The 411,801-nt window shown below is 40.1% G+C and overlaps 21 protein-coding genes, 1 long non-coding RNA gene and 1 other non-coding gene across 56 annotated transcripts; 12 read left to right on the top strand and 11 right to left on the bottom strand.

Annotated features, from left to right (window-relative positions):
• Positions 1 to 17,083: 17,083 nt before the first annotated feature.
• rab38a (RAB38a, member RAS oncogene family) lies at positions 17,084 to 26,231 on the bottom strand. Its single transcript, XM_044203542.1, has 3 exons — positions 25,848 to 26,231; positions 21,782 to 22,062; positions 17,084 to 18,022 (listed from the first exon to the last, which is right to left on the bottom strand). Exons 1-3 carry the CDS (start codon positions 26,047 to 26,049, stop codon positions 17,867 to 17,869), a joined length of 639 nt encoding a protein of 212 aa, XP_044059477.1. The 5' UTR covers positions 26,050 to 26,231; the 3' UTR covers positions 17,084 to 17,866.
• Positions 26,232 to 26,436: 205 nt separating this feature from the next.
• On the top strand, positions 26,437 to 31,131 carry LOC122879446 (piggyBac transposable element-derived protein 4-like). Its single transcript, XM_044203541.1, has 2 exons — positions 26,437 to 28,981; positions 29,172 to 31,131. Exons 1-2 carry the CDS (start codon positions 27,731 to 27,733, stop codon positions 29,580 to 29,582), a joined length of 1,662 nt encoding a protein of 553 aa, XP_044059476.1. The 5' UTR covers positions 26,437 to 27,730; the 3' UTR covers positions 29,583 to 31,131.
• A 750-nt stretch (positions 31,132 to 31,881) lies between these two features.
• ctsc (cathepsin C) lies at positions 31,882 to 40,810 on the bottom strand. Its single transcript, XM_044203540.1, has 8 exons — positions 40,153 to 40,810; positions 39,416 to 39,561; positions 38,518 to 38,672; positions 36,377 to 36,532; positions 36,054 to 36,172; positions 34,428 to 34,559; positions 33,724 to 33,956; positions 31,882 to 33,514 (listed from the first exon to the last, which is right to left on the bottom strand). The coding sequence occupies exons 1-8, from the start codon at positions 40,316 to 40,318 to the stop codon at positions 33,248 to 33,250; spliced, it is 1,374 nt and encodes a 457-aa protein (XP_044059475.1). The 5' UTR covers positions 40,319 to 40,810; the 3' UTR covers positions 31,882 to 33,247.
• Positions 40,811 to 47,013: 6,203 nt separating this feature from the next.
• On the bottom strand, positions 47,014 to 123,739 carry grm5b (glutamate receptor, metabotropic 5b). Of its 3 annotated transcripts, none has more exons than XM_044203533.1 (18): positions 121,299 to 123,739; positions 113,208 to 113,601; positions 112,133 to 112,582; positions 111,802 to 111,916; positions 103,697 to 103,771; positions 102,869 to 103,043; positions 68,290 to 68,525; positions 67,335 to 67,456; positions 66,334 to 66,458; positions 66,031 to 66,199; positions 65,519 to 65,645; positions 62,237 to 62,354; positions 61,811 to 61,997; positions 61,038 to 61,196; positions 60,587 to 60,712; positions 59,705 to 59,971; positions 58,632 to 58,798; positions 47,014 to 56,595 (listed from the first exon to the last, which is right to left on the bottom strand). In XM_044203533.1, exons 2-18 carry the CDS (start codon positions 113,361 to 113,363, stop codon positions 55,524 to 55,526), a joined length of 3,846 nt encoding a protein of 1,281 aa, XP_044059468.1. In that variant the 5' UTR covers positions 113,364 to 113,601; positions 121,299 to 123,739; the 3' UTR covers positions 47,014 to 55,523. The 3 variants fall into 3 exon arrangements, with proteins under 3 accessions (XP_044059468.1, XP_044059466.1, XP_044059469.1); XM_044203531.1 differs by lacking the exon at positions 121,299 to 123,739 and adding an exon at positions 118,639 to 119,902; XM_044203534.1 differs by lacking the exon at positions 121,299 to 123,739 and adding an exon at positions 118,639 to 119,900 and having other exon boundaries at positions 59,705 to 59,887.
• Positions 96,376 to 128,473, top strand: LOC122879445. The gene is made up of 3 exons (XR_006378708.1): positions 96,376 to 98,283; positions 125,479 to 125,603; positions 128,247 to 128,473. It is a non-coding gene; the product is annotated as an uncharacterized LOC122879445 (long non-coding RNA).
• A 1,755-nt stretch (positions 128,474 to 130,228) lies between these two features.
• On the top strand, positions 130,229 to 135,687 carry tyr (tyrosinase). Its single transcript, XM_044203539.1, has 5 exons — positions 130,229 to 131,499; positions 132,027 to 132,243; positions 133,038 to 133,185; positions 133,602 to 133,783; positions 133,864 to 135,687. Exons 1-5 carry the CDS (start codon positions 130,672 to 130,674, stop codon positions 134,109 to 134,111), a joined length of 1,623 nt encoding a protein of 540 aa, XP_044059474.1. The 5' UTR covers positions 130,229 to 130,671; the 3' UTR covers positions 134,112 to 135,687.
• A 521-nt stretch (positions 135,688 to 136,208) lies between these two features.
• On the bottom strand, positions 136,209 to 164,825 carry LOC122879442 (NADPH oxidase 4). 3 transcript variants are annotated; one of them, XM_044203536.1, is made up of 18 exons: positions 164,632 to 164,825; positions 160,229 to 160,324; positions 154,391 to 154,501; positions 154,097 to 154,181; positions 151,790 to 151,887; positions 150,880 to 150,907; positions 150,469 to 150,541; positions 148,450 to 148,530; positions 147,368 to 147,527; positions 145,649 to 145,813; positions 145,306 to 145,368; positions 144,568 to 144,628; positions 143,576 to 143,657; positions 142,159 to 142,278; positions 141,945 to 142,053; positions 141,138 to 141,206; positions 138,303 to 138,403; positions 136,209 to 138,185 (listed from the first exon to the last, which is right to left on the bottom strand). In XM_044203536.1, the coding sequence occupies exons 2-18, from the start codon at positions 160,322 to 160,324 to the stop codon at positions 138,065 to 138,067; spliced, it is 1,623 nt and encodes a 540-aa protein (XP_044059471.1). In that variant the 5' UTR covers positions 164,632 to 164,825; the 3' UTR covers positions 136,209 to 138,064. The 3 variants fall into 3 exon arrangements, with proteins under 3 accessions (XP_044059471.1, XP_044059470.1, XP_044059472.1); XM_044203535.1 differs by lacking the exon at positions 164,632 to 164,825 and adding an exon at positions 160,826 to 161,306; XM_044203537.1 differs by lacking the exons at positions 154,097 to 154,181; positions 154,391 to 154,501; positions 160,229 to 160,324; positions 164,632 to 164,825 and adding an exon at positions 152,440 to 152,569.
• Positions 140,197 to 140,268, bottom strand: trnad-guc. The gene has a single exon. It is a non-coding gene; the product is annotated as a tRNA-Asp (tRNA).
• A 103-nt stretch (positions 164,826 to 164,928) lies between the features above and the next one.
• naalad2 (N-acetylated alpha-linked acidic dipeptidase 2) lies at positions 164,929 to 179,566 on the top strand. 3 transcript variants are annotated; one of them, XM_044203528.1, is made up of 21 exons: positions 164,941 to 165,160; positions 165,738 to 165,849; positions 167,078 to 167,264; positions 169,131 to 169,232; positions 169,418 to 169,543; positions 169,948 to 170,028; positions 170,261 to 170,366; positions 171,306 to 171,399; positions 172,001 to 172,096; positions 172,325 to 172,387; positions 172,934 to 173,019; positions 173,447 to 173,566; positions 173,838 to 173,920; positions 174,011 to 174,074; positions 174,181 to 174,248; positions 174,410 to 174,501; positions 174,935 to 175,025; positions 175,638 to 175,902; positions 176,044 to 176,125; positions 176,890 to 176,982; positions 178,337 to 179,566. In XM_044203528.1, the coding sequence occupies exons 1-21, from the start codon at positions 165,079 to 165,081 to the stop codon at positions 178,524 to 178,526; spliced, it is 2,283 nt and encodes a 760-aa protein (XP_044059463.1). In that variant the 5' UTR covers positions 164,941 to 165,078; the 3' UTR covers positions 178,527 to 179,566. The 3 variants fall into 3 exon arrangements, with proteins under 3 accessions (XP_044059464.1, XP_044059463.1, XP_044059465.1); XM_044203529.1 differs by lacking the exon at positions 172,325 to 172,387 and having other exon boundaries at positions 164,929 to 165,160; XM_044203530.1 differs by lacking the exon at positions 165,738 to 165,849 and having other exon boundaries at positions 165,020 to 165,160.
• Positions 179,567 to 181,964: 2,398 nt separating this feature from the next.
• On the top strand, positions 181,965 to 185,279 carry LOC122879438. 3 transcript variants are annotated; one of them, XM_044203527.1, is made up of 7 exons: positions 181,965 to 182,059; positions 182,683 to 182,721; positions 183,045 to 183,341; positions 183,720 to 183,858; positions 184,016 to 184,122; positions 184,505 to 184,864; positions 184,943 to 185,279. In XM_044203527.1, exons 1-7 carry the CDS (start codon positions 181,978 to 181,980, stop codon positions 184,969 to 184,971), a joined length of 1,053 nt encoding a protein of 350 aa, XP_044059462.1. In that variant the 5' UTR covers positions 181,965 to 181,977; the 3' UTR covers positions 184,972 to 185,279. The 3 variants fall into 3 exon arrangements, with proteins under 3 accessions (XP_044059462.1, XP_044059461.1, XP_044059460.1); XM_044203526.1 differs by having other exon boundaries at positions 183,762 to 183,858; positions 184,505 to 185,279; XM_044203525.1 differs by having other exon boundaries at positions 184,505 to 185,279.
• Positions 185,280 to 185,656: 377 nt separating this feature from the next.
• On the bottom strand, positions 185,657 to 196,371 carry nlrc3l (NLR family, CARD domain containing 3-like). Its single transcript, XM_044203524.1, has 12 exons — positions 195,989 to 196,371; positions 194,494 to 194,694; positions 193,552 to 193,644; positions 192,676 to 192,853; positions 192,149 to 192,296; positions 191,753 to 191,845; positions 190,682 to 191,034; positions 189,860 to 190,069; positions 189,509 to 189,684; positions 188,990 to 189,263; positions 188,196 to 188,411; positions 185,657 to 187,015 (listed from the first exon to the last, which is right to left on the bottom strand). Exons 1-12 carry the CDS (start codon positions 196,012 to 196,014, stop codon positions 186,620 to 186,622), a joined length of 2,364 nt encoding a protein of 787 aa, XP_044059459.1. The 5' UTR covers positions 196,015 to 196,371; the 3' UTR covers positions 185,657 to 186,619.
• A 1,722-nt stretch (positions 196,372 to 198,093) lies between these two features.
• Positions 198,094 to 214,591, bottom strand: numa1 (nuclear mitotic apparatus protein 1). The gene is given in 26 exon segments (XM_044203514.1): positions 198,094 to 198,325; positions 198,600 to 198,646; positions 200,184 to 200,501; positions 200,661 to 200,762; positions 201,162 to 201,455; positions 201,987 to 202,123; positions 203,427 to 203,625; positions 203,893 to 203,998; positions 204,579 to 204,716; positions 205,525 to 205,715; positions 205,868 to 206,077; positions 206,342 to 208,821; positions 208,824 to 210,213; positions 210,370 to 210,483; positions 210,807 to 210,947; positions 211,226 to 211,343; positions 211,775 to 211,886; positions 212,133 to 212,272; positions 212,539 to 212,698; positions 212,858 to 212,951; positions 213,103 to 213,177; positions 213,261 to 213,349; positions 213,619 to 213,692; positions 213,869 to 213,954; positions 214,064 to 214,136; positions 214,455 to 214,591. Coding segments are annotated over 25 exon segments (6,858 nt in total). The 5' UTR covers positions 214,103 to 214,136; positions 214,455 to 214,591; the 3' UTR covers positions 198,094 to 198,321.
• A 69-nt stretch (positions 214,592 to 214,660) lies between these two features.
• lrrc51 (leucine rich repeat containing 51) lies at positions 214,661 to 218,155 on the top strand. Of its 7 annotated transcripts, none has more exons than XM_044203516.1 (5): positions 214,661 to 214,719; positions 216,281 to 216,359; positions 216,878 to 217,083; positions 217,201 to 217,349; positions 217,924 to 218,155. In XM_044203516.1, exons 2-5 carry the CDS (start codon positions 216,308 to 216,310, stop codon positions 218,048 to 218,050), a joined length of 534 nt encoding a protein of 177 aa, XP_044059451.1. In that variant the 5' UTR covers positions 214,661 to 214,719; positions 216,281 to 216,307; the 3' UTR covers positions 218,051 to 218,155. The 7 variants fall into 7 exon arrangements, with proteins under 7 accessions (XP_044059451.1, XP_044059453.1, XP_044059455.1 ...); XM_044203518.1 differs by lacking the exon at positions 214,661 to 214,719 and adding an exon at positions 215,336 to 215,531; XM_044203520.1 differs by lacking the exon at positions 214,661 to 214,719 and adding an exon at positions 215,660 to 215,682.
• Positions 218,156 to 218,374: 219 nt separating this feature from the next.
• lamtor1 (late endosomal/lysosomal adaptor, MAPK and MTOR activator 1) lies at positions 218,375 to 223,588 on the bottom strand. The gene is made up of 5 exons (XM_044203522.1): positions 223,333 to 223,588; positions 221,868 to 222,013; positions 221,677 to 221,754; positions 220,810 to 220,933; positions 218,375 to 220,471 (listed from the first exon to the last, which is right to left on the bottom strand). Exons 1-5 carry the CDS (start codon positions 223,372 to 223,374, stop codon positions 220,379 to 220,381), a joined length of 483 nt encoding a protein of 160 aa, XP_044059457.1. The 5' UTR covers positions 223,375 to 223,588; the 3' UTR covers positions 218,375 to 220,378.
• Positions 223,589 to 225,365: 1,777 nt separating this feature from the next.
• Positions 225,366 to 228,754, top strand: sfrp2l (secreted frizzled-related protein 2 like). Its single transcript, XM_044203032.1, has 3 exons — positions 225,366 to 226,240; positions 227,275 to 227,355; positions 227,574 to 228,754. Exons 1-3 carry the CDS (start codon positions 225,715 to 225,717, stop codon positions 227,990 to 227,992), a joined length of 1,026 nt encoding a protein of 341 aa, XP_044058967.1. The 5' UTR covers positions 225,366 to 225,714; the 3' UTR covers positions 227,993 to 228,754.
• A 535-nt stretch (positions 228,755 to 229,289) lies between these two features.
• Positions 229,290 to 232,623, top strand: tomt (transmembrane O-methyltransferase). 4 transcript variants are annotated; one of them, XM_044203035.1, is made up of 5 exons: positions 229,290 to 229,614; positions 230,663 to 230,932; positions 231,009 to 231,205; positions 231,396 to 231,518; positions 231,825 to 232,623. In XM_044203035.1, exons 2-5 carry the CDS (start codon positions 230,671 to 230,673, stop codon positions 232,020 to 232,022), a joined length of 780 nt encoding a protein of 259 aa, XP_044058970.1. In that variant the 5' UTR covers positions 229,290 to 229,614; positions 230,663 to 230,670; the 3' UTR covers positions 232,023 to 232,623. The 4 variants fall into 4 exon arrangements, with proteins under 4 accessions (XP_044058970.1, XP_044058969.1, XP_044058971.1 ...); XM_044203034.1 differs by lacking the exon at positions 229,290 to 229,614 and adding an exon at positions 230,319 to 230,404; XM_044203036.1 differs by lacking the exon at positions 229,290 to 229,614 and adding an exon at positions 230,324 to 230,464.
• A 180-nt stretch (positions 232,624 to 232,803) lies between these two features.
• Positions 232,804 to 235,314, bottom strand: anapc15 (anaphase promoting complex subunit 15). 4 transcript variants are annotated; one of them, XM_044203039.1, is made up of 5 exons: positions 235,162 to 235,314; positions 234,570 to 234,691; positions 234,428 to 234,487; positions 234,156 to 234,296; positions 232,804 to 233,824 (listed from the first exon to the last, which is right to left on the bottom strand). In XM_044203039.1, the coding sequence occupies exons 2-5, from the start codon at positions 234,687 to 234,689 to the stop codon at positions 233,777 to 233,779; spliced, it is 369 nt and encodes a 122-aa protein (XP_044058974.1). In that variant the 5' UTR covers positions 234,690 to 234,691; positions 235,162 to 235,314; the 3' UTR covers positions 232,804 to 233,776. The 4 variants fall into 4 exon arrangements, with proteins under 4 accessions (XP_044058974.1, XP_044058973.1, XP_044058975.1 ...); XM_044203038.1 differs by having other exon boundaries at positions 235,129 to 235,282; XM_044203040.1 differs by having other exon boundaries at positions 234,570 to 234,735; positions 235,129 to 235,254.
• Positions 235,315 to 240,120: 4,806 nt separating this feature from the next.
• Positions 240,121 to 248,545, top strand: folr (folate receptor). The gene is made up of 5 exons (XM_044202385.1): positions 240,121 to 240,411; positions 241,800 to 241,932; positions 242,113 to 242,301; positions 247,285 to 247,420; positions 247,749 to 248,545. The coding sequence occupies exons 2-5, from the start codon at positions 241,804 to 241,806 to the stop codon at positions 248,021 to 248,023; spliced, it is 729 nt and encodes a 242-aa protein (XP_044058320.1). The 5' UTR covers positions 240,121 to 240,411; positions 241,800 to 241,803; the 3' UTR covers positions 248,024 to 248,545.
• Positions 248,546 to 252,212: 3,667 nt separating this feature from the next.
• inppl1a (inositol polyphosphate phosphatase-like 1a) lies at positions 252,213 to 280,081 on the top strand. The gene is made up of 27 exons (XM_044202383.1): positions 252,213 to 252,732; positions 261,596 to 261,659; positions 262,326 to 262,473; positions 262,556 to 262,637; positions 264,605 to 264,751; positions 265,164 to 265,254; positions 266,658 to 266,747; positions 267,814 to 267,912; positions 269,346 to 269,496; positions 270,182 to 270,288; positions 270,557 to 270,659; positions 270,839 to 271,035; positions 271,309 to 271,426; positions 271,905 to 272,001; positions 272,176 to 272,314; positions 272,415 to 272,514; positions 273,514 to 273,602; positions 273,725 to 273,806; positions 274,005 to 274,094; positions 274,657 to 274,770; positions 275,100 to 275,276; positions 275,393 to 275,548; positions 275,792 to 275,876; positions 276,251 to 276,337; positions 276,535 to 277,291; positions 277,816 to 277,949; positions 278,026 to 280,081. Exons 1-27 carry the CDS (start codon positions 252,557 to 252,559, stop codon positions 278,120 to 278,122), a joined length of 3,777 nt encoding a protein of 1,258 aa, XP_044058318.1. The 5' UTR covers positions 252,213 to 252,556; the 3' UTR covers positions 278,123 to 280,081.
• A 1,320-nt stretch (positions 280,082 to 281,401) lies between these two features.
• Positions 281,402 to 285,596, bottom strand: phox2a (paired like homeobox 2A). The gene is made up of 3 exons (XM_044202384.1): positions 284,822 to 285,596; positions 282,946 to 283,133; positions 281,402 to 282,810 (listed from the first exon to the last, which is right to left on the bottom strand). Exons 1-3 carry the CDS (start codon positions 285,042 to 285,044, stop codon positions 282,316 to 282,318), a joined length of 906 nt encoding a protein of 301 aa, XP_044058319.1. The 5' UTR covers positions 285,045 to 285,596; the 3' UTR covers positions 281,402 to 282,315.
• A 9,853-nt stretch (positions 285,597 to 295,449) lies between these two features.
• clpb (caseinolytic mitochondrial matrix peptidase chaperone subunit B) lies at positions 295,450 to 331,299 on the bottom strand. Of its 4 annotated transcripts, none has more exons than XM_044202913.1 (16): positions 330,809 to 331,299; positions 329,205 to 329,256; positions 325,466 to 325,552; positions 317,523 to 317,626; positions 315,888 to 316,016; positions 310,745 to 310,842; positions 308,911 to 309,025; positions 303,734 to 303,811; positions 301,358 to 301,413; positions 301,069 to 301,113; positions 300,313 to 300,474; positions 300,017 to 300,173; positions 299,485 to 299,558; positions 299,210 to 299,329; positions 297,812 to 297,916; positions 295,450 to 296,855 (listed from the first exon to the last, which is right to left on the bottom strand). In XM_044202913.1, the coding sequence occupies exons 1-16, from the start codon at positions 331,296 to 331,298 to the stop codon at positions 296,658 to 296,660; spliced, it is 2,070 nt and encodes a 689-aa protein (XP_044058848.1). In that variant the 5' UTR covers position 331,299; the 3' UTR covers positions 295,450 to 296,657. The 4 variants fall into 4 exon arrangements, with proteins under 4 accessions (XP_044058848.1, XP_044058849.1, XP_044058850.1 ...); XM_044202914.1 differs by having other exon boundaries at positions 330,842 to 331,299; XM_044202915.1 differs by lacking the exon at positions 325,466 to 325,552.
• Positions 331,300 to 331,478: 179 nt separating this feature from the next.
• On the top strand, positions 331,479 to 350,554 carry stard10 (StAR-related lipid transfer (START) domain containing 10). 4 transcript variants are annotated; one of them, XM_044202917.1, is made up of 8 exons: positions 331,479 to 331,550; positions 334,901 to 334,971; positions 336,462 to 336,622; positions 344,718 to 344,865; positions 345,031 to 345,134; positions 348,005 to 348,122; positions 348,812 to 348,864; positions 349,469 to 350,554. In XM_044202917.1, exons 1-8 carry the CDS (start codon positions 331,489 to 331,491, stop codon positions 349,673 to 349,675), a joined length of 924 nt encoding a protein of 307 aa, XP_044058852.1. In that variant the 5' UTR covers positions 331,479 to 331,488; the 3' UTR covers positions 349,676 to 350,554. The 4 variants fall into 4 exon arrangements, with proteins under 4 accessions (XP_044058852.1, XP_044058856.1, XP_044058854.1 ...); XM_044202921.1 differs by lacking the exon at positions 331,479 to 331,550 and adding an exon at positions 334,544 to 334,645 and having other exon boundaries at positions 336,476 to 336,622; XM_044202919.1 differs by lacking the exon at positions 331,479 to 331,550 and adding an exon at positions 334,683 to 334,717.
• A 3,956-nt stretch (positions 350,555 to 354,510) lies between these two features.
• On the top strand, positions 354,511 to 408,796 carry LOC122879146 (arf-GAP with Rho-GAP domain, ANK repeat and PH domain-containing protein 1-like). 8 transcript variants are annotated; one of them, XM_044202905.1, is made up of 35 exons: positions 354,512 to 354,670; positions 357,087 to 357,164; positions 366,101 to 367,252; positions 372,321 to 372,490; positions 374,425 to 374,513; positions 374,598 to 374,680; positions 376,102 to 376,254; positions 376,675 to 376,744; positions 377,326 to 377,446; positions 377,618 to 377,802; positions 378,499 to 378,605; positions 379,544 to 379,743; positions 380,088 to 380,173; positions 380,778 to 380,960; positions 389,543 to 389,717; positions 390,171 to 390,305; positions 390,553 to 390,688; positions 390,934 to 391,036; positions 391,826 to 392,018; positions 392,266 to 392,311; positions 392,559 to 392,722; positions 394,412 to 394,624; positions 395,956 to 396,061; positions 396,151 to 396,298; positions 397,289 to 397,372; positions 397,611 to 397,688; positions 397,880 to 397,997; positions 398,908 to 399,021; positions 399,127 to 399,272; positions 399,372 to 399,454; positions 400,449 to 400,508; positions 402,717 to 402,780; positions 403,108 to 403,266; positions 404,979 to 405,016; positions 405,791 to 408,796. In XM_044202905.1, exons 3-34 carry the CDS (start codon positions 366,156 to 366,158, stop codon positions 404,997 to 404,999), a joined length of 4,890 nt encoding a protein of 1,629 aa, XP_044058840.1. In that variant the 5' UTR covers positions 354,512 to 354,670; positions 357,087 to 357,164; positions 366,101 to 366,155; the 3' UTR covers positions 405,000 to 405,016; positions 405,791 to 408,796. The 8 variants fall into 8 exon arrangements, with proteins under 8 accessions (XP_044058845.1, XP_044058844.1, XP_044058840.1 ...); XM_044202906.1 differs by lacking the exon at positions 357,087 to 357,164 and adding an exon at positions 355,256 to 355,324; XM_044202910.1 differs by lacking the exon at positions 357,087 to 357,164 and having other exon boundaries at positions 354,511 to 354,670; positions 403,108 to 403,152.
• The last annotated feature ends 3,005 nt before the right edge of the window (positions 408,797 to 411,801 follow it).

Raw genomic sequence — 411,801 nt, 5'->3', positions numbered from 1 at the left:
GTGATTATGTTCAACTTTGTGGTATTACGGCCGTAGCAGACAGCTTTTCTGCAAATATCACAGCTGGTAGCATTCTCATTAGCAGGCTAGATAAAACACAAAAAATATACTACATTTACAGACAGAAACCAGCTGGGCCACTGCGGCCAGGTGATGCTAATCTCTTCTTTTACCGTCAGTGGCGATAATGCTGTGGTATGGACGCAGTTCAGCAGTAAATGCTGGAAGACTGGATTTGTTTTGAGCAAAACACAAAGGAAAGAGACTTCCATGTTTGCAGTTAGTTGCAGACCTACAGTTATAAAAGATGAGGAGTTCAGGTGGTTTGTGCACAAACTGGACCCTAATTATGTTGCCTGCAAAAGGCCTGTGTCTGTGTCTGGGCACTTGGATAAAGTAAACAAAACATTCAATATTTTAATTGGACAATCAATAATGTTCTCCTCTTCAGGCTCCAACGGGGGCCACTAAATACTTCACCACTTTAAGTATGGATGCATACCTGCTGTTTACCATAAATTAAACAGTTTTGTTTTGGGAGTGGGAACATTGCCAAAGAGCCATGCTGCCAAACAAGAGCCAGAGTGTCTCTCATGGAGGAGTGGGGCATCAGGGAAAGAGCCGCATGCATAGTCACAGATGCTGCTGCAAATATGAACCTCAGGCATGCAATTTGCCTTGCACATGCATTGAATTCATTAAAAATGGTTCTGACCAGTCTTAGAAGCAGCAAGGGTATTTTACATTGGTATTTATTGTATTGCACAACCATTAGGGCTGCAACTAACAATTGTTTTTATTATCGATTCATCTGCAAATGATTTTCTTCATGAATCAAGTGATCGTTTGACCTATAAAATGTCAGATATTTCATAAATGTCTATGAAATGTTGGTCTATAAAACATTTAAAAAATATCCATCGCAATTTATGAGAGCAGAAGTTGACATACTTAAATGTCTTGTTTTGTTCAACCAAAAGTCCAAAACCCAAAAAGATTCAGTTTATTATCACAGGAGACCAGAAACCCAACAAATATTCACATATTAGAAGCTGGGGAAAGTGAATCCTAGGCATCTTTGCTTAAAACTAAAATGATGAATTAATTATCAGAATTGTTGCAGATTCATTTTCTGTCAATCAACTAATCGGTCAATAAAGAGACTGTTTCAGTGCAAATAATCATTTGTGTTTGTTAGTATAGTTTGTTGTTTGTTGTTGTTTGGTTTAACAGATATACCTTCATCCCTAAGTAGAGGTGTATACCTGCATTAAGTGCAGTGGATAACCACCACCTTCATTTATCTTAGATGTGGACACCTGTTGGAATAGTTCCATCCACAAACTGCGGCTTCTGTTCAAGCCAGGAAAGCCACTGGCTCCATCCTGGTGTGACAGCAAACTATATCCCCCAGCGACTGCAGAAGAATATAACAATACAGGTGAGTGCTTCAGTGTGCTGCCATCCTTCAATGATGCCACCATGGAGCTGTCAGAGGAGGAGAGGGTTTCTGGCTCCAAGGCAATACCATTATTAAAAATGATTGAAAACTCTGTCCTAGGAAGAAATTCCTACTGTGACCACTCATTGCAGTCCACCTAGGATAAAAGTATAACGTCAGCGACAACAATGCTGGACCCAAGATTTAAGACCATGAGATTTTTCAGCTAACACAGAGCTGCTGAGGCAACAAAATGGCTGACATCATAGTCTACTAACATAGTAAAAAAAAACATTGCCATCATGAGCGAAAACATAACTTCCCGCAACCTCCTCAGGTGATCTTATACAATATACGGTATATAAAGCTGATATATAATTATACGAACATTATCATGGAAAACAAACAGATCAGTTAAGTCCACAGTATTCACTCACAGTCTGTCAACATTTCTTGGGTAAAAAAAACAACAAAAAACTGCGGTGCCATCTGGGCGGATTTGTGGAGTGTATAAATCCTCACCTGTACCAGCTGGCAAGAATCTTTGTTGTTGTACTTGCATCCCTTTAAAGTTTTGTTCTATTTTGTATGTTGGGTGCCACAGTCATTGTGCTGATGTCTTTCTCTTGTCTCCCTTCCATACTTCCAGGGACACATAAGTACTTAAGACTCACTTGTGTTGGCTGCCCATTAAGCTATCCTTCTCTGCCTTTAAAATGTATTTACTTGTGCGTTATTTGAGCAATTAAATGCAACTGGCTTGAGGTTAAATACTGCAGAATACCCCTTCCAGTTAGTTGAAATGTTGAAGGCACTCAGACAAATGGCATCTTCAAGACTACACAAGTTCAACTTCCTTTTACCAGGGTGGTAGCTACTATAGAGGACAGTGATGTAACGAGATTGCTGGAGAAGGGAAGTAATATGCAGAGTCGCATGGGGAGTCCTTGTACCAAACAGCTTTGAAACAGCATTTAGAAAATTATGAAGGGGAGATAAAATATTTTAAAACTTAAATTAAGATCAAAACTGTGGAGAAAGAAAATGTTCTTAGGGAGGGTGGAGTTGCACTGGGGTATTTCACTCAGTTTTACTAGCAATCCCATGATCTGGATAACTGACAAACCTTCAGAGGGTGCCTTTGGCAACTGATGTAACTGGAGCTTCAGTATGGCAGACAAGTTATTTTCATAAGAAATGTTCAATATCTTGCGGAAACGAAACTGTGAGTCATTTATTGCATCTGCCAGTCTGCCATCCCCTCTACAGTCAGTCAGGTAGTGTTGCCCTAGTCTAGTGATGATGTGACAATACCTAAATAAAATGCCCTTGAAGGTGACCACTCTCTGGTTTAGAGACTATATAGTCAAATAAAAGCTGGCTCTGCTACATCTGTGGTTACTTATTAGTTATTGCTTTAGGGGAAGTACAGAATAATCAGTCAAAGCATATATTAACATTAAACCAATGAACCTAAGGTGTGAATATTGAATTGCATGATATAACAGCTGGCTGTGGCCATCTATATGCTCTGATTTAATGATGTAGTCTGTGACTAAGGAAATGTTTTTCTTTTCATTTTTTGTTCATTAGGCTATTGGATATATTTACACTAAATCTGCTAACCTAGGTCTATAAAATTAGTTATTAAAAGTTATCACCTTTCAGTTATACAGCACCACAGTGTTCGCTTCAAGAAATGCATAGATGAATAACTCCTATAGGATCAGACATTAAAATGCTCATTACTTCTAAGAGCCTTGGTCCTGGTGGGCAGTCTCCCTGCTGTCTGAACCGACTCACCACCAGAGGGTGATCAGCGGGCAGTGCTGCGCATGTTTTCCAATGATCCATGCCCATGTCCAAAACATATGGCTTCAGGTCTTGTTAATCACTGGTATGTATCCATGCAGGGATTTGCAATGATTGAAACCACGCGGGCGAGAAAGATTATTGTAAGAGAAGAGGCTAAAGTAGACGCACACACACACATGCAGTTGAAGGGGTACCCTCGAGGAATACACCTCTCTCTCACACATTCATGAGCAACCGTACACACTGAGGTGGGTGATCAGTCTTATTTTACAGCGACGTCTAGGGAGCAGTCTGCAAAAATCAATGGTAAATTTAAATGTCAGACAAAGGTTTAATGTCAGAATACCTAAAATGTCAGGAAAATCTGCAGTCACTCTCGCTTCCTGGGTCGGTCCACAGAGATATACACACACACACACTGGCATACCTATTTACAGGCACACCATGCCAGTGCTTCTCTCTACATACATACTTTTCACTTCTTGTCTCTCTTTTACATTTCTCGTCTCCTACTTTATAGTGAGGACAGTCGATCAGTCGTCTATCCCTCCCACACTTCAGTCCACGACAAGGTATCTCATTAAGGGCTGCAACTAACAATTATTCTCATTATCAATTATTCTGACGATTAATTCCTCGATTAATTGCCTGCTCCATATAATGTGAGAAAAAAAAAGAGAAAAATGCTCATCATAATTCCCTTAAGGCCAAAGTGAACACTTCAAAAGATATTCAGATTACAATGATATAAAACAGAGAAAAGCAGTAAATCCTCACATTTCAGAAGCTGAAACTATAGACTGATTTAAATGATTAATCGATTATCGAAATAGTTTGATTTTGTTTCAGTTTTAATCTCAATAACGTTTGGCCACATTTTCATTACATTTGCAGGTGTAATTCATAGAACCCAGAGTATGATTTCTAATGTTTTTGGTGAGGTTCTGACCTTTCTTGTAGCATCATCATCATGCCAGGATAATTTCCACTGAGGGGAATATGATATGAATATGTGAAATTTAATGAGCACACTTGGAAGATCAAAATTATAATTTGAGAGTTTTGCTCTAGTTTCACCCTCAACTCCAATTGTCAAGTTTGAACACATGATAATTTATAATCTAATAGGCAGATTGTAATGAAATTTGCTGAGTACATTCATGATCCTAAGCCTTTTAATTGCAAAGGCAGCAAGGCCACCCTCAGGACAAACTTCATTTATTGACATAATACTGGCAGTGCTTCTATTGTTGGGTGTAATGCAGCCTCCAGAGGTTTCTAGCTCAGCACCTTGTTCTCTTTCTTTGTCTTCCTCTTTCCCCATACTCTTTCCTCCACAATTTTGAATCAGCCTCAGTTTCCTCTTTTTTTTTCACATTTTCCCATCTCTTCCAGCCACTCATCTCCCCTTTACCATCACCTCCCATTTCCCACAACCTCTTGTTCCACATTTGTAATCCCTAGATGTACTCATCCTCTCCTTCCACCTTAGCCTCATTCCCAGTCATCTTCTCCTCCTCTCGTCTTCCTATTGAGCGCCGCTTAAGGACATAATCTGTCCTCCAGCGCTCACCGCTGATTGGGTCTACAGGGAAATGGCAGCAGGAGCGGGAGACAGGTGGAGCGACAAGGCAAAGGGGCAGCTGTGACAGAGATGGACTGTGTGTGTGTGTGTGTGTGTGTGTGTGTGTGTGTGTGTGTGTGTGTGTGTGTGTGTGTGAGTGAGAGAGTTAGAGAACGAGAGAGAGCAAAGTGGGAGCATGAGAAGAGATGGAACAGCATCTGAACGTAGGAAAGTTTCATTTAAGTGAAACTTTTCTCTTCTTGTTATGCTGCATGTTTCTGTTAAACAAGCACACACACACACACACACACACACACACACAGTCAAACACACATGCTCTCTCTCTTTTCAATAACCGTGCAGGGGTTTCATGCATTATGTATGAATGTGGATGAGGGGAAGGAATAGACAGGCTAGGTGTGTGCGTGTGTGTGTCTGCGATTATGTGCTGGGCAGCGCAGTGTGACCGATTGGTTTTAGACTCCCAGTCTAAATCCCCTTTTAGACAGGTACATGGCTTAGATACCTGAGATATCTAAGAGATGTGTGTGCTCAAGCACATCTGTGGTTCACTCTTCATCTGTGTCTGTGTGTGTTAGTCCTGTATGTTTGTGGTGCAATTTATTCAAACAACCTTTACAGCAGGAGAGCTCATTTAAGTCCAGCAAGGCTCTCACACTATCTCGAGAAGAAGAGTAAAAAGCTATTCTAAGCATATTAAACAAACTTGTATACCACCAGAGTTCCACAAATTTTAAAACTGTTGTCCAAGTTTAATTCTTCTGCTTAAGAAGGCACTTTGCAGCCTATATGCACACAACAGACTACTAATTATAAATATACAACCACGTTCCACAGTAGAGTCTCACTAAAATTAGCCAGAAAAGAGGACAACCCATGCAATGATACAAAAATGGCCAACAATAAATAAAAAAGGCCTATGGACAGCACGGCGGATGTTCATTGCTACATACATCAAATTACCTATACAAGCATCAGCAGAATAGAGCATCAACAAAGCAGACCACCCATAGACGTATAAGCAATATAAACACCACAGTAATGGTGTTCATGTAATACACAGAGATTAGTAGTTGATGTTCTCTGACTTGTGCCATCAGGGAGGTTGTTGCTGCAGGCTACTCACCGGTTTGAACGGCGCCTCGAGCTGAGCGCATCGCACCTGTCATTGCGCTCCTGAGATGATTCTTATTTTTAATTTGGAGCATGTTAAATGAGCACTCAGCAGTCACAGTGCTGTGACAGTGTTTGCTGCAAACAGCGGGAAGGCCGTGCACACCTGACTGTAGAGACACCACCATGAGCACAGCCAGACCCACCCAGCATGCACCTGTTGGCTACGCAACATTGTCCGTATGTTTGATTTGGGTCACTTAGCGTGCTCGCCGGGTGGTGCATTAAATCGGTGATTAGCCTTTTTAAGGTAGATGCAACCTTTTCCAAGGTATCATGCTGTTATTTTTGACCACAACCCATAATGACGTCATCCTTCATTATATTACAATGTTGTTTATTTTTCGTACCGCATAGTAACTGCCAATGGAGACCCCGCACGGGTTGCCATAGGCTTCCCCAGCAAAACCTCAAACTATTAACTTTAAGTCTTCCTGCATCTGCCACTATTTAGGAACCCTAGTTTAGAAGATGAAAGGATTTGGCTTCAAAACTCACAGAATTAACTAAAAACAAAAACAAGACAATTGAAGACAGACGGACCAAAGACAGGATATCAATCAACAACGTGACTGTAAAAGACATAGATGTACTGTAATTTGTGCTTCACTCACTGGTGTTAAGATCATAGCTATTTTGTTGCTAGGTGGGTAGGTGAATTTATTCCACAAAATGTTGAGTCCAAAGAGAAGCCTTCAGCCTTTAATTGTAAGGGACCCTGAAACTTGACATTGATGCTTTAGATCAATGAAAAAGGCTCTGCTGTCAAGCTCTGTTGTAACTGTGCTGAGAAAATTGATTTGATGTCATCTACATTTAGGTAGTTTATCACAGGAATGACAGCAAAAAACAATAATAAAAGTGGGCCTAGTAATCCAAAGTAAATCACTGATAACTGTTTTTAGAAGTGACTGTCATAACATGGATTTTTCCTTTAGGATTGATGGTCTTAATGGCTTTGGGAGAGATGCTGGCCTACATCAACTGAGCATGATTATAATATTGATATGTATTGTGTGCTGGTATTCCCACATCTGTGGTTGAGGCCGTAATGACAGCTATGCTACTTGCAGATCTAGAGGAATCATTATATTTTAATATAAACCTGAACTTTGTACTTTTGTCGGCTGTGGGCATATTCAGCTTTGCTATTTCCTGACAGCAAATCTATCTCTCCTCTGTGTGCATCTGTGTGTGTGTGTGTGTAAATGGGAGTTTGTTTGCAAAGGACAGTTGCATAAGGAGACAGTGTGCCTATGAAGATGTGCAGCAGGGGCGTCTGCCAGCCCCTGGCACTCCATCAAAGACAACAAGATGGGGACAGAAAGACAAAAAGACATGAAAGCGAGACGGGGGGATGGAGACGAGAGAAGGCTTGTGTTGCAAGGCATATGGCCTGTGTGAGGAGACAGCTGTTTCTGTGTGGAGGGGAGAGGTGAGCGCACACATGGCCTGTTGCGTCTGCTATTGCAATCCCTCTCATGGGAGGAACAAACAGATGTGTGGAGAGGCTGCACTGGCATGCTGGGACTCTCAGAGCTCATCCAACCTTTCTCTAATGATATTCTCTCTTCTCCTTTCAGCCTATCACCATCATCATCTCTTCTTCATCTGCCCATCACTCCTCACTTTCACGATTCCTCCAGAGTTGCTCATACTCTGGCACCCCATCTCCCATTTTCACTGCTTTCTTTTCAGTTACTCATTTTCTTACTTCTCCTACCATTATTCATGCATGTATAGTATGTAATCTAGATGTTTGTAGTGTGTTGTTATATGTTTGTATTTGTTTCTGTTATTAACTGATAGACAAATGTATGTGACAGTGTCCTAAGGTACCTAAACAAATGAGTGTGAGATAAACAATGACACTGAAAATATAAAGTCATTTCAATACACACAACAGATATAATACAAAGTTATTCACATGACTGCTTGATTATCAGGTAAGGCACTTTAAGACAAACTTTTTTTAAAGCACTGTGGAAAATTTCACGTGAGCATATGGCACAATTCAAATTACTTCGATTGGGTTTACTTCGATAGTGCAGTGTTTAACTGCCTAACTGCTATGACATTTTGGGAAATACGCTCATTTGTTTTCTTGCCAAGAGTTAGACGAGAAGAGCAACAACACTCTCATGTTTGTGCGTTAAGTATGGAGCTGGAGGGTCGATTAGCCTAGCTTAGCATAAAGAATGGAAGCAGGGGGAAGCAGCTAGCCTGGCTCTGTCCAAAGTTTAAAAGTATGCCCACCAGCACCTCTAAAGCTCATAAATTAACATGTTGTGTCTCATTTAATTTGTACACAAACAGAAATGTAAAAGCGATAATAATATAGTTATCTCCCATTAAAGCCACTAATAATAATTAGTGGCTTTAGTGGGAGTTATACAATTTTTAGTACTATTCCATTATGTGATAAACAACAGCCCTTCTGTGCATCATCTCCGGTTACAGTGTGGGTTGCTAGATGTGGTTGGTGAGCCTATGATTTAGTATAGGTCTCTGTGCAAGCATTACGGTACCCACACCCCCAAAACAATATAGTGTTGTTTGTGTTTGTTCAACTATTCCTCTGTGTTTCATCTTTGCGGTGTCTCCCCTGTATGAGTCGCTTGTCACCCTGTCTATAATATTATAATTCTTCCCCTACTGATGAGGAAAATATTGAGTGGGGTAAATGAAAACAATCAACTTCTGAGGTGCCTCGTACACAGGTTTTCATCCACCAGCTACTCCGATGATCCTACTTGCCCAACACTGCTTCCAAAGAGTATATAAACTGCATATGATATCCGCAGGTCTTTTTGGTGTATATATCACATTATAAGGAATGCAGCATTTTTTTTCTTTCATCATCTTTACCTACAGTACTTTCTGTTAAACATAAGTCTTCATCACAGTAGACTTCATTATACTACATTATTTTATTTTCACAGATTCTACATTTACCTCGTGCCTTTGTATCTTCTGTCTTTTCTCTCCTTCCTTTCTGTAAATGTGGACAGATGAGTATGATGTCATGTCTCAGGTGGTCTCATGCGTTTGTCCTGTTTTGTCCATTATTCCCTCTCCCAGGGAGAGGGGTTGTTGCTAATACAGCTGTAAATCACATTGCATGTTGTTTGTGTGTGTGTGTGTGTGTGTGTGTGTGTGAGAGAGAGAGAGAGAGACAGACTTTATTAAGGAGCAGAAAGTAAAGCAAAGGAGGGATGGTAAAGGTGAGACAAACATTGTCTTGCTTTCAGAAGATTTCAGGATGTAATTGGTTTCTGTATTATGACACAATTTACAGGTTAGACATTCAGAGAGAAGAATTAAATTAAACTGAGTATCTCATTGTCGAGAAAATGGAAATCGCTGGAATTTTGGCTGTGGTGCCAAATTTACTTCTTTTAAAGGGTAATGGTGATGTGTCCACCAAAAAACTAAAATTGCTCCCAACGTATGTTTGTGGAGAAAAACAGCAAGTCACTTAGGACAGAAGTGTCTGGTAAAAGAAGATTTTAAGAGACTTTGTCATTCATCCAGTCTATTTAGTGCACCTGTTATAAGGCTAATACAGTGGTTCTCAAACTTTTTCTGTCACAGCCCCCTTCAGAAGCTGAAAAAAGTTCATGCAACAATAAACAGGTATAATTAAAGATATACAGGATACAAACCCCCTTGTGTGCGATGTATTGCTCTACAACAACTTCTGTTTATCATCAGCACCCTGGAAGGGAAGTACTGCTGTGCACAGAGCATTATTAGCATTATATTATTATCATATTATAGTTGCACTGTTATGAGAGGGCATGTATGGACATGTTGAGTTGTCCCATTCAGTTAATCATAGAGTAAAATTGAGCAATTTAGTCTTGGCTTTGGCTTTAGTCCAATAACTTTTACTGGGGTGTGATCTGGATTAGAGTGTCAGATGACTGGATGTAAATGTAAACATGGCGCCAGACTGTTATTACATATTGGACCTTTGAAAGAGATTAGATGTTTTGGCTGATGCAGGTCACATTCCTTGACCTTGCATGCAATGTGTAGCCCTAATCTGCTCTCAGTGCTGCTGGTGTTACTATAACCAGGGTCAGTGGGTCAGGGTTCACACTGGTTTTAGTCTTGGGCAGAAAAACACATCACATGCATCCACAATCAAACAACCACAGATGCCAAAAATGTTTGACTTTTAATACACATTTGCTGTCACTAGTATTTGTTTTCATTTATTACCGTCTGGTACACAAATCAGAGAGATTGAGGATTTACCACAGAATTTTGTTGCTTTGTTGCTTTTTACAAGGTTGTCATTGACTTTATCTTTGATAATCATTTATTTAGCTTTGAAACAACCTCTATCGCCAGTGGGATACTAGAAATGCCTGAGGGTCACAAGCCTGACAGAGTTAAGCGGCCTCTGTGTTTTGATACTAAAGTAGTAAAGCTGTGAATTAATGGGCCGTGTGTACCATGTAAGGCAGACAGGGAGGGAGGGAGGTATGATGAATTACAGCTCCCTATGTAGGGATATCCCACCAGTGAGTCTATACAGGTCATTAGAGCAAAAATCCAAACACACATACACACACATAAATATACACCCTGGCAGCCTCACTGCAATTTATTGCCTCTATTTATATCTGTTACAGCTGTGGTGGAGGAGGGGAGGAGTGAGAGAGAGTAGGAGGAGGAGGACTGGGGATTGGAGAATGCAGGGAAATGGGGCAAGAGGTAGAGAGAGGGATGTAGAGAATAGCAGGGCAGAGCGAGAGAGGTGGAAAAGAGAGAGGCGGGGGGAGGGTGAAAGAGGAGTGAGCAGGTGTTTTTGTTACAAAGAAAACAGAATATGAGAACAGGAGAAATAGACTAAGAAGACAAGAGAAGAGAGAGGTCTGTATACGATTCTGGGACAGCTGAGATCTTGCGGAACTAGACGACATCCTCTGTTACCATGACAACTGGCTCCACGTGAGCGATCGCTCAGTCCCATGCTCGCTTGCCCACACAGAGAGGAGGCACGCTCATAGACGCAACTCTTGAACATGCCCTCAAACTCCCACGCACACTGCCTGGCAACTTACCTCTCATCCGCCCACCTCCATCCTCCCACTCTCCAGCCATCCATTCAACCATCCATCCATGCAGTGCACCTCCCAACACATCAACATCCATGCTTCCTTGTACTCTGTCTGCCACCCTTATGTCCAGAGAATAATTTGGATGATGTTTGTGTAGCTAGAATATGTGAAATGAGAGCTGGGAGTGTGTTTGTTGGTATGCAGTGTTTTTGCAGTGCTACACATGCACTGCTAGATAGCGCTGTAAGGCATCACAGAGAGGACCGCAGCTGTCAAACTGAATCCACAGACACTCACAGTGACTCCAGAGTACGAATTCATGCACATTTTTTTCATGTGTGTAAAACAAAAACACACACAGCAGAATGTACCTGGCTTTTAATAATTGCAAGGACAACACACTCAGCACAAGGTCACATTAACATGGATATTCTGTACACATGCTGTTCTGTACACATCCACTAGAGGAGAGACAGTTGGCACAGAGGGGAAGGGCATTGCTGACCGATATTACACGTAGCCTTTTCTGTGCCAAGGCAAAGAGAGCCAGCAAACATTCTGTCGCCACACATAACCACACGGATGCAGTGGCCTTGGCCAAAAGACTCATCCCAGGGACAAACACGATGCAGCAGCAATCGACTTCCTGAGCAGAGAGACACTTGTGATAAAGTTGAAACCATTAAATCTATACTGACATTTCCTTCCTCCTTTTGCCACAATAGAATGAGGGTTAACTGGACAGATTGGGTGTAATTGTATGATAATGTGACACAAATATAACCCTATTGTTTCTACAGAGGACACCATGGCATCATGTACCCAGAACATAAAATCAGTATATGACAAGGAGCAATTAACAGCACAATAAGGTGTAACACGTGATGTACTGAAAATAAAACCAATTTTATCATTCTGCTCCAAAGTGTGTCACAATCGCTGTCCAAGGTGCTGATCCCGGGATTGGCCGGGATGCAGAGCTGTCTAGTTTACTCCTTGCCATTGATATACTGACAGCAGTCTGGGCAGTAAATACTGTAGAAGCAAACTGATGCATAATATGTGTAGCAGGTTGAAAACATCTCTCAGAGAAGATAGGAAGAAACAATATACTTATTTTTGCACATCAACATTGCCTCTTAAATGGCTGTATTTGGGCTGTATTTACTTTTAGTATAAATCATGTAGGCTCTGATCCCCCTTCTATTATTCTGCGTTTCTGAAATGAATGCAAAATAGTATAGTATACCCCGCAGCACAAGATACATCATACACGTCATCACTCCACAAGATGCACTTCTGGATGAGAAACAAATGGCTCTGAATGCCAATGACATTCATTTATTCTATTTTCTCACATACTTCTTGTTTTCTGCATGATGGAAGACAGAGAAACACCCTGAAAAGGTCAACAAGCTACAAGGGTAACACAGACTTAAGCCTCATTTCAACTGCATGGTACGGCTCGGTTTGACTCAACTTGACTCACTTTTGGTACCAGGTACTTTTCTTGATTTCGCTTTCCACTGCAGATAGTATCCCCTCAATGTATAGGCGGAATTCTTAGCTGATCGCCATAGCGATACCATGTGAAACTGCCGTGACATCATCTTCAACACGACACAAACACAGAAACAATGGAGGATATCGAAGAGATGGTGTTCTTGATTCTCTTACTGTTTGTCACGGTAAGGAGACAAACTTTGTCAATGCGCAGACGACAAGGATGTTCTGTGTCACGCAAGTGATGGTTCTATACCATTCAGTGGTCTGCAATGTTTTAACTCCACCTTTTAGTATCGGCTAAGGTACGGACAGGTACTATCCACAACTTTTGCCAATGAAAAAATAAGAAAGAACGGTTCCTACACACATACCTGTGGGCAGTCTAGAGTCCCCATGCTACCTTACTTTGATGTCCATGGAGTTTTGGAGGAAACTGGAGTACTAAGTGGGAACAGGAAGACAAACTCAGCACAGAACGTGTTGTGAGTTTTTCTTGCTGTGAATTGACAGTGCTAATCATTGTGTCACCTCATACACAGACAGCCTGTTCGAATAGAAAGCAGTACCAGAGACCAAAATTGCGACTTAGGGTCTGATGCCAAGTTTTCAAACCGGGCAGGGATCCAGTTGCAGACTAAGCTGTGTGTGATGAGTCAGTAAAACTAGTATTTGTTTTTTGTGTACATTCCAGCATAGCTGTGTATCTGTGTGGTCCTGAACGCATGAGACTACCTGCTCTGTGTTTGTATATGTGGATCAGTAGCAGCCAGTTTACTAAAAGGTACTTGTAGAAAATTTTGTATTTTTTGTAGAAAAATACAAAATTAAAGCTAAATCCTGGTGTGACTGTAACAGAAAGTTAAACTTCATCACGTGTATAAGGAGGACCTGGCTACACTTTTGTGAAATGACTGACAATGAAAATAGAAATTACTTTCTATTCTTTGGTGCTTAGTACGGTTACAGCGTTGGAGCGCTGTCTGGCTTCGACAGAGACTGAGAGATCTGTGCCCTCTTTAGCTCTCCCAGCACAGGTTTTTTGTGATTTAGACAAAAAGCCTCTGGTGGGCAGTTCTCTGCTGTCTGAACAACCTGTCTACACAGTCAGGGGCTGTTCAGGGTACATTAATGTGTTTTCTGGCCCAGCTGGCAGTACATTACATCTTTGACAGCCTTTGCTTCTGGATTTTACCAGCAGCAGAGTCCATCAGAGGCCAGAAAACATACAAATTAGAAATGATTTGGTCGGGATTATGTGTATAGTCCTCTAACTGGCCCTTTCTTTTTGTCACGGTGAGTTCAAGGGGAGCAGAGCAGCAATCTTTCAAACACTTGCAACACTTGCAATCTGCAATTTGTCTTAGGATGCTGAGGCAGATCAATGATTGGGTTAACCAGCAAGTAAGCCTGTTACATAGCTACAGATATAGAACTGGAATAACTAGGTAGGTAACCAGTAATTCATCCTGCTTCCTTACTCAGATTACTCAGAAGCAGCCATGCCCCCCGCTTGATACATTTCATAGTTTCAGTCAAATTTTTTGCATTACCACTTTTGATGAATCAAATATTGGGCTTCATTGCTACACAAATTACCATTTTCAAAGGGAATATCTACTAGTTTGCACTATTATATGAATGACCTTATGAAAAACAAACAAAACACTCTTTTTATGTAACAAGCTTTGAATTGCCATCAAATCTAAAAGTGCAAAACCTGGTATTGGTGGCAAAAATGTCCAAACAATAGCACGTCCTACACAACTGTGTCAAATGGTATCTGCTGCAAGTGTGAACAAATTCTCAAGTGTAATCAATAGTACATTTGTTTGCATGTGTATGTGTGTGTATGTGACCTGGGTCTGGTTTTGAAGCAGATTCTCTCTCCGGCTGAGCTGGTTGTGAATGATGAGTCATCCAGAGTAGGCCTTTGATATTGCACATAGCACTCCATTTAAAGCTCACTGAGACTTGTGCTGCTGCTGCCAGGTCTCTCACACAAACACACACACGCATGCAGATGCACACACAGACAAACACTCACACTTATCGATCAAATTTGAAGGTGCAGCCGCTATTTTCATTCATCCCCTGGTCTCCACTGGCTCCTGCTATCGATTCCATTTTACTGTGTGTTTAATTCACAGCCAGAGTATGCCTGCCACAGCCTCCACTTCCAACACCTCTCTCAATGTTTATCGACCATATAGTAGCACTACAACTGAGCTCAGTGCCTGTATTTTCACTGTGGCTGTTTTTATTGCCGCGCTCATAACTTTTTATTATTTATAATTGTATGTATCATCTTCAAAAGGTCATTTTTCATCTGAGAACAAGTGGCTGAATTTACAATGGATGCCCATAGACTTTTTGGACCTCCAGAGGATTATCTGAATGCGTTTCTTCTTGCAAAGTTTGTCAGAAGAAATCCCTGCTGAAGGCTATGGCAAACATTTTATACTTTAGCCTGAATGCACACTAATGGGGACCTCAATTGTTGTCCCCACGATGACACGTCCTCATGGGCCCATAGAGACTGCTTTTTGATGGTTAAGACTTGGTTTTAGGGTTCAGGTTACAAATAGGTTAAGGTTAGGCATTTAGTTGTGATGGTTAAAGTTTGGGTAAGGGGCTAGGGAAAGCATTATGTCAATGACTGTCCCCCACGAGGATAGTGAAACAAACTTGTGTGTGTGTGAGAGAGAGAGAAAGTAGGAGAGAGAAAGACTTCAAGTCATCCTGAAATCACGTGCAGCTTATTTCCTCCCTATCCTGAATGACTGAGAAGTCTTGTGATTACAGTCCCTTGTTATGACCCCCCCCCCTTCTGTCTCCCTCTCCTTGTTTTCTTCTTTCCCTGTTACATGGGAAAGGAATCAAGGAGAACTACAAGGACAGGGCCTGTGAGCAAAGAGAAACCAAACTATCATTCTCTCGGCAGCTTGTTGCCTTAGAGACCAGCGGAGAGTGAGAGATAAATCTGTGAAATCTTCTGATCATCTGTGTATGTGCGTGTGTGTGTGCGAGGAGGGTGCCTGTGTGGGTGTACAGAGAAGGGGGTCGGCTTCTGACGCACAGCAGAGGAAAATTCCCACAAAACTGTACATAACCTCTCTCCCTGCTCCCTCTGCCCCGTGTTTTCGCTCACAAATTGTTACATCAGTGCTGAAAATCAGATCCAATTATTACAAATTAGAGAGTGACACAGTCTTTCACCAGCGCCTGCCCTCACCTCTTAGCCAATTAGACAGAGACTCTGCTGAGCAATAGATTGTGTCTTTGTCTCTCCTGGATGAAAAGAAACCACAGTGTTAAACGTGGCACAAAATGTTATCCTTAGAGGGTGATAATTAGACAGCGTGTCTCTCTGAGGCAGGAGAGACGAGAGGACCGAAAAAGGTTGGGTAACAGCACAGCAAGGTTTTGGCACAGCATAAGTAGTAATATTTTGTTATCGAGCAACACCTTAAATTTGTGACTGAATTTAAAAAGAATATACAGGTAAATTTTATTTATGTGGCCCTAATCTTTTTTTTTTTTTGTGTGTGTGTGTTTGCTTTCATTTGGTCACTGAAACTAACAAACTGACTGTTTATGTTGACTATATATTCACAAATGTAACCATGGAAAATAGTGAGGCAGTGTAGTCAACCTCAGGTTTATCTGTTATTTGCTCTAACAGGAAGCTACTTTTGGTCTCAAATAAATCAAATGTCTACAACAACATCCTACAGTAGTATGAAGGTAAAGGAGTGGGGGAAAAATAATGCTCTTTTAAGAGGAATGAATGAGTGTTTGCCCACAAGCCTGAAATGTTTTTAAAAAAGAGCCATTGCATATAAATTCTGTGGGTCGACGCCAAAAGATGTTTGAATGGCATAAATTTGGATTTGCTTTGACAAAATCTGTGAATGATGCTGTCTGATTTTAGCAACCACCTTCTAAAAGAAATCCACTATTTATTCATCATGTAGATCCAGTAACGATGGTGTAGCTTTGAGCACACATAAGGTAGTATGTTAACTGTAACACTGAATGATTTGGAGAATGGTGTATAAAGGATATCTGATCTGATTGGTTATGAAGTCGCTGATTGCAAAATTTTTCTCTTTTTTTTTTGAAAATTCGCTTCACAACAAGGCTGAAAAAATCATAGGGAGGTGTCAATCAAGCATGATCTGGTCACAATCCAAAAACACAACTAACTGGCCAGAGATATTAAAAACCCTGAAACAGATTTTCATTGCACCAGAATCCCCTTTAAAAAGATTTGAGCCATCTAAATGTCTGTTGTTCGACTTGTGTATATGACTGTAACAAAATATCTGGATATACTGTACATGAAAGGGGACAGAGACATGGTGGAGAGTGAAACCTGCTTTCTTGGAACAAGTGAAATAATAGTGAAATGAATCTAATCAGCCAGAGCAACTGAAAACACCTGAGTGTGCACAGCCTTTTAAAAAACATAAAATCACATCCAGGCATAGGTCAGTAAAGCTATGGTTTATTCATATGAACATGTTGAAAACTGGATGCATCTTTGGTTCTCTAATCTGTCTCATTAAACTGCATATAATATGTACATGTTTGTATATATATGTATATGCATTTATCTCATAATTACAAATATTACAAATATTGAACAGTGGAATATAAATTTAATATAAAACCATTGAATTACGAGATATAAATGTGCTCTTTTTGCCTGTTATCAACCCAGAATGACATGTGAAAAACTAAAAATGCTGTCAGGGAGGGGCGTGGAGGAAGAAATAAGACAAACTCAGACACAGGGGGAAAAAAGAAAAAAGACACAAAGAAAAGAAGGGACCAGGAAAGGAAGAGAAGGAGAAGGAGGGAGAAAGAGAGACAACTAACATGGTTTGTAAATAGAGATTACCTCCATGGACCTTTAGTACAGATACACTGTGATTTGCTACAATTTTTCTGTGCATGTGTTCATTAACTGCGCTCCATGGTAACTGAAGTCAAGGCTTGAAATCGCCCAGAGGGTGACCTTGCCATTGACAAGCGCACACAGCTGCATCCATCTCTCTTTCTGTCTCTGATTCAGTCCATCCATTTCTTGAGCCAGATGCCTCTCTGTCATACATACCCCCCCTCCCCACCTCCACCCGAGCTACCAGACAGGAAAAGAGTTGGCACCCATACATGCTTCTTAAAAAACAGCCAAAGTAGGTCTCCTGCTCACAGACAAACTCGACTTTGCACATAACAAGATACAAAAGGACGTCCAACTGTCAGGAGCTGTTACTGGGATCTGAAGCAAGAGGAGCATGTCCCGCCTTTGTCCTTCTCTAACTGGGGGGTGATGGTGTCGGGGACTTCTGATTGGAGCATGTCATTCTCACTGGCGATGATGTGTTTCACCAAGCAGTTAGCTGCTTCATCGATATTGATGTTCTCCTGAAAAAAGAGAGGTAAAAGTGAAGGAACAAACAGAAAGAGAGAAAAGGCGGGGAGGAAAAGAAAGAAAGAGGGATAAATCGATCAATGCAAACTTTTTTTAGGAAATGATTAAAATAAAGTGCAGCAATAAAAACCTGTGAGAGCAGGTGAGTGAACCAAATGGAGCGTTACTAAAGTGAGTAGATGGATGAAGCACCAGCCAACAGCCATGATGTGAACACAAACTGAAAAGGGAGTTTTACGTAATACAACCTCATCCGTCCTTTACACACAAACACACGATACTGGAAAAAATAAGTGATCAATAATAATAATATAATGTGTGACATCTCTGAATTGATTATTTGAATAATAGCACTGGAGTGTATACAGAACCAAAAATAGTTTGATATTTCTGAAGTATGGCTACACGTACAATATTAAAAATGGTGAGTGCCTTACATGCTTTTGCAGACTCCTCATGGTCAAGTTGATTACACTCTTAAAAAAAAGGTTACAGTTGAATAAAAATACTAATATGTTCAATATAAGCAGACACTCACATACAATAGAGATATAATATATTCAAACCCAAATGAAATTGAATGATTCATCTCTCAAAATTTTAAAAAATAATTCCGTAGGTACTGAATAATCGGAAAAAGTGCGTTTCCTGTGACAGCTGAGTAGCTTTGATTTGATGTTAACAGGAGAGGATTAAAGCTGTCAACAAAATATAGTTAATGTAATGTTTTAGATAAACAGTACTAACAACAGAGTGCTGCTTATTCTATTCTATGCCGCTCACATTGTAAATTTGAATTAAGTACAACTTTACATAGTAGTTTTGCACCACTGCACTTGATTTTGCTGTGAATATAATGTTTCCGTGTTTGTTGTTTTTTATTTTAACAAAGGTTATTTTAATTGGATACAGACAGGAAGCAGGGTGCAGAGGAGGGGATGACATGCAACAAAGGTCTGGAACCAGTTGCAATCATATGGTATGTGTCGTACAAACAACTTGGCCACCAAGATGCCTATTTATGAAATGATTACAGCCAACATTATAGAGCTGAGAGATAATCCTGGGAAACTTGTCTGATTTACAAACCTATTCTACCCATCAAAATAAAACACAAATGCAAAATGTCCATTCTCAACAGGCACCCAGACATTAGACAGCACCCATACAGAGGATTTTGAGTGATTTAAACCAGAGAAATGGTGTTAAAGTGAGGTTCACATGAGGAGAGAACCAGCAGCGAGTATTGATGAGAGAGACAAACATGCACACACTTAATATGTGAAGTGTGATGCAGTAGCAGTGGAAACACTGAATATTTATTAGATCTAACAGTGTGCTTAGTAGGACGTGACATGGTGCCGTCTGCAGCGCCCTGAACTTCACACACACACACACACACACACACACACACACACACACACACACACACACAAACCCCTCTGTGTACCATGTCGTGATCTATCATACTTACTGATGTGGAACAAAAGATTCTTCCAAATCAAAATAAAACACCAAACAACAAACACCTTCTCTACACTCTGCCAACTACAATTTTTTCCCTGTGCATTCTTGTGCATGCAGAGCGTGTCCCGCGTCGTTTAAGAAAAACGTTTGAAATAATTCTTCTGGCAGGTTATTAGGCAGTGGGCTCAGAGTATGTCTGCTACCACCCTGATATATAACAGACTGTAGACACTCATTCAGCTCAAAAGGAAATGGTGTACTTTCTTGCATAAGTGACACTCACTTAATGGTCTATTGCTATTTATATTTACAGTTACAAATACGATGACGCTAGCTGCAAAATGGCTGCACGCTTACTGCTGAACAACACTTTGGCAGGTTTTTAAGAAAACAAACACAAAGCAAAGAGCTGTATGGGCTTCGGACTCAGCTCCCACTGTGTGACCAGCTACGATTTTTCAAACCTGTCACATGACTGGTTATGTTGCTTTTAAGCAAAGCCTCTCAATTCCTTTACTGGTTTACTGCCTTGATTTCAACAGCTTAAATCCTCAGTTTATCTTTTATTGTTCTTTTATTGTTCTTTCACTGCAGCAATTGTTGTTGGTCGCCACTTTCCAGTTGCCTCCATCACCTGTCTGTTGGTCTGTTTCTTTGTTTGTTATTTATAAGGATACCTCAACATTTCAATGAAGTTTGGTGCAAAGTAGGCTATGAGCTAAGGAACAAGTCACTAGTATTAGAGTATTAGTGTAGATCCAGGACATTTTTCAAGGACTTTTTACTTATTTGAATGAATAAACCTTGCACATGTAACAACATGACTGTCTGTCCTTGATGAGGGCACTCCTGAGTACTTATACTGCCAGTTTGTTGCAGTTGTGCACCCTGCAGCTATAGTGCAACAGAGCAAAACAAAACAAGAGTGAGTAAAATCATTTTTTAATATACAGCACCGTAATTGAGAGTGTTTCAGTTTTGGTCTCAAGGGTTTATGTGTATGTGTGTGTGTGTGTGTGTGTGTGTGTGTGTGTGTGCGTGTGTACGTCTTAGTCTATTTTCTTCCCTTACCATCCAGCTGTGAGATTCCTGCTCCACATTAGCTGCTATAATCGGGGCTTGTGCTGGTGTCTCAGTGTGTTAGTGTGTAGGTGGGTGAATCCTCAGCTCATCTCACAGTCAGTTTTCACTCACCACATTCTTTCCCTCCTGTCTGCATCAGTGGGTCTTGAATTATACTGTACTTTAGTTTGTTAAAGTTTTTAAAAGGTTTTATGAAGTTTCATATTTGTGTTTAATAGTTTGGCAGTCTTTTTGTCTGTGTTTATCTGTGTACTTTGTGTCTAATTCAGACTGTAAAGGCTACATGGGGTTTATACAGACTGAACTGCACTTAAACTGGCAGCATGCATACATAAATAAATAGTAACATATACTTTTGAAAATCTGAAATAATTTAGGATATGAATTTTTAGATTAAAAAAACCCTTTACATCAAAATATGAAGATCTGATCTGTTGTTTTTTTACTGTCCAAAAAAACAAAAACACTAATTTCCTGTTACATTAGTCAATGTATTGGTCCAATTGTTATGGTTGTATCTGCATCACATACCAATTGAAAGCTCATTCATGTAATCATAGAAGTGCTGGTATTTTTTTAACCATTGGATAACCCCAGGATAGCTGTTTCCCCCTGTTTCCAGTCTTAAGCTAACCTAAGCTAACTGTCTCCTGGCTCCAGCTTCATATTTAACAGACAGACATGAGAGTGGCATCAATCTTCTCATCTAAGTCTGAGCAAGGAAGCGAATAAGCGTATTTCCCAAAATGTCAAACTATTCCTTTAATATCTGTGTCAGTCAGTAGAAAGCAGTGGACTGATATCTTCCCTCAACATTCCTGGACACCCTGTCTGGATGATAGAGCACCTGATGCAAGTGCAGCTGACCTGAAACACCATAGTAGGAATGTTTGCTGCGAAAAAGCAGCAAAGCTCATTGACTGAGGCTTTGTTCATATGCAAATACTGAGTAGACTGAAAGTCTGTTAAACTCAGCACTTTAAAGGACTTCTTCAAATCCTTAATGTGCCTCTGTGGTGGCCTCTCCACAGCGTGATCAGGTGCTGGGTCTGTTACAGTCGAGCTGGTAGGGAGTCAGCTGCTTCTCAAGGACATTTGTACAGGAAGGACACACCTGCAGACACAGGGGCTTGAACCTCAGAGCTACTCTTTGTATTCCCGCTAGCTATGTCACTGCTTTGTGTTGTGTGTGTGTTTCTCACCTTAGCAGACGTCTCGAACCATCCCACAAAGCCGTTCTCCTGGCAGAACTGCTCCATCTTTATTCCATTATTGGTCAGAACGTCCTGACCCTGGTCACATTTATTAGCCAAAAGCACAGTGGCTACATGTTTCCCATTGGCAAGTGTCAGTTTGGAATCCAAGTCCTCCTTCCATTTGGTGACGGCCTCAAAGGAGGCGGGCCTCGTGACGTCAAACACAATGAAGGCGCCCATGGCCTCGCGGTAGTACACACGGGTCATGTTGCCAAACCTCTCCTGACCTAGAAGACACACACAGACAAGGACACAGATGTACACACGCAAAGAAAATGATGGTACCAGTGTAAAGGTGTGTAATCGTGTACTTTTTATTGATGCACATAGAGAAATTCATCCTTTCATTTTGTACCCCTAAACAGGGATATCAGCGACATGTTGGCAGAGAAACAGCTGTAAGTGGTTCAGTGTCACTTCAGCAGCAAGCAGACACAGAGGCTTGAATTCGAGTCATCCGATTTACTCATTTTATCACACTCCTGTCTTATACCACGCAAGCATTCCTAACATACCTCACCCACTCTCTCAAATACAAACACACATGTAATTACATACACGTTTTTCCTGCTGCAGAAAGAGAGAGATAAGATGTAGATACGGATAGAGGCAGGATGGGAGGAGGAGAGAGGTGTCTTTGGTGTGTGTGTATCTGTGTGTGTGAGTGCGTCTGCCTGTGAACTTGCCTGTAAAACTTCCTGAGGATAAAATTAATTCGATAAGCTCTGTTGGAATGTTGTATCCACACTGATTTTCCCATCCATAACTTCTGCTAGAGCACCGTCAGTACCAGCCTCACAATCGGCTTGTGGGCAAGACATTTTCCACCAACCCAAAACCTAAACTGGTCCTTCCAAAAGCATCGTGGTGAAGAGTTGAGGAGTTAATAGTAATTTACATGCTACTGTGTTGCTGCTGTCCTTCACGGGTGGATCACTGCAGGGTCAGCTGTCTGGGAGGACATACAGACAGGCAGAACTTGTATTATATTTAGAAGTATTATGGTATAGTATTACCGTATACCGAGTGATGTTTCCAGCTTTCTGTGTAAGCCAACTCAATCATATTGGTGTTTTCTGGGTAAAAAAAATTATTTAAAAACGTAAGTATTTCTCGATAACATTAAATACTCAGTTCTTCTCTTAGGTATTATTAATTACGAGTTTAACAGGTAAAAACTCTTCAAGCTTCATCAGGACTGTGTGTTGATCCGATTTGACTGACAGTGGTCTGGCTACATAAGCAAACACAACCCCACAACTGTAATCACATTTTTATTCAAATGTTGTTAAATTGGAGTCTTTCCAAACTCATACTAGTATAAAAAAAATAAAAAAGGGAACACAGACAAAAACAGAAATGAGAAATGCTCTCATGTAAAATAACCTAAACTGTTTAACTTTGGCAGAAAATTGTGTGTTAATGTGCTCATAGTAAGAAGCTGATTGAGAAAGTAGGTATTCAGGGCCTTCAGGGGTTGAAGTTATTATTTGTCTTGGGAAATGCACAGAAACAGCAAGTGATTTATCACGTCTGTGGCATGAGAAAACTCCAGTCCATCATCAAATCCCCTCAAACAAACCCACAGCAGGGCTGGGTAACGTCAAATGCAAAACCAAAAACATACTGTTTTTTTTTTGTTGTTGATGTGACTTATAAATGCCAGATGCAAACATAATTATTTTTAGAAGAACATTTAATCTACATATATGCTTTGTAACCAATCTGTTTATTTGACATCATCTTCAAATGCCCTTTCTATGATCCAAACTAAATGAAGAACCCATTTGATCCTAAACTATGCAGAACTAACATTAACAATTTAGCCTTTCCCACCTCAAGGCTTCCATAACTTAAGGGCGAGTGAAGGGAGCACATACTGTACAGACCTACAGCTGTTTTCTCTGAGGGAGACACATCTTTAGTTCACAATAAAAGCTTTCTGTATACAAGAGCTCGGGCCTCAAATCTCCCTCACATGAGTTTGAGACACATGACTGCTTACGCTTACTGGAGAGGCATACAGGAGGGGAGAGAGCAGCAGGTCAGAGGATTTTTCTAAACCTCAGCCGACACTCATGTGAGATGAGACTGCTGTAGTCTTTAGTTATGTTATCTTACCCAACAGCATCCCACTCAAAAGCCTCTATTATTTCTGATTTCTAAGTTCGCCAGAGGCAACCAAAGCATTAAATACTGAGAAAAATAAATTAAAATTTCTCATTTTCTTTATCGAATGTTCTTATCGAACGGATTGTTCCACTCTATAGATCTGAGTGAGTGAGTCCTATCTGAACCACAATAAAAGCATACAAAATACAAATAAAAAATGAAATAAATTACAAAGAATACAGAGTATCATACAGGTGAGGACTGGTACACAGTTCAGCAGATTGCAGAGAAGAGCTGAGTAGCCACTAGGGGCAAGATCGAATTACTGTTATATATTGAATAAATGTATGAATGAATGTGTGATTGAATGACTTGGTGGTTTACGTAATGAGACATCCTATAAGATGTCTCAAGGCTAGTTTTAGGGCAGGAAAACTACAGTAGGTATTGGTGATGACAGAAACGAAGACAACAGCTATAAATCCTGAAGAAAAATGATCAAACCATAACCATGATATAATAAACATTCATGAATTTTGTGATAAGAACCCGTGCTCTTATTTGGCTCTGAACTGAAGAGAAAAATACCAAACATGCTAATGACCAGAAATGATAATGGCTGACTGTTGCCATGGTTGCTTTCTGGTATGTCATTCAGTGTCATGATGCTCTTGCATAGTCACGTGACACTCAAAAGTAAGGCTTATGTTATGTCTAAATGGTAACATGAATTTAAACTTACATGCCACCACTATACTGCCCACCTTGAACTACATTTTGTTTATGAAAGGTGAAAGGTCACAAGTATGGGTTTGATTTAATATCAACAAAACATATATAACAATATTCATAACCCACATGTGATTTCAGCACCTTGGAGAAAACTTTTCTCTGTTGCATAACTTCTGTGGATTTGTGAGTGTGTTCCTTGTGTATGTGAATAAAGATGCGCTGCCAAGTGATTTGAAGTGGGTGATGCCAACAGGTCAGCTGGTACACATGAGGAACATTAACACTGCGTAACTCTTCTACGAAAACGGTTAAATAACAACTGTGACGAAATGGTCGCATGTCTTTTTATAACTAACCTCAAACTATCTGTATATCTAGAATACTTCAAAAGTCAGTAATACAAATGTCTCGTTCTCACTGACTTGAAATAACTTGTTGCCTTTCCTGAAGGAAAAAGTCTACAGTTTCCTTTTGAGCAGCCGCCCTCTGATAAATATTTCATTTTTTTTATTATTTGGAAAGCTTTGTTTTTAACCTAAAATGGCATGCATTAAGGATGGGAAAGCTTATTTTCATAATAGTCACCATATTGTGTGATTGTGAAGCAGATTCATTCAATCATGTGATGTTTGAAAAGGAAAAAACATAATTATATGATAATATAAACATAATTTCCTAGATGACTACAGCTTCCCACTAACATTAATGAATTCCTAAATGTAGCCTGAAGCTAATTTTACTTGAAAGAACATTTTTAATAGACTAAGTACATTTAGTTAATTGTCTATCAGAGTATTTTCCATTTTCAGCTTCATCTTAAAAAAAAAAAAAAAACATTTTCTTTTTCAAATTTCTAAAACATTTTAACCAATAAACTAATATCCATCTATTTGTGACCAGTGTGTCCTATCATATGGGCTACTTCTTTAAAAATCCCTACACATTTCTAATATATTTATTCTGTTAATGACACTAAATCGACTGTTCTCACTGCTGTGGCTCACTTGAAAAAAGTGTATAGTTTGGGTCAAAGGAAAGTAAGGGACAGAAAGCCCCTTGTGAGGGTATTTTCAAATTTCTTATCAAATTTGCCATAGTGTCTCATACTTGTGTGCCCTCCTGTTTATCTGCTTTTCCATGTGAGCCGTGCGTAAAAGTTGGACCGTACCTGCAATGTCCCACAGCTGCAGGCGAACCGTCTCCTGGTCCCAGTTGAGGACTTTGAGCGCGAAGTCCACCCCGATGGTGGCTCGGTAGTTGGGGCTGAAGTTGTGATGGACATACCGCTTGATGATGCTGGTCTTGCCGACCCCGAGGTCCCCTATCACAAGAATCTTATAGAGATGCTCCTTTTGGTGGTTGTTCTGCATGGCGACCGAGGAGGGCGAGAGCTGAGCATGAATCCACCGTAGAGGAGAGGACCGGGGGAGGGGGGATGAAAGGGTTGAGAAGCACAGGACAGCGCAGAGAGAACTAAAGAGAGTTGGGAATGAGAGTAGGGGAGGTAAGGTACGCCCTGACCCACCGAGGGGACGGTGGAGCAGAGACGTCTGGACCTTGTGACTCACGCAAGGGAGCTGCCTGGGAGTTTTTAAAACCTCCAAGCCGCCGGAGAGCAGAAATAATGTTTTGATATTAAGTCAGTCAGTAGTGGTGGAAGAAGTATTTAGATGACTTACTTAAGTAAAAGTAGCAATACAGCGTTAAAAAATACTCCATTACAAGTAAAAGTTTGTCAGCAAAATGTAACCTACTTAACCCTTATGCATCCATAGACCATTTTTCTACATTGTAATTTTTTTTTTTTTTTGACAATTTTGGCTGTGTTAATGCATATGGCATGAAATTTGGCAAAGGTGTGAGTTTTTTTTTTAAAATTTTTAAATTTCAACCTCAGATCCTATAACATAGTCAATAATACACGGTAAAGGAAAACTGTTACCCTGGGTGTATTAGGTGCGATAACGGTATGATTAAAACCCATTAAAACTGCGATTTTTGATCCCACGGAGGTTACAACATAAAACCATGCATTCTGTGATATCAGGCTTTCATTACGGAGTCCTGGCTCCAAATTTATAGTTTTTACTATTTTCCACCATATTGAGCCATTTTCCCTATATATGACCTATGGGGAAAATACATGGTATTTTCTGCGTGTCCTGTGGGGGCGCTATTGTTGTATAATGGCACCAAAAAAGGAAATGTTTGAAATTGAAATGATGTTTGCTTATTGATATGGATGTCAGAGAGTGGTGTGTGTAAAAAAAAAAAGTGTGTGTGTGTGTGTGTGTGTATGTCTGTGCGTGTGTGTATCCAGCTATGTCATTATCGAGAGATAGAAATGACAAATCGCAGAAGTTAGAATTTTGCTCTTTGAAGATGTTTGTGTGTGTGTGTGTGTGTGTGTGTGCGTGTGTGTATGTGTGTGTGCGTGCATGTGTGTATGCATGTGTGGGCGTGTGTGTGCACATACACGCATGTGCACGCGCGTGCATGTGCGCGTGCATGTGTGTGCATCCAGCTATGACAGTATCCAGAGATAGAAATGACAAATTACAGAAGTTAGAATTTGGCTCTTTGAAGATGTTTGTGTGTGTGTGTGTGTGTGTGTGTGTGTGTGTGTGTGTGTGTGTGTGAGAGATTTGTACTACAGGTGTACTTGTGTACATTGCATGACCTTATGAGCCAAGAGTAAATGGTTCTCATGGCATTTGTTTCCATTCGCTCTGTTTCATGTGTCTTTGCTGTACAGAGATAAAACATGAGCTTGACTTTGATATAGAAGTGCAAAGCCCTTCTATAATTTCTTCTTATCATATGCTTGCAACACACACCTACAAAGTGGCACATACACACCCACTCATGCACTCCTTCAAAAAAAAAAAAAAATGGGGCACCTTGCAACGCTTCAAAGATGCAGCTGTGGGTAAAATCAAAACAAATGCTGACTTTGTTTTTGAGACCATCAGTGAGTTTATGCAGCTGCTGTCGCAGCCAAGTCTATAAGTATATCAAGCTTGAGGGGACAGTCATTTCATTTCTGGCAAGATGGAGAGAAGATCGCTCACAGTGCAACAAGTTTTGGATGCAGTCATGCAATCAGATAGCGAGGAGGAGCATGAGGAAACCGAGGAGGAAACCGACACAGATGACGTGGAGTACCAGGTGGAGTCTGATTCTGCTACCTCTGATGAATCCTCTGAGAATTGGGAAGACACAGACGAGACAGAGGTGGGATGGAAATCAAAGAGTGGCCAAATCTGGTCTCCCACTCACACCGAGACGCTGCGCTACCATCCAGCAGCCACCGGTGTGCTCGCAGGGCCCACGCGGTACGCCACTGCCAGGATCAGCACAATAAAGTCGAGCTTCGATTTGTTTATGACAGAGGAAATCCTCCAGATTGTTCTGGACATGACCAACCTGCAGGGGAGACGTTCTGTCGCAGACTGGAGAGAGGTGGATGCAACTGAACTGCAGGCGTACATTGGGCTGTTGCTTCTGGCTGGTGTATACCGGTCAAGGAATGAAGCTACGGTCAGCCTGTGGGATGACCGCAAAGGACGGGCCATCTTCCGGGCCACCATGTCACATCGTAGGTTCAGCCTCATCAACTCCAACCTGCGATTTGATGACAGGCTGACCCGACCTGCTCGTCACAGGGACGACAAGTTGGCTGCCTTCCGGACCATCTGGGAAAAGTGGATCGATCGGCTCCCCCTGCTCTTCAACCCGGGCCTGGATGTCTGTGTGGATGAGCAGCTCGTCCCATTCAGAGGCCGATGTGGGTTCCGGCAGTACTTACCAAAAAAACCAGCCAAGTATGGGATCAAAATTTGGGTCACCTGTGATGTTGGGACGTCATATGCGTGGAAAATGGATATCTACACAGGGAAACCGGCTGGGGCTGCTGCGGAGGTAAACCAGGGAAAGAGGGTTGTCCTGGAGATGACAGAGGGGCTCCAGGGTAACACCGTCACCTGTGATAACTTTTTCACCTCCTACTCACTGGCAGAAGAGCTGCTGAAGAGGAAAGTGGCCCTTGTTGGCACAATCCGAAAAAACAAACCAGAGCTTCCCCCGATACTGCTGCAGGTGAGGCAGAGAGCACTCTTCTCCTCCATTTTCGCTTTCACGAGGACCCACACAGCGGTGTCATACATCCCTAGACGGGGGAAGAATGTGCTGCTCCTCAGCACAAAACACCGTGAGCCAGCTGTGACTGATGATGAAAAAAAGAAGCCCAAAATCATAGCAGACTACAACCGGTGCAAGGGAGGTGTCGACAACCTGGATAAGGTATGTGCCATTATGCATCAGTTACTACTTATTTTTTCTTAATTTATGTGCTTGTCTGAGATATATGAAGTACTTTTATTATTCAGCGTTTCTTAGATTTATATAGGTAAAATAATTAATGATATATTTGTGCATGATGAGGAAGAATATTTGTATACATTTTTAAACTTTTTTTTCTTTCCTTTTGCAGGTTGTCAGCACCTACAGCTGCAGGAGGAGGACCTGTCGGTGGCCACTGGCGCTGTTTCATAACGTCCTCGACGTGTCTGCTTACAATGCCTTTGTGCTGTGGACAACAGTGGACCCCTCCTGGAACCAGGCCAAGACATTCAAGAGGAGGCTCTTCATTGAGGAGCTGGGGGAAATGCTTGTGACCCCACACATGGCACGGAGAGAGCGCCTCCCCCGTACACCAGCCGCTTCCAACATGGTGAAGGAGCTACAGCAACTAGATCTAAACCCCGACACCAGGGCCAAAAGGAGGAGGGTGTGTAAGTTTTGCACAGACAGAAAGACAAAAACTGTCATCGCCTGCTGCAAGTGTGGCAATTCTGTCTGCAAGGTGCACGCCTTATCCATTTGCAGCTCATGCTCTAGCTGAACTGAACTCTGTCTCTCACACTCATGCACACACACGCACATGCACATATATACTGTTCTGAAGGTTCTTGAATTTTGTTGAATAAATCTTGTTCTTGTTGTGAACTTGAATTTTTGTTTTATTTCTAGAACAAAAAAAGGTAATGGGCATAACAAATAATGCATAAAAATCCAGTTTGCATTTAGTATATGGAAAATATTTCATTTTTTGTGTTTTTTTCATATAAAACAACAGTGATTTTCTGTAAAGAAACTGGCAATTAAAGGGTTAAAATCCTGAAAATGACTGAATATTTAACTGTTATGATCAGGACTGATGTGGGTTAAAAAACTAAATCAGTTAAAGTGAAAAAAAAATTAAAATATAATAATTTTATGGCAATAATTTGACAAGTACATATTTTGTTCCCTAATGCACTGAGTGTGAGTTTTTTTTTAAATCTAACACTGCACAAAAAATAATAATGCATAAAAATCTATTTTGTTGTTAATCATTGACATATCCCAGGCTGTGATAATCCCCCCTAAAAAAATCCAGTTTGCATTTAGTACATGGAAAATATTTCATTTTTTGTGTTTTTATCATAAAAATTTACAGTAGCATCATGTAAACACATTGGCAATTAAAGGGTTAAAATTCTAAAAATTAATGAATATTTAATTGTTATGATCAGGACTGATGTGGGTTAAAAAAATTAAATCGGTGAAAGTGAAAAAAAAAATGTATGTATAATATTTTTATGGCAATAATTTGTACAGTACATTTTTTGTTTCCTAATACACTGAGTGTGAGTTTTTTTTTAAATCTGACACTGCACAAAAAATAATAATGCATAAAAATCTATTTTGTTGTTAATCATTGACATATCCCAGGCTGTGATAATCCCCCCTAAAAAAATCCAGTTTGCATTTAGTACATGGAAAATATTTCATTTTTTGTGTTTTTATCATAAAAATTTACAGTAGCATCATGTAAACACATTGGCAATTAAAGGGTTAAAATCCTAAAAATTAATGAATATTTAATTGTTTTGATCAGGACTGATGTGGGTTAAAAAAATTAAATCGGTGAAAGTGAAAAAAAAAATTAATGTATAATATTTTTATGGCAATAATTTGTACAGTACATTTTTTGTTTCCTAATACACTGAGTGTGAGTTTTTTTTAAATCTGACACTGCACAAAAAATAATAATGCATAAAAATCTATTTTGTTGTTAATCATTGACATATCCCAGGCTGTGATAATCCCCCCTAAAAAAATCCAGTTTGCATTTAGTACATGGAAAATATTTAATTTTTTGTGTTTTTATCATAAAAATTTACAGTAGCATCATGTAAACACATTGGCAATTAAAGGGTTAAAATCCTAAAAATTAATGAATATTTAATTGTTTTGATCAGGACTGATGTGGGTTAAAAAAATTAAATCGATGAAAGTGAAAAAAAAAAATTAATGTATAATATTTTTATGGCAATAATTTGTACAGTACATTTGGTGTTGCTAATACATCCAGGGTAACTTTGAAAAATTGCTGTTTAAGGGTTAAAGTATCAAAAGTAAAAGTACTCATTATGCAGCAGAATGGCTCCTGTCATTATTTGCTATGTATTAAACTATTGGATTTTGTTACTGATGCCTTAACACAACATTTTAACGTTGCAGCTGATTGAGGTGGAGCTATCTGAACCATTTTATACACTGTTGGGTATTAGTTTAATCTATATAAAAAAGGCACAATTTATTATATTTATTATAATGATGTTTTGTGTTTACAATCTGAACCTGTGAATTAACTACAGCTGACAGATAAATGTAGTGGAGTAAAAAGTACAATATTTACCTCTGAAATATAGTGGAGTGGAAGTATACAGTAGCATTAGATGGAAATGCTCAAGTACCTCTTAACTGTACTTAATTACAGTACTTGAGTAAATGTACTTAGTTGCTTTGCTATAAGTCAGAGCTGCACTTCATCGCTTTGATCAAATTAAATGTGAAAATCAAACTAAGATTTACTCACAGATGGAGCTCAGGCCAGTAAATTAAACTGTTTTTCTGGACATCATTCCTTCAACCCCTAATATAGTAAGTTATATTGTTTCACCCTCTTGTGGTTTGTTGTAATAGTCGTGCATTTGTGTTTATATTGTTGTGAGAATCTCTGGTAGAGAGAAAACTGCTGATCAGCCCCAAACAAAGAAGATAACAACAACAAAAAAAACCAAAACAAAAAAAACCCCCAAAGATGCCAGAAAGACTGATTTTATGTTCCATCTTCTTACATACAAAACATACAGTAAATTTGAAAATGCTTTTATTCTGTCAAATTACAAAAGACAACAAAACAAAATACTGTGCAAATCTCAATACAATGGAAACACTTGCTTACAATGAATGGGAGGCAGAATAAAAAGGCACTAGAATTAGTTAGATCCCTTTATTAATTAAGAAATCCCTTTAAAACGCTCCACAGGGAAACATGGCAGGTTTCAATTTGATGCAAGGACAGAAGATATTACAGTTCTCCACTGTGCTTCCCTGAGGCAAAGAATCAAGGTCCTGCACCACCTGACGAGCAAACACAAACATGACTCCTCAGTTGTTAGTTCCCTTTAAAATGTTACACAGAAATTTACTACCCATGATGATTTGTCACAGTATGTATCGATCCATTTTGATTCCAAGTTTGTATCGGCAGTTACAGCTTGAACATGGTAGGTTGACATGGTAAATTCAGCTCGAGAGACTTTGGTACTACGTCAAGAAAAAAAAAAAAAAAAAAAAAAAACACACATCTAAAGAGCAGAATAACTGTTTCCCTACAATTCAAATTCAATTTTAGGTGCTGTAAACCGTGTCAATTCTTGTAGAAATTGACCATAAAACAGAAGTTTTTGTGTCTCTAGTTAAAATCTTACATCAGTAAAAAGCATATTTCCTTACTACATCTACAGTGGTTGGATAAGCCAGGGCTTCCCTGGACAATCTTAATGTTGTGCAATTTCCATGCATTGCAGTGCTTGTCACAGCTAACTCCACTTGTCAGATTAGGGAGGGAAAAAAAAAGACAGACAAATGCTATTTTAGATTTGAGATTTAAATTTCCAAGCACACATTGAAAACAGCTAAGCTACAGGGAATAGGGGTGTCACGATTCTCCAAATACACGATTCGGTTTAAACTTTTTTTCCCCAGCACTGACGGCTATGCCATTGTTAGACTATCAAGTCTTGATTGATCATTGGTTTTATGCCCTGACAACTGTCACTTACATTGTCAAATTCTTCTTTAAAAAAATAAGTGTGATATAACCGGCATTTTCTTTTTGGACTGTACCACACTACGGCCATATGGTCAAATTTAAATAATTTATTTAAAATGTAATAACAATAACATATTTCACCAGTTAATTGGTAACAAACTGTTAAAACACAAAAACAAAATGAAGAGTCACTAGATGTTCCTTTGGACACGTGCAAGTATGCGGGGGGTGGAGAGTAAAAAAAAATAAAAATACTGGGAGAATCGCCGATCCTGCTTTTGATTTCCAAGGTCAAAATCGAAAGCTCATTTCGATCGATTTTCGATTTAGAAGCGAAATCGTGACACCCCTAATGGGGAATAAATCTAAAGTTGCAGACACCCTTCCTGAGTTTACAGCTTCTACAGTTTGGGGATAGGGTTGGCTGCGACTGCGATGCTCTCAATGGCACACTCATCACTCCCCCGGCGGATTCGGAAGTAGCCATCCTCGCCCCAGCCGGTGCCCCAGCTGTTCTTGACAATCCAGTACTTCTGTCCGGTCATGTGGCAGCGGCCATAACCCACCAACAGCACAGCATGGTTGGTCAGCTCGAAGGGATTGAGAGCGTCTGCGAGGCCTGTGTGGTGGTAGATGCCCTCCTTATAGTTCATGAAGTCAGGGTAGACCTGTGGAAGGATAAGGACATATTTACTTTTCACTTTGTGCCAAATTCAAGCTATACCTATGAAGCAGGAATGTATAAAGAGTTATTAAGTAGAAAGTACTAAATACATTTCAAAAAGAAAAAAAAGGTTACATTTACAAACAAAGTTTAAAATGAATGAGTAAATTAATGGAGGAATAGCAGTTAGGAAACAGTGAGCAGCTGTTGTACCTCAAAGGCCACTCCCATGGGTCCATTCTTGACCAGTTCCAACATCATGGCCATCTCACTGCAGCCGCCATAAAATCCACCGATGTAGTTGTATTCTGCGGTGTAAACGCGGCCGCAGTTTTGAGGAACGCCACACGGAGAGTTCTTCGCAACATATGGAAAGCACGACTCGTCCACAACGCCGAAATCCTGTACATACTTCCCAATCAGGTATGGGAACCCACCATCACAACCTTAAAGAGGAGAAATGAATGTTAAATAGGTATACAATTCAGAATTATCATTAAGAAATATTTTTGGGAGGTTGTCTTGACTTTCTTACTGGGTGAAATCTCTTATGTGGTCCAAGACGGAACAACTAAGAGGCTTTTTCCAGGCCTCTTCAAAATAATTAGTGAAAATGCACTAATCAGGGCAGTTATGAAACTGCTTGATTGGCACAAAAAAAAAAAAAAAAAACACTTAAGTGCTACTTCTGATTAGGGAGGAAGGCTGCCCAGAGGTTTCTACAAACCGTAGAACAGTAGTGCTACACTTTTCCATGATTATCGTGTCTCACAATATGAATATTCTAAGTACATCATGTAAATTTTCTAACTGCTGCCCAATTCATATCTGCCATATACTGCATACACTATTTTAATGTAAAATAAATTGATATGGACAGGGAACAAGATGGACTTTTAGATTGAGTGTTAATTTACCTTGAGAATATTCAGAACAGGAGACCACTTGTTGCGGGCTGAAGATGGGCGTCTGGCTGTTGTTGGTGAGGATTCGAACACGAGCTTCCAGCATTCCCATGGTGGCAAAGGAGTAGCAGCTTCCACATGATGCTGAAACACAACATCAGAGTTACATCACACTGCTGTGCAAACACAACAGCAATGAAATAAATCCTAACTTTGTGAAGCTTGTGATGTTGAGCTTGAGGACTGTCCGAGTCAACTCTAGTCATTTCTGAGGCTGTAATTAGTGGTGGTGTTGTACTAGATGGCATTATATTAAGAGGTATTTCTAATATTCTGTCCTAATGAATGTAAATAAAGTGGACAAAACATTGGAAACAATATAATGCGATGCAGCGACATCACTAATAATGGCCTTAAAAAAAGGTGCACCTGCGCAACCTGATACAACACCCCTAAAATAAAATCCTCACAAATCAGTACTGAGGTTTCTGCAATGTTCCTGCCCCAGTCTACTTATCCACATTAGCAATGCATAATAATGGAGCAAGGGACAGATACACTGATTAAAGCCACTGGTTGCCATCCATAGTGGGAGACACCAGGTTTTTAATAAAATACTCTGCAGAAAAACAAATTAGGTCAGAGAACAGAGGCTGCGGGATCTGCAGGGTGGTTTAATTGTAGTAATGATTCAAGTCAGGGTGACACTGAGAACAGTTCTTATTTGGGACTTTAAGTCTCTTAAGACTAATAAGGTATAACAATCATTCATTTAAATTAAAGATCTATGCTGCTGGGAAACTTTTGCTGTCTTGATATTTTATAAAATATGATGTAATCAGTTTCTGAGAGGATTCTGGAGAAAACAATGTGATGACAAAAGTTTGTCATGTTTGACCCACAGGACACAAACAGTTAGAACTCTCTCACAGGACTCATTACGAAGCTTTAATTTTCTACCAGTAACACCTGCATCTTCCCTTCAAAGACAACGCTGGGTTGCATGTGATGTTAACAAACATGCCATGTTCCTACATAATCATCCAGCCAGACCAATTTATCCTCATTCCTACCAATTTTTGTGAACTGAAATGGAACCTTCAAAATCCACCTGACTCATACCATTGGAGAAAAATAAGCGCCACAGCACTACACAGTGGCTTAGAGGGCTTCTGTTGAAACACTCCAGCCCTCTTCAGATCCTTAAACCCAGCCCTACAGAGGCCCTCTCAGACACTCAAAATACTCAGCACACATAATCTCTCCACTCACACACTAGGCTGTGCAGAAACACAGGAGGAGAGCAAAGAGCATACCCAGGCCTGCCAACAGCGAAGCAAAGTAGCTGGCCAGCTGCTGTTCACTGTTTGCCCTTACTGACAGCTGCTCAAGTGTAAAGGCACAGCTTTGTCTGCCTCTGATGCAAGTCTTCCGATTTCTACTGTTTGCATCTTTGTATTTAAATTTCTAATATCATGTGTGCACAGGTAAAATACAGTTCTCTCTTTGTCCCTTTAAAGTAGATTTTTGAGATGTTAACTAACTAACTGCACATCAGCAGTCAACAGTTAAAAAAAACAAACAAAAAAAAAAACAACAGAGTTTCAAGGTTTCTGCAGGACAACAATTGAACGTCACCTTGGTTTCGCACAGGGCTGACGAAGTTAACTCCATCAACGTTTCTCCAGTCCCAGTGCTCAGGTAGAGCGGCCGCCATCTTGGCTACATCGGCTTTCACAGGCATAGGGCGAACACGCCTAAAGTAAAAATACAGAATCACATTTGAGTCACAAGAACATTTTTCGTCAGACATTTTGCATTGACAGAGTTTTACAGAAAATGTAATAGTAGTAATAGTCATTTTGAGTGCATTAGTTATTAATTTAGGAGCACAAATTGCTCATTTATGTGCATTCATATTTATCCGTGGTATAGTATGGGAAACGCAAGTAAATACTCACAAGGGGATACGGGAGGCGGGGCCCCCTGCTCTGTAGTGCAGCTCCTGCAGAGTGTACATCTCATGCTCTGGGTAGGGCACAGCCTTCCAGGATCTCTGAACCGAGTTGATGGAATCAATGAAGTCCAGATTATGTTTGTACGGCTTCTGGAGCAGCCTGGAGGGTGAATAATGTCACATGTGAGGTTGTTTTTAGAGAAGGGGCTCGTCCGCCCCACAAACATAAGAAAACAGACATTGCAAGCAATTGTTGTTGAGCTGAATCTCAGTATGTTACCAAGGTTTGTCAGCTTTGACAAAATACACACACAAAAATACCCACACCTGACAGTTCAATTAAATTAAACAGTAGCGCTGCAATAAAAGCTACCTTTGTTAGGGCGCCCCAATAGCTGAATGTTTAGGTGTATACGACAACATTGCAATGACCTTTGTTGGATGTTGTTCCCTTCTTTCTCCCCTCATTTCCTGTCTGACTCCACACTATCAACTGTCCAATAAAAGGCAAAATGGTCACAAAAAGGTTATTGATGGACCTTTGTATTAAATGTTGTGGCCATATTTTTCTGTGCGGCTGTTGCGTTGGACGGCACTGCCGAAGAGATTTTCCTGTTTTTCCATACTGATGTCAGAAACAGTTTTGGAAAGCAGTTTCAGGCTAAATGGTTCCCTCGAACGCTGAAGTCTATTCCAGTAAGAAACTGCACCTAACAGAAACTTCCTGAGGAGGGTAGTACAACTCCCGACACAACACAAGTCATTTTCATCCACACTAAGACAAGGCAGGCCTACAGAGGCCACACCATCCACTACAGAATCATGTGCAGAAAAGATCCTACTGCAGTTAGTAAAAGTCCAGCTAAGAGATGACCAGCGACTCCAGCCTTGACGGGAGTGCTGCCGTTTCAAATCCACTTATTTTAACAAAAGTGTAAATCATTAACATGGGTGCCAAGTTTCACATTTCATACTGGAAGATTAATACTACTAAGTATAAAACTTTTCAGTTGCAATTGTGAGCTTCCTGTATGTGAGAAAAATACAGCATGATACAGTTTGAAGTGTGAAGGTGTGGAGACGTTTATCCTATTTCCAAGTTAGTGACTTTCACAGTTTAAATACACACTGACCAAGAGAAATACAATTCCTGCCATGCATCCCCCTGCTGCATGTTGTTTGGAAAAGGTCAAAAAAAAAACTCTAAATGTTTGTAAGGACTATCTGAAGTCCTTCTACTACAAACAAGGAGAGTTCACTCGCAAAGCTTTGCCTTCACAGACAGACCTCAAATTTTCCACCAATCATCTTTATCAGTCGAGGGCCAGACACACTGTAAACATTAAGACTGCTTACTCCAAAAGAAAAACAGAGCTGGGATAATGTGGATTCTCTTCATTATGCAAACTATGCAACTTGCTGACTCGATGTTTAAGAGCAAGCTGGGGCAAAGATGAACACAAATAGAGAAATTTTCACTGTGAAAATACAAACCTTTCATACTTGTATGATGATTGTGTTAGAGAAATATCATACTAAATCCTAATCAAACTAAAAATGTTTTATTATTGTATTGGTTAAGTTTTAGGTGGTTAACTCAGACAACAGTGGATACTGATGATTAAATTACGTAATCAATACATAAAACCACTCTGGTCCAGAAAGAAACAATATTTTGTTCAGATATATTTTATGGTTTAAATTACAAAATAAAACTTGAAGCTACTAAAAACCTGCAACTTGACCCCTAACGTAACCTGGTTTACATCCAACTGTAACCAGAGAGTCCAGGAAGCAGCTTTATGTTGCCAGAAACTGAGTCAAGACGTTGACTAAACGTTCATTTTACAATAAAGTATTTTTGTATCGCCTGTTCAGCAAATTCCAGGGTTACTGAGGGTGAGTGAGGCTAACTCAGTTCACATCACAGGAGGAACAAGGGAGGAAAAGAAAGAGTAGATTCAAGCAGAGATGTCAATACTGCACAGTACACTGAAAGAAAGGATCATCTACCCTGCCTGTGCTGAGATTCTGTGTACAAACAGATTTTCCAATGTGCCAGAGTCCACTGAAGTCTTGCTCGTTAGCTTGTGTTTCTCTACTTTGCACTTTGGGGGATGCACCAAGCTATCATAATTTACATACCAGCTGCTGAAGACTGGTTTGTAATCTCTTCGGGATGGTACTGGTTTCACTCTCTTCCCTACAAAACAGGCCCAGTTGTGTCCCAGGACATCGTGGACCCACCCTGGCAGGGTCTGGTCACAGTAGCTGGTCACCTTAGGGCCATCCTCAGAGTACTGAAAGTGTAGTAAGACAAACAGTTGACAAACAGACAAGACAAACCGGGCTTGTCGTCCAATATACAACTCTGTAATGTGATTCAAATACAAATACTCAGGTTTAAAAAAGCTATTGAATAAACAGATTATTTCATATAAAAAGGTAAGCTATTATCAGCACATTGTTCATTCTTCTCATACTGCTACATTAATCTAAATCAAGTCCAGACAATGGGGAAGTGGATAAATCATAATGTTGGTTTGAAGACAGACAGGCTGTGACACTTCCCTCAACTCAGTGTCATGTGAGTGACGAAAAATAACACATGACTTACAGATTAACCTTGAATATAGCTGCTTTTAAAGAGTGCGTAGTTACATCAAATTTCAGGCTGGCCCAGGCGTACTGAAGATATGCATATTTTCTAGATACCAGTCATATCAGATGAAGGGAGAGGAAACTGAGTGATTGTGAAACTAAACCTTCAATATCAGGGAGTGTTTCCACGTTATTTCCAATAAACACCAAAGTTCTCACTGCTTAGAGACGAGTTGAACTTTGACTACATCAAGTTTGTGATCGGGGGATAATACAAGCTGAGTTAAAAGAATGGGATATTAACTAGCTCTCGGCAAGCATTTTCAGTGGGCCGCAGTGAAAACTTGACCAGCCAAGAAATGGCAGGTCTTTGCAGGATTACCAAGGCAAAATACTGAAATTATCGCTCACATAAATTAATTGAGTCTATGCATCTTTTTACCTTGAAGAAGGCGAACCATTTGTATCCGTTAATGACCACTTCAAAGCCCTGGTTGTAGATGAGGGTGAAGAAGCCGGTGTTCCCCAGCTCGTCTGTGGCTACAGACAGTTTCTCCAGGGTCACCGTCACCGTGCTCTCACCTGTGGCTGAGGAGGAACACCACAACATACGATGAACAAGTGTAGGGAATGATTCGACTGCAGTCAACTTTTAGATTAATTATCAGTCCTCAACAACAAAGATTAACCTAAAAAATTGAGAATGACAATTTTACAATCTGATATAATGTTAATATAACGTTCTTGGCATTATGTGCGAGTATTGAGAGCTATTCAAGTCCCTTGTATGCTTAAATATACTTCACTATTAAAGTTGATTCAGATTCATACATGATATGATTACTTTCATTATATATATTTATTTCATTTCTACGGGTCGTGTGCGATATTATACATATGTGTTAGCAGGTCATAATTTAAAACACACACACACACACACACACACACACACACACACAACAGGACAGGACACAAGAAAAGTGTATATACAAACCACATGTTCTCAAACTAACGTTACACAAAGAGGAAGTGACCTGCTATAGTTTGTCTGGCCTGAAAATATGAAATCTACAGACTCATGATTTGTCACATGACTTCCAAATGGCGAAACTACTACTGTCATCACATCTGATCGGTCCCATGGTGGGAGCAGTTTGTGCTGTGGTGGGGGGCTTTTACCTTCAGCGGAGCAGTTGATGGTCTTGTCGTGTCCTCCTTTGGACACCTGGAACACCCATGTCCCCAGTAGGTCCTCATAGGTGCAGTTGGCCGGTGTGTCACCCCACGACCCTTCAACCCAAAGCAGGAACACACACACTAGCACACCGCTCAGCCTCATCTTCATACACAGCTAGCTTACCTGCCTACACAAACAAAAACCTTACGAACTACGCAGCTTCGTCTTCTGAGAAAAGCCTAAAAGTTGACTAAGTCTATTTTATCGGCCCACTTTGACTTTTCTGTTTCCCCCCTGTCCGCTGCTCGTTATTTATGCAAACTGAAACTTTTTACAAAGAGCCACATTTCAACTTTCACGGTCAAGATACGTCAATGAGGCCCAACAGTACACCGCACATACGCAAGATTAGCTAGCAGGAGAGCCGGCTAGCTAACGTTCTCGGCAGATGAAGCAGATCTACGCAAACATTTTTTAGATATTATTACTAATACATGAGTATTTACAGCTCATGTGTATTAATTTAATGAAATATATACGAGCTCTCAGCCCGCTCTAAGCAGCTTATCGTGACTTTTACACTCTTCCACTTCTTCTCTGTTTACCGAGATTTCAGCAAACAAGGAACCACACAACAGCTGAAATCTTGCCCTCGACTCTCCTTTGTCTGTGCTTCGCTTTCTGGTTTCGGTTTCCTTGTCATATGACAGTTTGGGGCATGCGCAGTAGACTTGAGTAAAGAACTGTGTGCACCGTGGGACGCATGGAGAAATCATTAAAAAAGCGTAGGTGTTGCTTGTGTAACCTATTACCTTATCTGTGACTAAAACAAGGTGTTCATTGACATTTTTACTGCAGGAAATAATGTTAGCTTTAATGATATTTCTAGTTGAATATCAGGAAAAAATAGAAATTAAATGTATTTGTAAAAATATTACAGTGACACCTTTTTGAACATTATATTATCTATTTATTATTTATATTGTGAGAATATTTAGCCTGTTTATTTATTTATTGTTACACTGTTATGCATTCTTTCATATCTATGCTTAAGGGTACGTCAGGTGTTTTAGGGCTGTAGCTCAGCTACCTGTAGCTACTTTTGTAGTTTTGGTGATATACTGTAGCCTACTGTAGGCGTTTTTCACAGCACACAGTTTGTCATTGGAGAAAAAGCAAAAGTGTCCATGCACACTGCTTTCTGTTAACAATGTAGTGCCTCACATTTTACAGATGCAAAAATTAAGCATGTAGCGTTAGTCCAGGCTAGTAACATCCAATCATATTCATGCAGGTGTACAGCACCGAAGTTATAACATTACATTACACATTACACAGCTCCCTCCACCACCCCAAACTCCTCCTTATGTGGTATTTTCTATTGTTGATTTAACTAAGATTTAATGTGTTTATTAGCATTCTCGATCCTTTTCCGCCAAATCTAATAACTGTTTGCTATAAATAGTCAATATCTCTGACTGAAATTACAGTTGTGTGACACTACACCTGTCAGTGATGAGGCAAAATTATGTCACTTTAACAAATATCACTTCACTGCTAGAGTAAACTACAAAGTGTCTATTATATGGGGAGTAACAGTGAATGAGTGAACCAGGTCATGATTTCACACACAGCAAAAATGTCTGCCACGAAAAAGGCAGATTGGTTACATTTTATAGTTTCATTCATAAATTCATTCATTTCCACATTTTAACCAAGTTATCTTAATTATTCATATCAGCTCATAATCACCCATTGCATTTTATGACTGCACATGCACTCAGCTATGGTAGGGTTTAACTGCAAAATAATTTTCAAAAGACAGTTTGGTTAAAAAGATCTGTATTAGTAATTTGGTCATGTACCAAAGCTGAAACATCAACAGGGTCTGTGATGCCTTGTGTGATGAGCCAGAAAGACCAAATGGCATCACATCAGGAGCTGGTAGGGAGTGGAGCAGCAGCAAATTGCCCTACATAAAGAGGTGATCTGAGGTTGATCCTGGAGGTGCCTTTGAGTGTTTGAACATACTGAGCCCCAAAAGTGACCTTTTTCCATTAGTTAATGTAAGGAGGACAATAAGGTCTTATTGATCTATTTTTCTTCCTTTGAGTTTGCTGTTTAGTTCGTGTTTATATTGTTATGGTATTCTAATAATCCCTGTGGGGGAATTCTCTTTTCACTTGTCTCCTAAAGGAGGTCAGAGAGTCAACTTGCCTGTTTGCATGTGGGTGTTTCATGTTCTTATATCCCGGTGGGGACTTTCACCTGAATGCACACTAACTCATGGGGAGAGACTGCTTTTTGAGGGTTACGACTTTTAGGGTCCAGGTTACAATTAGGTTAGGGTTAGGGTTAAGGTTAGGCATTTAGTTGCGATGGTTAACATTAGGGTAAGGGAAAAGGGAAAGCATTATATCAATGACTGGGATAGTGAAACAAACTTGTGTGTGTGTGTGTGTGTGGCTGCGTTTATGTCATTGCATCCTGATAGGTCTGTAGTTAAAGGGGTTAAAGAGCTTATTTTAGCCAGCGGGCACTTAAGGGAAGTGCTGGAGGCTTTGATCACTATAGTAACCATGACATAGACTGACTCATCACCTTGACAGACCATAATAAGCACTCATCTGAAGAAGTGACTGAAGAGGTATTAGTCATGCAGTCTCATTAGTGCCATTACAATGTGTTTGTGTGGAAGTGTGTGCATTAGTGTGGGCACATGTGCATGTTATTGCCTTTATGTGAAGGTGTGCTTATACAGAAGCATGTATGTGTGTGTCCGTGTGTGTGTGTGCCTATGCAATAACGGAAAATAGAGGAGCAGGGAGCAGAGAGACAGAGGGATGATGTTATGAATGTTAACAGCCTGAGCCCACTGAGCTCCCTCTAAGAGTGACTCATTGAAACTCGTGTTTCAATCTTGATATTGTTCTCGCTTCCACTGGCAGGAAATTAAAACTCAAGTGACTTTCAGTTCTGTTATATTGGCACCCACATATTTGTTCCCTGCTTGCTTGGTTTCCTCTCTCTCTCCATCATACTTCTTCTGTCATGCCTTTTTAGGTTTCTCTCCTCTCCGCTCAGTCTGTCGTCCCCTTGCTGTTGCTCTCCATACTTCCAACTTGCGTTGTTTAATTTCTTGTGCATGTCTCCCCACACACACACACACACACACACACACACACACACACACACACACACACAAGCTCAGGTTCTGCTTCACATACACACTAACAGACATTATGCGACAGAGAACCTGTCTGTGAACCAGTATACAATTATTTTCTCATAAATCGATTTTCCATTTGGTCTATAAAATGTCATAAAAATATAAAAAAATAAATAAATAAATGTCCATCACAGTTTCCCAGAGCCCAATGTGACATCTTTAATATCTTTGTCCAGAACCCAAAGATAGTACATTTACAATGATATAAACAAGCTTGTGTGAGTGTGAGTATCTGTGTGCGTTTACAGGTGTACAGTATGTGTGAGCATTATAAGCATGCCTCCATCTGTATTTCCCTTCTTTGTATTCCCAGCACACTTCCTCACTCCCTACCACATACAAAAACCTCCTTTCCTTGAAACTGCAGCAGCCATTTGAGCCTGATCATTCCTGTATTTTGCAGAGGTTAACACTACATTTAAGCAAATTCAAACTCTGAATGAATTACTGAAATGTAATGTAATATAAGTGTTATAATAAATGTAATTTATGAAACCGTTCATTCCAGTCTCCAGTTCAGACTGGTTGAGTCATGTTCGAAGCTGTTAATTACCTGATGAACATCTATGACTACATTGTCTTTAATTTATATATTAACATGCTGTTTGAAAGCCATTCGGCTCCTCGTGTCGCCTGTGTCACCTACACTTACAGTCAGTGTGTTAATCACGTTTTAGTGCCATTTGATGGGAGCTTTATGATGATTTGAACAGCTAAGAAGGTTTAACTGGTCATATTGTGTCTAACAACATCTCTTAGCTGTACTAACATCATTGCCTGGAAAAAGAATGTAAGGCAAGCATTTCATGAAGTTGGAGGTGTGGGTGGAGCCACTCCATCATAGAGTGGGGTTGGCCACTCCAGCCTTGTGGTGTTTATGTTACATCCTTCACATTTAAATTACGCATACACCTACACATAACAAAACAGCTCGCACATATGTCCATGCCCACACACACACATACTATGTATATACACGCAGCGAATATATATGTCCACGCACGCACAACCTGACACTCACTGTTAACCACATGCTACCACGACACCCCTTGCCCACACAGACTTTATATATAGAGCCCATCTGACTACACTGAACCATCAACGTGCCATTTACATAGGAACACGCAACACTGATTACAGTAAATGTATGTTGTGGGACGCTGTATGAGGGCTACTCATTGTATTACCTGGTTTTATTCTATTCTTTTTTTAACGCCATGCAAAAAGTCTTACTCTCACTACAAGCACATTTATTAACTTGCAAATATAGGAAGTCAAAGGTACACTCACTGATTTTCTTACAGTACCAAACACAGTTCACAGCTGAGCATATGGGGGTGTAGAGGAGAAAATTAGGGGATTTAAGGGCTCTTGTGGGCACTAAGGCATCAAAGATCAAATCTCAGGTCTCTGGGTCTTTTTTAACCCTCTAGAGTCAGATGAGAAGATTAATATCGCTCTCAAATCTGTGAATTTGAAGCTACTACTACTACTACTGGGGGTTATGTTTTACCATGTTTCCACAACAAGAAATATTGCTCTAAACAGAATATTTATTTCTACCAGGTAAATGAATTGTCTTTCATTGATTTCTTCTCCAGTTTTCACTTCAGCATTGATAATTATTGATTAGTCACTGAAAAGCAAGTTTAACGACACAAAACCTAATTATTTTAAACGGGTCTGTTTTTTCAGCCAATGACACAAAGAGTGTAAACAGGAAACAAGTTCAGTGTAGAAAGTGTAAAAAGCTGCATCTTTACTGAGAGTTATTAATGATGCTACTTATGACATTCATAGAGATTGTCCCACATTAAACACTGAAACTGGTAATTTAAACCTGAGATGCTGAGGTGACTATGGTTCTCTTTGAGCATTAAATCAATACATATTCCTCTAGAGACAAACACACACATGAGAATCCCACAGGAGACGAAGTAAATATTGATGCAGTTACTGCACATACTTGAATAACCCCACCAATGACTGAGCAGCCATGTATGTATGTATCACTGCCCAAATTGCCTGTTTAATAACAAACCAATTTCTAGCTGCATCTTTTATTTGTCATGTTTCCTGTCTTTTTTGTATTCCGTTTGTCGTTTGCTTATTGCCTTTTCATCCTTTCCATTTACTTGAATAGTGGGTTATTTGCAACTATTTCATTGTGGAGAGAGCAATTTCTGTAGTGTGAGGTGGAGGGAAAAAAAGGATGGTTGAGAGAAGTGACAGAGGGAAATAAAAGAGGGTGAATTGGGGAGACCAGGAGGACATGGGGAGAGAGAATGAAAGATGGCAGGGTAATTTTCTTGTCTTGACCTGGATGCCTTCAGCTAAATGAGTGAAATGTTTTTGGGGCTGATTCATAGTCGAGCTGTGTCACGCTGTCATACTGGCTGCCGTGACACTGAAGGAGATGGAGGAGGAAGCAAATATCACAGGAGCTGTCAAGGTGCTGTCTGGCAGCTTCCACTGACTGGGTTCAACATGCAGGCCAGATACTCACAGACTGTTGAGTTCATTTATCGTGGGCGATAAAACTGGGAGTTTGTCCATCTACTGGATGAAATATAACCAATGCAGACTGGAAACGTAAGGTGTGAAAAACCTTTCTTTCTCCAGACCTGAGCCGTAAGGTCTATGTTTCATTTCCAGCGATTATGTGCTAACATTTGCACGATGATTGCTGCTGCAGTGATTATTTATTTATATGAATGAGGCTGTGGGAAAATCATGTATGGATCCCATGAAGCTGGTGCCATGTACAATTTCTTTAGTGGGAGCTCTCAAAGGATCATGGGGGCTTTAGGATTATGGTTGCAGGATATCTGCTGATATGGAGTACTAAAATACTAAATCCTCACTGCCAGGCACTCACTGAACTCAAAAACAGAATTTTATAAAAGACATTGACAAGAAAATGAAGTTGATTGGTCATTTAATAAGGTCAGAATCTGCAGGAGTAATCCTTAATAACAGGAGTAATATTCTGAATCCATTTATTATAAATTTGCTGCACGGTAGCTTATATAACCATATTCTTTTCAGTCATGTGAAGTTAAAAACACAGGAGTGAACAGAGTTTCGAAGTTTATACAAATTTCTTAAACAACAGTAACATTTACTGTTGTACTGGGATCCATAATTTTAATACCCATTTCAGATCAACGCAGATTAAAACTGAATTTACCTGGCCTGACATTGCTTTACCGGTATTACACATTTCTATAATAACTATAGAATTCCTTAGAGATTACTGTAACCCTATAGGAGATATTGGCAACTACTTTTCACCCTCTCCGCTGTAAATGTCATCCTTCTCAATCGTGGAGTCTTAGGTATGTTTACTTCATCTGCACCGTCAGCCATGTTGAATTTCCAACGTTAATGATGCAGTGACCACTTTTAATCAATCAATATTCAACAACGCTGTTTGATATAAATATTTCCATACAGTCTGGTTTAGTTATGATGTGTGTAGATTAATTGACCAGATGTTTTTGACCCAGGATAAAAACCCTGATGTGCATGTTCTGTATACAGTACTGTGCTTAGTACACAGGGTTTGTATTAAAATAGTTGTAATGTTCTTATTATATAATGATTGACTAAAAAGATGAAAAAGACAAGAAGGTCAATCGTAGTTTTTTTAATAATGATTTCAATAATGATTCAAAGGTACTTTGTAGTACACTGACACAATGATGTATCAATGGCAAAAAAGAAAATCAAAAAGCAAAACTCTTTCTTTGTTTGCGTTACATCCCAGTGAGAAAAAACACGAAGAGAACCATGTCATCAACTTAGAGTTAATGAATGACTTTTTTTGTGTCCATTTTAAGAAGGCTACTGTAGCTCTCTCTTGGTGCTCAGTGGGTGGGCGCTTGACTGCAGCGAGTCTAACTAGGGTGACTTTTCAAAATCCACCTGTTAATGCCAAAGTGCTGCAGTAGCACAGTGTTTCTGCAGAGAGGAAAAGTACTCAACAAAAGACTGAATTAATTTGTCCCCTTACCCAACTTTTACAAAATCACAGTTAATTCCTGGTATGTGGATGTGCAGCGAACTAGAGCTGCCTTATGCTCGTCTAACTTCTAGTGATCCCTGTGTTTCCTTTTGCACAGGCTTCTGGAGGCTTGTGGTTCTCCTCAGATCCCATTAATGCATCTGCACTTCCTGCCTTGCATCTCTTCTTTGTTCAACAGCTCCTCTGCAAGGACAGAGGAATCATATTATTGTCAAATGGGATGCACAGGACAGCAATGATATGAAATATCAAGAAAAGGGAAACTTCGGTATCTTTCAACCTGGACCCATAAGTCACTAACATGGGAAAATAGGGTCCAGGTTGAAAAGCATGCACGGTCCAATTTCCTAACCTTTATCATCCCTTCTGAAAACATTGATCACCTACAATATGAACATATTTATGGATAGGTGTACCCACAATTGTGCCACATTTTTCTGTTTTTTGGGAATTTCATAAAAGTGGATTTATTGGCTAGTACTTTAATCATACAATGTTAGATAAAACACATCTACGTAGGATGTATATGTGAACCTTTGCTCTAAAAAGCTCCATACTCCTCATTCCTTGTGTCGTCTGATAAACAAAAACACTGCAGTTATATTAAAATGGTACAGGGAGCATCCTGTTAGCACTGCTCACTCTCCTTTCTCTTTACTGTTCCCAATGGCCACAGATTGGCAGGCATCACTGTGGGCCAATTTGGAGTGAGGAGATAAAGATTCATTAATTGGGAGATGAGAAGAACTCTGTTCGGCCAAAACTGTTCTTGTTCTTACTGCCAGGTCTATTGGGAGCCTCCAAAAAGCCTGTGAACGAGGCCCCAGTGTCAGTGACAATGTGACCCAGCACAATCTGAAAGCTATTTATTTAGATATCAACCCTTTCAGGGAGTAAACCATATTCTTTCATTGTGTAATGTCTGAGGCAAGTCCAAAGCTAATTTGTGGGCAAAAACAGTATAATTGAACATAAAAATCAGCAAAAACAAAACAACAAAGCTTTAAAAGTCATGTTCATTAAAAGTAATTCACTATCAAATTTCCCTGAGGGTGGATAAACACTACAAGGCTTCCTTTAGAAAATGATTAATTTAAGCCAACATTGTTAAAACAGTTTATGAATAATAATAATAATATAATATATATATATATAATAATCCACCACAGATGCTCATGTAGATAATAATTCCAGTTTATTTATATTTCTGTAGTGTTAATCCACCCGCGCTAAAAAAAATGCAGTAGCACTTGAAATACAAAAGATGAGAGGAAGTTGGCACTGAGTGGAGGAGCTTATGTTAACTACGCCCTGATAAAACACCACTGGAGTCTGGGTATACGTTGCAATATAAGCCCAATTTTGCTGTTATTTTTTAAATATATAACTAGAATACATTTATCATAAATTTTAATTTCCGTAATAGTAATTTTATGTCTGGAGCAAATAAATACATATAAATGAATATAGAAAAAAAATTACATTCTACACACACACACAGTATAGGGAATTCAGCTCATTCCCTTTAATTCTGTTTATGGTAACCCATCATCATTTTCATTTTATCAAAATGAAGCCCAAACTAGCCGCTCCAATGAGCTCGGTTGAATTAAGGTTTTGATAAATCTGGGTTGTAAACGAATTGGAACACAACACAACACTTCATTTATATGCAGATGAGCTGCCTTTGTCGAGAATAAGTGAAATTTGTTCTCCGCTCAGATCATCCACCTCATTGTTCCTGAAAAAAACGCAAAAACATGTACGTTTGCTTACAAGCTTGTAAAATGTCAAAACAACCAAAGTCAGTAATTAAACATGATAATCTTGATTATCTCGAGTGATCAGTCAGAATGTAAACATCACTTCTAGGCAACATTCATCTCCTTATTGATACCTCTAACACTCTACTGTCAAACACTGAAACACTGAAAATAGAATCTCATCATAATTTTAACCCGGGGTATTAATGGGGATTTTGCTTGTGTTTGCGTCCACAGCAGTAATCCAAACAAGGTGGTCTATGAAGAATATAAAAAGCACAGATCATAAAACCATATTTTCTGACTTTTGAAATAAATCACCCACATTGGTGTTTCTTTGATCCCCATCATACCCTGCAATGATACCTCTGTGTTGTATGGTGTAATATCACAGCTCAGTTTGGTTTAATTCTCTTATAAATAGAAATATGGGATGAGTTTAACTAAATATATTTCACAAACCATCAATACACAATACTGTAAATTCTTCAACTTGCCTGCTCTGTATGCAAAACAATAATGACCTACAGACACGCACAGACCTGCTTAATATGTTATTCCACTTCCTCATAAATCCTGAAGCCAAATAAATACATACACAAACTCCTCTCTTACTTCTAATCAATATAATACAGAAGCTAATTTCTTATTATGCAACTCCATCTCCTCTGCACTATATAACCTACACCGACTACCTAAAATATAATTTAACTCTATTGGCTGAAGAAACAATCCCATATTAAAAAACACATGCTCTTTACTAAGGTTTAAAAAGCAACATTCAAATCAGCAGCTTTAGACAAACTTACAAAAATACTGTTGTTGACTTTTAAGACATGTAGTTGCCCCCCCCCCCCCTCCCCGGGCCATGGGTTTCATTAAACCGGCTGCAGTTAATGTGGATTCATCCAATCCCCCAGGAATTCAATACAGATTCACAGATATGCAAACATCTTACAATGCTCTGTACAGAGTCTAAATGCCTAGTTTATGCTAAAATTGCAGGTACTGTCTAAAGAGTGCATTTTCCCTCTGTCTGCACATGAAGTGTATCATTTGATTAGTAAATAGTTTCAGTCTGATAAAGACTGTGCCATTCTCAACAGTAGGGCTGGGTATCCTTCCACAATTGTCAATACTGGTTTCTAACGATACTTCTTTTGGATTTTTCCAGCTTTATTGCTTTGGTGGAGAAAAAAAAAATCAACTCTTAAATAACCCATTTTTAACAAAATTGCATTTACTCTTAAGCAGTATGGATAAAATCCTAACGATACTCATCCCTATCGGTTTCTTTTGATTAGTGCGCAAGAAAAAGAAATAAAAAAAGAACAGAATTAACATCAATGTGAAGGGATTTCCTGCTTGGCAGAGAGAGGGAAGTGGGGCGGGTTGATCTCAGCCTCAACATTTACAAGAATTCCAATACCCAGCCCTACGCAATACTCAACACTTTTGTTGTTACCTCACATAAACATCTTGTGATTTACTCATTTCAATAACACTGTTAAAAAGGTAAGAAACTATTTGTGATATCTACCAAATTGCACTCACAAAACGTGTTCATCATGACACATTATTTACAGTAATAATAATAATTATGTGAGAGTCTGTGACAGTGGGCTGACAAAACAAACTTCTCCCCGCCTGCCATGACGGCATATACAACCATATGTCTATGCGGTGTTTACACAGTAAACATAGTTCTGTTTTCTGTATCAAATCAAACAAATGATCAGGCAGGGCAGTGGGAGAGGTTGTTCCGTCACACAGCACTACCAGTCAGATTGATAAAGCCCTAAATTAAAAGGTTTTTGTGATACTCCTAGGTCCTTCTACTCCTACATTAGTACATCACCAATCTGCCTACAGATGCTGATTTCTGCAATCCAAAACTAAATGATATTGCACCCTGAAACCCAGGCTTGTTTAAAATGCAGTTATAAATAACACTAGAGGGAAACAGCCCCATGATTACGTGTATTTGGCTCTGAGCCAGGGTTTAAGGATCGAGAGACAAGACAACCGGTGGGCTGGTTTGAAATTTTCATTCAAATAGGTATAAAATAAATGACCTTGTGTCTTCTTTCCTTCTGATCAGCAGATGAGCATGTCTGGATTAAAAGTATTTTTGAGCGCAGGGATTATCAATCCAATTCTTTAGAGTGCATTTACAAAAATAAGTCAGCCAACAGTATTTTGGGTAGACATCATCAGGAGATCCTCTTACTGGCGAGCATAAGATTTTACTCCTGTTTTGGCTAAAATACAAGGGGAAAATATCTATAACTGAGATCACCCCAGATTAATAAGAGTGGTAGCTTTTTGTGATCCTTGAAGCAGGGCTAGAATGTGGAGCAATGGTATTAGTGCAGAAAGCTCAGTTTGTCAACAAAATGTCCTGTCTGCATGACTACTGTAGCTCGACTTCTTTCATTTCCATACAAGGGAGATTACTACACTTTTGTCATGGACAATGTTAGAAAGTCCCAAATTCAACTGGTGTAAAAATTCCCTGACAACTAAAGAGATTGGATCCAAATACAATACAATCTGAAATCTTATTTTGTCAAAATGCTACAATAGATGCTACAATTTGTATCTCCCTGTGGCTCAGTGAGTTTATGTTGTATTTTTTTATGCCAAATATATGAGGACATGATTCTCTGCTAATTTAACTTTTCCTGCAATTTCATAACAAGCCTGCTGCACTTTTAACAACCAACATCCTTTTTAATGACTCCTTCATTTTAACATAAGATGATGTCACAGAACACAACCCTTAAAGAGAATAAGATAGCAGTAGATGCAAGCGCTGATCCTGTCTTTTTCTGCAGAGGTAGCACACAACTGTCGAGCCTCACCCACAACGCAGCTGAAGTGCTGAAGCAAGCTCCCTGTTACTCTCTCAGCATGTTTTAAACACTGTCAGTGACAGCAGCACATAAACCAGCTCCTCCCCAGTAACATCTCAACAGTGGCACTGGTTCAGGGCCCAGATTGTTAAAATTAGATGAGTAGATGTAGAGGTAATAATGCACAGACAGCACTTTGAGACAGGAACCAATTATGTCAACATTTATGACAACAGTTCTTGTTTCATGCTTTTTTTTCTGTGTCAATTTCTATCCCTATCATAAGCAAAAGTCTTTGTACAATTATCTCAGATGTTGATTGTGTGTACCCACTTAAGACCTAAGAAGAAGTGTATTGTCTTGCTCTGAGTTGTAGAGACATACTGTAGCTACACCAGACCAGGTTTGTATCTTAATTAACTGGCACGCTTCTTGAAAAAACAGCAAAAAAACAATTAATGGCACACACAAATCATTTCCTTAGCTACCTCACACTGCAGCTATGTCATCAGTGGAGATCAGAGACTGAACCAGAAATACACAGTGGAAAACAGTGAAACAAGTGAGAAGATAACACTGCAAAAATAAGGAATCACACCTTCATTGTGACAAGAAATTACTAAGTGCATCCCTCTCTTTACATAAAGAAGAAAATGCAAAGAAACTTGTCTACCCACCATCTTCCTTGTTGAATTCTCCACCAGAGATTACAGAAGTATGAAAAAGAACAGCAATTTAAAACATTGTTTATGATTTAAGAAAACCCCCAGATGTGCACCTTGTATATGTATGGATAATATTGCTTTTACACTGGAAAATGTGGAATATTTATATAGAAAATATCCAAAACAATAGAAACTGTCTTACATTTACATTTTTTTATGAAACCACTTATTTACCCACGAGCTAGTAAGCTAGACCCTCCCTAACCCCTTTGGCACAATAATCATATTCATATCAATTATTATTATATTGTTGAATTACAAGACATTTGAATAGGAATGGTCACTCACACATTCAGAGTAGTAACACAGTTTCTGTAGTCGTAATACATATTGGTACTGTATGATGTTATAACATAGTTCAAAAACATCTCTTTTTTTCTGTTTTTCACCTTTGTTGATATGTAATTAAATTTACTTTCTTTTTGAAACAAAACAGAACGGTCTTTGCATGCCCTTATTATTTACAGAATCACTGTCTGAGTTTGTTCTTGCTGGCTACTGTAGAGCAGAAATACTACACTCACGAGGAGAAATCAGACCATGGACCGCATCTGCATCAGTCAGCTGTCACAGCAGACGAATGCATATGCTGCGGAAAATATGGAGATCGTGATGGACACTAATGCACAACAACAACATTTTGAAGTACTGATATTTGTTGTGATACCAACAGCCCAATTATCTTTAATTAAGTCAGATAAACCAATCCATGTCTTTGCTGCAGATAACATTCCTCATTTAAAAATGTCTAAAAATGTTTGTGTATCACAACCTTCTGACTCTTGTTTTTTTTTCTCTTTACTTTACTGACTGTTTTCCTAACAGCTGACACAAAGCCAAGGCCCCATTTCTCAAAAGCATCTCAGTGAATGCATTCATCGGCACATTTTATATCTCAGTATTACTCTGGGAACTCACTAATTCTGTGAGTATGCATGGGTACTTACAGTGTTGGCACACTATAAGTACAATATTATATTTAACGGCATACGTTTTTAGGCCAAATTAGATATTTTAGGGTTTTTTTTGTTCTGTTTACGCATCTACACAGACATTTGTGATTGGAATATTAAGATACATGAACATATTGTAATTTGACCTTTATAATCTACAAAAAGCAATGATATACTACTATTGCCAAATACCTTTTAGAGAAAATGTAATTACCACCTGGATTACGTTCACTCGCAACATTTGTCATGACATTTGGGATTAGTTTCATGAGACCTCACTTTAAAGCAATAGATTGACATTTTAGCAATTTACTGATTCACTTGCTTTAGATTAGAAGATTGAGACCACTCTTATGTCCGTCCATTCAATATGAACCTCTTTTGTTGTTCTGCCCCTCTTTGGCAAAACAGAGTGGAGAAGTTCAAAAAGGTCTTAGCACCTGTGCAACAGATGACCCTGGCAGAAGCTGAGGAGGAGGAGGCTCTCTCCCAGCTTGAATCTATCAATCTGTGCCCACGAACCAAGAGATGATTGTGATTCTAATTAATCCCATTCAAAGCACTGTCTTGGATGAAACAGAGTGAGAGACTTGTGTCCGGCTGACACATTGTATAGAGAAAATGTCATGACTGGGATCCAGTTAAGCCTTACACAATGCTCTGTTAAATATCACACACTAGAAATAGCTTTGAGGTCGGATTTCTGCCAATAATCCACCTGAACAACATTTAATGACTAAGATATTTATGGTAAAACAAGGCCTGGTCTTGTCAATCCCTCCTCTCCCTCTTTCTCAAGTCACAGACAGAGAGGTACAAAAGGTTTGGTCCCAACTACTTCAGGAATCGTGTAGAAAATATACATTCAAACTTCTGAAGAAAACAAACTGGAAGAGTAGAAAATACTGAAATACTGGCAGGATAAAAGAAAGCATCAAGAGAAAGAGGGACTGAGGAAAAGAAAGCTATGCGGAGGGAACAGATCAGAGAGCTGAATGAATAAAAAGATGCTTTTGTGTTAAAGTTCTTCAGAGTAACATACAGACTGGTGTGTTAACACAATGCACATTTGTCAGAAGCATGTTGGATTTGATTACCAAAGAAAAAAGAAATCCATAACCTCTCATATATTTACAGTGTTTTTCCCTTACATTGTATTTGTCTGTGTGCTCACAACTATGTGTTTGTGTGTGTAACTGTGTGTGTGTGTACTATACATACACACACACCATATTATATATAAATATGCCCTTGATATCCTCTGTTTAGTGTTTAGTCCGTACAGGCTTTAGGAGTCCTACCACATCAATACTGCTGTCATGTTGCCATTACCGCTCATTAACTAAGATACAGAAAAAACATACTCATGCACACAAACACACACATTCACAATCTCTAATTAGTTGATAGCCATGTTACCTTAAGGCCACTACCCAAACCTAAATGCACATAGCTCTGGACCTTCGAGAATGATTTCTGGCTTTACAGACACCAAAACACTGCACCACTTGCGTTATAGTGGCCATTTTTGCAGTTCTTAACGTCCCACTTGAGACAAACAGCACTAAGAAAATACAACGTGGGCAAGCTTGTTATACTTGCATCTCACTGCAAACATGTAAACACAAACACAGCCGTCTGTCGCAGCTTGGTGTCTTCACCAAACAGTCCTCCACGACTCCTTTACTTCAGGTTTTTACTCCACGTAGGGACGAATGGATTTCAGTATTTCCATCCTCCCATACTCTTTTCACATGTTAACCGTTGTTTTTGAGTGCTCTTCACTATCTCTTCACTTTTTCTTTACTTGTCATCTCTGCCTCACAGTGAGGATGAACTCTGGCTGTAGTTTCTGAGTGTCAGTCTGCTGTACCTGGGCGAAGGGGGAGAGGGGGGAGGATGGGAGGGGACTGGGGGGAGACACAGACTTGTCTCTGAGATAGGTGAGCCACTACTAGATGCCAGGGAATCGCGGAAAGGTGACGGCGGAGTCAAAGCAATAAGCTCCTCTTCCAACTCCGCCCTCCTCAGAGGTGAGTCAGTGAGGCAGGTGATCAGGCCTCCTCGTATGGGGGAGAGGGAGGGGGAGGTCTGGGGGTGAGGAGGGGGCAGGGGGTAAGGTGAATGAGGAATAGGGTGTGCGAGACAGCCCCCCCGGCTGGACTCGACTGGTGGGAGGGGCTGGACGTCGGCGTAGGTGGTGAGGGTTGGGGGCATCTGGATTTCACGGGGTAACAAATACGGGTCGGTGGGGTGAGGAGAAGGAGGCGTGTGTTTGTGCGTGTGTGAGTGCGTCGGAGAGGGTGACAACATCATGCTGTTGAGCTCGGTGATGTTGGCGGTGAAGCGATTCACCACACAGCTGATCTGATCCATCAGTGAACTCTGGGGCTCTCCTGGACGGTCGTCCACAGCAATCAAACGGCCGTCACTCCCAGCGACGACAGAGCCGCTGCTGGAAGGGCCACAACTGCTACTGCTGCCGCCGCTGCAAATGCTGCTCGGGTACTGTGGAATACCAGTCATCTGAGGCTCCTCCCCAAAACCCGCCCCTAGCCTCTGGCTGACCGTGCTGATTGGTGAGGGCGTCTGCGGCCGGTATGTGATGGAGTAGCGCTCCTCTGCTTCAGAGAGCTCGTACAGGGTCTTATCTGTGACAGAGTCAGGATGACTGGGCAGGGAGGACATGGAGGGGAGGGAGGGCAGAGGGACATGCGGGGGCAGGTCCCCCCCTCCACAGTAACGTTCCTCAGACGTTTTGGAGAAGGGCTTGATGACGGCAGTCTGATTGTTCTCCTTCTTCTTGATGTGGAAGGACAGCCGCTGCCACAGGTGGTTGCCACGTGAACCGCTGCGCTCCGTCTGGGCCCAAGACACTGATTTTCCATTGGAGCTGGACAACAGGAAGGAAGTGGAAGGAAAGAGAGAAAAGAAAGTTGTTGTTTTTAATGCTTGGAGGTAGATTTACCACTTTCAGTTTATTAGTAGTTCATTACTTTTTTGTCAGTTGTGGAAAAACACATTTGATTTGTTTTTGTTTAGAAAGTCCAGAAAAAGAAGCACTGAACATTTCTTTCACTTCTTCCAACTGCAGACTACTTTCTGGCTGGCAGCTGAATGTGGGCATTATAAACATACTGAACATTATTTGCACTCCTTCAAATAAAATATACAGTACTTTTGTTAATTTTCTAAGTGGATTTGTTTGCATTTTGTATCACATTATATGACATTTCAAATGTAGATCGTTAGCTATCACCTTGATAGCAACATCGTCTTGTTTAAATAAGATTTTTCTACATAATGAAATACTAATGTTGCAAAGGAAACACAAGGCAACTAAACTTATTTTGTGGAGCAAAGCCTTGACTCAACCACAGAAAATCATATGGACTTTATATGCTGGGTAATTCATTACAATTCATTTTCTGTTCTATTCCAACAGCATGTTCTTCATTTTTCTTTGTCATCAGGTTCTCTCTTCCTCTATTTCTCTCTCTATCTTAGTGTTTTCCCACTTTTCTCTGCTTTGCATCAGTCACATACGCACTCCCCATGTCCCCTGTCCTCCCCTCTCCTCATCCTTTTGTCAGGTTAATTAGTGTGATAAATCTATAGTGGAACTTCTAAATTAAACCTCACACCACTGTGGCTGGGGGTGAAAAGAACTCAAATCACCCTGGAGACACACACACCCATACATGTGATACACACACACACACACACACGCGCGCGCACACTGCATGTCCACACTCATACATATGCTGCACATGTCGACATTCGGCCACACACACACAGTGCTGTGATCTACTCATTTGATCCCATAGCCGCTTACAGGCGGCTTTGGAGCAAGGTAGGACCAGACCAGACCTGTTACTAGCTGAAACACATGTTGCACATACTAAAGAAGTGTTTGATTGATCTTTTGATCTTATCTTACATATATCGTATCCAGCTCTAAGGCTGATTTTAATGTCTGGTGAAAGTAAACCATGCACATTTCGTTGAAACATCAGTCAAATATTTCTTTCTTTTAAATATTTCTTCTTCTCCCCCCCGGTCTGCTGGTTTCATGTCTGTCTGCGTGTGTTCAGACTACACAATGACAGCATCTCAAAGGCAACAGCTTCCAGCCTTGCACTGAGGAGACAGACAGCCCTGCCAATTACCACCACCCACAGAGGAAGATAGGACCAAAAGAGATGGAGAGGAGAAGAGAGGAATAAAAAGAAAGAAGATGGAAACACTCCTGACATTTCTCATAAGAGCGTGATTGAAATCTTGCTTGCCAAGCGGGGTGAGATGGAGTAACCTGCTGACAAACGAAAATGCGTTCTTGTCTTTTTTCTCCCTTTTCATTCTGGGCAAGTGGCTGTGCGTCACTCCCTTTGTGTCCTTTGATCTGTTCCTTGTCACTGTAGATGACTTGTGGATGGCCTTAAGCTGGCTGTGAAAGTTATTATGTCTCTCCTTTTCACACTACTCCATTAGCTTTTTCTTCTCTTTCTTTTCCATCACTTCTGTTTTTCATCTCTCCATCCATTCCCTCCACCCCCTCCTCTTTGTATTCAGATTTCTCTTCCCAAATTTCTCTTTACTCTCCCTTCCTCAGTTCACTCCTCTCTCTCTCTCTCTCTCTCTCTCTCTCTCTCTCTCTCTCTCTCTCTCTGTCTTTGCCATGTCTCCATTAGGCAATTGTCTGCAGTTCATGTTAGGGTCAGAAGAACAGTCAAGCAGACTCAGGGGAGTTCAGAGAATCAATCTCTCAGAGAGCTCAAACACAAACACAACCACACACACACTCACCATAAATAGTCTCAGAGTGGGGCCATTACAGAAACGGTGCCTTGGACTGTAACTGAGGAGTAATCTGGCATTAACCTGACCAACAAGCCACTAGTGTACACACACACACACACACAGATGTACCTGAGTGTCTCTCCAGTAGAGCCTCTGCGTTTCCACAGGTTAACCAGACTAGAAGAACGGCTGGCGGCTGAGGACGATTTGCCATCGCCCACGTGCATGCGCACCACTGTGCTAGTGGTAAAGGCACTGCGCACGTTACGCTCTGGTTTGGCTAGAATGATGTACACCTGAAAAATGAAAAGTGTTCTTTTTAAAGGAATGATGAAGGCTGTCATGACTCACCTTTTTAATGTAAAACTCTAATAAAAAGACAATTCTCAGAAGAAGCAGCAGCTAATTTTTATTGATTGCATTTATGCTGTTATACTTTCTCCTTGAAGCACCACAGGAATATCTAGCTATTATAAGTGGGAGAAAACATGATACGTGATAATATTTTAAATGAGCTTATTAATTTCAATGAAGGCATTTTGGTGAAAATTTAATTTCAAGTTTCTAATTATTTATTCAAACACTTAACTTGAACACTCACTTTCAATTACATGGTGTTCACTGGGAATGCTGCCTGTGCATTACAGATATAGCTGCAAGCAACAAATGTTTTGGGGTACTTTATTATCACATTTAAGTATTCACACACCAAACCAAATTGTGGTGTATTGCATGCGCAAGCGGAAAAAACACAACAAAAGTTCTTGTTTCTTGGTTTTGGGAGGAGGACATAAATATTAACATAGGGACCAGCGATGGCGATTCCTGTCCTGAGTCCAAGATTTTCTACATCAGAACACCTCTGGATGCATTATTGAGGTCATAACTTGGACAGTTACCACATACAAAAGATTGTAGTGAGTTTAACACATGGTTAAGTCTGTTTCGAAAAGTGAGAGTTAACTGGTAATGTAGCATGAAGTCTTAATACTGTTGCTATGGTTACCTGCGATTTAATATACCTTGTGCACTGATTTAGAATGATTACAACCACAGTATGTTTGAAGTTTGAAGTCCTAATATACACTATTAGCAGAAGATTAATGTTTAGGGAGATTGAAAAATGTGGAGAAATACTGTATATACATCCAAGAGGTGAATGAGTGAGAAGCAGAAACTGTGGATTTTAGCCTTAGCCTTACCTTGGGTACGAACATGCAGCACAGAGCCACAGTGGCACTGAGGCTGACACTGAAGCACATGGTGATAATTTTGTAGTTGGAACCAAAGTAGATGGGTACAAAGGCCAGCCAGATAATACAGGTGGTGTACATGGTAAAGGCAATGTACTTAGCCTCATTGAAATTAGCTGGGACGTTGCGGGTCTTGGAGAGAGAGATAGAGTCAGAGAGAAAGTGTAAGCAAATATTCATTTCTTTATTGTTGTTGAATCGTTCTGTGGATTCTGCCTTAAATCAGGAAAATAAAACAAAGAAAGACACTGTTAGCTTTTGATTACAGGCCTTTACAGAACCAGAATAGACACTGCTACACACTGCTATCACACTGCCTTTTTATTACTGTTACAATTCTGATGCTAACCTCACCATTATGTGCAAGTAAATTAGGTGAAACATGGGGTCATAACCATTCCACTGATTTGCAGTGTATTTCAGCTTTTGTCTCCTTTTACCATTCTGCTCTCATACTCTACAGAAAATGGATGGCTGCAGGCCACTGATAATCAAACATTAACTTTATAATGTGTTTGGTGTAATAGAATTTCATTTACTCCTGTTGAAAGGTTGTAGAGCACCAAACACAAATAGTGGTTCAATCATTGCTTTCCACATTACGTCTGTGTGACTTTTTGTCACATATAGCAGCAGCTTGAAGTAAGACATGTACTGTACATAATTAGACTTACGTATGTAGTTTGAGTACACATGTCCCTACACTTACGAACCTATGGCTACAACAACATGTGTGCTTGGAGCTTTGGATTTTAAGCACCCACTAATTGATCATTTTGTGACCTCAATTTTGATATTATCAGTAGTAGTTACAAACACTTCAGCTAGTACCTTGAAGGCATAGAAGGTGCAGCTAAGGATGAGCAGGCCATTGTATCCCAGCGGGGCAACCACAGCCAGGTTAGTGGTGTTGCAAATGAGGTTGACCTGGCGGATGCTGGGGTAGTCATGGATCACCTGTAAAGACAGAGGAGGAAACAGGGCATGCCAATGATAAAGATGCTTGACAAAGTTTTTGCTATAAGCATAATTTTTTTTATTCCAGAAAACTTTGCAAATATGTAACAACAGTGGCATTAAAAGAGATTGGGGAAGCAGTACAATTTAACAAACCAACGCTGCCATTCATTACACTGCCAACTTAAGATGCCCAACATTTTAAATCTGCTGGCAAAGAAGTGCAGAATTGTTTAACTCTTTAGATAAACAAAACAAATGTGCGTTAGTAGAGCTTCTAACAGTATAATACCTGTTGAGACAAACCTACACACACACAGCTTACCTCAGGTGGCTCCATGAGGAAGAGAGCCACGATGATGCCCAGCTGCAGCAGAATGAGGAGGAAGGCAATGATGAGCTGAGCGCAGGCAGACATGAAGCGAGGTTTCTTTGTACAGATCTTTTTCTTGCTGCCTGCCAGGATCCGAGCGATGCGGTTTGTCTAGGGTCAGATCGCAAACACCATCAGGACCTTTTAATAAACTATATACTATATCTATATTCTGGCTATCTGCTTTCTGTATGTCTACACTGCAGCCACTGTCCTTGTATAGACAAAACACGGATTGAAAAAATATATTGCACACAGGCGTCAGAATTTAGAACGATAAGCTCAAAGTAATTTCTTATGGGAAGGCTATTGTTCCCTGTCATTGTTTAATCCTACCTCCCTGTTCTCTCAGCCATCATTCCCCAAACCCCACGGGACAGGGGTATATAGACTTATGCCTCTCTCTGATGTTATGGTGCCCATATCCCCTCGCTCTAACCATTGAGGAATGGAAAGGATAACAATCTGCAGTATCAAGGGACTACGGCAACTGTTTTTCTGATAAGGTCTACAGTTCTGCTTCCACCCACAGATGTATCCCTGCTGCGGACTCTTGAGTATCTGAAGCTTTTCTGTGGCTATTTCCCACGGACCACTGATGACCAAGCCTGGTTAGCATAAAGCTAATGCCAGGGGTATTTCAAGTCTTTGGAGGTTACTCCTTCAGCTCTACACCTCTCACAACTGCTGTACCCTACATCTCAAACCCTTAACTCAGTCCTTACCTTGGTGACAAGAGCAGAGTAGCTCATGGCAGGTGACAGGCCTATTCCCAGTCGTTGGAGGTAGCAGTGGATGACATGGGGCTTGGCTATGAGGCTGAAGGTACACAGGTAACCCAGGCAGATCCCTGCCAGAATTATGTAGCACAGCTCCCGACTGGAAGATTTCACTACTGGGGTGTCCCGAAACCTGAACACAGACACATTAAGATAAACAATTATGTGCAGAAACATGTAAGTGAAGACACACACACACACACACACACACACACACACACAGACATACAGTTATACAAGAAAATACACACTCATGAAAACAGTGATTAAGAAAAGAGTAGAAATGTGCAAAGTAGCTCTGTCTAGTCTAACACTGCTTGCATTGTTTTCTTAAGTTCATATACTATGGGAGATAGATGAGAGATTCATTACCTGATGAAGACTGCGGTGACAAAGAATGTGGCCATTTGACCGAGGCAGGCAAAGACCACAGCAGCAATGGGTTCAGGGTCTCCCCACCGCAGGTACTCCACTGGGATTGCGTCACAGCCTGGGGATAGAAGTATGTGGAGATGCATTTCTTGATACAAAATGAATCAAGGGCCTTTATTTGTTATGTGTGAAACCCATCAACTGGGTAATACTTTTGTCAAACATTTAACTTTATGTTTATCTTTATTCTTTACGTTCTCTCTCTTTCGTTTTTTTCGTTCGCTTTTACATCAAGCTTTGACCCACATCTGACGCAGGTCGAGCAACACTGTACAATGCTTGTTCCGGTGACCATCTTTTAGGAAACAGGGGCTCTTTGTGTAAAGGTCAATTAGTAAACACTTTGACTGATTACAGATTAACTAGTAACTAAATAATCATACATTATCAAAATACAAATATTGTACCCATGACTCAGCATGCCCCCTGCATTATTCACTGTTGCTCTCTAAGTGAAGATTTCACATTTCACATCTCTCTTTCTTCACTAACTTACCACTTACCTCAGACTGCAGGCATTTTAACCTTGTACTACAAACTTCTCTGTTGTCCACATTTTCTTTCTTATCTCTCCATCTGTCTCTATTTCTCCCTTCTTCTCATTCCCGTCATTCAATCTTTGTATCTGTTTCCTGTCACTGTCTTTTTCTTTGTAACGCCCCATCCATCACTGTCCCTCTTTTCCCCCTAATATCTCCCCTATCTCTCTTCATCCTCATCCCTAATTCTCTCCCTGTTTCCCTCCATCTCTGTCTCCCTCCTAGGCAAGGAGATAAAGTGTCATTAATTAAAGGGACAGTTCTAATTACGATCCGTATTAATGCTTGCTGAAATTATCCCGCTGGTTGGTCTAGACATACAGGGCAGGGACGCACGTAGACTCTTTCTAAAACTTTCTGTCCATATACATCTTCACTTACATGCTTTTTTTCTCTCTTTCTCCATCTTTCTCTCTCTCTTTTCTTCTCTCTTGCTCTTACTGTTTCTCTCTCTCACAGACACACACACTCACACCTGTTCGTACAGTACTGCAAATCGCAGAGAGAGGAAGAAACAGAACAGTCATTAAAAAGACTTAAGTAATTTAATGACTTTGTCTTTAACTCGGTTAATAAAGTTTATCAAATCAGTGATGTGGTTAGGTCTTGAGGCATAAACAGCAGGCTAATTGCTGAATGGCAGCCAAGGGGACAGTAACAAACAGACAGAAAATAATTCAGGCGGAAGCATTCTGCAGAGGATGTCGCAGGCTTACATCACTGAAAAGCTCAAAGTGCCATTTCATCTAAATTTGATAAAATCTATGTAAATCATAATCTAAAGCAGTGTGAGGTACTTAACATCATGCAGTGTGTGTAAAACAGAATAATAATGTATTTAAAGACAGAAAATAACCCATACATAAATAAGTCAAAATGGAGCCACTTCACAACAAAATCACAGATCTGAATCTCTTTTTTTCTCATTTTAGGAATTACTTGCATGTAAACTGTTCAACATCATGGAGGTAGTGCTTTTTTACTACTTTAGCGTAGCCCCTTTTTCAGAGACAAGGACTACAGTAACTGTGCTGCCTAGCCATGAGGGGTGAGGACCACCCACCCGTGAAAATGTAAGGTGGGAGGAAACTAAGGCACTTGATGAGAATTTAGCTCCAATTAATCCTGCCCACATGCATCTAGATGTCGGGGCCGAAAATCCCAGATCAGTGTTTTTCTCATGGGTTTTCTCAGAGCAGTCGAAAAGCATTGGCTACGTCTGCATTTTAATACTTAATTAGTTCACAGAACCTGCAGGAAATCGTGTCGTGTTTAACCCTAAGCAAAACTGGTGCATTAAGGGGAGGGGGACCATTTGGAGAGTTCAGTCAAAATAAAGTTTTGAGGCAAACTCCTTTAAAAACTCTCAGACTGTGGAACTTTACCCATCAGTGGAAAGGCTCAAATCCCAAAGCTAATCCTCTCTTTTTCTGCTCCTTTCACTCTCCCTGGCTGCCGCTTCTGTCACAGCCTCTATTCATCTCCATCTCTCTCTCTCTCTCTCTCTCTCTCTCTCTCTCTCTCTCTCTCTCAGACTCACTCTTTTTCCTTCTGTTTATGTTTGTTAGTCACTTTTTTCTCACTTTCTTTTTCTCGTTTTTGCTCTATTGCTGTCTCCAACACTCTCCTATTGCTTTCTATGGTTTCCACACCCACTGTACCTCTGTCCCTGCCTGCTGAGACCTTGCTCTATCTCTTCTATTCCCTCTGCCTCTTTATCTCTCCCTCTATTCATCTCTCAAACTCTTTCTCTCCTTTTTCTTTGGCCTGAGGGAGAGAGATCAAAATGTCTGCTGGAGGAACAGGGCAAGCAGTTTGTTTACACCTCATTATTACTGTTCCATATAGCACCGCTGGGGGACACGCAGCACTTATTATTGATGAAATGAGTCATATACACGTACTCACACACAAACATGTATGGACAAACACACACAAAGTAATACATGGGTAACCCCAATCACATTTTCAATTCTTCAATTTCAATTTTTCACTGTCAACTGTCATTTTCTCACTGGTTTGCTCCTTGTTTTAGTTTATGGATGCTTGTCTCTCTGGCAGTGAAGCTCAGTCTGGATTTTCAGCAGGGCTCGATTCATGTTTAAATCATTGTGCTTGGTGAGGAGCTAGCAAGCAGTATAATGAGCAGCTGAAAGCATAACAAGGCGAATGCAATGGAGGGGAAATAAATTTTCATTGCAACTGAAATGTATTTGCATTGAAAGCTGCTCTTGATGCAGAATAATTAAAACATTGGTGACCATGTTAGTAACAAATTAAAGGGATGAGAGAGGAGGAGTGGCGGGGAGGGAAAGGGAGGGGAAGAGAGAAAAGTCTCTGAAACGGAGGGATCGTCTCTCAGTTTCTCTCTCTAATGTATCGGGTGCATGCTGTAATGGCACACTGTATCAGGGGAAAACACAACTATCTCATTCTACTAAACATCCTTTATCCTATGACCCTACACACATACATGCACACACACACACACACACACACACATATCAGGGGTCATTGGACGGTTTCCTTCGAGTGGCATCACTACTACTGCATTGATATTACAGGACTTTTATGCAGGAGCATGGTCAAATACTGTAGTTTTTATTCAAGTATTTTCCTGGCAAAGTGGAAATGTCTCTGAGATTGCACTTATAACACAAACACACAACAAACAGAGACTGACCTGTGAGGTCATCAGTAGGCCAGGAGCCCAGTTCACAGGCTCGGCAGGTGTACTCGTCGAACACAAACTCATTTTCTTTACAGGGAGTGCACGTCCAGCAGCAGCTCACCTCACCTTTACGGATCACCTGGAAGGGACAAAGTGCACAATGTCTGTGTGTACCTATACCAATGATGTAATGTACATGCCAACTCATGTGCACCAACTACTATATTACATGGAACCTTTTATTCCACTAATAACTAGAATGATAATGCCTCATCCATCCATCTTGTTCAGAAAGAGGTAGCAAAAATGATGTATAATCTATTCCACATATGAAAATTTGTCATGTACAGTAAACACTCCACGGTAGGGTGCTGGATTCACAATATTACCTGTCATGACTTTTTTTACTTACTGCAAAGTATGTAAACTGGACTTTATTTACTACTTTATGTATATTATGTAGCATGTAAATACTTGAATAATGCATCATGTAACCAGACATTTATCTGTATCAGTCATCTTACCTTAATCTGTCCTTTGTCACAGGGTTCACTGCAGACTGACTTGATCATGGCGTCTTTGTTGGGCCAGATTTCATCATCATCTATCTTCAAGCCTCTGTTGTCCCAACTCCCAACATTAATGTAGTCATAGTAGTCCTTCCCCATCTTTTTGAAGTTCATTATTTCATACCTGTGGATGAAAGGCACACATACAGTATACATCCAACACATTAACACACGCATAGTCATGTCATATGACCATGCAACCCAAAAGGCCACAACAAATAGAAATCCATGACAGCTTTGTTCAGTTACAGTGCATACCTGCCAGGTGAGTCTCCATTAGCATCAAATAAGATTCCCTCCCCTGACACGCCTGTAAAGTTGGTTTTCATCAGGAAGTCCAGCAGTGTAGCACCATCTATAGGTCGCATGGCATCACACAGGCCCTTAAAATACACAAACAGTCATGACAAAAATGTCCTGACCCACAGCTTAAGAATCATTGTTTTACATAAGTATTTTTGTGTGTGCACAAGCCACTTTGTGAATGGTGATCAGTGGTCATCCATGTTGATAAAAATTCAAAGAACTGAATGCAATGGCATATAAATGGTAAAAATATTCCTTTAGTTAAAACTCAGCTTAATTACAGTAAAGTATACTCAAAATATGATTACCATACTCTTGGACTAACATAATATAAACTTTAAGCAATCAAAAACACCAGCAAACAAGGTGCATCATCCCTCTAAGTTTCATGAAAACTGAAAAGTGCAGTGTAGCGGGTATTGTTTTCTATCCCATTCAGGCCAATTATTGTGACATTTTTATACATACACATACATACATATACATCTCATGAAGTTTAATCAGAATTGAACCCCTGTGTCTGAAATATTACATTCCAGTTAACATGTCTACAAGGATGAAATCTAACTTCATTCCCACAAAGTTACAACTAATATGGCCAAAGTCAATAAAAGCGCACTGATGTATTTTCTTCTGTATTTTTTTCATTTCTGTCTTATTTCAAATTATTTCAGCTTTCTTTCTAAATTCCAAAATTGGCAAATAATTACTGTCATGTTCATATAGTATGTACAATTATCCAGGTTCCCATTTTGAACTTTCCCATGTATGTAGTTTGACAGTAAGTCAAGAATGGCCCCCACGGAAACAAGATCAAGTGCACATGTGGCAGCAATACCCAGCTAGTACCTTCTTTTTGTCCCACCATTCCCACTCTCCACCCCTTCATCTCCTCCCATCTTCTTGGTTTGTCCAAGTATGTCCCTCCATTCATCCATCAGAGCAGTACCTACCTGATAGCCTGGGCAGAGAGCCCGTTGCATGTTATGCAGGCCATATGCCATCGAGTAGATGGCATTAATGACAAACCCCATCTTAGTGTCCTGTGCATACTGCTGCCGAAGCGACTCTCGCTCTGCAGAGAGGTGGGTGGGTGGGTAGAGTGGGTGGGAGGGAGAATTGGGTTGGTGAGGAAGGATGGAAAGAGAAAGGCAGGTGAAACTCTTAATTTCCCTTCTAGTTTTATGAAACAGTCTGCCTTTTTCCTAACATTAAAGACCACTCTCCTTCCTCTCATTTCTTCTCATCAGCCACTTCCCACCTCCACATCTCATTTCTTTCTGCCTCTTTCTGTGTCCTGTTCATTTGTATTTCATGTTCCATTTCATTAGAATACATGAGACATGACTCCCTTTGATGCAGCTCTCACGCACCATTTTGCGTATGAATGGAGAGAATGAAATAGAGAGAAAAAGATGGGGGGAGACGAATACAATGAAATAAAGGGAGGGTGCACTCACAGCCACAAGGGATATTTCCAGATGAACTGGAAAGCTGTGTGTATCCATATGGTATGTGTGTAGGTGTGTGTTCAGCCAGTCTGTTTGTGTGGTTTGTATTTGCATTAAAAGTGGCCACTATGAAAACCTGTCAATAAAAATTCTGATTGGTACTGTAGCCTTTTGTGTTGACCCAAAACAATGCAGCCTCTCTCTTTCTCTGTACCCCAGATGGTCGTGGTCAAAACAGAAGTACAGTACAGCTGTAACTGTGTTGCTACAGGTGTTCCAGAAGTAAATTTCAGGTCTTATCCCAACATGTCTCAAATGACTTCACAATCAACAACAATTAAACTGAAAGATGAAGCCAATAATCACTCTGTCCTGAAAGAAAATGATGTAAAATTGCTATAACTACTGAGTATTCTATTTTGGTTGTCCTTGTATGTTTATTTGTGTCTATACTCACTGCTACAAGTGCGGTTGTATTTGCTGTTCTCCTGTGGGTGGCCTTTAAGTCGACAGTGGAAACGATGCTGCCAGAACTCGGGAAACCAGGGGTTCCTGAGGTTGTTTTCAGGCCGAAGTTTAAGGTAGTACTCATCAAACCACTTAACATCAGCTGATTGGAGCTTGATGGTAATACCTCCGGCCGCTTCCCTAACAAAGCCATCTGTTACATCATACCGGTCCGCCCATCCATCACTGCAAAGAAACACAAGGAAAAACAAGACAACAAACTCCAAGACCCCATCAATTTATCTGTGAGAATGAAAATACTTGCTTCACTGTTCCGCAATCAAAACAAAATTTACGTTGTTTCTTCTGAATATGAGGTGGAATCATCATCATCCCCAAATACTTATATGATATGAAATATGCTGATTATGCTGCCCTAGCTTTTTAGAGAACTTTTCAGATGTCAATATTTTGGGAGAAGACTTAGGTGGAACTATGCAGGAACATTTTCTTTGTGATTTTTAATCCTACTGTCATAATTGAAAGTTGAAATAATGGGGCTGACTCAATGACCATTTGAACTGCTCAAATAAGCCTCCCAGTAGCCAACTCTTACACCTTATCTGGTCTCCATTACTGTTTTCAGAGTCCCTGTTTCTACGTCTAAAAGGAACCCTCTCGCAGGAGTGCTGTCTGGTTATGGCAAGAGTTTAATCAACCACGTGGGGCTGTGAACTTTTTATAGGGTTAATTATTATATGATTAGCTGAGCATGTACAGTACATGCAAATTATAATGTTCCAAGCTGCAAAGTGAGTGGGTCAGCCTTTAGAGCCAATTAGTGTGCTAAGCATTCTTCATAGAGCTGGAATTACAATACACAACTATGGATGTTTTGTGTTTTTGTGTGTGTGTGTGTGTGTGTGTGTGTGTGTGTGTGTGTGTGCACTGAACTGCTGACATGCCTGTTATTGGATGAAATTAAATGTTTGGGTTGAGAGGTGAAGCGCAAGGGCACCAATATGTCACCATAACAAATAAACTCTATTTCACACACACACACACACACACACACACACACACAACCTGTATCACACATGCATGTACACACACAAAGATATTTACTTGATGAGTGCCCCAGTTTCATCAAAGGAAGAAACGGAAAGAAAGGGAAGAAGAGCGAGAGACAGAGAAGCCAAAATTGCAAATCAGGGAGAAACACAGTGAAAGGAGGCACAAACAGAATGATTAGCAGAGAGTCAGAGGACATGTGGGAGGGAGCTCTTACATCATTATGGGCAATGTCCAAAATTCATCATATCGCTGACAAATAGGCATAAACACTATTCACACACACACACACACATACATACACCAGTCGGGTGCTAAGATGATCTAGGTCAAATGGAGTATTTTGGCTGCAGCTCAGCAGCCATGCCCCGTCAGACACCAGCAGGACGAATATAACTACCTCACAATACACACACATAACTGTGGAGACATATCACTGTAGTTTGCCATTTTTGGGGTTAAAATTTGGGTTTACTGCTCCTCAAGGAAGCACAGATGGCACAGTGAGTGTGTTTGTGTGCATGTGAGAAAGAGCGATAAAGAGAGGAAGGGAAAGAGAGAGAAGTGGATGTGAATGACAAATCTTCTCTCCTCCTTTCACAACTACTGCAACACGGCCTAAAGCAAGACAATGAACCTCAGCTCTTCCAGTGGAAATTCTCGTTTCTTTCTTTTCTTTCTCTCTCTCTCTGAGCCTCCAGAGAACAAAACTCATTTTCTCCTACAGCAGTCCTTCCAGCCTCAGTCTGATTGGAGACCCAAAGTGTTTGTGTGTGTGTGTGTGTGTTTGTGTGTGTAAACTGTCTTCTTTGTCTGCCACCAATTGTGCCTCTCTAACTGTCCCTCTTTTTCCTCGTTCTTTCTGTCAGTCTTCTTGTCACCCTCTGCCTCTGAGCTGTGGTCATAAATCGCAGTGGAAGCATTTCTAGAAGGCTACCAATTACATGATAGATCATACCTGTAATCATCCAAATGAATGTGTGTAAGTATGTGATGTGTGTGAATGTATGGTTGTCATATTTGTATGGCGGTTCTGACACCAATGCTTGTTTGGCTTGTTGTCATAGAGGAGTCAAGAAATTCTACCTTAGTTGAAACAGACTGAGTAAGAAGTGTGTTTTACGGCAAAATATTTTTTACAGATTTCTTTGGGTTATCAGGACATTAAATATGTTTGCATGAAAAAATTAATGTAACTCCAAAGAAAAACTAAGTAGTTATAGCGTATGTCAGTGGTTCCCAACTTAGGGGTCAGGACGTCCAAAGAGGTCACAAGATAAACATGAGGAGACAATTAACAGGATAGAAAGCAAAAAAAAAACATTTCCTGCACAAAATTATATTTATTTTTTCAGACATTCCTCTAATTGTTGCTTTTTCCCTTTGAATTACTGGCTAATTTTACTTCTTTGGGGATTTTTAAAAATTACTCAGTCACTTATCAGTTGACTTGGTCATAACCCACTGACATTACTTCATTTTAAGGAGTCACAAGGCAGGAAGGTTGGGAACCACTGGTTTGTTGGATACCTGGGTTTATATCAGGTTTCACAGAGTAACATCATTTCAAGTAAAGTCACAAATCACAATGTTTCTATAAACTTATTTCTCGTATTTACTTTTGCTTAGAAATAAATTATCAAGGTGGCTGTAGATGCTTTCATGACTATATCAATAACAGTACTGAATTTGCATTGTTTTTCATTCAACTGGTTGGATCATTCTAAGCACAGTTTTCTACTTCTATTTTTTGCCTTGACTTAAAGCCATCTCTCTATAAAATGACTCCTGTAGATAAAAAGCAGTAGATCTTGAAAAAGTTTTTCCAGACTGCTGCTCAAACCATTGACCGTTTTGTGTCGGTTGTCATGCAGAGGATGCAGTTGTTATTGACGTGTTGTTATTGACGTTATGAGACACCGCTGGTGGAACAGTGAGAAAGAAAGAAGGGAAGAAAAGGAGCAAAGAGAAAAAATAAAGACAAAATCAAAGAGATTGACAGGCAGAGGCAGAGAAAACAGACTCAGAAGTAAACAATCAATGATCATTAATCAGCACTCTCTCATACTGTCAACAGATTTCTTCTCATTTTTTAACACAATTTTCTCTCTCCATCTGTCTCTTTCACCCTCTCTCATTAACACCTTCAGCTTTCCCTTGAGCCCCATTGTTTTTCTTTTTTTGGGCTTTTTTGCCTTTAATTGAGAGTGCAGTCGAAGATAGACAGGAAAGGGGGAGAGCGTGAGGGGATGACACGCAGCAAAGGGCCACGGGCTGGATTCGAATCTGAGTTGCTGCGGTAAGGTTCAGCTTTGGTACATGGGGTGCGCGCTCTATACCAGGTGAGCTACTGGGACTCTGTTTTTCTATCCTCCTTTTCGTCTCCATCCTCCAACTCTGTCTAATTCCACTGCATCTGTCTGTCAATGTGTCCTTCTCTTTTTTTTTTTACTTTTCTAATGCACACAACCCATACTTTCTATCCGTGATATATCTGTGACCTACATATACACACATGGTGTGTTATGTCTCGTGCTGCATCTGTTTTTGTTTTTTATCTTTTTGGGGCCTCTTTTGTTTTTTCTTTTTATTTTAACGGTTTAATTTCCTTCCCTTTTTGTCTCTCACTCACTCTTTTCTTTCACTTGTCACCTGTCCAATAAGCAACTCTGCTTGTGCTGCTGAGATTTTGAACATGTTCATTTTCTCACTGTCTCACCAAATGGCTTTACTCCCAATGTATTATACTGTCTGTGATCAAATATCAGAATAAAATAAATAAAAGACACTTATCGCTGATGAAAAAATATGCAGTGTTTTATCAACAAATTCTAATTGTCCCTTCAGGAAGTAATGTGTTTAGTTCTCTCTCCAGTAAAATCACAGAAAATTATATTTACTCTGTTCTCGGTCTTGCACAAATAGCATACGAAATGTGATTTTAATAATTTCTTAGTTAGTACAATGACTCCCACACATGTTGGAACATCACAAATAACAACAATACATTTTCTTCTGAATCTCACATATTTATTTTATAATTGAAACATTTTCTTTTTTGTTTACATGTAAAGCAATGACTGGTCTCATGTTTCTTTCTAAGCACTGTTAATGTATCATAAAATGACATTTAAACAATATTTAATGTAGTGACTTCTGTTTTGGGAGGAATTTTGTTTGAGGAATCCTCTTTACTGAATTTTATCAAATAGCTGGATGAAAGCGGGGATCACTGATAGAGGATAGTTTTCACATATACCAGCCTGCAAAGGATACATCAAAGAGATCCTACATGTTAGACATGTGACAGAGCGCACTGCACATGCAGTTTTGTAATGGTGCAGTGCTATTTTCCGAACACAGTGAGCACCTGCGCCTGTTTGGTATCTTGGTGACTCGCCTTGTGTCAAAGTTGGCGGTGAGGCACAGTAGGGGCTGAATGTTACTGTCTTTCAAACAGAAAACTGCAATTTTGGTGTCAGGGCTGAACACAATGCTTGAAGTAGGTATTTTTAAAATACTTTAACACAAAAACTTTTAACTGCACATGTGGTTAATAAGTATGTTTCAAACTCAAAGCACTAATGATGGATGGAAAACATGATGAGCAGTCTTTCAGCATTTCCAGAAATGTTAATTTACCTTAAAGGTATATCACCTGCTCCTGGCAGAGTATGTGTGGTGCTATGGTTTCCTAATGAGTTGCAGTATATTCAGCTGCAACTCTGCACCTTACAAACAAGAATATCAGTATCCTCTTAGGAGGCTGGACTCTGTTCAATTACAAAGTGTCAGTACATCATGGTGGGAAGTACACTGTTTTAAAAAGGGACAAGAGGAGCCGATGTGATTGGCGATTATTGATAGTAGCCCCAATGATAATGTATGATAATTGATTCCTCCCAGTCCCACCCAATTTTGCAGCGCACTGCAGCTGCACTACATGCCTCCAACTACTAAAATACGAAAGGTGCACTGGTGAGCCCTCTGCATACAGTGAATTTGAGGCAGCTTTGCTCTCTTTGCCCTCAATTCAAAAGACTACAGCCTATAGGGTCTTGTATGTTTTCAACCAAATACAACAAACATACACAAAAATGCACAGATGTTTGATCAACATTTACAGTATGTAACAGTGTGAGCGATGTTGCCAGAAGAAGAGGGGTTTAGAAGAAGTCTTCAGGGTAAATGTACAGTATATATTCATGAGAGTGCAAAGAGAGTGTGTGTGTGCATCTATGTATGTGTGTAAAAGGGGCAATGGTTGTTTATGTGTGTGTCATCATAAAATAGGCTGATCAATCACTCACTCTATTCTTGATCAAAAATGTTCATAAAGACATCCTGGTTCTCTCTCTCTATGCACATGTCTAGGAGCCCGAGGCCGTTGCCATGGTTTCCAGCCCACGCTAAACCTGCTGTCTGTACTTGTGTCTCATTAGAGCACACTGGATCTCTCTCTCTCTCTCTCTCTCTCTCTCTCTCTCCCTCTCTCCCTCCCTCCCTCCCTCCCTCCCTATTAGACAGTCTCTAACAATATTAGAAATGATATTTGCATAATAGTACAGTACGCCAGTGTTGTAGGCCAATGCATTACCTTAAGCAGAACTTTTACAAACCAATTCTACATACTGAGGCCTGGGGCAATTGCCTTTCCATTCTGTTCATTCAAAGTATAAATAGAAACTGGAACTGGAACATTTGTGAGTGATTATTAATTTTCAGTTGGTTCTTTCTTGGTTATAAAATCCATTTCAAGCCAGAGGTTTTTGACTCTTTGAATTCCAGCAAAGGTCTGCCAGGTGGATTTGGTTACAGAACTACTAAACACACTAATCAAATGCATCTTTGATGCAACTTAATCATACATTTTCTGCAATACAAAAATGTGACAAAAGAAATCATAGAGCTGAAAAATAGATCACACTATCAATGGCCTGTGAGCAGTGCAAAGTAGAAGCATACCGCTATGGCTAAATCTTTTTCAGTCTCTCTCTCTCTCTTACGTATTCATGCATTCACTTCAGTTTCTTGCATCTAGAGCAAATCTACTTCTATTTGCCTCTGTCTGTTAATTATGCTGCTAAATATTGCTGTGCATTGTAAAATGGAGCTGACTAGAAACCTTGACCATACATGTAGTTGTTTTGGAAATTGGTTCTTGCAGCAAAATAGGGTGTTTGGAAAGACCATGTTCATACGTCTGTTCTTTATCTCCATTTCATTCAGTGTAGTTTTATGCAGATAATGATATGCCTTTGAAACACGGTGATTTAGGTATTCATTTAAGATAGTATAAAAGCATCTAACAATGGCGAAACTGAAAACTGTTATGCCTGTTATAAGTAGTAAGTAAAAAAGGAATTTTCCACTGTGATTGTTGAAGACAAAAAGGTGAACATGGTAAAGGTCAAAGTTAAAAGTGACTGTATCAAACCGTGAGTTCTGTATTGTAAATCGAACCAAATCAAGAGCTGACTGTATCATTACACCCCTACAGCTAAACAATGTCATCCCTGTTCCACATTTCATCTGAATTAAAGTGAGTTGATAATATTTGACCAGTGAATGAACCACAGTGTTTAGGGATCCATAGCTTAAACTAAATGTTCATTTGTGTTATTGTTCCCTTTTGGCCCCAGACGTGCTGTGTTTTGTCACGACACAGTTGTATATCCTTTGGCAAACATACATTTGCCAATGTTTGATGAGAGAGTAGAGGCATGCATTTCAATTTTAGAGTTGATATATTGGGGTCCAATTTTGGATTAATTGGTGTAGTAAGATTGGTTTAACTCAAGAAAATAAAGTCACAGATTTTGTATTGGCAAAATATTTTAATCTGATCTGAAGCTGTGCTGCCAATAGTTCACTTTAGTAATTAATGTCTGAGTTCAACAAAAACATGCCACCCGACCCCAACCCACCCACCCTCTAGCTGCCATGGCAACCTGGCAGAGATTCTAGATGAGCATCTGCTGCTTACAAACATACATACTGCACACACACACACACACACACACACACACACACACACACACATGCCCCAGCAGCCCACCAACCAAACCTGACAGCATTAATTAGCTGGACAGACAACACAAGTAGGGAAAGTGAACACAGAGCACACGCAAACAGACGGTTATAATCTGACAGAGCAGAAAAAATGGAAAAGTGAAGAAAATAATTTATGTAAGTTGCTCTGCATGTCTGTGAACATCCAAGACTTTTGTGTTGGCAGCCCATCAGCTGTACATGCACAAGCTCTGTCAAAAGCTGTCAAAATTAAAATCCAGAAAACAAACAATAAACAAACATAGTTGTTGTCAAAGAATTTGTTGTTTCATGCGTTTAAAATTGTGCTGTTCATAAGCCCACATTTAAGTCGTGGTAGTTGAAGGCTCCCCACACAGCAACACGCAATTTGTGTCAGCACACAAAGTAATCTGCAGCAGACTATTTCAACCAAATAGGACAATGCATGCAAAACCGATAGGGTGTGCTTTTTGCTAATCCTATGCAGTCACAATCTGTGAGGAAAAGTTGGGATAGAAGTTGGGATATATTACTTTATGAGATGGTGAAAAAGATCTGTTCAGTACCCTGGATTTTAATGATGTAGTGGATGGGTTTAACACTTGAGCTCACAAAGTTGCATGTTCTAATGCAATAATGCATGTTATAGTTATTGAGGCTCTACGATTAATGGCTTTATAAGCACATCAGCTAATTGTTCTGTGTTTACAGTTTCAGTGTGTGAAGCTATCATTTAAATTCAGGTTTGACAGTGTGGCAGATTTATGGTTTAGGATGGGAATTGCAGTATTTATGATTTATCAGAGAAAAAGATGATGTATGGTAGAAAGTGATTCACCAGTGGGCATAAAGCATGTTAAGTTACAGTGCTTCTGCCATTCTGATCCTACAGATGTTACTGTATCATCTGAATAAATCCTATACTAATTAACGATAAATATTATGTTTATACAGTGCAGCTATCTAATACTATGTGTTAGTGAACTGAACATCCAGCATATGTGCTTTTTGGTAAACAGCAGCACTTGCGTAAATGACATATACCAATATCTAAATATTTGGAAAGGAGAGAGGCCTCCACAGTGTGATGAAAAATATTGGTATTGGACATTGTAATTTTCAGACTACTTGGCACACCCCTTATTAAAGCCATGCTTTACATTTTTCATTGTCTATTTAGCGTGTAGACAAGTCATATTAGTGACATAGAGAAGCATAAAAACAATCAAAAAACCATCAACTCATGGCGTTTTAGAGTGAGGGTTTAGGAAGAGTATGAGCTTTTGCAAATTGTGATTAAACGGAAAATATCAACCAGTCCTGAGCCACGGCACCTCATCTATCAACAGCCTCAGCCAAACGGAGGTCAAAGTTCACCTTGACAACAGCAAAACTCATTAAGCCAAATGTCAAAACTGTCTCACACACAGACACAGTGGCGCTAAACTTGTGTGTGTGCAACAGAGAGAGAGAGAGAGAGATGGATGCAAGGCCTGCGTGCACCCAACTGTGTAATTATGTGAGTGATCGGACCACTTTACACGCCCGTCATTCAATAACACGCACACACACACACGCAGCAGAACAGCCCACGCCTGCTTACCTTGGCAGCAGGTTCACTTTTACTCATCTATCGATGCCACACTTCATTACCCTCTGTCTCTATTTTTTCTGATACTCTCTCACCTTTTTCCCGTATCTCTTTTCTCCCCACATCTGGATCCTCTCTCTTATGTTTCTCTTTCCCCATTTCTTCCACTTCATATATCTCTCTATATATCTATCTGTTTCTCTCATGCTGATTTCCTTCACTGCTCTTAGGCCTTGTTGCTGTGCATTCTCTACCTACCTTCTGCTTGCTCTCAGTTCCATCTGATTATTTTTCTTAATTGATCTCTGGCAGACCAAATTCACGTTTTGTTCTCATTCACCATGCACAAAAGTCAATTTAAACTTAAATTCAAGCTGCATTTAAAGCTCACAGTAGGTATGAAGGCTTTCTGCCAGTATTAAAATGGAAATGCAAGGTCCACTTCACACAAAGTGTTCATGCCTTCTACAATTATTTTTTCCTTCTCCTTCCATTTTATTCTTTCTCTCTGTTGCTATTTATTTTCCAGACTATCACTCAGTCTTTCACAGCACCATAATTACATTGGCAGATCATCACTGAAATTCAGTTACCTAACTGCCTGGAAAAAAGAAAAATAAATCAAGGACTGCCTGACACAGACAGACAAACACACACACACACACAAAATTAATCATATTTATAAGGGATGTGGAATGTTTCAACAAAATGAGCATTTAATCCTTCACCTTAAAAAATAGAAATCACCAGAATTGGAATTTAGCACTTTCCCCTTGCAGTCACAATATTAGCATTACCATGAAAGCATTCCATTTTCTGCCAGTAATACAGTGTAATTCTTGACTGCAATGCTAACACTTTCCATAACGTCAAACCCTAAAGTGACCCTTTTTCAAACTGAAGATCAACAACATGCACTAACCTTAGAAATGCCCTCACTTCCTCAACTGTCTGTAAAAATAAGTCACAAAGATAGAAGTGCACTCCTATTTCTCACACTCACCCACACACCACCTTGTTCAGGCTAGTTTAGGCATACAGAGTGTATTTCAGATTTTGGCAACTTTGCTGATTTTCCCTGGGCTTCAGACAGCAGATGCTGATTTGATATGTGACAGGGTGACATAAACAAAACTGTCAAGGCAGAAGAGAGAGAGACACATAGACACAAAAAAAGTTACAGATACAATGACAAAAATATTCTAGAGAGACTGGCAGAGAGAGACATGCAGGCAGGCAGAGAGGGGAGGAAGAGGAGAGAAGCAAAGTAGATCATTCACAGAGCTGAACTAGTAAAACATGTACTCTTGGATTACTGTTGTCCCCCTTTTTACACACATAGCAAAAAGTGATGTTCAGACAACCCATTCGATTCATTCTCATTCACATTGGACTGATTGACTGAAGCAAACTATAGCTCAGAGAAGGTCACTTTGGAGAGGCAGGGAGGAGGTGAAAGAAGAAAAAGTGATGGAAACTAACAAAAGCTCTGTCCTAATGGAGAAAAACGAATATGAATATGTTACAGCGATATTTCTGTTTCATATGACATTCTGTTTCATTTTTAGCATGCTAAATTCAGCAATGTGTATTGACCTTCAGGGCCTGTTCAAACTCACTCCATCACTGTTTGTCATCGAGAAAATGTCCTTCCTGGAAAATATTTCAAAAGCAATTGGGAAGAATTGTATTCTAACAGAAGTTGTCCAAAAACATCACTAGGTGACATCACTGTGGTTTAAGACTTTTATGTTAAGTCCACAAGGACATATACTATATGATCAAATGCAGTGGTGGAGGCAATATTTTGGAAAATATCCAATTCAATTACTTTTCATTACTGAACAAATTCACTTTCAAATCAATGGAAGTGTGGAGGAGATAAAAGATAGAAAGAGGGGGGTTAGGAGGCCAGAAAAAAGTAGCAATTAGCTATGGCTTAGACAGAGTAAAGACAGAGTAGAAAGAGGAAAGAGAAAGATAGAGGGATAAATAAACAGACTACAATTCAAGTCACCAATAATTTGACACTTTCTTCTTAAGGCATGTCACAATGTCTAGTACTATAAGTGTATATATTTTGTGTGTCCCCAGTGGAAACTGAAGCAAAAACCTCCTATGCTCTACCAACTAAAGCATAATTGGAAACATTTTATGTCTCTTTTTGTGCATATCATTGAACTCCCATTCAAATACAAAGTTTGCACTTTCTTGCTGACTTTGACTTTGTAAATGAATGACTTTGTTAACATTGAAAACAGAAATCCCACAGAAAGCTCACATGCAATTATATTTTTGCAACGTAGATGAATGATCACACAAAAATGCGACTGCTAACACCCCTCTGCCACAAAAACAGAAAAATATATAATGTTAAAAACAAAATGAATAGTCTCCTTTGGAATATAATATATAATCCTGTGATTACAATAAATGATATTTTAAATTATTTGTTTTTCATTGTCATTCACTGTATGTTACCGTATAATACATTTGTGTTGTAGAAGGCATGAACACTTTGTGTGAAGTGGACCTTGCATTTCCATTTTAATACTGGCAGACAGCCTTCATACCTACTGTGAGCTTTAAATGCAGCTTGAATTTAAGTTAAAATTGACTTTTGTGCATGGTGAATGAGAACAAAACACAAAAGTCCATTTTCATTTGAATTACAGCAGAATCACCCCTCTTCACACTACCCACAGAGGAAATATAAATAAGAGAGAAAGCAGATGCACTAAAATGAGTTGCCGTAAAGAAAGAGTGAAAATAACTTGAGATGGAGGGATGGCATGGGTGGAGAATGAAATAGAAAGACGGTAAAAGGGAAGAAAGATGGATGAGTGTAGATAACAGACATTATTCCCCTCCAGCTGGGGTCTTAGTCTGGATGCAGTCAGCTGTGAGTGTAACACACACACACACACAGATATTTATAAGACACACGAATATATACACATACATCGGTTCGCCCAAAAATCTCATCTTCTATTAAATCAGGCGTATGTGAGTGAAAAAGATGGTGGCGCAAACTCCATAATGTCTTCTGTGACTTTTGACTTTTTTATATCTCAGTATTTTGGGTCATCAGATGGACTTTCTACTTGTTGGCTGATTTTAAGCTGGACACTGCCACGCAAACCTTCAATGGCTATACAGAAGGAAGAAAAACTGAAAAAACAAAACTACAGTGGAGCAACAAAAAGGTTTAACAAAGAAAGAGAAACTGAGGATGATTAAAGAAAAAGGAGCAAAACAGCAAGTAACAGACAATGAAACTTGTGAGAGAAACACCAGACGAAGTGGAGAGGTTAAAGACAATTAAATCCTTGGAGATAAGGCAGGATTAAGAGAGACAGCGAGAGGGAGGATAAAGTGATGCAGATATGATCTCTGGGGGAGAGATAGAATGACTGACAGAGGGAGAGAGAGGAGGATCAAAAAGGAGTTGGCAGTGTTTTATAAGGTAGGATAACTGTGTTCTTGGTGAGGTCGAGAAAGAAAAAGAGCAATAATGTTCGAGGTGAAGAAGTGAGTTGAGCAGTGGAGAAAGAAACAAAGAGAGAGAGAGAGAGAGAGATGGAGGAATGATGTGAGGAGGGAAAGAGTTAAGAGAGAGACAGAGGCTGTATATTCTGCCTATTCCTTCAGGTCTGACCTCATCACTTTTTATTGCTTCACACATAAAAGTGTCATCTCTCATATTCAGCACAGCGGACATTGTAATATCACCTGCTGAGGTAATACACCACCAATGTAACATTACTCGCTCTCCCTGTCTCTCTTATTTCTGCTTTATCACCATGGTGGCCCTTTGGTCTCTCGCTCCCTGATCCTCTCTCCATCTCTGCTTTTCCAACCCCCTCTATCATCATCATTCTTTTTCTCCCAGCACTCCCTTGTGCTGGGAGAAAAACTTTCTAAGTTTCTACATTCAAAGACCACTGTGCCAAAGTCGTTTAACTGACTTTCAAAGGCAATGTCCCAGCCTGGGACCAGACTGTAAGGTACGTTTGAAGTAGTGTCATTACTTGGCAAAGACATTTCCATTTCAAACCAGCCAAATTAACCATCAGTTAAAGGAGAGGTTAGGACTAAATTCAAGTCTATCATAATACAATACTCCACATGCCATAGGTACATTTAGAGTTATTGACACAAGGAATGATTACAGCGACCCATGACTCCTTTGATGTATATATGGCATGTGAGTATTGTAAAAAAACAAAAAATGTACTTGAAAAAATTCTAACCTATCCTGTGCAAATTACATTTGCTGTATGCAAGCTGTATGCGACATCCACTGCCACTAAATGTCACACTAGAGCACCAGCATCTCAGACCAAAAAAAAAAAAAAAGGGGAGCTATAGCCCATCAGACTCCATTGAGAAGAATAAACTAAAACTCACCAAAACAGTCTTTGTTAGTCTTTCCACTGTTCCAGCAATCACCAACTCTGGTTTGGTCAAAATAAACCCTTAATTCACTGAGTTAGATGTGAAAAGGCAGCCACAAAATGGGCAGAAGTGGCTGCAATGTAATCCTTGGGGACATATGCGCACATCAAGGTACGTCCACTAAAAGGTTTATCTCTGTAGGGATCCTTTCCATAATGTTGTCAAAGAGTAAGATCCTTTTTGTTTAACCAGAAACAGCCGTTATATCGCTCTTGCTTGCAACCAGACTCCATTGATAAAAACAATAATTTTACCTCGTTGATCAAACACACTTCATTCAAACTGGACAGAAACTAAATAAAACTCACCAAAACCATCTTTGTTAGTCTTTCCACTGTTCCAACAATCACCAACTCTGGTTTGGTCGAAATAAATCCTTAATTCAATGTGTTAGATGATGTTAGATGATAAAAGAACCAATCGTTATATCGCTCTCCTCAAAGTCAACAGTTTCATAGGGAGGGACTCCAGACCAGACAGGCGGACAGCCAGACAGGCTACCAAAACAAAAAGCAGAGAAGCTTGGATGATAACACACCTAAAGGGAGTGTGATGTCATTCTCTGCTCAGGATACCATTACTCCACTATATCTTTACATAGCAAATACTTGTTTGCTGTTATATTAATGTTCAAAATCTCGTATACAGAACCTTTAAACAACACTGGCAATTGAAAATCTATTAACATGAACAATATACTATATATACACACTATAATAATATTCAACTATAAAAATTACATTTTACTACAGTAGAGTAAAAATTTTGTAATTTAACATTAAGTTCAGATGAAGTCAATTCACAGGCCAAATCAACATTTGGAACAACATAATCTCTACTGCCAAGTCAGTACCAGTCAGTATATGTACAAACACGCACGAGCACACGCACACACCACACACTCTTCTCTACACACTTGCAAACGCACAGCCATTAATGAACAATCTTGTGTAACCTAATGATAGGCCAGTGGCTTAGAAGCAGCAGTCAGAGCTATTCCCTGCTTTACACGATGGCAATAATTATACTGGTTGGGCTGCACATACACACACACACACACTACCAGCCTGTCTGTTTGACAGCAGGGATTAGCAAGGAGAGGTGCAGTTATGCCCAGTAACGAGACATCCAGCTTATCGCCCACATAATCGCGGCGTCTGTGTGTGTGTGTGTGTTTATCAGAGAAAGAGAGAGAGAGCACTAGACGGATCTACATTAAATTAGCTGCATGTTATTTTGGACATCAATGACTTTCCCATATCACATTGGTAACGCATGTCTCAACCAGTGCACTCCTCTTTCTCTCTCTCTTGTTCTCTCTGTTTCTCAAATTCAAATGTGCTTTATTTGCATGAATGGGTGTTAGCCATTGTTGCAAATATGACACAATATATAAAACAACAATACTGATTAACCTAGTAATGAATAATAAATAACAGTAATAAGTCAAAAATATAAAAATACATAGCTGTAAGTATGCATATGTACATCATTTACATACTGTATAAACTCATACAGTACACATACTATGGATACTATACATACTATCCATGTACACAGTGTGCATATACATACACATGGATTTACAAGGGTCTCATTGGACAGATGTTTTCACTCTGATGGCAGGTGATGATGTAATCTGCAGATATTTGTGGTTTTGTCTGCATTTTCACTGACAGCACTGATCTGCTCCTCACAGCTTAACTCATAATGTTGGTATTTTTTTCAGCCAACACTGGGAAATATATTTCTCTGATCTGATAATATTCTGAGCAGGATAGTAAAACATGCTCTTCGTCTGTGTATCCTAATTAACAATGTTAGCATATTCTGGTCTGGTCTAAGACTTTCCTCTTTGATAAAGCTTATAGTTAGAGCTGGCTCAGGTGAGTCCTGAACCATCCCTTAGTTATGCTGCTATAGGCCTAGACTGCCGGGAGACTTCCCATGATGCACTGAGCTCCTCTCCCCTCCTCTCCCTCTCCATCTTTATGCATTCTTATCCCATTAATGCATGTTACTAACTCGACATCTTCTCTCTCCCTTAGTTTTGTGCTTTCTCGTCTCTCTTTTTCTGTCGCTTTCAGCAGGTATTTCTGCCTCCGCAGCTGCAGAGTCTGGATCTATGATTGTGGGCCACCTGCTGCCCACCCCACTGCTCAACGACTGCCACTACAATTATTATTATTACTCTTATTACAATTAACATTATTTCTCTCTCTCTTTACAAGAAAAGTGCAATGAGATAACTTCTGTTATGAACTGGCGCTATATAAATAAAATTGAATTGGTCTCTGGCCAGCAATGGTTTTACTGTGGCTTCTAATCTCTACAGCCAGACTGTGTCCCTGGAGTTTGTGAATGCTTAAGGATTTATTTTCTTTAAACTCATCAATGTCAGTGAGACGTTTAGGTATTTATATGTATATTGCTATTTAAAAAATTGATTAAAAAGAAATTGATTTATTGGGCAATTTCATTTGTTTGTTTGTTTTAATTTTATTTTGCCAGTGCATATCATCAAACTGTTAATTCTATCAATTTAGTCTGTAGCTCCCATTTAAAAGCTTTACGTTGTATTGGTCTAGATTATATTAGGACATGTGGCTAAAGAATTTGATGGCACTCTTGCAACAGATGTATTTCTAGTTCTTCTTTGGAGGCAATGTTTAAATTTTCTGAAAGACCATTACTTTCATTTTGTTTGTATTCATTGATAATCCTCCAGCCTTGCAGCAATTCTTGAACAACGACAGGTTTTGCGGCGCTCCTTGTGCCGCTGTTGAGATAGTATGACTATAGTATGAGAGGGCTATATTGTTAACTCACCTAACCTCAGCTCTGGTTGAAAAAGATTTTCAGTTTTAACACAGAATTTGTTTAGATTGCCTATGTTGGGATTTCAGGTAGAGCAGGTTTGGTTATTAGCAGAAATATCAAAATAAATGTATGAATATTAATAAAATTATTAATTTTATCGAAAATATTTATATAGATAAATAATTACAGGGCACAACCCTGGAATCAGGGACCACTAACCAAACGTGAAAAATAGTCTCATAGTTGGCTGTCCACCTAAAAATGTTGATAATTAAAGTATTATCTTACATAAATAATCAACAATGAAGGGTGAGGTCCGAACACTGACCGTCGCAACCAGCTATTATCACAACATGTACACACAATAACCACAGGCAACTGCTCTTTAAAAGATACAATAGCGTTTATTTAACCTTAGCACTGATTAACAATCAATAACTTCAGCCAACAACCACTATCGTCTAGTCTAAACACAATGAGCATACAACAATCAGCAAGCATATAACGTGTGTGTGTGTGTGTGCGTGTCAATAGAGAGGGGGGTGCAAGGAAGGTGGCAGCCACATGGGTGGTCGTCACGCACAAAGCCAAATGATGGGCAGGCCTGCAAATCTCAAACAAAAAGGGACAGAGCCAAAACGGGAGGACAAGCTCTATTTGTCCTCAAGATAATGTGCAGCTTAGCTGGCTAAGCTACCACGTTATCTGGGCCATTTGAGATGTGTGTAAATGTGTAAATGCACATGTAAAGATGTGTGGGTTAGAGGAGAGAGAAGAAAGCACACAGAGTAAGGCACAAGAAATCTCAAATGCCGTGGCAAAGTGTAATAGCTGTCCCACTCTCACACAGTAATCCGGCAGTAGACTTTCGTATAACAGCCGTGTTACTGGACCTTAGTCTGATAAAGCACAGCTATTAGCTCCCACAGTGGCTAAAGCTAACATAATTAAAACGGCCCCACGGTGCGGTACCAATACAAAATGGAATGTGCTAAACCCAAAGAAAGACACACAGCAATTTAGATGCAGTGGTCGGTCACTTTCCTAAAATAAGCAAAGCACAATTCACAACAATGAAACTTAGATGAAATAATACACAGTTATAAAATCTATCGCTGCCCAGACACAAGCCTCTTACTTGAAAATCGCTCTTGGCTAGCAATTGATGCATCAGTTTGTTTTGGAGTTATTCGGCGGAGTTTCACTCAGGCTCCTACGCTGACGAAGCCGGGTCCAATGGCGAAACTGTTCCTTTTGGGGTAGCAAAGGAAAACAGTGGTAGACGTCGGTTGGGAGAGGGGCTCAACGGCGATCTTTCTCTCCGTGAAGGGAAGTCTGTGTTTCTTCCTTCTGCAGGTACGGGATCGTTATGGGGAGTAAACGATCAGGATCCAAAAGTGTTCAGCAAAAACAAAACAGTCTGTTTCTCGTCCAGCGAGACGACTCTTCCTAGGGAAATTAAAGTTCACATGAAAACCGTCTTCTTGTGGTAACAGCAGTTACCGTAGAGAGAGACGTGATGCGCCTGCTATCGTAAACAGAGTTTACTGTGGAAAGACGTAAGGTGCCTCCTTTCGTAAACGGGTTACTGTGGAATGGCAACGTGGGCAGCGTGGAGTGCCAGGCTTTTTTTTTTTTTTTTTTAAGAGTTGGTGTCGTTGTAGCTGTTCGCCAAGATTTTGCACGTGTTTCGTCCAATAGGAGTCCGCTGTTTAGATTCAACTGAGATCTCACGTTGGGTTCAAACGAGATCTCAATTTCACATCTAGGTGCGAATTAATGGCTGTGTCGGCTTGGAGCTTTCCTATTGTCTGTTCTTTGTCTCTCAGTCGAACCTCTAAGTAAAGGCTTTGGCCTTTCCAGGTAGGCCTGTCTTTTGTCCCTCACACACTGTGAGGCTAGGCGAGGCCCAACACCTTGATGATCTCAAAGACTCCCACTGACACTAGTTTGAAGCAATTTAAGAACAGACTTAAACATTTAATAACTTAACATTTTTTCGAAATCAATGGCTCTGTATTCCTTGGTATTTTTTCCCTTTTATGACACATGACATGGGTCTCTCGGATCGTTTTGACAGTCATTTATGGCAGTAGCTAGGCTTACATTGTCTCTGTGCTCTTTGAAATAGGGGAGCATGAAGCTGTAGATCATCAATGTTTAGGGTTTTTGGAGCAGAGTCATATTCTTAAAATGGAATGGGCTACAGTTTGTCTCATCAATAATGTTGCCATTTGCAGTATACACCCAGACATTAACCCAGTTTAATGACTTGTGTTACATTGTTGTTTAGCGGCATAAATTTGCCTCTGAGCAGTCAAGTGTGACAGGTACATACATTCATGTGTTGCCTTGTGTGCAAGTGTCTCTATCTGAATTGAAATAATTTGCTCCAGCCTCCAATCGTTAAAATTTACCATAATGGCCCAAAGTAAAGGATCTGAGTTAAGAGTTAAAGCTAATTTGGACACCACCCTCATTATAGTAAAAGTAAACATCCTGCTCTCTCTCTCTCACAAACTTTCTCTCTCACACACACTCTCTCTTGCTCTATGTATGTCTTTCTATAATTTTCTTGCTCTCTGTCTCCTGTGTTGCTATAGTAACAAGATGTGCGGGGGCTGTGATGCGGCACACATCACACCCGTCTCACTGAGCTCACCGGAAGAGAGGGAAAGTGAGGGACACAGAGACAAATTGGTGACAGGGTTTGGTCTATGTGTTTGCTGGAGTCGGGGGAGGATATCCTTAACCGCTAACTTTAGGTGTCATTTGAAATCCAGTTGAGGACATTTTTACAAGTTGAAACAAACATTTTGATGTTGGATAGTTGTTAAAAAGATACATTTAATGGCCTGCAGAGAATTGAGATGACATTTTGTTGTATCTCTGTTTGAAATGGTTGCAAAGCTAATTAAAAGGGAATTTTCACTGCGTTGTAATATGGTGCTTGCTTGGGCTGATGCTAAACCTGGCCACCACCTGCAGATCGCTGTCTGTCAAAAGCTTGCTGGTGTTACAAATAATTACATATTAAAGCCAATCACATCTTCTGACAGTTTCATAAAGTCACCCAACACAGGCCTAATTGTTGAGTACAGAGTAATAGCTCATGAGTCAGAGTTCTACATGTTAAATATTGTCTGATTATGGTAGGTTACCCTGATTAACTTTATCTTAATCACAGTCTTTACCAAAGACTGTAAGCTGTCAGTACTCGGTGACATTCTAAATAGAACAATGAGTAGATACTGTAGAATGACATACTAGTAAATATCAAGAGTCAGGCAATAAACAAAAGCTACCACCGTGTTCATTTATTGCGGCAAATTGCACCTGGTAAAAAATAAAGCCTAAACTTTTCCCAGTGGATCACTTGGGAACATTAAATGACCACTGGAGGAGAATCTGTACCTCATCAGAACACAACAAAGAGGTGCATACAATTTTGCAAAATGACCCTAGACTTCTTCTCCACTCTTCTGTGAACGACACTCCTCAGCAGACACCAGAGACACTCCTACAGTACAGATCATTTAAACATATGCAGCAACAGTACCATTAGTCAGCCAAGTTTCTGATAAGAAAATCAAACTCCCAATCCAAATTTAGATACAGTCACCGACAGCTCATCCATTTAGTTGACCAACAACTTTCCCTAAAGGATTTGAATTGGCAGGCCATGAACCTGTTTCACCTTCCCCTCTTCTTTCTAGTTTCTGAGGTTTCATCTCGTTGTTGAAGTGAGGTTAAATCAATCTATAATGCACATAACAAGAAAAATAGAAGCAGGCCAACGCCACGACAATGTAGGAGCCTGTACAAAAACAAAACTATTTTGAATCATATCGGTTGTAAAAGGTACAATTAGATGCTTAGTTTGCTTTGTATATGATCCTACAATGTGTGTTTGGGTTTACATTATTATGGCCAATTTCACACATCCCTATACTATTGGTACAAGCTACTTTAGTACAACATAATACTGTATGTTTTCTATATGTATTTTAATGGGCAGAGACTATGATGACTAAGCTTCCTGACTTCCTGCCTATACACATATTTTTCTGTCAAAAAACAACACCCTTTTCAGTTTTTCTCTGTATGAATGACTTGTGGTTCATGATAAAGTTGTTCATTTTGAACTGAACAATGCCATGTCAGAGGCCAGTGTAAAGTCAATCCATTTCCACCATATATTTTTGACAATCAGCCAAGGCCAAGCCATTATCAGTTAATATTTCATTTAATTGGATGACCCATTTCTTTCTGTAACCCATTTATACATTAGGCAACTGAATATATTGTGATGAATCAATACATGCATCTGTTTTACTTAACATGCCAGGAAGAGCTGACTTCTTAAACTCAATAATAAGGCAAAGGAGAACAGTTCATGAAATACTGAGGATTAGTTGCACTCTTTCTCTCAGCCTGTGTCATGTAATCCCATTTCTTCAATTGCTCCCCGTTTTTCTGTGCTGTTCAGACAAAAGCAGAAAAACAAAACATGGTATCTGACAAAACACTCAGCAGCTTAAATTTTTCCGTATTCACATCTTTTTGTTTCACTAGGGGTCTGCCATTTCTCAGAGGCATCACAGTTCATATTTCTCTTAATTACCTTTGCCTGGTTCACAGTCGCAGCTAAATTAAGGGCCAATTCATTTCCTGTCCAGGCACTTCAGGAATTAGCATGGCAATTCTTTATAAATAGCCTTTCAAATGTGTGATGGATGAAAAGCAAGTGAATTTCAAAAAGAAAGAGAAAGGCTGAGAAGGTGCTGGTGATTATGGAAATAAAGTAGAGAGATACAGAGCATTGTAGAAATGTAAACAGTCTGAGGGAATAAAGAGTACTGAGAGCAAACATCAGAGGTTATTTGTGTCCTGATGAGATATTTGTTAATTTTGCTGTTAATGTATCTCAACTTGATACCAGCGTAAGAAAAAGTACAGTTAAATGAATGCTCAGAACATTAGCATATCAAAAATGAAACAGAAAAACAAAGGGGAAGCCCTTTAGATTCCTGTAAGGATTACTATAACACCGACTACAAAAAGGATTATTTTTGCTTGCATCTGTGTGTGTGTGTGTGTGTGTGTGTGTGTGTGTGTGTGTGTGTGTGTGTGTGTGTGTGTGTGTGTGTGTGTGTGTGTGTGTGTGTGTGTGTGTGTGAGACTGTGAGTGAGAGAGAGAGTGTGTATTTGAGTATGCTGAGCCACTAGGCTGACGTAACAGTTGGTTTAATCCCATAGTGTAAATCTCAGAAAATGAGCAGCAAAATGCCGAACTGAGAACTCACAACAGACTAACTGCACTAACACAGATTGTTGTACCAACACACAGATTCATTAACACACAAATTCACACAAGGACAGATATACCATATATATTTACTCTAGATAACCTTCTTTTGATCTCTCTTTCCTATTGGCACTGTCTCTACTGTCTGTCTATCCTCTCTAATTCCCAGCGCTTTTCCCATTGGAGTGCTGTAAGAGGATAAGGCCATTCCCTGAGAGAGCAATAAGAGGATGAATATGTGTTTGTAGGTGTATTTGTGTGTCAGCCTATGCTCAAGTGTGTGTGTGTGTGTGTGTGTATACACATACACATGCATTTTTTTGTATGTTGCAGATGTTGGTAAGCCAATGTATATAGTTGTAAGGTTGTGCATATGTGAGTGTGTGTGTGTGTGTGTAAGGGCATTTGACTGTCTACATTATGCTGGCTGAGCGTGTGTGGACGCACGCGCGTGTGTGTGTGTGTCTGTGTGTGTGTAAATGCCCACAGGTCTGCCCTACATATGGAAAACCTCTTTATTCCCTGTCAAGAGACTGAGAGATTCAAGAAAAGAAGAATACACAGGAATTTCTAATGGTATTCCAACTCAATGTTTTCCTCCTCTCTAACTGCAGAGTGATCACTAACAGCCATTAATCATCTCTTACAGTGGGAACAGAGAGAAAAAAGATGAAGGGGATGTGCAGCAGCAGAACCGCTGAATGATTTGATATTGGGACATTTTTGAAAACTCATGTGTTGATGTACTCAAAAGGATGACTAGTATGGAACCAGAAGGAATTGCTATCATCGTCTTTTGAAGGTCATATGATTGATAGAGATTTTAATTCAGTCATCATTCCTTAAATATGTGGTTTCAACCAGAAATACTGTACATTGAACTGTGTAAGCGACACCACTGAAATGTCACTTCCGTGTGACTTGATGTTCTTTAAGCTGTGGCTTTAGTAAAACCTTCCAAACCACGAGTGAACCAAAAGTGATTAACAGGAGGTTTGTCAAATACATGATTTTAATTTAAAATGAGTTATATTTTGCAGGAACTTAATCATAACTCTCACTGTTCAGTAAATGAGAGGGAAGACAGGCGGGGTATTGAATAAGCCCACTCAAATCTAAAACTGGCAGTTTTCTACTGAGCTTCACAATGAAAAATGAAAAGAAAAAAGCTTTCTGCGTATTTGTCTCAAGTGAAGTGAGAGGTAAAACAAGGAAGTTAACAAATATAAATTAGGGTAAAAGATACAACAATTCAACTGTTGTTGGTAGGTTATTTGTCATTTTACCTGTTGTACCCCAGTGTTGGTGGAGTTTAAATTATGTTACTAAAAATAACCTACACCCAATTTGCCAGGTACCAATGGTACCAATGTACAGCTGTCACTGACCTAGAGGGAATGGACACAATAACAGAAAAACCTTACACAACAGCACCTTTCGACTCAATACTAACAAACATTCATGAGCAGACCTTCCTCTCAAGTTAAACATAGAGACCAGAAAGGAAACAATGAAAAATAGAGGCAGGAAGAGAGAGAAGTAAAATGTCAAAAAGACCAGAGCAGGAGGAGAAAGAGACAGACGGACAAAAGACAGAGACTATGCTGACAGAGAGACAGAGAAAGAGAGGGGAAGAACCATGAGGTGAATAAAGAATTGTTTGATATTGGGTAGTTTCAGTTCAGCAGCCTTTTGATCGGCTGTCTTAGAGGACTTCACCCAAACTGACAACAGAAAATGAAAGTCAAGGTAGAGTTTCATTGTGGTTTAAAATGTGAAGACATAAACCTGCTGACAGAGTTCTTTGATATGTGGTTGACACGAAGGAAGAAAGAGATCCAAGGCACTTTGCTTCATGAATTCCTTCCTTTGACAAATTCACAGAAAAAGGACTTGATGCCATACAACAAAATAATGCCAATAACAACGACAGACCCAGATTTGATACTTTTCTAAAGGTGATAGCCCCTTCTAAAGGTGATAGGTGACACATTACTAACTATTTTCCCATCATAAAACACTCAAAACTACAGAGTTTTGTTTAATATTAAGTAAAGATCTTTCTGTTAAGGTCAGGATACGGTTTTGGTCATTAACTTGGTCTGCAGTTTTGTGTACAAATCCTGAAAATTAAAGATGTTCCATTTTGTTCGAGTTTCTGCTGACAGACTCAACAAAAAAGAAGACAAAAAGGGAAGATCTTGAAGAAGAAGACCCAGAGTCAGATTGTTGACAAAATTTTGGAAACAAAAAAAAAAACCAAACATGCCCATCATGGAAAACAGCTTTGGACAAAACGCATCACAACTTCAAATGTGCATAAATTGACCTTTCAAGTCATAACAAAGAGCCAAGGAGAATCATCGCTCCAGCTCCAACTTTGGTCTGAATCAGACCAGTGAATTCCACTATTAAATTTAAAAAGCACCCAACGGGTCAATCAATGCAACCTTTTGCATGCTGGAGTCAAATATAAAGAGCTGAAGTGAAACAAGAACTTCCATAATTTGTTCCAGAAGTAAGAAAACCTCTAATATCTAAAATCTAATATCATTGTTTATCTACTATTTCCTCGAAAAGCACCATTTCCAATAAGCCCTAGACCATCACAGGTTAAACATCACAGCTCAACAGAGTCCATATGAGAGTTGAGGGGTCGCAGCTACTTCAGACATGTCTGTAATAACAGCAGGACAGAGAGGACCAAACAGTGTAGAAGTTTTTGCTGCGCTGGCAAATATTTCTGGGAGCTGTAGTTTTTTGTATCTTGACATTGTATGCTGTATGACAGACTGCATTGAGTTACAGAAGCAAGTAAAATAGAGGCTAGCCCGGATGTGACATCAGGACTTTGGTTCTTTATAGATTGGCCATCAGTGTTTTCTGCTAAATCAGAACAGTGGAATCTACCAAAGATATCACATTTGAAAAACAGATGAGCATAGTCTCATTTATTGCCCCAAGGAATAGAAATCTTCTTTGGAAAATTTAAGTGTGGGGTAGATTAGTGATTAGGCTACCAAAAATTCCCTGAAAGCACAGAGATTAATTCAGTTGCAAAGCCAGATGCCTCTGTTCAGACTACTGGGAACTAGGAACAAGATTTGAGTCATTCGCACAGATTTCCAATGCTACATTTTTAAAAACACAGTTTAAACACATTGACTGTTTACTCACATTTCAGCAATAGTGTCAAGAACCTGCAGTATGTGTGTGCAATTGATGTATGTGTGTGTTCAGTTGAAGTGTCTCCCTCAGTGAGCCTCCAGAGAGAAGCCATAGAGCCACAGACCATCTATTGATCTCACAATGAGACCGCACCATAGGGAGCTCATTCGCTCACTACACTTAATCAGGCACAGTCACTCACACACACGCACACCTGCATACATGCACAATGTCTCACATTTGTATAAAATAAGATGCACACAAATCATATAGGTAAATAAACACTGACAATGTATAATCACACACATGTACACATGAAAAACAAATTTCTCTTAATCTCCTCCGTCTCCCTCTCTCTTTATCCATCCATCATTCTTTCCTACATATTCCCCTGTGTTTAATTACCAGCAGTCTTTTATTGCAAAGCTATGAAAAGAAAGAGCAGAATTAATTCAGAATCATTTCACCAATTAAATGACACGAAGCAGCTCTTGTTTTAATCAAGGGTAAATTAACATGATACTAGCAAACATTACACAGCTCCATGCCAACTCACAGACTGGAATAGTGTGTGTGCATGTACAGTATGTGTGAGTGTGTGTGTACAACACCACTGTGTTAATGTGTGCCCATGTAAATGTGTGTGTTTGCAAGTGCAGATACATCCCAAACCCACCAGCGTAAATTACTCTGCTGCGTGGGATTTGCTTTTCATGCCTGACAAGAAATCTTTTATTACCATGATATCTGAATGCCACACACACACACATACTATACCTGTCCCCTCTGGTCTCTGCTCTGCCCTCAACTGCTAATCTCTCCTCACTTCAATCATCTTCTGCCTTCTTTCCCATTCTTCGCCTTTCTGTATCTTTCCTTCCTCCCTCCTCGCTCTGTTTTTTTGCTCTGCCCTCACCATGTCTTTGATCTCATCTTACTACCATGCAGGTATACAAGCCACTAAAAATCTATTTGACTGCAGCTTTGAGCCACTCCGATGTTTTGCCACGAGATTCTGTTTAACCCTTCTCTTTAAAATTGTTCTCAATTTAAAACCATCGGAAGTGCAGCCTTAACAGACATCTGTGGTGTGAAGTGGGACACAGCAGGGGTCTAACCTCTGTTAAACAATCACTTCAGGGTCTCTGTTCTCAGAGACACTCTGACAAAACGCAAGCAGCTGGATTCAGAGAGATAAAGTGACAGAGAGTGAGAGACGAGTTATGGGACATGAGAGGGCAGCTGCACAGGCTCTGATCTGAATTTCGCTGAAATATCCATTAGCATTATCAATAAGACCCTCTTCTAAAAGTGCTGAATGTAGTTAATATGATGAAAAAAAACCTGCATACAATACAAATTTCCTGACAGTCACACACACATATATAGATGCACCCACGCATGCACATGGCCATTCACATAAAAACACATGCGCATGCGCCACATATCACCCCAGCTGCTATGCTGGATTCATCCAAATATGGTAAGGGATATTTCCATGGCAACAGCAGGCAGAAGGGGTGCAGACTTGTGCTGGATGATCTCCAGAAAGAGTCTGCTTTTTGACTTTTTGATTCAAACTCTTCTCTTTCAATTCATTCAACAGTATAGTTGTTTCTTCAGCACAGTTAAATATCTGCCTCTTACAAAAACAGAGAATTGAGCCTTGGTTACATATTGGCTGCCATGGAAATGCAACTACACTGCTTGAACTGTAAGGTTATTATGTAGTTGTATAATTTGTATTTGTACTTTCTAACCAATGTTTTAGCTGTTATTTACATTACACATTACATTATACATTCACTCAACAAACTAACTCATACTGTAGATTAGTCTGGTACAGTGTATAGTGGGGTGGTTCTTACGTATGGCTGCAAAATATGGGAGGAGGGTAGGCCTGCATAATATTGGAAGAAAAATTACATTGCGATATCTTTTTTCTGTGATATTTGCAATATGAAAAAATACAGGCAATTTCACCCGATACTGTACATGCAGTGTGTTATTCATGTACAGTTATACAATTAACAATCATAATTTTCATAATTTGGGTACTTTAAAAGTCTATCCTCTTCTAACAAAACAACCCCCCCCTTCTACTTGTACCACACTTGGTTCAGCCCTCTGCCACCCCTCCAAAAATCAGCTTGTATGCGACTGGCATGGACAAGTGGAGAGAGAACAGGTGGAGAGGTACAGTGCATCTGGAAAGTATTCACAGAGCTTCACTTTTTCCACATTTTGTTATGTTACAGCCTTATTCCAAAATGGATTCAATTCATAATTTTCCTCAAAATTCTACAAACAATACCCCATAATGACAACGCGAAAGAAGTTTGTTTGAAATCTTTGCAAATGTATTCAAAATAAAAAACGAAAAAAATTACATGTACATAAGTATTCCCAGCCTTTGCCATGACACTCAGAATTGAGCTCAGGTGCATCCTGTTTCTGCTGATCATCCTTGAGATGTTTCTACAACTTTATTGGAGTCGACCTGTGGTAAATTCAGTTGATTGGACATGATTTGAAAAGGCACACACCCATAAGGTCCCAAAGTTAACAGTGCATGTCAGAGCACAAACTAAGCCATGAAGTCCAAGGAATTGTCTGTAGCACAGTGGCCTCCATCATCCGTAAATGGAAGAAGTTTGGAATCACCAGGACTCTTCCTAGAGCTGGCCGCCCGGCCATCGGGGGAGAAGGGCCTTAGTCAGGGAGGTGACCAAGAACCTGATGGTCACTCTGACGAAGCTCCAGCGTTTCTCTGTGGAGAGAGGAGAACCTTCCAGAAGAACAACCATCTCTGCAGCACTCCACCAATCAGGCCTGTATGGTGGAGTGGCCAGACGGAAGCCACTCCTCAGTAAAAGGCACACTTGAAGGACTCTCAGACCATGAGAAACAAAATTCTCTGGTCTGATGAAACAAAGATTGAACTCTTTGGCCTGAATGGGAAGCGTCATGTCTGGAGGACACCAGGCACCGCTCATCACCTGGCCAATACCATCTCTACAGTGAAGCATGGTGGTGGTAGCATCATGCTCTGGGGATGTTTTTCAGGAACTGGGAGACTAGTCAGGACGAGGGAAAGATGAATGCAGCAATGTACAGAGACATCCTTAATGAAAACCTGCTCCAGAGCGCTCTGGACCTCAGACAGGGACGAAGGTTCATCTTCCAACAGGGCAACGACCCTAAGCACACAGCCAAGATAACAAAGGAGTGGCTACTGGACAACTCTGTGAATGTCCTTGAGTGGCCCAGCCAGAGCCCAGACTTGAACATCTCTGGAGAAATCTGAAAATGGCTGTGCACTAACGCTCCCCATCCAACCTGATGAAGCTTGAGAGGTCCTGCAAAGAAGAATCGGAGAAACTGCCTAGGCGTGCCAAGCTTGTAGCATCATACTCAAAAAGACTTTAGGCTATAATTGGTGCCAAAGGTGCTTCAACAAAGTATTGAGCAAAGGCTGGGAATACTTATGTACATGTGAATTTTTATTTATTTATTTTTATTTATTTATTTTTTAATACACCTGCAGATATTTCAAACAAAAGTCTTTCATGTTGTCATTATGGTGTATTGTTTGTAGAATTTTGAGGAAAATAATGACTTTAATCCATTTTGGAATAAGGCTGTAACATAACAAAATGTGGAAAAAGTGAAGCGCTGTGAATACTTTCCAGATGCACTGTATTTGGGAAAAACATGTTTCTTAATAAACTTTACAAATGGACTTGTGTGTCACAGTTGTGTTATTTACACATAATCTACCATTTCTAACAATGTTCAAATGTATGCTTAATCTGCGTGGTGGAAGATAAACAGGCCTCCTGGTGCAGCTGAGGATGTTAAAACTCTGAAACTCAAGCAACAAACAGATGTATCTATTATGCTGGCAAGATGTTAGTAAATATAGATCTGGATACTGCAAGTTTTGAGTGTGTGTTGTGTGTTAAGCGTTTCTTACATTAGGGCAGGGACCAGCCCAGTGACAGTAAATTTTAACCAGTACCAGGACGAGGTGCCGCGGATAAAAGGAATACACGCACTCAAAAGCCGCCTCAGATAACTGAACGCCTGCATCTAGCATCCAGGCAACATTATCTGTGACAGTAGCTGCGTCGCGTGCATGTTTAAAGGCAGGTGATACGCAGACTCTACATGCACAGCGATCAGTTTGCTATGTGCTCTGGTGAAGGGGTGAACTTGATCAGTGCACCCCTTCACCAGAGTACATTGGGAACTGATCAAACTCTGTGTATCCAAGAACCCTTAAATCAGACCAAATTATGTAATATCAGAGGGACTTTTCTTGTAGATTAGTCATGGAAAATGAGAACCGTGTGAGCTTTTCTTTTGAATCAAGCAGCAAAAAAGTTTTAGCATGACGGGTTTGAGTTAATTTGCCTTACTTGACATTGCACGTCCTGCAATGTGACTATTGCATATGCGCACATTACGGATATTCGATGCTGAAACGATATATTGTGCAGCCCTAGAGAAGGGAATATAACATTTTACAAGTGGCAGCTGAAACAGATTTATTTGTGTCTATCATTGATAACATCTCATCTGAATTTGAGAAAGGAGAGGCTGTTGGGGGTGGTTGTGAGTCCCTTGTGGCTCAAGATATTTATCTCAGCCCAGCTATTCATTAATGGGTCTGTAGCCTGCTGGCACCATGAGGAAATATAGGACAGAGGCAATCAATACATTCAGGCTCCAAATCCAGACTCTGTGTGTGTGTGTGTGAGTGAGTAAGTGAGTGTGACAGTTTTCTTGTTATGTGGCAGCTAGCCCCAGGACCTAATGTGGGTTTTTAGGATTATTTCTAGAACACAAAAAAAAATCTAAAACCAGAAACACACTGAACGCCTGCTGAGGCTTTTTAAAATCGACAAATTGTAAAGGGCAGTTTCATGTAAATAACCAGCACGGGCAGTACTCCTGATGTCACTCTAAAGCCTTCACTGCACTACATAATCTTGTTTATATATTATGTTAATGTGAATGTAGTATTATGTTAATGTTATTATTATTGTTGTTAGGACCACTGAACTCCAGAGATGAATTTGTGTGACTTAAACTGAACTTTTGTTATGAAACCGAGCCATTGAACTCAATCTCCCACAATCCTCCACACTTCACACCTGTGCTTTCAGCTACCATTGGTCAGTGTGACCTGTGACCCATGATGTCACCAAGTCAATAAAGGGATCAGCTGGCCATTGTTTGCTCTCTTTACTCCTGGACTTGTCCACTGCTTCCAGCGTGTCCTGTCTTACAGCAGCACCATGACAGCTTGCTAGAGGCCTGCAACAGGTTTAGTTAGCGTGAGCAGCTACTGCCAGCTACTTTTAAAAAGCAACAAGAGCAATGAAGTAACTTAGTGCAGAGTGGCTAACTCAGAGGAGAACAGACAGAGTAACGGGTTCCTCCATCTGCACAATCGGAACATGGCACCGCAAAAGACTGCAATCGGAACCACAATTCTTCCTCGCCTAACAAGGAGCACACCAAAGCAACTTCTTTTACGGACTGCTAAGGTACCTGGGCATTATATAGCTTAACTAGCTAAGCACAGGACATTTACATGTATTGATTTGATTTGCTGAGGTTTTATTGTTGTGATCTTCTCCATGGTTAATGTGAGGTTATTACTGTAACCATAGTTCTCAGCCACCACTAAACTGATGTTAGTAACGTTATGCTCCACACAGACAGAGTCTTTGCATGCTAACTAACTCCTTTTAACTTGGCACCATTATCCGACACAGATCACACACATACACCTCTAATATGGTCTTAAACAACCACAAACGCGGAGAGAAAACTTAAAGCTCCCCCTTCACTGTGCTTTACTCTGTTTGCAACACATGTGTCCATGCACATGCACGCTGAGCTTACGGTGCAGATCAAAGAAACAGACGCACACTCTTTCTGGCTCGCACCTGAGATGGGCACATCCACACACACACACACCCATGGTCTCCTTCACACACACACACACACACACGCACACACACGCACACACACACACTTTTGTTCTTCAGCTTAGTGCATTTTATTTAGGTTTCATCTTGTGTGTTTTGCTTTTGTTTATCTTTTAAATAAATGCTTGTGGATATACATGCTGGTTTCTTTAATGTTGCATAATATGAATGTAATGCCAACCTCTTCTATGTAGAACTCCAAATCCTTCAACCTACTAGCTACTGATGGTAATTTTGGTTATAGTTATTAATTTAATTATTAATCACAGTTCCAAATTGATAATTTAGTATATTTTATGAGACTAAATTAATTGGCTATTAATTTTCTCTTCTTTAATAGTGGTGCCCCGAGATGAATATACTATTTAGTTAAATTCTATTATTAACTATTAATAATAGTAATGATAATTATTATTCTATTATTTAATATAAATATTGATACCATTTAAACCATAATTCTCTACGCTTATCAACTGTGGTTCCATATACATCACTCGCAAATGACAAAATTGCACAATATCTTGTAAAATATATTTACTAAACAAAACTTGAATTGATCAGTGCATTATAAGTGTAATGTCACGGTTATGTTTAGGGTAGTGAAGTCATGCTCAGACTATAATAGAAGTGGGTTATGTTTTGTCAGTGCTTCATTTTAAAAGGGGTATAGTATAAGTGTTTCTCAAAATGAGTTCATTATGAAAGGTTGGAGGATGCATCAAGATCAAATAAATAAACTTAGGAGGATTCATCTGACAGTGACTTGACCAATTCAAAAAATGAGAAACCACAAGATCAATTTCAAGACTGTCACAGACAATGTTAGAGGCGATAATAGACAGACAGGATTCAGGGAGAATCAAACAAACATTCATCTTAAATTATTGTACGGCATCCAGCACACAGCCCATAAACAGTAAAAATGCAATCTGGAGATCTTGTGGTATTCTATTCTATTAATGACCATAGTTATCTGCCCTAGGTAACGGAAAAATCGTCTGTGTGCTCTTGTGGTAATGTAATTACCCTGGTGTTAAACGAGTGTCTGCCCAACTGGGCTAATCAGAAGTTCCTTCCACAGACCTCCAGTGAGCAGGGCACCCACCCGTGACCATCTCCAATTTACAGCTACGGTCCGTTTATGATACTGATGCTAATGAAGGCTGATATTCAATTAACCGACCTAATCAAAAACAGACTGGCCAGAGACAGAGGACTTCAAGAAGTACTGCAAAAAATATCAATTTTAACATGCAAATAAGTTCTATATTCAGCCTTAGAAAACAATTTTCTTCACACAAGTGGAAAGCTAAATGGTGTGAGAGCTTTAGTTGATTTAAAAGCTTATTCATTTCAAATTCAAGAAATCTTAATGTGACAAGTGACCATGCAGTATGAAATGACGGAGTCTGTTCTACAGGTATCAAGATGATTTTGCATAATTTAAAGTGATTTAATTTGGCAACCAGTTATGTCAGCTAAAATTTCAGGATAACTTCTCAGTTTTAATATCAAATAACACTTTATAAGATTTTGTTCATAATAAAACAAATTACAAATTGCTGTGCCGAATTTCAAAGGCAGTGTGGTGTACCATAAGTGGCATTTTCATCTTTTTATTCACATTTATTTATCCAAGAATGTTTTCCCTTTTTTCTTCCTAATTGGGAATGTCCAATTCCCTATGACATGCAGTTGTTGTCACTGCTAATTTTACTGTTGTCCTGGGGAGGAGTTAAAACCGCCATGTGTTACACCAGCTGCTTTCTCATCTTGCAATGAGCTTCACCAGAAGAGTGTAATTTGAGGGAGCTTTCCGCTATACTGTTCCCACTCCCCTCCATGACAATGAAGAGGACATGGATGAGAACCCGCAATGGCTTCCAAACCACCAAAACCACAAACTGGGTTTATTGGAGTCTCTCTTAGAGAGTTACAGCTACTTCTGCTAAGAAACAAACCCCAGGTTTCTGCAGCGTTCAATGAGAATTTTGCACCACACGTCTTTCTTTCCAGCCTGACTTTAATCCACTGCCACATATTCACATTTGGGAGCTTCCATATATTTCTACTGCTAACCATTGAGCAGCTCCACTGGACGAGTTGGGGGTTAAGTGTTTTGCTCAAAGGCACATTCACAGTAATTGTTAGAGGAGGGGAGAGCACTGTTGTGGGCTTTTCTCGGTTTTGTAGCTTGGGGCCAGCACTCAAAATAAATACGTTGCTGTGTAATATCAATTGAACTGACACTATCCATCAAACCCTCTGTATTATAGTACATAGGTATAACTTAAAAACAATTTAACCCATGACAGGATATCAAAGTTATGACTTTAGCTGATCCATCCCTTTAACTCTATGATGACAGGATCTTGCTCTCTGTTTCATAATCTTTCTCTCTCTCCTTCCGCTTTCATCTCTACTGGCAGGGCAAACTCAATTAACAGGATGTACGGCATTTTAAGTATGGTTTAACAGTTTACCTCACTCTCAGCAGGATGACGATGATGATGATGATGATGTAGATGAAGATGATGATAGGTTAGATGAGCATGATGATAATGAGCATCATGGTGGCGACAACAAAACTGATGCTGGCTACGATTTAGTTACACAGCGCAGATCACTGGGGGAAGAGTAGAAGAGAATTTAACAGAATTGTTTCGTGGCATTTTAATGGTAATCACATGATAATGGTTCCAATCTATTCAAAGTCTATTTTGTTCTCTTCATATTCGTTGGCATAGGTGCTAAAATCATTATTCATCTTATGTTTATTACACAGTTGGCATGGCAACCAACACTCAAGAGGCTTAGAAGCAATTTTCATATATACACATGCATACATGCACACACACACACACACACACACACACACACACACACACACACACACACACACACACACACACACAAACACATATACACATGCACAGATGTAGATAAAAACAGTCTATTTGGAAGGTTATTTTTGCAAGTGAATTGTAGGAGGAATTCATCTAAGTGAGAACAAAGTTTAATGTGAAAAACACCTCCAAAATTCAAAACAGCATGTGTGTCCGTGTGTGTTTTGTGAATGTAGAAAGTGCAACAATGTCTCCTGCTGTACGGTTTGGGTGTGCAGTCTATTTGACTACACCATTCAGTAGGCTTCTCCGTGTTTGTGATACGAAGACTACTGTTCCACCATTTTACAGAGGCATGACAAAAATCTACAGCTTTACCACTAAGAAGTCACAGACAGTCTTAATTCAAAATTAACTGGTCCAATTTATGTCTTTGAAAAGGAGTTTTTAAAACAAAGCAGACTCATAAAACAAGAGTTAGAAACAATCTGACAATCTTCTCAGTGGTAATGTCAAGCCCTGGCTACTACTGTATATACCAGGGTTTCCTGCACCCTTCTGTAGCAAAAGCAGGCCACCTCCACTGAATTAATGACTTCCTCCACTAACTAAAGAAATGAATGCACACTTATGAAAGTAAAATAAGTAAAATCAGTCACAAAAGAAGAAATGTCTGTATCTGTGTTAATTACAATGATTGGTCTATTAGACTTATCATTTATTTGCTAAATGGTAATTAAAACAATATGTCACAAAATCAGGAAATAATACTAGGCAAATGGCTCAATCAGTCATGTGGGAGCAGCAACTGCTGGTCAAAGACCAGGTTAACGTTACTTTGAAGTTTGATAATCACCAGCTGGATGAACATTTTATGCAAAGAACTTGGTTGAAATTAGTTTGAAGTAGATATTTACTAGCTGGGCTCTTCTTTTAACGTTAATAGCTTTGTGTTTATAATCATCAATGGTTCTCATAAGAGGGTTATTTTAGAGAAAAGCGCAGAGACACCGCTTTGGCTCTCCATCTGCCCTCCAAAACATTCAGTTGCTAAAATCCCCAATGGATCAACACTGATTTTTACTGTTACTGATCCAATCATATTCACACTCCATTAAGACTCACAGGCTAAGAGTAAACAGAGGAAATCAAGGACCCATTGATACATCTCAATTATATTACTTCAGTAAGTAAGTAATTTCAGGCTGGAAAACCCTGTATATCCATTACGTATTGCAAAATACCACTATTCAGCATAGTACAGCAGAACTGAACTTTGTAGCTCCACTGACCTGCCGATGAGTAGGAACTCTCCTACCAGTCCCTGGCGTCTCATGGCCATGAGGATGTTGCGGACAGTCATGCCTTCACAGAAACATGCCACCACCCTGGCCTTGGGCAGGTGGGCCCTCAGTCTCTCCAGCAGCCGGTCAAAGCTCTGCTCTCCAGCATTGCTCCAGATTTTGCCTGGAGAAAACATGTCAGACAAATGCAAACATAAGGCGTATTTAAACCAGTGGAACTTTTTCATAGTTCTAAGACCAGTTGGGGGACCCCCCCCCCTTTTTATTGTGTCCTCACTGAAAGAATTGGGAACCAATTCTTAGAACGTCGTTTTGAGGGACTTTTTTAGCTCCTACTTCAGAGTAGGTACTCTCCCAGCACAAGAGGAACCTTGAGTTACATAAATGTACGGTAACTGGTTGAACACGAGCCAATGCAGCACCGACAACCAGCATTGACAGTTGTGATATGTTAGGATCTCTGTTGCTTCATGTGTTGTAAGGTGTTGCGTTTCTTTTGTTTTTTTGTGTCACAGTTTCTCTATTATTTCATTGTGCTCAAGTGTCAAACACCTGACATGTCTTTTTTGTTTAGTGGATGTCTGTAAACTGAGACGGCAGTTAAATTAATTTTAACTGCTGACACCATGGTGTCTTTGTTTGACCGAATGTAGGTGCTGCTTATTGCTTTTTGTGTGAAAATGAAAGCGAACCCATACACAAACTATACACCTACTACAATTCTTTGTAGTTTCTTACTTTCTTACTACAATTTTTGTATTGTTTGGGATTAATACTGCTTAGTTTACTGTGGTTGTCTTGACCTGAGTATCTTACCAGAGTGGGCGATACAGATGCCCTCCTTGGCTGCCATGTCCTTGAATGCTTCCATCCCACTTTCACCGTAGTTGCCTGGAAAACCACAGAAAGGGTAAGGATGAGGGGTATTTAATTAATTCTGTTTTGTTTTAAAATTATTCAAAACAGCAGAAACATGCATGGATGTGTATAAAGATAGAAACATACAGTATATACATGCATGTATTTACATAGAAAGATGTACATAACGTACATAATAACGTACATAATAACATTATGTGCGTTATTATGTACATCATTGATTCAATTCAAGTCATGACTGACCTGTGCTTACTAAAAGAGGAAATGTGCTATCACGAATAATCTAATTCTCCCTAACAGACAACAATTTTTGGTGGAAAAGATGACAGTTAAAGACTTAGTCCCTTCTCATTTTCAAAAACATGCCCAATGCAGTAACTCGCCTGCCACTGCACTACTCATAAAAGCTCAAATTTATGTCAGAGTAAGCGTCTCCCCACTGTGGCACCCGTTTCTTTGCCAGAGAAAGTGGGTGACCTGGAATTTATGCTAATGAAGGGTTGTACACACTGGCAAAGAATATGATAGGATTCCCCTCTTTAATTTCTCTTCCTCTCTCTTTTATCTCTTTCCCTTCTCTGTGTTGATTGAAGAAAAGATCTCTCTTTCTCACCCTTTTTACCAGTGTTTCTCTCTTTTCTCACTCAATGGAGGTTGTTACATCATCTAATGTTTCTTCCTTTTTACGGAGTATGTTATCAACAATAGAATGCAGTCTAATTAGGTATCATTGATCTGTGCTCCACTTAAACTGATGAGAAAAAAGAAGAGGTCAAAGGAAAAAAGTGATAGAAATAGAGTGAGAAAAGGATAGAGAGAAGGAAAAAGATGAGAGAGGTGGCAAATCATGGTGGGAAAGGAGAGCACACATAGAGAGAAGGGGAAAGAGAGGGAGAGGAAATGTACACTGAAAGTAGAAGAGCTCCCACAATCCCTGACCGCTGCTGCATCTCAGTATGTGTGTGTGTGTGTGTGTGTGTGTGTAGTCAGGCCAATGATGAGTGTGGTGGAGCGAAGTGTAAAGTCCTGTAATTAGTGTCTCAGTGAGAGGAGTGGGAGACAGATGGTACAGACCGACCTTCCCTTGCTCACATTGACACACACACACACACACACACACACACACACACACACACATTCATACTGTTACCATCATCAAAATCGATAAAGCTTGTAACCTACTTCACTCTGGTCTCTCAACAGGGATTTATGTGTGAGACATCTCTCTCTCACTCAGTAAGCCTGCATGTGTCTCTTTATCACTCCGTTTCAAACACACATGCGTGCTCTTCATGATACTTTAAATTACTGCCACACTCTCACACAAATACACTCGTGCACCCATCCCTCCCAAACAAAAACCCATCCATGCACACACACACACACCTTCACCAGTTTGTAGGCTACAACCAAACAGAATAGGAGTCAGTCTGTCCTCTCTTCCTCACTGCTGCACCCCAAATTTAACTTGATTTTACAGGATACTTTCCAGCAAACATTGAAATCCTCTAGGAAAATTCACACACACACATTAAAAAAGGCACACAAATCTATTTGTTGCTTAATTTGTAGAATATTGACCGCATGTCTCAAGCATGTCACTATTTTACCATAAATAGTGTTTTTATGTTAAAACAGGTATAAGAAAATCATCAAATGGCTTCATCAAATACAGTATACAATATACATAAATGCAAAGCAGAGTGAAAATGAACAAAAGTTCTTACACTCAGGATTAATAGCTAGTTATTACTGCATTCAAAGCCAAACCACAGAGAATTCCATTCAATTTCAGTTCTTTAAGTTCAGTTCTGCATTTGATACTTGCACCCCCTGCTCGCTTCAAGTCACCTTGTCCACCTTCTCTCTATTGCCTCAATCATGCCTTTCATCTGCTCACGTTAACTTCTCTCTGTTGTCTCCTGGTGCCACGCCTCTCTTATTTTGACTTTTTATTTTACTCTACCAAGTACACACAATCCTCTACAAAGCTGTGTCTCTCTTTAATCCATATATTCAAATCTATACTTTTAATGATAAAACAAAAAAAGAACAAAAACAGCTTCAAGTAAAAATTTGCAAAAACATGGAAGATAAAAAAGGACAAAAATCCCTTCTCACTGTGTGCTCCTCGCATTTATGCCCCTCTAACCTCTTCTTTGGTCTCTCCTCCTCATGTTGTTATTCATCGGATATATTGCAATAAGTTACAACATGCAATCAAATGCAAAGCTAAAGGTTCTTTTCTGCTTGCCCTTGGTGGAGCTTCCTCTCCTCCCCCTCTCGCTACTTGCTTCTTTTACCCCCGCTTTCTCATAGCAGCAAATCAGGCAGTAAAATGTCATTTAGAGACAGGTGGTTCTGTCTTTTCTCCCCTCGTTTCCATCCCTACTGTCTCCCTCTCACCCTTCCTCCATCCCTCTCAATTACCATCCTCATCCTCTTGTCACTCTTATCAGGTCCATTACATGCAATTACATGTTCCCTCCATTTCCCCTGTCTCCCTTCCATGTCTGTTTCCTCTTTTCAACCCTCATTCCCTTCGGTCACAGCTTCGCACACAGAAAAACAACAGTTAAAATTTAAACATTATTAAGTAAAGGGCATCCTCCTGCCCTCTCCTCCTATTCCTCATGATCCCTCTCCTTTTCTTGTTCTCTCCCAGTTCTCCTTGATCCTCACCAATGCCACCACTACCCCATGTCACATCTGGAGTGCTACAACAATGTGCAGCTAAATGTCAAACACAGTAATACCGTGGGGCAGACGCTCACTGACACTCAAACACAGAGTTAAACAAGATTACAGAATTACATGGCTAATAGAGCACACACAAATACAAATACAAAACAGCATGCATTAGCACACAGATATGCACAGACTCACAAACTCTGTATAAACGTATTTGTGTCTGTATCAGTATCAGTCTACATTATTGAGGAATTACTGAGTAAAGTTAGTAACAGACATGTTATTCCTTGTAATGTTGTCACGTAAAATTAGGGCTGCAATTAACGATTATTTTTATTGTTGATTAATCTGTCAATTGTTTTCTCAATTAATTGGTTAACACTTCTAAAAAATGTCTGTAAATAGTGAAAAGTGCCCATCATAATTTCCTAAAGCCCAAATGAAAGCTACTTTAACAATTAATCGATAAATCGCAGTTACAGATTAATTTTCTGTTGATCTAATGGTTTAGTTGTTTGAGCTCTACTTAAAATTTATTTGGAATGTAAATATAAACTGTAGTTTGGAGCTACAAGGAGAGAGAAACATTGACCTGCTCTGGACATAATGGCTAAATATTTTGTTTAATAAAACTAGTGATTACTCACTCAATGAGTGACGCAAATCTATTCCATAGCTTACGGTTGGGACATTTAGCATGCATCTCTAGTCTGGTAGGCCATGAACAGTCTCACTGGAGCTTAAATAGGCTCTAAGAGGTTGTAGTCACAATCACTAATTTTGTATATTCTGACATATGTATCCCTTTAAATTTCTAGCCATGCAAGTCATACTCTAGTGTAGGGCTCTAGTGTCAGTTGGTAGCTCAGTTCAAACTACTAATTGAGTGTTATTAGGAGAAAAAAACCCTAAAAGGACTTAAGGGGTCACTAGCCATTAGGACGTTTAGACTCTTAGTATTATTAAAAATCAGCTGTTGGATATATTTTCATGAATTTCCAGATGATATGTGCATGTCTGTTATCCCATTTTTTTGCAATGGAAATAGCTCCAGGCTACAGACAGGATGCATATCAGCAGTTTTATAACATAACCACTTGCACCATGCTTTTATTCTACTGAGAAAACTCTGGTTCTAGAAATATACCATGTCTGTGCCCATAAATCTCACTTTCTGGGCTTCAAACAGGCAAGTAGAAGTTCAACAGCACAGTCACTGTCAACAACTTGTGTCTGTAACCAGTATTTTTCAGTCCAGGTTAGCAAAATTCAGTTTAAACTGATGAAGTTATATCCTTAAAGATAAACTCCCTGGTTTTGTAATAGTGCAACAAAATCCCCAATTTTTCCCAAAACTCAACTGCTTAAGTTTTAAAACTATAACAAAATAAGAGTGTGAATCTTAAGTTCTATCATTCTTGTAAATACACACACATACAGAGAAACAAACACACAAACATGTACACTTGCATTAGTGCACACTATTTACAGTGATGCTTGCATCTGGTCATATACCTGTACAGGTGCAGGTAATTACATACCTGGTATAAAACAATTGCCCTGTACATACTGTATATCCTCCAGTAAATGCTTTTAATCTGTTTCACCATGGCAACAGCTCAGTCTGTTCTCCCCTTAATGACCCTACGAACATCTGTGCCAATAGAAAATCTCTATTTAATACTCATATCATGGATAGAGTCTGGGCAGCAGGAGGGTCATCTATCTATCTTAACAGAAGCCATTAAATGGATTCCCAGAACAAGAGTTCTAAAATCTGAGCCCGAGCCAATTTGAATAGCTGTAGTCCTGTGACCCAGGCTCATTAAAACACAGAAGAGCTCTTGTTATATGGGGAGCCACCAGAAACTGGCCCATGACCCAGTTTGAATCTTCACCACTGGGCAACACAACCAGAGACAACGGTAAAAATTTGAGCAGATTCTGTCAGTCTCATCCCCATTCATTATGCCTTTCTCTACACTGCCCTCTCTAACCTATCCCACTTTTATTTTCCTCAGTCCTGTAAAGGCCATGACAGTTAAATAGGCACAGGGCATGTCATGCTCCAAAAACAGACAGAGAGAGAGAGAAGGATGATGGAAAAAGACGAAGAGAGAAGGTGGACGGGAGAGGGAATCAGTGGTATCAGGATCAAAAAAAGAAAATAAACAGGAGAAAGAAATGAGAGAAAGTGAAAAGACAAAAGGGGAGCAAGAGTAAAGAGGAAGAGGTGGAGAGAAGGTTAACATCTTGATTTATTGAGAGATTGATCAATTTATGTCAGAGTGTGCTTGGGTGACACATGTCAAATTTCATGTCAATAAAACCCATTGAGCTGAATTGAACTGAACACAGCGACACAGAGAGGAATGAGAGAGGGAGGCACAGAAAGAGTCAAACAAAGGAATACTAAACTCAGTGTAGTGGAGGATCATGATGTTGTTTCTCTTCAGTGAAATACATATTAAACAATGAAACCCATTTGCTACCATGTGTGTGAATTATTTGTAGTTTGTGTTATGATCAGACAGACTGATCAAAAAGTCCTCTGTCTGTTAAAGCAAAGACATCAGTGTGTTGGAACGACAGCGTGTCTGCTGCTGTTTCTCCTATGACTGATGATGAGTCTATCTATCTATCTTTTATGTCTGATTTCTTTCTGTCCCACCTCTAATTTCTATGGTGACTGACCCTTTAGCCTGGAAACAAAATAATGATACAAAAAATGACAAAAGGAACTTTTAGTGTGCAATTAATCTTATACTATTTCTGTGTTTATACTATTATGGATTATTCTATGAATTTATAAATCAGCACTGGAGTAGAATTATACTTTCCACAATTGAAAAGAGATACTGTCTAGTCCTTTGCATTCCACGCCCAATGGAAAAGAAACGGTTGTAAAACCCACACATTACGTGCATATATTTGGGCATGTACAATATATACAATCTCCCAATGAGACAGCAATACTCAGTGTTCCCCCCTCCAATATTACTTCATTACTTCAATGTAATTACTATGCTGATATTACATGTATTATTCAGTTTCTTGTGTATCAGTTTCCATCGTGTCTTGCCTCCAGATGCAAAATGTTAATGCTGAGAATTAATGAGTCTCTATAAACTTTCCCCCCCGATCTTTCTCTGAATCTGCAGCTCCTGATCGCTCTCTTATCTATCCCAAACACTCCACAGCCACACACACACACACACACACACCCCTTGTTCTCTGTTTTCTGGCAACATTATCATTGCTTTCCCCATTCTCTCTTCCTCCCTTGTCCCACACCCCGCATTTTTCCCTCATTTTTTCCTCAATAAACCCTTCATTTCCTTCCTTCCTCCCTTCCCCCTGGCCCCTGCCCTCTCTCTAAACCCCTTATCCTTGTCCTCTCCCTTCATTCTTCCAATGCCTTCCCTATCCCTTGCCTCGCTTCCTTATCTCTCTCTCTCTCGCTTTCCTATCCCTTCCTGATTCTTTCCATCTTCTCTCTGCCACCCTCCCTCTGTGGCTCTCAGTGTTAGAGAGTGATTGAATTTGAGAAGGCAGCGGCCGACCTTGAAGACCAGTTTCAAGGTCAAACCCGCCTGTTTGAGGAAATAGTTCTTAGACCAATACTATGGAGCTCGGTTTCATGAGGGCAAAAATAAATGTCACACTCAAGACAAATGTTATTTCTGACACCATATTGTTACAGATATGCAGGGTGATTTGTCTGTAACCCATCATTCATATAAACAAATGTAGACAGATTTGCAAATATGTCTTAACATCTGCAAAGAAACCACTTTGAATTTCCAAATAGGAGAATTAAAGTAAATGATAATATGATTTCACAAGGTTTAATTAACATCAATCAGTGTTGTTACTAGGGTTTAGTGTGTTATATTCCTAATTTCTCTCAGTTTGTTGTTAAATAAACATATACCATGAACAATTATTTTTGGCAAGAACCCCTTACATTTAGTTATTAAAGACTTGTGTACTGAGGTAGGCTGTAAAACCTCTGCAGTGAAGGTGGTGAGTAAAATGTTATCATGACCAATATATGTATATAGACCAAGGTTGACAAATACTGGAATTTCCCTTTAATTTTAGAATGATAACTGATGTAAATATTCTACACTTACATGACTTAAAAAAAAAGTAGAAATTGTAAAATTCTTCCACACAAATCATACTGATTAATCAATCATATTAATTAAAAGTAGTGCATATTAAAGTAGTAATTTATACGTTTTTTTTTTTTTTGCTACTTTACAAGTTCTAGGATCAAGAAAGGATCTAGAGTCCTTGGTGTGTGTGTGTGTGTGTGTGTGTGTGTGTGTGTGTGTGTGTGTGTTTATTGCTCTTCATCACACACTTTCAGGTTCAACAAGCCTTCTCTTAAAGTAAACCAACTGACTCAACTTACTACCAATTTAAGAGTGAGTGTGTCAATAAGTGAGTAGGTGAGTTTGTACAGTAAATCTCCATGCCTATATCATATATATACATATCATTTGAAAATTCAATCATCTTGAAATTATTTTCTGTCTATAGTACACAATCCTCCAGGTCTACAGGTGTTTCTCCCTTGTCAGTCTTCATTGAGGATTTAGGCATATAATCTGAGAAGATACTTTATACTTTGAGGTCAATGGCACCTGACACTCCATCTTCTTTTGAATGCTCTCTGGCACAATGCCTGTCTCCCCCGCTATCTCCAGATGCTTATTTCTGGCAGTGTGGCAACCACCTGTTCTTGTGACCCCATCCTCCAGCAATTACCTACTGATCTACACTGCTGTTTTTGGACAGTACTGCTTCATCAACTTCTTGGCTTCTAGCTAGCTTCAACCTGGCTACAGTAATTCAATTTTATCACATTTACCATAGTAAGCTGAAAACTCATCTCTTTAAAAAACACTTCTCCCTCCATCTCTCCAGCACTGTTGCTACGACCGATAGCGTCAGTTCCTCTCTCCCTTGTCTTCCTCTTTCTTCTCGTCCTTGCACTGAAGATACTCCTGTCTGGTTTGAAAGAATATTTTTCTGCTATTCCTCCTTGGCTCTATTTTTTTTTAAAGTTCCTTTTTATGAAGCATCACAAATTTCTTCACAATCGGACATTTGAGAGCAATCAAGGTCTTTCCACTTTGACTACTTTTCCATTAATTTTACATCACTCTGGATAAGATTCAGGTAAATAAATGTAATGAGGAGTCAAGAACGCAGTATAATGAGGCAGAGACAGAGACAGGAAGAAAGAACAAGAAAAACGAAAACACAAGACTGTGTGTGCATGTCTGAGCTTGGAAGAGGAGTCTAGAGAAGTCAGAGACAGAGTGTGTGGGTGGTTGTACCTTCAGTGTGTATAGCAGACACGTAGCTCCAGTTGTATCTCTTGACAATGTCCACCATCGCTCTTGCCTGCTGGGCATCTGAAGGCACCACCCGCATAAAGTACTTATAAAGGCTCTGAAACAATGGAAATAAAATCAATGAAAAGAAGAGTTATCCAGGAACATCTAGAACATTCAGTTAAGTAATGGATATTTCTACATGATTAAATTAAAGTTACATTAAAGTAGTAGTAATGCATTCTCTCTCTTATTGATTCCCTTTAATATTTATGAGCCTACATCTGTGCAACTTCAATAACACAGAAACTTGTCTACAGGTACAAAGTCTCACCTTATCGCTGAGGTCCATACTGGTGGCAGAGTAGGCAATCTGTGGTATGTTGAACAGCTGTAGAAGGTTCTGGACCTGGATGGCCACTGAGCTTGACCCCGGTCCAATTAAACCCACAATGGGTTTCTTCCCCCGCATTGGGGTGGCAGAGGGGTCTGCACACTTCATTGTCGCACCTCCACCTCCACCTCCTCCCCCTCCCCCTCCCCAGGAACCTCCTCCACCCCACTCCTCAGTCTCATCAGAGGAGACCAGCGAATCCCGTATGAACTCGATGCTCTGCTCCAGAGCCACAGATGAGTGCCAACAGGAGTCCCGGATCTCACAGCCCAGGCTGATGTTGGGAAGGATGTGCGGGTCAGCGTTGATGCGGTCCAGTGTGTACATCATGGCTTCCACCCTCTGGATGCCATACTGCTCTCGCACCGCGCCACACTTGCGCTCATGTACCTGCGCAGGGTGTACAGGGTGTAAGATTAAATCTAGTTGAATTGAACTGACATTTAGATAACAATGTTGTCTAAATGTTGTCATTACTGATGATTGCATTAATTATTCAGACACATTATCATTTTTTAGCTGCCCGGATGAACAGTAATACTCATAAGTGGTTCACTGTTGGACTAATATTGGTTATATATTCACATGGCTGCCATGTTAAATTAGTAATTTTTTCCTGTTTGCAATTATCGATAATGAGATGGAAAAAAAGCTTGAATGTCAGTGAAGGACTACAGGGTCCTTGGAGCTAATGGAGGTACCCATTCTACAAATTGAATGTGTTCTTTGGGTCTTGATAAGCAGAGCAGCAATATGACTCTCTGCACAATAGATCAGAAATTTGGCCAAAAATGATCTCCAGTAATTTTTCTGACCATCATTTTATAAATTAATCTTAAATTAGTCTTAACTTGAGTAACATTTTCAAAGTGATTCTTTCAAATCCAGGCAGCATTACATATGGATGTCAGTGCGAAAGGAATGAGAAAACGTACAGTCACAAAAACTGAATTCCTATAACTATGACACACAAACTATCATGCAGACACACACAGACACAAAATCACAAAATCACCTTGTCAGCAGGAGGCTGATGATGGACGGAGAACAACGCTCCAATGATGATGTCACCAGGTATGTGTGCTACAACTCGCCGTTCGTTGGACTGAGCAGAGTCAGCTTGATCAGACGTCACCCAAATGGAAAGAATTAGCAGCAGCCAAAGAATCATCTTGGTCCGTTAAGGTAACAAAGGAGAAGCAGATCTCAAATGTGTTGTGTAGAGCCGTCACAGGAACCTACTTGTCCAAGAAACACTTTTCCTGGCCATGGCAAGAGCTTGTAGCACAGAGGAGTTTTTGAAAATGGAAGATTTCAATTTATTCCTTTCTTCTGACTGGTCTTTTTTTCCTTCGGATTTCAAGATGGGACCATCACTGCAACAGCTGAGACAGGTGCAGCAGTGCAACCTGGGAAATTCAAAAGAAAATGTGGGCTAAGTCTCATTGGCTGAAATAACTTCAGGTTCCCCCAATTATAAGGTAGAGTTGGTCTCCACAGTAACAGGTGACAGACAGACATGTTTACATGAACCTGTGAGCAGAAAAGACTGTTAGAATTTGAACATCTTGGTTGGTGCTGGATTTCACAAGAATGCATATCACACAGGCTTGTCTGTATTTTAATAGTTTGATCTATTTACTTCTATATAATCACAGTCTGTAGACACAATCTCCTATCTTTATTTAAGCTTGACAGACCTTCAACATCACATTCTTTACACATATGCATTTATAATCTTTGATTAAATACGATTCTACGTTTTCATCAGCTCCCAGTTTGATATGGGCACTCCCCGTGGTCAAATGTATGTATTAAGATAAGCTTAGTTTATTATTTCTTACACTGCATGGCAAAATGGGGAAATACAGTAACAACTATGATGTGGGATGCTAATGTCTATTCATAAAACCTCAGAGGAACAGACATGTTGGCAGATCACCTCACCAATTTTTTGTTAAACACAAGTTTGGGTAAATCAGACCTTCAGTCAAGTTTAAGATTAAATTCAAACACATTTACATAAATTGGGTCCACAGACTTTCCACTACAACCCATATCCACCTTGTCTTTTTAGCTACTACTAGTAAGTAGGGAAAGCTGTATAAATGAATGCCTAAGCCCATATCTTTAACTCTCACAGCAAATGTCAATCTCAGCCTACTTGATGTCTAATTGAAATCGGGATGCACACTGTGTACATGAAATCAAATCAACATAATGACCAGTGCATTGGCCATTATAGTGAGCAACATAATGAGCAGTTACTGTTCTTAATGAAGCTTAATGTGATAACTAGAGTACTGGCTCTACACCAATACTCTTGAAAAACGTATGGAGGCTTTACAAACACTGGCCCAGCTTTACAGCCTTGCTCCAAATCACTTAGACTGAGCAGTTACCATAGTCACCATTGTGTCAACATAATATCAATAACACAACTGCAACATCGTATCACACCTCACAGCTGCTGTGAGGAATCGTTGTTTGAAATTGGTTGTCTGAAGTTTTATATAGCACTCACTTGTAAAACTATGACACCAACAAGGTCACATAAAACCACTAGCAGTCCCATTTTTCTCTTTAATTCCTTTTTGTTTTGGTCCTTGAAGATTAACTCCACTGTTGAAAAGCCATCATGAGTACCAAAAAAAAAAAAAAAAAAATCCATCAGCACACCGTATGTCATTCCCCAAGTGTCTGCCCCTCGACTCTAACCAAATCAAACTTGGTATGTTATACGCTTTTCTCCAGCTGCTGTAATGGCATTACTTTAATCCTGGCTTTTGGGTGTTCTCTCCAAATTGGGCCCCCTTGCATTGTTCACATTACAGTTTAAATTTTCACGACTGAAACAAAGACTACTATACAACCTTTGGCAAATACTGTGCATTCAAGGGTATTTTGTATTCCTTTTGTCCTAGGAAAGAAGGTAGACTATTGCACGTGCCTTATAAATTATAGAATGCATCCATTTAATGAAGTGTAAACGGAGGTTAGACAACAGTGAACAAATCACCTTTGCAAAATGTGGGCAAATCAACCACTAAGTGGATGATTCAAACGGACATACAGGACACATCTAGCTACAAGAAATACACCAAGCATACAGTGGTTAACAGTTAGCCAAATAGGGAGGACATCAGTTTCCTCCCTCGAGTAAACTTTCAAGTAGCTATCCCTCTGCATTAATGGGCAAGTCTTATAATTTGCTTAACCTCAGAGCTACACAAATACTTTACTTTACTGCAATGGAGCAATTTAATTGACCATAAACAGCAGGGGAGCTGGGACAGTTTAGACAGCAGAGGATGGCATCCACTGCTTATGCGAAACAGGATCAAGGTTGTGACAGGGATGTTGGTGGTGTGTGAAGGAGTGTAGTGAAATATAGAAATAGAGGATGAGAGGGACACGGAGGAAAGGAAGGAAACAGAGCACGTTAGATGAAAAGACGGAAGGAGGGAAGACGGAGAGAGAAGAAAGAGGAAAATGTAGGGGAAGAAAGAGAAAGTGTATGGAGAAAGAGAAAGACAGATAGAGACAGATAATGAGATAAGAAAGGAAACAGAAGAAGGAGAAAGTGATGAAAAGAGGCATCAAGGGACCAAGAGTCTCACTGAACGTAATTAACATCACAGTGTCAGGATGGCAACAGGGCTAACTGCTGCTCCAATAATGACCAAATCAAGCAAACCTCAGCGCTTGCTCACACACACACACACACACACACTCTATCAATGGCGCAATTGTGTCTCTGTCTCCCATTCTCTCTACTAACATCTACTGGCACATTAATGTAACAAGTTACAAATATCATTTTCAAACTCTCGTCACTTAAAATGTATCTGCTAACTATATTCATACACACATTCCCACTCACCAAAAATAATTTCACCACACATTTCTCTCTCCCCCCCAAGTCAAGCCACTGTTTCATTAGCAATCCTCCAGTATGTCTCTCTGACACACTCAGTCACATTCATGCTGTGTCTCTCTGTCACGCTCCCCCTCTGTGTCTCTCTCTTGTTGCGTAGGCCTAACTGTAGCAGAAAGGAAAAGAAAATCAAATCCCCATTCCCTAAACAAACATCTCACACACGCCATTAGGCATTTATATCTCTAGTTGTAGCCAAACTACACACAAGGGCATTATAAAACCTTCCAAGTCAACTTTTACACAACAGACATCAACACACAACATAGGCAGAGACAAACAAACAAACAAACAAACATTCTCCCTCCCTCTCTGTCTTGCTTTAATTCAATGAGTTTCATTAGTGCTGACACACTGTTTAATGTGTTGAGAAAGCATTTAATTTACTGTGCATTAAAAAGGGATAATAACAATTACAATTTATTTAAAAGAATCCCTGGTACGCAAACACATTTATTTTCTCTATCTTGGTCTGTATGACGCAGACATTTGTGTTTGCAATTAATGATGGGGAAAGGGAGCAGCGTCTGGAGTTTTCAAAATAGATTGTAGCTGGTCTTTTCATAATCTGAGCAGCTTGACTGACTGTAAAAAAACTGTGCTGACTGCATATTTTGACTGGTTAAATGAGGGGGGGAAAGTAATCTAAGACACAAATACATCAGGACACACACTGACTGCAATTAATCACAACACACATGTTAAAACACAGAGACATAAACATGCTAATGGAAAATGCAGGCACCTTGTATGCCCTACACTAATAGATGTGCATTCACCCACATAATGAAGAGGATCTTTCTTCTCTCAGTGCTATGCTACCAGCAGACATTGTAAGGACAAATGGAGTACCAGCATAAGAGTTTTGACATGTATAATAGGCTACACACATCTTTACATAATAGGGTATGTCCGTGTCTTTATGTGAATATAAGACATACCACCTTCCGGTTACAGTAGAAAACTCAGGGGCATGAATGTTCAACAGAAACACAGAGCAAATAGGCACCATCAACCAATACCATATCACAGTGTTTCTCAAATTATTTGCTGGCAACTAAAATGGGTCATGCTGTTTTTTCTGTTGTGTACACAATTTAAGGAAGCAGCAATATTTCGGGAAGCTTCAGTTATTCAGAGAAGGCTTTTGCTGAGTGGGCATGTGACAATGTGTCTCCATGTGCCTCTTGTTCCCGAGTGGACAGAGGTACTATTTTTTGCACCTGAGCCCCAGGAAACAACATGTTTCACAGCAAGGTTTTTTTCCCCATCATCACTAATTGCTGCCTTGTTTCTAGAATTATCTAAGTGCCACTAAAAGCTGTTCCTTGTTCTCAGACGACGGACATCGCTAAGGCTAGGAGAACACTCACAACATTCAGATTTGTACTTCCATAGTAAGTGACATCTCTTGTGTTACAACTTCCCTGACTGCTACAGCCAATCTAGTTAAACAAGTCTCAATAGATAAATAAATAAGGTAGGCTATACTGAATGACCTTATCTGACAATAAAGGGCATGAAGATGTCAAACACCATCAGAATTTATCTGAACCCAGTTCACTACAGTGACAAAGCCAATACCTACATCAGATCAGACATCCAACAAGTATGTCACTGTAAACGTGCTGTTGAGTACTGTTGACCATAGGCTCCCTCCCTATGGGGTCTCAGTAATGCATGCAATGTCGTCTGGGAGTGCTAACACAATAACGACTTTACCTGCTGCAGCGGCACATCAGACAAGGTGTGACAGAGCTGCGCCTGCATAACTCCCGCAAACAAGCTCTGACCTTAAATCACTTCCTTCTGCAATGTTTCAACAGGGACTTGCAGCCTACAATCGTCGGTTTTCAGCGACCTCATTGTACTTTGTTTTTTTTTCTACTGTGGTTTCGTTGATGTTCCTATATTGTCCCTATAAAGGAATTTATTGATTCGTGAAATGTTGTATACCCTTAATTAATCACTGACATACACATACCGCGTCTGGTCAAACTGCCTATCTCCAAGGAGAAATAATATCCAGAGACAACAACAATGAATGGCGCAGCACTGCAACCGTCAACCGCAATGGGAGATCAGAGTCCATCATTTGCACCAAATCAAGCACACACGCACACGATTTTATTACAAGCGAATGGTGCAAAGCATGACAGAGACACCGTCTGAAATGAACATGGCTACAGCATGCACCGATGTAAACCGGGTTTCTGATCCCTCTCTGTCTTATTGACATGACTGTATCTCCTACACATCAGTGCAACTGGCTGCTCTCTTTAACTAGGTTACACCGTTACAGGATAACCTTATAATATAATTCAAGGATAACTAGTCCAGATGTAACTGCAAGGAAGTCCCTTTAGGAATAATGCAAGAACAGTAACGTTAGGTAAAAAAACAAAGTGCGACAAAATCACTCTGAGGAGAATATAGAGTTGGGTAGACGGGATAATGAACATATTTCACTAAGGGTACATTTCTGCAAAATGTTAACAGTAAGCCTTACCTTATAGGAATCTATATGTCTCTCTGGCGACGCCGGTACGGTCCCGCTTGATAATTAGGTTGCAAGTTTCGATCACAGAGAAAAGATACTGCCGATCATGTGTAGTCCAATGTCAAACACACCGGAGCTGCCTCTGATTGCTGTGCAGCTTCCGAGCTCCCTCCGTTTTCTAGTCACGCACACCTGAGCCTCTCTCCAAACACCTCTCTCCTTCATCCCACCCCTTTTCCTCTCCTCTGCTCCTCCTCTCCTCTCCCCGCTTTCCCTCTACTCATCTCTTTTTCCACACACCCCCATCCCATCCCACCCCAGCTCTGCTCTGTTAGTTTTGCCCTCTTCTAGTTCTCCTCTCATCCATCCTCTCCAACTCTACATCTTTATAAATGTATCCTCCAATCCTCCACCCGTCGCCCCTAATTTGCCCACTCTTCAATTTTACTCAAACACCAACCTTTTAATTTTACATCCACTCCTCTTTTCTCTTCCCTTGTATTTGGCTGTTGAGTTAACGTTACGCTCTAGAAAATGTGCCTATGGGCCGTCCAAATTGTTTTTTGTTTTGTTTTTAACATTTCTTTCACCTCATCTATCTTGCCTTATTCTCCTGTCCTTCATCGTACGTCCTCCTACCTGATGTGGTGAGAAGTGAGGACAAACTAGAAAATCTTGCTCGAAAGAATAGACAAGCTAGCAGCTGGTCTGCAGACTAATTAACAGAGAACAGGTCTCTGACAACAGCGCTGTCGTGTGTCTTAACGTTACGTTAGCTAGGCTAATAGTCTTGCCCTTAGCTTAGTCTATTTCTTAGCTTAACATAATGAACCATGGAGCGACAAAGTTTATCTGTAAACTTATTAATGTTAACTGTTTTTAATTTAAACAATAAGCCAAATGTGTTAAGCTAATCCATTTAGGCATACTCATGATATGCATATTTGGCAACTAAATTCATCGCAGACGTTAGCCTAGCTGAGCGGCGGCTCAACTACGTTGTTGCTAAGCGACGCACAGCGCTAAAGTGCGGAACAGGTATTGTGCCGAAGTCTGTTTCCCCATCGATTGGTGGTTCCCCTTCTCCGAACTCAACTTTTATCCCCCCCAAACCGCAACAAGTCGTCTTCTGCGATGCTTAACCTCAATCCAATCTTACCTTTACGACAACTAGCATCTCTACGACCCTTAATAACACCGAGAAGGGCAGTTAGTTACGCTAACACTTCTACGTAACTCCTGTACAGGGTTAGAGCGTGATTCAGCCAATCATAGCTGAAGGTAGATTTCTTGTCACTTTATCTCCTGTTCTCTCTAATTTAAATGTATGTGATTTATTGGCATGACCATAATTACGTTAAGTATTGCCAAACCGTATCGTGCAAAGGTCACAATGTAAGAATAGTGTATTAAATCTCGCCAGCAGAGGGAACAGGCAGATAGAGACATACAGAGAAACACCGCGAAAACTGTGCAGTGTGACTAGTGTCTGTCTCTGTCTGCTTGTCTCTGTCTCTTTACACGTTTTTTCCCCCATTTCCTTCGTGTCCACCCCTCTCGGCTGTCTCTAGTTCTCTGTTGGTCCCTCTGCCTTTGATCCTGCACTCACAAACGCCTATAATTTCACTTTTAAATACTGATAGATCAGAAACATCCACGCAAAGCATATACATTGCAAATATACTGCATGAGTAGTTCTGTGGCATGAAGGTGGACTGCCTGTAGCTTATCTCTCTCCCTTGTACATCAGAGGTGAGGTTGGGAAAACGATGCAGTGGAGGAGATCGATAACATTTGAAGTTTCATAACGGTCACAGGAGTAAAGAGCCATTAACCTATACAGCTTCGCCCTGCGTCCAATTTAAAGACCCACAGACATCAAATCATTAAAGATTAAAAAAAATCAATACAAATCTAATGGAAACATCCTGCATCCCTGCAAACGTGTCCAGCCATATAACACTGAAACTGACTGCCACTGTAAGCAACGATGGGCTATTTTAGGTTTTGCACGAAAATAGACTTGTTTGTGTATTTGTAATTGCATGGCAACTTTTACTTTAATTTAAGTTTTATAAATATTTTATTTGACTTTAATCAAAAATGAAAAATAAAAAAGTTGTTGCATTTTATTAAATTATTTTATCAAAGACGCCTGTCAAGATATACAGTACAATGCAATATAAAAATTACATGCTATTATAGGCATGTGATGGAAACATCTCTTTCCCATTCTTGCGCTTTGGACATTTGTTTGGAAATGTGACTCACTGTATGACAGCAAATGGGCTAAACCGTATTTCCTTGCAAACAAACGACTTTAGTGATACATTACCATGCCACTAACGCTACATAAATCTTGCAGTAGAAGGAATTATAGGACATCAAGGACATCATATGTGCTGTAGCCTACCACAGTGTCCCACTGGAATATTATCGAAGTGACTGTTTGTAATGGGTTTACTTCTACATAGGCCTATAATACGTAAAGGGGGTTATCTGAGGAATCGTCCCCCTGTTGTAGTCAGTTTGAGGTGCATTCCCATACATGAACTTGGCTGGTTTAGGAAAAATAAATGCATGAGAAATTGTCTTTACCCAGTCATGCCACTACATCTATTCCCCTCCCTGAATGGAAAACAAGAGAAGTTAAGAGTCATATAGCCTACCTTTGCTTGCAGGACAGGTGAATGCTCCTGGAGAAACACAGCATCCCTCAGCGTCCATCAGAGCATCATGCTGGCGGTGGGTAATCTACTTTTTCACTATGGCAACAAATAAACCCCCTGTCCTCTCTCTCCGCCGCGCCACGCGCTCCAATGAGGAGGCTCTGTTCGCATCACAGGTCATCCACCTCTCTCTCTCTCTCTCTCTCTCTCTCTCTCGATATCACACCTACCTCCAAGATACCATCTGGAGATAGATACTGGTAGAAAGGAAGAATGAGAGCTAGAGGGAGAGGGGGTTATGGGATGGAAGGGGGTTTTAGAGCTTGGCTATGACAAGGCTTGGATTCATTTGCCAGCCAAATGCATTTGGGATTAGTGGACCATTAAAAGAGCATAGGCACACACACACACACACACACACACAACTGCACACATTCACACACTTTCTTTCTCACACACATGCAGCTTTAGCTGATACAGTGATAGCCTTACTAACCCCGAGCTCTCCCTCTCTGTTTCACTTTGCTGAGCTAGTTTTGACACAGACAAATGGGCCAAAATTACCAGTGCACATGCATACATAAACAGACTTTCTCTCACATACACACACACACACAATGTCACAAATGTGTGTGTGTGTGGAAATAATGTGTGTTGAGGTAGTAAACCTTTATCCCACTTTTTAGGTTTCCAAAACTAATTAGAGTAAAAATCCCCCAAACTGAATTACTAACCAGGCAAAACAGCCAACTGCCACAGGGTCCCAGATCTGCAGGGGCCCCAAAGATCCTAGGTTGACCTTGTGGCAATTAGCTGTTGGTGATTTGGTTAACTGATCAAGGGCCTTGAGGCAACTATTGCATTTTGAGGTCTTGTAAAGGGACAATGTGTCAAAATAATCTAGTTTTAATACCTTTGATATCCCAGTTGATATTATTCTTGCCTGTTGTATATTCTTAAATAAATGAGCATTTAATCAACTTTTAATCAAACTAAGTTGAACAACATGAGGGACTCAACAGGGGCCCACAGATCATTTTTTGCCCCAGGACCCACTAGTAGGTTAATCCGGTCCTGAAAATGCCAAAAGCAAAAAGACTACTTGCAGCATATGTATGACCAGGTATATTTTAGTTATGAGGAAAACCAAGCTGGTTTGGGATATGTTGACATTATGCTGTCAGTAGAGTAACCATGTGTGATGATGTCCCATGAATGAAGGACTTGCCCAAAATCAAGAGCTGGATTTTATGAAGGGCACAGTCCAAAAAGGTGGGTGCTTCAGGGGACATGATGGCCAGACTGTACCTGCCCTTCCTCTTCACACTGTGTAACCTCACAGAGACGAAACCTAATGATGCATTCCAGCAGCTGTCTTGAGATCATGAAGACACATATTCAATCAAACAGCCAACAAAGTGGTACATATCAGCTAAATCAGGAAAGTTACATGGCAATTCCATAACACAGTACCTGAGCTTAGAGCATGAGTTGTAATGTTTCTGTTTCCCACATAATGGAAAACTGGTATGCAATGTACCCACCTTGTGAAATGATCTCAGCCCTCAGCGTATAAATAGATCCTTGCACACACAATGTTAAGGATTTCCTTGATCACTCACACAGACATCAACAATGCATAGAGACTCCGACACATGCAAAGTTGTCGTTTAAGAAATGCTAGAATGATCTGGGGTCACATTTCTATTAAAATCAACAAGCAGCCAATGGATCAGATCATTTTTTCTCATTTGATGCCAGTCCAACCCTCTCTCACACACACAAACAAACACACAAATTCAACTCATTAGTCACTAAGAAGGACATTTGAAGATTGATTAATGCAAATTTGGATCAATAAGTGAATGAATATTGAAACGTGATAGAGCAGAATTGGACTTGAAAGGCATGATGGATGAAAATCATCCAGTTACCACACTGTATGCGTGTAATCTGACAGTGTGAGGGCTACAGTGGAGCGCATCACATAGCAACAGGTCCCCTGGTTGGAAGAAAATAAGATTACAGTGACAAAGCAAGGACACGGTCACCATATAAAGCATACCTGCACTCTGTGTGTGTGTTTGTGTATAACTGGTGTGTAACTATGTAAAAGTGTGCAGCACACATATATAAACATCTATAGGGCAAAATTCTCTTTTTAACACACTCCTCCGCAAATCACAAGCACAACAGAGTCAGTGTCACAGTCGGCAAATCAATTATTCAATGGCATTTCAAAATAACAGTGGATACCCATGGTTGCCATAGACACATAGCTGATTTCCAGGGTTGTCACTTGACTGTGATATTCTCACTCTAAGTAGGACAAATTGAAAAAAAAACTACTACTGCATAATGCCAACAGAGATACGAGAACATCAGTTATGAAACATTCACTTTCATGTTATGTGATTTCTGCTTCATTGTACAAGTGAAGATTGGGGCTTTAATGTCACTTATTTGTTTTAAATGAACTAAACAGCAAGATATTGTGACATGTGGTAAACATTCACCTTGTGGTATTTAATTCCTAGTAAGCCTAATCATCTTGATTGTTTTGCTCATGTCATCATGAGGTATTTACACTTACTAAATATTTTCAGGATTTACATTTACAGGATTTACATTTACACAAGGACTGTACAGTATGTGCAAAATCTTCACCAACTGGGTGAAATAATGTCACTAACTAGCATAAAAACAACAATTTTGATCTGGTTCATTTCAACATTATGCAACTCGACTCTGCACTCTCAAAAATGTTGAAACTAGATGAAATCTGTAATCAAGAGAAAAAGCCTTACCTCATTGGCAGATTTATACATAATTATAAAATATATAGCCAGAAAAAAATGACATGAATGTCCGTTAAAGGAGAAGCCCACTGGAACAGATGTGGGTTTAGAATGTAATATAACATAACACTGTGTTTATTTATCGCATTTTAAGCAGAGAAATGCAAATTCAGTGTACTTTAAAAAGAGAGTATGTCCTCAGATCCTCCAGCAGGGTTTTCCAGAGTCTGGGTGCATGCAAACTAAAAGCAGCCTCGGTGTTGATGTTAACTGTCAGCACAGGTTGACAAGCTGCCATATTGTCTCTGTGTACCAGGACGCCCTGATAACAGGGACAACGCACAAACTGGGGATGCTGCAGCTGTATGTGAATTTCACACTGCAGAAATGAAATAACAAATTTCTCAAAGTCCCAGAGAAAAGGGAGACACTCTTAAAATATCTATTTATCTTAGGGCTGCAACTAATTATTGTTTTACATTATAAATTAAGCTGGTTATTTTTCATAATTAATCGATTAATTGCTTGGTCTATAGAATATCAGCAAATAGCAAAAAATGCCTATCACAATATCTCCAGAGCCAGATGTCTTAAAGTGTCTTGTTTTGTCTGATCAGCAGTTGAAAACAAAGATACTCCATTTACTGTCATAGAAAACTAAGAAAACCAGACAATATTCATATTTGAGAAGCTGGAACCAGTTAAAATTAGCCATTTTTCTCCGGTGAGCCAACTGTTAACCTGTAAAAAGATTACAAAACCAGTTAGGTACAGCTCCACCTGTTTTCAAGATTGGACTGAAAAGCAATGTTCTAATTTTCAAGCAGATTTTCAGATTTTCTAGCTAAGAGACAAATTATCTCCTTGGGCAACAAGGTGCAAATTATGTCTCTCCCCTGTAGTAGAAATCAGGGAGATTTATCTTTCATCTGTGCAGGGTGGAGGAGTGGATTTTAATATGAATCTGAAATGTTAAGAACAAGTCAAATAACCATTAGAAACACCACCAGCTGGAAAGATCATCAGTAGTCTGCCTCCTCTCCTGTCTCATTACAACTGATGAGGAGGAAACTCTAACTGCGTGCAATAACCATGCTGTGATAGGCAGTCGCCCTGTGGTGTGCTTCTGTCTCAGGCAATAAACGGGTTATGCTGCCCTCTTGTGTCTGCTTTTGACGAAAAATGAAGAGATTTATGAAAAAGTCTCAATGAAGCATCTTTGCGAGGTTTTTTTTTTTTTACTTGATGTCACGTGCTTGTTGAGCTATTCAGGAGTTAGGCTACTCGGGTGAACTGCTGTAACTTCAGAGCTTTACAGAAGGTGAAATTCTCAGTAAGTTCAAAGAAAAAGCGCTTTCTCTCTCTCTGTCTGTCTCTCTCAGGGGAGCCCTGCGGACAGGTTCATCCTGTGATGGTCATTCCTGTGCGCTCCACTGAGTTCCTGCAGAGGGGTAAACTGCATACCGTGCCTGGCTACGGCAGCATGTGACCGGCTTGTGATCCCGAGGTTTGTGCAGATTACTTTCTGCCCTGAGCCCAACTGTACCAGTCTGCAGAACCTGAGGAGGAGCATATGGGGGGTCTCTCTCTTTCTCTGTACATTCTTGTACGCTGTAGGCCTACCATGTGGTACACATGATGAGGACACTGTCAAAGACTTACTGTAGTCCGTTATTTTGTAATATGTAATAAAATGTTTCTTAAAGCATTTTGGAACATTTGTTATAAATTTGTTGCTTTCATTTTATAGGCTGTATTATTAATTGTAATAAACTGTATTTATTTCACAAAACAACATGTACTGTAACTACAGTAAGTACAGTTACTCAAGTTCTATACTAAAGTACAATTTTAGAGTACCTGTACTTTACTTTAATATTTCCATTTTATACTACTTTATGCATCTGCTTCACTACATTTCATTTCAGAGAGAATTATTGTACTTTTCATTCCACTACATGTATTTGAAAGTTATTATGAGTTATTAAGTTAAGAAAGTTATTAAGACAGTTATTATTTACAGATAGTGCATACAAAACGTGATCAGTTTATAAAATATGCTGCATTTCTTTAGACTTAACTACCAACAGTTTATAAAGTAGTTATTAGTAGCTTCGCCTCCACCAGTTGCAACATGAAAATATTGCTTACAGAGTAATGTATTAGAGATGATAATCCAATAATATAATATATAATAATGTCACACAGACTTAATTTTTGAACTTTAAATACATTTTATTGTCAATGTACTTAAATTTAAGACTTGAACATTTTTACTTGTAACACAGTATTTTTATATTGTGGTATTGCTGCTTTTACTTTGAAGTACTCTTTCGACCACTGATAATCCCCATATCTTAACCATAAAGCAATAAACTGCATTGACATAGTTGACTTTGCATGATACCTTGGCTTGACTTGAATATGAACTGTGTGATCATCTACTTTGCGTTTGTGTGTGTTTACATACACAGATGCGCAAAGGAAATAAAAGCCTGTATACTGTGTACATTGGCAGTGGCACATGAAGAAGCAGAACAACTGTTGTAACTTTTTATCAAAGAGAATTAAACTTTTGCACTGTAAATGTTATGTAATGTTGACAAATACCAAATCATTGTTGGTTTAGCTTTTCCTGTTCAATTACTGTAAAAGCTGCCTGCAACATAAACTGCTTCTCAACTCAATTTCCAATCCTTTATAAATACATTTTACCTGAAAAAGCCAATGATGGAATAAAAGATTGATTGATTGTTTATTCCCAAAGTGGTCTAGATACTGTAAATCTAAGTGTTATTTATCTATATGGCTCTGCTTAGACTGATATTACCCCTTTGCAGATGTTTTCTGGAGCTGGAGCGTTATTCACAGACAGCTCTAGTGCCATAAAATAACTTTTATTGTGAACTATTGAAAAATGAGTACTATCTTTCATGCTGCAGTTATGCCTGTCACATGTAAGAATGTGTTAACTGTTTAGCCACCACATCCTGTCACACACAATTTTTTCTCATAATCTAGGGACTGTTACTTTATGTTTTGTGCAGTGTTTTTCAAAATGCAGTGTGTCCCAGAATTGTCAGATTAATGTCCTGGACAATCATCAACACTGTGGTGTGCTTTTTATAGACCTACCTAAAGAATTTGATTCTGTTGATCATATAATATTTCACTGGAAAAACTATCCTTGTTGGGACTAGACAAACAGTTCATTAAATGATTTTATGACTAACTGATAGAATTCAGGCAATAGTCTCCTGTGGTTCCAAATCATGTGCTCTTAAGTTTAGTGTAGGTGTCCCACAAGTATCTGTTCTTGGTCCTCTTTTATACACCATATACAGAAACTGTCATGACACAGCTGTACCATTCCTAGTGTTTCGGTCTGTCTGTCCCCTGTTGGTTCTCCTCCTGTGTGTATGTGTGTGTCGTGTGGCGAGGTGCTATATGCAGGTAGAGAAGTATGTGGACCCAAAAGCAGATGACGAGGAAGCGGAAGTAGCTGGATGACTACCGTGTTTATTGTTGGGTGGAATGCAGGCAAGAACAGGCAGAGGTGAGCAGACAGGTAATGAGCAGACAAAAGCCAAAATTCCAAAATCCAAACAAGGTTCACCGGAGAACAAAGAATCCAAGATAAACTCAGTCAAGGGCTTGGCAAGGAACAACACCATGTGTACAACAATGATCCAACACAGAACAAAGAAAAGACCCAGACTAAATACCCTAGGGGAGGTGAGACAACGAGACACAGGTGCAAACAATCAAGGGAGGGCCAACAATCAAAACTGGAGGGAAAATACAGACAGGAAGTAAAAACACAAGACACACAAGGGAAGAAGAATACTACCAAAATAAAACAGGAAGTGATAACACCAAAACCACAACAGTGTGTGTGTATGCTGCAGTGTGCGGCCTCTGAGGAACTGCCAATCAGCAGCTGACACACCTGAAACCCATCTACTGCTGCTCACCTGTTTTCCATCCACAATCACACCTGACAGTATATCTACCCGGCTCTTCTCACCAGTCTTCGCCAGATTGTCTGTTTACCTCAGTGGTATAATGCCTCTGCTCTTGTCTACCTTTCTGAGATATTACCTGTATGTTATCAGAATGCCTGATTAACCCTTTGATTCCCTGTGCCCAGGTTCGCTCGTGTCACCTGCCTCCAAGTTGCCCACTGGCTTTCCAGGAGGACTTCACCACAGCTCTCACCTGCCTTGCCTCTAACCGCTGTTCCTGCCTCAGCCTGCCTGCTCTCCTCAGCCTTGTGTCGGCCTGCTGTCTGCCTCCAGTTTACTGGCTTCCAGCAATACCGCCACACTCCTGGTTCCTCATTGTGTTTCCTATAAATAAATGGAACCTACTACTACACTTCCACTGTCCTAATCTTGCTTTTGGGTCCAGCCCCGGTATACCATAACAGAAACGACATTATCTCTGCAGCTTAAAATTGAAATGTACATTATTTTGCTGATGATACTATTTTATATGCCACAGGCTTATCTGGTCATTGCAAATCTAAAGTCTGCTTTTGCTACATTTCAGTTCTCTTTTATCAAACATAAGCTTGTTTTTGGACAAAACAAAATATATGCTATTCTCAAGGTCACTTAAGAGTATCCAGCCTACTGTCCCTTTTATATTCTTCAGGGTTCTCAAAATGAAATTGAGTGTTATAAATACTTTGGTATTTGGCTGCATACTAGACTCCCTTTGAAGACCCATGTGGAACCCCTCTCAAGCAAACTGAAGGTCAAAATTGTATTTTTGTAAAGAAACAAACATTCTCTTTTTGCTAGTCAAAAGACCAATGTACAATCTACAATTATGTCTGCTCTTGATTATGCTGATATTGTGTATATGCATGCCTCTCTCTCCTCCTTAAAGCCTCTTGACTCTGTGTATTACAGTGCACTGCACTTTATCACAGGTGATAAATTCCTCACTTACCATTGCATCGTATATAAGATGGTCCTCCTTAATATGATAGAAGGGAGTGAATGTTATTTATCTATAAGGCTCTACTATAACAACTGCCTCATTACCTCTGGTCTCACATAAATACAGTACTTACAATGTCAGATCACAGGATTTTTTAATATTAGCTGTACAACATGTTCAAACTGAGCTTGGAAGAACTGGTTTCACATACTATGCTCCTCACAAATGGAATAAGCTACAAGAAAAATCTCTCATTTCACTTGACTTTTAAAAGACTAAACTCAAGTATTTGCAATTTCACTTGTAATTGCTTTTCATTTTAATGTAACTTGTGTGTGTGTGATTTTTTTGTGTGTCTGTCCATACTTAGACTGTATATGTTTATTCTTGTACACAGGTCTTGAAAGAAAGATCATGATCTCAATGAGACTACCTGTTTAAATAAATGGTGAAATAAAATGAAAGAAACTGACTCTTCATGATGTGAAGTGAGTCAAAAGTTTAGAAGATTACTTTAGAGTTTAGTGCTGGTTTGTGTTTGTACAAAACATTAGTATTCCAACTCACTAATGGCCAACAATGGGGACTGGTCACAATCAAGCTGCATGTTTCACATGTCCTCACATGGCTGAATCCAAATGGAAATATGGTTTTTGTCTTTATCAAAAAATGTATTAAAAGTTTTGCACTTAATCATGGCTTAAGTTAGCAGACAGACAGTAATTCAATATGTTTAACATGTTGCCCAGGCTAATATTTAATAGAGTTGACCCACTGAATACACTGATCAGCACTCTTCAACCAGTGGAGAAACTAACCGAGAGTTCTGGCCGTAGTGAAAATTTTCTCATGATTTTCATTAATATACTGCAGTCAAAAAAGCAGCAAAAAGCAGTCTCCCCCATGGGTTAGTGTAAATTCAGGCTTAAGTCCCCACTGGAATATAAGAACATGAAGCACACACACTTACTCAAGCATGTGCACTCACACGCCATCACATGCTTAGGATAATATTCCTGATTCCTCTTTCTTTTTGTCATAAGACCTCTGCTCAGCTTTACCTCAGGCAGAAATGTGTGTGTGTGTGTGTGTGTGTGTGTGTGTGTGTGTGTGTGTGTGTGTGTGTGGCTTTGTGTGGCTGTGTGTATGCCTTACTGAGTGCTTGAGATCACAATGAGATCACACACTCTGGGGGATGGCCCCTACAACAGCTCAATGAGTAGGGAGAGACCATTAGACTGTTCGCTGGGTGTTAGAGAGAGGTTGAAGGAGGTTTGGTAGAGGGTTAGATGGTAGCATAGAGGGATAGCAAGTTTCAAGAACCTGCAAACTGCAATTTTTAAAAAAAAGTTAGTAATTGGTTGCATGTATAAATACAGGTACCTGTAGAGTGTGTAGCTTTTCATTTACTCCGCAGAAGCCATCTCTAGATCAAATTTGGTTGAATGTGCAATCTTGTATTTCTCTGCATGTAGCCTGCAAACTAGAAGTAACTTTTCGCCATTGAATCTACTCCTCTGTGCTGCTTTCGCTGAGTCTAACCTTGGCATCAAGTTCAGTTTTGTCCATCTTTTCAGCAGGAGTTTACATTCCCACTGTGGTTAAGACTGGAGTTGTTCTGACTCATCATGAGGAGCCTGTATGTATCGGTAGCTCTGCTGCAGCTCATTGGGATTTGCTTATGCCAATTCCCTCGCCCATGTGCCAACTCAGAGGGACTACGGACCAAAGAGTGTTGCCCGGTGTGGGATGGTGACGGCTCAGCCTGCGGTGCCCTGTCAGGCCGTGGTTTTTGCACTGAGGTGGAGGTCTCAGATGAGCCCCATGGGCCCCAGTACCCACACAGAGGGATTGATGACAGAGAGCGCTGGCCTTTAGCTTTCTTCAACCGGACGTGTCGTTGTGCTGGAAACTATGGAGGTTTTAACTGTGGTGAATGCAGGTTTGGTTACTGGGGTTCAAACTGTGCTGAATACAGGGAATCAGTGCGCAGGAATATCCTGACCATGTCAGCTGCGGAGCAACAGAAGTTTATCTCTTATCTGAACCTGGCCAAGAACACCATCAGCAGTGATTACATGATCTCCACAGCAACAAGAGCAGAGATGGGTGAAAATGGTGAGAACCCCATGTTCTCTGACATCAACACCTACGACCTGTTTGTCTGGATGCACTACTATGTGTCCCGGGACGCCTTCTTAGGAGGGCCAGGGAACGTATGGAGGGACATCGACTTTGCCCATGAATCTGCAGCATTTCTGCCATGGCACCGAGTCTACCTGCTTCACTGGGAAAATGAGATAAGGAAGCTGACGGGAGATTTCAACTTCACTATCCCATACTGGGACTGGAGGGATGCCCAGTCCTGTGAGGTGTGCACCGATGCACTGATGGGCGGACGCAGCTCCTTCAATCCTAACCTCATCAGCCCTGCTTCAGTCTTCTCCTCATGGAAGGTAAGAAAATTGCATTGTCTCTTCCTGAGAGAGAAGAGTGTGTGCATCTGTGTGTGAAAGCGTGCATGTTTGAGTACGTGTAGAAGTATGAGCAAATCTTTCTTATCTATTATTAAGAGACTGAAAATTCCTTTCCCCGACAGACAAACAAAGGCTTGTTTTATTTCCATTTCACTCTGCAGATCTGTTGTTCAAAATCTGGTTTAGCCTCTTAATCCAAAGAAATGAGAGATTTGGTTGGAAACACACAATTATTTAAGAATTCATCCTCAAGTGATCCAGCCAAGTGAAAATCCTACTTCAGAGGATTTGTATCCCCAGCCCAGAAAATTTATCTAAGACAACAACTTTATTCTGAGTTATTCAGTGAGATCCATCAGAAATGTCGTAGTTTGTATCTTGTACTTTAGTGTCTTGTACACACTAAATGTGTGTGTGTGTGTGTGTGTGTGTGTGTGTGTGTGTGTGTGTGTGTGTGTGTGTGTGTGTGTGTGTGTGTGTGTGTGTGTGTGTGTGCATGTGTGTAGGTGATCTGCACCCAGCCAGAGGAGTACAACAGCCGAGAGGCATTGTGTAACGCTACCGGGGAGGGTCCACTGTTGCGTAACCCTGGCAACCATGATCCAAACCGCGTGCCACGACTCCCCACAACAGCTGATGTGGATTCCATTGTGGGCCTCCCCGAGTATGAGACGGGAGCCATGGACCGATTCTCCAACATGAGCTTTAGAAACACTATAGAGGGTAGGAGTGGGAGATAAACACAGACACACACACACAGTTGTATTACTGTACTTCCATGTTTAACCAATGAATCTGAACCTAATCCATGGTCTAATCTGTCTAATCTAGTGAGGGTAGAAATACAATTACATGTGTGTGTCTGTGTGCATACATTCAAAGAGAAGCAAGCACACATACAGACATGGACACTTATAATGTAAATATATTAATAGTGAGACTCAAACACAAGCAGGAAGAAAATTATGCACCCACAAAGATAAATCATCCTACTAAATCATGACAGTTTTAATCTTTCATGTTCGACTGAGTAATTCAATTTTCTTGGTTTATAAACAACAGTTTTATTTTAGCAGTATCTAGCTGCTTGAGCCTAATATTTTTTTATAGTGTCTAACTCATAGTAACCTTGAAGCATCTTAATCTTAAATGCCTTGCTTGTCAGTGTGCTAGACATCATCCATCTTAGTTATGTCAAAAGTGTCTCAAAGATGTGAGAACGAGGACTTGAAACACTAGAAGTGAGTACATCCAACCTATTCAACTCTGTAAAAAACGTCACATGTAGTTAACAGAAAGCATCTTTTGACATTTCTGCAACAAAATTAAAGGTCTTTAGTTGAAAAGTTTGGCTTCTCTACACTTATCATCTATTCCCTCCCCAATTCACAAATATGTCTCAGTTCCTCCTTCGTATTTCTCTCCACACCCTCTACTCATCTCCCACCCCTTCATGTCAACTTCTATCTCTCATTTTTCTCTCATGTGCATGTTTTCGCTTTTCTATCCTCCTGCAGGTTTTGCCAATCCAGAGACAGGTATGGCAGTGCTAGGCCAGAGCACCATGCACAACGCCTTGCATGTCTTCATGAACGGCTCCATGTCCTCAGTGCAGGGTTCAGCCAACGACCCCATATTCCTGCTGCACCATGCTTTCATTGACAGGTGTTATGATACACACAAACATGTCTATTAATGACACACAGGAAAAGAGCATTAGGGTTATAAAATGCTGACAATTATTTATTCATCTGGTCGGTTATTTCTATTTGCTGCAGAAAAATAAGCACAGTGTTTTTAGCTCTTTAAAAATGTACAATTCAAAACTTGTCTGTTGCATGTTTGTGTTTCTCTAATGGTGATGATGGTGAAGATTTCCACCTTTCTGATTAAATATTTTTCCCTTTTCTTCCTATATTTCTTTGTCTACCTCCTTGGTACTACCCCTGTATGATTTCTCCATTCCTTTTCTATCTTTAACATATCCATCTTTATCCATCCTTGTCCTCCTCCCTCTACCACCTCTCCCTCTTTTTCCTTCACTCCCATTTATCTCTCTGTTCCTTCCTTCTCTTCTCCAGCATCTTTGAGCGCTGGCTCAGGACCCACCAGCCTCTTCGGACCAGCTACCCACGTGCCAATGCCCCCATTGGCCACAATGATGGTTACTACATGGTGCCCTTCCTGCCTCTCTATAGAAACGGAGACTACTTCCTGTCCAACAAGGCTCTAGGATTTGAGTATGCCTACCTGTTGGACCCTGGTCAGTATGGAACAACAAACATGTCCAGTAAATGAGTGTTTCTACGACCTTTATGTTAAACTGTCACACCTCCACTACAGGCCAGAGGTTTGTTCAGGAGTTCCTGACGCCCTACCTCCAGCAGGCCCAGCAGATCTGGCAGTGGCTCCTGGGAGCCGGGATCCTTGGGGCGCTGATCGCTGCAATCATTGCTGCGCTGCTTGTTGTTGCAAGAAGGAAGTGGAAGCGTAACCAGAGGAGGAAGAGGGCGTCGAGCTACGGAGAGAGACAGCCACTACTGCAAAGCAGCTCAGAGGAAGGTTCATCTTCATATCAGACTACTCTGTAACACACACAGATGCTGTACATACAGCTGTATATGAATGTACAAATATTAGGGACACCTAGTATTTTCACGAAGCAAATGAATGGGATGAATCCTGGTACAAGACCTCATTTGTTAGTGTTTTCTTACAATAAATCTATTTAAAGTTTAAAATTTAGATATTTACTGCTGAGACTTTTGCACCCCAATACAATGGAGGTGACGTGAAGTTAATTTGTGTTGGCCATATCATTGAAAAATGTCTGCAACATGTCTTTGCCGAAACACTGTCACAGGTTTCACAGGTTAAAAAAGAGTTTTAAAAAAACATTTGATTTTTGCAGAATTTCAAGCGTTTTCCAATATTTTTTAAGTTTTGGAAGCAACAAAAAACAAAATTTGTATTGGGGTGTGTATTTGGGTAGTGACTGAAGACACAGTGGTAGATATCTCAGCAAATAAAACTTAACCGATTTGCATGGCTACTTATCACTAGCAGTACGTGGGATTTAGGTGAACTGACACTTTGAGGTTTGAGACAATTTAAAAGGAGATTATGGACAAGGAGCAGGAACCCAACATCAGGTAGACGTCCCTAATATTTTATACATTCAGTATCTTTGTGTGACACAAAAACTGACAGACTTTCAGAGCCATTAAGTGTTCATTATTACAATGCAACACGTGTCTGTTCAAATGAAAATGTAAAGATTTATACACTACACAGAGTATTTTCTTGTGGGTATTTGAACTGTGACTCGTGTCAGGTGAAAGCGCTCACCTTGGAGTACATTTACTGTCAATTTACACAAGCTACTCAGCAGTCAATGACAGCAACTGTGTTTGGATCAGCAAAAAATGTGATGTGATGTGGATATTCCTTCCTTGGCAACTTTTAATTGATTTTCCTCACTGACCTGAAACACAGATGCATATTACATAATTTATTCTTTCATTGTATGGTACTCTATTTGACTGTGATTCTGTTTACAAGACATATACTGTATGTAAATACTGTATGTTTACTAAAGTATGCAGAGTTAAATAAAATGCAACTGAATTGACTTTAGCTCAAGGAAAGGTTAGAAGAAAAGGAAGTATTTAAGATCATTCAAATTCAGGCCAGGTCTGCTGTTCTGCAGTTGTCGTGAATCCTCAGGTTGTAAAAGTCACATTATTTACCCCCTCATACTGAATAAATCAGTGTCAGAACAAAATTAAAGTACTTGCTCCTAAATTACCTTTCTCTTCATTAGTAAACATGCATTAATTCAGAATTTCTAGAATAACTGAGAACCAAGAGTATATGTACTCCTTTGTTGTGAATTTGTATACGTCAAAATGGTCAAGTACAACCATTCACAGATTTCCCTCATTTTAAACAGGTTACATACTGCATAAGTGTCTTTGAGTGTGAAACTTTACTCTGTTTTAAATCACTGACCAAATCTCCAACTTGTGTGTAAGCTCTGGTGCTAAAAGACCACCGTGTGCTATAATGCCTGTGATCTTTGACAAGCAAAGAAAATGTAGATGGTATCATGATAAAGATGAATCATGAGTTTGTATATGGTGCATTAAAATCACACGATTTTGATGATTTTTTCCCCTATCTGTTGGTTATGCAGGAATTCTGACTAAATGCATTTCCCCCTAGACAATTGCACCTTTTAAACTAACCAGGAAATAATGCATTTTACATGTACAGTAGCAGACATTTGAATCAATTGTTTGTTAGCCACAGTCTGCACTGTCTGGCTTTATAATAGGTTTGTGCTGTAAGTTTATATATTGAGTAGCAACAGTTAAATTCATGACAGCTTCACATGTAGCTGTTTTTGGATGTTAATCATCAAGTTCATAATTTATGGCTAATTTGAATTATAACCAACTTTTCTCTTTCGCTCAGCTTCACAAGTTTAGAGATACCTTAGTTAGCAGATTAGAGTAGTAGAGTAGGTCTAGTTAGTGCCAGTCAATGTTGTTTGTCAAAATAACATTGTTTCTTAAGTATATGCTTGTGACTATGAATGATATAGTTTTAATAATAATGTAAACTGTGCCAGGGTCGGAAATAGTAAATATTTTCCCACTTACCACGTGCAAGTAATTAAGATATAATAAATAGAAAATCTCTTTTATTTCAGACTTTGCCTTGTTCGTAAAAAAAAGGACAATCCTGAAAATAGACATACAATTTAACATTTAAATATTTTTAAATTCAAATGCTAAATAAATGGTTGCTAATTACAATTTGAGAGAATACAGTTGTTTCAGTCACAAAATCTGAAATATTAAGATGTTGATTCTTTGCAGAAACCTGGTGTTTCCAGCATTTTTTTAAATAACAGCTGACTCGCAAACTACTAAAAATGTACTGTCAAACTTACAAATGAATTGTTATCAATTGCAAATTCACCAGTATCCTCATTTTTATCAGTAACTTTATTTTCTAAATATATGTTTAAAAAAAAAACGTATGACACTCACTTTGTGGAGAAATTGCCAAAGCCCTGCAGAAGTTTTTCACATAATAAAAAATAACTTTAAAAAATATAAATAAATTGAAAAAAACAACTAACTAAAAATACTGGCTTGAGGTGTAGTGTAGGCTTGCTTTGTATAAAAACAGATCTTTCATATGAACAGGGGACAGATAAGACAGAAAGACTGAATCAAGTGTCCATTTTGGCTTCACTCCTTCACTCTGTTGAAGGAAAAACACCTCAGATTCTGATGAGTGACAATCAAATACTTAGTTTTGTCTCCCAGCTCAGACACAGGAAGTGTTTGTTCTCTGAGGTGGGACTCTAATGCGTCATTTCCCTTCAGCCTGTCTTCAAATCCTGTTCCAACTGACTTGTCAGATGATGTATTTTTCCCATAGAGGGTTTGTATTATCAGTCTTTCTAAAAACCTGAAACACATTACATCGGTTTTCTATCCATATTCTAAGATCAATGGATCTGTACTACTGTAAGGGATAGTGAAAATTCAAAAAACAATAATCACTTAGTTAGCATTTATCAACAACAGCCACCGTGGGGTTGTGACTGCATTCCTACAGGACTTAAAGTTTGGGAGCTGTAGTTTTTGAATGCTAACAAAACAAATGTTTTCTCACAATTGAAATGACAAGGTGCTCAATGTCCATACAGTAGAAGATACTGATTTATTTTGGATATGGATAGAAAAGCTAGTGGAACAAAAGCCTGAAGCAGTTCTGGATGGGGACTTTGCTCTCTATAACCTACACTTTTTTGGTTGGTGTGGCTTGTTGGGTGCCAGTTTGGTGTCAAGTAAAGGTTAAATGAAGTCTGGCTGTCATTTGGCTGACACGGAACTAGCACCTCTCTGGTTTTTTAAGTCAACTGCTTCTTAAATGTTTGGATAAAAAACAATTTGTCTGGTCCCTGCATGATGTTTCAGCCCTGGTCCGCTGAAATCAAATTTCCCTCTTGTGTAATATCATTATCTTGTGTTTGTGGACGTGGAATTGAAGGTTGTGTCAGACCTTTTTTCTCACATTAGACTCCAACATGTGAAAACAAATTTGCTCCACAGAGGGGTACGTCAGGGAAAAACAGAGCATCACGAGTGGAGAATCCGAGCAGTGAGCTGGTCTCTTCGGTTTATCTCAGAGGTTGATTGGATCAGATGCTGAAGCTGAAGCTCCTAGAGCCATCAGTTGGGCGTCAGACTGGTCTTGTCCTGCTGGGTCTTTTGTCACCATGGGCAAAGATATATATGAAATAATTATACAGTCTGTATATTCAAGAGTTTTGGGCCTGTTTCAGTTGTTTGCTTACAGATTCACAGATGTGTTCAAAATTTCAAGAAGCCAAGAGTGGCCCAAGATGTTCAGAAATCTACTTCAAATAAAGAACATTTGCCCCCAAATGTATGAAAATCCATCCATCCCAAAGTTGCTGTTTTTTTCACAGAGGTTAAAGTGTAGAGCCAGTTCTGGCGTTCGATCAGCTGAAGGACTCCTTGTTGAATTCAAAGGTTGTTCCAGAGGATCTGGCTGAGTTACACAGTCTGTGGAGGGTCCTGGAGATGCCCTTTGGTCCACAGCAGAAAACCCCCACTCGCTTACTGAAACCACAGAGAGAGAGAGAGAGAGAGAGAGTAACATTGTGGGATGTTAACAGTCAGTAGATGTAATAACACTGGATTTTTACTCCACCCCCTGGACATTCCCACTCTACTCACTGCTTATTGGTCTTCCCAATCTCGTCAAACAGTAACTTCCACCTGGGTCGACCAACCAGCAGCCTCGAGGCGAGTGGGCGGTACTTCTCTTCAGTCATGCTCTGGAAAAGAGGATAGATAACAAAAACATCCTAGTTTTTAATTAACCGGCAATACCTGATTTTTTTTGGGAAGTGGGAACAAGCTCTGAACACAACACTGACATATTATCACTTTGTAAGTTGATGTGGCAAACCTGTTAGCAAATGAACTTGTTAGCAAACAGCTGGATGTGTAAATGAATGTAACTCCAATATTCACTCTCTTTTAGCACTGTTTTTGGTCTCTACAAACTCCTGAACAAATTATCTATCTCTTTATCTGCTGAATGCTCCATAATGTTCACCAGTTTGTCTCTGTGTCTGTCTGCTGTTTGCTGCTGAGCGGGTAGCACACAGTGGGTTTTTAGAGCTTTTTCACTGAAAACAGCTGCCTGCTGCAGCCAAAAATGAGAGCGGTGAGAGTGAACCGAAACAGTAAAGTTGTAGCCGGACAGCTAAACAATGAGCTGAAACTCGCTATAAAGCTCCGTAAAGCCGAGGGGATGTGCATCTGAGTGGTCAATGTACGAGATACATTTCATATGTCTTTTACTAGACATCTGACCAATGCAGCAGCAGATTGATGACACATAAAATCTTTTTATCAGAAAAGCACTGTTGTCATCTATAAGTTAAAAGATCCCAGTCTGTCATGACAACCGGTTCTGCATCTTCCTCTGCCTCCAGTTCCTCCACTTCTCTTGCTTTCTCCTGCTAACCTACATATTGTAGCAGCATGTGCTCTCTAGTTTGAGGGCCATTAAATGTTATCTGTAGTGCAAACAGCTGTGGGCTGTTATCAGCAAAGCAAAGCAAATCCAAGGACTGATGAGGTGGGATTAAGTGAAAATAATGAGCTGCATTGGTTGTTTGTGTATCAGCCAAGTAAGCTACTGATATACTGAACCTTATCACTGTTTAAATTCAAGCTATTTCAGATCTAAATAATTTCAATTTGCCTTAAAGATGCATCAGCCACTAGGTAAATTATATTTACCTGAGCTCCTGCATAGTAATCCCACAGGAAACACTGGGTCCAACATCATTTTATCTTTTATAGTATTTATTTGATCATTTATAGCATTATGTTTCTATAGTTGATTATTTGAATTTCTTAATAATGAATAATCATATTTGTTGTAAATTATTTTTTGATGTATTGTGTATTCAGCAGAAGATGTGTTAAAGGACACAGGACGGTACTGACAATGTCGTTTTACTCTTCATTAGTAATCCCTTACTTAGACTTAATAGGCAGCTATTTCTATATTTAATGCAGATTGCATTATTCATCTTCAATGTAAAGAGGAGATTTTTACAGAAACAAAAGAATGTCCAACACTTTTTAGCCTGCTTTTGTTAGAGACTGACAACCCGATAACCTCACTATATCTCAAGTCATTTCCACAGGACATAGGTGTTAGAAAAAAGTCAGGCATCATATCACTGTCTTTTTGTTGTCAGCCAATCACGAGTCCTGCGTTGATCCTTTTTCACGGAGCAACTCTGACACGAGTCAGGATCTTTCTGGACAGGGGTAAGGCAACACCCAGCAGTGTTATCTGGTTTCCTGCCTTTACCAGGGCCTGCCTTAACCAACCAAGATCAATAAAGCTAGATGTCTGTGCAGAGTAAGAGCTGGAATCCTCCAAAATCAGGAACATGAAACATAAACATGGACAAAAATACAAATACTCCACAGAGTGCTTAAAGTTCACTACCAGTAGTTCTGATTCCTTTGACAGGCCTCTGAGTCACGGCAGACTGGTTTTATGGCTTTAGTAAGCCTGCAACATGCTTTGAAAAGAACAACTCTCCCCGTCGGGGAATCGAACCCCGGTCTCCCGCGTGACAGGCGGGGATACTTACCACTATACTAACGAGGAGTTGATGCCAGATGGCCACATGACCCAAGAAAATAGCAACACAAGAGTGTACTAAAAATTTTTTTGACATACAGGTCTGACATTTTTAATAGATTATCAAGACTTTGGCTTGATCTCAAGACATTAATCATTATATAAACAATAGAGGAAATATTAGTAGCTATTAGTGTGATCAAAGATATGCCCTTAGTAAGCATTTCTGTCAACATAAGGTAAATGTCTTCATTCTTGATCTGTCTTGAATTACGCTCATCCTTGTACAGATACAATGTTTGTACAACAATAGAACTAAAAGCTATTGGAAAAGGTTTCATTCATGGTCTCAGAATCTGAATCTGAATCAGAAATACTTTATTGATCCCCGAGGGGAAACTCTTTTGTTACAGCTGCTCACTATCACCTCAATGCACACAGGAAAAGAAGTACTAAGTAAATCAATCCATATAATACACTATAATACAGGTAAGATAAATTAAGTACAAAGTGGATATAAATATAAAAGCTAAATAAGTGTAAGTAAGCTGTTTGCCACAGCAAGAAAAGGTGAAGAGAGTTTGAGTTTCAAACAAGTGGATTACTGTAGAAGCGCACACATTGAGACAATCAGACACAATACAAACTGTGTAGTTCAGAGAGAGAACAGACAGCAACAGTCAGCAGAGACTTCAGTGTTGTTCTCTCTGTCATATACTGCCCTCTAGTGGGGCTAAAGACTGACCATCAATGAATCAACGAAGAGATGGGTGAACACACAATGAAATGAAAAAAAACAAACATAAAAAGTTAGACTGTGTGTGTGTGTGTGTGTGTGTGTGTGTGTGTGTGTGTGTGTGTGTGTGTGTGTGTGTGTGTGTGTGTGTCACACCTACCTGCAGGTTGTCTGTCTGACTGATGTACAGTTTCAGATTAAAGTAGTCCGGTCTGTTTTCCTGCCAAAGCTAAATGACAAACACAGACATGGAAATTTCAGTGTCTAGTGGTTCTGTGATGTGTTTGGTCTAATTCAACAAAGTGATATTTAAGATAAAATTCAACATTTATTCTGCACGGTTTCTTTGAAATGGGAGTGGTATTATTACTAACAGCCACAAGATGGCGTTAAATACAATAAACCTGAAACTGATAGTCTGTCCACATCCTTGACATTTCATTGTTCTCACTTTACTCATATCACTGCAAAAACCAAATTTTTTTTATTTGCTCCCTAGAGCATGTATTTCCTGCTCTGCTGACTGTCTCAGTATGCCAATAAAGATGTTCTTTGCAAAAACAAACCACTGACACTAGTAACGACTCCTCTGCTCATCTGCGGTCATTTACGCTTTCAAACTCTGACCTTCCTCTTCCCCTTCCTCTTCCCCTGTAAACCTGTAAACAACTTTCTTTGACCTGACTGAGAGCAAACACACACACAGAGGGGAAAGTTGCTAGCCCCAACAGCCTGTGGCAAGTGAATTATCTTTGCTCGTAAACTGGCTTAACTTACATTTTCTGAATGAACCGTAAAAGCTGGGGCATGCACAGACAAGGAGCAGGGGCTCAGTTCAAAAATGCCAAATAACTACTGAAGTCCTTTCAGAAAGTGAATATTCTGACAAACAATCCATTACCAAACTCTGAACTGAATTCCTACATGTTTTAAATAATATAACATAGCATGCAGACTTTGTCCTGACCTTGTGATGCACGGCACACAGCAGCTCAGCAAACCAGTAGAAGGACTGGAGCTCCCTGCAGACCCACACAAAATACAACCTCTGCAACCTGAAACCCGTCCAGCCGTCACTGGGTGTACGGCAGGGAGGAAGAAAGAAAGAGAGAAACATACAATACTCAATGCTCAAATTGTTCATCATTTGCCAGTGTGTGATCTTTTTTTTCATAACTTACAGCAGAGCATGCAGCACGCAGGCGAATGGCGTGACTCCGATTCCACCCGCAACACAAAGACTGACGTCGTAGTTAAACACTTCCTCTGATGGACTTCCAAAGGGACCATCCACGTAAAGCCTGAACATACAACATGGACAAGAACAGACAAGACAATTAGCCAAGAAGCTGGACATATATACGCACATATATTTATACTTTCCCCTCAGGGTCAAACAAACATAAGCAGATAAACATCCTGCATTTGAAATCCTACAGTCTGGGTGCAGCTTGTGTATCCCCCAAACACACACACACCCGTCATCTATACAACAGCTGCTCAAACACTTGTGTCATTGAGAAAACACACACACACACACACACACAAATACAAAATCACCAAGCAAAATCACACCCAAACATTTCTCTGCATCAAGGAAGTATGCCCAGATATGCTCAGGCAGTACCACACATGCAACTCAAAATTGAGCCTAGAAAATGGTTGGTAACGCTACAGCAGGCTTTACACGCCCCAACACTCAACACAGGGCCAAGTGAGGCTTGGCTCAGCATTACTATCACTTAATCATAAGCACTGTGATCTCAGTAACATTTCTGAAAATGTTTTATTTATGGCCATAAACGTTGTGCAAACAAATAAAATATCAGTTTGACAGCTTTGCAGTTATTGGAAAGTCATTTTTGTCACTTTTGATGTAGCTTGGCTAGCAGTTTCCCCCTGTTTCCAGTCTTTGTGCTAAGCTAGGCGAAACATGTTTTGAACCTCTTTCCATACTGAACACACAGAGTATCAATATTGCAGATATTAAATATTTTCCAAAATGTCTGATAGTTCTTTTCCCTTGGGAACAAAATAAAAGCATTTTGGGGTTGTTAAGTGTTGAGTGATACCACCTGCACTAGTTTTACCCACCACTTTATTGGTGACATTTGAAAAAACAAACATGTGATGTCTAAAATAGTCAATACTTTCTAATGCTTTTATTGATTACTCTGTTAAAACCCTGATTTTGAAAGAAATATAAATTAATGAATTTGTGCAATTCAGTGTTAATGGCATTTCATCAGAGTTTAATAAACAAAATATGCATGTACATTAGTTGCAGTATACCAGTAAATGTAAATTAACCCTAATCCTTCTGACCGTAAATGGGCATTGTTGTACATCTCAGCCCAGGAGGGGGGTTGAGGGTTTTGATGGTTTGTTTAGCTCTGGTTTACTGTCACAAAACAAACTCGTTCCACCTCATCTCCCTCTCTATCTCTCGCCTATCTCTCTCAAACACAAAGCAGGAAGAGCACAGGGTCAGAGGTCAGGAGGTCAAAACCTCTGACCCCTCTGTGATTTTGAGCCTTCATGAGAAATCATGTCACATCACACACACACACACACACACACACACACACAGAAACGTACTTGGGGTATCTCCTCTGTTGTACCATGGGAAGGATCTCCAAGTCTATCCTTGGTTCAGGAAGTAACAGCTGTGTGAATCGCTCTGAGGAGAGGAGAGGCTTTGCAATTTCACGTTATTTTATCCACTGATCGAGCTCTCTAAGAACGGACAGTGTCATAAAGATTTGAATGCAAACATTTTTGCCATATTTAGAGATGTGCATACATTCCAATTCAATGTTTTTCAACATTGCCTTACAACATGTGGTAATGGCAGATTAAGGGGCCAACACAAACAGAACGACTTCCCTTCCTGTGTTCTGAAAGCATGTGTGCGTGGATATGTACAGTAGAAGTGTAAATTAGTGTTCTTGCATATGTCGCAGGCTCCCAAAGGCCACAGCTTCCTCTAGAAGTGAGTCCCTTTTGAGTCTGCTACATACCACTGCAACAGATGCAGTCAAATAAATAAGTAATAAGTACAAAACAAAGGATAGTGTTTTTACTGTACTGTATGTGCCTTTAACACAGCAAGTTTTGAAAGTCAAAAACATCCAAAAAAACATCTACTGATTCCAGTTTTCCAGCTTTTTCGTTTAACCGAAATCCTACAAGCTCTGTAAATGTTAATAAACAGTGTTATGTGTGTGTTTGTGCACTCATGGCATATACAGTTTAACAACCAGACAATAAAACTGTGGGAACCATGTTAGCCTCAAGGTAAAGAAGAAGTCACACGCACACACACACGAAGAGATTACATATACAAATAGTGAGACAGAGAGGGACAAAGACAGAGAGGGACAAAGAAAATGGAGTTGTTCAGAAATGTATCCTCCCCAGAGAGGAGAGAGAATGAAGAGGAGGACAAAACAAAATGACTTCCGTCCTGTCAACTCTGATAGCGAACAGAACGTGTGTGTGTGTCTTTTTTTCTGTCTATTTCTCCACATGTAAGGGTACCCTTGTGTGTGTGTGTGTGTGTGTGTGTGTGTGTGGATGTGTGCACCCACCAGTCCAGTCTCCCACGACTCGGAGATGGATGCCAAACGTTTCCTTGTTCTCTGTGGGACACTGCGAGGAGTTAGAGAGCAGACAGTGAGTCACACACACACACACACACACACACACACACAAGTACACATACTCTCAGTTGTTTGAAAGTACAAGAAAACACTCACAAACACATGCAGCTAACAAAAAGACACACACACACAACCTAGTGCATATATACAGTACATAGCTACAACTCTTTTCATTAAATTTAACAATGCACACACACACACACACACACACACACACACACAGCCTTCCTGTTGGCAGACGGCGTTACTAGCCTCAGGGGTCTGTCTGCTCTCTGTCAGTGTGATTCTCTGCCCTCCTCCTCAAAGTTCCATAACACACCAGGCATAGGCATGCACATACTGCATTGTGTGTGTGTGTTTCTGTGAGAATGACTGTGAGTCCATCCCCATATGCTGTCTAAGCAGAATGTTGTTTATTTGTCTTCTGCTTATGTCTCATACAATCTGGACTAAATATGAAAGATCAATAAACAATGTGAAACAGAATATCACTGGACAACCCAGCTGTCACTCAAGTGCCAGCCAGCAGTAGAAGGGGCGGGATGTTGAGAGAGACAAAGGACTGCATGTTCTTTGCCAGGGGGAAGAAGGTTTAAGAAACTACAAAAACATATGTGCGTATTTGCATTGTGTCATGAGTGAGGAATGTGTTGCTTAAAGTGTTACCGTTGTTAGCGTGAAGGGATGGTTCTCAAATGAAGAGACACCTGGACAGTTAAGAACAATATACTGAGAAAGAGAGGGACGGGAAGAGATGGAGAGACAGCAGGATGACAGAGGGAGAGAGGGGAAGAAAGAGAGGATTAGAGAGGGGGCATGTGGAGAGAAGAAAGGGGGAGAGAAACAAAGGTGGAAGCATCAGATTAACCTTTTAACTTAAGAAACAAACTATAGTTACTTACAGCAGTGGAATTTATATTCTCCTCAAAAACATCACATGAATAAAATAAATAGTAATACTACACATTAACAAAACTTATGGCGATAAAGACACGTCATGTCTTCTCACCTGTCCAGGACGAGCTTTGAAGTTCTTCTTCAGCATGCGCAACTCGATGACATCACACGGGTGTCTGATGACTGTCACTATGGTAACAGGGTCACTGCTCCGGATGTAGCGGTAGAAACGCTCGGCACAGTAAAGACAGAGAGGACCGGAGACCCAAAGCCATGTCTACAAATACACACAGAGAAACACAAATAGTGAAACCAAAACTGCATTTGTTATCACACTGAGACTCATTATGTTAACAGTTAATCGCACAAAAAGGTAATGGAGGCCGTTCACAAGGACAGTTTGATGTGATGTTTGTGGCCCTGTTGGGAGTTGATGTCGTTGTATTCTCAGCAATTACTTTGGTGAGTACATAGTTAAAGTAGCCAATGTCCATAGCTACAAAAATAACCCCCAAGTTGTAATAAAGGGTAGTTTTCCTTTAAGGCTGGAACGTGCTTCTCTATCTGCACATATGTGAACGTGCATGTGTGTTGTTCAGAGGCGTTCATGTGGCATTTTTCTACTTTTTATACTTATATTCTGGGTGCAACATTAACGTTATGAACTCCGTCAGGAAGTTGGACCAACCACTCAGCTTGTTCGACATGCAGCACAACACATCGTTCAGTTGTGGTTACCCATAACGCCTTTCTCTGCACAGACCTGTAGAGACGTTTGCATGTATATTTTCCGCTCACTGCCTTCATGGATCATATGCACTGAGGTAAAGATAGATTCTTCCTCTTCTTGTTCTGAGCAGCTGAGAGTCGATAATGACGAAGCACATCAGCCTCTGCCAACATGCTAGCTAGAAATTGGAAGCGTTCACGCATTATTCCAAGATGGTTACCATTGTTGTTTGCCTTACAGTCACACCAGATAACTGAAAATTAGGCCTAAATGAGCTATTTTTATTGGGTTACATAGTTGAAAACAGATACAAATAAACAGATCCTTTCTAAATTGATTGCATTTAGCAAATTTGGATTTTATTTTGATGTAACTGCCAAGTGAACACATCTTAATTGTCAGAAATTCCTACTCAAAATTACAACTAGGAGGCTGACTTAAATGTTTTTTTCCCACTAGGTTGCTCATACTTACAGTCTGTGCGATGTGAATAGAGAGCAGCGTTAGCCCTGATACAGGCAGCTTTGGAAATCGTAGGTTTTATCAGTTACTGTCTATCGAGGCTTTTTCTCCCAATTTGTTTCAGAAAAAACACAAGAGGGCTTTAAATCAAACTCAGCCAAAGAGAGTTTATTCATGAGAATACATGCGAAATCTCTCTACCTTTCTATCACAGTGTGTGGTGTTTCTGTTTCTTTCTGTTGGCAGTTACCTGTAGTTGACTAATTGCTCACAGCTCCCATAAAGCCTGCAGAGCACAATTGGGTTTAAGGGGGATTTTATAGAACCAGCTCATTGCTTAACGACCATGTGCAAACACATAATCACACATCCAGGAAGAAACACACACACAGAAACACAGGCCTTGATGTAGAAAGAGGATGCCTGCCCCTCCCTTACAGCACTACACCTCTAATAAAGAGGGCCGACTCCCTCCAACACTTCCCAAATACTCGACACATCACTTACACACCCACTACAACAGACACACACTTACAGGCACTTCCTTCAACCCAAACATGCACACAAAAATGCCAAGATACACATAATAGACGTGCACCGCCCACATCCACACACACACACACACACACACACACAGACCTGGGGGTAGTGTGGCTGGAAGTGAGCCTTCTCTCTGCATCTCCTCTCTTCATCCTCACCCTGCTCCAGCTCCTCGCCCTGCTGCTCTGCGCTGCTCTGATTGGCTCTGAGGCAGCCAGGAGGGTGGGCCTCAATGTTGGTCTGATACTTGAGAGCTCCTCTGGTGGAAAAGACAAGAATCAAGGTGATGTTAGTTTGGTTATTTTAGTGTAACTTTTAGGATTGCTGAGGTATGGTTATTGAAAAAGACCATAAAGACACATCCAATTACATGCGAGTGTTTACATTATCCAAAAGGAGCATTTTTACTGCCACATTCGGACCTCCTGATACAGAAAAACCCATGCAGTTTGGAGTGTTACTATGTGTGTTGTTATGTTGGGATGGCAATATAGTGATATTTATGTTATAATACACTTGTTTTTAATGACACTGTGCATTCAGCCAATCAAAATGTACAAAGGCACGCAGATCCTGTGTGCTGGAAACTTGCCTGTAAAGTAAAAGTGATTGTGTTTGTATTTTTTGGTGTGTTCAGCCTGTGACCACAAATGTGACCTAATAAAAAATTGCCATCAAGAAAATTGTAAAAACAAATACTGCTATTTGACATTGTTTAAAAGTATAACTACAGGCTACAGTTGAATAACTCTCAGTGAAGGTAAGTAAGAGATTCCTGCACCCTGATTTCACATGAAAAACTTCACTTTTATTTTGTCAGAACAAGAAATGACATGACATTTTGTGTTGAGTAAGTAACATGATATTTCATATTGCATAAGTCAATAACTTGATATTTTTGAATGAAGTAAGTCAGTAAAACATTGCATGGTTTCTTGAAATGAAAATGTGGGTGTAAGAGGATGTATAATTGATGTGGGTGTTATACCCCCAGAAAAGCTGAGAAAAACATTTTGTCGTTTCGTCAGTGAGTCTGAAGTCCAGCTGTCAGCAGGAGTCTCCACTATTGCTGAAATTCATATGTGAAGCAAACTCTTATCTTGTCTTCTGGAGGTAGTGGCTGAGATGCAGACAAAACAGTGCAGAAAAACAGCCTCAATGTCCTAAGCCCCGAGACCTACCCGACCATGTGCACCATAAGGATGATGTAGAAGACAATGAAGAGGTTGTGTGTGTACCAGAAGATCTCATAGTTGGACAGCCTGAAAAAAATGGATACCCAAGGGTGTTTTAAAAGAGAGATAATGACCAGAAATAGATGTAAATGAGGAATAATAACATGATATAAGGAAACAAAAGAATGAGAGAAATAAAAAGAGCAGAGACAACAAAAGAAGAAAGCGAGTTTGTTCAGGACCAGAAGCACAGACTCCCAGCTCAGAGCCTGAGTAAGCAGGACATCAGAGGTCAATATTAAAGGGGTCATTACACACAATGACCCCCCCCCAAACACCGCAAACAATGAATATCATCAAACCGTGCATTCATCCTCTTTGACTGCAACTTCTTTCATGTTTGTTTTCTTAACGTATACAGGGACACCAAAAGGACTGAGCAGCATGGTTCATTTTAAATCAAAATGTATGCATTCACCCATCAGGTGGTCAGTGCCTCATAATCCAGAACCTCAGAAAATTGATAAGGACTTGCAAAAGTCAATAGAAACTGCCCATAGGTTTGCCCTAATGTGTATAACACTGCAGATTTTGCATACCTTTACAACTACAACCTGTACAACTATATTTCCAATGAAACTGCCTCTCTTCTCAGTAGTGTGCTCCAACAACATTTTTTTTTGGTGGTATGAGAGACCCTCATATATTATCAGGATAAGTATTGCTTTAGAAAGGCTACAGCAACACTCAGGTTTGGGGTGTTGTTTTTCCTTTTGTTGATAAAGAGTTTTATTATGCTTACATCTAAATCTATTCAATTTATAACACATGTCAGAATTAAAGCCACATGGTTTGTACTTTGCTAACATAGTTTCCAGTGTTTTGGACAGGCGGGAGTAACAATGATGATTAGGTTACCTTTAGCTATTCAGAGGACGACAACACATTATCTGTAAGTCATGGGTAAGTGGACGATAATTCATCTTAATGCTATTCTTTGGGAAACCTTGCCGAATAAAATAAGAAATTAAAAGAATTATTTTGTTTACATTATGATTGAAGTGAAGCATTATAATCTTTCAGATATTTTAAGTTATTACACTTAAGAAAGATTTAATGGTGACATATTTGACTTAAATTTTCCCTTTATTTTAAAATTGCTAAATTCTATGTTAATTTACTAATACATTTTGCAGTATTGAACCTGTGCCAACAACCCTTGGTTTAGCTATCTTCTGCTTACATAGACAAACTGGACTAGGGTTCTTTCCCCTGCCTTAGCTTTCAGATGGCTTATTAACTACCCATTTCCTCTTCCATGGACATAGTAACAGAAAGTTCCTCAAAAGAATATAATTAGCAATGATGAAGGGTAAAAATGTTGCTGCAAAGCATTAATACGTGTTAATATCACAAGATCATTGTGGCTCATTATGTAGTTATTCCTCTGGTGTGCTGCAGCCTTCATCTCACTACTCCAGCCACTTACCCAAACTCTTATCTAAAGCCTGAAGGGGTCTGGAAAAGCCTCTTATTCTCTGTTCAATTACTGAAGAAGGCAGAGAGAGCACACACACTTCAAGTCTCACACACCTGCATGAGTTAGCAGACATGCAGAGTGGGTGACCCACTATGACCTGAGTAATGACAGAGCTGTGAGTGGAACTCTTAGTGGGGATTTGCTCAGAAAGACAAAGGCGAACAGACATGACACAAAGAGACACAAATAAAAGCAGAGACAGATACATGTAAGCACAAAAACCATGGTTGTACTAAGAGAACTGGATGCCAGGCACTAACGTGGCTCCAATTCATTTCAGTGAAAGAAAAATGTTTTCTCACATGCAGAGCCCACACACGTCATTGTGATGACTTTACATACATAAAAACAGATTTTCTATTTCTAGTAAAATACTGCCACATGCAACATTCGCCAAACTGTATCCGCCTCTCTTCATACATCCATGACACAACACACACAAACTGTGATGATTATGATTGTCGATGGTGGTTTGGTTGACCTACCGCACGCAGTAGGAGGAGGATGTGAACATCAGGAACAGGATGAGAACCAACAGGACGCCCGTGACTCCTGGGACTGAAGAGAACCAGCCAATCAGAGCACGGAGACAAAGTCAAGTTAACATCCCAGGACACTTACATGACCTCATCTTCAAGGGGAAATGTCTGCTCACTATGATGTTCCCACATAATTTAATTTAACAATGTAACAATTTAACAGTAAGCAAGCAATCCTGTTTTTTTCTACAAGGACTTATTTTACCCACTAAAACAACCAAAATTTGAAATACAGGGAAGATATTTAAACAGAGAAAGAGATGACTAAACACGGCAAACACAGCATGAATTCCTCCACTCTTCTTGGCATAAAGCCAGTCTAATCTGCACTGTATAAGAAAGAGCAGTCCTTCTTACTTGTGGTCAAAATGATGAGCTTGGGGTCCTGGGAAGGAAACACAAAAAACAAATAATTGTTTATGTGTGTAATCTCCTATGTCTATTCTTGTGAGGACTAATTTGAGTCTTAGACCACGCAGCAGCAGCCAGCTACGTACCATGGAGAGAAAACAGTCTGCAGGCTTCATTCCAACCAATCACTTTAGCAGGTGATTTCATTGCTAATTTCCTTACCTTTACTTCAATGCATGCTAATCTCCATGGCACATGGTTGACCACCCCCTGCTTCAAAGGGAGGACATTTTTGGAAGGAAGGAAAATGTCCTTTCCTCACTTCTTCAAAGGGGTGTTTGAGGGTTAATACTTTTAGGTTTAAGGTTAGAGTTAGGTTTAGGTTGAAGGCATCAGTATGCTTCAAACTAAATGCTTGACCTATCATCCAACAGCATCTGAACCCACCTACCCCCTGCACCTTTCCAACTTCAATACGGGAGGACAATTTTTGTACTTTTCTGAAACAGACTATACGACAAGCATGTCCACCTTATGCAGCAATTGGCCAGGTGTACAGAGTGAGGTGAGGCTCTCTTTTTTTCATTCTTCAAACAACTACTTTTGTCAATTTTCGTGTGTACAACTGAGTGACACACCATGAAAGACTTTGAGGAGATTGTGCACCGTTATAGCCATTTTTAAAGTTCATCACATCTCGCTCTCTATTACAGCAGACTTTACACTTCGCCTTCAAGAGTTGTCATTTGGAATCTATGAACATCTATGAACACTATTGCTTTCAGATGTGCCTTAAGGTTGAGGTAAGATTTAGACATGTCGATGCGATGGTTAAGGTTAGGGGCCAGGGAATGCATTAAGTCTATGAGGGTCCTCACAAGTATGAAGTGCAAATGTGCGTGTGTTTGTGTCTCACCTCTCCTCTGTAGCGAGCCAAATTGAGAGCAGGAAAGTCGTCTGAGTAGCTTACACTGAAGTTGATGACATTGACCAGGTGGGCAGACACGTGCACAACTACAGAAGAAGAGAAAGAATACTGATTTATAACACACATTTTTGTGCAAAGACACCAGCAGACACACAGAACATCTCCACTGCTTCAAACACACACACACGCACGCAAACTTAATTATAAATGTCAAAATGAACTGTTAGCAGATAATCGTACAAACATCTCTCTGTCTATTCAGCAGAAAGTCAGCCAAACATTCTCCTGACTCACTGGCACACACACACACACACTCCTCCCTGACATCATGGGCTAACCACGCAGCCATTCAACAGCTGATGGAATTAGAGGGCGTAATCATGAGACACAAGGGTCCTTTTTTCTCACCCACATCCTTTCTCACTCCCACTGCTTCCCCCCACCCCCCTCTTTCTTCTCTCAGTCTATGTCTCTCTCCCATCCCTGCTGCCTTTCTGTCTTCATTGTCATTTGTTGTCTCAGAACTTTGGAACTCTGCTATTAGAACATGAGAGCTTTGCCTAAAGGGAAGAGGTGTGTGTGTGTGTGTTGATGAGTTGAGAAGGGACTAGTAATGATGAAAGAAGGTTTAAGCTTACAGATGACGTGATGGTGAAGAACAGATGCCAGCTCTTGCAGTTCTTTTATTTCTATCGTTCTATGTCGGTCTGCCGGTTGGTCCACCACTTTGGTCCAGACTGAACATCTCAACATCTATTGGATGGATTGCCATGAAATGTTTTTACAGACATTCATGGCCCCCAGAGGATGAATCCTACTGACTTCTAGCACCACCATGAGCTTGACATTTTTGGTTTTAAGTGAAATGTCTGCAACTATTAGATGAGTTGCCATGACATTTGGCACAGAGGATGAATACTAATTACTTTGGGAGGATTGGCACAAAATTCTCACATCTCACACCATGATAAGATTTGTGACAATATTCCCATGAGCCTCAGTTGTAATTTGTGTGTAGTGCTAATTAGCACATGTTAGCATGCTAGCATGCTAATCTAAGATGGTGAACATGATAAACATTATAACAGTTAATCATCAGCATGTTAACATTGTCATTGTGAGTGTGTTAGCATGCTGATGTTAGCATTTAGCTCAAATCTACTGTAAGTACAGCCTCACAGAGAAGCTAGCATGGCTGTAGTGTGGATTAATAGTCTTATTTCTTTGTGTCTGGTTTTACAAATCCAGCACACCATGTTGTTGTTTTGTTTGTTAAATGGGCACGCTACTGATTTTAGATGTCAAATCAATTTCCTAGTCAGGGCGAGTACTACTCATCCTGTGGAAACAGTTGTATAATATCTTTTGTGGCTCTGGAGGGGCTTTGTCAACTGTAAATTTATAACATAAAGCCTGTGTTACAAAACTGCACAGATGGAGTTTAAAATATATGGCCATCTAATGAAAGACACTATCACGTTGCATTATGGGAAATGTAGGACCCAGTGTTTCTGGAATTTGGCTTCTGCTGCTTCGATTTTGACTAAATCTGTCTCTGTTGATACCCCCAACTTTATGGACGTAAATACTAAATCGCTGAAGAATCCCTTTAAAATCAATCCTGTCAACTTCCTCTACATGCTATCTGGTGGAGCAGAAATGCTTCAAGTTGTTGAACAGTTTAACTCAGAGGTCCCTGAATTTAAAGCTTTTAGAGAAAAAGCTTTTAGCGAAAATCTGCTTGGCGAGTAGACAATAAAATGTTTTGTCTCTATGGCCACACCAAGTGTTACATCCCAACCCTCAGCCACTGTCATGATGTTACTAGAAACAGATCTTTAGAACAGAACAGGACCTCTATACAATGACTGGATCACTGTAAGGAAAAGCACACAGCATGTGGTTATATGTAGGTGGCTAGTGCTAACTTAGGTTGTCTTCTTTGTGTGAGTCACGTGTTACTGTACATATATGAAGCCAGGCTCCCGACATGAATGAATAAGAGGAAGAAGCCTGTAAACCAGAGACCAAGCGGACACACAGCTGCTAGAGGCTCCCATGATGTCATGAGACGAGACTCACAAGAGCAACAACACACACACACACACACACCAACAGAGCTAGACAGCAAAAACACACATGACCAGCTGGAAGGACATCACAGCTGGTACGCCAGGAATGCTGAGCCAGCCTGGGTCCATTTATCCACACTTCGCACACACTTACACACACACTGACACACACACAGTGATACATGAAGACATATGAGCTGTGGTGATAAGTGACAGTTTTTACCAGAGAAGATGCAGATGGCAACTCCACAGGCCACATGAAAGGTCTTGCTCTTGTCCAGCAGTCTGCGAGTCTTTCTGCTCGATACCTACATGAGTGTGTTGTAACAATAATATCATCTTTGTGGCTGTGATTCAAGGGAAACATAACGCACATAACTCATTTTCAACTTATCCTCTTCCCTCCCTACATCTAAGATGACATAACTGACAAATCCACCCCATTGATCACTGTGTTCTTCTGCCCATCTTTCCTTCCTCCCTCTTTTCTCTCTCTACACTCCTGTCTGTTTCTTACCATGTGTGTTCCTCGGACAAAGGTGAGCAGGGAGCGACACATGGGCAACAGCACCAAGCTGCAGTTCAGGTTCAGCACAGATGCAGACGCCCTGCTGATGCACAGCCCCAGCTGGGAAAGACACACACACACACACACATTGTTAGGCAGGTTGCCGAAACGGGGCCGGATTCAGCGGATGTAAAGTGATAAGGGTCTGGTGGATTAAGATACACTCTTTTGAGCTGTTCCTATTCAGATTTGGACTATTCAGTGTGCACACTGAGGGCTTGAGGCATGACTTCCCCGCCACACAGGATTATTTAAAAACATCTTTGTCCTTCTCAGTATGGAGAGCTAAGAATCGTTCTCCTTTATGCATCTCTCTGCCGAGGCTTTGCCTTTAAATAGAACACTTTAATTTAGTTTTGTTAAGATGATGACACACAAAGACTTATTTGAGAATTGTTTAAAAGATAATTCAAAATGTCCTATAAAAAATCTAAAATGACCGGGGCTAATCTATTTTAAACGATAATCAATAAGAAAAAATGTAATTTTATTTATTCAAAAATTTTGTGTTAAAGGAATAGTTTTTGGATTATTATTACTGCCTTCTACACAAGCAAATTTCCAGTTGCACTGCTGAATGCAATTAAATTGTTTGGAAAGACACATATATGAATGTCTGAGTAATTTTGTGCTTTCCAACTCCAATAAACCAGGGGTTTTCAAAGTCTGACACTATGAGTATACGTTTTTGTTGTTTTGTTCACGGGTTTTCAACACATGGAAAATACAAGGCACTATTAAAAGTATGCCGAATTAGCTGTTAGCACCTCCTTTTTGCAGTGTAGGCATGGATGTTCAGACAACTATCACTGATTTACTTTAAAACTGAAGAAAACTGTGATTCTCAGACAAGTTCTGGAGTTTTAAGGATATTTTTTCTATACAGATTTCTGGACATTTATACAATGATAATGACATCCACCGAAAGTGTAAGTCACACTGAATCCATAAATATGTATATCATGTCTGTGTGTTCAGATTTGAGTTATGACTTTGAGAAGAAGTAGCTTAAATATTTTACTTGCCTCCATGAGCTGTGTGTCACAGCCACTGGTCCTGCTGCAACTGCTGACCGTGTTGGTACACAGGCCAAATCAACAGGCCAAAATACAATAACTAACTTCCCTTTGTATTTAGAACACCAGCATACCTGGCCCTTTCACCTCACAGAGTATCTTTACCTCACGTCTCTCCCTCCGCACCACCCTAAAACTCTGCCTCGCAGTTTGAAAACCTCTGCAATATACATCTCCTGGATTCTACTCTCTGATGGTGATATGTGCACAGTCAAAGACAGAAATTACATTTCTGACCTCTGACGACACATCACTGTCTGGCCAATATGTACAGATTTTACAAATTGTCGTCTGTTCATTACAGGTGTCGGGCAGTGAAAAAAAGTGCACTGGTGTCAGTGATAGAAACCCTGAGGTCATCAAGAAGGGATGCCCAGTCATCCTTTGACACAGTGAACCACCAAATCTTCCCATCCACCCTATCCAAACTAGGCATCTCTGGTACAGCACTACTCTGGTCTGAGTCCTACCTCACAGGACAATCGTTCAAAGTGGCATGGCAAGGAGAAAAGTCCAAGCATCGCTTTCTTTCCACTGGGGTACCGCAAGGATCCCTTTCTTTTCTCAATATACACCACCTTGACCACCCTTGGTCCGATTATCCACTCACTTGTTTTTTGTTACCATTGCTATGCTCTATCTGTCCTTCTCGCCAGATGACCCGAGCACAGATCTCAGCTTGCCTCAAAAATATCTCAAAATTGGTGATGGAACGCCACCCTCAACTCAATCTCTCTAAGACTGAACTCCTGGTGATCCCAGACAGTCCTTCTGTTCAGCATTAGTATCCAGCTCAGCTCTGCCTCACTCTCTCAAACAAAGTCTGCTAGAAATCTGGGCATCGTAATTGATGACCAACTAACTGTCACTGACCATGTTGCATCCGTCACTTGGTCAAGTCACTTTGCACTACATAACATCAGAAAGATCAGGTACTATCTGACTGAGTATGCCGCACAACTCCTTGTACAGTGGTCATCTCTCGCCTTGACTACTTGAATGCCCTTCTGGCAGGGCTGCCAGCGAGTACAGTAAAACCTCTGCAAATGGTCCAAAATTCAGTCATGTCACTCCACTTTTCATTACTCTCCACCGGCTCCCTGTTGCTGCTCGCATTAAGTTAAAGTCACTAATGCTCGCATACAGAATGAGCCTTCTCGTTCACTACGATTTGCAAATGAACGACGACCAGTCTTACCATCACTGCGAGGCAGGAAAAATCGCTTGAACACCTACCTCTTTCGAGAGATCTTACTCACCTATGTTCTTTCTCTCTCTCAATCCTTCTCTAGCTCTTTCTCATAAAAAGAGTCCTTTGCTAGGCACTTATATGTTCCTTCATGCATAAATGTAAATGATACATTTCTACTACATCTCAGAAGATCCTGTCTGGCTGATACAGCACCTGACAACAGGATGAAAAGAGCGCAGTTTACCTGAAGTGACATGGGAGGGATGTCTGCTATGTAATCCAGCCTTACGAAACTCAAGCTACAGCTCAATAATCAAAGCTGTTTTCATGCGGAAACAATGGATGTACTTTGGGGTCTAGTAAACTCTGCACATTTAAAAACTTTCTTGGCAGCCTCTGTGAGCACTGCAGGTGCCGTCTTTTCTAATTATCCCTAAGAAACTGAAACTAGTGTGAGAGATGATGGTGTGTGAGTATGTAGATCAGAGAGAGGTTAACAAAAATATCCACATAAACATCCACTTCTTCACTGTCTATCTTAAGACCATTGTAATTGTTTCTGTTAACGTAGTTTTTTTTTTAATGCAGTGATTAAACAACTAATATTCAATTTGGTGGCTTAAACATTATGAATAACCCGGAAACTTTCCATACTATTACTGTAGCCTACAGTGTGTACAGGATCAGTCATTAAAGTCGAATGTAGACAACAAATACATGTACCTCACGTCTTAATTCAGCTTTCATTTACACGTCCAGCAGTTACTGAGCAACATTATCATTCATTTGGAGTCGTGTTTGTGTCCACCTGATGAACGTATGTCCAATATTCAATCTCTTTTAGCTCTGTTTTGGTCTCCACCAACTACTGAGGGAAATATATGGCTCATTATCTGCTAAATGCTCCACTATGTTCACCAGCTAGTCTCTAACTGTGTCTGTCTGCAATTTGCTGCTGAGCAGGTAGTGAGTGTACAGTGGGTTTTTAGAGCATTTGGTCTGAAAACAGCTGCCTGCTGCGACTGAAAACGACACTATGAGAGCAGTGAGAGTGAACCAAAACAGTAAAGTTGTATCCGGTCAGTTAAACAATGAGCTGAAACGGGTCACTACGAGTTTCACATTGTCACATTGTTTTCACATTTGATAAATTGTTATGATTAAAAAAATCGATTATAGCCACTTTAAACAGGTGGTTAACTACAATAATTTGATTAATAAATACACTGCCACCACTGAGTTAACTAATTTGCATGTTAATAAACAACTGGGCAAGCACCAGTTGTATGTGGTTAGACAAGCAAAATGACAATCCACCTACAGTCCACAAGGACATGAGGAACCACAATTTGCTGTACAACTGACATGACATGAAAAAGATAAAAGTACAAGGCATAGTGCAGGGTTTCTGAAATATAAGCATGGAGCACACAAACAGGTCAAAGTGAGAATCTACATATAGCAAGTCAAGGTTAACACAAGGTTAACTACTTAAAAGTCTGATACTTTTACCATTTAAAAACTTCCCACACACATTCTCTCAACACAGCTTCCCATAGAAAAGCAGCTGACGGCAAAACCACAAGCCGGTGATCTGATATCCTGCTTTTTGTACATCCCCAGCACCCCGAACAACCAAAACACACACATACACACTAACACACACACACTCTGAACCTGTACAGGTGCATAAGATAAGATGCTTTTTGAAGTTAAATCTAAATTCCCTTCAGCAGCATTAAAGCTTTGAAATACATCTCCATCTTGCATGTGCACACACACACACACACACATGCAGACACAGAAACACACACGCATACATAAACTTAAGCCCTCTGGCAAGGCATTCAGTCAAAGCCAGCAGCATGCCCACACTTGCCCCTCTCTCCCCGGTGCCTCCCACTGTACAGGCGGTGCACGAATAGCTCACACATGCTGCTCGCTGCCACATCTTACTTTTCCTCTCATTTCATACTACCCGCATCTTTCTTTCAACTGATTTTCATATTGTATGTTTTCACTGAATCAAAATGTTTTAAATCTGTCATTTACTCATAATGTATTATATTTACTAAAGTTAATTTTTTTTACCTTTATTAATTTTGATTTGTCTTTGGATGTCCTTAACATGTTCCAGTTATCAGCTTGTGGTATGTAGTATATACCGTATACCATTTGATATTTTTTGTCTTTGCTGCTGCAATAAAAAACCTTTCAGATACTTAATATGTGCTGACAAAACTTTTTTCTGAGAGAAAACTGGGCACGGTGCAAACTTCCACAAAGAGCCAACTACTGTAAATACAAATACAGATCTTGAACATTAGGGAGCAAATATCTGGTGGAGAGCAACACTCAGTGTCTGAGCTTAGAAAGTCTAAGGTGATTGGACAGTAATGTCAGTGGCATTTGTATGATTTTATCCAAAGACGAGGAACATTTCTACTGTCACAAACATGCATCAAACACACACACACACACACACCAACATGAACTTGTGACAACAGTTACACTAACGCTCACAAGTACCAAAATCAAATTCCTGATTCTGTGTGTGTGTGTGTGTGTGTGTGTGTGTGAGACTGTGTGCCCGGGCTCATGTCACTATTGGCCGGCGCAAACTGGCCAACCTGTGAAGACACAGACACATGTGGCTAATTGCTGTCACAGAGTTTAAAGTCACAACTCAGACTCATTAAACCTGCACGTGACGGTCGACCATCCATCACAAAGCCTGCTCCTGTGATAAGAAGTCTCTGAAGCAGTGGCGTAAGGCAGTTACAACTACTAGTGATGAAGCACACACACACACACCATTAGGCGTATATATATATTTTACCAACGATGTGTTGGATTTTACAGTTGAATGAGTTACAGCTATTAGAACCATGGATAGCGCCTAAACTAGCTTCTGTATATCACATCGTCTCATCACATGACCAAATAGAGACTTGACATTGGACAACATCAACATACATATTACCCAGCAATCATCATTGTATATCTGTATATGACAAAAATACCAAAGAAAATAAGAAATTATTAATTTAATAGTTTTTTATAGTTAATTTATAGTTTTTATAGTTTAAGTTGAATAAGCATATAATTTTGTTAAAGATTGCTACTGACTATTTTAGTAGTATTGTTTGAGCATATTCACAGATATACAGTAAAGGGAGAGTTTGATTTACAGATAAAAGATAACATTTTTTGTCTTTTTCTAATGATGGTATTTGAAAGTACCATTTTTAGTTAGTTTTTTTTATATAAAAAACATTTGAAAGCATCAGAAAACTTTAATAACTTAGATTTAGTTGCTGAACACCAGGTGAACAACAGGTTATGAACCTGTAGTTTGAATTTTGGTGGTAGGGAAAACTTTTTGTTTACATTTGGATTCCGGTGCAGTATTTAACACTGGCTATCATATTATGTCTGAGCTTGGCTGTGATCATATTGCTAGTATTGATACATAGAAGTAAAATAATAAATGCAGTATGTGAATGTGTCAGGTCTTACCCCGAGCATCTTGTAGAGGTAGTGATACTGCTGTCCAGTGGAGTACAGCAGGAAGGTCTTCAGGAACAGCCAGGTGTTAGCTCCCAGCCACAGCATCTACACACACACACATCCAAAACACACACACACACACACAGCACAGGAAGTGCAGTATAGTCTAAGTTACAGCCTTATAGCCATCAGGCCATTTTCAACAAATAAAAATAAAATAAAATACAGCATTTCTAATGTTTTTTTGCTGGAATAATGGTAGTTAACTATCCCTAAATAAGCATTTCATGTACATTAGCATTTCATGTTTCAGGATTTACATTTGATCTTATAACAAAGTGTAAACCACTGGCACATAATGGTTGTAGTAGGCAGTATGGATACAGCACATAAAGTACAATAAGGAGAGTTATTTAATGTAATGTGTTAATGATTTTTCCTCAGGATGGAAGGTGACACAGAACGTCGTCAACAAAATATGCAAGTTGTCTTGGGAAAGAGGTTTTGCAACAGCTCATTCACAGGTAAAACAAACAGATCCACGAACAGCCAACGATAGGAGTGAAGCCGAACAGCTTTAAACTCTCCCGAAAAAAGTTTCCCCACCAGGACCAAGTGCTTTCCTCCCTCGTTGGCGACCCAGCTCCGCACCGACACAACCATGATGCCTTCACTGGCTCAGCAGCTGCCCAAACTTTTCAGCAAAAGCTTCGGTGTGGCTGAGAGGTGAAGACTCGTCCTCCCTGCTGCAGCTCTGTCTCTGTCTGACTGCCTGTGTGCAGCGTCCGCAGACCGGCCGGTGTCTGCTCCGTCCTCCCGGCGCTCCTCCTGCACTAACGTTGCTCCGCTCCTGTCTGCTCTGAGCGCAGTTTGACTTTTCATCCCCCCACAAGTCTCGGCGGTGAAGAGCTCCGTCTGAAACACGAGCGCATCTCGCCCTGTCCCCTCATCTCATTTCAGTTTGCTTCACGGCAAGCCTGAGCGTTAAGTGAGCAGCCCAAACACGTTGAATAAAAATGGCATTATACAACAAACAGACGGGAGAACAATAAACATCGCTCCTCCGCACTGCTCCCCTCTGTCACTAGAGGGCGCCCTAGTCTAACATGTCCCAGTGCAGCGCGCTTATAAACATAACCCTCACCTGTGACTTTCCCAAGAAGTTGAGGTAGCACTTACCATACGTCACCCTTTATAAAGGGATTATAAATTATATAATATAACAAACGACATTGTTAATGGTTAATACATCATAAATGCTTTATAGATCAGTTAAAAGCCATTATTAAGAACAACTTTTGTGAGAAATCCCTCTGAATCGCTACTTATTTCTAGTGTAAGGCTACATACGATTTTAACCTAAATCCATTTATTAATTTTTTATTAACTTGCAATTGCAGATTTGATTATTAAAACCCTTTGTTAAAGACTTATTAACATTTATGACGACAGATTTGATGGTTTATGGTTGAAAGTGAGAGACCTGTGCGCATTTATTAATAGATTACCAACATGTATAACTGCTTTATTGCCAAATTATAAGGGTAAACACCTGCCAGTGGGATTTTCACAACCTGCTGACCCAAGTTAGTTCTTATTAGTGGCTTACAATTGAGTGATAGAGCATCACTAAATTATTTTTTAACCATTAGTTACCACTTATAAACCCATTATGAAGGATGCCTAATTAGAAAGTGGCATCAAAGTGGTAAAAGCAGTATAATCTATGCTTCACAGGTGATAATGTTTATTTAAAATTCTGACATATGTGTTCATCTCTGACAGAGCTTATGCATTTGTAGACTAATGATCTGATCTTTTGAAGAAAATGAGCCACATGACTGCAAGTTTAAGCACTTCACAAGTGCACCAAGCACTACTTTGCGTGCCATCTCTCTGGGCTGTCAGCGCCACCTTGTGTCTTTAGTAAGAAATGCAGCTGAAGCTGTATAAACATTTAAGGCCCTTTCCTGTTTCAACATTACAATGCCCGCATGCCCAAAACCAGGTCCATAATGTTTTTTTGAGTTTGGTTTGGAGGAACCTAACTGGCCTGCACAGAGTCCTGATCTCAACCCCATCCTATATCTTTGGGATGAAGTGGAACGCCAACTGTGGGTGAGATATTATCACCCAACAGTGGTGAATAATCTTCAGGCTGAGTGGAAGCAAAACCCTACAGCCAGGATCCTAAATCTGAAGAATGGGGGCTGTTATAGCAGCATATTAATACCTATGGTCTTTAACTTAAATGTTCAATCTTTTGGCCATGTGGTGAACAAAAACTACAAAATATGGAGATTAAAAAAGGCAGCAATATCACATCATCATCAAAGTCCTTGGACTTTATCAGGGTAAACTTGTCATTTGGTTTAAACATGTAGCTATAATATTTAAGGCTTTTTGATTTATGTAGATGCAAAGCAGCATGTGTTTCTTCACTGGTAATACTTGTCATGATAGCCCCATCCACCAGAGAGCAGACTCAGATCAGGATTGTCCCAGCTCTGCTCTACATATTTATTGTGTTTCAGATGTGTGATGCTCTGTAGTACTTTTGTTTTACAAGCAGTGACTGTAAGATGTTCAACCCCCCCCAAAATAGATTAATATCTACAGAATATCATCAAACAGTAAATGCAGGTACATTGTTTTTGTGGAAATATTTTAAATATAGTTACATGATACTCCAATCATCTTGGGCGAAAGTTTTGTGAACTTAAAAAATTGTTAGTGATCTTTTAGTATTGAACATTTGGACCTTTATTGAGTCACGAAAAGATATATTCAGATTTTACATTCAAATGGGTTTAATTTGTGAACAAGATGTGCTGAAAATGTGTTTATAATCAAAGGAGTGGTCCAGATATTTCTGGATTTGTTTATTTCTCAATGGGGTAATACTCCCCTTGCCTGGAAAAAATGCTTAATAAATCAAGCATAAGAGCTTGGCATACTGTGCTATGCCTGAATATCACACCGCTGGCATGGTCTTAAACACCACAGAATATTAATCTGTTGTTACGTTTAATTTAATCATTACCCCAAGTCATTGTCATTTGATCATGTAAAAGAAATAAAATCCAGCATTGGTTTTAGGAGAACTTAGGTACCCAAACAACACAGTTCAAATTAAATCCAAATCAACCTCACCACACACACACCAGCTCAAGGCTGCTGGTTTAATTAAAGTTTTCTCTCCAGATAAGCGTGTTGAGAATGAGGTGAAGCTGTGGTCTGTGTCCCCCCCACATTCCTGAGGCCTCCTCCTCGCTTCACGCTCCAGCCCACCGCATGAAAGAGCCGTCCTCCAGCCCACACAGCTGTTCACAGAACCAGGAGGGGTCAAGCACGACCAGGGCCTGCATGTATTCTAGTGTGGGAAAATATGTCTGACTATCTATAGTAATATACACCAGTGCTGTCATTCAAATTTGGTCCTGAAGTGAAACTGAAGTGAACCAAGCTTTAATGAACTGACTCATTCTATACCAACATGCAATCTTCTGTAAGGTTCATAATTGAAACACTGTTCATTGTCTGTTTTGTCAGTTGATTAGACGTTTTGAGGACTGAAGCTGCAGTAAACAAGCATAGATGAATCAGGGCAGATATGTATGGAAGCCCAGTTCTGCCAGGAAAAGAAAAAAATAAGTTATTCAAGATAGAAATAAATGTTCATAGTGAGTCAAAATTATGAGGTAGTGAGACAGGATTTTGATTTTATAAGTCTAAATTTTGACTTAATAAATTTCAACTCACTACGTCAAAATTTTGACTCATTATCTCAGAATTTTTACTTAGTATGTCCAAATAATGACTTACTGTGAGTATTTATATTATATCATGTTTAACTTTTCATGCATGTTTTTCTTTTCTTGGCAGAAATGGGCTTCCATAAATATGTGATTAATCTAATTTGATACTTTCGCATATAAATAAAAGCCTCTGCTGCTAGTGAAATGTGATATGACTTCCTATTTATACACCTTCTATTCAGTGCCAAGATAACAGGTTAATTTAAACAGACTGTTGAGGAAATTACAGTATTTACAGATGGGTCTCAAATGAAAGGATAAATCAACATGAAGTGTCTTATTAAGGTGTTGTTCCACCAGAAAAGCTTCAATGCTCCTTGGTATCAGTTCTCCAAGTCTCGGAAAGTCTACTGATGGGATGAACATCCAAAAGATATTCCCTCATTTGGTGTTTTGATGATGGTGGTAGAGAGCGCTATCTAACTTGTTGGTCCAAACCCCATATGTTCTGCTGACTGTGAAGGCCTCGTCATACCTTTCAGTTTTAAAGAGTACACATACATTTTTTATTCTAGCATGTAAATACAGGACACATTTTCCACATGAACTGAGTAGATGTATCTGCTGATCCTGTGTCACTCTGTAGAGACTCACCTTTAACTCTTGACTCTTCTCTGCACCAAATTGTAACTCCAGCTTAATTGTGCTTTTGCAAAACAACAAAACTGTCCTCAGAGTGGATTCTTGGCCATCTGGTCTCAGGTTGGGAAATGCTGAGTCAGCAGTGGAACGACCAAGGTACACAGTGTACAGCCATCAGTCTGCTGGCCAAGCATAGCACTAATGACTCATGCCTCCCTCTTTGTATTCCTCTATTTTTCACTCACTGCCTCTTTCTTTGCCACTGACTGTCACCTGACCCCCGCCCCACCCCACCCCCGTCTCTCTCTCTCTCTGTGTCTCACTCTATCTCGCTCTGCCATGCGCCCACAGTGCACTACTTAGACAAATTACTCTCTATCTCTATCTCTGCGAGTGTGCTCTGCAAAGTCAGCCGCATTGGTGTGTGGAAGCCTCTGGGACGTAGGCCAGTGCTTTAAAATGAGAAAGGAGAGCAGGTTAATTCGGTGGATCTGGTGGATTGTGGTTGTGACAGCTTTGTTTTGTCTGGGCTTCATCATAGGTAAGATAACACAGCAGAAACTTACACTGGACAGAAATGTAAGTCAATAATCCACAAGTGATAATGACTTCATAAAAATGCAAATAATGGGATAGTTGACCATGACAAGTGTATAAATGGAAGTGAAGGCAGTTGCTGAAATAAGGAGGTAAAATAATTGGGGTTTTTTTTGTTAATCTCTTTAAAATTACTCCCACAAACTATCAAATCTACTCAGTGCTGTTTAAGAAGAATCTTGAAGGTGCATTATAGTGTGTATGAGCTTTAGTTTGTCATTACTCTAACACAATTCACGTCTGTCTGCTCACAGCAGGTTAACACGTGCTATCCATAACCGCAACGCCATTTAAAATATAATTTCTAATCATGGGAAGCTTTCTTTAAGATCTAACCCAACTGGGCAGCAAATGACATATAGAAAATTCTGTTTGTTTGCCCCTGCTCTGTCCATATTAATGTAATTTAGTCTTGGAAGAGATTCATTTAATTGCATCATAAAGTCATACAGGTTTGACTTTCTTCTTGAGAGAACTAACACTGTTGTTGAACTGACTGACTGGCTGTACTGTGTCTGTAGGCTGGTTTGCAAAGCCCACACATCCAAACACTGTAAACAACAGTGCTTCTAGCAAGTATCTGAAGGAGTTTCTGGATGAAATGCAGCCAGGCCAGATCAGAGAGCATCTCAGGTAATAATCACTACCAACACACTAAACCTGTCCTGTCTATCAGTACAAAAGTAAATGGTACAGTGGTCTTCTTTCCAAGAGGTTTCAGCAGGGAAGAAAAACTACTTCAAATCTAAGTTCCTTGCAAAGGAAGAAAGTTCAAGGAGACAGATATTTTAATGTTGTCCACCACTTTTGTCCTGACTAATATCTTGATAACTATTGGATGGTAGCTATGAAATTTGGTACAGACTTTCACAGTCCCACAAAGATAGATTGTAAAGACTGGTGATCCCCTATATTTTCATGTAACAACTCCACCAGCAAGCCAGACTTTTCAGCAACACAGTTCTGGACAGGATGCCTCTAAAACCTTAACCTCTTAAACCCTGCTGACTCACCAGTGGGCAAGTCATTACAAAATCATGTTGTGCAGCCAAACATTGTTCAAACCCACAGAACTTTTTTTAAATTCTAGTGGAGATCCCAAAGTTCACAAAGATACCAAATATAAGTGTACATATATCAGTGTACTGTAAACATCATTTAGCTTCAATGAAGAGCTGGAATACACTGAAACACAATACACATGATCCTGTCAGACAGCCTGGAATAAGACAACAACTTTAAAGCTGCTTAAGGGGAAATAAAAGAAGAAAACTGGGTGTTGAGGGGTTAACTGCACTTGTTTTCCATGGCATGCTATTAGACTAAATGTCATAAATACTGTAAAAGTTAGCATGTTATCATGCTAAGCTAACATGTTAACATAACATATTCAAAAGCTCATATGCTAAATGTTACAGGCTAAATGTCAGCATTTTTCATGAAGCTAACAATTTTGCTGAATGGATGAAAACTGGGGAGAGGGCCACTCATGTGATGTAGACTTATAGGCCTTTTACACAAAAGACATTTTGAGATGTCACAGTAGAAAAGCACAATATTAGTAACACCTGTGCTTTTCCTACTGTGACAAGTCAAAATGTCTGCCGTGAAAAAGGTCTTTCGGATATATGGATCATGCTGTGTTCAAGTAAAGTCAGACATCAAGAACAACAACTTTGCATGCAGGTACTAGTTTTTTTTATTTATTTTAAATAAAATCTAAAAAAACAAAACAAAAGAGGAGGTTTTAACTTTTCCCAGCTCTTATGGACATTCAAACTAAGTGGATTCACAAGCCAACATTTTCATTCTTCAAGCAACTGCCAGACTCTGTCACCAACTGCTGACGTCCTCTCCACAGGAAATTTACACGACTCCCCCACCTGGCTGGTACAGAGCAGAACCTGAGATATGCAGAGCAGATCAAGAAAGAGTGGCAGGAGTTTGGACTGGACTCAGTGGAGATGGTGCCCTACAACGTCCTGCTGTCCTATCCCAACAAATCACAGCAAAATTACATCTCAATAGTAGATCAACTTGGCAGTGAGGTACAGTACATGCATACAGAAAACAGAAAACACAAGATGTTCAATTGTGCATGAAACTTAGACACACACATCCAGATGCACACATACAGAAAACGATAAATACATAAAAAAATATTAACAAAAAAGCAAACCATTTTTTGCCCACATATAATTTCAACCTCTGTAAAATACATGTCTTGCAAAAACCTACTTGTTTCTGGTGCAATATTGTCATTATTGTTTGTTCCCATCTATTATAGCATTAGGATGGCAGTCATACCCTGTGGAGAGCCAGTTTATTATTATTTAAAATTACCATTTGCATGCTTTGTTTTCACAATGAGAAACTAACCTGTTTTACCACTTTAAGCACTACAGAAACACTTCATTCTCCACACTCACCCTCCTGGTGATTACATTTTCAAAGAGATTGTGATTTTCTCACGCACATGAACAATAACACTAATTCAGTCCAAACCCCTGACCACGTCTCAGTCTGTTTGGGGACATAACAAAGTTGCAACATGGAGATCACACTTGCATTAAAAACACAGCCACATACAGCTCCAGGCCTCCCTACTGTTAGTCTTCTCCACAAAACTGCAAGACAGCTCATTCAAGTCCAAGGTCCGTTTATGGCCTTGTTGTGAGATAAACCTCTGTGTCTTATGAGTAGAGATTATGATACAGCACAGAAGAAAACAAGAGAAAACAGATCAGGATTTACTGCACGCCTATATTACAGCATGCTGCTAAGATGCATTTCGTAACTTAAACACAATCAAGATTTACATTTCAGCTGATAGCCATTCACTGAACAGCACACAGATCCCGAGGTGATAGCCTGACACAGGACAATCAGGTCAGACTACATGCACATGACTTAAAGTCCATTTTCCAGCTTCCAGAAGAACAGGATCAGCTGGTATCTGCATATAATTAACAGAAGTCATTTTGGTATTTACGACCAATAATGTGAAAATGTCTAAGCATTTACAGCTTGATCGCTTATTTACATTGGGGGAAGAAGCATTCAGATAATTTATTTAAGTAAAATTACTAATACCACACTGTAAAAATACTCCATTACAAGTAAAAGTCCTGCATTGAAAATGTTACTCACTTACTCAAGTCAAAGTATAATCAGGAAAATGTACTTAGTATCAAAAGTAAAACTACTCAACGCAGACAGTGCTGTGACTGCTGCAGCATTATACTGTTGCAGCTGGTTGAGGTGGAGCTAAGCTTGAACTATTTTATATAAGGCTGCAACTAATGATTATTTTCATTAATCTGCTGATTATGTTCTCGATTAATCCATTGATTGTTTGGTTTGTAAAACTTCAGAAGATAGTGAGAAATGCCTGTCACAATTACCCAGAGCCCACAGTGAGATCTTCACATTGCTAGAAAAATAAAATAAAATAACTTATTAATTATCATTATTAACTTAATTATTCAAATAATTACAAGGGAAAGTAATAAATCCTCACATTTGACAAGCTGGAACCATTAAATGTTTGGCATTTTTCATGAAAAATTACTTAACCAATTATCAAAATAGTTTCTCAATTAATTTTCTATCAGTCGACTAAGTGATTAATCAACTAATAGTTTCAGTTCTAATTTTATATGCTGTTGGATAGTTAAATCTATGACAAAGCATCATGTTTTATAAGCTCTTCATATGTTTTGTATGTACAATCTTAATTTGTAACCATAGCTGTCAGATAAATGTAGTGGAGTAAAAGGTACAATATTTCTTTCTAAAATGTAGTTGACAGTGGATACATAACGAATTTCATAGCATTTACTATAGAGAGTGAAGGGCTATCTCATCAGTGTTTCATCTAATTTAGTCTGACCTCATCTCATCTTCTTTCACAGGTTTTTAACACTTCCTTAGCTGAGCCAGTTCCAGAGGGTTATGAAGATGTTTCTAACATTGTGCCTCCATACAGTGCCTTCTCTGCCAAAGGACAACCTGAGGTACTGCACACACACACACACACACACACACAAACAGCCTTATGATACTGACAAGAAGAAAGTGATGTTTAAATACTTTTTCACTGCAGTAGTAAAAGTATTTAACATGGATTTTAAACATTACCCATCCCCATCCTCTGATAAAACAAGCGCCTAAGATCTCCTCTTGCTGTCTTTCTCCCCAGGGGGATTTGGTGTATGTGAACTATGGTCGTACAGAAGACTTTTTCCAGTTAGAGAGAGATATGGGCATCAACGTTACTGGGAAGATTGTCATTGTCAGATACGGGAAAATATTCAGAGGTAATAAGGTAGGAAAAGTCTTGGTCACAACTTCACATGAAAACCCCAGATGAAGGATTGTAATTAAAAGGACTACACCTGTGGTTAAATGTACTGGAAGCAACTGGATTGGACTGCGTGCTGGAAAAAATAAACTGGTTCAGATGGTTAAAGTGGTGGTGAACCTTGATCTTCTCCAGCTCATTTAGGAATTTTCAATTGTGATCAAAGACCTGTAACCTGTTTGTAATTTATTCATCACACTGTGGCATTTCAAAATATTTTCTCGCACATCTTTAAGTATTTAATGTAATTCATCAATGTCAAATCGATCATCATCTTGTGATCCACACGCACAAAAAGGTCAGCAATAAATAAACTTTTGCACACCATCAAAATGACCCACTGCTCTCACACTGTCTTGCTCCACCAGGTCAAGAACGCCATGTTAGCCGGAGCAAAGGGGATCATTATGTTCTCAGACCCAGCAGATTACTGGGCTGCTGGAGTCCAGGTAGAGTATTCTGCATAGTTTTAACTACAGTATTTTTGTGTTCATTTGCAGATTATGAAACCGTGTGTTTGTGTGTGTAACAGCCATTGTTAATGTAGTAGAGGTTATGTTTTGGTCAATATTGACACTATGATTGACTTTTTAAAAAGCCTTGATCAATAGCAGAATGCAATCTGTGGATTCAAATAGCTTTTTTAACTGTGTGTGTGTGTGTGTGTGTGTGTGTGTGTAGCCCTACCCTGATGGCTGGAATCTACCCGGTGGAGGAGCTCAGAGAGGAAATGTTCTCAACTTGAATGGAGCAGGAGACCCACTCACACCAGGGTACCCCGCTAAAGGTGTGTATCTTTGTGTGCTTGTATGAGTGTATACATGTGTGTGAGTTTCAAGGTTATTATTGTTAAAGAAAACGAACGAAATAACTAAATGTGAAAAAACATTTTCCTTAACTGAAATAAAAATAAAAACAAGGCTTTCCAAAAAAAAACGATAACAAACTGAAAATGTATTGTGTGTTTACAAAACAAAAATATATATAAAATAATATAGATATAAAAAATTATAGAGAAAATGTCCTTAGTTTTCCTCTTTGTCAATTTATTTCATACTACACAAGCCTAGTATTTCAGGTGGATATGAAATCTTTCTCCCAGTTTTTTAGCTGTGCCAGTTTTACGCCAGCTGTCGGCACTTCACGGTCATGGCATCATGGCGGTCCCATGTGGGATTACTTTGAACACGATTGTGTCCCGGATAAAAGCAAGTGCCTTGTAGTAGTGGAAGGTGATAAAATATATGAAACATTTCTCAAGGGGTAAAATCACACAAATCTGAAAGTCCTTTTGAAAATAATCGCACAAGAAGGCTAACCTAGCTTACCTTAACAAGGTAAGGGAGAGCGCCCAGCCCCCCTCCAGCAAAAGAGAAGCTAACGTTGGATCCAGGCCAGGCAATACGAATGTACTGTACTGTAGTGTGATGTTTTGCTTTTATTACACAATACTTTTTCTGACCTTTTTGAATCTCGCCTCTGACAAATACCCCATATTACAAATAAAAACTAAAACTAACATTAAAACTAATAAAAACTAAACTAAAACTAAGCATTTTCAAAAAATAAAAACTAAACTAAACTAGCAAACCCGCTTTAAAAACTGATTAAAACTAAACTGAAATTGAAAACAAAAAGTCAAAACAAAATAAAAATTAATGAAAAATGCAAAACTATAATAACCTTGGTGAGTTTATCTAACATAGTCCTGTCTCCTCTCTTACAGAATATACCCACAGATTCAGCCTTAAGGATGGAGTGGGACTTCCCAAGATTCCTGTGCATCCAATTGGCTTCCATGATGCAATTCACCTGCTGAAGTAAATAAAAATCTTTTTTCTTTTCTCTTCTTCTCTTCTCCACACTTTTCTATTATGCTGATGTAGTTTTGTTTCCTACAGTAAAAAGCAGTAATTCAGAGCAGTACTATACTCGCTAGCATAAACATGCTAACATGCACACAATGACACTAACATGCTGACGATTTGTGTTCGCCTTAGTTTAGCATGTTAGCATGCTAACATTTGGTATTTAGTACAAAGTACAGCTGAGGCTGATGGGAATGTCATTAAAGGTATGTAGTCATAAAGCAGTAATAAGGATTGGACAAATTTAAAAAACAGACCTGATGGTGACGCTAGATGAAAAGTCAGGGGATTACAAAGTTGTTACAATTCAACCTGTGGTGGGCATGAATGTATTTGTCAAATTTCATGCCAATCAATCCAACAGTTGTTGAGATAGTTCAGTCTGGACCAAAGTGGTGGACCGTCTGACCACACAGCCAGCATGACTAAAAACTACTTCATTTGAATTTTGAATTTAGGGCAAGAAACTAAAATTTTTATTGGGATCCCCAAATGAAATGAGCAGCTGATTTGTATTATTTACAGAATATGTGAATTATTTACCATTTAACAGGAACATGGGAGGACAGATTCCACCCAACAACTGGAAAGGAGCTCTGAATGTCTCCTACAGGACTGGTCCAGGCTTTACGGATGACTTCAAGAGCCAGTAAGTGCTTACATTAAGCTCTTTTCATGTCCAGTGTCAAAGTGATCACTTGTGTCCACTTCACCCTGTGATAATGTGACTCTCCCATCCACTTACTTTTGTTTTTACAATGAAGCTCTTTCCTCTCCAGTTATTGGTCTCTCCTCTCCTGCTTCACTGCTGTCTTGACTCTGTGTTTTAGTGTTTGAATTGTCTTTCCCCTTTTGTTGCTCTTTTTCTCTCGCTCAGCTTTAATGACCCAGTGGCAAGTAGCCAAATGAAGTACAATGGAGGCCCTTGTACCCCCTGTGTGTGAGAGACATACATACACATCTACACACATTCAAGCTGCACAAATTAAGCATGTAGTATGTACCTGTGTGCAACAACAGTAACGGTCTGTTTGTGCTTTTGAACAGTTGTGAATGTTTTAGGGATTTCTGGAGCAACAACCCCAGTAACAACAAATAGAATCAACTATGTGTTATTCTCTCATGTCTTCATTATTTTTCTGTGAACTGAATTTTGAGGTGCAAAGCACTTCATAAAGGACTTCTACTGCCGTTTGAGAGGGTTAGATCTCTCTTCTCTTTTGTTTGTCTATCTGTGTATGTCTTTGCATGAGATAAACACAATGAATGATTCTGAGGCTGCTGTGCATTATAAACACAATTAGGAAAACACTTCTTTTTTGAATGTTGTAACTTTTTCCTGCTTTCTATTCTTACATTTTGCTCTCATTAGTCATTTCCTGTTAAACATAACTTTATTGATCTGTTCCACCTCTGTCTCTTCATTTGTCTCTGTATCTCTTTCTCCCCTGTGTGTATCACCCCTTCCTCAATCTGTCTGTCTCAGGAAGGTGCGTATGAACATCCACACTGAAAACCAGGTAACCAGGATCTACAACGTCATTGGCAGGATTAGAGGAGCTCTGGAGCCAGGTACAGCAAACCCAACCTGCTCTAATCCTTCATTATAACGTTTAGCAACATTTTACACATAACCAACACATGTGAGTAACACTAATAATGCCAATATCGACACTAATACTGATATAATCATAGTAACAAGTTAGAAGAGGAGGATAAAATAATTTAAATGCCTTTTGCTCAGAAAATTTTTTTGCAAGAAACATTCAGAAAAACAAAACTTTAGCAGCTTCACTCTGATTTTAATGCTGCAGCTCAAAACTGTCAAGAAATACAGTGTATCAGTCTCTATTAGCTATTTGGTAGCATTTGTATGTTAAAAAGAACAAATATCTAACTAACTGTATGAAATTAGGGCAAGAAAAGAAAAGAAATTCTCATAATTTTCTTCTTCCATTCCATTCCTCCGTGTGTGTATGTGTGTGGTGTGTGTGTGTAGACAGGTATGTGATTCTGGGAGGACACCGGGATGCCTGGGTGTTTGGAGGAATTGATCCCATGTCTGGTGCTGCAGTGGTCCACGAAATTGTCAGGAGCGCTGGCAGGCTGCTCAGTAAAGGTACATCTTTGTAAGTGTGTGAGGAGTGAGTGAATAATGGTGGTCAGTGTGTGTGTGTGTGTGTGTGTGTGTGTGTGTGTGTGTGTGTGTGTGTGTGTGTGTGAAGTGACATCTCAGATAATGTCCTCTCCAGGATACTGCCTGATTTTTTTCAGTGCTGTTCAACCCTGAGAAAGGGTGGTTCCCGAATGCATGTTGTGGTCTGGTGTCCTTACAATGCCACAAAGACAAGGAGGTGTGTGTGTTTGTGTGTGTGTGTGTGTGTGTGTAGGCTGGAGGCCTAGGAGGACTATGATATTTGCCAGCTGGGATGCTGAGGAGTTTGGACTGCTGGGATCTACAGAATGGGCAGAGGTACACATACACCAACCCTTACGCCCTCACACACTTGCACATCCACACACAGACACGCACACACTGACCACACTTCACCCTTCTCAACAGGATAATGCCAAGCTGCTGCAGGAGAGAGCTGTGGCCTACATCAATGCCGACTCTGCCATTGAGGGTGAGTGTGTTTGTGTGTTCAGTATTCTCAATAAATTACAGACAATGTTGAGGCTGAGTTTAGTTTTGATATGGCTCGTGTGTGGATGTATCTATTTGAATTCCAGGCATGTACACACTGAGGGTTGACTGCACTCCGTCTCTACACACTTTGGTGTACGACCTCACCAAGCAGGTGAGCAGATTTATACACACAATAGGAACAATACAGCCGAAATAGATTTGAGTTAATTAATTTTATCTTTCATACTCACTCTCATGCTGTTTTTGTGTCTTTCCCTCCCTGACTTTTTCTCTGCCTTATCTCTTTCTCTTTCTTTCTATGTTTGCATGTAGATAGCCAGTCCAGAAGAGGAAGAGGAGGGAGTTTCTCTATATGAGAGTTGGCATAAGAGGGACAACTGGACAAATGACCGTGATGCACCCAGGTACAAAGCCTGACAATCAGTTGCTTGTTCGTGTCAGGGTGTACACAAGCTGACAACAAAGCCACAACAACAACTATAAAACACACAAGGTTCAAGCAAAACAAAACTTCAGCAGCCACGAGAGCAGTGCTGCAGTCAGAAGTTAGTAGAGGACAAAACAACAAGATGCTGAAGTGTGAGATAAGACAAGCAGATCACAGCTGAGGATTACTAATTCTTCAATGCAACTGTTAAGAGAAATGTTGCAGTTTGTATGCGAACTATTGAAAGGCCTTAACTCTACCATCTCATGTCTGTGTGGCCGTGTGTTGGGTTTAAAACAAGCTTAGAATGTAAAATTTATTGATCAGTCTTAGCTTATCTTAATTAAACGATATGGAATTAATTAAACAAATCTCTACATCAGTCTGTCCTTCACTCTTGTGTACTGTAGGATCAGTAAGCTCGGGTCAGGCAGTGATTTTGAGGCCTATTATATCCGTCTGGGAATTGCTGCAGGCAGAGCCAGATACACCAAGAACAAGGTGAGACACGCTGCGCTTACAGATTTATCTGCATAAACATTATTCATTGTTATTAATATTAAGGTATATTGCTGTATGTGCTTGATTATATATTCATGAGTGTGTCTGCTTGTATTGTGAGCGTACAATGCAGTGCATATCCATTATTAAATCTAATTACTATTAGATTTACAAGGAGGATTTTTTCAGCGACACAAACAGTGCAATCCGTGGGGTGTTTCTGCTCCCTGTGAATCTCAAAATGCTATATTTATGTCAGTGTACATGTTTTCATTTGTTAGTTTGCTATATTTGTGTACTCTCTTTTTCTCTTTAATGCAGGTTTTGTCTCATGTGTGTTTGTGTTACATGCTATGCTACAGTGTAGAATACATTTTTGGATTTCAACAAGTTGCTTGTCTAATTGGAGACAAAACTGCTGTCCTCAAAATTATTGCAGTTGCATTCCACATGATCAAAAGTTTTCCTTAGATACTTAGTACTTAGATAACTTAAGGGTTGAGTTAAGGTCAGAGCATAAGCAGACGGTGAGGAAAGTATCTCTATGTAAAAGGTTACTGTGAGCCTCCAGGGACTCAGTGAAATGTCCTCTGTGTGTGTGTGTGCATTCAGAAAACAGAGCGGTACAGCAGTTATCCAGTCTATCACAGTGTGTATGAAACCTTCGAGCTAGTGCAGAAGTTTTACGACCCCTCCTTCAAGAGGCTTCGAGCGGTGGCCCAGGTGAGAGCCGGGCTCATCTTCCTATTGGCCGATTCCCAGCTCCTGCCTCTCGATGTCAACCAGTACGCAGACTCACTGAGGAAGTACGCACAGAGCATTGCACAGCTGGCACAGAAGCACCCAGAGGAGATGGAGATGTATGAGGTGTCCTTTGGTGAGTTGACTTTGGTCACTGTGTTCAGACTATGGTAATTAACTATTAAGTTTAAGTATAGTTAAAATTTTTGAATGAGGAACCTGCTGACTTTTCCAAGAATTTCTCTGCATTTGAATTTTTTTCCCCTTATATTTTCAGATTCCTTGTTTTCTGCTGTGGAGAACTTCACCGTTGCAGGCAGGGACTTCCATGAGCGCCTGCAGACTCTCAACAAAGCAGAGTAAGCGTGTGTTTAACATTTCATACATTTTAGGTGTCCAAACAAATGCTGAAATATGTTGGTGTGCATGCTCTGGTTTATTATGCTTTGAAATGTACATTCAGTGGCCACTTTATAAGGTGCATATGTACAATCCAATACAACAGCTCTGCCATAAATTCTACCTTTACGAAGTTTATAATGTTCAATTTTTGTTGCTAGTGTTTACTCTGTTTATTACAGAGGTCATACCCGGCGGTGTTGTACTGGACTACAATATATTGATTAGTGTTTCTAATTTATTTTTTGTCCTCCCCATTTACATTTGTGAGGGAGTCACAGTATTAGAAACACCTCAGAATATAATGCAGTCCAGTATTCTATTTTATCTATTTATTGGTTTACATAACAGGGAGAATGCACATTAATAAACATCTCTGTAAATGCACCAGAGTTAGCCAAGACGTAATTTTTCATCTGTAGTCCCTGGACAGATGTTACTATGACCTCAATGCTAACACATATGAATCAATTAAGTTTATTTGTCACAATCATATTAGGTACAATCACAGTGAATTAACACCTTTATGACAGTGTCAACACAAACGGAACATTATAGGAATCGGAATAAAAATAGACTTCATGGCAGAACAGTTGTATTGGATTGCATTAGATTGTGCAGGTGTACCTAATAAAGTGGTCACTGAGTGTATGTTCAGTTTAATCAAGTGTGTGTGAAAGGCAACTAGAGGTTCAATGGCATTGTGGGTGTGTGTGTGTGTCAGTCCTCTGCAGGTACGTGTCATTAATGATCAGCTCATGTATCTGGAGAGAGCCTTCATAGATCCCCTGGGCTTACCTGGCAGACCCTTCTACAGGTAACTTACTCACACACATATCACAATTTCCATTTGGTTTACATGCTTTTACAGGAGCCTCATAAACAAGTCGAGCACTCGAGTACCATGACCACTAAATGGCCCTGTGGTCTGTATTTGACTTTGAATAAGATTTAAGTCAGCATCACTGGATTTGTAACAGTTAATTCAAATTCAAATATTTTCTAATTGCATGTCTTTACACCTATATCTGCAGCCCTGCAATATCCTCACAACTAATGTTAATTCACATACACAAATGTTACAATTTGAAGCTCTGGCTCATGCATACCATACAACAGTGGATCCCAACCTTTTTGGCTTGTGACCTCTTAAAATGAAGCAACGTGCAATAGATCTACACCAGTTGCATGTCTATTGGTTGTGACTACTTCAGCCAGAGTGATTCTTGTCTTTATTTTACTTTTAGAGGCTATAAGATGTAAAATTACCCCGAAATTCGCTGAGAAAATGACAAAGATTAGTAAAGTCTTTAGAATAAACATCATTTTGAGAAGAAGACATTTGTTTTATTTCTAGTTTCTATCCAGTTGATTATCTCACAACTGCTTAGAAATAATTAGTAACATTCCTTTTCACAGCCGACAGTATAGTAAGAAAAGCACAGGTGTTACTAATAACATTAACAATTGCTCTGTTTTATTCAAGTGTCCCAGTAAGCTGTGACAGTGTGACAGTGAGCCACATTACTGTCACATAGTGTTTCGTTGGGCTTCACAGACTGTTCACTCCAGCGTATTGTCCGCAGTGTTTGTTTATTGAATGCCCACTCACTCTCTCACACTCTTTTACCTACTTTTATTATAAGCTTGGTCTGTTTTCTCAGCAGACCTTGGTTTTTGCTGCTGACTAAAAGCAGACTGTGGGACGGGCTTGTTTATCATATGAGAGGTGAAGAAAAAGACCCTGATTCTCCAGCAAAACACTGTGGTCTAATGTACCTCAGAGGGTACAGCAATGTCTTTAAAACCATGTGTGCTGCTGTAAACGTGCCCCGAAGTGGAAGATGTAAATTCTATTACAGTGTATCTGTGCTTTGCATCAAGAAAGATGATCTTTCGGCTGTCTTCATCTTATCGATTTTTAGCTGCATTATTAAAACCCTTTCTGGATATTTTAGTTTCCCTATTTTTCAGAGACTTGTTTTGTTTTCTACAGATTGCTCTCAATTATAAATAGTTCAGTTTGACAATCATACACCTGTGGAGTCACCCCACCAACACCACTCCTAACCCTTTTGAGCTTGTTATAAAATGCCACACAATAAAATACTGAATCTGTAATATCTCCAGTACATTCCTTAACGTAACACTCCCCCTCTTCTCCGTTTCAGGCATGTGATTTTTGCACCCAGCAGCCATAATAAATATGCAGGGGAGTCTTTCCCCGGAATCTATGATGCATTGTTTGACATCAAGAACTCAGATGACCCAGAGAAGTCCTGGAAAGAAGTCAAGCGTCAAATCAGCATTGCAGCATTCACCGTTCACGCTGCTGCCATGACCCTAACACCACCTGCATGAAGCACACACAGTCTAAAGCTATGTGATTGAGCTATCCATTGACAATTATAACACCAGAATGTGAAGAGAGGGAAAACACTACCTGCAACACACTCCACAGAGATGGGCAATGCCTGTTTTATGAACCTGCCATGTTCCAGGAACATCCAGAGCTCAGTAATACAGTGAATCACAGTGATAAACTTGAATGAAACCAGATTTCTTTTTAAGGAAATACAGTTAAACATTTTAATCTTTAAAATGTTTGGGTGAGTTGTGAAGATGTCCTGTGGCAACAACACTAGTGTGCCTATACACTACTGTAAGTTTTATTCCAGTCATGAACATCTATGGTAAAGGTTTTTGTAATTGTTTATGACCTCCAAAGACACTTCGACACATCAGCACGCAGAATAATAAATTAATTATTAATTTAGAGGTCCAACACTGAATCCAAGCCAAAACATACAGTACACATCCTTCAGAAACATATATTTCACCGTTGAACAACAGTAACTGACTTAAGAGATGCAAAACAAGCCACTGAAAATTCAAGTGTGCCCTGGTCCTTTCTACACTGGATAAGTACACCGGCCAACATGGTCAAATGCAGCGCCTCACCACAGTAACATTGCTTACGTTGTGCGTTTGGCTTCTTCCTGTTGTTGACCCTGTGAGAAGGAGGCCAGGTCAAGGTGGGCCCATGTGATCAGCTCAGCCTTCGACACCTCCGTCTTTGCAGCCATCAGGTTCACTATACTACTGTTCACCTCCACAGCCTGACAGAATTAAGAAAAAAGCTATGCTCTTTGTCTAGCACACACTTCTGCTTTTAAAAACACGCTCAAGGTGGTTTCTGGTAGATGGTAAGGTGGAGATGGTAACATGAAAAAGCCTGTTTGCTCATCATCTAATTTATCAATTATACATAATCCACTATGCAGATATGTCTAATCTGTTGTCTGAGAGTACTGCAGCTCTGTCTCTTCTTCAGTTTTTTTTTTTTGATTCATATTTTGTTATTTTTTCTATTTTGGGATTAAAACATTAACTTGCATGCATTGCTGTCTACCACAATGTTTGTGTGTGTGTGTGTGTGTGTGTGTGTGTGTGTGTGTGTGTGTGTGTGTGTGTGTGTGTGTGTGTGTACTACCACAGGAGGGCGCCAAAGTCGTAACTTGGTTTTACTATTACTGTAAAGCAAGATCTTCACTTACCCCCCACATAAACTGATGTTTTGTTTGAACTCTTTATCTCGCTTAAACACGTGGATGTTCACCTGGAACATACATGGAGACATACAGCAGAGTTATATGGACATATGAGGGAGTGTATGTGACACTTAGTGTGAGTGTGCTGTCATGTCTGCATGCCTCTGTGTGTTTTTACCGTGGTGATGTTGGTCTCTGAGCTCTGGTAAGGAGTTTTTCATCCTCTTCATTTATAATATCCAATTTAAGAGAGGCATTTGTTCACTCATCTATGGCAATGATAGAAGAACATTACTGTTGGCTAGAAGATGAAAAAAAACAGAAATGCGACACACTTCACAAACTATTTATAATAAAGTAATATTTATAACTACAATGTGTAAAACACAGGTAGTGAACTGGGGTGAACTTCTCTTGCAGCTTTCATAGTGTGTGTATGAGTTGACCATAATAACGTCTGCCCTACATCTTGCACTTTGATCTATGTTCAGGTATTTCCTGTCCGACCTGGTTATTTTCCTGCAGAGGTTAATTCCCGCAGTGCAGCCCAGCTCGGACAGAAAGGAGTAGAAGTCTATACATAGTCTTTTTTTAAAAACATCTTCTTAGTCAGGGCTACATGCCTGTGAATCCTGTAAAGCCACAGCAAATATGATTGATTTTTATTGAACTTTCTAAGGTTGCTAATAATAATAAGCAAAAAACCAAAATTATTTTAGATTGGAGCATTCTGCAAAATTTAGTGTATTTTCATTTATGGAAAGACTGATTTGTCCAAACTATTCACCTTTTTGCTTGTTAAGTGCACAGTTAATTATTATTATGGTCTGAACATGTTGTCCAGCAATTTTGGTGCAAACTGAGCAAACTATAGAGGGGTTCAATTTTTCACTTATTTTGACTGTATATTTTTGTCTATGAAGTACAGTATTTCCCTGTAGCCAGTGGAGAAAAGGATTAAAGGTCCAGTATGTAGGATTTAGTGGCATCTAGCTGTGAAATTGCAGATTACAACAATTTGAATACCGCTCACCTCAACCTCCCCTTCCGAGCGTGTAGGAGAAACTACGGTGGCCGCAAAACTCGCTAAAAAACACAAACGGCTCTATCTAGAGCCAGTGTTTGGTTTGTCCATTGTAGGCTACTGTAGAAACATGGCGGTGCAACATGCCAGCCTCCATGGAAGGGGACCCACTCCATCTGTAGAAATAAAGGGCTTATTCTAAAGTAATGAAAACACAATGATTCTTATTTTCAGGTGATTATACACCAATGAAAACATACGTATGAATATTATAGTCCATTTCTGCCAACAGCTTCTCCTAAATGTTACACACTGGACCTTTAAGTCTCACAAAATGAAAATACTCATGTAAGTATCATTAATTCACACTGAATGAACTGGTAATCCAACAGCTTTCCTGTTCAACCTTGCACCTACAACAAAATAAGCATTTTCTCGTGTATGCTGCTGACATAACCCAATATATTTACATTCTCTTCTTTATAACTGATGAGCATTTTCCAGAGAGCAGATATTTGCATCTTTTATGACTACATAACACATTCTCACTGTTAGGCTTCTGAACTTGGATTTACATGTGGTTTGTGGAAACATGGAGTTGCTGTTTATAGTTCTCGGATGGACACGAAGGCCTCTTTCATGTAATTTCAATATGAGTTGATCTTTACTGTTGTTAAATTTAAAAAGAGCATCAGACAGAAACAACACAAAGACAAAACAAAGGACTAAAATAAGAGGCTGTGATGTTGATTTGTGTGCATCCAAAGCATCAATAAATATTGTAATTTTTAGCAAACTTGGTCAAACTGTATGTTTTGCTGATTTTTCAGGATGCATCGAACAACATGAAGAAATGCTAACCACTGTCCACATCAAACATGATACTACATGTTTCATTTGGGAACAAGCGAAACTTGTTCTGTACACTAAAAGTTTGAATTTGTGCAGACAGCTGTTTCAAAGGGACACCTCTGGTCAACACAAACATAAAGAGAGCTATTTTATATTAATTTAGGACGTGCTGTCAGTCAGATGTGGGCATTTATTTACCATCCAATACCATACCAATAGACCATTACATGTGCTTTTAACTTAACTACTGTATGTTACAGTATATACACATTAACATCCACAGTGTCTTTAAAAGTCTTAATCCCCTTTAAAACAAATGAGCACCCCAGTGTGGGTGTGTTTCTTTGGTCAAAGGGGCGGAAGAGGTAAACAGCTCTATAAAGTAATGTACTATGAAGACTGCTGTTCGCATTTCCCTACCCGCCTTCCCAATACATTTTGGAAAGCGACAAGCCCTCATTTACTGGGTAAGTTTTTGACAGATTCATTAACATAAACTAGATGCTATAATTTTGGTGTTTAATCCTGTAGAACTACTTAATACATTGGTTACAAATTCAGTCAAATAGATATTTTTATTTTGATGTGTACATGAAAAAATTAGTTTTAAAAGTGTGTTGTTAAACAGACGTATTAGGTGTATGTCTGTCATTAAAAATCTACAAAAATCAAAATACTTGAATGATTTTACTTCAACATATTGTACATTACATTCTCAACAAATGCACTGCTGGAAGTGGAAATATGCAAATAGTGCTGCGGTAGTTTTTTATATAACGTGTTGGCAGGAGAAAACCATAATACACTGAAATAAGCAGTACAGAGAAGCCCTCGTCACAAGTATTTGACTGCCAAAGCACTTTTACACAAATAACAGAGTCGTTCAGTGTAGATATGTACATCAGTTCTTTAAATCTATGCAAAATACTACTGAAGGTAAATAAAACAGATCTGTGATTCCTGAGATATTAATGGCATTCCCAGATCTGTTTAATTTACCTTCAGTAGTATTTTGCATAGATTTAATCTGCATCTAAAGTGTGCTGTACACTCTCTCCTCAATTTGTAAACTTCTTTTCTTTTGTTTTAGATGCCATGGCACAGTTCATCCATCTATCACTGCTGCTGGGTATGTTCTGTTCTGTCTGGTAATTTTTAGAAACCTTAGTGGAGTTTTTTATATCACCAACACAATTATTTTTGTGTTTGTATCACTGCAGTGTTTTATTGTTGTTGAATATGAATAAATAAAGAGAGTAATACTGTTTTTGTACTTCTTTGCAGCTAGAGCTAACTATATCTTGTTCTTCACACTAGTTTATTGCTTTCTGATAAATTTAGGTTTTTACAAAACAAACAATATTTTCTATCAAATTTAAATAAATAAATAAAAATGAGTGAGTCAAAGCAATAAAAAACTGATTTCCTGATATGATTTTTCCCATGTTGCAGCAACAATCCAGCTGCCTTTGGTTTCAGTAACAACATGCCTACTAGAGGGACACAATGTTACTTGCGAATGTCTTCCACCACAGCCCATTGCACACTGTTGCAGATATGCACAAAATATGTGGGAATGTGTTCCTGGTTCCGGCCTCCTCGGAGTCACAGTGACAGTGACCGACAAGTCAATGACCATTAACAACCTTAAGCTAGAAGACAGCAGGAAGTGCATCTACTTTAAAGCTTGGTGCTCTCACCAAAACCTAACCCAAGCTAACTGGTATCTGTATCTGAACGTAACAAGAGGTGAGCACTTTAATCCTTTGACAAGCTGTGTTATCCCCACAAACAAATTAATTAAAAATATTATTTATCTTGATTATTTATCTTAATTAATTTTTATTAAAAAAATGTTTTAATTACATTTCCAAGTACCCACTTTTCCTTAGATGAAGCTTATGGGAGAGGAGCAGGATTAGTTTTATTGTAACTGCTGCAGGAATCATTTCATGTTTAAAATACACACTGTCTGCGGTGCGCGGCCTATATGACGTTTTCAGCATGTCGCTAGCTTAAAAAAAACCTATTTGCTCACTTAAATCCCGACACGAAGCCCAACAAGATGTGCGAAGTTATTGAAATCTGTCTGCACACCAACTCAACTTTTTTTGGATTCTTTATCAGATTGTACAGACTCGGATCTCCCTGATGTTGACTTTTTATTAGGTCAACACCAGAAACAAAAAGATCAGACTACTGAAGCTGGCTGTAGGAAACTCTGTACTGAAGATCCCACCTGCCAATACTTCACATTGCATAAAAGGTAAATATCTGCTGTTTGCACTAGTGGCCATAGAAAACATAATGAGCCATCATGTTTGTCTCAGCTAATTTATGTTTACAGAAATTACACTACATCACTGCGGGTGCATCTGATTCAATAAAGATTTGTATTCAGCCTTACATTTTTTTCCCCACAGAAATAACAAATGTTTCCTGATGGTATCAACTGATAACGTGGTGATAACACTTAATAAAGACACTGTCTCAGGGTACCCTCTTACGAACGGCTGCAGTGACATAAATGGCAAGTGATTTCATTTCATGTTTAATATACAATATAATTATGTTGCAGTATTTTTATTTACCCTATAATTTTGTCTTCAAAACCACAAATAAATGGAAAGCAAAATATAATTTGAATTATGACAGAGAAAGAGGGAAAAGACATAGTGAAATCCTACTCTTAAAAAGCATCATGTCCTTGTCCATGACTTGAAAACTAATTATCTCCTTAAATCTAAACAAAAAAACCCCATCAAAATAATCCAGATTTATGCCAAAAGTAGGCACGACACTCGTCATGCATATACATTCTAAAAATTGTGAGTACTGGTTCATTATATTGACCCAAATGATATATTTGGCTCTTATATTACTTTCAGTGTCACCTTTTTCTTGCAATGCAGGTCTCCAGTTCCACCAGGAAGCCAAAAGCTGGATTGATGCTCTGGAGCACTGCCGCAGCCAGAACTCCACTCTGGTTCAAATCACCAACCAGACAGTGCAGGAGGCAGTGAACTCTCTCCTGCAAAATAAGACAGACAGGATGCAGGATGGGGTGTGGATCGGCCTGGAGCGGTCCATCTTTGGCAACATAGTCCCCTGGTTGTGGATTTCAGGGTCAGAAGCTGCTTACTTTGCATGGAACAGCAGCTTTCCTGTCGACCGCTTAAACAACCACTGTGGAAAGATCATCCACGTTAAGGAGTCAGAATTCAAGGGGCTGGACGCCAACTGCCACAATAAGCTACCTTTCATCTGCCAAAGTAAGCTGCTGTTTTTGTTTAAGGCTCAATCTGGCATGAAATTGTTATCAAACGTTGTCTTTTTTTCCCTATTTCCAGGTTTGAATGAAAGGCTTTGCAATAAATGATGTCACTGCTTGAGACCAAGACATATCACCTGAAAACTGTTTAGGATTTCCAGGTTGACAGCAGATCCTACATAAAGACTGCACGGCGTTCTGGAAACTAAACAAGTCATTCCACTATTCCTTTGATAATCATCTTCACTGAATATTGGCTACTGATTTTTGCATTCGCTTTTTTATTGCACTTGTACTCCCTTTCTAATAACTGACTGATTTGTTTTCTTTCCCTGTAAAACCAATATGCAAGTCTTGTAAGTAATGTAATGCAAGCACTTGTTCATTATCAGTCATCCAATAAATAATTTCACCTATTCCTCTTCGCATTTTAGTTTATACATGTTTAATAATAATGGTGCCAACAACATAACCACCCAATAAAAATGAGTATGGAGTTGAGGATGACACATGACTAAAATAAATTACTGAAACCAATTACAAACACTGTTATTTGTAGGAGTGCAGGACTACAATGTAGAATAAACAAGAACAAACAAACTTATCTTATATATTTTGTTTTTCCCAATGTAATAAAATCACTTTCTCAGGGACACACACACACACGTGATCTTTTTCACAGAGAAAACACAAGTTCATTGCTGGAATTCACCCTTTAGTCAGTCGTATTACTTCTGTGTCAGGTGGTAACATGAAAACCTAAAGCAAAGATACACACACAAATGCTAAAAAGTCCAGTCTCACAAAATCTATTTTGTATTGATGAATTGTCGCAGGTAGACAGAAGAGTCAATTCATAAATTCAGCAAGTACAAAAGCACATATGCACCTAAAGACACAAACAGATACATGCGCATACACAGTATGATTTAAAGCCAAACCTATTAAAAAATAACACTTATCATTCACCCATACCATTATTTTTCAACCCGATGCCATTTGTAAACGTACCTACACCTCTACGGAGCCTCTCACTGACAAAATAACTTCCAATAAATTGCAATGAGCTCTCCTCTTTGGAACCTTGCAGGTTATTTCCTCCGACAATCTAAATTGGTGTGTTGACACTAATAATGCCTTATATGGTTTCACCTGCATATATACAGGTAGACGAATCTGTTTCATATTGCAGTATAGTATGAGGTTTACTATGAATCAACAAAGTCAGATTCCTCTAAGTCTCATCACATCTTCTGATCTTTACATTTCACAAATCTCTAAAGAGTTCATTTCTTCTTTTGTCACTTCAATGTGTTTGGTTTGGTTGAGGAGAAAAAAATCCACATATCTGAATAAAAAAATGACAGCTGGATGAAGTAAAAATCCACTGTGAGAATCCATTTTCATTAGTGCTCATTGTAAGACATGACAGACATAATGTAGTATTGCATCAACTCCACTGTACTGGAATGCATAGAATAACGTTTTATTTCATCTGGTACAGCAGCAACATTACTGACACAGACTCTTTGATGTCTTAATCAAAACAATGTCTAATGTTTAAAATATATTGTTATCAAAGACAAAACGACGCAGACTTAAACAAGTCACTCTGAGTTCTGTTGAGTGTTTTCAGCGTTTTGAGCATCACACTCTGATCACTCATGAATTCTGATATAACACATCATTTACTTCTCTTTACCCATCGTATCCATATAAAGTGGCACAGATTTTCATGATGCAATCTAACCCCATCTCACTCATCCTCCTGGATCATTTCTCTAAGGCACTCCTTTAAGTTTTCCACCCGGTCTCTATTGTTTACTTCAGCAGCCTGTATCGTCTGCTCTAGCAGCCGCTGCACCTCATCCAGTCCACCCACCTTCGGCGAGTTGTGGCGGTAGAGATACCCACTCAGCTGATTGTTGTGGCAGTCCAGGTTAAGCATGCCGCACAGAAAGCGTAGGAACATGTCGTAGTAGCCCAGCGGGGAGCTGAGGGTTCGCTCCAAGGCGCACTGGACCAGGCCTGCTGCTGATTTGGTCTGATCCTTGGGTGTGAAGATCTTGGGCATGTGCAGCACCCCGGAGTCCAGAACGTTCTTAGCCTCTGAGCGAAACATTGTGAAGACGTACAGAGCGGCCATGAACTCCTGGAGGAGAAAAGACATAGGGGGATTTTTAGATGATTCCTTTGGGGTATCCTGGTGGCCAGACAGCCGAAGGGCATGTCTCTGCTAGGGGCATTTCTTTTGAGCAGCAGCCTGGTTTTTCAACTGTTATTAAAGACCCAGTGAAATAATTTTATTTTAAAAAGTTCAAATCCTGTGTTAATTGTTCTGTCATCTCTTGGTATATGCTGAATATATGTTAAAAAATAAATAAATAAATCAATTAAACATTTAAAAAATCATTTTGGAGTATTTTTTATAAAAAAATGACTCTTTTCTCTTCTTGTAAAAAGGTTAAAATATGTTTGATTAAACATCATAGCGTATACATGAATTTTTCCAATCAAATCTGATTTGGACCGACTAGCTAATCCCGCCTATTATGTAAAACCTCTCTTGACGTCATGGTTGAGAGATGTGTGTTTGGATCTCAGGCGGCAAAAACTTTGTTTTCACTTCCAAATTCAGCTCATGTCAGAGGAGGTGGAAGTTACACATGGGCTTATAAGTAAAAAACTGAAGAATGAAGAAAAAAACAGATTACTTTATGCAAACTCCTCTGATAAACTATACCCACCACATCACAGAGCTTCTTTTTTTTTGCCTGTTAAAATCACCTAGTGGACCCTTTTCTTGGTGGCACAACATACACCCATACATACACATTTGAACTAATGATCACATTCCAAAATGTCTCCAGTGTTTTATTAGTGTGGGAAATCATGACTAACTTGAAAAACACAAAGTAAATGTTAAAGATCCCCTCCAGACATGTTATAAGACATATTAAAATGCTTTGAATAATAACTTGTGTCTGATATGGTTTTTCCTTACAAATTCTTAAAAGCACTCCTTTTCCCTCACTGAAAAATCCTGAATCTATGAATATGCAAATATTGTTCATTTCAGTTTAACCGCTGGATGCAAGTATTCTCCTTCTTCATTGAAAAGTCCATTCTCAGTATATGTGAGCTGAAGACTTTACATTTCCAAGTTGCATATTGGACCACGACCAAACTAGGTGTGGTATCACAAAATCATGCTTGTACGTACACGTGTTAAACTGAGATTTAAGGAGAGCACAGAAACGTTCCCCCTTCAGCAGATGAATGTAAAAACAGCCTTCTGGTGTCAAACTCTGTGAGAAAGAAAGAGTTTTTACCTGAAAGGTGAAGTGTATAAAGCAGAATGTCCTCCTCCCATCTGAGGCTGCGGCGGGGAGCTCAGTGCACATGCCGGACAACACCGTCACCTCTGTCAACTTCAGACCGGACTCCTTCACGTCCTCTTCAAAGAACACACTGGCATTCCTCTCCAGCATCTTAAAGGCCATCTTCCCCATCTTTATCAGCAGGTGCTTGTCGTCACTGGACCATTTCTGAGTGGAAAGAGGACACCACATTCTGTTAAAGTTAAGTTATTCATTAGCTTTTCTTGACAAATGTCTCTCCTGTCTTTTTGAACGTTTAAGTCAGTTAAGCTCAATTTTTTGGTTTTGTTGATACGCTGATCGGTGTTCAAAGCTAGGGTTCATATTTGAGCACACTTGTCCCCCAAGTGAAGGGGTACAAAAGAAACAAACACTATAATATAATAGTCTCAACAAAAATTCAAAATTATAAGCTTTATAAAGATATTAATTTCAGGTAAATTGTCGGCATCAGATGGTACAGGTGTTTATGATATTGTATCACCCCAAATTAAAATTTAAACTATGGATCAGTAAATATCTGCTCATAAAAAATAAATTACTAAATTTGAATTGCATTCAATACCAATTAAAATAATGACTAGTGGGTAATGAAAGGTTGACACAGAAAATCTGTGGCCCCATAGCATTTTAGTGTTTAATTTTAGTGCTTTTAAAAAGAAACGTGAATGGCGATAGTGAATTAAGTCACTAGGAACTATGACATGACTTAAAGACAATAAAAGCCCCAGACAAACGCAGGTTACCAGGTCATTGTCCCCCTTTCCATAGTAGAACTGTAGCTTGCGATTGGTCTGGACAATCAAAATGCTGACGTAGAATGGCGTCAGCCTGGGGGGGTGCACCCCGTAGCCCTGATAACGATAGCAGCGCTCGAACACTGTGGCCACCATCCAGCAGACAAAGGGTTGGCGAGCGAGCATACTGAGTGTTGGTAGGCGCTTATACTGTGCCACGATCTTCGCTGCTTGCTCTGCATCGCAAAAGCGTTTGGTCAGGTAGTCATCTTTCATCTCATCACTGGAGAAAAGAGGGGAAAAAGATCAAACTGGACTGAAACAGGATTTAACTTATTAAATTCTTCTGCAGAACCATTTCAACATTATTACTGTACATAATCAAACATATTTACAGGGTGGCATATATACTATGTAGACATCAAAGCTAAAAACAGCAGCAAATACAATAATAAGATATACGAAGTCAAAATAAGACTGACACACATAATCAGACAAAACAGACACACAGCACATCTACACACACACCTAAATCCCTGTATTTCTGTGACAACGTCTATGAACTGAGATGGTATTTGTGAGACAGCCGCCCGTCTCCCCAGGATCCAGACGCGGGCACCACGAAGCACAGTGCCTCGGATGATATTTACAATTAGGACGTCAGGATGTGCTTGGGTGTAATTGTCATTTATTACTGGAGCATTCTGGAGAGAAAAATAAACAAATATATCAGTTTCTGGTCATCATCCAGTAAGTAGCTTTTAACATGCCTGGATTTTAAACTTCATATGGTTGGTAATCTTTATAATTCAGGTTCTAAATATGTTTTACAGTTACAAATGTGAATGGGTCTCAGTTTTATGTGTGCAGATGGGATACCTCCCAGTCCAAAGGAGCTTGGTAACAATCAAACGAGTCCATTATGATGAGAAATTTACAATCCTCTTCCTCCAGGTATTTCATGCCTTTGCACTCAGAATGATAATATTCTATCACTTCCATGATGGACATTTTCTGTGAAGGAAAAGGGCTTTGTTTTCGCAAAAGCCAGAGAGTTCGGAACGAAAGCTTGATGACAAACTGCAGATCCTGAGCAGAAATGGACAGGAGAATGCTGTCAGTCACAAACCACAAGTCAAAAAACAAAAACTTAAATTGTGAGAATTACTCATGAGAAAGACCCATTTGCATGTTTTATTTATGGCAAATTACTTATTGCACAGTAAGTACTGGAAATAAAAATGTATTTTACTTTAAAATGAATTGTTACTTTGTGTAGGCCAGTTCACAGTAGATAAAGTAAAATGATGACACAAAAGTAATGTTCACGAAATATTTTTATGCTGCAATCTTAGTTGAACCAATGAGATTTTGATCTGACCAATGAGAGGGTCATTCCCAGTGTCATTTCCTTTGCTGCAGCTCCAACAGCTATGTAATTCAACATTAAAGCAGCATGAATGTTTTTTTGGCTACTTGGAGGCAGAAGTCCACAACAAGGTAAACCTCACACACATATTTAACATATTATAGTCTTATAAAGTTAATATGACTGACAGTTGCCTATTCCTGAGAAATGTATACAGTATCTGGCTCTTCAGCTACTAAATGTTCACCAGCTAGTCGTCAACTTTGTCTGTCTGCCGTTTGGTGCTTGGCAGGCAGTGTACAGTGGGTTTATGAGAGCTTTTTTAAAATCACCTTATTGGCGCGCAGTTCTGCCCAATCCAGGGAGAATTTCCCCACGGAGACAGACATGCCAATTCCTGGAATCCCAGTGGTCAGCACTGTCCTCACAGGCTTGCCATCATCCGTCTGTAGTCGGAACAGATTGTTCACCTCAACGAAGGTGTCGGCACCGGGGACCTGGAGAGGTGTCGGAGGGTGGGGTCGGAACTCGTGGGAGGGGTCAACTCCTCCATAACCACAGGTGGAAATCTGGGGCTCAACGTAGATGGTATCTAGAAGATTCTGCTTTCCGGCTCGAACGACCCCCTCTCGGATCACTTGGTGTTTTCTGATTAAATACTGCTTCAGATGAAAACGGATCAACACTTGTGGTGGAGAAAGATAAAGAGGAAAGTAAGAAAACTACATGTGGTTTTGAATCTGGATCTCACACCTCTCTGCCCATTTATGGTAATCTCATATTGCTGAACACATTCTCACATGCCACAATCACCCCTAAATTCTTTAGCTGCCTGTTGTGCAGGGGATTGCACTGTAATATAATTTCTGTTAAAATCACCATTATCTGATGCAGAATAACATCCTTCAGAAGTGAAACATCCATGTAGTGTACCTTTCCCATGATTGGTGAGTCTTAGTGTTTTAGAACATTAAGTGAATCTGAACATGCTAGTTTAAAAGGTAAAACCCTCCGCCTGTTCTCTGGATCCAATTCCTACTTCTTTCTTTAAAGAGTGGGGTAAGTAAAGTTTTAAATCACATGGTTTTCATTTTAATTGTTCCCTTGAAACTGGTATCCAGAAGCATTTAAGACTGCATTAGTTACACCTTTGCTTAGGAAAAAAAAAAAAAAGAAAACTTGTCTATTTTTAGTAACTTTACACCTGTTACACACCCAACATCCACAAATTCATAGAGAAAGCACTCTATGCTCGTTTAAATAACTTTTTGTGAAAATAATGTGTATGGCAAATATAAGTCATGTCAAAATGCAGCCACAACATTCAGATTTAATTCTCAGAACAAACTAATTTCACCATTAGTATCAGCCGGTGTGTTGGGATGAAACCAGTGTTCACTTGCCTCTCTTGCACCGATTCCGTAGGTCGTCTGCCTCTGGTTTCTTGTTGACACTTTCTAGGGTACTTATAGTGTGCAACAGGGAGCGATCCTGGCCTGTGGAACAGAATTTTAATAAAAAATAAAAATAGTAAGCAATCACTGACCGTATATAAGTCCAGGAGCACTCCACAAGGGTGTATCCTTATTTTCATAACAATGCATTTTACTGTTAACAAAAAAATAACTAGGTTTCATATTTACACTTGTCTTACAGCTAAATTCTACTTTTTTTAAACGATCAAGTTCACAAAGTGTTCACATCACATCCGCCACCCCAAGAGTCAAAATTTGTTTCTCTAAATTTTGAGCTCTATTTGTACCATTCACACTGTATGTACAATAGCTATGTTTTCTTACCAAGGATCTCCAGGATCCTGTCCACAAAATCGAGAATGTCTCCCTCCATCACCTGCTGCAGGGTTATGCCTGGTTCCCATTGGTAAAACCACATCTTAAATTTGAATAGCTCCTCCTTGGTGAGGCCTGTCACAATACTCTGGATACTCTGTAGACAGAGAGAAAGGTATAAAAATATTGTCCTGCAGAAATTATGTAGGTACCCTTAGGGTCATATGAAGAAGAAGCAACAATTACATTTTTATCATTTATTAACTTGGGAAAATTAGAAAAACGACACATAATTATTATTTTATTATATATTATTATATAACTTTTAAAGAGTTTTTTTATAATATAATAAATGAGAGACAACAACAAATAGAGTTAGACATCAATTGGAAAATGTACTATTATTGGGATGTATCACACTTTATTATATAAGTTAAAATGCATCATCAGGTCAAACAAAGTCCTGAGACCAAAACAACAACTTCTGTGAAGAAAAGAAAAGATTAGGCATTGCAGACCAACTGTGATGCACCCACCTTGAATATATGGGGCAGGTCCTGTTCTGGGTGTAGTCTACCTGGCTGGCTGTTCTCATCAGTCTGCATTGCGTCATCTGGTTCAACAGGTTCAGGTGGTTCTGGGGAATGAGTTACTAAAACTTCATCCATATCCTCCTCATCGCTGTCTTCTGAAAAATCCCCCAGATCAGAAGACCTGAGAGACAACGGGAACCCCGGGGATAAGGTAAGAAAGTGCACTGCAAATATTGTCCAAGGATCACCGTGATGTTTTGTTGCATTTTGACTCATAAAATTGCCTTTATCAAACTGGCTAAAACACAAAGACATCCCCCTTTTAAGACTTTTTAAAGATAGTAAACACGTGTATAGATAAATAGACCACATTTAATATAGTTGTAATGTTTTCACATATAAAGGGAAAAAAGTTGGTAAAAATATAATAAAATATTTTAAATAAACAAATGTTTAAATTTAGTTTTTAAGTATAATACACATGACAAACTATAGTCTAGTGGTCTAGTTTCATTTAGACATAGCATTCTAAAGACAGAAGAATAGAAATCAGGGCCAGCACTGGACGACTCTATGTAGGTACGTTTAACTTTAAAGCTTTCAGCAGCATAACAGCTTTGTTAAGACTTTCATTATTTTTTTGGCAAGTACTCGTATATTTTCCTGTTTCTGCAAGTGGTGAATTTGGAAGACCAAAGGATAGATTTGCACTGATATTAACAAACATATGTTATAATCATATATTACAATATACTACAATAACAATTATGACATTAACATCAATAAAAAAGCACAAAGTAAACATAACTATTGCTTTGCTTCACATTGTCCAGATTTATGATAATTGTGTGTGTGCGTGTGTGTGTGCGCGTCCTCCACCTGGTGTCAATGACAACAGCTCCCGGTGGTTTGGTCTGCTGCGTAGTCATGGTGTAGTAGGTCTCTGGAGACTCTGAGCGAATCATCTGCAACCTGGCAAAAAACGAGGGACAAAATCCACCTGGTAAGACCTGGTTAGCCTACTAGTATAGCAATTTCTAAGTCATTGAAAGCAACCTTGCCCTTCAAAATATAACACAGTGGACTCTGTTTGGAGCAACAAACATGTGTTGGCCTCCACAGTAAACCATTCCAACCATTAGTTTTTAATAACAATACTTAAGGTAGAACATGTTAACATGTTGGTTTAAGTTCCAAAATCATCAGCACCACAAGCTACTCTTCATTCATTCATTAACAGACTGTGGTGTGCAAACACACACCCCTAGCAGCTATGCATCTCTACTGGATAAGTGCCTATCGGAAGTGTGTATAGTTGTTTAATCTTGGGTATAATGTTGGGTGTTCACATTTTCACTGTTAAGTAAAAGTAGTAGATAATATTGTAACTTTGACTATGGAAAGAAACCCCCAGTGTCGTGTTTCAGCTGTTCAGAAAGACTGATGAAAGGAACCCTACCTGTTACCTGTCTCAAGCAATGTTTAAGTTGCTGCAAACTGACTTGCATACGATACTAAAATCAACTGAACCAAGTGCAGCTTAGAAGGAAAGAAATCAAACTTGTGAAAAGGTTGTCACTGTCACCTAGAGCCCGGAAAAGCAGTAACAGACTTGGGAGGAATAATAAATAAATAGTACTTTTCAGAGGAACTTTTCACAAGTCCAACATCAGCTCTGGTGCAGGGTTAAACTGGCCAGGGTACAGATAACAGCAAAAGTAAAGTCGGCAGCAATGTGAAGCTTTATGCCTATCTGTGGTAAAACCCAAAACACACAGACACGTTGGGAAAATGCTTCAATATCAAATCAAGACACAGTACCCTGTCCCCTCACGAGCAGTCGATTCAGGTAGTACCACAGGAAACAAGGAAGAGCAGGCCTCTGCAACCTCTTCTCCATTTCCCTCCTCCTCCTCCTCCATCACATCACTGTCACTCTTCATTGAACCATAGCTGGAGGGTGGCCTCTTCCAATTCTTCTTCTCCTCCTCATCCTCTCCCTCATTCCCCTGCCTGAAGATGCTGAGGGTGACGAAAAGAGGGCGTTAGTATGCAAGTGGCTGTGACTGTTTTAAATTTGTCTAATAGGTAATTAATGACCAATAATATTTTAGTACAATACATGTCAAAGAATACAGATGGACAATCTGACATGTCAAGTGGCAGCGGTGGAAGAAGTATTCAGCTCCTTTACTTAAGTAAAAGTACTAATACCACACTATTAAAATACTCCACTATAAGTAATTCAAAACCTTCCTTAAGTAAAAGTATGTAAGTATCATAAGCTAAATTTAGTATCAAAAGTAAAAGAATGCAGTAAAATGGTCCCTGTCAGTGTTTTATTAAATATGATGTTTTTGGATTAACATTACTGCTGCATTAATGTGTGTTGCATTTTACTGCTGTAGATGTTTAAGGTTGAGTTGCTTTTAACTGCTTTATATACTGTTGGGTAGTTTAATCTACAGCAATGCATCATATTCTGTAAGATCATCATGTCTGTGGCGTCGCTGTCCTGTGAGAACCACGTAAGTCCATTTTTCATGAGCTCAGAAAAACAGCCCTGTTTTCAGCTTTGTGACGATGCATTTTCCAGCCAATCGAAGGGTGTTTAAATAGTCTATTTAGCAAAAAAAAGTATGAGTATTTTCTCAACCCATAAAAGGAAACACTTCATCCTTAATTTTTTCGTTAGAAACATTCAAAATCACCACATTTGGGGATACGTGTTTTTTTACTGGACACGATGAGTATGAAAAATTGTAATATGAAAATTGGCTAGTAATTAAAGCTGTCAGACAAATGTAGTAAAACGTGCAATATTTGCCTCTGAGATGTGGTGGCGTAGAAGTATAACGCTGTGTAAAATGGAAATACTCAAGTAAAGTACAAGTACCTCGAATTTGTACTTAAGTACAATCGTTGAGTAAATGTACTTAGTTACTTTCCACCGCTGTCAGGAAAATAATGAAAGACTGACCAAGTAGTTTGACAATATGTTGTTATATATATGAACTCGTTTGGGCCAAAAGTGACAGTTTAACTTACATTCTTTGGCTACATGGGTGTGTATAAATACTTAAATACACATGCATAAGTAGTTAATAACCGATGGCGCTGACTCATACAACGTTAGGTAAATTAACATACAACTTAATAAGATGGATAACATAGCTACTGTGATTTAACGTTAACCGACGGAGGAACAATAACTTTGCTTGGCAAAAATGTGTAACACGCGTTTTACAGTGACAGAGGATTAAAGATGGCAGGTGAACTCAGCTGCTTTCCCAAAAAGCTGTGTGACAGCACCCACCTTTCAACTTCAGTGTCCGGGTCCATGTCTCCGGTAGTGACAGACTCACACACCGCAGCTGTAGATTGGATTTTTGTAAACTAAATCTTACTTATCGTATTAACTTTACATCCAAAGAAAAAAAATCCACCGTGCTAACATTAGCTTTGACATACAGGCTGTCGCTCTCCGCCGCCACTGTTATGCTAACATTGACGCTTAAGATAACACGGTGGGTTTATGAATACATAGACGCGTTAGACATTAATGTTTCTCAGGAAATACTCAATACGAATAAAATAAACTTTAAGGATGTGATAATGTCACCGCCTATCTATTTTAACTCCTTTCCGCTTCGTTTTAGATCCAACTTTCGGTTTCGCGTTCCGCCAAAAGCAACGGTAGGACTTCCGGACCAGATCCTTCAGAATAAAAGCACAATCTCCACAAATAATGTAAACATTCACTAGCTGTCAGCAAAAAATGCACTAATTATGTATAAAAATACTCATTCTAACATATACTTATGACACATACCCTCACATCATCATTTGATCGATACGTGTGTATGCAAAAAACAAACACTAGTGCACTCATGATGAGCCATACTGTATGATGGAACCATTGAGCCTAAATTGTCCACAGTAAACATCTTTGATGATAGTTAATGCACAAAATAAATACTCAATTTGGCCTGTACTTTATCCCCATGTTGTCATTTCATCTGTAGCTGTGTAAGATTTAAAAAGGGGAAAAAAATTGACTCAGCTCTCAAACTCAGCCATATTGTACAGTGGTGACATTACTTCACTGCAACATTCCTCTTTAATTGTAATGTACAAATCAGATATCAAATTACTTTGTCCTCACACACTAATGCCACCATTGTACAATATATAAACTTACTTTATACCATCTGTCCTACTTTGAGAACCTGTGTGTTTTTTTAAACAGCTACAGATTAAATGACAGCAAGAGGAAACAGGTCTGCTCACACAGGCCAGGAGTGTGCAGACATACAGGTTGTGCATTTATTGTATATACATTATATTATAAAGAGTACAGTCTTGACGCTCTATAGGAAAAGTGCAATGAGATAACTACTGTTATGAATTTACTAGGTATGACGATAAAATTGACATTTTAAAACTACAAAAAAAATCTACTTTATTCTGAAGGTTTCAGGCGCAAACCGGAAGTCTAACCGTTGCGTTTGAGTCAGGAACTCGGGTGAACTCTTTTCTTGTTGAAAGAGTCCGCACTAGTCTTCAAACCAGGTTTAAATTAACTGTAATAGTATGAATCATGGATACATTTGGACTGACGTATTCTTGGAAGCACAATGGAATAAGATGCCACCACCTTTCAAGTTATTTAACATGTAGAACACAATTCTGTATTTTAGTCTTGATGAATTAATTTTCTATGAAAATTCCCAGTAGATCTTGGGATCTTCAGATCACTCTAACTGCCGCAGCATTTTCATTGTCATACAGCAGAAATCTCCGTTAATAAGGGTTAACCTAATAAGGAAACTGGGTTTACATGATTTTTCAGAAATTAGAAGGTGTTTAATAATAATAAAACTTTATTTATAGAGCACTTATCAAAACAAAGTACAAGGTGCTTCACAACAAGAGAAATAAAATACCACAGTGAATAAGTTTAAGTTCGTGTTCTGACAGTTTGAGCTGCTCTACCAGTGGAATCGAATGCTTTGAACTCAAGGTATCTATTTAGGTAGGAAATAAATTAGATCTATCCAAATGGACTTCCTATGTAATAAATACGCTTAAATTAAAAAATAAAAAAGTAGACAAGTGGGCAAAAAGGACCAAAACCAATTGGTGAGCTGACAGAATGAGTTACCTCACTTTAAAAACACTTTTATTCCATTGATAGTTGATCCTGAGAGCAAATTGTCAGAATGAATCAGATTTCTTGAACGCATTTATACACAATGAATGGCTGAGGACACAGAGGCCCTTCGAAGACGCAAGGAGACACTGCCTTGAGTTGAGTCCGTCAGACAGCCCAAAGTGGACCCGAACCTGGATAAGATGCATTCAGAGTCAGACTCAACGCTGAGCTGGTTAAGGGATCAACTAGGAGGCTTTGCCACAATGTGTCATTTAAATCTTTTTATTGACAAACATGTAAATATAATACAGAGAATATAAAGGGAGCGTAAGACAAGACTGTAAAAAGTCCCGAAGGAGGACAATAAAAAAAAAATTAAATTGCGTTTGTGAAAATTAAAAAAAAAAAAATTAAAAATTAAAAACTATCAAGTAGAACTGTAGATGATCATAACTCCAATTTGGGAACCAGTCCTCACACCTTCATCCTGCTCATCATCTGTGGAATAAAAATAAATAAATCTGATTGAACCAAAGCTCACAGAGAAACACATTTCAATACAATATGAATGAGATTTAGTAAAAGCTGAAATCCAAGTGGTGCCAGTGTTTAGTGTTGTTTGACAGAGACATATGGGCACCCCTTAAGTTGATATGTGAAATGAACACACCGTGAGTTATTATGGCATAACATGAGAACCAACAACCAGCCAGTGTGAAGTAACAAACCCCCATGAACTAAATTAAAATTACTTTTATTGAACATTATTGACCTTTTAAGACACGCAGCAAGGTTTTCTTCGATTACAGACACACGCTTCTGAAAACAGTGTTCAAATTCGGCAGTCACTGAGGTGTAATGACTGAACACATATCAAATAAGTTCTCTTTCATCATCATGAAGTTTTGCTTCATTAGTTAGATCAGTAATGAGGGACACCCACACATAATCCATCTCCCGTAGTTTGCTCCAAAATATGCAAAGTTGCCAGTTTCTTAGGTACACTTGTACACTCTAATGCAATGTAATACAATAGCCCTGCAATAAATCCTAAGCTTTTCATTTTACAAGTTTTTAAAGGGTGTCACAGGTGCTGATTCAACTCTACTCATTTTTGAGGCTGTAGTGGTGGTGTTTTGTTAGACTGCATTATATTGCTCTGTCCCCCTTCATGCGTAAATGGGGAGGGACCACTAACTATGGACTCAGAAAAAAATACCAAAAATTACCATAAAGTGTAATCAACACTTCTAACAAAGTGTCAACATAAGTTGATCATTACACACTTTACAAAGATACAATTCATTGCAGTGTTATATAGACATTTTGCACAGGTGTAGCTAAAAACGCTGGCACACCTTAATAGAAGGCAGCTGTTAAACCTGTGTGACAAGTCAAAAACTGGTATTACAGTGGATATGCCTTCACCTTATCAGCACTAAATTGTGAAGGTAACCTTCAGCAAGTACCATGTATCAATGACATATCTTTAGTTGGTAATCGAGTGTGTGCCACTATTAAAAAGTACCCTGTGGAGTTTCTGACCATTAGTGCAGCTGTGGTGTTCTCATGAGCGGGAGAGCACACACACAGTGTGAGACTGGAGGTGACATGATATATATGTCTGCTGACAGCAGAGGGCGGTAATGTGCCATACAAGTAACAATGAGCCAGTAAAAGAGCAATGTAAATGGAGCAGGTTTGAAAACATTTTAAAAAATATTTGGCTGACGTTTTGAGGCACGAAATGTATTCAACATGTTTGTTTGGCCTTAAAGATCAACATAATGTGTTTCAGTGAACGTACATTACTAATGAGTTCGCTATTGGTGCGCACCAAAAAAACTCAACGGGCACAGTACCAGTTGGGTGGAGTTTCCGCTCGATTTCAATTCAGCACGCATAACGGTACAAGCTGCTTGTACCAACTTCAATGGACGGTACTGTGCGACAAGTAAACAAACCACAACATTTACCAACAGAATTGTAAACAATGCAGTCTATTAACATATCTCACATGGCTTGTCGTGGCTGAATCCAAATGAAGCAGTTACTGTACTATCTCTGCCAACACTTATAAGCTGTAAAAACATGACATGAAAGTTTACCACAGCTTCTCATCTACCTGCTGCTGTTTGACTATCAGCTGATTCATTCTGATTCTACTCATACCTGCTGCCTCATATGTCACCTGTACTCCATTTAAGCAGATTTCCCCGACCTTGCCACTACACAACAAGCGGCATGCTGGCATGGGCAAATAAAATGCAGACAGAAAACTCCACAGTGTACCTTAAAAATGATTATTATTTAAGTGTGCCATGTAAAATGAATTAATTTGTCTGTGTGCGTTTACCTTGCGAGCACTAGCCGTCAGTCCAGGAGACTTTGCAGCCCTGCTGGTCGCTCGTGGAGACTTCCTCTGTCCTTTAGTTACCACCTGGGGTGACTTAGAGCTGCCAATTCTGCCTGCTCGTCCCACTCCAGCGCGAGAATTTCCTGAAGGCATGTTTTCCTGGCACTTACGTGCAGATGTCTGAGCGGGCGACTTCTTTGAACTTTTGCCTGGGGATTTCCGGGTGGAGCTGCGTAGTTTGTTCAGCCCCTTCTTTAAGTAGTTGTTGTTCTTAGGGGTGTTGTCAACAGTGAACATCATAGACTGCCTCCGCTCAGCCTGAGAGAATGATACAAATTAAACTGTTAGAGAACCATGCAAAAACATAAAAAATGTTCAATTGTGTTCCATGACAACAATAAAACAATTTTGTCACTGTGGCAGTTTTCAACCGACCAGAAAACTCAAAGTGTGTGTGTGTGAATATATTACACTCACTGGACTGAGGGCAGGGTTAAGATGAGAGCTGGAAGGTCCACTGATCACGTTCTTGTTTTTGGGAGTGAGTGGACGGGGGAAGCAGCTGGCCCTCACCTTTTTCTGTCAGATGGAGACAAGTTAGGAAAAAGTTAAATTTATGACTCATGGTCATTTTTTATTACATTTGTGTAACTTTGTGACTGTCCAATGACTACCAAAGAGTAAGCTTTCAGATTACCAATGAAATAAGCAACCAACACAAAAGCCTGACCACTGTTAGTTTGGAGAATGATACTCAAAAAAAACTCATGTGTCAGCTGCTTGTCCTCTATTTACATACTCCTGTAACAAACCGTTTTAACAATTAAAGAAAAATGCATCTAATGAAAACATTGAAGTTGAAGGGGAAAAAATAGTCAAATATTCATTAAAAACAATTATCTACTGTGCTTCAGACAGGCTCAAACATTAAGTGACAAGCTGTAACAATTCTTCCTGTGTGTACTAATGCAAACCAACCTCAGGCGAAGTTTGATGTACAGACAATGTAGATGAAGACCGCTTTGTGCCTTTCGGGCTTCTCAGCTGAGAAGAGCTGACCGTTTTTGATGGCAGCTGGCCTGGCATCAAGGACAGGCGATGAGAACGAGTACTGGCTGCGGCACCCGAGTGTCCCAACATGAGGGAGTGCCGATGAGAGGCAAGAGAGTCTTGCAGCTGGCCAGGCATTGTGGACGCCCGGCGGATTGTGTCAGATGGGTCACCCGTACGGAGTTCTTCGTCTGTGAAAAGGAATACACTGCCACGGCCAGTCTAGAGGAATAGACAGAGAGGGATTTTATAAAACTAGTGGGTAAAAGAATGAAGGAAAGAAAGTACAACATAATGTAACACTCAAACCATATTAAAGCCGTAGTCATAACATTTCAGCATTTGGACAAGATTTCAGGAAGACACTGAACACCAAATTGCTCCCAATGGTTAGGCCTGCACCTTGAGTGGTACCTGGCTGCGATTGTTGTGTAAGTGTGTGTGTGAATAGGTGAATAAGAGGCAAATTGCAAAGCGCTTTGGATAAAAGCTACATAAATGCAATCCATATGTTCAAACTAGGGATTTCAGTGAACGACTAAAACTATTTATAGGCGCTGCAGGCAGTAATCAACTAGTCGTGTGTAATATGGTTTTCAGCCAGTATCACCAGATTTATGGTGTGGTGCCACAGCAATCCCCTGAGCATTACATCTCCATATTTAAATCACTGTTTTGACTACTAATTAGGTATATCTTTAATGTGTATGTGTGACTGTGTGCCTGTTGTGTTCAATGTCTCTCTCTTCTTACCTCAGACTCCACAGGGTAGCTGCTCTTCAGATGAGGAAGGCAGGCCTTGTTCCTGGCCTGGAGCTCAGCGATCCTCATCCAGTCTTCAGGTGCCCCGTCTGGCTCGTTCTCTGCCCCCACGCAAAATGTACTAGTGGCTGAAGACAAACAGATGTCGACAAAATAAGTAAGAGTTACATGCACACCTTTGAAAACTCTCAGGTATTACAGTTGCAGTAGTCAACAACTATATGTGCTCAATTACCATTTATCAATAACTAATTAGTAGGGCTGCCCTCTAAACGTTGATGATTCGAATAATCAGTGGAGAAGCCCCAGATTTGAATCTCATTTTGTCAGTCAAAATCAGAAAACAGCATGGCAAGCAGTAAACGTTTACAAACCGAGTCTTGTCTCTAAGTTACTTGACTACAAAACGATCTGTAATAGAAAACGGTGATGGAAACGGAGGGCAGTGCAACTCGTTTCTGTTTGCTGCTCCAGTACTGAATGCTAGCGAAGTCAGCTAAACTACTTTTGACCTCCGACTGCGAGGATATGCAATGTTTTCTCAACACAGATGAACAAAGGCTTTAATACAGGCGTCTTACAGGTAAAACATGAGACTCATGTAGGCTGTTATAGAAGTTTAGTGTGGGGCGGCTTCTGCGGATGCACTGGATTGTACTGTAAATGATCAGTGGCCATGAATAATATTTCTCATAATCGTAGGTAAGGTGTATTGAAGAAAAAACATACAGTAATAATGCTGAGTATTTCTAAAAACATGACAAATTAAAATAAGTAAAGTGGCTCCAATATTGTTTTTTTTATAAATGCTTTATAAATGTTTTAAAAGTGTTGTAGCCTACTAATATGGTTATCACAGGTTTGTTCAGAGCCAGTCTGGTTCAGAAGGCTTCAGGGATATCAAGTTCCATGTAGACTTGCAACGATTATTTGATAAAAAATTAAATCAGATAATCAATTAACTGTTCAAGTAATTTTTTAGGCAAAAATGCCAACTATTTGATGGTTCCAAGTTCTTAAATGTGAGAATTTGCTACTATTCTTGGTCTGACACTAAAAGTAAAATTGAATATTTTGGGGTTTTGGCCTTTCGGACAAAATTTGACATTTGATGACGTCGCCTTGCGCTCTAGGACAATGTGATGGCCCTTTCTCACTGTTTTCTGATGTTTTATAGACCAAAGGATTCATTGAGAAAATTGTTGATGAAATAATTGTTGCAGCCCCAGTTCCAGGTTACCCACATGCAGCTGAAAAGGCTAAAAAAACAAAAACAACAACAACAACAACAACAAAAAAAAACCATTAACTTTGTTTCCTTGTGTGGGTCCCAGCATGTTGTTTAATTTTTTTTCCAGCCTGACTTTTCACTTGATTTCTCACCCTTCAGTGCAACCTGTGAGTGAGTGAGTAAGCCAGGTATCTCCTTACTCTGTGAATGAACTGTGCTCCGCCTGTACCCTGGGAGACCGATGAGCTGGTCGTTGGCAGTGCCACTCATTCTGGCAGGTGTGTCAAACAGCTCCATAGACCCGGGTCGTGCAGAGTGGGCACTGGAGAGGTTTGGTTGGGAGCGAGCTGAGGCCAGACTGTAGAAAGTCTCATCACCTTCACCGCCGCCTGGGGTTTTCTAAAGATGAGAGCTCAACAATCAATTACGGCCACAATACTGCAGTGGGAGCATGGGGATGTTTGGTTAAAAACTAGGATGACGATGTCCTAGTTAAAGATAAGTATTTTTTTTTTTTTTTTTTTTTTTAAATTAAGAACTGAGTTAATGACCCAGCTGACCCCTCAAAATGCATGTGATTATTAAACTTTGCAGTGACTATTCAACAGTGTGAGTTGTTGTGAACATGCAAAACATGCAGTAAGTGTGCAAGTGCGTTTCCTCCACCTTGGTCATGGTGATGTTAATAACCTGTGTGGTCCTGCGTCTTTTGACAGAAGAACTTGGATTTCTCCGGACTGAATCCAGTTCCATGTTGTGCTCTGTACTGGTCCTAGACGATGAAAAAGAAAACAAGGATCTCAATAACAGAGTTTGGAGGAGAAAAAAAAAAGTGACTTTGGTTACACTAAAAATCAGGAAATTGGTGTACAGGGAAGGGAGAATTTCCCAGGAAAAAATTTAAAATATATAAAACAGATAAAACACTGGATTTTTTTCTATCCTCATACAAGTTCCATAACTGTTGTCAGATCTACAATTATAACAAAAAAACATTTGCATTCATAATGGTGTTTACTTTAGATGACAGGGGACTTAAACATAAACTATAAAAACTGACTGACATCTAATAATAAAATGTCACAGGAATACAAGAAAAGCTGAAACAGCTGAAATCAACCCAACTTAATTTTCTAAACATATGTGAGTATATATATTCACAAATTTGCACTGTAGGGCAAAGAAGGCTGAGTAAAGCTAAGCAATTCAAAGACACTCACATCTACAGTTAGTAGTATACTATATACTGAAAATAAACACCCACCACTCTTACTCACTCATGGTAAACATAAAGAACCCCTAAAGGTGGCTATTCTGTGAAATACCAAGATTGTCACAATTGTGTGGCATACCTATTGATCTGTCTGTTGTTTACAGGAGTAAAGTAAAGGGTTTCCAGTGACTCGGCATGTAGACCCCGGCGTTTGTCTGCCAAGCGCTCTGAACTGCGAACAAGCGGTGTGCTTGATTCATCAGGTGCTGAAAGTTTCCTGCAAAAAGGTAAGAAGCACAGTATGTTGCAGAATTAAACAATAGATTCCCACTATGCCTCTGATGTAAAATTTTATGGCTTTTCTGTTTTTATTTTTAGTTTTATTTCCTCTTTGTTTACTTTGTTGTAGCAGGGGGGAAAGGCAACTTTAAAGGGGTGTCATTAGGACAATGGGAACTCCTTGATTGGGAAAACAAAGTCAACTTTATTTATATAGTGCAAAATCAAAAACCTAAACAGGTGAAAAGCAGTAGTTGGTTTGACTGAAAATTCAGTTTTTCTGAATTAAATAGTTTATGAAAAGTTTGTTTTGGGTTGAAGACTCAAGAAATTTGAGTGTTTTGAGTCATTTTCAAACCACAAAGCATAATTTTAGAGAAAAGAGCATGTAGAGAGAAGATTTTGCTGAACCTGCAAAATGTGGCTGAAAATGACTGTTTAAACACACTGCAGCTCTGTTTGCATATCTTGCTGTAACATAAAAACTACTGGATGCTTTTATTTTGTTAATTTTCAGGTTCACTTACAACAGAGTGCAGCATTTTTGACAGCTGGCATACCCAGAGAACAAACAAATGATCAGAAAATAATCCGCTTTCTTATAGCTGATAAGATCCATCAAAAAATAAATAAATACATAAATAAATAAAGGTCTATAATCAGCCCTGATCCTGTAGATTGGCTTCCGACATCCATGCAAATCATTTTTAAAAAAGCTACAAAAATTAAATGCCAGGATTTTATAACAATCACAATGAGATATCAGACCTAAAAGATTTCATGCTACTTATCTGAGGAGTATTTACCTTGTTGCATTCAAAGAGTCTTCCAGAGAGCTCTGGTCCAGGCTGTCAGAGCTCATGGTCCTCTTCACTTGTGCTCTAGTGTGAGCATGTGAGTGTGTGTTGGGAACCTCAAAGAAACACGACTCCGTTGCACTTCTTTCTTTACCATGAATCTTATTCTGTACTCGCAGGTTATGGTCAGCAAAGGCCAGCTAAAGGAAAACAGATATAATGATAGCTATCAAAGTCATTGAACTCTAAAAGTGTCCTCCTTTTTTTACAGTAATTAAAGAGACAGTGTTTCGATTGTGTATTCATGCTCACTACATTCAGTTCTCCTCATGCTTCATAAAACAATACGAACCTGTGCCTCTAAACTGGCCACCGTGCTCAAAAGTTTCTTCTCATTGGTTTGGGCCTTGTCCAAATCCAGTTGAAGCATCTTGTTTTCCATGGTAATGGCCTTTACTTCACGCTCTTTAACTTCTAAGGAATGCTTGAGTTCAGCCACCTCCTCCTGGCTTTCCTGGAGAAGCTGCTTCTTGCTATTGTAATGACTCACTGCCTTCTCCATCTGTGGCATTGTGATAATAAAACAAATATTTTAGTATTAATCTCTTAGTGCAGACTACTCATCTGACACCAAATGGATAAACCAACAAAGTATGCATATGAAGCTACAGTGCAGGAACAAGGCCAGTTGATGTTACCGGTCAATAAGTAACAAAAAGAAAGAAAAATATCTAAATCAAAGCATTTGAAATTAGATGTACAGAGATACAAATAGTGAAACGGATTCATGTTGTGTTTTGTGGGGACTGTTTGTGGTCACACCAACCTGTGCTTTGTAGTGTTCTGCAGCCTCCGATTTGGCTGAGAGTTGTTCCTGGAGGTCTCCCTTTAGAATCTCAGTTTTTTCTTTGTCTTTCAAGAGTTTCTCTCTCTCAGTTTTCAATATTTCCAGTTCCTGCTGTAGCACTGATTCCAGTTTATGGGAGGCCATGTTCTCTCTCTCCATGGCTTGCTTGGCTTGAGCAAGCCTCTCCTTCTCAAACACCATGGCTTCAAGTTGTTTCTCCAGAGCTTTCTGATCCTTTTCCGCCTGGAGTATCCTGGCCATCAGCACTTCTTTTTCCTGAACAAGAACGGCACTGTGCTTTCCTAGTGCCTCAATCTGCAAAGTGTTCTCCTGCTGCTGCTTGGCCATCAACTCTTCTTTGGCTTGAACCTGGTCCTTGGCGATCTCAAGAGAATTGCTCATACTCTCAATTTGTTTTTTCAGACTTTCAATCTCCTGCTGTAGCAATTCAGAGTGTGTAGAGGTCTCAGTCTGTAGCAGAATTATCTTCTCCTCCTTAGCATGAATCTCTGCATTTAGCCTCTTCACCTCATCTTGAGATGCTACCATCTGCGCCTGGAGAGCCTTCATATCCTGAGAGCTCTGTAGCTGCTGTTCAGCAAACAGATTTTCCTTGGATTGCAGATTCTCCTCAGCATTCATCAGTGAGGAACTAAGACACTCAACCTGTTTCTTTAATTCTTGGATCTCTTGATGTAATAGTTCTGACTGCTCTGAGCTGGCAGTCTTCAGCACTATCATCTGCTCTTCTTTAGTCTGGATCTCCTCTTTCATCCTCCTCACCTCTTCCTCAGAAGCAGACAGCTGTCGCTGGAGAAGCTCCTTCTGGTGAGCGCTCTCCTGCTCCTGTTTAGTGAGCACAGCTAGCTGAGTCTGAACCTTCTCCTCAGCCTTTGTGAGAGAGTCACCCATATTAGCTAGTTGGTTTTTTAGACATTCAATCTCTTGCTGTAGCATGTCAGAATGTTTGGAGCCCTCTTTTTGTAGTGTGACCAGCTGTTCCTCTTTAGCCTGGATCTGCTCCCTAAGCCCTTTCATCTCCTCTTCAGAAGATGTCATCATGTTTTGAAATTCATGTTTTTCCTGAGAAATCTCCATTTCCTTCTGAGTCAGCAGGTTTTCTTTAGCCTGAACCTGCTCTATTGTAGTCTTCAGAGATTCGCTCAAACTTTGCACTTGGTCCCTAAGAGAGTGGATCTCTTTATGTAGCACCTCTGACTCCTTGCAGCTCTCAACCTTTAACATATTGACCTCACCCTCTTTAGTTTGGATCGCCTCTCTCAGCCGATTAACCTCCTCCTCAAGAACTGCACTGTGCTTTCCTAGTGCCTCAATCTGCAAAGTGTTCTCCTGCTCCTGCCTGGCCATCAACTCTTCTTTGGCTTGAACCTGGTCCTTGGCGATCTCAAGAGAATTGCTCATACTCTCAATTTGTTTTTTCAGACTTTCAATCTCCTGCTGTAGCAATTCAGAGTGTGTAGAGGTCTCAGTCTGTAGCAGAATTATCTTCTCCTCCTTAGCATGAATCTCTGCATTTAGCCTCTTCACCTCATCTTGAGATGCTACCATCTGCGCCTGGAGAGCCTTCATATCCTGAGAGCTCTGTAGCTGCTGTTCAGCAAACAGATTTTCCTTGGATTGCAGATTCTCCTCAGCATTCATCAGTGAGGAACTAAGACACTCAACCTGTTTCTTTAATTCTTGGATCTCTTGATGTAATAGTTCTGACTGCTCTGAGCTGGCAGTCTTCAGCACTATCATCTGCTCTTCTTTAGTCTGGATCTCCTCTTTCATCCTCCTCACCTCTTCCTCAGAAGCAGACAGCTGTCGCTGGAGAAGCTCCTTCTGGTGAGCGCTCTCCTGCTCCTGTTTGGTGAGCACAGCTAGCTGAGTCTGAACCTTCTCCTCAGCCTTTGTGAGAGAGTCACCCATATTAGCTAGTTGGTTTTTTAGACATTCAATCTCTTGCTGTAGCATGTCAGAATGTTTGGAGCCCTCTTTTTGTAGTGTGACCAGCTGTTCCTCTTTAGCCTGGATCTGCTCCCTAAGCCCTTTCATCTCCTCTTCAGAAGATGTCATCATGTTTTGAAATTCATGTTTTTCCTGAGAAATCTCCATTTCCTTCTGAGTCAGCAGGTTTTCTTTAGCCTGAACCTGCTCTATTGTAGTCTTCAGAGATTCGCTCAAACTTTGCACTTGGTCCCTAAGAGAGTGGATCACTTTATGTAGCACCTCTGACTCCTTGCAGCTCTCAACCTTTAACATATTGACCTCACCCTCTTTAGTTTGGATCGCCTCTCTCAGCCGATTAACCTCCTCCTCAAGAACTGCACTGTGCTTTCCTAGTGCCTCAATCTGCAAAGTGTTCTCCTGCTCCTGCCTGGCCATCAACTCTTCTTTGGCTTGAACCTGGTCCTTGGCGATCTCAAGAGAATTGCTCATACTCTCAATTTGTTTTTCAGACTTTCAATCTCCTGCTGTAGCAATTCAGAGTGTGTAGAGGTCTCAGTCTGTAGCAGAATTATCTTCTCCTCCTTAGCATGAATCTCTGCATTTAGCCTCTTCACCTCATCTTGAGATGCTACCATCTGCGCCTGGAGAGCCTTCATATCCTGAGAGCTCTGTAGCTGCTGTTCAGCAAACAGATTTTCCTTGGATTGCAGATTCTCCTCAGCATTCATCAGTGAGGAACTAAGACACTCAACCTGTTTCTTTAATTCTTGGATCTCTTGATGTAATAGTTCTGACTGCTCTGAGCTGGCAGTCTTCAGCACTATCATCTGCTCTTCTTTAGTCTGGATCTCCTCTTTCATCCTCCTCACCTCTTCCTCAGAAGCAGACAGTTGTTGCTGCAGGAGCTCTGACTGATGAGCACTTTGCTGCTCCTGCTTTGTAAGCATAACCTCTTGAGCCTGAACTTGTTTCTCAGCCTGTCTGAGAGAGTCCTTCAGACTTTCTAGTTGGTCTTTTAGACCTTTAATCTCTTGCTCCAGTGATTCAGACTGTTGAGAGCTGTCATTCTTTAGAACAACAAGCTGCTCATTTCTGACCTGTATCTCGTTGTTTAACTTCCGAACCTCATCTTCACAGGTTACAATCTGTTGTTGGAGTACCTCCCTTTGTTGCATATTCTCTTGTTGGGTTTTACCCAGTAGGTCTTGCTTGAGTTGAATTTCCTGCTCAGCCTGTTTGAGAGACAAGTTAAGGTTTTCCACGTGGACTGTCAAGGTCTGGATTTTATTATAAAGAATTTCTTGCTCCTCAGACTTCTCCATAAGGAATTTGGCAAGCATTTCCTCTTTGGCTTGAACTTCATTTTTGGTTTTTCTGGTTTCATCTGTAAGAATATCAACTTCTTCTGTGAGACTTTTCATTTGTTGGTCATTATCAGCCAAGAGGGAACTGGCAGCAGATAACTTCATTTCGAGATCTTTCACCTTTTCTTCAGTCTGGTGGAGAAGATCATCCTTCTCTTTCTTCATTTCCTTTAGTTTTTCAACTTCTTGTTCACAAGCAGCAATATGCTGTTGTAGTCTTGTCATCTGCTCGGTTTTCTGCTGCTCAACTTGCTGAAGTTGAAGCTTGAGATCTTGGATCTCTTGCTGAAGGACTACTCTCTGCTCAGTGATCTCTTTTTGCAACTTGTCTATCATTTCATCCTTGGCTTGAATCATTTCTTCAGTGTGGGACTTCTGTTGCTTCAGGAGATCCTTCTTTTGAGTAATTTCATCCCGATACTCCGCCAACTGCTGTGTTTTGGCCTGAATCTCCATCTCTGCATTTTTCAGGGAGCAAAATGTGCTCTCCAGCTCATTATTCAAACTGTTTATTTTAGTCTCAAACATTTCTCTCTGGAAATTTAAGAAGAGAAGACAATCAACAAACATCTAATCCAAAATTTATTTTAAAAATTGAGAAAATGCAGACTTTATATTTGATTATCAAACATTTCTGAATTTAGTTTTATAGTACGAGTGTCAGCTATTACATAGAATTATGGACTTTACCTCCATTACAGGCCCCATATTCTCTCCTACATCTTCCTTAGTGGCCCTGCTTATTTCATCCTCCAAACAGGAAATCTTTCCCTGGAGGATCTGAATTTGTTCAGTCAGTAGCTCCTGAGAAACAAGAAGGAGCATAGTACATTAAAACCCCTTTGTGTAGAACCCGAAATGTAATCAAAGTAATGGAAAAGAAGAATGAATGGACTCAATCATTCATCATCAATCAACACAAAATTCATACTCTCTGGTCTGCTTTATGAATAGTACATCAGAAAGACAGTGGCACAGCATTTAAACTATAATAAATGTTATATAACACAGGATTGCTTTTATGTTTTTTTTTTTTTTACAGATTCTGGTTACAACCGGAATCATTTAAAGATTTAACAAACCAAAAGCATTTGCTAACACAGCTTCTGTTGTGAGGATATATCTACCTTTTGAGCAGTAGCTTGGTTGAGTTCAGACTCTAGGTGGCATGTTTTGCTTCTCCACTCCTCCTGAGCAGATGCATGGGTGTCTGTCAGCCTGCCAACTTCTGCCTCCAAGATGGCCAGCTGTGAACACACAGCTCTCACCTGCGAAAATATTAAAAAGCCTTTACAATCTGTATTAAGTGAAAGATCTGATTTCAACGTTGACCCTGTAATGTCAAAGGGTTGCTACTAGTGCCAAACCCACTGAGAATCAAACTCACCAGCATATTTGCATGACTTAGTTTCAGAAGAAGTCTGCTCATGTTGAAACTTTCCCTTTCACGTAAGAATTGCACATGACTCTTATCAAATGCTAATCCCTCATGTGAGAAAACAAAGAAATTGCATTTAACAGAAAGAAACTTGGCACGTGTCATTACCTGGGAAGAGAGTACACCATTTTCTTCTGTTAGCTCATCCACTTTGCGCTCCATAAGTGAGGAGTTACTCTTGAAGTCTTTATTTTGCTTTAACATCTCCTTAAGACGCATTTGTAACCTAAGACAGAAAAAGCAGTTGGCAATGAAGTTTCTTTAATCACTTTTACACTAAATTCGTTTCACTTTTACGCAAACATTTTGGGCTGGGTTTAGGTATGAAAGAGATATTTTCTTGTGCATACAAAATGTGAGACTCATTAAATTCATAACTTCACTTTCCATTTGTATATGGTCAAAATATAGCTGTAGCCTAACAAAATAACATTTTGTAATTTATAAGCTCCTAGCTGAATCTGTTTAAATTTAAAATGGACAAGGGTCGTGTGAGAAAAACAATTAGCAGGAGAGGTGTCACAGCCTGTAGAAGTAAATATTAATCACAAACTCAAGTTGAACACACATTTATTATCTCGGTCACGCTTCAATAAATGGGCCTGTCTTACAGTAAAAGTTCTAAAAATGTGTTTAGTTCAGTTCTTTGGTACTTACGTGTTGTTCTTCGTCTCAAGCTCATTGATTTGTTCCCCAGTAACCTGCTCCTGATCACCTTGCTCTTCTTTCAACTTATCCAGACGGTACTGCAACTGGTTAATATGGGACTCTGAAGAAAAAGTATAGAACAGAGTTTAATTTGAAGTGAAGAGACACAAATGAAAAGGCAGACAATATTATTACGCAGAACATATTTAGTTAACTACAGTGTAAACTTTCAGTAGCTCTTGGACAGAACACTCCATGTTTGTTAAACATTATACATAAAAGAAACTGAGGCTATGAAAGCACAAAAAGTTTTACCTGTTCCAACTAACAATGTTTTTATCCAAACACAAACACTTAAATGTGGTACCTCTTTGTGCAATGAGTGCAAGCTTGCTGGCCAGCTCCCTTTCCAACCCATCTCTGTAGTCTCTCTCCTTGATCATCTGTCGTTGCATCTTCCTCATCTGAAATTTAGGTGTGTTCATGATATCCTGGAGAGGAGACTTGCTGTGGGAATAAAATAAAATCAGAGAAAAGCAGAATAAAATAGGTTCAGCAGATCAATACCCAAAGCACACAGATATACTGTTTTGTCCCATAGGAAAATATAACTCTCACTTACTGCCTTTTAATGTTAGTTGATGCATGTTCATGAAACATTATTTCAAGAAACTCAGGGAAGTTTGGATTTACATTGGCTGTAAAATCGCCTTATTCACATTTGATGAAAATGATAAACCCTGTGTTGGAAAAATTCAAATCCACACAGATACCTGACTGAGGAAGAAGCCACAGTTTGCATGTCCACAAATGTGATTTTCTGTGTGCGGTGGAAGACCGGGGACTCGTCATCTGAGAGCGAGGAGATAGTCGACACATTGGAGGTAGAGGTGGATGCTGATCGCTCAAATATTTCACGAGAGACAGGCAAAACTGAAATTCATGGAGAGATATGTTTTGACAAATATTACAACTTGCATGTTAAATTCAAATCAGAAAGCTAGTGTTATACAGAAGCATTGCATGTGTGACACTAATGTCTGTTAATATGGCATATCATGGGGAAATGGGGAAAAAAGATGTGCGACTTACGTCTCCTTGCCAAATAGGCATCAAGTCTATTGCTCAGATAAACGTAGCCCTCGCTCTCCATCACAAAGGAACCAGTTAGGTTTGCTATCTCTTGCTAACAGAGAAGTGGGAGAATATACATTAAAAATTAAAAAAAAGGCACAGAATTAAATGGTAGCACAACACATGATGAATGAAATGTGATGTATCTCAGTGGTGGACACAAGACACTTGGCAGCAAATCACAAAAACAGCTCTCTGCTTACCTCCACATCGCATTCCAACATGTTCAGAGTGCAGCGCTCATTCATTATGTCATGGTATACGAGCAACAAAAGCACCTGGTGGTATTACAAAGAATGAGTCAGAATGGGCCTTTGTTTATGTTTGGTGATTATTTTATATTATCTACTTTTTCTTCTACCTTTGCAATTTCTACTGTTAGGTTGATGCCATCTCTTATGTTGTCCCAAGACAATGAAGTGCCTTTGGTTGCACTAAATCTGCAGTCTCCTAATAAACAAAATAGACAGATATAGGTTAACTCTCAAATGACAGCAATACTCAACATGTCTTCCTGTAAGACTTTAAGAGTAACTTAAGATAAATGGGGGGAAACATGGTGGTAGTGGGGGCGTGTTCTTTACACCCTGTCATCACTGTCTGGCGTGTTTACAGGTGCAGTGATACAGGGTAAGGTCAAAGATGCAACAGATTTGAGATTTTCAACCAGAACTTTTTTTTTTTTAAAGCAATATTTTAAAAAATATAGAGAAACTCACTTTCCACAAAGTCTGCAATGAGGTTAAACCGATCCTCAACAGAATTACTGAAACAGGAGTTGGGTTCCTTTTTCCTGAGATGACACAAAGGTGAAATAAGAATAAAAGGGAGGTTTACTCCAAGGAATGAGCATCTCTATACTTTTAAGAACCCACTAACTGGAGAAGCATGTTTAAAATGAAGTTCAACAGTCATTGACCTTCCCTTGTTTACACAGGCCAAGCATTTCAACACATTGCTCCTACTTACAGCATATAAACAAGTTTCAGTAAGACTGTCCCATCTTGTAAATCGTTGGTAGTTATTTCTCGGTCGGACAGTTTTATACTGTTAACCTGTAAAAAGAGCGTTTGACAAGTTGGTTAAATAAAACTGCAACTATCTAATAAACCTTGCTGGAATCAACATATTTGCACTGTGTACCTGACTTTATTATCAACTTACCCAGCTGAGAAGAGACTTAACACCCAAGTTATTCGCCATCTTGGCTGGCCCTTTGCCTCAAAGGGATTTAAACCTGAAAGCAACAAAAGTCTAAACAAGAGTATGCAGCTAGCGTTGTCAAACTAACGAATGACCACATATCAACTTAGCTGCGACCTTTTACGTTAACATATTTTCGCCCACAACTAGCTAATTAAGTAATTAAAGTTAACGATAACCCTTCCTACATAGATGCTAACTGTTAAATTGCCCACAGAACGGTTAGATTAACAATAGTGTTAACCTATATTCGTTGGCTAACAGTTACTGTAACACTAACGTAATTTAGCGAATTTTATTTAATTCTTAAAGAGCAACGGTAATAAAATGTTGCTTCCAAGCAGTGACTCACCTTAAAAGCCAAAGGCTTTGGCCACTTGATCGTGTTTATTCGTTCTTTGAAGAAAGATGCAGCCTCTTCGTCTGACAACACGGAGTTACTGCCACGAAATAAACATGCGAACCCAGACAAAATTCAAAAGGGGTCGCTGAGATTGAATCAGCCAATCGGTCTTCACATATCGACGCATCTGAAAATAGGCGACGTTGATTGGTTTAAAAGCCGGAAATCAACTGAGCGGTGCGCTCGTTATCCACGTCCGGGCGCTCGGTTTCAGGTAGGCGGAGAATAGTGTAATTAAGTTTAAAATCTGAATCAGAATCAGCTTTATTGGCCAGGTTTGTGTACACATACAGGGAATCTGACTCAGAGTTTTCGTCGCTCTCTATGTACATACGCAGAAATAGACATATATGGTTAAAAACAAGGACAACAAGCTCAACAAGGTAGACAAACTATGCTACTATGTGCAATATATATATATATATATATATATATATATATATATATATATTGCACATAGTAGCTTTTAAAAAAAAAAAAAACAACAGCAACATTTGTAAACAATAAGACAATTAGTGCAATGGTGCAGAGTGCAAATGGTGCTGAAATAAATATGATTAATGTAACAAGTTGCTTTATATACATGAGGTAGGTGGATATGGCAGTATAAACAGTATGTACAACGTGTGTAGATTAAAAGAGTGATAATAGTTACATAAACAATGAGATTTACAGGTCCAGTGGATGTTTTTGTCAGGGGTTATTGCACAGGGATTGTTCCTGACACTATGTGTTCATCACATTGATGGCTTGAGGGTAGAAACTGTTCTTGTGTGCAGAGCTCTGTAGCGCCCACCAGAGGGGAGAAGCTGGAACAGGTTGTGATGGATCTGCAGTGGTGTTTCCTGCACGGTTCCTGACTCTGGACTTGTATAAGTCCTGAATGGAGGGCAGGTTGTCACCGATGATCTTTTCTGACTGTCCGCTGTAGTCAGTTTCTGTCCAAACCAGACAGTGATAGATGTGCAGAGAACAGACTGGCTTATTGCAGAGTAGAACTGGATCAGCAGCTCCTGAGTGCACCCGGTATTTACTATTGTTCAACATTGCAATTTTTATTGTTGTGTTTTTTCGTGTCAGCAACAGTCCGGTTGCAGAGGGTCAAACCCGTTATTAGTACTGACTTCGCCAACCAGGCTGAATTTCGGCGTACGCCGGAATGCAGTACAATTAAAAGGTGTCCTACCTACACACACACACCTGTTTTAATCAACAAACTAATAATTGTTAGCTGGTGTTTATCACGGCGACAGATTTTACTCACCAAATGTTCATATTGTACTAGAAGCCTGCGGGTGAGTGCAATTTAATTGTAATCTAGATAGCCTAACTACAAATCCCATAACATACCTGTTCGTTTCCTTGGAAACGGGTTGTTGTCTCTTCGACAGGTAAATGTTTAGCTAGCCACACCAAAACACGGATTTCTATATAACCTAAGCTAAGTAGCGTGTCGCTATTATACGTTGCCTTAGTCTGTTGGTATGTGTATGATATTTGTGATAAGTCAACAATTGATTGAGGTAGGTCAATAACTAAAAATCGGACCGAAATGGGCAATTTGTGCTTGTGTGGATCTGTACTATAGAAATGTATGGTGTGCAGCCGCTGCATAACATACTGAAACAGGATAGCTATAAAGTGTGTTTGGAAATACGTGATACATAATGTAAGTAAATTAATTAAATAAACAGTTTGATTAATGACTTGTGTTTGATGATCACTGGGTCAGCTGACTCACCAGTAATTCCCCATGACGTCATGTCCTCCCACAGGTGAGTGCATCTTTTACAGCTGTGAATATGTACGGAGCTCCAGTGGATTTATCTTTTAAACACATCAGCAGTTTGGCAGGTAGTACACTCTATTTCTATCATATTCCTCTAAGTTTTTTTTATGGTACTTTACACTATTGTTTACTTCTTGTATTATCACTGTAACATTATTACAGCTCTAGGGACTAACTGTACCTTTGCTGTAATGGCTGCACATTACAGTACACTGCAGTATGCTTCAAATAATCATAGGATTAGTACACCTCGGAAATACATTTTCAGTATATCCATGTATATAGTGTGTGATAAACTTGTATGTATAGGCTGTATTCTTCTTCTCTGAAATAACATTTCAAGCATTTTATCTACCAAATGAATGTATAAGAGCACAGCTCAAAATCATTCCTCATATTTCTGCGTTGTGAATTCCATGTTAAGTTGGATGGACACTTAATGACTGCAATGCATCATCTTTAATAAACTGATCAATAAATGTAGATGCCTTTGAAACCGTGTGCACCATGAATAAAATGTTACACAAAATAAAACAAATGAACAGGCGAGTACTTAATATTCACATTTTATTTGTGGTCTCAGACACATGGACAGAGGAACCCAGCAGCGGTCTGCGGCCTTCAAAGAGAAATTCAGAGATGAAGTACCTAAGCCGCTCCCTGCGTCTCAATAACAACAGCATCACTGACCTTCATGACCTCCAGAAGACTGTTTGCCACTTCCTGGCTGAGCCATCACAGCTTGCCTGGCTGGACCTTTCCTTCAACAAAATCTCACACATAGATCAAGTAAGCTTCCTCTCTCCGTGGCTTGTTTGCCTTTCTTTGCTTGCAAAGTGGCTTAGTTGTCTGTCTTCTTTCTGTCCTGGAAGACCTGCAATATGTGTGTGTGTGTGTGTGTTCCAGGTTTTGAGCGAGCTGCGTGAACTGCGTGTGTTGTATCTTCACGGCAACAGCATTTTTATTCTGTCAGAGGTGGACAGGCTGGGAGCGCTACCACATCTACACACCATCACTCTACATGGAAATGTCATAGAAACTAACAAGGCTTACAGGTGGAGGCTTTCTTTCAAAGTTCACAAATTTGCCCCCAACAAAATCACAGACATCCTGCTGAGCTGTAAAATGTTTGGATGCGAGAAACTTTTCAGCCATTGTTTTGTGGTTCTTTATGAGTGATATATGTGAATGAGCATAGCAACCATAAGCACATAGCAGCGATCCACAAGCGCTGGTAGTGGCGGTGCTGAGGGTTTACACTTATGCTACAAGAGTTTGGCAAGCATGTAGGTACATAACACTGTAACAGGTGCTAAACTGCAGATCAAGCTCATATTACACATTCTAGTCTGCGTAGCAACTCCAGCTAAAAACACACACAGAAAGAGGGGCTGCTGGTTAAAAGTATATTCCAATGAACTGATTTCTCATGAATCAATGCCGCTTTTTGATTAAATTGTACCTGTAGCACCAGTAAAGTAGAGACAAGGTCAACTTTTCATAGAGTTTGCAAAGCTATAGACCTCTTTAGCATTCGGTTTGGATTTTCTGTGTAGACAGATAAACAATGTATATAAGTATATTTCATATATTTAGTGCACATGCATGAATATGTTTTTGTGCATTTAGGAATCGTGTGATTTCTGCTTTGCCTCGGTTAAAGACGATGGACTTCAGTGCTGTGACACGCCAGGAGCGAGTCATGGCAAAGATTTGGCATAACCGCAGCAGAAGCAGCAAGGAGACTCTCCAGTGACTGCTGGTTCATCTCCATCGGGGAAGATTCACCCAAATGTTCTGTGCTCCACATCCACTGCTGGAAAGCCTCTAAAATATTGAATAAATTGTGTTTGTGGTGAAATGATTATCCATTTTATCTGCTGAAATAAACAGTTTATTATTGGATACTCCAAAAAGAAGTCACTGATATAAAGTTATAGGGTGGCAAATGTCACTGAATGATCCTGAGTTGTGTACCAGTTATTAATGTTAACGACCGTCTCTGTAGCATTACTGAACCAACTACTTCCCAGATACGAGCATGCGAATGTTAAGATTTATTTAATAAAGACACAATTGCTTATGTTGAAAATTTTTAATGGATTAATTAAACCAAAAAACAAACAAAAGAAAATCTTAAAAACCTTTTGGTACTAGCCTAAGATATTACAAACATATTTCAGGTAGTATAACACATTTGAGTAACAAACAAAACAGAAAAAAAAAAAATGCCAAGAACCCATTGCAAAAAGCTCAAATCAATTGCGTGGTTGAAATAATCACAGCCTTGCAGATCATCCCTTTAGAGACTCAAGAGCGGCTCACTGTGCTCCCTGCCCACGCATACAGTCGTGCTCTCCTCCGAAGAGCAAATATACATTTAAAAACACAAATAAATAATCACAAAAAAGTCTAGGATCATTTTATCTGCGGTGGTACATAGCTCTCCCACATTGCTACAATGGTTAGTTTCTGATTAATATGAACAACTCAATCATATTACAATCTGCAGGGAAAAGCTTTGTTTAAAAGCTAACAAACGCAAGCCTTAAAAGTGTTGTGTTTCATAAAAACGTTCATTATCACCACAAGATCTTATCTAATCCCGACCAATGAACTCTCTATGAAAAGAGGAATTTCATACAATCCATCATCTGTTTCTATATTCAATCAGAAAATTCTGTAGAAAGAAGGCATGAATACACAATATCTGTCCCTGCACCCTCCACACCCCTCCATCTCGGTATGTCTCCACTGCTATTAAATATATGAAGTTCTGGGATTTGAAATTAAGAGTCTGCCAGCTTATTCTGTTAGTGCTAGAAAACCGCAGAGGACACATTACTGTCTGTAAACTCGAGAAAGCTCCATCTTTTCCCGCCCACAGTGACATTAGTAGGCCCGCCCAGCACCCCCCTGCTTGTGTTTGCATCCTCACCCACCAGAGGACACCAGCCATGGACAGGTCACTCATGATTTGGCCTCAACTGGAATAATGGATTACACACTGGACAACAAATAACCAACATGACCTGTTTCACTGTCCGTTTTTAAACATTTTTACAGTGAAATGTGAATGAAATTTACTAAAGTCAGGTGGGTTTACTGGTTCATGTTTAGGTTGTAGTAAGACATGGTTATTGGTACAGGGTGACACCAGATTACTGTGGGATGTTTGATGCTCAAATCTTGCCAGCATACATCAGGACCATAGTGTTACAACCTTCTAAATTATGATGACATCTTAACCTTAAGAGAAAACACATTCTCCTTTTTTTGGCTCCAATTTTTACATATTCTTTTGCTGTGCAAGGAGAAATACTACTGAACAGAGTTAAAGACATATGAAGTGCAAACTTTAAGCCATATTGCAAGTTTTTATCCCGGTAAATGGCTGAAATACTTAACCATTGCACTTGCACCTATGGTACTGTGATAATTTCCATTCTTCCATGCCAGAGAGATTCCTAATTTCTCCTGTTCCAGTGGAGATTGTTTCAAGTATATACACACCAATAGCCAATGCCTTGTGCCAAAAATCCTACAGCTCTGTCCCAGGTGAATACACTATACATTCTTTCATGCCTTTGCACTTTGCAACAGTCTGGGGTGTGGAGCTAGCCTTGCTTGCCTGAGTATACAGGCTCGGGAAACTAACAAAATAAAAGATACTGAGACCGCCCTGAAAACCATTTTTTTTTTTAAAAAGGGGTTAGAGAGATCACCGAGAAGGATGAATGATGCTTTTTCCACATCTGGTTCTGACAAAGCCTGTGATCCACACATTACGAACAGAGGAGGCTTTGTTGTTGTAAATATGAGATCACACCCCAATGGCCCACCTACAGGAGACCATCTTCCACTGCCCATGATGACAATTTGTCACTGACTCATAATTAAATACACTAAAGGACAGCCATAGGGTGCAATCCTACATCGTCTCTGTCTTTGTAGCAGTTAGAGGCATAGCTAAGAAGCACAAGGACCAAGATGCTTTAATAAAGGGTTGCTAGAGGGTGAGTATGCAGAAGTGACATAGAGAGAGCGGGGTGGGAGGAACAATATGCGGGCCAGAGTCGCAGAATCAGGGAATGGCAAACTGGACCACCAGTTCTTCTTTAGCATCCACTTTGATTTGAGAGATTGCACTGTAAGCGTAAGCTGCTATCTTGGACACCTGCAAAGAAAGAGGAAGACAGTTAGAGTTTATGTGGAGTGTGCAAAATAACTCACAATTTCACTGAGTAAAACAAGACTAGTCTGCTGTGTATGACCAATAGAATGCCTTTTGTTTTAGGTAGACAAAAACAGTAGCAACAGAAAAGCATTATATATCTTTAAGTTCTATTTTGAGCCACACATTTAGTCACACCCTCACACATTGAAATACCACACAGCTACACATGTTGCATACGGTTTCCAAATAAAAAAGGAGCATCTCTCTGATGTTAAATGTAGCCAACAAGGAAACAACACATGCCAACATATCTTCCATGTGTGCTAGTATATGATTACCTGCTGAACATCTGCGTACGGCACCAGGTCACTCGCAAGCACTTGGTGGGGCTGGCTGGTGAGAGAGGGGAGAGCGAGGGCTTTCTTCTGGGGCAGACTGTTGCTCAACACAGCCAGCTTGGTACTGCAACAAATACATAAATAAAAAACACAAGCTTACTTGCTTGTCATTACCTAAGCTGCAGTTTAGAGTTTAAGTTTGTCCACAATACATCACCTTCTGTCTTGTGTATTTTAGCCTAAACAAAGCTGCTGTGTTTGGTAGAAATCTAGCCACTAGGTGTCATTGTATCTGAGGTTTAAGGTAAAGTTTGAGTCAGTAGGCCTATGCTGTTGCAAATTTTTGTTGAATCACTTCCCCATTGACCTTCTCAGGTCGTTGGGTTGGTGTAGAAATTTCAAACACTGTTTACAGCTTGATTCTTCCCACCAACATCAACCAGTACATGCCTATGGATATACACCTGGCTCACTTTATAATAGTATTTAGGTCATCATAACATCTCTTTCCCATAAGCTATAAATGAGTGAGATACAACCAGACATCACATCGTTAAGCACCATACAGTGCACATATAGTTTATACAGCACAAAGTTAAGCTCAACATCTTTTTAACTAAGAATGTTCTCACTATATGGCTCTAACAACTAAAATATGCTATCTTTATAGTTTATAGGCTATCGACATGTATGACTCAGCTGGTTAATGATAGTCATCTTCAGATAAGTGCAATACAGACTAATTCATCTCATTTTAAAAGGGCAACTCACGTCCAAACAGAAACCCACACCATTCCCATACACAGAAAACTGCAGAAGAGCAACAGCCTTCCACAACAAATGTTACGCAACTGCTCACACACATACCTGTATTGCCGAGCTTTGTCCATGTATTCGTGCTGCTCCATCATGACAGAGTCAGCTGCGGAGACATCAATGATGTTCCTGACAGAGAGGAAATCATGGCAGGCTTATTAAAAGGATCACGTGATTTACTGCTTTATTATCAGAAAACACATGCTGGCTTGTTTATGGTTGTGTGAAGGAGTGTCTCTTACTGTGCTGTCTTGGTGAGGATGGATGTAAGGAGGGCCTGTTCATCTGTCCGCGCTGAGGGGACACTGGTAGTAATCCAGTCCGTCCCATTTGGGGGTTTGCTGACAGGGTTCGGGTGGGGGATCAGTGGTTTACGTTCATCAGGGTCCTAGAACAGGTCGTTCAGATCAAATTATAAATAAAAGATAAAGTTTTCAGCTAATGACAGTTATGTCAAATTATGTTACAGTTGTATAGCAATTCAATACAGCAGAAATAAGTGCCAAATAAGCGCCAAAGAATGCCTTACCTACTATTTTTTTAATTCAGGTTGACATTACACTTGATAAAAACATGATAATTGAGTGAGACCAAGCAATGTAGCACTGTGCGACCCACTAAAAGTGTTTTTTCCATTGGATACAAAAAATTAAATCATTATGTTATAATATAACAATTAGATGTTGTGACAAACGCTTGGAGGTATCAGCTCAACAACCACATCAATGCATTTTTCAACAACACAACACTTACGGTAACACATGTTGTTACACTCCTTACGGACCCTGCTCTAAGCTCAGTTTTGCCATTCTTCCACTCACAATAAAACGTTTAGGGAAGCATTAACATTTGACTCAACCACCCTACAGTAGTTTACTTGTTGCCAGTAAAATTGAACTTCCAACAAATCCAGTTCACACTGATTTGAACCAACTGGACAAATCTGACTGGTTACAAATAAGACAACATTTACATTTTCAGACTAATTCACATTATTTGGGTATAACACAGAAAGAGAGGTTGGATGTGTGTTTGTACTGTACTCCTAATGCTACTATTAATATAAGATTAACTGCATATGAGGGGAGCTATTCTGCATTAAGGAAGAAGTGACTTGTTTCCTTAAACTATAAATAGGTAAATAGCTTGAGTGTCATGTGACAAAACACATCAAGACCATGGTTTCCAGATATTATTTCTGTTTCTGTTGTTCTGTTGTTGGGCCTGTTTATGTCACGATTAAGTATTTAGTAATTTACTAGTAATTCAATTATTTACAGATAGTTTTAAAACAATTTGGTTTTATGAACGAATGTAAGATATACATTATCATGTCCTGCTAACCTTAAAAGTAGCTGTAAATAATTGCCACATTGTACATTTTTCCTCGAAACATGCGTCTTTGCCTTCAGATCTGTACAGTTCTTCTTATGTATGATCGTTTATCTTGTATGTGTTAACTTCACAGCCTGCCTTGGGCCAGGCCTATACGAAGGCTTTAACTAGCAAGCAAAAGCTACTTTTAGGTGTCATATCACTTTAACTATTAAAAAAGGCCCACTTGGTAGCGTCGTTACACATTACTCAAATGCATTTTATGTATAAAACATCCTCGATACATAAAATAATGTCACGTACTTTGTTTCTTAATAAAAAACATTGTATTTATCGGGACAGTTTTAGCCAGCTAGCAGCTAGCTTAACTACCTGCTCTGTGGTCTCGTTCTCGCTGCTGTAACAGCAACCCATGACAGCGTCCGAGGGGCGAAACTACACAACCCCAGCGTCCCTGTTCTCCGTCAGAAACGAGCCGTGTTTATCTTCACCAACAAACATAAAACTTCTCTCCTGCGTGGTTTTACTTTAGCTTCATCTAAAGGTAGGAAGCTACTGTCAACAGCAGCTCCTCGGACGAGCTATCACATGACAGCAGCTCTGTGGTGCAACAACACAACGACCACTTCCGGTATTTGAGAAGCAGCTGCGGCCTTCGTCACGTGAAGGGGGACTTTTCAAACGAGAGCTTTGGAAAATAAATAAATAAAACATGAGCAGCAGTGGGACAAAAATATAAAAATACCCAATTCAAACTTAATGCTAGATTCAATTAAAAAATAATTTAATTGTCAGTTGTGGAGAGGCAAAAAGTCCCAGGTTCACTGCATGTCAATGGTTTCGGTAATATGAGAGAAGAGCCCTATAAAAGCAGATTTGTAGTTTGTATTGTGCTCCTGCAGTGCATATTTCTAAATTGAATTGTGTTTAATCAAACTACCACAAACTAGCCAAAAATATTACTTCATCGTAGGGGGACTGGTTGGCCTCTGGCTCTGGGCATATGATGACGCTGCCATGTGTAATCTGCTGTGTGCACTGTACTCAGTGGGACCTTGGACATGACAGGGCACATGCACAAGTTACAGAGGGTGGTAGGTGGGTGGGCGGGCAATAGGGCCCCAACAGCAAATGTTTGCCCTGGGGCCCTCTAACATGTTAATTCAGCCATGCTTGTAGAGTGTTTGATTATTGATGCATTAACTTGCAAGTATTTTGATATTCAATATATTTTGAAACAGACATAAAATACATTACTTACTCTGCAAAGTGGCTAGCTACAGTCATACATGCGATATGCAGTATTAATGTACTGCACTGTACTTGAGTAAAGTGCCAATTCCATCTGCCCAAGCAGCATTTTTCTCTCTTTTTTCTTTGAATGAGGGTAGCAAATTTTGTGAAATACGAACAGTGCAAATATTTAATCAAGTTCGAGCTGTCTAAATTCATAATAAGCTGAGCACATACACAAAAATACTGAGCAAAATGAAATAGACAGCAGCAGGAGAAGGGAACAGGACGAGGCATGTTTCTCCCTGGAAAAAGATGAAAGGGTCTCTGACACCCTCTGGCTGAGTATAATGACAGAGTACCACACACACTGCTTCTCTGACTCAGGACAGTTACATTTTATTTCCAGTACCTAATTTCACAATCCAGACGTTAACATTTTTCAAAGCTCTTCATACACCAAAACAGCATTGTATTCTCACTACTTTTGCAAAAGAAATGCATGTAATTACTTCAAAGTTTCTGTATCAATTTCTTACAAACATATAAGCAAACTTTATAGGCAACTCTACAGTCTATTTTATAAATGTTTCTCCCCTTTTCAAAACCTAAAAACTTAAAGATTATGCTGATTGAAGTTATTATGGATCTACAAAGTATTTGAATTTTTGCTTCCTTTACTTTTAATGTGTGTATTTTGTAAGGAAAAGAAACACGTTTAAACAAAGCATATTTTTGCTGCAGAATTTCTGACGATTTGATGAATTAGACCTGATAATAAAAACAAAATAAATATAACTAAGAAAAAATACAGCCCATATACAGTTAATCACTACTTCAAATGCAGACATTATGCATGCAAAGACCTGGATTCAGTTTAGAGAAACGTTTTTATAAAGAATTGTATTTGGTCACTGTGACCTTGGTCTGATCTATATCACCACTTCAACTTCATTATTTCAAGCCACTACAACAAAAATCAAAACAAAAACAAAAAGATGTGTTTCTGGGCTGAGAGAGCAGCATCTAATTCATAAGTTGCACTGTTTAGTTTTATGCAGTCCTCATCAAAACAGTATGTAATGTTCGTTTCCTCAATATTATACAAATAGCATTGAGAACAAATGTGCAATTTATGCAGAAGTCAGTGTTTGAAATTATATGGAGTAAGAATGGCTTTTGAAAACATTTATTTTATGTATTGAATATGCTTTAAAGTCTAGAGTCTGGCTTTACACAGTAAATCCTATACAGGCAAATGCATCAGTTGACTTTTTCTGTTCTGTGTCTATACCACAAAGTTTGCAGTTTACAACATGCATGCCAAACTACAGAAACAGTGTGAAATGTGGAGGCAGACACCAGTCTGATGGGGTGGGATGATGACTGGGAGGCGCCTGCCCTCTCATTAACCTCCTCGTTTGCTCCACACCTCTTTGTTTACACCTACATGCCGCTCAAGACCAGGCAGAAGTGCGGCGGCTTCGACTTCAATCTGCTGTTGTTGGAACAAAAACAGCTATGTTTGTTTCTGTGCTCTGCTTTATTTTACTGTTTGGAGTTTCTCATGCTTCTGACACGGGGGCTCCTGCCCAGCTCGGGCCGCCGTCGCTCGGGTTCAGTTCCTCGGTGCGCTCGGTGTGTAAACCCATCCCGAGCACCCTGTCTCTGTGCCACGGGATCGGCTACAGGCACATGCGGATCCCCAACTTGCTCGGCCATGATTCACTGAGGGAGGCCCAGCAGCAGTCGGCGGCCTGGCTGCCCCTCATCTCCAAGCTGTGCCACCGGGACACCAAGAAGTTTATGTGCTCGCTGTTCGCTCCGGTGTGTCTCCCGGAGATCAGCGGGCCGGTCAGCCCCTGCAGGAGCCTGTGCGAGGCCGTGCGGGACGGCTGCGTGCCCGTGATGAGCGCGTTCGGGTTCCCCTGGCCGGAGATGTTCAACTGCACCCGGTTCCCGCGCGCGACCGAGCTCTGCATCCCTGCAACCGGAGAGCAGGAGGGGCGGACGGTTGAGGAGGTCAGGCACGAGGAGGCGTTGAAAGGTCAGTGGACGGATGGATCTGTTACTGTCTGACAGGTTTAATTTACTTTTTGTCGATTTAATTGTCACTCCTCACACTGAGTAAAATAAAGTTATAGGCCTACAGGTGAACTAATATATGCTCACCACCAAATCATTTTTATTATAGGCCCAATAGTGACACTCATGAACACGTTTTTCATATATATTTCTATGTTTGGGCCTGACCTATTTATATCATAGGCTACGTATTTAACTATTTAGGCCGATTACACGCACTATATATTCCTGTCCCTACTGCAGTAGCCTATACACCACTATAGTCTACTATTATCCCTGCATGTCTATTTTTGCACAATGCACAAATTAGAGTCTGACCGATAAAAGCATGCCAGTATCATTGGCCAATACTAGCTTGATCACAAACATATTGGTATCAGCGCTTATTTATTCTAATAAGTAACAAGAAATGTCAATATGTTAAAGATATGTTTGAGTCTCCAGTTTGTCCACCAGAGCACTGACACTGTTTATTTTTCAGATGTCCTGCTCAGAAGATTATATATCTTCGTCATAGTTCTTTAATAACCCAATTTAAGGGATTCTTATTAAAAAAAATGTTTGTTTATGTTATGTGTTTCTGTTAAAAAAAATAGACCTCAACAACTCTCTAATGCTGATATCGGTATCAGCCTCAACAGTTCATAATCAGCCGGGCTGTAGTAAAAATCATGTACATATATGGCCTAAGGTATTGTGATGTGTATAATGCACATAGCTTTTGAAAGTAATTTCTTTATTTTGTTTTATTTATTTAATTTAAAACAGTTCATCTGTTTCCTACCTCTTTGGCCTGTTGTCTCGTGCTGAATCTTGTCTTGAACAAGTGACTTTCCCTTCTGGAGATTAATGGAGTTTGACTTTATTCAATCTTATCTTAAAGTTGTTTTGCATGCCTTGATCCTGGAGTTTTTAACAGTCCCACCACCTTTATGATTTTTTTTACATCCCTACTGCAGACACTCACAGTCATCTAATCCCCCCCCCTTTCCCCAGGGAGTGTCATCTGTGATGCCTGTAGTCTGGCTGCTGAAGGAGAGACTGACATCCAGGAAAACTTCTGCAACAGTCTATATGGTGAGAACAAACTGATTTCAATAATGTAGGCTACAAAATACATCCCTTTTTTCTTTTGAGATTGGAGCAGAACACAGCATATAACCTTCTGTAATCTTACTCAAATAGAAAACAGGCCACAGAGCAGATTATCTTATCATAGAGATAGCAAGGTTGTTTTACAATATGCGTCTGAAATGGCACCTGTTAAAATTGAATTATCTCCGTCTCTGTCGCAGCATTTAAGATGCGTCTGGGCAGCGTGTCGACGGTGGGAGGGGACCGTCAGCTGGTGCCTATGGCTCGCAGCCGAATCCTGAGGTGGGCAGGGGGAGGTGCGGACAGGGCAGAAGGCATTGGAGGCGCAATGGCTCACAGCGCTTTGTGGCTGCAAGAAGGAGGCACCTGTACTTGTCCTGGCTTAGACTCCGCAGAGACAAACAAAGACAGGGGGTCAGAGGAGAAACAGATGGATAAGAGACAAGCAAAAGAAGGAATAAAGGAGGGGAATGGGGCCCAGGGTGGATGGTACCTGGCCTTGGCTCAGGCTGAAGAGGGAAGACTGGTGCTGACTCGACTGGTGAGGTGGAGCAGAGGGGACAAAGATCTGAAGAAGTTCATCAGAGTTCTCCTTAAACAGCCCTGTCCAGAGCTGTAGACAGGGAGTTACCAACTATTGCAGTCCTGCCCCATGGACTTTGCTTTGTGGTCGTACGCACTGCTAAATAATGAACAGCTACCAAATAGTTCCCCAATAACACTGAATAAATCAAGTGAGCACAGATTGTTAGATACTATGTAAATGAACCAGTGTTTAAAGCTTAGTTAATAGATATCTGTAAATCTGCATACTGGCCACTTTCTTGATGAATTGTTCCTGATTAACTCTGAAAAAGGTGCTAAATCCCACACAATCAATAACCAATCAAGTCTTCCTTACTTAGCACATATTATTTTGTGTCCCATCAAGTAAAGCAGTGCATCATGTTGAGTTGTTACCAAATACATCATTACATAAAGAGTTTTTACAGAGAACGATTATTAGTTCATGAATGACAAAAGACAGAGAGCTGATGTTTGTGTACCTTATAGTTACCAATTACCCCATAATTCTGGAAATCTCACACAGGCAGTGATGGTAAGGCATCGTTACAAAAGTTACTACTACACATGGCGTGCAAAGGTTGATATAATTCCAACTGGGGCAATAATTGTGTATTTTTATTTTATTTTTTTGTGTACATTTGTGTATATAGAAGAGACGAAATGTAACCCTTTAATCAAAGTGCTGAGTAGTTTTAGTAATGATTGCAGGGGTGTAGGCTGATCTTATCACACGTTTTATATTGATACATATTTGCATTGAAGCAGTGTAATTGTTGTTATTCCTGTAATGATAATAAAATGTTTTCTTATACTACCTATTTTATCACAACGTCGTAATACTTTTATACACCATACACATAATAGACCTGTAAGTTTTTCTTTGACTCTTATTTTACCATTTTGTTTCACAGCAGCTAAAGTCTCGGTAGTTTGATGAGTGAAAACACTTCTGTGGAATGACAAGACGACAACAAGTGTTTGTCAGGATGCTATAATCTGACTGAAGCACTGAAAAGAAAGAAAGACAGGAAATGGGATGTTATGTGGGCAATAAATAATTTTGATCTGGGGTTGGTCTCTAATTTTATTGCATTTATTTGTACCTAACATGATTCTGCTGTAGGTTTTTAAATATTTGGTTGACTTCTTTATTTAAATTAGCTTTGATAAATGTTTTGTATTTATAATGTAATGAGAACATTGCATTAGATAATACTGCATAAATTAAGCGTGTGTTTGTGTTTTTCTTGATCTTTCCATCATGACTCAGTAAAGAAAGAAATTTGATCCCACACAGACACACACCTGTTGATGTTAACTTGATATATCAAATGTCCGTTTCACACTGCCTCTCACTGTCTCTGCTGCTATCCACGGTATCGGCCCGATTCTAAATATCTGGACAAGAAGCTATCTGGGTGTCTGATCAAGAATGACAAAAAATAATATTTAACAGCTATAGAGTTATGTTATGTTACTGTCAATGTCTGTTCATTGGAAATAATTACAGGACATATACTTTCATGCACATGATACATAAATTATTTACATCCCCAGGTCTCTTACACACACCCCTCTCTGTCTTTCTGCACTCGCCTCAGCTGAAGTGCCACTGTCATCATCGTTATCATCAGCGCTGCTGCTCTGCTTTTCACCAAACCTTTTAGAAAACAGGTGAGTGTGTCTGTTTCTCATGGGACTGCAAGAGAGACTTTATTTTTATGCAAATATTTTGTCGTAGCATCTGCTCTGTGTGGTGCAGAAAGCCTGCGGAGTCTACAGTTACCTGAGGCAGAGAGAGAGAGGCACAGCACTTTCTCTCAAATCTACCACAGGACTGAAGCATGAAAGATCGTTCCTGATCTCAGCTTGCATAATTCAGAACTAGGAGAGTTTGTCTCAGAATGTGTTTAAAGTACTTGAAACATTGTAATTTCAAGTAAAGATTATGCCATTAATACAATTGTCACTATTGTTTCAGTCTCATAATGGTCTTATAATGGCCATCTTTAGTATTCACAAAGGTCCCTCACAATGATGTCTTCTTTCTTTGCATTAATTAGAGATCTTTTGTCAATTGTGAGTGATCTTTCTGTAGTTTTGCTGTAATTAATTCATGACTTTGATAATTTAGCACATGGAGCATTAGAACAGCACCAGTAGCAGCAGAGCCTTGATACCAGAGAAAGAGTTGTGGAGTCACGATTGCCCGTATTCACGATAAATGGTGACAAATTATCCTAATGCAGTGGACACCATCGGCACAAACTTTCTTTTGCACCTTTCAACACAGAATGTGCCTCTCTGATAATTGCAAAACTTAACTGACTCGAGTACCAGGAGGAAGTGGTTGAAAGGTCTTGCAGCACTAATAGAAGTTTGAAGCAGGGTTTGGGACTAAACACTCAGGATCTTACTGCACTTGAACATCTCAGTATCAGAATACATAATGGCAGAGTGATGAGTATAATAACATCCCCCTTTTGTGGATACACATGATAAAATGCACCCACCCTAAAAACTGGTAAATAGGTCATATTAAGGGAGAATTATGTTTCCTATCTTTCACAACCATTCAAGAAAGACATAAAGACAATATTCAATTCAATTAGTGAGAAATATGACTTTGACAACAAAGTATAAATACATCTTATAAGTTGATATAAAATAATTGAGTATAAGTGACTAATGAATCTTCTTGTGTGTGTGTTTTTCTTTATAGCAGCTGGGATGGTGTCTCCTGCTATCGCTCTGGCCTTCCTTCCCCTCCTGCTGACACTGATTATCAGGTACCGCTTCTACTTTGTGCTGTTCTATCGGGCAGTCCTGGTCAGGGCATGGAAGGACTGCGTTACTGGTCTGAGCCGAGAGGAGCGCGCCTACCAGTATGTTCTCACTCATGCCATCCCTGGAGACCCCGACAGCATCCTGGACACCTTCGATGTCTGGTGCAGCAAGGTGGAGTTCATCAGCAACATTGGGCCTAAAAAAGGTGAGGAGATAATTTACCTTACACAACCTATCTATTTATGAGTATGATTTTACACATTTGGCTTCTCTGTGTGTAGGGAAGATCCTGGACCGGCTGCTGATGGAGCAGAGCCCTCTGACAGTGCTGGAGCTGGGTGCCCACTGTGGGTACAGCACTGTGCGGATTGCCCGGGTTCTGCCCCTGGGTGCCAGGCTCTACAGCGTCGAGATGGACCAGAGGAACGCTGCCGTCGCTGAGAAAATCATCCGCCTGGCCGGGTTTGACGATGACACGGTGAGAGAGCAGAAACATGCAACCTATTTACAACATGCACTCCATGTACTATAGGCCTTTTGATAAAACCCCCAAATGACAGGCCACCTCTATTATTTGTTTTTTACATACATCTGGGACATTTTTATTTAATGTGTTGAATATGGAGAGTATTATACCTGTGAGACATCCATGCTTGTGTGTTCTCCAGGTTGAGCTCATCGTGAATCCATCTGATGAGGTGATCCCTAAGCTGCGGTCTGACTATGGTTTGGAAAGGCTGGATTTTGTCTTCATGGACCACTGGAAGAAATGCTATGTCCCTGATCTGCAGGTGACTACAAAAGATCATTAGAAAGTACATTTACATATGAATTAAAATCCAGTTTTGTAGTTTATTGTCCTGTCTGTCAGATGGCTGGTTGGAAGTCAAAATTACCTTGATTATTACTTTTGTATGTAAACTTTGTATATTTAAGTAGAGCTATGAAGATGAATATTTTCTTTGAGTTTGCAGAAGCCTGTTTCTTTAAAAAAATGCTATTATGGTACTTTAGTAATGTACATGCACCTGAAATTGTACTTAAATAAATACATTATAGTTCTCAGTTACATGATACTGCCTCTGTGTGTGTTACAGATGCTGGAGGGCTCTGGTCTGCTGGGAAAAGGATCCATGATCGTGGCCGACAATGTGCTGTTTCCTGGGGCTCCAAAGTTCCTCAGACACATTCGCAAGAGCGGCCTATATGAGTGGAAGGTCCACCGGGCCACACTGGAGTACAGCAAAGGCATCAGGGACGGGATGGCTGAGCTGGTGTACCAGGGAATCAAGTAGATCATGCAGACTGGGATATCACACACTATTACACAGATACACAATTTAGGAGTGGCAATGGGTGAATTGATGATGGTATACCTCATGTTAAAACTGTTTTTTTTTTAAAGAAGATTGTGATAGAAAATATAACTAAATTTTTCCCTAAAAAGTTACATTTATCTGAAAACTGTAGCATCTCAGTGACTAGCTTTTCAGAGATGCATTATATCTCAACTCAAGGAACTGCATGAATGTCTTTCAAAATACCTCACTGCCAGCGCCCTCTCCTGTAAAAAAAAGAAAAGAAATTGTGATGTACCAATTTAGTAACCCCATGTGCACACTGTGGATCTTTGTCACTTGTTGTCACCACCCCTATTCTGTCAGCTATCTAATAAAAACACAAATGTCAGAGAAAATTCTTCAAAAAATACCTTTTTATTTAAACATAACTGCCAAATTCATGAAATATGTTAAGCAAATGAAGCCCAATGACAACACAATGTCATTTTAGTGAGTTTATAATACATGTCCTTTACGTACAAGTTTAATATTGAAAACTGTTGTATGTAACCACTGCCTGTTCAAATCTTTCCTGATATTAAATGTTTATCGTGGACATCGGCAACACCCAAATCATACATTTTACCAACACCAGATCCACATTAGATTACCCTTTATCAGTACTGGACTTTACAGTTCTTTACAGTCAACCTAAATCCAGCACACACCCCTCACTACCATGTTACATTTAGTTTTTTATTAATAAAAAAATGAACACGTAGAAAACAGACAAACATGGTTTCATCAAAATGATTTAATTCAATACAAATAATCATGGCTTCTGTTCATTTCAGTAGAAATTAGAAAAGCCTTGGTAAGCAATTGTTTCAGATAAACATGAGAGACAGTGGACACTGTGTGTGTTCATATTTCAATAAACAATCTTCAGTGGTAATGGCTGCTATTGCCTCTGACATAGTTAAAGAACATTAAAATGTATTTCAATAAGAACTGATGAATTTTCTGAACATAATACTATTTCACAAGCATTTATGAAAATTCTGATATCTGTAACTAAAGATTAGCAGCATACACTGCTATGAAACAGAATTGGGCTATTATGGTGAAGTATCTGTAAGTCTCCTTCATAGGTAACAAATCATTTAGCTGACTGAACTTTTGCTTGTGCTCAGTCAGCTGTTTGGAGACTTCTGAGAAGTGGCACATGACTGAAGATATGACAAGGTCAAAGTTTAAATGAGAGATCACTGGACTGATGCGTACGGCTGCCACTGTGGGTGTGTGTCTGACTGGTTACAAAACAGTAGGACTGTGTGTGTGTGTGTGTGTGTCTTAGAGCAGGAGAGGCGTGTGGAACCTCTTTGTTTGGATTGAATGGTTCAATGTATTTGTCAGGTTCACACACTGCCACAAACAACAGGACATGTGCACAGGCGCTCAAACATACCTCCATGCTAGTATTTTAACAATGTGAATGTGTGCCAGGTAGCGAGCAACACTCACAGCGATGTCCAACGACATCCAGAGCCTTCGAGGCCGACTGCAGCTTGACATGAGACACTTGTGCTGGATTTACCCAACCTTCCTCTGAAGGATATCACGGTACAAGCTTTGATTCTGCTATATTATTTTCCTGTTTATACAAATAAAAAAATATATCTGTGTCACAGATTGAAGGGGCAGCAGTCATGTTTTAAGGGGGGAGTAGAAATCCAGTGCCAGACAGCTTGATGGAGACTAACATTGTCCTAAATCATCCATTGGTCTTGGTCTTGGTCTGGTCCCTCCATGTCCACCTGACAGAAAGAAACCAGCCAGATTAAAGACTATTATTTTACTGTTTGGGAAGAGGAAAGGAAGCTAAAAAGGAAACAACACCTTGTTTGATTAAGAGTAATTTCAGTGTATTTTAGACGTTTAGTAACTGTGCCTTAAGTTAGAAAGTGTAATTTTAAAGTCAAGGTTTTTAATTAAAAAACGAATTCCTTCCACTTCTTAACAGCATCAAGCCTTTGTCAGGTTAATGACATTAATATTACACTCTAGTTGGCCTCAGTCATTTGCTGTACTGCTGTACTGACTGCAGGGCAGGGAAAAGATCATTCTACCAATCATAAATTAGAGCACCTCATTGATCTCGCCGTCATCAGGTGACTCGTTGTAGTCATTCATCTCATCCATGTCCTGCATGTCTTCTTCATCTTCTGAGTCTTCCTCGCTGTCCTCCTCATCCTCGTCATCCTCCTCTTCCTCTTCATCATATCCTGCCTGCACCACAGTAAAGGCAGATGACATAAATGGAGGGAACTATGTAACCAGTGTATGTTTCATACTGTGACATGGTGAAACTCAGCTTAAAATGCATCTGTTAGATCTTAAGAGCTACACCAACACATTACCTCAAAAATAGGTTTCCCAATGGGCATCAGATTGTTGTCCTTCTCAGCAATGCTCTGCAGCTGAGGTAGAGACAGAGTGCACATATTAAACTATGAGCATGAAACAGTGAGAAAGAGACTGTGTTTCAGCAGAAGAGTTTACCCAGGTTTGGTGCTGCTGCTCCTGCTGGTGCAGCTCGGTCTCGTCCACACAGGGTCGGTCCAAGTTGAACCACAGAGACTCCGTTATCCGGGGGAAGAGAGAGGGGAACAGCGTGGACATGTCTGTCGCACAAGGACAGCAACAAACACAGTGTCAACCAGCAAGCCTGTGTGCAGATTTTGCACAAAAACAAAGCGTTAAAACCCGGGTCTTGATGAAAGATTTGGAGCCGAAACGTGTGTGTAGTAAAAATATTTTATAATATTATAAAGAGTACGGTCTAGACTTTATAGGAAAAGTGCAATGAGATAACTTTCGTTATGAATTGGCGCTATATAAATACAACTGAATTGAATTGCATTTAATTGTAGGAGCTACTGTAAGACGTAACAATTTAAAACAACGCAGGACTGGTGGGGGACACGGTAAATTAACGTAACACATCGTTAAAGTATGATTTTTAAGTCTTCCTGTTTTATGACATAAAAACTTTAAAATGCAACAGCAACTCCGCGAATCTTGTAGTTAAAAACTAACGTAATATAATATGGTACTTCACCCGTAATGCACTGCGAAATTCTAGCTCGTGTACCTGCCAATCTTTGGCTGCGGCTTTCAAAATTTTCAAAACAAATGCGACCGGAAACCGCTGGTGTTCACCGGTTGATATTTCCGGAGTCTTCTAGTCCCGTGTCACTTCACAAAGGTTCCGCTTGGGTGGCAGGAGTAGAGCCAGGAAAGTAAAGCAAAAACAAGGCGGTGTTCAGAATCACATACCTATCGTACCATTCAATAAATGAAAAATATAAAAGTGACTTCTGACTGACCCTCAGTGGCTAGATAACTGCCAACTGCAAAAGCAGCGCAAGCCCACCACTGAAAGTTGCCCACAAGCATCCTCATGCCTTTCATGCTCCAACAGTGTATATGAGTGTGTGCTAGATAATATACTAACAAATAAACGCACACTAATACTCCTTGTGTCACATTAACATAATAAAATAATGACTGCATGTTACTTGTTGCTGATTATTTAAAGTTTCCCTCCAGACACGTTTTAAAAAAAACAAAAAAAACTCTGCTATGATTAGTAGTTTGTTTAACATGGTTATCCCACATAAAAAGTTTTTTTTTTTTTTTACTCAGAAAAGGGGCTGGATGCACATCTACTCTTTCTCCCTCATTGAGAAATTCTGGATCTCTGAATTCCCCGCCCACCACCGCTGCGTGTTAGGTTAACCGCTGTTAGGTTGACCGCTGTTAGGTTGACCAGTGAGAGCACGATGCTTGGCGACTTGTTCTCCCTCCTCCGTCCCTTTGTAGATTTTTTTTATTAATTTTTTACTTAAAATATACGATGTCCCCATAGTGAGTTTATAAGGAGCCCTAAAGGTCACGGCGCCAATTTTTTGGAGGACTACTTTTTCATTCCCTCGCAATATATTTTGCCTTACCTCGCAATAAATTTTGCGTTCTCTCGCAATACTTTTCTTCTTCCATTCCTTCAGAGCCATATTTCTATTTCCGCTCAGCTGCTCCAGTGTAATGCAACAGTAGATCAGCTCATTGAACTTTACTTTGAACTTTGAAATTACATACCGCTCCTACCCACAAGTTTGATAAAGTTCTATCTGATAACGTCTTTGCAGTGGATATGGATCATATAACGTGAGGTGTCCATAAACAATGCTTAATGCATTAACTTGAGAATCTCCACTCGACCTTCCATTACAAATAGACATACGGCTAAGAAGGAATGGAAGAAGAAAAGTATTGCGAGGTAACGCAAAATATTGCGAGGGAATGAAAAAGTAGTCCTCAAAAAAATGCGAGTGAGAGACATACATCCATGGTGAGAGAGCATGTCTATGTGAGAGAGTGGTAAGAGTGGAGACCGTATAAAAAACGTGTGCGAGGCTCAAGATGGCTAGAGTTAGTTTAGATACGGGAGAGATTCAGCTGTACATGTTTGAGCCTCAGTCAGACCCAGATGAGTCTATTGTGCACCAAAATCAGCGACTAGCAGACTCAGAATAGTAAGTGTAGTTAGCATCTTCTATTTGTTTATGTTTTTTGTTAGCTTGTTAGCTTGTAACTGGTAGTAGCTAACACAGTGTTAGTGGTTGTGAAAAATACAATAATATGTGTTATGTTACAGTGTGTTCACATTGTTATTATGTAACGTTAGTAGATAGTGGAATTAAGCTCCAGGGTCCGGTTTACATCCAAAAACTGCACACTCTACCATGTTTGCTGTTAAAACTTTCACCAAGCTAACTTAGTACATACTTTTGCTTTGTATTTACAAGTCTGCCTGAAGGGTTCCAGGTTTCTTTGCCAGTGGCATTGTGATTGGTTTTCGAATTTGTGACATCCCAAATCTAGCTTGCTTGCAAAACGTTTGAATCTCAGATTTTAGGAAAGTGTACAGACATCTCCCCCTTCTCTAGTGACAAACTTTGCACATATACAAGTCAGTAAAGTCAAGGTCTGACATTTTAGGGGACATAAACTTAAGAAAAATAATTTTTTGAGTGGAGTGGTACAACTCATAGAAAGACTGTGTGCTCTTACTTTGAAATGCAGAAATGATGTTGTCAGCAGGCGACCACATGCTATCCGAAAATGGCTGAGTGATATAAGTGGATTTTTGTTCGGCCTGGTGGAAAGTTTGTCCAAACTCTGTGTGTGTAAAATGCAAATCCACAAGTGTAGAATTGCCTTTTCGATTCACAAAAAAAAACTGGATTCACAAATACCTTTTCGAAAGTTGTAAACGTTAGGATGATATTCACAAATGCTTTTCATTCATTTGTAAATTCATTTAATGTATTCACTGTTATTTGTTATTTATTTGTGGAATTTGTTTTTGTTTGTTTAATTGCAGATCCATTTTATATTTGCAAAATATTTTTGTGAGTTTTTTTGTCATTTGTGGAAGAGGTTGTATTTACAGATTACACATTTACACACAGATTGTCAATCTGTTCACACAAATAATACTGAGACAAATCTGTCTCCCTACTTCAAACACTACCAAAACACTACAGCAGCGGAGCAGCTTTCCAGATGAAATATCCCGCAGGTGAGTGTTTTTTCCTCACCGAGTGTGCGCAGGTGCGCAGCAGACCAATGTGAGAGATGGGAGCCTCACCTAGCCCTGGAAGGAATTTTTTCCTCCCCGTCCCCCATGACCGGCTTGCCGGGGAACGAAGAATAGCCGCGCTCCTCCGAAAAGGATCCATATCAGGGGCCCCCCACTTGGAGGTGCAGACAGCCTGCTTCTCACCGTATTTCCTGGTGCCCAAGAAATCGGAGGCATGAGACCCATACTGGACCTGTGTGTCCTGAATGGCTACATTGCACAGAGGCCCTTTCGCATGCTGACAGTCAAACAGCTTCTGGAGTGCATCAGCCAGGCAAATGGATGTCCCCATTCTGCTGTGCCACAGGAAGTACCTGCGCTTCACAGGGGGGGGACGGAGCTATCAGTACTGCCGCCTCCCGTTCGGATATTTCTCTGGCCCTGTCCACATTCTCCAAATGTGTGGAAACGACGCTGGCACCACTCAGGGAGAAAGGTGTGAAAATCCTGACCTACATCAACGATTGGCTGATTCTCGCTGCATCCAGACAGGAGGTGGAAGCCCACACAGCACTGGTCATTTAGCACATCATGCAGTTGGGCTTCGCCTTCAACCCCAGCAAGAGCACCGTGCAGCCGAGCCAGCAGATGCCATTGGGCTGCTCTTGGACTCCCACACCAAGACTGTGCGACTGTCAGAGGAGCATGTGGAGGTGATTTTACAGCTGCCCCGATGTCTGAGGTCCACTACCGCGGTACCAGCGAGGTGCATCATGTTGCTCCTCAGGATGACGTCAACGGCCAAAGGTGCCAGGTGGTTCCCATACCTGCATCGAGACCGGATCTGACCATGGCTCTGTGTCAGGCAGGGGGCACGGTCTTCTCACGTACTGCGGGGCCTGTTCAATTGCGGTTGTGCTGCATCACTTTGGGGGTGTTTGCAGCAGCAATTACAGCGGGCCGCGATGGTCTGGACTGTTTCAAGGCCAGGAGCCACCCACTGGTGAAGCGCTGAGGCCCCCTACTCGACACTTTGTTCTTCAATGGGACCTCCAAACAGTGCTGGACGGCCTTATATTGACAGAACCTGGAGGTTCTGTCACATAAGATGGCGCTCCTCCTAGCTCTGGCGTCGGCCAAGATGGCGGGGGACCAGTGCGCTTTGTCTGTGTACTCCTCTTGAGCGACAACGGGGTCAGTGGAACTACGTCGAAGCCGTCCTTTCAGCCTAATCGCCTCTTCATTCAAGTCGAGGGTCATTCTCCTGAGGGCTTTTTTCCCTCCCTCATGCCGACGGGGAGGAGAAGCACCTTCACACCTTGTGTCCCGTGAGCGCACTCTGCTGTTATGTGGAATGCACAGCGGTTTTCAGGAAGTCCGACCAGCTGTTTATCTGCCATGGTGGTCGGGCCCAGGGGACCCCTATGTCTATGCAGCAACTCGCTCACTGGATTTGTGATGCAATCTGCAAGGGGATATGAGGCGATGGGTCGCTCCTCCGGTGGGCCTGAGGGCACACTCCACTAGGGGCTTCATGTCCTTTTTAGGGGTGTCTCAGTGGAGGACATCTGTCTGGCCGCCTCCTGATCTTCCTCTTCTACCTTTGTGCAGTCATATCTCAGGGACATGACTGCTGTTTCTTTGGACTAATGTTGGTCCGGGCCCAGCTGGGAATACAGCTCATCCCTACGGCCTTCGCCTTAGGTTTTAACCTCAGGTGCCAAGGTGGAGCCTCATAAGAGAAAAACAATAGCGAAGCCTAAGAGCTATGCACGTACTCATAGAACTGGAGACATCCAGGAAATTACTATTTTGCCTTGGCTAAATTTAGTTTTAACCATACATATGTAATAGACTATTAGCTACATGTCTATGGTTTTTACCAGTAAGAAAATGGAAAATTGAATATAATTATGGGCGTTCTTGCTAGCTCAGAGAACAGAAAACAGAAAAGCAGTCTGAGGCGATTACACGCACATTCTAGGCCTACATACTTTTTAATACTAATAATCATGAAAACCTATTTGTAGTATGTTACCATTAGGCAGGATTCTTTTTCAAAACTTGGGTAAGTATCGAGTCTCGAAGGGCAAAGGCCTTAAATATGAATGATTTTATTGATATATTTGCAGAGGACATTTCCCTTGTTCTTGAAATCAGCACTGTAACACACACACATTTATACTCGTGCTTGTAATGTATAAATTTTCAGTTGAATCAGGAGAACACCAACACAGATGCAGCAGAAACTTATCTTAACAGCCACCTTTTTATTCTTCTTAATGCCTTCCCAGGTCACACTGCCATTTCACACCAGATGTCCATTGTGTGTGTGTGTGAAAGAGAGAGAGAGAGAGAGAGAAAGAGCGGGATAGACCTTGAGATAAGACAAACCTTCAGTAAGACGTAATAGAACAGATGATCTACCTCTTTCTCATTCTTTCTCTCTATCTCAGATACACACACACACACACACACACACACACACACACACACACACACACACACAGGGCAGACTTTGGACTTTGGAGACATATTAATTTAGGGTACGGCAAGTTTTCAAAGTTTACTTGCATTAGGGGCAACATTATTTTCAGTCACATTCTACTCACACACTCATACACACACACGCACATGCATGCACAGATGTGTGTTTTCTAAGCCTTGTTTGGTCTTGAGAAGTGTGTAAGAGGTGACTGGAGATACTGATTTGTAGGATCATCTCTTCAGGAAGGAATCATCACAGACTCTAACAAGGTAAAGTGAATCTGTTCGCCATTGCTTGTAGAATATCTTCTCACTGGTTTTAAATGAGTTTCCACATATAGTAGTTATTATTTTCCCTAAATTGTGTAAGTTTCAGTTTCTTTTAAAAGAAGGCTTAAAGGGTTAATCAACTCTGTTAATCAACAGTTATTACCACATTTTTACCAGTTTTCTATCATTTGTCACATAAATGAGAAAGAAACTGAATGAATAACTGCTAGAGAGGGGAAACAAATGCATTTACTGTAAAGTGAAAACCATCAGACGCAGATTTTATTTTTTTTTTGTAAATTTTGCATTAGTTTGTAATATGTCAGAACCTGAAAAAAGAAATATTCCAATAGGCCAATGCCCATCAGATATTATGTAATAGTGAATTAATCTCATTACCCACAACACCAATCAAAGGTTGAGTTGACACTTGCTGTAAATTGGCTTTGTTTGTGACAGTTTTACATCATAATTCTGGAAGTACTTGAAAATGAAAACACGTATTACAAAATTGTAGAATTCTTAAATAGACACAATTTTCCTTTAAATAGGAACGGCAAATGTAGCAGATGTTTGCATTTTGACTCTTCTGTCCAGTTTGTCACAGAAAATTTGCGTGAAGTGTCTCATTCATAACTTTATCTGTCGGACAGATTTTTGCTCAGTTTTGAGGTGTTGTACTTCAGATTGTAATTTTCATGAGAATGAAGGATTGGCCAACTTGTCATAACCTTCATGGAACCAAATGCCTCTAACGTATGTATTCTAGATGAGATTGCCATTAACCTATCAGCAAATATATCATATAATAGTGAATATCAGCAGCTCTATTTCCAGCAAAACACCCCAAAGCGTGACAACTTGATGGTGGAAATTGCAAATGCAGAACCCATGTATTCTGATCTTGGTGTGTGACCCTGTTTTACATTTCTACTCATTATTGCTATTCAGAACTTTCCATCCCTTAGTGATACACTTTCTCCATTTTTCTGCTTATATTTGATAAAACATTTCTCTCAAGGTTTGGGTGGTTTTGTTCAATGAAACCCTTTAAGTATTGGAGTGATTGTGGGGGAAAAAACAGTCTAGAGGGGAGGTGAGAAACACAAACACAATGATTAAATAAAGATATTAAAATATGATGTGTAATGCTCTGTTATTAAAAGAGATAAGAACAAGACTAAATATTGTCGCAAGACCTCAAAATCACAACCCAGACACCTGCAAGGTAGATGGTATAAAAGTGACTGAGGTGGACAAAGTACCAAGTGTGTGTCTTACTCATATTAAAGGTTACAGAGGCATCCCTGTGACAAGGATTTAACTCTTTGATTGGTTGCATCCCATTATTTTTCCTGTTGTTTTTTTTTTATGCCTCCCTGCTGCAGAGCCATGTGGGTTATCCTGGCCTTGCTGCTAGCCCTCTCCAGTGGAGCTCTGTCTCTGGACAAACTCAACATGTGTATGAACGCCAAACACCACAAAGTAGAGCCTGGCCCTGAGGGACAACTTTACCTCCAGGTGACGAATACAAATGCCTCCAGACATCAAAGATAAAACAAATCAAATGGTGGGATGTTGGGAGATTCAAAAGGATAGTGATGTTTTTTTCCTCATCTGAAGTTTCTGATCCAGCCACAGGGCTGAAAAGAAATGTTTTCAGTTCAGCAGCATAAAGTGACCCCTCTTTCTTCTTCCCAGTGTGCTCCATGGCGTGACAATGCATGTTGTACAGCCAACACCACCACAGAAGCCCACAACGATAACTCCTATCTGTACAACTTCAATTGGAATCACTGTGGTGCCATGAGTGCCGAGTGCAAGAAACATTTCATCCAGGACACTTGCTTCTATGAGTGCTCACCACACTTGGGACCCTGGATACAAAAAGTATGTATTGTGCATTTGTGCTCTCAGTCTCTCTTGTATGTGTGTACTTGCAACACTAAATGGGAGCATAAGAGGCTGAAAGGACTGACAGGGTTTGTCATTCTATTATTCTATGTCATTATAGTAATAAAAAAGATACCCAGCTAATTACAGTGCATCCAGAAAGTATTCACAGCGCTTCACTTTTTCCACATTTTGTTATGTTACAGCTTTATTCCAAAATGGATTAAGTTAATTTTTTTCCTCAAAATTCTACAAACAATTCCCCATAATGACAATGTGACAGAAGTTCGTTTGAAATCTTTGCAAATTTATTAAAAATAAAAAACGAAAAAAATGACATGTACATGATCATACTTAAGATGTTTCTACAACTTGATTGGAGTCGACCTGTGGTAAATTCAGTTGATTGGACTTGATTCGGAAAGGCACACACCTATAAGGTCCCAAAGTTAACAGTGCATGTCAGAGCACAAACCAAGCCATGAAGTCCAAGGAATTGTCTGTAGACCTCCGAGACAGGACTGTATCGAAGCACAGATCTGGGGAAGGGTACAGAAAAACGTCTGCAGCATTGAAGGTCCCAATGAGCACAGTGGCCTCCATCATCCGTAAATAGAAGAAGTTTGGAATCACCAGGACTCTTCCTAGAGCTGGCCGCCCGGCCAAACTGAGCGATCGGGGGAGAAGGGCCTTAATCAAGGAGGTGACCAAGAACCTGATGGTCACTCTGACGAAGCTCCAGCGTTTCTCTGTGGAGAGAGGAGAACCTTCCAGAAGAACAACCATCTCTGCAGCACTCCACCAATCAGGCCTGTATGGTAGAGTGGCCAGACGGAAGCCACTCCTCAGTAAAAGGCACATGACAGCCCGTCTGGAGTTTGCCAAAAGGCACTTGAAGGACTCTCAGACCAAGAGAAACAAAATTCTCTGGTCTGATGAAACAAAGATTGAACTCTTTGGCCTGAATGGGAAGCGTCATGTCTGGAGGACACCAGGCACCGCTCATCACCTGGCCAATACCATCTCTACAGTGAAGCATGGTGGTGGTAGCATCATGCTGTGGGGATGTTTTTCAGGAACTGGGAGGCTAGTCAGGACGAGGGAAAGATGAATGCAGCAATGTACAGAGACATCCTTGATGAAAACCTGCTCCAGAGCCCTCTGGACTTCAGACTGGGGTGAAGGTTCATCTTCCAACAGGACAACGCCCCTAAGCACACAGCCAAGATAACAAAGGAGTGGCTACGGGACAACTCTGTGAATGTCCTTGAGTGGCCCAGCCAGAGCCCAGACTTGAACATCTCTGGAGAAATCTGAAAATGGCTGTGCACTAACGCTCCCCATCCAACCTGATGAAGCTTGAGAGGTCCTGCAAAGAGGAATGTGAGAAACTGCCCAAAAATAGGTGTGCCAAGCTTGTAGCATCATACTCAAAAAGACTCGAGGCTGTAATTGGTGCCAAAGGTGCTTCAACAAAGTATTGAGCAAAGGCTGTGAATACTTATATACATGTGATTTTTTTCTTTTTTTCTTTTTAATAAATTTACAAAGATTTCAAACAAACTTCTTTCATGTTGTCATTATGGGGTATTGTTAGTAGAATTGAGGAAAATAATGAATATAATCCATTTTGGAATAAGGCTGTAACATAACAAAATGAAAAAGTGAAGCGCTGTGAATACTTTCCGGATGCACTGTACATTTGATAAAGACAGACATTGTAATGTACCCCAGTTTAATTTATAGAGACCTTAATAACTCACCTAACAGATCATAGCATTGCAACTGCAAGGGCAAGGAGTTTGATTCTAGATATACTGTATATCACTTGTGTTCTGAAATTATGAATCAGGCACACTATTCAATTGTGTGTGACCAAAAAATCTAAAATATTTGGGGATACTTCTGAACCCAGGGCTTGAGAACATGATATCTGATCATTTCAGCCCAACCTTGAACAAGATACAACTCCTTCTCAAGGGCAGGGACAAACTGCAGATCTCATTATGGGGGAGAATCCAAGCTATACAAATAGTTATACAGTGGTGTGAAAAAGTGTTTGCCCCCTTCCTGATTTCTTATTTTTTTTGCATGTTTGTCACACTTAAATGTTTCAGATCATCAAACTAATTTAAATATTAGTCAAAGATGGATTTTGTTTTCCCTTAATAATAACAACCTTCATTTAAAAACTGCATTTTGTGTTTACTTGTGTTATCTTTGACTGAGATTTAAATTTGTTTGATTATCTGAAACATTTAAGTGTGACAAAAAAAAAAAGAAATCAGGAAGGGAGCAAACACTTTTTCACACCACTGTAGCTCCCAAACTGAACTACCTCTGTTACTTCTGAGCATACCAGCGACCACATTTCAGACTATAGATAATATGTTTAGCCAATTTATTTGGGCTGGGAAAAGGGTTAGGATGAAGCTAACAAGACTACAGGCTAAAAAAGATTGTGGGGGGCTCAGAGTCCCTAATATGAGACTTTACCAGGATGCATTCTTGGGGGCTCAGATATTCTCCCTTCTCTCAAGTAGAGATGACACTTTGTGGGTAGATTTAGAGGAAGAACTGAACACCCCATTCAGGGCAGCAGGCTACTGTAATTGAGCCGAAGTCCAAAAGCTAATATCCAGAACTCAAAAATCTCTCACTGTAGGACTATCTGGCATCATATATACAAAAAAGAGGGATCATCTCCCTTCCTAGCAGGGTCAATATGGAATAATCCAAAATTGAATCTAGGAGGGAAGGTGTTCTTCTGGCAAGAGTGACACACTAAGGGGGTCGTACACATTGGATGCAGCCACAGCATCCTTGCCAGACCCCGGCTGTTTAACGCAGCTCTGAATTATGCGTTATGTTGAAGGATATGATGCGTAGACCATGCAAATTGGATCACCTTTGCCATGGAAGGCTTACTTCCTGTTGCCACTAGGTGGCGCTATGACATTGCCTCCTTATTGGCCTGTAGATGTGATTAGGGTGGGACAAACATGTGAAATTAGAGGCAGACTGAATGGTGTAAACTAAAGTTATGGCAACTTCCTGTTTAAATATTACTTTCTGTGTCCACTATGTAGTGCTAGAGAAAACACACTAATAACGCTTGCTGGATATCATGTGTAGACTACACCATTTAAATTTGATGTAAACGGATAATGTTTGTCACAGAAGGCTAATTTGCTGTTGCCAGTAGGTGGTGCTATGACAACTAAATATTGTCATAGATGTGTTCAGGACTCTTATATATGTGTAGTTTGGTTCAGATGGGACCATGTACAGTAAAGTTAGAACCACTTCCTGTTTCATGGCGAAACCTCAAAATTCGCCGTTCCTTAACAGCCACATGTGGATGTGTTTAAGCCTGGACTCTTATCCAGCATGTGAAATTTGGGTAAGCTTGGACAATGTACAGTTGTGTTACAAACCACTTCCTGTCTGATGGCGAAACATCAAAATTCGCCACCCCATAACGGCCACACCATTCGACAAAAACTCAAGCTTTGAGCAACTTTTCATCGTGAAGGTCTTCAGATTTTTCTGCGAAGATTTGTCGGTCCGATTAATTCTCTAAGAGGAGTTCATTAAAGTATGGAACCTGTAAATGCCTGTCGGCACTCAGGCCCTAATGACAGATGCTAGGTCTAAACTTATTCAATTACTCAACTGACTTTACTGGACACCTGTGAGAATGCATAGGGCAGGACTGAGTTACTCAAACCTCTGCTGGCGATGTCAAATGGAACGTAGTGATATTGTCCATATGTTTCTCAATTGTCCCAGCTTAGCCACCAGGGCATCATGGAAAAGATTAGTGACAGTGATTAGTTACCCCTGCTCTATGCCTCCTGAATAGCCTGAAAGGAAATGAGAGAATAGATGGGAGGTTTAGTCAAGCAGGAAACACAAAGGATTGAACTCAAACGCAGACACTGAGGCAGAGCAGGTGCAGTTCAGTGATTCTAATGATGAAGAAAATTTAGACGTGTTACTGGCAAGCAGAGGTCAAACCAGGGAATAAGTCCAACACAGGTGAACAGATACAACAGGGAGCAGGCAGAGTTCAAAGTCCAAAGAAATCAGGCAGATAATCCAAACCATGAAGTATATCCACAAACACTAGAAAGCGCTGGACCGCTCAACACATATAGGAAAGGAAACACACCGACTAAAATACATTCAGGTAAAGGGAGACAAGGAGACACAGGTGAAACCTATCAAAGCAAGGCAGGAAGCAAATGTACAAGACACATGAGGGGAGGAGAATATTTCAAAATAAAACAGGAAACATCGATACAAAACATGAAACTTAAGGAAAACCAAAACTAAGAAGCAGAGGAGGACATGACACCGTGGCTAAAGGTTGCTCTCACTACGGCAAAGAGGATCATATTGAGGCACTGGGGGGCACCCTACCTACTCTGAATGATTCACAGCCTTATCAGAGACTGCCTCTTATGAGCAACTGATATACAAAATAAAAGGGAAATCTGGGACTTATTTCTAACACAGATCAAGGAAATGTAAACTAAAATAAGTCCAATGTATACGTAATTTAAAACCAATCTTACAGTTCACCATGTTCGACTGGCGGGACGGGGATAGGATTATGGGATGGGAGAAAATTGTTTCCTTCAGATCAAGTATTCCCTTAGCTATTTTTATATGTCTACATGAGTGTATGTATGTTTCAGGGTATGTGTATGCGTATATATGTATATTTATATGTATGTGTATACAGTATATATATATATATATATATATATATATATATATATATATATATATATATATATATATATATATATATATATCATTATTATTATTATTATTGTTGTATTTTTAATTTTCAACTTTAATGTAAAAAAAGTGTGAATATCCATCTGTTAAGCCCATTGGACTGCCTTTTTTGGATGTCTGTGAAGGAAATAATAAAAATCATAATTGAAGAAAAAAATATTGTGTGTGTAGGTGGATCAGACCTGGCGTAAGGAGCGTATCTTGGATGTGCCTCTGTGTAAGGAGGATTGCCACAATTGGTGGGAAGACTGCAAGAATGATTACACCTGCAAGACTGATTGGCACAAGGGATGGGATTGGAGCTCAGGTAAGTACAAAAACACACACACGCACACACATGCATACACACACGGCCCAGACAAATTCACACCTTTCCATACATATTTAGACATATTCTTACACAAAAACAAACACTTATCACTTATGTGCGCACAGTACCACACACTCACTCACTCACTCATAAACAAATACAGATAACTTCAATTACACTGTTTTAACTGGTTGCCAGGTAATTACTGTATTTAAATAAAATCTAATTATACTTGATAATTAGTTGTGGCTGTGATTTGGACTCTTTCTAATCCTCTGCTCAGTCAAAAACTCTCTCTCTCTCTCTCTCTCTCCCTCCCCTACAGGTATTAACAAATGCCCTGCAGACAGCAAGTGCAGTAAGTGGACCGAAGTTTACCCCACACCCCAGTCCATGTGTGAACAAATCTGGTCCAACTCCTACCTTTATACCACCCACCCCAAAACCTCAGGCCGGTGCATGCAGCTCTGGTTCAACGGGACAAACCCAAACAAGAAGGTAGCTGAGTACTACCTTAACAACACACAGCAACACAGAAGCTTTGCCTTGACAACGCTACTTTTCCTGGCTTTCACATGTTTCTCTGTAATGATGTACTAAGATGATATCCTTGGACCTATCCTGTGTCACCTTGGAGGTACTGATAAACCAATAATTTCACATGCTCCCCTGTCTGTGTTGCTTTCTTGTCCTCTTTTGAGTCATCAAGCCTCCTAATTGATAGTAAGACCCCTCTGGTTTACCTCCATGTATTCCAGTACAGTTGTGCATGTGATTTGTTGAGTAATTGTGACATTCAATTTAGTGCAGTGTCTTAAAGACCTCAACATTGAAGTTTTCCTTTACATCTTTTGGATGCAACCTCAAAAATATCTGCCCCTGACAACACAATTTTTCTCTAATGTCCTGTTGCCTTTGCATACAGTTCTACATACAGATAGTATTGCTGATTTATGATTTCCAAAGCACCTGCTTGAGTATATACTTGATAATTGCTGCTCCTCCTAAGAGTAATACACTAACTTACTAAAGAAGAAGATAGTACTGTATACTGTATACCTCCTCCAGGGCTGTATAATTCTCTAAATTTGATACTTTAATAAAAGAAATGTTTAAAATGGATCTAGATGTGCCCCAGAATGCCACTCCATATATACTCTTCTGGTTTCCTTTCTCTGTGTTTTGCAGTTCTTTATTCTTTTCCAGCCAACTATCAAGCCTGTGTCCTGTGATAATTCGCTACATGGACATTCGCAAATTAATAAATGGGATCAAATTAAACCTGAAGAAATGGAGTGATGGATTGTCAACTCATCTTTTTGGGAACATGTAGTACATCACTTTCTCCATCAGGATGAAAACAGCTAAATGAGACAAAAAAATACAGAAGATACACACAAAAAACAAGATTATAGTTTCACATTTGAGTAGTCAAAATCAAGGCAGCACAGCAGTTTTGTGTCAAGGAAAGTATAGTAGATTCAAAAATCTGTGTGGGTTAAGAAAATAAAACGAAAATAACCTGTGCATCTGGACAGCTCTGGGAATATATCTCCCTGAAGTGCAAACTATGGGTCAGTTTAATAACCCCTTCATAAGCTTAACCATCAGTGAGGAAACAGTAAAATTGACCCAGGATCTGCAATGAGGGAAAATGTTTCTCTACACTGGGCCCCAGTGATCACACCATCACATGACCACTCTGGGCCAGCTAGTGGTTAGTGGGCTCCACTGCTTGGTAATTATGGAGTTCCAGTCCCCTGAGTGTGTGACAGAGAGCGGGAAGGAAAGAAAAAAAGAGAGAGAGTAAGGGTGTGTTAATGTCTCTCTTACTCCCCCTCTTTAAGTGTGTGTGTGTGTGTGTGACTGTGAGGGGCATGAGTTTACGTGTGCGTGTCAATGCCACGTCTGAATGTGTTCAGGTCAGTTCTTTGAATAAGTCTTGAGATTGGTCTTGAGATATATATATATATATATAGCAACTTTTGTGCAGTCTATACTTTTATAATCAAGGAGATGAGATAATTAATCTAGTTATTTTATAAAGACATAAATGATGCAGTCAGCAGGATCTTAATATTCTGAAAGTATGAGCTGAGCTCCTGACAGAGATCAGACGTGTCAAAGTGCTGCTGCATTTCTGAGGCTGGTGACAGCATCCTTCTTTGTGATACCACTGCATAATTTAGCATTGCAAGTTCAGCTGTGAACCCCAGACCAGTCTTTCCTGTCTCAATTCTCTACATGAACTGTATGCATAAAGCTCCCATACAAAGAGAGGGGTGGCCTTGCATGGGACTATCCCGTTGCAGAGGTCTGGTAATATTGGAGCCATAATTGAACGGTTTTATTCAAATGTGAGTATAATAATGCTCCAATATTGTCTGTGACGAGAACACCTTAGAGAATACTTTATCTGTGTTTGAATGGTGGGAGCTGTTTGAACAAACACCATCACTTGCTGACTGCAAGTGTTACTCATAACAAGTGTAATTCACACACTAAATGAACGGTGCAATGTTGAGCTATGGTTGTATGATTTGGTCATGTAAGGGCAAAACTATGTGCATATACCAAATTAACATTATAGGTTTATAGCTATCTTGGATGCAGATGTTAGCTGATGTGAGACATCCATGCTAGTTTGCTTTTCAGATACTTACATATTATATAGCACATACACAATATTTTGATATGTCATATATCCTAGAAACAATTACTGCTGCTTGGATGTTGATATGAACAATATTTACAAGTCAGAAACTTGAAAAATGTAACTTCCATATGACATACCATGCTAAACGTTATGCTAACATGCTGACATATAGCTGAGTCTAACTGGAAAAGGACCGCTGAGCTAATGAAAGTCTAACGATGTAAAGCTGAGCCTGAAAAGCTGATTCTGAGATGACCACACAGAATAGTGTGGCTTCAATACAGTGGCCTAAAGCAACCCTATCATGGCCACTGTATTGAGGAAGAGGATAAACAGGTCGTGTATAGGTAACTACATGTCTGTTTATCGATTGTTGATCCATCCAACAATTTGGTTTTTGGGTTTGTAATGAGCATCACAGCCTCATCGTGCTCTTTGCATGGCTATAGACTTTTTTTGTTTCAGTGTTAGCAGACAATTGTGGTAAGATGCAAAAGTGTGCGAAATGAGTTATTTTTAAGATGAAATGCTGACAAAGTAGTTTTACTATGATGTGACATCTTGCAGCACACTTTTACGACATATTGTTAAGCCACAAACTTTTACAGTCTTTTGCAGTCGACTCACACACACATACACACACAGGCATTCCCATTGTGATGCCATAGCCAGGAATAGCATTGGGATGGCTGCTGTCCCTGTGGCTATTAATATTCAGTTTTTCTGAGGTCATTGGCAACATGCACCACCCTGCCCAACTCTCACCCTGTCTCCCTCACTTTAACTCTACCTCTCTTGTGCGTGTGTGTGTGTGTGTGTGTGTGTGTGTGTGTGTGTGTGTGTATCCATACCACATTTTAGGAGTCAGACTTTTTGTGGGCAAGTAGAGAAAAAGAAAAGGCTAAAGTCAGAATAATGTGCAATGATCTCTAAATGTTGGGTTGGCTGTTTCCTGTGTTTTGCCAGTCTGACCCATAGGTGGACAGTTACATCTTGTGGGAGTGTGTGTGTGTGTGTGTGTGTGGTCTGGAAAAGAAAATGATTACATAACTGGATTGGAGCTTGCCTTGAGAAATTACTGCAGCCTGGCCTCCTTCTTGGCTGCGGGTCACACTGATATTCAAAGAGGAAAGCCCTCTGGCATTAGTGAACGCTTTCACCATGTAGGATACGAGTTATGATAAAAGCGTAAAGAGGAAGAAAAACAAGGTCACTTTTGAGGATTTCTACATTTTAAAGAGAAGGTGATGTGATATCAGTAGCTGCAATATATTTTAGTTCACATCAGAAGCTTTTTATCCATGAAGAAAATCCTCAGTTTATTCTAAATGGTGTAAGCCTACTTAAAGCTATAAAATCACAGAAACTTGATCCCATACCAAGTACCCACAGGATATAGGATTGGTTGCTACTCCAACTAAGGGGGGAAATGAACTTTATTTCCCCTCTTCAGTGGTGGAAGAAGTACTCTGATCCTTTACATAAGTAGTAAGACTTTCCTGCATTTAAAATGTTACCTTCCTAAAAGTATAGAAGTAAAGTATCAAAAGTAAAAGTACTCATAATGAGCAATGGCAATTATTAAAGATGCATTAAGATATACAAATCATTTTAATGTCGTGGGTGGCCAAGTGGACCCAATTTTAACAACTGTATACACTGTTGAGTAGTTCAGTCTATAACAATGCATTGTATTTTATTTGTTCATATGTATTTGTATGTAAAATCTGAACCTGCAAAGTAACTGAGTAATTAAAACTGTCAGATAAATGTAGTGGAGTAAAAAGTACAATATTTCTCTTTGAATGTAAGGGAAATTAAGTATACATTTGCATAAAATGAAAGTTCCTCATTTGTACGGTAGACGAGTAAACTTTCCACCACCGCCCCACTCCGTTACTTCTCTTTCTCTCCATCCCTCCTCTCTCTTTCTCCATTTATCCATCCCAGTATGTCTTTATCCCTGCATCCCTCCTTCCCAAAGAGCTCTGTCAAGCTAGCTAGACATAGACATAACGGGAAACAAACTGTGGGTGACTTTGCCCCTGAAATAAAGTGTCTCCATGTAAATTCGTCAACGGCCTCTTTTATTTTGAAAATTCTAGCAGGAAGTATTTTATAGTGACACTATGTCGGCTTGACGCGGATCGTCCCCGCTGTTGCTCCCCGGTCTCCAGTGTGGATTTACATACCCTGATTTCCGTGGGACTGGGAAGCGAAAGAGGAGGGTGGTGAGCCTTTCAGGAACTGAGGAAACAGCCACAAGCAGCGTAATTTAACAAATGTAAAACTTGTTGCCCCGTCGTCGGTTCTCTCGCGCATCCTAACCTCCGTCGGAATAAGGTTTACGCTAACTTTTCTTTTGGCTAGCAAGGGCTCTCTCACTGGATTATTTTTCTAGTCTGGAGGAGGGCTGGGAGGTTTTCGGAGAAGTCTGGAAGCAGCTTAAGTTGAACCTGGTGTGAAGGGCTGTGGCCATGGCCGGGGGTGGTGGTGGAGGGGTTTCTCCGTTGGGGCCCGCACCGCCGATGTGGTATCACCGGGACCTGAGTCGAGCGGCGGCCGAGGAGCTGCTGGCCCGGGCCGGGAGAGACGGCAGCTTCCTGGTGCGGGACAGCGAGAGTGTCAACGGGGCTTACGCTTTGTGTGTACTGTAAGTAACTTTATCGCAGAAAAGAGAAGCTTGTGTGGACGCTTAACTTGTTATGGCTTTGCCAACGTTTTAGTTTAAATGGTATTTTAAGCAAACAGCTAGCACATGCCTTCAGGGAATCTTGGGCTTTGTGTTAAAGTCACTGCCTGCCTATTCTGTTGTTACTCTGCCAAGCTATACAAGCTTTTCTAAGTTGTACACAAACTTTCCTGCAGCAGCATCATTTTTAGTTGTATGAGATCAAATTGTAGTTGAAGCCTGCGTAAGCCAGTGTTACACAAGGTTTCAGCCATACGCATTTGTTTACTTTCAGTGAGTGGGAGAGAGACTGTCTGTCTGCCCAGCAGGCGAAACTCCAGCATGGCACACAACTTTAGGGCTGTCCCAGTCTGTCTTGTGTCTGATGTGGTCGCCTGCAGCGCCGATTTTACAGGGCACTGAAACTGAATGGTGGTGGACTTAAATATAAGCATCTATGGGCTGGTGAAACCGTGCTGATGTTTTAATTTAAGGCTCATAATATCAGTGCAGTGTTGAAGCAGCTGGCTTAGCTGAGGAGTTACACATACTATCTTGTCACACAGTATATCATAAAATGACAATAATCTGTATGTCATGGCAGTATAGACCACCTCTGTTCAGAGGGAGTTAGAGGACATGGCATCCTCTTTGCTAAAAGAGGTGATTAAACGCCCACCCTCATTTACAAAAGGGAGACTTGGTCACCGACCGCCTCCATGTTCAGCAAGCAACATACAAAACGTCACTTTCTGCTGAACTGAGTAAAAGAAACCGTTTCGCTACTCTGTACACCTGACGAGCAAATGATCAAGCCTCAATACACAGACAATACCCCAGTATTGTGTACACTTGATAATGACTCAGGCAAGTCAAGTGAACAGTGGAAAAGGGATGTTAAACTTACAAAATGATTCACACGCCCCCCCCCAAGTGCCTTCTCAAAGTTAAACAAATGCATAGACTACTGATTGTGCAGAAAATAAAAGGCCTATGCCATGTGACACGATACTCTGACATTGACTCGACCTACATCCCCTATCTGATAGTTTACCCCATGCTGAGTTCATTGTGTATGTGTGTACAAGCACACCAGCAGCAGTACATATACTCTGTGTACTAACACCTATATTTGCAATTGATGACACTACTAGAGCATACATTATTTTGCAGTCTGACCTCACCATATAGACATCCTTTCACTTTGCCAGTTAGAAAGGCTCATTCTCATGTAAACACATTATCCTCTTGTCATATAAGAACCTAGAAAAAATAGGCCTGCAACCCATTTTGGCTTGATTAATGAATACTAGTGACAATATCCATTTTTTCATCCTTTGCTGGATGCACTAGTAGTAATTCAGTAGATCACTCTATGACCAGCAACATTCCTCACATCCATGCATCACCCGTTTCCGGATTTGTTCCCACCTCCACCTCTCCCTTCCTCTCCCCTTTCACCTTTCACATCATGGACTTTGTTTCATCTCAGAAAGTTTCCTTCATGACGCCTATCGCTTGTTATGGTCAGGCTTTAGCCAAACTGTGCTTTACAAACTATGTTACAACTTTTTACCAAGAAGTTTTGCCTCCACATACAAAAAAGTAACATGACATGGCAAAAGTACTGTCACTCTCAAACAAATGACCAATACCTCTGGAATACTCATATTATTCTGAATATTAGCTTTGTAGCAGTCATGAAGCAGGATTATGCGACTAACATGGACCGAAACTGCTACAATCTTCAAATGTGATCATTTTCTTCATTTCCTGTTAATGATTATAGGTAGTAGTGGTAGGAGCTGTTCATTGGGTTAACTCAGGATGCAGAGTTTTTATGGTGATATTTAAAAAGATGTACCAGATACCTGGGATCCACAAATCAAGAAACAAGAAAGACATTGGATTTTAATGTTGATATTTAAGAGTTAGATTTTTGCAATGTATATTGCAATATATTAATCTATCTATCTATCTATCTATCTATCTATCTATCTATCTATCCATCACACACACACACACACACACACACACACACACACACACACACACACACAGGTGTGAAAAAGTGTTTGTCCCCTTCCTGAGTTCTTATTTTTTTGCATGTTTAAATGTTTCAGATCATCAAACAAATTTAAATATTAGTCAACGATAACACAAGTAAACACAAAATGCAGTTTTTAAATGAAGGTTGTTATTATTAAGGGAAAACAAAATCCAAACCTACATGGCCCTGTGTGAAAAAGTGATTGCCCCCGAAACCTAATAACTGGTTGGGCCAACCTTAGCAGCAACAACTGCAATCAAGCGTTCGCAATAACTTACAATGAGTCTTTTACAGCGCTGTGGAGGAATTTTGGCCCACTCATCTTTGCAGAATTGTTGTAATTCAGCCACATTGGAGGGTTTTCGAGCATGAACTGCCTTTTTAAGGTCATGGCACAGCATCTCAATAGGATTCAGGTCAGGACTTTGACTAGGCCACTCCAAAGTCTTCATTTTGTTCTTCTTCAGCCATTCAGAGGTGGACTTGCTGGGGTGTTTTGGATCATTGTCCTGCTGCAGAACCCAAGTTCGCTTCAGCTTGAGGTCACGAACAGATGGCCGGACATTCTCCTTCAGGAGTTTTTGGTAGACAGCAGAATTCATGGTTCCATTTATCACAGCAAGTCTTCCAGGTCCTGAAGCAGCAAAACAGCCCCAGACCATCACACTACCACCACCATATTTTACTACTGGTGTGATGTTCTTTTTCTGAAATGCAGTGTTACTTTTACTGCAGAAAGTCTTGGGGATCATCAAGATGTTTTCTGGCAAAAATGAGACGAGCCTTAATGTTCTTTTTGCTCAGCAGTGGTTTTCGTCTTGGAACTCTGCCATGCAGGCCATTTTTGCCTAGTCTCTTTCTTATGGTGGAGTCATGAACACTGACCTTAATTGAGGCAAGTGAGGCCTGCAGTTCTTTGGATGTTGTTGTGGGGTCTTTTGTGACCTCTTGGACGAGTCGTCGCTGTGCTCTTGGGGTAATTTTGGTCGGCCGGACACTCCTGGGAAGGTTCACCACTGTTCCATGTTTTCGCCATTTGTGGATAATGGCTCTCACTGTGGTTTGCTGGAGTCCCAAAGCTTTAGAAATGGCTTTATAACCTTTTCCAGACTGATAGATCTCAATTACTTTTTTCTCATTTGTTCCTGAATTTCTTTGGATTTTGGCATGATGTCTAGCTTTTGAAGATCTTTTGGTCTACTTCACTTTGTCAGGCAGGTCCTATTTAAGTGATTTCTTGATTGAGAACAGGTGTGGCAGTAATCAGGCCTGGATGTGGCTAGGGAAATTGAACTCAGGTGTGATAAACCACAGTTAAGTTATGTTTTAACAGGTGGGGCAATCACTTTTTGACACAGGGCCATGTAGGTTTGGATTTTGTTTTCTCTTAATAATAACAACCTTCATTTAAAAACTGCATTTTGTGTTTACTTGTGTTATCTTTGACTAATATTTAAATTTGTTTGATGATCTGAAACATTTAAGTGTGAATAGGTGAAATAAAGGTACTTCCAATATGCTGTACATTGTGCCATTTGCTGTGTTAATTTTGCAATATCAGTGGTGAATGTTATTGACAATGTGTCATTCAACCCTACTGATAACCAGAGGGCATGTATGGGAAATTGTAGGCTTCCTCTCAATAAAATCCTCTTAGGGACAGGCAGTTTTCGCTGTTCAGAGGGTCAATATGTGTAACTTTGTACCCACAGAATTTAAAAAAATAATTTTTTGTTTAAAGTTGAAACTTCATTTACACCAGTCTAGGGATGAGCGTTGCAAACGAGCTGCTGTGGTATGTGGCACTGGCTGATGCTATCTACTTGTCCTTTTAAAAATAAACATAAAATAATGTTTTTTTTTTAAAGCTTTGAAAATCACATGTCAAGTTGTGTAGTTGATGTTCATCCAACTGGAATCTGGTAAAGGGAAGTCAAACCCTAACTGACGTCTTCAGCTGGCACTTATTAGTATTTCAGTAATCCATTGAGAATGTTATGCTTTCTAATCTTCATCCATACATAGTCAAATTATGCATCACAGTTCACAGTATAAAACATTTCACAATTCAAACAATGTAAGCAGTAAATGTGCATTAAGTATTGCCCCATCTTAATACCCAGTCACAGGTCATATGGGTCAGTTGTTATGTCAGCATGACAGAAACAAGCTGTCTGTCCTCATAAATGATATCTTTGAGAACAGGGATGACTCAGTATTTCCCAACAATCTTTGAAGCAGTAGAGGAAAATATTATATGGTCAATAATTCAAATCTCATTCTTCTGAACCTGTGCTAATATTACTGAGTGAATAAATGCATTTCCAGGAAGTCAAATCTGAATCACCAGAAGTGTGAAAATGTTCCAGACTGCTGAATGGCGCACTGTTTTTAGTCATGGCCCCAGTGTGGCATACTGGAGGCTCAGGGCTGATGTTTATACCAGGTCTTCTTGAATGTCATCTCCTTTGTCTTGTATACTTTAACTTTCTAAATGGTCTACTAAAGCAAACAAAGTAAAACTAGCTAGTTACAAGCTTGCCCTGTAGAAGTGTATTAGTAAATGAATAACTTGTATTTGTTAAGAGAGGTTTTCTTCAAGATGAAATAATCATTGTCAGATTGTCTTTGCTCAGAGGACTACAAGATGGTGCGGCAGAGGCTTGGCTCACAATTACGTCAATGTAGTGATTTAACATGGACACTAGCTCAGTGACTTCTGTTAGGTCCCTGCACACGAAACACGTTCATGCCAAAATGTCAGGGTTTTTTGTTTGTTTTTTACCTGAACGTGACTATTAGACATGGCTTTTTGTTGAGCTTGGTATCGTGACTTACATACACAGATGTGTACTTCCTCTTTGAGGGCTCTAGAGGCAACAGTGTGTTTAGGACGCGTTTCCACTCTGCTGCTGTCTGAGAATAGACTGGTGGGAAGTGTGTTTGTGTTTTTGACTTGCTGCACAAGCAGTAGGGCTAGTTTGTCTTCAGGCCTTCGCCTTTCACTTCCTCTTAGTGTACATTTCAGTCTGCAGATATTGGGTTTTGTGTGTCTGCATGTACGTTTTAAGATAATACTTTTTTTTTTTAAGAAGTGAAGCTCACCATTTGGAAATGAGAAGATCGACAGTTATAGCTTATCAGTTTCTGCTGTGTGTTCAGTATTTGTGTGCAAGGGGTGTTTGATGTTTATGTGCTACTGATGGTGCAGATAAAGTATCTTGAAAAATATGTAGTATGTTAAAGCTTTGTCATTCACTGCCACTGTGTGATGATTAAATATTGCAGTATTTGAAAAACAGCTTGGTAGCTAAATAGAAATGTCTGTTAATGTTTCCAGCTTTAGTGCCACATTTTTAGATTCCAACAAGAGAGATGCCAAGCATCAGGTGAGGCCATATGTTTGATAAGCTTGTGTGTATGCATCAGTGTGACACCTACAGGGATATTGAATTGTTTCCTTTTTTTCCTGTTAGGAAGATGTTCTTTAATATCATTGCAGCGCGTCTAAACACGTCAGGGTCCTATGTGTTTCTGTGTGTTTGAAACAGAAAAGTTTCTGTGAAAACATTCCTCCTGTGAGTGGGTGTATATATTATTGCCTTGTGGAGTTAGTGGGTTGGGAATTTTTTTTAAATAGCCAGTTTCCAGGTAAACAGCACTGTATTTGGTTATGTGTAATGTTTGCTATTTTAGTTTATCTTTGTGTGTGATCACATTAGTGCTGCAGCTATCGATTTATTTTAGTAATCGAGTATTCTACCAATTATTCAATCGATTAATCGACTAATCGGATAAGAAATGCTTTTGCTTTATCAAAGAGCAATAGTAAATATGCAAAAGAGAAAATAAGACATTGGTTTCCTTTTTAGGAAAATTTAAAAAAATCTATAGTTTTATATTATTTATTATTATTTATATTATCTGTCAAAACTAAACCCATTTAGTGCATTTAAGTGCCTTATGACATTCTGGGTTTTAAAGAAAAACATTTCTGAAATTCAAAAACAAACACTTTTTGCTTTAAAAAATGTATATATACTTGAGTTTCAGAACTACAAGTTTCAATCAAACTATAGCTCAGGCATAACGTAAGCATATACTGTCTTCTTTGTGGCATTTGTAGGAGGCAAAAACGAGTGGAACTGTGACTATCATAATAACATGAATGAAGCTCAGGTTTTCACAAATTGGCCGCAGCATTTTATTTTCTGTGGTTATTTTTTGAGCAAAACCTAGCAAACTTAGGGGCATCATAACTGGCCACCACATTTGATTTACGTAATGTAGCCATTACACATAGCCATAATTAACGTAGCATGCATTCTTTACTAGCCTTCATATACCTTGTGTTGGGTCCGCTCTGTGGACTGGATGCGTAGACTGTAATGTTTCTGCTGAGATGCTGAAGCATAGACATTATGGTAGGCTAGTTCAGTTTTACAATTGACACACTGTACAGAGTTTTCATGGACACTTTCTGTCTCTTCTCTGCACCCCTCACCCCATCAATAGGGAATAGTGGCTTTTACCTGGAATTACCTCATCAGTGTACTTCTTGAAAAGAGTTTCCCTCATATTTTGTGCTTTTACTATATATTAGTTTGTACTTACTGAATCTTGTCCTTGCACATGAATGAGATGGCACAGATAACATTTTGAGTATTAAGTAGTATAAGAATTATGTAGCAAATTTGAGCTAATTATAATCTATCCAGTCCATGGCGTGTGTTGATACACATACTGTTTACAGTGCACTAAACTGACTTGTTGCACTGGAGACTGGATGAGACAGAAGAAGAGGAGGTGGCACTCTAAGCCAACAGGACAAAGGGAGGCAGTGGGGCAGTCATTACCCTCAATACAGACTATTGTTGAAAACACACACACCCACACCCACACACACACACACCCCCCCACACACACAGTATGATTTGGGTCTATGTCTATCCCATAATAAACTTCTCTCTCCTCCCCCCCCCCACCCCCAATAACTTTGCTGCTATTGAAACAATAGTATTTACTCCACAGACCCGCAGGAAGACAAACACACACAAACACACCCCTGTCCACAGCAGAGTCCTGTGTATGGATTCTGTGCCACTGGACCTACAATGCATTGTGTTTATAATGTGACAGGATTAAATGTGGATATGGTTTCAGAGGCCAGACAGACCAAAGGAACAGTTTATCTCTCCCACTGTGTTTACAGCCGGACCTTGAAAGGCAGGAGCAAATATTCATCAAGTTTATACTGCTAGAGGCATGGTATATATATGGTATGGTACGATCTTGTAAATGTGCTGTATATAAGTAAATGGGTTCAAATCTGTGCCAGGACCATTGTTGCATGTCTTCCCCTTCTCCTCTGTGTGCTGCCAGTTAAAGGCAAGAATACCAAAAAAAGAAACACAAAAAATGGATATCTTTTATGTATTGGTATCAGAGCCACAACAGCAGGAATTGGTGATAAGTAGCCTGAAAAAACATAATTGCCCTCAGTAAGGAAATAGTCTAAAGGTTAAAACACAGCGAGAGCAACTCATCATGATTCATTTCCAGATGCACTGGAAACAGTTGGAAATTGCCGGTCAGACACTGGCACAATATTCAGAAGTCAGCTAATCGTCCGACACTTCAGTCGGCGTCAGACCCATGTCGAGCCCTGGTCAGGATCAAGGTTGTGAAGCCAGGTTTGATGACCTGTGTTGACCCCTTCAGACAGACAACAAATGTTGGTTTATTCCATGTTACTGTGCCGGTCTGAGAGGGGTATAAGTAACTATCAATTTAAAAGTTCAATCAAATGTGGCAGCTTTGCTCACGTCTAACAGAAACTGGAATAGATAATAAATCTCCTGCAGTTGGTTGTTGAAACACTTTTCTATTTTAATCCAGTCCATGTTTTAGTTCCTGTGGGACACTGACCTGGAAAGACCTGAAAAACAGCTGACTGGACAGGGCAGGATGAATTCCCGACATGGATTTATCCCCCCCTCAGTTTATACTGTGTATACACAAACACACACACGCGCGTACTGTAAATAAGCACAGTATAAGCAGAAGTAAAGGTATTACTTCAGAAGTGTTTTGCATAAGCTGCCATCCCAACACCAACACTTCTAAACGCACGACCATGACACACACATACAAAATACACACCAACAGACATAAACCACAACATTTGTTTGGCAAATTGAACATTTTGTGTCCGGTCCACTGAGCAGGCATGAAGTGCAGACATGAAAATCATTCAACTCCAGCTTGTGGCTGCAGGCGTGTAGTGACAGCTGTGCAATTGCAATGTCAGAGCATTGATCTGCGATTGGTTGGGGGGAAAAAGTGGTTCAATCAGAAATGCAGTTCAGACTCTGAAGTTTGATATGCAGTTGTTGAATAAAAGAAACACACCACAAATTCTGGGAGAAATTCAAGAAAGGACTAGATCATTTTCTTTTGATCTGTGCCTTTTCTCACAAATTATGGAATATTTTTTTGTTTCTTTATTTAGTGCTATCACTGTCACTTTATAATGTATAAACACAAGGTTCAACTTTGTTCTGCTCTACTGTATCATGCTACTGTAAGGATAAAGCCCACTCACAACTGTGACAGACAGCAACAGGTTGAAGCTGTCTACACCATCTAAACCCCCCTCACTCTCATACATGCATACACACACGCCTATCCACAAGAGTGTATGTGCGAATGTCACATTTTGACCGTCCTTTCTTTCTCTTCGGTGTTTGTCTTTCTCTGCTCTCTCTTCATACCTGTTTCTTTCTTTCTCTGCAGGTTTCAGAAGCATGTCCACACATACAGAATCCTCCCAGATGATGAAGGATTTCTGGCTGTACAGGTACAGAGAAGACACACACATACACACACACACACCCTCTGCTGAGGTTAAGTGTGTGTGCATGTGTGCTGCAAAAACTGTATTTGCTTCAGTAGCAGCTGGCAGGCAGAGATGCTTTTGTTGGCTCTGAGCTCTCTCACACACACACACACACACACACACACACACACACACACACACACACACACACACACCAACAGCAGCCTCTTTGTGCGTTGTGCCCAACAGCTGTGAAGTCCCCACCACCACCCGCCATACACACACACACATGCTCTGTCTCACACATATACACGACAACATGGTGCTTCAGACTATCCATGTGGCCACGTGACAGACATCTGTGTCCCTATAATTTTTGTGGTCTTAGCTGTGACGTTTAAGAGAGAGTGTAAAAGTCAAATTCCTTCTTGGAGCTGAATGTGTTTGGAAACAATGTTTACCAAAACAGTTCTTCCTGGATTGAATTATATTTAGACTACCGGGTCACATTTGCTTACACAACATTACATGTGGAACAATAGGGGCCACCAGAGATTTCAATAACACGAATACTTGTAGCCAAGGAGTTTGGATGTAATTGTTATGTTCATACCATGTAGAAAATAACTTTCCTTCTTTTCCTCTGTCTCTTCCCTCCCTGATTGTCCTCCTCCCTCTTTCTCTCAGACATCTCAGGGCGTGCAGCCTAAGCGGTTTAAGACGTTACCCGAGTTGGTGTCATTGTACCTGCAGCCCAGCCAGGGTCTGGTCACCACCCTGCTTTACACTGTGGACAGAGAAGAAACAGCTGTCAGCGATGACAGGGACTATTCAGGTATCTCCAGAGCCCATACAAACGCAACCAGTGATTGTCTTCCTTTTGTCACATGTTAACGCTCCTTTTCTGTGATTGGTAGATGGGGAGGATGAGAAGCCACCCCTCCCCCCTCGCTCTGCTTCCACCTCCACTCCCCCTGGACCAGACACACCCACAGACAGGTACAAAGTCTATATGAGGACTCGTTTTATTGTAAGCGCTGAGAATCCAATCATAAACTACCCGCAGGGCTTCTTAACCAACATGTTAACCATGTAGTAATCACACACCACCATATTTTGAAAACACACACACAAGCACAGAACTGCAGCACACACACACGGAGGAAGGATGTTGCTTCACTGTGAATTTACGTCATGAGTCAGCTCTGTTCAAATAGTAAGCAGAGGTATCCTTGATTATATGATCACACATTATTCACTGTTTTGGTCTTATGCCATGCACACACACACATCATGCAGTAAACATTGTTACATATTAATATCAAACTATCTTACACTCACATGTCCATTAGCGCACACACACACGCACACACACACACACATATATATTAATATCCTCCGCTCTGCCTGTGTGCCCCCACTCTGTCTGCATAATGAAGGAAAGCCACATCCTGTTGAAAAACACATCAGCCACAGATGATGGAAAGCTTTGATGAAGTGGGAGCTGTAGTTTGTACGTGCATGTACACATGTGTCCGTTACTCAGATCTGTGCACAGTATATTAATGAACAAAAGTCAGTGCCTTCGCTATATAATGATATAGTGAAGTGAGTTAGATGGCTGTATTCAGCATTCTAATATTCCTGTTGCAGATCAAAGTTATTTAAGTTTTTACAAGTTTTAACTAACTAACTAAAGGTAGACCTTTCCCAATACATAAAGTAACAAAAAATAGTGTGTTGCAGTAACCTTTGTCACAGTGTCAACTGTAGGTTAGATCAATAAAGCAACATTCTCCTTTCTGTCACAGTGGTCCTCATTTGTCAAATTGTTTCTCCTAAACCAAGGAACAACACATCAAAGTTCATTCTCACTCAACACTTTTAACAATCTTCTGGTTTGTAGACATTGCGTGTTAAAAATAAGGCTTGGTGTATGGAAATTTACTTAGCTTACTTGGAAGCCACAGTATGGACCATAAAAAAGGATCGTAAATGCAGACATTTGCAGATGCAAAAGTTGAAGTTTTAGTTGCAGAGGTTACACCAAAAGGACTGTTTTATTTGGCCATTAAAAGTGGTGTATGGGCTATCAGAAAAACAAAAATATGTCAACAGTGTTTCAACTAAGGAAAAAAACACCACAGGAGGTATTGTAGCTTATTTCTGTAAAATGAAACAAGAAAGCTACTTTCCTTTCTCAACTAGACAATTTTAATGTTCAGGTCAGAAAGAAATGGTGTCATGTTAAACAAATGCAAAGCTGTGACAGTCTAAAATACAAATTCAAATACAAGTATAGTTGGTTGGCCAGGGTGTAAGGGGCTGGGGGTATCCTGCTGGCTCACTTAGTTAAGTGAGTGTATTTTTGTGTGTCCGTGTCTGTGTGTGGTAGGGTAGACATAAGTCAGCTCTCTGTTTTAGAGGAAGTGTGTGATTCTAAAAATCCTGACTGCACAGATACAGTGCTCACAGACTTGCACACGTGCTTTGAAGATATGGTCATCGCCACTATGAAGACAGTTCTCTGTTTTCTGATACAAGGGTCATCTTCTGCTATTTGGATACCCATTTTTTTTAAGTATCAGCTAAGACGTTATGGCAGTAATAGCATAAACGTAGCATAAAAGTAATAGAACACAGCAGGTAAACAACAGAAAGACAGAACAGACAAGAATATAGCAAACAATATAATAAACACTGGGAACATACAACTGCGTGCTGAAAAGCTTTGCGTAGGACTTACAATGTTAAGTCTGAGACATGTTAAGAATTACAGCATTATTACAGTGTGAATATACCACTGACAACTGGTCTTGTCTGTATAAAATTTGTAGCCCAACATCAACTCACAGTAATGCTGTTTTTATTTGTAGTTTGCTTGTACTGTAATCTGCTTGTGTTGTTGAACTATGTAGTGAAGATGGTTATAAATACTCACTGGACTTTATTTGAAATTGTTTTAGTGCTCCAGCAGCTAACGGCCTGAGCACCATCTCCCATGAGTACCTGAAGGGCAGCTATGCTCTGGACCTTGAGGCAGTCAAACAGGGAGCCTGCTCCCTTCCTCACCTCAACAAGACACTAGTGGCCTCCTGCAAACGCCTCAATGGGTAAGAAGGACATGCCAGTGCACATCTGTAGACACACATACTCTCTTGTCCCTGCATATTTGACACAAAGCTTTTCTTTTATATATGTGCTCGTCACTACACTGACAGACTGTCTATGTAAGGATTCACAGCCCGCAGAGCTGCCCGCTTCCTCAACTCAACTCTTGTTTTGGTCACAATGGCACATTTTGCACATTCAAACATTGTGATGATAAATTAACTTGAATTAAAAACAGGCTTCAATTTAAAAAAAGTAACAAATATAACTGAATCATCTGTGATTCATTGTGCAGATAAATATAGGAAATATCTGTTTCTCTATAGATAGATCTAAATGAAGAGGAAGACATGAGAAGGATTTGTAAGCTTTGAGATAATTAAGTTGCGGATCTCTCTCTGTTTCCCCAAATAGGGAGGTGGATAAGGTTCTTTCTGGTCTGGAGATCCTGTCTAAAGTCTTTGATCAACAGAGTGCTTTCATGGTCTCCAAGATGATCCAACAGGTTTGCATCTTTGCCTCTTTGTGTGTGTGTGCGCTTAGTTAGAATGGTGGAAATGGAGGCATTCCTGTCTTTCTGTCATCCTGCTTCCTATGTTTAACAACTGGGATGTGTCAGTATTTAAGCCCTTTAAACCCTCACCACCAATCTGTGGGCATTACCCAGGTTGTCAAATGTAAATATAAGCGGTCTGCATTTATATCCGAGCTGTGAGACAGTATTTATGAACAGTTGGACATTTTAAAACCTCAGTAAGGAATGCTTCCTCCAGACGATAGCCAAAAAGTTGCTCCACCACTTCCAAAACAGTCACTGCTCTGTTCTCTTTAACAATTACAACATTTGTTGTAAAGCTCATCACATCCAGTATTGCTCACTTGGAACGTGATGTGTGTCACGCCGGGAAATGAATTCAGTTTCACAGATGATGGAATATGTGACATAATGTCCTTAAGTAACATGTCAACACTTCTGTTTAAGCCTTGATAAATAGTAAAGCACCTTGTATACAGAGCAGCCAATCAGAATAAGGGACAGAGATTCAGCAACAAGTTCTCCCAAAAACAGGGACAGAGACTAATAGTCTCATTGGAGGGAACTCTACATAGTGGGACCTATGCATACATGCATAGAGTAGTAGCGTGAGGTAGTCTCTCTCTCTCACACACACACACACACACACACACAAGTGGGCCGGGGCCTTCTTGGGACAGCTGAGGTAGACTTAGTCACACTACAGTCATACATACTGTTCTTGAAATAATTTATCACAAGGACAAACTCGTCTGTGCAGTATATGTGCATGTGAGGATGCCTTATTAGTAATGTTCTTCCAATAGCTCTGTGTTGTCTTACACATTTGTTAATACTTACACAAGATGTACACGAGTCAGGCACAATGTGTGGTTTTTATGTAGATTTCCATACACGAATATAATTGAAATAAGATCTTTAAATTGTCAAATAGTCATCACTTAAGAAATGATGGATTGGACACTGCTTATTTTAAAACTACTGTTTGAGTTACTACTGCAGTAGTATATTTCTGACATTAATTTGTAACTGGTGGCATCAGTAGTCACTTTAGTCGTCAAGCACATGCCAACATGTAGTTTTATGTTTGAATAAAAACAAAAAATGTACATGCTGCAGCATTTTTTTAGTTAAAAGTCTTAATGAAATGCATAATTTCAGTGGGCAATTTACTAAATCATAATCATAATCATAATCTTCCTCCATGAAAAGTCACGTTGTTGCATCCCTATCCTTAAAAACCTAAATTGTGAAGCTTTCACACAATGGCAGGTAAACATAACATCTCATCCTTTCTGTCTTGAGTCCCATTCTTCTTTTCCAGCCGCACAGCTCACATGGCTTCTAAGTTTTTCTTTTTTCTCTCTTATCAGTCGGTGAATCAGGGTGGAGACCAGGAGTTGGAGAACCTTGTGACCAAGCTAGCAATTCTCAAAGACCTGCTGTCTTCTATAGAGAAGAAGGTACACACATATATGTTCAGTCATGTATAGGCATGCACTGTCACACATGATCACTTCTGCTCCCTCTGAGTCACACGCTCACACAGACAGCTGCTAGTTGGAGGTGGTTAGTTTAGATAACCCTCCCCGTGTGATGGATCATCTGTCCAGAAGCCCTGCTGGCTGTGTGTGTGTGTGTGTGTGTGTGACAAAATGAGAGAGAACCTCTTTTTGGGGTTTTTACACACAACACATGGAAGACACACAGATGGAGAGCAATAGGGGGACTTTGTGACATGGACACATGTCGAAGTGCCCTTGGGCAAGACACTGAACCTCAAATTGCTCCTGAGGACTGTGCCTTCAGTGTGTGAGTGTGTGTGACTGATTAGTTAGTTTCTTTGTACTGATGAGCATCAGTGTATGAATGTGTGTCGGGTGAATGTGATATATAGTGTGAAGCGCTTTGAGTAGTCGGAAAGACTAGAAAGGCACTATACAAATACAGTCCATTTACCATTTGTAAATGATACAACCGTTAAAAAGTATTTGCATAAGGTGAAATGCTATGAAAGCCAGATGGAGAGGGTGTGCCCTGTAGATCATTACAGGAAAGTATTTAATGCCAAGTTTTTTGTTTATGTGTCATGTCTAACAGTATTTTTTTAGCACAGTAAACCTCACATTTTATCCCTAATTTGCAAGTACAGTTTGACCAGCTCTGCCATGTTAACAGGTCATACCATTTCTACTTGGACTTAATTTATAAGGAGGGGCTTTAGCTGCCTGGGAAGGAAATGGCCTCAGTGCAATCAAGCTACATGTCTTGACTCATGTGATGTCAGTGGCTCCTCCTTCTCTGCTCCTTTTCCTTTCCTGATCATATCCAGGAAATGGGAAACTGTTTCCTTTTTGACACCAACACTGAAGCTGAAAACAATACATTTTACCTGTTTGTGTCTCTGTGTCTTGTTTTATGTGTGTGTGTTTTTGTGTTCTCTTGTTCCTCTTTCATTTTTTTCCTGTTCTTTCTTCTCAATTGTTTCTCCCTCTGGCTCTTCCCATCTTTCTTTCTTTGTCCCCTCAGGCTCTGAAAGCTCTCCAGGACATGAGTTTGTCCTCTCCATGCACCCTTCCTCCTCTCTCCATGCGTCACAGCAAAGCCATCCCTGTGCAGGCCTTCGAGGTATGCATGTACATCCGCGCACGCCACCCACGAACACACACACACACGTGTTATGTATGGATGTCTCTCTGCAGGGTGATGTGAAGTCCAGTATTAAGGCTGTAGTGATGATGTCATCTGTTCCTAGCTTTTGGCCTTTCCAGGAAGCATTTTTTTTTACCCTTTATTTAATCAGGGAAGCACCAATTCATAGTATGCACCTTATAATACAAATCTTAAATCTGTTTCCTGTTTTCTGACAGGAATAGGAAGGTTGGGAAAAGATAATTATAATTGTGCTTAAGGCAAACCAGAGATTCATTGTATAATTCTGAAACACCTCCATATTTGATTTATTAAATGCTACTATGAAGAAATGGTGATTTTGTTTCACAGAGGACAGACTGAACCTGAATTACTGTAACACATGCTGTGAGGTCATATATTCCTCAACACACTGCAGGCAGTTTGTCAGCAGAGCTGATGTGAGACCAAAGGAATGTTTGTAATGCACTTCCAGTTGTATCATCAGTGGCTTTGTCAAAGTATATGGTATCATATTCTCACATACAATCAGTACGTAAGTATGTGTGTATAACTGATATTTTGTATATTGGTCATAAGATTATAGTTGTTTTATTTTGAAAGTGTACCGACAACATAACTTCTAGACATAGGAAGGAGGCTGTATTAAAGAGTGGGAGAGAAAAAAAGGATATCATAACGGAAAGAGATTGAGAGTAGGGGGGAAGAGTTAAAGAGGAAAAAAGAGTAGAGGGATAAATATCAGTGGGGAAAAGTTTGAGACAGAAAAGGAAGAAGAGATGAACGATTTGAAATATTAGCTGTCAGCCAAGTCTGCATCCTCTGTGGTGACCTCCTTGCAGCAGCTTCCTGTTGCACAGGAACAGAAATGTTGTTACAAAGAGGAGATAGGTTTAAGATACAAACAGACCCCGTTGAGGGTTTACATGATATGCCTCAAAGTCAGAATCAATTTCTGTTTTCTGGTTTTGATTTGATTCTGTTTTCACGTTTCTTAGAGCAAGCCCATTGGATTCAAACACAAAAGGCCCACTTTGTCACAGAACTGTCAAAATATTTCTGAAGTATGCGATGAACAGAAATTTGTGAACTGCCTTCTAAAACTACAATCGAGACAATCAGGATATTGTGTGTGAGCATCAGAATTCCTGCTTTTTGCTTTCAGATTTCTAATCTTGCTGGCTAAAACAGCATGCTTGTTTTGTATGTGATAACAATAGAGGGAGAGAGGGCTGAGGAGTCCACTACTTTCACTTTGGAGACCCTTGGTGATGTGAAGATTTGATGCGATTTGAAAGTAGAGAGCTCTGTAGACACATAAACTTTTCTAATTTCATTTTTACAAGCACCTCCAGTTTCTGTGAGTGTGTGTTTGTGTTTAATCCTCCTCCTCCTCTGATCCATTCCAGGTGAAGCTGGATGTTTACCTAGCAGAGCTGACAAAGATAGGAAAGAGTCAGAAGTACACTCTGTCTGTGGACGTGGAGGGAGGACGACTGGTAGTGATGAAGAAGGTGAAGGACAGCCAAGAGGACTGGACCACCTTCACACATGACAAAAGTGAGAATTACACAAACACTCCATACACAATTACACCAGTATTTTCTGAACAGTGAGATGAGTAATCAGTGTTTCCCCCAGGAAATTATTGAGCAGAAATCTGTTTAACAGTGATAGTGAGGCATCTCGTCTTGTGATCAGTTGAGTTTGTAGATGACAGCCTAAACAATAGCCACATTCATTACAAATGTGGCATTTTCTCGTTTACCTTATGATCAGTGTTTTATGTCATAAAAATATATACATTTTTTATTTTGTTATTTAAGGTCGTCTGTATTTCAAGCAGGGTTACCTGCCTCTGCTACAAAACACTGTGGGAAACCCTAAGTTATGTGTCAGTTTTAGCTGAAACCACCGTGAAAACAGTTTAAATGTCTCTGAACTCCAGGGCAAGAGATTAAATGTATGTATTTATAAGCCTGTAAAAAAACACAATATTCTTGATGGTATCTGTTTGAGCCACAGTTGAGGTAAAGAGAGAAACATTTTTATGAGGATGTAACAGCACCTTTAACAACTTATATATTATAATTTTGTCTATTTCACTTCCTTTTTCATGTCTTTTCATTGTTCCCCTTTATTCACTTTTCAACAATTTCTTGACCTTGCTTTTCCTCCCTGCCTTTCTTTCTCCCCTATCTCTGACCTTCTGTCTCCTGTCTGTCTGCCTATTTGTCTGTCTCAGTCCGTCAGCTGATCAAGTCTCAGCGGGTGCAGAATAAACTGGGCATTGTTTTTGAGAAGGAGAAGGACAAGAGCCAGAGGAAAGACTTCATCTTTGCTAGTGCCAAGGTCTTTACACACACACACACACACACACACACTCACACACTGCCTAAAAATAAATTTGTAGATGTAAGAAAGCACAATCTTTTACAGTCATTCAAACATACAAACACCTACCTGCAAACATTACTGTGGCATACACATTCATATTCATACTGATGAGGAAATATTCTCACATCCCTTGTAATCATGCTACAAAAAAAACAAGCTGCCCTTTTGTGGCAACCTTCCTCTCACTGATGTGTGTGTGTGTGTGTGTGTGTCTGTGTTTCAGAAGCGGGAAGCATTTTGCCAGCTGCTGCAGCTGATGAAGAACAAACATTCCAACCAAGACGAGCCAGACATGATCTCCATCTTCATAGGCACCTGGAATATGGGTTAGACACACACACATTATTTTTAGTGTCTTTAGATTTGTTTTTCCTTTCAGCATAACCTACGTTAATAACACCACACGCTGAGTTATCATATACTTTTACTTACATGTTGCATGTATTTCCAGGGAATGACATTATTATTTTTGATGAGAATGTATCATTTTGGTCTTTGTCTGTAGGCTCTGTGCCTTCACCTAAGTCTGTGGCCTCATGGGTGTTGTGTCGCGGCCTTGGGAAGACTCTCGACGAGATGACGGTCACCATCCCTCATGACCTTTATGTGTTTGGAAGCCAAGAAAACTCTGTGTGTGACCGGGAGTGGGTGGAGTCACTGCGTGCCATGTTGAAAGAACAGACAGAACTGGATTATAAACCGGTGAGGAAAGCAGGCAGAAACAAAGATTTTTGTAAAGAGAGATTTTAAATGTAGGACCATTATGCTAAATATCACGTTCTTTGATTACATTAGTGTTATTTGTGCCTGCTTACACTGACCAAATCCATTGAAGTCATGAGGGGGAAGAAAAAGTGGAGCTGATATGTTTGAGATGGTTGGAAACAGAAGAAAGACAGGGCTATTATTTTTGTACAATGTGAGCGCAGAGACAATGACTGTAGGTTCCTCATTGTCTGTTGTTATTGGTTGTAGATCGCAGTGCAGACTCTGTGGAACATAAAAATAGCTGTGTTGGTGAAACCTGAACATGAGAACCGGATCAGCCACGTGGGAATGTCCAGTGTCAAGACGGGAATCGCCAACACACTGGGTAACAGCAGAACTCAGTATTCAGTCTTTATTCTTCCTTCACGTGCTTTACTTCCTGCTCACAATCTAGAGGAAAATATGAACCATGGAATAACAGCACAATCAAACGCTGAATATTTCTGTTAACAAAGGGGTACTTAAAGGGGTTATTATGATTTTATTACTGCAACTCTTGTGGTCACACTAAAAAATGTGACTTGAATCAAGAAGAAAACATCTGGTGTCTGTATAATCAAAATGTCATGACATTAATTTAAGCTCTGTAAACTTTAAAAGTGACCTTAAAGTTTCATTCTCTAACTTTAAAAGCAAGAGAATGAAACCATAGCAGTGTGTCTTGACATTTTAGTGTGATTCATTATCACAACAGGATCAAAATCATTCTATGTTCTCTGTTTTTTTCTATAAAATAATGCTTGTCATTAGTCGATTACTGTCAATTACTGTAATATATTTAGTTTGTTTTGATGGTTTACCAGGTAACAAAGGAGCTGTGGGTGTATCCTTCATGTTCAACGGGACATCTTTCGGCTTTGTGAATTGTCACTTGACATCAGGGAATGAGAAGATTGCCAGGTACCTACTACAGTCCTACACACACATTATGTATGGCTATTTTATTTCAGGATCTTACATTGAAATTTTACTTTTTGATTATATATTTTTACAGTGCATCAGAAAACATCCCAGGCACACCTTACTCTTTTACCTCTTATTAACTGTGATACATGTGACCATTGACTCCTACAGGAGAAACCAGAACTACCTTGATATCCTACGCCTGCTGTCACTAGGAGACAAACAGCTGAGCTCCTTCGACATCTCACTGCGCTTCACACACCTCTTCTGGCTTGGAGACCTCAACTACAGGCTGGATATGGACATACAGGTGAAACAAAACACACACACACATGCACAGAATGATAAACTGCAGCAGATTTGGATGACACCTCATGTTGTGGTCCTGTCTTCTTTGTGTCTGTGTGCAGGAGATTTTAAACTACATTAACAGGAAGGAGTTTGATCCCCTGCTGAAGGTGGACCAGCTCAACCTGGAGAGGGAGAAGAACAAAGTCTTTTTACGCTTCGGTTAGTACCTGTGTTTCTACTAAACTTCTGTCTTACAGTACTGCTTACCTCCTCTCCCTGTGCACAATGGAATAGATATTCCTGAGATGTTCATTAGTAAGAGCAGAGTTTTGTTTTAAATTATGTTTAAAATATCTCAACATTAACAGAAGGTTGCTTTCCTTAAAACACGATTTCAATGGCAAAACCACAAACGTGATGACTCTCACTTCCCGAAAGCACCTGCTCACCACTGCTGTTGTGCAAGCAAGACCGTTGGCTTTCTTAGTTACATTACCACCAAGGTTTCTCCAAGAAATGTCATTATATGTAAACATGATGACTTTAAGGAGATGAGAACCAGGTGAAAAAGACGAAGATGCAGTTCAACCATTATCAAAGTTGCTCCCTATAGCCTTTTAAAATATTCTATCTTGAACAAATTTATCATCATCATCTAGAACAGTATAAAAAATGGTAACCCTCTGTCTCATATCACTTGTATTGTTTGTGCTAGTGTTTCTCAAAAGTAACACAAAATAAGTAACACCGTTTGCACAGGATGTAGCTACTTGTCCACACTCCCCTTCCTTGTGTATCTGTTTTTTTTGTTTTGCTTCACTGAAGAAAGAAGAAGAAAGACTAAAAAATCTGCCTTTCAGTCTCTCAGCCTTTTGCCATTGCGAGACACAGTGAGAGCTTTACTTTAAATGCAACCTGCCGTCTGGGAAAATTAATCTCATCAGCCGCTGTGTATCACACATACTGTAATTGTGTCAACACAAGCAGCAAACAGCATTCTGCGAATATGTGTATTCATGTTTTAATACAACCAGTCAGTCAGCTCTGCTTACAAAAGTGTTTTTTCTTCTAACTCTGACCTGGTGTCGTGTCACACAGTGCAATTTATAATTATGCTAACATCTCAAATAATTAGATTTATTAATATTATAAGATGTTACACTTTACACTTACCTCCTACAAGTTCTAACAAGTGAATGTGTGTCTACTTGCTTGCAGCGGAGGAAGAGATCTCATTCCCACCCACCTACCGTTATGAACGTGGTTCAAGGGACACATATGTCTGGCAGAAGCAGAAGGCCACAGGGGTATGTTTACTTAACTTGAACAACATCACAGATAGACTTACTCCCAGCCATTTCTGGCAAATACTTTTTTGTGAGTCATCCTGATCATTCTGCTGCGTCTTCTACTTTTCTGTCTGTCCCAGATGAGGACTAATGTTCCCTCCTGGTGTGACAGGATCCTGTGGAAGTCATACCCAGAAACACATATTGTCTGCAACTCCTATGGTGAGACCATCAGCAGAAAATCATTTAACACACATTTGTTTCAAATCACTGTAACCAAGGTCCTTTTTAGCAATTTTAGCTATTGGGTATAGTGGTTCATTTCACCTAAACATTGTAAACCTCTATATATTTCTTACTAGGCAATTAATATGATTGATCAACAAGGAGACTTAAGTATATGCTCTTTTTACTTTTCAGGCTGTACAGATGATATAGTGACCAGTGATCATTCCCCTGTGTTTGCTACCTTTGAGGTGGGGGTGACCTCCCAGTTTGTCTCCAAGAAAGGTACCAGAGGATTAACCTTTGTTTATTTCCTCTTCTTGTCAATCGCTCTCCCTCTTTGTCTGTCTCCTATGTCTCTCTTCCTTCTTTTCTTGCTCTTTCTCAGGCTGCAGATAGACTACATGAATTAGCCATAATGGCTGATTTTCAAAATAAAGCAGACTGATTTGTTTATTTTCCGGCTCAAACTCTCTCTGGAGTTTATGTACTCCTGTAGCCTCATTCTCCATGTTCATTCATACTTTGTTTTCATTTTGGCTCTGTGTTGCAGCAGCATCACAGCTTATGTTTTCACAAGATTTGGGATTTGCATGCTGTTTAAGTGAATGCCTGTTTTTACTTGTTAAGAAGAGCAAAGGCAACAACTGAACGTCTGTTATTAAAGTGCAAAGTGTTTAATCTCTTCACATTCATGATCTGTGATATGTTTCTGGCTCACTCCTTCTGTGTTTTTTCTTTCATTGAGCAAAATGTCACATTGACAAGTAAATGACTATTCTGCGCTACCTACTCAGATCTTTCTCTCCCACATCCCCCATCCTCCTGGCCACCTGTTTCTGTGTAGGTCTGCCAAAGTCTTCAGAGCAGGCCTACATTGAGTTTGAGAGCATTGAGGCCATAGTGAAGACGGCGAGCAGAACCAAGTTCTTCATCGAATTCTACTCCACTTGTCTGGAAGGTGAGATGAACATCCACCAAAACCCACTAGGAGTTACTGCACAGGCAGGGTTTCTGTAACACCAAGTGGATGTAATAAAATTGTATCTGTTTCTTCTTTTCGTGTCTTTCTCCCTCCCTCCCTATCTCAGGCAGTCAGTATACCTTTAAGCTAGAATCCATTTTGACCTGCGCTGCATCCCCGCCTCCTGTCCACCATGTACTTTTGTGAATGAAACGCAATAGAAACTTCTCCCTCCTCTTCTTCCTTCTCTCCTTCCCACCTCGTTCCCTTTGTCGTCTCTCCCATCCACTCTGCCCTGCATTTCTCTCTCTGTCTCTCATCTGTAGAGTTTAAGAAGAGTTATGAGAACGACAGTCAGAGCAGCGACAACATCAACTTCCTGCGTGTGGGCTGGTCCAACAAGCAGCTAACAACGCTCAAACCTCTTCTCTCAGAGATCGAGTACCTGCAGGACCAACATCTGCTGCTAACAGTAAAGTCACTGGATGGATACGAGTCCTATGGTATAAAGAGAGTGTTTATGTTTGTGGTGTGGCTATGCAATTCTTTCAAGTTGACAAACCAATATTGTTTCTTTTAGTCTGACAAACAACCATGTGTGTGTTTTTTCCTCTGCTAGGAGAGTGTGTGTTGGCTCTGAAGTCTATGATTGGCAGCACAGCACAGCAGTTCCACACCTACCTGTCCCACCGTGGCGAGGAAACAGGAAATATCCGGGGGTCCATGAGGGTCAGAGTCCCCTCTGAAAGGATGGGAACCAGGGAAAGACTCTACGGTAATGCACTGTATATGTAACTGCGTGGTGATAGTCTATGAAAGTTAAACAGACACCAATTCCTTTTAACAACAGTATTTCTAATCAGAGAAGAGTGACGATATAAATGAAGCAGATGAGACAAATCAAAGGAATTTGCACACATGAATTGTCCAAATGATGCCGTTTGATGTAGGACATATTGTAAGTGTCTCGTTTATTTTGTTGATTCATTTTACAACTATCTTTATTGTTTTATTTCAGAGTGGATCAGTGTGGACAAGGATGAGACAGGCGGACCTAAAGGGAAATCCACTTTGGTATCGAGAGTGGGACATGAATACGTCAAGTCAGGACACTCTACTCTTTTAATTTTGCACTTGATGTCGTTTTATAGTCAAATGCAAAAAGCTGAATGTTTTATTAAAATTTGCGCGCATTTGCACGCAGAGGAGATTATATTATTATAAGAGATTTTCTTTTGCTCGAGTAACCTGCACAATAGAGATTAAACTCAGTTTTACAAAGTATTTTTGAAAACATGCAGTATGGTTGCAATGTCTTTTTTCATTCCAGTAACATTTTGGGAGCTTTAATTTAGCTCTCCATTTTTACCTTTTTATTGAATCTGATAACGTGCACCAGGGATGTGCACAGAGACACCTTTCTGAATTCTCTATTTTGTTCTACTTGCTAACTTGTTGTGATGTGTTCTCGATGCAGGCCATCTCTGGTTCGTAAACAGCTTGGAGAGCTGGGAAAGGTCAGTGAGGAGGGAGAAAGGAGCACCAAGGAGGAAACAGCTGCAAGGTACAGACATACTCATGTACTTTATATACAATGACCAGCAAATACACACAATCTTCAAGTTAACCACACAAAATATACAACCACTTAGACACGTTTTTGATGTGGAATGTGTTTTTTACATAATAAAAAGTGAAAACCATGAAACATAAAAAGGTAAACTGTCAGCTACCTGTTCTGTTTGTGTGTGTATTGTGAAGGCCTAAACAGGATGCACCAGACGGTGATCCATCCATCAGCAAGAACAGCTACAATAATCCCGCCTACTACATCCTGGAGGGCGTTCCCAACCAGTCGGCAGCTGCTCTTTCACCTGAGCTTCTCCCATCGCCTACCTCCACAAACCCCCAGGTAGCTAAAGCCCCTCCTCCCTCAGCTGGTGCTCGAACCAAACCCCCTTATGTGGCCTCAGGGCCCTCTCATCCACGCAGACCCATGACGGGGCACCCGGTCCGTGCTATAAGCGAGGAGGGCTCCTCAGAGGACGATGGAGGCACCTGTGTAGCAGGAGTGCAGGGAGGTGTCGGAACAACAGTTGGGAGCACACTGAATCGACCGCCTCCTGATTTCCCCCCTCCTCCTCTCCCTAAGGGAGCCCTGGAGATGGTTGCAGAGGCCCCCTTCCCCAAACCTCGCCCCCTTTACCCAGACCTAGCTGAGGTCAGGATCCCAGCAGCCAGTCCTGCTGCCCCGTTGGCCCTCGGAGAGGGTTTTAGACGAGGAGGGGGGGGAGTTGGAGTTGGAGTTGGACCAGGGGCGTTGGACGACCAGTCGTGTTCTGTGCTCCAGATGGCAAAGACACTGAGTGAGAGTGAGTTTCCTGGGCAGCCTCCACGCGCTCCTTCTGCACCACCGCCTCTTAGAGGGCAGCCGATGGGTTTAGGCCTGGACGCCTGCCGCACCTTCCCACCCAGAAATGCCATCACAGAGAGTATTGCAGAGGACATGCCTGAGGAGGTGAGCAGTTTACTTAAATTTAGTTCAGTGGCTCATTCAAGGTTTTATCATTATTATTATTTTTTAAATGTAATGCAATTATTAATACTTTCGGCAGCTACAGGGAGTTAAGCTGTGATTATTCATATATATATATGAATATATATATATATATGAATATATATATATATATATATATATATATATATATATATATATATATATATATGAATATATATATATATATATATATATATATATATATATATGAATATATATATATATATATATATATATATATATGAATATATATATATATGAATATATATATATATATTTTTTTTTTTTTTTTTCATATATATATATATATATATTTTAATCAAAGTTTCAGTGCTTCCTTCTTGGGGTGAAGAAAAGTAGTTAGCATATTGTATCTTTTACTGTCTAGTGACATTGTTGGCATAAGTTCTGGGGCAGCTGTGACAAGCTGAGATGTCCCTACAGCAGTTTCTTAGTTGATCCTGTGTTTCATTTCCCCTGTGCAGGCACTTTGGGGTAGCAGTAGCTCGTCTTTGTCTGTTGGGGAATCTTCAGTGGGGGAGTGGCTGCAGAGACTGGGACTGGAGAGGTATGAGCAGGGTCTTCTACACAACGGCTGGGATGACCTGGAGTTCCTCAGGTACACACACTCACACGCACGACTTTGTCACTTCTGTTGAAGCATTTGTTTCTCACATCTTGTTTTGTTTTTCCAGTGACATCACAGAGGAGGACCTGGAGGAGGCGGGAGTGCTCGACCCCGCCCACAAGCGAATCCTGCTGGAGAGCCTCAGGCAGCAGCAACAGAAATAAACTGTATCAAACTGGTCTATGACTAGTCCAAACTGGTCTTGGTACCACACCAAGAAGCCAAACCTCAGCTGAACTGAACTGAGCTGGAACGTGCCAATTTATGCCAGACTGTGCCTTCTGAGAGAAATTGCACTCCATTTGTACTTTAAAAAAAAAAAAAAAACACTTGTTCAACCAACCACCATCCTTTTTCACATGTACTGTATGTGTGTTGTTGTTGCTGGTTCTATTTAATGAGAATCATTTCAGTCCTTCAAGCATCACTACATAACCCCTCGGCTTTAAACCTAGCGAGAAGATGCAGGACAAGATAATATTATTTTTCTGGCCAGACGGAATTGGAGATACGACTCACGTGTAGAGCAGCTGAAGCCTTGATGTCATGTCGTGTGTGTCGTACTGTCAGTTCTGACCTGCAGCTTCAAGCTAGAGTTAAAGCTTGTTTTCCTTTTCTTTGTCCTGAGAAACCTTAACTGAGGAGTGACAGAGTGACAAGACTCCTCACAAATGGGGAATCTAAAAGCATAATGAGAAGTTTAAAGCAGAGTGAGGAGAGGGATTTTTGTTGGAAACTGGAGCCTTGAAAACTCACTGCCTGTGTTTTGTGGTTCACAGCAATGTGTTCTTCTCTGAGTCTCAGGTTTTCCCCCATTAATGGTCACATTTGGTAAACTGTGGGAATTGTCATGGGTAATATCAGCCCATAGCTCGGGCAGAGAAACCCCCTGGCTTCTGTGACGGAGGCGGACAGGAAGTGGTGACAGGAGAGGAGCTAGCCCCAACTCATGTCAGGATAAAGTGAGCTCACATTTTGTACTTTTGTGATGCTGTATGATCCACTGTTGTTTAAACGGTGTCATTTATTGTCTCAGTGTCTCTGCATGTATTTATGGTTATTTTTGTTTTTCAATGATAAAGGGAATATGGAGCAAACCAACCAAACCAGTCCGTTCAGAGATAAAAGTGCATATTTCACCTTGGTACAACATGTAAGTGACCGTGTTAGTCGTCAGCTTTTGACATCACCTGCTGCTGGTGTGTGATTTGTACACACTCAACACTGACATTTCGGCTTTATTTCTGACACTTGCAGATTGTGACGAGTTGAAAAGATTATTAGAAGTTATTTTATTTTTATCTGAAACCTTTAAGTACCCTTAAACAATGACGTGCATTTGTTGATGTACCCCTATTTAACCAGCAGGTGGCGCTGCTACTCCATAAATCTCATCAGTAGATGCTGACTGTGGAAACTTTGGGAAAATAAGTGAGACACAGTGATCAGTGAAATGAGTTATACTTTATAGTTCTTCTCAATGGTTTGTTTATATGTTGTTCTTTAGCAGTTACAAATTGGAGCGTCAACTTACCTGTTAGTGTTCAGACTGCCTTTATTTGTTCTTAATTTAAATCCTGCCTCCTCTTCTGCCTATGAGACTAGAAGCCAAACCGATAAGCCAGTTTATTGTTGTTTTAAGAGATGCTGACGTGGATTCACCTCGACATACCTGACACCTTTCCTTATCTCCCGAAAGCAGAACTCTAAACTCTGTTGTTGCTCTCTGAATTTTCCTTGTGACACATCCTTGAATTATGTTGCTCACATACAACCTTAGACTTAGCTGCTTGCCTGTGTTATGTGTTGTACAATGTGTCTAATCATTTAACAGCCAAACAACCACAATGCAGAGAAAGTCGATCTGCCTTTCAGACGTGTTAAATCTAATCGCTTTTTAAGCCTTTTTGGCCTTTCAGTGTTCTCGGTTATGTGTGTGAGTGTGTGTGTATTCGTATTTGCGTGTGTGTGCATGAGTGAAAAAGAGACTTGCCATTGTTGTTTTCTCTGACACTCCATCTTGTTCCTTCATGTAGTCTCCTGTTTTGGTCATGTTAAGTTAATGTAAGTTGTTCACCTGTGTAATTTTTTTTTTTCCAATTAAAATCTAACATCTTTCCGTATTTTATAGATTCACTCATTTTCTTATTTTCTGTCATCTGCAGGGAAAGCTTAAAGGATGAAACAGTTACGGTCCGTGACCTGTAGACTTGCCTCATTAAAGGAAAGGGGAAACAGTGTACGGTAAAATTAAAATAAGTGACAGTCCCTTAAGTTTTTATTTAACCATGATTTCAGGAGCTGTGTTCATGAAAACAGCTTTGTGAGTGTCTGAGGTCTGACTTTGCACATAACACTCAACACTCCCATCACTCTCTTACACACAAGAAACCAGATCATTAAACGCGTCACGTAGTGCTTCCATAATGTAGATTTATTAGAATATTCAGAGTAGTGCTATAACTTCTCATTCACTAGAGCTTCTGTCAATTCATAGTTTTCATGGACGTGTTGGTCAGAGAGACAGATGCTCCTCAATGAAATAAATCTGTAAAGCAACATTAGAGAAATAAACAAAAGGCTACCTAATATTTATATTACTAATTACGGAATTTACAGTCACAAAATTTCATGGAGCAGTTCAAAGAAATGTGTGGATTTCTCACTGACATAATAAAGAATATTAATAAATACATGGGGGTTTTTTCACCTTTTTGAGTAGATTTCTGGAGTAAACCCCTCCCAAAAAATCTGCTCCGAAATCAGTCTTGTTTCAGTGTTTTGCAACGAAATGAAATAGAGATGATACACAAGCAACTTCGCAAAGGTGAAAGAACTAACAAACAGCTGATTCTTTCTTTTTTTTTGCAAAAACAATGGGGGTCAACATGAACAAAACCAGGGTATTAATGGACACACAGTAAAAAACTCCAGCAACTGTCTGCATCGCTCTCTATATTGCCAACATTTAACCAGCTTGCGTTGCATTTCTGAGAAAGATCATCCCATATTTTTCGGCTGTGGGAGAGTTAATGAAACCGTTAACCGAAAGTTAAAGAGTCAGAGCGGGGGATGAGTCCGAGTTCATACTACAGACTGAAGCGCTGCCTGCTGAACAAACTCATTCGCTCCCACCAATCCAGCAGGAGAATCATCAAAACGCTCCTGATGAAAGTGAGAAACCAGTAGTAGTACCATGATACCAACAGCACATCAGTTATAATTAGATTGACAGATTTGTAGGTTACACTTTGCTCTGGGTATAACTCTTCACCTCTCTCCACCCGAAGAACAGGGCAGGAAACTGCAGCAGAAGTCTCCGTCTCTTTCCCCTGCTGAATTTTAACAAAGTGCCCACTGTTTGATAGAGAAAGGCTTGGTGGGACAGAGAGAGTGAAGGGATGGGACCATAAAGCCTGGAGGTGGAGGGGGTTTTTTGGGGTCACATTGAGGATGAGAGAGGGTGAGTCAGGACTTGATACAGTAAAGAAGAAGGAGGAGGGGATGAACTGGGGAGGAGTCTGGTCTGGACCCGACCACTCTAATTGGATTTTGGGGTGCTCTGCTCTGCTCGGCAAAGAGGTTTAGGGGGGACCCTGTTCCCTTCTGGTGGGAGTCTGTGTGTCAGGGGGCTTAGAGGAAGTTGTGCTTGAGGGTAAAAGTTTGTTTTGTTTCCCCAGCAGAGACTGGAGCGTGATGTTTAGATTTCTGCTTTAAACTTGTACCTGACCGCCATGCTCAGCGGCTCTGATGAGCACGACAGGGTTTGTTGCAATGCAGTGAGTGTGGGAATGTGAGTCTAAGATAAAGGAAAAGAGCTTGTGTGTGTGTGTGTGTGTGTGTGTGTGTGTGTGTGTGTGTGTGTGTTCTGACTTGGTTACACACAAACATCCTTCTGACACTGTGGAGTTTAAGATCCTGTACATGAAGAGTGTTACATCATTAAATAGAGGTGACAACACTGTGTCTTTTAGTTTGGTCTGAGGAAGATTTCTTGGCAAACTGTATGAACGAACAGCTCTGATTTGAGGGTGAAAGTGACGAGTTTAAGTCATGGCAGGGAAGAAACTGACCATGTCCAGGTAGAGTTTTGCAGGTATAATGTGCAGTTGCATAATATTTTGGGGTGAGAGATGGTGACCAGACCTTTTGACTTTATTATCTGAGCTTTGAATCAGTTTGACAGGATAGTTTTTTTTAGAGGAGAACCGAGGGCCTTGCTGAACTACAGCAGGCTTCACCAGTGAATTCAGCGTTATAATGGGCAAGTCCTGACTCTCTCAACAAAAGCTAGAAACTCCTCAGTGTTCCAGTAGACCACATAATGTCTGTTTCTGATTTGCTCTTCCTCTGTGCTTCAGAACAGGTTCGTCTTGATGGTGGGGTTGGGTTTTCTGTGGAAGGAGGACAGGACTCCGGCAAAGGGCCCGGTCATACTGTCCGCCGGCTGCCAGGCCTTCAGAATCTCCTGAGTCTGGGCAGCAGGCTGGGCCACAGCTGGGTTGGATGGCCCCAGGCTGGACCAGCTGGGCGGCTTCAGGCCCTGGAGAACCGGAGAGCTGGAGGTGTTAGCGTAGACGCTGTTGACAGGAGCCGGGCTGGGGCTCAGGCTGGCAGGGCTGCCCAAGTTTCCATTGGCCGAGCCGGGCAGGGAGGCCGTGCTGTCAGGTGTGGGGCTGCAGGTGGATTCTTTGGACTCATCATCGTCTGATGAAGATCTCGGCTCGCCGCCCTTCTTCCCTCCAGAGCTGCTGCTGCTGGTGCTGCCCGAGGTGCCACCAGAGCTGTTGGCTTTGGCGTTTGCTGCACGCTCCTGCTTACGAAACTTGGCACGCCTGTTCTGAAACCACACCTGTTCAACACAGACAGAGGTAAAATGAATATTTGATGAAAGACACAGCATGGGATGGATGGATGGATGGATAGAGTCATAAATTAAAATGTCAGACAAACGGTTCCAAAGTTACATGTAGCCTGTTCCTCTCACCTGCACCCGCGCCTCGGTCAGGTCTATCTTCAGCGCCAGCTCCTCTCGCGTGTAGATGTCCGGATAGTGTGTCTCGGCAAAGACCCGCTCCAGCTCCTTCAGCTGGGAGCTGGTGAAGGTGGTCCTGATGCGCCGCTGCTTCCTCTTTTCGTTCAGGCCGGAAGGGTCCGAGAAAAACTTGTAAGGAACTAAGAGGGAGAAATGATATCGGTTAAGTGGTCGAAAAGCAAAATGTATTTTGGACTGACTGCCTCTTCAAAACAGCAGAGGCTACATGGATTACAGTAACATTGAAAACGCGGAGAGGCTCTGCGTAAATGAAGCAGGGCCGGTTTTACCTTGTCGGATTTTTTTTTAAACTTTATCAGGAAATCGTTCACAGTTCGATCAACGACAATCAACTGCTTTTCGTCAATTAATAAGTAACTGTTTTTAGTTACCGGTTTGTGGAAGGCAATTAATTGATTGATAAAATGTCGCATTGTCCAGATGTGTTCAATAGGCTGAAGGCCTATAGCAGGCCGCATTTATAACAAAATGTTGAAGAGGAAATATCCAAGCGTGTAGTCCATTCACAAAGCTGGTTAATTCATACTTTTTATTTAATTTAGCCTATAAAATGTTTGTGTTTTATCATTTTTGACCCTCGTAATACAGTGAAGGAAAATCATTTAGCCAATTATTCAAATTAGTTATAGGCTTAAAACTAATATAATTGGACGTTTTATTTAACGAATTTATGAAATGTTTTATAATAAAAGTTCACTGTGCGCTTTTAATTCAGCAAGTGTACCGTAATCTGTTAAATTCGTTTAAACTGAATTTCAGTGTTTGCAACTAATGAATTTCGGTTGTTTTGGAGTTCACGACTTATTATAGGAACGTCACAATACACAAAGCAAACATTTAAATGCATGTGTGAGGCTGTTAAAATCCACAGAAACTCAACCAGAAAGGAACAGAATTTCACTGAGTTAAGAACAAAACGAACAAAATGGATATTGAGTTTAAAATCTTAAATTCAATTTCAATATAAGAATAGGACACAATTATGGTTGCAGGCAAATATAGAATAATTGCACACCCAAACAGTTTGTCTGTTAGGTGGACCTAGGTATGGCCAACAGGTGTGTGTGTGTGTGTGTGTGTGTGTGTGTGTGTGTGTGTGTGTGTGTGTGTGTGTGTGTGTGTGTGTGCGCGTGCGCGCGCGCGCGCGCGTGATCGTTCAAGGTAAATTTCGGCAAGCTGTCAAACTTGCATTTTTTCTAGTATTATTCTAGTATTGATTATGTATTATTATTATTATTATTATTATTATCATTATTATAGTATTTAGTTATACAGCCTATATAAATTATATATATTATTTTATAGATTGACGCATGCATATAAAGGCTATTGTCCAAATTACTATCGAAATACAGTGTTTCACCTTTAAAACTCTCTTAGCTTTTCAACGTCAACATTCAAAGATTTAAAAACATGAAAGGTAAATTATTACACTGATTTAGCATTAAAATGTGTCTCCATAAATAAGTTTTTGCAGTGATTTAATTCCAAATCAGGAATTAAGTCTATTAAGAATAAATCAATGTAAAACAATTTAGGCCTTAAACTGTTTAGATGGTTTGGTAATCTATAACAAAGAATAGAGTTTAAATAAATATTTTCTTTTTTCTCCCCCCCCCGTTTCTTTAAATATCAATATAAGATGTGTTTCGCAGCTCAAGCCAGAGGAAACGATGGAGACGACGCAGTGTATAGCTTCTATAACTTAGGAAGAATTATTAGCCTAATGAACAAGAATTCGCTCACCCTACAACCTTTATTTAGATACCTGTAGACCTCCTGGAGAATAAAGTAGAGGCTCCTGTACCTGAGGAGTAAGGTGTGGGCTGGTGCTCTCGCAGGGCTCCCAGGGTGCAGCTGGCCGTGCTGAGCGGAGTGCAGCCCGGGTTGGAGAAGGGTCCGCTCCGGATCGGGTTGTACTGGAAGGAGCTGGCCTGGCTGCAAGAGCTGAAGTCCGCGTAGGCCGACGCTTCCATGGCCGCCATGCAGGAGTCATAGGAGTTCAGGTAGGAGTAATCCATTTTATACATGGAGATCAGCCGGTGCAAACACCGGTCTGCAAAAAGAAACGACGGAGTGAACTCTGATTCAGAGAGGGTTCGGCTGTGTCTTCAGCCGCCTGGTATTGTAGGAGATAGAGTGAATATAGTTCAAACCAGTCAGAGTTGGTCTGTCTCCAGTATCTCCAAGGACTGTTGGTTCGTCTTTCCAGAACTCCTGTCAGCTTTGTGGTGTATATCTCACTGTCACGCGGCTGTTTGGCGTTTTTCTTGGTAAATAATCCAGATGTTTTCGCTTTTCTCTCTACAGCTTCACTCTCCTTTCTTCACTTTCTCCTGCTTTTTCTCTCTTTCTGTCCGCCCTTTCAGCTTTCCTCCCTGGACTGCAGTTCGCTCTGCTCTCGCGCTCCGTTTGACAGCGCGCTGCGGCTCGCGCGGTGTTTATAATAAACTTGGCAGAGCGCGAGACAATAGCGAGGCGGTGGTCTAGTTTCCATGACAATGCCACCAGTGAGTGAGCGTGGACACGGACGGCCCACCTCCCACCGCTCACTGCACCGCCCACGCGCTCCAGAGCATCGCGAGCTCGCAGGTGTCAGCAGAGTTAACTCGAGTCTAAAAAGCAGCGGCTTCTTTATTTAAAACAGCTTTAATGTCTTCTGTAATGCTTCCTTCATCGGACGCGAAGAGTCAAGTCTTCCCTCTCAGCCCAAATATAACAGTGTTTCAGTGGTGGGCCTACCACATCTCCTTTAAACTGCGTTTATGATGAGTTTAATCAGATCACAAGCTCTCCAGGTAGAAATGCAAGCCCCATTTCAGCCACTTCTATGCTTATTGCTACGTTTCTATATTTCCCCTCTTATTCCACCTATTGAAGCCAAGAAAGTAGTCCGGCTTAACAGCCTCTAAAATTGCTCATAGACCATGTCCGGTTTGTAAAGTTTATTTGTGATATTTTATCCCGTTTAGCCTTTCTTTGCATTCAGACAGAAGACTGGGACTGAGTGGGTATGAACTCCTGAATATGATTTTAGCGTTATGTAAAATATCCCAAGACAGGCCTATATAAGCCTGTAGAGATTTTAAAAAGTGAATATAAAGGAGCAATGTTGATAGGGAATCGCTCGGTTTGGGATTGAAATGTGTCCGATATTGGACGCATCTACTAAACAAAACACACTCAGGACAGACAACATGTTCTGGGAGAGTCTAATGTCTGATTATTTCCCGATATTATATAGGCCTACGATTAGTTTATGCAGTTTATGAGCAGGCTGCAGGTTAAGCCCCAATAACGCCCCGTCGCCGGTCAATGTGGTTTCACTGCCCCTCAAACGGCTCGTGGAAACAAACTGCAGCTCAGCCACAGAAGTCTTTATGTGGGGGGAAACGTCCAGATGTGACGGTGATTGCTGAGATTAAAAGCTTTGATTTGATTCCGATCACTTTTACGGAGATGTCACCAGAGTGAGCGTCAGTTTGATGTATAGGACGAGAGCGGGAATTGGCTGCGGAGACAACTGAGCAACCACGACAGGCTAACCATAAACGCATTGACGCTCCATAAATTGGTTTAAGTTTATTGTTCGGTGTCATACAATGTGATAAGTCATATCCCACACGGCCCCCATCACACGCACGCACACACACACACACACACACACACACACACACACACACACACACACTGAGAGAGAGCGAGAGAGAGAGAGAGGGCTTGAAACCGGCAGGCAGGCGCGCGCGCTCCACGCAGTTCCCAAATCTGGCGCTATGTAAAAACATGACGGCTGCTCGCTGCATTTCAGGCGCTGCTCATGAAATGAACAGGCTTTTTATTAGTGGATACATCTCGCCATATAATATAACCCACAAACCAAACATTACGTTGTACGTGCATGCGAGAAATTAATTAAGTTTGGCTTGTGCGCGCGCGCTCAAAATGCACAACAGGGCTCCAAGTGCGCGCTCTTATCTCCGCTTGACCAGAGGCTGCATGATGATGCTCCTTAATGTCATTAACCCGCCAAACACGCGCGCGCATTTGCCGCGCTGTGGGCCAACTCACTTAAACTACAAATAAGTATTAATAATAAGATTTGTTCAAAGCGTTTATTGTGTGGCTGGTGAGAGCTGGTGGATGTTTGGGGCGGGGCGGCACGCGGCGCTCCTGTTCATACAGTTGTTCATCTTGTGCTGATGTTGGATGTTGTAGTTCTGGTTGAACATCGAGCTCTGAAACTCAGAACAAAACCCAGTCTTCCGTCTGAACGGATCTACCCCACTGAATAGAATAAAACGCAACGTTTAAACTCCGTGCGTTATTGCACGTGTCTGTATTGTGCCACTGCACATGTTCTCATTATGGTTCAAGGCAATTTGTAATTTGAGTTAGACTCCAGATCTTGATAGAGTAACTTTAATGTTGCAGAATGCATGTTATATGTTTTATTCTTGCTGTGCGTACAAGCTTCTAATGATCAGAATCAGAATCAGAAATATTTTATTGATCCCCGAAGGGAAACTCTTTAAATGGTCTAATGGTTACTGTGTTTGTATATAGTTCTAATAATAACTCATTATTTATGCTAAATATTTACCCACGCTTTTGCTCCAATTTAGAAACATCGGTTTCGCACGTTAATGCACCTCGTCTGCAAATATGTTGTGATTTTGTGCACCTGCCTCCTCCCCTGAGATAATGACAAGGACTCAGCTCCCTTTACCGGACTGTTATCCTTTATTGTTGGTCTGTACAATTGTTATATCAAAGTAGTGATAAAAGTGATATCAACGTCTCGATGCTTTAGGCCCAGAAATATAGGCTTTATATGTTCTACATGGCACCAAATACTGTAAGTATAGGTCACAGTAAATACCACAGACTCATTATTTATTGTGTTATATCAAGTGCCAAGCCCACATGGACCTACAGTATGAAGCACCAAAATACCTTTGCAGCATAGTGAAACAGGTACAACATTTCTAACATTAGATTTAAATCAAATCAAAAAAAAAAAAAAAAAAGAAGAAGGTTCCCCTCCTAAACACATGAAGAATATAGGCTATACTACATGCTATAAAAATACCAGCTCTGTGTGATTATATTCTTTAAGCCTCTAAAAGTAAATATACATTTTATAAGCCTGGTGATTTTTTTTGGCTTCCACATTAACCAGTCAGCTGCCAGGCGGGGCCACGCCGTCTGTTGTGTGTCCTCGTCCCGTCTGGTGGGTTCAGAGGTGAGTTTACCGAGAAACTTAAACTGTTTCAAAGTTAAACTCTCCAGGCCGTTTCTGCCTCTCTGCCCCCCTCCAAAAAAAAAGAGCAGCCAGGAGCGACCCTAGCTTCTCCCGCTTTAAAAGCATTTCAACTTTAATCCCTTCAAAGAGGGGACCGGTCTCTTCCAGGCCACTAATCCTATAGTGCTCCAGCGCAGGGGGAGACCTCTCCTCTGCGGAGGCTTTAACTTTGGACTTTTACATTCATGGGGGCGATTTGACGGAAACAGTAACGGGGATCTTTGGCATTCATGACGTCTGAGTCAACAGAGGGGGACACAATGGTCCCCAAGAGGCTCCTGAGGGCCCCTGAGAGAGGAACCCCGACTATAGGGATTATAGGCCCATGGAGGACTGTATTATTAGTGAAAACTCTTATGGACGCACTTAACATATGCTGTCCGTTTCTAATCGGAGTTATGACTGAGTTGACATTAAAGGATCAACTCACCTTTTCATTGATCATTTATTAAAAATCTATAGCAACACTATCCAAAATTAAAACGTCAGGTTATAATGGCAGGAGACAAACAGTGTAAATGTAACTAATTGAGCGATTAAGACCATTAAGCAATTAAGTTCCTATATGGGAATAATGAAGGAAAACATAAAGCCCTATCACAGCAGTCGTGTAAATAAGAAATTCCATAATGACTTTGATATAATAATAAAACTCCTTATAATCGGATTTCTCCGTGTTTTGTCGTTATGTTTCCCATGAATTTAGGCTCTCTGTTCAAACGTCAATCTGCCCTGTTTAATGACCCTGGTGCCTCATAAATAACTGTAACTATACTGCGCTGTTTTCGCAAAATGTATTATTGCAGGGGGGGAAACAAACTGCACTGGGCCTTCCATTCAGACCCCATTAGTTGTCCTGTCTGCCCGAGCTTATTTCAAACACGAGAGGGGGCCATGATCTGTAGAGGAATCCTAATTAAATTCCCAACATTTGTTCCCTCTCTGCTCCCATCTTTCCTGCCACTGTAATTGTTTTTGATGGTCTTCCACCCCAAAGACACCGGCTGGAGATCTGCGGGGCTGCATGCAGATCGGCCCCTAACGAGGCGAGCAGTGGGATAAGTTGTGTGTGTCAGGGTGGTGGTGGTGGGTGGAGAGACTAGGCTCTGTGATGGATGGATAGCTGGATGGAGAGACGGAGAGGTGTATGGATGGAGACGGGGGATAAGGGATGAGTAAAGGATGGGACAGCTTCGACACATGTGGCTTAAAGAAAAGCCACGCGGGAGGCCCCAGCCCGGTATCTGTCCCGTGACACGCGGTGGTGATCTGAAAACCAAGTGAAGCTGTCAGTCAGAGAGAGAGCCTGCCAGGTCCATCCATCACTGAGGCTCAAAGAAGAACATGTCCCGTGTGTCGAAAGCCGTTTTCCTGCTTCAGACTAAGGCAGCTATTGATTCTCGGGTCTGGACAGTGACCTCCTCTTTGTCGAGCTGCGTAAAAACGTGCCGTTGAATGCGCACTATTACTATTGTTTTAATATTTTATTACGAGTTAACTGAAGACAGAGCCTCTGGTATTGATGGTTGCTGTGCAGCTGCTAATAAAATGCAACCAGGGGGACAAAAAAAAAACAAAAAAAACCAAACAAAAAAAAACCAAACAGGCGTAGGTCTAATGCTGAGTCCTTTGGAGAGACTGTATCCTCTGTGACGGCTGCTCTATTCATTTACATTACATTTTAGTTAATGTGATAATGCTTTATAAACAAATATCCACATTTCTGCGTTTTAAAATGCTTAGAATCAGTTGTAATAAGTAAAATGATCTTAGGTGAATAATAAATAAATTAAAACCCACATTTTGTATGTAGATTATGCTGTTAATTATTTTTGATTTAGATGACCCTTCATATCTTTATTATTAGCAGTTGTCTATAAATTCAAAGAGGTCAAACTGATTCAATGATTTAAATTATTTGCCCTATTTGTAGGCCACACACGCGCCTGTGAGTATTTTCGCATTCTTGAATTTGATTGGACATTTATTTGTCGTGTATATTGAATTATTCGACCTATAGCCAATCAAGATAGAGAGGATATGGCAAGCAAAGCCGTGCAGAAGTCTGTTTTCGTTGCACTGTATCACGTTATAAATGAGTCCGCTAATGCTGATTTCATTGCCACCTGTGCGTATTTTGCGCACAAGCAGTGGCTGATTGAATCCTCTCTCTTTCTGGCACACACACAAGGTCTCAAGAGGTATTCTCTGCGTCGTTATAACATTTCTGGTCTTAGCCTGCATCTCCTATCAATAGTTTATATTATTGACAGTCAGTCCCTAGTTTTGATATTAGTAAAGACTAAGAATCCTTGTAATTTCATAGGATAATTAGGACCCATACTTCTTTTTCATTTGCTACAACTTCATGCTCAACTCTGCTGACTGTGTTAAACGCACCAGGCCAGTGTGATCTACACAGCCGAGCAGCTGGCTCTCTACCGGCAGTGTCACTAAAATGTGTCGTGTCATCGCCCCTCTTAAGATCCTCTTCTCTCGGAGGTGGATTTGATTGCGCATAAAATAAAATCAGAAATCACACATCCTGCCGTTAACATTGGCCCGCGTCTGTACAGCAGCGGAGGGTGGCGGTGCATTCGATTTGCCCCGGTGATGGATGAGAGACAGTGCAGGAGGGAGGGGGTGCAGGTGGAGGGCCCGGGGCCGGGGGAGGGGGGTCCCGTCGGTCCGCCTGTCCCCGCATTTCAGTCCCCAATTACCGGAATGTACCGTGACGCTCGGGCTCGAGACGACGGCGCGCATCTAACCGGGTTAGAGAGAGGAGCAACAGCACCCAGTGTGTTGTAGGAGTTACATTCAACTCCTCACTGAGGTGGTGTTGATATACATGACAAAATCAGCCCTTAGCTTACTCTACAGGAGGAAAATAAAAATATAGGCTATATACATATTTTAAATACCTTCATCAATTTCTTTTTCAGGCCATATTGTGCCGTTTATGTGGGTCATAGCTGCAATCTGGGCCGAAATGCACCACCTAAGAGAAGTTAAATGCGTTGTAATGCATTATTAGTGTAAACAGCCTGATGAAACATCCCCAAAATCATCACAGCACTGAGAAGAAAAGCTTAAAATGAAATGGCTCTTTGTGCTTGTGAGACGTGTAAAATCTCACCATATTGCACCAATTTTTCATGACCAGCGTTATTACAAACTGTGCACACGAATTCAAAATATCATCGTTGGGACCTATAAAAGCGCATGTAGAGAAACCACTGTGCTCACTAAAGAGCATCACATTTGCTTGAATACTCCGATGACTTTGTCTCAACAAAACTTTAGTCAAAAATCCACAAATTCTAATCAGATTGGATTTTTTTTTAAAAAGTGACAAAACCAAAGCGCAACACAGTCTAATGAGACAAAATAATTGTCCAGCACAAAGGCTCATCAGGCTGAGGTTTTGTCAAAATGTGGCCATTAATTTTAGCCCATCAGAATTCACTCATCCTAATTGAAGTCCATTTTAACATCAATCCAACATGCATTCACCAGCCAGAATATGACGCAGAGCAGCTGCGGTTATTCACATGCTGCGTACATCTCTCCACTGCGGCACCAGACCTGTATTACCCTAATGGACAACGGCATGTTACTTAAAAAAGAAGCTTTTTAGGATAAAAACCAGGTCCCGAGAGACCACAATACACACACACACACACACACACACACACACACACACACACTCACGCACACACGTACACCACAGCTGGAGCGGCGAGGGATGGCCGCGCGCAGGAGAGCTTCTCCAAACACGCTAATTAGATCTCGAGCTCTGGCCCCGCGCTCTGAAAGCAGCCCAGCGGCGGGGCGCGCGGAGCTGTGGAAAGTTAATTGAATTAAATTCCCTCTAAACTAATTAGGCTGCAATCTGCCACGCGAGCTGTCCCTGAGCAAGGTTCGAATTAGGCGGAATGGATTTGTTCCTTTTCTTTAAAAGAAAGGAGGGCAGACTGGTGTGTTTTTGGTGGGGTCCTTTATTTGTCTTTTATGCTAATTCTCCCAGGGGACTGTCACGTGATTGCCTTGCGGTAACCGGACGGCATCCGGTGTGTGTGTGTGTGTGTGCACCCCGGTCCATCCCCGAAACACAACAAAGCCTCCATAAGTTAACGCAAGGGTCTCATTTGACCAAAAATGTAAAACCAAAAGAAAAGGCTCGTGCAGGTTGTGATGACGGCGCTGCAGCTTAAACTGAGAGCAGAGAGGACTGAGGTAATGGAGGTGGAATCGATCGCTTTCCTGGGGGAGCACAATGAGGAAGAGAGGGAGCGAGGGAGGGAGGGAGAGATGAGAGGAGTGCAGAGGGACACGGATGAAAATCCCCCGTTAAGAGCAGGGACAGATATGATAATGGGAGAGCCTCTAGTAGTCGTTCATCATTCACCACCTCCACCTGGCTGCTGCACCTCTCTGTGCTGCCCACCGCTGCACAGCAACTGCACTGAAATCAAACGCACCCAAACAGAGATTAGTATTCATAGGCAGCACATCACATCTGAGCCAGATCTCACACATAACTGTCCATTTGTGCATGTAACCCATTCAAGCACTCTGACCGCCAGCCCTCTCACACAAGTTAGACACACAACAAATGCAAGCTGTGTCATGAGGACTCTGTGTTTGTTTTTAAGTTTTGATTTGATCACGGCTCATCTCAAAAGAAGCAGGTGTACTGTCTTATCTGGATAAACACAGAACCGTCTCACATCTGGAGGGGTGTAAAAAGAGCTGCAAAGTTATCCAGATTACTCAATTAACCCTCTATTTGAGTCTGGGTGACCAGCAACTGTTCTGGGGCCCCAGAAACCCAGGGGTGCTGCATGTAAAATGGTTTTGGGGCATTGTATGCCTTTATCGGATAGCTGGCAGTATAGAGATGAGAAGAAATTAGGGGGGAGAGAGAGAGAGCGAGATGGGGAGTGGCATGCATTAGTTTGGACAAGAACCGGGGATGTTGCGGTTCATGGTCAGCACCTCAAACCCAGAGGCCACCAGGGCGCCCCAAATGGTTTTAGTAATTCAGTTAATTACAGTTTGTTTAGAGACTTTTTGCAATATCATCTAAGGCCATGCATTATTACTTAATCTTGTGGCCCTGTGTTGCAGATAAAATTTTCATTTTTCAGTTGTGCTGATACAGTGCATATTCCTAATCAAACTACCACGAGATAAGTGACACAGAAAATCATTGGAGCATAGCAGCATAGGAGTACTGGCTGGTGGGGTATATACAGTATGATGAAGCTTCACTCAGACCTACTAATACTAATGAGATGTGTGTAATTTCTCCCGTCTTTCTGGTCCTCCATTTCCCTCCTCCTCCTCCCGTGTTTGACCTTTTACTCTCTTGCTCGCTTCTCTGTTTTGCTTCTCTCGTGCACCTTGAACTGTCCTCCATTTGTAACAGCAGCAGAAGGTGGAGGAGACACACCAGGACTGAGAGGGGACAGGGACAGACAGATGTACAGCAGAGGAAGAGGGAGAGACTGAGAGAAAAAAGGTGGAGGAGAGAGAGAGCATGGGGGGGTGAGATAGAGTGAGAGGGAGGCTGGGACGATGGAGAGCCAGGTTTCTGTTTCTCCATAATCTAATCAGAGAAATGGCAGCAGTCAGAAATAGCCTGACGGACAGACTAAGAGCCTCTTCTCTTTCTCCTCCTCCTCTTTTTCTTGTCTTCCTCCACGGGGAGGGTAAATGGATACACACACACACACACACATATGCCAGCTTGACTTCCTAAAACCATAAAGTGTAGATGTGTTTGAGGTTATAAGAGATGGGAAAAGCCTTGAGGTATCACAGCAAAACCTGATCCACTGTCCAGATGCAGCCAGTCTCTACTTTTAAAAACCTCTGCTGGTCTGTTGCTCCTTTCTCTGTGGGCGTCAACAGTTTTTGATATGTATATGGCAATTTGTTTACAGCGTAAACTACAATTAAAATTACCACAGAGCAAGCTTGGATTTATGAGTAGTTGGTAGACACATTTCCCTCTCTAGACTGACGGTTAACAGGGGGGTAAAGAAGAGAGAGCAGAGAGGAACAGCTAAGAAAATCTGTACTTTCCCCTCCCCTTTTCAGTTCCCAGGAAGCACAACTAATGATCAGACAACCTTTTGAGGACGTTTTGAATATCAAACAAGACAGTGGCTGAATGCACAAAGTATAATGCAATGTTCTGCTGAGGTACACTTATGAGGTGGCCACCATCCTTTATTGATTTCCATTTTTAAAACTATACCAGTCATAGAGGAGATGGAGAATTAATGAAGCAGGATTTCAAGGAGTTTTTTCAGCTTTGAGACCACTGAGATGTGACTGAAATGTGATTGGAAGAAAATTGGGGCTGCTACTTATTTTCATTATTGATTCATCTGTTATCTTTTCAATTAATCGTTTAGATAATAAAATGTGAGAAAATATTTTAAAGTACCCATCACAAGTGGCCAGAACCCAAAATGACGTCTCAAATTGCATTTTTTGTCAGACCAACAGTCGGAAACACGAAGATATTTAATTTACAATAATATAAACCAGAGTAAAACAGCAAATCATCACATTAAAGGAGCTGCAACCAGCAATTGTTTGGCATTTTTGCTTGAAAATTGACGATTAATCGATTTTCTGTCAACTAATTGACTGACTGATCATTTCAGCCCTACAGAAAATGACTGCAGTGTCATACTGCAATTCTTACTTCACGAGACAGCTGTGACTCTGTAGATGTGTGTAAAACAGGCTAAATGTGTGTGTGTGTGTGTGTGTGTGTTGTTGGGGGGTCCAGGCGCAGCACAGTAAGAGTGAATGTCTTTTTCCTGCATGCTAATAGCTCCCTAAAGGGAAGACATTCCTGCAGTTTGTTTGTGTGTAACGTCCTCTACATTTCTTTGGCATTTACCGCGCTGCATTCCCTCCCAGCATCCGACAGACCCCCACACAGAGCAGAATTCCAAGGAAATTCCTCTGTCATGTTGTTTCACAAGGTGGACAAGCATTATTGTTGCAGAATTCCCACCCAGGCACTGTTCTCTCTCTCTCTCTCTCTCACACACATCCATCAGGAGTGTCAGTGCAACACAAACAGAACAAAAAAAACAGAGGAATTCCCCTTTTTGTTGTGATGACTTTATTTACGCGGTGGAGGTTGGGATACAAGAATGAAAAATGTCGCTGGATTACATTTGGCGTCTTGTCAACATGCTGTTCAAACATTTATGAAACAACACTGAATATTATTTCTTTGACTAAATTTCTCTTAATGTCAAATTGGTCTGCGCAGACACACACTGTACAGCACCAGAGCATGCCGCCGTGACAGACGAGACTTCTTTACATTAACATGCATCAACAGAGACAATTCACAAGGCAGTTATATTACCCATCATTCAAATGGACGGCTGTACACTTCTACTTGGTGTTTTTCCACTAACACATTTTTTACTGATATGAAATGAAATGAATAAGCAGGTTGTGTTTACAAACATTTATCAGTGAAGCTCTGCTGGTGAGGAAATGTGCATTAAAGTGAACACAGAGGCAACAATCTGAGGCAAACTATCTTTGGTCATTAAAACTTACTTTTCCTTAACAGCAAATGGACAAAGTGGCTGTTATTTATCCAACTTTGGCAAAACATTTGTCATTTGTAAATCAAATTACATGTATTTAAGCGTTAAAGGATTTGCTACTAGTTAACGTTCTCCTATCAATATCCATTAAAATTTTTCCCATTTGACATCCCCGTCTCTGCCAAATCATGCATCAGATGAATTGGCCCCCAAACTATATACACACACACACATATAACTTTAATAAATATTAAATATTTTGGCTCTTTTCTACACTATAAAGTGGACATTAACTTATCACTATGTCACAGCTAAGTTGATCAAGGCTACTACAAACATTTCTCAGCTAATAGGATGGCGAGGTGTTGATGAAGCTGCACAGGCTCGCTGAAGCCTCTATGCTACTTTTACAACCACACCTGCAACACATTTACTTCTTGACCTCTTGATATCAGTTCCAACTGATATGAAAGTCTGTTGTAACATGAACTTTAATGGTCTAGTGGGTTGACTTAATTTACTGTTTACAGCAGATACTGTGCTGCATATTGCAGAAAGGTTGGCATGTAATTACTACATGTGTGTACTGAAACAGGGAGGCAGTGATGTGTTTATCAGAGGTACTTTTATTGGCAACATCCATCTATCAAGAACCATCCATCCTCCTGACACTGTATGATGATGATGATGATGATGTGTGCATACATATCAGGATATATCCTCTGTGTATCAGTGTTGTTTGTTCTTTGTTAGTGTTCAGGGCTGAGCGGTGGACGGATGTCCAGCGTTCTCGATGAGCTGTCCTCTCCCACCACCTCAAGGCGCAGACTGGGCGTGCTCCGCTCCTCCTGGTCCTCTGATTGGACGGACAGACGCAGGGTGCAGCCTTTGGGCAGCAGCTCCTGCTCGTACGCTGCGGCTAACTGGTTGACGACCCGCCGCTCAACCTGAGGGATCCGGGACGAGGTTAGCGGTGAGGCAGTTTAGAAAACTGTATTTAAACCAGTATATACTGGGTTGCCTACTGTGATGTCTTGGTTGTTGGACACATCGTCTCAGATTATTTCCTATTTCTTATTATTTTGCATTTTAAATAATTTGTTACTTATGTTAAATCCTATTTCAGTCGTAATTGAATTAATTACTATTATTGCTTTCTCCATCTGCTGCTTGGACCCTAAAACAAAAAACAGGCTGATATTGGACATTTTTTAACTTCTGAAAATTGTTCTCTGCTGATAGGATGCTCTTCCCTGATCAAATATGTATGACAGATTAAGTATCTACAGACTGAAAGAATATTTTACAAATGACACATGAACACTAACAGTGTCAGACTTCATTATGGATTTATCTGCTTATTATTTTCTTGATTAATCATTTAGCCTATAAAATATCAGAAAAAAGTGAATAATGCCCATCAGGCTTTCTTAAAGGCCAAGGTGATTTGTGTGGGTTTGTGCCAGCACTCCTATCAGTTGTACAACATTTTAATCACCGATGTCATTGGTGAGATCTAGGGATGTGGTGACACAGCTTCACAGATTCAACAAGGCAATCATACACATAATCAGTCAGGTTTTACACCAAACCACAGTTTAAGAATATTATCTTAACCACTTATTTGGAAGTGAAAATGAACACAAACATTAAATGAATTACCCAAACTATATGTTTATAAATGTCAATATGACAATATTCAGAGATGCTTCCTGCTTGCTTTACTGGTCTGATGCATCCCCAGATCTCAGTAAAGAAACTGGTGAGTAAAATGTTATAAGTGATAAGAATGATGTTTGACACAAGACCCAGATTTTAAAAAAGCCTTGAGAATAGATAATATAATTTCAAGACTTTTCAGACAACCTGCTGTGGCAGTCTGTGTGTTACAGTAACTACATACCTCATGTTTGATGGAGCGTGCTCCGTAATGCATGTTATACCCGCCCGCCAACAGGTCCAGAACCGGGCGATCCCACTGAAGAGTGATGTCATGGCGCTGCTTAGCCTAATGATAGGGAAAGGGGGAAAAAAGAGAGAGAAAAGATGAGAAGAGGTTCATTGGGTGCGGTGATGTTAAAAAGGGATAAGGGTGAGGCCTTCAGAGTATCATAAACAGTTAAATCAGAAAGAGAGGATGGTGGCAGAGACGGATAGAGAGGAATAATGAGTAATGAGATTGTGAGAAAGAGACAAATGCAGAGGCAGAGAGGAGACACTGTCACGCAGCATGTCTGCCAGTGCTAATCAACAGGCCCTTAATGCGTTTTAATCAAACACCAGTCAATAGTAGCGTTCAGAGCTGCTCATTTAGCTACTGATGTTAACACTCCATTCAATAAATATGATGCCATGTTTTGCTCCAGAGATATAAACACTAACATTACAACAGTACAAATACCATATTAAGACAATAATGTAGCACTAAACATTTAACTTATTTAATATAAGTGAGTGACAAACTAATGGCTCGTGAGGATTCTGTAATAATGAGATTTCATGCTGTAAGCACGGCTGCCACATACAGACAGAGACAAGTTATTACGAGACAACAGAAACACTAACAAATAGATAACACACCACACACAACAACATTTAAAAGACAAAAGCACACAGTGAGAGTCATGAGTCAGGTCCCTATCAGTTGCCTGCAGGGCCCATGTTGGCTGTCAGGACACCAGCTGTAATATTAATAATTAAATATTGATGAAGGCTCCACATGTTAAACACTGTAATCACATTATAGTGAGTAGTAGTGGCACATAATATTGATCTGCGTGTGTTCCTGCACAGCTCAGCGGCTGCAGGACGAGGTGGGTAGGGCCTTTCAGTCCCACTGGAGGACACCCGTGTTATAAATGCAGGGTGCTGTGAAGACTGCCTTCTCTCAGATACACACAGAGAGGCTTTGTTGAGCCTGCTGTTGTGTTCGCCATATTGTTTCTCTCAAACAGTGTAGTATAAAACAATAATGTGCCTGTTTGGAAATTAACTCTCAGAGACATGTTGAGTCAAATAATACATACTATAAAGCAGGGTCAGGTCAGGGGTTTGTTTCATTGATAAAATAGTACACAGGCTGACAACCCACGATACTTCTACATTATTAACAAACTGCAGTTAGCAGAAACGATTTATGTTAATATCAGCAATAATCCACATCATAAAGGATGGCATGAATCAGATGGCAGTTAACATTTTTTTTAATGGATATGACAAATGGACTTTAGGAGCTGTGTTTCTAAAAAATATATAATGTGTACACTGTGATGTGATTTGCCCGTGCACACAGTGTTACTACCTTCTTGGCCCAGAAGCTGAGCTCTTTGCTGACCAGCTGCAGCAGCTCTGAGTGACAAAACGGCAGGAAGTATACAATTTCATTGATCCGGCCGAGAAACTCGTCCCTCCGGAAATGAGCCTGAGGAGGAACCAAAGAATTAACAATGACTAACATCTCAGGCCAATTACAGTAAACTGCTGTAGAAAAGCAAACAGTTAAACTGCACAATTTGTCTGTGATTACACCGAAACAAGGGGGTTTTATCTGTGTGTGTGTTTGTGCATGTGTGTTACCTTCAGGATTGGTCGAATCACAGATTCTTTAAACTGTCGGGAGATTTTGATGTCATCACTTTTTTGTACATCCGCTGGGGAAAAGCACATCATCAACATTAATTTTACTTTTGATTTTATTCACTTGACTTTTGGTTACCCGATGGCTCTATATGTCTTTTACAGTATTGCGCCAAATTACTAGAGTTTGTGTCAATGTGTCTGCAACAGCAAAAATGTTTATCCCAATTATTTTATGATACTGTGATAAGTCCAGAATATAAATGAAGATGATCGGACAAACAAAATGATTTGACCATATCATATATAGATATCGTCATTTTAAACTACATCAACTGATGAAAATGGAAGATGTGTCAAAATGGGTTGTAATGGGTTCCTAATGTGTGAACGAATAAAATCACAATGCAGCTGTAGCGTATGATGTACGGAACAAATGCAGTCAGTATGATGTCCTCAAGAGCAGAGAGCATAAGGCTGTGCATCATCACATTTGTGTTTGCATTTTTAAGTATGTATGTGTTTCTCTCACCGAGGTTGTCGGCCAGCTTTCTGCGGCTGACCTCCTCAGCTTCCTGGCGAAGTTGCAGTGCATGCTGGGCGATGTCATCGCTTGCGACGTTAGATGTCATTATGAAGATGGCATCTTTACATTCGATGGTCTTCCCCTTACCGTCTGTGAGGCGACCCTGAGAGAGCAACAGCAGGATTGAAAGAAAACAATTCATTAAAGTTACATTTGCAAATGTTTTAACAGAAACACAACATGAATGTAACTTCACAAAGGTGTAATAATCAAGCACGTCTCTGTGTGTTTTGTATACACACCTCATCAAAGAGCTGCAGCATGATAGTAAGAACATCAGGGTGGGCCTTGTCTACTTCATCAAACAGCACAACGGCGTTGGGACACGCCTTCAACAGCTTGGTCAGCTGACCCCCTTCCTCATGTCCCACGTATCCCGGCGGGGAGCCGATGAACTTTGCCACCTGAGAGACGAGGGAGAGAGGGTGCACAATGGGTCAAAATAAGTTTCAAGTGGTTATATTATGCTTTTTCCCTTTCCTTTATTGTGTTATATGTCTTTTTGTGCATGTAAGGGAGTTACCCTCGCCCACAGATAACACTGCTCCTGAACTGCCTGAAAACAGCTCGATTGTAGTCCAACCTTTACTTCCGTAACTTGTCTACGTCACAATGCACAAATGGAGCACTTTCCACAAGTAAAAATACTGAGGTGAAATGATTAGATGTGTCTTGAAGGTCGTAACATAATGCAACTCTGATTCACTGATTAAATGTATTCATCACCAAAGCTTCACAAAGAAGAGCAGAATAGGGCAAAAACAACATTAATTTTGGTTTATGCATCCATTATGAGTATGAATAAACAGAATGAATCCAATGCATCATTGCTGTGCATCTACAGCAGAGTGATGCCACTGTAACAGATACTGTCCTTTGAAATTAATGAACCTCTGTTAGAGCAACATATTCAACACAGTATTTGGGATTCAGGCAATCAAACGCTTTGACTACTTCCTGATTTCACATTAATGTGAAACAGGTGAAAAGTATCTTACCTCGTGTTTTTCCTGGAACTCGGACATGTCCATACGGATGAAACCCTGCAATCACACAATGGATTAACCTCCCCAAGAGGCACAACATGCTACTGAATCAGTGTGTATTTTCGTGTTGGACATGTGCTACGAATGGTTACCATGGAAACCAACACAGATTGAATTCTCTGTCATTTCTTCACTAAATGAAATGTCTGTTTTATATCTATGAGAAGACCTGTTTTCCACCTATTGACTGTGTGTTAAAACACTAGTGTGTGTGTGTGTATGTGTGACACACACGACATACCTTTTTGATGTCCTTGTGCATGTAGCGAGCCACCTGTTTGGCCAACTCTGTCTTTCCTGTGACAACCGGTCAGACAAAACAGAGACATCATTTAATTATTCAGTTTCAAACAGGAACCGCCTCCATTTAATTATTTAGTTTTTAATATATATATATATATATATATATATATATATATATAAAAACAAATCCCTGCTTTATTGGAATACATCAGTGTGCAGAGATTTCATGAACTCAGGAAAACAAAACGCACTCATTTCCGACACAAAGACGATCTCTCTGGTCTAAATCCCACTGTCTCCCTCTACAAAGCTTTCAATCATCTCCATCCCTCCAGAAGCACACATCAAGTTTGTCGCTAAAATATTCTGCATATAAATGCTCATATTTGATATTGATGTCTTGTGTTTGGTATGCATATGATGTGTGTGTGCGCGCGCGCATGTGTGCGTGTGCCTGTGTCTTGTTGCTGTGTTTAATATTGATGTCTCATGGCCACTCTTTGTCGCTGAAGGCAACAGAGAATATGAACACCGTCTCTCCTTCATCTATCTCTCTGGCCTGTCATTTCACCATCTCCCTCTTTTTTAGCCATCTATTTGGCCCTTAATATCCCTGTCTCCCTCTTTCCTTCACTAATACACACACACACACACATACACTCACACTTCTTCATCTTGCTGCTGTTTGAGAACAAGCTTTTCTCTAAACTAGAGATGTCCTTTAATGTTGAATATCTGCGGCTATCGAGTTGATCTAAAATTCCTTACTTAGCCTAACTAGCTATAAAACAACTAAAACCAATTCACTTATGATATTTTATGAAAAATACAGTCTGTAGCACAGCTCTCCTTTAATGGTTTCCTCCACTGTTTTTTTTTAAAGATTATTTTTGGCATTTGTGCCTTTATTCTGACAGCAAGTGTGGGGAGAGAGAGGGATATGACATGCAACAATGGTCCCTCGCCCGGGATTCGAACAGATGACATTGTGGTTATGTGGTACAGTAGACATTTTGTACAGTGTTCTACAGTGTATGATATGCAGAGGAGTGTCAGTGTGGAGCTGATGTGGCAGAAAGATCCAGACAATTCATCCCCACCATCACCAGTGGATATCATTCATTGAAATCGCTGGCTGTTGTTGTTCAGTTAGTGTTGCTCTGAGATTTGTTCACTCTTCCAGTTTTTTAAAGTGCAATCAGCTGTTTTTGACAGGCTGTTTTGACCTAGAGCTCAATGCGCTGCAATAAACAAAAGATTAGAAATGGATGGAGCTTTATAAAGCCAACACTAATCAATTTTAAGAAAATACTTTGATTGGGCCTGAAATCAGTCTTGCATCCCAATTCTAAACCAATATCCATAAGCATCTGCTTTTATACATGTTTGACTTTGTATTGACTTAAGTTGACTTCACATGCTGTACACCCACTGTTTGTCTATGAACATCTTTGTAGATTTTGTGTGTTGTGAATTACTGTTAACAATATGCAGTACCAGTTCTGTCTCAGAAACACTACTAGTGCGGTTATATGACCTCAGAATCAACGCCTCACATCTCAAATTTTGTCAGTGATTCAAAATAGTCTGTAGTTTATTAATTGATTGATTATCTTTATTATCCTCAGAGCAAAGTTGACTGCGAAATAAGCGAGCCAATCAGAGCCTTTGAGGGTGGGACTACATTTAGTGACACCCCCAAGCTGTTCCTGAGTGAGACAGGTTGTGACATCTAAAATGTTTGCAGTCACTGTTGTTAATAACTGCTCGATATGAAGAACTGCATGTAAACATAGAATATAATTTTTACTCACATAGAATGCCTGTTCATTGTAAAAACATTACTAACTTAAAAAAAATAGCTGACTCAGGCTGGGAACAGGACTAACATTAGCTAATAGTTTAGCTAAACCAGCTAACTGGCAAACATTAACACTAGCCTGCCAACCTGTTAATGTGCTGGCTGTAAGAATAGTACACTAGCTTAGTGAAGGAGGCACTGTCTTTTAAAAACTTCTTGTCGTCTTAATTTTATCAAATACAGCCCCTCTTATCTTTTACTTCACACGATAAATTATGACACCTTTGAGACAAACTCATTTACTGAATACTAAGTGGAGTTCCTACAATTTGTGTTTTACAATGTGATACGTGTGCTTTTGTAGTCTTGTGTATTCTGTTTCTTTTGAAATCAGTGGCAGGAGGAAAATACACTCCACATGCATTCAACGAGCTTCAGAAACTTAACTTGCTCAAGTGTTCTGTTTATTTTGGCAGCTACTTTTAGCAAACTGAAGAGGGTTTTTTTGCCATCACTTTGAGAGATCAAACTAGAGAGGAAGTGCTGGGTGTGAAAGATGAGGGAGTGATTTACCAATTCCTGATGAGCCGAGGAAGAGGAATACGAGAGGATGCTCTTCATCATACCAACCATTTTCTTTTCTCCTGATGGCTACAGCGTGCAGAGAGTGAGAGAGAGGGAGGGAGAAAGAAAAGGAGACTATTATTTCACTCATTTGCATTTGTTGACTTTGCTTTTGCAAGTTTCACCCAACTGAACCGAGTTGACCTGAGGGCGGCGGGTATCCCAGAAACTATGATAAAAGAGTGAGCAGGGATGAGAAAAGGGTCAGAGACATTTGGTGGAGAAAAAAAAAACAAGAGAAAGAAGAGAGAAAACAGAGCAAGAGAGCAAGATGAGAGACCTCCAGAAAGCTACCCACGATGCCTCTCTTCCCCCCTCAGTCAGTGGGGCCATTAGCCAGCAGTAATTGTGTTAGCCTCCCTGGCGCGGCCATGGCGAAATCAGTTTAGCATGGATCGCAGCCTCTCACACACACACACACACACACACACACACACACACACACTTGCTTAAAGAGGAGTGCCTACCCAACCCTGCCATCACCCCAGCAACCACACTCACACACATACACAAAGACAAGATGATGTGGTGGGTCGGAGGGGAGTAAAGAGTGTATTTGGCCGTGGTTTCAACCACTCGACGAAGAAGAAGCAGACACAAGCACAAACTCATCCAAATCTGAAGCTGTTGAGAGGCCGGGGCCAAAACCAGAGCCATAGGTGAGCAAGGTTTTGCCAACAGGATCAAAGCAAGTCGGTGGCGCAGTGGCTTATTGGTTAGCACTGTTGCCTTGAGCAACATTTTAGATTAATTGGAAACTCTAAATGGCTCATGGGTATGAATGTGATTGTCTCAGTGTTAGCCTTCAGATAGACTGGCAACCTGTTTACAGTGCACCCCACCTTTAGGAGCTAGGAGGCTCCAGCCCCTAAATCAATAAGCAGGTATACAAAATGGATGGATGTACCCTGGTTGTGTCATTCAGGTACGTTAGCATTTAAACCTTGATAAAGCTGACACCGAAATGACCACAGTTCCCTTTATGAGCTGTGCACCCAGCCCAAGACCAGTACAACTGATTCTGGCAGACATGCTGCTGCAGAGCTGGTATACCAGTAATCATGACTATCTCTTCACTACTTTTTCACATTAACATCATTCTTACAGTGCAAAGGAAAGTCCACAGGATCCTGTATATCCAATAAATGTAGCTTTTCTTGTGGGTAATATTTAGGTAATAAATGACACCTTGTTTTTCTTCCACCTGAGGTGCCCCATGTCAGTTTCTTAATGTCTTTACACAGAAACCCGTATCAGCTCCAATGTAAACACAACACAAATGCTCTGTGTATTTGAAACACAAAATAAATTTAACAGAATGATGCTGTTTCTACAGCAACCATCAGCCCCATCCATCAAAACAATGTTAATTTTCATGAAAAATAAGTACTACAGTAGGAGCTATTACAAGTACAGCCTAATGACTAGTATAATTATTAAAATATAATGGTTATTTTATTAATTTAAGCAATTTTAATCACATTTTCAGTGTTGTCCATGTTAATACTGCCACCTCAGGCCAACTTTTCTTAGCCTGATAGAGCTACAAATCATGCAACCATGTACACAAGGTCTGTCTTTGGCTTCTACTTGACAACTTCACCTCTGGATTGTAAATGTAAGCAGTTAAAAAATACAGTGGATCGTGCACATCTTTCACATCTTGAAACCCTTTCCGTTTCTGACCTTACACCTGCCATGTATTCTTCTCAACTTGTCATTTCCTTTACAACTTCTGGCCAACTGTACCTAAAGACACGCGAGTTCTCAGCATAAAAATGTCTTATAGTTAGAAACACAGTTCGCGATAATAAGCTTAAATAATGCGACTCAGAGGTGTCAATTTCTTGGCAAGTTATCGAGTGCAGCCAGAACAAGGTAAGCAGCCAAGTTGCTAACAGAGAACACAGAGGAACCAAAACTGCGTGTCCAACAACAGCTACAGTATGTGTCCTGTCAAAGCATCTTTTATCAAGACGATGACACCTTTCCTGCTCACTCACTGTAATCTGCTGCGGTTAAGAGGCTCTGTGTGTGATGCAGCGAAGCTAAAATACTTCACGGCAGACACGAGATCTGAGTGTTAAACTAGCTACTAATAGCTGATAATCATAAAGAGCAGATACTTGGCAGGAGAAGAGAAGGAGATGGCGACATGGTAGAGAGGGAAGCAGCAGGAGGAACAAAGATAAGGAGAGGAAAGAGGAGTAAGGATGTAGAAGGAGATAAAGAGGGGAATGAGAGAGGAGTGATGGAGATAAGGAGACAGAGAACGAGGTAGAGAAACAAACGAGTGTGTCAGAGATGGACACAGAGATGAATAGTGACTAGAGGGGCTCCAAAGCTCCTTCTGCTTTATCAACGGCCGTGTGAATGACAGCGTAACCTTCTGAGTGTTTGTGTGTGTTTTTAACTGATTGAGACCGACATTGACAGAAGGGCACATTGACATTTCTCAACAACAAGGAAAGGAAGGAGAGACAAAACAAATGAAAGCTCTCTCTCTTTCTCTCTCACACTCACACACACAGAGCAGTGTGTATTGGGCAGGTCTGGTTGGCTCTAACATGATTACAGAGGGATGATTCTCTTCAATAACTCTTAGCCCTGAGAGCTAAACCTGGATCAATCTAACCTCCTTCCTGTGTGTGTGTGTGTGTGTGTGTGTGTCTTGCTGCAGGCCAGCTGTTCGTCATGAGTAGTTCAGGTGGAAACAGCTGTTTTGGCGACATGACAACACACCAAATGCAAAATATGAAAAATAAATAAATTCCTAATTCCTTTTCTCAACTTGCAAGCAAATTTTTTCAACAACAATCCGGACATCCATCCTTTGTGCACAGATATATTGCAGTACATATAGATAACTAATGTTGAAACGATTAGTTGATTAATTCATCGTGGATAGATATAAAAATTGATTGTCAACAACTTGAATGATTAATTGTTAAAGTAATTTATCAGGATTTTTTTCCCCCCTGCTTCTCAAATGGGAGGATTAGCTTTTTTCTTTGATTTATATGATTGTATACTGAATATCTCTGGGATTTGTACTGTTGGCCACATGAAACAAACAATTTCAAGATGTCAAATTGTTGCTTTTTTATAATATTACAGCACAGGGAGACAGGAAACACAGGGACAAGACATGCGAAAAATGTTTCTGTTTGGAACAGAACTGGGGACGTCATAGTCACGTGTCTTAACCACCACCAGTGTCATGAACATTTTTAACTATTTTCTGACATTTTACTGACTAAATGATTAATAAAAAATAATCAACAAATTAATGCATCATGAAAATAATCAGGAGTTGCAGTTATATAGATTTTTTTTTCTTGTAACAGCTCATGATATATACTGTAGTAAAATATGTTGTTGTATGTATTCACTTCTGTGATTACATCATTTGGTCATGTGCAGCTCCCTCTTCTCTCTTTATCTCCACATCCCTTTCTCATTTGTTGTCTCCTTATCTACAGTATATCCCTTCCTCTCTTTCCTGCTCCATCTCCTCATCTCTAAACCTCTACTTCCGCTCTCCGACTCTTTGGCTGATTCCTGCTTGGCTCAACTCTGATAAAGGTAAAGTATAAATGTTCAGTAGATGACGTGTGTTTTTGTAAATATCTTTGCAGATGGATCCTGTCGGCCTCTTTTAGGCATCCCACATTTTCTCTTGCTCGCTCTCAGTATGTATGTGTGTGTGTGTGATATATTCACTGTAATACTTCTCAGAGATCAATAAGCTCTTCCTTTATCGCTGTGGCGATGTCTTCTATGGCTTTCAGGACAATTTGCCATGATAACAACAATCATTCATCACCTCGCCAAAGACTACAAGGCCCACGATTCTCTCTTCCTTCATTGACTGCCAGCAAAACCTATGCTGACACTTATAACTACTGCTCAAATAGCATCACTGTTTGTATTTTGGTTTATAGATATCTATAGTTTGTATTTACACAACTGTAGTTATGTATAGTTTTTTTTTTTTAAATGAAGTCTCCAAGTTGTTGGAGTTGAAGTTGTTCTCCTGTTGGTTATAAACTCTGCAGTATTTGCTCTCACAAGAACATTACAGATTATAATATCTGCTTCTAGCTTTGGGAGTGAGTTGATTATTTTCACAAATCTGTCCGAGATCATAAAAATAACACATAGCCTCTTTCTTCGCTGCAGAACGCTTTCTGAACACACACACACACTTCGGATCAATACATGGCCTCCATGGATGCCTGGTGTAATATCAGCTCTTTACTGTCTGCTGTGTTATTGTGCTCTAACTCATCCTCCCTCCTCTTCTCCATGCATTACACTTGCTCTCTTTGTCTTTCTGTCAATGCTCCGAGCTTTCTGGTTCTCAGCTACTTCTCTGCTATCTTCTCCCATCAGCGTTCCTGTCACTTTTTTGTCTCCCATTGCCTCCATTTGTTTAACCCCTGTCTCATCTGTTTTTCCCTTCCTGCCTCCATCACTTTGCCTTTTGCCTGTCCCTCCCTGATGCTCTGTGTGTTTCAAGGAGGGGGAGATGGACGGCGCACAGCATGGAGGTACGATGATGGGTAGATGCAGAAGGTGGAGGCCACAAAGTGAAAGCAGGGAAGGACAGAAGGGTGAAGGAGAAAGAGTGGGTGTGATGAAGATTGAGCGCGTAAAGAGAGATGGAGGGAGAAACTGAGGAGAGAAAAAGGGGAGTGAGAAGGGGTGAGTCTGTAGTATGTCTCCTCTCTCTGTAATCGTGTTAACTGGCGGCTCCATGCCTAGCCTCTTCAGCTGTCACACACAAACACACACACACATGCACAGAGCACCTGTGTATGCCTGACAGACAGCTCATTCATCACAATTAACCAATTACAGCCTCCGTCGGTCTGTCTGAACCCGCCTACTGCGGGAGGGAAGGGAGGAGAGCAAGAGGGAGGAAAAGGAGGGGAGTAGAAAACATGCAGAACAGAGATTGAAAAGAAAGACAGAAAAACAGAAAAAGAAACGCAGCATGGAAACAAAGAGGAGGACAAGGCTATGACTTAAAAACATGTATTTATGTGCACTTGTTATTTTTGTGGTCATTGTGTATGCATCCGTTTAGCTGCATATAAAATGTTCCGTGTGTGTGTGTTTACCTGAGGCCACAGTATTGATGGCCCCCTCCTGTCCGATGATGTGCTCCTTCAGCCTCCTCTCCAGGGGGAACCTCCTCCTCTCCGCCGCCTCCCGCCGAGCCTGTGCCTCCTGGAACTAGACGGAGGTAAAAAAATGACGAAGACACAGAAAGCAGATGAGACAGTCAATGAATCAGGAAGAGAAGAGACATCTGAGGGAGCACGCAGGGAGAAACGGGGCAATGTAAGAAATCAAGTCTCAAGAGAAAAACATGAAGACGTTGAAGAGTTTGCAAGTCTGCCCCTCTTTACTCCTCCATCTCTTTATCATCACCTTTTCTTTTTTACCACCTTCTTTGCCCACTTCACATCCCCACTACAAAGACACTGAAACAAGGATAGAGTGAGTGGCCCTTACACTGTTGTGTAAAGCATCTAACTCAGAATCCCTTCTAGATGCAACAATGCTGAATGCTTGTTACTTGGCTTAGCTGCTAAATAATGGACATACACATTGTTTTTTGTATTTTGTTAACAGAGCCAGGTTATTAATTCCATTTATATACCAACAATCATTTTTGTTAGATTAGGTGTCCCATTTTTTTAAACTGTGGAATTAAACTTTTAAAATGCATATCCTTCCTTTTCTACTACTCCCTTCACTCCCTACCTCCAACTCCATCTGCCACTTAAAAAATTTCCCAGCAGCTATCTGCTTTCCATCTTCCTCCTCTTGAACACACTCTATCTGCCTTTGCCTCCATTTCTTGGACACACACAATCCTTTCTGCTAATTTGATCTCTCTTTCCACCGTCCTTCTCCTCTCTCTCTGCCTAAATCTTTTCTTTCCCCTTATTTTCATATCTCATTTTCACACTTACTTCCCCCTCAGTTTCTCTCCGTCTTTCTTTCTCGCAGCCGCCCCATGACTCATTCATCCTCTCCTCTTTGTCTCCTCAGACTCCAGGTTTTCACCCTGCAGTGGAGGCAGGCTGTTTATTCTCTCTCTCCATCTTGCTTAGCTCTGGCCTGCTGTCAAGCTGCTAGATAACTACGGATAACTCGAGTTTTATTTAAGAAAACCGCAGACCCCACTTCTACTACTATGCACCTGTGAAATACCAAGAGCCGAGCAGTGAGGAGTCCCTTCAGCCAGCTGATTCTATAGCATTGTGCAGTTAATACCTAAACAAACTTCAAGATCACCCTCAATCAGAATTCCCAATTTAAATCACATTTTAACAATTGGAAAAATACAAACTATCTAAGAATGCATTAGACAAAGGAGAACTGATTCTTTTACAGTTTACTGATAGCATTTTTAGTGTGTTTATAATGTGTTTGTGATGATGTTAATGCTCTTGAATGTGCAAAAAGTGCTGAATCAAACCTCCATGCCAGTTCATCTGACCTAACTAATATGTATTTTAAGGGATGGCAATAGTAAATACATTACTGTTAAATATATTTTTGACCAAATAGCTTGATATCAATAATGTGAAAATATTGACTGTTGGTGCTTTCAGAAGATATTTATACGCAAGGCATTTTAAAGAAACATTAATTGGTAATGTGAACATTGAGTAAGAGCTTCTGCTTGTAAAATCCTGTGCGTTAATAAATAATTTAACTTCAGTGCTGTCTTTCTGAAGATTTTTTTGGATGCCTGTTTTTGAAGATTCATCGCCTGGCTATGCATACTGGCGCTAAGTGCATTGATTTATTCGCATTTTATTGTAAATGCTGACCACAGAAAGCCTTTAAGAACTACAGTATCAAAACATTAGTGTGTATGGAAACTAATGTTTTAATTGCAACAAAATTAGCGTTTGCATCTATATGAGTGTGTCATACCTTGCCCTCCCACTCCTGCAATGCTGTGCTGACTTCTCCCTCCTTAGCATAGGCCCGTGCTGTGTGTCCCAAACTATTGGTTAGCAGGGGGTTGGCACCTGTATGCAAGCATGCAGCACACACACACACACACACACACACACACACACACACATGTACAGTTCATACTTTAGAGAAAAAATCCAATTATTTGTAGCCACTCGTACAATGGTTGAAACTAACAGAACTACAACATCATCCCTTTTTTAGAAAAATGTCATCTTGTTTTGTTTTAAGTACTACAAGAATATGCACACACCTCTCAGCAGGAGGGTCCATACGTCGATCAAGAGTGAGGTTAGGGGGTGAGAGGTCACATGGGTTCAGGGGTCACTGAGACTACCTGCAGTGAAGCAGGAGGGCCACGCAATGGCCCTGTAGGGGGTTTCATTTCTGCAACGCATGCCAATAACACACGCTTTGACCCCTACACTCACACCAACATCCTGGATTATTATACAATCTATACACACTGCAGGTTGTTGCAGGTTGGGGGCCCACAAGTGCACACACACTTCCACACAGCAGGAGGAAACATTTTGTTAAACTGACTATTTTAAAAGGGGTCGGACTATAAATGAACATAATGTGACAGCGCGCGTGAAGTGTGCCAGGACTGGACAGTGGTGGGCTTGTTAGTGAGGGTGGTTAGCAGTGCCTTCTGCCCTGACCTGTGCCACCACTCTCAACCCAGAGTCACCAAACTCACACGTGCCTCCACATGAACAAGAAAATGTTTTCATTACATCGACTACACCCAAGACAAAATGAAAGTCTGTTTTTGGCGAAATCAGCTACACATTTGGAAAGCACTCCTGTAAGAAAACAAAGTGACAACCATCACACAAAAACAATTGCAAATGTGTAGCTAAGATCGACACGTGTCCACCTCCAGGCAAGGGCTTGGTCTCAAACCTCAATACTTTTCTGGTAGTAACCAAGTATCAAAAACTGTCATGTACTGAAACTTGGTCAAAAAAATTTTAAAAAAGAAATAAATAAAAAGCCTTTAATATTGCATTGCTGACACCAACATGTTTCTGCTTAAAGCCTTTGTCAGGGTAAAGGTTGGTACTGAATGCTTGATCAGATCTGTACTCACCACTTATACTTTGATCAGACAGTCTCTGACTTTAAATCAAAATTTTGCCAGCTTTACACTGTAGTTTATTTAGGCAACATTGGACAACATTTAACATTTGAGGTGTTTGGATTCTTATTTACAAAAATTTGCAGAAAAACATGTTTATAATCCATAAGTATGGTATGGAAAAAAAAGTATCGTATCAAAACTCAGGTATTGTGTCGGCACTGGTATAGAAAATATCTAATCATACCCAGCCCTACTCCTGTATTTACAATATAGGCAACAGACACTTGAACTTTATGCTCTAAACTCATAAAAGCTGATTATTGTTTCAGCAGGTTCAGTGCTTCGTCCCAGTGATGAACACAATGCAACACTCCTGTTATACATGGATTTCTCTGGACTTACTCAGACCTTACCGGCACCAGTGGAGATTCAAATGGGTTTTTGTGCTGTCTGAGGCCATAATGCAATTTAAGACACTACTGACACTCATGAGAGGAAGCGCAGGAAAAACAGTGCAACTCATTGGAGTGACATGAAATGTGTCACTTTAATGATTATTCAGCAGGGAATACATTGAAATCTTTTTGTTACAATATATAAGGTGATTAAAATAAATCACTGACAGATTGAAAATGACAATACTCCTTGTAGATATATTCACATTGTTTCTAGGATATATTAATGTCCCCACGGTACCCTTTCAGCTGATGAAGGCAGATATTTGTACCAAATCTGAAAATGATGCACACAATTACATTAGTGACCACTGTACTGTATGCACAGGATGTTGAATGGTGCATTAAGAACCAGATGACCCATCTGAAGTTTTTCTGAGTGAGCTACACCCAGGAAAACTAACAGTGTATGTAATCAATACAGGTGCTGCTTGTTCCTATTGCTCTGAGCACCGACCACAGAGACTAATAATCACTGTGATGATTATCGATAAACCCCTAAATTTGGTGACCTGCTCACGAAGCTATCGATCCCGACAACAATACACCACTTACCCCCCCGCTAGTCAAAAACATGAGGGAGGAAAGCAATAAAGTACCCACACACTCACTCACACACTGGACATAATAAATAGCATCATTTAGGGCTTTAATATCAGGCCAACCCTCTGGACCATAGCACTTTATAACAGGATCAACACTAACGACAGTCTCTCTCTCTCTCTCTCTCTCACACACACACACACACACACACACACACACTCGCATTCACAGGATCCCTTCATTAGGAGTGCTTTAGTTATGCCTATTAGGAGTCCCCTCCTCTTTCCTATTCCCTCCTCCCTCTCTTTCACTGCAGCAGGTGGGAGAGAGCCCCTGCTGGTCTTTGTGCATGTGTGTGTGAGTGTGTCCTTGTATCTGTATTGTGTGTGTCTGTGAGCATGTGTGTCTCTTCTGGTCCCCTACCACCTACGGAGCCGTCCATTACTGAGTGCCCCTGGCCATGGGCCTGATGTGGAGCCTGGGGAGGAGCTAGAGAGCCTCCGCAGGTAGTGTGAGGGACTGTGGGCTGAGGAGAGGCCCAAGGGTGGGCCTGGAGACTGTGATGGATGGAGATGTGAGTCGAGGGGCGGCTAAGGCCAAAAGAGCAAACCCACGGCTAGTAGAGCAACATGAACGCACACAAACACAGGGGAAATAAAGTATAGGATACACACGACTCCATACAGAAACACACGCAATGTGCACATACATGAAGGGAGGATGACGCACAGTCAGAGGAAACACACACACACACAAACCCAAATCCACATAGATGTCCTGAAGCTGTGGCAGGTTATAAGATTTTTTGTGATGTTGTAAAAAAAGATGGATAGGAGGCTACAAAGAGGAAATGGATTAAAGAAAAAGATAAATGACAGAAACTTTGTCAAGAATAATAAAACTTCTTTAAAAGTCTTTAATTATGCGCCCATTCACACAGAATTACACATGCCCATGGACAGTAATGTGTTTGTGATTGAAAGTCTGTGATGTCATTATTGTTATTGGCCGTGACGGTGGCGCCAACCCGGCAACGGCCCAGTCAGGCGAGCAACAACACACCCAGTCTTTAACCCGATTGTCTTAAAACAAATGTCTCTGCTTTGTGAAATTTCTTACCTTTTTAATTCAAAAATGCGTCTGCAGAACATTTGATCGAGTTAGACAAAGTGATTTGTTTAAGCATTCAGAGTGCTTACAGACACAGGGGTGAGACGGGCAGACAGAGCTTTGAATGCACCATCCATCATAAACATAAACAAGACATTAATACTAGCTTGTGTGTGTGTGTCTGAGTGTGTGTGTAGGGATGGTTGGGGTGTTTGATCCCAAAAAATTTGAGTGTTTTTAGATTAAAAACGCATCTGCCTAAAAAGCAGCAAATACAAATGTCCCCCAAGGTAAGATTCAAAAAGGCATGCACAAACTCAAACATATCAAAAGGATAAAAGCATACATGAATATATGAATATTTTAATTTATGAAATGGAGGCAAGAGTGCACAAACACACATGTGCTCTCACACACAGACACACTCACTCACAAAGACACACACATCCTGTGATTGTGTTGTTACCCCAAGGGCATGTTCTGTGCGGAGGTCACAGTTCAACTAGGCCTAGCTTGTTTAAGAGCTGCTCGCCTGGAAACTGAGGGGGGTATTCTGCCCCAAGGGTCTATGAGTGTGTGTGTGTGTGTGTGTTGGTGGAGCTGAGTCAACGACAGGTGCGAGTGTAATGGGGGTGAATGGAGAGGGGGCATGAACAAGTGATCAATTTCAAATGAGCTTTGTAATACTGTTTATATTACTCGGGGGTGGAAGCGTTAAGATGATGATACATGGAAAGCTTTTTAAAGCTGATGGAGACGATACTGCCTCCAGCTCTGAGGGCAGACTGAGAACCATTTAGTTTGGATAGCAAAGATTAAGGTAAGGAGCCTGGCATGTGTCATGATAAAACTGCCACCCTTGAATTAGTAATTTGTTTCCTCAAATTAATAAATCGCACAATACAAATAGCCATTCTTAAGCCTGAATTAACAATAAAGAAACAATCTTATTCCATAAAAGACGGGTGTCAAAGAAAACAACACAAACTTGTGTATATCCATGTATCTCTGTATGCAAAATCAAACCATATGAAACCCAAGTGGCTCATTTAGATTCAGATAAAATGTGTCAGAGGACTGGCAAAAAAAAGTGTTTTTCCAGAAATTCAAAATGCCAGAAAATCTGTTCAGGAGGAAATGGACGGGGCGTGAATTTTACTTCTACACTTAACTTTTAAAATGTATGAGTGAAAATGTAAAGGGCTCTCTAAATGGCACCATAAAATAACATGTTCTTTCCTGACCTATGGGCAAACTTTTCACCAAATATCAGTGAAATCTGTCAAGTAACAAACAAATAAAAATATACAGGACTGAAAACATAACCTCCTTTGTAGAGATATTAAGCGAGCTGTCAATTAAACATAGATTGAGCATTACCCAGCCTAACAACAGTAAACACATTCTGTTAAACCACTGGGACTTTTCCCTTCTGGTGGACAATATAATCGAGTTCTGTCAGATTGTTTTAGCCGAGACTGACAGAGTTCAAATGACAGCTGCATTTTTTTTTTTTGCACTTTTCTCTCATGACGGATGGACTTGGGTCATCTAAGCAAGGGGGCGCAAAAATCCTCCATCTTCTTTCTCTATATTATAGGTGTTCAGGGTGGAGGCCCTCAACAGAATTAAATAAAATGAGGTGAGGTCAGCCATAGTAAAGTCAAGAACACTTATTGGCTAAGAAACTGATCCGACGTCCTCAGCTAAAGATTTTCACTATTTAGGTGCAAGTTAGAGAATCAACTCATACCACCATAATGTAAAACTGCACAATTGTTATGCAACATGTGCACAAGGAACAACTAATAGTCTATATGTAGATATCTAGACCCTCAGTGGTCCCTCGTAGACTCTAAAGTGGGGTTAGGGATGGAGTTAGGGTGGGTGGGGTGTGACGTACCAGCCTCCAGCAGCATGCGGACAGTGCGTGGGTCATCAGCCAGTGTGGCGTAGTGAAGCGCTGTGCAACCACGGAAGCCAGCCCTGCTGCTGAGCCTGCTGCTGAATTCATCCTCTCTGGACACGAGGACTGTAAGCAGGGACGGTCAGCAATACATGGAGAGACAAGAAAGATTAGAACACATGATTTGGTTGACAGAAGAAAAAAAAGACAGAAAAAGGCTGCTGGGAACATGCTTCATTTGTAAGAGAAGTCAGACAAAAACAATTAACAAAAAAAAAATATATATCCTTTTAATGAGTTTAGACTCAAAATTGATTACAAAATACACTAATACACAAGACAAAATACAATAATTCCTCAAAGATGGATATAAGATAAGCACAACCCCACTCTGAGATGCAACCATTATACATTGTGGAGCTGAACAGATGAGTATGATGAATTAACAAACAACTTTAACTGGAAATGTTGGAGCCTTTAAATCCGGAAGAACTTTCTTTAATCTATTCACAGTCAATAGTAAGGCTCCAGAAAGTGTGACAATAATAACACTGCAGACTACAAAATTGTCTTTCCTGTTTCCAGCTTTAGAAGAGTTGTTCATGTTCACAGATTTAAGCTCAACTGTCCAACATGATAGGAATAATGTGAGTTGTGTTTTAGGGTTTCCTTTGCTGTGCTCCTTACTAATAATAGAGATAGTCTATCATTCTCTCCTTACTTCTCTTTTTCATAAGAGCACTCATCTAGTGCCACTCCTCCATCATCCATTTTTATTTTTTACGCCTCCTTCCTCTCCTCTTCGGTATCCATCAATTCCTTTCATCACTTGCACCCTCTTCCTCCCTCCCTCCCCGCTCCCTCTATCCCAATAACTTTGTCTCATCCATTTCCTGACTTCCTCTCCCTCCCTCATCATCCCACCCATTTCCTTCAATCCCTCCCTCCCTCTATCACCCCTCCAAACATCCACATCTTCCTTCTCCTCAATCTTTAACCTCTCCCTTGCTCCATCCATTGCTGCTCCCTACCTTCTTCCCTTCCCCTCGCTTTCTTTCACTGCCTTCCTCCTTTAATTTTTCCTTTCTTCATCAGTCTTTCCCTTGCTCCATCCATCCCACTCTTTTCTCTTTCTCTATGGCAGTCTCTCTCTGCAGTGTCTGTGTGTGTGTGTGTGTGAGTGAGGGAGACAGGGCGGGATAATCATAGCTAACCCAATAAAGCGTCGCACAGGCCCCCCTAGCCCATCCATCAGCGTGCGTCTGGGAAACGCTTCCCCACGCTACGCCGGCCCCACGTGGACCCAAACCTGACAGCCATATAAATGTCTGCAATATACATATCCCATATAAATATGTCTGCAGAAACCCAACACAGACTGGGGGTGTGTGTGTGTGCGCGTGTGCGCACGTGTATGTGTGTGTGCCATCTTGTCTGTGTTTGTGTGCATCTCGGAAGAAAAACAAATAAACCACACACTACTTGTCAAGTGCAAATCTTTATGCAAATTATAATGTCTCATAATATCTGGTTCAACACTTAGGATTCATATGTGTAATATAGCAACCGCACACACAAACACTCGTGTGACGAATGCGCACACAGTCACAAAGTGACTCCCTTCTTTTTCACCTTCCAGTGAGTGGATGCCTTTCTCCCGTGAGGTGTCGTAAACGTTGTTGAAGTGATCTCCGGCGTTTGGGTCAGCACCAGCTTCGAGCAGAACCTTCACCACACTGGAAAACAAAAGAGACACACATTTAAATATGTGTGATAATCCTGCCTAAAATTTGTATCATATAAATGCACACAAACAAGCCTTTCCACAGTAACAATTCAGTATTTACAGCCACCACTGCTTAAAGATATAATGAAGTCTATGGGTCAGCGATATAGAGAAAATCTTCTATCTCAACATTTGTGGGAAATTCAATTAAAAAACTGTTTATAGATTAAGTATCTGAGGGTCTCCCGTTTTCGGTGAATCTAGTGGGTTTATTATAATAAGGTTTATTAACATTTATTGCTAAAAATATTGTATATCCAATGTTGTCATAAAGCAGCCTTATCATTTACACCAGTGCCCACAATGACCTAATACAACCAGGGATATTTAAGGGATAGCTTCCTCGCTATAAATGGTATAGGAAACTCTCATAATCAACAAATTTCTATCATCTCACAGTATGTATTGTCAAATTGCCCAACCCTAATCAAGCCTTACTGTTTCCTAAAAACACATGCAAGTTTTTGTGCCACAGCACCTAAATATATAGTCAGGTTACAGGACGTAGGATACAGACTGGATTTGTGACTGGGATGAGACTTGCCTCCATCACCAAACATAATCTTGACCCTCTAACAATGTTTCTTCCATATTCACAGCTTGAAAACCAACACGCTGTACACAGATGCAAATATCTAATTCCTCAATTGACAATGACTCTTTCACCTGATTCACTTTCATTTCTAGTCTGTCCCGTTGTGGTGGATACACTCCAATGGGCGCTTCTGCGTGTTTGTGTGTAGTCCTTCATTGGAGCGTACCGCCTTATAGAACAAACACGAGTACCTCGGCAACACCACTCACTGTGACCCAGCGGACATTCCAGGTACCGTCTCTCCGTCTACAGAACACACTCACACACACTTTACATTTACCACCATGAACGTGAGCACTGGCTTTGACATTGAGACACAGACATGCACATGAATACACACAAAAACTAGTCAGCTAGTCTGTGCCCACTGAGAGCAAGAACGGGGGCGATGGCCGAAACATGAACCCTGCCTGTACACTGCTGGATGTCATTAAACCCGTGACTACGTAATGCAGCCTGGGAGGGAGTGATGGATCGTTTTCAGCTAAATGGTTATGGCAGGGGCCTGAAAGAGCTTAAATGGAGCAAAATGAACTGCATTTGACCACGTAACAGGCTTCCCTTTAGGAGAACCTGTGCTCTTAAAAATGAGTACTGACAGGAGATATGACGTCAAGAATGATGGAGCAACAGCGTAATCAACTCTGATATTATTAGGGCTGGGTATTGGTATCGACTGAAATAACCCAGTACCAAGTAGTATCGAAACATCTACAGTAAAACGATACCTGCATTTGATCCTTTTGATACCCAGATCTAGAAAAAAATGACTATTTTATGGTTTTGCTCGCAGCCAGTCACCGCAGGCGTTCTTCGATTTAATGTGAACACTACCACACCTACAGCTAGCAGCTATATACAGCGGGCTGCCCCTCCACACACACTGAGAACTTTGCCTCATTCTCTGGCGGGCTAGACCTGGACCCAGCTCCGTAACCAGTGTGTGGAGTGTGCGGCAACCCGCCCTGTGGACACCCGACCTGTCCGCTCTGCCTAGCCCAGAAGCATGTATCAATAAATGGAATTAGGAATGAACGATAAATCTGAATTTTTTTTTTATTTCTCTTTTATGCGTTTATCAGAAAATATTGAAAAATTCCCAAGGTTCAAATAGCTTGTTTCATCTGCCCAACAGTCTAAACCCAAAGATACTTAGTCTATTATTAGATGTGATTAAGTATCAAAGCTTCACATTTGAGAAGCTGGTACCAGCAAGTGTTTGGCATTTTTGCTTAAAAAAAATTACTGAAACTGTCAACTGATTATCAAAATAGTTGGTGACTAATTCATCAAAGAATTGTTGGTGTCTGTTTGGGATTCCAGGATAAAAAAAAAAAATTTTTAAAAATCACAGTACAGTATACTATCCAAACAAATGACTCCAGTATATCAGTAAAACTAAAGAAAAACCAGAATAAGAACGAGACACATTTTCACTTTATCTCCATTAACATCATTAAAATCTGACCAGACGTTGGTAGTTTGTGTCGTCACTACAGAACATGTGTGTTCCTGTGGGAGAGCGAGGCTGAGAACAGCCAGGCCAGCTCTTTGTGTCTGACCTTGCTGAGGGGGTATAAAGGACTATCAGGGGGTCCCCCTTTGTTACTGTATCACTGTGGCTTGGGGCGGCAGGGGGGCCGTGACCCACGGAGGGCTCTCCTCTCACCCTTGCAAGCACTTCTACAAACACATCGATACATCCTCCGAGACACATACAGACACACACAAACTCAAAACTATGGTTGGTCACACGAGGCTGGGCAGGACTGTGTGAAGAAATGAGATGGTCTGAAAAGGGTTAATGGCATTAGAAAGGTAAACACGATGGGATAAAGAGAGGAAAACTGCAGAGAGGAGGAGGAGAAGGAGGAGTAGTGGATGAAAGGAGGGAAGTGCAGCTAAAAAGATGAAAGAGAGGGAGATTTAATTATACAGGATAGTGCTAAAACTAATGAGCTTTTGAAAACAGTTTATAGTTTTACTAATCAACTGATGATCAAGTGGCTAACTTTATTTGGGACATTTAGGAAGAGAGTTGCAGCACTAATTTGAGGCCAAACTGAAGGCATGCAGAGGTTAATTAGGTTAAACTCTCATTTTAAAAGGACTGGGCCAAGACTTCCTAATACGATCTTATAAGTACCAAAACAATGTTATCTGTAAATTACAAGATTTGACTTTAATAGCTAAACTAATACAAAATGCACATTAGTTAAATAAGGAGGGAGTTATCTAGCTGCTGACTTAACACCCTCACCAGTCTTGTGTCTTGACCCTCTGTGGCTGTCTGAGTGGCACAAGACATATATGCAAAATATAGTCAGCATTTTGTTGAACTGGAACATCCTCAATTAACCTCTTTCCCTTCCCCCATGCTTTCTCATCTTTATTTTTTTCTCTGGTCCAGAGATTCAAACCATTATTTGAACGGTTGGTATTAAAATGACATCAATGTAATTTTAAGCAGCAAAGCATCACCCCTGGAGCTGAGAGGGAGTCAGCGTCTTGCTCGAGAACACTTCGACAGACAGATGCTTGAAACTTGGACCAGTTAAAGGACGTTCTCCCTGCTATACCACCATCCAGCTCTTGCCTCGAAAGCTTGACATAATGACCACTGCTCACTTAACAAGCCGGTGCTGAGGCTGGTTGAGTTAACCTTGCAGGTTTGCCAGCAGGTGACTGGTGTTACTGCTGGGGTCTGGTGTTAGTTTCCCATCCTTGCCCTGGAGGAAAGACAGGAAACAGACACTTCCGTCTCTCCTGCGCTATAATAGACACCCGAGCCGAACTGACCATCCATGTCTCTGACCACCTGGCCCAGACACTGGACCTCCATTGACCTCATCTCACCTGGTGCACACCTGGGGTCAGATAGATGCCAGGAGGAGAAGTTCAATGCACTTAGTTTCTGTCTTTTTTATTTCAGCCAAATAACCAGATTGGTTAAATTGTAATTTTATTTAGCTGCCTTTTTTTTCTCCATGCAAATGACGACATTATGACATACATTTAGAAGACCTAAATGAGATGACAATTTGTTAGAAATATCCTCAGCTTATACACAAAATATACACTTTAATGTCTTACTTTTTAATGAAAGAACTTTTAAGTAACCATGTATGTAAAAAATCAAAAGAAAACACTTTTGTCAAATACTGTAATGAGTAGTCAACAGATATGGGTTTTTCAATGGCCGGTGCCGATATTTAGAGAGCAGGGCAGCTGATGGCTGATATATAATGCCGATATCAAAACAAAGAAAAGTCATGTATAATTCCATTATTCCATGCACATTACAATCTAATATACATGGTTATCTTAGCCAGCAACATGTTGTTTTAGATGGAATTTATTAGTTAATGAAATAGATACAAATAACTGTAGATTTCAGAACTTGACTGATATTTAAGGGAAGGCGGGGTACAGTATGTCAGAAGCGACATCATTCGACTGCATTATTCTATACATTATAACAATATATATATTTAACGCTAGCCAGTAACGGTTTTAGATTAGATTTGCTGTCATGTAGGATGGGAGAAACGTGTTAACATTTAGAAAAGACGATGGTGACATTTAGGCAAACATTTACATGCATGAGAGTTATAGTACTCTATACTAACTCTAAACTAACCTTTTCTCCACCTTTCCAAAACTTACAAGGGGGAGCGCTAACATCGTTCCACAGTAGGAACAACAACAAGCCTCCTCCACACGCAGCTCACCCGCTGTTGTGAAACCGAAATTGCGGGTGAAAATCCACAACGGGAGCTGTGTTTTTTGGGTGACTTTATAAAACAGTGCTGACGAAGAATTTCAACAGTGCAGACACATACGGTGAGAGAGAAACAGAAAGAGGCTGATGTGTCTGCAGACATTTTTAGTTTATCGACCTTGTGAGCGCAGGCATTGGCCGATGACGATTATCTCAAAATGCCAGATAATCGGCCCGATTAATCGGTCTATCACTAGTAATGAGGTAGCCTTGGAATAACTGACTGAAAATATGGCTCAGGTTCATCATGTAACAGCGTAACTTGCAACACAGGCTGCTACTGTTCAATAAAAAATGGTCAGCAGATCAGTTTTAAATATCACAGGGAGGAATGGTACAAGAAAAAACAGCCACAGTGGGCTAATTAGATGAAAAGCTGCACGTAACAGTCTCTGCAGAATTTGCCCAAACTGCAGTTTGGGCAAACCAGCACGCCTCCAACATGCCGTGCTGTCCTGTGGAAAACCATTTACACCATCATGACTTGAATGGTTGCTGTCTCCTGTCAGTAAGCACAACTTAGCTCAGTGTGTTTTTCCCTAATCCCATCAAAGAAAGCCATAATATATACTGTATATAAAAAGGTGCCCTTGCTCATCAGGTAGTCGATATAACATTATTAAGTGCATTTCTTTGTCTACAGCTCAAAGTATGAAATGTAGCCAACAGAACAATAACAGCTAGTGCAATATAACAGAATTTTTCATAGTCAGACCTCTTTTAAAACATTTAAGAAGCCTAATTAACCCACTTGTCACTTTTTGCTGTTAAATTGGCTGTGCAAAGTGGTGAAGTTCATGCCCAACTTTCAACAGTTGTTACTCTCTTAATCACTGCATGGTTACTATATACCTGTGAAATCAAAAAAGGAAATAGCGATCTCTCATTTCCAGCACTGTATTCTTAGAAAAATTACTACTTTGCAGAAAACTTTAGTAGTGTACACACGTTGAAAATAATCATATGAAAACTCATTAATGCTGCTTTAATGTGGCACAGAGTAGAAAACCCTTGAAGTTGTTGTTTATTATATTATCAGAGAGGGAATATTATATTAGTGTACATGTAAGAAACAATGATATCCCATACATTCAGTCATTAAACCAGACACAATCGTGTTGTATCGTGACCATAATGATGATAATATTTCACTGGTGATTGTCACCTCTATTCAATCCAGCTAATCCCGGTCCCAAACCCATAATCCCACTCCACATCACTCTCTCTCCAAAGCTAAACTATTCTCTCCTCTCTTTCCCAATGAGCCACTCATGCTCTCGTCCCATCATCCCTTCGCTTTCCCTCGTTTCGGCCCTCTTCCTCCCATCGAGTCACTCGGCTGACAGGTCGGAACGGTCAACAGGCGTTACACTCGGCTGAGCGCTCATTGTGCATGTGAATGCAGCGAGGGAGGGATGGAGGGAGATAAAGAGAGATGGAGATGGGTATTGTGTGTTAAAGAGTGCAAACAGTGGGCCAGGTCCTGCGCCTCCCCGATTTAGCCCCACATCAAAGCTAAGCAAACACACACCCCCTGAAGTCTCATCCTTAATTCTTATACACACCCCTCTACTCCACCCCTGATTCTCTCACACAGCCGCACCTCAACCCCTGAACACCAGAGAGGCTGCCTGGTGGATGCTACACCTACAAACAGTCAGAGGAGTCCACAATTTCATCTGAAATGGCACTGTGGTGAAATTTTCTGTCTCTTGAAACACAGTTATTACTTCTGGTCGAGGAAAATATAAATACAGTGTGTGTGTGTGGGGGGGGGGGCGAAGTAATTCAACAATAAGATCCATGCTGACATTCTAGCTACGGGCTAAACCTTGTTCATGAGTAATGCTCCCTGTGTTTTCACTTAACGGCTGCAAATAAAGTTGTGCGTGACTGAGTAATAGGCAGTTGGCCTGTAAGATATTTCGTATAAACTCTCCTTGTCTGTCTGTGTGTATGCTCACTTGTGTGTGTGTGGATATTTTGTGACTGGTTATGTGCGTGTTTGTGTGTGTGTGTGTGCGCGCGCGCGCGTGTGTGTGTGTGTGTGTGAGAGAGAAAGACATGTGTGACTGATGTGTGTGAACCGATGTTCTGTCTTCCCTGCAGCAGTGACGGCTCGCTGGGGGGTTGGAAGACGGGATTAAACACAGAGGAGTGTCACTGCCTCGCTGAGTTATAGCACTCATAACACACACAAACACACACACACACACACACAAACACAAGACAGTGCTGTGACACACACACAAACCAAAAAACACATTACATACATCAGTATGTGACACACCAACAATCACTCAGCACACGTCATTAAATATAGACATACAGGAGCTCAAACACAAACCACAACGTGAAATAATCAAAGCATATGATCTTATTTGTCTCTAAGGATGAGTTACAGACCAGACAGTGAGTAGAAGACAGTACAACTAACAATTATTTTCATTAACGATTAATATATTTTTACGATTGATTGATGTCTATAAAATGTCAGAAAATTGTGAACAATGCTCATCGAAATGTCTGGGAACCCAAGGTGACGTCTAAAAATCACTTGTTTAGTCCAAAGATATGCAATTTACAATCACGTAAAAGCAGCAAATTCTCACATTTGATGAGCTAGAACCAGCGAATGTTTAGCATTTTTTATTGATAAATGACTTGAGTTATTAACCGATTAACCGAACCAACACTTCAATAACTTGATATAATTATTTAAGTATTAGAACACATTAATATAAAATGCAGAAAATCAACTATCTAAACACAGAAACATCACATGTTGACAAACTTTGATTCGTCTCACATTTCTTCTCCTACAAAGTGTCGCAATCTTACTGACAGTTCTAAACCTAAGTGGCCAAGATGTTTCCATTTTAGCGGCATTAATTCAAACTATCTTACGAACTTGAGGAAGGAGCAACTGTAACCCTGAGATTTAAAGTAAGCTCATTTTAAGTTATTTTCATATTCAAATTTCACATTATGCTTCTCACGGACTCATGAGGCCCTTAAACAAAAAAAGTGACCACACAGTCCTGATGGAGGAGAAAAAGAAGAAGAAAAAAAAGCCCTGTAAATTGGATTTGGCCCGGCCTTAACCTCGGCCCCTCTGTGTTGTGTGTGTGTTCTGGGGGCCAGGAGGCTAATTTAATTTGTTGGACAGAGAGAGGGGGAACGGGTAAAGACCGTCTGTTAGTCTGAAAGTCGCACTTTGCACTTCTGAAGACCTACTGTAACAACTAGAGCAGCGACATGGATGACATATGCTCACACGCTAACTCGGGCAGACAGCTGCGTGATGCCACGACACTACATTACTGTTACATATGCTCACCAGGGACGGCATCTCAGAATGGCAAAACACATGATTTGTTCAGTGGGTTTAGTTGGATGAAACAAACACAGACCTGTGCTGTCGGTTCATGGCAGCCACCATGAGAGCGGTCCAACCTAGACGGTGACGGTGATTTGGGTCGACCCCCTCTTTTAACAGCCTGATGGGAATTAGAAACAAAAAGTGGTTATAATTTAACATCAACATATAGTGGAGGGCGTCTGTCCATATAGTAGTGGTATCAATGTTAGTAGTAATGGTGTTTTGTTAGTATCTTAACACATATTAAGATATAATGATGAATTAACAAAGATTTGTTCATACTTAAAAAGGGAAAGAATGCACAATAAAAATGCACAAATGTGAAAAGAAGAGACATGTCTGGCCAGCTGCTTGTGTGACTGTATCAAAGACCTGCCTTGTTAGACACACCAGCATGAAACCATGATGTCTTTGTCTTTATCTGAAGCCACACACTTGCTGCTTGACCAGTTAATGTGTCCGTGTGTGTAAGCCAGGTGTGTGTTGAGTTTTCTGCCCGAGGGTATGACATCAGGTGCTGGAGAGGCACAGTCCTTATAAGTGTGTGTGTGTGAGTGTGAGTGATCCGTCTGTCGTCTCTTGTGCTGAGCAGGCAGACAGTTTGTGTGTTTACAGTCAACACAGTGGCCTCTGACTGGTCTGCACTCAGCTCTGACGCTCTCTGGCTCTGTTTTCATTGCCTGGTCTGCATGCAGCATCAGAGCTCAGGTAGAGGAAATGGCTCATCACCACTACAGCTACATCCGAGCTCTTCAGGGTGCAGTACCTATTTCAGTTCAGTCAAACTGAGCAGGTCTTACTAACCAGAGGGTTATGTTAAAGATGGGACATTGTGGGAAGTCAGAGCTTTTGCATTTCGCCAAACAAATACGCGACATAATTGGATGGAAAAGCACTGTAGATGAACTGTGCGTCAAACAACTACATGAGGGGCCTCACAGAGCTGTCATCTCTACAAGCAGAGGCGACATTATGCTTAGAATGACATTTCAGCCAATTCTGGTTAAATTTTCTGTGAATTTTAAAGGGTCTGACCAATGTATCTGGCAAACCTGCCCTTAAATGAAACTTGGATTTTGTCCAGGCTAGAGCTGCAACGATTAATCAATTAGTTGTCAGCTATTAAGTTTATCACCAACTATTTTGATAATCGATTAATCGGTTAGAGTAATTTTTTAAGAAAACAAAAGTTCAAGCTTCTTAAATGTGAATATTTTCTGGTTTCTTTAGACCTCTATGACAGTACATTGAATATCTTTGGGTTGTGGATAAAACAATTTGAGGACGTCATCTTTGGCTTTGGGAAACAATGATCAACATTTTTCACCATTTTCTGACATTTTATAGACCAAACTAATGAATTAAGTTAGAAGATAATATACAGATTAATCAACAATTAAAATAATAGTTCGTTGCAGCCCTAGTCCAGACAATGTTGCCTTCCAATGTGGCAGAGAAAAACAACAGAGCACCAAGGATATCTGTAAAGCCTGCACTGAAACCAGACCTTAAGAATGGGTTTACCAACCTAAAAAAAAAAACTTTAATGTGGGTTTTACTGTGAGCTATACAATCACAGAGACAACATGCTGTTTCACATGCTAGACTACAATAAAACTGGAAGAGGAATATTAACTATTATATAACTATTATAACCAATAACATTTTCACATCTTAAAATATTGAATATAAGCCCAAAATATGAACAAACAGCTGCTAAAATGTCGGCATCGTTATCAGCCAACACGAACCATTATCAAAAGAACCTGCTTCTTATAATAATGCCATGTCTCATGACAGCACATCAACTTGATACGCACCTTCCGGTGTTAGAATGTCTCAAGATTATAAAAAGTTTCACCACAGTTGAAGTACACTGTTTTTATAAAGTCCGTGTGAAAACGAGACCTCTATCCTCTCCACTGCCTCTCAGCAGTCACACCCTGACACTCTACCACTTATAAAAACTAAACCAAAGCACTTAACACATCTGTGATCTGTTGACTGGCTGTCTTCACTGCACTCTCACCTTCACCATCTGCCACATGGGCACAGGTAACCCAAGCCAGCAAATGGAGACACACATGGACAAGCACATGTATGCTGCGCTTATATACACCGATAGAAATACCCAAAGACACGCTGTACACACATTAACATGACTATTGCCCAAAGCTGAGGATCATGACAGGAAATCCAACCATCCACCAACATGAAGAGCAATGTTTGTCTGTACTTTATATAACTAAAAGGTACTAATATATTACTTTGCACATTGCAGGTTATGTTCAGTATTTTGCTGTCACAAGCAGAATTTCCACAACAAATTTTAAGATCATGACCCTGTGCTTGTGTGTCTGACTACAGTGTGAACACTTCTGTCTGTTTTCATAGTTACTCAAGATCTGTAATGCTGTATTATCAGCAGAACAGACCAAGAAGTACTATAAGCCTTGTAAAGCGCACACATGTATGGAAGGGAGCACACACACACACACACACACACACACACACACACACACACACACACACACACACACACACACACACACACCCTCCTATACAAATTGTAGGGGACTTTGTTTGAGTTTAAGATTGGCCTCAGAGCAAGGGTGCATTTTAATTTGTGAGATAGGAAAGATAAATAAAGGTAATGCAATGTGAGAGAAAACAATCTTTAAAAAGCTTAAAATCAGGGAGAGCAAAACAAAAGCTAAAGGCACACTGGTGAAATGCAGCTCTGAGTGGCCGAGTGTTTCATCTGTCCCCAAACACCACCTCCTCAGACACACACAGATGGTCCTCTTCTTCCTCCTGGTGGTTACTGGTGGGACTACAGGTGATATAACAGCGTGCTTTCATAACTGCAGATGATCCCGGCTGTTCTAGAAACTGGCCTCAGCAGATGATCTGTGACTTACACAGGGCTATGAGATCTGAACAATACTAAAGAGCAGAAGATGTCTCAATATCTTGACAAACAGTATATACAATATTAAAATTAGTGGCAGGAGATATAGTCTCTGACAAAAAAATCATTAGTAGTGTAGATAGGATGGCCAAAAAAAGTCATTAAATTTAGCACACAAAGAAAATTGTATCATTTAACAATTACATATTACAATAAACAAACACAGAAGTCATATGATGTTAGTGATTTTATATCAGTATCCCACAGCCCTGCTGATTTAAAAACAATAAAACTAATTGGAGATGAGGAAATACAGTATCTTTATACAGCTGAGCTAACAAGAACAAATCCACAGCGTGGAACAGTGTGAATACTATGGCTAAAGCTCCACTTCAGCCACGAATTTCTCAAAATTCAACCAAATCAACCGACATTCATCATGCCTAACGGAGATGTCCAGAGTCACAAATTACAGGTTCAGTTCATGCCTGCAAGTATTTTCATCCTCATATAATCCCCTGCCATTCATGACAAATAAAAGGTAGTATTTGCTGTTCTCTGGCATAATGACTAGACTATAAAACTTTTAAAATGCCAAAAAACTGACATGTCACATACTTTATTTACCAACTAGAGCATCCTTACTACACTTAGTAGTCTCCATGGAGAATGTGGTCCACAATGGAGAGAGCCAAGGATGCTTCTCCATGCTATGGTGCATGTGTAAGGTGTTGTAGTGTCCACAGGTCTGGGAAATACGTACTTGTGGCATTTAGTATAAAAGTAGACAAACATCACGTACTGTGGGCACAAGAAGAGTCAGTGAAATGTTTATTTGTTTAGACTGTGTGTGTGGTACCTGGCCACATCTTGAGAGTTATTGGTCCTCGCTGCCTCCAGAAGAGCATCACCTTGTTATTGCAAAAACAGAAACAGATACATTAAACATTACACAAGAAGAAGACGGAAAACCTGAGTACACATTAGCAAATTAAGGATGCCGCTACTGTTTTTTAAAAGCCAATTCCCCAATATTTTCGTAACTTTTGACCACTATGATACTTGTGTGCATCAAAATTGTTATTAATTTACAATATTTTCAATACAAAACTTGTCAGTGATCACTAATAGACAAAGCAATTATACCAAGTCACACAAAATTCAGGACAGTCCTGAATTACGAGCAATTCTGAATCCTGTTTGTCTGAAAATGAGCCGTTATAGAAACAGATAATACTAACAAGCTTCAACGAGAACTGTTTGTATGCTGTGAGACTCGACTTGACTTGAGACTTGAAAGCAAAAATGCTGAGGAGACCTGACTTGGTGACACAGTCATAATGAAAAATGCTGCACAGATAGTATTGTGTATTTTGAAGCGCTGCCAAATTGTCATGAATAAATAATAACATAACGGAGATAAGCGCAACAACCTGCTGCTGTCACCAGAATAAAAAAAAAGACTCTAAATTCAAATGAGAGAACGCTTTTATTAAATGATCGATTACATTAGCCTAGTAGATGAATCGTTTTTTAACTCTGAATCCGTGAACATATTTTGATCAAACCACTTAAGTAGGCTATTTCCTGCTTTTATTTATTTAAAAATGCCCTGTTCGTTTTTGTAAAATATGTAAGAGTAGGCTATTATTGATATGTTTTCACTTGTCTACGGCACTGGTTAGGTTGTCAAAAATAACGGATTGTTGATGTCATTCGACTTGTTTTAAACCAGATGACAGAGAGTGCAGCCACCTCTGTGGGAGGAATTTGTGATACATATGTGTGTGTGTTAAAATGATTGTAACATGTCACCTGTGCGTAATGGTTCATGCGTCTTATGAAGCACAGTGTCCTGGCTGTGTTTACATCATCCTCAGAATCTGTAACTGATCTCCATAATATTAATAACAAATTATCAGAGTTAGAGGCTGATGTTACTCTAAATTATTCTATAAACTACATTTTAATCCTGACCTTTAAAATGAAGCCTGGAAGTGTGAGTGACTGCCATAAAATTTAACCAAACATGGCTATAATGTTAAACCTTTAGTCAAATGAACTCAGGAATACTATTTCTTTCCAGAGAGGTATTAGCTTTCAGTGAATTTATGAGGTAACATTAATATTGCTGCTCTACAGGAACAATGTGTAGTTATGTTTGAAATATATATTACTTGTAATCCTGTTCTGAATTTATTTTATGTAGCCTACTTTATGTGGGCCTATATATTTTTTATTTTATGTAACGGATAATGATTTACACACTGTTACCTACAACACATCTATGTTTATCTTTCCTAATGGCAGACAGCTGACTTCCCCAACAAAAATAATACATATTAGCGTAGAGTTTTGACTTTGCATGTGTCTTACTGTTCCTTGACACTGAATGTAATGTACTGCACCGTGACCACGTCCCCTCCCCCCAACTCCCCTGTCCCGAATTTCACCCATTCTCACCTGGTAACCTCAATGACAGCTGATTGACTCTACCTTTGCTATCCGAATCCTTCTTCAGGCACAAGGCCACGGCTGCAGCAGACAGCACACCGGCAGAAGCCACACCTGTCCGGCTGGCTCCTCCACCTGTTCCCCGGCCTTCACCTCCGCCGCTCTGCCCGCTCTCCTCCCAGTACTGATTATTGTTGCGCCCTCTGCTGGCCAGAGCCGCCCACGAGCTGCGGCGGTTCTCCAAGTTGGACAGCCATCTAGGGGCGAGGTGGTGGTACTGCACCGACGGGTTCACACTGGTACCAGCGGTCTCCTCAGCCAAAATTCCCCTTTTGGAGACCCGGGAGGTGCACACGATGGGGTTGCGGTTGGTCTCCGCCGGTGTCTCGCGAATGCTCTGGCATGCGGCACCGCTTGCGCTGGTCTGGAGCACGCGGCTGCACGGTGACAGGCTGCGCGACCTTCGCGCAATTAGCCTAGTGGGAACAGATGATAACATGGCGATAAACTCACCGAAAACGAAACGGGGGATGAAACCCTATCTGTTAGCAATGCCAGAGGGAAACGGATACCCTACAGGCCGGTAACACCGCGTTAATGCCAATGTAACCGCCGTTATACCTCAATTTACAGGCAGCTTATCACAACCATCGAGACGAAAACAACCGCTTCACCTCATCGTAACGTGGATGTCACCAGAACGTGCGGTGCATTTTGGGAAATGTGGTTTTACTGGAAGCTTCTGTGTCAGGTGCTATGACGAGATGTGTATCTCTTAAACACTTCCGTGTTCGCTTAAATCAAGTACAACTGCAATGGGATACACAAGAGTTAGTAAGTTTCTCATATTCATGTTGCCTGTCGTGGGCAATTTCGGCAAAGAGGTTCAATGATACTGAAAGGGCCTCGAGACCGACGAATAAATTAAGCTTGCCGTTAAGCCTCATGTGCGCATGCGTAATGTTGCCAAGCGCTAACGGTTACTTTTGACGTCCCTTGCCTAAAATACCCGCTTTATTTAGGCTACTGGATAGCTCTCCTGTATTTGATTAGTCAGTACAATATAAAACAGTTATTTGCTGTATCCGGACTGGACTAAATAGTTTTGGTTTTCTGGTCCTTTCGTCTACACATGTATTTGATGACACAAGCAGTTGTTTTGTCAGTGTACTTGTCCTTTGATAGTCCATCATGGCCGCCAGATGGCATTAAAGCACGGTGTAATTAGGTGGTTGTGACTGCATAGTACACAAGCCATTGCAGGCAAATGTCATCATCTTCATCAAATGTCGTCTTCAGTTTATTGATGAATGGCTGGATCAATTGGTTATTCTCATTTAATCAGGAAAATGACTACACAATTCTAGACTGAGATAGAGAGTAGACTATACCACTGAGAAAGCTTTGAAAATGTTGAGTGCAGAAGACTTACATGTAGACATTGCAACACTATACTGTAATCACATGCTGTCACAGAAAACTGGGATGGGCTGAGCTACATTCATTTACCTAGGTTCATTTTCTGTATGGGATACAGATTGGTCAATCTACTGCACTTTCATTACAATATAAAACTATCTTCTTGTCTAATTTAGATGCTTCAGATAGGCCTGTCTTTCTCAATATCCTTCTCCTCATTTGTACATTTTTAATGTTGAGAAGGAAAAAGATGATTGGTGCATGCCTGTGTAAGTGTCACACTTGCTGACAATATAGGATTTACTGTATGAGATATTGTTGACGCACCTTGCACCTTTCTCCCCAATGTGAACACATTTATCTAGTGATGTGGTTTTTATTTGTACTTTATCTGCTTTATTAGGACTGCAAAAGAGAGAACAGGTAATTAAAAGGATTAATCATTGTGGGAAAACCCAATGGACTTAAAATGATTTAAACAGTTCTTGTATCAGGTAGAACAAAAATTGTCCAGCGCGCACACACAGACAGACACACACACACACACGCCAACAAAAGCAGGGCTGTAGCTCAAAGTTGAGAGGAAACGTTGCGTTAATTTATTACTTCCTGCACAAGAAACCCAGCTTGATATTCCTGATAATAATATATCGGCTTGTCTTTAAAATCGCAATGAAACTGCATTTTGAGATAATCTTGCTTTGTTAGGTTTGTGTAAATGTTTCCTGTTGAAATGTGATGCTGCAGCAGACAAAAATGCAGAAAGGTATTGTTCACCCTTTCACGAGGAAAGGATCTACACCTACTACTTGCATATGATGATGTTACCAGTAATGATACAGTGTATTCCAGGAAACAAGTAACAGTTGCCATTTTCTTGTGACTGAAATACAATCTTAGCCGAACAGTTATGACATCAGTGGGTCTCCCGCAGTGAAGTAGAGCTGCAATGTATTAGGTGGGTATGTTGCTGTGTGCTGGCAGTAGGCTTACCAGACATAAATCATAAGAGACATCATGCTCTGCCATCATAAATCCACTGGCACCTTTTCCAGCCACCTGATCTAAATGCTACAGGGGTGTCAGTGGGTTTGCTATTGTAGACACCTGACAATACATCTATTCTCAACAACAAATACAGCTAAAGTTGCCCACACTAACCTGTCGATAACTGTCGATATGTTTAGGCCCATATCGGTTTCTAGAGCACTTTTTAAACTCTCTATCATTATTGATCTCAACGGCAATGAGAATATGTGATGGCGAATATTTGTGTCCTGTGTCTTTTCTGCTGTGACATGTCAATATGTATGCGGTGAAAAAAAAAAAAGGTCTGTTGCAGGATTTTAGTTATGTTGCATGGCAGCACAATGGCTTGTGTAGGAAAATCACAGGTGGAACTAATAACATTAATTATGACTCTGTCCTAGCAATCACTGCAATGAAATGCAGCATGCAATTATGTTATTGATTACACCTGTGTTTGAAAGTGCTAAATGTCTATTCAACTTTAGTTTCACGCCACATTTATTTCTCCCCCTGGTCATGTGTGACCTCCCGCAATGGCCCACCCAGTTTGGAAACCACTGTTCTAGACATACTGAATAGTTGTAATTTGAGATATTTCATGTTTTGATAATGACAATGCTCTATTCATCCCGGCGAGGAAAGTCACTCACTCGCCTGTCTCAGGAGGTCAGAGGCCCGGGTCAGTGATGGAAAACCTGGAGCTATTATAGAGTTTTATTCACAGTTGAGCAAGGTTGTAAAGCAAGTAAGTCAAGTCCATGCTTGCAGAAAGGGGAAATGCCCAAGTTATTCTGTGATGGGTGTAGACGCAGTGATAGTCTGTATGCTGTTAAGAGCTGACCACTGTAGATTAGAGCGGTAAGTGCTCTATGATGTGGATCAGGGTGGAAGGCTACAGCACTTTGGCTACACTACCTGTGGCTCAGGGAAAAAAAAACTTACATGGCCCATCAATGTTTTCTATCTTTACACAAATAGGACCTACACATATGTGATTCTAAGAAGAAAATGTAAGGTGCACTTGAGATTATTTGGGCCTCAAAATGTGCGAGAACACCCACAGATCAAGTTAAGCGAAGGAGGCCGATAATGGGTTTACACACTCCGAGATGAAAGGAGGGGAGAGCGATGAAACAGAAAATGGCGACAGATTGAGTGAAAAATAGATGGAGACAGGCAAGCAGAGGGAGGGAGTATAACAGATACATAGTGGCACTAAAATATTATATTATAGGACATTTGAAGGGGGTTTATGGTTCTCAGTGGTAGTGAGTTTAGCAATGAACAGTTTATAAAGAAGCACAACAGAAAGACAGGTGAAGACAAATATTTTACACGTCAGCCAACAGGAGCCAGGCACGCTCCCGCTGCTCCGTGAACTAACTAGTTTACAAAAAGGTGCGCGTGTGTGGTGTGATAGCACGGGTTGCGTTCATATACTGTCGGGAATATGAAAACGATCAACAAACAGTAAGCAAACAGGATTTGTCTGCACGTTTAAGATGTAGGGGGAAAAAACTATAGAAACATTCATAAAGGGGCCATGGAGACTACTGGTCCCACAGTCGCTGTGTTGTTCACACTACTTGGCAATATGACACCACCCAACTCTTGTGACATGAAAGAAAACTTAAGCCTCGTCTCTCTCCACAGCTTACCTGCAATTCCTGGGTCAACTGGTCAGAGTTTGTGCTACACCTTCAGCTGTTGCCTGGTCTGTAATGGTAAGATCTACCATAACTGGTACAGAAAAAAATGTGTTTGAAAACAGTTGTATAATGTCAATTGGATTGATTTCATACACCACTACGTTACTGTTGGTGCAACACAACCACAGTTATTTTGTTCCCATTAACAAAATAAGCTTCTTAACATAAGCTAGGCTCCCAAAATGTCGTCTACAACAGTGAGATAAAGGAGAAAAAATCTTAGCTTAAACAGCATTTATTATGAAAAAGCTCATATAAATTACAGACCAAATATTTTAGTGTTAGCAAGTTCCAGCTATAGTTAGCCAGTTAGCTGTAAGTTTTACTCACATTCTGTGGTTTCACATAAAGTCGTGACCATTACATAAAAGAATAGTTGTACTTGGTGTGTACCGATGTAAACATGTTAATAACAGTCTATAATAGGATATGCTAATGTTACCATCTGTTTGATTAACGCTACCCTGGGGACCTGCTTATAAAAACATTGCTCCATAGCACTACTAGTGGTTAAAAACTTAATTGAGTACCTTTTAAAGTGTAAAACAAAACAGCTATAGGACCAACAGCAATGTGAAGCACTTTCAGTTGTTATGTGAAACGAGTGAAATTCAGCTGTAACTTTACTGTGTCAAAAAGCAGCTTTCAAAGCAGAATTTGTGAAATAAAGCGATAACCAGCAAAAAAAACAAGAACAAAATGCCACCAAGGCAGAGCGGAGAGTTTTACGAGGAGCTCCTAAAGGCAGCACAGGGAGGCGTTTCCATTGTAGCAGTCGCTGCGTCGCCTCCCCCTGCTCAGGCTGATTTCTCCTCCTCCTCTTCCTCTTATTTCTCACCGCATCTCCTCTACAGCACCTGCCACGGCAGCAACGCAGCGATGGAGTGCTGCTGCAAATTAATATAAGCTCTCGGAAGACCGCAATTTGGAGAGAGAAGGAGAAAGACAAACTGAGGTAAAGACGGATAAATAGGAAGATAGGGAAACGGTGAGTGACAAGGGTAAGCAGAAACATATGGTTTGTCTGAAGAGCGGCTGTTTCTGAGGACTGCTGAACCGGGCTGAAACTTGTCCAATCACCGTGATCAACTGAAAGGCACATTTGATTCGTCCATCTCATTTTACACTTCTTCTTTGCCTTATCTGTGCGTGCTCTCACCTGTGTGAGGCTGTTGCTTACACCTCTGTGTGATTACTAGTTTGTGCGGGGTGGATTGCGGCTGTTGCACCTCCCTGAACGCGCACACGCACGCACACACTGAACATCACAAGACGCGGTGCAGCCTACAAAAGCTTCCTGCAAGGAGGAAATTGAATTAGACAAGTTATTCCCACAGAAGAAGAGGACAAGAGTGGCTGGCTCTCTGCTTCCCTTCATTTCCCCGGCTCATAGTGTCTCCTCCGGGCCCACCAGGAGTCGCTTAGACTCCCCATCCCCCCCCCACCCTCACCCCCGCCTTTCTCTCTCTCTCCCCCTTCCTCCCCCCTTCCCCCCCGGTAACAAGTCATGTCTGCACAGACTGTTACCATCCCGGACGACCGGGCGTTCGCCAGCTTCAAGTCGGAGTGTCTATGCGAGGAGGGCTGGAGTATGAGCTACAGCAAGGGGGGCATCACGGTGTGGACCCAGGGTCTGGAAGAGGAGAAATCCGTCCACAAAATTAAGGTGAGGCTGTTTAACCTCTAGGTATGAAGCAGAGGATGGGGCAAGTCCCTAGAATATGTTAAAATACAACAAAGTATTGATTGGAGTACTAGAGACATAACAAACCTGCACAGGAATAATAGAAAGTAGTGAGTCAATAGTAATTTGCAGTAAGGGAATGGGAGGAAAAAAGAAACACTGCCACATAATCCAGTTGGCAGTGGAGTGCTTTTTCTATTGTTCAAACTGCTGACTTGCTTTTACCACTGCTTTTTGCTGCGTGGTAGTTGCAGAGGCTTCTCCAACCCACAGCTTGTGGACACAGCCTACCTTTATATTGTCCCCTTTTGTAAGCACAAGAACAAATGTTTTTTATTTTTTAAATAGTCCCAATATTCGAGTAACAGTGCAAATGTAAAGCCTGCAGTTTATTTGTTTTTACATCACTGTTTAGTGAACACATCCTGTGTTAGATTCCCTCATCTATTTATAAATGTGTGTTGTGGTGGGGTTGTGAATTCATGCCTAATGCACACATGAGAAATCCCCTCTTACTAAAGAGAAGTGAGAGCAGGAGTCGGCCACAGGAGGCAGGTTTAATCCTCAGGAGACACCATTATCCTATTTTCAGGTCTCTACCCAAAAGCATATTATGTAGTGTTGAGGATGTCAGTTTCCTTTGTTGACTTCTGAGGAGTTGGATTTGCGTACAGTTTGTCATTCACTGAACACACAGGGAAGTGAACAAAAGCACGCACTGAAATAGTACAATATACAATAGAACTGACAAGGGCTGAAAAGACAGAAATGAATCAAGGAGTTAAGGAAGGAATTTAAGTTTTTGTTTTTTTTATTCAGTGGTTACACATTTGAGCATTTGCTACTTTTTCAGTTTCATATTATTCTAAATTGAATATCTTTAGGTTTAATGTCAAAATATGCAGGTTAAAGACATTATTTTGGGCTCTGATAGGCCTAATTTGTGATGGTCGTTTGTCATTATTTGCAGGTATTTTATTAACTAAATGATTAACCAACCCTTGAACACGGGTTGCAGTAGGTGGAGGGAAAAAATGTACTAGTTCCTGATCATTGTTTAGGTAAGGTAATAATGTGACTGGCATGTGAAAGTACTTGATGAGTAAACTTTGTTATCTAGTCAAATAGCACTCGTGGCAGTTTGTCTCAAATGTGAATGTTTATCTTGGGAGTCGGTGTGGAGGCGTCATCAGGATAGCGGTGTCCCTTTAAGCCATGGAAAAACTGCTGCGTACCACCTAACACACTATATTTGACCACAGTCATTAATAATGCTTTGTTAGTGTTCCGGGACAGATACCCAGAGGGAAACAAACAAATTCAGACTCTGACGTCACAGCATGTTTGTGGCAAAAACAGTTATCTCTTGAATATGAATAGATGATTAGTAGTTTGAAATGTGAACACATGTTAAGATACAAAGTGAAAATTTAATACAAAGTTCCCTTTTCTAATTGTAAAGTTAGGATCATCAGTTATTTGGAGAACAATAAATGCTATAAGCCACGATGTAGATTTGTTGGCCCAGGTGATCTGGCTGAAGTTGTCGTTAATATATAAAATGTATAAATACCAACGTACAGTACATTCATACATATATATTTAGATCATACATCAGTACTTGAATAAATGGTGAAATGTTTTCATCCAAACAATGTGACTTCACATCAAGTTTTGACAGTTTTGACCAAATCTAGCAGCAATTTGGACCTACCGCCTGTTGGAACTTGTTAAAATTGATCAAGAAATTGAAGGAAAAGATATTGTTATATCACCGTTATGTTTGCAGTTCACTTTGCCAGGGCACACTACAGTCTCCACTTAGCCTCAGATGTTGGCTGGCAACCTGACTGACGGGCTTAACTGGCTCAAAACCTCTTGCAGTGTTATCACTTTTCCTTTAAGACAGATTGGGCTTCACAGCTGTCAGTTTTGGGAAGGTTTCTTCCACGTCTCCAACCTTTACAGTACTTACTGATCTGACTTGACATAAAAATCTGATTATTGTCACTTACTCTGGGATACATTTCCTCTCATATATCGGGATAAAAATTAAACACATTCTCCACTGGGTAAATGTGTGTGTTTGTGCTTTACTGTTTGTGTATCCGGGTCTGAGGAGTGTGAGCGAGCCACCGGGTGTTTACTTTGTTAAATAAAGTGGTGTGTGTGTGTGTGTGTGTGTGTGTGTATGGGTGTTTCTGTGTGCAGAGGGCTTTTCCCAACCCCCTTTATCTATCTTTGTACCTGTGAGGCAGGATTGTGTAAATCAGCCTCATTTGCCTGTGTGATTCCTCAGGGTGTGTGTGTGTGTGTGTGCATGTACAGAGGATAAGGTTCTGATTATTCTGCTTATTCATGCTTTTTCATGCTTTTTCATACAGGACAGGTGTGTTTCCTCACAACCGCTCTGCAAACAGAGAAAAGTAGAAAGTGTGCACACACACACACACACGTTTGGAGTCTGGGTGGGGTTTCTGTCTTTTTAACTGGCACTTTATCTTTATGTAAATATGACAGTTACAGGAGCTTGATTTTGCATGGTACATCGCTGTCTATCTCTCGTTTTCTTTCGGTCTCCCACACAGTCAATCTGCAGCACATTTCATCAAAACCCTGACATGACACAAGTTTGTTTCTTCCTCTTCAAATCTCCACAAAACGATGACATTAATTGTAGTTGTGTATAAATATGGTAGTTGGTGTGTATCATGCTCATACTTTAAGTGTGTGTGTGTGTGTGTGTGAGAGGGTAGGGGCATTCAGCGACGCCACAGATACAGCTCTTCTATTTATAGAAGAAATAAAAGCATGCATCTTTACTGATGCATGTCGAATGATTAATGTGAGTGTTGAGTCTTAACGCTCTCTTTCTCGCTTCCTGTTTCCCTCTTTACTATAACATTAATGGCAGTACAGAAAGTGATATATCCAAATCAGAGAGAGAGAGAGAGAACAGACTGGTTATTGTTGTTGTTGTTATTATTATTATTAGCAGTCTAATTATCACCAACCTCATTATTGTCGTAATCATTGCCACTGTTATATTCATCAACAATGACTTTTGTATCACGGTGTAATTGCAGCTGTAATCACTCACATTAATCATCATCATGATCATGATATCATGTGTCAGGACATGACTGTGATGTCTGGTGTTCTATATATATATACACACACATATACTGGGGACTCCTGGGTTTGCCTTCTCCCCTGCTGACACACAGGGAAACCTGGCTCTGAATCACACGCAAACCCCTCTATTTATTTTTTTGTTGTTTTCTAATTGTTTTCTGCAATCATGTGTCAGCACCCAGAGGAGCAAATGATGAGTCGACAGGTTAGAGGGAGGGAAGGAAGAGAGTGGCAGGGAGAGAACAACAGTGGGTGAAAGGGAGAAAGAACGAGAAGTGGGTTTAGTGGGTTGGGTGTGCAGGGGTCAGAGGTCATTGGGTATTCTGAGTGGGCAGTGGGCACAGTGTGGACTCGGACCAGGCAAGAAGAACAGACTCACCAAGCCACACACACACACACCTATTGTTTGTGTACCTGCTTGTCCGCCTTTTTGTCTCCCTCAGTCTCTGTTTTATCTTTCTGAACTCTCTTTCACCTGCCTCTCTCTATCTCTGTCTCCTTGCTTCATCTGTTGACTTCACTGAATTAGAGTGTAATAGAATTACGCACACGTGCACTAACTGGCTGTATGTCTTCATTCTGTACTGGACGTCTTTTGCTCCCTACAGTTCTCTTCTTTCGCCTTTTCATTTTTCATTCGGTTTTCCTTCTTTCTCCTACTCCTATTTCAGTTTGCCTGTGGATACAACACATCCATTATTCCCCCTGATCTTTTCTGACCTACAAGTCCTCTGCCAATTTGCATACACGCATGTGCAAGCGCGCACACACACACACAGATAACAAATTTGGGACCTTACTGATACTGATATACTATCACTATTTGCTAATGGTAGCCTTCTGTAGATAATACATTTAGCATTTGCAGTATCTGTATTTTCTTCTGAGGTGCATCAACAAAGATGGCTTTGGCACAGTTAATGTACACTTTATTTTGATATTTTTGAAACAAGCCTCTAAGTTCTAAGTCCAAAGCGTCTCCGTCACTACTGTCAGCAGGAATCGTCATGCATGCTGTTATAGGCTTTGTTTCCCTGTAATGGCAATCTGAAGCCATGCCCCTGTTCTGTACCTCACAAACTCTCTCTTAACACTCACAGAATACTTTCTGGGTAATAACAGAATATTTGGCTTTAACTGTTGTCTTTTAATAGACTGGCATTTTTTTAGTTTAGGCAGAGCAGTATCAGATGACTCTACAATCACTAATTACATTTACAACAGTCTACAAGTTCGTCTTTGTAATCTGACTTCTCTCCTGGCCTCCCCATGTTCTGGTTTCTTACTCACAGTACTGGAAACTTTATTTACGTCCTTTTACTTAATTAAAAGTAGTTATTCCACAATGTAAGAATACTCTGTACTGGACTATGTTATACTGAGAGGTGTTTCTAATGTTTTGTTGTTTGCATTTTAATACATGAGGGTGGCAGAATATTAGAAACACTTCTGAATGTAATTCAGTGCAGTACAACACCACCACTAACTCTGACCTCACTGATAAAACATAATTGAATTATCACCTCTCTGACAGTGCCAACAGAAACTGAACATTATAGGCATCATAAAAATAGACTTTATGGCAGAACAGTTGGATTGTATTAGATTGTACAGGTGTACCTAATAAAGTGGCCACTGAGTGTATACTGTTGGATAATTTAATCTATAACAGTGCATATAAGTTGATCACATGTAGCTTTAGCTGTCAGATGTATAAAGATGCATAAAATGGAAAAACTTAGTAAAGTACAAGATAATGGCAAAATTGTACTTAAGTACTACTAAATGTACTTAGTTCCTTTCCACTACTACTTAGTAATCATACCGTACTTGCAATGGCTCCTGTTTCCCTGTGTATTATTTACAGTATCTTCTATATATCAGTTATGCATTTTTTTTTTGGGAAGTGCCCTTTCCACCAAATACAAATGTATAACCATTTGTTGCTACAAATGTTACAATCAAATTTAAAAATGATGTCACCACATACAGTAGATACCATATATAGCATGAAGCTTTATTTGACCTACACGACTTACTGTCTGCGTGTCCTTGAATCTTTTGAACTTTACTTGCACTCTTGATTACTGCCCAAGTGACGTAGTCACTAACAGGACATTTTCAGATTTCTCAGTATCCGTATCTCACCTCAAAAATCATGTCAGTCTACCTCCTAAACAGAATCATAAATGAGCTCTTATAATGTCCCTGATAATGATAGACAATGCGCAACATTCAGACATCTACATGTTCTTATTCAGTTCTGTTATTTTGTTTTCAGCATTCAGTGTGTATTTACCTGCTCTCTACACCCTTTCTATATTGCCTTGTTCTCAGTGAGGGTTCTGTGTTGGAGGGATATCATTTCGATTTAGCGTTTTCAGTTTCATTTGTTTCACAGTGTGGCTGGTTCTGAAGCCCTGTGAGATTGTGGCTAAGGGCTAATAAAATTGATTTTAAACAGCAGTGGCGCAGCAACAAGTGAGCATAGCTCGCACATACAGTTCACACAGTGACATTGTTGTGGATTCAGAGGTAGTAAAATAACATTTCGTGAACAAGTGGGTTGGAAGCCAAAATGGGACATTGAGAGTTATAATGATATCTGGTCCCAGGACAATTAACTTAATTTGGGTCTTTGCATGAAAAAGTTTTGTGACTTTTTGCGAGTTCTCCATCCTCACTTTTACCTTCCCACTTATCTTCCCTTTTGCCTGTCATTATTTCCCATCTGTCATTTCCTTCTTAGTGGAACTCAGAAATAAAGAAAATGCTCTTCATGATCCTTTTGTCCAACATGAGTATTTGATAGTTACCTTCTGTAAGTGTATAGTTGGTGAATCAGTGAAACTTTTTTTGTGAATGTATGTGTGTTAATAAATCTGCTCCAGGCTCTAGGGATGGCAATGTCGGTCCGTCTGTCCACTGTTAATTAGCAAATGTTAGCATGCTAACATGCTAAACTAAGACGGTAAACATGGTTAAATTTATTAGTATTCAGTTTTATTTATATAGCGCCAATTCATAACAGAAGTTATCTCATTGCACTTTTCTTATAGTGCAGGTGTAGACTGTACTCTTTATAATATTATTTACAGAGACCCAACAGTTCCCACCAAGACCAAGCACTTTGGTGACAGTGGCAAGGAAAAACTTGCTTTTATGAGGCAGAAACCTCGAGCAGAACCAAACTTAGCTTGGGCAGCCATCTGGTAAACATTATATCTGCTAAACTGCAGCATGTTAATATTGTCAGAGCACGTTAGCATATTGATGTTAGCACTGCTGTGCCTAAATACAGCCTCACAGAGCTGCTAGCTTGGCTGTAGACCCTTAGTCATGTTATTTTACTCTTTCAAATGACAGAATTATTATTGTCAGTGATTATTAGTAAAGGATTTTGCAGATCCATATTTGAATGAGCACTTCAGATAACACGTTTTTAAATGGCAATTGCATAGTTTGTGCTGTCACACCAAAGGTGAGCACATACTATTTCACCAGCTGTTGTTATTACAGGCTGAGAGGAGACTTCCCATTTAAACAGCTGTTCAGCCAAATGTAGAGTGAAGTTGGTGATCATTTTCTTAAATGAAGTCCTCAGGGAACAAGGGAAAGAAGATAGTGCAGATTGAGCTGTAAACCCCCAGGACTGATTTGTAATGGGAGTTAAAATCATCTGGGACAGACACACCACCAGTCCATTTCTTTCTCATTTACTCTTCTTCTCTTGCTCTGTTTTTCTCTCAGTCTCTCTTGGCCTCTCACATGTTCTTAGTGTTTCTTTGTGTCTCCATTGTTCTGTCCCTTCTCTTTCTCCTTGTTGTTATTATTAAGACTAATTCCCTCATGCATTTGTAACTGTAGTAACAGCTTTACTCTAGGGCTGCAGACCTCTCTTTACACGAGAGGTGCAAATCGTACAGATGTATAAACAATCAATTCCGCTTAGATTTTGCTTTGACATGTATCACTATAATTTTATCTTAAGGTTTCTTTAAATTTAGGATCCTAAATGGGTGCTGGCCTATTTCGGCCTACATTACTTTTTTGAGTAATGTTTTATTGAATCTGGTTTGCAGCATGAAACATCTAATTTCTTCCGTTAAAACTATATATATCCTTGATGCTTTTGTTCAAACAGCAGGGGACCTGTGGACGTCTTTGGCCTCTGAAAATCTAGCACTCAGACCCACTGCTACCCCTTCACTCTCACAGACCATTTGACAGACTGTGTATGTGTGTCTGTCCTTTACTGATTGTGTTGTTTTCCATTTAAGAGCTCAGGTCTAGTAATGACTCATCTGTGGTCAGTGGCCTGTCTCTTGATTCTCTCTCTGTCACACACACACACACACACACACACACACACACACACACACACACACACACACTCTCTCTCTTTCTCTGCTCTCTGACACTGACACTCTCTTACCATCTGATGTCTAATCATTTACACGTCAGTTGCCATATCTGTGTGTGTGTGTTTCTTTCTTTCAAACTGAGTATGTGCAGGATCCCTCAACACTTATATTTACACACGTCCTCTTAATTAATTTGTTCTGTTTGCATATCAGATTAAGTATGGATGTTATATTTTGTGCTCGTCTTTAAAGCGTTCACCAGGGTTTGTTCTTTTGTTTCACACCCACCTTTGTCGGCATGAACAGCGACAAACTCTGTAGCACTCCTCAACAATGGCACAGTACTTTACTGTGAAGTTATGGGATGCAGCTTTATTAAAATCTAATGGATCTGCCTCCTTCATTGCTTGCATTGGATAGAGCTCTGAAATGTCTTGCATGATCAGTGCAATAGCATGAGTTACATGTGGTAAATATAAGCTCAGGAAATCTGGTTTAGTCTATGATTCAGTTATGATAGCTTGGTGTACATTTTCTTCATTGCCTAAAAAATGAACACTCTTGTCTCTCTTTCTCAGTGTCGTATGGTGTGTAAGGACGTGTCAGCTGAGACCATGTACGACGTTCTCCATGACATTGAATACAGAAGGAAATGGGACACAAACGTCAGTGAGACCTTCGATATCGGGAAACTTACAGTCAATGCGGATGTTGGTTACTACTCATGTATGTTACACACTCAAGTGTAAACATGCGCTGTTTTACAAAAAAGCATTTGCACTCATCTGTCATTAATATGATTTGGGGCTGTAAAGGGAAGCAGAGATGCAAATAAAAGTACACATTGATCTGCAATGTATTGTTCAGCAGATTTGTCATGTTTGTTAACAGGGAAGTGTCCGAAACCTCTTCGGAACCGCGATGTCGTCACGCTTCGCTCCTGGCTGCCAATAGGGAAAGATTACATCATCATGAACTACTCTGTCAAACATGCCGTGAGTACACACACACACACACACACACACACACACACACACAAGGTTTACACATGCTCAGCTGGGGTCCTGCTCATTCACCCCTCTATAACTTGGTGCATATGCGTTCAAAGGTGCATTGTGAGACAAATGGCCCATTTAGAAATGAGTGCACATTGGGTGAGCCAACATGAATGTTGATCCAGTTTAGCAAGCTTAAGGGCGTTGTGCTGTATGAAAGAAATCCTTAAATATTTATGGAAAGTCGGCAATACAAAGCTCTGTGTGTATGTGTGTGTGTGTGTGTGTGTGTGTGTGTGTGTGTCAGTCACTTAAACGTCCGCTCATCTTATACGGAACCACTGCATCCAAGAAGTAAGGAGAGTTTGGCACCTTTCCAAAGAGAGAGCACTCCCATACCTCCTACCCTTGATGCTTTTGCCTGGGAGAATGATAGATGTACTGTGTGCCGGCACTGCTTCAGTTTAAGCGTAGTTTGGCTTCCAGTCATGCATTTTAAGAACTTGAGTAATTTGAATGCCAAAGGCCAGTAAAACAAACTTTGATTAGAGAATGCTGAGACCACTTCAGTGACCTTGGCTGTCCCTTGTAAAAGCTTGTACTCATCACCTCTCTCTAGGGCTGCAACAACCGATTATTTTCATTATCGATTAATCTGTTGATTATATCCTCTATTAATTGATTGTCTGGTTTATAAAATGTCAGAAAATAGTGAAAAATGCCTTTCACATTGTTCTAAGCAGCTTGTTTTGCCTGAATAAACCAAAGGATATTCAGTTCACTATCACATAAGACAAAAAATATCAGCAAATCCTCACGATTGAGAAGCTGGTACCAGATAATGTTTGGCATTTTTGATAGAAAAATTACTTCTTGTCTCTTTTTGTGTCTCGTTTTCTTTTTCTTCTGTCTTTCTTGCTTTTCTCTGTCCCCCCACTCTTTTTCTCTCTTTTTCCCTCTCTGTTTCTCATTCTCAGGTTCGTTCACTAATATGTTTACAAAAGGATAAGACCTCTCATGTGATTGTTAGCTGTTGACTTCCGCCTCCCCTTCCGCATTCCTGCATCAATAAGTGGTTATGAACATAATAGCCAGTATGTGTGTGTTTGTGTTCCATGCGCATATGTGCGATTAGCCAAGGTCACTCTTGATAATCAGTAGAATTTGAGAGCTTGATTGGGGGAGTGCAGTGCTGAGTTCACACGTCCACCGCCAGGAGTCAGTCCATTTATACTGTATTCAACACTACATTCATCTGCATTCATTCACATGATTAATAACTTTTTCAGTCATACATTTGGAACGGTTTTCAGCAATCAGTCTTTGAGAACTAAGTAACTAGTAACTGTGGTTTGCTGTACTGAAAATATATATAATATATAATATTTTCATATTATAATTACTACTAATAATAACTACTCTTTTTATTTGATCTATTGAGTACTTTTTTAGCCACAATGGCAGCATGGCTCCAGGGATGGCAGTGCCGTTCTGTTGGCCTGTCGGTTGGACCACCACTTTGGTCCAGACTGAAATATATTATTAATACTATTGAATGGATGAAATTTTGTACAGACATTCATGGTCCCCAGAGGACGAAGCCTCCTGACTTTGGTGATGCCTTTACTTTTCCTCTAGCACCACCATGTTTTTGTTTTTTGTGAAATATCTCAACAACCATAGGATGAATTGCCATGAAATTTGGTTCAGATATCCATGGTGCCCAGAGGATGAATCCTAATGACTTTGGTGATCCACTAATTTTTCATCTAGCATCACCATCAGGTCAACATTTTTATTTGTCCAGTACTTTGGTTTATGACCAAATACCTGCAAAACTAATGACATTCCCATCAGCCTCAGCTGTACTTTGTGTTTAGTGCTAATTAGCTAATGTTATCATGATGACATGCTAAACTAAGATGGACATAAAATAGCTTGTTTTGTCTGACCAACAGCCAAAAAAGTCATAGGATATGGAGCTTCCTGGTATGGTGGATGTGTCAAGACTTTAGAGAGACACCTCATTGGTGACTAATGCTTCAAATTTCCTGTAGTCTCTCCTACAAAAAACCCTTGACATTAGCAAAGAACATTATAATGTCCCTAAATTCCCAGAAACTTGCACATGTAATGATTCATGAACGCTTTCGTTGTACTACACAAAACAGCAGAAATTCCTACAATGTAACTTATTAGTAGAGAGGTGCAGGCACCAAAAATAGAAGTCAAATAGTAGAGAAAAGATAAAGCACTAATCTGAAGTTCTCCTCTGATAAAAGGTTCTTTAGCTGACTGCTGCTCTGTGTGCTTCTTAAGTGCTCCGCAGTGTGCCTGTCCCAGTTAGCACAGGCTAACCAGCACTGTACTTTATCATCATGAATAATAATCTTTAGATATATAGTCAAAGGAGCCAGCAGTGGAATAGTGGGCTGGAGCTGGCCTTTACTGCTGTGTTATTCACAGGGTAGTGTGGACTGGATTTGCATCAGAAAGATGACTGTGAAGCAGAAAATCAGATTGACTGGCAGCAGAAAAACACAACACAGAAAAATACCCTGGTGCCTACCCTGCACAATTTATGTCGACTATTTGATGGATGGTCACAAAGAGCTTAAGACAAAGTTTATTTTTATTTTTTGCTGTGATATCGGAGTGGGTGCATGTGTGTACTTTTTGCAATCATTTGGTGAGTGATTACTTTAGTTGGAGTATATACAATGTACACTTGCATAATAAATGAATTCAATCTGGAGCAACCAAAAATGAATGATTTTACAGGGTTCTTTGCCAAGTTGTTTCAAGGCTGCTGGTATGTGCACTGAATAAGGATGATGTTAATTCCGTGTGTGTGTGTGTTGTCTCTACAGAAATACCCTCCTAAAAAGGACGTGGTGAGAGCTGTGTCCATTCAGACTGGCTACATGATCCAGTGCCAGGGACCCAACCAATGTATCCTCACTTACATGGCCCAGGTAGATCCACGAGGTAACTACTACCACACACACACACACACACACACACACACACACACACACACACACACACACACACACACACACACACACACACACACACACACACACACAGGCAATCAACAGCAAAAACACAGAAGGACAAACTCATACAGAAATGCATAAATAGAAGTACACATACAAAAGCAGACTGAAGCTCACACACACCTAGGTGCTTAACGCATGCTCAAAGTTCTAATGAATGATTCATTTCCCTTCCTTTATGTCAAAATGAGTCGCCATAGTAACCATATGAAGGACAGTCTATTTCACTCTGGCGTCTCTCTCTCTCTCCCTCCATCCCTCTTCCTCTTCTCTCTCCCTTCTCTTTTTTTGCTCTGTTTTTCTATTCATTAATCTTTTCCTCTTATTCTCCCTTTAATTCACTCCTTTCCTGTCACTCTCTTGCATGCAAGTGCTGATTGTGTAAATCACGTGTGTGTGTGTGTGTGTGTGTGTGTGTGTGTGTGTGGCATCTGGGCTGCAGTGATTAGCAAGTTACCAAGCTTCACTTAGACCTGACATGACCTGTGATAAACTTTAAAAAATGTTTTTCTGTTTATCTTCCCCTTCCTCTTTTACTCTTTCTCTCTTGCTTTCATTCTCTGTCATCCTTACACTTTTCTCCATCTTCCTCTGCTCACTCTCTGTCTCTCTTTGCAGGTTCATTACCTAAGTGGGTTGTCAACAGGTCTTCCCATTTCCTTGCTCCTCGCGTAAGTCATTTGCAGATTAACACTGATCCTGTGAGTGTGTAGTGTGTTTGTCGACATGTTAATCCACAGGCACTGTGCATTGAGGTTACGCACAGCACAGTGCTTGTAAAGAGGAGGAACATGCAGACTTTATATGCGTGTAAAACTTATAATCTCTCCTACACATTCCAGAAACATACTGTTTACTGTATTTGTTTGTCTGTTTAAGGGTGTGTGCATTATTTGTTGAAATAGGGCAAAGATTCTCTGGAGAGCACCCAGGGATGGAGGAATCCCTCAATGATAGTCATAAAATAGCAACTCAAGTGAGATGTGCAAATCCTGCTGAAAATAATATATATATATATATATATATATATATATATATATATATATATATATATATATATATATATATATAAAGTATTACCATTTGATTTTACTTTTTTAAACCAGTCCAGTCTGCCTTATCTGAGCATTGACAGAGAGTGAATATTGGCAACACATTCAAGTACAATCATTTCCTTTCTGTTTGCTTAAGTTGTTGATGATCAATACAGATTTACACAAAATAAATGGGTATGCTCTCTTTCTTGTGTTGTTTATCTATGTTGTTCTTTTTTAGGCAATGAAGAAGATCAACAAAGCCTGTTTGAAGTATTCCGAGTGGAAGCAGCGACACAACCCCGGCTTCAAGCCCTGGCTCTACCCCGAACAGAATACATTACCCAGCATCCCACTCTCTGAGCTCAGCATCCAGCATGCTGAGAGCCTGGAGAATATTGATGAGAGCTCTGTGGCTGAGACCCAGGAGAGAGAAGACAGCGACTAACACAAACACGCGCGCACACACATACACAGTAAAGCAGGGCTACATGCATCCCTGATACACATCCATTATTACACATATGTATATGTGATTCTATATGTAAATGTGTGTGTGTGTGTGTGTGTGTGTATACACGCACCATACACACGTGCATGTACATACAGTCGCATATGGCACATGTAGCACATGTATGTAAGCCTTCATGCACAAAGACAGACTCCCACTTGACCAACTCGATCTCATACTTACATACATAATGAATGAACACACGCATATCCAAACATGCAACATTCACGCACAGATACACACCCACCCACTTACAAGGGGCAGCAAAACTGCTTATTTTTACATGTTAGTAAACTAATATTCATTGTAACCAGAAAAGCGGCTGTAAATGGGATTTTTCATGCTTGTTCAAGGGATATCAAAGTTTTCTAATTGGGACCTATGCAGATTATCAGAGCAAAATATATTTTCAGTAAGATTTACTGTTAAAATGTTTACAGACGAACCTGATATGAAAAATGGATTTCAAAAGTTATTTCTATGCCCCATCTGGTGGGAAAACATCACAATGCTAATGCTCATGTATACACTAAAGACATACCTGTGTACACATATGGACACACGCCATTCATTGTCTTTCTTCCCATGTTGTCTCTCTGTCACTCATGTGCCTCAATCACATTTTGTAAGCACATGATAAACACGCAAGTGTGCAGAAGGCAGCTGGAACCCTAACCCAACCTGCAACCCTCTCATACACACACACACAGATTTTACACTCACACGTACTGTCTGCTCCTCTATTTGAGAGATGTATGAATGTATGTAGAGTTTAAAAAATTAAATGCAGATTCCTACAAAGGTTTTCAAATTTCACCGGTGAGCTGAGTCATTTTTTTTTTTTCTGTATGTGTGCTGATGCTAAAATAGGCATAAAGAATCATGGACCTGATTAAGTGGTTGATCTGCTCTCATTCACACATTGTTTCAGTGAGACACACACGCACAAAACCATTGATTTTAAAACTGTACTGCTATGGTTAGAACAGGGAAACACCATGACATACAACATATTGATAAACAGTTTGTCACTCAATGGAAAGTGTGTGTATGTAGCATATGTGTGCGCAGTGGCCTAGATCAGAATTAGGAATCCCCCAATCTGTTGGCATGGTCACTCTGAGATCGACTCGGCACCAAAAGGAGATGAGAGCTTGCATGTCACAGAGGAAGTGACTTATTGCAGGATGTAAACCCCTTCTTCCGTATGTAGAATTAGACTAAAGAGCATGTATACAGTAAATGCACCAGGTGTACAATGGCTACAATTTCTATTTCCCTGTGGTGGGTTAATTGGATGACATGACACTTGTCTTGCCTAACACATACTCACACACAGTAACGTGTCTTAACATATGGCTAAAGACCGAATTAAACATATTGGATACACATAGACTGAAAAAATTCATTGAAAGTCCATGAAGTTGTCTGTGTCTGTGAGTGCCTCTATAAGAGGAACATAGCATTGTACTCTACATCTAGAGTCATGCCTTTTTAAAAATGTTTTTTTTTTGTTTTGTTTTTTTTGCATGTCATCCTCTCTTGACTGTTCCCTTTTATACAACATCCGCCTCTGCATATGCTCCACCTAATGAAATATGAATGATGAACGAAAGAGTATATGAGAGATGCAGTAAGGCATGAGGTGTATGCAGCTCTGGTGTTTTTCTTTCCTACAGCTGCATTGACTATTTATCCCTCTGCCCTTGTGTATGACCGACCATCCATCCATCCTCAGAGTCTTAATGAGGCCTCTCGCTCAGTCATCATCATTATGTGCATGTGTGTGTGTGTGTGTGTGTGTGTGTCAGAGGAAAGGGGCTGCGTGTGCACGAGTGTGGGAACTGCATTGTCCCAGTGGCATCCCTGTATTGTCTTCCACCCGCCTCCACAGCAGGAGGACACATACTGTATAAGCAGCATGACGGCCGACATCCCTCTGTGTGTGTGTTCATGCATATGTGTCACACTGCCACCCCCACAGCAACCCGGCCCACCAGGGCTGATAGCCGGGTGATGACTCATCACCACCCCACCTCCTCCTCTCCCTCTCCCTCTCCCTTCCCTCCATTTTGTGTATTCTCCCCCTACTCTGTTTCTGCCCCTTTATCGTCTGCTCCTCATCCTTTCCTCAATTTCTCCTCTTCTCTGCCCTGTTTCTTCTTCCTCGTCTCATCCACCCTTTCATCCATTTCTCATCCAGGCCTCTCTTCTCCTTTGAACCTCCTCTTTTCTTCAGTTCTTTCCTCTCCTCCCGTTCCCCTCTTCTCCATCGCTTCTCTTCCTCTTCCTCTGCCACACTTGTCTTTTCCTCCCCCCCTTTTCCCTTTTCTTAATCTAAACCATTTGTTCTCCTCCATTTATTCCCATGTTGTCTCCTCTACAGTCTCTACTTTGTTCATTTATTGCTCCTTTTGCTTTCCTTTTTCTGCTCTTTTCGTCTCCCTCTCCTTTTATTTTCAACTTTTACACCTCATTCTCTCCCTGCCACTCCTCACCTTTTATCCTCTGTTTACCCCAAGCTGATCTTTCCAGCACAGTCCCCTGATCTTCACCCCAGGTCAGAAGTAAAGTAACACACTGCCAAGTCACTGACATGTCACAGAGTTAGTGTATTGTTCATCCAGAAACCTCAAGGCTAAAATGTTACCCTTTTACTCATTAGGTCTTCGGGGCGACAGGGCCCCTGTATTTGAGGGGACACATCGAATCACGTATGTGACACACAGAAATGCAAAGGCCAAACTAATATGCATATTTCCCCTTCAGCTCTCTAAAAATCATGATGAACAGTAAAGGTTTGACAGAGCATAGTTACAAATCTGGCCTTTTTTATTCATGTAAACTCACAAGTGGGATATTTGTAGTTAATAAATGTTTTACGTTTCCTGGTACATCATGATGTATGGTGTGACTGTGAAGTTATGGGTTCCAATTTGGTCTCGCTTATGACTTTTATTGCATGCTAGCCTCTCTCTCTCAGTTGCTTTCATCTTGCTGACTCTCTTCACTGTGGCTGAAATGCAATCAAAGGAAACCTCTTTAATAATTTAAGGTCTATTTATATGCAACATTCTCTTTCTACTACAAATGCTGTTTTCCGTTTATTACTTTGTTCTTTCTAAACTTGATGCTTTTTGAAATTCTCTTTATCTATGAGGCTCAGTAGCTTGATGGTGGGTGGTTGCCCTCTTCTGGTTCCTATGGGAATTTACAACTAACAAATCAGCAGCCTATCAGATTTGATACAGATCTGAATGCCACATCACCGCCACCTCCATAAAAACAACTGTTCAGCATTATTTCTACTCATGGTCACAGTGCTGACTAGATTGTTTCCAAGATTAGGGGTGAATTCAACTACATTGGGACAGTTTTTGTAATTCTATCTTGTGATTGTGGTCTTGTCATCAATTAAAAAAACAAAACAAAACAAAAAACAACAACATATGATACATTTCTGAATTCCTGAAGGTGTCTACTTTTTTATGGCTCACCATTTTGTTGTAGTTGACACAAAACTATTTTTCTGTTTAGTAATTTGGGTCCACACAGTTTCATTAGCGTAGGCCCTTGCTTTCAACCCTAATGACATATTTCAAAGAATATTTTGAACAGATTTATTGTTTTTCTTAACCTTAAATATATGTCTAAGGTTGCCTGATATGATGTATTAGCCTATTATGATGTGTTATGATAGCTTCATGCTGTCCTCACTCCACTTGTTGTACCCTGTTTTTTCCACTCTCCCTTACACTCTCTCCCCTGATCTGGCTGCCTGTTTCCTCAGTGACATCCTATTCTGCAATAGGCCCTAAATTCAGGGGTTGAACCATGGATTAAACAAAGTGATCAAGAGTTGTGTAGGCTACACCTACAAGCCACTACTTGCACACTAAACATACTAAACAACATTTGGATTAAGCTTTGTTGTTCACCACTGTCAGAGAAAATTTTTAGGATAGGCTAATGTGACCAAATTATAAGGCCTACTATTACACACAATTTGGGGGATTAGCATCAGTTAGTTTAGCATGCTAGCTGTTTGAAGTCCGTTCATCAATCATTAAAAAGTCTTACTCTATCTACAGAAAATAATTCACCCTATACTTGTTCATACCACCTGGTGGCCTCATGGAGTGGAGAGGAACCTATGCACTTAAATAGCTACTTCTCATTTGACTTATATATTACAGTGTTTGTTTTTGTTTTTTGTTCATTTAGATTTTGTGATTAAAAGTATGTAAATCAGTGACTGGTGACAAAAACCCCTTTTCTATTTCATTTCATTTAATTTTTATATGAACACTATTGCTCCCCAAGTGACATTAGGTATATATAGTGTGTGTTTTGTCATGTCTTCTGTGTCTCGTGTGTTAATGACATTTTCAATTTCTGTATCATTATCTTCTATGACAGTACTTTAATATTTTGTAATCTAGGCATTTATAATCTACAATAGGTATATATTCTTTACAAATATAGCCTTGTGTGAGCTGAACCTGTTGTTAGCGAGAAGTAAGTGGGATACTATCTTGTTAAAAGGTATTTGCATGAAATCAGACTGGGCTGTCCAGTGTTTTTCAGTGGTCACGTGACGCTGTGCGAAAGTTTTTGTAATTTTGCTGCGTCAAGTTACCGTCAAGTAGCAGAGAAGTACCGGAAAAACATAGTTACTGCTCTTAAAAATAAAACGCTACGTAATCGAATGCCAATGTATATATTTATTTTGAAATGTATAGCCGGAAATGGTATACTTCATTTACTTTAGCCTAACACTGGCTTCCTGCGAGCTGTTGCTGCTACTGCGGTTTATCCGTCTGAAAAATGTTATCCGCTGTTTGGCGTCGCAGTTGTGGCCGCTAAGCTCACCTCAAAAACAAAACGTCCGTATATTTTAGTGAGTTGGACACTTAAAGAGACTTAAAAAAGGTAAGTGAATGACAAGAATTTAAAACTTTTTTCCCCTGGAGAAACTTTACCAGAGCAGCTGATATGAATAGACACTTAACGTCATAAAACCCCCAAAACACTGGGGTCGTCAAACAGAAAACTGTTGTCTAGGTTACATTCACGCACTGACCATTAGCTTGACCTGCGGCGGTGAAAACAACGTTAGCTAAGGTAAAGTAATTCACCAGTGAAACGTTACAAAACAGAAAAAAAAATGGACTCGACTAACAGACCGCTAGTCGAGTCCATTTCTGCTTTTATGAAGCTTGCTAATTACTGAAGAGGAGGACATAATTCTCGACCTTCAATTGGTTAATGTTAACTTGTCAGACGTGCTTGGTTGTTTTTCTCAGCTGCCACAGGCTGCTCTATTCTTTCTCTGGTGAAAGCGGAGAGGAAGTGGACTATGGCTACAACGGGGTTTATCCCCAGTGGAATTCATTAATTTTAAGCTGGGTGCATGGATGAACTGACTATTAAATCGCGGCTTCGGTCCCCGCCTGTCGGAAGATAGTTTATCATATGCCTGTTTTCCTACACCATGATTTCTGAACTGTCTGTTAGCAGGTGGACTTGTGACAGGTGGTCTAGGACTTCTAGACCTAGTGCAGAGATTTTTACACGCTTTCTAAGGTAGGACCCTCTCATACCACTACTGCCTACAGCTACAGTAGATTACACGAACCCATTTAGCTGCTAAAGGTTGTTTTTCATCTCATCTGTTTATTTCTGCTTTTATGCACTCCAGGGCAGGCCACCGACTGTTTTATTCATACATAGAGGTGACAAGGTGTCATTAATAGTGAAACTGTTTTAACATGTTATCAGATAAGTGGAAACTGTGGTAGTTTTTTCAGTGCTAATGCACTCTGTGGGAAGTACAGTCATAGAGGAATAATTTTTGCATGTGGGTTAAAAGCCTTAAAATAGAGTACATTTGGCTGACTGACTTGCTCAGTAGACCCTTAAAATAGGCGAATACAGGAATTTGTGGACAGTTCAGCGTTCTCACAGAAGCAGAGCTCCTGAACCATGAAAATGATGACTGTTGTGGTTAAGCAGATGGTTTTTTGCTACATAGGTTCCACAGCTACAAAACTAAAAAGTATAGTTTATGAAACTCAGTGGTTTTATCACTACTGTACTAGAGAACTTGAGCAGGGAATATGACTTACCAGGACAATGTAAATGCATTTAAAGCAAGGATCAAACAACTTATGTGCCTATTGTAAAAAATAAATAAAAAAATGACCCACATTATGTTATTTTGGAGGACTGGCAGAAGTAGCCATCAAACAGCATTATGGCCCTACTGACCTTGTTTTGTCTAGTAGTGGGAACTGGTAATGAGTATGCCTGTGTTTTTGGCTTTCATGTACACACTGAGAGCTACATTATGCAGTGTTATAATCAGACAAGATATAAGTATCTCTCTACCCCTCAGCGCGTGACTTTTGTATCTACCAGTATAGGAGGCACGCTATGCTAAGTTGAGCCAATTCAAATTCATAATCTTGATTTACGTAGATTGTATTTCTATCGAGGATGTTAGCTGTTTATCAGTTATCAACATCAAGTTGCAGCTGAATGCTTTGTCAGTCTGTTCTTGTCTTTGTCTTTTTTCTTTTTTTGTTTCCCTCTCTGTCTGTCTCATATACTCACATGATTACTTGCTCCTGAATCACTCCATAATGAGGTGAGAGGAGGAATATCTCACTGGTTCAGAGCAGTCTGACTGTTAAACTACACAGGCTTAATGAAGAGCCCAGTTGTGCAAGAAGCTGTGACTAAAATTACATTAAGCAAGGTTAGAAATTCTGCTTCAAGACTGCAATAAATCCTACCTTTGTGATATCACATCAGGATTTAATTTTCAGCTTTTTTGAAACAGTTTATGGTCAACTTTATGGTCATTTTGAAAGATGTAGTTTATGGTGTTGTTAAATTGTATTGTGTTATATTCAGAGGTGTTTCTAATATGTTGTCCAAACAATTTATATCATTGAAGGTAGTCTAAATATTCGAAGCACCTCACATTATACCTCTGTTATGCACTGTTTTTAAGCTGTCCTTAATTATATGTAATAAGTAATTTCCAACATCTGGGATTTGATAGTTCAAGTATATGCTGATATGGAGTCAGAAAGTCAAAGCTTTAGGTCAAGCAATAAACAAAATTGGCCTTCGTGAAAAGGAATATGTGAATTTTAAGTCAGTGGGCTAAAACGTGCAAAACATCCATTATTATCCTTTTTACAAATGTTGCTGCAGTGAGTTAGGGGAGGGGGGCAGAAGAGAGAAAACATAGCATGGATAGTCTAAACCTATTCTGTTCATACTTCATACCCACTAATGTCAAACCGTTTGTTCTTTGGTCCCATTAATGAACTCCTAGGTTAAATGTGGTTGGACGTTTGGTGGGTTACCAAGACAAACATCCTCCTGTGAAATGTTGCAACCTGAAGAGTTAGAGGCAAGTGTGTTGCACACACACAACAGCTTGTTCACTAGAGGACATTGTTCAGATGCATTTCTTTACTGGCAGGACTGAGTCACTATTAAGTTCTAATTGAAAGTGGGCTGAAAGCAGCAGTGTGTCTGGTGGTGGGTATATGAGTCATGTCCTGTGTGTGTATGTGTGTTTTTCAGTAACCCTTATAAGGACACCTTATTAACACCTTGATAGAATTCTGAGGAAAATTACTCTACAGTGGCTACCCAACTACAGTCCCATGGAAGCATATAGTGATGTAAATGAAAAGTTATGGGAATGTCGATTTCAGAAATCTGGCATATCCAGCAGCAACACAGCAAGCAGTTTGTTTGTTTTTTCAGCAAAAAACTCACTGCCCAGCGAAATTAGTGTTTGGCTGGTGAACATTGTGAAGATTGAATTTTGGACTTACATTTGTTTACATTTGACCAGAAACTCAAAATGAATGCTAATTTGCTCTGTCTGCTGGATGTGTAAAGAGTAGAGTCTGACTGATACTGGATTTTTGAGGCCGATACAGGATGGATATTTGGGAATCTGATTTCCATGTATTGGCCAATATTTTTTAAAAATATATTTTTCTTTTACATGTTGAACTTGAACAATTTTGACTGGGGTCCCTGAATTTATTTATTTAATTTAATAATAAATAATTTAATTTTAATTTTTTGGCATTTTAACCTTTATTGAGACAGTAGAGCTAGACAGGAAACATAGGAAGAGAGTGGGAAATATGCACAACAAAATGATGAGCAACAAAGGACCCTAACAGGAATCAAACTGGTAATGTTGCGGTCATTGTATATAGTATGTGTTTTAACCACCTGGCCACCAAAATACCCTAAATTTGGTTCTTAAAGTATTGTGACCAAGATATGTATTGAGAATGACATTTTACAGTTAAAAAAAACACGTAATGGGTAAAGTAATGGAGCCACTGTTTCTAACTGTTTCAAACATGTCTTTGACATTTCAATAATTATAATAACATTTCTTGTCACTTATTGGCAAACATATGCAGATACTGATAAATCTGTGATACGCGAATATCGACCGATTTATCAACCCGGCCAATTTAACTGTTTAGCTCTAGTAAATAAGTAATTGTTTACTAACACAGTAGCCATAATAACTCAGGACAAATTACCCCAACATTTAGTTTGCTGTATATTTACAATTTTGGATAGTGATAATGTGTGTGTATATATTTTTCCATTGTGTGCCATCGGTGTGTTAGTGTGAGTGTGAATGCGTGTGTGTGTGTGTGTGTGTGTGTGTGGATGAGCTTTAGTTATTCTTTCTGATGAGCAGTTGGCACCTTGGTTGGCATGTATGAATGTATGTGTGAATGGGTGAATGTTGACACGTAGAGTAAAGCGCTTCAAGCGGTTTATGCTATAAATGCATAAATGGTGAGAAGTTGTCGACTTTGTGCTGATGTTTGCACTGCACAGTGCGATGTGACTATTAAACAATACTGGAGCTATGACATGAACGGTACAGTTAAATCAACATCATTGCTCATTTCTACTCTATGCACTTTCATACACAGACAACTGAAGATGTATGTAAGTGCCTGGAGTGAGCCATTTTTAACGCACACACAGCAACATATAAGTATGCCACCATTTGAATGGTAAATAGATTTTACCATTGTGTTCACAGAGCAAACTAGTTCCTGATTTAAATGTCTGTACTCAAAGAAGGATACTCATGTGCCTTAGTAACACAACATGATATTGGCGCCAGTGTATCAGTCATAAAATATTGCTGTATTGATTGTTTGTTCTACCCCTACCTGTGGTTTTGGTTTTGAAAGATGTATTGGGCACCAGCCTTAAATACTCTTATTACTCTTTACTATACTTCTATACTTTTTATCTAGAGAAACTGATATTTTGTTGTTGAAATTAAAAATGTAAGAAAGTCAATTTAATAACACTAATTTGTAAGAATGTCACAGAGAAGGAGGACTTTCTCTGTCCTTGTTTTACAATGGTATTTTTGTTGAAGTCCCTGAGACTGGAGGTTTTAAATTCTCCACATTCCTAGTCTGTTGGTATTTGTTCTACATCATGATGACATATAATAAAAAAAGGTTTCCTTTCACTTGGGTATTGTAACTTGTTTTGGAGTATTTCCTGAGACTACAGAGTAGAGGGGTGGTAGAGAAGAGTGATCTTTAAGACAGCTGAACATCAGTTTGTCATGTAGACAAACTAAGGATATATTATATACAGTAGATAAATATAAATATAGTACTGATGCTAAGGCATCTGTAGAAAAGCTTGTAATATAGACCAGCAATGTAGGTTACATATCATCACATCATCATAATTCAGCACCCTTTGCAAATTAAAACAGTGTTTAGCATTAATTAGACAAAATTATCCAGAATAGCAGCATAACATGTTAGACTGAATTCCATGTCATGATAAGCCATATGGGCAGAGTATATTTGACATGTGCAGTGATGTGAGAAAAAAATGTCAGTCATAATCACGTGTGTCTCACTACACATGAATAGTTTAGAATTTACAACATGACACTATTGCAGTGTGGTCAGTGTGTTTGTAATACAGTAACACAGTGGGTATGACATGAGGAAAAACTTCAACATCATCTGTACAATTCAATCAAAGTCAAAATTTTCTTAAATTTATATGCAGGCGCTCTGCAGTCATTGTAATTTACATTTACACCATAATGTATTTCTGCCATCTAAGAAGTCAGCATTTGTTTAAGGAGATTTGTAGATCTAAATATTATATATAAATATCATAATGTATTGTTTTTAGTGGCTTAAGTGCTACACGCAGGTTACTTCTGTGCATTAATTAATAGTAAAAGTGCAGATTAATACAGATGTGTCAGCCTTGGTTTGAAATTGATGGAGGTGACCGTTGATGGTTTTGCTGAGTTTGTAATTTTATCAGATTAATAGTACAAAAAATCCAAGCATGCCTGTTGAACATGGTTGTGTTATGGCAAGCAGTGCAAAGACACATTTTGTGCTTTGCATCCAGTGGCACATTTTCTTTTATCCATTCAGCGAGGGAGTTGCAAAGGCAGCTGACATCTTATTTGTCTGCAGTTATTAAAATTAGGAAAAAACATACATCTTCTAACTACAATTTTGACAAATAGATAAATACATTTTTGAATACCCTGTTACTTGCAACCTTGTCACTAAGGATGTGTTATCTATGCAAAGAGAGTAGAAGGGGAGGGCAGTCATGTGTTACTTTTTGGTGTCAAATGTGCTAAGTTGTTGCTGAGGTCTCATTATAATAATAAACATAGGGACAAAGACAAACCAAGACTATTTTGGTAATTTTTATTATGTTTCTGTCAAGTTTGAATGAAGTGTGTTTTATGATGATCTGCAAGATAAAATTACTGTTGTCAATAGAGTCTGGTGGCTTGAGGAGAGCGATATAACGGCTGTTTCTGGTTAAACAAAATGGATATTACTCTTTAACAAAAAGGTCTATCTCTGTAGGGAACCTTTCCATAATGTTGTCAGACACTTATAATAATAATTGGAGCCTTTAGTGTACGTACATTGACGGTGCACTATTGTCCGGAAGGATTACATTGCGCCCCTTTTTCGCGGCTGCCTGCTGCAGCGCTCTCGCTCAATACTGGACAAATTAAAAAAAATGCTGTCCCCATTAGTTACTTAGACACAAAAACATGTTGAAAAATACAAATTTTCCCTTTTTTAATGTGAAAATGTGTGGGAGGTCAAGTTCGTTAGACATGTCCTTATGTGTCTTGTTTCGTTGTCTTTGAAATCACTAAACGTAAGCTCAGTCCAAGAGGTAGATAATGTGCACTGACAGTCAGCCAGCAGCACTGCTCAGTGCAAACAGAGAGAAAATGGAACAGCCTAACTATCTGTGTGTGTGTGTATGTGTGTGTGTTAAATTGAAAGGGGATATGAGGACTGAAACACAATTTGTGAGGCCTCCTCCACCCCCATCAACTTTACACACACAATATTATTAGGTGAGCACTTGTTTTAGAGAGTGTGACCAGACTCGAACAGTGGGCCCCCACCATGAGTTTCCCACCTTCTTGTCAGTGTGTGTGTACTTGCCTAGGCAACAGAATGTGCCATTGTGAAGGCAGCACACAGACCCTTTTATTGGCAGCTTTCTGAGTGGGAGGGAGGGAGCACAGGGAAGGATGGAGGGAGGGAGAGATGGAGAGATATAAATTAATTGAAATGTGCAGAGAGCAAAATGCTTGTTGGAAACTGCCGAAAATGAAATAAAAGCCTAGGAAAAAGGAAGTCAGCAGTTGATGAACAGTTACACTGACTACAGAATTTAATTATCAACTGCAGTTTTCTGTAATATTATGTGAGTTCAGGTGAAAACTTGATTTCAGCAGTTAAAGGACCACGTTGACGTTTTTGAAAATATGCTTGTTTGCTGTCTTACCGACAGTCAGATGAAAAGATCAGTATCAATTTCATCTTTCTGCATTTAGTACAGAGAAGGGTCCGGGTCGTGTTTAGCCTAGCAAAGCACAAACACAGGAAGCAGATAGCCTCTATGAAAAGCGAAAACATAGTCCTTGCAACAACCCCAAAAATGTTGTAGCTACATGATGATGATCTTAGGTAGCAAACTAATCATTAGTGCATTCAAGTCGGGAGATGCAGAATTCTTAATCCAGCTGCTGGATCAACCAAAGGATGTGGGCTATGAAAGTGGGTCCTTTGACAGACCTTAATGCCAGGATGAACCTGCACTTTCTTTCCAAATGGTCTAGCCTCACAGAGACCAAAACCTAAGATGTGTTTGTTGGTCATAAAGTTTGAACTATTTAACAGAGTGTAAATACCTCTTGAAAACTGGGGTTTTCTATCTATCAGCATAACTTTTTGTAATGCCCCATGATGCCTTCCATCCAGTTTTCACCAGATTGTGTATGTTTGAACAAACGGAACTAACGGTTCTATAACAAAATAATTCAGCACAAAGGCGCTTTAAACATACAATAAGTTTCAGTGTGTAAACAAGCCAGGTTTGTCTTGGAAGGTGTTTCAATTTTTATGAAGGCTAGAAGTTTGTTGTATATCGTGCTGCTGCAACAAGTGGGAAAAAAAAGATTCATTGAGAGGACAAACTATCTAAGGTTCCTCCTGTTTCCAGTCTTTAAAGGGACAGTTCATCCCTAAATCAAAAATGCATATTTTTCCTCTTACCTGTAGTGCTGTATCAACCTAGATTGTTTTGGTGTGAGTTGCCGAATTTTGGAGATATCGTCCGTAGAATTGTCTGAATTTTTGGAATACCGAAAAACACAGACCTTGTTGTGAGCAGTTTCATGTAGGAACTGTTTGGGGTGAAATGCCCCTTGAAGCTAAGCTAGGCGAAACATGTCCTGGATATGTCGAGGTTCTTCATATTGTTGTACTCACAGATAAAATTGACATCAATCTTCTCATCTGACTTTAGGTATGATAGCAGACAAGCATAGTGTTGTCCCAAGTGAGCATTCCTTTTACTTTAACCTAAACTTTAACCTAAACTCTGGAGTAGGCATAGAAGAAGAAAATGCCCACCAATATAACCCCAGATTTTTTACGACTGTTGGTCAGGTCATAACTCCTTGTGCCTCTGCGGAAAGTGATGCTGAAAACTCTTATTTTCAGAGAAGATGGAGTCAATAAGACTTACATTAACCTACAGCGCTACATTCTCTGATGTTCATCACCCAGACTGAGCTACTTGTAATGTCCCATTAACCTGCCTGACTTATGTCTAAAATTGGATTTCCTCATATCTGCAACAGGAAGTTCTGTGTTTGTATTTATTTACAACTGTATCTCCTGGATGTTATCCATTAACATTAACATGGCATCTTTTTTAAACTGTTATGCATATGACACCCAGTTGTACCTTCCAGTTAAGCCTCCTCTGCTGAGCTTAGTTTGCTACAGGATTGCTTGTTTGATTTTAAAAAAGTCGATGTCAAAATAAAGCCTGTTGCAACAAAATCTCAATGTTCTCTGTGGAACTATTGCATAAGTAAGATCTGCTTTAAATTGTAGAGATAGAGATTATTCTGACATTATATATCTAGTCATTCCGTGATCATTGCAACCGCCTCTACACTCTTAATCAAAAAAACTATTGAGCAGCTACAGACTGTCCAGAAGTCAGCTGCCAGGCTTTTAAACAACCACACTGTAATTCAGGCTGCATTAAGTGTTTAAGTTCCTCAATTCAAAAATAGGAACTGCGTTTGATCAGAGAGCAAGATGGACACCGTCCCTGTACCCTGTTGTCTCTGCCCTGTTAGAGGAAACATTTGACAGGAAATGAAATGTGCTCATTTCAACGTATTTACACACTGGTAAGGTTGTCACGATACCCGAATTTTATACTTCGATACAATATTAGTATTTAAAACAATACTCGATACCTCTTTTGATAACACAGCAAAAATAAAAAGCCAGCCTTGGGTTGTAAATCTGATTCTGATCTAGCTTCAATACTTTGGATACTAAAATTAACTGATATGGTATCTTTTTAAAAACATGGTATCGAAAAAAAGTATCTAAGTATCAATGCTTTTGACATCCTTACACACTGGTGAATAATACTTATCGGACTGGATAGTGTGGGTTACTGTTTGCTCACTCAGTCTCCTCAGCCCACACTTCCAGTCACCAAATTAAATCAGGTCCATTTCAATTTTTTAGTATTTACTGTTTTGTGTAATCTGTCGCTAGTCAAAATGCAGTTTGTAAATGAAGGTTGTTATTATTAAGGGAAAACAAAATCCAAACCTACATGGCCCTGTGTGAAATAGTGATTGCCCCTTAAACCTAATAACTGGTTGGGCAACCCTTTGCAGCAACAATTGCAATCAAGCGTTAACGATAACTTGCAATGAGTCTTTTACAGCGCTGTGGAGGAATTTTGGTCTCTTTCTTTTGGTGGAGTCACCATAGTGTGTTTACTTGTGTTATCTTTGAATAATACACTGTATACACAAACACTTTTTCACACCACTGTACTGTCGGCTTCTGTGTTTTTATAATTTAATCTTTTAAATTTAAAGTTCAACCGTTAAAGTCCTAAAATATATTGTGCTAATAAAAAGTTTAATTCATCATAACATTGATTGTTTTATATGACATCATACATAAAGATTTATCAGCCCATTTCCAGTCTAGTTTAGACAGTGTAGGTTGTTGTGATAAGTAGATGGTAAAACAGATGGTAAGTATAAACTAACTGCCAAGTAAATATTGCTTGAGTACCTACTTATCCTTGATTACTTGCATGTAATTTTATCTGATATTTTGTCTTCATGGAGAAAAATTACTTACACTCATTCTAATTTGGTGAAGAGTGGAGTATAGTTCTCAGGAACTAAAAAATAAAAAGTAAAGTAAATAGTTCTCCGGTAGGGTGATTAGGCATATTAGTGGACCTTGCATTGAGCTGAGCTTTAAAAAAAAAAAAAAAAATTGCTATCAAATGTACTTGTGCTTATAATTGCTCACCTAGGCACGTGTCAGGTGCCTTGGTACAAGTTATATTCAGTATAGAGGGTCCCATATTAAGCTGTGTGTGTGTTGAGGACAGACTGTTTGTGGCTCTGCCTGGGAAACCAGCAGCTTCCTTTGTGGTCAAAAGCTTGAGGCACAGAGACAAAACATAGAGGACGCAGTAGGTTTTTGTTTAATTGTTTTGACAGCAACAAAATAGCTTTTGAAAGTATGGTCCAAAGTTATTGCACTGTCATAATTCATTTTAGCTGATGTTTTTGTGATAGCTCCAGTTTATGCATCACAACAGTCCTTACTGAGCTATTGCTTACAGTCAGGCAGGTTTGCATCATGTGAATGCAAGGAACTGGTGCTGTCTGTTTTTTGCTAATCAAGGCCTGACTGATCTGCCTGTAAAAACTTCAAAAAGAAATCCTCATACTTGGACAGTTTGATGTACATTATTCATGTCCTAAGACATACTGCATTAGAAAACCGAAACCTAGGAAGTGGATGGTACGTTAAGAGAGTGCTAATGGAAAGGGATGTGGGAAGCTGATCTTGAATCCACTTATGGAGCATTCAAGTGTGTGTTAGAGAGATGAATTGAGTGAGTTTGTGTGAACGTGCTGTGTGTGCCAATACTTGTTGTGTCAATTAGCCTACACTTCCTCCCATAGAGGTCTGTTGTGTGATGGTGCTACAGTACTGACTCTGTGTTGGCTGCTCAAGAGGAATAATCTTTTTAAGTAATTCTAAAGATTTGTGTTTTTATGTTTTTACAGCACTGAGATAGTGGTCAGATATGTTTACCTTATATGTGTAACACATTAGGAATGGAATACAGATCTAACAAAAGTTTCCTTCAAAGTTATACTGAAATCAAAAATGATCATCTGACCTGAGCAGTTTCTGAATACACAATCAACAGTTTGTTCAAGCTATGCTTATCAAAATGACTAAACTGCTAGGGGATCTTTCTGTCGAGGCATTAACACAACTTCCTCTTTTACCGAGCTAGTAGTCATCCACCCTGACAACAGTTGATCACACAGAACTTTGACACTGCTGTTTACAGTCTATAATAATGGCTGCCTCTTGGATTTATACCATTGTCCTCTTGATTATTAATCATAACTATTTCTGGAAGCGAAATTATTATTGCACTTTTGCACCGTAACACATTTCCCAATGCAGGATTTCTCAAAATAGTGTAGTATGTAGCAAGTGTTTTTCATCATCTGGTTTATAATCAGACTAATGAGACACACAGTGATCCATTTTAGGAACTAAAACAAAGTTTTGATTTTAAATCAGGAAAAACCCCTTGTTATATTTCCATGAATGGGTGCAATGCATTTTGGTATGTGTACGTGTTCATGTTTTTTCTCTTCCACAGGTTGTGTAAGCCATGATCTGAGGTGGACGTAGACTTGCACTCACACACATCAGTCATGTCTCAGTCTGAATCCTGTGCGACTGTGTGGGACTGGTTATGTGTGCTTCGTCTGGAGCAGTATTCTGAGGCATTTCAGAATGCCGGGCTGTCAACGTTACCACAATGTCGCAACCTCACACCAGATCAACTGGAGCGGATGGGCATCACACTGCCGGGTCACCAGAGACGCATCCTGGCTAGCCTGAACAAAACACATAGTAATAATGAAACACAATCTGACACACACTCTCACCTTGTACAGTCTGAGAGAGATCAGAGATTAGAGGAAACAGGGCATGGCAAAGTGTTGCAGAGAGAGAGACCTGTGCCTATCCCAGTGGGAAAAAAACCTGTCCTGAAGGAAAGGGAGAAAAGAGATGGAGAGACATCGAGACCTACACCCAGGGAAAGAGAGAAACCAGTCCCCAGGGAGAGACAAGTGTCCAGGATGAAAGAGGAAAGGGGTGAAGGAGGAGAGAAGAAGCCAGTTCCTGGACAAAGACAAACAGCACCTAGAGGGGGAAAAGAGGAAGAGAGGGATGGAAGAATAGATGGAGAGAGAGAGAGGCCTGTGCCTAAAGAGAGGACTAGGTTTCGCTCTACTGCTCCAGTGGACTGTCTCCCCAGCCCCCTTGTCTCTCTATCGTCTGACACCTCTTTACCCCCTGTTCCCCCACGAAGCACCCCCAATTGCCCTCCACAGTGCTTCACCTCTTCCCTGAGCCCCTCACCTCCTACTCGAACCCCTGCCTCTCCTAAACTGGACAGACATGCAGTTAAAGCCCCAGCTATACAGAGCAGATATGTGTCCCACAGTTCCACCCTCATCAGCAGTTCCACCCTCATCAGCACCTCCACCCATACCCCCACACATGCACCTCCTCCCCCTTCCAACTTCCCCTCTGCCCAAACTCTGCCTCAGACCTTAGCCATCCAGCCACCTGCCCAACATTTGGGTAGTGATGGAGATAAACAAACTTCACCCGTCTCCCCCATTGCTTCCCCAAGTGATGACAGAAATGCTCCACCTCTCCCTCCAAAATCAGGGGCAGTACCTAAAGGCCCTCCAGCAATCTCACAGCGGTTTCCTGCACAGTCTCCCAGTACTCACAGGTACGGTTATTATTTTAAATGGATATTAATGCAGCGTTTAATGATAATGTTAATAATTCAGTTTACTCTTTGGCTGTCTTTTGGAATTACTGCCACTGCAGTGGCCCAGGTTCGAGTCCAGCCTGCAGCCTTTGCTGCATGTCATCCCCCCTCTCTCTCCCACATTTTCTGTCTCTCTTCAGCTTTTCCTATCAAATAAAGGCAAAAAGCCGCCCAAAAAACACAACATTTTGCTCATGGACCGTGTGTATGTGAACAAGAGCAGAGTAAAGAGGTGTGACCGCCACTGTCCTTTTTTTGTAGATCTCTTCTTTTCTGCTCACATTTTCTCATATTATTTGTCAAATATAGCATTTTAGAGAAAAATACATAACAGAATAACTTCAGATAGCTTAATTCTGGTTAGGCCCCCGTTTTAAATGGACCTATCCATGGGCTGCTCCAACAGGATGTGGGTTAGGATTTTAGTTTTTCACCCCCCTAAAAGTGTACCTGTACTGTCTGCGTGTAAACTTTGAGTGGAATACTATTTAAAGAGTAAGTGTGTGAAGGTACTATATTGAAGATAAAATGACTAGAATAATATAAATGATTGTCAATGGTGTGTTTGTGTTTTTGTGTGTTGAGAGATAAATTGAGAAATGGTCAAGAATCTCAACTCTGTTAAATTGTATTAGAGGATTGCACTGCCATCTATTGGACAAGATGGAAAAATACATCCCTTGTGTAGCAGTTTAGACACACAAAATGTTATTGATGACTTTTAAACACTTCCTGAAATTAAAATTAGACACTTCCTGAAACTGAAAGGCCAAAGCACATTGACTGACTGAGTGGACCTAAAGCTCAGTGGTCTGTTGAATACGGAAATATGTGAATAGGACGTGTTGGTTGTACAACTATGAGCGAATGAGCCTATCTGTGAAGCTGCACATTGATGTGTTTGCAAAATTGTGGATCTATAAAAAGCACTTGAAGTGGTTTCCTCTTTTGTTCTTTAACAGCAGACTATTATCCTTCAACTAGTTTCACTGATGAGACTGTAGTAGTCCTTTATCATATGTCTATTTATGTGTATATTTGTCTAATTCCTGGTGATAGCATACAAGATTAGGAGCTCTTTCTTTTTTTGTGTGTTTCGTCACCACTAAGGGGAAAAGAAACTTAAGCGTTTCCTCAGGCTTTCGAATAGTTCTATTACAAGTAACATATGCATGTTCTCTGTCTGTGTTTTAAAGGGAAACTAGCTGTAGAGAGAAGGAGGATGTCACAATGGAGAACAACATAGAGTGGTTAAAAACTCTCCTCCTCATTAGCCTCTGTGAGTGGCACAGGGAGAAAGAGGGAGCGAGAAATAAAGATATAGAGAAAAACAAAAGTGATCTGATACCAGGAACCACCTTCAGACTTTTTGTAGCCTCTACCAGTACACATTCACACACTGTCTTGTCACTCTCTTGTTTCGTCAGTGTGGTTTGTTGCCTCCTCCCAGCTTCTGGTTAACTGTTCATTTCCTCCTCCTTTTTTTTTTTCTTTCTCTCCACCATTGTATATGTGTGTGTTTTTAAGATTATTGTATCATCATGGAAGAGGACTCCTTTTGAACATGTCGGGACAGGTAACATTGATACTAACCATATCTCTACATGTCTTTTCTCAGTCTGTACTCGTCTTTAGCATGCGCTGTCCCCTTCTCATCCCCCTCCTCATGCCGTTCTGTGTTAGTGTTTCAAACAAGGAAGCCTTTCTGCTTTGCTGTGTTCATGTTTTGTGCTGTGTTATACCAATTTTCAGTGAATAGAAAACAAGTTACTGCAAATTTTTGATGTGTTTACATGAGTTTGTTTTACCGTCACCAGAGTAAGGTAGTTCAGTGTTTTAATGATCCTGGGTGAGACCAGATGTCCTGCATTGTCCTGGAACTGAACAAGTTTAGGGACATTGGTATTTGTATAATACCTGTGTCTGTGACAAAACCAGTTAGATGAGATTTTGCAAAGGCATCACTTGGCATGTTTAGCTGTCATGGAAATCAGGTGTTTTCCAAATAGAAGTTATAAATAATGTACATTGGTTGTGTATTGGTTGTGCATAGAATAGCTTGCTGCTGGTCTTGTATGTCAAACTGTTACATTTTGCGTGTATTTAACACCAGAAAAGACAGGGAAGCCAGGCAATAAACCCATATGCTAGCTTAAAATCTCTCTCATCTGTTAACTGACCATAACTAAAGGGTCCATAGTTATTGTTGAACTAGGGATAAAGTGTAGAAATTTGCCCAGAATGAGTTCACATACACACAGTGTGGGAGGACAAAAGAGCGGCCATTGAGCAGGTTAAATATAACATCTAACTAGCAGCCCCCCTCTCGGCACTCTTCCTCTGAGAAAAAGTAGGAACTGTGTCAACAGGTCAGTTTCCCGTCATTGTTGGTCTTGTGTATCATTTTCTGGTTTATTATTAAACAGAGCTAATGAATAGAATATTTATTTAGATTCTCAAGTTTATGGTTAGCTACTTCATGCTGGAACCTACGTGCATGAAAAAGCAATGTAATTTGTCCACAGGGGTCTGTGACATGGTATTACCACTTTAAAGGGACACTTAAAATACAACTAACACAACAGCGCAGTTTATTTCTGTTAGATTCAGCCCACAGACAATTTGACTAAACTGTTTTTGAATTGTTCACTTGTAGCCTATAGTCCAACAGCCAGTTTCAGTTTACTGTAACAACTTCAAATTAAGCAGATTGTCTCTAAAGTACATTAAACGGTTAGGTTCTATCGCATGATTGTTTGTTTGAGTTTTTCTGACATGTCCACTTGGACAAACCTTTCCTGTTTTTACCTAACGGAAACCAAGTAATTGTTTACTAGTATTTGGCATATAATTATTTGTGAAACTAAACTGCAGATTTGTTTGGAAACAAAGTAAAATTTTCTTTGTTTGCTGTAATGTGTGTAAAAGCTGATCATTGTGACTGTTATCAGAAGGAAATTCACAAAGTACAGAGGAATAAAGAGGAACTTTCACAATACTGGATGGATAGAAACCAGGCATGTGTGCTCACTCTTGACTTTCCCGTCAGGAAATAGTGTATATAGGCTGTTTTTAACATTGTGTGAATGAATTCATTTCACAATTTGTAGTTTTATCTTTTTTAATTTTTCTTTATGACTAACCCTAAGACCAAGAAAAATAATATTAGAGTTGTAACAAAATGAAAAGTAAGCAAGAAATTCAGTTAAGAAAACAAGCAGCCAATGCACTGCATTGTGTGGTTCTATAATGTTCGTTATATACAGTATACTGTAGCCTATGTATTTGTAAACATAATGGTAAAGCATCAAAGTATGACTTTGTATGAAGGAAGAAATTATGAACATGTTATTATTCATAGCCAAAATACAACAATGTAAGAGCTATTTTAATAACCAGATATGTATATATTCAAGGCACTGTGCTTATGTGCACTGTTTTCACATTTAAAACCACATTAATAAGGGTGCTTGTTTTTCGTGTGGCATGGGCAGATGAGTAAATGCTCTCAAATGTGCAATATCCTTGTAATGTCCAGCCTACTGACCCTGTGTGTATATGTTTCATTGGTAATACTATAATATATAAAATACTGTTATTATTTCAGCTGGAACGAATTGGCCCACGTGGAGGAATTAAAGTATCTTGAGGCGTTGTTCATAAAGATGTGTTAAGATGGTGTGTGAGGTCAAGCCAGAATTCCCTGAATGGAGTATATATCCAGTCCCGGGAACACCTTGGGGAGGGAGAGGTACGTGTGAGATAGATACTTGCCACGACCCAACCCCGAAGAAGCTTCAGAAAATGAATGAATGGATGGAGATATGTGTGTACATGCCTATGTGCACACTAGGGATATGCTGGTGTGAAGTTTTCATGCTATGATTATTGTTGCCAAAAATGTTATGATAAACGGTATTATCACGATGTTCATCAAACTTTCCTGAAATACTGCTGTTAAACCTAAAATATAGTAAAATTACTTCACACCCTGATTGCCTTGGATTTAATCTAGATTTGTTGGACTCTGTAAATTAGCTAACATCAAATACACTAAAAACACCATAAACAAAAGCAGATTGGCACTTTATGACGTTTCGATTGTCAGACCTTGAATTCAGTTTTAGTGTGCAACATTTTTGGTTTATTTTAGATTCGACCCACCTGTCTGTAAACCTTTGTACTAAGTATTTCCTGCTGAGTGGTGTTAATAGTTAAAAGGCAGATCGCCAGAACTTGCATTAATTCTAACAAATTCCACAGCCAGATTTGAAGCTGATCCGTGAGGAAGAATGTAATGTGTGCATGCTCTCTCTCACTCACCGTCACCCACAAACTAGCCGTGCTTCAGTAAGTCCACTAGCTTATGTTAGCATAGCAAGTGATGGTGAGAGTAGCTAGAGCCATGCAGACAAGGAGCGTGGTTTTCTGGTCCTGCTAATAACCGTATTCACGGTGAAAAATGCCAATAACCATGGTAATGAGGGAAATAGAAATTGTTTGGGGTATTGTTACCATCAGAATGTTTCACCACGGTATATTGTACACCCGGTATACCGGCACTTCTCTAGTGCACACATACTGTGTTTGTGTGTGTGTGTGTGTTTACATGGGATCCAGAGGTATGCTGTGTTTACATTGAGATCTTGCAGAGTGAGGCAGGTTCAGACTTGCGGCTTAACCCAGAAGTAGAGAGGGAAAACTCTGGGATCAATGCTCGTACCACTGAAGAAGACTCAGGCTCCAGAGCAACAGTCAATAATGTGAACTGAATCAAGTCACCAGAGTTATTACCCAAGTGATTATTTTTCTTTTTCTTCATGCAGTTTGTAGTTTTTACTATGGAATGTGAAAAGACAAGACAGGAGGAGAGAAAGGGAAAAGGGCTTTCTTCCCAACAGAGGATGTATAGAATAAGCCGTCTGTGTGGGATTTTCACCCGATCTCAGATTACCGTGGTATCTGAGGACTCATCTCCTGCTCTCCAAACCTCTGTTGACCTGTCCTGTACCCCTTTATCCCCCAGCCCCTCACCCACCAAGATGGTCCCCGATGAGATGCAGAAAGACCAAACTCCACAGGTTCTACCTTGCATCAGGACACCCCAAACTCTAGAAAACGCACAACATTCAACTCAACCTGACGCTCAGCCGGCTCTGCCTGCTAAGAGTATCTCCCAACCTCCCAGTGAGTCAAGTAAGTATACAAATCATGTTGTGTGTTGTGAATAATTTTGAAACCAACAAAGTTTACAACTGTTACTGAGGGGTGTTTTCATAAAGCAAGATTACCAGTTAATGCAGGTTTCTTTTTCAAGTAAATCAGGATTCCTTTCACAAAATGATTTTCTGCTGTTTTAAATAAGACTTAAGTTACCATGGAAACTTAAGACTAACCTCCTTCTCACTCAGTCTAGTTTTCAAACTTTAGCTCAACTTTACACTTAAACTTTAAACAATCTAAAGTATCTGCACAGTATTTCACTCAACATGTGCTTATTTATTCTAGCTTCAGGCTACTTTTACTTACTGGTATTTGAAATTAAAAAAGCGAATAGATAATTTTGACCCATGGCTGTAGCCTCATAGTGAGAGTAACATTTTCACTCTCATCTCATTTTCACTCTCATCGTCATGTAAATTAAATAAAAGAAATGAAACCGACTGTGCCTGTGAAAGTAGTTTAACACAACTAAAAGAGAACCACTGCAGTTTTCTCCTTCATTGTGAGTTGATGTGATACATGCTTGATGTCTCAGATCTCTGGTCATGAGTGTGCATTTAGTAAGTCACTTTAAATTAATCTGATCAAGTTAGCACGGAGTTGGTATTATGGAACAGGTGATACAGTTTTTAGGCTTTCTTGATCCTGGCATTTCAAGTAGAGTCTCAATATAGTCAAACCCACAGTAGTATCACCAGGACAGTTTGTTAAAAGTTATTTTTCCCCTGGAAGACAAAGGTGTTCTTGTAGTGCTACTGCATTTGTTCAACCGTTTGCAAGAGTGGAAAGACTTTGGGCTCCTGTGGTAAATAGAAACAGCCTCTGTACACTTCGTGTGTGTTAACAGTATTTTTCTCTCCCAAAAATGGCTGTTTCAAGTTGATATTGTTTACCCTATCCTGAGTGCCGGAGGGATTATGACTCTGCTTAATATTTGTTACTTATCAACCTGAAAAACTAGTTCATAGGAGAGAGAGCCCTACTATGCTGACAAACTGGTACCTGGTATATTCCCAGAGCATTTGGTTTCTGTGTTCACAAACACCAGCACCAGATAACTTGAATAGCTGTTATTTAGTTTGAGTTGTATCCAATTTCCCTATTCTTGCTCTCATCCAGCAAGTGTTTCACTGCATTTCCCAGAACGGCTTCTAGTAACCCTCAGAGAAAGAATGTAATCGTGTTGAGTTAATTTAAGATTCAAGATTAAAACAACTTTATTGTCTATCACTTAATGATAGAAAATTGTCTTAGATTAGGGGCTCACAAACATACACCAATGAATAAAATTGCATTAAACACAAATAATTACATAAATAAATAAATAAATAAGAGCAGGCACGCGAAACTGCATTAATAAGTAGTGACAGTCTATTTGGCATTGTTTAAAATGGATATTGCAGTGGAAATGAAGGAGTTTTTGTAAGTGCTCTGTGGGTTGCATGGTAAAGTTAGCTTTAAAATGGAAGTTCAACATTCATTCATTGGATTTATTTTCTCTGTACGTCTGTCCTGCCAGATGTATTTATCAGTATGGTTTTGATTACTTGTTTCCCAACTGAAAATGGAAAGATTACAATCCACCAGATATCCAAAATAAAATGTGTACTTTGTGTATTACCTATGCAGAAAAAGTAGTCAGCCCCTTACACAAAAGGCAGTATGTCTTGTACAGTATTGCTGTGTTGCATTATGGTTAATTGAGGCTTGTCCAAATCGGACTGAGTGTCAGTACAGCTTGTGAATCTACAGTCCTTATTGTTTAATTCTGGAAAACGTTTTTCTCTCGGCTTGATAGTACATCATATCGTGTATGTCAGTGTTTTAAAGTTTCCCTTCAAACCACACTTAAAGCTAACTTAAGCTGTCCAACTCCATTTGTTCTCATCTCCTGCTCCCTCCCTCAGGGTTGGGCTCACTCGATGATAATTCTGATGACTACGAGGATCCAGACTTGGCTTACCCCAGTGTTCATCGAATGAACACACCAGACAGGGTAAGTGAGAATGTTTCCTTCTTTTATGCTCTTCTTCCTCTTCTCCTCCTGCACAATGTGAATGACGGCTGTCTCCTCCAATAGGATATGTCCCTGCAAGTTCCCGGTCAGGCAAAAGGACGGTACAATTCTTTCTGCAGTGATGATGAGCTGTTGGGTGATGATGAGTGAGTCATGCATCAACACACAAACAAACCATTAACACAGACCCAGGCACTCACACACCAACAAGCAACCACAGAGAATACACTACTTATGCTTGAGTTGTCTGTGCCATAAAGTTATCTGTAAATGTAATTATCTGTCTATTTTACTAGTATAGTGCAGAGGCCACACGCATAGTCTGAGCTGTCTCGGACTCTCCAGGAGTGTTATTCTCGAGTGTCATTGTCATAGAATGTGATTATGAAAGTGTTGGAGTGCTTAAAATGTTGGCAAAAGGTGGAGACAGGCTTGATCACATCCAGTAGATAAAACAATGATACTGTCTCCATTGAAATGCCCTCTTTCTTAACAATCATCCACAAATGATTAAATCTCTATGCACAAGAGAATGATAGTACTCTTTGAACATTTGCTTTCATGTATATTACCTGGCATGCTAAGGTGAAGAAAGTTCAGAGCCTTAAAGCACTCACTGATTTTGCAGCAAGGCAGCTCTAAGCTCTGGCAAATTAAGTGCGAATGTGCCCAAAACTCTGTGAATCCCAAAGTATCGTTCAGCCATTGTTGCTTCAGCCTTCCTGGCTCATCCAGTAGAAATGGCTCAGACCTCAGCAAAAAGGTTTTACCACTGCATCTTTTTTTAATGTGAATTATCAAAATGAATGTGAATTTAGCTTGCTTGATTAAAACCAGCTGTTGTGTAGCTGTAAATACTGTGAATATGCAGTGCACAGGTGAGGACACCTGTATGTTGACTTTTTACAATTTATTAGTAAATCATTGGTTTACTCAGCACTCTAATCTTTGTAGTAGTTGTAAGTACACAAAGCAAAACATTTGACCTCAGAAGAACCTCAGTATGAACAGGAATGCCCCTTTATTCAGTACATCTATATCAGTTCTGTGCATTTAGTCAGTGATGAATAGGAATGCCTTTGATTACAAAAAAGTTGATACATTGTTCGTCTTGCTTCATGCCAATTATTAGTAAACCAAAACCACTATTATTATATAGAGGCAAGTGTGCAAGAAGTTTAGAAAGCTGATTTCAAAGCACTGCCTGGAGCTTCAACTCTAAACTGTTAATGAAGACTTTGTGGCTAGTGTTGGCGATTTTTAATAATTTCAACACAGTCACCAGTTAGATGAAATCTATCACTGAAACAGAAACCTATTCCTGAAGTCCTGCAGAAACCTTTAGGCAATGACCTTGGTTTCTGTGGTGCACAAAATGTATCCTTGTTGCTTTCCTGGCTGATAAAGTTTAATTAAATGTGTCCCATATTACAAAAACTGGTAGATTTATTTGTTTAGAAAAATGATGCAAGATTATTATACAAACATTAATTTCAGGTTTCTTTCTGTTAATATTGTTTATTATATGTGTGTGTGTGTTTGTGTGCTTATTTCTGTGCATCCAAAGACCTACCCTGTGGCAGGATGGGGAAATCAGCAACCTGCAAGGCAGTGTCTACCTGCCAAACACTGGCAGACTGACTGCAGCCACTAAAGAAGACAACTCTCAGCTTGCTGCTGTCATCAAGATTGGCTGGCTGGATAAGAATCCACCTCAAGGGTGTGAATGACAACATATACACACACAAGCTGAGGTTCTGCTAAATAAAGGGCATCAACCAATACTCTACACAGATATCTGCTGTGTGCATGACATTAGCACTGGTTTTATTACACCTTAAACATGACATCAGTACAAAGATCACAACTAACATACAACTAAGCTTTTTCATGCCATTGATTCTGTTATTCACAAAATTACTTAGAACATTATACAGTTGGTTTTAGAAGCTTTGCATTGAGTATTAGGCCCACCATTAATTATTACAATGAAACAGTAATAAACATTGTTTGAAACACATCACAATACTACACAGTTAAACAATGCAAATCTCTCTCTTCTAGTTCCTCTTGTATTACAGTAAAATGAGCATGTGCTTCACACTTCTGAACATGTTTGTTTGTGTGTTTTCGTACACAGGGCCCTTTATTATCAGAGACGATGGGTAAAGCTGGATGTTGACTACCTGAGATACTTTGACAATGACAAGGTAACAACAAACAATAACTCATCACATTAGTCACTCTTACTGGGAATCTAAAGCGAGACGTGAGCAGCACGCAACTGAAGTCCACACCGGACTTATGTTAATTATGTCACTATCGTCAGAACCAGCTGTCAGCACCACAGGAGCCTGCCAAGCAAGCAAGTTTCATTCATTGATTTTATTTCCCCACTCTCTGTAGCGAGCAGGGGAAGTATGTCTATAGTAAAGCCGGAAAGCTCATAGCGAAACTGGGGGCCACGATCAATCATGGCAGATACCAGCAGATAAGCTTAAAAAACGTGGGCGGTCCTGTGGTGACGTGCTTCACACATGCGTGTCTCGGAGTCAGTGTGGATTGATATATTTGATAAAATGGAAGTGTATCTGTTCTGTGAGACAGGCAAGTGACGGACGTCAAAAATGCTTAAATTATTTCTGTGTGGACTGCCCATTAGATACACAGATGCATTAAGACAGACCTTCCCACCAAAACATGGACGAACACACTCACTTCCTGCATGCTGTATGTTACATATGGATCTATTTAACAGCGTAGTTGTTGTTTTGTGTGTGGTGTGTTGTAGGAGGTGTATTCTAAGGGGATCATCTCTACTGCCTTCATCACTAATGTGACCAGTGTGGGAGAGCTGAAGTTTGAGGTCGTCACAAACAACCGAACATTCATCTTCAGGGCTGAAAGTGAAGGTCTGTCTGTTTTGTATGGTTATCGGTGTGTGCGTACACACATAAAAAATAATGTATCTTACTGGTTGTAACATAATGCACAAATATGCATGTATCTTGGTTCACATGTATTTGTGCATGTATAATTTACTCAACATCTTTATTCATGCATGTGTTTGCACATCCATTCAGTTGAGAGAAACGACTGGGTTACTGTACTGCAGGACTGCACCAGGGGGCGCTCTGAGCGGAGCACCATGAGCCTTGGCTCACCTTTGACCCCGGATTATCAGGGCTATCTGGAGCTCAGAGGATTACGCTCCAAACTTTATACTGTTGTCGCCTCAGATAAAGTCTTCCTCTACAAAAACATAGAGGTAGGGACCCTCTGTGTGTGATTGCAGAGATGAGCAGTGTGTACAAATCCCATACTTTAAATAAATCTAATTTAGTTTGATGTATATTTTGTGTATTCTATCATTGTTTAGCTTTTCCTTCACTCAGAACATTTTCAATTCTACAACTTTGTCAAATCTAACATCAATTTACATCATCGTCTAAAGGTTAAATTTGTAGATGAACTAGTGGAGATTCTTTCAGCCTGCTCTACATAAAGGTCCAGTATGTAAGATTTAGTGTAATTGCAGTTTGCAACCATTTGAATACCACTCGCATCACCCTCCCCTTCCAAGTGTGTAGGAGAAACTATGGTGGCCGCAAAAAATGCGAACGGCCCTATGTAGAGCCAGTGTTTGGTTTGTCCGTTCTAGGCTACTGTAGAAACATGGTAGTGCAACATGGTGGCCTCCGTGGAAGGGGACCTGCTCCCTCTGTAAACAGCTTATTCTAAGGTAATGAAAACACAATGATTCTTACTTTCAGGTGATTATAATGAAAACATACTTATGAATATTACATTCCATTTCTGCCAATAGCTCCTCCTAAATGTTACATACTGGACCTTTAAAAGAAACAGTAAAGTTAATATAATATAGCAATTTCAAATTATATTTAAACAAAAATTCACCCAGAGAAGAAAAAAACAATGTTCTTTTGTTTGTTTTTTCTTCCAGGACTATCGTATAGGTGTGGGTATCACATCTATTGAGATGAATGTAGGAAATGTTAAAGACACAGATCGTCGTAGCTTTGATCTCACCACACCGTACCGCATATTCAGGTACTGCATGTACACAAAAATGCTGCACACACACTTACAGACTCTCTCTGCCATGTGTATACAGTAAACTTAAACTCTTGACCTGGATGTATGGTTTGTGTATGTGTCTTCTGTATCTTGTGCATACACATAATTGTACGTACTGTGCATAGTCTGACTGATTACTTTTTTCATCTCAGCAATGGGTTTGGATTTAAGTGCAAAGGTAATCATTCTTCATTGTAAGTAAAAGTCAGGCTGAGTTGGTCTTGGTGCTTACTTACAGGAAATTAGATCATGTTGTTTTACTGAGAATTCCCACCGTTCAACTATCCTCAGAGTCCTCAGCTGGACATCTTTCGAGAATGTGAAAAGCCCTTTGTATGTGTGTGTGTGTGTGTGTGTGTGTGTGTGTGTGTGTGTGTGTGTGTGAGAGAGAAGAGTGAGAAGAGTAAGATGTGTGTGCACAAGTGTATGTGTGATGTGGTGTGTGTGGTCTTTTGGCTGACAGCGCACAGCCGGCAGTGCAGGGGCTCAGCTTGACAGGATGGGGAAATCTGAAAAGGCTTGTGTATTTGTATAAGAGTTGGACTGTGTGTCAGTGTGCGGCTTGGTTTAAGTGTGAATTTGAGCGACTCTAGTCGTTTGAGAAGTGTGTGTACGTGTATTTTAAGGACAGAGAGAACCAACATGTTGTTAGACTGATGAGAAGAGGAAGGATCTGTCTATGTGTGTTATGTGTGTATGTGTTTGTATAGTTTCCAGTCTTTGACCCAAGTATATTTAGCAAAACAAGAGCAGAGTAAGAGTCAGTACTCAGTGGGCTCATGAGCATAAGGATACACTAACGCTCACACACAGGCCAAACACAGGCTTTCTCATTTCTGACACTTGGCAGTTGTTATCGACACCATCATGTCAGCTTTAACACTCGGCCGTGTGCTTGTCTCTCTGCGTAGTTTCATCGCAGAGTCAGAGCAGCTGCGAGAGCAGTGGGTGGACGCCATGCGGGATGCCATAGATGAGGCCTTGTCGAATAGCGAGGTGGCAGAGCGGATCTGGGCGGAGCCTAGCAACAGTCTCTGTGCTGACTGTGGGGCTCCCAAGCCGGAATGGGCTGCTATCAACTTGTGTGTGGTGGTCTGCAAACGATGCGCAGGTTTGTGTGTGTGGGTTTGGATTTGTGTGTATTTACGCTTTCATGTGTTTGTGATCTGTCCATCTATATTTGTACATTTGTCAGTGTGTTTATTTTCTGTTTAACAAAGTTTTGACATTGTTTCCAGCATGTTTTTGATTATCTTCATTTTCATACAAGTACTTTTAATGTGTTTAGAATTATACAGGGATATATTGATTGATTTGTTTGTTTGTTTTTTTGCTGTATGTTGCAACGGCAGTGGTAGGGAGGTAAGCCAAATATCAATTAGCCTGGTGTAAAAACTTTTATTAGTGGTTGTGGATGTAATTTGTCTTCAAAATGTTTGTGTGTATGTGTTTCAGGAGAGCACAGAGGACTGGGTCCTAGCATCTCAAAGGTTCGTAGTCTGAAGATGGATAGGAAAGTCTGGACAGAGGAGCTTGTACAGGTACACACACACACACACACACACACAATCTATCTAAATGTAAATGAAACCTGGTTGTTGGAGGTTTTTTATACACAATAAAAGATCATACAATCTTTAAATTATTTTTTAAATGTCCCTACAGGGACATGAACTGCTTTTTCATGGCCAATTCATTTAACTGCTTAAACCCAGATAGAGATGCAGATTAATTTATACTGAGGTACCAGTTTATTAGGTACACTTGTATAACGTAACACAGTCTAATACAATAGCCCAGCAGTTAATCTTAAGCTGCGAAGCTTAGAATGTCAAGTTTTGTTGACACTGTGTCAGGGCTTTGGATTCAACTCTGGTAATTTCTGAGGCAGTAGTTAGTGGTGGTGTTGTAATGGGCTGCATTATATTGATTTACACACATAAGGGTAGAGAATATTAGCACCTTGGTGTAGTATAATGCAATGAAAATAATAATATTAAAAATGTGCAGGCATACCTAATAAACTGCACAGTGTATATTGTCAGAAGACAGTGCATGTCTTGACCACTGTAGAACCTCTACACACATGCTTCCTACCCTTCTTAACGTGGAAATACTTCTCCTTAAACCCTACCTGTGATGCAGGTGTTCCTGTTGTTAGGCAACGAGCGGGTGAACAGTTTCTGGGCAGCTAACATCCCGCCGAGTGAAGCTTTGACTCCCTCTAGCTGCAGCGAAGACAGACGGCGCTTCATCACCAACAAATACCGCCAGGGCAAATACAGGAAGTACCACCCTCTTTACGGAAACCAGAGAGAGCTCAACAATGTAAGTTGAAATCAGTGTTTTGATTGTTTGATTGTTTTACCCTCATGTTTGGATTTGAAATTCACACACTGTAGTGGTATCTGTAGTGGTGTCTGTGGTTATTTCATGTACAAAACTACATTGGAAATTCCGTCAGTTAGTCAACATACCTTGGGAAAGAAAAGCTTTCGTACGCAGGGAGGATTTAGAGGCAACTGAGATGGTTTGTTGAGCAATCCACTATGACTAAATTGACTTTTTAACTTATAATGGTGACTTTGTTCATTTATTCGTTTTCTGACACTGATTGCTGCCGAATGTAGTATTGACTGCTATTGACTTCTTGCCTCACAATACAGTGCCTACTGCCTACCTTAAGATTTTTTTTCCAGCAGCTGTGTGCATATGTCTCATAGAAGGTCACAGTCTTAGTTGTGACTGGATTTTGCATGTGCACAGGCATATACGCATACCATACACTGTACATCTGCATGCTTACTACTCAGACCATGACAGATTCCAAGAATAACCAAAGGACTATACATTCTGTATGTTTTAGTCCTTTCAGTGTTTGTTCTTGTAGTGACCTGATAGAGTGACTGACAGACAACAAAACAGGCTTTTCCTGATACCAGTTTAAAAGAACATAAAAAAATAACCGTGTCCCTTGATGTAAATACACTTTTTAGAGCTCAATATTCCACCAGAGGAGAGCATTTAATCTTTTTTAAGCAAGTGTGAAATCACTCCGCAAGCTCATCTTAAAAGTCTGAAATAGCAAGTATGTTGTCTCACATCTCTCCAGTCAGTGACAATAAAGTAGCCAGTCTACAGTTAACTCTTTCAGGGCCTGATGTTTTTCCCCTCCAATTAAATAGATTTGTCACTTTACCCCAAAGTGGGGCATTCAAAGGACTGATTTGAACTCACTGCAGGTGGAGTGAAATGCAGGTTCTGTGATTGGAAAAGCTGGCAGAATCCCTGATTAAGTCCAGTCTGCCAATTGCAATAATCTTAACTGACATTCAGAGTCAAACTAAATTAAACACAGACAGAGTGATATTGATGCAGGTTTCAAGCTAACTGGCTTGCTTCTGTCTCACCAGTGTTTGCAAAACATGTAAGCTCATGCTAGTGGTGTAAGAGCATCAACAGCCCTCTCAGGATGGACAACCACGGTTTCTGTCCTTGTCAGTGGGAGCTCAGAAAACACATACTTGTGCCCTCTCAACATGATAAAGCTAGTCAGTAAAAGTCAGAAGTAGGACATTTGGGAACAGTTTGGGAATGGCTAGAGTCGGGGGTTTTATGTTGTGCCCTTGCTGTGCTCCACTGTGTGCGGTAAATGTCTTAGTGTGTCAGACGTGACTTGGTCACTCATTAGCTGCTGCTTAACCCACTTACCACAAACAATGTGGACTGCTCACAGACACACTGAGTGTGTGAGTCACATTTAGCACCTGACTGTGGGTTGTATTTTTCCTCCCACAAGCGTTCAAGCTAGTCTGTGTGTGTGTGAGTCACTGTGTTTCGGATGTGCAGAAGGACATAAAGGAAGTTTTCTTATTGTCACAGACACACAGATGCACACCAATCACTGCTTGTTTTAGTTTAAAACCATTTTTGTTCAGCTGCTGGTCCTCCCTTCTTCATTCCTCCTCCATGATGGCTCTCTTTTTCCTGTTACATCTTTCTCTCTCAATCTGTCTGTTGAGAAAGTGATCTCTTTGGGTTTTCTGTCTTTCTGAATGCAGCACTCTCATTTCAAACATATTTAGTCTGATGCTCTCTGATCAACCTGTTCTTCTCTGTCCCAGATCAAATACTTGAAATTCTTCAGCTCTGCCTTGCTACTCTTTCCACTTGGGTGTGTCTTAAGAAATAATAGTGTAGCAAGACTTAAACACCGTGACACAGCATACCGTAATGTCTTTTATTATTCCAACTGCTCTCTCTCTAACTCACACACACACACAATATTCACAGAGTCTATGAAATTGTTCTATTGATTGTTCCCACTCCGCTGGTTTGCCCAGCAGTGTTCGAGCTGATCCTTCTCCTTTTCCAAACCATGATCATGATGATCTCCAGCTTCTGGCTTACTTCCATGTGTGTCCACAGGTCCAGTACGCTACTGCTTATAATGGGGAGATCATAATTAGCCCACAAGACACAGCTGTGCTAATCAGCTCTCCCAGACACTGCCACTGCCCCACCTCTCCCTCTCTGCAGCTGACTGTTAACCATGCCCACCTCCACAAATATACAGTGTGTTTGTGTTAACCATGCAGTTATGTGAAAAGGCATTGATAGTAAGGCAGTGTGAGTGTGAAAGGGAAACAGAAACCTAAGTTTGAGTGTCTTGGGCCACATCCAGGTTTGTTTATCTAGTCCTGGCTTTTTATCCCTACTTTTTTGTTTCCTTTCTTCTTTGTTATTTGTTTTTTTTTTTCTGAATGTGACATCATTACTCACTGCTTTAGCTGGAATGTGCTGTAACTCCGCCTCTGACTCTCTTCTCCTTCTCTCCTCCTCATTGTTTGACTGGGACTGCTGAAGAAAGTTGATCTCTTCACTCCTCTCTTTTTTCTTTTCTTATTTGTAAGTGGCTCGTATTCCCTTAACTTTCTGCCAGACTAAAGCATTGCAAACTAGGTATTTTTTGCATTTGCAACTTTGTGTGCATGTCTGTGTCGAGTGACGTTCAGACAGAGGAGTGACTGAAAGGAACTGAAAACTTACAGGTAAGGTTGTGTTTACTGGTGAGCTGCAGGAGAGGGTAGTGAAAGTATGGTATGTGTCTGCATCTGTGTGTTCTTGTAGAATATTTCTAAAGAATCTGAATGAGTGTTTTAATGAGGGCGACTATAGGAATGTGTGTCGATGGACTTTGGATCTCTGACAGTATGTGATCTCAGTACAATTGAACAAATCCATATTTAAATATGTTTGTGGGGCATAGTTTTGTCTTGAGACTATGAGGACTGCTGTACTGTAGCTCTGTGTTAGTGAGGACATTAGAGTTATTGTGTGTCTGTGTGTATGTTTTTCACTGGGGGTGGGCTGAGATACGTTAACATGCATATTAATATGTGTAGGCATGTTCGTGTGTCTTTTTTTGCATTTTTGGTCTGTGTTGCTCTCTGTGATTGTATGTGTGTGTGTCCATGTGTTCTCTGTGTACTCAGAGTAGATGATAGGCTCACCTCTGTCAATGGACATCATTGTGTCTCTCCCTTTACCCCTTCCTGCTTTATTTCCCCTCTCTCTTTGCCGTTTGCATTAAGCAGTCAACTATTGATACTTTCAACAGTCTTTCATTCATTAATTAGGTTCTTTTCCAAGAAAATAGTGTTCTTGTTTTTATTAAAATATTAAAAATGTGTTTGAGCATGCAAAAAATCCCAAATGTCCCAGGGAAACTCCACTTTCTTTTTTGGAGTACATATACTGTGTAGTATGTTTGTCACCGGTGTGTTAAGAATAAAAATGACAGCCAGCCATGAGCCTGGCTTCCTCCATGGTGTCTTATTATATTACACTAATATTTGAATCTTTTTTCAAAGGCTTTTGATCGACATCAGAAATGCTTGAAATGCTTTGTTGTTTGGCGGTTTTGTTTGGTGGTTTGCAGTTTCAAAGTATGTGTGCCAAGTTTGAGTCAGGGACAGTTATCACCAGTAAGACTCATATTTTCATGCATCTTTGTTGCATTTGTTAAAACAAAGCTATCTGTTCCTACAGATTGTAAAAGCCATTCACTGTTATGATACCACGTTAGATTACACGTCCCATTTTTGTTATGGGCATACAAAGGTATCTACCAAGGACTGATCAAAGTCTTCTTGAGCTTGTGTTTGTTGTGTCTATGTTGACTGCGTGCTGGTGACAGTCAGCATGTTATTGGTACTTATTATAGCAAACAAACAGCTGAGAGGCAGTAGTAAAAACTCTTTATAGGCTTGTTTTTGTGCTTTTATAGATTTGGAAAGTGGCTTCCATGGAAGAAAAGCTCCATCTCTCTTACCCCATTCTTTCTGTCCATTCCCTTGCTGTTGCTCATTCTTTTGTCTCATCTTTCTTCCCTTTTCCAACTGTCCTCTCATTTCCTCATTCACACTGTAGGATTTTAGGTCGTAAATCCTTTTCAATTGTACAGGGAGATGAGATCTGCTTTCTTGTTTATTTCCCAGTGCTTTTCTTTTCCTCCCTCGTTGTCTGTCTTTTTCTGTGTGCCTCTGTTTTTCTTCCATGTCATGTTCATTCTTCTCTTTTCATCCTCTTCTTCATCTGTCTGGATTTTCACCTCCTTCTCCATCTGCATCTGTAAACTGTCCCTGGTGAGGTAATGATGAAACATATGTGGATAACTGCTCTTTCTCTTCTGGGTTTAATATATGGATGTGCATACACACACATACATACATACATACATATATGCGCTAAAATGGACAAAGCAGAGTTGGCTGCATGTGTGCGTCTCTACGTAGGGGGTCTGAGTGTATTATGTTGAGTTTTTAGCCAAGTACAATCAGTCTGATTAATGTGCCTCACTGAAATGCTTTCTTCTTCCTTCCTTTCACAATATTTTTCTTTCTTCTGTGCCGTTCATCTCTTTCTTTTCCCCCAATTCTGTCCCATATAACTGCAGAGGCCAGATGGAGCTCTGTCTCTCTCTCTCGCTCTCTCTGGGGAAATTGGGTAAGATTCTTGAATTCCCTTCTCTTCTGTGTGTGTGTGTGTGTGTGTGTGTGTGTGTGTTATTACATTACTCCCCGGTTCATAGGCAGCAGATGTTGGAGGGCGTGAGGACTTAAAACACTCAAACCCATTTCCTCATTGTACTTTGTTCTGATTGGCTCACTTCTCCTAGTCAGAAGGCACATGGTTGGCTATTGATACATTACAGGACACTGACCTACATACAGCACAGCTTTCACATGCAGTGTATGTCTCCACATGGGACAGAGGGCTGATTTTGTTCATTTTTACTGGAACACACACACACACACAGTTATCAGGCTTAGGAATGTGTCATCAAAAAACATCACACCGCGTTGATCTGTACTTGTTTGCACCAAGGTAATGTTTCTGAACTGCATTGTGCTTGTAGTCAAATTTCAGTATATCATAATATGGCTTGGCCTGTAGCACAGTGGCTACTGTTAGCCTGCAGGGATTGATCTGAAGTATTGACTTTTCTGGCTTATAGCATCAGCCAGTACAGCTGAACAAGATAGAGGGTCAGTGTGATAGTTAAAATGGATAAAATCGTCAACAAATGTGCAGCCATTTTTTCTCATAGCTCTGGTGACGTAGAGCAGGCTAAACCCATGTTTTTATTTATAGTGTATAGTTTTCCCAAATATGAGGCTGTATTAAATCTTTCTGATATGAATTCATAGTGAAAAGCCAATTAAACGACATTAGTTTAGTTCATTTCACACGGAAAAAATTAAGTTTGCAGGAAAGTGAATTCAAGGACACGCAGAAGCAAAAGACTACAAGAAGAGAGTGGAAGAATGCAGGAAACAATACAAAAAAGTAAATTGTTTCCAAGGCAAAGGAAAAGAGAGCGTAGTGCCAAATCCAAGCAGAAAAAAGTGAAGATACAAAATGTGGATCAAACCCACTCTAGGGATCAGCACTCTGTCTAGCACATGATTCCCCATTGATTCAGTTTTCCAAGATGGTGCTGCAAACATACCGGCACTCATGTACTTTTCCTACTGTTCTTTCATTCAGACTCTGAATTAAATCTTTTGAACCCTCTCACCTCTGCCTTTTTACTGTTCCCCTCTACTGTAGTTGGACCCCTTCAACCCTGATCACAGATGTCACTCATTTACTGTATCTACTCCTATTCCAAAGGTTTTAAAAGGGAAGACTGCTTTCTTTCCCCTTTTCCCTTCCTTTCTGCTACAGCATAATGTGATCAGCTGTATTGAAACACAAAACAAGTATTCACAGTCAATTGAAGCAAACATACAGAAGGCTTTTTACATGTACCTGCCAAGATAGAGCAGATTTTTTTTCAGCTATGTTTGTAAATACTGTCTAATATCTGATGTAAGTCAAAGTTAAATGATTCTGACAAAATTATGGAAAAAAGGCAAAATAAATTATAATAATTAAAATAATAATAATAATAATAATACATTTCCTTGATATCTTAACTCACAACTGTAGTAAGCAGAAAACCCCAATATGCTCCTTTGTCATGCAAGCGGAAAGTCACAAATCTCTCTTTGAAAATCTGTCAGTTTAATTTTGCCTTACTCAGGACATTCTAAATTGTTAGTGTCTCCTTGTGAATTTGATATTAGAAATGTTACATCAAGTTGAGGTTATTTCAGTATTTGTCTTCAAACTGCTGTTTGTTAATGTATTCATTTACTGTCTGTTCCTTGCCTTGATAATGTTAATATTACTCCAGGCTGTTCTTTACATCCTCCTTCAGTTTGTTTCGGCATGATACTTACGCTTTTACGCTTTCTGGCATTTTCAGCCATAAAATGTATAGTTAAGTGTACCTGAAAATGGCACTGGTATCATTTGCTCCATATATAAATGAAAAGAAGCTGCCTAAAACTATGGGAGACTATTGTAGCCACTGAAATACGTAGAGTGCAGCTTGAAATAACAAGCCAGCCCTGTATACCAGCGCTATTGTGGCAATCATGTGATCCATATGATGAGACTATTGGAGTGTTCACTATGTGGATGTGTTCCACTCCAGATGGCTGACTACTAGCTTTTTGCTTTTTGTTCAGATGTCTTCAATGGTGTGTGTGTGGGGGTCTGGTGCAATTGCAGACTTTATTTAAGCACTGTTGAGCGTCTACACACACATACAGACAAACAAGCCAATTGACAGAGGAGGGGTTCTGTCTACAGTATATGTGTGACAGAGTGCTGTGGAATTTCTCAATCAGATCCAAAAGAGCTTATTGGTTTAAACAGAAGAGAGACTTGTGTGTTTCTGTATGTATGTGTGTGTGTGTGTGTGTGTGTGTGTGTGTGTATGCGTGTGTAATTGCACAAGTCTGAGTTGAGTTCCTCAGCTGTAAAAACACTGCATGCTCCTTTTCTTAGTCATAACATCTTTCCTATTAAGCCTCCCCCCTCTTCCTCTTTCTTTACATTTGGGTTTACAGTATTTTGAAGCTACAGTCTAAAGACAACACTGTAGTTTTATCCTTGGGATTGTTGTTAGGTACAGAAATCTGTATTTGTTTACCATCATCCGGTTTCAGATCCACTTCAAGGGACTAAAACAATGGTTTTGTGTTCTGAGTGTGGTAAGATTTTCCTCTTTCGACGTTATATATGTAAGATGTTTTTATTTCCCACTAATTGTGTGTGTGTTTCCATCTTAACTTTTGTTTTTGGTCACATAGCTTTATATTGCACATTCAACAGTTAGAACTGGTGCAGTTGGATGTAATGGAAATATTGGAAATGCCTCAATAGTTCCTTCAGTAAAATCAGTAAAAAACAGTATATTTAACACTTCAGTACCACTGAATTACACGTCAATTAATAAAATATATCTACAAATAATTGTGCAACCTTACACAAAGAGTAGCAAAAGTTTCTCAGACCAGTTGGCTTTACCTTTCCTCTTAGATCAGTGTTCATTTCACCAATGCTCCTCTGAAATGAAGCAAAAGGTACATCGGGACTTACGGACTAATCACTATGAAATGGCTCCAGGTTGCTTTGTTATTAAATGTGCATAAAGTGGATTTAGAGAGTGCTCAACGGTTGGCACAAGACTTAAAACACTTGAGAACACTATGTTGGTAGTTTTATCATAATCATAACCTCCACAGGTCCTATAAATCCCAAAATAATTACTTGAGTTTTTTATTGACAGTACATTATATTTGTTTTTCAACAATAACAGAGAAGACTCATTCAAAAATGTCTACTTGGTAAAGGCATAGCAGTGTTGACAGGTACTGGCCCAAGTAAAGCAATCAGAAAGCTCATTATACTGTTGGTGGTTCTGGATCTGGACCTGCTGCAGGTTTGAAAGCCTGCCTACAGACACGCTGAGTTTGACCTCAGCTGTTTCCTTCGAAACAAACACATGACATGATTAAAGCCAGCAGCTGCAGGACTATAGTACAAAAGTCATCACTTTATTATCAGTTTAGTATCATTCTTACTCATTTTTTTAATCTATTTTTTTCTCTGTCTCACTGTCACTGCATTCCTTCCTTGCACCCATTCCCACACCATTGATTTTTCCTTCCCAACTAGACTGGGGTTTAAAAGTATTACAATAGTGTTACACATTTTTATCATGTGTGTCTTTATCTTACCAGGTTTAAGTTATATTAGGCCAGTTCAGATTTTGTCATTCTTGTTAATAACAAAAACATGCTAATTTTACTTTCACATGCTTTGATCATTTGTTTTGTCAAAGCACCCAAATGGTATATTTACATATAGTATTCGACCTAAGTCTGATAGCAGCATTCTGTATACTGAAAGGCACGGTTGCTTATGCCAAAAGCAACACATCATTTGTTATTTTTGTACATGAACATTTACTCATGTGTTTCGACTTTATCTTCCTCTCTCCTTCTCACTAGGCTCTATGTATAAATGTGCAGTGCAGTGATGTGCTGGAGACGTTAAGCCTGATTTTCTGCGGTGCAGATGTGAATTGTTCAACTGGTATGGCAAGTTGGCCCTCCCCTCTCTCCCTGGCCAACGCACACTCACAACCCTTACAGGCTGAGTTACTTAGCCACAATCTCAACACAGGTACAGTATAACTGTGCATGCACAGGGTCACATAAAAGCTCCTTTGTTTTTTAATGATGCTTACATAAGGGTTGAGCAGTTGTTCATGAAGTTGTTAATAAACAGTGTGTGACAGAGAGATTATCTGGTTATGTCCACTTAACATAAACATCCAAAAAATAAAGTTAGGGATTATAATGTATATTGTGGTGAGTTTGTTTAAGTGTACATATTAAATAATAGTTTGCAAAATGACATTTGCTTTATATGTGCTGTAAGCCTGATAGTGTGACAATAATATTGTCAAAATTATTGTGTGGAGAATTGAATGCATATTTCTTATACTGTCTTTGATGTGCCACACATTCCTGTCAAACCTAGGAATGTAGGGGTGTTTACCATTTTCCACTTAATTTTACCAGATGCGCTTTTACACAAGAAGATTATTTAACTTGTTTGTTTGTTCTCCTGCAGAGCTACCACGGTCAGAGGTGGGCGGGGCCATGGAGGCGGTACATTACTCAGCACCACCTTGTGTGTCTCACAATGGCTTCCTGTTCAAGACTGCATCCATGGCTCGGGCTGTCACAGAGCGCAAGGCCAGAGAGGGTATACACGGACGGCATGCAACACTAACCCTTACATACACTCCACAAAACAATAATAAAAAACACTAATAATGAATACACTGTGAATTTGTATAGCCATTTTCTAAACAAAGTAATGTAGTACTTAAAACTTGACTTCATCATTAGCGACACAATACAGTAAACATACAAACTACTGTCTATAGATGCCATTTGTATTATTATGCTTCTTAATATTATGCTTGGTAAATCTTTGTCCCTCCATGTAGAGTTCAGTCGTCGCTGGTGCACGCTAAATGATGGAATCTTCAGCTACTATGAGAGTGACAGGAACTCAAACCCTAACGGAACTCTGAAGGCTTCAGAGATAGTGTGTTTGGCTGTCGACCCGCCTGAGAAACATGGGTATACACGCACACAAACTTATCCATTTCCCCCTCATTTTACTGTCTGTCTTAAATTACTATTATTAATAAAACCTGAAATAATAAATATATGTATATCTCTAACTAAAAGTGAATCTGTATCTTATTATTCAGAGTCGACAGTCCTAGTGAAATATACCAAATAGATGTCTGGATGTGTGAACAGCTGTTTTTTTATATCGCTGTCTCTCTCTCTTCCTTCTAATCTCTCTTTCTAACCTTCAGGTATGACCATACTTTTGAACTCTACTCAGAGTCAGAGCGTCTCTATCTGTTTGGCATTGATGACCCAGACAGCCACAAGGAATGGGTCAAGTCTATTGCCAAGGTAACCACCAAATGCACATTGAGGTCTAGAAACACAAATTCTCCTACTTTTCTCTTACAGCCTTACAGGGTGAGGATTTGACATCACCATTGTTCATTTTTTGTAGTGAAAGAGCTCTGATAAGGGGAAGGTTTGCAGTTCCAGCTATGCTGAGGCAGGAAATGCCTAGTTTGTCAGGACAGGTCTAGCTAATGCTGACTTGTTTCCTGTGTCACTTATTTTCCTTCAGAGCAGCACTCCTTACTGCCTGATAGTGTGAAATGAAACAACAGTTACTTTGATCTTCTGCTCTCAACTGCTCTGAAAGCCAGTATATGCTTAATGTTGAATTCTGTAATGTAAAAACAATTGGATGTGTCAGAGTAATGCTCAAGGTCACGAAGCACCTGACATTTGAAACGATATGGACGATGCTGGATTGGTTGAATAAAGACAAATTGCAGCTATTGGCTGATTCTGTCTAACATGAATGCCAAGATGGTAGATTTACACCACATCCATGGCTCCTGCATGTCTAGCCACAAAGACAATATGACCTTACCCAAAGGTGAATTTGTTACACAGTTACTGACCACACCACTCACTCCATGTTTCTAGCAATCCCCCCTACCACTGAAGTATTGTACAGGAGCTTTAACCTTTCTTCCAACAATTGAATTAGTATTGGTTTTTGCAGAGGGTTTCAGTATTGCACAGACGAATGTGGTTAAATCATCATCAAAAAAGAAGGGAAACAATGATTAATGTGCAATGCATTACAAAGCCACAATGTCCCCCTTTTATTTGTAGACCTTTATCCCAGCCACTGCAGAACCTTTACTGAGGTTGGGCTTTGAGCGGATTGGACGGCTGAAGTGTAAAGACGGCTTGAACCTACAAACCTCCAAGGTTGGTTGGTTTGCTCTGGTGGGCTCCACACTTCACGCCTACCTGGCGGACAGCCAGGGAGAGGAGATCCACCTCCGCAAACTGAACGAACTCTGTGAGTACATGGATACACACACTAACTGCACTTTTACTGCATACATTCTATAATCTGTGCACACACAGTGACAGGGTGGGAGTGCTCAGTGTGATGATTGACAGAACAGTCATTTGGAAATAAATCAGAAATAAAGAGATCAGTATGAAAAACAGTAGTTTGAAACACAGATAGACTGTGAAGTTTATCCTGTTTAAAAGCATGGCTATCTGGAATAATATGATTACTATATATTTGTGTTTTACAGCGATTCAACAAGACAATGAGGTGCTGGTTCTGGTGGAGAGAGGCAGGTGAGAGGGGAGATTAATTACAAATTGTTTGTTACAATGGTGATGCTTAAGGGAAAAAAATCATGTTTGCATCTGTGTTTGACTTCACAACCTGCCCCACAGTGTCAAGCCAATTTAAACAGTCAGTAGTATCATAATGTGTATCTTTATTGTAAATTATTTTTGGTCTTTTCTACATTTTCTTCCCTCACTTCCATCTCTTCACTTGTTGAATGTTACCATCCCTTGTATATATTTCTTTATTTAGAACTCTGTACATAGAGGGAGAGAGGAAGATGGATTTTGCCGGCTGGTGTGGGGCCATCCAGGCGGCAGCAGGGAGTGGAGGAGACACACTAAGCCAGCAGCAGTTGACAGAGACAGACATCCCTGTCATAGTACACAGCTGCATCGGCTACATCACACAGTGCGGTGAGAGACATGCAGAGATGTGCACAGACAGTGACACAAATGCATTTAAAGAGGCGCAGCATTTCCTCCATCACACCCTGTGTCGACATACACAGACACACATGCATATACATGTATAAAGTTCCTTATCTCTGCCACACATACATGCCTGCATTTACATCACAGTACACAGTTTATACAGTCTTTCTTGCTGTTACTGTGTGTGCACGCTTGGCACTTTCTGTGTGTGTGTCCTCATGTGACTATGAAAGCAGGAGTTCTGGCTCTGCGAGAGACCAATGGACCGCAAGACAACAAAACAACTCTGTTCCACCTCCATTTCTCCCCTTGCTCCCTCCTTGCTGCTTTTCTTTCCCTCTCTTTTGTATTCTCTTCTTTATCCCTCACTCCTCATTCTTTGTCTTCTTCCCACATCCACCAGCTGACCTGCTTTCTTTCACTGTGACTAGTTTTCTCTCTCCTTTCTGTCAACCCCTGTTCTCTCCCTTTGATCTTCCCCTCCCTTTTCCTCCTCTCACTCCTCCATTTCCCTCCACTTACTGTATGCTCTTGTGTTTCCAAGTGTGTACAGGGATGTGTCTGTCTGTCTGTGTGTGTGTGTGTGTGTGTGTGTGTGTGTGTGTGTGTGTGTGTGTGTGTGTGTGTGTGTGTGTGTGTGTGTGTGTGTGTGTGTGTGTGTGTGGGAAGCTTCATTATGCTGATATCCTCTACTTTCCTGTCGCGAATGTTAATCCCTTTGGTCAGCTTTTCGGGAAACCAGGGCAGAACTGTTTTTGTTTTCGCCTTCATGTACTGGTAGTGGTCATCTACCACGACACAACATCTGATGTAATCATCCTTTATGTTGTGATCAAGTGCAGGGTTTTACAAACCTTTGGCCCCTTTACCTGGAATGTCTGGTCCCGAGAATTGGTTAAAGTACGTCATAAGGAAACTATATTGTAATCGGATCTCACTTGAGAAATTTGACACACTTAGTTGAAACAGCCTTTTAATCATGACTTAGTGCAACCAAATGCACTAAACAAAGACAGTACTAAAGTGTGTTTTTTAATGACCAGAATCCCCCTAGTGGATATAACTTGCACTGAGTCATTTGAGCAGAGTCAGCTGATGCATATTTTGCCTTGAACAGTTAGTTATCTGACTGATTATCGATTACACTTTCTTTGCCGTCATTGATTGGTGTGTGGTATGCTTCAAAGTTTTCAGCAGCACAGTTTTGCCCTATTTCATAAAACAATGAGTCAGTCAAGAACATAATTATAGAACTTGATAAAAAATTGAATAGCAACATATTCTGTCCTCATAACCAATCTCTAATGTTGCATCAATATAAATGTTGATTGTCTTAAAACCTCCATAATGTCCCTTTTTTCCCCAGGATGTCCTCTACAAAATAAAACCTGTTCTTAGCTGAAATACGCTGTATTTATACTTTATACAATAGAGTGTTTTAAAGTCTAAAGTTCAGTTGACATTTCTGAATCTATACTGGACCACATGATCCTTCTGTTTAAGTTGAAATATGAATATCAAGTTGGAGGAAAGTTTGTTTTTTTTTTTTTACCCAAAAATGGTGTTACAGTATGTTCTTTTTAAGAGTTACAGTATATGCATTGCCTGTGTTTGTAATATTATGTTGTCTGTGTATGCTTGTTTAATGTTTTGGGTTTTTTTTTTTCCTAGGCTTGACGTCTGAGGGGATCTATCGTAAGAGTGGTGTGAACTCCCGTGTGGCAGCGTTGTGCGAGAGATTCCGCTGTGATGCTCGCAGTCTTCGTCTGAGGGAAGGAGAGCACCAGGTGGATGACGTCTCCAACACACTCAAACGCTTCTTCAGGGAGTTAGAGGAGGGACTGTTCACATCAGAGGATGGCAGCACCTGGCTCAGTACTGCTGGTAAGTTTCACAAGAGTGTTCTCCTGCAATATAGTGAAGCTGTGATTTGAGGATGGGTCAGTTCACCACACATTTTTCCAATTGTACCTAGTGGTACCCAGCCATGCAAATAGTTTTATATTTATTTTATGAGGTTTAGAGATACTGTATTTGTTCTGCTGCCACCCCAATACAATAGAGGTGAATAAAATGGAAAATGTGCTGGTTTTTTAAGATAATCCACAGACCTTGCTGTGGACAGTTTGAACAGTTTAGGGACTATTTTCTATTAATTTCAATAAAATTTTATTTTTATAGCAGATAACAGAAATGATCTCATTGCACTTTTCCTATAGAGCAGGTCTAGACCGTACTCTTTATAATATTATTTACAGAGACCCAACAAATCCCACCATGAGCAAGCACTTGACGACAGTGGCAAGGAAAAACTTCCTTTCAACAGGCAGAAACCTCGGGCAGAACCAGACTCAATAGTGGCCGGCCATCCGCCGCTGCCCTGTTAGGTTTTGAGAGAGAGAGAGAGAGCAAATTCCAAATAGAATTTTAAAATAGTAATAATGTAATGGTAGTGCTAATATTAATAAAGTAATAATAATAGGAAAGATAGTCCTAGGAACAATAATGACAATAATAGTAAAAAGGCCAATAACAACAACTGCAGCAGCAGGTGTCGAGCAGGAACACGGGGGGAGCAGGTGGCCTGCAACCAAAGATCCAGTCTCAGTAGCTCCGGAGGTAGAAATACCTGCTGACAGTGACAGAAGTAGTTAAAGAATTAGACTTGCGTTGTATTGTTGAGGCAGGAGACTTTTCGGTGACTGATATCTCAAAACCTCTTAAGGGCAATTAAAGGGGGGAGCAACTGTGGAAAGGGTGTTTTCACATCAAGAAATTTTAAGGGAAGTTTTGAGTCAAACTGAGTGTTTACTATTGAAAGTACACTGTAAATATAACGGAAGCAGAATGATTTCAGTTGCCGGATCAGTTTGCCAGAGATTTTGCAGCTGTGTGTCAGGTGTCATCTTGTTGCTGTTCTGACACAAACTCCTGCAAATTGCTTACCATTTTCCATACATACATCTGAACTCGTTTGTCAGTTCACAAGCAGATATAGCCTTTGTTGTCAGAGCGCTACAGTAAATCTCTATCAGGCGCTTTCACCTCTTTTTTTATACCTTTATCCCCCCTTTCACTGAAAATGTATTCTCCATCTCGCTCTCTGTTTTCTGTCTTGACACTCTCTTTGATCCTGATTCTCTTTATATTGAATTTTAATACTCTGTATTCATAATTGTCTCTTTTACTTCCACTCTCTCTGCCTCTTACTCCAGCCATTCAGGATGAAAGTATGAAAATCTCCCAGTACCAGCTGCTGTTCAACAGACTGCCTCGTGTCAACAAGGCTACACTACAAGCCCTTATCAACCACCTCTATTGGTAAGAAACACACACACATCCACATCCTCTTGTATATCTCTGTGTATGTCTGTTTATTCGCATGTGTGTTTTCCCTGCATGTGTTTCAGTGTGCAGCGTTTTTCTGAGCTGAACCAGATGAACCTCCATAACCTGGCCATAGTGTTCGGTCCCACGCTGTTCCAGACTGACGGGAAGGACTACACTGCTGGCCGTGCCATAGAGGACCTCATACAGCACTACACACACATCTTTGAGGTCAGACTCACTGCTCACTGTTAGACAGGGAGGCGACAGGAGGGAAAAACATTTTGTTCACTAAGCTGATTCATTTGTTTTAAATGATGACATCAGAAAATGGCAAACATATCACAGAATACACAGCTGGACTTTCAGGAACAGACTCCAGTCACTCCTATTTATTTCCAGTAGCATTTAAATGTATATCATTATCATCTTATGAATATAAAGTGATAAGATTATGTTCTTACAGCACTTGTTTGCTTGCACTTGCTTGTGCACTGTTTGTTTCAAGAGAATTCATTAGAGAAACAAGATGGTAAAAGTAGAAGGAAGTGAGGGAGAGAGTGAGGAATTGCATAATGATGGGATTGCCTCTCATGAGCTTAGAACGAAATCCCTACAGCCTAGGGATGAGAATTGATAAGATTTTATTGATACCAATGCCATTATTGATTCTGCTTATCGGTCTAATTCCACACCGACACCACGGTTGAATTTTAACGTTCACGTCACCTGTCTCCACCTCTGCTTTGCTACGTGTATGTGTGCTAAGCCCTGCCCTCAGTGAAACACAGGAAACAGACAGAGGAGAGAAGGAGAAACTAGCGTGACCGGCACGCCGGAATTAATTAAAGGAATTAATAAGATTGGACAACTTGGAACCGGTTGTTCTCAATTCCCATCCCTACTGCAGCCATTGTCAAAATTTACTCTCTTAAAAGACAACTACCCAACTACAGAAAGCATTATCTCCGATGGATTATTTTGTTTTGATAAGATTAAAATGTAGTGGCATGCTAGTGGCATTAACTCAAACATCATCAACAGCGAATCTCTAGTTTCCTGTTAGTTTAGCAGCAACAATGAGTAAATAAAGAGGTTTGAGGTTTCTACTAGAGATCTAAAGGTTGTCATGATGCTGTAATTAATTAAAGTATTAAGTCAGTTGATGATTGATTCATTGTCTGTATGTGAGTGAATGAATGTGTTCATACTTGTTTGCAGGTGGATGAGCAGCAGCTAAAGAAGCAGCTAGACGAGATCACTGTTATCATCCAAGTGCGAGAGAAACTCAACACAAAGTTTCCTGTGAGTCACACTCTAGTTATCTTATTTATTTTAAACGTTTTAACCTAACCTGCCCCTTTGTAGATATTTTACATAACAATGTGGTTTATGTTCCGGTGTTGTGTGCATGCTTATATGCATGTATGGTGCAGTTGGGCATCTATGCATGCTGTTATTTGTTATCTGAATGCTGTTATCTTTCTGTCTGACCTTTTCTGAGTGTGTGTGGGTTTGTGTTTGTGTGTACCGGACACTTCAGAGTACTGAACCTGGAGGACACTTCATCTGTACAGTGTACCTGGAGGAAAAGAAGGACACAGCAGAGCAACATGTCAAGGTGACCTGGACTTCACCGAATGACACAATGTTACTTTACATTTTACATTTTTTGGTGCCCAGCTCTTCTCTGGTGTGGTGTACAATAAGTGCCGCAGAGAAAACAACTGGCTACATTAGTATGCAGCCACCCTTTCACCCTTTGCTGAGGAGAGAAGAACTCTGGATTAACCGTGTTACTTCCTCCTTCAGATCCCTGGTTCTATGACAGCAGCAGAGCTGACCTGTGAGGTTCTGGACCGGCGTAACATCCCAGTTAAAAGCAAAGAGTACTGGAGCTGCTGGGAGGTGTGCGACAAGGAGGAAATGGGTGAGACAGATGGGAAGATTAATGTTTTTCATTTTTATGCAGATTATGATTTTCTGGCCATAAATTATTCTGTTATGCACTTCCACCATTTTCATTACCTTTAAATCTACCTCTTTTTTCTCAGAGTACATATAGGCTCTATTTATAACTCTTTTGGTTTGGAAAGCAACACAGGTTCACATGTAAAATTAACATGAAAGATGACAAGGCCCACAGCGGAACAAAAACAATAACTCAAAGCTTGTGAAGTGCTCGTCACTCAACCTGCAGCCTGACCTACCTAAAGTGACACGAGAACCCCAGAGGCTAAAACATAATTCTCAGCAATGCGACAGTGTGTCGTGGTTTGTTTTGAGCCTGGTATGAGGGCCATCTGGTTCCCCACCGGGAAGCCTGTAGGTGTCTTATCAGATGCCAGTAACACTCAACTGATTTGGCAGATTTCCCATCACTGTCCAGAAAACCAACCTGCTGATCACAGAAATGATAGTGAGAAAAAGGAAGGAAATAGAAAGACTATATGAGTGATGGGAAGAACTGGAGGTAATTCTGTCAGTCACTTTGTTTACTACATACTTCACTTTTGTACTACAATAACAAAAGCTATTTTTGAGTTTGGTATGTATAAGCAAAAGGACAAACTGTTTTCCAGAATGTAAAGTGACATCATTGTAAACTAAATCTGCATTCCATTGTTCACTAAATCACAAAAATATTTTTATAGCTAAATATATTGTGCAATGCCAGTCATGGTGTCAAGAGCTAAGCCTATTTGTCTGAGAATGACAGTGATGTTTTCTCTTCCTTTAAATATTGCTAAAAGTCTTCTAGATCATGTAAACAAATGATTTGAGGTTAGTTCAAATTCTTTTATATCACCCTGCGTTATGTTTCACTGTGCTTCCCTCAGAACGTCCACTGCACTATCAGGAGCGAGTCTTACCCATCCTTCACTCCTCTGGCACTGACTCCGATCTGCTCATCAAGAAACACGTCGCTATGGACGCGATGATTGTCTACCTGGGTAAATACTCAAACCAAACAGCAACAAAATTATTCTCTCTGAATTGCTGCGTTATTGTGCTCCACATCACTTCATTCTTAATAATCTCATCATTCTGCCCTCCAGCCAGTAAAGTGGATGTATCCAAACACGGGATGATGAAATTCAGAGAAGAGCGAAGCATCTTGGGATTAGGACTGTCCACTGGAAGTTTCCACGACCGATATTTTATCCTCAATTCCACCTCTCTCAGAATGTACAAGGAAGTCAGAGTAAGATTAGACCAATTTTACTTCCACTTCCACTTGTTTTTGTTACATTCTTTCACAGGCTCATTCACTCTCTCATTTCTGTCTCTCTCTGTCGGTCAGAGTAACCGTCCAGAACGTGATTGGCCAGTGAAAAACCTAAAGGTCTACTTGGGTATTAAGAAGAAACTCCGTCCTCCCACATGGTGAGTGCATGCATTGTTGCACTGATGTCACTTCCTATCCTCCTCACTGCTGCTAAGTGGCAAAGCTACAGGTGACTGCTCTGAATGCCGAGAGCTGTGATGCTGTACCAGGAGGAAGACAGACAGAAAAATTAAAGACCACCAAAATCAATCGATGATGGTCTGTCACTCACTTCACTGGGCACAAAAAATGTACCAGTCTTTGTGTAGTGTATAAAATGTTCATCTTTATGTCTGTGAATATTAAGAATATACACTTCTTGGTCTGATTACCATTGATATTTATTTTCAGAAAGGGAATGCTATACCCAACCACTTCTCTAGCTTTGGTATATAAGTACTACGAGTACAACACCTCTGCACCACTATACCACTTGTAGGACCTAACATTAATACACTGCTAAGCAAAATGCAATGTTTTCAATCAAAATTTAGATCAAAAGTGCCTCTTAAGCCTTTAGCTGTATCACTAGTTTTGTCTATGAATGTACCATATGAAACCACTGGTGATGGTGACGAGGTATACATATGTACTGTAGGAGCAAGAATACTTTAATCAAGCATGGGTTGAATAATGCAAATAAATGGCAGAAGAAGTCAAAAGTACATTTATTAAGAATATTAATTTACAAACTTTAGGAAATTTGAATGTATTATTAATGGACTTAAACATTTTCATTCAACTGTCTTTTATTTTATTTGAACCAAATCTGTGAATGCTCCTGAGCTTGCTTCAGAATTAATCCATTTAAAACTGTACATAGGTTGAAGGCCAATTCTGTAATCCCACTTGCTCTTCAGCATAATAATTTAAAGGAATAATGAATGGCTAAACTTAAATTATTCATTTTCCAATTTTAGACACATTTAATTATTTGCCTTATCTGAAATAGTTCATGGGGACTAGGTAAATAGAGTGACCACTTGGAGGCAGACTGAGCCCAAGAGTCGTAATTGTACTACTGCTGAACTAATTTTATCTTTCTGTTTCTAGTTGGGGACTGACAGTGGTGTGTGAGAGTAAGAAACAGGAGAAGCCAGAGAGACAGCAGTGGTGAGTAGCTATCCAGTGCTGTATGTACAGCATGTAGACCTGCTCATGTTGTCGGCTTCAACAAGCATACATGGTTCATTCCAAGCTTTATCTGTATTACATCCCAAACCAAGACAGATTTGGTACAGTAGTTTTCTCTCTGAACTTCATAGCTACATACAGATCAACGTTGTTGAAATCATATCAAATTACTTTATTAGTTTGGACCAGTTTGTGGCTCACATAGATACAGTCTATGTATGACAGATACAGTCCTCAGGCATACTTTGTGTGTGTGTGTGTTTCCATAAATTGTATTATCTGAGACAGATGATACAAGATTAAGTTATTACCTAAGATTTAGTCAATAATTTGATTAATCTGTCTCATGGCTATGATTCAGTATTTGGACAACTCCCCATAATGCACTTCAATTACCTGCTTATTTCAGTATGTTGAATAGAACTGAAGAATGAGGTTTTTTTTTCCTTTTAATAATTCCATTCCTGTCCTACTCAGCTTCTCTCTCTGCAGTAGTATACAGCCTTCAGTGCAAACTTATTCAGTCTTTCTGACACGCCTGCTGTTGATGCTGTCAGATTTTTCCCTTAGTGGCAGTATGATAACATTTTTGATGTGCATATAAACATGACCAATGGTAGAAAAAACTAGCGGTTTTTCTGTAGGCAGAGAAAACAGGTCAGATCCCTGCGTGAGAGTTTGGAGAATGAGGCATATGAAAGGTCGGCTCCACCCAGGAGGGAAACACACATGTAACCTGTAACCATGCCTCTATTCTTGAATATGTGTGTACATGCATGTGCACGCTCTGTGTGTGTCCGTATGTTCATGTTACAGTGGGCTCTACACTGTCAACAGCAGTAGACATCAGCAGTGTTGTAATGGGAGTGCTGTTCTCGTCACGCCGTAGGCCGTATCATCTCTCGGTTACGCTCCACCATCATGTCGCTCACAGCGAAAAACACACCTGAGAGGAACAAACAGAGAGAGGGAGGGAATGTGGAGGAAAGATAAAGAGGCAGGGGGAGAAAGTGGAAAGTAGAGAGGCAAAGTTTCACGCTGAAGTGGAGATACTGTATACTAAGTAAGAAATGTTGCATTTATTGCAAGTAAAATAAAACTCAGTGAGGACTAGAGTGGTTACAGATAAGGAATAAAGTAAAAATATGGAAAAATTAATGGATGAGGATGTGCCTGTCTGAACCTCTCTCTCCCAATCTTACTTACCCACCTGTACTTAATGTCGCTTAGTTTTATCCTGTTATTACTTCTATCCCCTCAAACCTCTCAACACTAATTTTCCCTTTTTGTTGCACTACTTTATCACTATATTCTTGCACTCCCTCACTGTACTTAAGCTCACAGGGACACTGATACATTTTCAGAATATTATGTAAATTTTATTCTGTCTTTATGGAGACCCATGATGATGAATGAGCAGCATTTATTCTTCTGCAGCCGATAATGTTCTAGATTAGCGGCCCAGTTAATTGCATAGAAAGCAAATGTATTGTAGAACATTACTGAATACTGTACTGTAGGTTTGCATGCTAGAATAGAGTGACTGTCCTCTTTCGAATCATGGGCACTAATGAGCTCTTCTGGCCCTAATGATGCAAACTAGGGAAAAGGAGGAGCTCTGTGTGTGTGTCTCTTGACTGTAGCTAAATTTATGTCTGTGGTGTACTGTATACTGTTTAGTAGTCTGTATTGGTGTCTTGTTGTGTCTCAGTGGAGAGCACTTGAATAATTGTTGTAGTCTGAATCTGTGCTCATAACAATAATAATTGTGTAAATCAAGCCTGTTTATTCAACACTGCAGCAAAGGGCTAAGTGATGGCAACCTGAAAATATGCATGTACACACACAGACATTACAGAGACACTTTTCACGGACACATGCACGCACACTCAACGCTGAAGGTCCTAATCAGTGTTTCTCTTTCTCGAGAGTTTAAATTAGGAATCACACTCAGTGTTTATGCTTGTAGCGCTACCACCGGGTGCCATAAGAGAGGATATGTCAATTTCAGTTAATATTTTCGATTAACTCTCTCTCTTTCTTCTGGTTCTTTTTTTTTTTATTTCCCTCAGTCTCCTAATGCCTCTCTGACTTCTTCTCTCCGAAGGCCACAAACACACACACACACCACCTCCTGATTTTTATCACACTGTCTCCCTCACTTTATCACCCTCTATTTATTTGCAGGTATATCTGCTGTGACACCCAGTCAGAAATGAGGGAGTGGTATGCTACTTTTCTTAGTATCCAGGTATCTCACACACACATACACACACAAACAAACAAAACATAATTTATGGGCATGCTGTAGCTCTGCTTGAATCTTGACATTTTGCTGTTTGTTTCCACTGACCAATAATCTTTGAGAATGGTAAAAACCAACAGTTTTGGAAGTAGCCCTTAGCATTAGTGATAAAACGGCACTATGGGATGCAGTATATCTCAACAGGACAATTTTAATAGCATGGTACAGTAACATCCTTTAAAATCTTTTTAAACCTGCTGATAGTATTGTAAAATCTCTCCTTCTCTCCCTCTCTCCATCTCTCCCTCTGTCCATGTCAACTCTTCATTACAGTACAATGGCGACGTGTGGCCTCAGGACGGACTCCAGCAGACACGGGTGAGCCGCGTGTTGCCAGACACGCGTCATGGTAACGTGTCACTGATACCACTACGTGGCAGTGAGAATGAGATGCGGAACAGCGTAGCCGCTTTCAGCCAAGACCCGCTTGCTGTGAGTCAACCTACCAATCACTGGGACTAATCTAGGACAAACCAGGAAGCTCAATCTAAAGCTTCTGGCTAATCAGAGACATTGATGCTGCATGATGGTTCAAACCTCAACCTAAGTCCTCACCGAAGAGAACAAATTTGCACTGAACGTGTGCTAGTTGTGTAATATGTACTTTACATTTGGAGGACAGAACTCTATTCAGAATACTGCTTAGTTTAAACATTTGAGATGATTGTGCATCAAAAGCATCAGTCTTGTAAGAACATGCACATTCAGTGGTCTTTCATTATATGTATTTTCTTTTTGTTATTTACTCCAGCCAAAAGGAGGACAGGAGTTGGGGGTTGCACCTGCGCAGAATCAATAATCTCTGTTCCATAATTCATTTTTGATTTAATCATCATGACAGAATCTGGGTTCTTAAACTGCGGGTTTTGACCAAAAATTGACTACATGGCTCTTCCTTGTGAAATGTTTTCATGAGCCTAGATATTAGGACAAAAGAATAAATGACTAATTTGTGTCTGGGTCTAAAAATGTTTAAAAATCCAGATGATGTGAAAAGGAGTAGACAGCAGCATCTTCATATTGTAGGAGGTTTGGACTGAGAACCAACAAAACACGATACAACATGAGTTATTCTGGTGAGGCCCTGCCAAAGCTCACTTCAAAACACCAAGGAAACAACTGAAACAAAGACTAACACATTTGAAGTGAACCCATGCCTGCAGGCAAACTGTGATTAACACTGTGTTTCACTGCACTGCTGCCATATCAGCTCACAGTGTTGTGTACTTGGCAAGAGTTTGACAAACATCACGTTGGTTTGTTGGACTATATTTTGAGTGCGCTGACTTTAAACCAGACCTGCTCAACAACATCAATATCACCCTCTCCATCTGTTCTCTTATTTTCATAAGAATTTTGAGCGCAGCCATCCAAAATATTTCACTCTGCACTCAGTCTTGGTGCCGAACACAATCTGATGATGTAGTTGTCTCCTTCTGCTGTCTATAGCCATCACATGCCTCTCATTAGTTTGCTGCCGACTGTAGCAGCACATAAGAATTCAACTCAGTCTTTGGCAATAACACGATTCCAGGGTTGCTGTGTTGTTGCCTTCCAGATATTTTCAGTGTATTGACTGGATAACATTTTTTGTTGGGAGTGTGAGAGGAGGTGTGATTGCTTTGGTGATGGGGCAGCAGCAGAAGCTGGATTTTTGCAGGATGTTTGTGTATGTGGGGCTGGTGGAGAGAGATTCACTGCATATTGATATATCCAATTTTCAACGTGAAGTGAAAGAATAAATGTGGAACACTGACCGACTGTGTGTGTGTGTGTGTGTGTGTGAGAGAGAGAGAGAGAGAGAGAGAGAGAGAGAGAGAGAGAGAGGATGGTTGACTCCTGTTTATGATTGTCAAGGTGAATCCAATGATGTTTGATATGACTTTTAAATGTTAATATCACCTCATCTCTCTTTTCTCTTTTTTCTCACACTCAAAGAAAACTTCACATTCGTTGTTTGACCTCACATTGTTTGAATACACTATCACCACCTGCCTGCCTGTTAATCTCTTTCCCCCTACATTTCCCTCCTGTCTTCAGTTCATCACTGTCTTCACATGCGGCTATTTCTACACCTCCCCAGTTTCTCCATCTGTCCATCTCTCCCTCTCTGTCATAACCCCCCTCTGTTGTTTATCTTTCAGCTCTTTAGAGATGTTCGATAGTGGTCGCTGCAAGAAAGGTAAGACCATTTAATACACAGATTCTAGATGTACAATTTTCAAATTAAATACATTTTGATTCATATGTCAGTGGTGTATTCTATAGTCTGTGTGAGCTGCATCAAGCTCATTGGTCGACGTAAACACGTGAGTCCTCAATGATTTAAAAGAAAAAAAGTGCAGTGAATGTGAATAAATGACAGTAGATGGGAACTTACATTTTCCACTATCATACCCATAGCTGTTGAAACATGATGAACTCAGTAATGACACAATTAATGAAGTAAATAAATGACAATGAAGCATTTATTTTTTTAAATAAACTAAATGAGAACTTATTTCCCCATAATTCTAGCATAAACGTTTTCATGATGACAACACAATAATTAGATGTAGCCCAAATAGTAAATCAGTACTGTATAATACAAGGGTCCACTGAAATTGACACATGATAAAGTTTGAGTGAAAGATAAAGCAATATCTCAGTTTAAGCTCATCTGTCAGGCTGTGTATCTGCATTTATCTGCTCTCTTGACTGCTGCTTATTGAATTCACATGTTGTCAGAAGCCTCATAACTGATTGCCACAATATTCGTAGTCTGGATGAAAATTTAAAGCTTGATCTCTCAGGGGACTTTGAAAATGCTGTGAAACTGGTTTTAGGTTTAGGGATAAAAGCTACATGTTAGTAGTTTCAGTCTGCTGTGATAGATTAAAAAAACATAAACACATATTGATGAATAATAAGTTTAGGATGTGACAACACTGATTTGAATGCTGTCTGTTCTTTAAAGGGCGGACGGTCAGCCTCAGATGACCTCAGAACATTCCAGTGACATCATCATTCCACGACTGTAAGGACCAGAATGACTCATACTGTATGTGGATTATGGCCTTACACTGCCACCTGCTCCTTTGAATATGAACAGGACCAAAAAGTAAACGGACAACAGGATCACATGTAAAATATAACCTCTACTGGCTTCCTTGCACAAATGAATTTTACTTGACTTGATGTACAGTCGAAGCAGCTGGGACAGTTTGATGGACTACAGTCACCCTGAAGATTTCCTAACTCGCTTCCAGCTCGACGTGCGGCAAGTCTGCGCCCAACGTTCCACTGTTTCCAGTGGTCAGTGGCATGTGACTCACTGCATTGCATTATGGGACACAGGCATCAAAGACGTGCTGAGAGAAACCTTCATTTCTTTAATGTTTCAGAAGAGACTTAGTCAGGTTAGTCTAGGCACTAGCATTGAGTGCTTAGCAACTTTTTTTAATAGAAGATTGAAGTTTATTGACTTGCAGATGTAGCTGAATGTGATTCATAATTTTGTGACGTTTTTAGCACTCTTTCTGTACTGTTTCTTTGCTCAAAGAGTTGTTGGGAAAATCCTGCAGTTCAAAATTGCTATTGTAAGCAAAGGTTATGCCATAGGAGAAGGTAACCTGATTTTGTCCAGAGTTTGTTCCACAGGGACCATGACCGGGACTGAGAGAAAAGCTGAGATATGACAGGTGATGGATCCGTGTCTGTTACTCCGCAGGATATTTGCCAGTGCTGTGCAAAACCTCAGTCAGAGTTGCATATCTGTGCTTGTGTCCATTCGTCTGCATATGTGCACCAGTGTGCATACAGTATGTGTGAATATGAGTACGTGTGTGGACAAGTGTTAACTAATCGAATGAAATTGTGTCTTTTGGGGTGTGAAGGAAGGAGAGGCATGTGCTGGAAAACATGACTTTTCTTAAGATTAAAAGAAGAAAGTCACAGTTGAGGGCAACATGGCTTTTGTCAGAAATTGTTCGAATACAGTATGTGATAAAATAAGAGAAGTACTTGATTTACCATTATCCCTTATTCTGAATCAAATAATCTCAGTGCACCAAAATTAGGTCACATTTCAAACCATATTTATGTATTCAAAACACTGTTTTTGCCCCGGCCTAATCAGTAGTCTTGTCTGTCCCCTTGAGCTCTCTTTTCTTCCTGTCCTCACAGTCTTCAGCACTGCCTTCTCTCTGTAGGACAGTTTGCAGTGCATGGGCAGTTTTGTCATTAACCAGCAGTATTTATAAAGTTTTAGATTATGAATTAGTCACATTGGAATAAACGTGTCTTTTTTTGTTTGTTATGCACAACGTAGAATCTTTGCAGTATATTGTTATAGTTTGTTCATCAAAACCCCAAAATAGGGAACTTAAGTTCCTGTCTGTATGCACAAGAAACACATTAAAGTGTGTTATAATCTTCAATCATTCTGAACTGCCCATCTTCGCCACCGTGTAGTGTTTCCTGTGTGCCGCATGTAGATTTTCCCTGTTGTAAAGATTTCTTATTTATTTGGACAGCAGAGGACGCTAGCTGCTGTGCTGAAGCTGCTCCACCTCTGCTGTGTGTGTGTGTGTGTGTGTGTGTGTGTGTGTGTGTGTGTTTCATGTTCTTATATCCCAGTGGGGACTTTAACCTGAATGCACACTAACCCATGGGGACTTGTGTCACCGTGGGGACAAAAATTGAGGTCCCCATGGGTAGAGACTGCTTTTTGAGGTTTAAGACTTGGTTTTAGGGTTCAGGTTACAATTAGGTTAAGGTTAGGCACTTAGTTGTGAAGGTTAAGGGGCGAGGGAACGCATTATGTCAATGACTGTGCCTCACGGGGATAGTGAAGCAGACGTGCGTGCGTGTGTGAGTTATTAGCTGCCCTCCAGCCCAGACCTCAGCAGGAGTCGAGAAGCCTCTGTATAGTAATATAATTACACTCCCTATAGAAAGTCTTCATTCCTTCCATGTTCTTTTTTTCATGTATTTGTTGTATTTCAACTTTGACTCACAGTGGATACCATAAGTACTTTTTTGACACCGATCATCAGAAAATGGATATTTACAAATTGATCAAAATTAGGTACAAATATTAAACACAAAATCATTGTTTGCATAAGTATCCAGTCCTCTCAAGTCAATAAGCTCTGCATGGGAACTGTGATCAAACTGTCAATTTAAAGTCCTACCACAAAGAATTAATGTTTGGACTGTTGGACCTGTAATATTTATTTGACCCTCCACCTTCACAAGTCTGCACAGCAGCATCAGGATCAGGGGATGCTTCTCTCCACAGCATGACGGTTCAATCACAGGCTTCATTCTGGAGATGGTGATGTGTGATATTAAGGTTACGACGATCATAGTGTTAACTCATCCGACAACACAATCTTACTCCACTTTGTTTCACAGTCTCCTATATGCTTTCCTGGAAACGTTGTATGAGTCGAGAGCCATAAAGCAGCAGCTGGTGAAACACCAGTGATGATAATTTAGCTCTCTGGACGTTTTCTTGCATCTTTTCCCTGAATGGTAGTTTTCAGCAAACACACATTTCTCTTCATAGTTTATATAGGAAATTGACAAGCTTTTGGACCTTTCAGATACAGGTGTATTTAGTTAGTTACTTTTCACACCTGAGTTACTCACAAATGATCCCTTTTTTACTTTTATTGATTTTTATTGTTGTTACTTCTGAAAACATTTGGCTGCAGCCACGATGGGTGAATACTTATGCAATCAGCTATTTTCTGTTTCGTATCTGTATAATACATTTATAGAAGTTTGTAGCGATCTTTTTACGACGTACTTAGTACATCACAGTGATTCAGTGTTGTAAAACATTAAAGTATAAAAGTCCAACAGGGTGTTTGAACATGCTTTTTATTAGCTTTTTATTTCTCTCTCTTTTCTTATTCTTTTACTCTGAATTTTACTCATTTTAAATCTCTGAAACTCTAATAAACACATTCAGTTACTTGTGTGTGCATTTGCTGTGTCTTTGTGAAAATACATGTAATTATAGTGCATAGTCACATAGTTTCTTTTACTTTCAAAAAAATGTGTTTTTCCAAAAGGTTGATGCCCTCCAGCTCTGCTTTGCCCTCATGGTAGTCCACTTGTTTTTCTTCAGTGCTTTTATGAAATTAATGTACAAACACACACATACAGTCAACCTCTAATCTGCCCTGCAGGGAAACTGAAAAGACAAGCTGGGCTACAAACATGTACACAACATATTACACTTGTACACAGTCAACACAAATATATAGGGACAGAAACTTTTGTAATGTCTGCGGGTTTCATGGCAATGTCATGCTACAGCCATAACACAGAAGCCTATAGATGTGCTTTGAGGAAAAATGTCAGGAGTGGGTGTGTGTGTGTGGGGGGGGTGGTTGCAGTGATCATAGGGAGAGCCCTGAGGAGGTTTACTCTGTGTGTGTGTGTGTGTGTGTGTGTGTGTGTGTGAGAGAGAGAGAGTGAGTCACGGTGGTCCACCAGCTCTCCATTCATTCTTCTAAGCAGAGCTGACACATCAGGGTCACTCTGTACCTCGAGACTCACACACAGGAGGCCTTCACTATACCGTTCACACATGTACACACTCGCACAGGAGACCCACCGGGAAAGAACACACACATATCAAAATGGCCTTTATTACATAGGTCATAGCAGCAGTTGCATAAAGCAGAGGGATGGAGGCAGATGAGTGCAGTTCAGAGCAGGGGCAAGAATGGAAGACTGAGATAAAGTCCAAACTGAGGAAATGAGCTTCAGGGGTGGACCTACAGGGTGGCAGGGCGTGCCAACTGCCAGGACCTGCCAGCCCACCTGCCAGCTCCCAAAAATAAAATGTAAATTTTCATCGAGCACAAACAGACAAATAATAGGAGGGACAATGGCAGCCACCAGCCTCCCACAGAAATCTGGACATCCACCTGTGTGAGCCACTTTCCTTCATTTCCACTCGGAGCACACCGCAACAAGAACAGCGTGAGTGAGTGGCACTTAAATTGGCTTTCGCTGCATGCTGCCTGCGTCAGCAGACGTGGAAGCTTCTTTAATGTGAAGCGCAGCCTGGACCAAGTCAGCAATGAAAAGCATGTGTGGGTTTGAGTGCATAATGACTGTGGCCATTGCTTTCTCAAAGATCAGTGGTGGAATGTAACTGCGTACATTTATTAGTATGTACTGTACTAAAGTACACATTCAAGGTACTATGTAACATTATACTTCTACACCACTACATTTGTCTGACCATGTATCTCCAAAAGTGGGGATTTTGATTAATGTTTCTGATAAACTGAAGAATTAAGGTTTCCTTAATGGATTGACACAATTCTCCTACTTGTTAAGCTAAATTACCCGGATTGGCTGGAAAATGCATCGTCACAAAGCTGAAAACAGGGCTGTTTTTCTGAGCTCATGAAATGTTGACTTTTTAGAGATACGTGGTTCTCACAGGACAGTGACGCTACAAACATATGATGATCTTATAGACCATGATGCATTGCTGTAGATTAAACTGCTCAACTGTATATAAAGTGGGTCAAATTAGCTCAAACTTTAACATCTACAGCAGTAAAATACAACACACACATTATTGCAGCAGTAATGTTAATCCAAAAACATCACATTTAATAAAACACTGACAGGGACCATTTTACTGCACAATGAGTACTTTTACTTTGGATACTTGAAGTACATTTTGATAATACTTACATACTTTTACTCAAGTAAGGCTCTAAATGCAGGTCTTTAACTTTTAATTTCTTATATAGAAAGATATAAGAAAAAGCCTGTACAATGTTTTATAAAGATATATTTAATATTTATAGTAAAGTCATTAAATAACTACGATGCTAGAATTGTTATTTACACAAAGTCAGATCAGATTCTATAGTAATTTTATGGCTGTAGTTTGTGATGTTATGAGGTGGACAAAATATCAGATCCAGTCCACTACAGCACTACCACATCAATGTAAATTCTCAGAATATGACTGAATCAACAGACAAACAACTAATGCGGGACTATCCACAAAAACTGAACATTAATAAGTAAGGTAGTATTTATTGCAATTCCATTTGCGCTGTAATATATTGTAAGGGTGTTTATATTTTTCACGTTCCACTCTCTGTGTACCAGTCACAAGTATTTGTATAAGATTAGAATTCTAACTGGACAGTACAGCAGAAAATACAGCGCTGACATGTTTCATTTCCTTTATTCTATACTCACTATAAACTGTAATCTGGGAGGAATTTTGAGAGGCTTTAGTGGTCCTGTTGGCCACTAATGTTGTGTTACTTTAATCAGGGAGCAAATCTTTGCCTGATGCAATGGTGCCTGTGAATTTGTCACTAAAGTTGCTGCTTTGAATTTGGGTTAATTTATCTCAAGACATGTTTGGAAATAGCCCATGCAGTTCAACAAGTTGATTTGAATTGCAAATCTGTTCAATTTTACCACAAGCAGCTTTAAAAAGGGAATGAGCTGGGAGAAATGGTTCCGCTGATAATTTTCTGTTTTTATCTGCCAAACAGAGTGATGCATTTACTGGCCTGACAGTAATTCATTTCAGCTTAGTATTTACATACATAGTCAAATGTATGTCATTTACTCTGTAATTCTCTGCTAAGTGTTGTCTTGGTTTGGATCTTTCCTTCTTCTCTGCTTTAGAGTAGCGTGAAACACTTTCCACTGTAATTTGGTATTAAAGCGGGCTGCATAAATGAAGTTTGATTTGATTTCCCTCTTGAAAGTACCATCCAGTGCTCTTTAAAAGCAAACAATACCCTGACCTGCTCTGCAACAGCAATGCTTTGATTGTCTACAACGCTCATTAATCATGAACTGTACTCCATCTATCGGTGGCACACTGTAGATTTGAACCAATCATATTTATCTGCCATACCTTGCGTCCTTCATTGCACCTTCTACATCAGTACAGATCTGGATAATTACTCTGCGCCCCCT

Source organism: Siniperca chuatsi, linkage group LG7 (genome assembly GCF_020085105.1).
Source record: "Siniperca chuatsi isolate FFG_IHB_CAS linkage group LG7, ASM2008510v1, whole genome shotgun sequence".
Lineage (NCBI taxonomy): Eukaryota > Metazoa > Chordata > Actinopteri > Centrarchiformes > Sinipercidae > Siniperca > Siniperca chuatsi.
Note: the sequence above shows the minus strand (reverse complement) of the source record. Positions and strands in the feature narration are given on the sequence as shown.

Coding starts and splice junctions, on each gene's coding strand:
- tomt (XM_044203033.1), top strand. CDS start 230,629: ATGAATCTTCTTGTGTGTGTGTTTTTCTTTATAGCAGCTGGGATGGTG. Junction 230,933..231,008: donor CAACATTGGGCCTAAAAAAG/GTGAGGAGATAA, acceptor CTCTGTGTGTAG/GGAAGATCCTGGACCGGCTG. Junction 231,519..231,824: donor GCTATGTCCCTGATCTGCAG/GTGACTACAAAA, acceptor TGTGTGTTACAG/ATGCTGGAGGGCTCTGGTCT.
- grm5b (XM_044203533.1), bottom strand. CDS start 113,363: ATGATTCTTTGGCTGCTGCTAATTCTTTCCATTTGGGTGACGTCTGAT. Junction 61,197..61,810: donor ACTCTGCTCTTGTCACCAAG/GTAAGGACTGAG, acceptor ATCTGACCCTAG/ACAAACCGCATCGCTCGGAT. Junction 60,713..61,037: donor TCCTCATGGAGCCACCTGAG/GTAAGCTGTGTG, acceptor CTGTCTTTACAG/GTGATCCATGACTACCCCAG.
- nlrc3l (XM_044203524.1), bottom strand. CDS start 196,014: ATGGACCCGGACACTGAAGTTGAAAG. Junction 189,685..189,859: donor AAGCTCCTTTGGACTGGGAG/GTATCCCATCTG, acceptor TTTTCTCTCCAG/AATGCTCCAGTAATAAATGA. Junction 187,016..188,195: donor TTATACACTTCACCTTTCAG/GTAAAAACTCTT, acceptor TTTCTCCTCCAG/GAGTTCATGGCCGCTCTGTA.
- sfrp2l (XM_044203032.1), top strand. CDS start 225,715: ATGTTTGTTTCTGTGCTCTGCTTTATTTTACTGTTTGGAGTTTCTCAT. Junction 226,241..227,274: donor GCACGAGGAGGCGTTGAAAG/GTCAGTGGACGG, acceptor CCCTTTCCCCAG/GGAGTGTCATCTGTGATGCC. Junction 227,356..227,573: donor CTTCTGCAACAGTCTATATG/GTGAGAACAAAC, acceptor TCTCTGTCGCAG/CATTTAAGATGCGTCTGGGC.
- rab38a (XM_044203542.1), bottom strand. CDS start 26,049: ATGCAGAACAACCACCAAAAGGAGCATCTCTATAAGATTCTTGTGATA. Junction 22,063..25,847: donor GCAGCTGTGGGACATTGCAG/GTACGGTCCAAC, acceptor TGTGTCTTCTAG/GTCAGGAGAGGTTTGGCAAC. Junction 18,023..21,781: donor GGTTCGAGACGTCTGCTAAG/GTGAGAAACACA, acceptor CTCTTTTTTCAG/GAGAACATCAATATCGATGA.
- clpb (XM_044202913.1), bottom strand. CDS start 331,298: ATGTTATCATCTGTTCCCACTAGGCTAATTGCGCGAAGGTCGCGCAGC. Junction 310,843..315,887: donor CCGCATGCTGCTGGAGGCTG/GTACGTCACACC, acceptor GCTTGCATACAG/GTGCCAACCCCCTGCTAACC. Junction 301,114..301,357: donor TGCACAAGGACATCAAAAAG/GTATGTCGTGTG, acceptor GTGTGATTGCAG/GGTTTCATCCGTATGGACAT.
- lrrc51 (XM_044203515.1), top strand. CDS start 215,990: ATGTGTATGATATTTGTGATAAGTCAACAATTGATTGAG. Junction 216,029..216,280: donor TAAGTCAACAATTGATTGAG/GTAGGTCAATAA, acceptor GTCCTCCCACAG/GTGAGTGCATCTTTTACAGC. Junction 216,360..216,877: donor ACACATCAGCAGTTTGGCAG/GTAGTACACTCT, acceptor TTGTGGTCTCAG/ACACATGGACAGAGGAACCC.
- LOC122879446 (XM_044203541.1), top strand. CDS start 27,731: ATGGAGAGAAGATCGCTCACAGTGCAACAAGTTTTGGATGCAGTCATG. Junction 28,982..29,171: donor GTGTCGACAACCTGGATAAG/GTATGTGCCATT, acceptor TTCCTTTTGCAG/GTTGTCAGCACCTACAGCTG.
- LOC122879146 (XM_044202904.1), top strand. CDS start 366,156: ATGTCTCAGTCTGAATCCTGTGCGACTGTGTGGGACTGGTTATGTGTG. Junction 399,455..400,448: donor AAACTCCGTCCTCCCACATG/GTGAGTGCATGC, acceptor TTCTGTTTCTAG/TTGGGGACTGACAGTGGTGT. Junction 400,509..402,716: donor AAGCCAGAGAGACAGCAGTG/GTGAGTAGCTAT, acceptor ATTTATTTGCAG/GTATATCTGCTGTGACACCC.
- phox2a (XM_044202384.1), bottom strand. CDS start 285,044: ATGTATAAAATGGATTACTCCTACCTGAACTCCTATGACTCCTGCATG. Junction 283,134..284,821: donor GCCCACACCTTACTCCTCAG/GTACAGGAGCCT, acceptor TCTCCCTCTTAG/TTCCTTACAAGTTTTTCTCG. Junction 282,811..282,945: donor TGACCGAGGCGCGGGTGCAG/GTGAGAGGAACA, acceptor TGTGTTGAACAG/GTGTGGTTTCAGAACAGGCG.
- tyr (XM_044203539.1), top strand. CDS start 130,672: ATGAGGAGCCTGTATGTATCGGTAGCTCTGCTGCAGCTCATTGGGATT. Junction 131,500..132,026: donor CAGTCTTCTCCTCATGGAAG/GTAAGAAAATTG, acceptor GCATGTGTGTAG/GTGATCTGCACCCAGCCAGA. Junction 133,784..133,863: donor TGCCTACCTGTTGGACCCTG/GTCAGTATGGAA, acceptor CCTCCACTACAG/GCCAGAGGTTTGTTCAGGAG.
- anapc15 (XM_044203039.1), bottom strand. CDS start 234,689: ATGTCCACGCTGTTCCCCTCTCTCTTCCCCCGGATAACGGAGTCTCTG. Junction 234,297..234,427: donor TTGGGAAACCTATTTTTGAG/GTAATGTGTTGG, acceptor ACTGTGGTGCAG/GCAGGATATGATGAAGAGGA. Junction 233,825..234,155: donor ATGACGGCGAGATCAATGAG/GTGCTCTAATTT, acceptor TCTTTCTGTCAG/GTGGACATGGAGGGACCAGA.
- ctsc (XM_044203540.1), bottom strand. CDS start 40,318: ATGAAGATGAGGCTGAGCGGTGTGCTAGTGTGTGTGTTCCTGCTTTGG. Junction 36,173..36,376: donor CCCGCCTCCCGTATCCCCTT/GTGAGTATTTAC, acceptor TTTTTACTTTAG/GCGTGTTCGCCCTATGCCTG. Junction 34,560..36,053: donor CAGCCCTGTGCGAAACCAAG/GTGACGTTCAAT, acceptor GTTGTGTTTCAG/CATCATGTGGAAGCTGCTAC.
- naalad2 (XM_044203528.1), top strand. CDS start 165,079: ATGAGAAAGGAGAGCAGGTTAATTCGGTGGATCTGGTGGATTGTGGTT. Junction 172,097..172,324: donor ACGGATGACTTCAAGAGCCA/GTAAGTGCTTAC, acceptor TCTCTCGCTCAG/CTTTAATGACCCAGTGGCAA. Junction 174,502..174,934: donor AATGACCGTGATGCACCCAG/GTACAAAGCCTG, acceptor TGTGTACTGTAG/GATCAGTAAGCTCGGGTCAG.
- stard10 (XM_044202917.1), top strand. CDS start 331,489: ATGTCACCAGAACGTGCGGTGCATTTTGGGAAATGTGGTTTTACTGGA. Junction 336,623..344,717: donor AATCCGTCCACAAAATTAAG/GTGAGGCTGTTT, acceptor TCTCTTTCTCAG/TGTCGTATGGTGTGTAAGGA. Junction 345,135..348,004: donor ACTACTCTGTCAAACATGCC/GTGAGTACACAC, acceptor TTGTCTCTACAG/AAATACCCTCCTAAAAAGGA.
- inppl1a (XM_044202383.1), top strand. CDS start 252,557: ATGGCCGGGGGTGGTGGTGGAGGGGTTTCTCCGTTGGGGCCCGCACCG. Junction 271,036..271,308: donor CAGAACTGGATTATAAACCG/GTGAGGAAAGCA, acceptor TATTGGTTGTAG/ATCGCAGTGCAGACTCTGTG. Junction 273,807..274,004: donor TATTGTCTGCAACTCCTATG/GTGAGACCATCA, acceptor TTTACTTTTCAG/GCTGTACAGATGATATAGTG.
- LOC122879442 (XM_044203535.1), bottom strand. CDS start 160,882: ATGGTTGTGTCGGTGCGGAGCTGGGTCGCCAACGAGGGAGGAAAGCAC. Junction 145,369..145,648: donor TCAAAGCTCGTCCTGGACAG/GTGAGAAGACAT, acceptor TCTCTTTCTCAG/TATATTGTTCTTAACTGTCC. Junction 143,658..144,567: donor AGTCGTGGGAGACTGGACTG/GTGGGTGCACAC, acceptor TCCTCTCCTCAG/AGCGATTCACACAGCTGTTA.
- lamtor1 (XM_044203522.1), bottom strand. CDS start 223,374: ATGGGTTGCTGTTACAGCAGCGAGAACGAGACCACAGAGCAG. Junction 221,755..221,867: donor ATCCTCACCAAGACAGCACA/GTAAGAGACACT, acceptor CCTCTCTGTCAG/GAACATCATTGATGTCTCCG. Junction 220,934..221,676: donor GACAAAGCTCGGCAATACAG/GTATGTGTGTGA, acceptor TATTTGTTGCAG/TACCAAGCTGGCTGTGTTGA.
- LOC122879438 (XM_044203525.1), top strand. CDS start 181,978: ATGTACTATGAAGACTGCTGTTCGCATTTCCCTACCCGCCTTCCCAAT. Junction 182,060..182,682: donor GACAAGCCCTCATTTACTGG/GTAAGTTTTTGA, acceptor CTTTTGTTTTAG/ATGCCATGGCACAGTTCATC. Junction 184,123..184,504: donor CGGCTGCAGTGACATAAATG/GCAAGTGATTTC, acceptor CTTGCAATGCAG/GTCTCCAGTTCCACCAGGAA.
- folr (XM_044202385.1), top strand. CDS start 241,804: ATGTGGGTTATCCTGGCCTTGCTGCTAGCCCTCTCCAGTGGAGCTCTG. Junction 241,933..242,112: donor AGGGACAACTTTACCTCCAG/GTGACGAATACA, acceptor TCTTCTTCCCAG/TGTGCTCCATGGCGTGACAA. Junction 242,302..247,284: donor TGGGACCCTGGATACAAAAA/GTATGTATTGTG, acceptor TTGTGTGTGTAG/GTGGATCAGACCTGGCGTAA.